This window comes from Brachyistius frenatus, unplaced genomic scaffold (genome assembly GCF_029030835.1).
Source record: "Brachyistius frenatus isolate BFR_SWC_R1_liver_20210118 unplaced genomic scaffold, ASM2903083v1 Contig_80, whole genome shotgun sequence".
Lineage (NCBI taxonomy): Eukaryota > Metazoa > Chordata > Actinopteri > Embiotocidae > Brachyistius > Brachyistius frenatus.
In genome coordinates this window covers 258164-829864 of record NW_027210679.1, presented here as the reverse complement: position 1 = coordinate 829864, position 571701 = coordinate 258164, and the positions used below count along the sequence as shown (strand labels likewise).

The following is a 571701-nucleotide window of genomic DNA, read 5'->3' as shown; positions in this document are numbered from 1 at the left end:
AACGACCCTATTGATTTTCTGTTGTGTGTCTGCCATAATAATGAAGACAGCCGATGTCAATACAGCCACAATGTAATCAGAGTATGTTCTGACAGCCCTCTTCAGAGTGATGAAGAGGAGAGAGGCTAAGCTGTGACATGTTGTTGCCTGGCAATGTGGAAATACACATCAAGATGTCATCAGTGTTTAAACTGCCCATTTATAGAACTACACAACATCTGGATTGAGTGTTATTGAAGGCTGAAGGCTCAGTCTTTAAAATAAAATCTGTTGAATATTAAAAGCTTAAATGTATATGTTGCCTTGTGTTTTTACACCTCGTAGTTTTATTTCATCACGTATCATTTCTGTCACTTATGTCGCCATTTAACTTACCATATACAGAAGCTATACATCAATTCAATTCAGTTTTATATATATAGCACCGAAGCAGAACACAATTTATTTCAGGGCATTTAACGAAGTAAAGTCCTTACAACAGAACTTTACAGTATTTAAAGGAACCCAACAATTCAACATTTCCCACATGAGCAACAGCAGGGAGGAAAAAAAACTCCCCTTTAACAGGAAGAAAAACTTCTGACAGCGAGAAGGAAAAACTACCTTTTAACAGGAAGAAACCTCTGGTGGTCATAATTACAACCATGTCTGACAGCACAGTCAGATGACGTGACAAGCTGTAAACAAGCCAACATCTTAACCAGGTTATCAAAGCCTCAATATTTTAGGGCACTTTGAAATGTTCTCAATAATCCCTAAATGCACAGGAAACTACGGCAGTTAGAATGTCCAGTCAGAGTTAAACCAAGGAGTTGGTAAACTGTGATGCTTTTTCACAAATTTGGGGCGTTTGGGGCAAAATGTTACTTTTAATTGTTTAATTATTTAGGGGAAAATAACTAATGTTAGACTTCAACCTGTCAGTTACATGGTAATGCCATTACGCTTCTGGCTTCTGCTGCTACCTCAGATAATGTACAGTTGCATGTCTGGCTCCTCTATTGATTCCTATTTCCACTCATAGTAAAGTGATGAACAGTCCTGAGGAGCTCCGAGGCTGTCAATTCTTTAGAAGTAATAAAGCTGAGTGCCTGGAGGTGGGCCACAACCTTCTCAGGCAGATACAGGACTCAGTCGTAGTCCCGCATTACTGCATCACTTAGCGAACACCGAGCTAACTTAGTTTGTTATACTCCTGTCTGAGGCCGCTTCTTCAGGTCGCCTTCAGTAGTAGACGGCAGAGGTATGATTATATAATCTCGTTAAAGTGAGGTATCACGAGGCGAAGGATAATATGGCAAGGCAAAACAAAAAAAAAACAAAAAAATGGACAAAAGAGGTTCTCAAAAGAAAAAAAAAAATGTTGATGTAGAAAGAAAATTAGCCGTGAGACAGACTTCCACAATCCCCTCCAAGTCCTTTCACATACGTGCACCCACACGGAAAGCCACAAACACACTCAGAGGCAGGCCAGCATCAGTCAGACACACATACATGCCCACACAATCCCAAATTGCAGACACTGATTTGATCCCTTAGACATTCATATTGAGGGCCATTTCTATGTAAATTCGCAGCTCCTCTGCATCCCTTGACATTGTCATTCACTGCTCCAGTAACACTAGCCACGGGACAAATTTAAAAGCAGCTGAGGAGACTTTGATCCTGCTGAATACAAATGATGACATGGCTCGACAAAGAGGCCTTTCACGCGGACTGCTCTGCCACGTCAGGCCGTTGCCTTGAAGGCACGCACGCCGTCGTCAGATTAGCCACACTTGAACCTGGTAATCCACTAAGAGATCCTCGTCCACGCAAAGATTCACAGGGTGCATAAAGATTCAGGCACTCCGTTGTATTTGAATTGGCTTGAGGAAAACTTACCATTTGATCAATCGATGAGTTGACCGACACAAACCTAATTTTGATAACTGAAAAATAAATTCGCTTGAACAAAAATGTTAAACATCAGCTTGTTTCAGCTTCTCAGATCTGAGAATTTGCTGACTTAATCTATTGAAAGCCATTTTTTTGGACGATCAAACGAAACAAGAAATGTGGATATACCATTTTCGGCCATAAAAATACATTATTGAGACATTAATCAATAATTGACAGACTAATCTACATTCGAAATAATGAAAATATTTATCAGTTGCAGCCCCACTTGTGTAAAATACTGCTTTTGTTTCAGTAGTAGAAGAAGAAAGCTTTCATAGAAGAAAGGCAGTAGCGAGGGTAAAGTTCTCATATAGACTATCATATCTAGACTTAATAGACACTCTTCTTTTTCTCTTTTGGATGAGCGATATGAAGAATCGACCAGACCCAGAGGCCCGATCGCCTCCGTGTGTGAAGACTCAAGAGAGGGGTGATCCATATTCACAGAAATGTTGCCTCCGTGTGACTTATTGCTCCTCTGAAGTATTTTTACGCCGTGAGAAATCTTCGTGTCTTCCACCTTGATGTGCACAGTGCCGGCTCTTTCGGAGATGATGGACAGTCGGTCCGTGAACTACAGGCAGTCATCTCTGTTCCGTCTCAGCTTGTCTGTTTTCTTATTCGTCTCTTCTCTGCCGCTTCTGTTCTCTGCGAGAGAGAGAGAGAGAGAAGCAACATCGCCTTTCACTGCTGCCTCGCTCTCCGTAGCTGGATCCAGCTGAGCACGTTTAGATGTTTCGGGGGTCGAGCATCCAAAATTGCAGTTTTATTTGTGTAGGTGTGTTAGACGCACTGCTTTTTGGTCAGATCATGTTTAAAGATCCTAATTGTAAATGTATGCTGCAGTCTAAATAAGTAGTTAGCTTGTGTGGACCGTGCTAAACAGTTCCATCAACATGTCAACTGTATTTGTTATTTTTGGTCATTTAGGTGCAGCTGAAACATGCCATGAGCACAACACTGATATATTACACCTTCTAAATCAAGATATTAAACCTCTTGGCAAACATTTGTCTATTTCAGTAAACATTAGCGACATTAGCATTCGTTTGAAGTCGGGTTTTTTTCTGTCCACCTGATAAATATAAATCCAATTCTCCTTTTAGCTGTTTTGGCATCTACCACCTTCTGAGGGAAATATCAATCTTAATACCTGCTAAATTCTCCCCATATGTTCTCCAGCTAGTCACTGAATTTGGATTTTAGAACTGTTTCACTAAAACAAATACCTGCTGCAGTCAAAAACTATGACAAAACAGGAACAATTGTAGATCAGAAGACCAAAACAATGTGCTCAAAGTCACTAAAAGCCTCAGAAGACCTGTGGCAAAGACCCGAATTTGTGAGTTCCTCTGTGAGTTCGTGATCACAAGCAGTCACTTTTACAATAAACTGGTCATTGGACCAAATGAACAAAGTAATCAGGAGACCAGATAATAGACAAGGTTCTCCAGTAATAGCAGGGTTGGCGGTTCAATCGTTGCCTTCTCCCGTCTACGTGCCAAAGTGTCCTTGGGCAAACGCTGAAGCCCAAGTTGCTCCCTAACGTAGGTGAGCACAACACATGTAGCTCTGTTGGCCGTTGGTGTGAATGGGAGGAAAAATGTCAGCAAATTCTGCACATGAAAATCATTAAACTGTAAATGTCCAGTAGGATTTATAGCTGATTCTACTTAATCATCTAATCGATCAACGGAAAACAAAGTGATTAAGTTTGCTAATTGATTCATACATTTTGGTATTAGTCGAACCGAATGAAGCTGAAACATTTGCCTCTTAATTGTTTTTAAATGTCCCTTTCTTTTTCCTTATGTTTCGATGTTTTTAATGGTTTTATGTGAAACACTTTGAATTGCCTTGTTGTTGAAATGTGCGGTACAAATAAACTTGCCTTGCCTTCAAAAATATGAAGACAAAATGTATCAGTGTTCCATATTGATGATGTTCATTTAGTGACTTGGGAAATTGCCATTGCGGTGAGTTGTTTAATAAACTTAATGATTTATTCAGTGATTTAAAAAAAAAAACAACCCTGCAAGGCAGGTTAATCAATAATGAAAATAATTCTTATGAAAGGATCTACAGGTCATATTTCAGCACATACTGAGGCAACCTATTCTATAATGCAACGTGAGAACAGTTCACCTCATGAAAGAACATCACCTCATGCTGTCAGATCATAACTTTGTACCTAAAGTATGCAAATACCCTGAATACTTCTTGCTGATTAAGTCCGTCCTCCATCAACCAACCAACACCAACCGGCATTGCCCGATTTCTTCACCTTCTCCTGCACATTTTCCTCTCCTCTCCACTTCACGGCCCGGCCCACTCCTCACACTCAGACAGAGAAACTCATTATAGCTAAGGATTAGATCGATCAGTGTGAGGGGGGGGGGATGCCCAGTGGAGAGGCAGCATGCATCGGCCAAGCAATTTATGCCAACAATGGAGCTCATCTCTGCATATCCTGACTGCTTCACAGAGGAAATCACTCAGCAGCAAACCACTGGGGGACAAACACAAACACACACACACACACACACACACACACACACACACACACACACACACACACACACACACACACACACACACACACACACACACACACACATTTCCACAGAAAGACACAAATATGGGTGCACATTCACTTTAAGTTTATTTCAAGCAAAATTGATTCGGAAATACTTATTAGGCACAAACTGCACCTATAGAAATCTTCTGATGGCTCCAGAGATGTGACGTATTCTTATCCTGCTCGAAGACATGTCAATAAGGACATTAAGCCTGGAAATTGTTGGGTGAGAAAGTCTTCTTGCTGTTTTGTAAAGCCAATTTTAGAACCCGTATCTGCATAGCCACATACTGCACAGCACAAAGGGAAGAAAAAAAAGCTCCAGCTAATGGAACATTTTCCCTCTCAACATGTTCTCAAGACTGAAAATTTCTCCTCTAAGTGGGTTTGCCTCTACAGGAATGCACAGCCTCCCGTTACTGCCCTGGAAACCGGCGAGAGTAAACACAAGTAAAATGGGGTTGTTGCTCGGCGGCGCGTCTTCAGAAGCCTCATCTCACTCCTTCTGCACCCTCAGCCTATCTGTATTTCCCACAGGGGTAATATTGCCTTCGGGACCCGGTTCCCCTGACTCAGCTCCTCAAAGCGTGTGTGTGTGTGTGTGTGTGTGTGTGTGCACAGGAGCAAGCGTGTGTAAACGTACATGTTCATGAGTGTATGCCTAATGTTGAGGGAGTAATAACGGCTTAAGCATCAAAGCAGTGAGCGGTGGAGCAGCTGTAGCTTTCCATAAATTAACTTCACCTTTTGTCTCTATTTCTTCCTTATTATTATTATTATTATTTTGGGGTGGAAATCCATGCAAATGAGTGCGTGTATAATCCAGTCCCTGGTTAGGGGTGATAATGGTGTCTTTTTGTTGTTTACAGTGAGGAATTATTAGGCAAGTGGAGGAGTGGGCACCTTGTGAAATGATACTGTCCCTGCTATTTGCTTAATTTTGTGGCTTGAGCTAACAAAGAAGTGTTCCTGCTGAAGCGAGAGTCCTAAAAACAAAAACAGTCCAACAAAGGATGTCTCCAGGACAGAAAATGGGAGGAGAGAAGAGAAATCAATGATTTAAGAAGGGTTATTATCATGTCTCTGAGTAGTGACAGACATTTTCACAACTAAATCTCAGCTCCCCTCATCAATTAATCACCATTCTATTTTTGTGCAAACCGTGTGAGCCCCAATTTGGCCAATTAAGGACGCTAATTAAATACCTGAAAAATGGACAACAAACAAGACGAACCAATCCCAACTTCCCCAAAGGCAGGCTGGAAACAGTGTGCCCATAATCCCTTTCACCACACGGCTACCATCCTTGGCCCGAGAGAGAGCAGCATCCTGCAGGCAAAGGCATGTTCTCATCTGCACAGAGGAGATAAGTGCACCACACCCAGCCTCCAGCCGCCACCCCCAACCTGCCGACGCACTCCATCCATCCTCTTTGGCCCTCCAAGTTTTCTCTCTTAACGGCTGTCCATCACAGCACACACACACACACACGCACACACACGCACACGCACACGCACACACACGCACACGCACAAACGGCAGCACAACGCGACTGCAAACTCACAGGAAAGATGAGGAGGGAGAAGAAAGACAGAAGTTTAAATGAGTTCGGACAGCAAAGTGAGAGCAACCCTCTATTTTTTTTTCTCTTCCTTTTGCTCTGTTGTTGGCGCTCTGTGTGTGTCTCTGCTGATCCAATCACTTTGAAGTGTGCAGACTTTGATTTGGACAAAGATTAAGGCATTTGAACCCTTTTCTGAAGGAGGTGGCACACAGGGGTTGTTTTCATGGCCATAAAAAAAAAATTTTTTGACTAAAAATCAATGGGCAGATGGGGCCCTCTCTGCTGGGAGTGAAGTGCATCATCTCTGGGTATGTCAGTGTGGCGGCAAAAGTGTTTATCAGGTGACGGACTGGCCAAAGAGATTATTATATTGACTCAGACGCAGACAGAGTGATGTCATACTGCATGATGGCCCCCTATAAGCAATCCAAGCAGAGAGCTCTCACCACTGCAGATAACAGGTCTCTGCGGCGCCTCGGTAGAAAATGAAGCAGGTACAGCACAAGCATTTAAGAGCATAGTATTAAACCTGCACCCTTGTAGAAGAGTCTCAGAGCTCAGACAGCACGTTCCCTTCACTCAAATCCTACATCTCTAACTCGGCATCATGATTTTCAGTCTCTTGGAGACATTTTGTTTGCTGATGTGGCATTTGAACACCTGGAAAAGCCTTCAACTCCGGCTTTTATCAACAGTAGCTCCTCCGCAAAAATATCCTTTCCTCCACAACACATCACAAAACCCACTCGGCACATTCCTAAGAACTTGGCCATAAAAGGAGTCCAAGTGGTCATGGGCTGGTTGGCAGATCCTGGGTCAGAACCAGAAGTTAGACACACAAGTGTATTGAAATTAAGAAATATAGCAGCTAAGACTAAACGTACATATACCATATGAATATATATATAAATGACAAACTCGCTGTTAGTACTGCATACTACTCACAGAAGTTCAAAGTTCTGCTTCTTGCTTGTGATGGAAGATTTATACCTCCCAAATTAATGGTCTTCAACTGAAAGGCAACAATCCATAATCACTAGAGGTTGACCACTTAATGATAGGACATTTCACAAACTATTATTATTGGTGGAACTGCAGCCTACATTTAGATAGTCATGATAATGTCACTATGTAACCAAGATCCCCAATGTACTCTCTGTCATTCAGGGGGTGGATGAGAGCTGCTTGGTACTGAGTTCACTGGCCAATCGCAACCCCTCCCCCCTAAATGAAAGTTAATAAAACGTATGCAAGAGCTTTATTTGTAAATTACGAGCATTATAATGTTGCTTGTTATAGCATGGCATTATTGATGTGTTAGACTGAAGATAAATGTTGCTATGCTGAATGCAGGAAAGCTGTTGTTATTAGAAGTAGAATACAAGAGAGACAATTTTCTCACAGCATAATCGCCACTCAAACAACAACAACAAATTATTCTCGCGGCAGTCACACGTGGGCTAAACCATTGTGGTCTCCGGGTAAACTTTTTTTTTTTTTTTACTCCCACACAAGTTATATTTCGTCCAATCCTAATTATTAGGCTACACATATCTCATATGGAGATCCCGGTGAGTAACTCCTCTGCCGTGACTAGTGGGTGGCCTCGTTGGAGACTCCCACTCCGCATTAGCAGGCCTCTGCGTCCTCTTGCAATAAATGTTGTGGCGGGTTCAATAATTGCTGTTGACATATTTCTATCTCCTTAGCTGGGAACTGCAGCGGTTGACTGTGCCACACACAATAAGGCTCCTCCGGCGTCATTAAAAAATAGTTTCTTACTTGAAATGTAGCGGCTGAGCTTAAACTACCACCTTCAATAGTTGTTACGCCGGCTCCAACGCTCTCCGGTGAAATAACGGAATCAGAACTTGGGCTTCTTGCTTGGGATTTAAAAATGGATTTATTTCCATTAATCGTCTTCAATTTGTTCAGAGCAAGAATCTCAAACCACCGCCCATGAATCGCCCAACGCTGTTTGCGTTCCCCAGTCCAGCAACACCTGACACCTTGGAAGTTCCCGCCTGTATTATGACCCACAGCGCAAAGGCGACACCTACAGGACCAATTAGTGCCTTACATACACTTGACTTAAGTAAAAGCCTCCTACAAGAATGTTAAAATGTACGTTATGTATGATGCTCCCTTTTAAAAAGACATAAAGAGTGTATAACTTGATACCAATGAACAAAAAAAACTTAAATATGATCAATCAGTCCTGAAGCAACCCAGCCACCTGCTGGCTCCTGTAAATGCTGAGTGGGCCATAGATCTGAGGTTACAAGGTATTCCCACACAGGCAGGGTTAGGCAATACATTGAAATAGGCCATGAGACGGCATAATGATATAGCCCTCATTTGTTTTTTTTGGAGGTCACTGTGCATTTAATATCTCTTGCTGTATGAGGCCATTGTGAGCAAAGTTGTAGATCAATGAGTGAGACTCATTGTCTGAATAGAATTTATCTAAAATTGTATTGTAACATGATATAGTGTAGCCTAAACTGTTACTGAGAGATAAGAAAAATTGATATTTATCACATATTGTACAAAAATAGCCTATATATTATTTGAGTTTTTAAATATCTTAAAACCCCTCTACATACAGATCATACCAAAACTATCTGAGTTTTACTCTATTTGGATTATCATTATTTTTATTATCATTTTGTTATCTCAGGGAACTAAGGCCATAAAAGAGCTATAATTAGTGCCAAATATAACAGACAGTAGGCTGATTTCTGTCTTTGGTGAAAGAATGCATGAGACTCCATGTTGGGTCCGACCTCCCTCGCTCGGCCTTTTTATGGTCACAAAGATAATGAATGACTCCCGGGAACTTGACACGATGCCAAGAGCAGCAAACAGGGCAGATCACATGGAGTGACAAGTGCTGCAAAAACCAACACCTGGTGGTAGAAATTACATCAGCATGCTCCCCTCAATTACTGCTATTAAAGTGCCTGAAAGTGCACCCTGGACCTGCATTAAGACAATATTGTTTTGTGAATGAGCGTTAAATGCAGCACGTGGCTACCATGAGCTGTTTGCTGATTAATATGTCTGTTCAACACATGATACTGTGGACACGAAGCAGTGAAAGCAATTGATTGTACTGTATGAGCCAACAGCCTCTCAGTTTGGAGTTTTTATAAGGCAGCTTCTTTTGAAAAGAGCCGACTCTACTGCTGGTGTTCAGAGAGAAGAGGGCTCGATCCTATTCCTTTCAAAAACTTTCTCTTTTTCTGAAGTCTCTTTTTTCCTATTCTCCCACCCCCCACTCACCCCCACCCCCCTTCTCTCTCTCTTTGTTTGCGTCTCTCCATGTCTCCCTGTATCTCTCTCTCTCTCTCTCTCTCCATTGCCAGCCCAACAGCTGCTTCTCCCCTGGCCAGGCTCCAAATGGATGACTGTGGAGAGTTAATGGGTTTTTAATTTCACTTATTAATGCTGGTTTCTCTCTGGTTCCCTTCCCTCAACCTGCAGAGCCATCACTGCCTCATAGTAAGAAAGCTTGCAGCGGGAGGAGGAAGAATAAACAACATCTGAACATCAAACCTTCAACTTAAGAGGAAATTGATTTGGAATGAACTGAGCTATTTGAGTTTCTTTCTCCTTTGTGTCCTCTTTTGTTGGTTATTAATCATGAAGGGTTTTACTCAAGTATCTCAGAGGAGACGAGGAGAAATTGAGCAATGAAATTGTTCTGGTACTCACAGAGCAGAGACCCATGAAGCCGCTACCTTTCTTTTAAACTTCCAAAAACACAGACAGGTGCGTTCATTTGCCTCGGGCAGGACGGATGCTGCCTTCCTTACCTGTGGCTGCAACAGTAAGCCCACGGGCCACCGTGAAATCCTCCTAATGATTAGACCCTTCTCACCTCACTCTGACCCTTTTATATTACCCACAGGACCTATAAGTGTACTGCATATCAGTTCGTCATCAAATGAGGCAGTCGGGAGGCAAAAAGCCAGAAGCGAGTGTAGGTAAAGAAAGCCAAGAAACGATCGCAAATAAAATGAAAAGAAGGCTGCAGAATAGCTGCATAAACACTTCAGGTGGAAAGGTCAGGTCTTCTCATGATGAAAAATGATGGAGAAAATTGTCGCGGACACACGCACACACAGTGTCAATCTGAATGAGACTAATATATATTTCCTCTAGCTGTTGCCAGAGACATTTCAATTAAATGTGCTTCTCAGATGCTGTGATACTGAGGTGAAATGAACTTGAAATACTCACATACATACCTGGCAAGCTTCATAATAAATACCAAGGGCTACAAAGTGCTAAAACATAAAGGTGCAATGTAGCCAATGGTACAGTTGCAGCTATGACCTTCAAAATAAAGCTAATGGTAGAGGTGCTTAACATAGCTTGGGCTCAGTCTGAAAGTCACACAACAGAGAACTGTATTGTTCAAAGAAAGTAAAGAGTTCCTTAAGGATTCCATACAGCAGGCAGACATTAGAAACAACAGGTGTCAGGGTGTGTAAAACTTATAATCAACAGCTGGAGTACACAACCCCTGGATGCTTTAAACGGCGCCACACAGTTGGATGAGTTGTGACGTCCATCCTAAGTGAGATGGATTACACGGAGCCAGTTGGATTCGAATAACAAGCCATTTAGCGGCTCAGATGGGATGCTGTGGAGGTGCAGGTCTCTGGTAGGAAGACGCCACGAGCTCCCGTCACACCAGGTGTTGGACTCAAAGCATCGACCTGTCTTCCTGTTGGTCGACCTGTTTGAACGGGGAGCAGCTGGTGGGTGGAGGAGCAGGGCTCGTAGGTGCCGGGCCTGGACGGGCACTGGCAGAGTCCGACTTTGGGGCTCCGAGCACAATGTTGGTAACTGTCTCTTGTTGTACTAAAGTAACTCGCAGCATATTTGAGACGAGGAGAGACGCTGCACATTGCCATCACAAAGCCTGAAATTCTGTCTTAGGGCAATAAATGAAAGGAAAAATGGGGGGCAGACACGATTATCAGGAGCTCCTGCAATAAACAATCCAAACTTAACACAATAAATTAACAAACTATGGCCAAAATAGTTACAACTGAGTTACTTAAATGGATATCATATAAACTCCATAAAGATAGGTTTTATTGCTTTAGTGATATATTCTCTTTTTATTACATTGTACTGTGTCCCACTTCATAAATCTGGGAGCAAGCATAATGTGTATTCGTTGGTTATCTGTTTTTAATATGCTTTTTTTACTGTCACAGTTTCTTGATTACTTACTGTGGTTGTAAGGTCTGACACACCAGACCTTCTCCTTAAAAAAAAAAAGAGGTATTTATGACACTACCTGAAACATGAGCCTCAATCAGTAAGTTGATAAGACACCAACGGATTTGATGAAGCAATTCCCAGTAGTACCAGTGTATCAGCCGAAATCTAACATGACTAATACAGAATAGTTGAAAAATTGCAATTATTAAGAGACTGAAACATGTAAGAGGGAGACTTTCTGTCATTTAGAATCATACTATGGAAGCAGACTGCAATAGAAAACACATAATAATCACGGAGACAAAAGGACAAGTCAATTAGACGGCCCATACAGTAGGAGAGGTGTGCCCTCTTGTGGTAAAACATCAACACTGCAGTCCAAATTTTACACTGCTTCCTCCAGCTCACTGGAAAATTTTACCACTACCTTTCAAACAAATAGATCACAGTTAACTGGTTCCATCTTTGCATAGGAAGTTTGTTCAGCAGTGGACAAGAATCCACGTGAAAGCAGGAGCTTTGAGAACATAGACTTTATTCATTTCATAGAAAAATGACACAAAAACTTTCAAAAAATTTAAACAGGTGCTTCAGGTATCTTCACAGGGACAAGAGCCGGCCTGCGTCACAGACACTGGGGGGGAACACAGCGAGGGGGAACACAGCGAGGGTCATCACACCGTTAACGTCATCGCCTCAGTCAGTCCACATCTACTGCATGAGAAGACAAACCTGTACAGTAATCCACCAGCAGAGGACAGGCTGGGCCAAACCGCTGCACCCTTTACACTCCTCCTTCTCTACCTACATCCCTCACTCCTCCTCACACTTCTCCTCACACTCCTCCCTTTTTTTTTTCCCTTTTCTCCTTCCTCAAGCTTTACTTTTTTTTGGTTTTTTTTGTTCAGTTTTCTTTCTGACCCTTCATGTCCCTAAGCCCTCCTTCTCTGATTGGTTCCAGACGTGCCACTGAGCTCTTCTTGCCGACTCAACATTCCACAGCTGGAGACTGCACACACACACACACACACACACACACACACACACACACACACACACACACACACACACACACACACACACACACACACACACACACACACACACACACACACACACACACTCTCTTACTTACTGCCTCTCCTCCTCCCTTCCCCCTCAATCTTAGTTAAAGTTGCAGAGCAAAGAGAGCTATTTTTTTTTTTTTTCTCTCTCACAGCAGCTCAGTAAACACCAAAAGCCTAAGACTGAAATGGCTCCAAAGCACTCAGAGGCAAAGAGCTGGAGGAGAAAGGAAGATGTTTGAGAAGGCAAATTAACTCAGGTCATTACACTCGGCACAAATGAGAAATCTTAAAAAACAAACACGGGAAGGGAGGTTCTCTCTTACGAAAGACTGAATTCGGTTACAACTGTCATTCACAAGAGGGATGTTTTCCTTTGAGAAGTGTTGACAGTTGTCCCATAAAAGCAGGAATACTTGCAAATGTCTTTACCAGTCGAATCACGTAATGAAACCTGTATCATTTCAAAAAGACAAAAAGATATAACATACAGAGAAGTGAACCGAGGGTTGTAAAAATTATGAATCAGACAAATATCAAATTGCAAAAGCCTTCTTCACGCTGCATACAAAGAAAATTATTGTTCTTAAAAAATGCTGAATCAGCTCCAGATGGTGGTGCGAAAAGCCAAACAAACAAAAGTTACGAATCACAGCAGCAACTGTGTCTTGAGGATAATGACTAAAGGCAGATGGCGTATGACTAAGACTGAATTAGATCAAGATAATAGAAGAAAGTGCCAAAATGTATAGCGAGCCACGAGAGCTCAAAGTCTGATCGTTGGATGACAACCTTCAGTCCCGCTGCACCAAAAACAAAAAGACAACGTAGTCTATTTAAAGACCAGCTTTTCCATACAAAGTTCTACTTATGTGCACAATTATAGTGTGCCCTCAGACGGTTTGAGGACACTGGTCCCTGTCACCTTCCACACATTCACATTTGGACTTCTTCCTCCTCCTCTGCTCGCCTGACAGCTGGTGCTGACGTGTCAGGAGAGAGGCAGGCTCACGAAAAAAAAACACACACAAGCATCACAGGTAACAGTCCTCTACAGCTGCACAGATGATGACAAATCAATGGGAAGGAACATGAACGCAACACAGCAACAAAAACACGAGTTCAAGTTCAGGTTAATACTGACATGGCAAAAAAAAAAAAAAAAAAAAAAAGGGAAAAAAAAATCTAAAACATTTGGTCCAGAAGAAAACTATGTGGATATTTAAGAGGACAGGGTTAATGTGTAGCTGTGAGAGTCCTTTTTTGTTGTTGTTGCTTTCTTTTAATCGAGATAAGAAGAAGAACGAAAATAAACATTGCAAAAATTGACTTTGGCACCAGGTAAGACGGGGAAAAGTCTTTTCATAAAACCGGTTTTATGCTGAATATTTCCAGATGCGATTAAAACTATTCCCGGTTGATCCGTTACAGCCTTGGTGAATGCTTTTTTTGGGGGAAAAGCTGTGCACATGGAAGTATCTGATTTGTCAAGGGAGAAATCGCTATAACAGTTAAATCTTGGCAAAGGAGGATTTTAGAAGGCGGGGATTCAATTTCAAAACTAAACATCTGCTGCGGTCTACACAGCCATTAAAAAAATCTTTTTTGGTTTCAAAATTTTTAAAAAAAAAAAAAAAACCACCATACATGACACAAAGTGTTTCCGATTCTGAGCACGTTGAAATCAGCCTCTCTTGTGTCAAGTCGGGTCCGGTGCAGGGTCGTTGGGTCAGTCCGGGCTACTCCGGCTGCTCGTTCAGCTCCATGTCAGACACCAGGATGTTCTTCTCCGTCTGCTCGGCCTGGCTGGAGTTGGTGCGGCTGTAGCGGGCCCCTTCGTAGGAGCCCCGGGATCCGACAGTTCGCCGGCGGTAAAAGTAGATCACGCTGACTATCAGCGCCACCAGAACCAGGCCCGTCACCATGACAACAATCAGAGTTGGCAGGTGGTCACTGTCCACTAGGCGGAGGCGGGAGATGGAAATCTGGGTAAGAATACTTGATCCACAACACAGATATTTATGCAAAGAATAACATGGAGGTTAATAACCGAACTTACATGTTACAGCTGAGATTTCAGCACCTGTAAATGGAACAAGGGACCGTTAGTATTGCTCACTAATTTTCTGACATTACTACAGTTTTTAAGATGAGATAAGATAAGATAAGATAAGATAAGATAAGATAAGATAAGATAAGATAAGATAAGAGGTGGGACAGATAAGTACACAGAAATACTTCTTTTTTTTTTTTTTAAATATGCCTAAAATAAAAATAGATTTGTTTTAGAGGTTGTAAAAAATAAAGACACACACACAAGCTATACACACAAAAAGAAAAGAAATAATACCTTTTTTTTTAATGTGTGTATAGTATATGAACATCTTTGAATTGGAGCTCCTTCAGCCTTTATTAAACCTCCAAAAACATTCATTTGCTGTTGTGTTTTTGTTGATTGATGTCAAACTGAAAAGACTCAGCTGGTCCGCGTACTTAAACTTGGTTAATTAACTTGTGTGTGCGTGTGCGCGCGCTCACTGCGAGGCCGTTTGCAGATGACTCCGTGCGTGCGGTTCCTGCAGGAGCCCGGCTTCCACAGGCCGCTGTTGCTCTGGATCCAGAAGCAGGAGTTGATGGACAGCACGGAGAAGGCGACATCATGTACCTCCCAGTTGGTGTACGACATATCTGTGTCCTCGCTCCACACCAGACCTCTACCTGTGGCGGGAAACACAAGCACACACGGAGATTCAGTGAATCTTAAAACAGAGGCAGCCGTGTCATTCGCTTTATCTTCGTTAGCGCTAATTCATCACATCATGTTCTGCCTGACAGTTTTGTTCAGTCAGAGGTCTCAAGTATTCAATTTAATCTTTCCATTAGCTTACCAAGCATATTTCAAGGCATTTTGCTCAAATTATCTAATTGCTCGTACTGATAATAATGCAGTTTAAATAAATGAACTTCCCTGAAAGAAGGCACCGTGCTTTATCACATTTATTTGACACAGGGGAAACAATCTTAATCAAGATTCCTTTTCTTAATGACTTGTTTAATGATTATACTATAAAAGAAACCATAATCAATCAGGAAAAACTTATTAAATTAGGAGAATTATCTGGAAGCAATTTGTCTAAAAATAGTCTAGAATTAATAAGCTCGGACGTTTACAAAATCTAAAAGTTAATGAGTCTGCTGCTGTAAAGCGAGAAAGAGAGATGGAAGGGACAGTGTGTCGCAGGACCTTTCACGCTGATGCCCAGCCAAGCTCCGTGCGCCTGCTCTGCATAGCTCTGGATGTGTTCCCAAACAAATCCGTTCTCTGCCTCATCCAAGATAGAAAGAAGCTCTGCTCCAACTAGAAGAGAGACAAAAACAGAGACAAAGATAGAGATGGAACAAAGTAGAATCGATCATGGGGGGGGGCGATTGTACAATGGTGCCACCGGATCAATGAGACACTTCTAAATTTAGATACATTGATGTATTTGGTCGATCTTGTTTGCGGTGGAGAAGGTCAGGAGTGTTGCATTTAATTGGTTTTCAATTCAGTGTCATGAGCTGTACAGGCCGTACAGCACGAGCTGTGTGTGTGTGTGTGTGTGTGTGTGTGTGTGTGTGTGTGTGTGTGTGTGTGTGTGTGTGTGTGTGTGTGTGTGTGTGTGTGTGTGTGTGTGTGTGTGTGTGTGTGTGCGCGCGCGCAGGCGGCTTCTCAAACACGTCCGTACCTTTTTTACAGGAAGTGCGTGCGTCCTGCTGCAGTTTCAGCTTTTGTAGGTTGAAGGCGTAACAGTGGTTTCTGAAAGGCACCCACGACCACTCCCCCAGAGACTGAGGACACAGGCCTGGGTAGATCCACTGGTGAACCACAGGCTCATCTGGCAGGCACGAAAACAACACGGATTGGGACACGTGATCGAAAATTCAAACTCTACTGACTTGCTACAAGCATTTGTTGAAGCAACAGTCGGCTGTTATATTGCACACATACCACTAATTTGACAGATAGCAGCCTCGAGTTTAGCATCACAGGGAGTCATAGTCCACTGCCCTGTTGTGGTCATGTGACCGCATCCAGCCATCTGATTAGGCTCTCCGTCTTTCCAGTTTGAATAGATCACTTCCTCATTGCCCAGCCAGGTGAAGCTCTGTCCCTGAACAGAGAAAAAAAAATGAGATTTTTTTTTTTTCTTCAGTCAGCCACAGTTCCTCTAGCAATGTAGATATTTTTTAAGTTCATAAGCTCACTCCGAAGTTGTAGAGAGCGATCCAGGCTGGTCGCCGCAGACTGTTGATGAGCAGCGTGAGGTAAGCTTGCTGGAAGGGGTCCTTCACCGTGGCCAGGGTCCCGTTCAGAGACTCACAGAGGTGCAGCGCCCCGGTCCAGTCCAGGCGCTTCTCCACCACCCGGTACGTCACTCCACCCAGTTCCACAGGCTTGGACAGGGAGGTGGGGATGAGGGCCGGAGCCGGAGGGAGACCTTGGTCTGAAGTCAGACACGATGATTAACTAACGCACTTCTGTTCGCAAAGTGACCTGAACTTTTAAATGACATTGTTGTGAATATTACTGAACATCCCACCTTGTTGCCTTTGGCAGATGAAGCCATTACTTTCTATCTCACAGGCTCGGGAAGCCCACATGGCGGTTTTCTTCTGTGGGTTCCCGTGAATCATCACCACACAGTTTCCCTGAGAGGTGACAAAGAAATCATCAGGACAGGAGCAGATCGATGACAAAGTCGTGCCGCGCGGAGGGACTGGTGAGAGCGGAGAGTACCGGCGTCTTGTTGTGGTGCGGCCCCCCGTTGTCGAGTGGCTCTCCGGCTGCCCAGTTGGTGTAGCTGAGCAGGCTGGGCTGTGCCCACTGGAAATGACCTTTGGAGTCTGAGGTCAGACCCACCCACAGGTCGCAGCTGGCGTTGTTTAGCAGGGTGGTGACGAAAGCTGAGGAAGAGAAGCAGTTACATGACACGTGTGGGGAGACTCCCATGAGACACCCCTCCTCCCCCCCAGTTTAAGACTTTATGCTGGCTGTTTTCTGCTGTAATTACCTTGTTCCAGATGATTGGATACCACCACCAGCACGCCTCCCTGTATCTCACATTTTAACTTTGCTGCAGACCATGTGACCCGGTTTGGCTGATCGAAAACTCTGAAGCACTACAGAAACAGCACACAATAAAAAAGACTGCTCAGTTTGGGTTGCGTTAAGTGCATGAAATCAAACATTAGGTACTTCCCGTTCTTACTCTACTTGATTTATCGCCTATGTGATATACGTATCGGATGCATCCTGTATCCTTTATACAACTTAATACAATAAATGCATTATGCTGAAATCCTCTACCTTATGCTGATAGGAGGACCATCCGTCCGGGCAGCCTGAAGGCGGGTGGGGGGATGACGGAGTTGGAGGAATTGTCCCAGTGACATTCACTCTCTTACAGATGTAGGGCAGGTCAGAGTGGCACTTCTGATCGGCCCAGTCCGCTGTTTGGGTGTGAAAAAAACCCCAACACAAGCTCATGTCAGGGGACTGTACTTGATTTAGCCACTTAAAAGATGTATCTTTCTGGCTGTTTTACCTTTGCTGACGGACATGTGGACACATCTGCGGTCGCGGCTGAGCGGGTGCGGCCTCCCGAGGGCCCAGGACACGTAGTTGAGCACAGAGTGGTCGGACCAGCGGAAACGGCCGTCATTTTCGTAGGTGTGAAGCCCGAGCCACCAGTTGTCACCCTCCACCTTGACCATCTGAAGATGGGTCAAAGAGACACAGTGAAAAGGCGTGTTAAAAATAGTAAAAAATAGTGATAGCTATTTTTCACATGTATGTGAATGTATGAATATTTTCATAAAAGTGCACTGTGCCTTGCGTAAAGTGTTGGCCACGAAAGCCTCCTCCTCAGCTGAGTGGACGGAGGCCAGCGAGGAGTCGAACCAGGAGCAGATCCTCTGGGCCTGGTCCCAAGTGGTGCGGTGGTCAAAGAATTTATACTCGGCCTCCTGGAAGCCGATCCATTCTGGAGTGGTCGTGCCTGACAGATGAGAGATAAGAGAAGACGGAGGGACGGAGGTGACACATTCATTCTCAGGGGATTATTTCAGAAAGCAAAGAGGACAAAAATCTAAAGCTAAGAAAATACAACAGACCTTCAGTGATTTTTGGGACCTTCTCAACGCTACCTAAAAACACACAACCAGAGGAAAGTACAAAATTTAAGCCTCTCAATAATGTGTACCAATCTAAACAGGACTTTCTACGAAGGCAAAATGAAAAGGTCCAGTGCTGTTGTACCTCGGGGGATCTTGCAGATCCAGTCTAACTCCGAGTCACAGTGCATGGCCAGCCAGGTCATCGTGCCCAGGTCTGCTGCAGCACACTGGCGGATGTTGTAGTAGTAGCGGCCAAAGTTCTGGTATGTTAACTGAGGAAGAGTAAACACAGATCATATTTTGAGCAGTTTTTAATCAGTATCTGTTGGTACAAAGTCAGGCTGCATCTCATCATTACTCACAGCCAGTCCGTCACTCCACTTCCAGCTGCCGTTGTCCATGGGGTTCCTGCGGTTCAGTCCGATCCAAAACCAGTGCTGCTCATGTTCCTCTGACTCCCTGTGGGTCACATCATCATCATCATCATCATCATCATCATCATCATCATCGTCATTATCATCCTCGTCATTGTAATAGTCAGCCGTAAGTGCTCAGATGTCCACACCCACCCGAACACATCATGGAGGACCTGCAGAACGAAGTACTCCTCCTCGGGGCTGCTGACGCTCAGCAGGTTGGCTCCATGTCTCCGGCAGAACAGGTGAGCCTGCAGCCAGCTCAGCTTCTGCTCCAACTGGGACGAGTGAAACACCTGCACAGGTGTTAAAGAGGTCATTACGGCCCAGTTACAGATGCAACACCGACGTAAAGCCAGTTGCATTGGTAGTGCTAGTACTTCCTCTCTTACTGTTACCAGCAAGAATGACTTCTTCTATAGCTGTAAAAACTAAAGCTCCAACAATTAATCAATTAACCCTTTAGTTGAAGGACATAAAATGAATCGCCAACTAATTTGATCATCGAATAATTCATTTGAGTCATTTTTATGAAAAGAAATTGATAAATTATGTTATTCCAGTCAATATTCTCCGGTTTCTTTCATCCTCCATCATAAAAAAATGGATGATCGTTTTGCTGTTGGCTGTTGGTATGAACAAAATTAATCCTTTTATTCTGCACCTTGAGTTTTGGGAAACACTGATTGACATTTTCCCCATTGTCTGACATTTAAAAAGTCCAAACAACTAACTGATTAATCGTGAAAATCATCGACAGATGAATTGATGAGGAAAATAATTGTTAGTTGTAGGTCTGAAGAAGTGAAAGTTGACCCAAAACATCTTAATTGCATTCTTGGTGCTTTTTGAAAAAAAATTATTTATAGCAAAAACTTCACAGTGTGTTTCATGAATGAACCTTGTAACAGTAGCGCAGGATGCTGTTGCTCTTCCAGCCGTTGGGACAGGAGCCGCTGAGGCTCGGGGTGGGCTGGGGCACGGGCGGCTCGGGACTCAGAGACGTGTCCTGGTTCTGACGGCAGATGAATTTCGCCTTTGATGATGCGCACTCCCTAACCTCCCACAGACCCGTCGCGAAGCCCGTCGCCATGGAAACGCAGCCGCCGCGGACATTGACTGAAATAGACGCAGGGTGAAATGTAGGTGAGCTGAGAGAAAAGGAGGCTGATGTAACGTGCGGAAATAAGAGGAATGACGAAGAAAAAAATGCGTGGAGAATGTGATTACATATTTCTTAGGAGGCAATTACATGTTGGATCCTGCATTTAACTTTTTATCAGAACAGGGAACAAATAGGGTAAATCCTGTCTGAGCTCTCTGGCTCTCATGTCCCTTATGGCTCATATTATAGAAATCAGAGTGGAGGCTTTTTAGCGTTTTATGTAGTTATACAGATAAAAAGAGGACATGCAGAGGGCTTTGGGTTTTAGCGAATCTTGCTTTTGTTTGTTGAATTGAAAAATGTCAGTTTACTAAAGTAAAAAAAAAAAAAAAACTGCAGCTTTAATCTGAGGATAGGTCAGACGGTTCATATCTTTGGATCCATCAGTGACTCTGAAGCCAGACGACTCGCCCACATCTGCTCTTTGGTTTGGTTTCGAAATTATGGCCATTGTGAATCTAAATTCCATCATAGTCTGTATTTTACGAGAAGATTTCTCCTCTGTTTGCTGCCTTATTCTTATGCTGCTTGAATGAGGACAGATCAAAGACATGGTTTACAATTTTTCCCAACAAGTAGTCCAATTTTAATACATTAAACTAAAATCAGTGCACGCCCTTGCTGGCTGGTTTTGACTGCCACTGATAATTTTCTTAGAGAGACAGATTGTCTGCAAATCCAAGCTGCCTCCGAGCCAAATCAGGATTTCAGGATGTGCTCCTAAATCTGTGTTTTGGCAAAGGAATAAAACACCTGGGACCATTTTCTTCTTCATGGGTTAAATCCAATATTGGCTCAGATTCAGAGTGAACCTCATGTTTTGGGCAACTGAAAATCTCCAGTAATAGATGAGATGAAAGTTTAATAATCCCCTCAAGGAAGTGAACTCATTAAAGCAAAAAAGAATAAATAAACATAATGAATAGGCAGCGGGTTGAGTAGATACTGTAACAACCAAGAAAAGAAAAAAAAACTGAATGAAATTAAAATACTACAGCAGATATTTAATCAATTACACCAAGAAAATAATTGACTCAATAGTGATAATGAAAATAATCAGATGTAGCCCCATCAACAAAATTTCACAATGAATATAAAACCCCATTTTTTAATTACAAGCGAATATATATATAAAAACTACCGATGCACTCGTTAGAACCTGGTACAAACATGTAAATATATTTATTGGTAAAATATACTGGCAAAAAATGATCTTTCAGCAATGAAATCTGATTCCTCCTCACTGTTCAAGACTATCGATGATCTATATTTATAAAAAAAAAAACGGCTTTAAATCTGCACCACAAGCATTATTTCAATCTTGAAACAGGAAAAGGTCCGGAGTGCTCGGAAGATCAAGTCATGTAATGAAGATGCTCTTTGGAAGGGAAACATAAAAGTACTAGCACCTTATTTTTTTGTATTTCCACATGAATTTGAACATGATCATAATCTACTTTGGACCAGTACGATCTTATCAAAGCTGATCTTGTCTGACTCAACAATGTGGTCATGTTGTAACCAGCAGTACATTCTCAGATCTCATGCTTCGCCCTTGTGAATCATCTCCACCCACCTGGCTGGTCTCGATTCCAGTTGGTGAAGGACACTTCATCGCCGCTCAGCCAGTGGAACGAGCCGTGAGTGCCCTGGTCATGGAGCCCGATCCAGAAGGAGTCTCCGGAGCGGCCGAACACCAGGCTGTTGGCGAAGGCCTGCTCGAACCTTTGAAGATGAAAAGAGGACTTTCAGAGAAGCAGCACTGACAAAACACACTTTAATCCCTGCAAGATAGTTTCCCTATGTGGCCAGGGGTGTGTGTGTGTGTGTGTGTGTGTGTGTGTGTGTGTGTGTGTGTGTGTGTGTGTGTGTGTGTGTGTGTGTGTGTGTGTGTGTGTGTGTGTGTGTGTGTGTGTGTGTGTGTGTGTGAACCTGTTAGTAATTGTCACGAGGGCAGCTCCGTGGTCCTCGCAGGACTTTCTGGCCTCGTCAAAGGCGAGTAGGTCTTCTCCCACCCAGTAACAAGCTGGACTGTGCCACTTCCAGCCCTAAGAGGAGAAGCGATGAGATGTGATGAGAAGTTAAACAGGATGTGGTAAAATAAAAAAAATAATAAAACCTCTACTTATTAAATAAACCCCCCAAAAAACAGCACACATCTACAAAGGCTGTTCAGCTCTATAAATTTGCCAATTCTGTCATCAAAAGCAAAGACGTGGATGAAAGCACACGAGACAAACAATGACGTTGATTGTGTTCACAGAAAGAGTGACTCAGACTCTCGACAGCTGAGTTAAAGGCAGTTACATTTATTGGGTTTTGGTAGCACCACTTAAGCAATTAATAGCCTGAATCAGACAGACAAAGACCTAAAAATCTAACCTTTTCTGTAGTGGTGAAAAACCTAAATGCCACCTCTTTGAACGACTGATACAGTCAAAACATAATTGAGCTCACATGCAGAAGCTGGCGGTAAATGTAGAATGAAAAGAACAAGTCCAGGCATACAGAAATAACTTCTCCCCAGCCTCTATCTCTCCTGCCAGCTCATGTACGGTAGATGTGGACGTGTACAGACGAAGAACGCAGCCAAAACGCACACGGGGTGAGACTTAGACAGGAGAAAGATACCGAGAGAGACAAGTCGCATACAGCTTTGTGTGAATAAACCCAACGTCTGGCTTTTTATTTTTTTGCACAACCACATTTGGCATCTAGACAGATACCTCAGCGATTACAGCCGCTCGAGAGGCTTGATGTGTTAAAACTCACATCGCCATACCACCCTTTCCTCCCTTTCCTCTCGCTGTTTTAGAGTCGAAACACATCGTACAATCACTGGGAACTGGCAGCACCTTCCCAACATGTTAACTATAAGATATATTTTAACTTATTTTCCTAATGAAATACAACAACAACAAAAAAAACTACAATCCAGATATCTTATCTTTTCAAAACAAGCAGTACGTTGAATTTATGTGAGTGTATTCTCATTACTTTAACAGTAACAATAATCAACCTCATTGCCCTACACTCCTCTGGAGCCCTAATTAGCAAAACAGAAGAAAAAAAAAAAAAATCGCTGTTATAATTAGCCTGCAGTGAGTCCAACACTGACTCTTGTTGTTTTGTTTCAGTCTCTACCAACTCCCGAGAGAAATATCTGTCTCTTTAGTCGCCAAATGCTCCCCTAAGTTCACCAGCTAGTCGCTAACTATATATATCTGTTGTTTTGTGACGAGCAGGAAGTGTGAAGAGGGGTTTTCACAGTCTGGAAAATAATGCGATGAGAACAATGAGAGTAAAGTACAGCAGAAACGATTCGAACTGCTGAACAAAGGGCTGAAACTTGTCATAAAGCTGCAGGAAGCTGCAGATTTGGGTGATAATGATCTGTTCGTTTGTTATTATGAGCGACCCCCTTTCATTTTATCCCACTGGGTGCACAATGTCATTTGATCCGGAAACATATGATTATAACTGTTTTGAGACGCACACTCATTTCGTTGTTTGCCATAATTCCAAACTGGGAAGACATCTGGGACAATCAGGATCTGTATATTTGATTCATTAAATAATTACAAAATATGCACAGAAACACAGAGAGTTCAGATTTTCTGTTATTTCAGCGCCTCCCTGCTGACTCAGGGGGCCTAAGCAGCTGCTTACGCTTCAAGCTGCCTCTGGCATTAAATCTGTGTTCGTCATCGCTCTGATTACTGACAAATGAAGCGACAGAGTGATTCTGATAATTAAAACACCATCTCTGGAAGCAAAAAAAAAAAAAAAAAAAACAGAACAAAGAAAAGCTACTGTAGCAAGTTACAGCTTCAGGGAGTCAGTGGAATAATATCACCACAGTATCCATTACGCGATTTGGAGAAATGAGCCCAGCACTAGATGGGGTAAATGGGATGGAGACCAAGCGATGTGTTGTAGCTGAAGCTGTGTGTCGGTGTGGTTTCACATGTTGCGCGCCGTAAGCTCATCTGCTCGAGACAAGCGACAGCGCTGCAGGGGCCCCCGCCCGCCACGTGCAACGCCAAATGACCCTCGTCGCCACTACCGCCCATGATGCCTCGCTCCCCGGGGAAGAGCGGTGAAGATTCATTACACCAAACAAATGGTCCGTCCACACAGAGATTTTTGTTGTAATGTAACAGCTGAGGAGCAGCACGACCCCTCGGCTTCAGATCATTTACATCATAAATCAGCGCTTAGCAAAAAAATATACCCTTCAAACACACCGCCGACTGGCACAGGAACACACAGATACACACAGATACGCACAGGAACACACAGAAACACACTGTGGTTTGTTCTCTCACTGTGTAAGTCGAACATCACTGAATGTCGGACTGGAACAGTGAACATTTTCAGGTATGAGCGGCTTTAAGTCTCATGCGGAGAGAATTATGAGCTGTATAATCAGACACAGATGCATGCGAGTCCTGAGGGTACAAGTAGTGAGCATGCTTGTAGTGCTGTCATATGTACTGTTTACACATGTTGAATGAAGCACAAGCTCACCCTAAAGAACCTGAATTCCTTCAAAAAAACATAAAATAATGTATTATGATTTTTTTTTTTTTTTTTCTTGCCTTGGAAATCGGCATGTTAACACTCCTGTTATCCTCGGGTCAAAATGACCCGCAGCTGTGTTCAACCAAGTTCTATTTTATTTCTATATTTTTATATTTTTTTGGGATCATTGGTCATCATTCTTTAAAGAAACCCTCACAGCCTATTTGTCACCAATGATCCCAAAAGCTGTGGAAATAAAATTCTGCCTCGGGTCATTTTGAGCCAAGGACAACACGAGACAAGACAAGAGTGCACATTGTGTTTGCATATTGTGTTTTCTATAACTGAGTGCCCCAATTGAGCACTTTGACAGAATCCTGTTAAATGTAGAATTGTATGACGGTGATTTGCTTCTTCTGGCTGACTTTGTCTGGTGTCCCTGATGTCTTTCCTCGTTATAATGAGGGAGTGATTTATACTACAGTTACAGCCTGTGGGCGGACTACAGGACCAGAAGAAGGCCGAGAGACGGAGAGGGGCTCTGGGAAAAGAGGTCGAAGGTAAAGGGAATGGCTGAAATGTCTAGAATAATAATTATGCTCCCTGCAACACTACATACTTTCTGGAATCAAAAGGCTGAGGGAGATCTGAAGAGATTATTTTTTATTTATAAAAACAATATATATATAATAAAATAAATATAATATAATAATAATATAACAAAAATATAATAAAAAAAGAATCTGTATATATATATCTATATATATATAGATATATATATCTTGAGATTATTTTTTATTTATAAAAACAATATCAGACATCAGGGACACCAGACAAAGTCAGCCAGCTGCACGTGCACTCTTGTCTTGGCTTAAACCTCGTGTTGTCCTTGGCTCAAAATGACCCGAGGCAGAATTTTATTTTCACAGTTTTTGGGATCATTGGTGACAAATAGGCTGTGAGGGTTTCTTTAAAGAATGATGACCAATGATCCCAAAAAATATAAAAAATATAGAAATAAAATAGAACTTGGTTGAACACAGCTGCGGGTCATTTTGACCCGAGGACAACAGGAGGGTTAACATGTCGATTTCCAAGGCAAGAAAAAAAAAAAATCACAATACATTATTTTATGTTTTTTTTTTAAGGAATTCAGGTTCAGCTTGTGCTTCATTCACCATGTGTAAACAGTACATATGACAGCACTACAAGCATGCTCACTACTTGTACCCTTTAGCTTAGTGAAAAAAGATCTAATTCTCAAACAGAACATGTTAAAGAGAAAATAAAATATGTAGCACTCAAAGAAAAAAAGAGAGAGAAGGAGTAATACTTGTTTGCAGTCTTGATGCTGTGGCTTCCCATCACTCTTTGTTCCTGGTTTCTTACAGATGGAGGGCAGAGTCAGATTACAGGGGCTGTCATCCCAGCGGCCCTCCTACAACACACAAACAGGGAGACAGAGAGAGAGAGAGACAGAGAGACAGAGAGAGAGAGAGAGAGAGGACAGCTGGTAAATATATATACAAGTGGAGGCGACTCGCTGACAGTGAGAATCCATAAGAGGCGGGGTAATTATGGCCCCGGGCTTCAGGAGGTCACTCACAGCTCCCCAGATGGAGACGCAGTCTTCCTGGGTGTTGCGGAAGTTATTGGGTTCGAAGGGGTGCCAGTAGGTGAAGATGACGGGCGTGTGGTCGGTCCACTGGAAGTCCATTTGCATGTCGGTGTCATGGAGTCCGATCCATAACTGGTCAATGTCTAAAAGAAGAAGCAGAGCAACAGTCAGGTTTAAACAGACAATGACAACAACAAAAGACCAGTCCCAGCTGTATGACATTGTCTCTGGAGTTCAGTAATTAGACTGGAGCACTTCCATGTGCAAAAATTTGATTTAACACTTCATGTGTTGTTTCAGCTCCGGAAAGAACAAGAAACGAAAAAGACGGAACTGTCTGCTTTCCACAACAGGTTTGTTGTGAAGATTGGGGAAAAACATCTGATAAAAAAACATCACTTAAAACCATTTATATTTGTTTTCTATTTATATATCTTTTTTTTTACTGGAAAATATATTCAAATTTATCAGAAATCTCCGTTAATTATTTTCTTTTTTAGAGCACACACTGTAGATCGTTAATACACTGGTGTGTTTTTACTCCCTCGTGCTTAAAGTAGAAGCAGATCATTAGAATTTGAAGAGCGTCCTGATAAATCTGAGTAAACTCTTTTTGAACCTGATGGACTTCAACATTAGTTACGCACACGCTCAATCTCTCTGTTCGTCCTTAGATGTTATTCTCTTTTAAATTTATACAGCCTACGTCTAAACCGTGACCTTCCCTGTCTAGAATTGATCTATTCAGCTACTCGTTGCAGCTCTGCAGCACAGACCTCTGAAAACAATCTTGTTAGAGATGTTTGATGGCGAGACACAAATTGGACATTTCAGAAATACTGAACAAACAGTGAGAATACACAGTAAAAAAAAGAAAGATTAATTTGATTTCTGACTCTGAGAGGGAACGGTACAGCACTATAAAGACAAAATCACCTTTCTTCAGGTTGCGCAACATGAACTCGAGCTCAGGTAGAGTGTGGATGCTGACCAGGTTGGCTTCCATCTTCTGGCAGGTTTTCTGAGCTGCATCCCAGTCGATCTTGTCTGAAGTGAGTTTGTAGCATCCGGCCTGGAAGGCCTGCCAGCCCACATCACATTCATATTTCTCATCATCTGCCCACGAATCTGCGGCAGCGGAGAAATAAAACCCATCAAACTCCGGACGTCCGCAGTGTGGTGAGACTGTAACTGGCGTATTTCACTTTAATGGACTGATGCGAGGTCGTGCACACTCACCCGTAGTGAAGGGGTCCAGGGTGGCGTTGGGCCTCTTCTTGCAGACATACGGCAGAGCAACGGAACAATCACGGTTTTGCCAACGACCCGAAAACTCAGTCCTGATCACAACGCAGTTCTCCTCCTCGGCATGATTTGGTTGGTCTGAGGTTGAGTAAGAAAGACAAACTCTTCAGAAAATCACTGATGCCGAGGTGCCAATCCCCAAATACTCGAAGGGTCAACAGTAAAATAGTGTGGTAGCTCTGGAAAGCTGCCAAGTGGCTGTTTGAACTGAGCGCTGCTAAAAATGAGCATGCATGCTCACTCAGCCCTCTGCGGGAAATAAACATTTAAAAAAAAAAGATCACAGACACTTGAAGCTTTAAAAAGACAGAAAGGCTTGCATTGTTTTCACAGGCTAACCTGGCTCCCAGTTGAGATATTTGAGTGGTGAGGAGTCGGCCCACTGCCAGCCTCCACTGATGTCCAGGTCATTGAGGCCAATCCACAAAGCAGCACTGTAGCCAGTCAGTAAACCTGGAACAGCAGGACAACACCTTTCTTCATTTACAAAACGTATCACAGAAGCAAAAACGGTCTGTTTTTTTTTTTTTTTTTTTAAAGGAGCCATAATTAATGAAAACACTCGATAGTGTGCGTCGCTGAGACCCAACAGTCCCCTGCATTGGGTAGATTGCATAGTTGTTGTAAGAATAGCCTAAGTGCAGACGAGTATTTGCAACAGGGACACAACACCGCAAAAATCCACTATTCCTGTTGGAGGAGTTAATGTGCAAAATCAAATGGTCTGTGTTTGTGAATATCTATCTGCACAGTAAATTTCACATGTTGGGTTTTGAGATTTTTTTTTTTTAATGCTTCTAACAGACAAGCTAAAACAGCAAAAGCTTGATGGATAGACTTGAAATAAGAAATATGATTTAATTACGAGTCGGATTTCATGACAATCAATTGTCATACGAATGATTGTGATTAATGACTTGATTGCCTTTTTCTGTTCATTTTATGTCACTATAAAATAATCATAGTTTGATAATACACATAAAGTCTATGAAGAGGAGTCATTTATTGGCATCAAATTTTGGAAGACATAAATACAAAATATATATTTCTGTTTCCCTTTTAGGCTTTGTAAATATGAATTGAACCTGACAGATATAATATTACAAATTAAATATACAAAATCTATTACTGAGATATATATATAAAAAAAATTTAAAAAAAAACCTGATAATGACAGTTACCAACTATCAAAACAAACAGTGTACAATGGTGTCGTCGATTCTCCACTATGTGCCGTTGAACGACAGCAGAAGAATGAGATGAGATCATTATAGGAGCAGCAGTCAAACCTCATACGGGGGAAAACGATATGGAAATAAAGATGGATGTTGTGGGTTTTTTCAGATGGCTGGAAATACTAGAAACGATTATGCAAAATGAATGCAGTCAGCTCAAATAATTACAATCAGGCTATTATGTAATCATAAAAATAGTGACATGCCTAATTAGAAAATCAATGTTTTTATAGTCGGTTGTTTGCTACTGTTTTCAGATAAACTGCTATTGTCAGAATAGAAGCGGTGTTTCTAACCACAATGATAATGCAGTATGTCGTGTACTCGTCAATAACGTCTAACAGCTATTTATTCATGCGCAAGTCAACCAAACAGCTTAATCAGGAGTGAATACTGCAGCACATAAATGTTCATGTGTGTGGCGTACCGTTGATGTAGGTCTGCTCGTGCAGCTTGGTGATGCTAAGCAGGTCTGCCCCCTGCTGCTGGCAACTGATCCGAGCCTCGCTCCACGACAGCGTCGCCTGGAAGTTAAACTGGTAACAGCTGTCTGTCAGCGGGTCGGTATCCCAGAATGTCTCGCAGCCATTGCCTGACAAGTGAGGGGAAGGGGATGAGGAGTCCGGTTGGAGCAGGGGGAGGGGAGAAAGCAGGAGGAATCAAACAGTCCAGTAAGCAGATGAGTGAAAGTGTGATGAAGGTCACTGGGTTTCTGGTGATGTTTCGAGGTCTTCAATATGAAAAGCACTTACTCTTGACAGGACAGAAGCCCCAACGCTCGTCCTTGCCGTAGTCGTAGGTGGTGGCGCACCAGAGGTGACCGTCCTCCCGACCGATGCCGGTGCAGTTGTGGAACCACTGGCCGTCGTACAGGAAGGGCAGGTAGCAGGGGCGGCCGTGAGAGTTCCCCTGGATCGTGTAGATCTCTGGAGAGCCAACAGAAAGAGGGACTTTAAATGGCCCGCATGAGGCAACAGATCGGCCTCGCTTGGCGTTGTCTAAAAAGTCGTGGTTGTGAACTGCGCTGAACTGAAATACCTGATATGTTTTCTCAGCAGCTTGTGTAACCAAACACATGGTTGAAAAACAGAGGATGATGTTACAGTGAAAACAGTCAAGTCAAAGAGTGGCCAGCAGCAGGAAGAGTTTTAGGGAAGCAAAGTATCTTATGCGTGTGAAAACAATCAGATAGGAATTTAGAAAAAAAAAAATTAGACTCTTATATATATTACAAAGCAAATTTAAGATATGACAGTAGGCTAGTTTAACTTATAAACTCCTTCTGATTCATACAGTTGGACAAAATACCATCAGGTCGCTGCTGTAGTCTTTACATTCCACAAGGACAGCATAGTGTGAAGAAAAAGGCCAGCAGAGAGGGATCGAGAGAGAGAGAGGGAGAGGCTGGAGAACCAAAACAAGTCAGGCCAATGGAAAGTAGGGCAGACATGTTAAACGAGGGAGGAAAGATTTGTGAAGCTCCCTCCCTGACTTTCCCTCTCAGCTCCGGCGCTGACTGGCTGCAGTGGAGCTGACTAATGTCAGTGGCATTCCTCTCCAGCAGCGGCTCCACTTCTCAAATGAACTTGTGAAGATTGCCGCTTGAAAGTTGTTTTTTTTTTTTTTTTAAAAGGCAATGTTGCCTCACCACATAAAAAGTAAAAGAGACTTGGGAGAGGAAACGTAAAGGAAAGAGTAAATGGGAGACTTTCTGGTTTTTACATTTATTTACAGATCTGGTTTTAATCGCGGTCGAGCAGATCCTGTTAACTACAGACTGTTCTGGCTGACTGAGTCTAGCTGCATATGAACTACCATGACATGTGATGTTGGTACGGAGCGCACTGACAGCGGAAATGAGGCTTAGCTGCGAACTGCGACGGTTAGATTTAATATGGACTGAAAACTCAATATAAATTAAAAAAAATATATAATTGAGGACAACTTGTGTGTTTACTGGAGTTTACAAACACCGGCAATGTTTTCCCTGGGCTTTTCCGACTGGCAGCCGGCCACTTGTCCTCAAACATTCCCTAAAAGCAACATCCTTCTGCATTCATCTGATCAGATGCAGCTGTGGCATCCGCAGTGGGTTCTGCCACACATAGGCCGAGAACACACCGGGAAGGAGCAGCTTACCGGGTCACTGGACCACCACACGTGTCCTCCTCAAAGTGGTGCAAATAAAGATCCGATCTAATTTCTTATTTTGGAGGATTTTACTTGTCTTTGATATACAGTCTCATTTTATTTCTTTATGCAGGGGAAAGAAAAAGTAGGCGAGCCATTTGGAATAATGTGCTTTTATGTATAAATCTGGCTTTAAACATCTAGATCTTCAAATTTGAACAAACACAATCTAACTGAATTATTAACACATATTGTATTGTTATTGAGCGTACTGAATAAATTATTCAAACGTTCACGGTGTAGGTGGGAAAAAAGATGTAAAACCCTCTGAGAATTAATTTAATAACAGCTTTAAGGAATCAGGAGTGAGCAAAAGTGGAGTCCAATAAATGAAACAAGACTAAACTCAAACATTTAAGAGTTTGCTCTTTGCAAGATCTCTCCGCAAAAACCAGAGCTCTAAAAGGAGCAAAAGTCAAGGATTTTTTTATTTGCCTTAAACTGGGTGGATTCTAATATGAATCAGTTCGCAGACACATTGTCTTTAAATAGAGATCAGATGGGCTTCAAAGATGTAGAACAGGTCAATTGTTCAGGAACCCACAGCCCAACCTTTGGCATAAAAAGAACACTGCACACCAAAATGAAAATCAACAACATAAAGTTGAATGGCAGTGAAGGAAGGGTAATAATTAGGCTAATGTCTGGGTGGCTGTTCACCAGCGGAGGCTCAGTAGGAGTTTATTAATGCGGCAAGACAATGACCCGAAACATCAAAGTTACTCTACCGCTGAAAATGTGCCTGTTAGAGCGGCCAAGTCCTTAATCTGACAGAAACATTGTGGAACGATTTTAAGAGAGCCACTCCCACCATGACATCCTGAGAATACAGAGGGGCAGAGGCAGTACTGTGAGGAAGACTGGGCCACAAATCCTCCTCATCATTGTGCAGGTCTTTGTTTTCAGTTAGTCCAGCCAAAGAGGGTTCAAGCAGCTATTAATGCCAATTTGTTTTTCCACCAGCACTGCGAAAATTCAATGGATTAAGAGAGAATATCGTCCTTATTTGTGTGTTACAAACTTGAGCACATTGTGTTTGTCCATACTTTTTACTGAGACGAAGATCAGATGACATTATATGACTCATTAATGCAGAAAACCAGGTTTATCAGTTATTTCAAGCATGTTTTTTTAAAATCTTTAATCTGCTGTATTGTCTCTTTTACAGATTGCTTAGAATTATTATTATTTATTTTTTTTTTATCCCAAACACAGATAACGACTGACCTAAAATCTGAAGAAACCTTGCAGTGCAACTTGTTTGATTCTGATTGTGCTTACCATGATATGACTTGGAGCACAGATCTTGCAAACCACCGTGCAGCGTCCACTTGAACTTGGGAGGGGGCGAGGTCGAGGTGGAGTTCCAGAACCGCAGCACAGACATGTAGCTGTTGAGGTTGTCCAGCACCTGGCCGCAGTTCCAGGTCCAGCGCACGCGGGGAGGCTCGCGATCGCAGGTGTACACGCTGAACGGAGACCTGTCCCCTCTGAGGCTGGAGTTACCGGTGGTCACTCCCAGGCACAGCGAGGAGCCCAGATTGAACAGGCGACCCCGAGTCACCCACTTCCAGCGCTGGTTGGCTTCCTCACAGGAGGGCGACAGGTAGAGGGTGTCATCCCGCACCCCCAGGCACCCCTCGGCGCCCTCAAGGAAGAAAGCAAAGTCGTCAGACTCCAGCGGCACTGTGCAGAGGGAGGGACACAACGGCAGCAGCAGTCAATAATGCTAATGAAAAGAGAATTTCATGTTTGCAGCTGATGTGGCAACACGAGAGGAGGTCAGGGACTGGATCGATGGCTCCATTAATGGATATGCGCTGATGGGTTACAACTCGCTGGAGCTCTGATGTTCCAGTATAACACACTGCAGTGGTGTAAATTCTCTAATAATCCTAAAATAACCCCTAAAGTCCCGCATACATATGACACGACAGAGCTCTCAAAATGAGGTAATTGCAGAACTGATGTACAATAAAACTGTGAAAAGTGGTTTCACGTGTGTTTAATGAAAGGTTGGGTCGAGGTATTTCACTACCCCCCCCCCTCCTCCCGCCCCAAAGTGTCAGGAATTCACCTCCAACCTGGAATTACCTCACACCTTGTTCACTGCAGTTTGTGGGGTCTATTTCTCCTGCAGGGAGAGAAGCAGTTGGTGACTAACTATAAATATAAATATGAATATATGTAGATCTGTATCATTAGATTCTGTAAGGTGTCACGTGTAAGTGATTATTTTAACAGGTCTGAATTTGATTACTTTGACGAAACTGTAATGGCCCTCAGGGGTGAAGCATGTAGCTGTTATTGGTCCACAGATTTCTCACTACTGCTCACTGATGTCTTCATTGGTATGACTTATGATTACTGTATGATTTTCTGAGGAGCTGTAGCTGCCTGCAGGGCAGTGGTATTCACAGAGCCTAACAGGATAACACTTTGAAATATCTAAAATAACATGTTAACAAAAGAAAATCCTGCAAAAAAAAAAAAGTGTTGAATTTAACACATCCAGTGCAGGCCTTCGTGACTGGAATTTTCAGGAACAAAAACCCCAAAAACCCCTTGCACAAAAACATATGTGGGTTTTTCTTTCATTCCTATTTTTCTTTTCTATTCTTTCTTGGAGGATTCAGATTGGTAACCAAGACGCAAGGATTTATTAAATTCTGAGACGTAGGAAGAAAAAGAAAGACAAAGGCGTACAAAGTCAGGACTGTGGGAGTGACTCTAAATTAATACTATTTTAAAATACGTCGCCAAAATAAACAGAAAGGTCTTTCTCCCTGACTCGAGGAGTTGAGACCTTCAGTCTTCTCCCGTCAGCTCCTGTGAGAGGCCAGGAAAGAGGAATGATCACCGGGTCTTCGGTTGAAATATGTGCGGGCAGCTCAAATCCCTCGCTTCCTACCTCCTAGCTAAAACACTTCAAACCTCCTGCTCTGCTTTTATGGACACAGAGACAATAGAGTCTTATCGAGAGCTCCATAAAAACAAAATCCCTGTAATCTGGTGGAGAGCACCGACACGCCCCTCTTCTTCTGGCAGTCAGCCTCTGTGGTCGAGTTTCTCAGAAGCCGTGTTCGCTCGTTTTACTCGGCAGCAAACAAAAGTCACAGCTCAGCAGCAGAGTGGTTCAGCATGAGTTTGAAAGTGCTCTGCACAGTGTAATCAGATGTAATCACCCACAAGTCATTCATCTTATAGCAACACCCAGATGATAGGTTGTTTACCACCAGTTCATTGTTTTAATCATGAAAGATTTGAACCAGAGAAAGTGTGTTTTGTCTGAACGGGGCACAAAAACCTTTAAATAAAACAATTGTAAACTCACACTGCATCCAAACACTGCTGCAATTAACAAAAAAATAAATAAATACTTCACTGCTTCTGAGGCAAAATCATCTTTCCATGTGACTGTTATTCTAGCTCCTGCAATTAATGCAACATAATCCAGGGCTTGGAGATGTAAAAAACATGCAAGCAAAGACCTGTTTCTGTGGAAAATCACTGTCTGGTGTTTCCATTAAACAAAAAGCAGAAACACATCGAACTTCTGTCAAATCAATGCTGTCCCATGTTTTCTTCACGTGCAAACAGCTAATTAAAAAACTGGCTGAACAAAGTATTTCAATATCTGGCAATTCCTACAGATGATGCGAGAAAATTGTAAAAATTTCCATCACAAATGTGTTGTCTATCCAACAATCCAAAAGAAATACATATTTAATCCTTGTGTTGTCTTTGGCTCAAAATGACCCGCAGCAGTATTTTATTTTCTCATTTTTTTGGGATCATTGGTGACAAGGAGGCTGTGAGGGTTTCTTTAAAGAATAATGACCAATGATCCCAAAAAATATAAAAATATAGAAGTAAAATAAAACTTGGTTGAACACAGCTGCGGGTCATTTTGACCGGAGGACAACAAGAGGGTTAAGTTACTGTCATAAAGGACATGGAAACTACCAAAAAGTCACATTTGCTAAGTTATAGCCAGAACAATGTTGACATTTTAGCTCAAAAATGACTTAATAATTGACTGACTGATTGCCTCAGGTCATATAATACCATCTACAGTGGACTGCTCTCTGTTGTCTGTTGCACTTCTCTGCAGTTACAGGGTGACGTCTGCCACAACAACCAATAATAAGTTACGCTACAATGTTAACTTTGGATTTAGTAAAACTTCTCATTTCAAATAGAAGCTATGTGGACAGTTGAATAGCAAGAGTTACAAAATGCTGACTTGTTAATGCCAATAAATCGCTCTAATGCTATTTTGTCATTTTCGCAATGGGAATTAAAACCATTAAAAAAAAGAAAAAAGAAATAGATCAACTTTCACAGTGGCTGTGGGGAAAAACCAGAATTACTACTCTGCAGAATTCACTTCAGTGTGTGAATATAAGCTCGGTGTTTATACGTTGACAATATGAAACCTTCCTGGCAAAAAAGCTTTTGAACTTCCAGACAACCTGAAGCTGAAGTTCCAGACAGCAAAGGAGCATATTCAAATAGGAGTTTTTAATTCTAGTCTGCAGGGACCACGGCTGCATGTTTGATGTGAGGAAAAACTCCCGGGCAATCAGAGAGAGTGCAGAATTCCAGATTAACTTTAAGCCATTGAGCCCTGTGAAAGCTAAGCCACAACAGCTCTCCTGCTGGGATCTCATCCTCTTCTCTGCCCTGTCACCCCTTTTTCTTTTTTTCAGCGACAAACACAGTTTCCTACCAAAGAGAGAGGCTGAGACGCACGGGCCAAAATCTACCGGCGACGTTCGCCAAAAGAGGCAGATATTCCCAGAACTGCCACCCCCTCAATATACGGTCATCCTTTGGACCAGGTTGGACAACAATAGTTCGTGAAAGTGTGGGGTGACTAATCAATAACGAGCCTCAGCTTGAAACATTTTTTAAACTTCTGCAGCAGCACACGGTTTTTGTAGAGTGTTGAATGTGACTTATTGTTGCTGCCATTATTAGGTGGACCTCTTTTTTTTTTAAATTATTATTCTTACATCTAATCTAAAGATCTGGACTGATGATGGATGAAGAGGCTTTTTACCGAAACCTTATTTTGACAGACGTCTGGAAAAAGAACAACAAAAAGAGACCTCCAACTTGTCAAAGTGAATGTCAAATGTCAACCAACAAATAGGCAGGAAATTCCAGCCTGCTGTGTTTGTTTCATTGGTGTTTTATGGTGGCCTGGCCTCTGAAGCAACCCAAACTGCGGATAGGTTTGACCTCATCCGAGAGGCGTGGGGTGTGGGGTGTGGTGGGGGGAGGGGAGGCTTTTGAAGGAAAAAGCATATTTGCATTTTGCAGCCACACTCAGAGACGGAGCGACCGGAAGGTCTGGGAAAGTGTGTCTCAAATTTAGCAAAACCATGAGTGAGAATAAGAGCACACGGTCGAAACTTTCCATCACTCCCACCCTTATGCACACTGTACAGGGGGATAACAAATGATCACAGTGTAGGTTTAACTGGCAGCGAGATAAGAGCTGCGCTACCTCCTCTGCCAAAAGGGAGAGCTGTGATAAATTTTACATTTTTAAAAATGGATTATTTTATGGGTGGGAGATGAGTGTAGGAGCCCAGAAGCAGTGGAAACCACAGAACTAGAGATCGCTGCATTGATAATGAATGGAAACTTACTTTCCCACACCGTGTTCGTGTGTACTTTCATGCCTAAATAAACTCTCGCATCGCAGCTGCGCCTCTTTTAAACAACAACAACAACAACAACAACAACAAAATCTGATCTTAATGTCCTATTAATCATTCTGGGGTATCATTAATGTCACAGTCAATCTTTTTCTCCCTTGTTTTACACAAGCATATCAGTGACAAGACATCCACGGACAAAACAAACCCAATTACTTATGATTAGTGAAACTCTGGTGGCTCGGCAACAGGGACTACATTTAATAAAACAAATCAACGAACCCTTACATCTTGTTTTGCATCTCATCGCTTTGGTCTGAAAGTGATTGACAGCGGATTTTCAGCTTCTGTGGTGGGGGAATTTGATGGCAGATGGGGTGCAAGTAATTTCAAAATTAAGAAACGAAGCCTGGCCAAAAAAGAGCTTCAGATTATTTAGGGTGTGCGTTTAACGGTATATCCTTAGGAATGGAAGAATGTAAACCCACATAATGCCAGTATTTTGATTTTAATTAACTTTTTTAAATGAATGTTTTGGCATGTGTCGCCCCCCCTCATATTATAACTTTCCGGCAAATCCAAAGTGCCTCTTTAAACCACCTTTTAGCGAGATGACGTGAAGGAAAACAGATCAGAACATATAGAATATACTGCTGATTGTGTTATAATAGCCAGTAAAAAAAAAAACATCCAAGTTTACCCAGATTTTACATCATCTCATTCACTCACAGAAGAAAAGTCACTAACAGGTGAGGGGAGCTAACAAACTGTCTGTTGACAAGCAAAAAAAAACAACAACAAAAAAACGGGGGGGGTAATTAGGTGTTCAAAAAGCAAAAAAATTGATCGTTTTACAAGAAATGTGCAATAAATATTGTGTCTAATCTCGACAAGAAAACGATGTTTAAGTGTGTTTTTTGTTGTTGTTGTTGTTTGGGGGGGTGGTGTAATGGTCTAGTAGCTGATCAGAACCGACCTGAATGTGTTAATTGCAGCCTGTAACAGGATTCAAAGGTCACATCTGCCCGCAGGGTGCCAAACGAAGCGTCACTCCACGTCACTTTTGCAGCCCCCCCCCCCCCCAGAAAAAAAAAACCCATCCGGCACAAAAATAGAACAAAGAAATGGAAGAAAAAACACAAAGTGCGCTTCCTCACGCTTTATCAAATAAACTTTAAAATAGACACCGTGATAGAAAAAGTAAAGCCTGCAGCCTCGTCCCTCATCCCCCCCCCCCCCCCCCGTTTTTCTCCACATCTGGTTCCACTCACTGCTCGGACTTTTGGTTCGTGGCATACCGAGGTACCAAAATCCAGAGCACGAAAGCTTTTCAGTGCGTTTTCCCCGTGGATGTGCTTTCCAAAACAAAAGCATGCACAATAGCTTCACTGTCTGCAAGGTTGTTGTTGTTGTTGTTGTTGTTGTTGTTTTGTAGTTGTTTTTTTGTTTTTTTTTCCGACTTCTACATGAATGAAATCAAGCCAGAGTGGGATTTTGTTTCTCACCCGTAATGCTCCTCTTCAGTTCCAGACTAAAGATGAATAAATATAAAGTGCATTTGTAAAACACAAGTTTCCGACTTGTCCATGTTGCCCTTGATTCCTTGTTTCGGTAACGGTCGTTGCTTTGCATGCTCGCAGCCACACAAAAAAAACGCACGGACGCACACCGCTGCGAAAAAAAAAAACCCAAAAAACAAACGAGTAAACCCCCCCCCCACCCAAAAAAAAAAAAAAAAAAAAAAGAAAAAAAAAGTGCAGCCGGAGCAGCGACGACTGTCCGAGTGGTTCACTTTGGAGGACGGATGGTGCAGAGTTGGTGGCGAGTTTGACCGCTAGAGCTCCGTCTGCCTCTCAGTCAGATGAGACCGAGATGAATGGAGCAGCGTCAACAGTGGTGTGCGTGTGGGTGCGGGTGCGTGTCGCTGTTTGTATGGTTCCCAAAATGAGGTCCGGGGACCTACAGGCGTCTGTAAACGTAGGCCAGAAGACTTTATCTATTTATCATAAATTTGAGCTAAAAAAAAAAAAAAAAAAGAAGTCTATTTGTAATTTACGCAGTCAGAACATTTAAAACGGAGATTTTTTTTTATTTTTTTTTTACTTTGGAAAAAATAAAATAAAGCCAAAAATCGTGATTTTGTTAAAAGTGTCTTGGCATACACAATTCTTTTCACTTATGTAATATTTTGAATCCCAGACTAAATTTCTAGTATCTGTCATTTATAATTCATCAGTTTTGTTTTTTCCTCGAGAGCACATTTTAGTATTTGTTGTATTAATGGACAACACTTACATAACATTTGCTTAAATGTCCAAACTCTATTCGTAAACTCAGATCTGAGCTTTTATGTCAGAAAAGTCAGACCAGCTGAACCATGAGAGACCTGGCATAGTAAAAAGAGCATTAATTTAACTTAAAATAATCAGCGAAGGCTTTTAGTGCTCAATGCCTTCCCAGTGATCCTATATTATTAACATTCAGCGGTTCTATAGCTCTTTGGAGACTTAAAGCCTGGCAGGAATATCAATTATTGTCATTTAAAATGATTATTTCTGTAGTTTTTCTTCATATCCTTGAGATAATTTGATTTTGCTGAAGTTTAACATCATTAAACATATTTAGTACGTGTCAAGTGACAGCTGCTCGGGGCCCTTATACAGAATCAAATTTTTGAAGTCTGCTGCTAGAATACATGGAACCCATTAGCGGCCTATTACGGAGTTTTGGCGTGCATGTTCAAACATTAATCGCATCAAGTGTTATTCAGCATGCCACTGCCGACTCAGAACAAATAACAACACCCGTGATGTTTTTAACAAAAGCTGTTCCGCTTCTGAAGAAAGCAGAAGCGTGGGACTTTTTTATTTATTTATTTATTTTAATACCTGGTTTATGAAAATGAGACATCCTCAAAGATGTTTTACCCATTTGACTGCTGGATGACACCAACACTGTACTCACCCACAACGCTAGCTGGTTTCTCTTGATTATCAACAGAGTCTGTTTCCTGTTCAAATTGCTCACTTATAAGAGAATATACCCAACTTCTGAATATGAATAATTCAACCTATCCCTGGCTACTGTAGACGCAATTAAATGCGAGTATTTAGTGGTGTTTAAATCTGATTTATAGTCCGTTAAACCAGTTTTAAACTGACAAATAAATTAATAACAAAGTACAGAAACAATGCTCATAAATGAACTCTCAGCTGTTTTGTAAACAGAGAATATTCCTCTGAAGAAATCAGTGATGGGAAACCCGGTAACACAGAAGACGAGCACAACAAACACGTTTTAACCAATAGTATTTAATGGTTTATGCAACGTTCTGCTAAGGCCCAATCGCCCCCAACAGTACTATTAGGTAAACCAGTCCCTTGCATTTTATTGGCCAAAAATAAATTCAAACATACCTAAATAAATATGTGTTTATGGTAGAGGGGGGAGGGGAGGGGGGGAATCGATCAAAACGAGAACAGTTTTAATTAAAGGCAACTTGAAAACACAACCGTTTTCTCCATAAAACTGGTAAAATTGAAAAGTTGTTTAAAAAAAATGAAATTAAAAAAATAAAATAAAATAAAAGCATAAAAGGGGTCATTCCTCAACAGCTTCCACTCCATATCAAGTATCACAACTCTAAACCATTCATTATAAAAACTGAGGTGGAACACTGCCACCAGCTGGAAGTTCTACGCTTTGGTCACAGGAGCTTGACGAGGGGTTCGGGAGGTGGTGGGAGGGGGTGGTGGGTGGTGGTGAGATGGTTAACTTCTGTCCCTCCTCGTCACAAACTATCCGGGTCTGGAATTTAATTGAGGCGAAATTTTACCCAGACCGGCGGGTTTTGGATGATGTAGTGCCATAGGTATTCAGGGTTTGGTACGACGACAGCCCGGACTGGTTCTCTCTGTTAAGATTCAAGGAGAGATGAGAACAAACAAACAGATGTTTGAGCTGAGGGAGTTCCGACTACCCCGGACCAGATCGACTCATGCATGGGTCTACGTGTGAGAGTGCGTATGAGGCCGTCCGCGGTTCTTTCCATGCGGCCCGGCTGAAGCAGTTCTATACTTCGTTTTATTTTCTCTGGGGTTTTTTTTTTTTTTTTTTTTTTGAAGCAGAAAAAGAAAAATTCAAAAAACACTGAACCCCACTTTCCACCAACGCAGTGCCGCAACTTGCCCCTTTCATTGCCGTGCGAGTCATCCGGGGCTTTGACCCCCAGAACGATGCCGCCCCCCTTTTTTGTGAAAGCAGGACAGGTGGGCCGGGGTGGATGGACATGAGAGGGCCCCGAAGGGTGACGTCGGTCTCCCCTTCCTCACCCGTCCATGACTCCTCACCCACCCCTCGATGCCATCTGACCAGTTCCCCACCCACTGGGCTCTTCGTGGCGAAGTGGGATGCTGTCAGGAGGGAGGGGGGGGACGCAGCACGGTGTCGCCCCCCCTACCCCAGCCCACTCTCCTCAAATGATTCGGTCAAGTTCAGTTCAGGGGTGTGGGCTCAGTTTGAGGCGCTGCTGTTGGAGGAGCTGGATGTGGAGGCCACGGCCATGCCCGAGGTGCCCGAGGAGGCCACCGACTTGCGAATGTGAGGCATGAGGAAGGGGTCGCTGGCCAGCTGGTGCACATCGATGCGGTCCTCCTTGCGGTAGATTAGACAGCGCCTTATAAAGGCCTGGAAGGGGGAAAAGATAAGAGATTGAAATATCTGAGAAAAGAAAATCCCAAGCACAGATTTGAACAGAAAACGACAATGATCCCGACCCCCCCCTGCAAAAAAGAAAAAAAAAATCCTCCTAAAAGACCATGTAAGTGAACATGAGAGCATAATGAGAGAACACAAGGTCCTGTGGGAGTTGAAGAGAAAAGCAGTGAGATGAGAAAGTGCGGTACCTTAGCTTCAGGTGTGACTACAGGTTTTGGGGGAAACTGAACATCTGTTGCCTTCAGAATGGTGTTCTCCTGCAGGATGTCCTGCTGGGACTGGTTGTGGCCGAAGGGCTGGAGACAAAAGGGGAAGAAAAGAGGTGTTACCGGTACGTTTCCCCGAAGTGTGGACAAAACACAAATTAAATGAAGCGAATATGAGCAATTAAAACGTTATAATCTTCGGTCTAAAATGATAAATTCTTACGGAAAATTAAAACCGTTTGACAATATTCCAAATGCATTTCTTTTTTTCTTTAACTTTTCTATTATACAAACTTTAGACCTCAAATGTCTTGTTGCAACATTTCTGTTATTCGGTGTGTCTCCTACCTTGCGGCCGTACAAACACTGGTAGAAAATGACTCCCACAGACCACACGTCCACCTTGTTGGAGATTTTCGGCGGCTCCTTCCCAACCACAAAGCACTCCGGAGGCAGGTACCTACGGGAGAAAAGGGGGAGCCGTGTTAAAACGCGTCAATTTCAACAAACCCGATTATAATTTATAGACTTTCAAATGCCTCTTAAAGTAACGACATCGAGGCGAGTTTAACAATCATTTCTTGCAACATGATCTCGGCTCTCCGTGCCCACATGGGAAGTAATGGCATCCTAAGTAAGAACCAGGCACTCGCTGTAGAATTGTTTGCATTACGTGGCTCATCTTAACAAGATTACTTTTGTGAATTTACTCGTACCCCAGGGAGAAAAAAAAAAAAAGATTTAACCAACACCGAGAAATACTTCAGTAACATTTAATTATTGTGAGTGAAGCGATGAATGATCCAAATGTTGCGCGACGCAACAACTGCACTTTGGCCGTTAATAAGTTGACTTTTTACACTGAAATGTTGTTTTATTTGATCATAACCCTGTTTGTGTTTCGTATCTTTGCTTTTCCATCTTGAAAGTGTTATGCCTACGACGGTACATCGACGATCAAAGACAAGAACCCCCCCCGCCACACACTGCTTGCTGTTATCAAGGAACAAACCCAGCTAATCAGCACAAGTGACTTCAAGTGCTCGTTATCTAACGGCAACTCGTTTGCCATCCGTCTTCCATCTCCCGTCTCCATGTGCCTGCTGTGCTTTGAGCATCTGGCTGCTCTGTCCCACCTGCCGGAGACAATCCCCTGCTTCTGTTTGATGTTAGCTGGTTTCTACTTCTGCATGCCCACTGGGCCCCGCGAGCTGCGCACGAGCACGGATCTTTTCCCTGCGTCGCCATCTTTAAAAGCATCGGCTCCGTTCTCCCTTGCTTGCGTCTCTGTAATTCACTTGTTCATGCATATGGAGGCTGTAATTACCGACAGCTGGCTTAATGTCTCGCCCCCGGGTCCTGTACTTTGTCACTTTCTCACCAGTATGTCCCCGCTCCCTGTGAAGTCAGCTCCATCCCGTCCACGGAGTTGTAGCTGTCATCGTCCATGATCTTCGACAGGCCAAAGTCTGTGATCTTGATCTCCCCGCAGGCGGTGCCGTTCACCAGCAGGATGTTACCTGAGCGGGGTGACGAGAGGATTTACAGGTATGAGAAAAAAGAAAAGAAAAGAAAAGCGTTCCGATTTATGCTTATCCAGTTAAAATATGAATTAAAGTTTGGATTATTCAGTTCTGTTGTAGGCAGCGCCGTCAGTTTCTGCAAACTAACAAACATGCTTATATTGGTTTAAATGGATTAATGAGCAGGATTAGAGACTTAATCTAAAACAGCAATTGAGTTTAACCGACTCGCCCCATTCAGTCGTGATGACCGAATTATAACTTTACGTGTTCATTCATTTAGCTGCTTGTTAATAACCCGTGTTTGGCACCCCATAAAAAAAAATTTAAAATTAAAAAAAAAAAAAAAACTCCCAATCAGCAGTACAGTAGCTGCAGCAGGGTGGAAAGTAGTTCATTTTACTGGCTGTACTTCTATTAATTTAATGTGAAGCAGAACTGTGCCAAAGAAAATGAAACAAGATGGCGTATTCTCCCACGACGCCGGAGCTACAGAGACGTGGAGACTCACCGGGTTTAAGGTCGTAGTGGATGATGGGCGGTCTGATCTCATTGAGGTACTTGAGGGCGTTAACGATCTGCATGATGATGGAGCGGCCCTCCTTCTCGGACATCAGCTTGTGCTGCTTCAGGTAGAAGTCCAAGTCGTTGCCCTCGCAGTACTCCAGGACCGTGCAGAATCTGCTCCACAACAACGGAGTGGTATTAAAACCACATAATGGAGCGTAAGTATATATTTTGGAGGGGAGGGCAGAAATTTGTTGGGAAGAGAATGACTTACGAGTCAGTGTCAAGTGAAAAGTAGTCGTAGAGTTTAACTATTCGTGGGTGGTCCAGCTCTTTATGGATTCTATATTCTCTGCATGCATGTCTGGAAAAGAAAACACACATTTTCACCATTAATTATGACTGTCAATCTAAAGCACAATGAATAAAGTGAATGGTGAGCAGGTAGATATACTGTCGTATTTGCTTAAAAACACTCACTTGTGATAATTTTCCTTCTTCTCGTCCCTCCAGTTCTTGTTTAACTGGTGGATTTTGACAGCAACATACCTTTGCTCTGTTAAGTCAAAGGCCTGGAAAATAAATGCTTCTTATTAGTTAAGAAAAACTGCATTTGGCGTTACTGCACTGAGACTTTTGCTTCACGTTTGATAGCTGTGCTCATGAAATATTTCTGCTGTGACTACAGCAGATTCTTGGAACAACGCTCACATTCTAGCTTCATCATTTACTTCAAAATGTTGATGTCAACGGAGTGTGTTATAAGCAAAGTATAAGCAGCGCAGACATGTCATCACTTTCAGAAATTAAATTAGTTTTCAACAGTGTAACAAAAATCTCAGGCCTCGAAATGTACCACATATTTAAACCGACAACCCTCAAACCTTTAAAAGGAGCAGAAAAATGACATTAATCGCGAGGCAACCGTGTACGAAACCAACATGTGTTTGGTGCCGACATGGACTTGACATTGTGCCACATTTTAAGTCGAACAACTGTACTAACAGAGCACAAATGCAACACAACGTCTTGTCTACGGTCTACATTTATTAAAACAACAAGAACATCTTTACCATGTATAAACTATGAGAAGAGCAGGAGGGAAGAAGGTCTCACCTTGTAAACTTCACTGAAACCGCCTCGTCCAAGTAAATGGAGAAGCAGGTATCTGTCATTTAGCGTAGGGTGATCTTTGAATCTGGGGGCGGACGGGACGGACGGACAATACAATATTATAGTCGTAACAGATACACAGCCACTTATACACACAAACAGCTTTCTGTTAATCCCACAGCAGTTTAATGTGTCAGTCTCAGGTCTGCATTAGAACCAATGTTACCGAATTGGACCGAGTAAGATTTTCTCGTCAGTTTCAACACAGAGCGACTCTGAATGGTGCAGTCACTTCTATGAATAGGCCTGCACGAGATAAGGGCCTATTGAAACAGGATGTTTTAATGCATAGTGCACTGCCGACCAATCAGCACAACTGAGAAGGTGAGGCTTAAAAAAGCTGCGACCTAATCCCATCGCTTGAAAGTAGCAGGTTTAACCGTGAAGAGGAACAGCTTTGGGGTTTTTTGGGGGGGGACAATGACACAACTTTCTCAGTGACGATCCGGCATCGGCTGAATGAATTCGGCATGTTTGACTGAAGCCGTAAGGGACATCAATAGAAAAGTCAGCCGTGTGTGAATGACACAAAAGGCCTCCCTTGGACAGATTGATGAAGGCAGCAGTGTTATATATGCCACATCTGAAACGAACTCAAGAAGAAATCGTACTGGGAATTATCTTCATTGTGGATCCTCTTCAGCTCTCGTATGTGCAGGTTCCGAACCCGCTCCAATCTCTCCAGCTCTGCCTGGATCTCGGCCTCCTCCTGCAAAAGACGACAAAATAACAATTGTGCAATTAAGGAAAAAAAATCCATACAAAGAAAGACCACAATGAGACACCAAAAAAGTATTACCTTCTTAAGATGGCCTAGTCGAAGCTTAAAGATTTCCTCCTGCTCATGATACTCCGCCTGCGATAACCTGCGAGAACAGAAAAAAAAAAAAAAAAAAAACTCAGTTCAATTTCCAATATGTACACAGCTGTTATGAAATATACACAGAAGCAGCATACGTTTCACTTTCTGTTCCGTTGGTCTTGCTTTTGCGTTTGTTTTGCTCCAGGCTCGGCGGTGGCGTCTGGGCCATGGAGGGCGGCTTGCGTTTGGCCAGCAGCTTCCTCTGCCTTTCAATGTCCTCTCGCTGGGAGTTGATCCTTTCTTGTTGTCTGGAAACAAGACGATTCATTAGTGGGGAATATAGACAGAATTAATCTCCCTGTTTGTTTATGATCTACTGTAATCTCCCATGTTGATGTGCTGACTTTGCTTAATCTACAAGAACACATTTATGTAAGTTTATGTATCTTGACAGATAAAAAAGTAAAACGGAATGAAACAGAGAAGTACGTTGTTTTTGACTCTTAAACAAACTAAATTTCTTAAATTTGTTATAACAAAGACAAATTGTGAAAGCAGAAGGTTAAAAGGTACAAACTGAGGAGCCTCACTTAATAAGGTTTTGGAAGGCATATCCATCTGTCCACTGCTCAGTGAAAGACGCCCCGTGTCTCACTGTGGTGAAGTGACCCAGTCGAAGTCTATCCTGCATACTTTTATCCCGGCACGCCATCTTCTCCTGTTTCGACTGAAGTAAATAGGGAAAAAAAGGCAGGCATCAAACATGAGCTATTGATTCTATGTGGTTTAAATCAGGGCTTTAAAAAAAAAAAACAACACAATGACCCACTCACTTTGGAAACTTGTAGCTTAAAATAAATCTAGAGTGCTATTACATGAACATACTTTTTCAATGAGCAGCTTCTTGGACATGGTCACACACTTATTTAAGCGCTCCTTGTATCGCTCCAGCATCCTCTGCTGTTCATCGATTTGTCTCCTCAGATCACAGTTCACCTGGAGCAGAGCATACAAAACAAGCAGAAACACGGCCGGGTCAAAACAATTCACAACATGTATACATGGCTATGCATGTACAGAAGGAATGTGTCAACTCTGACATGCTTGAAGTAAAAAAAACAAAGACAGAGAGAACATAATATTTTCAAAACCACAGAAAGTGGCAGGCAGAGTAGCAGGGATGAAGTGTAATGAGATTAGTACCCGCAGCAAATCGTCTATTCGGCCCTCCTTCTTCTCCAGGTCAGAGTTCTTGTTGTTCTCCATTGCTGTTAGTTTCTCTATTGTAAGGTCAGACTGAAGGGTATAGTGAGCACAAAAAGTGTTTGTTAATGGAGAATCATTCCGCATCCCGGACATATGTTGAGCATCAAGGAGCCCCATCTAACAATATGTCCCAGTTTCAGATGGTTCTTTTAATTTCTCGGTTTGTATGCAAACTGTTTAACAACTTATTTTGAATTGTACCCGATGGTGTGTGACATGTACCTGTGTGGCTTTGTGGAGCACGTGAAGAGAAGCGGGCTTCATTGAACACGTGGAGTGCTCCGTGTTGGCCGAGCTGATGGAGGAGGGGCTTCCCTGCTGCACCTGGGAGGCACAAACACTCATGCAATAAAAACCTCACACATGCAGGGGGCGTCTTCATCTGCGAATTTCATCCTATTTAATAGCCGGAGCTGCCGGTCATGATAAAACATGACATTAAGAGACTCTCAGGAAAGCAATAACCAAGAAATGGCATCAGAGGAACGTGAGATGGAAGATTTCAAAGTGATGTTCTCAATGAAATAAAAAAAAAAAAAAAAAAAGCACTTAGAAACTCTCAAAATGATTTCAAGGCTTTTGAAAATTGAAGAACAATGGTGTTTACAGACGACAATCAGAATCTTCCGAACTGTTAACAAACTTAACCCACTGGTGTCGACTGCAAGTGTGCAAGAGAGAGAATGGAAAGAAAGAGTGTTTAAAAAAATTAAATAAAAAAAAAAGAACAAGAAAAGACCACAGAGCAAACATGCTCACCGTGACAGGGGGGTTTGACAGAGAGTGTTGTGGGGAAGAGCGGACCACTGGTGGAATTCCCCTGGCAGGGCTGGTACCAGGACCGCTACCTCCCGCAAACTGACAGACACATAAAAAGACAGAAGAAGAAGAAGAAGAAGAAGAAGAAGAAGAAGAAGAAAGCTGTTTAATGGAAAGACCAAGACTGGCTACAAGAAAGGGTTAGAAAGTAGGTGAGAAAAGTTATATACCCAATAATGGAGCATCTTAGAAAGAAACAGGGACATTTCCCGGCACTCACCTCAAAATAATCGCTAATTTTATGTCCCCTTGAGCCTGCTTTGCCTGGAAGAGAGAGGGAGAGAGTTCAGAGGGAGGGAGGTGGGTATTTGGGATGCGTGATGACGAGGTCACAGCAGAGGGACGATCTCACCTTGGCTGCTGTCAAAGTGGTCTGCTTTGCGTTTTCTCACTCTCTGGTCATTTGCCTTTTTCTCGGGAGTCTGTCGGGGAAGAATCGACCAAATGTATAATGAAGTAACACGGGGGAGATGGTTGGCACAGAAGGAAAAAAAAAAAATCCTGTTAATATGTAATGGAGACTAACCTCTAGCTCTTTGTCGCTGAGCGAGCCCACACTGCATAGACTCTGATTGGATGACTCATTTTGATTCTGACCCGAGCCCTGTTTAAAAATGAGGTTAGAGCGCATAAAAATAAAGCGCAGGGATCCATTAAACAACAAAGCTACGCAAAAGATATGTACATCTAAAATTGTACGTTCCAAATTCATGCACTTATAAGAAAGAGAGAGCGCACGCAGAGATGGAAAATAAGAGTGAGAAACTGAGGCGGAGGTTTGGCCAAATACCATCACCATTAACTTCCCACTGTATGCAGACCTGCATCAGTACTAATGCTGGTTCCCTAGGTGATGCCTGTCAATCAAATGAATCACATCAGAATTCAGCAGGCACTGTCCAATCAGGGAGAGATACTTAGTCATTCAGAGCACACTGGAGCTCTCTCACTGAACCCTCCTAAAATGGCTGAACATTAGGCATGCTGCTGGGGATGTCTTCCTCTCTCTGTCTGTCACCTTTAGATAATGTCATCTATTTCTCTCCTGTTCACCATGGACGCAACCATTCTTTGCTTTTCTGGAGAAAACCGGGGAAAAGAGGCTTTGCTTGATCTAAGAATGACAGTTTCTTTTTAACCTCCCTGCCGCCGCCACCAGAAAATATCTTGGTTGTTTGTTCAAAAGGAAATGCACTTTGCAACAATTTTAGGCCCCCCTGTGTTCCATTATCAAAGGGTGTTCTGTCCTTTTGTCCTCACAGGAGGACAATCTTTCTTTCTTTTTTTTTATGCCAACTCAGTGATGACGGAGAACGGTGGTGCCACGGGGCTGTCCAAGGTCAAGAAAAAAAAACAAAAAAACTCAAAGCTACTCTGTGACATTGAAGGGCTTTTAGACCACCAACCCATATTTCTCCACAGCCATTTGTTGACACACTTCTCACTCATTTTGCGCCCCCCCCCCCCCACCCCACCACACACACACACATTGCATCTCTTGTCATACAGGGTGGTTGTGGCATGATGCCTTAGCGAAAGCCGCCATTTTCTCTGCGGCAGCAGCCATGCCATGCTCTGGGCCCAGCTCTGCCTATGGCTGGCACAGGGCCCACTCCTGGAGCCGACTCCCTAACTGTTCCAAGATCACCTTCCACAAAGACAGCTCCATCCCATGTAGCAAGCAAGGGGGGGCGGCGGGGTAAATGCTGCCTCCACTTACACCTGGTCATGAACTATTTCTGCATTCCTCCTCTGCCTTCACTCCTCCCCCACCCCTGTCCCCCACCCCTGTCCCCCCTGTCCCGTCCGTGGCCTTTTTGGCAGGCATCACCACTCGCATATACAGTCACTACATCATGAGCCAGGGAGAGATGCCATGTCACACCAGCCAAAAAACACAGACACAGCTCAACCTTCTCCAGAGACAGACAAAGAAAAGGAGAGGGGCCAAGCCGGTCCAGGCCAAACAGCAGAATGATACCGAGGCAGAGTGAGACAAAGAAAAGGAAGAGATTAAAAAAACAAAAAACAATGTGTAATGAAGAAAATCGGCGATGATGAGCACTTTCTTTCGACAAGACCTTCGCGACATCTGCTGCAAGACCAACCTTAGCCACGCCGACCCCTGTGAAGCGAGCCTCCAACAGCTCCTGCCGTCGGGGGTCCAGGCTGTGCAGTTCTTCCATCATGGCTGCAGAGACAAGAGCACAGATTAAGGAAGGCGTTGTGGAGTCTGGGTTATTCAAGTATGAGTGAGGGATCACCGTTTCAAAAGACACTGGTTGTGCGATGAGTCACGGCTGTTTTTTTTTTTTAGCTATATAGATGTGGAAAATTCCTGCTCTGAGTCATCAATAGGCTTGACAATGATGTTTTACACCATCATGTGTGTTCAGCGGGCACGCAACTTGGTTGCCAAAGTGAAACACTCACCCACAAAATACAGCCAATAACAGGCATTGGATTTGCATCTAAGTCGTAGCCCAGATGTGTAGAGTCACTGGCTGGGAAATGATGGCGTCACGTGATAACGCCCTGGCATTATAGGCGTAACTTACATGGCGCTGGAGTTACGAAAGGTCACTTTAATGGAGGGACTGCCAGGTCCCCCCCCCCCCCACAGCAGTGGGAAAAGGCCACAGCAGACAACAAGTACCTTAGTTTGTACAAAAGGTTGGAAGTTAAACGCCCCCCCCCCCCCCCCAAAAAAAAGCACGGACTAATTTACCCACGGCTCCCATACATTTAAATAAATAATAAAAAAAAAAAAGAGTGCAACCTGCAGCATGTATTTCCATTTTGGAGAAGCGGGTTCTGTGAAATGTTTTAACTTTAGACGTAATTTGAGTCCTCGATCTTAACAACGATCCCCGAGAGGCTGACGTGGTTGTTTTAAACGAGCTAATAACGTTGACCCATCACTTTAGCGTAGCATCGGGAGGAAGCTAACGGTTAAACGTTGGCGGAGTAACCCGAGATGTGATTTTTCTCAAGGAGCTAACGTACCCCCCCCTCCTCCTCCTCCTCCTCCACCCTCCTCCACCTCCACCCCCCCCCCCAAAAAAAAAAAAAAATCAGGCAAATGTGGATAAATGTTGACCCAAATGTGGCGGTCGGATTCGTTTCACCCGCAGCAGGTGAACTGTTTTTTTTTTTTGTTTGTTTTCTTTTAACGAACAGGAGAAAGCTAACGTTAGGTACCCCAACGGGCTAGCGTTACCTCCATAAAAAAAAAAAAAAAAAAAAAAAAAGCATCTTCCAGCTCCGCGTCGCCAGGTGCTCGCGCCACGAGACCCGTCCACATCTCTTCTTTTTGTCCCGACAATCTGACGAGACACTTACTGTAACTTGTTGTTTTTCTCTCGGTCCTCCGGAGGTCCCGTTTTTTAACCCCGAAACCGTCCCCGTTGTTTCCCCGGTGCTCGGCAGGACCCTCCCAGGCTTAGGCCGCATTCGCAGCCGCGTCCCTCGCGTGGCCGATTGTTAACGATCCAGACACTGGAGCGCGGCCGTGCGGCTCGAGGTAGGCGACGGAGGATCCCCCCTCCCCCCCCCCCTCGGAGGCCTCGACGACTCCGGGTATCCCAAACCCGCCTTTCTGTGCTCCTTAGGCGGGGATCCCCATCGCATCCTTGTCTCTGAGGACCATGCCGTGTCTCGGTCGGGTATCTCGCTCCACACAATGGCGACCCTCGAGATTCTGCGTTTTTCACCAGGTATAAATAATGTCTTTAAGCCAGCGTTAGTTACCCCCCCACCCCCCCCTTATCTTTATCTCCCCCGGTGGTGAGATGAATTTCGGGTCCTGGCTTTCAGCTCGATCAAAACAAAGTTCGCCTCCACTCGCCCTCCTCGCTGCAGGGAAGAAACCAATCTGTTTCGGAAGTTGTGCTGTTGCAAGCGTTTCAGTTGAATCCGGATCGATTCGGTTCGGTTCTCATGTTTTTGCAATGTAAACAATAATCAGTAAAATCTCATATTTTCTCGTGAGATTGTTCCAAGTATTTTCACCTTCGTTCAGTCCACGCCTGCCCCAGATCTCTTGTCTGGACCAATGGCAAATCCCTCTGTACACAATACAATTTAACAACGCCCTCCCGCACAACCTCCTAAATGATCACTTACCACAAAGTTTCCATTCCCATGACATTCACACCCACACTGTTTACTCACTTAATATCAATTATCTGCAAAATGAACGTTTTGTTTCTATCTTAACAAGCTATTTAAGCAGAAATGTGGGTTAAACTGTTTGTTTGTGGTGGGAAACTAAGTAGAATTGGGACACATGGAAACAGATTTAAAATACTAAGGAAAAAAATAATCAATTCTAATAGTTTCTTTCTTTATTTTGCAAGTACAAAAGGTCATTCATCTTTCTTAAAAAAAAAAAAAAAAAAAAAAAAATCATGCCGTTTATTTCAAAACACCAGCAAATTTTAAAAAAACAAAAAAACAACAACAATGTCTGGGAGAGTAGAAAGATGTACACCGGGGTAACCAGCCGTTTCTCAGATCACCGAACTCCTCGGCAGAAAATGATAAATCATCGCTCTTGGGGCGAGGACTGCAGCACCAATTAAGAACACTGGCCATAAAACGAGTCCACCCACATCGTGGCAGCTTAGATTGTGTAAAGCTTTCACCGAAAATGACCATCCTGTTGCATTCCTTTCACCACAACCACAACTTAAGCTTCTCAGTTCTATACATCCTTTAAAGGAAGCCGACACCGCCGGTTTCAGTTGTAGCTGAAGGTCGGGCCGGGCGGGTTTCTCTCCTCGCTCTCAGCCCTGCGTCTCGGGCGGCTGAACGGGAGCCTTGCGGTACTTGCACTGGATCCACACCCTGTACATGGTGAGCTGCTTCCCTCTGTTCACCTGGAGCCTTCTGTCCACGAGGCTCTGCACTTTCTCCAGCCCCGCCTCAGTGAACAGCTCATGGAGCTCATCTGAAAAACAAAGACGCACGGAAATAATTTTTATATACAGTACGCGACTAAAGAGTCACTCTGAAAAAAATAAAATAAAAATCTGTTAATATGTCCTTATGTTTACCTTGAGTAAAGAAATATACTCGTGTTCCATCACCTCGGACATAAAAGTTTTCTGATAGACACCTCCCTGAAAGAAATAAAGACAACAACAAACAAATGCAAACATTACTCAACACGTGTTCATTAATGCGTTGCCATTTTTAAATTGCGGTGTCGTTGTAAATATTGCATACATGTCCAAAGATTGCAACGTCTTGTCCTCTTTGCATTAAGTGTAGTCCATAACGTTCTTTAACATATTTAAAAGCAGCACACTGTCATTTAAAAAAAAAAATTAAAACACAGATTTTGCTTTGGAGTGAGCCGATAAATCAGTTAATCCTGAAACCGTGCAAACAGACGTGAATGAAAATCATGTCCGAGGATCGATACCAGTAAATAGTCCATGAATAATGGATCTTTCAGAGACCGAAGTCTGTCTTGGCTTCAAGCCAGACGAACCTTTCTTGAAGCGGAGTTGTGCCATATCGTAGCGTCCATAGTCCCTGAGCAGCATCACTCCCCCCGGCTTCAGCAGACGTGCTATCCTGCTGATGGAGTCCTGCATCCTGAGACATTGTAATATCTAATGACTCCCGCTGAGCGAAAACCAAAAGGGGGAAAAAAAAAGAAAGAATCGAGGCAAAGAAAGAAACTCCTACTTGTTGGGATGCAACGCTGATAGCACAAAGATTAGCACTATAACATCAAGGCTTCCGTCGGGGACGGGGTAATTGGCTTCTACATCACTCAAGTCGTGAACAAAGGCAAAGCAGCGCCCAGGGTCGTACTCCGGATTAGTCTGATGAGAAGAAGAAGACAGATTTAATTCAATAATTAGCCCCAAAACCCAAAAGATGAGCAGACATCAATCCTTTTTAATGATCCCAGCCGTTTCACCTTGACTAACTCCACAGCGGTGCTGGAGAAATCGCAGCAGTAAACAAAGAGTCCCGGGTCACTGCAAAAGGCGAAGTTACAGTTTTCAGTACACATAATGCTGCACAATATAACTGGTCTTTTTTTTTTTTTTAAACGTGGCCTGATGCCTCAAAATGTCTTATCTGCACTTACTTGTTAGTTTTCAGTATTGGAAAAACTGTGTTTCCCACACCGCAGCCAACCTGTAACAAAGTACATCCATTCAGACGGCGTTTACTTCTTTTGACCCCACGTCAGCAGTACCACAGTACGGGAGTCATTGTTTCAAGAGACTGAATCCTCTCCAGATATAAAGACCGACTGCTACAGCTGCTACAAAATGTGCGTTTGTCGAGGCCGCACAATTCTCATGCGACATTGTGACCCATGTGAATTCAGGAGGAAAATAACAGATTGAACACCTCAAATAATTCAAAGCAAACTGCTTTTTTAGAGATCTGTTTTGTGATTTTGTGGCCACAAATTCTTCAGCGAGATCCTGAAGCTAAAAACCATTTAGCTTTTCGTTCTTCAGCAGATAAATACAATTTCTTGAGTGCAACATGTATGTTTTTCTTCCAGAAAAATGTTTTATCTGCATCTCAAATAAAAAAAATTAATCTTTATGAAAATCTATTAACACGTTTCTGAGATTTAAAATGCTCTCATGATAATCTCTCACCTCCAGGATACGATACTTGGCAGAGGAGCCGGGAAAGTCGCCATCATCAAGAGACAAAGCTGCAAACTCCCCGCATTGTTTTTGATCCCGCTGACTGCCATCTGTACCGCAGACAGCGGGGTGGGCTTCATGGTTCGGGCTGCACTGGGGGGCCAATTCTGGGAACTCCGTGAAGAGCCAGTGACGGTCTTTGAAGAAGCGGTTCTCGTGGATCGTGTAAAACTCGTTCCAGAACTGATTGGCCCGGCTGTCGTATTCCTCTGCGGGAAGAAGGTGAACCACCCGTGTTAATGCGACAACGTACCGCATCTCGACATGTTTACAAATCATCACAAGAGAAACATTACGTATAATATTGATTGACAAAAAAACTAATATGACTTATATCTGGACACCGCAAATAGAAACATTCTCCAACAAAGACAGGGTCACTCAAATGAAAGGAAAAATGAATGCAACATTGTGGGATGCTGTCCTGCTGATTACAAGCAGTTATACTTCTGTTACGTACTCTTAATGCTTATTGTGCGTGTGCGTGTGCGTGTGTGTGTATGAGCCACGAGCGTGGACAGAAATAACGCCACCTCGTTTCTCTGGAGGTAGTGGCTGACTGTTTTCCAGGGCTTTCTTCTTGGCAGCTGCTTCTTGCTCATCAGTCCACTCCACGTTGTCCCTGTCCAAAACAAAACACAAGTATCCGGTGAGGATGCAGCACTGCGGCGAATAACAGCACAGAAACACGTGGCGGTCCTGAGATACCTCAACGTGAAGGTTTTCTTGTGACATTCAGGACAAAGCTTTTCCCAGTGGTACACTATATCACCGGCAAAACTATAACCTGTTACATCAGACGATGCTTCTAGGAAAACTTACTTTTAACAATTTTTCATTCAAATACACATATTCGCATAAAGATTTTTATTTTTTTTATACCCAGAATGATTTACGCTGGTACATCAGGCAACAGAACACATCTGAAAGCCAAGTGATCAATTATCAGCAGAGAAATAATCTGCAACAATTTTAATAACTAAATGTAGAACTGTAATATATATATAAAAAAAAGAAATTATTTTTGTTAATTATGAACAAATCAGATGTATAGATAATAAAATGACCTAAGAGTACCTAATAGACTTTATAATGAGATTTGTTTGTATAAACAGGCCAAAATAACAGCACATGTCCTCTGATAAACAACGAGCCAAAACAACGAATGCAAAATAGTCAGTAACAAGTCAAAGCTGCGCAATAATAGCCTTTTTACAAAATGAATAAAATCACACTACAGAAGGAAGGCTTGCTAAACTACTGTAAGTGCTAATGTCCCAGCCTGCAGCTGTTACAGAGATGCACGTGAACATCTCTCGGCCCTTTGTGGTGGTTTGTGGTGGAAGGTACCGACCACGCGTTGTGCTGGAACACCTGTCGCGGGTCTGTGAGGAAGCGGGTCCCGAACTGAGGTCTCTTTGTGTCCCCGGTGTTTGACTCGGACAGAATCAGCCCCGTTTCACTGCTGCCTCCCTCCACTCCGTCCACAGCATCGGGCGCTGCCATGTTGGAACTGACGCAAAGGAAGAAGGGCCGGGCGTTTAACTGTGGTGCGTTCACTGGCCAGCGGAAATACTGTAATTCAGCAGAATAATGTAAATACATGTCTTTAAATTGGTTAATAACAGTTCCACGAGATGGGACGCAGCACATTTAGACGAGAGAGAGGATGTTTTTGATCGATTACGTTGTGTATTGTGTCTAAATAGTTTCTAATGACATGTTTCCACTTATTTAAACTTGCAGGCTGCTCTTGTACACGTGCTGTGGCATCTGTCCACTGCAGTGTTTATACACTAGAGGGAGACATATGTTAGGATTATTTTTGGTGTCAGTACGAACCACATAAAAGAAATGTCTTGGAAATGTTCAAGAGGTTGAATATGCATGCATCTAAAGTTCTTAACAGACCTAAAGAGCAAAGTGGAAAACGTCAGTTTTTGTCTTATCTTGTGCAGAGATTTGAGAAAATGTATGTTTAATCAAAATTGGCATTTGGTATCTGTGGAATTATGTTGTTGACATTGGACATAATCCACCCTGGAGTCTTTGCACATAGCCTACAGCAACATCTCAACTTTTAACTGAGAGCAGTTATAAATCTCCGGTGTGACTTTTAGAAATACACAGTGTTAAAGGAAAAAAGGTCTCTGTGTGTTTATCTTCAGTGGAAAGAAACAAGACATTTCTACACTTCCATGCACATTTTCAAATATAGCTGTTGTGTGTGCTGCAAGAGCAACCCTAAAATATTATTTACCAGATTGATAAACAATACCTTATATAAGACTATCACCAATACTGTGATGAGTTTTAAGTCAGTTAACATCTTAAAGGAAGGAATATATTTTCAAAGACAGAGATAGAGTCATATTACTCAGAGCAATGATGAGCTGTGATGTGATGCAGAAGGTAGGGGAAATGCTACATGATCAAAGATGTCAGATAACAGAATGCTGGGGTAAATTTATCAGTAAGAGGAACTAAATATGGATGGCATTTACCATGAGACCGGAAAACAAATGATGCACATGTTTAGAAAATGGCACACTTAATTTATAGATAATCAGATCAGCATCACCATTTGTGCGGGCGGCTGCAGGTTTGCATAAAGGAGTGGACTATTGGCCTTGTATGAGATCTGCAATCTCTGGATGTGGTGATAGGAGATATGTGAAGGGAGGCGCAAAACAACGGAAATAAGGCCAATTTTAGGTTGTTATTTCCTGTTTGTTTTTGATAACGTGTGCCACAGGACATATTCTGTGTTGATACAGCAGACAAATGGTAAGAGAATGTGATTTAAGGAAAGTCTCATCTCTGACATTGATTTTATTTGTATTCTCCACACGTACATTATATTGAACTTGTTTGAGAGCAACTTGCTTGATAATTTATGAACTGCTTGGAAACCCTGCTTGGAAATATGTGATACCAAAAGAATAAAACTATATTGACACATCTTGGTTTTCTGTTTGTCATGATATTTAGTGTTTACATTATCATTGTGTTTCTTGTCGTACTTTGTCTAATAGCTTCATGTTTGGTTTTCTGTTTGTCATGATATTTAGTGTTTACATTATCATTGTGTTTCTTGTTGTACTTTGTCTAATAGCTTCATGTTTGCATCAATGATGCTGGGATTCTGCTTCTTCCTGAATTCACACGGCATCAGTGATATTTATTGGAAATTTCATCCAAAATGTACTGTACATTGTGCAATTTCATTTGTCATGACAAATACAGAAATATATATTTTTTTAGATCATTTATTGCTCTGTATCTGAAATCTGAATCTCAAAAAGCTTGTCTTTCAGGCATTTAAAGTCTGATCCAACAAAAGGGTAAAAGCAGATTTGATTTTTTTTTTTTTAAAGCAGCCCAAATATCAAGCATCACACAAACCTTGGTGAAGACAGGTGCAATGAAACTTTATGCATCCACTCTGTGTAACAAAATGAGAGCTAAACCACAAAAAGTTTGACAAACCACACAACAACTTTGAAGGCCATATCCAGGAAGTGAATCAGAACTGTACAACCTTAGTCCACCTCACAGTCTGCTTGTTATCTCCCACAGATTGAACAAAAAGTTATATAAGTTAATAAGTTCAACAACAGGGCTTCATGACCGTATCATCTGCTGTGCAATAAAATCTGTTCATATACAAAAACACAGAACAACACATTTATTATTTATCACAGAGTGACACATGCTGGTCGGTAGAAAACGGGAACAAATTAAACAATTTACAATTCAGCAATAGACAGATGGATCAGCATATTACACTTTTACAAGTAAAATAGACAATATATATATAAAAAAAGCACTAAACGGGTAATTAAGTGGGGATGAAGCATTTCAAGAGTCAGCTTTGCTGGTTTGCATTTCAAATACAATGTATACCCCTGACATCACTGTAAACCAAGTCAGCATTGTGGCTGCAGTTAAGATTTTTTTGATTTCTCTTAAAAGTCGAAGTGCTGCATTCATGGTAAAAATCATTAATGCTATGAAAATGGTTTGTTAGAAAAAAGAAGAGTGGCCTTGTGCATGGATCTATCAAAATATAGTAAACATTTTAGGTTCACTGATGAACGATGCCGGTTTCATTTATTTATTTTACATGAATGAAAAAAGACGTTTAAAATAGGCAGTGATGAAGAACTCAAAAATGACCATTAATATATGCATTTTTATACCAAGTAATTACTATTAAGTCATGCGATCGATGTGATCGATGTAAAAAATAATACAAATAAAACTCAAGCAACATATATATGCAGTGGTAGAAAGTCTTCTTAAAAAGTGACTTTTAGCAGCAGCTACCGTCACTGTAAACTGACAGTCTGGACGTTCGTGTTCATGAACTCTCCGAATGCACATTCAGTGTTTAGAGAACGCTGCAGACGTGACACAGTATAGAAACAGAAAACCTAAGAGCAGCCAACCACCTGTGACCTATATCAACAGTTTTCCTTACAGTATCCGGTCCCTTTACAGTGTACAATGTCCCATCCATGTCTATGCTGCTACATTCCATCTCTGTCATTGACCCCTGAGTTTGTTCCTCGTTGGGTTTTGTCGTTAGTTGCCTCGGTATGTTACGTTTTTGAAGGTGGAGGTGGCTCCTTTGTACAAAGGATTGTTAGCCTGGGGAATGAGAACAGAGGTAATGCTGTTAAAGAAAGTCCCACACTGATATGCAACTTTGTACAGTTTAGACCTTCCCCTTCAGAGTGGAAAAAACTGCTATTTTTTTTAGGGCCCGAGAACCAAAGGTGCCCTATTGTTATTCGTAAAATTATTATTCTTTTTATCCTGAAAGTTTAAATGCATTTTTGGAGGCTTTATCATATTCAAAAACTCATGAAAGTTGATACAAAAATCTCTCCCAGCGAAGAATTTCGTATTTTAGTGGAGTTGCGAGTGGGCGTGGCCAAATGGGCACCCCCCCCAACAGATGCCCCAGCGGCTACATTTACCTACATGCACAAAATTCGGTGGACATGTGTATCACACCGAGATGTACAAAAATGTTCCAACGCACCATTACGTCAACTCAACAGGAAGTCCGCTATTTTGAATTTAGTCGCCATTTTTGGCGATTCACACGTTGTATTTTAACGAACTCCTCCCACAGATTTTGTCGGACCGAGTTGAAATTGAGTCTGTGCACTCTTAACATGTTTGGAATTAAAAGTTATCAAAATAATACATTTTTCGTCGATAGGTGTGCCAAAAGTCATACTATAGCATGCCATTCAAAAAATGACATGAGTTTTTTTAAGTCATGACAAAGGGGGGGGGGGATCAAACCCCACACCTTGTAACTGAAAGGAAGCAGTGCTAACCACTGCACCATCTATCCTCCTGGGAGTTAGACAGCATTGTGACAAATCTTTGGCTCACTGCAGCCTATAAGTTCACCATCCATAAACATTCATTCAAATGCAACAAAATTTGCCACAGACATTCTTTGGATAGTAGATATACGTGTTTTCAAGGGGGTCTGCAGTGATGTTAAATATCTTCCTGTAATGTGTAGTGTATGCAAAACTTTTTGAATTTCTCCAAACGTTTCAACTTCACTAAAAGCTGAATCACCATCAACAGGTGGAATTTGAACCATTAATAGCAACCTTGGTGAAGTAGAATCTTTTACCTGTTGAGTCAACCAGACTGTCGGTTAGCCCTAACCCTAACTTTCTCCTGGTTCATGTTCAAGTAACCTGTAAGGTTACGGTTCATGAGGGGTGAGTCCCTCTAAGACAAATCCCTGTAAGGGTAAGCCACACGGTTCACAGAGTGCTCAAGGTTTCAAGTTTCGGGTTCGCGTTCAGTATATGGAGTCCAACTAATACCAAAAACCAAAGAACAACAATACAAAAACCCTAAAACAAAATAGTTTTTACAATATAAAAGTTAGTACATTAGTACAGTTTAATGACTTCTTTTTTTTTTTTCATATTTTGGATGACATGACACAGTGGTGCAGTGGTTAGAGCAGTTGCCTCAGTAAGAAGTAACTGGGTTCGATCACCACTTGAGGCGGTTCAGAAAAAGGTCATACTCCAAAAAGTGATAAAAGAAAAATGTCATTTTTGTATATAGTTTATTGTATATAGTATAGCCAGGGCGATGCGGCTAAGTTTGATGTTTCGCCGTGACACAGGAAGTTGATGTCTAAGGTCAAACGATGCTCCAAACCTCACGAAACTTTGCAAATGCTTTAAGCACCAATTTTCATGAGTTTTTGAAGATGTTAAAGTCGCCGAAAAAAGCTTGAGATCGAGAAAAAAAATTAAAACTGCAAGGGGGAACATGCGGACCCTCGCGTGCTGCACGTCGGGGAGCCGGCGGCCCCGACCCGCTGGATCCCTGACGTGCAGCGTGTGAGGGCCGCAGATCACTGCTTGCAGTTTACATTTTTTATTGTAATTATTTCTCACCGTGTCCCATTTGGCTTTGGCTCGCTCCTCCTCAAACCTGCTGAACTCTCTGCGGTCGTGAATGGTGACCCACAGCTTCCAGATGAGCAGGCCGATGAGACCCAGAAGCAGGATGGCTCCGGACACCGCCAGCAGCACAACGAGGGTGTCTGGACCATCAGGGCAATCTGAGAAACAGGAAGGAACAGGAAATAACAGGAAGGGAGAGGAGGAGTAGGAGGAGGGAGAGGCAGAAAAAAAGGCTTCCATGATGTCTGCTAAGTAGTACAGTCAGATACACAATTTCCCAATCATCTGGAACATCATCATTACATGTCTGAGTTATGGTGTGGCAGAGTGTAGCTGTGGTTCAGTGCTTGGTGATTTGGTCTTTAGATAATAACACATAGCTAGACACTACACGCTGTTCCCCTGCTGCTGTAACCTGCCAGAAAACAGACTGAAATGGCCTTTAAGAACACACTATTCTGTCCTAGTAATGTACCAAAATTATTATCATTCTCTGGCAGTTTAAATGTCCCACGAATGCACAAAAACTCATACACTACCTGGTTCTTTGACCACAAACAGAATGGATTTGCCATTTTCATCTTCATAATACTGGAAGTGCACCACGCAGTCGTAGTCATCTTTGTATGAGCAGTTCACCGCATTTCTATCATGGAAAACTGTGTGACGAAGATTAGAGGAAGAACGAGAGGAAAAACAGGGTCATAAAAAGGGTTGAAAAGGATATAATATTCATTACTCTGCAAAACTGTATGTGTGAAGCCTCCAACTGCTTTTAAAAGCATCCAGCTTATATGATCAGGAGCAGAAACACATAAACATCACCATAACATCACATTAGAGAGATTGGAGGTGGAAGAGTTCTCACCCAGTTTCTCAACCACTTGGATTTCATCTTTGCAGATCCTGTTGCAGCTCTTGTCTTTGGTATACTGCCCCCTTGTGAAGTGCTGACACTCAACGCACTCCCTGCAAGCACAGTCACACACTATCACCCTTGCACAGCGCATTATGTCTACCACAGTTTCCTTTCAGTGGCAGCATTTGGCTAAGTTCTGTCAAGCAGTGTAGGCAAACTGAGAAACGGAAAACATGAACGTGGGAAATGTTGATGTCGCCTCGCTGCCAAGGCTGTGAGAAATGTTTGACCTCTTTGTGCACTACATGATACCAAACCTGAGTTTGTTAAAGCTATGCGTGGGAGCAGTTGTTGCTCTCATCCTAGAATGTTGAAAGTTGTTCTGTGCTGTAGTTTATTTTTCCCAAAACAGACAGAAAGGCCTGAAGATGGCATAATTTGCGGTTTAAATGGTGGAGTGATTTCGACAACTACAAGCCTGATTACATCATTATTTTATGTATTTTACAAGACAAAGCTATTGAGAATTACTACCGTTGAATCATTATTATTCAAGGTCTTCATAAGGTCAAAATAAATCCCTTGACCATCATTTTAGTCCATCTCATGACAGAAAGGCTTGAAAACCAGTAGGTTGAATTTCCATGTTTTTTTCCCCCCTGTAGATATTCATATTTCCCAGAGGATAATCTCTGTTTATTGTGACCCCTTTCTCTCACCAGCCCTTTCATTATTATTAGCCAGCATAAGCCACTTAAGCACATATTTGTATTCGGTGTATTATTGGTAGAGTATAGCCAGTTTTGTTAATACATGCACTATAGTGCTAGAATACAAGTGGACATATTTTTCTTACAACAGGTGACAGTGCTGTGAGGCAGGTGGTAGAAAGCATGGGAAAAGAGTACCTGCAACGCAATGTCCGTAAATAAACATAGTTTTTGCTCTGGTTTCAGTTCCTTAATATCTGCTACTGCTGTTTATTTTAGCTTCACCCAACTCTACCACAACTGCCATTACCGGCGATCAATTATGAAAGTAACACTCCCCTTGAACATTATCGCACTTGCCCCACTGATTTGTGTTTGATCTGCCCTTCAGATAAGGTTGTGATAAGTTGTGAGCAATAGTTGAACGGAGTCAGATTATCTTGTTAAAAAAGCCTATGGCCTCGTTCTAATGTCATCCTCAGGACAAAACACCTTTTTAGTTGTAGTTTCTAGCCAATAAGGTTTTAAAATCGTTGTGCTCTCTAAAACATCAAAATTCAAGAATCTTGGCGGTTGCACTCTGTGTACCTGAGACAGAGTAACTATTTTCAAACACAAGGTGATTAACTCACTTTTTTATCGTGCAGGAATCAGGACAGGTAGGGCATTTCTCACAGGTAGCTCCGTAGGCGCCGGGCTGAGTGCAGTGACACACCCCGCACTCACAGTTGCCCCGGCCGCTGCACAGCAGGCCGATGCTGGACATGCAGGTGTCTGTACGGGTGGTGCAGTTGCAGTTTTCTCCTTTCCAGCCAGCGTCGCACTGGCAGAAGCCGCAGCTGCACTTCCCGTGATCTGAAAGAATCAACAGGAAATAAATGATTTATCGTACAAGTGTCCTTCAAAATTATTCTGTCAAATTTCATCCAATATGTAGAGGTCAAAGGTTACATCTTAACATATTATTGTAACGTGTTTTGAGTGCCCACAATCACAAGGGTGAGGCTGGCAAACAAAACTACAATGAATCTCTGTTAGGGAGGGAGGGAGTGTCTGTGTGTGTGTGTGTGTGTGTGTGTGTGTGTGTGTGTGTGTGTGTGTGTGTGTGTGTGTGTGTGTGTGTGTGTGTGTGTGTGTGTGTGTGTGTGTGTGTGTGTGTGTGTGTGTGTGTGTGCTTGTATTACTCAATAAATATGTCTGCATAAGATAAGTGTATTTCTTCAGGAACTAAATGTAAGAGATGGAAACAAGACTGTGTGTGTGTGTGTATGTGTGTGTGTGTATGTGTGTGTGTGTGTGTGTGTGTGTGTGTGTGTGTGTGTGTGTGTGTGTGTGTGTGTGTGTGTGTGTGTGTGTGTATATGTGTGTGGGAGTTTGTTGCCCATCAACCTGTGTTTATAAAAAACATGGTGCACACTGAGGCAACCATATAATTGCTAATTAAGGTCATATTATGCTGTCCAAGCACTGAGTATTGTGTGTCAGTTTCTAAAATTAGAATGTTGCCTCTTATGTCATCAGTTGGTTAACTTGATTAATTAATTAACTAATTTATTCAAAAATCAAAGCACTAACCTGCATTTAAATACAGTGATCAGTATATTTTAAGTATCTTCACATACCCCTTTCCATCTGGTGGTACAACTTGGTGATTAATTGTTTGCGCATCTGAATTACTCAGAAGCGGACATCATGCTTTCCTGTTAATTATCCCCATTCTGACAAAGGCAGAAAATGTTCTGTTGTAGGAGTACAGTCTAATGATTCCTGATCTCATTAGAGGAAGGCAGACACACACACACACACACACACACACACACTCAGAGAAACACAAACACATGCTCAGACTCCACTCAAGAGTAGAAAGCATATAAAGCCCGATCATTTTAGTCAAGCGTTTGCTGACAGGACCTGGGGGCAAGCTTTTCTCCCCAGATTACCGAGGAGACACCCCGCATCAGCACATTAAGCTACCTCAGAAACAAAGGCAGAGCCCCAGAGACAGCAGCGCTCTTTGCAGGAAACCAAACAGGCTTTGGCACTCGATGACTAAGAGCAAAGTGAGTGAGTCACAGCCCAGCTGGATCAGACTGCGGGAGCGACTCGTCATAAAATACCAGTGAGGGTCCAAGGGTACCTAACTCCAGAGCTCAAAACAAATCATCCGCCGTTGTAAAATTGTTTGAGAAAACAATTATCCAGTACCCACCCTGTCGGCCGCAGCGTCTCCATTAGTTTGCGATTTTAGTCAGGATTGGATCAGACGTCGCCCCGGGTGGTGTTAATGGTTAACAGTCTCATGTCTCTACAATGCAGTCTCTGAATAATCCTTCCTGCCCCGATAACAAGATAACAGCTCAGACATGTAGAAAAAAACCTTTGATACTAAGAAGAATCTGGGATATTTCTTTGGTTAAAAACACTGTAAGACTACACTTAGATTATTTATTTTTTTTGCACAGTAGAGCACTTAAATTTGACAAGACTGAGTTGTTATCTTGTTCTCATTAATTGTAAAAGTTGACTCAAACATACCAAAGAGAGTGTTTTAGGTTTACATCATGCTCCTGTTTCTCTGAGACTGCACAGTAATCCTGTCCATTAATCGCATGCCGGAGCTCGGAGAGAAGTTTAACAGCGGGGCCATGATGAAAGGACAAGAGCAGGAAGAGAGGGAACAGGGATCAGTGAAGTGTGGATAGACACATGCTGGAGAGGGGAAAAAAGGTTTCGGCAAATTGCTAGCAGAGGAATGCAAACTTTCTTTTTCTCTCTTCCCTTTGCATTTATGGTTCCCGGGGCTGTGCTTGCTGACTCCTGCTCCCTGGCCCCTGCACCGGTTTCCTCAGCCCCTCAGCAGTGGAAGAAATACACAACTGCAGGGAATATCTAAGAGCCCTGGGTCGCAGTAGCTCCAATTTTACTGGGGCCGGGGGACACTCGTTCTTTTAAGACAACATTATGATTGTACTGAGACGCTGCAACTTAGAGGTCCCAAATTGAGCTGTGTGGACTGTCTGACGTCAATTGCAGCTTTGCGTGTATGGTGAGTGGGTGCGCACAAAACCCCGGGTGTCATCCTACAAGACCTTAACACCTATTTCTCCGAAAAAAACAACCGCTCTTTAGAAACACTCCTCTGGAAATGTCTTCCCTGCTGATACAAACAAGCCATTTTTGTGTATATCCATCACGGATGACCTTCATGTCATATTGCAGCCATATAATAAACATTGCACTTTCAGTTAACTTCAAGGAAAACTATAGTGGATTACCATTCAAATGTATAGAACTCGTGATTTTACTTTAATAGTCTACTCCTGCATTGTAAATACATTTTCATGAAGCTGAGAGTCTCACAGGAGACAAACTCAATGCAGCAGAGGAAGAGATATCCTGACTTACAGCTCCAAATAATAAATAAACGTTGCCAGCATCTTTTAGTTGGACCCCCCTTGCCTGACCATGTTTTACCCAAACTCATGAACTGTTTTTGTGACACAGAATTATTTAAAATACTTTTCGAAGAGGAGATACCTTGGTGGCATCACTCTTTGGTACTTCCTCTATAGCCAAAGAACATATTAAACTACATTCATAAACTGAATAGTGAGGTTCCCTCTAAAAACAGGACATGATAATGTTGAGACGCTCTTAATTCCTTTTGATTGAGACAGTATGCACAGCTAAAGTCTGCTCTGATTCATGTACAAAAAGATAAAAGAGCCGTTTCCTGCTCAGCCGTCCTCTTACAATCACATACCCGAACTGCTGTTACATTAAATCACCCAATGACGAAGCCTCTTAAAGTTGTATCTCTGTAATTGAGTAACTGTGCACTGAGCTGTGCAGACATGTAAAAAGGGAGTGATAGTATATCACGCAGCACATGCAGCAACAATTGGGTGTGTCGTCCGACGAGACTTCAACAGAAAACTCACACACACACACACACACACACGTTCACAGACCTGACGTAGTTTTTAAGCATAACTGTTTAGGTTTATCATATAATTATGTGTGCTATAAGCAAGCAAATACAGCTTAATGGTGGGACATTCATTTTGAAAAACGTATGAGGTTGTTAATTTGTCACACTAGGTAAAAAAAAAAACACCCGTATAAACTGACTAAGAAGTGTTTACAGACTGCGAGTACCAAGAAAGAACCAGACTGTTCCAGCATGGTGAGATGAGCCTCGGAGCAGGGAAAAGGAAGGGAGAGAGAACTTGATTTTTCCTGCCATTAATGACTAAGAACAATGTCTTAAATCACATGTTGGTATTGAGCCATACGCATAGTTCTGGTTTTGTGTCCCTATGTTTGATTGATTCTGCCACAGCCTAGTTTAATGGAGATAAATACTGTGTGACTGGTCACATCAGCATGGAAACATGCTTATAAAACTGAGAAAATATGTTTCATTGTAGTTTGGGTGAATCGGCTTTTATAACCCAGAACTTTTTCTCATGTTGTGTCGAAGACTTACCAACAAAATATCTTGGGTTCAAGATAATTTACCTGCTTATAGTGTATGTTTACTTTTAACTGTGACATGTTGTTTATTCATTGTGTATTAGGTGTCATGACGATATTGGATGTGGTCGGGAAAGTCTCCTGTTTGATTGAAACTTGTGCTTGTATGTGATTATTTGGCCCTGAAAAAGACGGGTGTGCAAGGCCGTACACGTTAGTTGTGGTTTTAATCATGAGCCACTGTTAAAAGCTTTTTGACTTTTGTACCCTGATTTGTGGGGGGATTTTGTGTGCCTTGTCGGTGCATTAGGAGTATTGGGAGTGTTTTGTGTCACATCGCTGTGAGATCCATTAAGCGCTTCCTCATTTATTGTTTTGCAAAATGTGTAATTGGTGTTGGCTGCAGAGAGCACTCGTTGTAGAGAGCCGTTTATCTACTCACCAGCGCACATATCCCCTTTGAAGAGCAAGCAGCTGAAGTCGTCACATTCGCAGTACTTTCCCCACACCTTGCCGAACCCGTTGGCATGACACGAGCACTGTCCGCACAAACAGTCGCCTCTTCCGCCGCAGAGCGGGCTCCCCTCTTTGGGGATGCAGTTGACATCATCGGATGGACTATAGTCCCCCACCGAACACTCGCATCGCGGGCCCAGTCGACCCTGGTGACACTGACAAACGCCGCACTCGTACGTCCCGTTGCCGTCGTTGCAAAGCGGACTATTGGCTTCTACCTTCGCCTCACAGTCGCAACTGCAGGCAAAGTCCACCGTGACCTCCAGGGAGTCCTTGAAGCCCCGAGGTTTGACGGTAAACGTGCGGCTCTTCTCCTTTGGGCAGCCGCGCAACTGAGCCTCCACACTGAAAGACACCTGAAGAAGAGGAAACGTCTCTGTGATCGTCTGTTTTCGTAGATACCAGATGCATAAAGAGGTGCCGTGTATCAACCGGTACATACGGTGTCTCCGATCTTGAGTCCAGAGCAGGACTTGAGGCCAGGGATGATTTGTCCGTTTAGGCAGGTGGCATTGAAGGAGAGATTCAACTCCTCTGGGACTCCCAGAAGCTCCAGCTCCACTTTAGAGCGAATTTTCTGTTCAACATGAGGTTTTCATTTAGTTTGCTACTCATGCTACACATTTTTCCAAAGGAATAGAGAGCACAAATTTGCATATTCCAATTATTTTCCTTACCGCATAGGCATCCTCAATTAGCTGAATAACATTCCCAGAGTCATCAGACAACATTCCCACAGTTGTTCCTGGAATTAGCTGACTGTAATTCTGGGGAGAAAATAACATGGCGGCAAAATGATGACCCAGTTTTTCTTATCCTTTATAATGATAACAGGGTGGCACCAGCAGTGTACTTTGATTACCTTGTAAAGCTCCACCACAACATGTGTCACAGCAAAAATTAAATTGATGTTGTTTTCCGACATTTTCTGCGTCATGAGCCCCAAAGATGGATAATCCTGGAAGACACAAGAAGCACACGGTCTGTCCAAAAGATCTTAAAAATCAATAAAAAAAAGTTGAACTAATGATGTATTTAAATGTTTCTCTTTACCAGCACTGTAGATTTGTTGTAAACGTTGTCACTGTCAAGGTGACACTGTCCATCATGGGGCTGGACGATGCCAGCGACACGTCCGTCCAGAGCGATGTGAGTTTTGGCGTCCGTGGTAAACACCAGAAGGTGCGACGCATCTGGACGCCAACCAATCCTCTCCTAATCATGATGGAGACATAAACACAACACATAAATGAGAAACCAATAAGTATGTATACACGTACTCAGCACGTGTATCGACATCTGATTGCGTATTTCATACCTTGCACACCACAGCCTGCATGATGGCATCAAATCCACCCTCTGGAGCATCCCTGTTTCGAGACACCTGCTGCTTCTTCACCTCCTCGGTGAAACGAGCCACCTTCTGCGTCAGCGACAACACATGCTTGAAACCGAACTGAGCCTGGCATTGTTCACTAATCCTGTTTATATTGAATAGGTGAAAGTGGGAAAGAGAAATCAGTGAAGGAGAAAAATCCATTTTAAGTTGTTAAACTCAACTGGACAGACTTTCTCAGAATAAAAAAAAAACAAAATAAAATTCTTCTTTTATACTCTCACACCAACGAAATGCTCTCTACCCACCCGGAGCAAGGGTTTTGGACAGCCTCTGGAGGGTATGTGTACATGTACGGGGACACTGTCTTGTCCACGAAGGCTCCGAACCCCATGCGCAGGTTGCTCGTGGTCTGGCCCATGGTCTCGGCGAGCTCGTTGCCTAACGTGCGTAGACGGGCCAAGTCGTCCTTCATAGAGAATGAAAGATCCATTAGGTAGTAGAGGTCCACGGGGTAATCTTCCACCTGCTTCACCGTCACAGTGAAAAGCTGGGCATCGCCTGAGAGGGAAACAGAAGAGGGCCACAGAGTCGGAGAAGGATGAAACTGATTAGCTTAACCTTCCATTTGTCTTTCCTGTGAAAAAGATTAAATATCAAATCAGATATAAGAATCCATCTGCAACCATCTGTAGGGCATCAGGGTATTAGTGCATGTAGAACAATAGCAATGATCCTTAATGTTGCATAAGGTTGAATGTATTCTGTCTGGTCTTGCATGTTATTAGTGTAAATTAGATAAATGCATTTTTATAGATGACATCTGGTTGGAGGTGAACATACCTGGTCTTAGAGTCATATGGAGTTTCTGAGGCCTGATCTGGTTGACGTCATCAGCGGTACCCGTGGCCTTGTCACTGAGCGGTTTGTCCTTCTGTATCGTGAGGGTGCTGGAGGGAAACTCCACAGCCGCCTGACTGCACCCTCCATCCAGGAGATTCTCTTTCAGGTCACAGCGAGAAGCGCTGGATCCCCCCTTCCCAAACTCCTGAAACAACCACATCCAGTCTGTTGAGCACTCATTAAATGATCAGTTAACATAGAATAATTAGCATTTATGAGACTGACTTAAGATATCTGAGAACTTCCGCTTATTTAGTTTTTTTTTACTTCAGAGGCTACAGAGTGTAATGCTGCATGTTGACGAGAAAACCACAAGACAAACATCAGAGGATGACAACAGTGACGTTGAGAAATGAGATTTCTGTTCCAACTTGCTGCACTGAGCAATAAATGGGAGGAGCAACCAGACACTGAGTGCTTGTGTATTTTTACCTCCTGAGAACACCATGCACAGCTGGGGTGAACAGCCAGGCACTGTTGACAAGTGCTGACTCCTCTGGATGTGCATATGTTGGAACCTGCCACGATTACATCAGATGAAAACACAATTAACCCATAGTAATAATTGTGGCAAATTGCATTGAACGTTTCATTGTTTGAAAGTCAAATTAATTCCAAACCCCTTTCTGGTTATCTTGTGGGGCCCATTGGTGTGGTCCAGTTTAAGAGGAAGGGAGAGTCACCAGTGTTGATTTAAATTTAATGAGATGTTAAATTTAGAGGAACAATCTGACAGCATGCACAAGATAACATGATCACAGTTAATTTAACTCTTGAATCATTATCAGCTCCCAAATCAAGAGGCAAAGTCGAGGGCCGTGAAGTAAATGCACGTCTTTTTAACTGAGCTGAAAACTTCTGACAGCGTATCGTTTTTCAGTCACAGTATTGGAGTTTATTATATTATTATTATATTTATTATTAGTGAGTCTGATGGATTCGAATAAAGTTAGCCAGAGACAACGTGATATAAAACAACTATTTAGCTTGACTGGTGGAAGAAAAGAAAGAAAAAAAAAAAAAACCCGTATTTTGCAATACTTCAAGTAAGGTTCACGAGGCAGTGGGAAACAACTATGTTCACTCCCTAATATGGAAATGTGGCGAGAGCTCCAACCGAGCTTTGCAATTACAACTAACAGAGTCGCTTCCTTCAAGCCGCCAAACAGCGAATTATTCTGCTCCCCTTGAGAACTTCAGGTTTAACAAATGTAAGCACGTCATAACACTTTCACAGATGCCCTGAAGTTCTCCGGGTCGCCTCAGCAGGTGAAAGTTTTCAAAGTAGCCGAACAAATAATAATAATAATAATAATAATAATAATAATAATAATAATAATACAAACAAAAACGTACCGTAGACGTTTGATGCTGAAGACAAAACGAGAAACAGTATGATTATTCGGTCTAACAAAGTTCCCATGACTGCAGAGTAACGGAGCCGACTTGAAATGAGTCGTGCTCCCCTGCGGGCTTGTTCTCCGCAATTTGAACGCCTTTCCTCATTCCGCATGTTGGGTCGTCCTGGCGCACACATTAAACCCTGAATGCAGACAGTGCGGCGAGCTGAGACTCGCCTCATAATGTTGTCTTAAGTTTTGGTCAAATTTGATAAGCTCCGGTGACTGATTGTGAAAGATTGCGCAAAGCCTAAACAAGTGACTCAGTAGCATTTTTCACAACCCACAGGGCATGTTTTGTTGTTGTTCTTCCTCAACACAGGTTTGAGTTGCATTGAAACCTGCAACTCGTCTTTTCCACTGTGAGCTCCTTTAACAATAAATAATAATTAATAAAGGCCATCACCACTAATGCATTCCGTTTTGTCATTTGTGAGTGTGAGTCACCACAAACACAAGTATCAGCAGTGTTAATTATATTGCAGTTGGTAGTCTGTTGCTCTGGAGAAAAAAATTATTCAACGACATAAGTCCTGTCAGGTATGAACTGCTCTGAGTGTCGCCCTGCCCTCTACTGGAATGACAGAGTACAGCATGTAACAATTAATTGATCTTGACTAACTGCCACAAAATCCCAGATACATTATAGGCTCAAAATGAACAAATCCCCATAAAGTCTTGACAAATTCAACACTAATTTCGACAGAAGGAAAGAATATGAGCTTATATACAATATAAGAGTTAATTCTGGATGATTGTCATCAGCAGGCATTTCTAGAGTTTTCAAAGGTCTAAAGGGACTGACTTTGCCACAAGCTATTGCTGTGTAATCTGACGTCCCCTAAAGAGTCTAGCCAAGCTCTGTTTCCTCCTCAGTAAATTTATGAATGTGATAAGTCCTCTCTTCCCATCGGAGCGAATAATGGAGCAAAAGGAAATTTGCCAGCTTCTAAAACAACAGAAATAAATAAAAAGAAAATGAGAGAGAAAATGGGATAATGGCTCAGATTGCCCTACAGAAATCAACTTTAAGAAGTGTGCGCTGGTGGTTGTGTGTGCATGGTCTGGTCTGGCTTGTAGAAGCAGACAATGCTTCTTATCTCTGCACTTGTCCATTTATTGAATCTTTATCCCTGTGCCCTGCTCTTATTCCCCAGCTGGTTGCTAAGTTACTGCCATCCGCGTCCAAGAATTGCCGCGAGAAGAAATGACAGAAATAGAGAAATAAGTAGAAAAGCTATAATAGTCAACTGTTCTGCTGACATTAAACTCTCAGTGTGGGCGGATGGCGCAGGTATAAATGGTGGGCAATAAAAACCCCTCTCCAGTATTGGCTGATTTGGATCTATTGGCTCCGAAGCCGTCCGCGGCGACCACCCCCACAGATGAATGGCATTTTGGGGCAAGCATAGCGCCAGTCGTCCTGTATAAAAAGCCACAGACTGGGTCAGATAGCAGCCAATTAAGACTGAACAAGAAGCAGGGAAGGTGGGCTGGAGGAAGGGAGAGGGGAGGGGAGGGGGGGAGGATGAAGGGGTCCTGACCTGTGCTACAGATCTATCCAGAGCCCTTCAAGCTTTTCACTGAGTCTGAGAATGCTGTCGCAGAGAGCCAATATCAAAACGCAATCGCTCTCAGACAAAATCAGTGTTTGGTTAACCGCAGCCAGCTTACCCTTTCCTGCACCGCCGGGTTTAACTGGCAGGTGGGAGGGCCAAGTGGGGATGGGGGGGGGATATGAGTTTTTTCTCAGGTGAATGGTCAGCCGGCTCATGAAATGCGCCGATGTGGGACAATGTGTATTTGTGTTGTGATGCTTTGCCATCTGATCTGCCTCAGAGTCTGCAGCTCCTCTCTCAGGGGATGATAGCTTGTATGGAGAGAAAGTAAAAATAGATAAATAAACATTTAACTGAGGGCACATGAGGAATGGAGAAATGGAAAGAGGGCAGGGGGGCATTTCTATCCTTTATTTCTTTCTAAGATTTCTGAACTGTGGGAAGTCTAATGTAGCCTGCTGATAAATAAAAGAGACACAGCTGGACAGAAAAGGGGTTGAAGTCACAAAGAGAAACTGAATGTGATGAATAAAAGGGGAAGAAAAAGACAATACAAATCATGGGAGCCGGCGTTTCTGAGATGTGAAGATGTGTCTAAATGGAAATGAGGTTAATGGGCGGCGACCGGGTGCAGGAGATGTCTGCGCTGGAGAGACAGAACAAGAATTTCTTCAATTAGATTCATGAAATTTGGACCGCAAACAAACAGATTTCAGCAGCCATTCAAGCAGACGGGCTGCAGGAGGTGCAGCACGCACGATCGAGAGTGTGAAATCCCCCTACAAATCAAAGCGATGAAGTCATTATCTCCCTAAAATAAATGACTGATGGCTGCTTGGTATGGGGCACCCCTCTGCTGTGGCACAGCATCCCTGCAATTTGTATCAGTATTTAATTAATGACTGTATTTACATCAGCATGAAGGTGGCAAATGTGGCCTCTGGTGATTTATTCATTTTTAATATCTAAAACATGCTTTTTTAAATGCACACTTTACTCTCCCTGGCGTTTCCCTGCATCTTAATTGGACACTTCACGCTGGGACGCAGCGGCTTCCTCACAGTGTGCTCTGATCAGCTAATAATGGGGTATCTTAGGAGGAATCTGTTAATTGGAACAGGGGGATATTTTCAGTCATCTTCCTCTGGGCTCAGGAGGGGTGAGTCCAGAGTCACGTCAGGCCCCGTGTCTGCACCGCAAACAAACAATAATGTAGGGGCAAAAGAGCAGCGGGAAGGTGGGTGGGGTCAAACACCAATTCTTTGTTGCTAGGGATGTCTTCACTTAGTTTGTGTTGCTAGGCTGCCAACTCCCTCATGTTAAGTGGAGACGTCCCCCCCCCTTCTCCTCCGTCCAGGCACCTCATCGCTCCCTCCCTCTCTATCTCCTCTAAACCAAAATAACTTCACCAACCATCTGTCACTGAGCTCACAGGTCTACTGTTGCTTAGGAACAAGTCAGACACTCAAATTCATGTATGCATCCTCATATTAATAAATCTTCATATACAGTCATGCAAACAATAACCACTAGTTGGAAACATGTTTCTTCCCGTGAGGTGCATCAAAGAAATGTGCAGAATTCACAGTCTGAAGTTAAAAAGCAGCAACAGGTTCTTACATTAATACTTTTAAAGGGCAAAACTTCTTGAGAGACCTTTAATGGTAACATGACACATTTTTTTGTACTTGTACTTTTGTGTATGGATTTGATCATGAGTTCAAATGAGTCCCATGTTCATTAAAGTTTCTTCCTGCTTGACTTTGACACCACTTTTTTCCTAATGTCTGAATTCTTTGAAGTTTTGTGGTTTGAAGGCTCAAAGCGGCATTGTTAGGTTCGAACCGTAGCACAGGATTTAAATATTGACAGAGAGGGATTAGGGTGTAAGTACATGCTACTTTCCATAATCACATTGCAGTGAATAATAGAAGAGAATCAAATTGCGCAGCATGGATTTACATGCAGGTAATTAATTTGTGGCAACCAATCGAAAAGGCTATTTGATCTCATTGTACACAGAAAACATCTCATTGTTCCTCTGTTATCAGGTATTAATAAATTATCTGGGAGTAAACCATCTCCAGGCTGATGAAAGGTACCGGTGGTTGGACCTAATCATTGTTTGTACACATGCTTGTCAGTTGGTGGCTGAGAGCTGCTTACCCACACATCAGGAGCAACCCAAATTGAATTTCATGGCCTTTGTTTTCAGACAAACAGAAGATTAATCTTGACAGACTCTGCACGCAAGACTTGGAGAGTTGTTTCAAAAATGTTTGAGGTTGTTTTTTTTTATTAACCTGTTGAAGTTTGTTCAATTTCATATCTATATAAGTTGGGTATTTGTAGAAAAATGGAGAGAAAAACAGCTCCTCTGTGTGTTTATATTTAATTACATTATATTTTCAGTTCAGGGGAAAATACAGCAGCTGTATTTGTTTGAAATGTTATAAAGTTTTAAATTGGTGCTCAGTCAGCCAAGTATAATAGTTTTTTTATTTAGTTTTAGTACTTCTTTTCAGATATTTTTTAAGGTTCATTTCTCCTTGTAGCACTTCCGCAACTCCATAAACATCTGCAAAGATATTCTCATGAATTTCAACTTCATTTACTTCATGAAATGAAACCTCACATTATGCATGAATGAGCGTGCTTGAGTGATGAAGAAGAATAACATCAGTATCATTTATGTAGAAGCATCCTCTACTCTGACCAATTCTTCAACTGGTTCCACGGAAGCGTCTCCTAAGGCTCATTTTTCTTTACAGATCAGGTTGCAGGGCTTTCGCCTCCACCTCAGTAAGCAGGCTTCTGCCATAGTTAACGCAAAGTGATGTTTCAATAACACATTCCAATTAAAGCAAAGATCTGTCTGTTGTTGCGGAGGTCTTTTCAGACACAGCCTCAGAAGGAACGCCACTATTTCTGATCCATATTTGCCATGTTTCAATCACAGTTTATTAATTCATGTCTTCATTTCTAAGTTGAAGCTCACTGTATCTATATTGGTCTCTCTCAGGGTTCCTAAGTCCCGGTGACAGTTTCCTCAGCAACCACATTAAACTCTATAAATACCTCTCAAAGTTTTTATGGTTTGTCGCATGCAGTTGACAATCTGCTGCTCATATTGCTTCTAATGGAAGTGAACGTTTTTAGGTATTAAATGATTTTGACTGCTTTCATGAGAAGCCTTCACAGTAAATGTATGTCTGGATTAATATTGCTGAAGCTTTCAGTTATTATTCATGTGCATTTGTGAGTGCTATGTGGGTATACCTCAAATTATCCATGTGTATCAGTCATTTAGCCTCATTTAGACTGCATTTAGAAAACTATTTTGAGGTAGTATCACTTGCCTGATTTTTAGGAAACATCTTGTTCCCTGATGAAGTGGCGAATTATTACACTATTACCTATGATAAAAAAACAACAACAACAACAACAATGTATTAGAAACAGATCTGTCTTTGTATCCAGTGATAGTTAATCCAAAGAAAATGAGAACAAAGAAATAAGCAAACTCTTTCTCTCATTCCTTTCCTTTTCCTCCCTTCTTTCTAATGCAGCGCATTATTCGAGGCCACCTGACTACCTCCCCTGGTGAGGAGTGGTGGTGTGGTCCACGGGGAACTCATCACTTTAAAACGCACCAGAGACTTGGCACAAAAGAAGCGCTCGCAGGCGAGCACAGGCGCAAGGGGACTCTCTCTTATTACACCGGAGGAAAACGTGGGCTTTGACTTGAAGAAAACTTACTTAATGCTTCCAGCTAAGGCGACGTTCTCTTTTCTGCTGCAGCTCGGTAATGTGGATGTGGTCGTTACGCACTGAAGCTGTGGCACAACTCCATGTTTAACTCTAGACCTGGACTTGAAAATCGTGTTGCTTTTCGTTTCGATTATTCTGATAATTTTCTGAAGTCACATGACGCAAAGTTTTGCTTGGAGTCCAGGTTTCGTGGTGAGACTGTTTGCCTGCCAACTGGAGTCGCGTGTCTTGTTGCTGATAACCCGCAAGGAAACATGAATGTTTCTCTCTTCGACTTGACCCAGGGTGCGCTGTTCAACGGGAGTCAGACTCTCGCCGGGACTCTGGCTACACTCTCCGGCAACGGCACCGACAACGTAGTGACCGGCGACGGCGGAGGATCCCTGGTGCTGCTGCAAGACGAGCGCAAACTCTTCGTCATGCGTGTGGTGCAAATCGCGGTGCTGTGCGTGCTGTCGCTCACCGTCATGTTCGGTATATTTTTTCTCGGGTGCAACCTGATGATCAAATCGGAAAGCATGATTAACTTCCTGGTGAAGGACCGGAGACCCTCCAAAGACGTGGAAACGGTCATGATTGGGCTCAGTTAGTGCACTGAGATCAGGTACTTGTGAGAACTGGAGGGAGATCTGGTGCGCATTTCCAACCGCATGTCAAGATCTGCATCACAGTATCAAAGACGCTCTCTGTGTCCTACTAATGACAGATATGCAAAAACTTCACATTACCTTCCGAAAAATGACTACAGGAAAGTAGTCCAGCGACCAATGTTTGTGCGTAAAGTTTGTGCGTAAAACACGGGCAGTTGTTTACACGTGGGCCGATCTGTTGAATCTTTTGAGTGAATTTGATATTGCCAACTTGAACAAAGTGACGAAAATGTTTACAAGCCGTTACCTCATTGTTTGGTTGGTTATTTTTTTTCTTTTTGTAAATTGAAATGATTGTTAATGAATGTTTTAAAAACGGTCAAAAAGCATGATTGTGAATTCTTATAGTTCCACGCCTGCCAGTGTACTCCGTGGACGTGGTGGATATGTGGGTATTCTCTATACAAAGTATTTTTCTTGGTCTTGTTTGGTAACTAAACAGAAATCTTGTCGGTTTTTCAACAAACTCCGTCACAGCTTTATGGAGTGATGTTGGTCCTGTTTGGCATGCTTGCTAATTGATCTGTACAGTGACTTTGGAACCGTTTTGCACTTTTGAAACCACTGCTGCTGCATGAATTATTTTGTACCAAAAACTTGAAATTGCAGCATGCAATTAAAATAATGAAACGTTAAGCTTTGTCATCTGTTAATTAATTATATATTGAAACATTGCTTGCTTATTTAAAGGTTTCTCACTGTAACACTATATTGCAGAAAGCTAATTCTCTTCCAATATTGTGTTTAAGTCTTTTAACTTAGAACTATGATATTCTCAAAAAACTATTGTACTTTTTCATTTTAAACACAAATCTAATCAGACTACAGAAATGACCCTCCTCTCCCTTAATATCTCATCAGATTTGATCAGTACTTATTCACACGATGAAGGCATTACATAAATACACAAATGTCTTGAAATACACGCTACACGTTAATGGTGAATTTAAGATGAAGAAAAAAAATCTCAAGCACTGAGGTCACGCAATCACACTTAATAGAGTCCTCAGTAAAAGTAGCTTGGCATTTATTGTAGCTTTATATAGATGAGAGGCCAGGCTGAGTTATCCATCTGGAGTACAACAGGTCGAGCTCATGTTGGCTTCAGAGTGTTTAATCTGATTTCTCGGATGAATGACCAGCTGCAATCAAAAAAATCCTGGCTCACCTTGTCCACTTCCACGAAGCGGCCACCAATGTACCTTAAAGAGTCACAGTATGACATTCAGAGAAGTTCATGCTCTTTTTTTGCTCCATCACAAGGTGTGTAAAAGGGAGCCTAAATGTGAAAAAGTCAGCGGTGACAGAACTACATCCTCAATGCAGCTTTAGAAGAATTTCACATATTGTGCTTTTTAAGGTGTCATTACATTTCTTATCTGTTTTGCATACACCTCTTTACTTTGTCCAGAATAAAACATATTTCCTAACTATTTCCATTTAAGACTAAAAGAAAGCCCGCATAAAGTTTCTGTCAGTGTCAGATATTAGTCAGATATTAGGTTTCCATTTTATCCAGCTGAGCATTTTGGTTCCATTTCTCTTCTATTTCTTCTTCTACGTCTCTCTGCCTTCCTTCCTCCTCCTCCTCCTCCTCTTTCACGCACCCCACTCAGAAGCAACCACTGTTCTCATTATTATTTCAGCACTTGTTAGGAGAGCTGGGGTAGATGAGTCCTTACAAACACACCCATGCATTCACACATGTGCCCATTCAGCATGCACACATCGGACACTGACGTGCAGCAGACCGGCAAATTCCAACAAAAGTATCTCAGGAAAACAACATGAATAAATAAAACTCATTAGATAATTAGACTTCAACGACTAAGAACAAGTCTACACTCTACTTCAGACACAACACACGCATGTGTATGAAAAATACTGTGTATTTAAACAGATGGTGACCACCACAACATGTAGGCGCATAATTTTTTAGAACACCAGAGAGACTTTACTATGACAGCGTAAAGGAGTATTAATCCTGACATTGATCCATATTGAGAGATTTACTGTCATATTTTCTTTTAAGGCATGAAAATGTATCGCAACAGACTTTTTTTTTTTTTTTTTTTTTTTTTTTTTTTTTTTTTAAAGCATATGCCAATAATGACTTCCTCAAATATATTCTGGACCAGAGTTTTTATATAAAGAGGAGATCAAACAGTTGGCTTTCATTCCAGTGAACGCAGTATTTTCGGTGCGATGAATTTCTATTAAAATAACTACAACTTCCAATTGCTGTTTGTTTCATGTTTCAAACTAAACCCTAGACCTAACCAAGCTGTTTTGGGCAAAAAGATGTCTGTGCTATTTTTCCATTGTAGTGGTATTTCAGGAATCACTCCATGCGTTTTATCCAACAGTGGACAAATTACCTGTTTGGTTTTGACGATGGACAACTTGTAAAAAAACAAGAAAGGGGCACATACATTGTCCAAAATGACCAATATTACCATATACAATCATCAAAACTAAAACATCCTTACTGCGTGCGGCTTTAAATTAACATCACACATCTGAATTCAAACCTGCAACTGAACAAACATTTCAAATGTAGAAATGCTGCATATCAACATATTCAAGAGACCGCAGCATTTTAAAATGTTGCTAATAAGCACCCTTTTTCTTTAACAGTTCATTCAAGCACGTTACAATTAAAAATAACATTATTTTTCTCTGCACGTTCTGCGTAGGTCTTGTCACTTCCTCACATAAATGTTTTTTTTTCCTCTTAACTTGGCTGCATGTCAGTTAAAATTAATCGCCTCCTTGCTTAAGATCCAGTTAAAGTTGTCACACTACTAATCGCCCACTAGCACTGAGGCATATGCTCAAGAGTTAGCATGGAGCACAGTCCGTGTGGCCGCAATCTGTTGTCCACATGCACTTTTTTTTGGTGCTTCTTTGCATCAGCTGAATAATCCTAGTATATTGTTCAGAGAAGGACGACATGTACTGTGAAGGACCTGCATGTCGGACTGCATGACAATGAACCTTGAATGTGACGAGGAAGACCGCACCAGCAAAGACTGAGATGTTGTTAATTATGATAAGTGCATGAAGAGGATATTAATAGGCCAATATTACAGTAGCTGTGCAGGAACACATAAACATGTTCACCCGTCACCCCAATCAACATGTGTGCGCTTGTGCAGGTTTGTTGTGTTTGAAGATTTCTCTCCATAACTGCTTGTCACAAAGCGTCACCGCTGACCTTTTACAACAGAGACCTCACCGGAAATAATGAACAGAGTACAGGCCAGGAAATCATAACAGAAATAATGGTGATTAAACCAGCAGTGGCATTCAACACTTAACCATAACAAAGTTAGCTCTCTCTCACGGAGCTCGGCTTCAAGTGGAAATGTGGAAATATCACCGTGGAGGTCTCGAGTTGTGCCATAAACGTTTGTCAGTGAGACAGCCATTTTTTTTAATTCCCTCAGTATTTTTGATTAGAGGGCGAGACACACAAAAGATCTGTTTTCTGTGTGGTGCCGCAGATCCCACAAGGATGAAGTGGCCTTTCTCCCATTCAATCTGTTTCTAATGGGATGTGCTTTATTCAAAGGAGGCAGTAATGACAATACATGCAATGAAGCTGAGGGATGGAAGCTGTATCTCATATCTCACACAGGTGGATGTAAACACTGCCCTCTCTCCCTCTCCCTTTGGTGCTCTCACAAGCACACAACAGCACGCGTGACATGGCAATCATTTAAAAAGATGTCGCATGATAACGCGACACCTCTCTGGTCCATTGAAACCGGTGGAGTTCTCAAATGTGCTGTAAACTTATAGGTATTCGTGCGCGCACACCTTTTCTCCTCATCAGCGGTGCCAACTGTGCTGCGTCCAATTCAGCAGGGAACCATCGGTCCTTGGATACAAACTCAAGCAATTTTAAATAAATCTATTATGTGTAGGCAAATGAACAACAAATAGCAAAAATACCTCGTTCTTTCCATTACCCACAACCCATTGAGAGTTGAAAAGTTGGCAACGCGCAGGCACACTCTTAACTCAATTAACGCATTTCAAACCATCCACAAAATGATCCGCCTACATCATTTCACACTCACAAATGTGTTCCTATGCTGCACATATTCTCAGCTTGAATGTGAGCGTAATTTACCAGCGTGACCGTCATTGATTTCATAATAATACTGTGCTGTCAGCTCTAACCTCGGGGTGTTTTTCAGTTTTTGGGTGATGTGATGTGTCACTGCTTTCTTTTTTTTTTTTTTCCCACTTGCCCGGTCCTGAACTTGGCCTGTCAGGATGTCAGTATGTTCTCACTCCAGCAGCTCTGCCCCTTCCTCTCCAGATGGCTTTTTGTCTGTCTACACTTCCCCACCCAAAAAAGATGATCTTTCTCAGACGCTAGCAAGCAGCTGTGCCATTAAACTCATACAAACGCACACTGTTGTGTACTAGAGAATGAAATTGGGAGATAATAAAAAAAAATAATTAAAAAAAACAAGGTGACAATGTTTAATTTAAGAATAAATCAAATGAAAATGTGGCCATGGGACATAGAAGGAGAGGAAATTTACCAGAGGAAACAGGCAACAACAAAAGTTTCATAGAAAGTAATTATTCTCCTTCTTATTCACTTCTTAACGGATGTGGACACTTATTTTGTGTGCTTTTAAATGTACCATATTAATAGCAACCCTGATGTCGAGGAGGAGGAGGGGGGGGGGGAGTGTTACACTTTTAAAAAGGTGAGACTCTTATATTCATACCACAGTTTATTTTGGAGTCATTGCAAACCGTATGCAAATTTATACTTAGTATTCAAAGGTTTAGCTCTCATGTGCTGTTGTGTGTAAAGAGCATAATCATATTCAGAAAGAACAGATGTCTCCCATAAAATGAAACAAACCGAGAGAAGGCCAGTGGTAGTGTGATCTTTAGCAGCACAGGTGGGCCCTCAATCTGATTCTGTACTGCAGCTTTTATGCACTGAGAGAGAGAGAGAGAAAAAAAGAGGCAGAACAGGCACATCAGTCAGAGACTCACTGTTATAGAGAAGGACAAGTTCCTGCCTCTGTGTCCAAGTTTACATCGAGAAGATCGTAAACTATTCCAAAAGAAATCCTCTAATGAGCCTCCGACCTGAGGGAAACTTTTAAATGGAGACTAATACAGCCAAGGCTCTGCGCAGACCTCCGGCAGAGAGGTTAAATCTAATTCTCATGAGGGATGGCGAGTCATACGTTGCGCTAAACAGTCTTTCATCTCCGTTTCTGTATTTAACCGAGGGATCACGTTCGGGTCAGTCCTGCCTTTGCACGCGGATCCAGTCAAAGTGAGGTGGCAGCTCTGCTCGGGGGAGATCGGATCAAGACGGAAGACGGGAGCTTGGCACAGGTTGTGTGCGATTGAGTCGGCGTTCGGAGAGGAAGGCGCTGAAGGGAGAAGAGCCGAGAAACAATGACACCAGCTTGGCTGGCTTACATGGAGAAGATCACCGTGGGACTAATCAAGCCCACAATAAACAAAGAAGTAAACTTCCGACAGAGTGGGAGCTCATTCTGTCTGAAGTAAATGGCATGAATATGCTTTTCTCTAATGACCAGGCCCTCTCACGGGGACACCGGGTGTCTCATCCCATTGATTTCCACAGAAAATCAGTTGTATTGACCATAAACTGGTGCAGTTCCCTTCCCATCACCTGTAATATATCTCCCCGAAGGACTTACATTTAAATGGCCAAATGGAAGACAATTGGTGTGTGTGGTTAACTAGTATATTACATATTAATAAACTCGGAGTGTGTGTAGAGACGTGCTAATTGGCTCAAGTTGGTGGTAGGCACTAGACAAAGCTAGCCCACAGCCGGGAGAGGAGGAGGAGGAGGAGGAGGAGGAAGTGGCGGTGATGGGAGGTGTCTGTCAGTCAGCCCTACTCCTTAGGGACAAGAGAGAAAAGACGAGAGTCAGTGGAGATATATTCAAAGCCTTATCTCACATGGCTTCTCTCTCTGGCTCGCTCTCTCTCTTCCTCATCCATACATGTCAGACAGTGGACAACCACAGAGAATAACATTCACTCTATTACCCTGTCCTTCTCCTCCTCCTCCTCCTCTGTTTTGGTTCTGTCGTGTCACTCTGGTGCTCTTGTCTCTAGATATCATCTCTTTCTTTTTCTTTTTTTCCCCCCCATTTAGCATTACAGAACATCGCTGGTGAGAGGGCTTCAAACTTCTGCTTTCCCTGAAGGGGTCGAGGTGACAGTGAGAAAAGCACAAAGCGTCTCTGACTGTCCAGACATCCTGCTCAGAGATGTACACGTGACCTGCTGCACCGATCAATCAGGAAGATTTACAACAGAGCCACAAACTTACTGAGAACCACAGACACACACTGGACCGATTGGCACTCATTTCCAAAAACTTAAAAACCTCAATTATTGATGGGTGTTTTTCTCAAGGCTGTGAGCCCATTTATCGGTGACAGAGAGTGAGAGGAAGTGGACGACATTAAACCTTTAAAAAAAAAAAAAAATTGATCTTACTCTTTGGTGACATTATCTAAACAAACCTCGGCGCACCGTGCACATGCACACACACCCACACGTGAATGTGAACGCGCACACGCACACACGCACACGCACACACACACACACACACACACACACACACACACACACACACACACACACACACACACACGCACACGCACACACACACACACACACACACACTGTCTACCCCCACAGACGGACTGCAGGATGGTGTTGCCATAGGAACGAGGAAAGGTAATGGCCGTGTTCTTGAGCTGATGCCGCGGGGGGTTGAGGGGCAAAAGAGGGGCGCACGGGGGTGTGAGGAGAGGCGAAAGTGAGTCTGATTTAAGGACTAATGATAACAGCTCTAACTCTAAACCTGCCGTCTTTCTGTCACCATCTGCCGACGAAAGCGGGCGACAACTTCCGCGAACACATGCGCACAAATGGGGAAAATTAATAAAGAACAAAAAAAACAACAAAACAAAAAAAAAGAAATGCAATAACTTCAGAGCAACAGTGATTCCATGATATCTGTTTTCAGCAGAACATCCAGCTAATGTGAATGATAATGCTGCTAGCTTTGATGCTGGGAGAGCTGCTGTGCGTCTCCATGCATAGCCTTCACTTAGCACCCCTTTGGGTATGAACAGATGATTCCTAATGCAAGCTAAATAATGAACAATAACAATAATTACAAAGACAGTAATAACGAGAAATGTAAGTAATAAACACAGTCCTGTACAGTCAGGCTCATCTTTTTGATTGACCACAGCCAAACTCATGGATTATGGATCGGTCTTCAGCAGCCTGACAGTCCCGCGCTGACTGAAGAAAGGTGGCCAATGCTGTCGTCTCCTTTCAGCTTCAACTTCCCCTCAGCTGCCCTCAGCTATGGTTTAGTGGAAAAAGCCTTTTCCATTTCATGTCCCCCTCTGCAACCCTTTAACCAACACTGATGGCCATTTCTGTGTGTGTGCATGTGATTAAATATACTTCAGCAGCCCGGTGCCTATAGAGGACTATGTAAGTGTCCGAATGCTGCAGGCTCTCATTCATATTTGACATATATCAGCTATGCATATGAGCTTCCAGAAATGTTCCAATAATAACCTGGAGATGCTCACAGTGAGCCTGTGCCATCACCTCGTGTGACCTCTCTGCAAGTCAGGTACGGCTGACCATACAGGGTTGAAATCATCACGATCAATACAAGTATTTTCACGTATCGATATGTAATACAATATGGCGAATACTTGCAAAATCACATTGATTCATCTAACTTGTCGAACATATGAAACTGTGCTTAACTGATCTGCATTACACAAGTCAAAACTCCCTCTATGTATAAAACAATAACTTTTTTTTTTTTTTTTTTTTAAATGAATTTTGACATCAGGATTGAGTGCAAACACGCGAAGCTCATATTATCACAGAAACAAAATTTCACGATTCTGATGAAAGATGACAAATGATAATATGGAAGTATTGCCTGCCCCTGCTTCTGTGTTTGATGGTTTCATTAGAATGTTCCCATAATAATGACACGGAGATGGATTACATTCTTTGGTAGCATTTCCACGGCACTTTTCTCTCTGTTCTTCATGTGACTATGAAAACCAATAATTCATAGTTGCTGCACAGCGCCTGGGCTGTGTGCTGCGCTGGCCCACAAGAGGAAAATCAGGCTATCTTTAGGCCACTCTGCCAATTAAACATAGTTTATTAGTTTCCTCATCTCTCATCGAGTTGGTCATCACCTGCTGCTGTGGCCTCTTCCCGTCTCCCCTATTTTCCTCCTGCTCCTCCTTCTCTTTCACCGCTTGACGCTTCCCTTTGTGTCACTTTGCCCACACGATGACAGGGGGCTTTTAAAAATAGAGACGATCCAACCCAGATTACAGCGTTTTAATTACAGAGCTGGAAATGCGATGGGGGCGTCGAGGCCCTTTCGCACTGACAGGCAGTGGGGAGATTTGGAAGGCAGAGCCGAATGCAAACCGTGTGCTAATTAGTGTCGTCTCAAATTGAGAAGTTCTCACACTGCAAGCGTCTATTAAACACGCTGTGTTGCATTGAGCGTGCCATAAAATGCACACCTATGGCCACATCTCTGTTATTCTGAATATTAATGCTCACAAATCTCCTGCGGGGGAGACGGGGAGCGATTTAAAACAAGCTACACCTGTGTGTACACCTTGGTTACCGCCATCAGGGGAAAAACTAGTGAGAAAATACGTTTTCCGACATGTCAAAGTTTGAGAGTAACACTTTGTTTACGCCTTTACAAGCAGTATGAACAAAAAATTATCATCCACATAAACTAATACATTGCAGCTTTAATATTCTTGTGGAGGGACTTGAATTGTTTATTGTTTTAGAAATAAACGATTTACGAAGTGATAAAACACGTCTATTAAGTTTCAAGGCGAGTTGGTTCAAAAAAAAAAAAAAGGCTTGTAATACCTGATGGGCTGATTGTTGAGCATCTTTTAACTTTTAATTAGCTGTTGGTAAATGCACTTAAACACCGTATGTTCTACTGAGTTATTAAGCATTCATTAGCAGTTATGGGTTCTCTCAAAACAAAGTGCTACTACTGTAAATATGAGTAAAAATTAAGTGTTGTGATCTTGCCAGCAAGATGTTTTTCTGTCCTAAATATATCTATGTAACTGATTAAAGATGTAATCTACTTTACATTATTATACCGAGTAGAAAGCCCTCTGAACACAGCACATAATGAATGTATACTTGTAGCACTAATAAGAAAAACATACATTGTTTCATCAAAACATATGGGGATCTCGAAAAAAAAACAACTGTTGTGTTTGTACAGACGTGTACTGTACAGTATGTATCACACAATAAATATTTATTTTAAATTAAAGAGTCTTTTAAAGTCACTTTGTTCTCCATGTAAAATCCAATGATTTGATTCTTCTTATTCTATTATTTTTTTAATTGGCAACAGACTCATATTTAAGTAAATAAAGTCATGGTTCGTTCAAACTATTAATATCTCGAACAAACCATACTTAGTTTGTCCATTAAACTTAACTTGTAGATATTGTTTTTACTCTGACATTTAAGAGTCCCCCCCCCCTGATGAAGAGTATCATGAAAGACTAATTACTTCCACTGATATTCACTGTTGTAAAACCTTTTTTTTTTTTAAAGTCAGAAGAGGGTGGCTGCTTTTAATAAGCACTGTACACTTTCATTTCCTTGGATTCCCAGCTGCTCTGCTTTTAGCTTCCAAAGTGAGCATAATTACATAAACAGGCTGTGCTGCATACTGTAGGTCAATGTAGTGATCACAGACGGAGGCAGAGAGGGTGCGTGTGTGTGTGTGTGTGTGTGTGTGTGTGTGTGTGTGTGTGTGTGTGTGTGTGTGTGTGTGTGTGTGTGTGTGTGTGTGTGTGTGTGTGTGTGTGTGTGTGTGTGTGTGTGTGTGTGCGTGTGTGTGGTTTGGTGTGTGTGTGTATATGTGTTGTGTGGGTGAGTGTGTGTGCATATGTGTGTGCAGACTGTTTCTTGGCACCTTGGCAACCTGCGACTGTGTGCCTCTGTACTCCAGCAAACAGGTTACACACCGAGTATCTTGTAAAAACTATCAGCTGAAGCTCTCACATACGGCGTGGACAGAAGATATTTATCCACACTTTCAGCCGTTTGATTGCTTTTCACATATTTTCTGTACATTTTCTTCAGTGTCGTGTGCAGCTCTTTATCTTAGCGACAACTAAACCTGCTGCTCTTTGTGCAGCTCAAAGGCACTGAGTTCAAGTCTGACAATTATTTCTATCGGAAGGAGTGATGTTTTTAATACTGTTTGCATTTGGGAGGATAATCCCTCGATTTGTTTCTCCCTGCTGCGGTGTGACGTTTCACCTCCCGTGTAGGTAGAAACTGTATTATATTCTCTGCCACTGTGCCTCCGGGCAGGGAGCCTCATTACAGTCCCAGCTCTCCTCCCCAGGCTCCTCAGCCCTCCACTACCCTACAGCAGCTCCCAGCGACCGCGACGCATCCCGGCTCTGCTCCTTCCATTAGACCTGGTGGTCACGTCAAGGAGGCTACAGCAAACTGTCACCGCACACAAACAACATCTCAGGATTTCACACTCAAGGCGGTTCTCGCCTGTCTGTCACATTACCAGCTTGCGAGCAAAGAACTCAGATATATTATTTATGGTCTACTCTTGTGCCTGGATAATTGTATGAAATGTGTGTGTGTGTGTGTGTGTGTGTGTGTGTGTGTGTGTGTGTGTGTGTGTGTGTGTGTGTGTGTGTGTGTGTGTGTGTGTGTGTGTGTGTGTGTGTGCATGTGTGACGTATGTGACGTGTGTGCCTGAGAGTGTGTGTATGACAGAGCGTGCTGAAGTCAGGCTCAACCACTGTAGGAATTTTTTGTTCTTAAATATCTGGGGGTAACTTTTGCCTCAAAAAGACATCTACAAAATTTGGGGGCATAAAAACTGTGATTAGTACATAAAATAGCTGTTTTGAATGCCAGATTAGTCCAGATTAAAATGGATTCAGTAAACACCAACTTGTGCCAACAAGAGTGAATAAAAATAATGCCATTGCTGTTCTAAAGAAAAGAGTGCAATCATCTTTATGTGAAAACAATATCATCTGTATGTGTGAGAGAAAAGCAGCAGATAATTCTAACTAAGCATTTATCTTGCTCTTTGTCATCTTATATATATATACAATGCACAAATTAATGGATTAATTAAAGGCTTCGACACTGCAGGTGCAGGATTGCCTCGCCTCTCGCTGATATTGTAACAGTGCTGTTTGTGAGTGTTTGTTAGGGACAGAAATTAAAATGAAAGAAAATAAAATGATGGCTTAATGTAGGTTTAGAGTACTGACCCTAAATTTGTAAATATAATAGATTTTTCACAATCTTGGGAGCAATTATTTTTGCTCCTGATCACAGTCTTTAGGAGCATTCTGAGATTTCGTGGGGAATTTTCCTTTTTGCCCCCCTGGAATTTCCTTCGCTGTGCTAAAATGCTGCTGCAGATGTTAGTTAGCCAAGTGTTCAACTTCTATGGGCATCGTTTAGTTATAGAAAATTAGGTTTTGTATTGTGTGTTAGCAAAACAAATCAAACATCATATGATCAGATGATTTCTCACTAAATCACATACCTCAGGCCCAATTTCTTTGGGGATAAATCCATTAAAGATGAAAATATGGACAATCATTATTTTCCAGAAATTACCACACAGTTTTCTGTCATTCATATGCCAGACTAATCCAACACAGCCAGCCATCATACAGTATGTTTCAATGAGTCATGTTGTCTGCATGAATGGTCCTCAGATTTACATTAGCTGACATAAAAATTTACTTAATTCCCAGAGCAGGGTAATTTATCTCATAGTTTGCGTTACTGAATATTGCATCATCGTGCTATCAAAAAAAAAAAAAAAACTGGTGGCCAGAGACATCATTTATATTGCAAGCCTTAAATAATTTAGCAGGATGACAAATATTGCCTGAGGTCAGACATATATATTTAAAATGAGTTTTTAAATGACAGTGGAATTGAAGAGGCTTTCATAGACTTCTCCTAAGTCTTGGTCGGAAAGCATATTTATATTGCTGGGAAGGAGTTAAATAATTTAAAGAGTCAAGTCACTGCTCAACAAATATTGAGTGAGGACGAGGGGAGAAAATTGAGCTTGGCACCTGACAACCACCACCTCAGTTTGACACAATGTGGGTTAATCGCTGAGTCACCCCGGCAGAGGAGGTCAGAATAACTGGGTGATAAAACTGAGGACGCTCAGGGTGATTAATTGTGTGTTTGGGTGTAACATTATTAATATGCAGACCTTGTTTAGCTGATGATGATCCAGAAAATACTCAGGCGCAGCAGGTCATTAGGAACAACACCACCACGTCGGCTCTCAGGTTGTGCGGATACTCCAGCCGTTCACCGGCTCCTGAGCAGGGTAACAGAAAAGGGTCGAGGTCAGTTCAGTTTAGAAATCAGGTCAAATTTAATTACAGCAAAACTGGTTGGAACTCTGATTTGTAATAAACGAGGAACGTGAACGTTAATTTAGTCATCACCATCAGGAAAACTTTGAACTCTGATCAAATGTATGTCCTTTAACCCTGATATGTAAATGTGTTTAGTAAAAAGTCAATTAATTTGAACTAGTATAACTTCAGAGTCAAATCATTCCAATTTACATTCACACAATATCCATGATTTCAGTCCAGAATCACAAAGTTTCTTCACAGTTTTGACACAAAAACGTGAAGTGACATGTTTCAGAATGAGCATAACCAATCTTTTAGAAAATGTACTTAAATTTTTTTTTTTTTATTTAAATTTAGTAAACAAATACACTGATTAAAATAGCCTGTAATTCCCTCTATGTTCATTTAAGATAACACTTTTACAGATGCTGTGTTGTCATGGCAGCTCTGAGGATGGAAGCGTTGACCCCCAGCGATAAAATAATAAGGATGACATTTCTGTTTCAGAGTGGAATATATCCATATACAGCATATGATAGATTGGCCTTAAATTTACAAGATATGAGGTTACTGGACGATAGTTAGCTGATAGATCCTCTGACATTTCAACTAGCGCCACCGTGAGATTGATTTTTTTTTTTTTTTTTCGAAAAACTACGAAGTCCAGGAAACAGAGCAGAAAACAAAAAACCGTGGACACATTTGTCTCAAGAAACGAAGACGAGCTGGCACAGATGAGTCAAAGCACAGGTTAGATAGTAGCGCAAAGGCTAATGAGAAACAGACAGGTTGGAAATGGGCAGGGCAAGCAATCACGTAGGCAGGAAACACACAAAAAAGGAAGTAGCAAATGCAAATTGTGGAGCAAAGAAAAACATTTTCAAATTTACTATTTCAACATGCTTGTATTGTCATCTTTTAGCGCGTGAGTCTGCCCACGAGCAGATACAGTGGACAGCGCAGCATGGCTGCAGAGACAAAACAAATTCTTGAGAAGAAGGAAAAGGAGAACTCTACCTCGGTATCCCTTGAAATTCATTTGTTTTTGTCTGCAATCAATAACAGAGACAGAGACAATCAATCAATAACAATAACAGAGACAGAGACAATAAGGCAAGAATCAATTTAAAAAAAAATTAAAAAAAAAGGAAATTGAAGACGCAAACACAAAAAAAACAAAAAACATTTGAATTTCTGCAGTCTGCAAACAGGTTTTTTTCTTTTCACTTCAGTGTTACTAAACTAAAACTTGAACAGTGAAAAAGTCCTGAACTGAGACATGAAGCTGCGGTGTCAGGTTCCCAGAAATCTAGTTATTATTCAGGAGAATGAGGCTGACCCACAGGTATAACATCACTATTACCGGCCGGCCTTGTACCTGTCCTACCCTGCAAGGTACACCTGCCTCAGGCCACACTGGACTACCATGAAGGCTCCAACAAATCCAGTGAAAGTGAAATTTTCTCTTTTGTATCAAATCATCACCTAATGGCAGGCAGAGAGGGTTTTATAACAGACAGCAAATTTTAACCTAGACAGACAGAAGAAATATAGGATTTCAGTTAAATGGGTCATTTTCTGTACAAAGGCACATTTAACCAGTGTGTGATTTGTACAACAATTTAAATTGATGCATAATGACAATTGCTGTTAATTACTGCAAGTTTGAGAGAGACACATGTGAATCTGTGTAATAGGTGACAGAAAATGAAGCTAAATTTCATACAAGTCTGTTCGAAGACATTATTTTATTTTTTTTACTGATTATCTTGATGAAATTATAGGGCTGTATCTTTACCATGATGAGCAATTGTTCCAGTTTTCCAAGGAATTTTACTCGGTGGATGAATTTTTTGAAAGTTTGATCTTCTGGTTAAAACTAATTTAAAGTATTTACATGCACAACACGGCATCCATTGTCAGTGCAGCACTACAAAAATAAAATATAAAATAAGTATTTTTATGAGCCACTGATTTGAGGATATTTTGGGTGGAGAAAGAGTGCCTCATGTCTATCTGGCTGTGCTTGAAGAACCTGTTGTAACTTTCGTCAACAGTGTCAGAAAAGTAGAACAAAAGTTAGAAAGAGATGTACATGCAGCCTTAAAAGTGTCTGCAATTTCTTTCTCTGAAACAAAATTAATGCGAAAGACATTTTTTTTCATGATGCCATTATGAAAAGTGCTCCAATTCTTTCCAATAAAATGTCTCCAAACCAGTGGCCTAAACTTTTCTAATCTTTTTGTCGCTGGACTTTTGATCATTATATGGCTACTAAGTGCACAAGATCCTCCGGGAAGCGTACAACGATGCATATTTATGTGTGCTCAGACACGTGCAGCAGGTAAAACCCAACCACACAGCAACACCCATCCAACAGCCAATTAACACAGTCTGCTCGTGATGTCATGTGGGCCCTCGCGACGGCGTGACAAACAACAGCAAGCATCACCGTGATTGTGATGCGATGGACACTGATTGGGGACTCGGCTTGTGATTACGGTGCTGTTGACTGTGAGGGGACCGAAGACGAGAGCTAATCAGATGCTTTAGATCTGTGTGATGTTGCATCTTTTGTTCTTTTCATTGAGACCGACGGTGCTGCTGGCGCAGAAGCAGAGAAGAAGACAGGGTGATCATTAATGCATTCATTAGACATGCTTTCTAATGGGCACCAATAAGGGGGAAAATACTTGTATTAAACTTCACTTAAAGATCATGATTTTACACTTATGTCTTTCTTTTTGCAATTGAATGCATTTTTAGTTTTATGTTATTTTATGATGAATGTAACAGGCAAATAAATACTGTTAATAGGATGTTTAAAGCTCCACTTCGCTCCAGCTACGTTACCCAAATTATCCAGCAGGGAGCAGCAACAGATATTATAAGTGTGAGGGCAAATAGTCGACCACATGCAAGATGAGTTGATGTGGTGACAAGTGACTCTGCGTGCTCCAGCGCTGTAGGTCATGATGTATCACTGTGGGCAACATAGCAAGAGTGTGATACCACCTGAGAAGTATTGTTTCACACTGTTCAACCTCATCTTTAAATACACCGCGATGAGTGTCTTTACAGGTGACGACAGTAAAAGCAATGAATCTGTGAAAAATGGAGGAAATGGTTTGAACATTTTGGGTGTAAAAAAAAAAAAAACACAGGTCATGTTTTTTTGTTTTTTTTTTTATCACCGGTTCACACGAAGGTGAAGGGAAAGGTGTCGAGTTAATGTACAGTGGGATCCAGTTCCTGGTTGCTGGAGGTGCATATCAGTCCGAGCTTGCCTGGTACAGCGAGCCTCTGAGACAGCTGAGGCCTAGGAAAGAATCTCAGCGTCAATTTATTTGATTTGTCCATGACAACACGCGCCATCTCGATACCCACATTCTTTGGCATCGACTGCAAATAGTTTCAGGGTTTAGAGGTTCACTTGGAGTTGGAAAAAACGTGGTTGTACTGTGAGAGTGCGGGGTTGGGCAGCACTGTAGTGTGGGAGGGTACTTTTAAAGATAGGGCGAGTGAAGGCACCCAAATCTCTGATAAAACACCAGGATTAAGAGTTCAAATGGGAAGAACGTGCTGATACGGGTGTCTCTCCACTGTCTCCGGGGCGATGCCAGTGTTTACCCATGCTATTAATACCAAAGCACCACACATCGCCTATCACAGTGAGACAAGTGAGAGAACGAGGGGAACAATGAGTCAGAAGGGGTTAAAGAGACAAATATATCCAGAGGAGTAATCACATTATATTAAAGAAGCACAGCTAATGGCAGAAGTAATAATTGATAAGTTAGATTGAGTCAATTAGTTTGAGAGCGTGAGCGGAAAGAAGCGGTGATGGAGTTCATCCATCTAAACTCTGAACACTGACAGGAGGAACAGAGCGCTCTGTGTTGAGAACACGGGAGGTGCAACGTGAAAGATAAATGAGGGATGTAAAGTGGTGAAGAGAGGTTTGTTCAGAGGACGGAGGACACTACTCACCGATTAATGCCGGCTTTTCATATTAGTGATCTAGAATGTGTCATTTTAATGTTGACAGTGTATATTTCTTTCAATGTATGTTTTCTTTTCTTTCATCACATCATCATCATTATCGAGGATATAAACTCTGGTTGCTATATTGTTATATCCCATTTCGTTCAACCCACTGACCTCGGGCCTCAACAAAGTTATACAGTCATAGAGCTGCAGGTCAGTGTTGGTAGATTCATAACACTGTCCCGACACAGTACAACATTAGATTACGATTTTAGGCATCATCATTTTTGTCTATTTGTTAACCAAACCTTCACTGTACCAAAAATCCTCTCTCCCTTCAAAATAAAATAAATAAAAATAGAATAAATGAATAAAAGAGGATATTCATGTTGCGTTTGAGGCAGCAAACACAATGAAGTGAATCGAAGTGATGATCAGTTCAACTTTTATTAGCAAAAATAATAAATCTCCGGGAAAAAATATTTCAGCATCAGTGCACACATTTCAAATTCATTTACAAACCCATCTAGCTATTGCAATATCTGTTCCGCTATCGGATATAAGTACGAACTGATGCTCAGCTAACAGAGAAGTTCAGTTAATACACAGTAAAGAAAAAGTTATCGTTTTCTTCCTAAATCCTTTTGATCAGAGGTGTCAGGCGGCACACGCACATGGACGGACACACACGTATGTAGAGCTGCAGTGTGTGATTACGCCGGTGCATTCTGTACTCTTCACACAGTTTAGAGACCCCCCCCCTTCGTTCCTTTCATCTGACCTTTGTCACACTTTCCTACCTGCTTCTTTAATTGGCAAATCTTTTTCCATCTGTCAGATATTAGCCATTAACCTTAAGAACACTTTCATTTACCTCATGAGGATATTTGTTTTTTTAAAATACAAAATAAAGGCAAAAGAAGTGGTTGGGGCGCGCCAGTGGGTCACCTTGACCGATCAGCAGTTATGGTGAAGCCAACTGGCCATATGCAAAGATTAGCCCATAGCACAGCTGAGAACACAGTCTGCTTCTCTATCACAATGCAAATACCTTCACATAACTGTTTCCAATACCACTGAAATGTCAACAATGACAAAGTGTGACATTTAGGAGGATAAAGTTTCTACAGGATGCAGGATTTTATGATGAATGTCTCTAAGGATAGATCTATATATATCTTGTCATAATCTTTCCTGACATGCTCTTCTCTCTGACTATTCCTTCCCATCTGTCATCCTCCTCGTCTCTCCCTAACATCCCCTCTTTTTCTTTTGTCCTCTGTCTTCACCCCCTCTGGGCCTCCTGGGACATAGAGCGACCCAGGTCTTTGGGTGCTTTGGCGAACTCCATGAAAGTCGGCTTGACTGGCGGGAGGTCTCTGGTGATGTCGTCCACGGTCCTCTTGCCGGGACAGACTCCGTCCGGGGAGGGGAAGGGCAGCAGGTCCTGCTCGGTGTGTGGGGCTCCGCGTCCGAGCCTGACGCCCAGCTCTGCGGGCGTGAAGATGGGTAAAGGGAGGGTGTTTCTCTTTGGCAGCAGCTGGTGCTCCCTCACACCTCTTTCCACTGTGCCCACCCTGAAGACACCGGAGGGGCAGGTCTGGATCAGAGAGCGGGCCTGCCACTGCCGGGACAGAGTCTCCCTGCGAGAGCTGTCATTCATGTTCATGGTCTGTCTGTGGGCATCAGAGAAAAGTCCAAATTAGAAACTGCAGTTATCTATTTAATCACTCTTCCATTTACAATATAAGAACTTGCAAAGTAAATCAGAACATCTCAGTCCATATCTTATAATAGTAAGGAAGGTTTCAAATCACAGCCTCTCATTCACATCATGAGGACCCGTGGTTGGTCTCACCTGTCCTGAGGTTTAGTCTTGAGATTCACACTGTGCCAGTCAGCACTGTAAGTCTCCCTCTGAGCCTTGTTCTCCTCCCGGAGGCTGCAGGTCAGGTCAGCTCCCACCACCACACCGTCACGCTTCTCCATCACGGTACAGATTGGCATCATCTCTGCTGCAGTAAGATCTGCGTTATCGCCTTCAGTAGCTCCTCTCGATCGGTCCCGAGGTCTGTTCTGGTGTCTTGAGATGCGGATGTTTATCCAAGGAAACAGAGATGCTGCGTCTGGCTATATCTTCATGTGTATCTTCTCTGGCTCTGCCTCCGTGTGTGTGTCTGGGCTCCGGTCCGGCCACGACTTTTATAGATGGTCTGTTGCTATTTCTGATCCATGTTGTCACTCTACAATCAGAGTGCACCGACATCCGACACCGAGTCCTCCGAGTCTCATTCCCGGACAGCTGGAAGCCGCTCTGAAGGAGGGGGTTATGGGTAATTGGGCTGAAAAATCCCTCGATTCTCAAATTGTACGGGCAGTCACCTCCTTAATCACTCAGCCCAACATTTTCCACTTCAGCTTTGATCACATAGGGGACAGTATCCTGGAGATTATGGGGATGGAGATCATATAAACATGTAGACAGACACACACACACACACACAGGTTCAGTCTGAGGAGAGGAATCTTAATAAGATTTTGATCTTGGCATACACAAAGCAGCAAGTGAGACCCTGCTAATGTGGAAAGACAACAGTGATGCAGCTGTTGTTTTTTTTTATACACAAAGGATATTTCAGGCATGTAGGTTAAAAATGTATGAATCAGGAGTCACAGCTGTCACTTGGAAATAAAAGGTGAAGAGAGACAAAGAACTTTGAGGACATTATATCCAGCTGCTTTTTTTTTTAATTAATTTTTTTTATTCATAATACAGTTCAGAGGGAATTTATACAACAGCTGGGCCTCATGACAACATCAAACACCCCTCATTAGATCCCGTAACAGTGTGCCGTCTCACAGTAGCAGTAGCAGGAAGGGCTCCGTCCCCAGTGATTCATTACGTTGGTGACAGAGCGCCACGCAAGCCATAATCAACTCCGGTTACGGACTGTGACAGACACACACCTACACACAAGCACGCACGCACAAGTACGCACAAGCACACACACGCACACTCGCACGCACACGCATGCACGCACACAACTCTATGACAGTTATGTGCTGGTGTGAAGTTACCACCGGTCCCTGTCTCTGACTCATTCATCCACATCAGGCCCTGATATCATCAGACAAACAATATCAGATATTACATACACAGCACAAAGTGTCACCATCCAAGTCACAAGGAGCCGGATCAATCAGTCAAATTTCAGGATTCAGTGCACACTGTATCACATGTGAACCACTTTATAACATTATATCTTATTTGACTGTATTTCATGACTTTGTGTACATCACTGCTGTTCCTCTCCACTGACACGTAGGCCGATATGTCCTGTATATTTAAGGAAACGGCTTCACGCCGTTTTTCCCTTTACCTGGCAAGTACAATATTTCAGTTTTCTCTCTGCAACTTCTCAGCATGCTGACACTGCACATGTCAAATATTTTTAGGTGTCACACAGAAATAGGTGAGCAAGTGAGCAAGGAGGCATCTCAGAGAGCGATTCATTCAGACACGCCATGACATCATGACAACCATGAATGCCATTTCAGAAACCTATGCAAGGTCCTTCCATGTTGAGCTCACGTCTTTTTGAATTTTTAAGTGAAAAAGTCCTATTCTAAATCAGGGTATAGTACATTCATTTGTAGTTTTTGTTATTAGTACAGACACAAGCTCAAACTGCAGGAGGACGTTCCATGGCCTTCACCTCTTCGCTGTTCTCTGGTGACTCATGCTATGTTAATGAAGCCAGTGCTGTTGAGGGTCTTTAAAGGTGAGCAGTGATGAGGTGAGAGTCTGTCACAGTCCGAGTCCCTCCACCCGCGCCAGACCTGACTCCGACCAGGAAGAACTTTTGTGTTGCATAACAACGCTGCCACAGCTGCTGCAAAGTGACATTTAAATGAGCTGCCACCGAAGAAGACAACAGAGAGTGGGAGGGACAGAGGGAGGAGAAGGGCAACTGCAGAATGAAGCCCAGGTCTGTCAGGAGGAAGTAAATATGGCCAAATATTGCATTTTTATTTTGTGACAGGGGAATGAATTTGGGGGGACAGAGATGAGCCTCCTACACTGGTCGGCCTGTCACAAAGGGTTCCTGAAACAGTCAGAAGAATTTAAAGGAAAGTTAACTTTCTATTGATTCCTGTCCAGAGTCTCTGATGCTTGATATCTGCGCCACAGAGTCAAAGTGTTATCATCTATTTGTGTTCCGCTGCACCACCAGGCTGGTGCAGTGTTCAAACATGTGCCCTCTCTCTTACATAACAACAACAAGCAGCTGACCACCAAAACAACATCGTTGCCATCCATCTTGCAACCCGGTCCGCTCCCAGAGGGGCGGTCAGACGCCAGACGGGCCGCACCGGATCCAGATTTGGGGACTGCCCGCGGATCAGAGTGTGAGCCAGCCACGGGTGCACATCTGACGGGCCACGTGGCGGCGAAGGAACAGACTTTCCACCTCGAAAGTAGTTTGCTCTCATGCCACATATCTGAGGAATCACGAACTTTAACTCCATGCAGCTACAACACATGCAAATTCTTTCATTCTTTTTCAGTATTTTGATTTTTAGATGAGCTGGAAACTACTTCACATGAGGCGGCCCCACTGAGGGAACATGTGACATTGCACACATACAGGAAGAGGCTTTAGGGCTGGAACTTTATTTCATCATGAACTTGACACCAGAACACGTCCGCAGACCTCCACACACATTTATAAATCTTTTGACATTTCTAGCAAATCACCAGAGAGGAAACATTCCCTCACATGCATCCCCTGAAACTCATCTCAGATACACGCGCACAACCCAGTTTAAAAGTTGAACGTATAGAACCTACTACGTTGCATTTCCATTCACCGTTCTCCAAAATCATTTGCAGACTTTAAGTTTTAAAGTATTTATTATTCAAACACAGAAACACATTCTCGTAAAACTTAAAGAAAAGATCTGACCACAGATCAGTGGGATGTTTATTCAGTGATGTTACCGATCATGTGATTGAATAAGACAAGTGCTGATGATCATAGGACAAAATATAAAGAGGCTCTGCTCAGAGGAACATCGCTACCCCGAAGGTTCACAACAGATGAACAATGAACAGGCGAGAAATTTCATAAATATCTTTGCTAGACAGAAAAACACACACAACGTTGAGACATCTGTAGCATTCAACCAAAAATCTGCTAAACCCTTTTAAATTTTGATCAGAGAAAACAGAAAGAGAATCAAGCTGTGCAGCTGAGGGACAAAGGAGAAACTGTTCGGACTAAAGCCGCAGCAACACCGAGACACTTGAAGAGCAACGCAATGCTGTCATCCAGGTCTCCAGGGTTGATGACTACTGCCCCCTGCCTTGTGTCTGTTGTTACTGCAGCTAGTGCATCTTAGGATCTGTCACTCAAGTTTCCATCTTCTCTTCCGCTCTCCTCATCATCATCCTCTTCCTCGCCCCTTCCGTTCATGGACTCGACCCTGGCCAGCAGCAGCGGCAGGTTTATGCCGAGGCCCGACATGTCCTCGTCAGAATCATCCCTTGGCGGATAGAAGCGCTTTGCCTTCGCCAGAAAATCTTCGGCTATGTCGAGGTACAGGAGACGATCCTGTGAAGGAGACGAAGTGGTTGAAGGTGAATGTAGTCAGAACGTCGATGTTAAAGGAGCAGTTTTCCATTTCACCATAGATCCTCTAATGTGTGATCCTCTGTCCTTTCTTGGCTGTGATTCTACACTGACCGTATTCTTAAAAGCATTTTAAAAAGTTTTGTTGACGTGCAGAAAAAAAGCCTGACATTAAATGAGGAAGTAAAGCCAAAGCCTACACACCAATAGATGACCAGTTGTAAAGGTAGTAGTTGAGTACTTTTAGCATCAGAGACAAGAAAAGTGCACAATAATTAATCCAGATTTGTGCAGCAGATATTGTTTGTTTCCTCTTTTTTACTCGATTCCTCTCACAACCCCTTTAGATTTCTTTCGTAACTCCTTAAAAATGTCCAATACACAAGTTTGGAACCAATGAACTTTACTACTTAAATGTGTAAAAGTAGATAAATATAGCTCATACCCATAGATAAATACAGTTTACATTTACAGAGGATCTTAAATTCATACCCCTAAAACAAGAACATAATATTGTGGCTGTAAAATTCAGGAAAATAAAAGGAAGTATTTGGAGTGGGAGAGTCTTGCTAATCTATTATTACATTTTGTCAACTAGTCAGATTTGACCTTAAAGACATCTGAAACTTTTTTTAAACTTTAGTGACCTGCAAGCCTGAAGATCTTGTTCACAGGACAGCTGCAGGGTGTCTTTTTAACCCTAAACTCCGGGTCACAGAGGGCCATCTTTTTTCAGTGACTAGTTCAAAGTTGAGGGGCCTCTGGCGACAACCCCCCCCCATCTCCCCTTACTCTCTCACCAGGATGAAAAGATATCTTTCTGGCGGTGGCTCTCTGCTGCTGAAGACGGAGGTCTCGGTGTGGAGCGTATGAAGCAGAGCACGAGCTGCCGGGGCGTCACGCATGCGGTCATGTGAGCCACCGGCAGACACCGTCAGCAGAGAGTCCGCCTCGGCCATGAAACCTAGAAAAGAAGGCACATAATCTCAGTAATTACACAATCACAATCTGCCTCATGTCTCATCTGTGCAGCCCCACCTAGGTTCTCCAGGATCGTCTTCCATTTGTCTCGGACTTCTCGGCGTGTGTCTCTCATAGCCTCGATGTCGACGCTCAGGCGACGATAGCCCTGAACAAGACAAGAACAATAAAGTTGTTTCTTTTTTTTTTTCCTCCTTCATGAGAACAGTTCCTCTGGTCTGCTGTGTTGTAACTGGATAATCTGATCCTCTGTCCTGCTGACCTCTGGCTGTTTCTGGAAACTGATCTCAACCACAAACAGGGCTGTATCACTTCACACCATATATGTAATTACAGTTCAGCTGTTGGTATCAGTTAGTGTCACTTGTCTGTGTTGTTATTGGTTCCTTTTTCTCATCTTCACTTCATCAGGACTGAATAAAGGCCTTAAACTACATCCTGACTCTCTCACTAACCGTGGATCCCATGCGGGTCTTGTTCCTGGCCTGCAGCAGTGTGTGAAGTGTCCGGTCGTCATCTCTCTCCGAGTGGCTGGGGTCTCCTGGTGTACTCCACAGGTTGGTCTCCTCCTCTCGACGCTTCTGGACCTCACGGTTAAAGTACTCCAGCGGATCCGGACTGTGAAGTCGACCAGCAGCGCACAAACGCAAAGTTATTAAACATTCATACAGAGATCGGCACACACGACAATCAGTTATATGGACGTTTACAGGAACGTATATACTAAAATGGGGCATGCGGTGACGAGCTTTCTGGTTTCATCTTACGGTAGTAAAGGCTGCTTTTCATCGTCATCATCGTCATCATTAGCGCAGCAGCAGCAGCACTGCCGGCAGAACTTTTTAAAGGCTGAACCCATCTATTCAGAACAGACTCAACAGGGAGTTCACAGTGTCAGATAATCCAGAGAGAGAAGTGGTGCTTCAGTTCTTCGAATGGCCTTCTGTGGTTCCTCAAGCAACAGTGAGGTGGATGCCAGTGCCGCCGTCCCCCCGTGGATGCTCTGAAGAGACCTCAGTCACTGCCTATATTTCAAAAAAAGATGTGACAAAGTGAGAAAAGGCAGCAGTCACAGCATATATGTGGTCGACTAGAATGAATCTTAGAAATCTGGTTTCCCTTTCAGAGGAAGAACATGTGGTAAAAAAAAAAAAAATGATCAGAAAGAACAAGTATAATTTTTTTTTTTTTTTTAAAGTTACAAAATAAAGGCCACTGATCCCCAAAGTCTACCTAATTTTTAACTTCCCCATTTTCCAGGAGGTCGCCGCGGCTCCACGTCCAGGAGAGGTTCGTCCTTCTGATCATCGGCCAGAGTAGCTCAGGCAGACGGCAGCCCAAGGACTGGTGTCTCTCGTCAGCTGTACATGGAGGACAATGAGAGCAGTGAGACGCTCGCACTCTCATCGAATAAAAAAAAAAAAAAAACAAACCCAGACAAATATTCACACAGCCGTAGCCTCAGAAGACAGTCACAGCACAATCATGTGAGCGGCTGCATCTCTTGTCCTGAGCGCTTTGTTTTGCCCCGAGGACAACACATCTCTTCTGCAGTAACAAGTCTGATTGCACAGTCTGTATCCAACCTACCACGGCGGATCGATTCAAGGATTATTTAATTTTAATTTGTGCGGTTACGGAGATGAATTAATCAGGAATCTGTAACGAGGGTTTAAATCACGATTGTTTTTTCCAGACTTGCTCCAGATTTTTTTTTTTTACGAATTCACAAGCGTCACATCCGTCTTTTAGAAAGTCTGAACTGGTAAAGCATTGTTCACACATTGTGATGCTATGGAGTCGCATAATGTGGAGGGAGATTCAGCCTCCAGTGGAGCCTTCTACTTCACTTTTTGCTACAGTGAGCCCGTCATGCATGTGACAAAGGCTCAAAGTCACAGGGTATTATTTTTCAAGACATAAACACTCCTATGATTCAATGTCCTGTGAATTAGAAGTCATTCAGCGTGGTTTGGTTGCAGTAAGGGGAAAAACTAACGACATCTGTATGATTTATCATTTCAAAAAAATACAACAAGGGATTTATAATAAAGAGCAGGTTATATCCGTCTTAAGTTCATATATTTTATTCGACGTAAGACACTGGTTAAGACTCAGTAAAAACTGTTGGCCAGTTGTGATGGCTTTAAATTAAACACGTGACGGAGGATTTGTAGACAAATTCATTCAAAAACTATGAAAGAAAACAGTAACTTTAAACAGGCTTCATATGAATATAATACACCTTTGTTGAAGGTATTGAGCATAGATTTAACAGCATGACGTAAACACAAAAGCAAAAGAAAAGGCTTGACATGTAAAGTTATCATTATAAAGGCACCAAATCATTGATATCATCTTTTGACATTCCTTCTGTACAGTGAGAAGCTAAAAAAAAAAATCTAAAAAAAAATCAGTCGTTATAAATCATTCAGTTCATCCCAATTACAGTCTTTTTTTTGGACTTCAGGAATAATTTCAGACTGTGATTGGAGCATCCACTGATGTGGATATCAAAGTTACAACTCCAATTATGCACCTTTAAAGTATGAATTTTTCTTTTGTGTCTCAATACTTAAAAGCACAAGGAAGACCAACTCTCCGCCTTTGCTTTAAACTCAACCGTGACTTGAACCAAATCACTAAAACCTCGGCGATTAGCCACTTTTCCAAACCGATGTGATTACAAACAGTGACATTTCTGAGGTACATCGTAACACCGAGTTGCAGTTTCACACAAAACTAAAGCTCAGGCGACGTTTCTACGTGGTTGTAAAAAAAAAACATCATAGTGATTGATAGTGTCAGAAATGAGAGCAAAACCTCCCTCAGTGCCACGTCTCAGGGCCTGAGGGGGCGGGGGGGGGGGGTGTCATATCAGTACAGTAATAAGCTTCGATGACAAATAATGAGTTGAGATAGTTTACCACAAGGCCACTTGAGGTTACTGGCACAAAAGATTGCTTTAGTAAGTGTACAGGATCCTAATTCATGAACATAATCGTCGTCTTTATTTGTCCAGACTGACTAACAGTCTTCTGATCGGACTCCTAGTTGAGCTGCTCCCACAACAGCAGCATTAAAAACCCACAGTAACGCTTGGTTACACGTTAGCTGATTTTTTTTGTGTGTGTGTGTGTTTGTTTTCACTGTGGAATAAAAGATCGTGTCCAACCAAAGAGGCTTTCACTGCGTGTCTCCCTCTAGTGGTGATCAGACAGCAGAGCGCCCCCCCGCACTCCCCATCGAGCACAGTGTAGTAAAGGAAAGGAATAAGCTGCAAGGTTTCACCCGTTCCAATGACGCGTTTGTTGTAAAATATGGCTGTGAAGTGTTGAGAGGTCACCGTGATGTACGACGGTGCAGTGAAAACAGACGCACAGAAAATACGTAAAAGAAAGCAGCAAATCGATGGCTAACAATACGTGCAGCGAGATAAGGCTCAGAGACACGGCGGCTTCAGTCGCTGCAACAGTTCTTTTGTAACGAGTCAGACGGTGAGCGTCCCGCCCATCTTCATCCAAGTTTTCTTGTTATAGTAAAGTCGAGCCAGAATCAGGAAACAACAACAACAACAAAAAAAAAAGCAAAATGATCAGGCTTTAAAAAAACAAAAACGACACTGACGCTTAAAGACGAGGAGGAACCGACTCATTCCTCGTCTCCTCTGACTGAGATGTGGTAAATGTCTCACGTTTCCCATGTTTAGAGGCGTCACCGCTGTGCCTTTTTTGGGATTAAAGTAAAAAAAAAAAAAAAGAACGTAGAAAAGAAGTAGTGGCATCTTCCAACAAGCGGCGGCATCTCTCCTGCTTTAGGTGTGGTGGTGGTGGTGGTGGTGGTGGTGGTGGGGGCGGAGAGACGGCCGCAGCTCGGCGATACGTTGGCGTAAATGGGACATGAATTCAAACATGGTGGCAGCCAGACTCTGGTGGATGAGGTAGCGGGGCAGGCGGCCCTAATGAGACCCAAAACATCCGTGTTAATCGTTTTCTACTCAAATTAAAATATCTTTCTAAATTTCTAACACATTTTTACATTCCTGCATCTTTAATGTATTTTTACACATATTTCATGCATAAATTCTCACTTCTCTGTCTACTGTTGCCTGTAAATTCTTGGATTTGATGTCATTTCAGATCGAGTCATTTTTAAAACACCCTATTTTCTCCAGTCTTGTTCAGTTTTTTTTTCCTCTTTCCTATATTCAAAATTTAAAAATTTTACTTGATCCCACCTTTCCTCACGCCACAAAATGTTTTTCGAGAACTCGCAGCAAGCCTTTTCTAACCTTCAAGTCTGTGTTGAGGACCCAGATGAAAGTGCAGACGGATGGGTTACTGCTGGATTTGAGGACCACAAATCCCCCCGGGCCATTTTCTCCCCTGAGACCGGCAATTTAAAAAAAAAAAAAAAAAAAAGGTAAAAGAGAAGACGGACAGTCAAACACAACTGGCCTTTATCAAATCGATATGACGCTGGGATTTACTGGATCAGTGACAAGCAGCCCGGCTGGAGAACAGCTCTGACCTGACGTAGCGGCCGATTGGAGGTTTGGTGTCGTGGTTGGTTGCCATGCCAGCAGACATGTAGCAGTCTCGCCTGCGCTCCACTCGTCGGACGTTAATGAAGTCCCTGCAGGAAGAAGGAAAAAAAAAAAAAAATCAATCAGTCGGTTAATTTACTTTATTTCAGACCTGAAGTTCTTAAACGGAAAAGAGAAAAGACAAGCAAGAAGAAAAAGCCGTCCGCACCTCGCAGACACGACTCCCCCTGCTGCACCAGAGGAGACGTCGTACGAGACCAGAGTGTTGTCATCAACCCTCTGAAGGATCTGAGGAAAAGCCAGGAAAGCGATATTAGGTTTTAGCTTGGCACAACTTGACAGTGAAAAATGTTGAAAAGAACAGAGAGCCTTCCGTCACCTGGCAGGCGGAAACCGTTCTGTTCCACTGAACCATCTTCTCCGGCTGCAGGATCACCTCCTGATACACGAGCTCGGCGGGACACTGCATTAAGGCCTGGAACACATCAGACACGAGGCTGAGACATGTGTAATACATCACACCAATTATTTCATATCAATCGATACGCCACATCATTCAAAAAAACATTTGATATCGGTAGCGGTACCGGTAGATGTTCCTGAACGATACCAACTTCATGAAATCCAATTTAACGAAGACAAAACAAAAAAAAACTAAAAATGACATTACACATTGCAGTACAAATTTTTAGCTTTCATGCAGTTAAGAGGGGAAGAGTGTAACCCAGGTCGTTCTATTTAACAACAACTTACAGATGACCCCGAAACATCTCATTGGTAGTTGCTACAATTTACAGATGTTCCCTAAACGCATCACCCGCAGGCTATCTGTAGATAAGCTCAAAGTTCCTGTCACACCTGATATTCTGATGAAATATCATCTTGACGGTTGTTCACAGTTGTCAGGACACCGAAATTCAAAAGGCCCATTCATACACGTAAGGCCCATTAAATATCACTTCTCGTGTGCTTATCATCATCGTTCCTGCTGGAAACCCCCGTCGTGTTCAGTCATAAAATATTTACTTCCACATATTCAAAAAGAAGTTTATTATTCTACTCGCTCTTACTATGGTGACTGTGGTTCCACATTGTGGAGCCAAATCTAGCAAAGAAAAACTGTATTCACTCGAATTCAACAAAAAATAAGTTTAAAAGGTGATGTCAGAGTCAAATAATATTGTCAAGCATTTCAAAGTATTTTTTTTTTTAAAAATTTAAAAAAAAATGCCTGCAGAAAAGTTTTATGAGGAAACAAATGCACTCAAATCACACAATACATGGACCGAAGATTGTGTTTTAGCATCATACATGTAGGACGGACAACAAGCATGTTCATTTTGTTTACTGTCTTGTTCATATTTGTGTGTGTTAAGTGCCAGACAGGAGAAAAAAATAAAAATAAAACACAACTGAAATAAATATACAATCACTTGAATAAGTCTGCAGGTCACCAAGGAAAAGTAAATATGAGGCCACGCTGGTTTTGTGTTGGTTCATCATTTACAGCAATAAGTCCACAAGATACAGTTGCAAAGCCTACAAAAACAAATCGCCTCAGTTACGCAGCATGCTGACTTCCTCCACGGGAAATTACACACGCTGAAAGAACTCCTTTCTACACCAGAAATCCTCAGTGACACGTCATTTAATTCAGCACTCCTGCAGTCTCGGTTATTCCACCGCTTTACCCTGAAGAGGTCGTTCAAACGCGTGCACGCGTATCAGCTTTACGCATTCTCAATTCAGTCGCAGACGAGAGTTTAAAAAAAAAAAAAAAAAAAGAGCCTGGTTTACTTTTTACTGTGACAGTTTTATACGTGACTATTTAAAAGCAGTAAAACATGCCTTTAAAGAGCTTGAAAAACATCCGTGTCAGCGTACTAATCTGGAACTATTCACGGTTAAATGACTTGTCTACACATGACGGAACTATTCAGAGTTTAAACATCATGACTTCCTGGAGTCGCTGCTGGAACAGGATACGTTTTGGTTTTACACTGAACACACAAACGACTGCCGTACCTTCAGAATGAAAGTCTTTCCGTGGAAGGGAATCTCTAGCGTGTGGACCGAATCTCCCATTTCCTGTCAACACAAAACACAAAAACACCGTCAGTAACAGGAATTTCAAGTCAAACAAAACGACAACACAGCGTTGCACAACGTGATGCAGAGCAGAAGAAACGGACAGTGAGGAAAATAAATTCAGCGAGAACGAGTAAGACACACTGACAAAAAGAAAATGCACGGATGAACCTCATCCATAAACATCTATACTTAAAAAAGTGGCCAAGTTCCTTCGAAGTGGTTCCTGAGAAATCGTGTTCACAGCACACTTTGTTCCTGACTGATCTTTCAGAACTGTTCTAATGGACACATGAAATATATTAAGAGTCTACGCTTACATTGTTTTTTTCATATTTCCAGTTGTCCTCCTGGGTGAGGATCTGCTCCACCACAGACATGGCCTCCCGACCCTGCCTGACGTACTCCTTCTCCTGCGGCAACATGGAAGAGGAGGACACAAGTGAAGAAGACGAAGCAGGAAATCGTCACGTGAGGAGCTGCTAGCAGGGCTGATGGTAAAGACGCCGCAGACCGACGCAGGTACCTGAGCAGTGACAGCTTTGCGCCCAAGACCCTCCTCATCCAGATCCTCTTCGGAGCCTGCAGACACAATTCAGGGGGAAAAAAAACAAAAAAAAACCTCTCTGTAGCTCAAATACGGTTAAAAAATAAAATAAAATAAAAAAAAAAGCAGAAACAACCTGGAAGGGATGAACCCACTGAGGCAGAGACGGTGCTTGATCAAAACTTATCAGAGACGTCACCTTCGACAGACTCGGGTGGGGAGTAGAACTGTCCGTCCGAGATGGCGCGGGGGTAGATCATGGGGGCTCGTTCGCAGGCCGCGTTCACAGCTGCTAAGTAGGCTGAGGTCAAAAGAGAAAAAAAAACAGTTGAGAAGGAGACGCAGGTTTGTTTTTTTGTCGAGTCTTGTGTGAACTCGTATCTCACCTCGTTCATCATCAGCTTCCTGCGTGAGAACCTTGAAGTCGAGGAACCACGTCTCCAGCCAGGCCACCACAAACGAGGTGATGGGCAAGACGTAGCCAAAGGCATTCTGGGACAGGAGCTGCTAGGAGACAGAAAGCAGGGTCAAAGAAGGTAAAAAAAAAAAAAAAAAACACTAAAAAAAACCCAATAACCATAAAAGTACAAAGCACATAAAACTACTTTTACTTTTACACCTTCCATAACAGAGGTGGAAGCTGCATTTTGTGTTGGTTCACTCCCCTATTGTTGCATGCAAAACATTTATTGAGCCACATAAAAGCATCTGGCATAAAGGACTTGATGATAAACGGAGGTCAAAAGGCAGATAAGAAAACGTCTTTGATCCTCCGAGCGGCACAGAGCAGGAAAATCATAAAGACTTTCATCAGCTCGGACGAACTGATCACCGGCAGAAATGAAGAAGCAAAAAAGTAGAAGTGGTTTCAACTGACATGTTTACAGACAGACAGATACAGACACAGACACACACAACTGTGAAAGTGTAGAAGAGGGAGGGGGATGGGGGGGGGGCACTCACATTGGATACGATGACCTTAACAACAAGGAAGACGCTGGTCACTAGAGTGGTAACCTGCGGAGTGTGAAGAACGTTTGAATTATTCATTTATGTCCTGCTACGATTAAAATATAAAATCATACACTATCTCATCAGGGCGTGTTTCCCTGCGACCGAGCTCACTCACCGCAATAACCCACCAATGTTTCAAGCGGAAAGCAGCATAACCCACTTGTAGACACAGGAAACGAACCACGGCAAGAAGCTGAGACGACGATGAGGAGGAGGAAGAAGCCGAGAGAGAAATAGTGAGACCTCAGGCCTTTGATGTTATCACATGTTGCAGGAAGGTTGACTCAGTAAACGTTGTATTCCCTTGTGAATGCAGACGTGTGACTAATCTAGTCAGTTTCTACAGGTTTTGAAACCAATAATAATTAAAAAAAAAAAAAAAAAAAAAAAAGGCAGAAAATGAGCCGATTCATATCACGATCCAAGCGTTGAAAACATGACCAGGATTTACATGCCATCGATTTGAAAACAACAATTCAACTGAAATGGAAAATGCACAAAAGTTGGATTGACCCACTTACAAAGATGTCAAAGAAGGAAGACCTGAAGTTATAACGGAGCACCTCGTTCTTCAAGCTGTCCCAGATTGTGCTGGAAATCTGCAGGACAACAGAGCAGAGGCTACATCGTCATGAAACGGAGTCCGAACCCGTTGCGGCAAAAAGAGCCGACGGGGTCACGGAGTGTTTCTCTAAAGTCCTCCGGCCGTTTAAGATACGGGAAAACTCACATTCAGCTCAATGATCCAGAGAAGTGAGATGAAGAGGAGATCGAACGTCACGAAGAGACAGAAGGTGCGCCGCACGTCAGAGATGACCTTGCGCTCTGCGGGGGGCACCAGCATGTACGGGGGAGGGAGGGACAGCGATGTAGAGTAGGAGGCGTTCAGGGAGGCGATGGCAGGCATGCTGGCCCCGAGCTCCCCGTACTCTACACCCGGCATTCCTGCTGAGAGACAGGAAACTCCCTCTGCGGCGGGAGAGAGCAAGGTGGCCGTTTGTTATATTTAGTGCGACCGCCCCTATAAATATATGTAAAAAAATAATATATATATAGAAACTATGAAACACACTGCATGTCACCGTTGTCTTTAAGTGCTGCTATTATAAATCCCATATTTTACACGTTTCCTGCACTTGTTTGCTGTCTTAATATCCATAAGAAGATTTTTTTGTGTGTGTGTGTGTGTGTTTTTATGTCTCAATATAGTTGTACGTCTTTTCGCTTTTAGCTTCTCTCTGGAGCTCCACCAAAAACATTGATCAGAATCACAGTCAGCTTTATTGTTCAGGTATGTTTACACACATTTGTTTTACGAATTTGACTCCGGTTGTAACTTGTTCTCTCAGTGTGCAAAAACAAAAACTGACACGCATAGATAGACCTATAAAACGTAAATTTACATCTATACAGCTAAGAAAGAAAGAAATACATATATACACCTAAACAATGGTGCAATTGCACCTTGTGCAAATGGTATTCGTTTATTGCGCGCATCTGTGTGTACAAGGCACAATAATATCCATGACCCTCTCTTCCCATTGGCTGACCCTTCTCTGAGTGACACACACTCAGGCTAATCGCAGACCGCGGGGTGTTTTGTTCCTCGTAAAACGATGGACAGCAGGTCATGCCGAGGGCAGACGTATGTCACCAGCTTGAGTTTGTCCAAATGGCACGGTTGCTGAGTAACGGGGGTTATTTCTCCATGTACCGAGCGTTTTCGATGCGTCAACAGGATTTATACGGCACCTCAATCTGATTTATGATGCAAAAAGAAAGGGGCGATCGGAAGGTATAATTTGTGGGCCTTTAACATTTTATATTATGAAGAACGGGCCGTGATAACACAAGCGGGCAGTACAAAAGATCACAAGCCATTCAGAGATTTTTGATGACAACGTCAGGGCCACATCGTCATGACGACAAGACGGTTAAAAAAAAAACTTTTGGTGAATAAAGCAGGTTAATTATGTGCACTGAAGCAGAGGTGGAAAGAGGATAACCATCCTTCACGCTCTCTCTGCTCTGCATTGCAGTCTGATGACTCTCCTCACCTCGCTGTGGTTCAGATAAACAGCTTTAATAAAAAAATAAAATAAAAAAGGTAGCATTGTTGGCTTATTGCCTTTTTTTATTATTATTATTATTATTATTATTATTTTACATAAAATAAACTGTCAGGTGTTTTAAAGCTCGCTCATGATTTGATCTCAGATTTACAGGCAATGTTCCTCCAGCAAACCACCTGCGACAACTTTATTTTTTTGAATGCATTTATCGAAGGATGCTTTCGACATGACATCATTTTTATTTATTTATTTTTATTTATTTTTTTTTGGCAGAAGAAAAGCTTTCAACAGGAAGTCGGCCTGTTGTTTTTAAACCAGCGTGTCGGACCGTCGTTAGTCCAGTGAATCACCCATCAGTCCATTATCTCTCCAACTACCTGAACTGACACGGAAAACGACATCATCTCAAATCTTTAAAATTCAGATTAGTTTGAGAACCCTTCACTTCCGCTATGAAAAACAAACAAACAAACAAACAAACAAAGTATTTGAGTTCTGTTAGCAAGCGAACTTTGTTTTCACCCAGTGTTTAAAATAAATAAATAAATAATAAAGCGAGACGGACAGAAAACATCGACTAGGATCGCTGGGGGGAAACAACAACAACAACAACAACAACCTCACACGACTCCACAGATGTGATTATGTTGAACTAATGAACAGGAAGACTTGTCAACGACCCCGGTTAGCTTCTAAACAAGTTCGTTTCACTTGCTAGGCCAGCTGGTGCACACACACACACACACACACACACACAGCATGACTCGAGTAAACAACAACAGGAAGTCGCGCTACATAACATGGTTTCACCTTCACCTCCCCCAACCAAAAAAAAAAACAAGTTTATGGCGTTAAACTCACTTGATTTACCACAACATCATCGCCAGGTGAAGTCTTCCGGGTTGACCTTTCAAAGAAGAAATTACTGCGCGAGATGCTTCACTCGCCTCTCGCTTCGGAAGTCACGTGACCGCAGCCACGACCCCGAGTTGGAGTTTTATTTTGAAGGTCCGCACCGGATGTTCCAGTCAGAGTTCGTTCGTGTTCAGCGCTCCCCCCCTAGTGGTCCACGTCAGTAACTACAGCCCTGTTTTTAACCCTCTTTTATATATACAGTCTGTGGTTTCTAGCGCAGGGGGAAAAAAAAAATAGATTAAAAACAAAACACAATTTCAGAACAAACAAACTGTTAGTTTGGTGGAAACTGGTGTTGTCTTGTTAACGATGCCGACTTTACCGTCCAGGGACCACCACGCTTGCAAAGCGCTCTAAAATCAGGCAAGAGTGCGAACTGCGATGCACTTCCGGTTTCGTTAGAAAACAGAAATTAGTCTCAAAATAAGGAGCCTATGTAAATCGAATATACAGGCCCAAACAGTACATAAAAAAATGCATTACATCTCACGGTTGCACTGCAAAAGATTTAAGTCTATCTAACGTTTTCTATGTATTTAATAAAAAAATAAAAAAATAAAAACTTGGGAGGGAGAGAGAAAAGGGAGACACTGCGTCCTAATTAACAAATTAGAGAAGCAAGAAATCTTTTAGACTGCATCATCAGTATAGCCATATAGTGTTGGCTGTGAGAAAGCATCAAAGTAAATAAAACAAGGAAATAAATAATATTTCAAACTGTTTTAGAGTAGCAGGTGCAAAACTGTTGCAATATGAAAGCTTTAGAAATTGAATAAAGGAGATGAAAGCTGTATTATTCCCTTATTTTTTTTTTCTTTCACTGTTAGATGTAAATAATCTGAAACAAGCCGTGAGCCAGATTGTAAAAACAATGAATGACCTACCTACTGTTAGCTCTGGTTCATTCATGCAGTCCCAGAGGGAGTAACGAATGAAATAAATGGACTGATGAACAAATAAACAAATGAAATGTTTTGCACATACTTCACAAGTGCTTGGACCTATTCACTGCTTAGTCCAGAAAAATAATCTTGTTTGAAAGTCTTTCACAATTCTGTATTTTAGCATTTCTTCTATCTGCTGTTGACAGATGTTGATTTTATTTAGAAATCATGCGGATTCAGTTTTTGAAAATAGCACGAACCTTAATGGGGATCAAATTCATTGGAATGAAGTAGTGATGATAAAGTACAGGCAGGCTGTTCATTTCTTTTTTTGTTTAACTTTGCAGCTAATTTCAAATAAAATTAAGTTAGAAAAAAGTTGATTGATTATTTTCATGAATTATTTTTCTTTATAAACCTAAGCTGCATATTTTTTTTTTTTACAATGGTGATCGTTTCTTTTTTTATAACTTTAAATTAACAGTGGGGTTTCCACAGTATTAAGCACATGGCCGTTTCAGCGTTTGTTTTTATCCATATCAGTGGCTGGAAAAGGGAAATAAAATGAAATAAAATTCCCATCGCAATACACTACAAGTATCTTCCCTGAAAATGGAGGCAGGTCCCCACAATGTTCCCAAGTAAACACATTTTTGTCCTCACAAATAATATAAGTAAACACACACACAGGCACGCACACACGCGCGCACACACACACACACACACACACACACACACACACACACACACACACACACACACACACACACACATATTAAGTACAGGTTGGGTTGAAGGAGAAAAAGGTTTTTTTTTATTTTCATATCATATGGTTGCTCACTTTAAAACACCCACGTCACATTGAGAAACAAGAGAATGGAAAATAAATGAAAATAAAGAGAGAAAAAGCACAAGAGTTCGTACATGTCTTTCCGTGGATGTTTTTCTTCTGACCTGGGAGGAGAGGGGAGGCGGTGGACAAAGAGCGCGAGAGGGAGGGAGGACAGCATCGGCTGCAGAGCCTCGACACACCTGACCTGCTCATCCAGTCATCCCACAGTTGGGGCAGGTCAGAGGTTAAAAAAAGTTTCACAAAGTTTTATATACAAACAGCAAAATGTATTCATCCTCTGTCACAACTGGAATCGTTCTCATACACCAGATCTTTTTTTCTGTTCAATTTGAAATGAAATTCGACAAACGCTAACTAAAGATATTTGAAATTGTTATCGACTCCAAGGAAAAAAATGTGATGTCATGTTGTTAAAAAAAAAAGAAATACCACAAAATGTTCTTGCAGTGACGGTTTTGCTCAGATGTCAGTCATACAGCAGCCGTGGTTTTGGGCTCTTTGCTCTGCATGCTACATGAAGCCGTGTGAGTCATTTATGTGTTCAGATAGCAGGACAGAGCTGAGCTCTTCATACTCTGGACTTCAGATTAGAAAAATAGCTCTTACAACAAATCCATGACATACAAATTACGAGGGAACAATCAAAAAAGATGACATTATAAAAGTGTCAATATACAAAAGGGAATCCCAAATGGAAAAGATTTGCAGTTATAGATTTTCATATCGAGTCAGTTTTTGATGAATCCAGCTCAAACATGTGATCAATGGAGGAAACGGATGGGTATTTTGAAAAAAGTTGGCCTCGTCCTTTAAAAATTGATTTCAAATATACCTAAATCATTAAAAGTCTAAAAGAAATAAAAACATTCACCCACAATCAGTGGATTAAAAATCAAAGACGAAGGCTTTTGAGTCCCATTGAGTCATACATTTTAAAGTGATACTCCACGCCAAATATTTTTTAGCATTCATCTTTTTTAGTGTAGACTCAGTGGCCTTAGCCTTATACAGTTTGGTAAATAATAAGCCCGAAGATCAGGAGGACAGAAGTAGATTATGATACAGAAATGATTTGAGAAGTTGATATAGGTATATTACTGTACGGGCTTTTGAAAAGTTCAAAGTTGATGACTTCTAATGCTCTTGCTAAGAAATAAAACTAAAACAGCCACCTTTCAAGCTTTCAAATGGTCATAGTTAAAGTAATAATTCAATTTTCAGATCTGAGTCTGCAGTAAATTCACACAGATCGGATAAACTGTTATGAGAAGTAATGAAAGTAAACAGTGAGGCTAATATTAAAATTAAGAGAAGCAATTACATTGTGCTGCTATTTACTGACTGTTGAAAAAAAAAACGCAGACAGTAAATAGCATCAAAAACAGAATTTGATTGCATGAAAATAATATGGATTTTAATGTGAAGTAGTTGCCGGAGAAGCACTTTAAACCTGTCACCCCTACTTTCTACCACAGGATGGCAGTAAAGGGCTAAACATTGAACATGCTGCAAGTCAGACCAATGATGCAGGCTGTGTTTTCAAAATAAAAGTGGAACACATTTCAAGACCTTCAAGTGCTTTTATGTCTATAAAGTTTAAATGCGTACTTTGTGTTTCTTGCGACCATTTTTACCCCCTTTAAAGAGACATTTAGCTCTGAGCTGAAGCATTAAAGTAGAGGGAGGACAGGTCAGAAAGGGCTTTTGGTCACACTGCCCCTGGGCCTTCCACTTTCAGTATAAACAAAGGGACACTATGGGGCCAAAGTGGCGTCTGTATGGTCTGCTCTGTCAGTAGATCATTCTTCACCTGCTCATAAGGGCTGATTAACACATAAACTCCCTCTCTGTCCTCTTATTTAAATCCACCTCTGGAGGCGAAGTAGCACAGAAATCTTTCACATGTTGGATTTCATGAAAGTATCTACACAGTCGAGCAGCGGCTCTCGTCTCATCTCAGTCACATTCAGACATCCACAAATAAAGCAAACCCCAGTTTTGATTCACCACTCTGAGTTTTTCAGATTTTAACCATTTGACAAAACACCATCACTCTCCCCAAATCTTCCCTCCGAACGTTTTCCACGCTCTGGCTCTCTTTCTCTCTCTCTCAGCTACACCCCCGACTGTTCTCCTCTGTCGTTGCCTCGGTTTTGTCCCCCTTCCTCCTCCTCCTCCTCCTCGTCTTCCTCCTGTGCAGGCTGAATCTGCTTGACCGTCTCTCTCACGCTGGAGAACTTGTCGGACTGTTCGGTGGTCGCTGTCTCTTGGTGATCTGTGGACGCACAGACTGATGTCAGAAGCAGCAGTGAAATAATCATACCTAGTTTTGCATTTAGGTATTTGTATCCAGAGATATCAGCGCTTCGTGACAACATGGAGTTAATTCTGCAGTGAGGGCAGGATGACACATATATTGACAGCTTGAAGCATTCAGTGAATTATTGGAATAGTCTATTGGCTAACTTTTTTAAAGCAAAATTACCAATAACTCCCTGCTCGAAGCTCATAAACTGAAGAGCTTTGACTTATTTACTGCAGGCAGACAAAAAAAAAAAGACATTTAAAGACATCATCATTTGTTGTTAAATAAAAACTGAAATACTAGTTTTAGTCCTAATTGATAGATTTATGTTTCTGTTTCGTTTTATGCTCTTCTCTTGGTTATTTAGTATTATTGAATAGCATATACACCTCTCAGCTATAACATTAATACCCCTGGCAGGTGTAACAGTCCAGCGATATTTAATCTTCTCTTCATAAGGATTATAATGTTCAGTTGTTATTCAATGAGTGAAAGAGGTGATACTTTATTTTAACATTCATTTTACTGTGATTTGTGGTGCACTTGAACTGCACCAGGTTACACTGAGAGGTGTTCCTAATATTTTGTCAACCCAATTCATTTTAATGGAAGAGACGTTGAAATAAACCAACACTTCTGTGAATCAGATTGAAAAATAACTTAACATTATAATCCTTATGAATAGAGGATTTATAGCTGGGCTGTTGTATCATACTTAATGCTTCACCTGTCAGTGGCTTTATGTTATATCTGATCGGTTTAGATTGATGCCTAATTCTTTCAGGCATGAAGATCGATTAGGAAAGATGAGCTTGACTTTATTGAAATAAAAAAAGAGTAATATTTCAGTAGATTGTACATTCATTTTGTGTTCATGTTTTCCTTCCAAAGCTGCAAACCAACATCAGAGTTGACCAGTATGACCAGACCCAAATATCACTGTGAAGACCGAAGCTGTGAGCGGCAGCAGGGAAGAGCCGGGCTACAATCAGTACATTTTAACATGCTGTTGGTACTTTGCGCTCATGCTCAGGGATTTACTGGGAGAGTGTGTCATCTGGGCCGACAGAGCAATAACTCTGAATGAAATGCCGCTGCTCTCGTGTGACATAATGGAGATTATAAACTATAAGTTTGCATGGTAAAACCAAACAAACAAACAGAGAGCGCAATGTGTATATGCATAAATGTTTAGTAGAATAAGATTTGTGCACTGTTTTTCAGGTTTGTTTGGCAGGGGATCAAATTTACACAAATATTTTAACGCAGGTTAAACTCATTGGCCTCGCTCTGCACATTAATCCGGTCTGGACTCCTTAACTTGTAGGTTATAGGAATGTTGGGCCATTAGCTGCAGTGTAACTTCTCACAGATATGAGGTGAGACAGCTGATATGACTGTGGAGCCGTTACTCAACACGCAGAGCTTCACCTCTGTGCCCGCGGGTCAGCACACAAAGGAGCGAACTCTGAAAACTGTGCAGGACTCTTCCACAGAAAGCAGCAACGCTGTTCCTCTGGGAAACGAACGTGGGTTTTATATTTTGTTGCGTTACAGGAATAAATGATTTTAGAGCAGGTTAAATAATCTGAATGTTCAGGCTGTAAACGAAACCACCTGCATCATACTCCATTTCCTTAAATTGCATGTCACTTACAGTAAATATATGACTTTAACAATAATTTGTTTTGCCATTGTTTTAAAATACAATCTTAATGTAGTCAAATATTAAGATACTGTGATAAAGATACACGGGATTTTGGAAAAACTTTAGGTGATAACCATCTGGTTGAGTGTCATATAATGTTTCCAACTAAATAAATACAAAATTTAGTGATAATATATGAATGAGAATAAATATGATATAAACTTGGGCTAAAGATATTCAGGCATAAGTTTGATGTGTTTTAGACAACTTTTCAACACCTCTTTCTTTAGTTTTTTGAGGAAAAGCAACTATGGTGTTTTATATCAGAAGAAAAACAAATACAAAATTTCACATTATGTGAAATGCGATAAATATGCAGACACCATCAGGATAAATGTACAGGAAAAAGGGGGAAACTGGGCCATTCATACAAACTGGAAGGAAAAATACACTTTTAGATACTCTTACATTGCTGAATATTTTCAGTCTGTGAAGTTTCACTTTTATATGTTCTGATAAGATATTGTGATATGAATTTATAGTAAACAAATCTTCCAGATTTTGTTTGAAAAGAATGTTTTTTGTTTTCAACTCCGATAACTTTACTAAGTAAAATCATACAATGTAGTAGCAAATCTGACTTGTGACATTTCAATTCACTTCAGGATGAAACTCTTTTTCTACTATTAAACTGGATTGCAGCTGTGTTTTGAATTCTTCACACTGTTTATGCTGAGAAAAATACCAACTTCCGAGCCAAACGACACCCAGGAAATGAAGTCGCAGCAGCCAGCAGTTGTGTTCTTATGACAGCTTTGAAGCATCTCAAGGTGTTTTTTTTTCCTTTCATTAAAATAACAGTGTCGTCCTTGTGTGGCTCTCTCGGTCACAGGCGGCTGACAAGAGAGCCTCCCTCTCACCAGTAGCTTTGGTGGAAGACGCATCCTTACCATCCTCTCGCTGCCAGTGGTCCTCTTCCTCCTCCCCTTCACAAGGGTCTTCCAAAGGAGGGTAGACACCTAGGTGCTGCATATGCGCTTCAGCCATCTTCTGCACAGCTACACACACACACACACACACACACACACACACACACACACACACACACACACACACACACACACACACACACACACACACACACACACACACACACAAAGAGGGAGAGACGGCCATACAAACACATGGACACGGGCACAGGGATAGAGGGAAATGTTGTTTTACCACGCTTCAACACTGTCAGGTTTTTTTAATCAAGCCTTGGAGGGGGGGGGGGTTGAAAACATGCCAAGCAGGCAGGAAGCCAGTTAAACACATGCACTGACAGACAGACAGGCAGGCAGCTACAAAACGGTATCCCACACCGATTTTTCTTTACAGTAGAGCATCCGCTGTTGTTTTCCACCCTTTCTCTCACCCTGTTATCCCATCTGTTTGTTTGTACCCTTGTCTCTCCTCGACGTGCCTTCCCTCCACATCGTGCTATCTCACTGACTCACCCTCAAAGTGATTAAGTCTCTTCCTCCCTGAACACCCTCCTCTCCTTTTGATATTATCTCAGCCCCCACCCCACCCTCTTCCCCCTCCTCATTTCCTCCAGGTGACCTTGGCTTCTCTCTCCTTCATTCTTTCACACCCTCAGATACACAGAGCAACACTCAGGCAGGTCACTTTTATTTCATTTTGTATTTTTTTTGTAGCTTAAGGTGAGTTATGCAACTAGAAATGATTTCCGAGTTCGCTCTCTCTTCCACTCTCTGTGTCTCAGCTGATGAAGGGCAGATTTCTGATGCAGGAACGCTGCTTCCTGGCTCATTATATCATCAGTCGACATGCGACGACGACGACGGCGCACACTCAGAAATCCCCAGTAAATGAAACTCCACTGACAAACTCGTCGTCTTTAACGACCACATGCAACAAAGGACACAAAAGAAAGCACATGTATGCATTCTACTCATGTCTATATGTGTGTTGTGTGTGTGTGTGTGTGTGTGTGTGTCACAGCAGTATACACAACTGACTGTAATCCTGGATGATCCAGACTTTCCTAGACTCACACTCAGTGTCTCGCAGCTGTCACACTCTAATCTCTCTCTTTCTCCCTTTCTCCCTCTGTCACACACAGATATACAGACCATGTTGTAGAGTATAATAAAAGCATAGAAAATCATAGAAAACAAACCCATGCATATCAGAAAAGGCACATGCGTAGAAAGAAAAGACACACAGCCTTTTAATGCATATCTACCCTTCTGTCACATGCACTCCCCCCCCCCTTTGTCTGCTATAAGACATCGGAGAGCTGGGAGGAAGGTGACTGTAGCGAAGCATGGTAAAACAAGCACTCAAACACTGGGATGAATCACAACACACACAACCACCACCTGTAAGGAATGAGGCCTGCACCAACCTTTGAGTGATGGAGGCTGATACACGTTTGGATTGACACGTTTTGGTTTGAGCACTCCGTTCTCTCCTACGACCCACTGAGGACAAAGACAGGCAAACATTAAACTCCGTTGATGGGGTGGAGTTATACTGATGGAGGTCACAATCCACAGACACTAAGTATCAGAAAGTGTTTTGACTTCACCTTTACCTGATGGGTGGATTGATCGTCCTCAGGAGACGTTTGGTCGGCTACTCTGAAGAGTGTGGCGGGTGTGGGCCTCCTGCGTCGGATCTATAAACAAACACACACAAACATAAAGGGCAGCCATAAATAAATGAATAATTCAAATTGCTAACACTGTATTATTCATAATGCTCTCCACAAAGTCGTATCAATCACGTGGAAAATGTTGACATTTCACGCTGGCGAAGGGGCATGATGGGTCCACGCTGACTTCATTAGTGATGGCTGATGGGTCCGCAGCCAACAGCAAGTTTCACCACTCAATAGTGCACAGGTCAGAGCACATGCTGCGGTCAGTGGAGCAGCGGCAAGAGTCAAAACTCTGATTTTACAAACAGACAGAGAAAGTCTTGTAGTGTAGAACAGAAGCTAAACTGATGCCTTAAATTATCCAGCATTCAAGAGCCGTTAAAACTTTTAATTCAGGATTTATTGGAGATGAATGACCTCCTCACATATATACAAGTGGGTCTTATCACATGTGGGCACCATTTACAGAGAGTTCGTGGAAAAGGGGATTTTGGACGAAATGAACGACAGAAATCCGCCCAGACTCTCCGGTTCACCGTTTAATTTCCTTCTACAGCTATACACACACACACACACACACACACACACACACACACACACACACACACACACACACACACACACACACACACACACACACACACACACACACACATAGCTCCATGGAGGCTCAACTCAGGTAGCTGACGGCCTCAGAGCAGAACCAGGGCCAGACGAACACTGCAGGTCTCACACTGTATACAGTCAAGTCTCTGTCCCTGGATGGGAACAAACGCCCAGCTGTGCCCATCACACCCTCCAGCTCACAGTGTCGTGGCCGGCCTGTGAGAATTCATTCATCAAAAGAGCTGATTGTGTTGGATTTAGAGTGAAACCGAGGGGGGAAAAAAAAATGTCGAGTATGAAACATGGTGCTGCAGGGACAGAAGTTACGTTTTTGGTTGTTTTATCGCAAAACATATGAAGTGTTTTGGAACATTATTAACATACTGACACACTAATGCAACGCAGAGGATTAATAATTTAATCATTTCAATTAATTACTTTGATGTCAACAGTTAAAGTCATTAATCATGTGTATTATATGACAGTAAATCAAACATCTTTTGGTTTCGGATCGTTTGACGTCGAACTCTTGGAATTTTTATTTTCTGATGACTCATAAATTATTAAGCAGCTCATCTGAAAAATAGTCTAATCCTTCATTGGTGATGAAAATGATCATTAGTTTTCACCTGTTCAGAGATTTTGCTTATGCTTTAGCAGTGGTTTAAAGTTTCTGTGGATCTTTACTACATCCTTTTTCACTGTGAGTCACAACTAAAGCAAACTGCGAACTCTTTACAAGCCACATTTCAAACAAAGAGGAAGTGATTGTTTGATACTCAAAAAATAAGTCAGGGAGAAGCATCACTTTCCTGAAACGCTCAGGTGAGTAGAGTCTGTGAGGCCCTTCTGTGAGCTCAGCGCTTTGGCCGACAATTGTGAAGAAAATTATAGCTGACATTTTGGACAACTGTTGGATAGAATAAATTGTTGTAAAAAAATAAAAGCAGAGCAGTTAAGTGCACTTGGCAGGTCAGACAAACAAGCTATTGAAAGTTGTCCTCTGCAGCGAGCCAACCTTGGCCCCAACATGAACCTGTGCGCTGCTGTTTACGGCATCACCGCACCACATCATAGGAGGAGAGTTAAGTATCCCGGCTCTGTTTTGTGTAAAACGGCACGCCTCCTGTTTGTGTTCGTTTCTCTTTTTTTCGTCGTGTTAGGCGAGGTGTTGCCAAAGCAGAGGCTTGCCGGGCCGCGTGGCGGAAATCTGCTCCCGTCAAATTGGACAACACAGAGTAATCAAGCGTGGATTTCACCTTTATTTACGCAAATTTTAATCTCATCATGCAACTTCCAGCTTTCCTGTCTCCCTTGGATCTCTCACATTATCTGTCATGCTCCTCTCATTTCTATCTCACTTGATCCTCTGCTTCATCTATCCTGTTTACTTCCATATCCATCCTTCATTCCTTGACAGTGACATTTACCCACATCGACTATCTTCCTGTCCTTTGCATTACCAGAGTGCATCATGTCTAAAATCCTATTATTATCCTTTTATTGGCTGACTTGTCTGATCTTCCCTTTTCCTAATTTGATCTCTCTCTTTCTCTCTTGAATAGCAGGGAACATAACGGTGCTTCCTCTGACCTCCTTCTGTCTCCCCTGGCAAGGTGCTGAGGGCCCGGGGCGTCACACTGCTCAGAGCCCTGCTGTCTCTGCCCGCCTGACACCTGCTACCCGCCTTGCAGGGCAGCCGGAGGTGGTTCACACAGAGAGAGAGAAAGAGCGTACACCAGATGTTACCATGACCAAACTGAGTCCTCCAGGTCCTGAGGAATTGAAGCCATTAAACTGGGGAAACCACTGGATTGTTCCTCAGGTTTCTTCTATTCTTTTATAGGTTATGATAAGAGGTCAAAGGGGAAACCAAGAGGGGACCACCCGATGCTTCTGACAGTCATAGCCTGTAATTCCAACAAATTCTCACATTAAATCTGACACAATTACTTGCCTGACCTTTTAGTTGGTTGCTATTTGTTGACTATAATATCATTTTTCAATTTAGCTGATCAATGGGAATATTTTCAGTTTTTCTCCATTTTATATCAGAGTAAAACGAATGTCATCTTCGATGGACATTTCCACTGTTTGGCATCGCATGTAATAACTCACGTCCGTCCACTAGGATACTGCTTCAGTGTCACATTTTGCCCCAGGCACATAAGACCTGCTCGTTGAGGAGGACATGTGACAAGAGAGTACGAGAAATGTAGGATGTTTGGGGATGATTAGACAGAACAAGCACATAACGTTCACGAAGAAATAATTATTGTAATTTCTTTTACATAACACATGTAACTTACGTAAAGTGCTCTTGTGACGTACATACCGTTAGATCCATATGCTTATTTGAACCAAAACCATGATCTTTTAGCACACGGTTTTTAGCGCATAAACCTAAGGCAGCTTACTTTATACACCTCTGCGAGTTAAAAAGTGACACTTACATGTATCCTCTAGTGGACTGACAGGCGTATTGCATACTTTGGCGGGATACAGCGTTGATTTCACTTTCTGAATTTATTTTTAGCTGCCAGACCTCTTCTTTTAGTTTTTGAGGTATGTTTGTGTTCCATTATTCAACTTAAAGTGACAGTAAAGTTTGGTCACTGCTCTTTTTATGGAAATACTCTTCAGGGTAAATCCATGGGACCTGCTCCTAATTCATTAATATGTATTAAAACAAAATACCAGCTAAACATCAAGTTCAAATTTCCACAACAATGCATGCAATGTCCCAGACCAAGAAACTAAAGGTATCAGACCATTAGTTTAATAGATATTAATTCATTAATATCTATTAAAACATATACAGTGGTCCCAGACCATTTTCTGTATATTAATTCATTAATATCTATTAAAACATATACAGTGGTCCCAGACCATTTTCTGTAAAAATGAAAATTACTAAACAAAAATGATCACACTGTCCAAAGTCCATTTCATGAACCAACAGTGGTTCACTGAAAGATACAGTTGCATAATGAAAAGAGGAAAAGATTCATAACTAAAGAGTCAATTTTTCATTCACTCAAATGGTGATAAAAAACAAAACAAACAGGCACAATGAGATAAATGGAAGGTAAAATGATTGGGTGGAATAATGGAGGTCACTGAGAAGCATAATCTGATGATCTATTTACCCGAACGGATGCAGTCTCTCTCGCTGTGTGTGTGTGTGTGTGTGTGTGTGTGTGTGTGTGTGTGTGTGTGTGTGTGTGTGTGTGTGTGTGTGTGTGTGTGTGTGTGTGTGTGTGTGTGTGTGTGTGTGTGTGTGTGTGTGTGTGTGTGTGTGCATGTGGTTGTTGTACTTGTCTACATAATCATCATTGTGGTCTTGTGAAATGTCAAGACATGACCTCCTGAAAATGACAGCAGTCCATTTCACAGGTGAAGTGTAGCACAGTTCATAATAAATAACATTCATTCGTCAGACGTGGGTGTTTTTCTGTTTTTGTGCAAATGTACATACACCAAGCAGTGGCGGCGGTGGTGACGCACTGTTGTGTGACACGGCCGATGCCAGATGACATAAACACACACGGTGTCTCTAGTAATTTTCCAGCCTTAAAACCACCCCACTCTGCCCAAGTTACATAATATTGTATGTTGACTTCCTCATTTACGGCAACACTGGGGCACAGCGTGTGAGATTACTCCAGCTCCATGCTTTATCCCTCCATCCCCTCCCTCCCCCTCCTCTGCCTCTCTAAACCTCCCTGCCCCCAATCTCCCAAACCCTCTCCACCACTGGCAGCAATTGTTTTTTTGTACCTAGATCAGTCGAGCCACGCCGGGCTTGCACTCAGGGGCTCGAAGTGGCCTTTCAGTGGCTCCGCAGGTGCACGCCTGCAGGCTTCACCGAGAGGCAGTTCGCACCTCTCCAGGTTTCAGAAAGAGCTTTGGTCTCAATGAAAACATTGGCTCGTGGATCATAGTTATAGAAAGGAGTTCATCTAAAGCTTGGGTGTAAAAACAAATAATGTGCTGACTCTGCACTGTGTGAGGAGGAAGAGGGAGAGAAACTTCTGGATTCAATAAAAGATGGTACAACAAAGTATTTGGCTATATGAAATGATATAAAATACACCTTTTGTGTGTTTTAGTCAGCTAAGTATCAGGTGAGTAATCTATCAGTAGACTACAGCACACAGTGTCAGTGCCACGTCTGGCCTCGAAAAGTACACACATATGACCAGGGTTGAAAAGGGAGGTCATGTGATGAAGGTCATGTGACAGAGGTCATTTGACAGACTACAAAACTTCTAAAGTCTGAACAGGAAGGCAGGTTATATTTGATAATTTTTTTTAAATAAAAGGTTATGTTTTAATAATCAATACTTTCATGGATTATTCTGATGTTTTCTTCAAACCTCTGTAAAACAATTTCAGAGTGTCTATTCTGACGGCCCATTTAAATCATAATCTCCTGAAACAAGTTGTTTGTTTTTAACTTTGTCAGGTTTAATTGGAGGCAAAGCGAACAGGTAGCCAGGAATGACTCTAATGTCGGGCTCCACCTTACTGTGCTGTCTCAGGTACATGAGTCACTGGTAACTGTTGACTTGGCATGTTTCGGAGTGCACACTGGCATGTGTGCGTTGGCTCAGCACTGTCTGGCGTAGCAGCCTGGGTGCAGATTGGCTGATGTGGGTCTGCTCCCCAGAGGCCGTCCTCTAAGCTGGTGCTCTCGCGGTTCGGGCCTATAAAAAGCGGCTGCTGCAGGACAGCATAAACTAGATCGGAGCGGGTCTCCGGGGGCTCCGTGGGATGAGACAGAAAGGCTCTAAAACTGCACCAGCGTTAAAAGTCGGCCGTCTCCAGAGGAGTCCGCTGTGCAGAGCTGGCCATGACGCAAAGACAGCACAGAGAGAAACCCACCTCAGATCTCCTTCCCCATTAGCCTCCCTCCCTTGTGTCCAATAGCGCTCCATTACATCGGGTCATCCTATCAGGCAGTGTGTGTCAGCTGTCTGTGATGGAGGTGGGAGCCTCAGGTCCATATGAAGCTCCTACTCTCTGGAGGTACGGATGTAACCCAGCTCCAGATGGATAGATATAGATCCATACAGTATTGATTGGCAGTTATGACATCTGCCCGCAGGCATGGCCACTACATCCCTCGGAAAGAAGGACTCATATATGTGCATGGCATACAGGAGCACAGTATGTCGATGGGAACATAGTGAAATGAAGGTTCAGGCAGGAACTATATGGACATTCATTTGCCTGATTAGAATAAATATAAAAGAAATGTTGGATCCTAAACCAACTGACAATAAAAGCAACCTAAAGCTGTTGGTAAAATGCTGACAGGAAGACATGTAAATGACATACAGTCATTTCAGTGTGTTTTTATTGCTGACATTTTAGTTTGCATTTAACAGTTTAGATTTTCTTTGGTTTGCATTTGTGAGTTTGCTCTTTGTGTGTCCTAATCCAGAAAGATCAATGATTTCATTACGGGTTGATTTGTGACCCCTTGTTTCCTTAATTGATTCTGTAACCGATTAAAACTGACTCCCGACGAGTTCTGTTCACTCTGACTAACTGTACAAGTCTTTACCTACCTCAAACATAACACCTGAATATCAATTTCCTTTTCTCTTGCTATTCACCTCAGCTCTGTCCATGTCTGAGTCAGCGGTACTCTGCTGCAGTTTCATTTCATCTCTGCGGTTGTGATCTTTAGCGGGATTGAACTCAATTAAACAGCCATGATCTTGCCCTTTTTTCCCGAGCCGTGCCCCCGTGTGAGGCTTTTAAATTGGAGCGTCAGAACCCCATGTGGGGCTCTAAATGCAATCTAGCAATGAGTTCAATAATGCAATAAGGTGAAAAATGATCCCGCCTGCTATAAGATGACTGGTTTTTTTTTTTCTGCTTGTGCATTACTCATGCAGACGAATACAACACTTCACGGATTAATGTGTTCTACAAGATCGGTTATAACTGATTAAAACTGACTTCCGACGAGTTCTGTTAACTCTGACTAACTGTCATTAGTGAAACATTTGGTTTTATTGTTTTAACTATTCCAAGGATGTTTAAACTCTAAAGCATGAGTGCATTTTTGTTTATTCGACATCATCGTTTTATCATCATTTCTACATGATGTTTTGTTTGTGAGCATTTTCACACTGCAATTTCATGAATTAGATTTAATAAAATTTTGTGTTTTGGTCGAACAACATGTCTGTTGTCAGTGTTAAACCTATAATACCAGGCCACAAGATGTTTCCATAAGCATGACAGGAAAACAAGCAAAAGTGATCACAAAAAAGCTCATTGTGTTCATTCATCACTAACAGACGGTGCTGCACTCAACTCTTATAATAGAGTTATAATAATAATATAATAAAATACGTTTCCAGCTGTTTCAAAGAGGGTCAAGGACACTGCGACGCAAGTTTAAACCCCGACTGTCAGATTTGCACAACGTGCTCATTCCTATTCAAATACATGGCATCACTGAATTCCCACAAGTCGGAAAGGCCGCCGCATGGTCCTCCTCCACATTTACGCAACACTTCTGCAGTGACCTTTAACCCCACCACTGGCTAACTGAACAAACAGATGGGCTGCAGATAGCATCTGGAGGGGCTCTCCAATGACCCCCAAATATGAAATGTAATCACGCTGCACCCACTGGCACAATGATATCATACTCAGACAACCCCCCACCCCGGCCCACTCCGTCTCCTCTGTCTCACAGTACCTCCCAGCATTTATGTAATTAGCTGCTGATAGCAGTTTGGCCTGTTGTTCCAGACACTGTTGGAAGGAAGGTTTTGCCATCACAGCACAGCACAGTGGCTGATGAGTGACAGGAAGCCACTTGCCAGGCCACAGCGCACACCAGGGAAAGTGCCAATCAAAGTTCTCATGGAGACGATGGCATCACTGACAGCCTGTAATCACGGAGTTAATTCTCCTTTTTCTCGTTCATGCACTCAAATTCAGGGATGTCACGGTGTGCGGCTTACAAAGAGCAGTTCCAGAGGTCAACAGGCAGCAACAAACAGAGGACACAGCCGCTTGTAGTTACTCATCTACAACGTCACATATACCCACCGGTGATAAATGACAAAAAGGTTACTGCTGATAGTTGCTATGCAGATTACATGTCTTTGTTTTGGTTGCAAAAGTAACAAAGATTTGTTCGCAGTAATTTTAAATGGTTTAGAATAGCGAAAAAGTATTTATCATCTGATTGCGTAAATTACAAATATTTGTTTTGTATCCCAGGCAGGTCAAACTTTTTGTTTGTATAACATCCCAGTTTGACTACATTTAGACCACCTCAATATGCAGTTATCATCACACATCTGCCTCAAATATTTTGTCTAGTGGGGGCCTCCTTGGTTCAAGATGCTATCAAAGAGATATTTGGACAGAACCAGCGACAGGTGCACCGAACATCCATTATAATAATAAACATGTGGCTAACTTGGTGGTTGTGGTTTGGTTAAGTTTGGGTACCAAAAGTACTCGGTCAGTAAAAGTTCATTTGGGTTTGGGTTGAACTCGCGCAAGTTGCGTAATGTGATGTTGGTTACGTAACTTAAAAATGTTGCGTAAGGTAAACCTTGATGCGTAATTTAAAATAAATCAGTGTTGACATTGGAATGTGAGCAGCGGTGAAAGTCCCGTTTTTGATATCATCCAACAACCCCAAACCAGCGCAGACTTTGTCCCCCTTTGTACTACTGCGTCACATGACTGCCTCTTTTGCTCACGTGATAATAATTACAGCGAGTAGACGTCGCAGTTATTCAACCTTCTGGCCTACGAGAAGGTGCCGGAAGTTCAGCAGGCCCCTACAATCCGTTTGATAACGGTCAGATTCGTGTGGATATTTTGTGCGTAGTAACCTTGTTTTGGTTTTGGGACACTCCCTCCCAAACATATTGAAGATGACCTGTTGTGCCCCTGTGCAAGCTCATTAAGTCGCAGGCAGATAAAAACACTGAAAAAACGTCTCAACTACTGCGCTGAAAATCAGAGATTACAACTCGCACAACAGCAATAACATAATGCTACGTCTTTCCTGTGTTGATGAAACAGGGATTGAGACCAATCCCATTTGTTTTGAGTCATGCTTCAGTGCTCCTCTTAATATGCCTACATCATTGTGACCGTCCTGTGGCGGGTCCAGCTACAGCAGCTGACCGTAGAGGGGTCAAATCAGGAGGGTGGAAGGCAGCTGAAAGTCACAGTTTGAGATCCTGATACAGCTGCCGTGGAAATACTGACTTCTGACGACATTTGGTGACGTCAGCTCCTGATCACCTCCAGATTTTGTCCGGCTCTGATCCCCCCCACGCCTCCGTTTCTAGTCCCTGGTGCACCACTGCTACCCCTCTAATCCTCTCCTCCTTTTCTCATCGCAGATATGGCTATTGTTTGTTGCAGTGGCCAGGGTTAAAAGATGAAGTGCTTAAGATGCACTGTGTTCTCTCTGCACCACCACAGACAGAAAAAAAAAAAAAAAGAAGAAGTGGATTTGCACTTAGAAATGATTGAATACATATAACAGGGATATACTGTATCTCTTCGTACGCTGACTACAGCCTGACTTTGTCTGACTAAAGATGAAGTGAGAGAGTGGGTAAATTTAGGATTTGTTGACCACAGTGCGGAAAGGCTGGATGTGCGACAGCATCGCAGGCCGTCAGGTTTTGTAGCGTACCCGTGCATGCCCGAGGTGCAGCAGGCATTATGGCACATCTTCAACTTCCCTGTGTACACTGTAATCAGGTGACAAATCACTCTGCCCGCGCTCAATATTTATGTTTTCTAACTGTTTACACATTACACATCCATGCACACAGAGCCATGGGTAAATGATAGACTGATTGGTTCTTCAAGAGAGGCTGATATTCAGAATAAAATACAAAAGATGAAATGGGATAAACAGGTTTTCTTGTACAGAAACTGTGCTGCTTAAATAAAATGGAAAAACAACATGAAAAGAAACTTTGTGAAAAGCTTCTATGGGCAGATACAGGCCGCGAACATGTTGCTCCAGAGTCATAAACTAATCAAAACGCCTGGACTGTCAAAAGCAGGGAGGAACAAACACATACGTAACCCAGAGTAGACAGAGACCCATTGATTGTGTCCAAACTAAAATTCAAATGTGTGGTTTCAGCCGAGGACATTCATCTTTTATTTTATTTTTTTCATTAATAATTTATTTCCCAATTAGTTCTTGCCACTACAAATAGCCACAAACTGCGTTGGGCAGGAAAGTTTACATGCAACATAAAAACAAAAATCTGTTTCATAAATGTGACAGTTGGCGTCACTGGGCTAAGTGAGTCAGACCACCACAGTGGCATTCCTCACTGTCCACATACAGGGAAAAGATCACTGCACCCTTGTGTCCAGTCCCAGCATGCTTTGTGCCATCCGACAAGAAGTTCTTTCTGTGAGTGCATGTTGACAGTCCCCCAGACTGCCTATGTTTACCCACAAACACTCGCTTGCATCAAAGGTCACTGTCTGATGTTTAACCCAGCAACTGGACCGGGGAGATTGACGGTGGGGAGAGGATGGGGGAGATGCGGCGGGGAGAGTGGGCGGGGACGATGGCCTCCCTAACCCCTTCAGGTTTATCATAGATTAATGTGGACCAGTTTGCTGTTGGGAGCTTCTGTACGAGTGCCTTTTTCCCGTCCTTTGATATTCCCTTTCATATTCTGAGTTTTATGTCAACTCAAAGGGTCAGCCTGAGCATGACAATAGCAGGCTGACTCAAGAGAAGGGAAGCATTGAGAGACATCTGCTTGTTGAGTCCACAGGGAGGCAGCCTTGGAGGGAATCAGGGGATGCAGTGTCTGCGCCATGACCCTAATCTCTGTCCATTATGGGCATTACCCTACATCACTTGCACAAGCACGCAGGATTGGTGTGTGTGTGTGTGTGTGTGTGTGTGTGTGTGTGTGTGTGTGTGTGTGTGTGTGTGTGTGTGTGTGTGTGTGTGTGTGTGTGTGTGTGTGTGTGTGTGTGTGTGTGTGTGTGTGTGTGTGTGTGTGTGTGTGTGTGTGTATGGAGTGGTGTCAGGGATGGTAAACACAACCATGTGCCTTCTCTGGGTTGTTGTAGACAGTAATAGTGATGATCCTGACCTCTCAATGTGAGGAATACTTTAGGATACTAATCTTAAAAGGTTGTTATTTCTAGAAGATGCTTGGATGGCAGAACACAGCCACGGGCATCAAAGACATCCGGGATGGCACTGGAAAGCAAGAAAGGAAATATTATGATGACAAATGGAGTCTAAAAGGACTCTGGGTAGTAGAGGGTTTCACTAGTTTTACCACTGGACGGAAAGAAAAGGTTTTACACAATGATGTAATGTAACAGTGAGTCAAATGAGGTGAGAAGATTTTACTTGTGTCCAAAATGAGAAGCAAGTGACTGCTAGTATAATGCAAAGAGCCAATTAAGGGGTTTCAGTGTTTCACTATCTTCAGCCTCGACATTAGTGATTAAAATGTTCCTTTGAAATCACAGAAGGTAATTTTTGAAGACAGTGAGCACTGCAAACACCTTTGATAAACTCAAGAAGACACACAATAACGTCAACATTTTCCAAAATAAAACCAATACAATGTACATGAAAATACCAAGAGGGGTCAACAATAGATGGTTTCTGCTCTTGTCTGACCTCCATATGTGGTTTTACAGACATTAAATTATAGTACACGTTCACAAACAGGTGAGAAATAATCGCTACGATTATCTTACACCTTTGAGGCATGCACAAATAACTGCTGTTTTCTCCCACAATGTGCAATATTTTCACTGAGTGGGAGGTACGAAAGCGTCTCTCACACCATCAAAGAGCATTCACGCTCGCATATCTCCAAATATGTAGCACCACCAATGTAAACAACCTTTTCAGATGGGCAGAACTGTCCATTAAAGTTGACCTTTTCGATACCAACTGCGGGGGAGCTTTCGACGACATAGTTGTGCAGCCCCGTTTCCATAGTAACGAGGGCCCCGGCAGTTCAGTCGATAGCGGTTTTGGGGGGTTTAAATACCATCGGAAACAACAGTAAGGAGTTACCAGTTGTGTAACAAGTTCCAAAGAATGGTTTAGTCATTGAAATTCATTAGCGAAGACGGACTTGTGGGCGCCAGTAATTGCAATGGGAGGGGAAGGGAATGAATTGAGTGTCATTAACCATTATCCCTGCCCACCCACACGTCCCTGGAGAATCTCGTCCGCTCCGAGTAGATGCTATCTGCTTTTAAACACACATAAACACATCCTCTCCTGAATGCTCCTTCTGTTTCCCATGAGCCGCTTCAGCGCGTTTGTTGCAACAACGAACATTCATCCACCTACATCCACAGTATCGTAAACAGGCAACCTCAGGCTTTATATTTGCATTGGTATGACATGGAAGCTTGACTGAACTGGTGTCCAGAACATGTTGCACCAAGCTTGATGCAGAAGCTTCAGCACATATGACCTATCAGGAAGTAACGCAACGGGGAGGAAAGCCAGAACAATGAGCCTAAAAATAGGTGATCACTATTTGACCACACGTTGATTGAGCAAGAAAGTCCACCCCAACACAAACAGAAGTAAAACCATTTCTACGAAGGAGCAGCTGACATATGGTGCATTGATATCCTGTGGTTTCTTGGAAGAGATGATAGAGATCAGAGTGCAGTGATGAGATATATAGAGAAAATAAGAGGGGGAGGAGAGCAAGTGGTTATGTGCAGATATGAGCGGAAGTCTTGTAGGGTGCTGCAAAACATTTACATTTTAGCAAGTCTTACAGTCTATAATTATGTATTATAATCTCAAACAAGATCATAAGGTAAGGCAAGAAAATCACCATTAACTCAAGGAAACCCTGTAAAATAAATGGGAGAAACTATCTTATAACAAGCTTATTATGAGAGTAGGTGACAGGAAAGGACTGCGCATGATCTCAGGCCACTCTCGTTCATTAAAATCCTCTTCTATGACAGCTTATTAAACAAGGACAGTCGCTGAGGGAGCTGACCCCAGACAGGTGAATCCAGAGATCAGCTTTTTACATCTTTGTCTCTCTGTTTTTCCTTCATCTAGCACATCTCGCTCTCCCACCCCATTTCTCATCAAGCTCTCAGGAGGAATGAGCCAATGGCCTCGATCTTCCATGATACCGAACGGTTTTCTACTTTGGCCCACTTATCCCTGATCTAAAATAAGAGCCACCAAGCATTGGAGCCAAAAAGGAAGATCAGAGTTGTCCTGTCAAAAATGAGCCTAAACCTTTCACAGACTGTTGCAGGCCATGCTGAGTCAGTCATAAGACACTTCTGTGACAAATCAGGATTGAAGGATAAAATTGAAGGTTATGAAGTCAGACGGAGTGACAATCAGACAACACAGATCAAAATGAGTAATTATTAACAGTAGCAGTTTGTGTGACGAATAAAATGTCAAGGACTTGTTGCTGCTGCTGCTGTTGTTACAAAAGAGCGGCTTTAAACGCCAGATCATGACTTTCAATGTCATATTGTGACACAGGTGAAGATGACATGACACAGCGAGGCTCATGAGGAAACAGAGAGAGGGAAATGGCATCATAATTTCTCAACAGTGTGGCAGGCAGAGCCATCAACTCCGGCTCTGTGACAGAAAACCTGTTCAAAGGGAAAGTAAAACAGAAGCAGGAGATGCAAAGAGAAGCTGCACAAAAGTGGAGAAATTTGGCCAGTAATGATACAGCCCTTTATAAACAGTGCAGTCCTTTTCCTTAAATGATTGAATGACAGTCAGAGGGGAAACTGGTCAGTGAGAAACTCAGTTGTAAAACAGCTGAAACACACACAAAAAAAAGCATAGCTAAGAAGTAAATCTGCACAGAAGAGATTTGTCCTCATGGGTCAAACAATCACATCTCCACCGCCTGCTCACCATCTCCACTTGCCGAGGGTCCAGGTTGGTGGGTGCAGACGCTGGTACGGCAAACTGGATCTTCTTCCTCTCCTTGGGCTCCCCGTCGAGCTCGGTCGACACGGAGGGCTCCATGACTCTGGATCCTGGGGGTCTGACTCCCAGCGGAGAGGAGAAGAAGCTGCCGAAAATCTCTATAACCTCCCTGGAGGAACCTCCCACTGCTGGGTAGTCCCACTCCTGAGGACTTGTCTTCGCTCTCTTGCCTCTCACTCCTTCACACCCTGACTCCCTCTTCCTGTTTTAGGAAAGCAACAAACTGAGAAAGACTGCACCTGTCCTCTTTCCCTCTCCAGCAGTTGCTAATATCCTCCTCTTCCACTGTTTTTTTGTTTTTTTTCTCCTCCTCTTTCTCACTCTTTCCTCTTTTTGCACTCCTTTAAAACCTGTGCAGCAGGACTGAATGAGGCATGTCCTCAGATCTGGCTGTGCAGGGAGGGAAGTAGGTGGGTAAGAGGGGTGGAGGGGAGGGGCCAGTAGCCAAAAGAGGGTGGGGATATGAGGTGGAGAGGGAGGAGCCAAATGAAAATAGGGGAGGAGAGAAAAAGAGGATGTAATGAGGGGTGGAGGGGGAGCAGCTATGTTTTCCTACCTATCTAAGCTGAGGTTGATTTGCAATCAGAGAAAAAAAAATATAATAATCTCATCACATCCAGCTGAGCCTCTTTTGGCCTCTATTTGTGAATGAGAGATTTATGCTGCGAGAGGGAGGGAGCAGGGAAGGATAAACAAGAAGAGAGTGATGTGCCGGGTAATGTATGGGGATCCAGCGGCTGTAAGCACACGCGACTGACAGCACTAGATTTATGGGTGATGCTGCGACCAATGAATGTCAGTGAAAGCCCTGCTATCATCACAGAGAAACACCTGGGCTGTCTGTGTGTCAAAAGCAGAAATAAAGGAGAATTAAAAGGGGCAAAAAAGGAGAATAATTACAACAACAACAAAAAGAATACAAAGTTTTCATGACCTTGTTTTTGAACAAAGAACATTAAAAAGGAGGAGAGTGATGAAATGAGACATCAGGATTTATAGATGAAAAACAGGGAAAGAGAATGGTGGGCAAAGGAGAGAGGAGACAGATTGTTGATGGCAACATAAAGGGAATGGAGAGCGAAGGGCTGTTACAGTGCTACTTCCAGGGCCCTTGCTGTTATTTTACTCACATGGCAGAGGGATTTGGACAGTGGAGAGTGGTGGATTTGGCCTCGGGCAGAGTTTGAGCTTTGGCATGGGCTGGAGTGAAGGAGATAGCGGCGGTGGGTAGAGGAGGAGGAGGAGGAGGAGGAGGAGGAGGAGGAATGAGAAAGGCCGGAAGGGCTTTGTAGGCAGAAGAAAGAAGGTCAAGGTATATGTGACCCTGTGGGACCACGTCTGAGTCCAGAAACACTTTAAAGAGTCAGCTGAGTGTTTGTGCCGCCGGTTAGAGCAAACCAACCACGGCTGAATGATATTTATTCACTGTTTCCATGTGGGGGTGGGCGACGGTGTTGAGGGGGGGGGGCTTGACTCTGCTACAAAGCCACTCTTGTCCAAAGCACATGCCTGCAGGTGGCAGCTCATTATTGCTTCTCTTGATGCCCATGAACTCGCAAAAGGTTGCGGTTTATAAAAAGCTTTACATGTTGGAATAATTACAGATTGTCTAAGTAGTTGCTTAACGCTTCTAAATAAACTCAAATCTGTTTCCAGTCACTCACTGGCATTTGATCCAGAGTGGTTGCATAACTTCTAGTGTGTTTGGGAGGAATTGCACAATTTTTTTCAAGAGGAATGTCTCATAATCTCTGTGCAAGAGTCAGGTTGGTTCACTTCAAGCTGCAGGATTACAGCATTTAATGAAACCAGTGGTTGAGTAATTTTTGTCCAGCAATAAGGCAATGATTAAAGAATTAGAATTAGAGAATGTTTCCTCGTTAAACAGGCAGGCCAATCAGGGAGGCAACAGAAGCCTCATAGAGTCTTCAAGGAACTCTGTGTGCAATAAAAACAGGTGCACTCAAGCGCCTTTGTTCTCTTCATAACAAATAAGATACAGATTTGGGACTCAACCCGCTCTCTGTGCAAATATGCTCAACACGTGTTTGGTTTGAGGGCACGCTGCAGAATTGAGATGTTAACATCATGGGAAAGAGATGATTAGCTGCTCTCAGGTCAACACTGCAGTTATTAATATTAGCAAGACATATGGCTGAAAATCAGGCAGAAAAGCCCCCTTCTCTCTTTTCTCCCAGCAGCTCCTGAGGGACCAGGAGTGAAAATGTTGGTGTTAGGTGATGAATAAGTTTTTCAGCTATGTTTACATCTTGCTTTTTAGCATTATTTGCAGCTAGAACATATTTTAGATTACTGTTTCCCCTCAGTTGCACCTGCAACCACATGTGCTACTCTTTAAAGACTGTTTTTGTAATCAGCATATCTTGCAGAATTTATTTTCCAGATGAGTTTCAAATGATTTCATCGGTGAGTATCTCTGTTCACTGCCTGTCAAAGGCCCACAGCAAATGTCCACATCAGTTCTTTATTACTAAAGTTTACTCAATGATATTATGATGTATTTGGACTAAAAAAAAAAAAAAAGTCTTAAAAGAGCTATAAAGCTATTGGGGGCATGTACTTACCCAATTTCAAGTTTTACTATTGGGCAGCCAACCTCCAAATAATGCAAATATTTAATCCTTCCACAACTAAATACTATACGTATTATCCAGTAGATGGTAGTGAAGTTCAACAATGCCAAAACAGGCCATTCTAGAAATTCAATGCCTCCATAATCATAATTTGCATTCAAGGGGACCAGTACAAATCTGATACAGCAGGCACTTGTTATACAGCACAGAGACTGGGTACATATAAGAGAAACAGAATCGGTACAATTATAACATCACTGCAGTAGTTGTATTAAATAGATGTAGAATAGACAGAGGTCTTCGAGTTCCCTTCTAGTTATTATCATTATTACTATTCATTTCTTTTATCACTGTACTTGTGTTTCTGTGGGACTTCTATTGTTCTGCTCTGACAAAAGTCAATAAATAAAGTATTTGTAAAACTGTCCACATTTGGACAGTTAAGTTTCCACCATAGACTATATTCTTCTCAAAATCTGCATATATAACTGAATTGGTAGAGTTTGTTGTGTAACCTCCAATGAGCAAACTTGGGAGGACAAGCAGAAATAAAAGTAGAAAAAACATGAACCAAACACAGGCTGAACAAGCAAGAGCAACGCTGGCAGAGTAAACATAAACAGGATGATCAGCTGTGATCTGAAGCGTCAATATAAGAAGAAGCATTTCAAGAAAAATCATAATTCTCTGGTAAAATAAGGAAGGATTTAGCAAAGTGAGAAGTATCTTCTCATAAATAAAATAGTGTTGATGAATGAAGTCAAAATATAATTACAAAGAAGAGAATCAAATCGGTGACGGCAATTAAAGTTGGTCAGAAAAGAGGGAGCTGCATGGTGCATAAACATCAGAACGATACGAGCTGCAGTGCTAATGCTGTTTTCAATACGTAAAATCATTTCTGGAAAAGGTCATTGACAAACATTAAACACTTTCACAGCAAGTGACTTTAAGCATTTTCTATTTGACTAAAGGACAACTGAGAACTGAGACACCATGCTGCATATTAGATACTGTACTGACTGGATTGCAGCGCCAGAAAGTCAGATTTAGGGCACCAGTATATCAGATTTATTTATTTTTTTATTCAGATGACACATTCTGTTCTTGGAAAAATCCAACAATATTGACTCCTGGAGAGGGGGGGGGACGCCCCTCCTCCCTTAGCTGTATGAATTACTAGAGAGACAAATTGTCAGGTAAGCTTTCAAATCTATTACACAGAATTGTCAGAGCAGCCAGGCATTGTAAAATCCCCAGGCCGTCTGTCATATTAACAAAATTACACCACGTTGCTGACACACTGACAAGTACAACAAATTGCTCTAATTGGAAACCAAATGGATGTTCGTCGGCGTGCGAACTCAGCCGTGCATGAAGGGATTAACAAAGAAAATCGCTTCACAGAAGAACTTCTCTTGCCGTCTCATGCAGTTTTTGGTTTTCCGTGTGCATATCAGCTGTTCTTCATAATACCCTGTTTCTGAGCCATTTGAATTGATTTGTTTAACATTTGACCTGTTATGTAACAAGTGCTGGTGTATCTGTAATGTGATTTGTGGGTTTGAATACCCCTGGGACTGTCTTCTGTTTGTTTATACCCCTAATTAAGTCAGAAATGTCACTCGCTCCACTCGTGATGCTGCTACGTGTATTTACAGACATTCACTAAGCCCATCTATATGTGGACCCACGTATGTCTGCCTCTATTTTTATTACGCCTCACTGTGTTTATACATTTAATTTCAGGCACGACATTAAATCACAGTTTTGGCACAAGTATAGGAAAAAAAAAAATCCTTCTGAAGATAGATCACACTTGTGGCCTGACAACACCGAGCTTGATAATAATTCCACCGGCAGCAAGTGAGGACATGCTGTACAAAATGTGTGACATGTGTACTATATAGTCACACACACACACACACACACACACACACACACACACACACACACACACACACACACACACACACACACACACACACACACACACACACAAACTGGAGAGACTCCAAGCCAGCTCCAAAGACAGATTGGAGGAAAGTGTGTAATTGTATCTCGTCCTAAACAGGACCATCTTGTGCCATGTGACAGTCAGTGGAGCAAAGAGCTGACAAAAACCTGCCTGTTATGCAAGTAATTCACAGGCACCAGACCCCCTGCAAGATTATACCCGACCTGCTGTAAAGACCAAATGCATTCTGGGTATGTATTCTGAATGAAGAAAATAAAAAAAAATAAAAAAAAATAAACTGTATTGGAAAAAAAAAGCAAAGTTTGAGGCTATCTAAACTAACAGATTTTTATTATTAGTGTCCGCTCCTCTCCTTAGTGTTCCCTCATCCTTAACTGCGAGAGCTTTAATGAGCCGATACATTCGCGGGAAGATTTCAGGGACAAACATCCCCGTAAAAAGGTGAAATGTTCCATTAGTCGGGATCACAGAGAGGCTTTGTGCCGTCGTAGCAGGTGGTAATTCTGTCGAGGGGGCACAGAGAGAGACACTGCCTGTCAGTCAACACCTCACTTGACTCCCCACTCATCCAGTTATATAACATACCATCACACAATAAACAGGCTCTGTTTGCAGGAACAGACACAGTCAGGCACACCTGGGAAAGCCGCACCTCCCAGCAGTCTCAGTACCAACTGTGGTGCTGTGACGTTGCATTGTGTTGGTGATTAAGGATGCATGGGCACCATCTACTGGTCTACTGGTGCAATAACAAGGTCCTACAACTTTTTATTTTCTTAAAGGCATTTTTTTTTTTAACTATTCATCTTATTTATTTTTTAATTTTTTTATGTACATAGATGTTCAAATTCAATTTCTTATTTTAGAAAATATGGTAACACCGTGTTCATTAGTTTAACTTTCTATTTCAGCAGGATGGATATTTTAAAAGTCTATTAAAGTAGTGTACTGAACACTGTGCATGGAAATATGGCAGATAAACAGAAAGGAAATTATCTCCTCAGCTCACCCAGGAACTATAATCCATCTGGAATGTGTCGGGAAAACATTGCACGATGTCGCCTGAGAAATTTCGAGAAGAGAGAAAACAAAAACAAGAAAGACTTTATGAAAGGACAACAGAGTGCCTTCCTGAAATAATACACAGTACATACAAAATTGTACACTAGTTTAGGAACAACGTGGAAGGTTAAATGAAAAGTAAAAGTATGGTTCCAAAATTGGGGTCTGAGGACCAGCCAAGCCCCATGTAGAGGACCCCGTGGGGTCCCAAAGTGATCAGCTCACTATTCACTGAAGAAGTTCAGAGAGATTATGTATAATTTGGTTTTGCTCTCTCCACAGTTGACTGTGCACTTTCAGGAACAAAAGATAATAAAACAAATCCCAAGTGTGGGACTCAAGCAAATCCTGAGGATATACAGTAAAAAAAAAAAGTTCTGCGGTGTATTTGTTGGCCTTTAACGTGAAAAAAAACACACACAAAAAAACTGGCTGGACAAAGTTGTGTAACAGCTCCTCATGGCTTGACATTAAGTACTCTAACGGGAAGGTGAGAAATGGTGTAAATTAATCTGCTTTTAATAAAATATTACACCTCCACCATGCTGTTACAGCACAGGTCTTCTTTGGGGCATAAGAAATTAAATATTTAATGCTTCATATTTCAAGCCGTTCATTTAATTTCAGATCAGTTTAATGCTAAACAGAGTTTCTGTCAACTTAAAAATAGGTTTTGAGAGGTGACGTGTAAACACAGACAACACGCTGAGCTTGTATGGAGATGATCACGGTGACAATTATAATTCAATTCCAGTAGATGGCAGCCTTTTTTTACATTTGGCTCAATAAAAGGCTCATCCCATGTTGACTCAAAGGGCTTCCCTAATGGGGGTTGGAAATTAAAACTGAGGTGCTCATTTAAGATGAAAGCAAATGTAAAAGGTGTCACCACTGAGGGATGTTGAATAAATGGATAAATCCCTCTGAACAGGATACAAATGAAGACACAGTGGAGAACATTTTCTGAAACTGAGGAGGTGAAGGAAACTCTGAAGTGACGTGAGACTCCTGAAAAGGTGAGAATGATTGGATCATCATTTTAAAACTTTGATGTGGAGATTTCAGTGAGATCCAAGTAAGAGTAAATGCGACAGATAGATGTGAACAGTGTGTGTGTGTGTGTGTGTGTGTGTGTGTGTGTGTGTGTGTGTGTGTGTGTGTGTGTGTGTGTGTGTGTGTGTGTGTGTGTGTGTGTGTGTGTGTGTGTGTGTGTGTGTGTGTGTGTGTGTGTGTGTGTGTGTGTGTGTGTGTGAGAGGAGTAAAGTAGGGTGGGGTGCCGGAGATGTAGCAGGTGGAAGACATGGTGGAGGCAGAGACAGAGGAGGACATGGCAGTAGGGCAGTGATTTAATTAGCACCCTCTACCCCCTCCAGCCCTTCACTCATAGCATCAATAATGCATGGCCCCTTGTTTCCACTGCCATAATTAATCCTCTCTTACTATAATTAAAAGCCAAAAATCCCACAAGATGGTTCAGCTTGGCCAGGCGAGGGGTAGGGTTGGCACGGGAACTGATGAAAAACTCCAGAGCCTCACGCTCACCCTGTGGACAGACAGATCGACAGATAGAGGGACGTGTTGACAGAGAGATCAATAGACGACCCGACTCTATCACAGGCGGAGAGAGGGAGGCATGAAGGCGAGCGGAAACATGAGGAAATACAGTATGTGGCATGCAGGCAAATTAAATGAATGGATTTGACAGACGTGAACGGCTCCTTGAAAAGGGGCTTTTTTTTGTGTGTTTGTGAATGGGTGAGAAAGTGAGGAAAGAGCGAGCCAAGCACACATCTACCAGCCCCAGAAAAGGAGGACACACACACACACACACACACACACACACACACACACACACACACACACACACACACACACACACACACACACACACACACACACACACACACACACACACACACACACACACTTACAGAGGCATCCTTCTCCCAGATGAGGTTTGTCTCCGCTTCAGCCAAGACGAGAGGGAGAGGTGGAGCTTTCTGATGCTGCAATTAGGACCACACTGTCTGGGCGAGCAAACAAGAATGAATATTTCAGTCCGGAGATCTCCATGGGTACCTATTGGTGGGGGCCAGGCACACCTACAGGCACGCACACACACACACACACACACACACACACACACACACACACACACACACACACACACACACACACACACACACACACACACACACACACACACACACACACATAGGCAGATACCCGGCTTACTGCGGCTGCCAGAATTATTCACCTCCCAATCACAGATGCCACAATTATCACATCAGTATCACGGCGTAAACGATGCCAACTGTTATGCTCATTGAACTATTGTACAAGGTTTACAATATGAGTATAAATATGCATCAGTAGGAACAGTCACAGTATGTAGCTGATGCTTTCTCCCTTTGTGGAAAAAGGTGCAACGAGCATCCCAGCTTTGGCCACGTGCCAGGAAACAGCACAGTTGGTGGAGCAGAGGTCATTTCTCAACCTCGATTCCTTCTCCTCCCTCTGTCTCTCTACTTTCCTCACCTCCTCCTCCAGACAGAAAGCGCTCGCCTCGCTCAGTCGCCTCTTTGGGCTCTTCAGCGGTTTTTAAACGGTGCTTCACTCCAGAAGCAGCTCCAGTGTGCAGATCCTCTTCACTGCACACACACTAACATACACACTCTACACACACACACACACACACACACACACACACACACACACACACACACACACACACACACACACACACACACACACACACACACACACACACACACACAGAGGACTCGTACAGTAGGAGCACTCCCTCTGGTGTGGGTTCATTGTCGATGCTCCGTGCAGCCCTCCTCCTGCCCCGCCGTCCTCGGCCCCATCTCCACTTGATTTATCGCCCTAAAATACCACTGCACTAATTAGTCAAGTAATTAATTAATAGGCATTTGCATTTGTGCATATGCAATTAGGGTGCTGGAGAGAGGAGAGTGCAGATGGGGTCCGGGAGTCTGGTGGGGGGTGGGGGTGGTGTGTGTGTGTGTGTGTGTGTGTGTGTGTGTGTGTGTGTGTGTGTGTGTGTGTGTGTGTGTGTTTGTGTGTGTGTGCTGTATTTCATATCTGTGCTGGCAGAAGTTTGCTCTTCTTCCAGAAAGACAAGTGAAGTGCAGGTCATCACCTCACATGTCTGACAGTGAGAACAGGAGGAGAAGGAGGAGGGAAGTGGGGTGGGAGGGGGGGGGGATGACAAAGGTATGGAGGTGTGGCTTGATGACTTTGAAAGGCTATTGGGTGTCATTTGACCATGGAGGAAAAAGGAGTGATGGAGATTTTTATATCTTAAAGGGAAAGGGGCTGAGATTTAGCATTTAGCCTGTGAAAAAAAAAAAAAAGCACAGCAGGTGGTCCTTACTTAGGACTAATCCGCATACAAACCGGATGCAAAGTCATTCTAAAACACCATAATTCCAAACAAGCTCTCCTCTGGCGTTTCAATATCAGATCAAAGACTCCCTGATTGGAGTCGCCCAGAGCCCAGTGCTGGCTGAGGCCACACTGTTGACATTTAGCATTTATTTTGGCAAGGTGACCTGAAGGTTGTTTGGGACTTGTTGAGAAGCACCAACCCCCCCCCCCCCCCCCCCATGACCACAGGCCCTCACATTTCCCCCTCCTCCTTCTACGGTGCAGCTGAGGTAGGGATAGGGCACCGATTTGGCTGGCGGTGAAGCTGGATGCCCCTCCACACACACACACGCGCACACACACACACACACACACACACACACACACACACACACACACACACACACACACACACACACACACACAATCACGCCACCATGGTTTGGGGCAGTGCCAGGTTATCATCCCCTCATCCCACAGGGGGAGGAGACACATTAGTGAATGTGCAGCATCACGGCTCCCTAGCCACAGCTACCAAACTGCTGGTGACCCCGGGGATGACCCCCGCAACCTCCCAAACACTCCCCCGGTGGTTTGCCGTGGAGGAGACGTAGGGGTGATCCGGAGCCCAAGGACATGATGAGCTTCTGTCTGCTATTTCTCAGCCTCCAGGTCCCTTATCCCTCAGCCCGACGGGTCTCGTAGTGCCAAGTTGGACTTTGTGGTCATCGGGCTCATTTCGCCCACATTAACTCCACTAATGCCTCCTAAATAGAGAGATCTCCGAGCTGGTGATGGACACAATGCAACAAATCACACATACTGGAGCGACCGGGATGCTGGTGGCGAGGAATTCTTGCATCTCCGCAACACCGATGTGCCAACATGCCTCCTCCTAAATCTTGGGCACCTCTGCCAGCTCCTACCGGCATCAATTCCCTGTCATCTAATGCTACACCCACACCAACCCACCCCACCCTCACCCCCTCCCTCCTTCCTCCTCATTTTTCATACATCCCTAGTGGGCCTGCACACCTGGGTCTCACTCTCTCTCTCTCTCTCTGATGCTCGCCCCTGCAGGCGCCCCTCTCTCAGCCTCGCCTGCTGAAAAACACACCAGCAGCGGCTCTGGCAAGCCTCGCGCATTCGGACACAGCTACCAGTAAACACTTGATCGTCTCTCTCACACACACACACACACACACACGCACACGCACACACACACACACACACACCGTGCATGCAGCAGAAGCCTATGTAATATTATACATTTTAATCAGATTAATTTGCGCTGGCAAGTGGGTCATCTGCACCCGTTGCTTGGGCCCACAAGAGTCAGAACAAATGACAATTGGTTTTGGTTGTCTTTCCTCTGAATAGATAGAAGCATAATTTGATCCAATTAGGTAAATAAATAAACAATATGCCTTCTGTTCCATGGCCTTAATGCACTTATAATGCATCCCCATCCCCCTACCCCAACTCATCTTTCTGAACCGGGGATGTGGTGGAGGGTAAAAAAAAAAAAAAATCCAGCAACTAAACAAACCAGTTCACCTCCATTCATTTGCTGAAGAGTTAATTGATGTTATTGTATAATAGGCTTTATACAGTAATATCGTATTATCTCCCCAACACTTGTATATGAGGATAGTCTTCAAAAGAGGGTAATTGATTGATTGATTGATTGATTGATTGCTTGTGTGTATATTTATAGCAGCTCTTGTTTACCTCGAGGTCATCCTACTGTACTGTCACTTTATGCTAATTATATTTATATAGCTTATATGAGTGACCCTGAGGTGTGACCACCACTTTTAGGAAGTATATGATTATACATTGACCTTACACACTTCGTTGTACATTCACTTCGTTTAATATCATCTTCCTCACTGTGACTGCTGGGAAATCTGTGCAGCTCACCTCTCAATTGTAATAAAAAAAAAAAAAACACACACAAAAAAACACTGACTCGTGAGTTTGGCAGGTGAATTAGAAAATCCTCAGGTTTCTTCTTTTTTTTTTTTTTTTTTTTTAAGAAAAGAGAATTATAAAAAATAAAAAATAAAAAGTAGCCTCCATGTCTCGAAACAGCCGCACAGGTCAACAATGATGAGTTTTGTTGTTCCACCATTTTATTTTCTCCCTCTCTCTTCTGTTTTTCCTCCTTTTTTTCTGGCTGTGTGAGCGCTAGCGCGGTGACAGATGGCTGAGCCCTCCTCCTCCTCCTCCTCCTCCACCTCCACCTCCTCCTCCTCTCTCTCTCTCTCTCTCTCTCTCTCTGTGTGTGTCTCTCTTCCCCCGGGAGGGCAAATCTCTCCGAATGCGGGCGCATGTCAATCACCGGGCTCTCATGTGATGGCTCTTGCCGGTGACGTGCCAGCCATATGGGCGCTGGCATCACAGCCTTAGCTGGTATGTAACCCCGTCCCCGGTAGCTCACGGTTGCCACACGCGCACTTCCACACACACACACACACACACACACACACACGTGCATATTGCACACATGCATACATGCTCGCTCGCTCGCTCACTCCCTCGCTCGCTCGCTCGCTCGCTCGCACATATACACACAGACACGCCAAGACGCACGTTCGTTCGTAGGCTCCGGTTATTCGAGTGCGCGTGCTCGGGGAGAGAAGCGCCACTAAAACAACCCATCAACACCGGCAGTGAAAGAAAGCCCGCGCGCTTCCCTGCACCTATTACACCGACAGAGAGCGGAGGTTCGTTCGCTCGCTCGCGCGGTCCCTGAAGATGGTCTGAAACTCTCGCGCGTGCTTTTTGTGTGTGTGTGTGTGTGTGTGTGTGTGTGTGTGTGTGTGTGTGTGTGTGTGTGTGTGTGTGTGTGTGTGTGTGTGTGCGCGCCTCCCATCCCCTGTGAAGAGCCCGAGCCGAGGTAAGTTGGAACAACATAGCTGGAAGAAAAAAAAAAAAAAAAAAAAAATCCGGGGATGCTGAGGTGCCCGTCCAAAATGGAGGAGAAAATTAATCCAATTAACAGATAAACGAATGCATTTTAATGTCAAGTGTTCACGTTGTCCTAATACACTTTTAATATCTTGTTTTATAGGGAATAATTATTCAACCAGAAGGTTAATCTATTTGGCATGAATCCACATGGAAATCTAGTCGCCTTCAGTCTCTGTGACTTTGTTCTGGTATGTTCGCATCGATCCAGGACATGCAGCCTCTTTAAAAAAAAAAAATGTCCATTCTGGCGATGACACACTTTGAAACCCAGTCTGACAAAAAAAAAAAAAAAAAAATGTCATGAATACATTGACATGGGGGGGTTATTTCCATGTTTGTCAGTTTATTGGCTTACGCACGGGCGCGTGCACACTTATCTCCTCACTCCCTCGCTCGCTCTTCTTGCCCTTCAACTTCTGACACCCAAATCTACCTGGATTATAAAAAAAAATATGATCAAAATAGCACAGGCTCGAGTCAAAGAAGCAAGCCGTCTCCCGGTCCCGGTCCCGGTACCTCCAGGATCCTTTACAGGCAGCAGGTCCTGAGGACCGGAGGAGCCCCGGATGGCAGCGCGTAAATAGATCATATCGGACCACTAATTTGATTTAGAGATTCCTGCGTCTGGGACCTTGAATCTGAGAGACAAAAGACAAAGAGTGTGAACAATAAGAATTCCTTTGGAAGATTTTTTTTTCTTCTTCTTCTTTTTCTTTAATGTCAGCTCGTTTGCCTCAACGAAGGACGTCGTCGGGCTTAATGGGAGATTTATTGATGAATTTGTCGATGATTTGCACGTTCAGTCTCGTAGCAAATGAAAGGGTGGGACAACGCCATCGAGTGTGACAGGCAGTCTGCAGCATGATTTATCTCTGTTTGTCCGCTTTTATCTTCAGCAATCTATCTCGGCATAACATTGTTTAAAGCCACAGCCAGTGCTGTTTCAGTAGAGCAAATGGAAGCTTTTTCCAAGATTGGACATTTGTGTTTCACGACTTGTGTTTTTTTTTTTTTTTTAATATATATATATATATTTTTAACGAGGGCTAAAAGGATACAAGCGATTTCCATCTGTAAAAGGTTATCGCTGACTTAAAAAAGTGCTTTGAAATCGTGCACTCGTGCATACTGAATTGCGTGTGAAATCTATTTCGTGTAAGCTGCACGGTCTGTTAATTAAACGTTGTTGTGGGGTGGTTTTTTTTTTTCTTCTAATTGAGCGAGCCTCCTGAGCCTGAGATTTAAAAACTAGATTTTGCCCCTGGCACACCCCCCGAGATAATTAACCAACCATCACAGCCTACCTTACCATGATGGGCTGCAAGTCTATCTGCTGCTGCACTACAGCATCAGAATAGAAGGGAAGGAGGAAGCCAATCGAGGCTTATTGAATCTGTCAAAGATCACTTCGTCTCTCTGTACTAATTTTTTTTTTTCTGGGATGGGACTCCATTTGATGGATAACTGGTAGGCGATCAATTTATTTTCGTTTTTCAGATGTTTAAATTAACACGTTTCTTTCATGGTTAATTGTTTGTAGTTAATAGAGGATCATTCTAACTAGACTGTAGGGATTTTATTTATTTTTAATCACTTTTTTTTTTTTTTTACTATCAATTGTTTTTATTATTATTATTATTATTATTACTATTATTATCATTATGATGGCTGCATTGACATTTAACACATTTTCTTTTTTTCGAGGTGTAAACAATTCTTCTGGTTATTTCTCAAAGGTTATTCTATTAAATGTGTTCTCAAAGCCCTTGTTCAGCTTGATTTAAGATATGTATAAACGCCTTAATTCAATAATCAGCCAGACTTTAAACGGAGTTCCAGCCTATCAATTAAATTAAAAAAAAAAAAAAAAATCCTTTTTGTTGCCTGCACCAAGGAGAGGTGCGTAGTGTGGATGAATAGTGCTGGAATGCAGCCAGGAGTGTATATGGGCGTCAGGAGGAGTGAAAGTGGGGGCCCCCATGGGACCTGTAATGTGGCCCCTGCCGCTGGGACCCGCTGCGAGAGGACGCGACAGGGCACACGGATGACAGCAGGGAATTAAATGGGGATCCGTCTGGCTGTAACCCAGCGCAGAGCTTTGAGGGCTCATTTATTCCTCTTTTATTTCTTCTTTTTTTTTTTTTTTTTTTTTTTCTTTTACACAGATTTACACTTTTTGTCCTTTGGGGGACAAAAACAAAGATTCACTCTACACCTCGAAATGAAAGATTTCATCTTAAGAATATGTGATATTTCTATCGGTCCAGTATTTGGATGTTTATGGTGAAGTGCGTAATAGTGAGTTTTTAAGATTTTGCGAGTGTAATTGGAGATATTGGGAGCAGACATGTCCTCACAGCCACATCCTACACTGTGAATTCACTGCCCTTTGTGAGGCCTAATTTTCGATTTTCTTTCTCTCGAACCAGAGCCACAATGTTGACGAGGCTTTTCAGTGACCCTTCGCTGCTTCCCGACGTGCAGAAATACTCCGGCTGGGCAGAAGACAGCGACGACGACGATTCCAACATCAAAGATGATGACCAGGACACCCAGGACGACATGGAGTCCTCTGATCTGAGAGGAGACAGCCGGACACACTCTGAGCATGCCGAGGAAGACGACGAGGACGACGAGGTGGAGGAAGAAGACGACGGGGAGGACACAGAGGGGGACAGGCCCAAGAAAAGGGGCCCCAAGAAGCGCAAAATGACCCCGGCCCGGGTCGAGCGCTCCAAGATGCGGCGGGTAAAGGCCAACGCACGAGAGCGGACCCGCATGCACGACCTGAATTCTGCGCTCGACAATCTGCGTAAAGTGGTGCCCTGCTACTCCAAAACGCAAAAACTGTCCAAAATCGAGACACTGCGTCTGGCCAAAAACTATATCTGGGCCCTGTCGGAGATATTGCGCTCTGGGAAAAGGCCCGACCTTGTGGCCTACGTCCAGACGCTGTGCAAGGGACTCTCCCAGCCCACGACCAACCTGGTGGCGGGATGCCTGCAGCTGAACTCCCGCAACTTCATCACTGAGCAGCAGTGTCCGGAGGGGGGCAGGTACGGGTCCGGCTCCTTCTCCATGCATTCCTACCCGTACCAGAGCGCGCGTCTGTCCAGCCCCCACTGCCAGCCAGGCTCGAACTCGCACCCGCTGAGGACGCACGGCTATTGCTCGGCTTACGACTCGTATGGTGGGAGTGGATCCCCGGAGTACAACAGCCCCGAGTATGAGGGGCCTCTCAGTCCGCCCTTATGCGTCAATGGCAACTTTTCCGTGAAGCACCAAGGCTCCGCGTCCCCAGACAACGAGAAGGGGTACCACTATTCTATGCATTACTCCGGCCTGCCTGGCTCCAGACCCGCCGGAGCCCACAACCTGGTGTTTGGCTCCTCAGGGGCCCGGAGCGGCATTCACTCTGAAAACGTCCTGCCTTACCACGACATGCACTTACACCACGAAAGGCCCCCCGCGTATGATGAACTGAACGCGTTTTTTCACAATTAAATGACGAAGCCTATCGTGCGTCCCCTTGCAATCAACAATCTATCCACGGCACACTTTTTGACAAAGCGTACCCGCCAGGATTTAGGCATTCTGGAGATTCACTCGTGTACCATTAGTGTTTATCTTTTTAATTTGGTGTCTTAACTTTGTGTTTTTGCTATAGTCAGGGATGTAGTGGAGGGTAATCCATCCAACCCACGATTTTATGTTGCGCAATAGAATTCATCCAGCGTTTTAGGGTGAAATTTGATAAACAAATCATATCAAGATTTGCGACGACAAGGGAATAATAATCAAAAAAAATTTAAAAAAAAGTTAATATTTTTAATGTGTGATTTGTGTTTGTATCGGTGGTTGTTTGCATTTTGATGGCTGGAAGTCAAAGTTTACCCACTTATTTATGTACCACTACATCGCTGGCTGCAGCTTTGTTCCACACGCACACTGGTGGTGGCTTTCTAATGAAATTAGAAATACACCAATAAAACAAGCTAATGCAAATCACATTTGCTCGCCTGCAATTGTGAGATTTAGGAGGTTGTGGTTTTTGAAGAATAAAAGAATGCAGAGGGAAATGCTGAACTCAGAAAAAAAAAAAAATGTGCTGGCTGGGTTGTTTTAGAAGAATCTGTTCTCCAGCAAATCAATCGTTTCGCATCTATGCAAAACCCAACGAGACCACAGAGCGGGCAACGAGGCCCAGAAAGACACTGTATGTTTCATCAGCACTGTTGCTGCACGCACGGGTGCGCTCAGACAAAAGTACACACACAAACACATCCACCCACCCACACACACACACACACACACACACACACACACACACACACACACACACACACACACACACACACTGGAAATAATACCCATGAAAAACATTCTGGCCAAAATGTTAGACATCTAAAAAAAAAAAAAAAAAAAAATCATTAAATACACTGAAATCACACATTTTCTTGTTTTAGTTTTTACTTTTAATCATGAAATTACATATTTTCTTCTATTTGAGGCATTGCACTATTTTGATTTCACGTCATTTTTTTGGTTGAATATTTGTTATTTGCAATCTGCAGTGCTGATTCAGTTTATTATTATTATTATTATTATTGCACGTATTTATTGTGTTGTTTTTTGTAATTAATGTTAATAGTCTTTGAAAATGAAGGGAACCCTGTGTTGAGCATTGTTTTGTTTTTTTCCATAAAATTCAAGTCTTTCAACTTTGTATTCAAACAACTGTGTGGTAAAATAAAATGACAATAAATGAGACTGTGCACATTGATTGTTTTTATATCACTTATTGAACATGACGTATGAATTAACTTTCGATTTTCCGTCACTGAAGGATTTTAGATTGAATTTATGGCTTTATATGGCTTGAGTTATTAAAGGATGGCTTGGTGCCTTTAGATAAAAAAATTAAAAATTAAAAAAAAACCATAGCCTGGATAATATGAGTCTGACCAGGCCTGGTGCCACAACCTGCAGGAGTTCCTCGGAGCCTCGGGGCCTTTTTCTTATAAAATAGGACAGGAGGGAGAGAGCAGTGTTGCCATCCTCCCCAATGCAATGAAATGGTGCCAATGCGTCATTTTTGCCTGGCAAGCAGCTCCAATTTACAAAGCAGCCTTTAAAAAAAAAATGCATGGAATGATTTGAATTGACCTGTGTGGACTTCAGCAGCTGTGGTGAAGACATTTGGATTTAGATTTAATCCACAAGCTGATTGGACCTTGGTTTCTTGACCAGTAATGTAAAATGGGAGGGAAGAGTGTGTTTTTTCAGCACCACGGACAGCTCTTGCACCTGCTGTTTGGTCCAGGCGGTGAGTTTTAACTCAGAGTTCAACATAATGTAAAACGCAATGATCTTTATATTCTCATCCAGTATGCTTTATAAACTGATTAATGAATCGTAGGGGTTATTTTGATATTGTATCCCAAAAATAACAAATGCATTATGCATGCAGGTCCTTTGGTCTCACACCAGGTCTCCTCAATGCACTTAGTCTAATGTTAACAGGTCAAAAACACTAAAAACACACTTTCAGTCAGTTATAAAAAAAATGTTTTCGATGTCTTAGACATTCACGAGATTAGTGATAATTTAGTTGTGAAGGTACTTGTTGAAAATGTGCTTTAGATTCTGTAAATAAAACGATGAACCTCGCAGAGAAGAGGGGAAAAAAGCTGCTCTGAAAACAATGAAAAATGCAAAATATTCGTTATTTAAAAACTGTATTTGTTGATAAAGTTTAAACATCAGATTTAAATAAGGAGGTAGAGTCTTTTAACCTCAAAACACACATCTTATATTTATGTAATACTTTTAAAAAAATTGACTCATATGGAAATGTTAATATATAATCAGGTGTTTAAATGAATTACATTGGTTATATAAACCATGACACTCACAGAAGCTGTGTTAACTAAGCACATAGGGAAAGTTCATAACTAATCTTTCATGAATATATAAATATCCATTTAAAAAAAAAAAAAAAACGGTGTCCAAACACACTCTCACACACACACACTCTCTCTCTCTCTCTCACTCTCACACACACACTCTCTCACTCTCACACACACACACACACACACACACACACACACACACACACACACACACAGTGCAAGGGGCAGCCGTTGCCACCCCGGCTGGGTTTGGAGCGCTGCCCCGGGACCCATATGTTCCCCAAAATGTCCTGGGTGCTCTCTGCTGTAAGGACACACGCAGGCTTTGGGTGGCGGGAGATGGTGAGTCACATCAATACGAAGACTAATACCAATAAATGCAATACAGATGAACTCAGATTTTCTTTCGGCTAATTAAAAATAAAACTTGAAGTTTTTAGCTATCCAAAAGTTCAATTTTGATCTTAAAAGATACAAATTACAAATATGAATTTTAAAGGGGAAAAGCAGCACAGGACTACTTGCTGATAATTTCCTGTCTGTTATCGGTGCTTCCACGAGCGTGTCCACAGGAATTCCATTTCTTAAATGCAGGTTTGAAAGTTTAAAGAACAGACAAGATCATTAAAGAAAAGCAAAAAAAAAAAAGCCCGTTCTCGTATAAAAGGCATACATTAATAGAAAATACGTATTTTTGAATCAGCTTCAGTTAAAAATTTCAACACGGTTAAAATGCAGGTTACAGTAAATTATAGGCGAATTTTAACCAACAAATCAACAAAGTCTTCAGTCGGTTTATGAAAGATCATTTAAATTACATGAAATGCAGCCTGTAGCGTGTGTTGCAACGAAAAAATTTAATTGTTAATGCCGGGCCTTCTCTCAAAAAAAAAAAGAAAAGAAAAGAAAAAAAAGAGATACACATCTCAATTTTTAATTAAAAATATAAATACTGAGAAAATATTGAAAAAAAAGTCTTGCTCTTTTAGTTTAGGCTGCAGCAGTTTTTTCGTTCAGTAATAGAGAAATATTATCAGAATATTTTGTAGATCGTGCAAGTAAGATTGACTGTAGACAATCATTTTTAACCGGTGGACAAATTATGATTTACTTAGTGGTTTTTATTTTTTACTTTAATAAATTTCACCAGTCGAAATTCAATTTAGAAAAAAAAAAAAACTGTCTTATACAACATGTTCCATTTGGCTGCCTCTTCAGCTTGAGTGCAGTGAGAGTCCCTGTTGGGAATCAAACCAGAAGTCCTGCCGAGCTGGTTCAGGTTATGGGTTTCAAACCACTCCGGGGTTTTTGTGTGTGTGTGTGTTACACTTTTGTGTTAGTTTTAGGCCGCTATATTATTTTTTGGCCTCATCAGCAAAGTAAAAAACAAAAAAAAAGAAGCTGCATGAATTTCGGGAGGAGTCAATCCAAAAGTGAAGCCAGCCAGCAGTGGGAGAGGGCATCTATCAAAATAACCCCCCACACCACCTCCTCCTCTTCCTCCACAGTCCGGTGAGAGTGAGAGTGTGTGTGTGTGTGTGTGTGTGTGTGTGTGTGTGTGAGAGAGAGAGAGAGAGAGAGAGAGAGAGAGAGAGAAAGAAAGAGAGAGAAAGAGAGAGAGAGAGAGAGAGCCTGGCAGGCTGGCGATGGAGAGCCGTGCCAAGTCCCTTAATGTTCCCCAGCAGCAGCACCAGGAGCTCCGGAGAGGACAACCCAGTGTGTGCGCCAGTGTGCCAGTTCACCGGGCCAAAGTGGCACTGCTGGGAGGAGTCGATGTTTCTTTCCTAATTTTTGCAGCATCTGTTCATTATCCAGGACGTTTAAAAACGAGAACGCTCATCCCGAGTAACCCTCCAACACACATACGCATAAACACACACGCAGGCAGAGACGCAGCACTAAGGCATTTTTGTGAAGAGAAAGGTCCTATGAATATGCATATTTCCCTCTAATGTTATGTTGTACATGAGCTGGTGCATTGAAAAGAAGGCTGTGCTGCATCCTTGGAAGTTAACTGCGGTTGTGTCCTTACATGTGGTATAACCTTGCAACAAATTAGTGCGATGGCCCACACACACACACACACACACACACACACACACACACACACACACACACACACACACACACACACACACACACACACACACGGAAGCCAAATTTTACAGGAAAAAAAAAATTAAATTTGGATTAAGTTTGATGAAAATTTGGAAGCGGTTTGCAAAATGTTCCAGTTTTGAAGGGAAAAATACTTTTATTGAAGTAAAGAGAGCAAATCTGTCAAATGGGCAACCTGTTTTTATTTTTTGCAAACGTATAACTGTTAGTTATTGAAGCAAAACAAGTTTATGATTTTAGATATATTGAAAATTACAGGTGTGTGTGTGTGTGAGTGTGTGAAATGATATTGGCATAAACAAAATGTGCAATATTGTCAAGCTAGCTAATTCTTTAATTACATGTATGTCACAGATTTCTTCAATAAAATTATACATTGTGTTATGTTAATACCAAATATGAAGGAATTCACAGGTGTTTTGTAAATTCTCTCACCAGCTGAGAGATTTCAGGCTCTTCACTTTATATTTCCACAAAAAAAAAAAAAAAACAACTACCGTTTTTTGTGGATTTAATCCTTTAATACATCATTTACCAAATAAAAGTCTGGCTAAGTTACATTTACAGCAAAGTCTCAGCCAGTCTGACTTAAGAAAAAAAAAAAAAAGAAAAAAAAGAAAACTTCCAGTGACACTCTGTGCTCCACTCAGGATAAAAAGTGAGTGAATGAATCTCGCTGTTTAAATTATCATGTTCATGCCCACTCATTTTCTCACTCAACTTGGTAAAGGAAAAAAAAAAAAAAAAAAATCAAGAGTGTTTGTCCGACATAACAGTCAATAGTGCGATTATCAAAATGTCACAAGTACTATGGTGTGAATTCCAATTAACGTGGAGCTAAAATAATAACCGAGGCTTTCGGCAAAATGATGAGATGATTATGTATACAAAATATGCGGGGAATATAAGCGTTTAGGATTCAATGCTGAGCGCGCGCGCGTGTGTGTGTGCGTGTGTGTGTGCGTGTGTGTGTGTGTGTGTGTGTGTGTGAGGGGGTATAATCTGGTCAGGAGATTGAGCATTTGCAATCTGTCAATGATTAAAACCAAAACATGAGGCACAGCTTTGATTTAAAACACACACACACACACACTGATCACACATGCATTTGAATAATTTATGTCTGCAAAAAAAAAAAAAAAAAAGAATTTGCAAGAATGAAAAGGCGTAAAAACACACAACACTGCTGCTAACTTCTCTGGCACCTGCAAAACTGAAATGTTCCACATGTGTACAGTTGGAGGAAACAATAGCGCAGACTTCGGCCAACCTCTGTGCCAGACTCTGTCGGTTTGCCCCCCCCCCCTCCACCTTTCTCCCACCCCCCACTCTCTCACACACACACACACACACACACACACACACACACACACACACACACACACACACACACACACACACACACACACACACACAGCCAGACAAGGGAGCAGGGCTGTCACTGGCAGTCCATTCGGAGGAAATTCCACAACATCTGTTTGTTATCACACAATGGCGGGGTGTGTATACGGGCGGTGGGGCAGAAGACGGGGCAGGAGCGAAACCTGAGAGTGCGCTAATGCTGGAGGTTCTGCCAAGGGAGAAACAAGGAGGAGGAAAGGGGCGGTGTGTGTGTGTGTGTGTGGGGGGGGGGGGGGGGTAGGAGGTTGGAGGGTAGATGTGGGGCAGGGATGAACCACTGGGTGGTGGGTGAAAAAGACAGAGGTGGAGATCCGGGTGAGCGCCAGGTAGGTTTCAGGCCTTTGGCGGGTGGCCAGATAGGTTTTGCCGGGGTTCGGCTGGTGCCAGATGTTTCCGGGATGAGGAGCGTTTGTTTTAGATAGTTTGACTCGGGAGTGCGAACGGAAGCTCGCGTCATGACCTGTCCGGCAGCTCACCGCCGTCCTCACGGAGGCCCAGTCCGGCGGCGGGGCGTGGCCGGCCCCTGTTTAGGAGGTTAAGTAGGAGCGTGCACGGGGACGCAACTGGATCAGAGGGGGAGGGAGAGAGGGGGAGGGAGGGAGGGTCGTTGCTGGTCTGCACAGATGGCGTGCGCACGCGCGTGTGTGCGTGCGTGTGTGTTATGATAGGGTTGGATGATGCCCTGGTCACATGGGCAGCAGTAATTGGCCTCCATATTGACCAGTTTGCAGCGCTGGGGGGCGGGCAGTCTCCCAGCTGGACCTGTCAGATGGCATCGCATCCACCTCACTGATCACCCCCCGGACGACCTCCGCACCTCTCCTCCCCGTTTGCCTTTCATCTCTCCCTTCTCCTTCATCCCTTCGTCTCCGCTTCTCGCCGTCACCTTTAATCTCCGGTTGCCCGCCTCTCCTGTCATCACGGGGCTGACCGGCTCTGTCCCTCAGCATCCTCACCTCATCTCCACCCAATTTGAAACAACTTCAGAGTTGTTTGCTGCAGATCTGACTGACACTTTTTCTTTCCTGAAAAAGATCTGAGCTTCTGCAGTTATCAGCGTCGATTGATAGGATGGGAGCGCAGTAATTTATATCTCTTATGGATTATAAATTGACCTTTAACCTTGAATTTGAATTTCAGCCTTGAGCTGAGATTAAAGGTTTATTAACAAGTGACCTTATATATATATTTTTTTTAAAGCAGTAACTTGTCAAGAATTTTCTGAAACAAAATCCTTTGATTCACTCACTGGTTTAAAATGCATTTAAATTGAAAAACTAAAACTTGCTGGACTAGAGATGGCAAAATGAAGTGAGGTATAAACTCAAATGGGCAAAGATTCAGTCATCAACCTGTCAGAGAATTTGTAAATAGAAAATGAAGAACATTTGATATATACAACATTATGTTGAACAACTATTTCATTTCATTCTGATCATCTTGAAATGAGGCCAGATCATTCCAGAGGATCAAGAACAGGTCATTGAATTTCAGGACGTTCCAAGCTGTAAATGTGCAGTCAATTAGACCGACACTTATACACCGAGCCTATTCAAAGAATATTTAAAAGATACGTTTTAAACAGGACTGGCTGCTAGAAGAAAGAATAGAAAAACGACCTCGGTGTATCTGCTTGACTTTTTAGCGTGCTATCGCCCTCCCACCCGGAGCAGCGATGGTGTGTGTTTTGCTGCGAGATGCCCGACTGCGAGGAGTTAGCGCTATAGAAAGGATTTCATCTCAGCCTTGGCAGGAGAGGGTCTCTGGGTAGGTAGAGAACAATCGTCTCTCCTTCGGTCCTGTCAGCCAGCAAACACAGAGAGCTGGCACACGCTCAGTGGGAAAAAGAGCGGGAGTGACAAGGGGGGTGGACACACACACACACACACACACACACACACACACACACACACACACACACACACACACACACACACACACACACACACACACACACACACACACACACACACACACACACACACTTGTGCCCATCCCTTCCCTCACAGTACCAAAAATGGGTTCTGACGATGCCGCCGGGGGTTGTGGGATGACAGGCTGGTTCTGCGAAGTGGATGGGAGGACCTCATGAAAATAGTCTGTAAAATGACCACAGTGTTACCCTGCTGTCAGACGAACAGATAGACAGACAGACAGACAGAGAGGGAGAGAGGGAGGGAGGGAGGGAGGGAGGGGAGGGGGAAGAGAGAGGAAAATAGAGACAGCAAGGAAGAGACTGGCAGAGAAACACAATGTCTGCCATGCATGAACCTCTGCCAGCAGAGAGCTCACACGGGAATACATGTATAAGAGACTTTCTGTCGACGTTCAACAGTGTTTTTCAAGCTCCTTTTGCTATTTCGTGTTTTCTCCAATACGTGCGGATGCGGGAGCGTTGCGGGGAGTGCACGCATGCATGCGCGGCTTTATGCAAGAATGCCGAGGAAGAGGAAGAAGAAGAAGAAGAAGAAGAAGAAGAAGAAGAGAGAGTGTGTGTGTGTGTGTGTGTGTGTGTGTGTGTGTGTGTGTGTGTGTGTGTGTGTGTGTGTGTGTGTGTGTGTGTGTGTGTGTGTGTGTGTGTGTGTGTGTGGAGGAGGAGGAGGAGGAGGAGGAGGAGGAGGAGGAGGAGGAGGGGGGTGGTGGTGGTGGTGGTGGTGCACGTTTAAATTCTGTGACATCTGTTCATTACAACTAGAGTGTGTTTATTTTTATACAGACAGCCACAAGCAGAGAGCTCGACTGGCACCGCTGGTTAATGTACCAGCCTGCGAAGACGGCAAAGCAAATGAAATATTAACCGACGCTCAGGAGAAGATGAGGAGAGAGGAGCGAGGACAAAGGGAGAGAAAGAGGAGAGAGGTAAAAAAAAAAATTAAAAAAAAAAAGATTAGATAATGTGACAAAAATGCACACGCACAGTGTGTCTCCGCTCACGCACACGGCGTCCCCGTTGTGATCCAGTTGAGCAGAGAGACGCGATCAGCGGACTCACGGCGGAAAGGCCCGGAAAAACTGCACTCCGTGTGTTCTGCAGGGAGAAAACAAGGAACAGGAAAGAAAAAAAAATCGGTTCAAAACAGGCGATGCTGCGTGGAAACAGGTTGCCGCGCACAACGGCATCTCTGTGCTCATTGTTCCCAAACCACAATCACAGCCTCCTGGTCTGAAAATGTGTTGTAAAGGCATGGAATATCTACAGAGGACACTAAAACAAAACAACAACAAAAAGGAATACAAATCACAGAAAATGAGTCGGGGAAGGAACCAGGAGGAGAGTTCAAACTTTACTTCAGAGTGAAGGTTATCCCCTGTTTGGTGTATTTAGTACCTTAAAAAGTGCTGAGTGATTGAATTAAGACGCCCAGATGCTCCACCGAATATTTTAAAGGGTGTTTCGTGTCCGCAGCTGTGAAACCTGTGAAGTGTTCTTTGGTATTCGGTGTATTTTCCGACATCCTGGTTTCGTTTCATACGTATTATGCATTTCACCGGTCTTTAAGAGCATCAGTGTAAATTGCACTTTCATCAGTTAATCAAGTTGTCCTTGGGTCTGGGCTTTATATTGTATTGATATGAAATAGATATTGGGATATGAGACTAGATATTGTCTTAAATTGTGGATAGTGTAAAATTGTGATATGGCATACGTGTGGTCTTCTCCTGGTTTTCAAGGTATTGCAGTAAAATGATGTCATTTTCTGAACTACTCAGGCGGTTCTTGTATTTGACTTTTTACCCACCTCCTCATTATATCCACACAAAAAAATCTCTGTAAATATTTTGCGAAAGCACCAACAGTCATACAGTACCATTGCAATATCAATATCGAGGTATTCGGTCCAAAGTATCCCGATATTGGATTTGGTCCTCCTCATCCAGACCTATTTTTACTTGCATTGTCTTGGTTGTTGTTGTTGTTGTTGACAAAACTGGCTCCTGAGCAAAGTTTCCCTGGAACAGCTTATTAATTGCTCATGTTGTAGCGGCGGTATGTCGTTCATACGCGTGTCCCCGTAACCTGTTTGCTTTGAGTCTTTCTCTTTCCCTCTTTGTTCATCCAGCGAGAGATCAAAATGTGTGGAAAGTGGAGCGGAGGCGCTTGTTGTTCAGCTAAATTCACTCTGTGAACACACACTTTGAACACGACTAACACTCTTCCTCTTCCAATCATCCCATCAAACCAGACCTTTGCATTAACGCGCCCCCGCCCCCTCCTCTCCTCTCCCCTCCCGTCCCCCCGTCCCCCCCACCCACTACTGCCCCGGCCCCACTCTCCCGCTCCCCTGGGACGGCCTGCTCTGGAATGCCGCTCATGGGGAAGAATCTCGCTGCAGGCACTCAATATGTCACGTGTGTCTGAGACAGAGGGGGAGTCAGACGGGGAGAGGTGTGACAGGTATGTGCTTTTTTACAAGGCACTGACAGGTTGTCTGTGTGCGTGTGCGTGTGCGTGTGTGTGTCTAAAAGATTCCCCAGATTAAAGGTTTAAAGGGTTCAGATTAACAGGCTCAGGACACAACGCCGCGCTCTGAGCGGAAAGGGAATTAGGATGGCATTAACGTCTCCTCTGCACCAGCACATTAGCCATTCATTACCGTGTGGTTGCACAATCAGTACCAGGCTGCCCCTCATTCCCCTCTGTGTTATTGCATTCATGACAATGTTAACGTGTCGGGGGGGGTAGGGGGGGTGCCGTGTTTGTTATTCATAGGCCGTTAGCAGAAGTATAATTTAACTACCACAAATCATCAGGCAATTGTCACTTGTCCTTTATCTCAGAAATGTTTTCCAGAATCAAAATAAAATGCATGAGCTGTCGCTATTTCACCGTATTTTGATTTCCTCCCCGGATCCAGTGGTGTGTGGAGATTTCCCATTCACGCCAGAATATCCTCCTCTTTTAAAGCCTCCTATTAAATGAGATATTTATATCAGATGATCAATGTCATGTCGATTTCAAGTGTGTTCAGTGACTGAAAGCGAGCCAAAAGGCTCGTGAGCTCCAGCCGGGACTCTCTCTGCATTCAACTCTGTCCACCAACATGTCCGAAATCTGCAGGATTGCTCTGTGGCAACAAACAAGTGTCCGTGTATCCCGACACAAGCCGGTCAGGGTCAGCTTGGGTCTGGATGTTAAGAGCAACGACTGCCGGGAACTCGGAAACCTTATTTTTGTGAGGTCGAAAATGCACCGAAAAATCTGCGCGTGAACCTCGACGTGGGACTCGAAAGGAGGAAGTCACCACCGAGTGTTAAAATGAGCGCATTGCGTTTTATTGCGTTATCCATTTTTTTTTTTTTTTTTTTTTTACAACACTTGCTTTTTAAATGTCAACTGAAAAAGCATGAAAGGAAAAAAATTGAAGAAACTATTTTCAGCTTTAATTGCAGCGGCTACAATTAATATTCTTATAATAAAAATGTGTTAATGACAATGTGACAGGCATTGCTCATTCAAGTTATCGCCTGAATCCGCGGCTCCCGTCGGCCTGACAGGGCTCCACGGCAACTTTCAGCTCATTGCTCAGCTGCATGGCCGACAATATTACAGTGTTGGTTCACTCTCGCCGTCATTTTCAGCCACAGCAGGCAGCTGTGCTCAGACAAAAAGCCCTAAAAGCCCACTGTACACCCGCCGAGCTCCAAACCGCGGACAGTAACAACTAGAAAATAGCTGGAGAACATAGTGGGATGCACTAAAAACGTCCTGAAGAGTCCAAGGAGACCAAATACGGAACTAAAAGACAGTGAATATTAGAAACGCAGCTGAAAATGAATGCTGATGCTGCTCGATAACTGTTTGCCAACAAGTTTGTCATCTCACCTTGAGCGGTGATGAGATGTTAATAGTTTCCACTGCCAACAAGTAAATAAAGAATAAGAAATTACTGCGCGGTGATTTGTGCAGGAAGCAACAGTGTGAGTCTGAAATCTGAAATCTGAGACGCATATCTGCTTCCTGGTGTGAAAAACAGGCTGCAAATCTTCTCCTGCCTCATTTTACACAATTTACACTTGGTGTCAAATAAAAATTGGCATTGCTAAAGAGAGCCTCTTTACATTGTTGTTGTTTTTTTGTTTTTTAAAGCACCAATCTAAATAACGCGCCTAATCCACGAAGGCGCCGCACAGCTCTCGGCCTGCGAACTTCTCCGTGTTTTCCCGGCGCCTCCGTCGGGCGTGCCAAGAGCGATGTGAAGACATGGATTGACACACCATCTCTCCTCCAAAGCCTTCCTCCTCAGCATCGCCAGATTAAGGGATTAGCAGGCAAGGCGAAGCACTAAAGCTGGCTAATTCTCACCCGAGCACAGAGAGCTAAGGCGACCCGGAGCCCCGCGGAGCCCCGCGGAGCCCGGCTCTCCTCAGAGCAGCTGTGCGGTGGAGGGAGGGAGGGAGGGAGGGACGGAGACGGAGACGGAGACGGAGACGCTTCCCTCCGAGGAGACAGAAAATCAAAGCACGAGGCTTCCTCGCTCACGACGCCGATGACTTTGGGTGAATCAGCGCGGGCCACTAATAGTCCAGACACAAACCAACTTCTGCGCACTTTTGCGTGCCGTCGTCTCTCCATCGACGATCGCCGTTCGTCAGATTTATAAAGCGTTTAACTGGATTGCGCTTCATGTCATAACATCAGGTCTGAAGCGCTCTGTGTTTCTGTCGCTCATCTGCGCTGATTTTTTTTTTTTTTGGCATTTATGAAATAGTGTTTTTTGTTGTTGTTGTTGTTTATGATCTTTGTTTTGTCCTTCTTCTTTAATGCGCCGTAGTATCGTACGCTGCTACAATGGAACCGACGCGGACGAGACTTTAAACAGCGATCATCTGTTTCGCCGACGCAAACCGATCGCGTGAATCAAATTGAAAACAATCCTGACACTATATCGACGTGACGATGTCCCGGCAATGCCACCTGTAAGACTCCCATATACAGACGTTTGACATTTGTATTTAAATTGTTTTACGTAAATGTTTGAAATAGATTTTATTTCATGAAATGTAAGATATAGTCGTAACAAATTGTTGTAAAGCACAGTGGGATAAAAAAAAACAACAACAACAAAACAACAACCCGACATTCCTTCATGTTTTATCTAAAAATATGACTATGCGTGTGTTTGCCTGACCTTAAGCTCCGTCAACTCTTTCATGCTGTGTGTTTTTCAAGATCTTTGCCGCTGTAGGAGGAACATCATTTTCCTAAATGAATACATCAACATTTAAGAGAGCAAAAAAAAAAAACAACAATTTTTAAATGGAAGACTCAACCAATCAATTGTTGATGCACATAAAATAAACAATGTTTCGTCACCGTAATGGCTGCTGGGTCCCAGGAGAAGAAGGGCTGAAACATTCGGGGCTTTTATCTTTGAAACCATCGACACCGACACCTCACGCCAATATTCACGACCTTCAGTTGGATGAAGGTTGGAAAAGTTGGCGGGACACAAAGGCAGACAATGAGACACGGGAAGCAGATTTCCCAACAGTGTTCCATCACCAACACACACCCATTCGTCGCAAGTTTCGGTGCACTTCGGAGACCGAAAGCAAGCAAAGCGACATCCGTCTCAGTTCGTGGACGGTAAACAAGTGGAAAAGGCAGTGAAAAAGAGATAAGGGGGGCGTGGGGGGGTGGGGGGTGAAGAAAGAGGAAGAGAGGGGTCCGTGGGTTTGGGCGCGTGCTCTCCAGCGGGCAGAGGACAATGCAGAGCTGGCAGAGTCGCTGTCTCGTGCCAGAGGGAATAGAGTGCCACATGGTGCCCCTTATGAGCAGGGCCAGCCTGGAGGGGGATGTGGGCCACAACGCATGTACGCATGTGCGCGTGTGTGTGCGTGTCTGCTTTTTTTTTGTGTGTGTGTGTGTGCATGCACTTGTGTGTATGTGTGAGCATCCACAAGGTATCAAAAGAGGTGCGGAGACGAGGGCGATATATCTTCAAGTTTTCGGTGTAATTTATGGAGATTCATGGGTGTGTTAGAGTGAAAAACCGGTTGTTGTGTGTGTGTGTGTGTGTGTGTGTGTGTGTGTGTGTGTCTGTGGAGTGGGGGTACAGCAAGGTGGGGCACGGGGTGTGTGTGTGTGTGTGTGTGGAGGGGGAGGTAGTGGTGGTGGGAGTCCCAGTTCCCTTTTGCATCTTAAATTCCTCAACATCTGTTCAACCCTTCTCCGTGGTAGCAGCAGCGGGTTGTGATTTTCCGTGTGTGCGTGCGCATGCATGTTTGTGTGTGTGTGCGTGCGTGCGTGTGTGTGTGCGCGCGTTGAGTGTTTTGTGTCTGTCTGCATATGTGCATGCTCTGCTGAAGGTGCTGGTTATTACCCACACCTTAATTAGGAGCAGACAGAGACTCATTTTCAACAATGCTTGCAGGTAATGCGAAGCGTTCGCGGTGAATAACAAAAGGAGAGAAGACGTTCACCTCCACGAAGTCTCCTCTGCCCACGACATCGTCTGAGATTAAGAAAATAAAATAAAAAAATAAAAACAACAACACCCATAATGCACGTCGCAGGTCGGCCCGTCAGAGTTAACAGCGGTGAAGTTTCCCCTTCATCAGTTGCAGCACGAACACCGAGGCCGCGGACGAAGAGAGGTCGAGTTTCAAGAACCAAGTAGGTCAACCTGAATGACCCGGGGAGGAGGAGGAGGAGGAGGGTGGTGGTGGTGGTGGTGGTGGGGGGGGGCTGAGCACATTCAGCATCAGTTGTTTTTTGTTTTTTTTTCCCAGCACAGATTCGAAGCAGTCTGCGAGAGATGTGGGTTAGCACGGGCATGCCATGTGCACGTATGAATGCGAAATGACGAAGATTTCGGAGATGAAATATTTAGTTGCCGAGCGCCGTCTCCTGAGCGAGAGTGACACGAGTTTCAAAGCGTAAACACAAACAGCTCTGAGGCCGGCGAGCAGCGGCGGAGAGGAACGTTTTCCAGAGGACACGAATGTCCACGTTTGCGGCGCTCGGATCTGACTTCAGTTTTTTTACACTTCAGGATTCCTTGTCACGGTCATCTGACATCGCGGCCGTCGTTGACTACTTCGCAAAATCAAACATTTTACACATGAAAAGGTTGGATTGTCTTAAAAATGCGATGGTGTAGATTTAAAGACCGACACGGTGCATAAATTAGATCAAATTGAGCTCCATTTCAACCGGCTGCGACATTCAAATGACGCAAAACAGCGTGTTAACTGATGACAACGACTCGTGTTTAAGGCAAACTTCACGCACGGGAGTGTTTTTGTGACTTTTCCTCAAACAACTTCATAACGACTTCTCTCGCCGCTGTCCGTCTGCATCGGAGGCAGGTACGCGAAGCGACGGAAACTACACACACACACACACACACACACACACACACACACACACACACACACATCCGTAACCTCTGTGACAGACGCTCTCCATTCGGCACCCCTCACTAACCCGACGCCAGTCTTGTGCCACCTTGATGCCAAGCCTGCCAAACTTATGTCACATCAGAGCGGACCCTGTGTCAACTCCTCACAGTGCATATGCCAACCCGATGCCCTCCACATGCCAACCTCATGCTACATCGGTGGCAATCCTCAGACAACAATATGCCAACGGAGGACCTCTGCTTGGCCCAAGTGTGCGGAATCCCTCGGCGGCGGGGCGGGCACCGGGTGGGTGGGTGGGTGGGTGGAGGGGAAGTGAGGGGAGGGGAAGGGGGGGGGGAGCGACGACACTATATATGAAAGTGGAAAAGGTCAAAAGTCGCTAGCGAATTAGGGTTCAAAGACAAATCTGTCGTTTTGGTTCTTCTTCAGTGGATGCAATTAGCAGAGAAATCCTGCTCCCGAGCCGCGCTTAAGCTCTAATCTGAGAGTCTGTGGGTTCCCTCCAGTCGGCCCGTCTACCAGCCTGTCTCCCACCGAAGCCCCTCACCTCTGTCTCTCTCGCACTCTCTCTTCCTCCTGATGCCTGCTGGCACTTTGGGAGCAGTGCCCCTCCAATCCCTGTAACCCCCCCCTCCGCCCCCTCCCCACCCCACCCCACCCACACACACACACACACCTCCCACCCCACCCACCATCCCTCCTATCCTCCCCTCCACCTCCTCCTCCTCCTCCTCCTCCTCCTCTGGATGCCAGCCGACGGCCCTCACAGTGTGGCACGCCATCTGCTGCCGCCCGCCCCGGCAACCCATCCACCCCTCCCCTCCCTCGCTAACTCCACCTACCCCCCCCTCCACCCCCACCACCCTCCACCCCTTACCCCTGCAGACAGCAGCTACCCACAATCCCCCTCTGCCTCAGCCGCGCGGAGCACAGAACAGGAGGCTTTCGCACAGATCACTTCACCACCCCCCCCCCCCTCCCCGATGCCCCCGCCATAAAGGAGGAAGCTGGGGGAAAGTGGGTTTGTTTGTGTTTGTGTTTGTGTGTGTGTGTGTGTGTGTGTGTGTGTGTGTGCGAGGTGGGGGGGGGGGTGGAGATGGTTGGGAAGGAGGGTGGGGTGGTTGGGGGGGGGGGGGGCTGGGAGGGGGCTTGCAAGACAAAGTAGACAAGCTTTTAGTTCCGTGTGTAAATAAGAAACAATTCTGTACATGGATGTACACACGCACACGAAAAACACACGCTATGCATGGCAAGCATTTGCATACAGGAAATTACTCGCTCACTCACACACACACACACTTTTGAAGTTTACTTTTTTTGGTTGATGTAGGCCACATGCTCTCTCGCTTGCTCGCGCTCTCTCTCTCTCTCTCTCACACACACACACACACACACACACACACACACACACACACACACCAAGTCCTGCTACTTGCCCTCCTCCTACTTAACGTGCCAGTGTAACAGGAATGAAAACAAATCTTTAAGAGTGTCAGAAAAATAAGTAACATTGATCTTGTTGTCTGTGACGTTATGTGACACCGTAATAGGAAACGACATCAGGCTCCCGCTCGTGCGTTGAATTTTGATGTTGTCATCTTCCTATTTACATACAGATCACCTTTAACAGGTGTGTTAAAAACACACCTTTTTTTTTTTTTACAGAGCCCAACAGACGACGCCTCGCCACGGGGATCACCGACACGAGGGCCGGCCGGTAAAACCTCCCTGCGGACGCTCGGGCTGCTGATGCCTGTCTGGGATCTGACGCCGTCTTTGTGGCGCAGCTCTCTGATCACTGCTTAGCTTTGAAACGGAGAGATAAATAAGATGAGAGACATCAAACTATAGGAGGGAGGGAGGGAGGGAGGGAGGGAGGGAGGGAGAGAGAGACGGAGACACGGAGAAAGAGAGAGAGCGGTGCTCCATCCATCTTGTGTGAGTATGGAGCCTCATTCCTGGCACTCTATCCATCAATGAGCGCAACATTAACTCTCTGGATCAGAACCAACATCCCCAGATCTCCCTCCATCTCTCTTCCCCTCCCCTCACTCTGCTAAATACACACCAACACACTCGTACGGCATTAGTATTCCACCGCCGTCCACGAAATAAAAACCTCAACTTCCACCTCTCTCCCTCCCTCTCACCAAGAGCCCGTCGTTTTTCATCCCAAAATCTCCCACTCCGCTGGACATAGAGGAAGTATTTTTATATTTTTGACTGGCTGTTTGGTGTGTGTGTGTGTGTGTGTGTGTGTGTGTGTGTGTGTGTGTGTGTGTGTGTGTGTGTCTCTCTCTTTCTCTGTCCTCCTCACACACTAACAGCTAACCTCCTCAGCACCTCTGATGTTTTTGAGCTTGTCTCGATTCACCTCCTCTTTTCTCCTCTCCAGATCTCCTCTCCGCCGAGCTGCCCGATCCGCTCCTCTCTTTGTCTCTCTCCCAGTTGGTGTTAATAATTTAACTACTGAGCTGCTGCAGAGCTGGCTCCCGTCCAGGCCTCAGATTGGCACTGTCTGTCTATTTATGACACTGCGTGGTGGCGCACATGTGTGGGATGTGCAAGAGTGAGAGGAAGACTGCGCGTGTGTGTGTGTGTGTGTGTGTGTGTGTGTGTGTGTGTGTGTGTGTGGGGGGGGGGGGGGGTGAAGACGTGCACGTGTTTCCCTATTAGACTTCAGTCGATAGCAAATTAGCCTCCGGAGCCACGAGACTGTCACCTGCGGTAAATTGAAGTTAAGAGAGCGAAACACGTGTTTGAAAATCAGATTCTTCCTCCAGATTTCTCGCCGTGCGACTGAAATATTCGACTTACTATTTACTCAAAGCGGTTAGTGATCATGTGAGTGGAACATTTGATAGCCAAACACAGTAAACGTTATTGTGTTTATTTCTGAACGTCTACTGGACTTTCAGGTTATGTTTAGTGTGATGTAACAGTAGTGGGTGTGATGTTATTTTTTTTACTCAGACTCACTGGTAAAAAAAAAAAAAAAAAAAAGATTCGCAGTTTTAAAATAATACGGCTGACATCGCTACTTGTGATTGTTCTAATTTTAAATGTTCCTCTTAAAGTCATTTCATGTTTTTTTGGTTCAATGTAATTAAAGGTTCATTTGTATTTGTACTCGACAGATAAAGTGGCATTGATTTTAAAGGGTCCTCTCCGGTATGAATTAATAAGATAAGAGCAACCAAAAGACACTAAAATGTAAGTAATATTGTTGTGTTTTAAACAAGATTTTTTTTTTTTTAACTGCACAGGTCAGATGAAATACTTAAATTCTTACAATCTCTGATGAAACAAAGGGATAGAAAGAGCATAAATGGTACGTATGGAAGCTCCGGGATTTGGAAAATTAAAAAAACAAAATCCATACTCCAGAGGCAAAAAAAGGGAGAAAGGTTTAAATCATTCTTCATGGGAAAACAATTTTCCTTTAATTAAGAAAGTGCAGAGCAAAGAAGGAGTTTTGTGACTTCCAAAGACAAAAGTTTTCTCATGACAGGTACGGATATGCAAAAAAAAAATCAAGTATTTCAAAAGGTAAAAGGCAGTGATGAATGCAATTGAAATATTTTTCATTGACTGACATGAGTACATATTTTAAAATTGTATCCATATTGTCCTACTTTATCTCTAAAACTATTTTGCTCAGAAATAACAGGGACCTATTTTAATTAAAGACGCACTAGTTCCCGTCTGGCGATGCCCGCAGTAAATAATGAGCTCAGCAAACAAGTTTCCCAAAATATCTGTTACCCTCATCACCTGAAAACACTCTCCAGATTCAGCTGATCCGGGAGAAAGAAAGAAAGAAAGAAGGAAAGAAAGAAAAAAAAAAAAAAAGGTGACATTTCCGAAGCAAGTGTGTGACACGGTGTGAATCTCGATGCCACCTCCTACACCTCTCACCCTCCCACAATCCGGCCCACGACGGGAGCACCGCCCGGGTAATCAGAGCGAGAGGCTCACGACATTCATTTACTCATCCTCGGTATCATCAATCATCCTCAGAGTCAGCAGTCATCTTACCATCAGCTGTCATGTGCTCTAATGGAAAACATTTGCGAGCGTATTTCCTCTGGACTTCAACCCAGATAATGAGGATTGTAGACCGTCTAATTGTTCCCGAGCTTCTTTTTTTTGTTTTAATTCTTTGTTTACCTTGATTTACGGCGTCTTCTCCGAAGTGTAATGAACACGGGGTTGTTTTCTTACGTGGTTGTTTGCCGCCGCCGCCGCCGTCGAGGCGACCTGCTGCCGATGCGGTTGAACGAACGGGTCGCTGCGGCGTCGAGGCCTTCTTCGGATTCATAGTAAACATAGACATATGCGAGGCCGCTCTAAATTTGATATCTCATAAGGGCCTTTCACACTTGCCGGGGAAACGTAAACACAGCGCGAGCGGCTGCGCGCACACGGAACCTGCGCTTGTCATTTATTTCAGAGATGGAGGGCAGGTCAGCGTAGCAGACGGTGTTTGTGTGTCTGTGTGCAAGCGTCTGTGCAGGCTCGCGTGGCGGTAGACGCACATGTATGTGAGCGTGCGTGTCGAACGACGGACGGAAAAACATGCGTGTGCGCGTGCATGCACACACACGCACGCACACGCGCACACACACACACACACACAGTGTTGACAGGTGGCTGTGGTAAAGAGGTGGTCCCTGAGCTGGGGTCTGCCTGTCTCTGGCTGAGAGAGAGAGGAATAAAAAGCTCCCAGCAGCTGTCGCCCTAATTCCTCTAACACGGTGCTTGTGCTCTGATTAGAAAACAGATCTGGCCTCTAATTTACTCCTGACACCAACTAATGCTCTATATCTCAATCGCTCCGTCCCCGCTCGCCACTGGCCTGCCTGCCTGGACACACACACACACACATATACACACACACACACACACGCACGCACGCACGCACACGCACGGGCGCGCAGGTACACAAAACAAGCAGCTGAGCGTTGAAGCCTCATCTCTGGTGTCACCTCGACACACCGAGGTTCACACGTGAGGCCGGATTTGTTTCCTCTCCTCAATCAGCACAACAACTCACCGGGTCGGGAGGAGTCAAGCGCGTCGCTTCCTGACAGCGTGCGGTGCCAAATTCCGGCACGTGGAGGGATCTGCTGCGGAAAATGCAAAAGAAAAATGCAAATATCATTTAGATTTGACTAAAATATGAGACGTGGAACAAAATAATGACTGAAAATGTTCAGTTGTGCAGTGATTTCTGACCTTTTTGGGATAAAACTGCTAATTATGAAGCTCGCTACAGGATGAGAGCAGCTCATACTTTTTTTTTTTTTCTTATTTGTTTTTATGAAGCCTGAAAGTGACAGTAAATAATCTATGTTTTGCTTCCTGGCATTTCAGCCCGACTTCTTGCTTCTAATTACGACTTCTACTAAAAATATGGCGACGAACCTGCAGAACAGCAGCCAAAAAAAAAAAAGAGTGCGACGAGGTTGTCAAATTTATGTCTGAGCATGTGTGCAAGTCAAAATATGTGGCTCCTGTCCAATTTATTCCAAGTTGTGAATTACAGGGGGGAAAAAAAACTAAAAACTTCGAGGACCAGTGCAGGTCAGCAGTGTGGGATGCTGTTGCTGCTGGAGATCAGCTTTTTCAGCCTGCAGCCAAAATTCAGACTCTCCACCTGAAGGTTGGGATGTTTTCAAGGCTTTTTTCTTTTTTTTTTTTGTAGATCCTGCAGAACATGTAAAGGATCAAATTAGTTCAAATATGCAAAATTTTCTTATTTTTATTGCAATATACTGGATATTTGTTCGCTATTTAGACCTTTAAAGCATACTTCTATCCAACTTAGCTTGTCTTTTTTTCCTCTATATATTTGAATAAAAAATGTGGGACAGAATGGAATTCGGTTGACGCCGTGGGAAGTATTTTAAAAATACAGTGATGGTCTTTTAAAGACTTAAAGTGAGACACAGTGAAAAAAGGCCAAACAGCCTCATATAGAGGGCTCTGACTGAACGTGCGACAGCATGTAAAGTGATGTTCAGTTCGTGTGCCAGTGGAGGAGGAGGAGGACAGGCCGGCTGGGTTGTCTGGGTGCCGTGACGGCGCAGGCCCAGCAGGGGGCAGAGGTGTGATGCTGGGGAGTGGGAGGTGACAGCTCAGTGTCACACTGCACACGCAGGGTGGTGTCACCTCACCAGGCTGGGAGAGCAGAAGAAGAAGAGAGAGACGGAGGGAAGAGGAGAGAGAAAGAGAGAGAGAAAGTGGACAGGGAGACAGAAAGGTGAGAGATCTGTCTCAGTCGGCGTGTTTTTGTTCGTCTATCTTTGTGGGGACTTCAGGTGTTCCGGTTTATGGATTTTGGTGTGTCTTTACTTCTTCACTGGACTGTTTGAGCGTTAATTTAGACTTTTCTTTTAGCTTACGGTCAGAATTGGATTTAGATTCGGCTAAGTGGGAGTTACTGTGATGAAAACAGAACTGCTGAAATGATGTTAGGGATAAGACATTATTTTATTACATAAAAAAAAAAAAAAAAGTGTGTTGCTTTGTAATGGGATACTACGAGGCCAGTTTTCTTTGTGTGTGTGTGTGTGTGTGTGTGTGTGTGTGTGTGTGTGTGTGTGTGTGTGTGTGTGTGTGTGTGTGTGTGTGTGTGTGTGTGTGTGTGTGTGTGTGTGTGTGTGTGTGTGTGTGTGTGTGTGTGTGTGTGTGTCAAATCCTTTTTTATTTCCTCTTTCTTCTCTCTCTGTCTCCAGGGAGTCACTTGGCATCTCTCCCTACTTTTAATTCTTGCTCCACAAACTGCTGCTGTCTGAACACTAGCTGGCAGTGCACACACACACACACACACACACACACACACACACACACACACACACACACACACACACACACACACACACACACACTGCTGTTAACACCCCCCCCCCTCCCAAAATTGGCAATGAAACACACCCATGCAGTCGCCCCACAACCATTTTAAATGCAACACACACACACACACACACACACACACGTTTCCCTTTCACGTCACTGTCATCTGAGATATTGGAGAGGAGCTCACAGACACATACAAGCGGCCTCAATGACACAGTACAAGTTGAATCCAAAGAGATAAACACAAATACACTCACAGTGATGAAAGACCGAGATGTTTACAGCCTCCCAGGAAAGACACACTAACTCCCACACACACACACACACACACACACACACACACACACACACACACACACACACACACACACACACACACGATACATAACATAACATAAACATAAATCAAGGAAGTAAACGGACATGAACATTCCTCATTTATTTGTTTATTTCGATCCCTTCCAGCTGAGTTTTGAACCGAGCATCACTGTCAGCGGCGCTCACACAGCCGCCCGCACGCATTCAAGTTCTCCAGCAAAAACACACACACACACACACACACACACACACACACACACACACACACACACACACACACACACACACACACACACACACACACACACACACACACTGACAGGCAGACAAGCCAAACTTCAAACGCGAGAAATAAATAACTTAAAGACAAGTCTGATCGGGATGAATAAATAACAAGAGGAGAGAGATGCAAAAAAACAGGAAGGAGAGACGGCGTTTGCAGCAGTGAGAGGAAGCAGAGAGGGAGATGCAGTGATTTTCAGAGGGAGGCTGGAGGTGCAGGCAGAGAGGGATCGAGTGTGTCACACACACACACACTTCCAATCTTACTGAATTCAAACTGGCATACAGCGGCTCAGCAGCAAAGATGAAAACACCCTCCAGAGATGAATGTTTGTGTGCGATTGTTCTGCAGGTGGAAAGTGCCTGCAGGACCCAGCGTGAGGCACTGACTCGCTTGTCTTTTGAGTTTACTACACGGCCTTTTTTTTATTTATTTATTTTTCTTTTTATTTGGAGAAGGGTGTGAGTGTGAACGCAAATATGCAAATGAAACGGTTATTATTGCATTGCTCATCAAGCAGTGCGGAGCAGACATTAATAGGCTGATGAATATGCATGTGAATTTGTTAATTAAGTTAATTATTCTGCTGAAAATGCATTCGTCTTCCAAGGACATCTTCCCCAGGATTCCAACCTGCTCCACTCATTAGTCATGCGATATTTTACACTGGGCGCCGGGACAAGGGGTAAGGGAGGGGGTGGGGCGGGGGTTAAGGGGGGGGGGGAGCGGGGGCAGCAGGGGCCACTGGGGTTGATATGTATACAATATAAGGGCATCGTGGGTTTCAACACCACTTAAGAGCAGCAGTAAGAGCCTCAGAACTAGATATAATGGCATTATAATGGGGCCCAATCATTCGTCAGCTCTTCAGAAGTGAAGGGTCAGACATGGAGACAAAGCGCTGCAGCCGGCTACGGCGGGGCGTTCACGCTCCTAGTGGCCAGACGCTCGCTCCAGCTCTGCTTTTCTCTTTCCTCTCCAGTAATTCCCCCTCTTCGCTGCTTTTCCTCTAATTGCTTATTAAAACCCTCTTAAATGAACTTTTTGTGCCAACTTTCCAACACATTAATTAATTGTTGTAGCCAATTAAGTGTCGCTGCGCAAATGAGCTTCAGCACAAATGGTCCTGCAGGGCCCCTCCGCCCCCCCCCCCCCCAACACACCCACACACCACCACCACCCTCCTCCTCTTTCACCACCCTCGCTGACTGCTTTCCCAGCAGCCCCTCTGCCCTTAAAGCGGCAGCATCAGCGCAGACAGACAGAGAGAGACATGAACGTCGCCTGGCTCATGATGCTCTTTGAATTGAATTGGTAATGAGGGGGTGAGACCTTGGAAAAAAAAAAAAAAATACTTTGGTCTGCAAAAGTGCAGCATCATGCAGAGAGGGTGACGTGTCATTGGCTGAAGTGGACAAAACTGCAAAAAGGTCAGAGAAAGATTTTAAAAAGTCAGCGTCATCTTCCTGCGGGCTTCTTTTTTTTTTCTTTCTGACAGAGTAGATAAAAACAGCGTATGCAAGATTTTAAGTTTCATGACCTGTCAACTGTGACTTTATTAAAAAAAAAAAGCAACACATATCCATCTCCGAAAGCCTCCTAAAAACTCTTCGGTCGGCCATCACTGCTGTCGAGCAATCAAGAAATAACGAGTGCGTGACAGCAGTTTTCCACAAAACTATAAAGTGAGAAGAAACGGAGATGGTGTTATGGCATCCATAAAGCATGCTGTTGCAGCAGTAAAGCATATATCACTGCTGGGATAGAGTCAATCAATTTTCGAAAATATCGCATAAATAAAGAAGTAGTCATAAACGAAATGGCTGGCATTAAATTTAGTTCGATAGAAGACAAAGAGGGGATCTGATGAAGGCAGCACAATTTGCTCAACACCCAAGTTGCATTCATAATTAAATGTTTTTTTGTCTTTACAACTGGCTCGACTTGAAGAAGAAAAGGTGTAAATATTCGGCCAAAACCGCTTTATCAAAAAAAAAAAAAAAAAAAAAAAAATCGACATGTTTAGTGTGCAATTCTTTCCTCGCATTAGCCATTTTTGGTTTTGTTAATCATGCAATGTGTGTGTGTGTGTGTGTGTGTGTGTGTGTGTGTGTGTGTGTGTGTGTGTGTGTGTGTGTGTCTTAGATGTGGGACTGTGGGAGTCCCTGCCTCCCCTCACTGAGTTTACACATAGTCACTGATCAAACAGCCTCAGTCATCAAACTCAACATCAAACCGTAGCACGGCTCAGAGAGACAACAGCGGCCCAGATTTACACCGCACAAAGGAGAGACACGCGCACGCGCACACGCACACGCACACGCACGCAACAGTATCCAGAGCAAGAGATATGCGACTTGTTTTAAGGACTCAATTAACTGAAGCTGATTTTATTTTGTGCTTTCATGTGAAATGGAGGAATGAGTCACATTAACTAATAAGAGCTGATTTATGAAGTGCATCAGAATTCACGATGTCTGCAGAAGCACTAAAGTTGCATCGTCAACTAATGTGGAAATGTGTGAAATAGCATCCAGTGCGTGGAGGATTAAACTGCTTACTTTGTTCCCCAGAAGCTGCTCAGTGGTTGCCCTCTTTACTTGTCCATCATTTTTCTCTTTTTCCTTCCCGGCTCTTTCTCTTTCTCCTCGTGCATCATGAGTTTTCTGCAAAAAAAAAATAGAATGCAGCACAGGATGAGACAGATTGACGTGCCAGACATTTGCCATAGATTCCGACAAAATCATCATGAATATTTTTGACCCACAGTTTGAAAAGTACAACAGAGGTCACCCTCCGCCGTCACCGCTTTAACTCAAGAGTCTCGACGAAAGAAAATAAACTACATTTGACTGCGATAAAAAGTGGCATTCTTCATTTCGTCGAGCAGCTGGTCTGCATTTTAGCAACGGATCCACATAAGTGCTCTCTGTAGCCATTTGGGGGTGGGGGGTGGTGGGGGGGCAAACAGATGTGCAGTACGAGGTCTGTTATTTGTTCAAGGTTGCCAGATCTGACATGCTGGACAACGGGCATCACACCGCTGAGATCACGAGTGTGCTCGACTACAGAATGTAACAATCATCTTGCACGGGGACTGAGGAAAAATGGACCGAGCAGTGATATTAAAAAAAAAAAAAAAAAAAATTAAAAACAAATTCAAATTTCATGAATAAAATTTGGCGTGAATTGACTGAAACGGACTGTCAGTCAATTCACTATTTGTCTGGACGTCCACCAAAATCACTGCAGCTGACAGTGTGGAGTGGCGGCATCCAAAATGGAGGCTTCTGCTTTTGAATGGCGCCGTCGCCCGTCTCTGCCATGGCGAGTACGTGCTTCAGACTGGCAAGCATGGCACATTTATGGGCATTCCCCATAAGGTGCCTTTCTGATTGATGGCGCAGCCTCGTGCACCTCCCTCCCGTCACTCCTCGGTCCTGATTTATTCGTCTAGTCTCTGTGACTTGGCACTGGCATTGCCCACTACTTCTCCTGTGGAAACTCCCCGTGGGCACATTCACTATTATTTGGAGTCCCGATGGGCAGAAGCATCAGACGAAAACATGCAGGCACACACCCTCGTACGCACGCACGCACGCACACACACACACACACACACACACATGAGGCACCGTCTCATCTCACTCACACTGGGCCTGTGCTAGAGGGCAGGTGAGCCTCCCACTGCCTCCACTCTGAAAGGATCTCTCACCCAGAGGGCTCAGCTGCTCGCTGGGCCAGAGGGGTAAGCGGCTCTGTAAGCCTGCCAAGTGAGGAGCCGGTTTGGGTATGCATAAAGCCAATCCAGCACACACACACACACACACAAAGAGGCACAAAAACACACACACACACGTGCGAGGGCGTGCGCACACACACACAGCCAGTCTGCATGGACCTTGCGAGCTTCTACCTTTGCCAATCTACGGTTTATGATCCTTGTCTGCCTGTCAGCTCCTTCATAAAGAGATCAAGCGGTGAAGGAATCAACATCTAAATAAGACGGGACGCACTTCACGTCACGCTCCGACCGGCTCACAGTCACATATTTGACCGCATTTAGGAAAATATTCATGTTATCGACTTGTGTTTTATAAATTAATATTAAACTAGAAATATCTGCAATCGTGTAAATATGTAAAGTCAATGCTGCTCTAGCATCTATTTCTGTTATGCAACAACACTGACTGCCATGATGGTAGGCAGGTTACTGTGTCTTTGAAAAGAGGGGGAAAGGCAGCAGAGTGAAAGGACAAATATGATGGTGATATTCCAAAAATCGGAAGAAAAAACTTTGCTCTTAATTAATCGAAAATCATTTTGGATTCTTCAAAGGGGTTAAACAGATACTAAAACACACACTTCAAAATGTCTAGCTTTGTAAATCCTTTCCAACTTTAAGATGTAAGAGGTGTATAATTTTCTTGGTTATTTGGATTTATTTTCAGATTATGTATCATAAATGCTTTTAAATCAGTTCCACTTGTTTTTCTTTTTAAATCTATACCATGATCCGAGTCTTATTGTGTATATTGAGATTAATTAAATGAAAGATGACAACTGTCCTGGTTTGATATGTTTTTTTGTGTCAAAATAACCTGTTGAAGGAAAATCAGCGACTCGGATAATAAGAGTTATGGAACAAACACGGACAGCTCGGGGTGTCACCCGGCCCACACTGCAGTCCTCCACTCTGATTGGAGTCTTCGTGGAGAACCGCCTTGTGTGGACTTCCTGCAGCCCGAGCTGGAGTTAATGCCTACCATCTAGTGGCCGCTTCACACAGAAACATCCAGAAACTGCAGGAGAGACAGTTCAGCTGGTCGATAACTTCCTTTAATAAACTGAACCAAGAAAAACACATGTTACAAAATGTTTCTTTTTACAGACACATGAAACCATTTTCTTCTCCCTTTCCTCTTCCAAAGCACAAAACGGAAACAGAACAGTTGACCATTACGTTGTTTGTTTTTTTTAAGCGTTAATTTTCTTTAGGTAGAAAATAACCGCACCAAAATAAAAATAAAAAAAGGAAAAGAAAAGAAGCTAAGGTCGGCAGGGAGGCGAGAGGCGGACGTACCAGACGAGGGGTTTCAGAGCCCACCAGGAAAAAAGCTGGAAGAGTCGGTGCTTGTGTTCGTGTGTTTCTAACTTTCTATTTCTACTAGCAGAATATCATGTGTATTATGGTGTATTATGGAGCAGTCCGTCTTAATGGGTTGGTTTGATCCGTATTTGAGGCAGGAACATGAGCACTTACAGGCTTAAGCTTGTTACGACACAAAGGTTTGCTTCAGGTGGGTTTGATGACAGGCAGCTAAACAGCTTTTGCGCAAAGTTAAAAAAAAAGAAAAGAAAAGAAAAAAAAAAAGTCCTGCAGGTGCCATCGAAAGCAGAAACCTAACCCGCACTTCCCCACGAGGCCGAGATCATTCAGGGGTCGCTGGGGTCACGATGGAGGCACAAGGCTGAAAGGAGGGTAAGCTAGCAGGTCAGGTTCAAAAGCAAAGTCAAGGTCTTCCAGTGTTCGCTGCCTCAAATCTACGTTGGCACGAGACCTCAGCTTCAATTCATCTTCCATCACACTGTGCAGGTGGAGGACAATGACTTCATTCTCTGAAATGCTGATAATCTTGTTAGGACTGGGCACTGCAGTGGACATGACAATCATTCGTTTTTACGGGGGGGAAAAGAAAAGAGGAGATCACAACTCCTTTCAGAGCTGAGCGTCAGCTGCATAGCAATCCATGTGGAAGCTACTCTTCATTCAAGTCCAGACCCTTCAGTTTGGAGGAAAGCGCAAAGATTCGCAGGTGTTTAGTGTCCCTAACTGGACGGCTTAAAGTTAAGACCAACCCCAGGTCACAATACTGCCACCGAAACAACACGGCGGCTTGTTCAGAGCGCAGACGTGTTTCATGACCGCACCTGAAAAAAAAACCCCTCTCAAATCTCTTTCATTCAGACATTCATTTTTTTTTTTCTTTTTTTTTTTTCAAAAATCTGATTCAACTTTGACTACCTGCTCATGGTCCAGTGAGTCAAACTCTGTAGGTGTCCCTCTGCTTTCTCCGTCTGCCTTTCCCTTCAGGGCCGGGATTGCTGGAGCTGTCCCACGATACCCGGGTTTATCTCACCTGGGGACTGAGGGTCAGCGGGCAGCTCCATGGGAAAAGCGGAGGTCCTGGTCCTTGGGGAACTGCGCCGCAGTGGCAGAAGCAGCAGTCACCAGTCCCGCTGGGGCCTCAGCAGCAGCCGAAGGTTTAGGCGGAGAGTCTGCGACCCAGGGCGGAGGAGGCTCTCCGCGGGCCGGAGCGTCCACCGCCGGAGAAGGGTCTTTGCTGCGCTGAGAGGCCCCGGCTTCCAGGTCCTGCTGGGAGATGAGCTGCAGCAGGGCGGCTGCCACGGCGGGGCTGATGTCCTGGCTGGGCTGCGTCTCCGACCGGGCCTGCTGGGCGTTTCCAAGGAGAGCTGACGGAGGCTGCTGCTGCTGCTGCTGTTGCGGCGGCGGCCCGGGTGGAGAGGGTGGACGCTGCTCACCAGACGGAGGCACCTGCTTGGCCCCAAGCTGCTTCCTTTTTGACACGGCACCATCTGAAGGGGCCAAACAGGACAAAGCAAAATAGGTTAGGCATCGGGACATGGCGTATTTATAGTCAACATGACGACCAGCTTTACATAAAACTTTCATGTCTTTTGCTGCACCTGACTCGCAGTGAAGACGCCCGACATCAAGTTACACAATGCCGACACTCCTACCTTCACCACAAGCAGGAGGGCGAAGTGCATCTCCACATCAACTACAGATCACTACCATTACATAACATCCATCAGCTGACTTTATGACCCTCCAGCCACTGTAGATATAGGACAGCAAATGCTAACAATATTTTTTAAGACTTTAAAACCGTTATATGGCCTATGAAAAGATTTAATCATGCACTTATTTGGGTATTTATCCATTTTCAGGTAACTAGTCATCAGTGTTTTGATGTTTATTAAACATGAAGAAACATGTTTTTCACTGAAAAGCTGATGCAAAACTTCTGAAGCTAAAAATTAATTTATGTATGCACAACAGATGCAGACCCCCTCCTCCCCTCTACACCCCCCTCCCCCCCTCTCCTCCCCCTCAAACAACCACCTGAAATCAAAGGACAAATGTGGGGAACTGGGTGAGAAAACATTAGAAAGGGCATGTACAGCTGGATGAACAGAAAGGGTGACTTATGTAGGAGAACTCTAAGTATCATAAAGTGGAGGAAAAGATGTCCTTTCTTTTTCCTTTTTAGTACTGCAGTGTAAGGTGGACCAAGGCTGAGAGAGATTCAGAGGCCTTGAAAGGTGAAATAACCAGGACCGTTACCATTCCAGTGTCAGCAGCAGAGTCAACAGTTTTATTCAACTTGCTAGTCACATTTTTAACTAAATATCTGACCCAGATTGAACAGTTAACAAAAAGAAACAAAAGGAAAAAAAAAAAAAAAAAAAAAAAAAGTGTGACAAACCAAAGTTAAAAGAAACACATGCAGGTGAGATCTAAAGATTCAAAACATTTATTTCCACTTGATAATTTATTAGACTTTCTTCATAAAAAGGCTGACATTACAGACTGTTTTAAAGCAACATCGCCGTCGGCGACCGATCCGTGACACCTGCTTGATAATGAAAAATGAAGTGAGGAAGAAAAAACACGTGTGGAAAATGGGACAGATAGAGAAGAAAACTATGAGAAAGGAACGAGGAAGACGAGGGAGAAACGTGGGGACAATACAGTGTGAACCTTTTTTTTTTTTTTTTTTTTTTTTCCTCAAATGAATAACACTACACTTCCTTGTGGTTTATTGAGCACACCAGTGACGCACCAGTGAGGGCCATGTGCACCAAACCTTTTACCTGGTCACCAGGGTCGCGTGGCAGCAAATGCTCGAGACATTTCGCCAGGTTTCTCCGTTGCGTTTTTCACTATTAGGGGAGGATGTGTCGCTGGTATGTGGGGGGTCGGAGGAGGGGCGGCTGTACGAAAGATCTAATAGCACAATTCATTTGTATAATCGGTCATTTTGTAGTTTTCCTAACATGTAATTAATCTGATAGAGTATATAGGAATCTTAAGTACTAAACTCACTCAGCTCCTGTTTGTTATCCTCCCTGCTCTCCACATCCTTATGATTCCCACCTGACCCTGGTACCTCCATCTTCCCACCTTCTATAGACTAAACCCAGACTTGCCCTTGCGATCAGTAGTCGAAGCGGACGAACCGCGCGTAAGTGCCTCCTCTGATTGCACGCCATTGCTTTCATCGCCCTGCTCCTCGCTTTGTGGCTTTATGATGTGGCCCAGAAGGAGAGCCAGCAGGTTGGCTTGGTCTTCCTGGCTGAGCGGCGGGTCTCCAGATGTCGGCGAGGGCTCCTGGGGTTCGGGAGGCGGCTCTGGGGGCTGAGGCCTGGTGGCAGACGGGGCCTGGTCCTCTAGAGCCCCCTGGTGGTCGGTGGCCTCGTTGAGGGCGGACAGCAACTGGCTGAGTGTGTCAGGAGTGGACAGGTTGAGGACCTGGGCCACCTGAGGCAGGCTGAGGTCCCCCTGTCCCTGGAGGAGGTTCAGCAGCACCGCCAGCTCCGTCTGATTCAGCTGATCTGCAGCTGCTCCCAGGCCTGATCACACACAGTTTTAAAGTTCAAAAACTGTTTTTAAAAACACATTGTCTAATTGGATTATCCTTTCCTCAGTGTTACACAAATACACAAAAAAATGTTGGGCTTTGCACTTGCAGAATACTTAAACATCTAATATAAAGCATGTGTAAAGTAAACATACTTCTGTGTTTCCTAATGTTACCTGACAACTCACTCTCTAAATTGGCTGTGGAGGGCGGTTTTCCAGGGGGAGGCGGAGGAGCTGCGGTCGGGCTGCTTTGCGGTCGACTGTTCTCTCCGCTCGAGGTCCCTGTCGCTTCTTTTCGGGGCACTTTGGGCACAGGCACATCCTCGGGCTGCCCGCTCTGACGCGCACGCCTTCTCTTCTTGCTCCACAGCTCGTGGCAGTCCTGATGGTGAGGGAGACTGGACACAGAGAGGGCGGAAAATTAAACCGATTGAACAAAACCGAAGTAAGGATAAGAGACACGAGCAGCACATGTACTTTCCGATACTACACAGGTTAATAACAGTCTGAATGTTATTTTTAATGAGCTACTGACTCTGGTGGCGGCATCTTGCTGGGCTCCACGTCACACAGGAAGTCACTGAAGAGAGCTTGCTCCGACGTGCAGCGGCGTGCGGGGTCGAGGGTCAGCATTCGGTCCAGCAGGTCCAGGGCAGGAGAAGGTAAGCTGTGCAGGAAAGACGAGACATATTTTACCTCTCGATGCAGACTAAAGGTTGATCTACTTCAAGGAAGTGCAGCATGACTACATACACGGCAAACTCCTCCCGTAGCCGCCGTCTGTACTGCTTCTTGGGTTTCATGGTGTTGAAGAGGGGAAGTTTGATGACATCGGGCCAAACTGCGGGACAGGGACTCCCACACAGACGACTGAGGGAAAGGAAAAAAGATTAAAGCGTTAGAGGCTAAGAAATTAAAGGTGTTGAGGTTTCAGCGGGAATTATTGGAGAAGGGTGGCCCACCTGATGAGCTCCAGCTGCAGGAGTTCCTGGTTGGCCTGGAAGATGGGCTTCTTGGTGAAGAGCTCTCCAAGAATACACCTGAACGCAGCAAACCAGTAGGTAGATTAAGTACGAATATTTCACTACCAGGATGTTACGATGTGTAGTGAAGCAAGTTTAAAATGATTTTAAACACAACTTTAATGTGCTACAATCTCAGTGAACTGGGATGAACACATCCTTCTGTTTTAGAACGAGGGAAACAGTATTCACAGGAAGATTTTCATTAGATTCGATTTCAGATTTTAACTATACAGAAAGTAGGTTCAAATCTGCACATGATTCCACAGAAGAATGTAAAAGCTCAATGGCAATTTATATGTGAAGAATCAGAATTAACATTTGCTGTTAAGATTTTTTTTAATATATATATATACATACTGCTAAAGAAGCTAATTCTTTGTATAAAATAGACTTGAAATGCCATGAACAAGTCAAATTTGGCAACACAGCACGCGGGTAAAGAGAGAATCAACCATCTCATGCCTGGCTGAGCTGACTTTGCCTCTTGGTCCCCATAGCAGCTCAGGTTTAAAGAAGAAACAGATTCGGTGTGCCGTAAACATTCAGCCCTCTCAAAATGTTGCCAACACATTTGCTTACATTGCAGAAAAAATACTTTCAGTACATCTGTTGATTATTTATTTAATTCTGCCGTCAAGTTTCATATCGTAAAAAAAATACCCCAAAGCGTATCGACTCTAGTATTTACTTTGGCACGGTGTATCACAGTGGGTGGAAACCGTTCACCTTCTCAGAGGACAGTAAGTAAGGAAAACGTAATTGTGCTTTATGAAGCACTTTTTGAAAAACAGACAATGCAGCGTTTTCTCCGTAATTAGTTAAAGCAACTGGACACATCGAACCCCAACAAAACCTTGGTACAAATCAACATGTATTTATGTATATGGAATTTATTGTTAAATTGTTAATCAACTGGCAATCAATACAGACACTTGAAGGCTGTATAACGGTACGTTTGTGGGGCCTACACCAAATGAGAGCGGTTATAGGATGGAGAAGGACTTATAAGAAGTATTAAAGGACAGGGACCGTTTTAGACTCACCCACAACTCCAAACATCAATGGCCGGAGAATACCTCTCCTCTCCCAGCAGAAGCTCCGGGGGGCGGTACCATAGTGTGATTACTTTATTAGTGTATGGCCGGCTGGGGGTGGGGGGAACGACACAAGACAGTGACAGTCAGTATACATTCCTACTGCTTCCCCGGCCCCAAGTGCCCAAACACAAACATTTCAGATGGAAATTCAGCTGAAAAAACTGGACAGTTGCTGTGACACAGCTCCACCTGGTGGAGAGTCAGTGCAACAACAGGTGGAAAGAGAAAAAATAAAATAAATCAAAGCTCAGGTTTAATTAGTTTCAATAATCATAAAACCATTTTATTGTACATTTAAATCAGATCACTACACACACCAGCAATTTATATATATATATAAATATATATACACACACACACACACACACACACACACACACACACAACAACAACACTTGTGTCTTACCTTTCTTCTGAATTATATAGACGAGCCAAACCAAAGTCAGCCAGTTTGATCTGACCTCTGCACAAAGAAACACAGGCAGCAAACATTTTAGATTAGAAGCGACGGCACCAACCACGAGAAGACAGGCTCTGAAAATAACCACTGACCACCGAGCCACAGCATCTAACCCGGAAACATAAAGTACAACTCAAGAAAACATCTGCGCTGGCCCGAAAAGCTGGTATCAGTACGAGTTCACCAATACTGTAGCTGATACTGTCAAATGCACACTGCTGTCTGAAAAGATAAAAGACAAACATAATTTGGTCAAACTCTGCAGTAAAGCAGTGCAAATGTTCCAAATGTCTGTTTTAAGTGAGTTGTGCAGTGTCGAGGCTCCGCGGCTCTAAAAGGCTCCACTACACAGCAAATCCCACATTTTGTCCTTTTTCTTTTATTAGCGTCTCAGTCTCGGCAGCTCACTTAGCTCCGTTCGGTCATGCGTCCTGTAATGGTTGCTGACCACAACTGCACCGAGCAGCCATCTATGAGAAGCTGCTGCACTCCCTTTCCTTGCCGTTATTTGATGTGCCCAATTCAATTAGGCAGCAAAGCCGCTGGCTTTCCTGCTGACGCACCTTCAACCACTTGAATTCCGAGCATCAAAAGTAGCGTTTCGTCGTTTGACTTGACGGCATTTACAGAAAGCAGCTGCATCTGAAGCCGGTGACATGAATACTACTACTTTATAGCGGATTTATTATATTGTCAATTGGCAGAAGTGGTACAAAAATAAAACAAACGTATTCATAAAAAGCGACTAAAGCGATTCCCTTAAAAGAATTGTAACTCCAACGCAACTCAACGGGGCTCAGCTCAGCTGCTGCTGCTGCTACGAATGAACTGCGACTCTCTGCATCAAGGACCCGACAAGATTTCTCTGCTTACCTGTTGTTGAGCAGTATGTTGGAGCACTTGATGTCTCTGTGGAGGAAGTTGTTCTTGTGGCAGTAGTCCAGACCCTCCATCAGCTGGCGCATGAAGCTGCGGATGTGCTCGTGGGAGAACTGGACCAGGCCCGACTCCAGCAGCCCCATCAGGTCGTGGTCCATGTATTCAAACACCAGATAAAAAGCACCTGAAAGCAGAGGGAGGATGTATTCAGAAATCAGAAACACACAAACACACACAAAGTATGATGTGATGTAATTTTCTCAAACTTAAAAGTGTAAATCTTCACCAAGTCACACAAGGCAGAAAACTCTCGCCGTGCTGCTCTCTGTGGGTTGAAACTTTAAAGGAGTGAATCATCACAACACTGCTGCCAAAGAACCAAACCGAACGTAGTGATTATATCAGACCTCATCTTTTCTTTTCTTATATGAGTGGATGTACTAAAAGTGAACTAAATGAGGAATAAAAACTTTCATTTCTTTCGTGGCTTTTTTTCCTTTGAGTGAACAGTTTAACAGCAGCTTCAAATCTTAATTTCTCATGTTGTCAAACTTTTTTTTACATTAGTAATGTTTATCACAATCGGAGTAAAATGATGATGTTTCCATGAATTTGAGGAAGTCAAATTGCACAAATAGTGAACCTGCTGTCACAACAACAATGCCGTGATACAGGAGGCAGGAATACACCACAGCTACATGTAAATTTAGTCATCTGGGTTTTGGACATCAAAACAAGTTGCGTTTTTGTGAAGAAATGGCGCCCGGACTAATTTATCTGTTGGCCAAATTCATAGGAGTATTGGCCAATCACACATATGTGAGTATCCACGTATATGTTGTTCGACATGAAAAATATTCTTACAGAACATACTATAGAAACAAATGCTGTTTTAAAGCACCGATTAATTTTGGCATTTAAATTTATCGATACACTGTAAAAAAAAAAAAAAAAAAAAAATCCCCCATTTATTACATATCTTTGTCACAAGTGTTCGATAACGACATTTCTGTCGATATGCCGACTTTTTTTTTTTTTTTTTTTTACTTCCCAATATTGATATCAGCTCCCAAAACTTAAAACTTAAAGATATTCTCACAGGTCAGGTTTTTTTTTTTTTTTTTTTGTATGATAAAGTTATGAGTTTTCCATTTCTTGCTTCCGTGGTATCATTTATTCTGTGCAGCCCTGAGCTATGAAATGAAAAACCACACCATGGCCGCCCGGCTGTCAGACATGCTGCAGTTCTGACTCAGGCCTCATCAGAGCTGTCACAGCTGGCGTCTCAACTTTAAAAGCTGCTGCAAAACATTTTCACCGAGTACACGAGTTTGACATGTCAGAAAGTTTCAGACCAGCGGCAGCACGGGAGCAGTTTTCTGCTCCGTGGCTTTCCTATTAATTTGACCGGGACTCCCGACACTCTTACCTTTGTCCTTTTTAAAGTCGAGCGCATCCTGCTTATCGGTTACGATTTCCTTCATGTTGACGACGCTGCGGTGTTTGAGCTGCCGCAGGATCTTGATCTCTCTGATGGCTGTGATGGGGAAACCTTCCTTCTCATTGTCCAAACGCACTTTCTTCAGAGCCACCAGTTCACCTGCAGAGTTGGGAGAATACATGTATTATCAAACTGATATCTCTTTTCTTTTCTTTTTTTAATTAATTTATTATGAGAGATAAGCGGTATAGTGACTGAAGTCCAGACAATTTCACTTACCGGTGTCTTTATCCTTGGCCTTGTACACCTGGCCGTAGGTGCCTTCCCCTATGATGCCGATTATATCGAATTTATCTACACAGCGTTTGCCCCAGTCACTCTGGGTATGTTTGCGCTCACCATAGCGCGGGCAGCAAATCCTGAAAATCGCCACACAAATAAAAAAAAAGGGGGAAAAACAGCTTAGACTTTATTTGTCATCAACAAAAGAAGGATTGTATTTTTGGGCGAGTCATATAAGAAACTGACTTTGGTCTCTTCTTGAGGGCTGTTTGGAGGAGCAGGGGAGCCTGGCGGATGGGGGACTGCGGGGGTGAGGAGTCACCTCCTGGCAGCGTGGGCGGTAAGGGAAGATCAATGAGAGAAGGCCGACTGCGAACTTCTTTCTCCTTCCTTCTGTCGGCCCTCTGAGGAGGGGTGGACTTCTTTGGACTGACAGTTCAACATAAAAAAAAAGAAACTTCAGACAAAACTGCCAACACATTTTGAAAAGTCTTTCATACAAAATTCATCCGGATGTGAACACTAATATATATATCTGAATATAAAAACAAGACAGGTCACAGCTGTAAGTGTTCAGTTGCAGGAAGGTCAACGTGACCTTGTGAACCAAGGTCATAGGGAGAAGCAGGCTAATCTTTTGTCCTGTTTATTCCTGCAGGTTTAAACTACAGAAATACATTATCGGTGTCACTTTTATTCAGATGTAAGCTGTTATCATTTTTGTAGTGTGGCAATTTTTTGAGTTGACCAATACCAAAAAAAAAAAAAAAATTCTGAAATAATAACTTTTACTCATCACAAGTTTTCATATCTAAAATGAGGTCTTGAAATGTGTTATGATGTATATACAGTTTAACGTGACTGTCGAGTGTCTGTTGGGGACGCCTCACCTGTCCTGAGTGTTTCCTAGCAGTACGGGTGGTAAAGGCAGGGGGGGCAGAGTCGACGTCTTGTGGACTGGGGTCTGGCGGGCGGGGCTACGTGCGGGAACCGAAGCCGGTGATTTAGCCTGGGACGTAGCGGCGGTTGTAGGAGGCTGAAGAATGTTTGTTTCTGTCTGAGGTGGCGGAGGAGGTGGCGGAGCCTGAGCGGCTGGACCGGGTGGCACCGGAGGAGAGGGCTGAGGAGGAGGAGGTGCAAGAGAGGTGGTGGACGAGGAAGGTAGAGCTGCAGCGGTCTGATCTTCACCACTGGGAACATCCTGGGGTAACAGTGCAGCTGGTGGGGGCTGAGGTTCTGCCGCCGCTGCCGTCAAGTCTCTTTCTAGCTGTAGAGCCTCAGCTTTAGCGGGTCGGGTGGACGCGGAGCCTGCAGCTTTGCGCGCCGCCGCCGCCGGAGGAGGAGGAGGAGGAGACGCGGCGCCGCTGGCGCGGGCGGCCGCCTCGGCGGCCTGCCGCTCCTTCTTCCTGCGGGTCAACTCGGCGCCCAAGCTGGAGTTAAGAGGCAGACGGGAGGAGGGAGGAGAGCGGCTGGCTGGCCGGCTGCTGTGGGAGCTGCCCCCTGCTCCGGCTGAGGAAGTGTGCCTCTTACCGCGGGAGCGAGAAGACGAGCGACGAGAAGAAGTGTAATGAAGAGGGGAGCGGCTCCTGGAGCGGCCTGAGCGCCTGAAAAAAAACAACACATTTTTAAGAATAACATTAACATTTATGGGATAAGAAACAGGATAAAACATGTTGCACGCTTTTTGGAAAAGGAGCAAGTCTTCTGCAGCAACAACTTCCATCGCAAAATAAAATGGCCCCCGATCACATCATATTGAAAACAAAACCGTGTGGGCGTCCTGCTTCGGAAAAACCACATGTGAAACAACAGATGCTCTCAAGGCAGGACAGACTGCATCTAAAGGTTTGAAGTGGACTGAAGCGACAGACCAGACAAGTTAATTAATGACACTTATGCGGTTTTAAAAATATGTCAAGACATTTCAAGGCTCTATTATTCTGCTCGTTTTAAATTTAACTCACAATACACAATTTTCCTTCAACCAAAAATGTCAGCTAGTAATGTTGATAGGCAGGGGAACGGGTACGATATGAACTTGATTTAATACCAAAAAAAAAATCATAATTTATAATCTATAAAAGATTTTTTTACGTGTTCTCACCACCAAGGTTTCTTAAAATTTGCCTTTAATTTCCCTTTTTCAGAAATTTGTGGTTTAAATCTACAGTATGACTTTAAATATATTGACAACTGCGTGAGTATCATATGGTGACATGAAAGTCAGACTAGACCTTCAGCGCCTGAATCTCGTCATGGTAACCAAAGCTCAGTTTACTGTCATTGTGCCCTCTAGAGATAAAACAGCTAGATGAAAACCGTCACTTCTTTGTCTTGACGATTCCTGTCATTTTCTCACCCTTTGATTTTATCTGTTGTCGGGGAAACTTTGACTACAGCTTCATCCTGACTCCTGCAGGCAGCTTCCTTTTAACAGTGAGCTAGAGTTTGGAGCACGCTGCAAGTTCAGCAGATCTGCATGACTTTAAACATTAAAAATTCAGGTTGAGCACAAACCTGTATCACAAAAATGTCAAGGTGTGTGTTGTGTCTATGCGAAAATACTACTGAAGATGGCTTGATGTGCAAATTAGTCTTTTTGTTGCGTGAAACACTCATCGTGGCCTCTGATATTTTAAATTTCTGTCAACAACGTCTGAGTGTGGGTGTAAGCTATTTAACTTCTCAGAAAGTATTATGCAACAGGGTTTCAGAGAATTTAAGGGTGCCCTACAAACTATACTCACCGAGACATGGGGCTGGTGCTGGAGGACCTGCGGGTACCATAGGGGCTGATGGAGCGTCTCCTTGAATAAGGGCTGCTGTCCCTCTCGAAGCTGGAGGACCTGTGTCTGCTGCCGTACGGGCTTTCTGATCTCTGCCTGCTGCGGCGCGACATGTCCCCGTAGGGACTGGGGCTTTGCTGGCCCACCCTGCGCCTGGAGTAGGAGTCGTCCGCCTGCTGTCCATAGCCACTGCCCAGCGGACTCTCGCTGCCGGCCGCTCTCCTGGGGCTGGGGGACAGCGCCGAGCTGGTGGCCTTTCGGCGAGGGCTACCCCTGTTTGAAGACTTGCCCTTGGGGCTCGACTTGTGGCTCTTGGAGGACTTGCGGTGACTCCTGTCGGTCCGGCTCCTCTGGGAGGTGCTGTGGGTGCCCTCCCCTCGGCCCTCTCTCCTCTGCTGCCTGTCTTTGCGAGACTTCCCCGAGCGGCCGCTCTCTTTGCTGCGAGATGATGAAGTGGAGGAAGTGGTGCTGCCCACACTGGCTGCAGGCTGGACCTGGGAGGAGAGCATCAGCTCCGCACGCTTGGCGTCCCCCTCTGGCTGGACACGGCGTTTGGATGTGGAGCCCAATAAGGCAGCCTTCTCCTTGCTCTTTCCAAAACTCCCTTTCTCGCGGTCTTTGCTGCTCTTTTTCTTTAACCCACGTTCCCCATTCCCAGGGTCTCTAACTTTATTCGGGTCCCTAGTCTTTTTCCGGGAGTGCCTTTGCCCCCTGTTCTCTCTGTTGACAACTTCTCTGACAACTTCTCTGCCCACATCCTCCCTGTCGTATTCCGGCGAGGGCTCCAGTCGGTCCCCGAGCCCCCTCTCGGAGGGCCTCGAGGACGGCGGGTCCGAGAAAGTGTCCGAGTCGGAGCTGATATCGTCGTACTCCACCAGAGGCTTCACCGCGTTGACGCCAGGAGGCGCCGTATCGCCGAGGGTAAAATCTTCGGGTCTCGGCGCCGCCGAGGACTCGCGATTATGTTTGGTCGATTTATGCCGTTTCCGTTTGGAAGAAGACATTAAAGATTTTAAATGCACCTTACTTTCTTTGCTCGTCACGTCTCCCGCGGAGGCATAGCTCGGGCCGCCCTGCGCCTGGTGCGGCACGCCGCTAACGCTGGATTCCGGCTTCCTCTTGGTCCCATGGTGTCGGTCCGACCCAGGCATCCCTCACGCCGGCGTCGGGTCGGTACCTCTCGCTGCTGCGACGACTAGGCCTCGGCGATCCGGGTCCAAATTCATTCAAGGGTGCACAGCAGCTACTCCGGATATATATATAAAAAAAAACAACAACAACAACAAAAAACAAAACAAACAAGTGTTACTAAAAGCAAAAAGCGGGACAAGAAAAACATATAAACTAAAAAACACACACACCAGGCCGCTCGCGTCCAGTTCCTCCTCGACGCCAATTCATTCCATTTCAGGTCCTCAAAGCTCAGTTCGTCAAAAGCCGAAAAACACCCGAGGTGGTTCTCCGGAACCGCAGAGTTTGTACCTTTTTCTTTTTTGGATTTTAGTCAGTGAATAAAAACGATCCAAACCAAATATCGGAGCATTGTTGGTTGTCGTCTCCGTCTCGATTTAGCTAGCACACGGCTAGCTAATGCTCGGCAGCTAGCGAGAGCTGGACTCGTAGAAAAGAAGGAAAAAAAAAAAAAAAAAAAGTCCCTTTGTGAAAGCTGTCCTTGTCCGGTGCCAAGTTTAGTAAAAGGTGCTTTTATTCCACAAAATTACGTTGTTGTTTTTTTAGTTTCAGAAACAAGCGAATGCCTTCATTAGAAGACGCTCGTTTCTCGAACAAAATGAAAACTTGACCCGGTCGGTACTGTTTACATGTTCCCTTTAATGTAAAGTTTTATCCCCTATAAATTCAATATTGATAAGAAATCATAGTATTTTCGTGTGCAGTAGATGTTCCAGTTTATTATCAATGGCTCTGGAAATCAACCAGGCCTATATTTAGGGCGATGCTGGTGGATTTAATATTATCCACAGCCCTATCTGAAGGAGACTACAAACGCCATTGTGGCTCCTGTGACTAGCAGCTTCTGCGCACCGCTGAATGAACCGGAAGCCGGAGCGGCGTCAATCTTAAATGTAGCCTGGCAACTTCCTATCACGGCGCAGGACCCGCCCACCGTAGTCATGGTGGCGCGACGGCGACGTAAAATGACGACATCTCTTTACCGGTTTTACGCAAGTAAAGAGGATTTGTTTATATACTAACAAGTGTCACCAGATTTTTTTTTATTTTTATTTATTTTCCCCAGATGACATGAAGACAGCCGAGCACATCATAGGTCTCGTTTTAAAGTAATTACGGTGGGTTTTAAATTATAAACAGGAAGCAGGAAACGGGAACAGGTGAAAGCGGGATTTGCAGCAGGCAAAAAGCAACTGCCTCAAAAAAAAATTATATTCGTGTCAACTTGCTTTCTGCTAATAAAATAGTACTTTTGTTGGAAAATAGCCACCACTAAAACACAATATCAACTGACGTTATAAGGGCTTCACAGTAGGTCCTGCTTTACAACCTAAAGTTAAGGTCAAAGCATTATTAAGACAATTTTATTTTATTGCAAATCCTTAAATTAATGTATTTAATCAAATGACTTCACAGCAAATCCGGGGTCAGGTCATATTAAAGCAGAACATGTTTCCGTTGCAAAGTGAGTGGCAGGAATTCAGGGTTAATAAAGGACAGAAGTTTTGACTTCATGTCTGAGCTACTCCGGGTCTTTCCGTTGTCTGAGACAGATCAGCATCCACTACAACACCGGGCATTAGAAAATGAAGCCTTCATCATTCAAACAAGGTAAAACAAGGATCACTTTTTGGAATAAACTGCAGCTCCCATGAAAGAAATAGTGCAGCAGTGCAGGTCCTACTTGGTTATATCCTGCAAAGTCCTAAAGTTGTTGGTTTGTTTTTTTAATTCCCCTGCAGGGACCATGTGCTTCGGGATCTTACAGCAAATTAATTCAGCCATGTACAGGTTACATTTTGATATTGCAAAAAGGACACAAGTCTGGTATTACTAAAAAGTCAGAATTAATATACCAGAAATTAAATTAAAAACATAAAATACACATTTTTATTCTGATGGAGCTCCAAGTTGTTGTCATAAATTAAAAAAAAAAAAAATCAATGTCAATATTCAATGTGGTGGATTTTCTGGTTCCCAAAGAAGAAAGTGTCTTTTAGACTTTGGCTATCCCACAATAACTCTTACACCTGCGGGTGTATGGTTGATGATATCATCATTTATACAGGTGACTGTGTGATAAACTGTGATCACACAAAAATGTGGTCAGATTTGCATTTATGATTTTTTATTTTTTTTTTTTTTTTAGTCTTTAGCTATGCTGTGATATGTGGTGGAGTGACTATACGGGAGGCTGAGTCCATATATATGTCACTACACTAATATTAAAACATGCATTATTCAAACAAGGACATAACACAAGAGTTAGCAGAAGAAAAAAAAACAAAAAAAACAAACTGTGGTGGGTGTTTAAAGCTAAATTTCCATCAGAATATTCACACCCATAAACACAGGAATGCTCAGCAAATCTTAACCTCATGATTTCAGAGCACAAAGGCGCTTCATAAAGTGGCCGAGGTTTCAGGTTAATATATGCAGTGCTAAACCAGTCCAACTTTAGTTTAAGTCATGTGAGTCAAGGTCCCACATCCTTCTTTCATACTTTCATACTAAGCCTCATTATTAAAAAAAAAAATATATATATATAAAAAAAAATCTAATTTTAATATACAGTGTGTAGCCCTGTAATACGTTCATCACACTCTATTTATTACGCATTAGAAAAGTAAAGAACATATTCATTTTGATAAAAAAAAATAAAAAATAAAAAAAAACACTCCAGCGGACATTGAACTGTTGTCAGGCGTGCGTTCCCAGTCCGATTACGCAGAACGACGAGCAGGCGTCCTGGATGCTGATTGGATCCGCTGTCGACATGGGGCGTGGCTAAAATAGAAACTAGGAAGTGGCGTTTCCTACTGCAATAACAAAGTTGTAATGTATGTTGTCAGATAGTAAAGGTGATAGAATGGAGTTAATACGTATTTAAATGGATTATGTGCCATAAAAAAAAAAAAAAAAAAAAAGGCCAAACCCACAGCCCATGTGGTGTATATAATACAAGTTGGCCAACACGTCACTGACACGGCCTCTGATGCACTTCAGATATGTATTAATGTAATGGGGAAGCACGAACTATACATCTGTTCTTTACATAGTGTAAGTGGGCTCATTTTTATTTATTTATTATTTTTTTCCCCTTGGGTGAGATCAAACCTTTTATTTAAAAAAAAAAAAAAAAGAAACGTACAATATGTAGTACCCAGTCATTACCAGATATTCCTGCTATGTTGTTGTTCAGCAAATCTGTATGTTATTTCTAAGTGATGCAGGCGGTCAGTTTAAGGCTCGCCAGATATCTATTGTTGTGTGTGTGTGTGTGGATGGATAGAGAGCTGTATAGGGGGAGGAGGAGGAGGAGAAGGAGGAGGAGGAGGAGGAGGAGGAGGAAGAGGAGGTGAGGACGAACAGAGCCAGATAAGAGAAGTGGCTTATTGGCTGCCCCGCCGCCTGGAAACCCATCAAGAGATCCTCTCGTTTGTTTTGTTTTTTTGTTTTGTTTGTTTTTTTTTGTACAGGCCGGACACACACACACACACACACACAAAAACAACAACCCACAACGACATCGCACCCGGAGGAAGCTACCGGAGAGGACGGTAGCATGAAAATCGTGGAGAGGGCCCGTATCTGCATTTCACTGCGCCTACACCGAATCCACTGATCGGTAAACCAGCGTCCGACATGGGGAAGGAGGTAAACGGCGTTTCCCGGAGCCGGTTTGAGGTGAGTTAAAAAAACAACAACAACAACAACAACAACCACGTATATGTATATTTTACCTTGACAGTCACTGACACACACTCACCGCAGCTGTTGTAAACGTTTAAGGATGTGGGCCTGCGTGATGACTGTCGATGTAATTATTATAAAACTGCGCTTATGGGGAGGAAAAAAAAAGAAAGCAAAAAAAGCAGCAGCAGCTTCCGCAGTCGGTGTTTTGGGATTAGGTAAAAAAAACAAACAACAACACTTGTTTTTGTTTCAAACAACACACGTCCTGTAGCCGAGGGGGCTTCGCGTCGTTGTGGACACGGATCGGCGTCTTTCCCACTGAAACCTTTAAACGTGTTGATCATAAAGTAAATCGGGGCGATTTTTTTTAATTATTATTATTTATTTATTTATTTTTCCTCCTTCGGTCTTTTAAAAATGTTGTTTCCCCCTTTTTTTTTTTTTTTTTTTTTGCGGCCGTCAAAACAAAGACAATGAGGCTCCGCCGGAGCACGCCGAGGACCTCTCCGGCAAAAAACACTCCCCGTTATCAATTTATCGACTTCACTTCACACACACACACACAAAAGAAGTTGCTTCACAATTGTCCTCGTGTGCAAAAGAGTAGCGTTGTTGTTGTTGTTGTTGTTTTTAAAAACACTGCTTTTGTGTCTTGTCTCGACGAGCCGGGTTGTTGTTGTACATCCGTGGCCGCTGCGGTGGTTGGTTGAGGTGGGTGGTGGTGGGGGGGCCCTCGGGTTGGATCTGCTGCTTACCTGCACCGGGGAAAATATCAACAGATATTCTCCCCTCCACCCCTCCACCCTAACCACAAACCTCCACCCGTAACAGGAGGACCACTTGTACGCGAGCTACGGTGTCGTCGCTCGGTCCATATTGACCATAAACTTGGGGAGCCACATGCTACATATCCGCGCCCGGTGACATTTTTTTTTGGGGGGTGGGGGTAGTAGCCCGAGCGCTCGGTGTTGTTTAATCCCCAGCTAACGTGGGATTTGTGTGCGGGTTTTTTATTTTTATTTATTTTTAACGGTGCAACAGCTGACGACTTCCCCGAAGACTCGGGCCGTTTTACCTTCTGGCCCCGACAGCTGCGGTAGAGCTACCGTGTTAAGCTCGCTGGGTTTGGGGACAGGACGAAATCGGAAGTGGCGTTAGTTCACTTTCAAAATAAAAGTCTTATTGGGGCTCCCAGTGTTGGTGGGGAGGAGGGAGGAGGGGGTTCCTGTGCCAGTCGCCTCTTGTTAAACAAAACAAAAAAAAAAAAAAAAAAACTGTTTAAAGTTAAGTTGTATACGTTTTTCTTTAGTAGTTAATTTCATTTTGTGAGTTTTAACACTGTATATATAGATTTATTAAGATACATTCTTCACAAAAGCCATGCATTGGGTGTTTTGTAAACCTGTATTGGGCCTAATTAACATAATATAACAAAGTCTGAGCTCTAAATTTGTTCTCTGTCTGAAAAATCGCTGAAATGTATGACCAGCATGATGATGGATGTGAAACTTCTTTGCTGATGGGATTTTTTTTTTTTTTTTTTTTACAGAGGATCTGTACTGTTAATCTACACAAAGTCTTTGTTGGAAACCAGTCTTTATAACATTTTGAAGATTTCGAGGATTGTTTTTTTACACAGTGTGTTCGTGATTTGTTCAGTCTCTGTATTGCATTAATATATCTATTGTTTCCAATAATTTTGTCACTGTTAAGAATACCATGTCAACATTAAGACAAGTTGTGATTTAAGCATGTTAAATTCATTTCTTTGCCTTGAAGACTATTTGTAAGAAGAAGCCAGAGAACAAAGAGGCAACTGTTACTGGACGTTGTAAAAACAAAAAGTCTCCCAGTTGATTTTATTTTGAAGGGCATTAGCGGAAGTTGAACTAAATTCGCTGCTCTGCGGTAGATAATGATCTGTTGTATATACCAACCCCGAACAAAAGACCACAGCAGTCTGAAAAGTGGACAGACATTAATGGCCCTAAATTGCGTTCCCTAATTAAAAAGAGTACGTGTATAAAAGTGTTGTTATTATAGACTGTTGTGATCTGTGTGTTGTGTATTTCTGAGTGTGCTGGTGAAGTTATTAAAGCAGTTTGAACTGTAGGCCAAAAACAATCAAACCGCTTTTCTTTACTATATTTCATTTCAATGGCTGTAGGATGAATAACTTAAAACCTGAACCCAAGTTAGCCCCCTCTTTAAGGAATGAGAGGCCAACATTTAATCTGAGGAGGGTTTTATTTTTCCAGGAAACAATTTAAATACATTTTCTAAAAATATAATCACTTTCTGTTTGGTTTTACGGTGGTATTTAGCTGCAAGTTACAGCTCACCCAGCTTTTTTTTTTTTAAAACCTCCTGTCGGGCCTGCTTCACTGATTATAGCTGACCAGTGGAGAAAACATAATGCTCACATTCATGCAGCATCAGGTTCATTTTATGTTAGATTACAAAAGGGGACAGTGTATGCCCGTTGACCATGCGCATCTGCTTCTTTGGAAATGGCCCTGGATTATTTGGCCAGAAAGAAGCTCTCTGAAAGGCGAGCTGTCAGAGTCAATTTGCCCCAAATCCAAACGGCAAATGTCTGTCCCCTCTTACTCCCTCAAAATGTTACACGTCTGCTCTAGCAGGCAGCCCCTGCATAGACAGCTGTGTGTGTGTGTGTGTGTGCGTGCGCGTGCGTGCACATGCAGAGTTTGTATGTTTATCAGAGACACACAGAAAGGCTTTGACCAAGAGCTGAATGGGATTTTAAAGGTGCACTCATTAATTTCAACTGGCAGTCACATGTCCGTTTGGTTTTGTGAGCTGATGAATAGGTTTGTTAGTGTGTAAAAATCTGAAGCTATTGTGCGGTTTTAGGATAAACATCCATAATTAAAATAGAACTCTGTTGGGACCTGGAAACAATTCCTTTTGTTTGAACACAGTAAATAAACCGTTGATTTACTTTTTCCGATCATGGATGGTTGATATTCGTACCTGTCAAGAAGTGCAAATAAGGACTTGCCTTGTTGATCCGGTCGCAGATGTTTGTCTCTTGTAAATAACATGTGCCTTCCTGCACTTTTTATTTACAGTGCACAGCAAAGCTCCCCCCCCCCCCTTCACTTACCCCTTCCCGGGTTCAGATTTATCTTTCTAAATCTATGGAGTGAAATGGATTGAGACAGATGTTGCTTCATTTGTGACTGAGTGGATGCTCCCAAACATCATTGTCTCAGCATCTTGCATTTTAATAGCTAGCCGAGTGTGATGTCCCACAAATTATGAGAACGCCACAGCCCTTTAATAATCGTTTGACTGTGTGTGTGTGTGTGTGTGTGTGTGTGTGTGTGTGTGTGTGTGTGTGTGTGTGTGTGTGTGTGTGTGTGTGTGTGTGTGTAACCGGGTTTTTTAATAAATGCTAATTTATCGTCTCCTTGTGTGCTGAGGCTTTTTTTTTTTTTTTTTTTTCTTTCCTGTGGATTACAGACTGGTATTTGTGTTCACACAGCGTGCAATTATTTCTGTGGAAATCCATTAGCTGTTTGCAGAAGCTGCAACTGTTCGTCGGAGAGTCACAAAAGATATATTGTAGCTAATTCCAGTGTCGACTCTCGGTGAGCGCTGATGTGGTCACTGCTGCACACTCGACCGTGTAAACGACACGAGAAGCAAGAAAGAATTCAGAAAAGATAACATGGACGTAAAGGCCATCGCCGCTCTGTAGTCGACAGTACAAAGTCCAGTCCTGCTGATTAAGGCTAAGAAGACCCCCAAATCTTGTCTCCTGTGCTGCTTTATCTTCCGTCACCCTCTGTGTTTTGTTGACATTGAACGCATCTCGGCTGATGCAATTATGATCATTTATCCTTGCCCGTGCGTTGCGGCCGTCCTTGAGCGAGGTGAGTGGATGGCAGGGGGCATTGATGTTATCTTCTGCACTCTTTCAGATGTTCACAAATAGTGACGAGGCGGTCATCAACAAGAAGCTGCCCAAGGAGCTGTTGCTACGGTGAGTGACATTTCGAAACACTTCACCCTCTGCAGCGATTTTTGAGAAAGTAAAAAGCCCCCCCCTCCCCCCCCAAAAAAAAAAACCAACAAAAAAACAAAACAGCATGTTGCGGTCGAACTCTACGCCCACCTCCGTGGCTTTACTATGGATCAGCACAACAAATCATACGTGAAACCACGACTGGCTCTGCACCACCCTCCTCCCTCAAACACCAACACACTCGCATATTGTGCATCTCACAATCATACACTGTATGTTCACTTGCCCTTTTAATGAATATTCCAACCACCGGGATGCCAATTTCCCTTTCGTTTCCCCACCCATACTCTGCTCCCCCCATGCTCGAAGTGTAATTAAAAACAGATGCTCGTGGGTACAAAGCATTTAAATTGATTTCAGGCAACAACAACAACAACAAAAAAAAGAAAAAGTGGAGCCCCTGAGCAAACAGAAAATGAAGGCCATAACTCAAGCCTCGGCCTTGCCAGCCGGGCTGCCTGCGCTGCGGCTGCTGACTCTGTGCTGCTCGGCCAGGTGCAGCGCCGTGATTTGTGAGGCTGCGGACTCACTGCATCCCTGCTTCAAACCCCTTAACACAGTTTTTTTTTGCTGCATTGTAGGATCCTGGAGTCAGTTTCCAGCTCTGTTACTTAGAAACAGATTGCGCGTCTTCCTCGACTGGATCCCGCTTTTGAGAAAACACATCTATCTTGCAAACAGGGCAAACATGTATCCAGCTGACAGACAGAGACCATATTAGTTGATTTACTCGCACCGCTGTGCCGTGAGAGGAGGCAGACGCAGGTTTGAGTTTGAGGGCAGTCTAGTGTGAAGAGGAAGCTTCTGGCAGCGGGGTTCAGGGTCTCTAAACCGTCCGTCTGTCTGTCTTCCAGAATCTTCTCCTTTCTGGATGTGGTGACACTCTGTCGCTGTGCCCAGGTCTCACGGGTGAGTCTGTTCACAAGGTGTGTGCGTGACTGTGTGTTTGTCTGTGTTTTAGTATGCATATGTGGTATGTTTGAGAACAAACTCAACTCTAAATGTGCGCTCCTCCCTCCCCGCTCCTCAGTCCTGGAATGTCCTGGCCTTGGACGGCAGCAACTGGCAACGAATCGACCTCTTTGACTTTCAGAGGGACATCGAGGTGGGCGAATCTCATCCGGCCTCCATCTTTTCATTCAATCTCAGTACGTCGTTACTTCCAAACGAGGTGTTGAGGCAAATGCAGCAGGCTGAGCTCGAGTGTTTCTGTTGCAGGGCCGGGTGGTGGAGAACATTTCAAAGAGATGCGGGGGGTTCCTTCGGAAGCTGAGCCTGCGGGGGTGCTTGGGTGTGGGTGACAGCGCCCTGAGGTGAGTTTGGCGAAGACCCAGTCGGACAGACATTCTAGTTCAGACCCTGAGGGGAAGTGAGAGACAAGCGAGTGCAGTTTGACTGCCGTCACATTCATTTTTGTCTTTTTCCGTAGGACTTTCTCACAGAACTGCAGGAACATTGAGCTGCTCAGTCTGAACGGCTGCACCAAGATCACGGACAGGTTTGTGCGTCGTTCACGAAGCCGGTGCCGCTAATGCATCGTAACGCCGCTGCGACGCGCTCATTGTCTTCCTCTCCCGCAGCACGTGTAACAGCCTCAGTAAGTTCTGTCCGAAGCTGAAGCACCTGGACCTCGCCTCCTGTACCTCCATCACCAACCTGTCACTCAAAGCTCTCAGGTGTGTAGGCTCGGCATTGTGATGTATGGAGCCTTATTCACCACCCTCAAATACCAGTTATTATCCGCCATTCATTTTCACTATTGAACCTACGCCAGCCACAAATGAAAGAAAACTATGAGGTGCCATCAAAAAGTTTGGAGACTTTTCCTGTCACGCACGTGCAGAGCGCAACACAGTCATGAGCACAGAGCAGGGAAGCAAAAACTTTCCTAAGTGTTCAGATTTACATTCCTGATCTCGGGAAATCAGCTACAGAGACCCTCGAAGTGTTTCAGAAAGCCCACAACAAGGAAGCTACGAGCCAGGTGAGGTGTTTTGAGTGGCGTTCATGTTTTAACAGAAACATCGCGCCAAGTCAGGAGCGCCATCAGGTCGGGGGATTTTTGGACATTGAAAATGAAGTTCAAGCTGAAAGGTTGCCGTTCTGACACTGGAGGAGATCCAGAGTTAATCACAGACTTGATGTGCTTCCAGAACTTTACGTCCAGGGATCTTCACAGGGGACTACTTTAGAAGGGATCGCAGTTCGATTTCAATCAAGTACAGTTCTTGCTTCCTGTGGGAACTTTTTGATCGTACCTCGTAAAGTAATAGTAGTTTGAGATGTTTTTGATGTATTCAATATGTCAAGTTAAGTGGTGTGGCTTATACAGAACTCAATGAGGTAAATTATGTACTTTTTACTGTATGTTCTCTATAGTTCCTCTATCCTCATTGCTGCCTACATAAGTTTTAACTTCTTACCCGTCTCTTCCTCCTCCTCCTCCTCCTCCTCCTCCTCAGTGAGGGCTGTCCCTTGCTGGAGCAGCTGAACATCTCCTGGTGTGATCAGGTCACCAAGGACGGCATCCAGGCCCTGGTGCGCTGCTGCCCTGGACTCAAAGGCCTTTTCCTCAAGGGCTGCACACAGGTACTGTAAAGGGTCGAGAGTGAGAGATGCAAACAAGAGCTGGTGGTAAGTAAGTCAGTCACAGAGCAAATGTCACAAAGGTTACAGCACAATGAGTTGCAGATTATTTCATTCAGGTTAAAAGTTTATTGAACCTTTGGTTTGGTTTCATCTGTGACTTCTCGTTGTTGTCATTTCTCAACACGGACCTTTAAATGGTGTCACATCACAACGGCCATCATGTACTCTAACTACCAAGTTCCTCTTATTTTCCTTCCAAATAGAACACAGTTGCTGTAAGCGTAAACATTAAATGCATCATTTCCTGTTCAACAGAGGATGTTTTGGAGGAAAGACATACCAGATACTATCCACAGCAAATGCAAAGCCGCTATACCACGCTATGCTGTTATATAACAGTCAACATTAGTTTGTTAAACAGCCACATATTTTAATGAAGGTGTCGCAGCTCATTAATTTGAGAGAGAAAAAGCAATTCACAACTTGTAAACTCAGTCGCCCGAGGAAGCAATTCAATTTAAAGGTTATTTTGGAGGTTGTAGTTTGTGCTGCTGTTAAACTGGAGAGATGCGTCGGACATTTTGAGAGAGTAAAGGAGAGTTGGTACGGGGAAGTAATTTAATTTGAGAAATGTCTTTGCCGATCTGCCCCGCAGCTAGAAGATGAGGCTCTGAAGCACATCGGGGCTCGCTGTCCAGAGCTGGTCACGCTCAACCTGCAGACGTGCTCGGTAAGTACAGTTAACAAGGCACGAAGACACGTCAGATGACGTCGGAAAAACACAGTCGGAGTCACATTTCGATGAATTTCAATCGACTGCCTCTCTGTAAACACGGTTATGAAAACCTCCTGAAGCTGAAGTTTTGTCATAAAAGTAAAAAGTACTTGGTCCCGTAGATGTTCCAGGGCGTTGGCTGATGCAAATACATGTGCTCTCCAGCTTAAAGCTCACAATAGTCTGTGAAGCCTGCTCAACAATTCATTTATTCTCCTCCCCCTCCTTCTACTTCTCCATCTCTTCTCACACCTCAGGATCTCACCGTCTCATCCTGTTCCCCTTGTTCCTCCTCTTTATTACGCTCTGCTTTTCGCTCTTTCTCACCTGTTCTCACGCTGTCGGATCTCTTCAGAGTTTTCACGAACAATACTCAAAGCAGAAAATTCAGCAGAGAGAAGACCTCGATTGCTTTTGGTGCACATACCTACCAGAGAGCGCGGGAGGCAAAAGTTTTGCCTGCTATGTTTTTACATTTTACAGTGGATGTAAATGTAAACAAACACACGCTTTCTCTTTCTGTGAGCAGCAGATCACAGACGAGGGCCTCATCACCATTTGCCGGGGTTGTCACCGCTTGCAGTCTCTGTGTGTGTCGGGTTGTGCCAACATCACAGACGCCATCTTGCACGCCCTGGGACAGAACTGCCCCCGCCTCAGGTGAATTCACACACCTGCACACCAAAACCTCGCTGTGGACAATTTCCTGAATTCTGCAAAATATCAGCCAATCTATTTAGTTGGAAAGTGCTTAAAAAAAAAAAAAAAAAAAAAGAAAGAAATACATTGAAGCTCATTTTACGCTCAAAGTTTGCAGTTAAGATTTGCAACAGAATGGAAATCATGGAGAAAAAAATGAGTCCATGAGCGCCCCTGCGGTAAAGATATCTGAAGCCTGACTACTGTACATCTAATCGCTGGAAGTCAGAGAGTGCTGGACTGTAAGTGATGCTTCCATTGTGTAACTCTGTGTTTCTCCTTTCAGAATATTAGAAGTGGCTCGCTGCTCTCAGCTGACAGATGTGGGCTTCACGACATTAGCGAGGGTGAGTCTGCCTCTTGGTTGCATGACCATACTAAGCAACTGGACGGTTTTACCCTGGATTCATATGTTAAAAGTTGAGATGAAATGTATTTTTGTTTGGTCCCAAAATGCCGTCAAAACTATAATTTTCAAGCCTTATTTTTTCCTGATAGTAAACTGTATATAACGCATCTCTGTGTAATTTCTCTCTGCAGAATTGTCATGAACTTGAGAAGATGGATTTAGAAGAATGTGTGCAGGTAAATATGAATCTGTACAGTTTACGGTCATGTGAAAAAAGTAAGTACTGTACAGCCCTTTTTTTTTTTTTTTACATTTGATCCTCTTTCAAACTTTGTGCCTGCAGATAAATGTGAAACACTTGAACACAACCACGGTGAAAATGAAAGATGTTTGAGGGTTTTTAACATTTCAATGCGGTTGATACATTTCTTCTTTGTCAGCCATTCCTCAGTGTCTGCTGGCGTGCTCGGGATCATTGTCCTGTTGAACGGTCCACTTCCGGTTCAACTTTAACCGTCCTGACTAACGGCACCAGATTATCGTCAAGCTTTCTTTGATATGATGCAGAATTTAAAGCTCAATCAATGACTGCAAGCTGCTAAATCCTTGTGGCGGCAAAAGCAACCCTCTAAACCATGACCTCATCCACCACCGTGATTCACAGTTGGTCTGCGGTTCTTTCCCTAAAAACCGGTCTGCTGTTACCGTGGACAAACGGCTCTCTTTGAGTCACCTGTCCGGACCACATTATTCCAAAAAGCCAGTTTTTTTCCTTTTTCTTTTAATGTTCACTGCAGTTTTGCTGCAATGTTCTTTGTACTAAAATATTCTTGCCTGCTCTCGGCCTAACTTTGCTGAGGTGGTCAGTCCTGGAAAAAGATTTGGCAGTCGTTCAGTCAGCGCCACTTGTAGATGATTTTTTTTTTCTTATGGTGGAGCCATTTACTTCAAACAATTTGGGAGATTTTTAAACCCCCTGGCAGACTCTCAGTCATCCACAACTTATTTCTGAAGGCCTCAGAGTTATTTAGATCTCGGCTTGATGGCGACACACACTTCAATGGCAAAGAGATCAGCAGACCTTTGATGTCAGAGGTTTGAATGTGGTTGATCTGCTTTTTTTTTTATGTATCTAAATTATGAAAATGATAATTAAAAAAAAAACTTTATATGTAATTCATTAGAGTATATCACCGTTTCAAAGAGAATCAAATGTTTGCCGAAATATGTCAATAAAAGGCAACAATTTCCAAATTTTTGACAGGACTAACTATAACACCATTTAATCTTTTATGAAATCTACAGTTATGACTCAATATATGTTTCTGCATCAGATCACAGATGGAACACTCATCCAGCTGTCTATCCACTGCCCTCGTTTGCAAGTCCTGGTGAGTGTGCGCCTGCCACTTAAAACTTTTGCTCCCGTGGCCTTTGCAAGCACCGCGTCACGGCTCCTTTCGACGGGCGGTTGAGTAACGGCGCCCAATGTGCTGGTACCACTGTGTTCCTGCAGAGTCTGTCTCACTGTGAGCTCATCACCGACGATGGCATCAGACACCTCGGCAGCGGGCCCTGCGCTCACGACCGCCTGGAGGTGATCGAGCTGGACAACTGCCCCCTGATCACAGACGCCTCACTGGAGCACCTGAAGAGCTGCCACAGCCTGGATCGCATCGAGCTCTACGACTGCCAGCAGATCACCCGCGCCGGCATCAAGAGACTAAGGGTGAGTTGCGTTGGCCAACCGCAGTGAGTACGCGCTGATTCACATGCAGAAGAGTACCGTAAACGCTCACCGTGTGATCTCAACATATGTCGCTCCGCTTTGAAATTGCTCTCGGAGATATAAACATTTTATGTGGCTTCGTGCTGAACGATGCTGAAATACTTACCACTCTCACCGCTGCCAAACTGTAGGTGTATTTTGCGTCTGCCGTTCTGCGGTATTATTTGTTCGACCTTTACAGCTAAAAAACAGTCTCTCACTTAACATAGACGGTTAGTAGATGTGAACTCTTAAAACTTTGTGAAACTACGTCTGCTGTGCAGCCACAGTTCAAACACTGACACAAACATACTGCAATAATGTGTGTATGTACAGTACATGTTGACTATGTGGCTGAGGCCATTTTTCTTAGTTTAGTAAAACAGCCAGCCTGGCTCTGTCCAAAAAAAAAAGAAAATCCAACTAGTGCCTCTAAAGCTCACAAATTAGCATGTTTATTTCTTATTTTTTTTAATCTGCACAGAAGCCAAAATGTAAAAAGGCCCCAGGGCTGTTTTACAGGGAGTTATGTCCCATATTATTTTGTTGTCAGACACAGTCAGTCACTTCCCTTAATCAGCGAGCTTTTTAAGGTTGTATGTGGATTTCTATTCCATTTGCACAGAGATATTTGCACACATTTGCAACTACATGCACCCTCAAAGAGAGGTGTCCAGCAGTGCTCCCCCCCCCAGCAGTTCTCTACAGCCGGGCTCTGCCCAGCCTGGTTTCCCCCAGCAGTCCTCTCCCCCGCAGTCTTCTCAGTCACTCCTCTGTAGGGCAGCTTTTATACATATAATTGACGGTCACCCCCATTCCCTTTGTATCTGCTTTCGTATGGTAATACAGAGTTGGTAGATCAAAAGATAAGGACACAGGGGAGTCGTCAATTAGATGCGGAAAGTAAAACAAAAAGGAATCACTTGCAAATAAGAGAGAAAACCGAGACTTTCCGGAGCCACAATGCAAACAAGAGGAAGGGACAAATCTTTTTTTCCATCAAAAGCACAGATGACGTATGCCGTGTCTCAAATCGCACACTTCTAGTCTAGTACACTTGTACATTTACATGTTGGTACACTTGCGCAGTATGTGAATTTTGTGGAAAATAAACACTTTTATGTGGAGGTGTAGAACTTGTGTTTGGTATAAGTCTGCATGTTTCCATACTTCACGGTGGGATTGCACTTGTGCACTCAAAATTGTAGGTGTTACTCTGTTTGTATGCGAGTACACGAGTTGAGACACAGCTATAGATTCATACATTTTTTTTTTTTTAATCTTTTTTTTCCCCCCGAAATCAAACTCTTAATGTCTGAGTCAGCGCTCCACCCACGAGAAGTGATGAATCCCAAAAAGCTGTGAAAAACAAACTGTCGTCGTCGACAGCAGCGAGCGAACACGCTGTCCAGATCAAGCTGGACTCATCGTCACTGGATCTGATGCCTTTTTTTTTTCTTTTTTTATATAAATCAATCATAGGCTGACTGTTTTGGTAAACGGGTGTTTGTTGCCAGTAACTTTGCATTCAATGACATTTGATATGATTGAAGTAAAATTTTAAAAAAACTTTCGGCGCAACTTTTACAAGTGTTGCCCCAAACCACCGCTGTGTTAATCCATCTAGAGCAGCTTCGTACATATTTATATGAGTCATTAACGCCTCTCCCATCTGTTTTTTTTTTTTCTTCTGTTTCACCACAGACCCATCTGCCTAACATCAAAGTGCATGCATACTTCGCTCCCGTCACTCCACCCCCCTCCGTCGGGGGCAGCCGTCAGAGGTTTTGCCGCTGCTGCGTCCTGCTATGATGTAAAGACAACAACCCCCCGTCCCTGCCCCTCCGTGTCGCCCGTACACGCTCCCCCGCAGCCCGTCACTCGACCCCTGACCTGCCGTCCCCCCTCTCCTCGGCCCCCCCGCCCTGTCATAGACTACATGCTGGTGTGTCGTCACCCCTTCACCTTCCCCCCACTTTGGAGCAGCAGAGAGAGGGAGAGAGCCAAACAACGCGACAGGGTCTTGGGTAACATTTTCCCAAAAAATTCCCCAACACACACACACACACACACACACACACACACACACACACACACACACACACACACACACACACACACACACACACACACACACACACACACACACACACACACACACACACACACACACACACACACACACACACACACACACACACACAACAAGGCTTTAACACAAGCCGATAGACACACAGATCAACTCTTCGAAGAATGTCAGCACATCCCTGGTCTGTGATCAGTGGACACGTCAGTATTACGAAGACTGTTGTGTTAAAAATCAAACGTGATCGGCACAGTTAAGGGATTTAACTCTTCATCAAATGTACAAAAAAAACAAAAAAATTCAGATGAGTCAAGCTCTTCACATCCAATTATTCTGTAGTTGACTTGATTTGATTATAGTGACAGTTTCTAAACAGAATATTAAAACAGGCTGAAGGATCCCATTTAAACCTCTCAGTTCCCTCGTGTTGAAGGTCACTGAACAGCTACCTCTAGACAGGAACTGCACTTGAGTAAGACCAGTGTTTGCTTCGTTCTGCAGGCTGTTTATTTAAAAAAAGAAAAAAAAAAAAAAGGGGCAGCGATGTAGCCAGTCAACTGCCAACACCCTCAACACACTCACTGTAAGAAGCAGAAAGCCTGTTTGTTTTTTTGTTTTTTTTAAAGAATACTTGCAACTATTTGCACTCACAGTAGAAGCAATGACGAGACACTTTACAAAGACGACCATCTCAGAATTGAAGACGTGCATTTCTCACTAACGACACACGCAAATGAAAAAACAAAACAAAACAACAAAAAAATCTTCACACGATGCATCCACGGCGTTCGCAGCCACCGAACCCTCACCTCTCTCTGTCTCTCTGTTACAATCAGAAGCTTCAATGTACTGAAGAGAAAAGATATTTTTCTAAAAAAAAAAAAACGGACACCAATCAAGACTCACGAGTGGGGACTCGAGAAGATGCCAAATGTTGCATGTAACACCTCTAGTTTTTTAAAATCTAATTGTAAATACGTGAGGACTGTGGGAGTCAGAGAGTCGAAGCCAGCTAAACAGCAACAACAACAACAACAACAACAACAACGTGATGGTATGAGACAGGGCAGAGATTACTGTCACTGGGTCTCTCTGAGGGAACTATGGTGCGCGACAATGTGCTCGAGCTTTTGATGAGTAAAAATGAGCCAGTACTCGATCTGAGATGAACTGATTGTTGGCCTGTGAAAGCTCAAAGTCAACAACAGCAAAGTTAAAAAGACACTTTTTTTTCTTTTCTTTTGAAAGAAGAAAAAAAAAAAAAAAAAGAAAAAGTGAGACATCACTACGTGGATTCATGTTTTCAGACCAGGACAACGGAAAGAAAAAGCCAACTGAAAACAATCAAAGTTCATCTATTTTCAGTTCGTTTGAGTTGCTTGTGTTTTTTTGTTTTTTTTGCGTCGTCGACGGGAGGAACCGGTGAGCGCAGCGGTCGATTGAAAGGACGTGCTCGATGTCGGGAGGGGGGCGTCCGCGACTCCTCGACTCCCATGAGGCCTCGCCAGGGGACGGAGTGACGGGTGTGTTGGACCCCGCCACCTGGGACCTCCTTCGTCTGTCTGGGACCAGCGACGCTGCAGGGAGCTGAAGACCGGGTCGGACCGGCCGGAGTCGCTGCAAGAGGAAGTTGACTGAAACTCCGGTGCACAATTCTGGCCTGCTGACCGATACGATGGAATGATTTTTGTCTCAACGGAGGGCTACAATGGACTTCAGCCCTCTGTCCTCGGAAGTATTGAAGCCTTTTCTTATGGATTATCTTGTCCTCCACTTGCACCTGCTTTATTCTGTCTCTGTTGTTCCCGTTTCATTTTATAAATGTGTCTTTTACGGCTTTTCTTTCTCCTCGACATGATTTCCTCTGGATCTTTAACTTTTTTTTTTTTTTTTTTTTTTTTTTTTTGCATTTCTGTTTTGCTGTGGTTTGGATTCTGCCTGCTTTGTGTTTGAAGTCACGAGTTCAAGCCCTCTTCCGGTCCTCAGTTTTGATCTGAAGGCGTTTGTTTTCATTAAGAGTTTATTGTTACTAGATGTCTTCGTCCAGGGGAAGAGTTGGCACCAGTGCAATTGTATTAAATGTTAAATGTGAGTTGGATTTTTTTTTTTTTTTTTTTTCTCCATGTGAGGAGGAGTTCACGATGACGTATGTGTAACGCTGGGTCTACTTGTTGAATGTTTCCATCCAGGAGAAGGCTCTTCGGGCGTTGTGTGCCGCTTAAGCAGAAAGATTTTTCTCCCATGAGCGTGTTTTCCTCTCCTTCCATTTTATGCCTTGCTTTTTCAGATGTCGCCTCTGCCCAAATGCATCGAAGGGAGGCAGAAAGTTATGAACCCGGTGCGGAATATTGATCGCCCACAAATGTCCCGGTGTTCCGGTTCAACGTGCGCGGCCGCAGGCGCGCGTCAGGCAGAGAGACGCTGAACGGTTATTCTCTTTCAGTGTGCGATTTGACAGCTACGACGAGCAGGATAATACAAACCGAGATGAATCCAGTGTAATCCAGGCTGATCTGTTTTGTTTGAATGATGGGTTTACGGGGGAGTGGGGGGGGGGGATTAGGGGAAGAACCAAGAGTCAAAAATGGCGGAGAATGTGCTCCGGTGGGGGGGTTAAGACAGTTAACTCGAGGGGAAAAGGAAAAGTCATAGGATTTAGAGGATGAGCTTGGATGTAACTGCCCTCGTCGTGCACCGTATGTGGCAGCAGCTGAGTCATCCGTGCAGCCAGAACGGCGTGCTTTCAAGGCAAACACTTTGGACTGGATGGATTACAAGTAATAATGCTCAACCTGCTCCCGAAGGTTTTATTTGTGCAAAAGAAAAATAACCTGTCATCAGACTTTTCAAGCTACAAAACACTACAAGGCTCCACACGGCAAAACCACCGGACTTATTTCCCCTCACAGATTCAAACAGCTGTGTTGTCTGCGTGTGAGCGAGACCTTCCACCAGTTTACACACGAGTCGAGCTGGTCGACTCTGCATCCGTTTGTTTTTAATGCACGTTCGGTCCCAAACACTGGAGTACGGTTGAGGATTAGGACAAGAGGGCAAGAGGTCAATCTACAGTGTGTGTTCAAGGTAGATCGACACCTGAGAAATTTCAATTTTGACAATGACTGTAGTTCATTTAATTACTGTAAATTTGTTCTTTTTTTTTTCTTTTTTTTTTACAATTAACCGATATAAATGAATATGTACGTATGAATAAATATATACCTATATTATTAAGACTTGTCCACTTTTCTCTGGTGTTGAACTTCTCATTTTATGCTTCGTGAGGGTTTAACATTGCAGCAGTAGATGGCAGCGGTGAGCCACTTCCAATAATTCATCCCTCTTTGCTGCTCTTGATTTCAGCTCTCAGCTGGCCACCACTGAATCAGCTATTCAATGAGTCCGACTGATTTGTTCATAGGTTTGTTAGTTTCCTGACTGGATAATGTTGTTTGTGAATGAAATTAAGAAAAAAAAAAAAAAAGAGGTTTGAAGGAATAGTTTGTTCTTGCATACAAATACTGCAACCCAGTATCCATATCCGCTATTTTCTAAACGACTGAAGTACATGTGAATATCCTGAAGGTAAAATACAGTTGTTATTAGTAACATGAACTATGACTAGAAGCTAAATGGGATTCAGACATCAATCATAATTCTCTTTTTTTTAATTTTTTTTTATTTACTCCTGTAATTTTCATGACGTGACCTGTCAGAATGTCTTGGAATTGTTTGACCCCTGGAATTAGCTGGTTTTTCTTTAAACTTCATCTAAAATATACATTAATAAGTGGATTATTGTGATTTTCATGGGCAGTCCTAGCATTAATGCTTTAAGAAATAATTTATCGTTGCTTTTATTTCAATAATTCTATTTGCAGTGTTTAAAAAAAAAAAAATGTTGCATAAGTTGACATCATTGTTAGAATTTCTTTCCCCCGCTTCATTTAACCAGGTAAAGATGCAGAAAGGCGACGTTCAACCCACTAGTGGACACTTTTCACGTTTTCTGACACTATGGAAAGAGGCTCTCTAATTTGCAGTGTTTTTGGATCTGTTGCAATATTAGAAGATGGATTTAAAGATGAGATTCATAGTTTTTCTAGTCGGTCTTAAAACAATAGTCAAGTGTGGAAATGAACACTTCTCCTGTTCATGAGCCATTAAAAAAAAAAATCCACTTCAAATACGCATCCCAGGAAAGGAAAGGAGGACAAAATCCTGAGTTCTCCTCTAGTATTGTTTATGACAGTATGAGGGTTCAGTTAAAGACTGAATGACTTGAAAACCGTCCACACATCCTTTAAACTCATGGCTATATTATACTTTACCAGCAAACACAGCTCACGACCTCAATATATGACAGTCACTTTTATCATCTATCCAATGAACAGCAAGAGTCACAAGAGGACAAACTATATCAGATTGGTGAAAATGTGGCTCTTGGGGGACCACTTCAGGAGCTACTGCATGCAGAGTCCAGTCAATATGAGTGTGTTTACTTTCACATGTCTGAGGTGGAAGCACAGACGAACAATCAGCATCAATTTATCTCAGCGGAAAGCGCAGCAGCTCTGGTCCTGTGAGGTTGCACCATGGCGACCGCTGTCACGGCTGGGATCTGTCTTCCGCCGCATGGGACTCATTTTGCTCCTCTCATCCTCCAATTGTTTCCTCCCGCCTCTAAATCACTGGGAGATCAATGTGCTCTCGCTGCTGTTTTTAATGTTCATTTTTAGCTGCAGTGTTCTGGCACCTGGGGTATCACATGGAGGATGAAAGCTGGGTGGCTCAGAGGGAGAAATTTAAAAAGTGCGTGTGTGTGTGTGTGTGTGTGTGTGTGTGTGTGTGTGTGTGTGTGTGTGTGTGTGTGTGTGTGTGTTTCCCCTCGTTCAGTTCTCTCAGCCGTTTGGAGTTTTAACAGAGACTGATCGGATTCCAACTCAGCGCACCACCAAGATATGTCTGTTTATTTTTAACAGCAAAGACGCTGTTACGCACGTAGAAAACTTCCTCTTTTTTTTTTTTTTTTCCTGCCGAGTGTTCCTTTCAGCAGTCACTCTGCTCTGTGCTCTGCCCTGGCTTCTAGTGAAGCAATAATTAATGTGATAACAGAGGTTCTCTCTCTCTCTCTCTCTCTCTCTCTCTTTCTTTTCGTCTTTCTTCTGCCTCTTTTCTTCTGCCTCTTTTCTCTGGCACCCACCCACGCCCAGCGACTTTCTGCCAGCTTAGAGCAAACTTTGATATCAGGCTTAATGCGGTGCAGATTGAGGAGATACATTAATCAAATTTTCCTTCCTGATGTCAATGTGTGACTCATTAGCATGGAACTCACTTGAAAATGCCATTATTATTATTATTATTATTATTATTATCACTCTCCCTGTCTTTTACCCTCATCAGGTTAATGTGAAAATCAGTAGCTGTGACCACAATCTTATTACTTCATTGTCTTTCAGAGGAAGTCTGGATGTGTTTTTAAAAGGAGACGATCAATAAGAACCTGCCCCGAGAGGCTTGCTAGTTTAAACCAGGTGGGAAATAAAATTGCATTTAAATGTAGAAGTACCGATACTCCAGCCTTATTGCAGTTACTTTAAATGAAGCTCCAACGCTGCAGGGCAGCCGCTGCTTCAGTATTCAGGAGGGAAATGAGGAGAGATGAACAATAACAGAATAAAAGTGTGCTTTTAAGTACCATTTTTCTGAGACTCAGAGACCAACTGAAAGGAGTCCAGTTCAACCTGTGGATCATTTTTCTGCTGAAAGAGAAGATGCTTCTCCTGCAGAAGGTTCAACAACATCCTTCATTTGTCCTTTCTGTCCTTTTATTTCATGTTTTTGTGATGCATTTTATGATTTTTCTGTAGTGTGTCTGTGGTCTAAAACTTTTATAGCCTTCTGAACCAACTGTGACTTTATAATAAATCTAGAATGGTACAAACACCCGACCTGTTGGAAATAGTTAGTTACTCTAGTCACAGTTACTATTTGGTTGTACTAATGAAACACACAGCAGAATAAAATAGGGCAGCTTTGGCACATAAAATGCAAAGACCCTGAGGAAAATGAAAAGCTGATCTGCAACTTTAAGAGAAAATCAGCTCTCTGTTTGAAGATTGTATGCTAGTCTGTATTTGGTCTTAAAGTAAGCCTCCGCCCATGGCCGTGAATCCTTATTTAGTAGAAATGAATCCTGTTAGAGTTGTAAAATTTGCCCCAATCATGCGCCTCGGACGCACGGAAAGGCGTGCCTCAGATTGCGTTTAAATTTAAGTCTGTGCACTGTTGAAGGGCACATTTCGCTGTGGATTTATAGCTGGCTTGAGCATCCAGAGCACAACTTGATTTTTCTTTGGAGCTGGAGTTATTAAACTGACATTTCCACATCGGCTTTTTGTTGATTTGAACCGTGTTTTTGCACCTGGAGGACGGAATTGTGCCACATTGGAGCTTTCCCGGTGCGCGTCCATGGACGAGACAACAGACTATATCCACACGCGAGTTTCAGCCTCTTCCCTGAATGCTTGTCCTCGCGTGGCATGAGCGAGATATAAAGCTGGTGTATGTGCATCGGGAGTTTTTTTAAAATTTTTATAAATCGCTTAATCTACCGGTAAGATTGTAGTTGGTGAGTGGAGAGCCAGTGGCGGTGAGGCGTCCACCGCAGCGCGCACTAATCCCTCTGATGTGGATGTCTCTCACTTTGACAGTCTTTTTTTTTTTTTTTTTTATGGCTAAAGCCGGAGATTTCCTGCCGACTGGACACAGTTTGAGGAGTTAAAAGTTTTTTTTAAATTTTTTATTTTTTTTATTATTATTATTATTATTATTATTATTATTTGTGCTTAGAACGACTCTTTCCATCACGGTACCAATGATGACTGAGAACAGTGAGATGGAGAGCGACTCGCAGCTCCAGCGCTCTCCAAGCACCATGTCCATCCAACCGATGACATCCAAGGCAAGTACCCACAGTTTAAAGTGTTGTTCCGTCCATAAATGCACCCATCGTAATAACATGTCACACAGGCCATACGCTAATCTGTGTGTAACGAGTTGAAAGAAGAAACCCAGATTCAAAGTATGAACTTTACAGAGTAGTTAAAAGCAAAAACGATCTTTTCTTTAATGATTTGAACTGTAATGCTGCGGGTTTTTGCATTCCTCCACCTGTATTATTCCACCGGGTTATGTAATATTGATGGCAATACCTCACAAATGCAGTTGTATTAATCCTGACTGCGTCACTAGGTGTAACTTCGCACGTAAGGTCTGATGTCACACTGTCTCCCTCTGCCCCCCTCTCTCTCTCTCTCTCTTTCCAAATCCATTTCCTGCGCGCACGCACAAACACACAAACAGAGAGCGACACACACACACACACACACACACACACACACACACACACACACACACACACACACACACACACACACACACACACACACACACACACACACACACACACACACACACACAGTGTATGTTTAGAATTAATTCACAATCTGCATTTTAATGGCTGCTGGGCAAAAGTAATTTACATTAAAGTATGGTAATGAATAATACTTTTGTGTGTTTATAATTGCCTTTTTAGTGAATAGCTAAAAAATTTTTTAATCCACATACACACACTCATGTTTGTTTTAGGTAGGTAGGTAGGTAGGTATATACTTTATTAATCCCCGAGGGGAAATTCCAGCTGGAAATGCAATATGCATAAATGCCCACATTTGCTCATATGTGCATTATATGCCTGACGTCCACAACTGGATTCCTTTACTGTACGCTCTTGCCTGCCGCAGCCTCCAGTGCCCTGATAAAGTGTATATATGGTTTCATTTAATCTGTCGACTCATCTGTATAAACAAAGATTTCAATGGCTGGTCTCCAAGAGCAGGGAGGTGTAAAAGCTTTCTTAACCGAAGGGCGGTTGATTTATTAGACCGACTCGCTTGAAACAACTTTCCCTGAGTCGAGTCTTTGTCTCCACCCCGAGCCACTTCTCGCCACCCACGCGCAAACATACACACACACACACACACACACACACGACGTTTGACATGTTTGAAGCAAAAGTGACTCTCCTGCGCCGGCACAGTCAGATACTCCACCAGCCGACCGCCTCTGTGCTTCATCTAAATATTTTATATCCTCTCTGTGTGAAGCTTGAAAGTGGGCATTGTTCTGGTCCACCCCGATTCCCGACTCCTCGCCAGCTGCCACCAAAGAAAATTAGGCGAGATTCTGTTCCAAGCAGGACTGATTGGTATTCACATGATTCACAGCCTTGCTATGGTTTCACTACATATCGCAGCCTTTTACACCACAAACTCATCAGTGTGGTCATCTGCCTCGGAGCTCCTAATCGATTCAGGCTGCGCCGGTTGAATTCCAGGGCTTTGTCGTAAAATTGATTCACCATTAACCTACAGCCCTTGTAGTCCCCGAACTTCTTTTCAATGGGATTCAATAGCTTACTATTACTGCAGGGATCAATGCAAATTTGCAACCACAAGGAAGCTTGGAGGAGAGTACTATTGGCTTGGCTGTGATACACACAGGTGGTCCAAAGAGTGCAAATCATCCACAGTATCATTTCACCCATATCTATTTTAAACACTTCATCAAGACCAGTCCTAAAATAAATTTTTTAAAAACTCAGCCACAGGGTGTAATTTTTGAAGGAATCTAATCAGACACATAGTCATGTGTCCAAGAGGTTTTTTAATGAGACAAAGATGACGGGGAGAGAGAGGGAGGGACTCGTTAAAGATAACAGATGCTCCTTGAAATCCACCGGCAGCTAACTCCCCCATCGATGGATATTCCAAACCAAGAGCAGAGGAAAACAGCGCCGGAGGATTAAGAGGAGAGTAAGCATGGACTTCTTTTTTTTTTCTCCAAAGCCCAACAATGCACTGGTTTACTTCCTAAGGCTGGCAGAAATGTGAGCATTGGAGCAAACATTAAATGTTTGAGCAGCAATCATCAGCCAATCCTTGTTGAGAGCGGTTTGATGCTTTGGGAGTTGGTTTTTTTTTTCTGTCGTAGAAGAGCGCAGGTAAATGATGTTTTCTCCAAGATGACTACGTGAGACAATTTCTGAGCACAAAGACGTAAAATAACAGTCTGCACGCTTTCGGTTGATGGGCCAATTTGTCTGCTTGCCCACAGAGTGACGACAACGCCGCAATTCATCGTCGGGTGAACTTTGGATTCTTCGTCCAATCTTCCTAACGTGTTGGAGTGTTCGCACTTCGGAACAGCCGGCTCAGTGATCAAAGCTGCATGTTGACGCAGCTCTAAAATCTAAATTACACATCATCTCAAACCGTACAGTTTGTGGCCGAGTGCAGTTTTCACTCCGGTGTTTCGTTCTCACCCTTACAACACAAGGCATTTTTCCTCTGGCGTTTTTATTAGATAGAAATCCAAAAGCAGACACTGTAAGCAAACATGGGGGAATATAGAGCGGGGTACGCAGCTGGAAATGAAAAAGGTGTGCTGCAATCAGTCGGGGGCCTTGAACGCCTGTACACTTCTGATAGCTTTGAGAAAAACCGCAGACGCTATGAAGGTCCCTCTTAATCCATTTTTTTTAATAAAAGGAGGGAAAAGCCAATCCAATCTCATTCCAGCACCTCAAATAGTCGTTTTGTTGCAGCCGACCGGCATCCTTTGGTGTGTCTCACAAACAACGTGGTTAGATTTCAAGAAAAGATCCGGGTTTGGTTTAAAATAAGTTATTTTGCATGAACAATCTTACGAAAATACGAACGTACTCATAGAACTAAAGTTACGTCCAGTAACTACTAGTCGTTTACTTAGTTTCTGTTTCATTTCAACTCAGTTTGAGAGTCGCACATGCATTTTTCTGAAACTAAAAGTCACGCCAATTTGTCCGTTTCATGAAGGGCTGTGCGTCGCTCACACAGACAGCGCAGCCGTGGAGAAAGCAGACAGTTTTCAGATTGTTACTTGATGAACTACACTCCTTACGTGACTGTAAAATGCGCGCGGTAAAACCCTAAAGTTTGAGCTATCAACGGGCAAACCTCGACGTGGCGCTGCTGCAAACCAGACCAGAATATCGGCACGTCTTAAACGCACCCTACAAGTATCTACCAGAAGTAGTAAGGGTGCTAAAGTTAGCAGCTCTGCTGATCGAGCTAACGGTCCAACAGAACCGCCATGGTTATCCGCTCAGGGAGACACGCCGTCACAGACTTGAACAACGGTCTCCCAGGTGAAACCACACTCACACTTTTGATTTCTCTTCACATCTCGTTAACTATCGCTTTGTTTTTCTCCTCAGATGAAAGTGAGTACGACAGATTTGAGTGTCGTAAGCAGGGGAGTCGGTCAAAGAGGGGGGGGGGGTGGGGGCGAAGTGGGCCAAGGTCTTCAGTAATTAATGTAACACCTTTACTGCTGTGACGGTTATTGATGTGACACAACAAGGGAAGGTGTTAACAGCTTGAAATACTGGACACTAGAAAGCTACAGGAGCAAAGCAAATACGTCACACTCCTATTTCACCGAGTTCTCAATTAAACAATCCTTGAGAGTGAGTGAGTGAGTGAGTGAGTGAGTGTGTGAGTGTGTGTGTGTGTGTGTGTGTGTGCGTGTGTGTGTGTGTTTGTGTTTGTGTGTGAGCAGGCACATGATTGACTCTGTGTGTATGTGCATGTGTGACAGGAGCAGAATGGTGGAAGCAGCCTGTGATTATGCGTCTCTTATCTTGTATTCAAAGCGGGAATCTGCCAGGCTGCCGTGCATAATAAGAAATTTTTGTCAGCCCAGGAAATGTTGGGACACAAAACCACTCTACATTCCCTCCTTGTAAAGATAAAGACAGCTGTTTGCACACTTTGCTCAACGATTATATAGTTTTGTAGGATCTCCATCATTTTTGCTACTTCGTATTTCTCTATAATAAAAACCTTACCGCTGCCTTTTTACCTGTGGTTGGTTACAACTGTTGAAGCCACATAATGAAGATATCTCCAAATATATCATGTACCTGATACTTGAGGGTGACAATTTCCTTTCGAAACCACATATTCTGCTTCTGGCCTAGAATTAAAGTGAGTCAGGAGACTGTCTTTCAGAGCACAGTTACACCACACTTATCCTTCTTAAGGCGGAAATATCCTCACTTAGAACAAGGTCGGATTCTCTGACGTCTATCACGGCAAAAGGAAAAAAAATAAATTGCACTTACTTTTTTACAGAGCGACAAGCTGGCAGCAGTTAAAGTGGAAATTACAGGGACAGGAAGCAAAATGTTGCATTTTGAGGTCACACATTAATTCTGGTTTTGACTTTGATGCTGTTTATACGTGGTTTAAAAGGAGTAGATCTTTTGTTGTTTTTTAGTTGAACACTGAGCTGTCTCTACTAAAAGTGGTGCTACTGTTGCTAGTTTTAAAACAGTGGTTCTCAACTGGTGGGTCGGGACCCAAAAGCGTATCTGGGGGTCATTTTGAGTGGGTCGTGTAAGTTGCGCAAAAAAAAAAAAAAGGCAATTTATTTTAGAGTCTACAGAAGTTCTGCTGCGGTGCTTCAATTCTGGAGGATGTTTCCAATTCACGCAGTGCCCTTCAGTAACCATTCGCTGCCACCGTTGTCGTGACAATAATGAGCAAAACTAATGAAGTCACATTAGGAGCTAGCTCTCGTCTCAAGCTTCAGGATTAGAAAAGTTGTTATTTCATATTTCGTATTTCATACAGTTCCATTTACATCCTTGAAACTTCATGAGCGCTGACAGTTTGAACCTGGCGATGCAGCCGCCACCGAGACCATTTCAAATTCCAGGCTGTCTGACTTGATAGTGTATATTTAAACTGCACAGATGCTGATTAAAGACACGGCTGGAGTTTCTGGATTTCAATTTCTATTTGAAATGTTTTATACTGGGTGAATCATTTGAAAAAGCAGTCCACCGTAAATCATCACGGATGCAGGCTGTATTTGTCATCCGTCTCCCAGTGGGACCGAGCCTTTGTTGTTCAGTTTTGACCTCTGGACAGACTGGAGCATCCCATAAATATCTGAGACTGGCCTCATTAAATTTTGACAGAGGTAGAAAGAGCCACATATTTGAGTGAAATAAAAGTCCTATTATTGATTTATGACTGTTCAAAACCCCGCTGCCCTTCTGTGGAGCATTGATTTTGAACATTTGTGTTGGCTACATCCAGAAAGGCGGGGGGAGGTGGGAGGGGATGGGGCAGGAGGGAGGAGAGGGAGGGGGGAGGGGGGTTGGTCTGTGTGGATTGAAGATGTGACAATTATGGAATTTTACTGGTTTGCCGAGACAGCCGGTGCAGCAGTGAGGATGGTGCTACATGGAGAAGAGTGACTATGAAGGTGTGTGTAAATCTGGGCGATGTTATTCATTTTGCATGGCATTACAAGTCATTTACGAAAGACAAGAAAATCTTCAGAGACATATTGGCAAGCAAGACTTGGCCCAAAATGTGTCTTTCGGGAGAGGAGCAGATTACTGCTGTCGAAAGGCTTCATGTGCCAGAAGAACAGTTAGTGGAGGAATGACAGAAGACTAACCAGCCCTCTGTTACACTTCGCAGGCATTACCATGGAATCGCGGCAAATCAATAATACACATGGGACTCGATCGCACATCGAAAATACTATGTCATCTGCGGCATCGCATCGCTTCCCTCTGACTCATCTTCATCGATATCTGCAGCTCACCTGTCAAACAGATTAATGTGAGCTTGCGCACACGAATGTGCACTGATGCCCCGAATGCAGCGCGGTGTCCCACTGGCCTGGACTCAGGAGGATGAGGTTCTCGGCAATTGTTCAAATGGAGGCTAACCGGAATGCTTTTTCGAGCCGCACGCTGACAGATGATCAGATTAGCAGTAATTGAGATGTGCGCGCTATAGCTGGAGCCGTTATTACAGCACTCAACTGTTCTGATTGAGGGAGCTCGGCTCAAGACTGTGATCACGCTCGTTAAACATGAAACCAAAACAACTTTGTACTATTAATGTTAAAAATGCACACCACCACTTCATAAACAGTCTTTGTAAAGAGTCTTCACAAAGCGCTCATAAGTTGTAACAGTCTCTACTTATAATAAAGTTAATGCTTCATAGATCAGTAGTAAGACCATTTGGGTTGGCAGCAGTATAACCTGCTCGAGTACTTCAGGGCCCTAAACTTTAATACTTTTAGGGCAATGTCCGAATTGCTTTAGTACTATCTAGTATCAAAAAAATGTCTCTTGGTACCACATTTTGATGCCTGAACTACTTCCAGACTGACACGCTTTAAAAAGCTTTTGCTTGGGCGGCTCACCCTCTGTTTCAACTTTGGAAAGTAAAACTTGCGTTTGGGCGCCTTATTTCACTCTTCTTAAACTATTTTTTGACAACGTGCCTCACTGCCCGCTACCAGCTAGCATCTACCGCTGGGCATGTGAGGCATTTAGGAAACGTCATTAAATTGTAACATCTAACAACTTCATCCGAGGTGTTTACGGGACATAAAAATAACCTGGGTTAGACCCCCCCCCCCCCCCTAAAATGCATGAAAACTAAAGATTTCTACCATAAGGTTGGTTTATAATCCCTAAAAAGAGTTTTATAAAATTGGTATTCAAAAAAGTCTCCTTGAGAAAGCGCTATCAAAGTCAAGGCATCTATCCAGCGCTTCAATTCATCTTGATGATTTATTGGCGTGTTAAATCTCTTACGCTTCATTAATGACTTACTAACACGACTTACTGAAGACCATTAGAGGCTTGTTGCTACTTAATAAAATACAAATCAATTGTTTGTTGTGGTTATGATTTATGTAAGTGTCCTTGCTTTTTTTTTTTTTTAATCAGGCAATCATCTTTTCAATCAGACAACACACAAGAAAGCTAAACGGCACCAGAAACAAACACCGACTTCTCTGAAAAAGGTCTAATCAAAATCAGGAATCAAGAGGAGAGAACCACGGATACATGAGAGACACGCAGAGCACGTCTCCACACAACCCACGAACCGAGTCCTCTTATCTCCGAGCGTATATTCACAAGCAGCACTACAAACTGTGCATCCCCTGCAGCGGACAACGCGCGCGTTAAGTAGCTTATCTGCTGATATGTAGGTGAATGAAGGCCCGCAGTACACCGAGGATCTCGGAATATTCTGCCCAGAGGTAAAAAGTGCAAATCAGACCTTCATGCTCCGACTACATATGCTACATGTGCACTGAAGGAAGCCACTGAAGTGGTCCAAAGTGCAGATACTAACACCGTTCTGCACACACACACACAGAGCAGCATTGCAACGTGTCGTGTTCGTGCTCAACATGGCTCGTCCTCATTAGTGTAATCCGATGAAGGGAAATTTTACAAATGGAGATTTACAGGAAGCAGCAAGTGTGCAAAACGCGCACTCGGTTACACGCGTACACTTTTTGTTTCTCTTGCCCTACCGCCGCACAAACACACACAAACAAGACAAACTGTCTTCATTTCTTATTCCCAGCCACGCGGAGCTGTAAACAACATGTCCCTGTAAAGTGATTATGTTTGGCACTGAGCAGAACGAGCGCAGACAGACGCGTGTGTCTGTGGCCTACTGATGATCTGTCTGCGTCGATCCATTCTTCGACCACGCCCTCACGCTGCCTCTCGCTTGCCGCTGCGCGTCGGGGTAACAAATGGCCCGCCTGTCCTCCGGGAAACCGGCATCATCATCTGTACACGGAGGTGGAGGCGAAATGTCAGGAAAACGTGCATTTATCTAGCCAATCATTTCTAGGTGACTGCGAAGAACAGAGCTCACAGATGTGACGCTTGCTGACGTTTTGTCATCTGTATGGTGTTTTTTTTTTTTTTTTTTAAATGCAGCAGACGTGAGTCACTTGCCCTTCCTCCACACAAACACACACACTCACAAGACAAATGTGAGTCACTTCAGATGATTTGGTCTGAACAGCTTAGGAGATACATCGAGGACGGTAGTGTGCAGGTAGTCAGGGATATATGCAATGTTGTGGCTTAAGCGTGACAGTTTGATCCCGTGGGCTCGGTGCAAAACCTGTGGCGCAATCAATTGAGGCCAATGGGCAGGCTCCATCCGACTCCGAGCGCCGAGGATAGGCTGTTGATGGATGATAAGGCTGCGTAAACTCTCGCTGCGTTCGTCATCCCGACAGCCGCCCTGTCACCACGACCGAGGAAATGCCATCTACACACGGCAGTGTTTAATGTGTGACAGTGGGTGTTCTGAAAGAGAAAAAGGCTTATCTTGTTTAACCACGGGCCAAATGCACAAGCAGCCCCGCTAAATATGACCGTGACAAAGAACTGCTTGGTGTCACTGAAGGGAGCCAACAGGTAGCTTTGCTATTAATGTGTTGTTTCCTTATGAGGTGATATTGCATTTCATGAGTCACTCTCCTTCCCCGTGGTGTACAGATACGAGCAGAGCTTTGTTTCTGGATTGCGGGATATTGCTGGTGCTGTCCTGAGGGCATATTGGACATTTGTTATTGCTTATCTTGTGTTTATTCTTAGTGTACCCTCTTTTCTCTCTGTCTCCGTCAATGTGTGTGTGTTTGCAGCTTCACAGACTAAAACGCTCGCTGTCTTTCAAGACCATGATGCGCAGCAAGAGCGTGGAGAACTTCTTCCAGAGGTCCTACAGCGACGCTCGCCTGCCGCCGGATTTCATCACCGACCCTTCGCCTCCGTCTCCCCCTCTGCTGCCCGGCTCACCTCTCGTGGGCGACCGCTCACCGTCCATTTCGCCGTCTCTCAGCCCCAACCTTTCCATCTCCTCCCACTCGCCCTCCCTAAGCCTTTCCCCATCGCTGCCCACCAAGCCTCCGCAGCCACAGATTACCCACTGTTTCCAGGACCATGTCTTTCGGAAGCCCACCAATTGCCAGCACTGCAAACACATGATTGTGGGTAAGGTGCTCAATATTCTCTCCCAGGATTCTCTTCTTTTTTCTTTTTTTTTCAAGCCAAGCTTTAGCAGTTTTCACAGGATACCTTTGTTTCCATGGCTTTTCAGCGTGGCCAAACTGAAGAGCATTTTATAGAAGCTGCTGGTGCAGCCTTATAATTACTGTACAGATGAGAGAGCGGTATCAGTCTTGTACTTGGGGTCTTGCATATATGGCGCCCATTTGGAGCGTTGGTTGTTCACATCCTCAGAAATGAATGCGAGGTGTTTGTAAAATGCAATGTGCACGTGAACAGTCGGGTCAGGGGCAGTGCGGACACGGTCTGGGATCAGTAGGCACAAAAAAGAAGCGACCACAATGGCGGAAAGTTTTGAAGACAAGTTGACCAAGTCCGCAGTTATCTGCATATGTATGATGTGTCACTGCAGCCGCAAAGTGACAAATATTCTTGCCAAAATAGCTGCCGTGAGATCAGAACCATTTCAAAAAAATTGCCGCGCGAACCTACAGAGCTAATCTGGAAACAACTCCGCGAGTATTATGTCCGTGCTCGGTGGAAAATGTTGGAAAAATGGAGTGGGGACAGTGTTGATAGCATGTTTCGCCCGCCAGTTATCAGAGTTCTGAGCTGAATGAACAAGTGTCACTCATCAGTCCACTGACATCCATTTTTCACATCCATGAAACAAATGGAACTTTTCAAATAATCTCACCGTACTGCCTGATTGTTTTTTTTTAATCTATTTAAAAAAAAAAAAAAAAAAAAACATTTGATTGAAACTGGACTGCATGTCTTCGGTGCTGCTCCGCTGCAGATGTCTGACTGCTCTTATCTCTAATTTGCCACTTCTAGGAGCTACTAGCCACGAGAATTTCTGCTAAATCTACTTCCTGTCATTACGATTGATTACAGACTCCAACCTGCTCCCCCGTGTTTATGCCTGTGCAGTTTTTTGCGTGCGTCGTGGGTTTATTTATGCAACGCATCACCTCGTTCTCAGCTGTACTCCTCCGCAGTACCAAAACAAAGTCTCGCCTTTGTCTCCTTGAAACCAGTGTTTTTCACCGAGACGCCCAATTTGTTTGATTGCTGTTCCTGTTCCTTCGCAGACCTGTCGAAGTGATTCCCATCTACAGCAACTTTCAAAATCAAGTCATTTTTGGTTCGTCGAATAAAAACGGACTCAAAGCTGCAATCATGAAAAACACACCGGCCAGAGAATTTCTCATTAGATGACAAAACGAGGAGAAAACAGCTTGATCCTCTTGAGACTTTCATTACTCAAATACTTGAAAACAGAGACAGAAAAGCAGGATGACTCGATGCCAAATCAATAATGACTGAAATATCTCCAGCTGGTTTCCAATCTCTGCAGGTTGATTCGGAAGAGAAGCTGTTGATTATGAAGCTGTTAGTGTCAGCTCCGCCAGCAGCGCCAGCTTGATAAAACTTGGACGGGGCTTCATTACACTTTCTACCTGAGCAAACAGAAACCTGCTCATTCGATTCCAAGCCCACACTGTTCGTTAGCACTTCCTGCCTGTGGATCCGCCGCCTGCTATGTTTTTATACCTCCACGCCACCGACAGCCGTTGGCCTTATGTTTTCAGCCCGTCCGTCCGTCTGTCCGTCCCGGTCTTTAGGATGTGATTTCTCAGGAACGCCTCGAGGGAATTTCTTCAAATTTGGCACAAAACGGGAACTTGGACTCACGGATGAAGTGGTTAAATTTTCGTAGATCACTGCGACCTCACATCCAATCCATCCGATTCTCATTAACACAAAATCTTAAGGATCGTTTTTAAGGAAATTTCTTAAAATCAACCCCACACGTTCACTTGGACAGAAGGATGAACTGATCACTTGCCTGTGGCCAATTCATACATCAAACAAGACAAAATTTCACACAAATATCTAATAGGATAAATTGCAGTGATGATATTTTATATCGTAAAGGTTAAAGGTCAGCTGCAACATCATAATGTTCTGCAACAACACTTGTTTTTCCATTATTCAAGAACATAACTCATGACAACATAACTAATAAGGGGAGATTGCGACTATATTTTACATTCGGTCAGACACTGAATTGGTGACTAATCTTGAGTGTCCACCTTGAAATTCTGCTGATTTAATAGCTCTTCTGAACATTTCAGAATTTGTAGCGTTTTTGCTGCAACATCCCTATTTGAAGCATCTGTCTACTGTCACGGCAACAACCTATTGGCCAAGCGTGTACCATGTACGATGTGGTCTTTACCACGTATAATATAAGAGTCTGGGACAGGTGTAGATGTCAACTGAAACGTGACTGGTACGAGGAGGCGCACAACCGCAAGTCTCTTTTTGTAGATGCTTCTCTGTCTGTGTTCTCTCACACTCATCTGTGTCCCTCTGTAGGAAACTCCAAACAGGCTCTGCGGTGTAAAACTTGCAAGATGGCTGCTCACCTGTGGTGCACCTCAGAACTATCACAGCAGCCGTGTCATGGGAAGGTGCGTACACACACACACACACACACACACACACACACACACACACACACACACACACACACACACACACACACACACACACACACACACACACACACACACACACACACACACACACACACACACACACACACACACACACACACACACACACACACACACAGAATTTGATGTTGGAAAAATTGGCAGTTTGTCTGCCACCGACTGAAACCGAGGTTTACGCCACTTTTCATGCGTAATCTGTTGAGTTGATTGTTTCCTTAATCTGGCGAGATCTTTGGAAATAGAAACAATTTCACTTCCACTTCCTGGTGAAGAATTTTTTTTTTTTTTTGTCTGCAAGTGTCAGAAATGAAAAAATAACAAGATACACGCAGTGCAGTTTTCACAAACAGCTGTTTACACTACTATTTGTTTTGTTTACTTTCGGTCAAACTCAAAAATCAAAAGTTAAATGATTCCTGTAAAAATCAAGTTTCTTTGAAATGTACGGGGATTTTGCACAAGTTGCTTCAATTTTTGTGTAACTCCTTGTTTTCTCTTTACAATGGAGGTGGAGATTGCAGTTAGTTATCATGACCCACAGAGGCACAGTATTAACGGGAAATGTACAAGGTTGAACGAAACTGAAATCATCATTTCAATGTTTTTTTTTTTTTTAAATATGAGGTTACCTTAAGGAAATAGTTCAACAGCCAGCAGGCAAATAGCATAGCAAGGCGCCAACACTGGAAACGGGGACAAACAGTAAAAACTTTCAAAGGCAATTTTTTGTGTTAAATCCATAAGAAATAGTTTGGCAACTAATCCCCTGTCAAACGGGAAAATGTACAGATTAAACAAAGATATGAGGTTTTTAGTCAGTGAGCCTTAGAGATGCTTTTTGTTCCTAAACAACAGTCAGGCTAGCTGTTTCCCCTTGTTTTTCTTTATGAAGTGTATTTCTCAAAACATTGATTTATTCCTTGAAGTGTGTCCCACACAGTGATGAAGAGAAAACAAAACAAATCCCATAGACGGAGATACTTTTTTTTTTTTAATCAGGATATGCTTTCTGTGCCTCTGTTCATCAAACAACACAAGATGTACCCAGACACTTTTCGTAGCCAAATTACCCAAACGGTTTGGACTGCAATCATCATTTGAAAACCTCAGCAGAAACACTGTTACCGTGGTAACAGTATTGCAAACCTGGATTGGTTGCACTTAATTTAATGCGCTTAGTGGAACAGTTTTAAGTACAACGTTGAGGTAAAAAAGAACAACAACAACAAAAAACAAACCCACTGGTGCATCATGTAACTGCATGTAACCATGCACCGCATCAACACACAGGCTCACACACAGAAACACTCCTGACCTGCAGGCAAAGTCTGCGTTACTCAGTGTTCTCGCAGCTTAAGGTCAAACTCGGGCAAAACACAAATGCATATGGTAAAGTCTGTTTTCGGTCTGTGTAGAGTATGAAGAGATGCGAAGTGCTGATGCCGCTGAAACAAAGCCTTTAATCACATCAACTCCCATGTGGGGCCAAAAACAAGAGAGGATCCAGATTTGTAACGTCATATTTAGCTGTTTAAAATGGCTTCATAGTTGAACTTTTTCACTATCCCTTACGATGATAAATGTTATTTCAGGACAATACCGTGGTTTTGCATTGTGGGATTGTTAGTCAAAATTCATTTGATCCTATAAACACACAATTTTTCTTTCCATTGTTGGACTTTGTGCGTTTTAACCCTGGCTCAAGGACAATGGCAGAAGGTGAGTGCGAGGCACTAGGCAGTAAATTGGGAATGATTTCAGACAGAGCTTTTGTGTTTATCCTCCAGTGAGGGGCAGAGGACATTAGCATGCAGCAAGAGGCGAGACCTTCTGAGAGCCACTTGGAAAATTTTAAGAGCGCCATGTTGAAGAGGGCTCAGTATAGTTTGGCAACGGTGCACAAACGGAGAGCGGGAGGGGAATAATGAGGGCAGCGAGAGGTCAAACATCACCAGTCCAGAGCCAGGACCTCTTTATAGGAGCACAAGGTACCACTTATTACCTTTGACCCCAAGTTTCGACACACTGATATGGGCTGAAATACACACTGTGTTTAATTCATTCACGTGCACACAGAGTCACACGTCCACATCTGTGTCTGAACCATGTGCGCAGAGGTCGAGTGAATTTATTATTCACAATTAGCAGCAAAGAGAGCGCGCATGCTTCAGTCTGTGACTCCATTTGCCAGGTAGGAGCTCGTCTCTGGCAGCAGGTGCAGCACTCACATGCGCTCACATGTGTGTCTTGATGCCTTTCCGAGCCAGTCATTTTCGTACGACTCCATTCATTTCATAAAAGCGCTCCGAAGAGCAATTTTCCTACCAGCTGAGTCAATAAACAGTAAGAAATGGAAGTTGGGGAAGAAAAAAAATACAAATAAATCCTTCAGCTTTGTGCTTTCCTCCATCAGGCTGGAGCATTCAAGAGAAACTTCAGCTCGCCAATGCTCGTCAATGACCAATTGGCCGTCGTCAAGGAAGTTCAGCCGAGCCAGGGTGAGCATATTCTCAGCGCCTTTGTGTGTGTACGAGTGAGTGCGCTGCTTTGTTTGTGTCCCTGTGCTTTTGTTGTTGTGATGTTGCTCTTGTCAAGCCTTTTGGGTTTATTTTTAGATTTCTGTGTGCTTGCGTGTGTGCACTGTAATAAAACCAGAATTGTCTCCATCTCAACTGACAACCGAGGAGCATGAAGTGGAAAAAGATAAAGAGGAAGAACAAATTCAGCTTTCTCTTGGAGGCTGATGGATGGTCTGCACCATGAAAGTATGTGGATAAATATTTATAAGTTCTAATGTTTATGTTTTTTTATATCTCTGTTTATGATTTGCCTTGGACTGGTGGAGGGTATTGACTTATTGTCAGACGGTTTGTGTGTTTAAAAGCTTCATAAACATTGAAATGCTGCCTACATTCAGATTGCTATGAGCTCTAACTTGCTCTCAGCATCCTAACATCCACCAACATTTCACACAGATAATCTTCCAAATAAAATCATAAACACATATCACATTTTTATTCAGTGAAATACAATTATAAAAGCAAATAAATGAGACATTTTCTTGTCATTTTGTATTTTATTTGGTCTATTCGTAAAAAAAAAAAAACATACTAAAGGCGAAAATGTGATGGCGCAAGCTGAATTTGTTCTTCCTGTCTTCATCATTTCTGAAGGATGGCTTATTTTCCTTTGTCATACTTTAGCTAGAACACCTGCTTGGTGATACAGTATGCTTGGCTGAATCGGGGTTAGCGCCTCATACTGTCACCTCCTTGTACTCTTCATGAATCAGGGTGCAATTAACCTAAAGCTCCATCATCACCTCGAGCTCGGCGGCACGATGCCTGGGACTCTGCCAGGGCCAGCTGAGACTGCAACCTGCCAAACTCACAATCGCACATAGCAGAGTGTCCTCATAATTATGCTAACAAAAGGCTCGGTGAAACACTGCGCTCGTGTTTTATGCACATTAGTATCAGACAGCAATTTTCACAATGCATTTACTTACAAACCCTGTAATTTCCCATCAACACCCTTTTGGCAATCATTTACTGCCTCATGTTAAAGCTCACTTATGACAGTGAGAGTCTCATAGCTGCAGGGGAGAAGTACAAAGCAGTTAAAAGTCTAAGTTGCAATCTTGCAATGATAATTAAAATCTGATTACCAACCAGATGAGACATCGTGCACAAAGAATTATGGTGCAACTGTAAAGTGGCAAAGTGCCGACCGCCCAGTGGGAAAATACCCCTCAACGCATGTCAATCTGGGAACATCCCACGAGGATTTTTCTTTTTTATGGACTTCCTTCGCTCCATTTAATCCCTTCGTTGATTTATACGGATATTGATGAGATTGTTTGTTACTTTTCTGTAATCTTTCTGCAGTAATAAAGCCGATTTTCTCAGAAACGTTCCCAAACAGGAACTCTTCAGAATTTCCAGCTGCCTGAACGCACAATTATTTCTCTGTTTAGACAAGTACAACATCTATTTTAGGGCGTAGTTATGGTTAAATAAGGAAAAGGACAACAAATGAGGAATTTTTCTTCAGGCTCTAAAAAGAAACCTGAAGGTCAGCTGAAAAAGAATCATTTGTGTGGAGCAGACGACTACAGAGACTCTGGGCACTGCTTTCTATTGTTTACTCTTCTGCAGTTAATTGCTCTTTGCAGAACTACCTCTTTCAATATAAAGTTTCTAGAGTCAATACAAAGAGCTTTATCACCTCTAAATACTTGGAATAATCCCTCTAAATAAAGCCTTGCCGACGAATTCCTGTTTTTAGGTTTCCTGTTGAATATTTCTGACGAGAGCAGGGAGGCAGCGACTTCAATACGATTCTGCAAATCAATATGACTTCATCCGACACACACACACACGCACACGCACACACACACACACACACACACGCGCGCGCGCGACACAGCACATCTGGTCCTGCAGAAAAATCCTTTTGCCCTCCGCTCGACTCGTGCTGAGCTGGATCTGAAAGGAGCAGAAAATCTAATTCCTAACTTCAGAACTTTTGCGATAGCACCGAGCACCGCATAAAATGTAGCAATGAAGACTTGCAGAGGATTTCCATATTTTAAATCTCATCTCTTATGCCCTTTCTACCCAAACTGCAACTCCAGATACATTACAGCTATTAAACTAAGACACATCTCTTGCCAATGAGTAAATGTATAAATAAATCAAAGCGTGTAGATTTATTAGAAAGTATTGATGTCTTCTTAAGTTTTGGCGTCTGTTCTCTCTCAGATCTAAAGTGGGTCACTTTGGTCCAGGACTGACTCCGTTACTCGGGTTATATTTAACCTGGTTCCTCCAGATTGGCACTGGCACAATAATTCAAGAAGTACAGTGTATCCGCAGCATGTAGTCCTAATTATGGCGTGAATGGAGCCGAGTCTCCGGGTGAATAATTTACGTGTGTTTCTTCAAATGAGTCGTGAATAAGCGCATGTGAGTCTGATGAATGTGTGTGTGTGGTTTCAGAGGCTGCGCGGACGCGTGTAGATCCCGTGTATGCCGCCTTGCGCTACGGGACGTCCTTGGCGCAGATGAGCCGCTCCAGTTTTGGCAGTTTGTCAGAATCACCAACACGCAGCTTGGTATGACATCATCACCCCGCGGGTGGGGGGTTAGAGGACGGCCCAATCCTGTGTGTGGAAGACACACACAAAGTTTTCACGACACTAGTCCATTGCCCAATATACTTAATAAGTAGTCAATAATAATAGTTAGTGAAAAAAGTTTTCACACATTTATTAATGGTTATTACATAATGTTTTCTAGATCAGCTATGAGCAATTAACAAGAACAACCTTTGGGTTGCCTGACTGTGGAAAATCCACCTTCAACATGACACTGTATTTGTATTTTTAGCTATCTCTGAATTCATTTAAAAAGACTCCTCCAATGGCCAGTCTGACCGCCTACACTCTGGAAAACCGTAATCCTTCCTCTGTAAATGGTCCCACATCTGACAGTGGTTCCAAAACTCAACAATTCACCGACACATATTTGCCAGAATTGGCTGGATAACATGAAAGATGATGATGAGGATTTAACTTCAAAGGGAAAGTTTGACATTTTGGAGAAAAAAAAAGCTAATGCAGTCACTTCACAGCAAATATGAAGCAACAGCCAAGATGTGGTTATCTAAAACCGTCACACAGAGCCATTTATCCCCTCTGAAGTTCTATTGTCAACATGTTATATCTGTTTATTCACGCGAGAGTGATATAAATCTTCTCATTTGACTTGCGTCGATACCAGCAGGTCAAACAACGGAGACATACGTCTGCGTTTAGGCCTCCGCTAACATGTACACTTCTAGCAAAACAAATACAAATCTTAATATCACATTCGGTTCGAAAACATTGAGTCCTCTATACCTGACATCAATGTAACAGCTCAGCGAAAAAAAAAAAAAACTTGAAATAAACATACTGAATAATTCAGAGCAGAAAGAGGAAGAAAGAATTCCACTATCAAATGCGTCCTCTGACAGCCTGGTGCTAACATTTAATTGTTTCCTCTCCGTTTCCTTCTTTAAGGGGGAGGGAGGTGAGGAGAGACAGTGCAGCATGGAGGAAGAGATAACTCAGGAGACAGGGGGTAAACACTGCATGCATTTGGATTTTTGCATACGTCCGTGCCTACGTGTGTCTCTGCCTGCCGTGTGTTTACCTGTGCATGACCGTTTGAGTGTGAGAGAGATTTACTGTGCGTATCTGATTGGACACAGGCGTGTGGGGGGTTCGCGAGCCCCGGCACCTTCTTAACAAACATTTTCTCGCCTGCCTTGCAGACCTCGTCGTCCCCGAGGTGGAGATGGAGAAGGAGCCAGACGAGGCCGGCGAGCCGGCTCAGACTGCCGCGGAGGAGAGCGGCTCGAAGGTACTGCTCCGCTCAATCTACCCGTGCGGACTGTCGCCGCTTGTTGGTTTACTCCTAAAATGTGTATTTCTGTCCGACCCCTCCCCCCCCTGTTGTCTAGGTGCCCAAACGCATTGAAGTCCACTCCATCCACACCTATGTAGCGCTCTTCAAGTTTCTCCCTCAGGAACAGAATGACCTGGAACTACAGTGAGTAAAAAAAACAGACGCGCTGACCACATGCGAGTATTTCTATGTACCATGTGTGTGCGTTTTTCTTTTTTTGTGTGTTTTTGTCCGCGTTTGTGTCCTTCCCTGTGATTTGCCCCAACTGTTGTTCCCGCAGGATGAAAATGTCCCCACTATCTGCAGAGGACGGTGCCGGGGCGCCCTTAAGGACGACTAATTATAAACACAGAGCCCATCACTGTCCCCCACGTAGAGCTAGAGACTGAGCTGTGTGCCCAGCAGGGGAGAGGATAAAGACACGGAATAAGTGATAGATGAAAGGGAGGACAGACCCAAGGGGAAGTGGCACCGAGCTGAAGATAATCAGAGAGAGGATGGGAGAAACAGAGAGAGGAAGCAAAGTGCACACGCTGAGGTGAAAGCTCTATAAGATGAAGGAAGAGGAAAGAGAAAAAGAGGGTAGTAAAATTAGGGCAGGATCTGTGTGTGTGTGTGTGTGTGTGTGTGTGTGTGTGTGTGTGTGTGTGTGTGTGTGTGTGTGTGTGTGTGTGTGTGTGTGTGTGTGTGTGTGTGTGTGTGTGTGTGTGAAGGTGTTTTTGTGAGTGCATAGACGGGGACAGCTTTCTCAAAGGTAGATCCGTGGGACTCTTAATGACCATCTGTGCTTGAACTTTAAAAGGTGTGCGCAACCCAGATGTTCAAGTTACCAAATAATGCCGATTTTGAAGGGACCAGAATCGGACTCCATAGTTATCTAATGAGTGTTTTAAATATTTGGAGAGGTGGAAGAGAACCGGGGAGGGATTTCAGACGGTGATAAAGGTTTAGGTTCAACAGAGATTACGGGAGGAGCGAGGGGAGATGCCAGTCAAGCACCACAGTCCTGAGGAGAGGTCTAATCAGGCGACACAAGTGGCAACACCTGGTCGTGCAACTGGTGTGGACGAACGACGCATCTGCTGTGAAGAGGACTCTCGACATGAAGCGGGTTTGCAGGTGTTGGGGTTTCATTTGGAGCGAATTTAGCAGTTTTTTTTTCCTACTTGCTTTTGCTTCGAGTGTGAAGTCGTTGTAAAGTAAGCTAGGTGCAGCGTTATTTGTAGATTTCTGTCGGACCAAGCAGCAGCTCTTCTCAAAATTATAGATTCTGAGGGATTCATACTTTTTCGCAAAGAAACCTCAGAAAATCTAAATCATTAGATACAGTTGAGTCGGGAAGTATAAAACTTTATACACATGTCAAAATGTTAAGTTAGACTCACCATCCATCTTTGGAGGATTATAAAAGTGCTTTTTTTTTTCCCTGCCATCGAGCAAAACCGCTGTTCCCTCGGACATCAGTCAAAGTCGGCTAATCCCACTGTTGGACGTGTCCCTTAAAGTTTGACTCCAGAAACCTAAAAATATGCGCCGCATTTGTCTAAGTCAGCGTGAATCCTAAAAATGACATTCCCATAACAATCTCTCCATTTAAACTATACTCCTGTGAGCGAGCTGAGCAGGGTTGTTGTCCTCGTCACCTCAGAAACATCACGTGCAAACCGCATGTCTGCGTGCGAGTCGTGATCATATAGGGCAGTGGGGAGCGCAGACACCCAGGAGACTCCACGTAGAAAGAAGAAGTGCAACTGGGACAGCGTTCCTCCCCGTGGATCTGGGACAGAGAGTGCGCTGTGTGCGGGTGCAGCAAAGTCTCATCAGAAACCGGTGGCGTCATTAGCATGCAGGCCAGGTTGGCTGCAGACGAGACTCAGCCCTTCACCGCCGCAGCAGCCGCTGCCGGAGTCGTATTTCATGTGGACCTCATGACTCTGGTGTCAGCTGCTCCGTCACCTCTGCAGAGGGACACGAAGACTTGCTCACATTTTAACCTCCACAGCTTTGTAACCACGGGCGCTCCAGCTTTCTGTGGCAGTTAGATAATGTTATCTTTTGTGTTTGCACTCAGACTCCCCCACCCCAACCCCCCACCTTTTTTTTTTTTTTTTTTCTTCCGCTGCTGCTCTCTCCACCCTCCCTCCATCCACCCTTCCTCATCTTCCCATCATGTATCCCTCTCTTGTCTCCCTATCTCTCCCCCTTCATGCAATCTTTTTTTTCCATCTTGTCTTATCTCCTGTAGTCCCGGCGATCGAGTGCAGGTCACCGACGACTCTAATGAGGAGTGGTGGAAGGTGGGTAATAAATCGTGTGTGTGTGTGTGTGTGTGTGTGTGTGTCTGTTGGTGTGTACTTGTTTTCATGTGTGCATAATGTGCATTTGAGTGGGTGTGCATGCGTTTACTGTGCGCATGTGTTGATTGAAGTCTTTAAATCGAGCCTTTAGCCCCGACAGTAACACCTGCTCCATTTTTGCTTATCATAAACAGGCAGGCAGCCACGGACAGAAATAGAACACAATTTCCTCTGAAAATTACCAAAAGAGTTCAACATAATGAACTAGACTAGTTTTGCAGCCTCAAAGAGCTCTTTATTGAGTCTGTAATGAGCTTCACTCGCTCCCAAAGGAAATAAATGTGCATCTGTGCGTACGCCTGAGTGTGCTTGAGTCACAGCAAAAGAAAGATGCATCCAGACTTAACTAAAGAGCAGAGACGGTATATAATCTATTAGCAGACCAGTGCTTAGTAGGACAGATTTAGCCTAAAGTGGAGCAGCAGTCAGTAAGCACCTCCAATCCACACATGCTTTTCAAGGAATCTTTAAATTATGTATAATTTGTGAATCATCTGTTCATTACTTATGCATAGTTTGTGAAACACTTCAATAAACACATCAACACCTGAGGCAGAAGGTGATAAACAGTGAAATATTGCAGCGTACTGAGGTCTACTGAAACATCAACACTTTTCACTGGCAAAGAGGGAATAATCTGTTACTATGGTTTTCGTTTGAACGCATGAAAAACACGTGACATTTGAGTAGTCATTTCTGGTTTGCACTCATTTGTGTAATTCGAGTTTTCTGCCTTTTTCCGCAGGCCCAACAATTTGTCACAGCATTAAACTGAACTGTGATGAAAAGGGTTGTTTCTCTCATTCTCTATTCATACTGGGATGGCAACAAAGATGCCTCCTTGATTCAACAACTGAAACAGAGGACAACAGCTTAAAAGTTTCTAGCCTCTCATGACTACAGGGAATAATTATCAGCCATCACATCAAACAGTCCATCTCCTTTGACAAACAAATCAAAACAAATATGAGGACACACACACACACACACACACACACACACACACACACACACACACACACACACACACACACACACACACACACACACACACAACACACACACACACACACACACACACAGTCCCTCCGTGTCCTCCGCACAAAGATTAAAAATATCTTTCAGTGTGAAGTCAAACAACTGTGATCGCCACGTAGACTGTGAAAAACAGACGTAGCCTCGGTGTCACCCATAAGTTTCCTGAAGAGCTGTTTTGAAGCCCAGTTCTACCAGGCTGTAAACATATTTATTTGTGGTTTAGAGTTTGGCATCTTAACATGGGGAGTCTTTCAGGATTGACTCTTTGTTCGCGCCAGCGTCAAGTGGCCACTTGAGGAATTGCAGTTTTTGTCACTTCCACGTCGTCGGTTGTATTTTGCAGCCTTTGAGGCTGCCGCTTGCGTAGCCATTGTGGCATCTAGATACGGTTCAAATGGTGACTGACTGAACTGCTGTCGTGCGTCCTTCAGGGTAAAAGTGGGGACAGAGTGGGCTTTTTCCCTGCCAACTTTGTGCAGAGGGTCCGGCCGGGAGAGAGAGTGTGGCGGGTCGTCCAGGGTGTTCCCGGCAACCGAGAGAGAGGACTCATGGCGGTGAAGGAATCTCAGGTAAACCGATATCAGCGCAAAGGCTTTGAGAATTATTCAGTTCTCTTATACTCTGTGTATGTGTACCTTTAACCCTTAAAAGGGCCGTACTGACGAGTCACCGTGCTTAGTTTGTGGTGATAAGGTTTCGGTCATCTATTCGTGGAACTTGTCCTGCGTAGCGTTGCAGGACGCTTGAGCCAAACCCAGCACACGCTGGGCGAGAGGCGGGGTACATCCTGGTCAGAGGATGATCAAAGGATTGGCACAGAAACAATGCATGTGTTGCTGTAAACAAGGCTTAGCATTTACAGACGTTCAGCAAGAAAACACACCAATGTTTGGAAAAGGGCAGTGTCACTTTAAATCATTTTACACACACCCAAAGCTTGCGTTTCCTGCTGCAAGAAGACACTGAGCACTAACACTGTAGTTTATAGGTTTCTCTCTAGCAAAGGTCTGAAAACAGGGCAACTTATATTCCGTCTCTTTCTTTAAGATCTGCGTGGGGAAGCGAGAAGACGGCGATGTGTTCGTGAAGCTGAGCAGTGGGAAAAAGAAAGGACTGGTCCCGGCCGACTCCTTGGAGGAGATCTGAACCGCCATCCTTCCGGTTTCTACTTCTCCCAGGGACGCAGCCATCATCAAACTAGCACCACCACCCAACAACAACCCCCCCACCCCCCCCCACGCCCCCCCCCACCTCCCCCGACCCCTCACCATCTGCCCCTGGCAAAAACTAAAGTCCTGTCAACCAAAACCGAAAATAAACACTTCTGCAGAGATCTGGAACCACAGCCATCTATAAACAACCGGTTTCCTGTTGAAGTGGTTGACCGTGCGCCTTTTAATCGAGTGCACAGTTATGCAGTAATCCTGCTGTTAGAAGGGGAACTGTGTCTCAACAGTCAAGTGTCGCTGTAAGGTTTCAAACTCAATAAATCAATGTTTAATTAGACAAAGCGTGCACAAGTCCAAAATGCTTTAAAACGTGTGCTGGATGGCAGCTCAGATTTAGTTTTTCTTCATCAAAAGAGACGTCTAGCAACGTGGGAGGAGGCTGAATCCTGTCATGCAGCATGATGCTTCTGTCAGTGTCCTTTTCTTGTTTCTACCCACTCTGTGTGTCTCATCCCTATCTCGCGCATTTCAGGGTCTTCGCCCTGGGGACTGATATGAGCTTCAAGTAGACTTCTACAAAACAAGAGGCATTTGCCAAGAAACAACCACTGCCAGCCGTGGAGAGCTACTGCCATTCAGACGCACGGCAGAATCGGATGAAAGGAGTACGCACGATCTGAAAATACTCAGCGAGCGTCGGGCTGAGTTATAACTGCACTCCCCGATTTGAGAGTGCAGAAAGGAGAAGATTTTCAAAAGGAAAATTTGAGGCTCTGAGGATCTTTTTCACAGGAAACTCAAATCCTGTTTTTCCCTGACTTTTTTTTTTTTTTTTCCCAATTCAAAATAATTGAAACATTCTGCAAAAATGTTTTAGCATCTTTTAATTTCTGGCATGAAATGACCTGACGAACCCCACGTTTCTAATAAAGACTCAACTAATGTTTCAACACTTTTCGACAAAACAAGAACTTGAACTCGCAGGGATCACTGGAGAAAAAAAACTTCTTTTCATTTTTGTGTTTAGCATATTCTAGTTGAATACATTTTGGTGTAATGTGTCTGTTGACTACTGAGATGCAGCGGTGATTGTCTGGGGTCTATATTTTGTCGCGTTATTGTTGAAGGCACAAATGAGGCAGAAGAAATCAAAGGTAGGAGGGATGAAACTTGGGAGTGCCTCTGGGGGAAAAAAAAAAAAAAATGGTCGTTTGGGAGCACCGAGCAAGAAAAAAAAAAAAAAAAACATCTTCCAAGAATAGACGTTTCAAAGCGGCAAGAATACGATCTCCCCTTTTTACATGGAGGAGCTCGGCGGGCCGTAGAAGGGGTTTGGTTTCGGCAGAGACCTGCTGAAGAGCCGCAACGGGTGTTTGCAAGGCATTTGAAGTGGAGTTGGAGTTCAGCGGAGCTCAAACAGCGAGAGACAAACGGCAACCAGTCCGCCTGAAAAACAACAACACAACGGGGATCTTTCTGACCATGACAAGGAGTCTGAGTTACACTGACAGCCTCGAGGACGCGGGGAAACAGGAGGAGGCGGCGGAGCGTTATGAGTCAGCATGCATTGCAGGTAGTGCTGCACCCGTGGGTGCACGAGTCATCATTGATCAAATGTCAGCCTGTCGTCTCCATCTTCCACTCCCCGTTTGGGCCTCTCCTGTCATTAATGTGACTGGTCAGCTCTGACTTAAAATTAAGACTTTTTTTTTTTTTTTTTTTTTTTTTCTTGTCTGACAATTTAGACTTCTACTGATTCGTTTATTCATTACTTATTTAATAAACGTTATGCATTTCCTTGTTTCGGAGAGGAAGAAGCACACATTTTTTTCTTGTGGAAGATCAGGAACATGAAGAAAATGTAGAACTAAAGTTCAGAACGCATCATTAGAGTGATGAATTATTAAATTATTTCGCTCATTTGTCTTTTTTTAGAGCACAACGAACTGGCTAATATGATCCTTTTTAGTCTACGTTTCATATGTGAATGCCTGTAGAGGCCGTGACAAATAAGCTTCCCTTCTTGTGATAACAGGAATAGCACTTTATTTTGTGTCATCTGGATAAGTTGTGATTCTGTTGAGGTATCTTCTTCATAGTCATTTCTGTTGTAGTCAACACTCCTTTAACAGCAACTTCACTTTTTCATGGAGCTCCTCAGTCGATGGGCTCGATGGTTTGTCTTTGTTTGTCCGAGAGACAGCAGCGTAAACAGCACGACGGTCCCGGAGAAATGTGGCGTCAGATCATAACTGGATACAACCCATGTAAACACCTTGTTATCGTGCACCGTGCCTCGTTTTTCTGTAGCATCACATGTTCAAACTTTTGAGCTTCAACATGTAAAGAATGTGTTTGGATGTGTCCTGAGTCCAGAGTCATTGGTTGGCCACATACCTCAATAAAATATCTTTACAAAACAAAAACAAAAATCGTCTGCCTATTGCAGTCTATGCAGTCTGTAAAGAGACTCCCGCACGTGTGAGAGCTGTTGATCGTGTTTGACAGAAGCCGTGGAGCGTCTGGTGTTTTTGTATTCATATTCAGAGGTCTATTTAGGCCAAAGAGAACACGGGGCTCCTAAATGAGGCCACTTTAACGGCACGTTTTATTGACGTCCGTGCATAATGCACCATTCTCCTGCCACGAACACGCACACACACCGCTGTGCGCAGAGGAATGCCAAAACGATGGCCCCAAACAGCCGCAATATAAATAGCACACAATGGCACCGCTGGAGGGAGCGTGGTGAATCTGTTTACTGAATCACAGGCAGCCGCAGGAGCAAACAGACAAATCAATTAAATCAATGAAGATTGATTTGACTGATTTGGTGTTAATTATCCCCAAAAATGAAAACGTTGGCATTGTTCACTCAGCGGTGAAATGTGTCAACGTAGCAAGTTAGAGTAGTCACGGTGTTACTGAAACAGAAATTCAGGCCACGCTGCCGACGCAAACCACCAGACTGCTAATTGTGTAGGCGAACCTTGTATTGGTTGATATAATAATTACTGGATTAGTTTAAAGTTGCCGACCATGTTCCTCCGCAGGAAAAGTTGTCCAGTTTACAAAGTATAGAAATATGGGGCTGACCATCTTCTGTTCTATCTGAATACTGAGTGAGTACTGTCGTTGCGAACAGCACGTAGGAGCATCCTCTCTCTGAAATGAACCACGATCAGTCTGAAGTCTTCGTCACAGGTTCGATTTTCCAAAGTCTGAACAAAGAGGAACTGCAGAAGTGTATCGTGTTTTCTCAGACCACTTGAAATACAATATGTTGACAGATTATATTGCAATTTTTGCCCCCTAATGCACACAAAAACAGAAAAAAACAACCTACACCAGCTTTAAAGGCAAACACAGAAATGTAATAGATATCAAATTAGCCAACACTGCATTTTAAGCCTCACGAAACCTCTACACTCCTGTACAGTCATTTTTTTTGTTGTTGTTTCTAACAGTTTCCCTGATAAGATTCTTTAAAAAAAAAAAATAATAATAATTTGAATGTGGAGAACAATTATGTGTTTCTATTTTGTTATTTCATCAAAACAGCTGCAATTTCCAGCAATAAGTGAGAAGCAGCGGGACAACAAGACTGAGTGCGACCACTCTGAGTTAACATTAGAGCCTGCCAGTTCTAAACAAGGGAATATTCCCCGTCATTACCTTCCCTTCCCACACGTTGTGAATGCAGCACAAGCCGGGGAGCCTGAAGCCAAACGAGTTGCCAAATGAGTTTATTTTTACACCTGAAATGAGCTGTTTTTGAAAGCCTTGTGTGCACCTGAAAGTTGCTAGCTGACGATGACAGAGGTGCATCCCACAGCCTGAATGCTCAAACAAGCGTCTCAATCAACCTTATTGTCTTTTTTTATTTTTTATTTTTTATTTTTTTTTAGCTCTATCCTGTCACTACTGTACAAATAAATGACATTTTCAAAGAACATTTGGACAAGTTGCGCTTAGTAAGACGGAATATTGCTTAAATGCACTTTTGTTTGTACCAAATTGTACCAACATATTGGCAGTATATTATTCGCGCAAATTTAAATGCAGAACCGTTTTTGCAGTCTGTCTGTTTGCACTCCAGACAGCCAACCGCAAGCTGGCTCGTTTACTGTACTCACCTCCAGTACAGTATTTCCCTTCAGTTTCTCTTTTTTTTTTTTTTTTTTTTTTCCCCCCTTTTCTCTATATTTATGCAGCTGATTCGTAAACCAAGATATAGCCTGTGAAAAGTTTCCCACGACAGCTACAAATATTTCAACTGCCATAAAACTTCCCTAAAGCTTGAAATCCAAAAGAATTCCCTTTGGATTCTGTCTGAACACATGTTAATCATTTTTACCTGCTACTGCTGCTTTATGTAGTTAAAGGTGGCAGCTAATTGTTAACTGCTTGTATATCACCCTCTCTAATCTATTTGAAAGTGAGTTTAGCAGGGAGGTGAGGGGTGAGGAGGAGGAGGAGGAGGGGGGTTGTGGTTTGCATAATTGTTACCATGGTAAGTCAATAATAATCATATAACTCCTGCAAAATTTCTTTTGGATTCAGAACAATCAAATATCTTTCAGAACACTTTGTTGAATTGAGTGATAGTTTTTTTTTTTTTTTTTTTTTGGCTCTTGACGTGCGACTGCGTGTTCACACATTCTGCCATGGAGTTGTACTTGCTAACTCTTTTGACATTACAGTGGATAAATTACTTTTGGCTGAACTGTACTTGGTGCGTATTGTTTGACTTCTGGGTGTAAATTTGAATTCGCTTGACACAAAGGTTACGGAAACAATCGCTGGTGTTTTGACGGAGGGGGATCTTGGGTCGGGTGAGTTGTTACCGGCTGCTACGTACCTCTATTAGCACTTGACAGCGATGCCCATCTGTGACTCAGAGCACTGCAAGTCCTCTGAGGCTGATGAAACTTTGCCAGTGTGGGAGAGAGTTGTTGAACAGTCCCATCTCCCTTCTAATCCTCACATGTCTTTCTTTTTTTTTCTGTCTGGATCTGCCTCTTTCCATCATTCCCTGCCTCCTTTCTTACCCTCCCATTACAGACAAAGACCCTCACTCTCCGCTGTCTTCCACTCAATCTTCTGGCTCTCGTCTCTCTTTCTGCACCTCTCGCCCATCATTTTCTGACACTTTCTCTTCGTGCCGGCGTCTCGCTTTCTTGCATCAGTCTGACACTCCAGTTAAAGAAGGGGAAAGCAAACGAAAGAATGGCTATCTATTTCCTTTCCATTTTTTTGAATGCACCGCCAGCTTTTTTGTTATGTGAGGAGCCTCTATCTGCCCACACCTCACCTGACTGAATTATCGAAAATAATTCTGAGGCCAATTCAGAGTATGTGGGGAATCTTCTGAAAGGGAAATTGCCTACTAATAAGGCATTTTATTGGACTGACCAGGCTCAGCTTGGCCATGCTGTTGACTTTCTAAGGTCGTAAAGCAACAGGAGGGGAATAATTAAAGCCAGGTGTAAATGTGATTATTTCTGAAACCTGGCCCGTGCTTCATATCTGGCTGACCCTGCACAGACCCTGCAGGGGGTCGCTTGTGCTCCTGTATAATAAATGTCCACTATCATTATTTGGACCGTCTCCCGCTGTTATTATTACGTCTCGTGACCTTTCGAGGTGCCTCCGAGCAAGTGTCAGGACTAACAGCCTGTGTGCTTTGTGTCAGGGCTTCGGGTGAACAGAGAGCAGTAACATCAACAGCGACAGACTGAAAAGAGAGCGGAGAGAGAGAGAGAGAGGAGGACAGAAGAGACATCAGCTGCTGTACCGAACATTGTGTTCCTCATCTTTTATCTCTCATCCGTGTGCTTCTAAACAAAAGGATTACATCTAATTTCCCAGAATTGTTGCAAATTGGCCCGACTGAGAGCCGAAATGGCCGGGACGCGTACACGTCCAGCTGTGTACACGTGCCGCACATGCACAGTTTATTGAAGACGTATTCCCAAACTCGGGGTCATTTCATCTCCGTGTCCCCGTTGCACATTTGATCGTCTTTACATTGTTTTAAGGATAAATTGTTGACGTGCAGGTAGAGCGAAAGACTTCTTCGCAGAGTCTCTCTTTCAAATTCAGCCTCTGCTTTGGTTTTCCAGCACAAACACACGGTTGATGATCTTATGACATAGTGGCTGCGCAGACAAGCCTGAGCTGTGGAGGTAAAGGGATGTCCACACATACATTCTCTGATGTTGAAATGTATACGCTATTTATACACTCACGTGTTCTTAGTGGATAATATAGGAAATGCCATCTAACAAAATACTATTATAAACAATTGTAATGACATCAAATTAGATCTGTATTGCCATTGTGCATATAGCCATTAAATTGTGCTTCATTGGAGTACAACACTATATTATGGATATTTCTTAGAATTAAAGTTACTGGAGAATCTTCAATCTTTTCAGAATAAAGGTATTATTCATTAAGATTTAGATGAGGAGATTGACACCAGTTTCCCATCTTCTGATGATACTGTAAGCAGCTCGTTATCTTAAGACTGAAAACAGAAGGACACATCAAACCTGGGTCTTTTCAACTGCAACAAAATCTGTCTAATTTGCATGTAATCTAGTAGATTAACCTGCACAAAGCCAAGACATCGGGTCAGTCTTCTCCTCTTATGGTGTAGAAAAGAAAAATAAGGCTGTTTCCCAAAATGTCCAACTTCAATTTAATGTGTGAAGATGTAAAGTGTTGTTTCTTTGCAAAGCCTGAGTGTAATACAGTTCTCACCAATTATATGTGTCAAAATACTCACATATTGTCGACACTATGGCAGACCAGACCCAGTGTTCAATAGTGTAACTATAAGACTCACAAAATGCTGTGAAACGTAACCACTGCACAAAAATAATAGCTTATATTTAAGATGAAAGTATATCAAGCAACAAAGTCTAATCTTTGATGTCTGTATTCCTCATCATAAAGCCCCAAAACAAATACATTTCTTTTTTTCCAAACTCTACATTAGGATCACAAAAACCCCTTCAATCTGTAACAAGTGACTGTCTTTGATAAAAAATAAAATAAAAAAAATAATAAATGAAACTCCAATGAAATGAAAGTGAGATGTGGTTTCGCATGTGAAAAGTCACACTATGTTCACCATATCTTTTTCAAACCCTGAGCAAAACAGATTTCAATCTACACCTCTCAGCCCTCCACCTCAAACCCACCAATGCGCACACATTCGTATATCCCCGCACGCCGAGGCTCTCCTCCGTTTGGTGTTTCTTTTTATAAGTATGCAATTATCACACTTTCGGATTCTGGAGGGAGGAAGCGAGCGATTATCGAAGCAAAGCAAATAATGACAAAAGCGTCTGTTGGGGGAATTCGGTTGCAAAAATAGAGCTGATTAAATGAATAGTCGTTCCAAGAATAGCAGGTAATCACAGGTTGCTAAAACACACACACACACACACACACACGGGCCTGTCACTGATACTGGCAGACAGAAGCATAAAAGAATTATTTCTTCAGCTGCGAGTACAACACATCATTACTCTTTCTACTTCCCCCACACAGGAGCGAATACAGTGCAAATAATCTGTCTCTGGCGTCAAGCTACGTACGCAAATAAACATACAGTATAGGCAGGGCAGGGAGATATAGACACAAAAACGCAATTTACAAAGCTGCTACACGGTTGGAAGAATGCTCAGGCGGAGGGTTGACGTTCATCACCTCACTCTTGTTTTCCGTCCCCTCTATTTTATTTCCATTCCTACTTCCTCTCCCTGTATGGCCCGTAACGGAAGAAAAGGGCAAAATGTCATAAAGGGGAGACGAGGCAAACACCGAGCCGTCTCGATTAATAAAACCAAAAAAAAAATCCGTGACATACAAGATGACAAACTGGAGGCTGAGGTGCACCGGGTGCACGGCTCAAATCAAAGCCGGCTCAACTTCTATGACCATCCGCTTATCTCTCACACAGCTCCAAAGCAAAGCTTGCGGTAGATATGTTGCTTCCGTCTTTGCAGCTACGTGCCGTTTATAAATCGGAGATTAAGTAGTGATGCGAAACAAAGCGTCACGGAGCCACCAGGGGGATAAACTAAGTTTTGGGGTCATTTTTGCTTTAAGGAGGGAAGAGGAACATAAACATCACCAGTCATGTGTCCAGGAGATTGCTGGTGACTATTCGCCTGGTGTTGGAACACGTGGGTCTGTCCACGCTCCGATGGGGATTGCTTCCAGTTGGTGGATCCTAATCGGCGTATGGACCTCGGGTTAATGTTGACTATCGGAGCAGCCTTCAGCCAATCAGCATCGACTACCCGACGACGCGTGCTGCGCACCGAAACCACCGGCGCCACTGCTGGAACTACCTTTAGAAACAAACACTTCGCTTTAACGTCATCGCACTTTCCAAACCGTAATCCCGGTGAACCCTGAAGCTGTGAGCAACAGTTGGGTGGAGTCAGGCTGGGTAACTATCTATGAAATTTGAAGATTTTAGAGGATTAAATCTCAAATTGAGAAGCTTCAAGCTAAAGGTTAATAGCACATTCCTGATCTGTTACTTTATTCTGCACAAACATCTGACAAAACGCCCGGACACTGAACTGGAGTCAAGGATATTTTTTATTATTTTTTTCCTGGGGATCCTAGCCCCAATCAAATCAATTGTACACCAATAATAAGACTAAGAATATTAAGAATAACTGAGTGCTACATTCAGTTATGTCTTTTCAAGTTGTATTTCATAAAAAAAAATGCATACAATCTGACAAGACTATGAAAGAATTTGGACAAAATAACAATTACCAGCTGCTCAGAAGCTGAGTGATTGTACGCGGACAGAGATGAACAGATGGTCATTTGCATGTTCCAGTAAACAATAGCATATTTTCCAAAACTGTTTAAACAAAAAATTGCTCTGGTGAAAAACAAGACATCTTGCTTTGGAAAATGCAAGCCACAAAAATGTCATGCGATGTCGTCATACATTCACGTATGCTGGTTGTTACTTTCAACAATAATCGAACCACAGTATGCATGATTTCGGTGTCTTTATTACTCAACAGGTGAGTTAAATAACCCTTTTCCTAAAAACCTGATTTCCGATTCTTGGAACAAGGCTTCGGTAAACACCGAGTACGCTGGCTGTGATTGTTTCTTAGCTGCAGAGTAAAGCCTGTAGTCATCAAAAGCAAAATTTACAGCTCTGACAGGCCGGCTGGTCGGACGCACAGACAGGAGGTCGGTCACCTCTACCACCAAAAAAAGGAGTCAGAGGTTATTACTGATATAATGATTGGAAGTGACTGACGGGAGGACGGGAGGGGGGAGACGGGCAGGAGGGCTGAAGGCTCCACTGTCCCTCTGCGGTGAATAATACCAGGGGACGTTGGTCTGACTGTGATTCAGCGTTCAGTCTGTAACGATGACTGATGCTTCAAACAGGCGGCTGACTCATCAGTCTTCTTCAGTGTCTCCTGCCATTAGCTCGGCTCTTCTCGCCCAGCGCGCTCTGCCCATGATCAGCGCTGATTAAAGGTAGACTAATATGGACGCCGCGCTCCTGTGATTGCCCTACATTTATTTTACACACTCTTCCTCTAATTAAAGGCAACTGTGACGCCGCAGCCCCCCCCCCCCACACACACACACACACCTCCCGCTCTCCCCCCCGCACGCACACATACACATTGCATCAAGCGACATTAATGAAACATGAGCTTCACCCGCCACTGCTGAGGCCCTATCGCACTTTCTTGTTGCTCTTCTCTCTCTGAGAGTTTGCAGCCAGAGTCTTCGCTCGTGGTGAAGCATCGGCCTGTAAGGTGGAACTGCTGCAGCGCACGCACACACACACACACACACACACACACACACACACACACACACACACACACACACACACACACACACACACACACACACAGGGCTGATACAGGTAACAACTCACGTCATCTTTCTCTCTACACAGATGACCTTTACTTCAGTCAACGGATAGATGAAATGAAACTGAACGCCTCGTGAAGAAGAAGAAGCACGACTCGGTTTCTAAGAGCTTGAATCTCAGACTTTCTGTAGTCTCTCACACACACACACACACACACACACACACACACACACACACACACACACACACACACACACACACACACACACACACACACACACACACACACACACAAACTGCCCGCATTTGCATTAAAGCCGAACGACCATCGGAAACATCAAATAAATATCATATATTCAATAAATATTAACCGATTAATCTCCATGCTTTGCACTTCAATAGGCTATAAGTCCGTTTATAGTGGGGGTGGAAATAAGCTTCTAGAAGTACAACAATATTACCATTGGTTTCTGATACCACTCTCATGTACAGTACTGTCTCTATATCTTCAGCATAAAGACTAAGAAATGGGGTAAACAACGAGCTTGGCTCTTTCCGAAGGTCATGAAGCCAGCCATGTGAAAACCACATTAAGACCAAATGAGATCTTGTGACAATTAAGGAGCTTCAGAGGTGCCCGCAGGCAGATTTTGTTACCACTGGACCGAACCAGGCTGGCCGCCTGTGAATATTATTTCTTCACTGTTTGTGTGTAATCGATCTTATCATAACAAATACATGTATTTCACAGTTTTAAAACTTCTCTTTTAAATTGTGGAGCTTGTGAGGTTATACTTGACATTTACCGATACGTCAGATGATACTTGGTTTGAAATATTTGACCACTTCTCTATAATATTAAAATCTGAGCTCAATTATTTCTCACAAAAGAAATTTAACATGATGAGCACAGGTCTTGTATTCAACTACTGTTTCTGCATTCATGTTCTGTGCTTACCCTCCGTTTCATTTGACCCCTGATTAATTATTTTTACTACTACGATGACCCAAGTTTCCCCAAAAAGGATCAATAGTTTCTTTAATGCATAACGCGTATAAAACAGTACGTGCTCAGACTGCTGCTTCACGTCAGCGTAACCTTTTTCTCTTCTGATGTTGTTGAGCTCATGTAAACTAATCATTCAGAATTACACGCCCACCCGCTGCTCTGAGCACATTTTCCTTTGTAATTATTAAACAGCAGGTTAAAATCAATCAGTGTCTCTTCGCGTGTCGCGACAAAGATCCAGGAGACACACACACCACACACACACACACACACACACACACACACACACACACACACACACACACACACACACACACACACACACACACACACACACACACACACACACACACACACACACACACACTTCAGCCAGTGAAAAAGGAATAAAACCAGAGTAGAGATGTGGAGCATGTCAAAGTCGATGTCATCAGGTTTTCATTAATTGACAGTTTTATCATTTGGAGAAGTTGTAAAACAAGGTAACTATCACATTCCCTGATTTGATCAATTGTGGCACTTTTAATTACTGGTGGAGCTCGACTGGAGCACGAGGCACTTATCGGAAGCTTGGCTTTGATTGATGAAGCGGCAAACACAGCAAATATGAGGAAATAAGGGCAACGCCGGATGCAGTGATGGGAATGTCAAGAAAAAGGAAGTGTAAGTGTCTCATCTCAGGTATCACAGATCATTGGCTATGAAAATCCCAGCCAATCTGATCAAACTGACTCTGATAGTCTGCCAAGATAAATCATGTCAGTTTGAGATAGTCTTTTTGCATTCATGACTGTATTATGTAAATCTTTGTCACAGTGAATGAATAGTGTGGGTTTTCTTACTCTACACCATCAATCCATGTGGATATTAACTTACTGCAATTCAGTGTCACTTTAATCTGGTGCTGCGGAGCTATTCACAGCACACTACAGCACATTATATGCACTGTACCGAGTCACAGAACAATTTGTTATGGGAAAAGATAAATAAAGAATGTCACTGCCTCTGTATGAAACAGAGAAATACGCTTACCTTATTATACCCTCTTCATGAATTCATGCTCATGCACAATTTTTCATGAGGACAGGAAGTGAAAATGCGAAGATTACAAATCACAGAAACAGACAAAAGAGCGCGTCGGAAAATTTGCAAGCGAATATTTTGCCTTGAAAATTACCTCAACCGCAGACAAAGAGTGGCCACGCAGGGAAAATAGAGGACGGCTTTGATGTATGATGTGAGGATTTAACATTCGAAAAAAAGATGACAAACAGCCCAGTGCTGATGGCAAGTCACTGAGGGGCATTTGCAATAAGAGGATGAGAGGAAAAACAGGAGCTCTCTGTCGTGGCAGCGGGCCTAATGCGCACGTTAAAATGGTCAATTATGCAGTGATCCAGACGAGCGAAAAGCTTCCAATACAATGTCACAAAGTCTGTGAACAAACATTATGAATGTATGCCTTTTTGGATGACTCTCAGCAGCCCGGTCACTGCTGTGCCTGCTCTAGTTTCCTAGGAACGGGGACCTCCTGCTTGGATGACCAATCTGTGAACTACAGACATTTGTGTAGACAAATTTTGCCAGCATATGGAGATACACTTTTTTAAAAAAAATTTTTATTTCTCTAATGGTTTTTCTTCTGTAACTAATTCTAATAGTGAAGCGGGTTAAAGGCCAATTAAACCGTTTAAACCAGCATCTTTAGCCAAGGGCATTGGCAAGATCGGATACTGTTGTAGTAAGTTGTTCTTGCATTTTATGGATACGGACCCGTCAGTAAAATACCTCAGGTCTCTTTTGGTCTTTTAGATGCAAACTTTTTGCACTTCTGTAACCAAACCTTGATACGACTAAACTGAAAGAAAAGGGTGCACGTAACTAATTTATCTGTTATAGTAATATGTCGGTTAACAATATACTGTAAGGGTTTGACACCTGCCCAGTTTCATCTCAGTCATAGGCACTTGCATTTCTTAAATTTACCTGTAATCCGGGAATTGAATATTGAAGCAGTAAAACAAAGTTATCGTTTTACTGTCGCTAGCTTTGAATGAGCGGCGTGTTTATCCTCCGTGTTTCTCCCTCTTCTTTTTCGCCTTTGCCCGCCGGAATATCGACCGTTTCTGCAGGCGTCATCGCCAGGATTCATTTCACTGTTCAAATAAATGTGCACCTCAGGTGTCTCATTTCTGTGTAAGTAAAGCTTCAGAAATTGAATGCTAAAATGTCAGCATTAGAATCAATCTATTTTAGTTTTTTTCTGGGGATGGCATCAGTCCACCACTTTGATCCCGGCTGAGATATTAGAGCAACTGTTGGAGAGATTGGAAGGAAATGTTGTACAGACATAAATGGTGCCCAAGGGATGAATCCTACTGACTTTGGTGATCTCTTAACTTTTCCTTCAGTACCACCAGCAGGTCAAATGTCTAATCTGTGAAAAAAACATCTGCCAGATGGATTCATGATCCAAATAGAAGGAATCCCAATGAGTTTGGGGATCCCCTGACTCTTCTTTTGAGTGAAATGCCATAAGATCTATTATATGGATTTTCAGGGCATTTTGGTACACACAATCATGTCCCCATAATAAATTGTAAAAACTTGTAATCCCTCGCCTCATTCAAAACTGCCTCACCCGGGAAATTGTACTGACTAAGCCTGGGAAAAATCTGGGGAAATTGCTGCCACATATATTACATGAGTCTGGAGAGACATAGATGTAAACGGCAACTTCCCTGGTGAACACACAACCAAGAGGTGGGAATTCCAGTTCTGTTTGTTTATTGGTACAACAGTTGTTCAAACATCCTCACATTTCATAAATTGCTAAAGACTTGCAGCGCTGTGTGCTCTGAGGCAGTCAAGAGAGCTGAGCATATTTACACCTGTGAAAAAGGTTCCCCATTTCATTGTTGTGTTGTTACTCCTGTGAGTTTAGCAGGCACGTGTACTGTAGTTGTGTTACAGTTCTCTTCAAACAGGGCCATGGGAAAAGGGAGAAAGGGGAGGAGAGACAAGGTTTTGGGTCATCTATTCTGGAGGAAGCAGGCTAAATCAGGGCATGACGACTGTATGGTTAACCTACTTCAATTTATCTCCTTGGTTTGTGGTTTTCTGAAATTGGTTTTTCTACTTCTGTGAGCTCTTGATTTTTATCCTGTGTTCTGTGAATGATCCTGGAAAAGATAAATGTGGGTTACTACTCAAATTAAAAATGTCCCTGGTGTTGAATGAAGTCTAAGGACTTAATGATAAATGGGTGAAAAACAGGGGCAGAAATAACCAGAGTTGCAGCACGCAAATGATCTATATAAGTGGTACTTATTATGCTACTATAATAAATCATGCTTTCCTGCCATTAGAGTAACCAAACATACCCTGGATAGACTTAGTTGCTATTTGGGTTGTTATTACGTGCTATTTTTGCTGTACAGGTTGATTGTAGTTATTCTAACTTTGCACTCAAGTGTCAGACAAATCTATATCATTTTTTTTAACAGGTATAATTCGACCACTGCAAGACATCAAACCTCTAAACTGTCTCCTGGCAGATCTATAAATGTGTTGCAGAAAGAGAGCACTCCTATTACTATTTGTTATTTCAGTACAGAAAAGGCTGTTTTTCACTATTAGCTGAGTCATTTTGTTGCCTGTCAAGCCACTCAGTCACTTCTGCCTCTCATCGAGAAGCTGTTGTCACCGGGATAAAAATGATTCACAGCAGGATAAAGGGGATTCAGATGTTTTATGAGTGCCTTTTTTGCTCTTGAGTGGGCAAAAAGAACACCAGAGAAATGTACACCACCTTCAATTAAAGGTGTAGTGGTAAGATTTATGGAAATATTTTTTTTTTTCAGGCTGCACGACAGAGAGAGGACAAAGCAGAGAAAAGTGGATCTCTACAGACTCATCTTAACTGTCCAAATGAAATTACTTCCCTTTTATCACATTGTGGAGCTGCTAAGATAAATTGCAAATATTTAAATTTTTAACCTTGTTTATTAAGTTTTTTTTTTTTCATAAATAAGCTGTACATTACAGTAAAAAATAACAGTCGCCCGCTGAATCTGACATTTGATTGGGAAGTACACCCGAAACTGTTTTCGGTGTGGATCAAGGTATAATGAAGTGTTTAAATGAAGGTAAATTGGTTGAGGTTGAATATAATGGGTTAATCAAGACATTTACAGGGCAAGTATTAATACCACAATTGAAAAACAACAATAAATAATTGAAAATTTTTGAAATATGAACATAGAATGAGTGTGCCAGACTTCCTTGAGCTAATGGTATTGTTGTTACTTTGACTTTGTGCTGGTCCGTGATGCAAAAATCCACCTCAGCAGATTACACCAAAGGTCACGCTCGGTCTGTGGATAATTGGGATGGCCTTTGCAGAGATCCAGAGGGGGATGAAGAGGGTGTGGTAAAAGCGTGTGGGATTCAGTTTGATAGTGTTGCTGTACCAGTCCGGCGCTGAGCCCAATGTGACATCAGATGGTTCCTCAAAGGATTTTTAAGGCAGCAGTGGAAAACAATTACCAACTCCGCCGTCAACAAGGAACATCTAATCGCTTGAGTAGTGCACCTGCTGAACACCTGCTCTGTGCTACTCGTTCCGAAAAGAGAACCCACTGACAAGACAAACAACACTTAAACAAGATTTAAGAAAACCTTGTCAGTTGTGTTGCGTCGCCATAGAAACAAGGCCAGCCTTTAGAAATCCCTATCTGTTGACTCTTAACGCAACGCCACACGTCCAAAGCAGCATCACAATGTTAAGAGGCACTCGATGAAATGCTTTTCTCTGCGCTTTGTAAATGAGATTTTTACAAAGGAATGAGCTACACGTTAAACACAGGACGGAGGATTTTGTGTGGTACGGACATGGTATGTTTGCTGTGTGTAACTGTGAACAACCCTCAGCTTGACAGAGCAGGCGAGTCATCTGTTGTAGGGTAGGTTAATGTACGGAACTTACAGAGGCAGGGAAGTCGGCAGTGAAGGAAGGACGGTTGCCTGAGGCTGCACAGCCGAGGGAGTAACCTTCGGCACAGAAAAAGAGAAACACAGCAGTGAAGACACCATTCAAACTCAAACTGACAGGCTGTTATAGAGCTTCGTCGAAGCTTTGAAATGGACTCCGTCTTGCTCTACTGGCGCAAGAGAAAGAGGAATTATTTAACACAAAAAATGGAAGTGTTTAATGGATCTCTTGAAATGAAAATGGAACCTTTTAAAATGTAAATATTTTATTTACAAATTTCCTTGCTGCAGGGTTATTTCTGAATAAAGGGTAAATGAGCACTACAACAATTTATTTAACTTCCAATGGCCTGTATCAGTGATTTTTTTTTTTTTTGGCCTTAATTTGAATGGTCGCAGAATAACATACACATTTATCATTTTACTTTCTTGTTCTGCAAACCGAAGACAACTAGTCCATTCACAAAGAAAAATAAAACAATAGAAAATAAACTATTTAGATGGATGATATAATTGTTCCAATCATCGAACCCATTTCCACTTACATACATGAGGCGCAAGCAGAATCTTAATGACTTCTGTTTACAGTGCAGCCCAGTACAGGACCAACAACAACAAGGACATCAATGCTAAACCAACAGTGTCAACAAAATCTGAACGTGAGACCTCAATTAAAAAAAAAAAAATCAATTTACAAATTACATAATGTCTTTGCAAGGGCAGAATTCATTACTAAGCTGCTGTATTGAATTGAAAAAGACCGTGTAAAGAAAATTGTAAAGCTGTCCCTAATAAAGTGGCCCCGAGTACTCAAAGCCCCAACCCCATTTATTCTTCTACATCCCCACTATAAATCGTTTGTGACACCTCCACCTCTCCTCTGCGTGTTCGTTGAACCGGAAGAAGACGAGGAACAAGAGGTGTGTATTGTTTTTTTTGTGTTTTTTTTAAACCACTCAAACCTCATTGTACCTACTTTAAAGATTATTTATGTCACACTTTTTTTCACTTGTACCTTTTTTTTTTTTTTCATTTAGCATTGCTACTTAATCATTTATCAATGCTAAAGCTGCTAGCTTAAAGTCCAAACAAATCAAGCCAGCATGAACTCCTGTTCGGCCTTTGTTTCGTTCATATTAATTTCATGTCTTATCATAAAGCAGAATTTTGCTGAGGCAAAGTCTTGGTTGCGAGATGACTACTAATGCACGACTCTGTTTTCAGTTTTTGGACTTTTCTCTTTTTGGTGAGCTATTGGCTCATTTGAATATTTATTGAAATCAAACAATGCAAGAAGTTTGGAGGGGGGGAAAAAAAAAAAAATCCCTCTTTGATGGAGCAATTACAAACATCTGAAATGTGTCCACAGCTACATATTGCTTTTCTTTGTCAAAGACTAAAAAGTTGGAAAACACCAATTTCATCTTTAACAATGTGTTGTATTAAGAATTTATATTAATCCATTAAGTCAGTTAATCTGAAAACTAACCAAAACTCGGTTTTAGTAGAGTAGAAAGTACATAATTTGCCTGTTAAATTTAGTTGAGTGGAAGTATAAAGTCAAATGGAACTATTCAAGTACTTCAAAATAGTACTTGACCACAGTACTTTAATCAAATGTACTTGCTTACTTTCCACCACTGCATAAAGCATTTTAGACAAGTGGCCAAATGTTCTGAAATGAGACATGAACCACTATTCCCTTGTGAGTCCAAATATTAGAAGCCAGAATTTAAACTGCAAGCTTAACCCCCGTTGTACAGATCTGACAGCAGAGACGCGTCTTCCGTCTCATCCACCCCCAAAAGTGACATGTACCGTGACTCAGCTCTCACTCATCTGCAGCTCGTTGTTCACATTTAATGGTTGCCAACATGTTCAGCAAATGTCAACCAATACGCGCGGCCGAAGGCAAGCGCAACAATTGAGGCTTTAGGAGAACAGCTGTTTGAGTGTGCCAACAATGAGATGCTCGGTCCATTGCAAATACATGAGACTGAACAGAACAAGCAGATCTTGGTACTGGAGATGAGATGCTTCTCGAGCAGCTGCTACTGATGGGCGACCTCCAACGGCGCACTTCAACACAATTGAAGTACCACTGGGCTTTGAAATGCAACTCATTTTATTGGGTCAACAATGTCACGCAACAAAATAAACACTTCGGTCAAGACTTGTTATTTTCAGAGAATTAAGTAGTAAGTGTTTGAAATGCTCAAAAGCTTGACATCCTAAATCAAATGTGTCAAGTCGGGTTCAAATAACGAATTGAATATATTAATCTACATCAGCTACATTATAAAACCTTAACAAAAGAGACCCACATTTTCAATTCCTTAAATGTTAAAGAAAAATTGTCCGATGGTGAAAATGCACAGCAGATGTGGATGCATTTTCATTTAACCTTTCACTGGCGCGACTTCAGGCTTGTCCACAGTAGGAGGCCGTTTGATGCTGAACAAGCTGCGCAGGTTGACTTCCGGGTCGACGTAGTGAGGGATCTTGCGTTCGTTGAAGAGGCCTGCGAGGTTGGTTTCTACTTTGGCACGTCTGGCGATTCGCATGCGCAGGGTAAAGAGCCGACGCAGGTTCTCCTCCACAAAGGGCAGATGGTGTCCATTCAAACGCTTCTGCCAGGATTTCTTGGGCCGCTGATGCTTCTGTTGGATTAGAAAAACAAACAAAAAGGCGTTTCGATATGCTTGGACGTTAGATGATTGAAACTCCAGTTTTTACCTTCTCTTTTTCAGTAGTGTCAATAATCTCCAGGCCAGATTTGTTTGCGCTGCTTTAGTCCACATGTGGACTGATGTCAGAACCTACCTTCAGACGGGTGGTACTTGGGTCATGGCGAAGCAAGTGTCTATTCATACTCTCCTGAAAAAAAAGTAAATGTAGTCAACACAAGCTAAACAATGAATAGTTAAACGTTCAGAAATGGTTTAGTCATTCTTAACATTGAATGAGTCATTTTAACCTTTCATTTGGAACCTTCCTGACAACCAGATTTTTACTGTGTTACCCACCCGCATTGCAAAGACTCGTGGGCAGTCGGGGAAGGAGCATTTGAATTTGAAGAGCTCAAGGTGCACTTTGCGAATGTGATGCTGCAGGTTGAAGGTTGTAGAAAAGTAGGCCTGGCAGTTGTCTCTGGGGCAGACCAGCACCGGCCTGCGCGAAGCATGGATCCGTTTGTGCCTCCGCAGAGAGTCTACTTTCCTGAACTCCGTCTTACACGCTTGGCATGTGAATATCACTGGAATACAAAAATTTAAAAAAAATAAAAATAAAAAAGATTAACCAGCCGTCCTTCGCCAACGAGCACCGACTAACAAAGAAAACAAACATATCCAGCAACATACATTTGGGGTGGATTTTCAGCGCAACATATTTACCTGGGTGTTTGGCCATGTGCTTCTGAAGATTGCTCCAGGTGTTTTCCGTCACCTGGCAGTTGACTCGAGGGCAGGGGTAACCTGCAGAGACCAAAGATCAGGAAGTAAAGAACCCCGTTTGGCTCCCTCTGAGGAACTATAAAACATGTACATCCCTTGTCCTCAAAGGACTGCGTTAGTTGCAAAAAAGGCTACATGCAAATGCAGTCACGACTCCCTTTTAATGAAGAAATTTTACCGGGATGGAAGATGAAAGGACCCCTAGTAAGATGGAAATAGACCAACCTGCGTGCTTCTTCTCATGGGCTTTGCGGGCAATATGGGAGTCGAACATGGCAGCACATCCGTCCTTCGAACACCTAAGTACCCCACGGGGGACAGGCGGAGGTAAAAATAAATTTAACTAAGTCACTATGGCCACACCTACTCATTTTCATGCTCCTAAAGCCTGTACTGCAGGCAGCAGGGGCTGATTAATTAAAATGGCAAGTGCATAATCTTCAATACAGTTAGACTCATCTGCACAGACCTCAGCAAGTCATTAATTCGGAAGACAAAGCTACGGTGTCAAGGAAAATCTGTGCCGTGTTTTCTGAGAGTAAAAAAAGAAGACATACTTGAATTTCGCAGGGACTTTGTGTTCTTGTACATGAAGCTTGAACAATCTGCGCTTTTTGAAGGTCAAGGAGCAGTTGGGCTGCATACACTAGAGGGACGAAAGAAAATGACAAATGACAAAAGGCTGGAAAAAAATGGTTATTTATCCATATCAAGAGCAGCTGATGGTGGTGCTTGAAGTGTGTTATTTTGGCGCCACCTGGTGGGTAAATGTGCGCATCCGGGCAAACCTTGAAGCACTTGTTCTCGCCTCCGTGGACGCAGAGCACGTGCCTCTTCAGTCTGGCTGCGTTGAAGAAAGTCTTCGCGCAGCTCACAAACTTGCATCTGCACAAATCACAAGTTCCCATGAGAACGCGGCAGCAGAGGAAGGAGGACACTAACGGGACTCTCACCTACTTGAACTGCTTCACCCCTTTGTGCTGAAGCATGTGACGGCTCAGGTGGGACTTTCTCCTGAAACGACGACCGCAGCCTGCAACTGTGCACTGACGCGGGCTCTGTGGACATGTTTCACATCTTCATCTTTTTTTTTCTTTTTTTTTTTTTTTAAAAGCAGGACATTTTATATCTGGTTATAACCGAGCAGTATCTAGGAAGTAGTCGTGGAAAGGTGTTAAATCTTGTTCTTACCGTCCCGGTGTGCACCGTCTCATGCTCCTGAAGTTTCCACTGCCTGTTGAAAGTGGCTGCGCATACTGCGTGGGTGCAGTTGAACAGCTGCGGGAGCAGCGGCGGACCGCCGTCCGGTTTCCCGCCGCTCACGCTATTCATTTTCCTCCAATATCTGAACGCCTCAGATATAACGGAGAGGCCGCCGCTTTTGTTCGCCCGTCTTATAGCCTCTTGAAAGCACTTAACTTTTAATTGGCAGCAGGCGGTGACTCAGACTTTGAGATGCTCAAAAAGCCAAGCTGAAACTAATTAACCTGACACCCCCCCCTCCCCCTTCCCTCCCTTCCCCTCAGGACCAGCTGTGCGCAAACAATCGGAAAACACGGGCAAATCAACACATGAACTCAAAGCCATACTGTTGCTGCCTATCATTGTTATTTGCCTTTTTTTTTTTTTTTTTTCTGCAATGATACTGTGAAGTAGGATAGAGCTATAAACTAAAACTCTTCCAGAGAATACGATTATCCTCACAGCCCTTTCTAATGCACCACTCTTGGAAATATTCCTCCAAGGTTACATTAGTGACCTGAAGACTAAACATTGGGAATCTGTTCCTAAAAGATGTGTCAGTGCACTTGTCCAGGAGAAGACTTCCCTGTGCTGGAGATTCGTCCTGACTGTGTGATACAGCCATGTGCCCAGCAGAGGGCAGTGTCTCTACATCACACAAGGCTCTGCTGGTCTGATTTACACACAGGACGTGGCTTTTACATTTGTTTAAAATGCAAAATATAAATATGTATAAGTTACACCGTGTCTCTGTTGAATTTTAAAATATGGGAATCAATAGGAAAATGGTTGATTCTGTCCTCATGCATGGGGTTTCCTCTTCAGAAGGAGGGGGGACATGAGGAGGTTTTTTTGGGCCCCCTGATGCTGCCCTGGTCCAACCCCCTTCTCTTCCCAAACGTCTCTATCTCCCGTCTTGTGCGAGTCTCAAAGTGGGGTGGATGAAATATTCAGAGTGGGCTGTCAGTTCACAGTGTGCCTCCATTAGTGGGATGTGTGGCAGCAACACGGAGCACTGCAGGTCTCCCGTTCCAATATCAGATTGATCTCAATTTACGGTTTCCAATTAGGTGACGATCGATTGTGTGAGTGTCCTTTTCACATACACAGTTAAACTCGCACACCACGTCATGTTTCTCTATAAGATAATCTGATCACGTTTTACAGTATTTTTTTTTCCCCAGCTTGTAACATCTTTCTTGTGTTATTTATAGTGCACTTCTGGTTGTTTGAGTCAATATGGGCAGATGTTTTTCATTTCACATAAGCACGGTCGTGTGTTTATGTAACTTGCTGTTCGTTGTGCCTAAAAACTGCTTTATCAGAAGTTTAAACCACGACACTGACTCCACATTTCTCAATTCCCTGAAAGAGAGTAGCACAAGCTGCCGCCAACCTGTGTGTTGTATTTGCTGCTTTTGCTCCATTTTTTTTTCTAGTAAATCCTTAAAAAAGAGGGAAACATTTGGATATCAATCCAACATCAAACACAGCTTTTTTCTTTCTTTTTTTAATTTTTTTTTTAATCTCGTAACAGAATTCTTAATTCAAGTTCGTTTTTACGGCATTTGGCCTATTTTGTATTTCGCAGCAGAAAAAAGCAGGGAACTTGTTTGCCAAGTGTAACAGCAAATTGCGAGTAAAAACTAGGTTGTGTTTCTCGGTTACCACAGAAACAAAGTGGTGATCATTATGACGATAAGGCCTGCGCTGTGTTTGTCAGGGCGTTCAGCTGTAATGCCTCCCCCTCGTGCGGGACACTCCTTCATCCTCTGCGGACCCGTCGTCTTCACGTCGCTTGCCATTTCCGAGATGCTGCGCCATTCGCAGCCTTACTTTGAGAAAATGAATGAGCTGCTCATCCCTAATTCCTCTTTATTGGCTTTTTCCTCACGGCCGTGCGCTTCAGCGGCCGGGGCTTGTCGCATCCTCTCACTGCGCAGAGCTGCATGGCAACGGGAGGAGGAGGCTGCTCGGGATGAGGGAGGGTCCCACGGTCCCACGTGCCCTCCTCACCGCAGACCCAACGCGTTACTCCTCGCTTTCCCAGCCCTTCGTTTCCGCATACCGCAGATCCGCTTATACACACATACGAGCTCGCCCGTACGCACCCGCGCAGCCTCGCGGAGCAATGCGTCCGCGGTGCGCACTCTCCCGTTCCTCACTATTTCCTCACTAATCAATCTCTCGGCCTGTATCGATCATCTCCGTCACAGGCCTATGATTCATTTTTTTCCATTATTCTGATATGCAAATCACCATTTTCCGTAGCAGTGTTGGCCGGCGCTAGAGAGAGGGAGAGATGAGAGGACGCGCATCGTCAGATGTTTAGCACATTTACTTTGGATCTTCGCCATCATTTCTGCGGTGCGTTTTTTGGGGTCTTTTTCCTCCCCTCCGTCCGCCGGGTTCGTGACATTTTTGCGGCTCTCGATGCTGTAATCCGGGGGAATATGTGAAGATCATGCTGGCGGTGTGGTGCTTCATGGTCTTTGCTGCAGTGGGCGAGAGGCTTGCAGTGTCAGGTAAGAGAGAGAGAGAGAAAGCGGGAGATGGGGGTTTGGACCGAGAGCGGGAGCACCCTTTTCGTTTTCTTTGCATCCACATTTTTTTTTTTTTTTTTTTTTGACCAGCACTTTTCTTACCCCCGGTGTAGGTGTTTTTTTTTTTTTTTTTTTTTTTTTTATTGTAGCGGGATCTCGGTGCCAACCTGGCCCGAGAAAGCACAATCCGGTAGATTTGCTGCATCAACACATTTCCACCGCAGCCCTATTGCCAACATCCAACGTATCCACCACAATCTCAAACGGTGTTTTATTCAATAAACACTGAAAAGCACTGATATCAATCATCAGCAGTTTATCTGCATCCTGACTATTGATTAGAGGTTTTAATTTATAGGAAATGCAGGCCCTAAATGGGCGTCAGTACACTGTAGAGCCAATAAGATGTCACAAATAAGTATCCAAACTTACATCCAATTAAATCCATTTCTTAGAATAGTAGCCTCACTGATTAAACATTATTAACAGGTCTGTTAAATGAGGCCACCAAACCATCAGCTTAGAGAAAAAGCACTGATCTGAATGCTCACAGTGTGATCTGTTAAAAATATATCATTTTAGAATACATTTCTGACATTTGCTTAATAAAACACCCCCAGATCTAATTTAAGCAGGTTTAGTTGACTCCCTATAAATTAAGCCAGCGTTGAACCTGTGCTGAGATTTTCCCCTGTTGTGCCCCATGCAGGTGCGGAGAGGAGCCCGGTGCAGGATGGAGGCATGTGGGGCTGGTTCGTCCCGAAGGGCCGGCTGGACAGCGGAGACACCGCCACCGAGGTCACTTATCCGAAGCGGTTGGTGCAGCAAATCAAGTCAGAGGAGGAAATGGCTCATGACTACTTGGATACCAGGGTGAAGAATAGCAGTGGAGACACGTTGGTAAGTTGTGACCCAGGATAAACTCCTCTTTTTTTCTCCAGCACATCCTCAATTCTGTTGTTTTTCGCACTGGATCCCTCTGTGCTCTGTGAATTCTCAGCTCAGCCGTCTTAATTCGGCAGAATTAGAAGAATATATGCATCTCACTCCTATTTCATTTAAAAGGAAGTCCATCCGAGATGGACAATACAGTATGTGAAGGCTTTAATCAGAAGATTATTTGCTCACATATTACAGAAAAGAAAATGTCTTGGATCAAAACCATATAAATTGAGAGTCTTAAAGCCTAAAGTGCAAATCAGATAACGTTTTGGCAATTTCCAATCTAGCGCTGCAGAGCCTGCATCCTTTGCAGCAGGTCTGCGTGGATGTTCCTGGGTGTGACATCACCAAGACAGACTGTGATTCTGCCGAGGGGAACCTCAACTGTCCTCCCCTGTCTGTAAAACAGCGCAGTGCTCGGCTCTCCGCTGCTCATACGGCTCCTGCTACACAGGGATGACGGTGCAAGGTGGTGTCTTGCAGCAAGTCTCCACTCCTTTGTGATTTTGACCCAGTTAGTCACTGAATATCCCTTTGAAGGTCCTCGAAGTGGTGTCAGCTGGCTGCTACCCAGGCACGTTGTTTTTCCTTTTTTTTTTTTTTTTTTTACAGCCGTTTTCTTCCTGAAACTGAAGCCATTACGACAAGTTCAGGAACCAAAACCACCTGATTGTTTGGCACAGTTTAAATTCATCAGAGAGACGTTGAAGTCTTTGGGTTCGTAGTGGCCGTCATCTCCACAAGACAAAGCTCAGAAAACCTCCTGAAATATTCAGTCGTCACTTCTGATCATCCGGTGGCCGTGCCGGGCCCCCGCGACTTCTTCATTATTCAATGGTGTGTTGAAGTGTGGCCCCATTAATTATGGAACGGGCCTGTGTGAGAAGTGCTGCATGGTCCAAGAGGCTTGAGCTCTCCCCATCCCCTCTCTCATCCTCCTTTTCTCTCTCTGATATGATTCACTTCACGTTACTGTTAGGAGGACGACTGCGTCTGTCGTCGTCTCTGGAATCGAAGCTTAAACAGGAAAAGACGATATATCAATAAAAAAAAAAAAACACAGCACACAAAATACAGGTTATGACACCGAGACGCTGCCTCACTTGTCTGATGTGTACTGTGTTTTTTGTTTTTTTTTCATATTTAAGATGCTTGGAATGAGGGACCAGATACATTTAGAAGCAGCAGGGGATGAGCTGAACTTGTTCTTTCTTTTCTATCTCATCATGTTGTTGAAAATAGATGAAGCAGCATTTTGGCAAATGGACTCGCTCATTTACTTTTACCTACTGTGACTACTTCCTCTCAGCTTCACTCGACAGGCACACAATTCATAAGATGAGAGTTGTTCACATACATTTCCAGGATATTAATATATGTAAATGTTCTTCATCTAATAGTGATTATATTCGTTAATTAATCCTCGAATTTGTATGTTGAGATAAAAAAAAAATCAGGCTAAATCCATAAAGAAAAGGACTGAGATTAATTCATGCATAAATATAGCTGTTTGTTGTTAATTGTAAAGAAATCAGACAACATTTCTGCCTTTACTTTTTTACTAGATAATCAGTCATTTACATTTCAATGTCCATAATGGCTAAAAAAAAAGAAGAAGATCTGTAGCAGGTTGGGGCTACCAGGGAGGAAATGGATGATGCTTCTAAAAGGACCTTTTGGTGCAGCTGCTTCATCAATGATGAATCTTCAGCCTCAGCTTTGAAAGCAGCAATGATGAGAAATCCTCAAACTTCACTGAAGGGAAAAAAACAAACAAAAAAACATCTACAACTGTGTGAACTCCATCTGCTAAGAAAGAAAACACCGAAAGCAGCAGAACTGCCTCTCTGTGGACCGCATGGTGAAAATGTTCCCGAAGAAGAGTTACAGATTTCACCAATGTAAAGCAGTGCAACGACGTTTGTGTACAGAGACGGAGCACTGATGGACACCATGCTTCTCTCTCTCCAAGACAGTAGTAAGAAATCTGTTGTTTGCACTCAATGGAGGGAAATAATTCCTGGAGAGTGATGTGTTTTATTGTAAAAGCCCGGTGATTCACTGCAGCCTGGTTCCGCCAGACTGAGATTAAAGCCATGCTGGCACCGTAAAAGCTGCTGAAGAGACACACTGTTTAGTCGACAGTAAATCTCTATCTCTCTCTCTCTCCCTCCCTCTATCCTGGTCCTGCTGTCTCCTCAACCTCCCCAGCTCTGGCAGCTGTCCATCAGGGACATTGACACACCGCGGCCCTATGTAGACCATACCAGTAAAGTTTCCTCTTCCTCCCTCCTCCTCCTCCTCCTTCCTTCTGTCAACCCCCTCTCCATCCATCCCTATCTCGCAACTCCAGCCTTGCTCTTAAAAAGCCGTCGCTCTCTGCAGTCGTGCCGGCCTGAAGGCCTGAAAGCCTGAATGCTGGCAGCCGATGCTGATCGATAACAAGGACTTTATCAATCACAGTATTTCAGCAGGCCGAGATGCTCTTAGAGCTTTACACACTATTGATTCTGTTGACTTATTCATGACACTCTCTCAAAATCACTCTGGGGCTTTGACAGAATGACACACTTAACCACAATTGTTTAGTTACATTTAAATTTATCAGCTGTCAAATCTGTCTCTCTCCTTTTATATTTTATTTATTTCCAGCCCGTCCACTTGGCACAGAGCTGTTTCCAAGTAGAAGCCTTTGGACGCACATTCACTCTGGACCTGGAACTGAACCAGTCAGTATTCCCCTACAAAACCATCAGATCTGCTTCTTTCTTTTTTTTTTGTACATGCTTGAATTAGTAGGTGCGCTTAATTTACTGCAGCTGTTCTCATTAGCATTTCCCCGCACTTAAGCAAATGCACTTAGCGCCTCTATTATGTTACATGGGGAATATCAATGTGGCACACACTGTTGAATGTTTATGAGCTACCGCTCATTTCATTAACAGCACATGTTAATATGTTCAGTAATTTTTTTTGGGGGGGGGAAATACATTTAAGGGGAGAACAAGCGGTGGCAAATATCTCAGATGAATTGTTTTTCTGACGACAGCGTGATGGAGATGAGGCGGATACAGCTATTCACCGAGTCTCTCCTCTCTTTGCAGTCACCTTCTGTCTTCAGAATATGTGGAGCGGCACTTTAACCAGGACGGGAGACCCCTGCAGTCTGTGGTAAGATTATCTGTGTCAGCTGGGGATGTGTGCGCTGACATGATTTCAGTGAGTGAATTTTAATTTTTGGCACATAGAAATCAGCCTATTAATGAGATGACCGGAGCGGCTGTAGAAACTGAGAGGAGTCATATTTTTACACCGGTGCTGTCGCCAGATTTACATTTTTAACTGGTCTAGAGCCCATTATACAACGTAATGTATATGTTTTTTATGTAGATCTTTTTGATTTTAAGTTTCATTTTAGAAGAAAAAAAAAAAAAAAAACCACACTTTTTGTTTGTTTTGATCTCTTAAGGCTATTTTATGTTGTTTGATGTTTTTATTGATTCCATCCACCTGTTTCATCTGTTTATGGAAATATGCTCTCTGCTTCAAAAGTAACCTGCCACGTAACTGTTAGGATTGCGTGTGTTACCGATCTGCTCATACGTAGGTAGGCGTGCCTGTCAGTGGTGTGTGTGTGTGTGTGATGGCCAATAAAATAAAAAATAAAAGAGTAACTGGATGCCTGTAGTGTGGAACCACAAGCCCACGTCAAGCGAGCGGGGAAACTGATAAAAGCGTTGATGTCTAATGTGACGTGAGCTTATCAGGACAGACCGGAGGAATGTGGCTGCATTTTGCTAGCCAGGAGGGATGGCTAACGTTTAAAAAAATAAATAAATAAATAAATAAAATTCTGTACAAATGTTCCACTTGCTGCCCCCCCCCCCCACCCCCAAACACCCCACCCACCCACCCACCCATCCAGCACTACATGTCCCCACCCACAGTCGTTTCCAAACTCTCCTTTAGTCCTCCTGACCAATCGCGAGCCTGTCTCCATAGCAACCAGTTAGCTCAGCAGTGTCATTAAGTTCTTGGCAGCGAAGAGAATGAAAGAAGACCGAGAGAGGGAGGGAAGAGCAGAGCTGGAGCGAGAGGAGGAGGAGGAGGAGGAGGAGGAGGAGGAGGAGGAGGAGGAGGAGGGCGGGAGGGGAGAAGGGGGGGGATAAGGAGTAAAATGCCAGTTAATACAAAAGCAAGATGTGCTTTGCCTTTGGGGAGGAGTACGTTCTCGGGTTGTATCTGTGTTCAGAGGCAGTCAGTGTGGGAGGAGGGAGAGAAAGGCTTGCAGGGATGGGAGTGGCGACCTGTAGTCAGACCAGATTGTCGCTCAGCTGGACGGAGGCCTCACTTGCTGCTGGACGGGCGTGATGGATTCGGGGCGACACGTCACCAGACCCATCTCCGTCATCGAAACGCTTTATTTACAGCCAACGCGTAAAGGCGTTGTTTGCCTGCGCTGTAGTTGCGAGGCTGAGACGCCCAGCTGAACTCATTCAGATCCAGGCGAGCCAGTCTTTCCCACTTCTCTCACCTCTCCTCTATTACGATCTGACCTTGTAAAGCAGCGCGATTGTCAAAAGCACAAAAAGATCAGATTTTCCTTTTTCTCTTTTCGTCTCGTTTCTTTCCGTCGCAGCCTACAGTTATTCAATGTTAACTTCTCAGATCTAACTGTGTGGGCTTCGTGAGTGCTGGTTTATTGAAGAGATCCCTGAGCAGGGGGCGTACCTCCACCTCGCAGAGGAGAGTAGAGTAGAGCACAAGTAGGTCACAAACTGTGCCGTATAACGCGATGGTGGGGAACGAAGGAGACGAGAGTGGTATTATGCAGAGTTTTTTCCTCAGTGCTGACCTATCACGATATCTAATGAAGTAGGAAAAGCATGCTTGTGAAGCCTGGAGTGTGCCAGTAGTGGTTGTTTTCTGAAATAGTGGTTGGTTGTGCTCACAGGGAGGGGAGCACTGCTACTACCAGGGAAGGTTAAGAGGTTTACCAGAGTCCTGGGCGGCTGTCTCCACCTGCCACGGCCTGTGGTGAGCCCGACCTCTAATCATAACATCCAATACTATCTACCTGTGCATTTTGTGATGTACAATTAAGACCCCACACTGATACAATAAGCAATGTTTCTTTTTCTGTCCCTTTCTCCTCCGCATCTCGCTGTCTTCGTCTTCCTCAGTGGCATGTTCTCTGATGGCTTCTTCTCTTATGGGATTGAGCTCGTTCACAACGGGACCAATCAGGTAAACCGCTGTTGAACACCAGCTGAAGTGACAAACAGAACGTTTCTGAGATAGTTTGATGCTGTTGTGTCTGGATGGTTTTTTTTGTTTTGTTTTTAGGTTCTAATGTCACCTGGATGTTTTCTGTTTTAGGATGACGGTGCTCATTTAATCCACAGGATGCCTGATATCAGACTTTCCCCCCACTGCACAGGTACAGAAGCACATTCATATCATACTTGTGATACATCAGGAAACCCTTGACGCAAAGTCTTCTTTATCTTATAACATTTATATATAAATATACAGTAGCTTGTCTTTGTTAAGACCAATAAGACCAAATCTCCTGTGCAATTTTGAAATAATTTCAAAATAAATGTCACTTTTTGTCCCAACCTAATTGATAAAAAAAAAAAAAAAGAAGTCAAAATTAATGTTGTCTCTTACCTTAAAAAATAGAAATAACATTATATATTCTCAACAAATTACCAAAAAAATTCTTCATGTGAATAAATTGGATGTCATTTTAGTCATTTCATGCAGGGTGACAATTACAATCACAGCTTTTAAGATTGGAAATGAGATTGTTTTGATCAAACTTGAGATGGTAATTGGTTGCACTGTACTTTGCGTGTAAGATTCCTCTCACTGCCTGCAGCTCTGTTTCTCTGTGTGCCCAGACTGTACCGAGGACATTGAGTGGGATAGCAGAGGAGGTGACGGCGATGACGACAGGCCGGACCAAACGAGGGAGCAGCAGGTGTCCAGCGGCCTGCGACGATCCAAGCGATTTGTTCGCAAGCCCTCTGTCCAGACCGAGACCAAATATATTGAGTTGATGGTGGTCAACGACAACGAAATGGTGAGTTAAAGGGGTGCCCGGTAGCCTGAAGGATGGGATGCAACCACAGTGACCATAATCTGACTCTCAGCCGGTGTGGCTTTTGTTGCATGTCGCCTGCCCTTTCCTCATTTCCTGTCTGTATCGCCACTGCTACAAACAATAAAAGCATAAAATGGCAATAAAATAGTATTGAAAGAATATTATGCACATTTTGCTACTAGTTATGCAGACAAACTAGAGATGTACTGGTCAGAGAGCAACTATTTAGAGAGCACAAATCTACCACCGTGGTTTTTCATGTCAAACTATATACTAAAATAGCTTAAGATGCATGCATTTGCTTTGTTGTTATTTGGTTGTGGCTTGTCTGACAAATGTAGGTGCAATGATATGGCCTGAAAGGAGGCAAAAAATATCCCCATATAATAACAATTAGAACTCATCATAAATTCATCAAATTATATTTTCTTACAATGTTGGTGATGAAGAATAAAAGCTTTTAGTTTTCTGTAGCAACAAGTGTAACAGAGGCCACACAGTCTAACTTCCTCTTGTGAAAACTAACACTACCATCAAAGCAAAGCAAACTACTGGTTTTACCGCTACGGTGTTACAGGTATGGATGTTAAAGTGGCTGAGAAAACTCATTTCAGCGGCTCGTATCCGCGATCTCATTCTTTCGGTCAATCGCAGGCCCGCTTTACTGCTGACGCCACACCGATCCGCCTGTCGACCTCCTACTCCATCCTCCCCTTTACCCATGAACAAAACCCCAAGATACTTAAACTCCCTCACTTGGGGAAGGAGCTCTTGCACGAAGGAAGCAATCCACTGGACGGCTGACTCTCCTTCCTGCTGCTTCACACTCGGCTGCAAACTGCCCCACTGTACGCTAAAGGTCCCGGCCTGGGAAAACCAACAGAACCACATCATCTGTAAATAGAGAAGCAATGCTGAGACCCACAAACCAGACTTTCTCCTTCCGCTCAGCTGCGCATTACAACAAATTTCAATGAGATTTTGCTGTTAAATCAGAGGCTGCTTCAGTACCTGTTTAGTTTCTCCACCCTAAGGATGTAGCAGAAAGTGAAGAATGCGTGGATGGCTGGTGATTCATGTCATTGTAGTCAGCTCATCTAATCAAATATGCATACCGTACACACAGAACAGGTTAAACTGAGAAACTGTGAATAGAGTGAAACATTCCTTTCAACGTGTCCCTTCTATGAGTGAGGGTCTGTTTAAGTATATAGATATAATGTGTTTGTAGTGTGACGGAGCAAACGTGATGTGTGTCTTCAGCCATCTGTGCATCTCTGTGTCTACAGTTTGTACAGCTGCGCCGCTCGACCAGCCAAACCAAGAACTTTGCCAAAGCTGTGGTCAACACGGCAGATACGGTAAGTGCTTTATTTGTACGGATATAATCCTCCTACTGCAAAACTCTGCGATCACATCACCACCACCTGTCAATAAGTATGTGTGTGTGTCTGTCTATCTGTTTGGTCTGTGTGTGTGTGTGTGTGTGTGTGTGTGTGTGTGTGTGTGTGTGTGTGTGTGTGTGTGTGTGTGTGTGTGTGTGTGTGTGTGTGTGTGTGTGTGTGTGTGTGTGTGCGCGCGCGCGCGCGCGCTCACTTCTACATTTGGAGCAGATTTATCCCAGATAGCGCTCAGTCCTCCACAGCTCACGTATCACGCTGACAAAGCGGCGCGCTGATGGGCATTTTGTGGTCCCCAGATCTATCAGGAACAGCTGAACACGAGGATCGTGCTGGTTGCCATGGAGACCTGGACCGCTAAAAATATGATGCCAGTCGTGGAAGAGCCATTGATAACACTGCAGAACTTCATGAAGTACAGGAAGGACAACATCAGAGAGCAGAGTGATGTCGTCCAGCTTTTCTCGTAAGAGCACCACAAACCCAATAAAACACGAGTATCTTGCGTCTTGTCTGATTTTAAGGTTCTAATTCAGATTTGATTTCAAATTATGACTCTCCTGTGCCTTCCAGAGGGCGAACATTTCACAGTAGCCGCAGTGGGACGGCCTTCACGGGAGGGGTTTGCTCTCCAACAAGAGGAGGAGGAATTAACGAGGTGAGGAAAATCTGCAAAAGTTACATTTGTTTTTACACCAAAAGGGATTCATTCAAACTAAAAATGAGGTTTTATTGTGGTTTATCTAAATGTAGATTAAACACTAAAACCAGATTCTGGTTTTATATCCTCATTGTTGAACAATTAAAATCAAAGCTTTGATTAGTAAAGGTGAGATTGCTGATTTAATCCAAAAATGAATACCAGTTGAGACGACCGCACATTTCAAATTTTTTAAATTTTTAAATTTTAAAGGCTACAGAATAGCAACATAAACCATGAAAGGAATACTTCAACATTTTTATAAAATATTGCTTTTTTACTTTCTTTCTGAGACTGAAATGAGAAGATTGATCACACTTACGTCCTTTCAGTAAATAAGTAACTGGAGCCGGAGAGGTGCTGGCCTGAGTCGGTTTTGTGGTAATGAACATTTTACCGGTCCTGGCCCAGAAATAATCCTCCACATAATCCCTGTTCAAATGTGATTATGTCATTTTCGTCATCATGAAATATTGTGTTATAATTTGCGAGCTGAAGTGATGCTGGTAGGAGGCCTTTGTAACACAGCCAGGCTAACTCTTTCCTCTTGTTTTTAGTCTTCACGTTAAGTTAATTATCCGCTGGCATCTTCATATTTATCACACAGATGTGAGATTATTACCAATTTGATCTTTCGGCCTCTTTCTATGTATATCCTTGTCGGTGCAACCCCAGTTACCTGTAGGATTTTTTTTTTTCACGATTCTGTCTCCGTCTCACAGTAGAGCACTTATGTGTGGATCTACACATGTGAATTTGTTTCAGTACGGGAGTGTGGGTGCGATGGCCGTCACTCTGTGCCAGAGTCTTGGCCAGAACATCGGGATGAAGTGGAACAACGTACGAAACTCTGCAGGTAAAACAGCAGGAAAGCCGTACAACAGAGGGATCTCTAACCCAACGGACTGAACTGAATAAACTGTCAAAGCAGGAACGGGTGATCAGTGTTGGTAGGATGGAGGAGGAGGTGGTGGGTGGGGTGGGGTGGTGGTAAAGCGGAAGCGTTGGTATTCCCATCCAGCAGATCTCTTCTGTAATTAGACTTCTCCATTAGGTGATTAGTCACCTACATCCTCGAAGGATGGGATGGTGGTTAAAGCATGGCTGCCACTGAACAATGGGATCTATGATTAATGCTGAGGGAGCGTCAGGTCCATTATTCAACGTCAGGATGAGAGATCAGAGCACGCTCAGTATAGGGCCCGAACCTAAGTACTGCTTCGTCTTTGTGATAAATATAGTTTGTCATTTGTTGCTGCTGTTATAAATGCTGATCACCACCTTATTTTACCACCTTACCTGTGTCTGTCATCTTCAACCCCGCTCATCTGTGCTCTTCTTCACAGGAGACTGCAGGTGCCCGGACGCCTGGGTGGGCTGCATCATGGAAGACACGGGGTAAAAACCCTCTGAGCGGCAATTTGCCTCTGTTCATTTCACTCACTTAAACAATTAAACACCTGCAACAGCGAGACGCTCCGACTTTCACTCGGTCCTCAATTAGCCGAGCCGGTGATAATCGCAGCTTGTATTTGATGATTTAAGTGTATTTCATCAGACATCAGCGTGCCGACCACCATGTAAGAATTACGAATGGTGTATTAAAAGTATTTACTACATGGGTGATTTGGACTTGGCTCTACCTCGCCAGATGGAATAATACAGATTTCAATTATTCATTTGAGTAATATCTTTCTACAGATGGTAACATTTACTGTCAGATTGCAAAGTGATGGCACCGACACCCACAGCGGATCTGGCATCCCTCACTGGCACAGGAGGCAAATGCTGTTTTTTTTTGTTTTTTTATTATTTCATTTGTCATGTAATGTCTTGATCTTGCTGAGTGTGTCTTTTTTATTTTTTATTTTTTATTTTTTTTGTGATCGCAGATTCTATCTGCCCAGAAAGTTTTCTCGCTGCAGTGTTGATGAGTACTTCCAGTTCTTGATCCAGGGGGGAGGGAGCTGCCTCTTCAACAAGCCCAACAAGGTGAGGGCTGTGTGGGCATGTGGCCTGCCCCTGGATATGATTACTTACAGAATTATAAACAGTATTTTTTGTTTTCCTCCTTTGATTAACGCCCATCTTCACATATCTCTTTACTTCTAGAAGAAAAAAAAAAAAATCTCCTATATTATTGTCACTTTTCATCTTTCATCTCTCGTCAATCTGTCTGTCTCTCTCAGCTGTTGGACCCTCCCGAGTGCGGGAATGGCTTCGTGGAGCCAGGGGAAGAGTGTGATTGTGGATCCCAGGTGGTGAGTAGCCAGTTGGACTTCATGTATGAACGCCAGCTCTTTAAGCTGCTGCAGATGGGAAGCATCTCCACATTACATCCACGTATGAGCCCCAGACGCTCGAGTTTTTTTAGTTTTTTTTTTTTTTACCTCAGCTGAATATTTTTATGTGGCTGCAGGAGTGCGCTCGTAGCGGAGGAGCCTGCTGTAAAAAGTGCACCCTTACCCACGATGCCATGTGCAGTAACGGACTCTGTTGCAGTGGCTGCAAGGTGAGTGCACTGCAAGGAGTCATAACTATATGAGAATCAGATCTTCTTTATTCCTGACAGACACGTGATACGACCATGAAAGAGTGCCGAGTCAAAACATCTGTCGTGTTGTGTGAAAATAGGCTATTAGAAAAGAAAGAGCTTGAAATAATACCTGTGATTATTGTTTCTATATGTGACAAAAACAGTTTTAGAGTCAAACATCCAGTGTCTTCAGTTTCTCTCATCAGGCTGGCAGAAGTAATAAATAACTTTTGTTGGAGGTTGGCTCACACAAAGTGAGATTTGAACGTCTAAAACTTTCACCTCTGGATGTATCTTTCTAAAATGATTCAATCTGTGTTGCAATGCCGTATTTGGCATTTTTACTCCCAATATGTTGTTGAAAATACTCATTTTAGAGCCGGTGAATGACACGCCAGAACGCCTGGCGTTTTAAAGCCGGGCGGTCACAAGAACAACTTTGTTATCACTACAATTTTCAGACCTGTCAGCCTGTTTGGTGCAGGGTCATCTGCTACCTTTTGATTCTGTGTCGTAGTACGAGCTGAGAGGCGTGGTGTGTCGAGAGGCTGTGAACGACTGTGATATCCCAGAAACCTGCACTGGGGACTCCAGCCAGGTAAAACTTTCAGTACGTAACCGTGGAAATAACTGTAAGATCACATCAAACCGTGTCCAGAACATTATGTTTGTTTCTTCTTCTCCAGTGCCCTCATAATGTCAACAAGCTGGATGGCTACATATGTGATAGTAGTCAGGTAAGGGCTGGTTTGTGTCATCTTGTCCAATCTGTCTGTCACTCTGGGGTGTACTCGATGTGTACTGTTTCACCCCCTCAGGGCCGATGCTACGGTGGACGATGCAGAACTCGTGATGGACAGTGCCGGGGACTCTGGGGCTACAGTAAGTACAGGACACATGTACAACCATCTTTTCCACCGAGACATGTCTTATACTGCCCTGGAGTAGTCTGATTAGTCTGATTCTCCTTGTTGTAATCTAAGAATGTGTCCTGCTTGCCGTCCCAGATTCAGCGGACAGGTTTTGTTACGAGAAGCTGAACGCTGAGGGGACGGAGAAAGGAAACTGTGGTCCGGGTCCTGAAGGCCAAGGCTGGCTGCAGTGCAACAAACCGTGAGTTACACTTTGCTGGTGTTCCTGAAGTGTGTTCGATCATCAATCAGCAATTTTTGTCCAAGAAGTGGTGCCTCAACTTGCATCTTCAAGTTATCATGTAAAAAGCTGTAAGGGTTGAAACTGCTGTGTCACCAGCATTTAAATAACTGTATTTTTCTGTGTCTTTTGACCTGCAAATCCATCCTTTCTGAGTACATAGTTGTTGTTGTTTTTTTTTTTTTTTTAACTCTTTGCTCGTCTCTGTCTTTTAGCTTGATACTTGATTTTCTTTTCTCTCTCATACACACACGCGCTCTCTTGCAGATAAAGCAACAATAAAGCAAGTTTTCAGTCTAAAGATTGGCCTTATTTTATCATTTTCAACAAATCCTACAAAACATATATATTCAATTCGATGCAACTTTATTGTCATTATACTAATAATAAAGTGTACAGCATAACAAAAAGCGGATAGGCTGCTTTCTCAGTGGTGATAACTAGCAAAGCTGTTGCATCTGTGAATGCTGCCATGCTTATCTGGGCATTCATTCATTTGTCTGCGTTGCTGAAGCCTAGTTTAAACTTACAGAGCCATATTGTCGCGTGCTGGTGAGATATTGCTTTATATATTTGTGAGAAGGGGGCACTTGAAAACAGGAAGACTGCAGTGTTGTGTTTTCCTTTGCTTTCTTTGCTGTGTCAAGTCCTGAAATCCTTTGCTGAATCTGGATCGGTGCGCGAACACAACTAAAGTTTGATGTGTATTGATTTCTTCCATCCATATGTTACAGGGATGTTTTATGTGGCTTCCTGTTCTGTGCCAATGTGACAATGAAGCCCAAGTTTGGAGACCTGCAGGGTGAGGTGACCAGCTTCACTCTCTACCACCAGAACAAGTACCTGGACTGCAGGTGAGCCAGGCACAATGCAGCTCATCTGCTACATTCAACAGAGAGTAAAGGACTACAATCTCCCTCGGTGTTGTAACTCCACCTTTCCTCTTTACCTGACGTGTTTGGATGCGTCTCTCAGAGGTGGTCATGCTCTGCTGGAGGACGGCTCAGACCTGGGCTACGTGGAGGACGGCACTCCCTGCGGTCCCAACATGATGTGCTTGGAGAGACGCTGCCTCCCTGTGGCGGGATTCAACCTCAGCACGTGTTCAGGATCCAGCTTTGGACGCATTTGCTCGGACCACGGGGTAAAAAAAAAACCCACTGATTTTGCTATTTTTAGGAGAAAAAACAACATAATTTTCCAACATTACTTTCTCCTGAACTGTTTTGAACTAATGTCTGTTTTTATTTGTTCTTAGCCTGTTGTTTTAACTCAACTTTGTTATTTTCCTTTCCATTGCTGATGTATTATAAATAATATATTGCATTTTATGCATGAATTGTGCCATATAAGTAAAGTTTATAATTACTATTTTATTATTAATTAAAGGCTAGATTTTGATGAAAATGAAAGTTTAAAAGCTCCATGGAGCTACTGCTTCAACACCATTTTGGTAACTATAGTAACTATCCAAAAAGGAAAGTAGGACCTGCTTGAAACTAAACCATAGTCTTTGTTTTGGAGATTTATTATTCTTTGTTTTCTATTTATTGGGCATTATCAGGTTAAAAGATCTCAGGGATGAAACTGCTGTGTCAGCAACATTTAAATGGCTATATTTTTCTGTCTTTTTTTTCCTGCAAATCTATCCTTTCTGAGTACATAGTTCATTTAACTCTTTTAGCAGAAACTTGATTTTGTCTTCTCTCTCACACACACACACACACACGCTTGTCTTGCAGACCTGCAGCAATGAGGTGAAGTGTATCTGCGACAGGGACTACACGGGGAAGGACTGCAGCGTCTTCGATCCCATCCCCGAGCCCACCGTCCCAACAGGCCCGGAGAAGAAAGGTCCATAGCAGCTCTCAGCCTGTCCACGTGTCTCTTTCTCTCGTCAGCCTCTCACATCCCCCTCATAGTCTCTACACATCATCACTGTAGCTTCTCTATGTACTGGATGCACTATAAAACATTCTATGTAGTTCACCTGAGCATTGTGAGAAAGTTGGACCACACAGTGTTCTCCTTCCTGCTGAGTTTTGGTTTCAATGTTGGAAGTTTGTGGGTGTGCGTGGAGACACATTTATCCATTAGTGTTTATACAGTATGCTAGTGTGTGTGTGTGTTACTGTATGTCTTGCAGGCACTGCCATTTTTTTTTTTCAAGTGTCTTCCTTACTTTCTTGCAGTCTGCCAATGACACAGAACAATTGAGCAGCTGCTCTTTTAGGGCCAAAAAAAAAAGCCCCCCTGGGCAGCTGAAAGAGCTGAGGAGGAGAGGGGGAATGAGAACAAAGTAATGAAACACTCTGTCCTTTGGTGACTGTTGTCTCCCCGACCTCCCTTGCTCACCCGCCTGTTCTCCCATCTCCACCCCAACGTGCTGGTTTCCTCCTCTTCCCCTCCATCTCTCTGTCTCTGTCTGCAGGTACCATCTCCCTCTCTCTTTCTCTCTAGTTGATGTCGGTGATGTACAGTGTCGATGCCGTCTTCTGACGTGTGTTTTTTAGTGGTGTTGTTTTGTTTCTGCCCCTCCTCCTCCTCCGCACCCCCTCCCCTCTCCCCCTCCTCCTCCTCCTCCTCCTCCTCCTCTGCGCAGGTCCCAGTGGCACCAATATCATAATAGGGTCCATCGCAGGTGCTATTCTCCTGGCAGCTATAGTCCTAGGGGGAACAGGATGGGGATTTAAGTAAGAGTTCTGGCATGCCTTTGTGTACCTGTCTGCTTCTACCTTAAGGACTCCCCCGCCCCTCCGGCCCTCCCGCTCTCACCCCTCTGAAATATAGATGGCCATTTGCCACCCGCGGGCCAACCCAGGGGGGAGGGGAAACGGGGAGTCGAGTCTGAGAAATGCTTGAACTGCTTTTGGCTTTCGATCGCATACTAAACGTCACACCGGTTATTTTGTTTTTTGAATCAACGCAGAGCTCCATCCTGCACCTTTCCTTCCCCTCTCCTCCCCTCCCCGTACCAGCGCAGCCTTTTGTAGTAATGACAGGGTAGGACAGAGATTTTTATATTTTTTTTCTGCCAGGAACCTTGGCAGCACTTTTTTTTTTTAAAGTCTACTAGAACTGACCTGATTTGCCCTACTGGTGCCACATCTGGAAGTTCCCCCTACTTGCGTTTTTTTCCCCTGACTAATACTAAATGTTCAATCTGCAAGTAGTGATAAAAAAAAAAAAAAAAAAATTAACATTAGGTTGAATTAAGCACCCTTTTTAGAATTTCTTTTCTCCCTTTGGTGCTCTTTTAAGCCTGCATTATCCCTTTTTCCTCTGTAGGCAGCATCCTAACCCCTCGATGAAGTGCCTCCTCTGCACTGTTCCACCTATGCATGCTTGCTATTGTTCACTCCTTGAGGTCTGACATAAAAGGACTGCTTCTGCTTTACTCAGTCATTTTAGCTCAAATAATTATGGCTGATTTAAAAAAAAAAAAAAAGCAGCTTTAATTGAAAAGCAGTGTTTCATGATTTGTAGTGTATAGTCAGTCCTTTTAGGGCCAGAGGTAAGTGTCTGCATGTGTGCATGAGCTGTAAGCAGAACGTTTTTTTTTTTTTCTCTCTTCCTAGACTGCTGATTTAGAAAGTTTAACAGTTTGTGGTGTAGAGCTCTGGCAGACTATTAGGGCTGAGAGAGTCATTGCCATGATGACTGTAGACCTGCTGCATGTGATGTCATCACTAAAATCTGACAGGAATGATTTAAGAAAGGACTGGTGGGATGAATAATGAATTGAATGACTGACTGAGTCATTGTTCAATTCATGCTTTGTCCTAAAATCTGCTAAATCTTAACTCAGTGCAGCCAGTCCAACATGAAAGGAGCTACAGACTTATGATTTATGTCCACATATATTTGATCCTTATCTAATTATATCTGGAGAATGATCTGTCTTTTTCTTGCCCAGCTCTATTTGTCTGCTGCTTTTTATGCAAGTTTTAATGCACAACGATGCTCTTTATAATATGCTTCTAAAACAGTCGTCAGCTTGTCCTTCTTTTCTATTGTTGTTGACACAGTATGTCTCAACCTTTTGTCTCCTCTCTTGCCGTGCTCATGGGATGCAGGAACATTCGAAGAGGAAGGTATAACCATGTGATGCTCTGTCCGTGCGAACTCATTAATCCACAATCCTGAAGCTCATGCAGTCCTTCGAGTTTCATCTCACTGCTTCTGTGGCTTGAATGCTTCGCGCTTCACCCGTCTCCAATCCCACAACATCGGCTTCATCACAGGCTTTTTTTTCATGTCCATCTTCATCTCCGTCGCCTGTGAAACCATCTGAATTCATCTTTCTACAACTGTTTTCGTTTTCCTGTTAACAATCGCTCCATTTTCCACTTTCTCTTTCAGATCTGGTGGAGGATAAGATCTCTTGTCTGTCTGTCTGTCTCCGTGTCCTGTCCACCTCTGTCTTCCTCCTCACACTGTGTCGTTTCCACATTGAAGAAGAAGAGGGGAACAAAACAAAAAAAAAAAAAAAAAGTCTTCCACTACAGTCCCAAAATCTCTCCGAAAACCTTTTCCCATCTTCGTCTCCTCCACGCTCCCGTCCGTTCCTTTCACTGTCCTGCATGGCTCCGTCCTCCTCGGAGGCCCGTGGAGCTCCTCTTCACCATACCAGCCAAATCAGAACTCCCGTGGCTGCTGCCAGCAGGCCGCCGAGGATTGTTGTCCAGGTCACGCCAAGAGCGAGCAGGTGGCTCTCCCGGTGTGTGTGTGTGTGTGTGTGTGTGTGTGTGTGTGTGTGTGTGTGTGTGTGTGTGTGTGTGTGTGTGTGTGTGTGTGTGTGTGGGGGGGGGGGTCACTGGGGTCACCGGGGTCTTCCTCCAGTCCGGTGGCTCTACAGTCTGACAAAGAACATATCACCGGTGGACCAGATTTAATACGAGACACGTCTTTCCAATGGCCTGGCTGCACACAAACTCAAACCGGCCACCGCAGTTAAATGCCAGACGAGCACACAGACTTAGCATCTAACAGACGGAAATAACGGGACAGGAGTTTTCCTTTTTCTTAAAGGAGGAGGACCCGAGGCCCAGTTTCTCCGAGGCCTTGATCGGTGCATCAGAGTGCACGCTGACCTGTTGGTCATCATGTTTTCCAAAGGAGGACCGAGGGAGGACTGATGATCAGAGGAGGTGTTTCTTTTGATTGCCATTTGTTATTGACTCAAAGCGTCTTACCTGCCACCCACCCCACCCCACCGCACTACCACCACAAGTTTTCAGGTACAAAAAAAGGGAAGCTGGGTGTAATGGTTTTGGGATCATTTAAAAAAAAACAACAACAACTGAACTATGAAGCAGCAGAGACCGTAACTTAGTGTTTTCAACCGCAGACCGACCAACATACATTCCACAATATGTGTCTGTGCGTGCTCACCACCTTCAGGCCCATCGTTTGTACGCTTTCGGAGGTTTTACTCTGTGTGTGTCTGTTTGTTCAGGAGCGAATGATTTTTAAAAAGAAAGGAAGAACGTATGCGTGTGTTTACATAAATGTTAGGGGCAGTCGTGTCCGTGTACACCTATCACAGGTAGATAGGCGGGTTTTTACCTCTAGAAGATCATCTCTTCGTATGACGTGTTGTGCGCTGCGACCGTGGCACCATAAAAGGCAGCACATTAATAAAGAATCCAAGTTTTTATGTCATGCATCTACAGAAAACGAGCACTAGCCAACTGTATGCACACCTATTTGTAAATATGTGCAAGATATACTGAATGTTAAAATGCAATGTATGAAGATTTATTTAAAAAGCTATGTTAAAATAATGAGTTTTATCTGTTTCAGCCGACATAATAGCCCTCCGTCTCTTTGACACGACCCGCATCTGCAGAAAATTTCTCCTGTAGACCGCGTCGTCCACGCATCTTTAAATGTGGCCAAACAGCTTAGCTAGCCATCTTTATCATCTTCTCTTTGTCGTTCTAGCTGTCTCTGAAATCTTTTGTACATTTGTTGATAGCCGCTGAGCCCAGAAACTTTGTAAATGAGATTAAAGAGATGTGGTTTTGGGGCCCAGGAGGCAGCTTGTCTCATGCTGTACGAGGTCCGTTTGAGTTTTGCACTATGGCAGATGCACTATTGTTACTATTACAATATGTACAGAGTTGGTATCAAATACAATCGGGAACAAACAAAACAAAAAAAAAGGGGAAAATGAGATGCATCTTTTACCCCATATTTTTAGACACTTATCTATTTTGAATTGAAACAGGAAGAGAGGAGTGAAGTGAAGCTTGTAGATGGATTGAAATGAAAGGACAATAAAATACTAAAACATGAAACCATACTTCCTGCTCTCACATCTCGCTGCCTCTCTGTCCGTATTTCACGGTTTTAATAGTTGGTTAGACTGGCTAGTTTTACGTTTTGGTTTTCTGCTTCTGAAAACTATATTTTCTCACAGAAAGTGAGGAAAAACAATAATTAAAGATAAGATTTTTCCTGAATTATGTACCAGCAGAGGTACTAACAAGTCTTATTTTTTCTATAATATTCACAACACCATGTCATCAATTGAAATGATTTCATATTTTTGAGGCTCTCTCTAGATTTGATGATCTTATTGAGACAAAACAAAAATGTATATTAAAATATTATTTTAATTATGAGCAACTCATTGCAACAACCACCCAGTTGGTCGATAACTAACCATTTAGCATAAGAAAAGCTACATGTCACCTTCCTTATACCACAGCAGAGGCACTCGGCTTTCATTAAATAATGATGGTAAACTGTAGAAAAGTCGTTATGAAGTACCAGCATTCAGGTGAATGATCGATAATAAAATAAACATTTCAAAAGGGTGATGGCAGCCATGACAGAACATGTCAATCTCTGACTTTGATCAACATGACGGATTAGTTTGTCCTTTTATTCCTCAGCTGGTTGAACGAGGGCAGCCGATGGGAGCCTAATACTGTTGAGAATGGAGATGTCTGTCTGTCTGCGGACGGGTGGACGTTCTTTTGGTATGTTTTCATGAGAGGCGTGGGACAGATGAGGACGGATGTCAGTCTGCAACCTCCCCGGTGTCCCACTTAGTTTTGGGTTCCTGCCACCATTCAGCCAAGAAAGACTCCTCGTAGTCCCCCATTCCCTCAAACTCGGCGTCAGGATGCTCCGAGCGAGAGGAGGCCATTTCTTCTGGACTCACAATGCCCTAAAATTAAAAAAAAAAAAAACCACAGTCAGCAACAAGCGAGCCATTTCATTATCTTACTTTTTCATTCTATCAGGCAAAACGGATGTCTCCCTTTTTTATGCCTGTAAATCTGTCACATGTGCACCCTGTAATTCGGCCTGAACTTTCACAGTCCTCCTCCCCTCTCTCAGGTCCAGGCAGCTTGTCGAGCAGGGAGGGGCCAACCTGAGTTAAATAGATGTGGCGCAGCCTCAGTGGCCGACACTTCCCAGCCACATACCACACGCTGCTGGCGGAAAACACAGTTCCCTCCCACCCCCCCACCCCTTCTTCCGCAACCTTCACCCCCTCTTTCTCCCTTTCATCCTTTTTTTTTTCTTTCTCTTGTGCTCTCCTTTCCGGATCTTCAACAGCAGCTTGAATTTATTCAGCAAGTCCTCCAAAAGTAAAAAAGTTGTTTATTCCCAAACATGTTTTAAAATACTTCGAAAAAGAATAAAAATGTGGACATTTCTATGAAGGCGCAAACTCCAATTTGATCATCCACCTCAGTTGTTGTTCTGCCAAGTTAAAGTGTCACTTCGTCTTGTCTAGTCATGCACAGTTTGGGTTTTATCTGCTGAGGTTTTGAGATGTCTGGGTCTGAAACCTCTGTCGCCAGCCGAGCACAATGAAGGTTGATGGAATTTTGTTTTGCGCTGTTCAAAAATTATCTCGGGAAGAAATTTCTAAAGGCTTTATCTGTTTTGATCAGCAGAGCTAGATACCGTACGACAACGTGGATGAAGTAAAAAAAAAAAAATAAAAAAATAAAAAAGTCTTTGGAATTTGTCTGAACTTTAATCTTTAATCTGTCCAGAACTATTTTATTCTATGAAGCAGGTTAGAGCATTAACACTTTTTTTTAAGTACTAATACTTTTTTTTTTTTTTTTAAGTGAATTATCTAATAGAATATAAGAATAGAAACCACACTCTTGCTCAAATGAAAGATGCAGCCACAGCAATAAAACAGCGTTTCTCAATACACCCATTCGGTCTGGTATTACCAACCCACCCATTGGTTTGTGAGCATTTCAATCAAACCAGCCGCACCCCTAAACATACCTCTCTTTGAGGCTGAATATCTAACTGATTATGGAATTATTTTCATAAGAAAACTGATCTGACGGAGTGACTTTATCTAATGAAACCATAACGACTTGTGGAAAAAAATGAACCGACTTTGTATTTCATGGGAGAAGTTGGGGCTTTTTCAATAGGAGACTAATGGAGACGGAGATTTTTTTTTCCAGTCAGCCCCTAGAGGACCCTAGTGGTATTACACTTTAAGGCACTTCTACATTGTCTTCACTTTTTTGACAACATCCGTTTCTATACAGTGTCCGGGTATGACCTGAGAATACACCTGAACGCCTTTCGAACTGGGAACCTCCCACTAAGAAAGCGGGAGGATTTTGAGAGCTTTGAGAAGTACATTTGACATCACAAAACGTGAGGTGTCAAAAGTTAAAAACAGGAGTAAGTCAGAGGATATATAAATGCAGTGTACAAATACTATTGATCTTCTGAGCGCCGCTCAGTCGTTGTGTTGGTTTATATGGATTATGAGGAGGTTTTCTGTATTCTGACAACAAGAACCCAGCAGATGTTCTGGGAGCGGCCATGTTGCCTGTTTGTTGACCTCATTTGAATGCTCTCAACTAGGAAGCGGGACATTCCCAAATGGACATTTTCCCAATTACTAGCTGCTTTAACACACAATTATTTCGTCCAACTTTTAGCAGATGCGAGTGGTTAGCTGACTTTAAGATTTTTCTATAATCGTGCTACTGTGACACAATGTTTTAGCATTTACTTTCACAAAATGTACGTTTTAGATTTTTGCAAGTTATGTGATTACTCCGTTTTTGTTTTTTGGGGGGCGGAGTTTGCACCTATTTAACAGAATACGATTTTCCCATTATTTTAATGCACCCAATCAAAAGCTAGGTGTTGTTGATCAAACAAACACATTGACTCGCCCCTTCAGCAACTGAGAGAAAAAAAACTATCGTTTATGATATTAAAGCACATCTAAAGCAGGGTGACATAATCAAACTAAATCTGACTTCAGTGGACTTTAAGGTCACACTGTCACCATGCTGCTCAAACACAACCTGTGTGCTGCGTGTTTGTCACCATCAGTAGAAACTTACCTCATCGTCTGTTTGTAGGTAGTTCAGTGCAAACTCCAGCATCTCTTTCTGCTTGGTTGTCTGGTTAAAATACCTCAGGGCCTCCTACAAAATAAAAGAGACATCAGCTCATGTGTTGACTCGAGCAGCAGGTGAGAACAAGCCAACACTTTTACTACACGGCGCTAAGCAACACAACTGTCCTGCTGGGGTTTTTTTTGTTGTTGTTGTTTGTTTATTGCTTCCCCGCTCAGTTTTGAAGCCTTTTACAGCGGTACCAAATATATTTGAAACTAGGGCAGCTTCAGAGGGCAGAGAAGTTTATGGGCTCCACAGAAAACTGCCACACTGCTGCTAAATCTACACATGCCGAAAAACACAGAAAACAAGTCTGCCTTTACATAACTACATGACTCTCTAACTACCACCCTGACCATGTGTTTATGTTCACACAGAGACCGCTTTAGGCTAACATTTGCCTGCTTTGCTTTAATATGGCTGGTGGGAACTTTGCTGACACTGAGGATCTCCAACCTTTGATAAAATTAAAAAAAAGTTTCCTGAGAGCTACTCCTGTTTATTAACGTTTATTCACATAGCTGAGCTCCACCCAAGGACTTGTTTCGAGCCATGACAATCCAAGCAACATCAGCTGAGCATCTGCTTCAACCAGCAAAGTCCTGGAAGAGCAGATGGATGAGGGACTAGTTTACTTACAGGCCGAGGCTCAAAGTCGTTCTCCTTGAGGCCCCACTGCTCCCGGTAGAAGCGATAGTACGCCACGTTTTGCTGCATCACCTGGTCTTTGGAGTCAAACAGCATGTAACTGGCTGCGCACGGAGCAGCGTTCTTTACATCATTCACTGGAACGCATGACAAAAAAAATACATCGAATTACACACCGCTGTGAAAGACACAGCCTAAATCCAGAGTCTTTGCGAGAGTTCTTACATTTATAATATGAAAACTGGAGGTAGTGATACATGGTGGCGACAAACTTCTCCACAAAGAAGCCTCCGACGTTGGGTGTCAGGTCCTCCTCACATTTCACCTTACACTTCAGCACATCAGTGTAGAGATCTTGAAGGAAGCGGGAGGGAGAAAACCTCACTTTGTGTCAAACGTACTGAACCGAAACTGCCCCCAAACTTCTCCCTTCTTACCTGCCAGCGTAGGATAGAAGTCTTTGGACTCCAGGATCTCATACGAGCCCTCGCAGCTCGCCAAGCAGAGGCTGTATATCTCAAAGTACTGCGTGATGGCCTGCTCCATGTTTCTGGCGCTGCTGCTGAAGTCTTCACTGTTGTAAAGCGTCACACTCTTGAGGAAAACACTCTGGGTAGCAAAGAGACGCGTGGTTAAAAAAGCAGAGTTCAAACAGGACGGCTTTGATTGGCACACTGTGGCGATTTCGGGCTACCAACTTCGTACGGCTGCTCCTCGTGATCGATGAGATGTTCCTCCACGTCCAACAGCGTCTTGTAGTAGTTCATGTTCTTGGTCAAATAGGGATCACTTGGGTTCTTCTTCAGGAAGGTGTGGGCAGCTGCCACGGCCTTCTCCAGGTTGTTAAGCTGAGGGAGAACCGACACAGACCAAATCAAAGGACATCGCAGCTATTGGATTCACAGGTGTGTATTTTTAAGGTTTCTCAAACAGCATCTTTCTCTCTTTGTTCCAACAAATCCTGGCAGATGTCGACCACTGATGTCAGAACTCAGGGTTTATTGTCCAGTGAATCAACAGCAGACGAATGTGATGCTGGTGCCAGATGATGAGAGGTATGACGGGTAAGTCAGACATAAGATCTGCACACCTGTTGCTTGTTTAGGCAGCCTTGGAATTGTTTTTTAAGTGGATGTAGAAAGCACATGTCTCTCCTCATAGAATGCACCTATTGATATTGCTGATAAAGCCAATTTTTTTTATTTGTTTAATGACATTAGACTATCAGTAAGTAATGTGAAAGTCATGCAAGTCCTGTGAGGCTGTTTAAGACCACATTTATTGATATGAGTGAGTGTTTCATTACCCAATGTAGAGCTTTGACCTGCACATTTTCTGAGAATGTTCACACACGTTATTCTGGTGAGGAGCGTCAGTAGCTTCCGAACAGCAGCCAGGTTGAAAGGGTTTCTGATGGTGATTGTGCATTTCATTGCACCGATAGAATGAAAGTTGTCAATCTGCAGAGCACCGGATTATTAATATGACCGAGCGTGATTTTACGCACAAATTTAAGACGAGGCAAAAATCCCAGTTTTTGTCGTGGAAGCAACCTTCGTCCGCATCAGTCTGTCGGACAGAGAAGAAGAGGGGGATTGTTTTCAGGGGAACACTGGAATAGACGTGGCAAATGCTCAACTCCTGCTTGGTCGGCAGGAGGGCGCAACAAAGCAGCGGGGAAATTATACTCCTCATCTCTCCGTTTGGAAGTTTCCTCTCGGTGAGTCAAACCGACTGAGTGTGCCCCAAGGAACCGACAGCAGACATTTTCGTTGTGTAATTGCGCCCGTTACGCACAGTTATGATAATATAGCCGACTGTGCGTTCGTTTTTACTCATACTCCACTGAGTTTATATCAGTTTATAGCAAATAAATCCGATTTATCTACTCTGCAATCACTTTTCCATAAGTTCTGGAGTGTGCTGTGAGTTTGGAGTCAGAGTGACGTGTTTGGTTTAAGCAGCCTATTTGGCACAACTTTATCTTTAGTGTTAGAGGCCCTATTTATTTTTGCCAGACGTGTGGCCACAACACTCGCCACATCGAGCCCTCGGTCTCACCTGGTAGTATGCATACTGTATGTACCGATACGGTATCCTTTTCTCGAATGTGTCCAGTAAATCCCTCTGCGGGTACTTGAGGTTAAACACGGGAAAGTCTGTCTTGCACTTTTTAAGGCACTTAGCCCTCAGCAGGATGTGGCGCACGACGCGGAGGCTGCTGTCGACCAGCAGGGTGTCGTTGTCCCGGCTGACGGAGCTGCAGTTGTGGCTGCAGAAAGCCTCGCTGTCCCGCAGCAGCCGGTGGAGCCGCAGGCTGAGCTCCAGGAACTTGATGCTGTCTGCCCAGTTTTTTGCCCCGTACTGCTCCAGCGCGTAGTTGTACGTGGAGTCCAGCGGCATGATGTCCTTCTGAGGGAAACTTTTAAAGCTGTACTTCTCATACTGAGCCTCCACCAGGGCGGGGACGAGGAAGGCCAGGCACAAGCTTCTCAGGAGCATCATCACCTCCACCGGCACCGGCAGCAGTCTGTCCGTGTTAGGAATGGCTCAGGAAACGTATTTACCAGGGATTGCTCATGTCTGGCTGCACGTAGGCTGTGCAAGCCCTCTAGAGCTCAATGCCGGCAATAAGATCTTCTGGTCAAGACTTTCAAAATAAAAGCACTACTAAACTATTGCTCATAAGTCTACAACATAAGCTTATTTATCACATAACAATAATTGTTTTTTTTTTTGTTTTTTTTAACTTTTAGCTATTCTTTAAAGCATCCAGTAGAGCTTTAGATTGTAGTGTAATCAACCTTCTACCCTTATAACCATGCACACATGGTTGTAACTCTTTCCTCAGACAACCTTTGTGTTTGCACACAGTTTGTGTGTGTGTGTGTGTTTCTTTTATCCCTCTAATGAAAAAAGTAATGCTACAATGTAGACATTTAGTTGCAGGGTGTGGTTGCTTTTCAGTTTAATATAGCTTTATTATGAAAATGATTATTTATAGCTGCACCTGACAAAATAAGACAAAGAAAACTGCCAGCGCTGGCAACTTGAAGTATTTTTCATTTATAAAAATTTCCAAAGTATAAAAAAAAAAACTAACCAACTCTGAAAGGCAACTTTTTACCTGCAGCTGACAAATGCAACTCCTGACAATTGCAACGAAGACTGAGCTTCATACTTCCGGTGTAAATGGTGATAAGTCTGGTTTGCTTGACTCAGACGGGACATCGCGAGTTTGGAGCTCAAGAAAGAAAAGTTTTCTTCAGTGTTTTCCGGGGTCGTCACATCCAAACAGACCCAACAGCAAACGGAACAAAATTGAACATGAATCTTATTGTCATATATTTGGTTTTAATAACTTGGTCAATTTTACTTGAATCTCTGACGTTTTTTTTGGGGGTGGGGGAGTGTGTGTGTGTGTGTGTGGGGGGGGGGGTTGACATATTTTAAAATACATTAACTATCTGAAATATTTTTGTAAAGAGTCGTTTTTTAGCCTGGTTAGATTCCTACAACATTCCCAGCTAACTGACAAGCTGAGACATGGACTGGCCAAACCCTTACCTCAGCAATATTTAAAGCCCTTTCCACTTTTTGTTTCCTCTTTAAAAGCTCCGCAGGCTGCTGGGCAGTTGCCTCAAGTCAGATGGTTATTAGGACCCGGAGGACAAAATGAGGGAGGCAGATGTGTTCCCCAGCGACTGTACGTGCCATCATAACTATTTAGGCTATATTGTAACATGCAAAGAAAAGACTCGCGGTATTTAGCCTGACACACTGAAGTGTGACACCACATGGAAAGTTCAGAGGTTGTAACTTTGGGATCCTTTCATACGTCAGTAAATAATAGGGCCAGGCCGCCTCCGGGCCAGGTTTTACACGTTTGCAGCATTCCATTAAAAAAAAAAAAAAAAAAAAAGTGGGTGGGGGCCCCGGGACGGCTCCTCCTTCCCCTGCAGCTTTCTGGAGTGCAGGGCCCGAAAGATGCGACAAGCGAGCCAGAAAGTGGTGGAAGCAAGGCCGGAAGTACGGTCGATTACCTATTCAGAATAAAAGTACAAAATTAAAAACGATCTTCTCAAAGGCATTATACCTGTTTTTGTTTTTTGTGTTATTTTTGTTGTTTTTATGTCAGGGTGTGCACTTTGCTGAATTTTCTCCAGCTGCTGCTTTCACTGGAGTGGCAAAACATGTATTAATGACCAGATTGGATTACGTTCGGTTTATAAATTGCATTAATTCAGTGACACGTTTCCTATTTTCAGAAGCAATCAGCTTCACCAGCTCCTTGCCATGTGCCATACTTTGATTTATGATACGTTTTTTTTAAGTTATTATAATCACAATTACCTGATGACTACTTTAAGATGTCAACATCGCTGTCTGTTTGTTTTCTCAATCCATCCCGTCGACTGCATTTTTTTGTCTACATTTATTGAGGCTTCATTGGATCCTCACTTTTTGACTTTGACTCACATCTTTTATGTATTTAGGTGTACGCTTCATCCCCATTAAATGGCCTTAATGTTTATAGTATTTTAAATATTGCATTGGATCGTGCACTTTTGCTGCTCTAATAATTCTATTTCCAGATGTTGGGTCAATAAAGTTAACCATATTTTATTTCACAATAGGGTTATTGGCATAGACTGTTCATAAAAGTCGTGGGTTATGGGTCAGATAAGGGGGACACAGACCATTTGTATTTGTAAAACTTTCTTTGTTTGAGCAATTCACGTTTTGCACCTGCACCTTTCTAGTCAGAAGTCTCCTTGGGTAAGTTATGCAAATATTTTAGCAATTCTGAGGTAGATTTCGAAAATTCTAATTCACACCACTTCGACCTTCAGTCTTAACATTAAAATGTAATTATTTTCACAGTTCATGTTCCAGGAAGGAGCTCTTATTTTGGAAATCGATAACCGGAAGTGGCCGGTTATTGTAAGTGGCGCTTCACAGCTCGACCATCTCGGACTTGTTGCGGGACTTTTCCTGCAAGTTTCCACTTCTTGAAGCGCATCACGCCGTTGGCAGACGGACTCTTTTCTGCTCTGCTGTGTTGGGGTTTGTGTTTTTTTTTCTTCCAAATGGCTTTCCTTTCCCATTTTGCGCTGCTGTTGTCCCTCCACGTAGCCGCCGTGACCTGCAGCCCCGGGCCCTTGGTGGATGTGGCCGTGGATCGGTACGACATACCGAAAATTTGTCCTCGAGAAGTGCAAACAGACGATTTTATCCGGTATCACTTTAACGGCACCTTCGACGCAGACGGGAAGAAGTTTGACTCCAGGTGAAGTTACAGCGAAATGCAAACAGCATCGTGTCAATTAACGTCGTTTTGTCTTTGAGAATATAGCTCATTTTTTTTAAACCTCACGAGAACGGCGTGATTTTCTATTAGCTGGGACAGAAATCACGTTAACTCATTAAAAAAAAAAAAAAAAAAAAAAAAAAAAAGATCCAGTAAGGATGCAGTTTAGAAATCCTGCACTCGGATCATTTACCGCAGCTGCAGACGTGTCAATCGCCTGGACTCTCTCACCTAAAGCTGCAACATCACATTAAATCACAGCTCTCAATCACATCATTGTTTCAGAGTTGGGGGTTTTTTTTAATGTTTTTTTTTTTTTTTTTTTTTTTTTTTTTACAGTGATTTAGTATCTATAAATTAATTTTGGGTGGATAAAAGAGCAATTTTTTTTAATGATTAATTTTTTTATTTTTATTTGTTGCCATCTTAAACAACCTTTTTTTTTTATTTATTTATTTTTTTTTTTAAATGAACGTATAAGGTTTGGGATGCATGATTTTAGTTTTCTACAGATATCCAGTGTGCCGATATTTTCCAACTACTTTGGCTGATGCCGATTTGATATATATATATATGCATTCACTTTCTTTGTTCTTCACAACTTCGTCTTCATGTTTGGGATGAAGGGGCCAGAGATGTGCGCTTACATTTGCAGTGTGGTGTGCCTTTCCCCCCCCCCTCTTGCAGGACCGACGCTGTGCAATCGTTGCGAATGGAAACTTTGCTATTCATTTGGGAGACTTTTAGAGAACCTCCACACTGCTGCACACATTGCTGCACCCTCTGGGGACATGGCGCCAAGCATCGAGTTTAAACGCGAATATTCAAGCATGAATAAAGCATCATTTTTCTCAGCGTGTCATTTCATTTTTTTTTCATCCAAAACAAAATTAAATCAAAAAAAAAAATCCAAATATCTTCTTCTCGGGTTAAAATGATTTCGATGTTTCCCTTTTCCAATTTTTGCAGCCATGACAAAGGCACCGCCTTCGTCAGCCAGGTGGGCCTGGGCAGACTCATCACAGGGATGGACCGGGGTCTTCAGGGCATGTGCGTGAACGAGCGCAGGAGGATCACGGTCCCCCCTCACCTGGCCTACGGGAGCATCGGAACAGGTGCAGACCGACGCGACAGTGAGCAGCCCTTTGCCGGTGACATCGTCTGTGCCGCTTTGTGCCAATCTGTGCCGCTGGTCCGACAGGTGGTGTGATTCCTCCCGACGCCGTGTTGGTGTATGACGTCCTCCTGCTGGACATATGGAACGCCGCGGACAATGTCCAGATCCGCACGCTCAGCAAAGCTGCGGGCTGCAGCCGCACCGCCGCCACGATGGATTTCGTCCGCTACCACTACAACGGCACCCTGCTGTCCGGTCAAGCCTTTGACTCCAGGTGAGACTGTACCGCTGGACCTGCAGCGTGCTCCTCTATTGTTTTAACGTAGGAACTTACAAGGCGCGCGTCGTTTCTGTGCTTGAACTGTGTTTAATTCAGCTACTCGAGGAATGCCACCTATGACACCTACCTGGGACAGGGTGACCTCATCAAAGGCATGGACAAGGGCCTCCTGGGCGCGTGTGTTGGGGAGAGGCGGGTCATCATCGTCCCGCCCTTCCTGGCGTACGGAGAGAGCGGCTATGGTACCGACTAATATTCAGGCTTTAACTTTTTGTTTTGTTTTGTTTTTTTGTTCACCTGTTGATAAACTATAAACCACAACCACTTAGGAATTTATTTTAAAATAATCTGTTAAAGTTCTGACTTTGTTCTCTTCTATTATAAGTGTTTCTATATTAATTCATGTTTTTACATACTTTGATTGACTTGGATCTGGTGTGCTAAATGTCAGAAAGTTTCAGAGGTGATGGTTGTGGATCAAAAACCAAAAACATGCATTTACAAAGATGCATCTTCGTGCCTGATGATTTCACGTTTTGTAGTTTTTTTGTTGTTGTTTTTTTTGCAGGATAACTTTTCATTAGCATTCACTGTAAACTTTTTCCACTGACGAAAATAATCTCGCAACCGTGTCAGTACATTTACATAATGAATGTGTGAAGGGGGTGTCCGCATCTTCTGGAGAACATTTAGTCTCATTTCCTTTTATTGTCAAGTTATTTTACCGTTTCAGAGTTGAGAGTTGGGAAGGTGTGTTCAGGTGCTGTATTATTGCGCAATATTACTGTATAGAATAAATCCAGTATGAAATGATCCGTAAAGGGGGGGGGGGGGGGTCATCTCTGTTGTGGTCTTACTGGGAGTTTGATGGGGGGGGGGGTCAAAGTTGAAGTAAAAGTCGAGTAATATCGTTACTGTTCTTTGTTGTTGTCTGTAATGAATAATTGATTACAGTTTTCAAAGAACTCGGCCGACACTGTCTGCAGACACGATGTAAGCGTGTTGCTCTCCTCCCAACAGGAACTCAGGTCCCTCCGCAGGCTACACTGGTGTTCGAGGTGCTGATGGTGGATGTGTTCAACCCCAAGGATGACGTGACTGCGAAGGTGAGGGAGGTGCCCAAAGGATGCACCCGCAGGACGGCGAGCGGAGATTACATCCGCTACCACTACAACGGCACCTTCCAGGACGGCACGGCCTTCGACTCGAGGTAAAACCCTGGAATTTTGTAATTTTTGCAGAAAGTAAATAAAAGCCCCATCAAGTTGAGCTCTCACTGCACCGTGACGCTTCCTCTGACAGCTACCAGCGAAACAACACTTACAACACTTACATCGGGATGGGATACGTGATAAAAGGGATGGACAAAGCCCTGCTGGGGCTGTGCATGGGAGAGAAGAGGAGGATCACTATTCCTCCTCACATGGCCTATGGAGAAGAAGGAGTTGGTGAGTTTGACACGGCGCATTTCGGTGTTTTTAAAAAAAAAAAAAAAAAATTTTTTTTACAGGCACCAGAAATGGAAACAACAGGATCACAAAGTATTGTTTATGTTTGGAACACTTCCCCGTTTATTTTTGTATTCACTCTTTAGGAGACCTCATTCCTGGCTCGGCTGTACTCGTCTTCGACATTCACGTCATTGATTTCCACAACCCCAAAGACACGGTGAAGATCAAAGTGACCCACAAGCCTCAGCAATGCAACTTGACCAGTGCAGCCGACGACTGGATCCAGTATAGATATAACTGCTCCTTGATGGACGGCACGCTGCTCTACTCTTCGTGAGCGCCCTCTGCTGTTCTCTCCGCTACACTGCATCCGCCGCCTTTCATGCATGTAATCACTTACCACTGACGCATTTCAGTGCACTACGGGCAAATGCAAACGTAGCGTTCATGTGTCCATGGCAACAGCACGCACACCTGCACGGCCTCAGAGATTTGTATGCACGAAAGAGTTTTTATTTAGCTTTCCGTCTGTTAAAAGTGGTGACGTGTCACTTTGCAGGGATCATTACGACTCGCCTTCAATCACGACTCTGGCAGCGAATAAGGTGATCCTGGGTCTGGAGGAAGGTCTGAGTGGCATGTGCATGGGCGAGAGGAGGGAAGTGGTCGTTCCTCCCCACTTTGGGCACGGAGAAAACGGAGGTCAGTCATCCCAAATGCTCGGAAGCGTAAACTTTCTTGGTGGCCTGTCTTTAAATCATGTTTTGTCTCCTCTGTCTGGGCGTCTCCAGCGGGAGCAGTTCCCCAGAGTGCGGTGCTCTTCTTCCAACTGGAGTTGGTGGAGCTGCGGAAGGGCGTGCCGGAAGGCTTCATGTTTGTGTGGCTCGGAGACGGGCCCAAGCACCTCTTTTCTGCTATGGACCTCAATGGGGACAAAATTGTCCCTCTAGAGGAGGTAAGCAGACAAGCAAACACTTTTTTTTTTTTTTAACAATTTGGGCACAAGAAGTGAAAAACACTTGCTAACGGCGTAACTCCATCTCCCGTTTCCTCCAGTTTTCAACCTTCATCACGCTCCAAGTTAAAGAGGGCAAAGGTCGACTTCGGCCGGGGGTCGATGCCGACAGCATTATTAAGGACATGTTCAATAACCAGGACAGAGACAGAGATGGGAAGATTGTAGAAAACGAACTGGATGAGTCTGAACGTGTGAAACGAGACGAGTTGTAAAGGGGACACGTACGTATCTGCGGTGGTAAAGAGTCGGGGTCACGGTGGTCGGGGTTCTGCTGTCGTCTTAGCAACTAGTCAGAAAATGTTTCAGAAGTTGAGAAGCCTTTATTTAAGGTGTCGGTTTGCCGAAATCAAGGTCATTTTCGCACCTGCAGGCTTTTTCACTGCAGACATTTGGACTTCTAGCAGGTTTCACCCGGCACATTGAAAATAGCTCGGTAAACTTTCAGAGTGACTCAACATTCACATTAACAACAACCTGAGCTCCAAAGCAGCTAAATGGAATTCAGCCATCGTTCAATTTGTTTTGTGTTTTTCCTGCTTTGCTCTTAATTAAAGGTGAAAAGATCTGCTGGGGTAAAATGGTAAATGGAAACATTCATCTTCAGAGAGGAGGCGGTATGTTGTGCACAGGAAAGTGTTTTAAAATGTGAAAAAGGGAATATCTGTTGTGTTGAAAAATGCACATTTACATCATCTTATTTGCTTTTCTAAGCATTTGGGCTGTGCCCAACTTGCAGAATATTCCTAAATCTATTATAGAAAGTTACGTATTAAGTGTTTTGTGATGGATAAAGTAAACTTTTATAATAAAAAAAAAACAACGTTTGGACTCTTTTTATGTACAGACCTTTTTAAATTAGTCTGGTAGATTTTAGTTTCATGAGACTTGAACAAAAACAGGTGAAACCAATCTTTATTTCAGACAAATGGAAAACGCATGAAGAGGTAATGAGTTCGGACAAAAGTTATGACTTTTCATGGTGCATCGTCCACAAATGACAGACAAAAAGTGTATTAAAAAAGGTTTTGAATACTTTGAAATCCAAATTATAAAGGTTTTTAAAAACATCTGTTGCTGTTGACAAAAAATGTCTTTCAAACCAAATTAAGTTCTGTCATTTATGTTGTGCCCGTTTCTTTCCCTTTGTCATTACATCCTATATGAAAACCACAACTGTCTGACAAAAAAAACAGTCTTTCCCCCAGACAAATAAAAAAAAAAAAAAACACCCATAACCACATGCACACTTTACATACGGTGGCCAGACGATGCAAATTTTGGCAGCCACAACGAACACGATGGTCCAAAAGCAGTTAGGCCAATAGACAAAGATCCATGAGGGTGATGTGGTGCCAGCTGCTCCGGCAGGGCGATCTGTGCCTGTAATAGGAGTCAGTCAGGTGTGTGTAGATTTTAGACTTTTTTTTTTTTTTTTAAATAACCTTTAAACAATCGTAGCTGGTTCTCAGTAAGAATCCAGCTGTCACTTTGTGAGCGTCGGCCTCCTCAGCCGACGGCCCCGGAGTGTGCGATTCACAATTTACAGTTGCCGGTGAGGTAGAGGAGCACGGCATTAGGGACCTCCAAGGTTTCATCCTTTACCAGCACAATATCATACGAGTCCAAGTACGACTGCTTCCTCTCCTCCACCTGAGGGGAACACAGAAACGACGAGGTGTGTCAAGATTTGGTGGCTCCTTTGTGCTCTTATCCAATCATTTTGATGATGCATGCTTTATATTACATTACATTTCATTTAGCTGACGCTTTTATCCAAAGCGATACAATAAGTGCATCTCAACCATGAGGGTGCAAAACCCAGAACAACAAGAATCAAGAAAATACAATTTCTTCAAAAAAGCCAAACTACAAAGTGCTATCAGTAAGTGCCATTTGAAGCGCTACTAAAGTTCTCCTGTTCAAGGTAAAGTCGGAAGAGGTGTGTTTTTAGTTTGCGGCGGAAGATGTACAGAGTTTCCGCTGTCCTGATGTCGTTGGGGAGCTCATTCCACCGTTTAGGAGCCAGGACAGCAAACACTCGTGATTTTGTAGAGTGTTTAGCTCGCAGCGAGGGAGCAACAAGCTTCTTTTTTCTTTTTTTTTTTAACTCACCTTGTCATTGAGGAACCCGATCTTGAGGATGTTCTCCATGTCCTGCACGCCGTCAGCCATGGTCAGATCTCCCAGAGAGTCTCCCATCAGCAGCACGTTGGGTCTTGTCCGCAGCTCCTGGAAATGGCCGGTGTTGAGCAGCGCTCCTTCCCTTTTATTGTAGATGTGAATCAACTCTCCCTTGAAGGCTCTCAACACCCCCTGTTTACAACGGAGGGAGACAAATTATTCTTCAAATCCCGGCCGCGGGCGTCGAACTGTCGCCTGCGGACGCGCAAGACTCACGGTCTCATCGAAGTCCATGTAGTTGGAGAAGACTTTGACGTTGGGGTGGAAGACTCCGGTTTGGCGAATCACCTCCTCCAGGATGTCTCCTATTCCGGCGGAGAAGATGAGCAGGGGGACGCTGTGCTCGTGCAGGTGGTCGAAGAAGAGCTGGTAGCCCTCCCTGTTCGAACATTCCCTCGTTATTTACAACGCGCGAACCGCCAAACAGATCTTCTGTCGCCGAGGCCGCTCTTACCTCAGCATGGCATCGGACTCGCGCACCACCACGGCCAGGAGGTCTTTCCTGATCTCCTGCTTCACCAGGAGCTCGTGAGCTTTAGTCCACCTGTGAATTGTTTTCAAGCACGAGGAAGTTTAGAAATACCCTTCAACACCTAAAAAAAAAAAAAAAAAATTGCAATATCTGCGTGGGATACTCACCACTCCACCATGAGAGGCAGCTTCTCCTCTACTGACCGTGTGCAGTCGATCTCTATGGGATAGTACGTGTTCAGCAGCTCTTTCAGCTGAGGAAGGCAAGTATTGTGAAAACTTAAGGGGTCAATAAACAAAGATAAAACATGCCTCAAATAGCCTCACAGACGCACACTTGACAGAGATTCAGAAAAAAACCAACAGGGTGCATATCAGATATTTATTTTTATATTTATTTATCCATTTTAATTTGTGTGTTTACGATAATAAAACATCCAGACAGTCGAAACATTTGCAGTATTTTTTTCTTGTGATATTTATGAACAAACGTGGAAAATATTCCACACTGTAGATTAAACATTTTTAAACACAATTTAACAGCAAGAGGATTATTAGAAAAGCCCTTCAAATGTCTGCAAGTCAAAGATGATCAGGCTGTTTGCATGCTTCCATCATCATCTTCATCATCATCAGCCACTAGCTGGCAGGCAGGTTAAGTGCAAAGACTGAATAAACTAGTGTGCGTTACTGTTTATGAAGCGTTGCAGAAAAGCATTATAAATGTGGGTCAGTTGTAAGAACCAACAAGAAGATATCTCTTCAACGGTTTACATTGGAGCAAAACTAATCATAATATCTCCCATTGGGAAAATATGCTCAAAAATGTCCCATCTTCAGAGCTTCCAGACCATTGTAAGGCTCAGGTGCAGCAGCCAAGACATTATGGACACCAACGAGGTCCAATAAACGTAAAAATCATTGTGGAGAGCATCAAAACTAACTGATTTTTTTTTTTTTTTTAGAGAGTTGTCTTTAAGCTTTTAGGGTGTTGTTTTTCCAAATTTATGGAAAACTTTAAACCGATTTGGTAATAATAATAATGATCAAACAGTATATGAAATTGCATATTTTGGTACAGTTTTCCACCGTGTTTTCGACAATAGTAACACTTCTATTGAGTTAACTTAATAAATACAATCCTAACAGTAGAAAAACTGTTATCCTACCTTTTCTTTGCAGTCATTGGAGATGAGTTTGCTGTTGTCAAGAATATCTGCAAAATAAAATGAACAAAATTTCACAAGGCTATTAAACATTTAGTCAAAACTCATATCCACGCGCAGGACAACCTCAGACTACCACTTCAGGTTGCCGGTGTGTCTTACTGTGACAGGTGGGACATCTTTTTCCGTTGTATGCAAATCTTGTTAGGGTCATGTCAAAATCTGAGATCACCTGGGTGTCACACACACACACACACACACACACACACACACACAAAAGATTATTCACATGTGCATGTTTGTGAAGTGCTGATTGTGTTTAAGAGGTCAGGATACCTGCAGGGTGTTGGAGCCAGCCTTCACCATGGACTGCAGGATCTCTTGTACCCGCTGAGGGTCCCTCATACACACCGAGGGGTTGGACAGCTCCGGGATCTGTGCACACAAAATGCATGTCAGTAAGACAACAACAAAAAAAAGACGTGGCGGATTATTCAAACATTTTAAATTTGGAGCTTCCTGACAGGTGGCCTCGTCAGATAAAAGCGCAGTTGATAGCACGAAGCCCGACAAACAAACGCACCATTTAAACTCCCCCAAACAACTCAAGTCAGCAGCAAAACACCGACACTGTCGCGGGAGTAATAGTCAAATTGCTGTTCTGTAATCTACGGCGATAAAAAAATAAAAAAATAAAATAAAGAAGCTGACAAAGAGAACGCGTTAAATAGACACGCTTCGGTTAGCTGGTACACAAGCTCGCTTTTTTGTTTTGTTTTTGCCCATTCCTCTATTAAAAATAATAATTAAAAATAAAGTGAATAATCTCACCATGTTTCTGAAATGCGTTGCCGATCCGTTGAGGTATATTTGACCCCAAAAAAGGCGTCGGTTTCCGTTGAAATGTAACGCTGCTGTGTGCACTATTGAAGCATTTATGCCAGCTCGAGCAGCTCTGCTGCCTTCCGGTACTCTCCGAAAGTGTCGGAATTGTTTGGTAGTGGCACTTAAACGACAATAGAAAAAGGGTTTGCGGTTCTAGTTGCGTTCACACGACCTTGATGTTTATGTCGGCCGCGTGTCATGTGTGAAACCGTAAAAAAAAACCAAGTATGGTAAAGGTGACGTAGATGAAGCCTTTTTTTTTTGTATATTTACGTGGCTAAAGAAGAACACGTAAAAGCAGCCATGGCACTTGCGTAACTCGGAAGTGCGACGGTGGATACTCTTCCCCTCAAAGCAAAGGCACCGATATAAGGTTCCCATCAGTCACTCCCACTACGAGACCCTTTAAATATTACAAAACGACAAAAAAATAAATAAATACAGACGCTGTTTACAAAGATGAACCAACACTCCAGGATATGTTCGTATTTCAAATTAATGAAGCAGAAATATGTTTCGATCATTTAATATCATCTGAGTGTGTTTCAACTACTGTTGTCAACACTGGAGCATGGTCTCAGTTTGGAGCTTCTTTGTGGGACTAAGGAACAATTAAGAGTAATTTAACACTGTTTTGGGTATATTACGTATGTTGACACTAATATGTATCACTCTGGTAAAGTCCAACAAAGCAATGACACACGACATGTGCATCCATCTGTCTTACAAAACACCTTTAATTGCAAGTGATGACATTTGCATTTCTTACAGGACACAAAGTTAAAACTATCACATGCAAAGCAAATTACATAGCTTATTTCAGTTAATATTCGCAGTGCTATTCACGTTGGTCATAAAGTGGAAATGAATATCATTTCTGCGCTCTGTAACCTTGATGGTATAATAAGCGCTGCATGGGCAGGTGGAATCTCTGAATGTCAGTCACAACACATTCGTATAATAATCCCTTCTGTTACACTCCTGATAAATCTGATTCCTTTTTTATTTATTTTTTTAATTTAATCTCACTTCGAAGTCTCTTTGGTGGGAAAAAGGAGACCACAGAAACAACACACCAGTCTCCATTAAACACCCAGCTAGAGGTGAAGTACAATAACAGGGTTTTACAGGACATTTAATGTTGGAAACAAATCCGCCAATGATGAGAGGACACCTTGTTTTTCTTTCGTAGAGGATCAAAACTTACTGGCTGGAAACTGGCAAAAACATTACAATCACCTCGTCCGATATGAGACAAATAAAATAAGCAACGTCGAAGCGCAGTGGCAACTTAAATGTCATATGCTTCTTTAAGACTTTACAAACAATTAGATGTCAGAAAGTGCAGAACCAGAGAGTTTTTGTCATTCTTTGCGGAGCCATGAGCAAACTCCCACGCACATACACACATTAATTACGGATCTTTCTAGAATGAATGGGAATACACCGAGCAATAGACTACCAAAGTGCAAATGAAAGGAATGATTGAGCCATTGCCAATGATCGGTGCTTGATGCTGTGGCAGAGCAGAATGTTTCGAATGTTAAGTGAACTCAAGAGGAACGATTTCATCACACCGTGTCACATCTTTTGGGATATTAGAGCTCTCTCTCGTCATCTCGTCTCCTCGGAAACCTGCAGAAACGGTGTTACACGAGCAACAAAAAAAAAATGACAGGAATATACGCTGTACAACTGCTGAAGAGAAACGGCAAATCTAGAAGCCAACTAGTCTACGGGATTTTTAAACAGCCTCTCCGGATCCGTTCGTACTTAGACGTTGAGGCAGTACGTTAACGAGCGGAGCTATTCTAACAGAGCAATTATGATCGAGGTTAAGACTTTTTGGACCGATGGATGTTACACTTGCATGAGGAGATTGTCACAGTGTTATAATGGAATGCGACTTCATCAAGAATGTAGGAATGCAGTTATTTCTAATGTCACGTATCCTTCCCAGTACTGGCACACAACAAAGGAATGTAAAATATCCATAGAAATGTATACATATACAGCTTTATAATATTTATGTACAAACAGATAAACAGCCTCTCTACCAACAGAAATGACTAAAGGATATTCAGTTGTTGGCTTCTATATAACACTCTTATTCACATGTTTACATTTCGCCATATCCCTCCTCACAGACCTTCAGCTGGTCAGCACGCGCCTGCCCGCACACGTCTCATGGCTTCCCACGAGTCGGCCATCAAAACAACACAGCATGAGAGCTGATGGCACATAGTTCAGTTTCATGACATCCAGAATGAGAACAACACAAGACCCGCTGCAGCGCGGTATGAATGAATGGCGGGTGAGTCGACGGCGGCTGCAGAGGAGTGGTGGCAAATCCTCGGACCGAGCCGCCGGTAGTTCTCGGATGGAGTCGACTCGCTCAACACTCGATCTGCGACTGCAGCTGCCGGCGCAGGGTGAGGGTGCGCCGGTGGAGCTGCTGCATCTGCTGCATGCGATCGCGCTGGCGAGCCAGGTTCTGGGGCATGGGGTACCGCTGGCAGCCGTACAGGAAGCGGTACGGGATGCGCACGTGGCAGGCCGTAGCTCGACAGCGAGGCTGCGGCATGGGCGGCAGCAGCATCCACCGCTTCCTCTCAGCGCAGTAGCGGTAGGCCTCCTTGCGGTACTGCTTGTCCACGTCGTCGCTGTTCTTCCAGCCTCCGATGATGAAGACGTCCTCATCGAAGTGGCAGATGGCGGCGCCCTCGATGCTGGTTACCTCCGGTGGCAGGCTCTCCAGGATCTCATCAGAGATGCGCGCGCTTATCTTCTGCTTGGCAACCTCGTCCCGGACCGTGTAGCTCTTGGGGCAGCAGGAAGCCGTGTGGTAGAAATTAGTGGAGGCCACGGCCATCTGAAAGATGCAGTAGTTGTCGATAAGAGGCAGGGAGTCCACATCCTGCCACTGGCGGCTCTCCGTGTCATAGCGAGTGGTCACCGTCTTCAGCCCGTCCTCGTTGTCCGTATCGACGGGCGTGCGAGCCGTGACGTACACGTAGCGGTCCTCCACGCTCACCGCCTTCACATCTCGCAGGATCTTGGGGGCCGATTCCAGATTGTGCCACTTGTCCTGCTCCGGCTCGTACACGCTGACATCCTTGAACCCTGGGCTGAAGTTGCCGTGGCCACCGATGCTGTACAAGATATCCTTAATGCAGGTGAGGCCAAAAGAGTGCTTGCGTGTGGTCAAGTTGCTCACCTGCTCCCAGGTGTTGCGGTTCGGGTTGTAGCGTTCTACCGTCTTAGCAAAGCCCGGCTCCATAGAACCGGCTACGTAGACGTGGGACTCTGTGGCGGCGATGGCGTGGCCGTCCAAGTGGTTGTGGATGTGCGGCAGGTTGATCCAACGGTCCTCGTAAATGAAGTAGCCCACGCACTCGCTCAGGTAGTCCCCTCCCTCAGACACTCCACCCACCACCATGATAACGTCCATGTTCTGGCCAAAGCGAGGCTGAAAAGAGGCCATGTGGGAAGACCAGAACTCCATATCAGCCGACTTGAGGTTTTCAAAGCGAATGGCGTGACCCTCCACCGCCTCCGACACCAGCCGGAGACAGGCCTCGTTGGCGGCCACCAGGGCTTCGTTTTTCACCACCCTGGTCAGGAAGGTGGGCTTGATCTGGGGCAGCCTCAGGAGACGAAACAGCTCCTCGAAGTAGCGGCTTCGCTCGTCCGGGTTCTTCTGCACCCACTTCACCACGGCCTCGAACAGCACCTCCTCAGAGTCCACCGTGATCTCTGCGTCAGACAGCCAGTCGCGGACCAGGTGAAAGGGCAGCGTGTAGAACTCCTCGTCCTGGATAACCTTGTGGAAGTTGCGGCGGATCATGTCGGCAGCCCGTAGAGCCAGCTGGTCCAAAGTGTACATGTGGGCCAGACTGTGCACTGCCACGCAGTTGGTGAGGCTCAGCTTCTTCTTCAGGAACTCGCCACAGAAATCCTTCAGCTGCAACAGGAGGAACCTAACACAGAGTAAACAGTAGAGAACACAGTATAGTGGGTGAAATAGAATGAGCAGCTCCGGGTAACTAGATAATACTATTATGTTTCAACTGGATATGCCAGGTCAGAGTTTGTTTTCTGCAAGCAGTGCACAATAACATCCCTTGAAAGCAACAGTGCAGACAGAAGGCCTCATTTGACTATGTGACTGTAAACAGATCATACCTATCAGCCAGCTCCAGTACTTCATGCACGTTGCAGGTGCTGACATGTATTTCTCCAGTGTACATGTACTGAATGACACTCTCCACCGTCTCCGGGTCCGGCCCCAGCTCTGAGCTCCATTCCTTCATGTCCACCCGTCCGGACAGGGACTCGGAGAACTGGCCCCCCAAAAGTGGGGTGAAGTAGTCGGTGGCCGCAGCCAGTACAGACCTGTGGGCCGAAAACTCACAGCTCTGCACGCTCCCGGTGGCCGCCCCGCTGCTGAAGGCCAGCGTCACGTCGCAGAACAAGCCCTGCTTCCTCTGATCGTTCTGCCGCCGAGACAGCTCCGAGCAGTGGGAGGAGGAGGTGAAGTCCTCGGCCTCTTCCGCGTCCCCGTCTCCGGCAAGCGCGCTGGGTGTGACGGTGCCGCTGCTGCTGCCGCTGCCGCTGCTGCTGCTGCTGCTGCTCCTGGCGGAGTCCTCCGGGTTGGGGGCCGCCGCTGCCATTCCGCTGCCGGCGCTGGAGGTGAGCAGTGGAGGGAAATTAAGTGAACTAGTGAAGGAAAGGAGGCGACATACGCAGCCACACATACATGGAGTCCAAGTGGAGAACGAAAATGAAGCGCGTTTCGTATTCGTCGCGTCACATCCGCCACTCAAAGGGAACCATGTAACCTAATAAACAATCTCAAATTGCTCACTGTTCTTTATTTTTGAAGAAATTTCAGTGGTAAAACATAATTTAAAAAAAATAAAATAATAGTTGTTGTTTTTTTATTCAAAATTAGTGTTAAAGTTTAAACTAGTGTTATGTCAGATATATCATAAGACACAACTATCACATAGCACATAAACAGCCATGGGCGTAACCACGGCCTTTTTGGGGGGGGAGTAGTGTCCCCCCCCCAATACAGAGAAAATACCAATCTATCCCCCCAATATAGAGTAGAAAATATGTTAAATATTGTATCATCTTATAAACACCTTTCAAAGGTTCTGTCTCCTGTTATTTGCCGTTTATTTTCAATTCCCCCCCCCCCCATTGTTAAGGAAAACCTGCGTGACTCCCCCCTCCCAATGGTTCACTTGGATGCGCCCATGCTCATTCCTTAGCTCGCTATCTAGCACCGGACGTCGGGGTTTAGTCATTCAGTGGAAGTGAAAAGGAGGAGAACAGTCACGTTACACAATAGGACTTAAGACAATTTTTTTTAATTTTTTTTTTTTATCAGACAGTAAGTCACAGATTCCTGAACAGGTGACAGTTCAGTAGGAGGCAGGGCCGACATTTCGACTGACTGCTACCACTGTACAATGCAGCACATTTCGCCCTCCTTGTTTTGCAGGTTCAACGTGTTATTTATTATAAGTGTCTTGACAGTGTTATAGAAAGGATTCATACAATGGGAGACCTTTCGTTTGTTATGACATTGAAGTTAGCTTCTGATTCGGCACTTAAGGGAAATTGTGGACGACATGCTATGGTATGACTTTTTTTTCCTCATATTTTGGACATTATTATTATTATTATTATTATCCATTAATAATATATTGCGCCAAATAACAACATAACCTCAACACTGAGGTCCTTACAACAGAAATGTACGACATAGATCATATGTGCCTTTCATGTTCAGGTTTGTACCATGAAACTGAAGTCCGCTTTAGTAATTGTTTTTCTGTTTTCTTCGCTTTTATATAATTGGATATAACTTTTTTTTTCCAGGCAGAACAAGCAATCTGAATGTCACCTTTGCTTCTGGTGAGTTTTTTTTTTGACAATTCTTTTTTCAATTTACAGACAAAACCATGATCTAAATGATCCTTAGTTGCAGCTCGATTTGAGAGTTAACTGTTAAAATACACATCATGAACAAGCAGAACCACGAGGACATTGCACTTCGTTACTATTAGATTTTATTTTACTCCGTGATACAGTTGGTAACATACAACAAATCGGTACAGAGGCACATTCAGTTCACAGTTAAAAAACAAGAAAGACGGAGACACTGGCGACACTGCTGAGGTTTCTGGTTTTCCACAGAATTCGTACCCATTTTGCATGTTCGCAGGAACATTCGCATAACAGTTGAAACGGGTGATGCCGGCCGTTTCTTTTAGACCATCATTTATTTTGAAATAAAGAGTTCTGTCCTGCACCGAGAGTCTCCAATGTTTACGACCAGATTCTCCACATGAAGTTTCTCTCCACTTGACAAGAGATTTAAATGCTGAGAGAGCTCAATAAAGGTAATGGAGGGAGCAACATGTTCAACATCGAGCATGGAAGTTCTTTTAAAATCCAACTCGGACAGAGGAATGAAACAATAGAACAATTACCGTTAATACAAAAATTAAAAACAAATGCAATATTAATCATGCAAAATAAATAATTCAATTTATTTATTGAATTTATTCCGTTTTTTGTGATCACATTTAAAAAAGAAAAAAACCCAGCCACTTTGTAGTTCATATATGCATCCAATTCATTAAATAACCGGGAAAAGATAAAACACTCAAATTACATTTATGTTTTTTTCTAATAATAGACTATACTTGACTCCCACTCTCAGAAAATACTCTCACATGTTGCACCAGAAAGAGAGAACATGTCCTGCAGCACCTGCCAGGAATGACTCATGAAATGGTCCCGTAAGCAGAAAATCATTTCACTTTTGTGTCAAAAACGTGACAGAAAATCAAAACTATGACATTCTGGTACCGTTTCTATTTTTTCTTTTAAAATGTCTATACAGAAATAAAAGCTCTGCTCTACAATATATTCCTCATTATTGCACTACATGTTCACCTCTTGTAAGCTCAAGATTTCCAAATGGCACAAAGAAGAGAGCTGCACAGACACAGTAGTCTGTAATAGACACACATGCTAGGTTAATACAATTATGTAATATTTGAGGGTAAATAACAGCTCTTGCCTAGTTGTAAGTGGACGATCCACTTTTAACTCCCTCACCTGTTTACCCGATTCACCCTCATCTCTCCTGACCTGCAAGGCCCCAAAGCTTCACAGATTTGCAGTCTTTACTAATTTTCACAGAGCTGCAGCACTGACAGGTTTCCAAAACTAAAAACATACTCTGTAAATTCTTTTCAGTATTTGCTATTTACAGCTACATTAATCATAACATTTTCCCTACATTATGCCACTGATTTGAGGCGACAGATCACAGTATGGGCGGGTGTGAGGGGGGTGGGGGGTGTCGACGGCTGGGTGAAGGGACAGAGAGCTGGCACTATACGGTTTAGTCCCTTTGATTACATGGACATGTGCTCTGGGAGCACGTAGGAGATGTCATCCCAGGGGTGGCGATACAGACCCTGCTTCAGCCTCTTCTGGTCCAGGTAATGTCCTGAGGAAAACCCCAAGGATGGATTGATTGGCATGCAAGGTAGAAATGTGGCAGATGTTACCATGACAGCGTGTCTACAGAAATAACTCACCAATAAATCCCATGCTGCGTCCCAAGACAAAGATGCCATTCAGAGCGCCGATTTCCACAAACTCATCCGCTTCATCCCTGTGGTGGAACGATGGAGGAAGGAGGAGGAAGTCAAATTGAAAACAGAATCTACTCAATGTAGGCACAAGATTTTTTTGACAATATGGGAAAAATCCAGACAGATGCTTGTAAATTCGGCTCAAAATTACTCCAAAAAACAAGGATCGTTTGTTTTTTTTATTCTTGTGAAAGTCTCGGTATTCGAAGACACTGGCTCACCGTGTAAATCCACCACAAGTCCTGAGCAAGTCCACAAATGCCACACCAATGAAGCCGTCCACATTCAGGATCAAGTTGGGTTTCTAAATTGACACGGACAGAAACAAGACCATTTAATATAAAAAAAAAAAAAATATAAAAAAACCCGATATTTATTATTTTGTGAAAGCTCTTAAAGTTGAAATTGTTACCTTAGAGGTGGTGATCTTTTCTACATCCAGAGCGTAGTCCAGCAGCTGGGTGGAAGGGAAATGCTGCTTCACAAAGTCCTTCAGGATCTGAACTCTCATGTCTGGATTGTTAATCTGGGGAAGCAAAAAATTTAAAATTCCCTTCATTCATAATCTTCCCTCTCAAATATAAATTGTTTCCCCTCTCTCTCCAGTACTTGGTTCCCTTTTTTTTTTTTTCCTAATGTTATTTTATGAAAATATGTCACTCACCGACTTGACCCTGTGTCCGATGCCCATAATCAGCTTGCCATCCTTCTTCATCTTGTTGACAAACTCCATTGGCAGCATGCCGCTATCAAAGGCTTTGCTGAACTGCTTTGCTGCAGCATCCAGAGCACCTCCGAAGCGGTCACCCTAAAAAAAAAAAAGGAAAGACAAAGTTTGCTCGCTTTTGCAAATCTGCGAATCAATGAAATGACTGCATCACAGGTTGAAGCGTCTTACGATGGTGAGGAGGCCGGAAGTGAGGCTGGAGATGAGATCTTTGCCAGCTCGGGCACAGACAATAGTGTTGTGTGCACCAGAGACAGCAGGGCCGTGATCCGCCGTCACCATGAGGCACATCTCGATGAACTGGCAGGCATACCTCGGCAGCCTGCGGACAAAGTGGTGAAACGAAACATATGTGGTTCAAAGAATTCTTTATATAATTAGCTAATGGGCTAAGAGGCTGACCTCCTCTGGAACCAAAGCAGCCCCAGAGTTCCCCCCAGGCCGATTTCCGACTTGAAGACCTCAGTGATGGGCATGCCGGCGTAGATGAGCTCCTGACCTCTCTCGTCACAGATGCTGGTCATGAAGGAGGCTGGCTTACGGATCAGACCGAGCTCCTGCACGGCAAACGGATGAGAAAACAACGTCATCTGTCTTATACGATTTGGTTCAGTGCGTTTTGTGCTCTTCTCATGAGCTATACTGATTTTATAAAAAAAAGGGCTGGCAAACTCACTCGTGCCCAGGAGTAATCCATTGGTACAGTGGGAGGAGGCACCTCTTCCGCTGGCTGAATAACGCCTTTGGCAACGAGGTCATCATACACAGATCTGCACGGAGGGAAATGACAAAAAAAACATTTAGCAAAACAACACTACAAAACTCATCTGTAGAGGATGGCCTGAGGAATTTATCTATGCATGATAAACTAAAAGAGTGAACATGGCTGCGCACTGACATGATGATTTCTCCCAGCTCATCAAAGCTGTTGGGGACGAACGCGCCAGCCTCCTTCAGTGCCTTGTTCTTAGCCACTGCCGTCTCTGAGGCCTGGTTGGCACAAGCTCCTGCGTGGCCGAACTGAACCTGAGCAGGGGGGAGAAGAAATTCAACGCGTCTCAGAAAAACAGCCATCCATTTCTCATGATGCAGCTGTAGAGTCTAGAGCTGCCATCTTACTTCTGAGGAGAACATGGTGGCACAGGTGCCGATGCACCAGCACACCACTGGCTTTGTGATCCGGCCCCGTTTAATACCCTGGCAGATCTTGTATTCCTCCGTGCCGCCGATCTGTTAGAAGACAGACATACAGGATGTAGCGATCGATAGCCGTTCAAAGCTCCAGGCGCCAACATGTGAAGTTTTTTTTTTTTTTTCTTCCCCCCTTCCCCTCACCTCTCCCAGGACAACAATCATCTTCACTCCAGGAGTGTCCTGGTAGCGCAGCACGTGGTCGGTAAACACAGAGCCTGGGTATCTGCAGAGGAGGCCAAAGTCATGCAGCAGCTCAAACACACACACAAGCTTAAATACTTGCAGAGAGACGACGGCAACCACGCACCTGTCCCCTCCGATGGCCACACCTTCAAACACGCCATCGGTGGTGCGTGAGATGATGTTGTTGAGCTCATTCGACATGCCGCCTGAGCGGGACACGTAGGCCACGCTGCCTGGACGATAGAGCTTGGAGGCCAGGATGTTATCCAGCATGCCTCCTGTGTTCCCGATCTTAAAGCAGCCTGGTTTGATTCCTCCAACCTGGATTTAAAAAAAAAAAAAAAAAAAAAAAAACACATGGCGGTTTTCTCTGATAAAAAGAAATCCTGAGAAATCTCACGAGAGGGGAAGCAACACTAACAGTGGCTGGTCCGATGATGGTGATGCCCTTCTCATCCGCTGCCTTGATGATCTTCCTTGTGTGGGCTTCTGGGATTCCCTCAGCAATGATGGCAATGGTGTGAATCTAAAAGCAATTCAATAGAAAGGCTTAACGATAGAGCCTTTTTTTTTTTTTTTACTTTTGACAGCTTGCAGATGCTGCAGGAGGGTACTCACCTGTGGGTACTGCATGGTCTCTATGGTGCTATCAAAGGCCGAACGCAGAGAGGCGAAGTTGATGAGCACATCCACATCTGGGTGCTTCTTCATGGCATCGCTCATGTTCTTATACACAGGGATGAGGATCTCTTTATGCCCCCAGTAGAACTTCTGTTTGTGGTCTCCACTGGAGGGCAGCCAAGAGGAAAAGTATTACAGTTTACTCAATGTGCAATAAAAGAGCCACGATACCCGACTGCAGACCAAAGTAAACACAAAGTGAAGAGGAAGGACAGACCACACTTACGTGAAGGGGTAGACCATAGCGGCGACAGATGGCTCCTCTCTGGAGCAGACGTAGTCAAAGTCCAGCATGCCCTGCACGGCCCTCGTCTGCATGCCCCACACCAGGGACTTTGTGTGTTTGCTGAAGAGGGCGGTTGCTTTAGCTGCAGGGAAAGGAAAGCGGTTACAAAACTGAATGAAAGGTGACTAAGATGGATGAGCCCTGTGGAAGCGTTGGGAGTGAAAAGGCCAGTTCTGCCATCAGTTTGATTAAAGCAGAGAAAGTATTCCATCACCACAAAGCAGGACAGTTAAGGGGTGTGGGATCGTCAGCATAACGTGTGAGACAGTATATAAAAAAAATAAAAAAAACAGTGTTACTTTTTATTCCAATGGGATTGAAGTGCAGAGACTTCTTGCTGTCCAAAGAGGGAGCTAAAGTACTCAAACTCAACCATGCACAAGCACAAGGCTTCTATCAACCATGCAATCCAACAGTGGACCAGTGAACGGAAATAGATCAAAGCTTCAGCTTTCATAGTGCAAAGATTTCCCAGTGCAACGGTGTGCGTGTGTTTTCTCACCAGCAGGAGCTCCAGTTTTAGCCTTCTTGGCTGGTGAGCTGTCAACTTTGGCTCTGTTTTCAGAGAAAGATGCTGTTCTGCTGGATGCTGGGGTCTGGAAATGGCAAGGAGGGGGAGGGGGAGGGGGGGAATCATAAATTGTTTATTCTGCTACGTCCTAATGGAGGACAGGTCTGCTGAGAAATGATCTGCTTTAACTGTAAAAACTGGCAAAACAGAGTTCCTTTTGTATCTTATAAGCTTGATAAAGGATCAGGGCAGCCTGATTTTATGAGACATCACCTGCACATAATAAACAGTAAGTTTTATTGTTCCTGACTTTTTGTGCTGTTGGCTACACAACTAAAGCTTTGTGAAGGATGACGAACAAGGTTTCAGTGCTTTGAGCTTTCATTCAGTTGTAAGCTAAAAGCTGTCTCAAAAAAACTGGTCCTGGAATCCCATAAAAATAAATGCTTTTGTATAATTCCCACTTTGTCTGTTCTATGTTGCACAATTCCATTATATAAAGCAAATTCCATTGCTTGATATTTTGTCATGCTATATCTACCTCTACATTTGCAGCAAACGGAAAAATACATGCACACATGTACGCACACGCACACACACTCTGCTGAAATCCTTTGCACTGCACATTCCTAATGGATGCCTCAGGAGGCCGCTGCGTTGCACTACTGTCTGGACTATTCGAGTGAGAGCAGCCCACAATGTCCCGCAGTGCTCTTACACAAAAGAGCTACTGGGCTTCTGATAATCTGGTTCACTAAAAAGGACAAGACAGTAATGACTTGAGACAGAGGCTGTGGCACGCAAGTCTTACTCTCACTCTGCCAGTGAATTACACCGCAGCACTGGTGGAGCTGATGGTGTAAATACACGGCACTGTGAACTGACACGACATCACGACAGCCTGTTTGCCTCCGTTGTGTGTCATACCGACGAGCTGCCGGAGTTGAGGAGGAAGTTGGCAGTGTGGGCAGCAACAGGGGGTTCGTTGGGGATCGGCTTGTGACCCAGTGCCATGCCGACAATGGCAGTCATGTGGGTTTCTGTGCCGAAGACGTGGATCGGGATCCCGGTGGTCTTTCCTGGGAGAAGGAACGGTGTCGGAATCAAATTAAGTACGGTGCTTGCAGACAAAATGCACCCAAGACATGCATTCTTATATTTGAATTTACAAAATAACAGGATGAGCATACCAACTTCTCCCATCACTCGGAGACCCTCCTGGTAGTTCGGGCCTCCGCGGCGGACAAATATGGTCACTTCATGTTCCTTCAGTGGCACCTGATAGTCTCTGATAGCTCGAACGATCCCCTGAAAGAGACAAGGAAATGCCAAATGCATGATGGCCTTCTCTGGAGCCCGTGTTTGATTTGTCCCTTCTGGGCTACTGTAGAAACACAGCGGTATAACACGGTGGGCTCCGTGGGAGAGGACCGGCTCCCTATGTAGATATAAAGAGCTCATTCTAAGGTAGTGAAAAATAATTTTAAATATTATATTCCATCTGTGCCCCCTGAATCCTACACACTGACCCTCTATGTAAACAAAGTACATGTGATACTGTACCTTAAATGTTGCTGCAACATTGGTGAAGTTTGCAATGCTTCCTCCAATGATCAAAACCTTTCCTGAAACACATCATTATGGAAAGATTTTACATTTAAAGCCCAAAAAAACAAAAAAACATAGTTAGTACAGAGAGAAAAATTTGACATTTTCCTACCATCAGTGTGCTTCTCTCTCGTCATCAGAGACAAGATGGTCTTGGCATAGTCATAGGTCTGCTGTTCGCTCGGCGCTCCCGAATACTCCCCGTAATTGGCCAGCTCGTTGACCCCGCCCAGGTCACAGATTGTGTCACTAGGAGAAGGTTACATCGGTCACTCGCAGGGAGAAAAGTAACCACAGGTGGGCATTTCTTTTCAGCTTAAACTATGAACACAACTTTAGAAAGAAATTAAACTCCAAAATGCTTCCAATAAAATTCTCTGCATCTATTTTCAGTTAAGACTAAACTGTAAACAGAAAGACTTAACAGTGCACAGGGGGAATAATTAGTCATGGCTGATGTGTCTGCATGTCACGCTTTGCATCCCCGACAGACGGCAGAGCTCGGAGACACTGCATTTTCCTCCAGACTCTCACTAAAACGGCAACATCAAGGAATCTAATTTAGCAGGCAGCCGAACGGGCGAGTCCGAGCTGGTGCATCATCAGTCTCACTGCTGCATCACCGCCGTACTCTCCTGATGCTGAATCCAATTAGTGGAATCCATATAATGAGGAGTTTAGGGACAATTTAGGCAAACAGACTAAAGACACAAAGACTCTGGTGTCTCACTTATTCAGGCTTCGTTCTGTGACTGGTCACCTGTACACCACTGAAGCTCCTCCTCCCGCCACCATGGTCCAGATTCTGCCTCGAGGGTTGAGCAGAGTCAGTTTCAGGCTGGCTCCACTCTTGGCATCGAGGTCGGCGATGTAGGCTTCCTGAAAAAAACACAAAAAAAAACAACAACAGAAGGAAAAGGTCAGTGAGGAGGTGAGAGAAGGGCTAAATGAACTCTAAAGAGGGAGGTGGCGGGTGAGTGCAGCACTAATCAGAACAGGAGCTACACAAGCACCTCTCCATGTGGCTGCAATTTATTTGAATTTTTTGGGGGTTTTTTTGCTTGTAGTGATTGTGAAGGGCCATTAATTGGAAACACTGTTTACATGTTAGCAGTGACAGTGGAAGCGATCCACATCAGAGGTTGTTTGTGACCGTCAGGGTCACAGCTGGTGGCGGCGAGTAATCAAAGGCACCCGCTGTCCCTCATCTCCACTCTCGACTCACAACAGCCCAATTAGACCCGGCCGTCTGCTGCACAGACAGACAGTCTGTCTCCCAGCAGCTCCCACGCGTGTCAGCCAATACAGACACAACATCCTGTATGCACACAAAACCTGTACGGACTCATTTATTTATTTTCAGCCGCAATACGTTCACTACCGAGCGCTGCCATGGGGGTTATTTGGAGGACGATGTTTAATAGTAGGAGTAGAAAATTAAGATTTTAATGAAGTCAATTTATATAGATCTTCATCTACAAATATTTGATCATGTTTATCTTAATATTCTTGAAAGAACATTAATATTCCTTTATATTTCTTCTTTCATTTAAAGTATAGTTTCTAAAATAAATAAATGATCACAGTTTCAAGGTTTTCTTTTGAAAAAAAAAAAACCCAAAGCATTTCATACATCTTATTACAAAATATCAAGTAGAAATAATATATCCCCCAATTCATTATGCACAGGTATATTCCCTGGCGACCTTTAGTTGAGGCCTGCTTCCTCTCCAGAGTGACCTGAAGTCATAAAGGCTGACTAATTATGATTAAGGTGTGTTCTTACTACTCTTAATTACTTCTCAACGAGTTTCCCCTCATTAAACCCACTAAAACAAATTTTATTTTCTCCTTAAGGGTGACACAAAGTTCCCAGAATGCATCACAGTTGACAATATCCACCTCGTGTAATTCAGGCATGTGGAAGGACACCACAAGAGGTCTGGGCCACAGTTTACTTCTAACAGTGATTTGATTTAAATCAAATTTAGATTTTATCACTTGAATTTATCTAATAACATTTCATGATATTAGAAAATTACAGATTGATGTTCTACTGACTGAAAAACCTAACACCAGGTGATGAGAAACACTCCAAGGTTACCGCCTCAGTAAGTGTTTTTCCTCACTACAGAACGACACCGGCTATTTAACGATGACAAACTAAAAAGTGACGCGGCTCCATCTCTCCGGTCCTCCCTCACCTCGGGATAGGCCTCCCTGCCGAAGGGTGGAGGGAACTCCACATCACCCCACTTGGCCTTGCAGATGTAGTCAGCTGTCGCGTCGATCTTAGCTGCCATGTCCAGCACGTAAACTCCATCTTTTGTGACCACTGGAGGAGAGCAGAGAAACACGTTAAGATCACCGAGATTCATTACATTAGCAGGAAGCTTGAGCTTCAAACATGTCGTGGGAAAATGAGACTCAGGATCCAATCTCAGACACAGGTGACCCATCGTTTTCTTGCTGTCCTAGCAGGAGGAGGAAAGAGGACGAAGACGGAGAGGATGTGTTCGGACATCAAAGCAGCAGCAGCAGCGCTGACACATCAACAGGACCAGCTGCCGCAGGGCCAATTACTTCATTACAAACACACGCCGCCTTCATCAAACAGCAAAGTGTATGAATTATTTAATGGTTTCCTGCCTCAGTGTTAAAAATGTGCCAAAGTCAACTTCTGCATCTTGGTTTCCACATGATGTTTTATTCTGCGTTGATTGTTTCCTCTCCAATTTCCTTTTGATGTCCCCTTACAATTTCATAATCTGATGACACATTAAATGAACTGCCGCTGGAAGAAGGTACAGATGCAATCATGATAGTCAGAAGCAGCTTGTCATGTTATTGGAGAAAATGAAAACGTACCCACGGGGTTGATCTCCAGGTAAGTGAAGAACAGGTCTTCATACAGGTTGAAGAGTCCAATAATGAAGCTGGTCAGGACCCTGCAGAGACACGTTCAACACACGAGACTCTGGTTGTTGGATTTGTTTCAACAGTGCCAGAACTAACTGGAGACGTCTGGTTACAACATATTAAACTCTCAGCATTAAACATTAAACATTAAACATTCACATTACAGCTGAAACTAAAAGTTAATTATTGAATTGACAGAAAAGTTATTGGCAACTATTTTAAGGAAATTGATTCATAATTTGAGTCACATTGCAAGCAGAAGTGCCAAACGGTTGTTGGAACCAGCCTCTTAAATCCACTCTGGGAAATTAAAATGCATTTTTCACAATTTTCTGTCATTTTGTGGCCATATAATAATTGATTAGGTAATTCACCTGTAACTGTGTAATGTGCAGAATAACTGTAACTTTGAAGAAGAACGTAAACATTAACTTGTCAACTAAACACACAAAAGCAAAAACACACCCATTTAATTACCTTCTAATCATTCACAGTACTTCAATACAAAACTCGTTAATGCATACATCATTTTTACTCTTTGTTTTGAAGTTGATCTGCAGTGTTTATTTCCATATTTTAAACACTTTAATTTAGATACAATTCAACATTCTTAATTTGTATTTATATATTCCATTTATGTTTTTGGACTTTGACTCAGCTGCCAAACCAAATTTCACTTTGAATAACAACAAAATCAGCATCAGTATACATTAAGGAAGTGTTCCCGTTCAGCTGCCTGCCTTCTATCTATGTCTGTGCAGAAGCAGTTATAATTTCCAACATAATTCGAACTATGACAAATTACACGTAATGTCACAAAAGGATGGTCGAGGCTCAACCGAACTGGCTGCAGAGATTTGTTGTAAGAGAAAGAAACATTTAATTTGCTTCCTCCATCACATGTCAAAACAGAGAAATGAGGAGTTGCTTTGGGGGGGGGGGGGGTGCAGAGAGGCAGTATTTTTGCTCCCCTGTCCTGCCTTGTCAGTTGTCCCGGCAGCTCGGCGCCTTCGTAACCACATCAGACTCTTTGTCAGGACACCTCGTGGCCCCTGTGGGGGGGAGAACTGCACCCCAAAACCGGAGTGACTCAGCTGTCCACTTGCGACGGGAGGGCAGGAGGACCGGACAAAACGCTGCTCTTGTTTTCAGTCTGGAGTGCGTGGGGAGAGGAGGTGAGCTGGGGGAGGCAGAGGGATTTCTGGGGCGGCTTCCTCAATGTCAGCCAAGACAGCGAGTCGGGCCAAAATCTGCTGCCACAAGAGCACCGTTGGGGAGATTGATGGGAAGGGTTGGCGGAGGGTGAGCCACTGTATCATTCCCATCAAAATAAACGGACGTGCTCTGAATGTGGCTGTGGTGTTTAAAAAAAAACAACCAAAAAAAAGGCAGAGGGGGGGGAGGCTGATCGAATGGAGGCACAGCCAAGGAGGGAGTTTGTCATCCGTCTAATGGAAACCCTCTGTCCATCTCCCGCTCCCCCAACGTTTACTGCCAATATGAAAGTGTTCTCTCCTGCTTCATTTGTACGCCGCGTCTCACTGCTGGTCAGAGATTAATTATGTAATGGAACATGCCCACGTTTTAGCCTGTTTTTGTCTTCTTTTTTTTTTTTAGCATTAGAGTACAATACGATCCGTCTACTGTGATGATGCAGCAGCATGGTGGTGATAAAATGCATGAGTTCTTACAGTAAATGTCACAAATCGTGAAAGACTTTTGTGGGACAACAAATCACCGCAAGTACGCATATTCATATTTGCCTTTTCCTCTTCAAATTAACCAAAACGTTCAATGAAGAAACTTTTAACAACACTTTGCAAATACGAGCTCCGACAAAAAGGGACACTGCATAAAAGCTGGCATGCTATAAAGACCTGACCCCTGCATGAGCGTCCATGTTGTGTTAAAGGCTAAATATGCAGCAGATGGACACAATAACAGAGACCTTTGTCAAGGTTAATACCATCTAATATCATACGCAAACTAGAATTCCCACCTCTGCCAACCAGGAAGTGCACTGCACACGAGTGCATGGCCAGAGTCACATGACATACTGTATGCAGGGAAGACTTTGAAAGCATCCTTGTACGTGTTCACGCGTTAGGCCAATGGCAGTAGACGATGCTTTCAATATAGATGTTGCTGCAAAGAAGCTACAAACCCTAAAACATGGACGCTGTGCACACATCTTCATCCCAACAGCACTGAAGCTCTGCACATACCCTCCCCGTTACTTTTCCGTGCAAACTCACGCTTTCTTGTCGTTGGAGACGTGAGTCAGCAGTGCTTTCTTCACCAGGTCTTCGCTGATCTTTTCATTCACCCCAATCAGCAGCTTCTGCGCCTTGGCATCCACATCTCCCACATCCACCCCTCCCTCATGGTGAAACAGCACGTGGTCGCCCTCCCGAGTGGCGTAGACGCAGACGTAGAACTCCTCCTCCTGAACAATGGGCCGTTAAAATGACGTCCATTAATAAACGTCTCTTTACCAGACATCAGATTTACCAGTGTGGCTAATATCAGTTGACGGTAGTAATACGATACACACAAGGCATCTAGAAGTTGAGGTGTGAATATGAATATGTGTAATGAGGGATTTACCTGCTTGTGGGGGACAAATGGCTCAATCAGGAAGTTCTTGAGGACGCCTTTGGCTTTGCCCACCTGTGAATCATCAATAAAAGAGTTTTCTTAGGTGGAGTTGATTAAAAAAAACAATTTTTTAAAATACTGTTCTGAAAAAAACAACAAATTGTCACAGACTTCCACAGGTCAAAAAAATAAGAAAAGAATCCACAGCATCTTTCTGGTCTGCAAACAATGGATGTTTTTAATTGCTTGAAAATTGCATTACTGTCCAAGTTCTTTTTCAGACACACTATATTTACTGTGGGAGGAGGCGACAACAATGTCCATGAAATTGAAAGAAAAATCAGGCAAAATTGAAAAGCGCACACTTGACACAAGCTAATTGAGATTTAAAAAGAAAAAGAGGAAATGCTGTCATGTAGAACTCCAGGCGAAGCCGCGCTAACACAGCCACAGCTCATTTGGTGCGAGCTGTCACTGGTCCTCTATTAAAGGCCAACAGGCACAGAGGCACCAGGGACTGGCCGAGAGCAGCCAGCCGGAGAGAAAGGAGAGAAAAAATAAAAAAGGGCGAGACGAAAAGCTATCCGATTGAAAAACCCACAAGGGGCTCAGCCCTATTCAGATGAATAAAATGACACGTATGTTGTTCTCTCCCTGAGAAAAACAGAAAGCCATTCATGTTAAGAAATCCATTTGTATCTGAAGGCTTTCATTTAACCGTTTGCAGCTTTCTGACCTGTAAAACCAAGACTGTTGTATGAAACTGCAGATTTATTCTACTGTAAATTAGCTGATGACACCATAATGACTTGTGGAAAAATGTATTCACTTTGTATGTTAATGAGAGAAGCTGAGGCTTTTTGAATGGGAATCTATTGGAGCCAGAGGTTTTTCATAGTCAGCCCCTTGTGGTCCTCAGTGGTATTGCACTTTAAGGCACTTCTACATTGGTTTTACTTGTCAGACCTAAAGACTACGTACATTTCTACATACAGTCTATGCTTGAAACGTGTTGCGAGTCATGCAGCTGCGTCACTTCTCTGAGACACACGATTGTCATTACTTATGTGACCGCTAGAGGTCGCTAAACTTTAAAACGCAACTGTGGGTGGTAATATGCTGCTTGCACCAAAAGACCTATGCCTCCAATAGCGGTGGAGACATTTCACTCCAAACCATGAATTGTACCCACTTTGTAGCTGATGCAGACAAAACTGTAGCGAGGTGTGATAACGGTGGGACATAAACCAGGAAAAGTACGTACAAAAAGGTTTGGCATTCCCAAAAAAACAGGAGGATTCATTCTCTGATTTCCCGTCAAACACAACTCTCTTTGAAATCACTTGACACGGATAAATAAAGCCATTACTCTACTGACTTGTGTTTCTCTTTAGAGAACAATAAAGATGAATGAAGATGACGGTGCAGCTGAAATACTGCACCGGCTGTCCACAATACAGCAGTGGCTGTTTTCTTCTTGTTATTTACTGCCACCAGTAGCTGACAGTGACATCTAATCTGCGAGGAGACACATCTGTGCGATCACAGCCCCGCGACGCACAAACACACTCCTCCTCAATGCTTTACGAACCACCTCTTCTGTCTCTCCGCAACTGGCTTCTAGGTTTATGAGGCAGAGCCGCGTCTCAGTGCTACCGTGATGGATCTTTTGTGGATAAATGGACTTCGCTGGCAGCACTCGTCTCAGCTGACTGGACAGATTTACTACCAGCAACACCCGACGGTGAAGTCAGCTGCAGTCTGGGCAGTTCTTAAGGAAAACACACATCATGCAAAAAATCGCACACGAAACAGGCGAGGACGGTGAAGGGAAGGACGACAGGAGGAGGAGGAGGAGGAGGAGGGCCTGAATAAAGCAGTAGTATTGATTGGAGGGGAGTTCAGCAAAGTGCACTCCACTCAAACAGACGGGGGCGGGGAGGTTGGAGGTAATAATTGCCCGAGAGACGGCAGAGGAGGAGGGGGCGGATCGGATGACGTACCGTCGTCTCCCTCATGAGCCGGGGCTTGAGCCACTCTCTGACGCCGTTCAGGTCCAGGTTGACGCCGACCAGACCGAGCTTCCCTCGCCTCTTGATCAGCTGATCCGGCTTCACCACCAGCCGCTGCGGGAGGAAGATCAAACGGTCTCCGTGTTACCGACAGGCTTCGACACTCAAAAGGCATCGCACACTGGCATTTATGTTTTCAGACGCTAAGCAGGAAGGCCGGAGTAGATTTTACACTTTATTTTATTTAACACCATCTATAGTTACCTGGCATCTCATTGAACAACATATTTTAAAAAGGCAGTAAATCTGGAATCAATGGAGTAGGACGCCTCTAAATATGATATTTCATCATTTCTTAAAAGCCGAACATGAGAATTAATTGAAACTGTCATTAAAATGTCAGATTTTATTATTAATATTTCACAGAGATAAGTCATTACTCATAATTAACTTTCTTTAGAAATTGGAAATATAATAACTATACACAAAATTTAAACTTTAAAATCAATAGTTTTTAGACATTCTTGATGAATAATTTTCATTTTTGCATGAAGTGCAATTTCATAAACGTAACTGTTTGCTTGCTATTTATTCTGGTAATCTGAGTATTTTTTGGTTCTTGACTCTCGTCCTGATAAAACAAACAATTTGAAGATTTTAGCTTCGGTTTTTATACAATGTTTCAGAACTTTATCAAAACGATAACTGGCATGTGGATTGAAAAAAGATTTTTAGTTGCAGCCTTAAATTCAACCGACGTGAAATCTGTTTTCAGAGTGAAACAAATGTTTCAAAGTAAATCACTAAACAGAAATCCAGCATGAGAATGTGCTCCGTGTTTAAAGCTCATGCACGGAGGTTCTGCTCGTCGTAAATCAGATATTTGCTCATGTCATGTCACATTGTGTCCTGGGTTCATCAGCAAATTCTCGTTTCCCAAATAACATTTAGCCACCGAAAGAGGAGACGAACTTTATTTAAGCCAGAAGCTCTCATCCATCGACCGTCCCAACGTGACGCAAATGCAAAGTCGCATCCAGCCGTCGCCGGCACTTTCCATCCAATTGCTAGTGAGATAAAGAGAATGATTTATGACAGAGGAGCCATTACGATCTGGGTGCTCGCCAGTGAGCAAAAGGAAGAGAGGGTCGAGGGTGAAAGTTAATGCAATTTCCTAATCAATTCTCCTGCAGCGCACATCTCCGTGGATCTGCCCGCCGCATCCTGCCGGTACCTTCCAGATGAAAACCTTCAGACGGGCAGAATGACATTTTATCCTGCGAGATGACTAACGGAATGATTCAATTATCTTCTATTACGGCCCGTCTATCTGCGACTGCTATGAAGGGGTTAAAAAAAAAAAAAAACCTGCTCTGTACCTGCTGAACTTTGTGCTTTTGGAGGGCGTGGCAGATGAGAATTTCTCTACGTGTTCCAGTTCTCTTCTGCTTTTAGTTTGTGTCATTTCCACCGAGAGCGTAACAGAACTGATGGATCCCTCCTGTCTGTGACTTCAGCTAACAAGCACCAAGAGACCACTCTGCTGCCAGCCTAAGTAATTGTCTCTGTAAAAGAGGAGATCATTTTCCACAAGCTTAAAAGGAGCCTGTGCTTTAGAGATTCACGGTCTATTAATCAGAGCTATAACAAACAGACTGAACGCCATTTTACGTCATCATCCACATACAACCGGTCCTCCTCGTCTCACCTCTGTGAGGAGCCACGGGTGCTCTTGAGCCAGGCGGTCCAAGTCGGTCTCGGCCGTCACGTTGGCATAGCGGAACCGGTTCTGGACGGCCGCCGATGTGCAGATGTTCTTGTAGAGGAACTCCTTTCCCGTCTGTTCGGAGATGGCTTTGGCCGACATGACTGCTCGGGCTACACGGACCTGAGAGGAGGGACAGACGTAGAGAGAGATGAATGAAAATAAAGACGTGGAGAGATGGATGAATGCAGAAAAGCAGACAGATGTTTGACAGAGACAAGAAGTGAGCAGGAGAGCTCAAAAGGGGCAACGCGTGTTCACTGCTTTCCGAATTCATGCAACGATTCCCGTGAAGAATGAGCGCGTTTGATTGGTGCCGTCAGAACTGTCAGGACGCGGGCCGGTAACGAGGAGGTCACTGATTTGTATTTTACATGGGCAATACTACGCAAAATAAGAAAAACTTGACAAAGTGATGCAATGTAGCTTCACAGAATCAAGAGACGGCCAGAAAAACCAGGTAATACAGAAACTGCAGATTCAGGCCTCCTATCTTTTTACACGGTCACATTTTCTGCTCTGCAGTGAAGCTGAATCTAATGTGATCAGCCTGAGTTTGTTTGATCTGAACAGACAGTCAGATCCTACGAAAGCTTCAATGGACTGTGTAGAGATCAGTAAACTCAGGCTGATCATTATTAGCAGAACTACTTGTCATTACTGGCGGAAGTAAAATAAGAAATTACTTGACCCGTAAAAGCGTTCATAGATAAAGTTGTGCCCTTTACACTTTGGTCATAAGGTTTCACTCTATGAGGTCACGTCGACCACGACGAAAACGCAGCTCAACAACAGGACGAAACATTTTGATAATTCATTGCTTTTTTTTTCCTCCCCCTTTTTTCCATACTCATTTCAAGCCAAGTTGCCAAACATCACATCGGTTTGTTTTTGCTTGTCTGTCTCTCGTGACATAGTTGCATACATGTATTTAGGTTTTAAGCCTTTGGTCTGATAAAAAAACAAAAACAAGCAATTTGTTGGCATCACTGTTGGCTTTAAGAAAGTGTGATTGGCATTTCTTAAAAGGCAAAAAGATGGGAGTGTGTGGGGGGGGGGGGAATCTAAAATCAGCAGATCAAGTTAGAAATGAAAATAACCTTAGTTGCAGACCAGCTGTTGTATTGCTGCATGATTTTTGATGCGAAACTCAGTCACACAGTGCTGGAGAGGATGCTCTAACAGTATGTTGGTAAACACTTTTTCTTTTTTTCCCCCCCTGCTCTTGATTCCCAAAGTCTTTGAAAGCAATCAGCATTGAGAAATGAACCCTATTAAGGCCATAACATACCCGGACCTTCAATAATTAGCACCTCTCGAAGCTTGACCAGTATAGTGTCATGTAACCTTGCAGGGATGGAGTACCCTGCTCTGTCTGTTTGCATGTGCTTCATTAAGCTGAAATCTCAGACATGTTCTCCCTGGGCTCCAGCTGCCATTTCATAACTGGATTAATGGGACTGCCTTTTGGACCTTTCTCATTATTGATCATTGCTGTCCATGAGTCACCGCAGATCTGGTTCCGGGCCAGGCTAATCTTGTCTATCCTGAGCTCATCCAGGTTTCATACATCACCCCATTTCTCTGTGCAACTGGCCTGTCGGAGGTGTTAAATAGCGCTGCTCCACAGCAGCAATAACGCCGGTCCAAATGAATACCATCTGAAAACAGGGGGTGATGGATGGCTGCGGGAGGAGAGCCAAAATAACACACACACACACACACACACACACACACACACACACACACACACACACACACACACACAAGATCTGAATCGGCACAAGTGCACTCCAAGTCAAATGGAACAGACAGTGAGGTGCAACGCACACAACAATCCCTGCATGAACACACACACACACACACACACACACACACACACACACACACACGCACACACACACACACACACACACAGATCTGGAAGCACATTCCCTAGTGAGAAAACATTCAGACAACTCGTTTCATTCATTTACAAACCGGTCAGACAGCACTGGCTTTTCTGGGCAGACATCTACATCTCCATTCAGTGACGACGTCGCCTCGTGACTCAACCGTCCCAGCGAACACCGAAGAGTTTAACGACAATTGTTGTGGACTGAACAGTTCAACTTGTTTTATTATGTTTATTCAAGAGATACAAACACAGAGAGACAACGGAAGTTATTTCAAAGTATACAAAAGGTTATTTCAAGTGATAAAGTGATGTGATTTACCTTGGTTTTGATTAGTTTCTCTCTTTAATAGCTGTAGAAGTGTGTTGCGGTTGCTCGGGTAAATTTCCTCGGCAGTGCAGCTCCTGTCTCGCCGCCTGTGGGGATCAGTGGTGCCGGAGAAAGGAGGTTCCTGCGAGTTTTGTCTCCATCGTTCATCTGCCGATAGGCTGGGCTGATGTTTCCGGCTTCTGATTGGCTCATTCCACACCATGCTCTTTTGCTGCATTCATGGGCTTTGGGAAATATCGCAACACTATAAACGACATGCGAAGGGGCAAATACTTAAACACGACAATGGGAATGTCCGATTATTATTATTATCATTTTTACATATGAAATCAAGATTAAAATGTCTGGGTGCTTAGAGATGATATAAACGCATTTTTCTTATTTGGGATTTCAAAATAAAATTTAGAAAAGATAATATATAATATAATAATTTATTTTGTGCTCTTGCAGGTGATACACTCCTTGCAGCGTCAGAATTAAACATTGATCACATTTCTTACTGAAACGTACGGCATCTCTCCACTGTTTGATGTCTGAAACAAACAAACAAACAAACTTTGCAGTGATTCTCCAGTGATTGAATGTATTAAGTAGATTTATTCATATCAAGAACTTAAATTAAAAAAAAACAAGGCAATGATTTAAATTTAAAAAAATTGTTCCACTACATGTATTTATTTCATATTATGGAATTGATTTCCAAAACTGACCTTATAAAATTAGATACATTGTTACAGAATAAAAGCTTATAATAGTATCCAACATGGTTAAAAAGTATCTTAATCGTGGCAAGATACAAAAGTTACCAGTACACGGATGCATTAGAAGTAGGCCTACCTATCAGATGTCATAGGAAATAACATCAAAGTAATCGGGGTCTGTTTGTCTGCACTTTTACATGTTAAAGTTACAACCAGTAGCATTTTGAATTTACTTGATCATTTTGTTTTAATGCACTTAACCTTTAATTACGTCAGTTAACTGAACTAACTGGGGGAAAAAAACGATTCCAGAGTACCTGAAGGTTTCTCCACAAACCTCACACACGCACCACTAGGGAGAAAAAGGGGCAATTACCCGCCGCTGACGTTGGTTGGTCGTCACTGTTCTCTATGGACCTAGTAAGCAATGAGGAAATCACTTGATCCTGAACACAGCACGTCGAGCTGCGCACAGACCTTTGAATGTGCACTTTGAGATGAACCTTGCCACAAATTAAGTAGAGCAGTAGGTGATGGTCCTTTACCTGTCCTTGGCCCAAAACACTGCCAGTTATTTTTAGATTGAAAGATGCTGTGCAAACATGCATAGCTCCCTTTATGCAGACTGCCCTTCTTGTGTATTTATTAAATTAGAAACAGTTTGTGCAGAAAAGAACAACGTTTTGCTTCTTTTCAGATACCAGGAGCAATATTTGTTTTCCGATTGTGCAGTCGCTCAGCCTGATATGATGCAAAAGTAACCCAATACCAAAATTAGAAGCAGTATTTAAACACAAATGCAATATTAAAGTATGTTGGACTTGGTTGTGTAAAACAGGGAAGTTTTGCAGTGCATCTTTTAGACAGAAAGTGAGTCAACCGAGCAGCTGCCCCATCAGCCGATACTCTGGATAGCTGGCAAATGTTTGGCAGTCGTTTCTGCTGATAACGTTTGTAACATTTATACTTCACCAGATACTTGTGCAAGAAGCTGAAAAGATACCACAGATGTTGCCATCCAGTCTGTGATGGTGTTAGAAAATGCAACATTTGGAGCTTGGTGAAGGGGGTATGCATGCGCTGAAGGCAATTCTATACCACTGGATAGGAAGTTATTTTGAGATTAGTAAACACCACCTCACCCCAAACCCCACCAGTTAAGTTTTATCTCCAGCAGTGAGTGATGGGTGCCTTCTGCTGGTTTACCAAGTCAACTACAAGTGCAAGCTGTGAGAAAACAGCCATGTGCAGACACACCGTCCTACTTGTCAACCAAGGCATTAACATGACTGAACAGACGGCAAATTGTTGGAGCAAAGCAAGTTCTCTTTTATTAAGTGTACAAAACAAGTGCAAAAATAGTGATTCATAAGAGCTACACAAAGTAGGACTTGCCCTTCAAAAATTACAGTCACAGAGGATACAAATCGAAATGCAACCGACGAAGTGCGTTTCAAAGAGGATAAAAGGGAACAAGGGTGCAGTCTTGTGTAGTAGAAAAGATTGCAAAGCATGGACATGGATTCACAGCGTTTGATAAGCAATAAGTGCAAGCGGCTGAAACAAACGCCAAACTCATCAGCATTCTCCCTTTCAAACTATGCACAGTGCAAAGATTTTACAAGGAAGGATCTCTATAAATGACATTCATTCTAATACACTTAATCAAATAGATAACTTTGGCCCATACGTTATTGTCACAATTACTTCCTAGGCTGCGCAAACACACACGCAAAGAAAAGACAGCTAATCTTAACTTACATCTAAACCGAAGTTAACACCAGACGAGTTCTGTTGAAGTGGCAGGGCTACTTTTAGCAGGTCAGAAATGTGTTAATATGTTGATACCATTAACCAGGGATGCATGCAATGAAAGTACCTAGTTTAGAACATCTGAATGTTTGAGAAATACTGATGTATAGAGGAGGAAATCTAAGTTTTCGATAACTGTGGAGGAGGCTATACTATGTCAAACTGCAGCTAACGAGACCTCAGCAGATAGCCAGGTGTTGAAACTCTGGCTGCTGATATGCAAAACAAAATACTGAACCATGCTGACGACAACAACAACAAGCCTAACTGGATTAAAGGCATCTTGGGTTGTGGTGCAAATGAACAGTAAAAGGCACACAGCTTGTGGATTTAGGGTGGCTATAACTGAAACCCTAAACGCAGCACAAACACACAAACCTTGCACAGAGTAAGCCTAAGTTTTAACCCGCCAGTCATCCCGGACCACACATCCTCCGCGTTGGCCATTTACAGTATGGTGCACTTTGGCTTCTTTTTCTTCTCGGGTTCCTTTTTGGCCACCTCGAGCTCTCTGGGCCCGTAGAAGCTGGAGAAGCAGGCCGGGGCACAAATGGGCTCTCTGAGGCTCAGCAGCCACCTCCCTTCGCCGTAGTAGGTCAGTGAGCCGAGCTCCATCTCCTCCACCAGCTCCCCCTGCTGGCCTTCCTGCTGCAGGGCCAGGATTTCCAGCAGATCGAGACCCGTCTGAACCGGCTCGACACCCTCCGCGCAGCCCAGAGTGAGATGGGCGCGGCTGCCCAGAGGCAGGGAGGCAGCTGCGGGGACCGCAGACTCTGGCTGCTTTTCGGAATCAGCTGGCCACAGCAGAAGCTGCTCCTCGGTGAGGGACACTCTGGCACCAACAGTGCGAGGAGTGACAAAGAGTGCACTCAGCGACAGCTCGAAAGCAGAACCATAGAGCTCTCTAACAGCCTAGAGAGGAGGAGAAGAAGAAAAAAAAAAAAACCACAAGATTAACTTTTTAATCCAATTAAACATCACACTGATTTAGCAATGCAAAAAAAAATAACAAAGAAGACATCTATCAGATTTTTTTGTTAGTTACAGAACATGTACCAAAAAAAAAAAAGAGCTATAACCAAACAATTAAATGGTTTCTTACGGGATTTTGTGCATACTCTTTGCAACCCTCAGCTTTTCCATAGTTGCAGAACTTTGTAGTGCAATGAAGGGCTCCTTTGGCTTCAAAGTACTGCTCCAGGTCCACCTCCTTCTCAGCTTTTCCTGTGACTGTAAAAAAACAAGGCAAGGTCAGCTTAGTCACAGCAGAAGATTCTAATCTGCTGGAAGACTTAATATATCTCAAAGTGCAATCACTGAGCCGTCTTTACATACACTCACAGTCAAGTGAGTGTTTCTTGAATGCCTCCAAGGTGTCCAGCGTTTTCAGGAAATCCATGGACGTGCACCTGACCTTGTCCTGGACGGAGGACAGAAGGAACCAGCCAAAGAAAAGGGGAAGGGACATCTCCTCAAGTGAGCACTTCATGGCCTCCAGTTGGACCACCTCCAGTCCTCGTCTGGTCTTCTTGCTCAGCTGCGCTACATCTCTGCTCCATTCAGTTTGCGGCTCCAAGAAGAGGGCGACAAGATGGTGTTGCTCGGCAATCTGCCCCAGGCGGGCCAGACGATCCTGGGTGTGGCTGGTGTCGTCCACCACGATCAGCACAGAGGACGAGGTCCCGTCGCTGCAGCGGGCCACCACAGCCTCGTCCAGAGCCTTGTACCCGTCCGCACAGGAGTCTGGATTCTCCGGTTTGATGCCATGGTCATCAGCGCAGATGACGGTGCAGTGGTCTTTGTAGGCGTCAGCTATGGCACGCGCCAAGAAGCTTTTCCCGCTTCCTGGAAGGCCTCTGAGGACAACGAGGGTGCGAGAGATTAGCAGAGCATCTTTGGTCTGCTCCCGTTCAAAGAGGGCAAAAGACAAGGAGCCAGACGCAGGGGCTGGATCCTCTTCCTTCTGGAGCTCGTCATCAGATTTAACAACTTCCCCTGCTGCCGCCTCTGCTCCCTTCAGAGTATCAGATTCAGATTTAACTTCCTTCTCATCCTCTGCGGGTTTCACATTTCCAGTCTCAGCTGACACCTCTTCCTTTGAAGTTGCTGTTTCGGTTGGCATTTCTGAGGAATCTGCAGTCCCTACTGCTTTCTCTATTGGTTCTACTTCTGCCACTTTAGGCATAGCGCCATCACCGCTTTCTTTGGAAACTTCTGCTTCCCCAGTAGCCATAGTGGTTCCTCTCTCGGTCTCCACCTGCTCTGACACTTTATCTTCTTGACTGGGTGGCTGTTTATCGACTGGCTGCAGCGTCACTGTTGATTCAGGTGATGTTTGCTCTTTTAGTTGAGCTTCTGTGACCGATTCTGCCAATTTCTCTGGCTCTGGTTCAGGGGTGCTCTCTGCCAGGCGCGCCTGCAAAGGTTCTGGGTCATTCTCTGGCACAGCCTGCTGTTTAGCGTTTTCTGGTTCTGTGTTTAAAGCTGCAACTGGGTCAGAGATCTTTTCAGATGACTCATCTGGTTCTGGTGTTGCCTCTGCACTGGGCATTGACTCCATGTCTGATTTTTCCTTGGGAAGGCTGTTCTCAGCCTTCGTTTCCTTTTTGTCCTCAGGCAATGTAGCGTTTTCTATCACAATCAACTCTTCTGTTTCTTTCAAGGTTATGCCTTCGGTTTCGTGGCCATTCACTGCCTGCTCCTCGGCAGCTGCTGGCTTCTCAGGCTCTGTGGGTTCCTCTGGTGTCTCCAGTTTTGACGCAACCTCTTTTTCCATTCCAGTCTTTTGCTGTGGCGCCTCTGACGCGTCCAAAACCTCACCACTCATTTTGGGATCCATGTCTGGTTTTGAAGTCCAACTTTATGCACCAGCATGTACCTTAAATACACAATTACAAGAAAGAAATTGTTTAACGAGACCAGAAAGGACCGAGTTTGCAGTCTGAAGATAGGAAAAATCCAGTCTTTCAAATGAAATATGACTGAAATGGATTTAGATAGATAGGGTTACTTTTGGGGATTGACAAAATAGTATTAATCATAAAATAAGTTCCCTAACCAGACCCATTTTAAAAGAGATAGGTGTGCAAGTGAACAGTCAGTGTGTAAAAAGTCAAATCAAAGTTAAACCGTCTACTTTCTTTGTTTGAACTAAAAATCTGTTAATACATGTTTGCTGTTACATCAGACTAGTTTTTTTTTCCAGACCATATGTTCTTATAAAAAGGCCAAAATCCAACAGTTCTGAGAATTGCGGTCATAATTTCTCAAAACAGGAAGTTACTCAATATCGATGATTTGAGAAAGAGGCCGGAGGAGTCTTCTTTCAATTAATGATACAGTTTTTCCAAGATATTTTGCTGCAAAAAGAGGTGGATAAAATATCTGAACACAATGGCCCTGCAACTGCCAATAGATTTACTGTTCATGTTTATTGAGTAAGGGTGTTTCAAGCTCTGAGCACATGGAAGAGGGGGGGGGGGAAATATTGCCACCGCCCTCCTTATTTAAATTGCATTCGCTTAATCTGTTAAGAACCTAAAAACCCAACGTGATACGGAGACACGTAGGCATGTCTGTAAAAACACTGTTTTCAAACCTTTCGCGGACACATTCAGTGCGCCGAAGCTCGCCAGCAAACAGACAAAGGGTAGCATCGTGGAAAAGTGGGATTACTTCATAGTGCAGCGACCTCCACCGTGTGGCAGGTTATTTTGCAAATTGTCAGTTTACGATTGGTTACCAAACGCTGGATTTCGGAGATGTGTGAAACCACATGGCGTCATGAGGCAGAAGAGGAAGCTTCCACAAGACCAAAAAACAAAACAAAACAACAAAGACAAAGTGCCTCATGTTAATCCCCGTTTTCCAGCCAAACACTGCACAGTAAACGAAACCGAAGGAGGGCAAAAACAAACCAAAAAAAAACTGGGCAGCATGCACACTTGGAGAGGAGTTAATCTTGCAGCAGCATTAAATGGCCGTGGTTTCCCTTTTGTTTCAGGCGAGTTTGAACTGAATGCACCGAGTAAGACTATGATCCTTTTTTTTTTTTTTTTTTGCGAGGAAGTGTCAAAAGGCCGCGTCCAAGTGAGGTCCAATGTTATTTTAGACAAAGACAATCGACAGATTACCTTTAACTGAATGCACACCGTGGCCACGCAGACGGGGAGTGGCGTGCACCAAACATTAGCACACGCCACACGGAAAAACACTTTATCCTGCCAGTCAATCAGTTAAACGCGGCCGGAACATCTGTGCCCACAGCACCTCGTCTAAACAAGTTCAACGAGCAAGGTGTAAACAAGCCACGGCGTGTTACTGGAGCTCCTCACTTTAGGGGCAATCCGTGTAAAAAACAACAACAACAAAAAAACAAATGATGCACGGGTTGTTTTGTTGTTGTTTTTTTCCGGGCAAATTGTTTGAATGTCCGCTTACCAGTTAACGCTGCAGTGAAAGCTGGTGGTGCCGCTGACCACGCGTTTCTCTCCGGGTACAATGACAAGGCAAGTCCTGGGCACAGACACGCATCCGCTAGTCTCTTCAAGGGAGAAAAAAAAAAAAAAAAAAAACGAAAGAAAAAAAAAAAAAAGACCCCCACTCCCGGGAACGCGCAACTGGGCGGGGCCACGGACACGCCCCTGACGACCGGAAGGACGCCGCTGGAGACACATTTTTATTTTGTGTGCCGTGCACAATTTATTTTTGTGAGATATTGGATGATTTGAACATTTATTGAAATTAAACCATGTGAGAAGTTTAGAGGGAGAAAAAAAAAAATCACTATTTGTTGGCGCTGTTAACAACTGTGACCCCAATGACATGCAGCTGTTTGTTTATTTGTCAGAAACCAACCAGGTTGGTAACCGCACATTTTTTTTTATCTTCAACAATGTGTCGTAATCAAAAGCTCGCTATATTATTCATTGTGTCCGAATCTTTATCTGAAAGGGTACTAAAAGCTGAGATAAACGTAGTGGGGTACACAGTGCAATGTTTCCCACTGAAATGTAGTTGTGTGGAAGAATAAAGTAGCATTTATTAAAAAAAAATACTCATATAAAGTACAAATACCTTAATTTATTTGACCTAAGTACACCACACCTGCCCTGCCACCGCATGCGAATTCTGAAAGTCTCCATTTTGTATTTCATTAAAGTTTTTTTTCTCATCATTTCAGTTCAAATTTACTGCGAAGCACATCTGAATGAATAAAATAAACTTACACCTTGATCCGTTTTAAAATACTTTTTGCACGCGCATACACAGACATCAGTGTACATCTGTGCATGTATCACACATGTAAATCTTAAACCAGTGTAAACCACAATCTCTTGATACGTGATACCTCTGCTATCCAAAGGTAGGCCTCACGGACACAGAATAACTTAACTAGTTTGCATACACGCAAGGAAAAATAACAGCGAGCTTATCACAAGTCTCATGAATTGAGGAACATAACCAAACTTTAATGAAACTCTTATACAAACAGGGGTGCTGTTAACAGAGCAACATGGCCACACACTGGAGTTAAACTGCGTCACAAACTGATGAGTTGGAACCTTGCAGGAAGAAGTCATCTCTATGTAAATGACACCTTGTACGACTGCAGACAGATGTGATAGAGTTGCAACACGGGGAACTTCCTACCAGCAAGTAATACTCTATTTGTGGAACTTTGAAGTTTGCAAAGAGAAAAGATACTTCATGGTTGGTAGGCTGCATTGTTGGTGCCAGAGGGAAATAAAAATGCACCTGTATTTTGCGTGTCAAATTACACATTTCTAGAGTATTTCAGTTTTCCATGGAGGTATTACAGAAATAAAAGGCAATCTCAACAAAGACATTTGGACTGAAATTGAAAATAATAACAAGAATGAAAATAATAGCGTTTGTATTTTCAGAGACAAAACTATAACATCAATCAGCTTTAGTAAGAAAGACTCATTAAAATGCAACACAAAGAAAAGAATATTGGGTGTTTCCCTTGGTAACGTCTGGTGGAGGATGAACGCCAGAAAATAAACTCTTAAGAAATTCCCTATTTCAACATTTTATTTAATCAAAGAACAGTATAACTTTGGACAATTAACTATTGTCTCTAATACTGTGAAACCTTTGCCTCCAGTATGACCTTCACAGTTTGATGATATCGGAGTACCTACCTGTTACTGGTTTATAATTGTGCTTCATTTAAGTGTTAAACATTTGAGGGCTACTACACAAGAAGGAGGAGTCGACCGGTGAACGTTCTTCCTCTGTCTTTTTCTCATGCTGCACTCTGAGCCACAAGTCTTGATCGAAGACACCCTCATTGTGGCAGGTGTTCCTTTGCTTCATCAAGAGCCTGAAAGCAAAAAATAATAAATGCCAGAGTTTGACGATGTCCTTAAAACGGAACTAAAGAGAAAACCAGCAGAGGGAGGAAGATGACAACGGAGAGGGAACCTGCTGAATGGCATTCGTGGCCGAGTCTTCCTCTTGATGCTTGGCATGAGTCAACGCTGTCTCAAAGTGGGAGACACAGGATTCAATGTTTCCAAGCCTGTCTGATATAAAAGAGTGGGGAAATTACTGTTAAAGATTAGGTCACTAATTTGTACAATAACAACAGTTTTGCAGCACTAAATAGTTGCAAAAGTTAAATATTGGGCTTGCAAGCGTTTAAATAGTACAAACTAAATTAAAAAAAAAATAATAATAATTACATTCCGATTGTGCAACCAAAAGATGCACATTTATCTGCCATGTCTCCTGAGTAATTTCATCCGCCGCAGCAACTGAACGGACACCGAAGTCTCGGGCTTCTTTGTGGCGATTGAGCTCCAGGTAGCAACGACCGATCTCATAAAACAACCAGGTTTTCTCCTTAGCACCATGTGCGAAGGGAATCTTCTTTTCCCAGCTGAATTGCAAATGAAGAGCGAGAAGAGACTGAAATAAATATGACATCACAAATACACATCTCGATGCACAACGATGCTGATTAAGCCAGTGGTATGCCTTGCAAACAAACAAAGAAACAATTATTTCATGTTCTGTTGACAAGTGCAGGTGATATTTCGTCATTTACTTACAACTGAATGGCCCGTGCAAACTGTCCAGTTTGAGCGTAGACTCTGCCAATGTTTTCCAGAGCCCTGGACGTTGCTTCTGGGAGTTTGCTGTTGGTAAGAAAGACTCGTGATTATCTCGTTATAATATAATTTCACGACAATTGTGCAATTTCTTTAAACTCTCACCAGTGTATAGCCAACTCCAGGTCTTTCTGATGATGCTCTAATGCTTTGTCCGTGTCTTCCAGGTCAACCAAAGCACTTCCGATGCAACTGTGGAGTCTGCCCAAAGCCTCTTTCTTATTAGGAGCCTCTGTCTCTGACCAGCTCTTCACTACCTTCATGACTTCTTTAGCCTTCTTGAGACTCCCGTTTGCATTTCCACATGTCAACTCTATAAGACGGCGAACATAAAGTGAGCATTTTCAAACTGAGAAGAAAACCACAAAGCTACACGTTCGGCCGGGAGCCTGTCTTACCCTCATCTATTTCGTCGAAGCTCTTCAGCAGAAACTGAGCCGGTTCACAGGGTCCACTGTGACGGGGCTGGCTGCCTTTTCGTTGCTTACCCTTCCCTTCTTGTGCATAGACAGTTAAATTGTCAATGCCAGCAAGGCAGCTCTGAAAGACATCCTGCACTCGTTCCCCATCCGTCGTCCAGCTTTTTACCAAGTCTGCAGATCATTGCATAGCAGCTTTAAATATTAGTTCATTAAGACTGAAAAAACATAAACGGAGCTGGGTTTTAATTGAACAGCAAGGTTTAGAGAAGTGGATCGTAGGTTTTGCAGCCACGGTGTACCGACTCTGAGGCCAAATAAAAGGTGCCATAAAAAACCAAAGCGTCATCAGATGAGGGTAAATGAATAAAATATTACCTTCATCTTTCATCAGGTCTTCTAGAAATTTCTTGTCATTGTAAAACTCTCCCAGCAGTTGTTTTTTTGTCTTCTCATCCCTGGGGATATTCTTAGCGGTCGGCTGTTTTCTCTCCTTCGTCAGATCATGAATAACAGCAATGGGCGATGTCCCCTTCACCATTCACAAAGAATAATATTGGGCATCAGTAGCGAGGCTGGGCGAAACACTGCATATAGAAAACTGTAAAGTCTATAGTTATAGTTAGAGAAGTAAATCTTTGAGTCTTTGATAAATATACCATTCGCATGCAAAGGACTTGACTTTGGGTCTATGGTGTCTCTCAGTGTACTAACACACAACACAACCATGTTCAGGAGAGATACAAGCATATGAACAGACTACAACTCAGCTGCCAAGCTAAAAAAAAAAAAAGGGTCACAAAAAGGGGAAAGACTCACATCCTCATCTTTTTTGAAGAATGGCAGGTCTCCTTTAATCTCCAGTTTTACAGAAGAAGGGCCTGTAAGATGGCAGAGAAGAACACAAGTTTCAGACTTTAGGCGAGAGGCTGATTTCACGAGACAATACATATTATTACACATCACTTACTGCCAATGGCCTTTTCTATAGCCTCCTGTGCTTTCTGGATACCCAGCCGGATCTCTTCTCTTTGTGGACGCAACTTTTGCCCTCTGTGGTAAAACACCAGCGCAAATTCAAATTCTCCCATACGGTATAAAGCCTCAGCCTTCTGGTACAATCCCTTAAAACATAAATAAATAAATAAATAAATAAATAAATAATAATCACGATAAAAATGAATGCTTGTATAAATTTCTCCACGTTTACAACAGGCACCGACTTTAAACACTCACCTCGTAAAATGCCTTGTCACCTTTAAGAGAGGATTCGGCATCTTTCAATGCCTTCTCATACTGCCCCGTCATCATGTAACATTTGCATCGATCAATGAAACAGTTCTTGTCGGTAGGGTTCAAAGCCAGTGCCTAAACGAAGACCAAAAAGCAGGTAATTTAAAAAATATATATATATTTTTTAGACATTTAAAAGTTAGGCCAACGCCAACCAGCTCACTAGAGACTCACCGCAGTGAAGGTGTCTATGGCCTTTTTGTACTTCTTTTTCTGGTAATGCCAGCTCCCTTCGGCCTTTAAAGTTGCGAGCGCGCTCTTTGACTTTTCAGCTTTGAGGTCTCCTTCTGTGTTTGACATTTTTGGCCACTTAAAAATATTTTATTTACAGCGAGCTCACGGTAAATTTTTCAAACACCGTCCACCATACCGGTATCCTAGCAACCACCACGGCAAACTGGAAGCCGCTTTCTTCCTCACCCAAGTGGGAACACAGCGCCCTCTTCCGTCCGCTCGCTGCAGCGCACAAACCGCCACCCTCGTTATGAACACATTTGCTGTTGAAAATACCGTGGTTACGAAATACTATTAATATTGAATGACCTATAAATGCTGACACCATTCAACTAAATTACAAGAAATAAAAACAATTTAGGGGAAACCCAGAGGAGGCCACGTTTATTGACACAATTGGTACTTTCCAAGGGTAAAGAGAGGATGGTTTCACCGTAAAGGGCAAAAACAATGAGAGCAAAGATAAGGACACTCTTCTTTTCTTCATTAAGAGCACCAACGCACTCATCAGGAATTAACTGATCATTACCCTGTTTTAACCATCATACAATGTCTGCTTTTCTTGGACAATAGCAAACAAATATCACATTTTATGTGATAATTGTTATACTATTATGCTTGGTTGCGTTGCATAAAATTAGACAGCTTGCATCACGGTCAAGTAACACATACAGCATGATAAATTTTAGCATAATGTTTCATGCAGACCTTGGAAAACAATAGTTTTTTTTTGGTCAAAGATATGCTTGTAATGGTTGCTTCTTTCAAAAAAGAGAAGAGCTGCTTCATCTTACACCTATGCGTCAATCAGACAGCAAATTTACAATAAATATACATATGAAAATAAAAAAAAAAAATGGAAAAAATAATCAACTATCATCACAAATCAACACTTTACATTCCAGTAAAATGTACAATGCAGCAATCTGTGAATGGCAACATCAAACATAAAACCTGTAACAACAAAAGGGAGGGGGACTTTTCTGGCAACAAAGCCAGCACAGCTGTCTCCGCTGCCATCTTTCTAGTGTGCTTCAGCTGTACTGTATGTGTAGGTCTGGGCTCCGGCTGTCATTCATTTAAAAAAATGACAGAGTTCTCCCATAGGCTTATGACAAGGAGGCAGTTTCAGTGCGAATTCGTAGCAGCCAACTGTCTGTCTGACAGATTCTTCAACAGGGGGAGGTGCCGCTTGCTCTGTGATTTTCTTCAGAAATCACAGAGCAAGTTATTCACGTTCATGCAAAAAAAATAACCTGTCAGCAGTAAGTTGAGATGAGCAGGATAATAACTTGCTCAATGCGCAGTTGCAGCTCGAGAGTTTCCCCAGGATGGCACTTCCTGAATGGATCCCAAAAAGCTCTGATACAATAGCTGCACACTCTTTCCTATCTGAAAAATCCACAGAATATTTGGACCAGTGTTGCTAGCCATTACTGACTTTCAAGTTTGTTTCATTCTGGAAGGAAGAAAACTAAAAATCCAAAACCAGTAACGCTATCAACTCTATCTGAGCAATATTGGTGTCCTTTGCTATACGGGTGTTAAATCGTTTGCTGCATGTGGTCATAGGGTTGCATTCATTCAGTCAATGGCATAGACAAGAATCTGACGTGATCAGTCAGTCATTAAATACGGATGGTGGGTCGAGGGGTTGACATTGTTGAAAAGTCCTGATGTAGTAGCTGTTTAGGTCGACGAATCCGACGATTAACCAAACTGGAAGAAGAAATTTCCTGGTCCAGACGCTAGAAAAAAAAAAAACATAAATCAAGTCAGTAATTAAAATACATTTTCTGGATTTTCATAGTGAGTGTCATTCTAAACGGTGGGAAGAGGATCAGATTTTCACAGCTGCTCTTACAGAATTTAAACAGAACATGAAATACCTTCGAAACTGAAACCCCCCGGACCTCCGAAGAACGCCTTGAAAATATTGTTGGCATCAAAATCTAGTAGAGACAAAATACAAGTAAGAATCTACATCATCACAAAGAACTTTGCAGCCAGGTTGATCTTTCTCATGCACCTCATCATTAAAACTGTGTGCACCTTCGACGCTTCCCACCACAACCTATGCTTACCACGGTGCTCACCTCCCATGTTCATGCCGTCATCCTCGAGATCCTGTCCGCTGTCATAGCGAGATTTCTTCTTTGGGTCTGACAGCACGCTGAAAGCCTCACCCACCTCCTTAAACTTCTTCTCCTCTTCCTTCTGCAGCTCGGGACTGGCCCCGCTGTGACGGTCTAAAGGAAAAGATTTAAACGACGGAGAAAAAGTCACGAGCTGCGCACGAGTATTATGTTTGTTAATAAGATGTTCAACATCACAACGGGCGTTTTATGATTAGAGGAAATCGAGCACCTGGGTGATGTAAAAGTGCCCGTTTGCGGTAAGCCTTCTTGATCTCTTCCTCTGTGGCGTGTTTATCCACCCCGAGCACTTTGTAGTAATCTTTCCGCTTGCTTTTCTTCAACTCCAGCTGGGCATTTTTCAGGAGGTGCTTGTGTTCTAGGGCATAGAGCCAAAAAAAGTAATTGTATTTCAGAAGCTCACGCTAACACAATGCAACGTAGGAATGTAATAACTGTCACAGGTTGCTGGATGATAGCGGAGTAAAAGCAGCGTAAGGTGGAAATATCTGCAGTGAAAACTAAGCTCAACCCCAACAGAGCAGCGTGGTTCTCACCTTTTGTCTTCTCTGTCTGGTAAACCTTCTCATAGTCCCGCACTGCCTCTTCATACTGCTCTGTGTCCATGTAGCTGCAGCACAAGTCTGTTATTATTTCTTTGAACAGTAACGTGGAGAAAACAATGATGATTCTGTCTACTTTCTAACCATGTTGGAAAACGTAGTACAATACAAGTTAGTGTCTCTGCCGACAACCATGTCAGAATTCGTCGACATACCACTGTGCTCTCCTTAAATAGGCTTTGATGTAGGTCTCATCCAGTTTAATGGCCTTCGTGCAGTCTTCGATGGCCTGTTCTAGTTTCTTCAGCTTTCAAAGAAAAATAGAAAGTGTGACCAGGAGAGGCAACGAGAGCGAGAGAGCGAGAGAGAGAGGAGAAGACATATCGACCTAGTTTTGCTGATGTGACAGAATAAAGTACAACATGGCAAAGATTCAGAAAAACTTCAAGAACCACAATAATTTAACAAAAGACTGTTTTTGTGCTTTGTTGCTCACACTGATTTATTGAATATTATATACTTCTGGGTTCATTCAGTGTTTCAATGCTTTTTGCTGCGCAGATATTTTGTAAGGCATTTTACAATCTGACAAAGCAGCTCTTTGTAATGTTTTACTTATACTCTGTCAAACATGTTACGCTCTCTGGTTATCAGCAAATAGCCACAAACTGTGATGACATTCAACTTTTGCTCAGTAATTAAATATGTTTCTAACTATTTGCAATGACTCGGAATATAACCTGTTGTGACAGCAATACAAAAACCCAAATTAAGAGTGTGCTATTTTTTTCTGAGTGTTATGGTGTCCGTTGTGTATGAAATCTTACAGTTCACACTTGTGATTAAAAACAACCAGGGGTATGTGTCCTTGGCATGTGACTCACCTTAGATCCAACAGTGGCTCTATTACAGTACAGCTTGGCATTAGTCTTGATGTTATTGGGGTCTATTGTTAGTGCCTCGGAGTACAACTCATAGGCAGGCTCAAAGTTTCCCTCTTTAAAGGCCTTGTTTCCTTCTTCCTTCTTGGCTTTTAGTGCTTTGGCATTCTGGTGAAGACAATACAAACGGCAGCTTTAAAAGCTACTCTGAGCTACTTTAGTAGCAAACTCAATCAGCAGACTCAAAATGGGTAAATGAAAACCACATTTTCTGAGGTCATTTCCTCTGCTAACTTCTCTTCAGCTATTTTTTCTAAAGTAAATCACAACTAATCTTTTTATTTGATTTATAAACATCATATACAGAATTACTCACTCTGCATGCAAGCCGAGCCTTATCATGGTCAGGAGCCATACGCAGGGCCTGGACAAAGAACTGGACGGCCTTATCAATGCAGTCCTCATAGTACAGACAAAGCCCACGCACGTACAGGGCGTCCGCATTCGTGGAGTCCATTCGCAGAATATCACTGGATGGAAACAGATCATTAGTATCAGTATTAAATCTGCAATAAAAAGGGAAAATTCCATTCAATTTATGACATCTTGTGTCATCTTTAAGGTGAAAACTAGAGTACACTGTAGAATCTGATGAGACACAGAGCCCTCCGGATACAGTCGTGAAGCAACCGATAGTAAGTGTGGTAAAATAATGGAAGGAGAGCGACAGCCAAAGTTGTTATTTGCTAGGTTGTAAAGCAGCTTTATATTGTGAGAATGACTCACTGTCTCCACCTCTCCGACCACACAGTTTCTGCAGGCACACGCCAGAGAATCTTCATTTTCAAGGCATATTAACAAGGTGATGTGATGAAATTTCACTGTTTTCCCATTTCTACAGACCTCTGTGAAACACAAATGTTTTTTGTTGTATCTGACTGATAAAACACGTGACTGAGCAGAGCTGATGTTGCACACCTCAGTGGCCTTTTCTTTTCTTTCGGTCCGACCTCATTGCAATAAATTCCAATAATCTCAAATAAATAAGTGAACTTGTTATGAAATATACCTTCTTACCTGGCTACGGACTGAGCCTCGGGGTATCGTCCCAGCAGGGCTAAGCACTCTGCCTTCAGTATCTTGAACCTGTGACAAGCTGCGGCAGACTCCAAGGCACGGTCCATGCAAAAGACAACCTAAAGACAACCACAGTATATATACAGTTCATGTTGCTTTACATGCAGTTATTAGCAACATTTACTGCATTACAAAATGAGAAATATAACTGAAACTGCGCAGTAGCTCACCATCCTGAAGTCTCTTTTCTCAAATCCAATCTCTGCCATTCGCTCATATTCAAGGATGGATTCTGCATTCTTCAGCTGCCAAAGGAATTTGTGGTATTCAGTGACAGAGGAAAAACTAATAGGCTACTTCTTTGTTTAAAATCTACGCTCAGTGTTTGTAAATTCAGGTCATTGTGAGCAGCAGCTGTCCAGGACATAACCGTAAACCTGTCTTCTGGTTTTCTAATTGAGAATTAACAGCAGCTCCAGTTGTGATCTCCTCTTAAACCTCTCAGTATCTGACTTTTGCCCTTTATTGACAGTAGCTTGGCCAAAGCTCATTTAACTGTGGATAATCATGTCCAAGCTGTCAGATCGGGTTCAGATCACTAAAACTAAGGTCAGCTCACCTCCTGCTGGGCCTGGCTGTTTTCTGGCTCCAGCTCCAGAACCTTCTGGAAACAGCGGCTGGCAGCCATGGCATTGCCAAGTGACAGGTGGCACTTGCCCTCTCGCAGATGGCCCTGTGGGTACAAGATTTATAGTTCACAGCCTCAAGTGATAATGTCCCTCAATTCACAAGCTTGTTAAAAACTTAGGATAGCCCTAATTTACTGTTTTGGTTACGTGACACATCCATTTAATCGTTTAACTTCCAACGGGTGTGTGCTGCTGCTTATGTACTGAAGAGCCCCATGTTACTATAGACAAAAACATGCACAAGCACAAAACTGGTGACTCCTACAGGCTGTACAGTATCTTAAACTACAAGCGAAGCTGAGTGAAAACCAATTAAGGCTCCATTTAAGTTCAACAGCAAATGTTGTTGTCTCATCTCCGGCTGAGAATATTTAACAATGGAGGACAACAATAGAAACGGCTTGTTTCACCCAACCCACCTTCATGAAGGAGTTGTCTAGTCTTACTGCTTGCTGGGAATCCTCTAGGGCCTCTCTGTACCTGCACAACATCATTAGCGTGGCCGCACGGTTTCCATAGTAACTTGCATTCTTTGGACACATATCTGTGGAAGAAAAAGTTATTGATATCCTATTGAGGATGTACAGAATTTCAATGTGCAATTGTCACCCAAACCAGGAACCATCCCAGTGACTTATTAACAGGAAACATGATCTGAATAATTTGGGAATAATTACCGATGGCCTTGGTGTAGTAATTGTACGCTTCCGCATAGTCCTTGTTGACGTAAAAGGCATTGCCTTGCTCTTTGAAGCCCTCCGCTTCTCTGTTTAAAGTGGGAAGAAAAAAAAAAACAAGTCAAATGTAGATTCAGGAGGCAAGTCTGAGGGGAGTTAAAGGGGGGGGGGAGAGGACGGCATATAAGTGATACGTGGTTGGTCGGCAGATTACAGGTTGTGAGGTATGAGTTTCTTGTCTTTTTTGACATATTTCGAAGTGTGAGGCTATTAAGTAACAACACATCCATAATTGAAAGCCTATAAAAGATTGCGGATGAGTGTGCATCAGAAAGTTAAACACGACAACGAGCCAAACCATCTAGGCACAAGTGTCTATTCAAAGCATACACGTTGCTATTTTGTGCAGCTGGCAGGGAAGAGCAGAGCCAGGAACATATGACACCATGCTGTGGGCCACTGCCATGACTTTTTTTTTTTTTTTTTTTTTTTGGGGAGGCCTTTCATGTTTTACATCACGACCACAGAGAGACTGACTGTGTCATTAACTAGTGAGCCACCGACTGCCATTCTGAGATTATTGCAACGATGTGGAAGCAAAAAAAAAAAAAAAAAAACCTTCCTGTCAGCTTTTACACTCGACGAACAACGGCAGATTTACAGACATTAACGGCGTTGTCTGACCGCAGCCCAGAAAAATCCAGCACAAGGGCTCGCCGAGCGGAGGACAGCCGAGCCAGACGCTTTTTTTTTTTTTTTTTTTTTTCCCGTGGCCAAATTTTTAGCGAAACAGTTAGCTTTCATAATGCGACATGAAAAAATCGGCATGGCAGCGGCTCGCGGTGACACGTGTCGACAGGACGCTTCGTTATATGTACATTTCTGCAGCTGTCAACAAAAGCTTTCATCTCTCGCACCTTTCTAATTCTTCGTCGCTGAGCAGATCCATGTCAGGGTCCATGTTCACGGCATCACAGCTCTCCGTCGCCATTTTGCCGTCAATGAGGAGGGGGGCGGGGCCACATGCTGCAGTCCGTTACGTACACATGTAAACAGGAAGTAGTCCGTTGAGGTAGAGGAAGACGGTTGGCTCGCGAGCAAAAAAAAAATATTTTTTTTATTTTTTTTATTACAATAGCTATTACATAACGACAAAACACAGAGCCAGTATCAGCTTATTGTGTTTTAAAGAGAAGATTCAGTCGGATTCGTCAGCTTTAAGGTAATATTTGCAACTTGCTGCGCGATACCGGGGCTCTGTAGCTTTCCGAAAGCTAATGCTAAGCTAACGCTTCGCGTCACAAACCCTTCAAAGTTATTCGTTATTGTTAATGCCTTCACGCGACTAGTTAATGCGTTACTTGTTATGTTGTCGCAAGTGACCTATTTATTCATGAGTTAGTTCACGTGTATAAACAAAACGCGGTGCGTTTTACACCCGACAGTGAGATTTGACTCGGCAGCTTTCAACGTGTGCGTCTCGTCTTCTCCCGTAAACAGACTTCCTGGCCGGAGTGAGACGTCGTCATGGGTAAAAGCTGCAAAGTGGTGGTGTGTGGTCAGGGTGCAGTCGGAAAAACGGCTGTGTTGGAACAATTATTGTATGCCAATCATGTGGCAGGTATGTTTCTAACCGTCATTATATTACTGTATTATTTGAATGAGTCCAAATCACACTTTTGAAACTTTTGCTGAGAGTTCAGTATTTCTGAGGCACATCAGTTGTTGTTGTTTTTTTGGGGGGGGGGAAAGCAGAGCAAGTTTATATGCTTTGTAGTTGATGACATATTTAAAGTGGTTAGTTTGATTGTTACTAATTGACTGCAACACGTTAATATTTTATAGCTGTTCGGATGTCCCGAGCCCTCGTAATCACTAAGTCATTATTTGAGAATAGCTACTGAATAAGCAAGTATACTGTTTTAATCACAGTACATAATCAACTTGCTCATTAAAATGGAAACCAGAGAGCTATAAAACTTTAAATTTCTTGTTCTAACGACTTGGTTTTTATAGAACTGGATGTCATCAAGTTTTACAAATTCAGTGGAAACTCCCACACGAGTTTGTCAAAATGCTCAACTTGCTTTCAGTCAGGCACCTCTGGGAGCAGCTATTTCTTTCCACTGTGCACAGCTGATGACATAAGCAACAAGGGGGGGGGCTGATGAGCAGCTCCTGATAAAACTTTAGGGGGAAAAAACACTGTGTCTCTGTATTTTCAAATTTGGTGGATTCATATTATATATTCATAATACATAAGCAGTTGTCTTAGCACCTGTGCAGAATATCACACTGTATGTGCCTGTCTTTGTTCATCCAACATTAGGTTCAGAGCCCATGGAGACCCTGGAGGATATTTACATCGGCTCCATAGAAACTGACCGTGGCACACGAGAGCAAGTGCGCTTCTATGACACCCGCGGACTCCGGGACGGGATGGAGTTTCCCCGACATTACTACTCTTTTGCTGATGGCTTTGTACTAGTCTACAGCATTGACAGTAAAGAGTCCTTTAAGCGAATGGAGGCCCTGAAGAAGGACATTGATCGTCACAGAGACAAGAAGGAGGTAAGCACCGAGTACGGTTGTTTTTAGAGTCAGGTTTCATGAGTACTCAGAGAGATGCCAGGCTTTTATAAATTCATGACAATGGCTTTAAAGCTTTTTGTGCCTGACAGGACTCAGGCATCTTAAAGGTAGCAAGTCAGCTCTGCAGACATTGATTCATCTTCCTTGTGCACTGGGATGAGATCTATGAATTATTAATTAGGATGTGATTTCCTCCTAACTTTATTTACCTCCCATCAGACAACCTGTAGTGAAGCACAGTTTTAGTCTTCAATATGAGCTATGCTTGAGACTTCACTGATGTGGAACTAACCTGATAACCCTGATCTATCATTTATATTTTATAATTTTTACTGTTATTTTTATTGCTTTCCTGTATCTATAAATGCTGCTGTAGCGAAAAAATTTTTTTCCCTTTGGGGATTAATAGAGTATCTATCTATCGATCTATCGATCTATCGATCTATCGATCGATCGATCGATCGATCTATCTATCTATCTATCGATCTATCGATCTATCGATCTACAGGTGACCATTGTTGTGTTGGGTAACAAGCTGGACAAGCAGGATGAGAGGAGAATTGACTCTAACATGGCCCAGAACTGGGCGAAGAATGAGAAGGTGCGTCTTTGGGAGGTCTCAGTGGTGGACCGGCGTACACTCATCGAACCCTTCGTCTACCTGGCCAGCAAAATGACGCAGCCACAGAGCAAGTCCACGTTCCCGCTCAGCCGCAACAAGAACAAGGGCAGTGGTTCTACAGACAGCTAAAAGACCAAACAGTGCTGCCTGGATCAGGGAGGAGGAAAATGGGAGGTATGTGAAAGGGAACCTGGTTTTACTGGAAAATCAATTTTGATATGATGAGGGATTGAGGTAATAAGAGTTTTGAGAATGCAGAGAAGGGACCGTGAGAGAAAAGGCAGGATGATTGTATGGATATTTATGTACAGTGAGCATCTATACTTGATGTTCTAGTGAAATACTACTGTAATTATGACAGAGTAAATCCATATCTTTGTTTTTTGATCAATATCAGCTATAACATGAAAGAATCCCTCATATTTTTGTCATTCCTATTTTACCGGGTTGAATTATGATCAAACTATTTCACTTATAAGATCAGCAGTTATGTTTGGACCATAGACTGTGTGCTTTGGGTCTACTTATTGTAATTCAACTACTGACAATCAACATTTTCATCTGAGTTTATACTAAGAGAGTTTAAAGATGTCTCATGGTGGTCACTGCTTAGATAAATCAGGACGTTGCACATATGTACACCGGCTTTTATTTGATGTACCTGTACAGTAAATGTGCACAGGGACTGAATCAGAAATGGTAGCCGTTTCAAATGTTACCTAATAACTGCATCACACAAATGCTGAATTTCATATATTGTAAAGGGAACGATGGCTGAAGGAGGTTTAGATAGATTATTTGTGATGTACAGTAACTGTGCCGTTTGTCGATGTGGAGATTCGTTACACTACACGTTTGTTGCTGAGATTCACTGTTTAATGTTGTACAGTGAGTGATTGACATTCCTTACCACGTACAGCCTTCTGTGCAGGCTTTTGGACTCTGACATGAAAGGTAGATATTTCTGCAGGCTCAGGTGACACTTTTTCTGGTTGTGCCGCATTAAAAACATACATTCAAATGCTGTATCATTAACAACATGACTGTGATAATCAGTTACAGTCACTGTTAAAGTTGGTATAGTTTTACTGAGGTGCGGTAAAACCTGTAGCTGATCACTGAACTGTTCATTCAGGGTGCAACATGAGGTCAATATATGAGCAGCTTTTGAAGTTTGTTTCATTGTAAAGGGAAAATGCTTTGATATTGTCTTGAAAATTCACGTTGCTTGTGCCACAATGTTGACACTGTGTATCATATATGCAACACTCTTTTGTGAATATCGAGCTTTCATGTATACATATCCTGAAACTGCTCACTTTCTATTTGTTTGCATGCTTGTGAACAAATTAAAGCCTTTTCTGTGCCTAACCAGAATTTGTGGTTGTGCTAAATCATTCAGTCCCATTGCATCACGGACAGGAAGCACACGTCCCTTCAGAGTTGATGAGGAGGGATTTGGTGAAATCTCTCCCGAGACTTGTAACTTCAAATATAAAAGGTCAAAAATGAATTCCAGTTCAGACTGGTAAGATAAAGCCAACCTAATTCCAGTAGATATCTCCAATATTCCAGTTAAACTATGTGGATGTTCTCATGTTGTTAAAAAGATCTACTGTCCCTCAGTGTCATTTGACTGGTCTGTAACTAATCTGTGGTAAGACATGCTTTACAAAATAAACTGATTAAGTGATGCAAATAATACACCACTGAAAGAAATTGTACTGTCTGGTAGTGTATGAAGCTCAAACATGGAATATAAATCATTTTAAAAACAGGCCAAAAGTCTAAATCATTAAACGGGTACATTGTTTTTTGATTTTCTTTTTCCTAATAACGACGTCTATCGACAGGTTCAATTCTTAGTATGCTGTGTCTGCCTCCATCCAAACACAAAAGTTCTTCATTAATACAATAAGGTTACTACAAAATAACCAGACTAATAATAAGCACTAGATATTAATATTAAAGACGACCTATTGATATTTCCCGTCTGTGACGCTGGATAAAATTGACTTGGGTGGATTTCAACTCATCAGTGTCCACTGCCCTCAAGTGGTCGCAGTGGGAAACTGCAACACCGCAGAGGCAGACAAATATTACCATAAAGTAGGTATTTTTGATTTTTTTTTTTTTGATTTTATACACTTTATTAATCCCCGAGGGGAAATTTCTTCACTACAGCAGGTTTCATTGAATGTCTGTGTTTTGGAATACAAGGTCACACCACAGCAATTCATACTATGATAAATTTAAAGGCCTACAGATTAAACAGTGATGCTAACAATGAATATCCCGTTAACAACCTCCAAAGTATAATATTTACTTTATCTACAATATGAATAGTATGAATTTGTTTTACAGCAATAATCACTGTATTTACAGCAATAATTGCATAATAATAAATTGTATAATAATAAATAGTCAACAGTTCTCTCTTCTCAAATATTGTCACTGTAGTTTTTCCTTCAGGTAGATGTGAAGGCCGCCAGTTGACACACACATAACTATATGTTTTGGCACACTTGTTTGATGGTCCTGGTTTTTCTTCATTCAACTTCTCAAACTCTCGTGCAATTTTTTTCCCACGGCACAGAAAATGTTGACACCCAAACGGGGCTTGTAGATTGCAGTGAAGGCACTGAATTGGATGAGGTATCAGGTACAGGTGTTAATAGTCTAAATGATTTCAGATGTAGCCATGGAGTCCCTTTGCTGAGGGTTGTGCGTTTCATCTAAAAAAAGAAAACAAACAAACAGATTAGCTCCCACAATAATTCAAGACTAGGTGGTTAAGCAAACATAAACATCGTGTTAATGGATTTTTACATACCTATCAATTATAGAACATTGAATACATTGACATAATTTATTTTATACGGATAGGGAATTATATAATTAATTATATGTAGTTTTAGGATTCATTTGTAAGTAAGGTGGGACTGGTGAATTTCTGGGTGCGAGTGTGATGTGTAAATAGTCACGTGGGGAGGTGTGTGTGTAGTACTGTAATTTGTTTTACAGCAATACTGTACTCCCAATACTGTAATTTGTTTTACAACTTTTTTTTTCACAAATTTGTTACCATGTGTGTAGGAGAAGACTTTTGATGCCAACAAAATGCAAGTTTGGACCCAAATGTACGACAATAAGGGGAACTGAGGCAAACAGAGAACTTTACTCACACAAAATTGTTGACTTAACAAAGGCCTGGAGGGTGAACACAAGACTGAGGGAAAAGTAGAAATGAGGTTCAGACAGGGTCCAAAGATGAAAATAAATCTCTGGCTCTGAGACACTTATGATGTAGATGAGCTCATTGGCAGAGAGGCTGCAGGTAGGCAGACTGTGCAATGGGGAACAGGTGATGTGGGCGTGGCCTACAGTCTATGGGTGTTGCAGACAGGAGACTGGGCAGAGAGAGAGAGAGAAACTGGGGACCTCTGGTGGGTGGAGAGAGTGACACAGGGAATAAACTGAATGACTGAAAGGCAGAGACCATAATCACGGTGTATTCATAATGATCTGTGCATTGCAGGTTTAAAGATTTTTCATTGCACAGTTTCTACAAAGCCAAGAAAATGCGTTAAGAAATGCGCTAAGGAGGTACTGGGACATTAATAAGTCTGACATTATATTATGCATCAATATAATGAACCAATCATATAGGAATGTCAGTGAAAACAACGCCAGACAGACAAGGTCAGGGACGTTTCTGCAGAGGAAATGATCTGCTGGTTCCACCAGGCATGTTGACTGGAAAGGTTAATGCAAGATAATGAGAAAACCTCAAGTGGAACATTTATGAAATTATGTGACACTCACCTTAGTTTCCCCAGAGGGTGCTATCATGTACCACCTCATTTCGATCATGTTCTTTTTAATGACTAGAATCGAGACAGTGCTCGATGTTGCTTCACTCAAAATGGTCCAGTGATCGTTTCATGCATTTGGATGATGACAGCGCATGGTGGTGTTCATTTTAAGTCCCTACGTTCAAACAGGGAAGGAAATTCTAAGATGTCGACATACTTTCCTGTGTAATGGCTCCATGGCTGTATTGACCTACATAGATAAACAGAAAAAGAACAAAACTGTGTACACGGTGAAAGGCGTTACTGGCCTGCATGATTTACGAATGATCTTTCTCCTTTTGACAACACAAACAAAACCAGAGAAATTCTTGTGTTGCCATCATAACACTTTTACTGTTGCATGACAGTGTGTCTCACGACTACAGCTGAGCACCCTGCTTTCTTAGGGGTCGATGAAATAGATAACATTTTGTACACCCTTTTTTTTTTTTTTTTTGTGAAGAGAAAAAAAACAAACTTTTAAAGCTGCTGCTCTGACCCTCTTTTCACAGTCACCATCACGAAGCATCATATTAACAAAACAATTCCACACAGCAGTGAACACAAAGTTTAAATGGCAGTGCCCTTTATTCTCTACGCTATCGGGTTTTTTTTTTTCCTCGCTGGAAATATCAGCTGCCCTTAAGCCATCAGCTATGTCAAATGTTAGTTGTCATGCTGACTGCCCACGAATATCTGAAGCAGAACATTTGTCCTGAAAGCACAGGGTGATTTCATCTTAATAAGACGAGCTTAAGGTGTTCTGAACCGAGCAAGAACGGGATCTTGGTTATTTCTTGTCTTTTGTGTTTTGTGCATTCAGGGAGTATGTTTGACACCTCTGATGAATACTTGGGGACGTGTTGACAAAATGTCTCCCGGCGGTCAATAGAAAGACCAACTCCGTTCAATAATGGTCTAAATGAAGGAAACTGGAAGCTGAAGAACAAATTGATTTATTTCACTGCTAAGCTAAGTATACCCTTCTTTATTTGTCTGTTATTTATCTGATCTGTTTTTCCAAAAAGGGCAAATTTGCAGCATCAGTACAGCAATATTGATTGATGCCTCTGTGTTTTACATTGCAGGATTTTCTCAGTACTAATTTATATATATACATCTATCCATTATCTGTACACACTTTATCTTGTACAGGGTCACGGACTGGTCACTGGACAGGTTGATAGTCCATCACAGGGCCAACACAGAAGGACAAACAGCCACTCATGCTCAAATTCACACCTGCAGTCCATTTAGAATCAATACAAACAATAATCTCATTATAATATTGCAATAGACAGTAACTAACAAATATTTTCTTGATAACAATTCAATCAGTATTTATACAAAGGGTTTTCACCGGGTGAGGCTCAAGAATACTGTATAAAAATGTTAATTATTTCAGAGTTATTACTCTGAAATATTTGTGATGTATTTTAAGTATGCAGAATTTAGGCACAAACTAATTTAGGAATTTAATTGTGGATAGATTTTAGAATAGATCTAAAAACAGTCATTGAATGTAAATTTAGGGGTGCTCGATGCTGTTTAAAAAAAAAGTGAAATCCATGTAAAACTATGTAAAAAAATTTAATAGAACATTATAATTGTTTATACAGGAAAAAGTCTCAATGAGGTAACAAAAACCCATAGACGCACACATGCACACGCACACACACACACACACACACACACACACACACACACACACACACACACACACACACACACACACAAACAAACAAACAAACAAACACAAACACACACTGAAGCATTGTTTACAAGAGGTGAAGGAGTGGTGTCTGACCGCAGCAGGAGAAAACAGTGTCACCCCCTCCCTCCTTGGAGAACAGTCAGATAAGATAATGGATCAATGCCGAGAAAACACAGCTTGGCAAGGTCATCGCATCCTTCTGCCATATCACCGGCTTTAGTAAGTGCTGAGGATCCAATGGCTTCCCTTTGATTGGCACCACGGGAGGTGGTGGACTTGATGCTGTGCTTATCTACTGTTTCCACAAAGGACGAGCTGGCATGTTGGCCAGAGGCGGAAAAGACAACATCAATACATAATTCAAGGACTCTCCTTCAAATAAACTAGAAAGCTGGGAAATTAATACACATCTAACTGAACTAAATACACGATGATCAAGTGTGGCACATGTAAGCACTGAGTCACAGTTTATCCCATATGAAGAGTCTGGGGGACGGGCGCTCCTCTGCTCAGTTTCAGTGTGTCAGAGTTGGCTTGGGGAAGCGGACAACAACAGAGACGGGCAACACAGTATCATTTTGGCAAACACGCAGTAAATGTTGAGTACAGCAGTGAGCTGCTGTTCCACAATCCAGCAGGATTCATTGTTTGGTATCAAATCTGTCTGCAGTCACTGGAGCCAATCCAATGTATTGTATTGGCCATCTGTGGAGACTCATGTGAAGATAAAGAAGATTAGCCTGTCTTTAAACCACATCAGCCACTCAGGTATATTATTCTATCGCTGCTCTGTGGGCCACAAATGTAACAGAGTTCAGACACGCTAGCTTCAATTTGTTTACTCCCACAGCAGATCCTCACTAAACGCCAGTTCAGCTGTCACAAGTTGTTCCTGAAATGGCTGGAAAACTGGTAGCTGTGGGTTGCCGCAAGAGCAGAAGCTGTGAGGGTGGTGTTCACTTTTTTCAGAAGCCAGCAGACCTGTAACCTTCAAACTCAGAATCACACACACACAAAAAAATTGTTTTTATTTCAGCTGGCTAGTTCCTAACTCAGAACTGAATGTGCTCAGCTTTGACTAACTCGAAAGTAAAACAGTGATTTGTGTTTCAGCTGTCAAACATCATTCAATCAAAGCAAGAGGAAAACAGAAATTTTGATCTTCATAAATCTGAGCATTCATGTTGTTCCTGTCTACTAATTAGCCATCATCTGCCCGGGTTTTGTCATTTTTCTCACACGCCCACACACATATTGTTCCTGTTCAAATATCAATCTGAATTCAGGCGCTGCCTTCTGGGATGCTGCCGCTTTTCATTTTTATCCATGACACACACGTACACACATATATTACATGTTCATAAAAAACATTTTCTTTTACAAGTTCTAAAAGCTTTATTTTCCAAAATCCATCCCTTTTCCTCTCTAAATGTACAGCACTGTAAGTTTATATTTGTTTTTTGTCAATCCATCCATGCGTACAGTGTTTCCTGCTCTCTCGAGCTGTGGAGGGATACCCTGAATGGATGGTCATGTTAGCATTTTCTCAACCTGTCACCCCTGAGAAGGCCTGGCTAATGTGATTTTAGGATATTGTCTAAAAAAGGCCTTGAATTACATTATTAATTCAGTCTTTGTCAACAAGGAGGAAAATAAAGGTCACTCAAAAAGATTTTTGTTTTAAATATTTTCTCTTGTACTTTAAAAAACATATCAGTAAAACCATGTAAATAAATGAACAAACGAAAAAAGAAAGCAAAGCATTTTTCCTTTCCCTGTATGCCGTACAGAGCCTACGATAACATAATCTACTCTCTTCTATGATAGCAGTTCCTTATGATACAGATAACAATAGCAACTCTGGTAAAATCTCTATAGTTACTCTATGATTTCTACATATAATTTGCCTTCTCTAGATTCTTTATTTTAAGAAAAGTATCAGTTCTTTAGGTCAGAGCTCCCACTGAGCGATAGTAACAAACAAACAAACAGTGAAGATTAAAGGCTGGCTGGTTCACTGAGTAGTGCGACTGGGGAGAATCACATTAATATGGCGGGGCGACCCGGTGGCTTCGCCTACCCAGAAAGGCTTGGGAGGAGGGGGCGGAGGGGGGGGGGGGCAGAGGGACGGGGGGAGTCCTTAAAACAGAAATGTACATCGGTTTTGTAGAAGCACTATAGTACTGGATGGCAGTTACAGGGTTTTCACGACAGGTGGCACTGCTGCGTCACACACGACTACACATATTGCACAATGAGAAAATGCATAGGATTTGCTCCATTACTGTGATTCAAGAGAACATGATTTGGTATGAGTGTTGAAGGAAGGATGATGCGTGCGCTCCCAGTCCTTACGAGACCTTGCCTTAGAGTTCATTCTGCCGTAAGGAAGGGGGAATGTCAGCAAATATCCTGGGCGGGAGGGGGAGACGGCACACGAGCATAAACAGCAATAAGACAGTTGATGTTGCACTTGTGACACGTATCCAAGACACTTGTCTCTGATGTAAGAATGTTTTGCTCAGTGGAAGTCATACAAAGGTTCTCCTGCTCCACTAAAAAGTGAAAACAGCAATGTCATACGCCGCTGAAGCACCCTCTCTGCAGCGCCAGAGCAGCTATAAATGGAACTTTTCAGTCCACAGTCACAACATGTGGAGGCTGACCATGAGCATCGGGCGTCAAGGGCATCGCCGGGACAACCCACTATTTCAAATGACTCTTCGCTGACAAATCAGAGTTGGCCCTTGGCTGTGTTGGAGTACATAATACATCGTTACAGGTGTGTACAGTATAGAATAGATAAAGCCATTGATACACTGAAAACACATCATAAACATAAACGTACTGAATGTATTGCTTTAAACGTCAGACTTGTCATAGTCATTGATAAAACCATAAAGTGATCATTCTCACCTGATTGTATTTTTTTTTTCAAAAGCAAAATTGAAATGGGACTGTAAAACGTACACCGAGAGCCCCCCCCCCCCCAAAAAAAAAGAAAAAAAAAAGCTGAATATCAACACAATTTCCATTGCTTTTGTAGGTAATTCAGTTTTAAGGTGCTTTTTAATGTGGTTGCCATGGCACTGTGCTTTGTTCCCTCCCACGCTGTGTGCAGACACTGCAACAGGATGTCAATCAAATGCTGGCTGAGCAGCCTCTCCACCCACTGTCATCCAAACTTCTTATCAAACTCTCAAATCCCATCAAGTCCTCAAGTTATCCGTTGTGTTTTTTATTTTTTTTAAAAAAAAATTTATGTGTGTGAATATGTGCGCATATGTTGGGTGGGGAGGTAAAGGGTGGAGGGGCGCTTACCTCTGCTCCTCATCATCTCATGCTGAGATAACGGCAGAGAAAATCAAGGGCAACAGCGAGGTGACGACTGGGGGGCGAAGGATGAGAAAAACAGAAGTCACGAGGGGAAATTTGCAATGTAAGATATCCAGAGCTGCAAAAATGTTTTCATGCTGCTAGCTTGGCCAGAACGTAATGCTCAAGTTGTACTGCATGAATGATGCACTGGAGCAAAAAAAAAAAAAAAAAATCATTCTGAAGACAGATTTGCAAATTGAAACAAAGTCAAGTTGACAAGCTGACCTTTTCTGGACCTTAATGAGTGCTTAATCCTGGGGATACAGGGAGCTGTGACTGTGGCAATGATTCAGAAAGAAAGAGAAAGACATGTTTTAATCAAAAGAGTTGAGGGCTCAGGGAATGGTATTTAGCAGAGGACTGGAGGTGCAAAATGAGGCTAATGGGATTTTAACACATAGACACACAGTATGTAGTTATAGATCCACATACCGCCCACAACGATGAGTCACTTTTGCCCTTCAGAAGCTTAAAGTTAAGAATTGTCCAGGGAGTCGTTTGATAACTGCCCTCACTGACATGCCATGTGACTTCAAATGATTCTTTGAGCCTGGTGGTTGAAAACACTGATCAGCGAGACTGGCTTGTGCAGCCATACAGGTATGGCTCGAGTTCAGCTGCGTTAATGACCTCTGATGACCTTTCATCATATCTCCAAACCAAATAAGTTAAACATGTTTTAAAAGAGCATCAAGTAAAGGGACCTTATTTTGTGGCAACCACACTAAACATACATCTAGACTTGTCTATATTTGTTCTCTAATAAATTACACAATAATATCCATAATCCAAACCATGTTGACCCATGAAATGGCTATAAAAGCGGCCTCGTGCACCACTGTCTGGAGGCCTGTCCTGCTCCTTAGGTCATTATAAGAGGAGCAGAAAGAAGGCATGATGGGGGATCTTGGCCTTTATGGTAAGCTCTAAGGCCTGATGGCCTAGTGAGCGTCAGGACTTGTGCACTCTTCCCATTTTAAGTCAGGCGGGCTGCATAGTTTGCGTGTGGCCTTTGTTGTGTGGGTCACACTAAAGGAGGGCCTTGGATTTGGTAAAGGGACAGGGGTGGAGCTCAAATGGGAAGTGGGTCAAGTCTTTAGTAGGGGGAGAAGATGATGGGTGTGTGTGTGGGCCGCAGCGGCCCCGGGGCAGGCCGGAACAGTGCGGGGCCCAGGAATGGGGTCTGGATGAAGGTGGTGGTGCCCACTGGGTGGCGCAGAGCCAGTGGGTTAGTTGCCATTGTGCACAGAGTTGGTTGGGTGAGGGGGCTGGGCAGGAAGCCAGTTGTCAAACTCTTGGTCAGCTGCTTCTGCAAGGCCAGTTTGGTCTGGAGAAGACAGGAGGGGGGGGGGAACAGGAAGAAGTAAGAGAAGAACACGTTTACAGTACAAACATGTTTCCCAAACCCATGGCCCTTCATTGCACACAGAGCTGTGATAGAGGAATACATGTTCATACTAGACACCAAACAGAACTGGATTCCTGATAGCTTGTTGCACAAACGCTCATCAAACAAATATACAGTTGTATACAAAAGCTCCTGCAGGCAAATTATATATTTGGTGGATTTCTTTTAAGTGATAAGAAGTAAATACAACAGGTGGAGCAGACAAATATTTATAAAAATCATACACTTAATTTTATTACCTTAAAAAATAGGAAAAACAAAATCTTTCTAAAAGTCTTGATTTAGGAGTTTTCCCTCACTCATGCGCACAGCATGTTTAAGATCCACTCACAGATTTTCAGTGATGTTTAAATCAGAGGACTGTGAGGGCCACCCCAAAAGTTTTAGATTTGATTTCTTGAGGTGGATTTAATGGTACAGTTTGAATTTTTGTCCAAATGCAAGGCCAGCCTCGTTTCAGTTTCACTTTCTTGACTGCATGAAATTTGCATCCAGAATTTGCTGATATTTAACGGGATTCACCCCCCCCACCTCTATCCATGCCGGGTACCACTGGCTGCCACAAACCTCAAAGCAGAATATTTTATACTTGAGTGTTTTTTGGTTTTTTTTCTTCATCAAGTGCTGTTATTTTTCCTGTCCAAACACAACTTTAGTGATATTGGCCAAAAAGCTTCTCTTTAACTTCGTTTTCAAACCAACTCTGATTTGTCCAGATGCTGCTTTTGTGATGATGCTGCTGGTAATGTTTCCTTCTGGTCACTCACAATATTTTCTTTCTATTTTTTAAGTTCTTCATACAAAACATAAGCAAAGGCTGTTTGCTTCAGAGGTTGTATTGACTTTCTTTCACTTCAGGAGTCATGAAAATACTAATTTGCCCAGGGGTGTTTAAACTTGCATGCCACAGCACTCACAGACACACTTAAGCTTTTTTCATCAAGGACAAGGGTTAAATTGAAGGATATAACTCTCAAAGTCTCCAATGTTCAAAGGATAGCTCTGATTTTTTGGTGAAATACTTGACATTGATACACAAGTATTACCTTATCAAACACTCATCCTATGTGAGCTTGAAATTTGAGTTTAAGTTAACCATAGGTTCTGTCCTCTGGTAATGAACAAACTATAGGAATTTTAAAGAGTGTGAGTAAGAAATTGATACTTAAATGTAATATTTCAAGAATCACGGTTTAGCTCATGACCACAAATTCTAATTATTTCGACTTGGTTTCTGAGAAATCATGTTTTATTCATCCCTGTGGTATGACAGTCACAAATACCACAATATCAGTGAATCTCCGTAATTGTGATGAAAAGCTATAGTCGACAAATTAATCTAAATATAATATTATTTGAGTTGCAAATTTCTTTATAAATTTTTCTCCTGTGACATCATTTTAAGATTTGTGATTAAAAGTTTCTTTCTGAGATGTATGCCCAAAAATCTCCAATTTTTAACAGAGATTAATGCCCATAAATAGTGAATGGGATGTTTTTTCTACCAGAACCAAGGGTACCCTAAATAGCATCTTTCATTTAGTTATGAAACTGATATTAACACCGGTGAGTAAAAAGAGAAGCACCACATGTAAAAAAACAACAACATCCACAACAACAAAAATCAGAATTATCCCTTTAATATAAATACGATTTCTTTGTTACGCTCAGTCCCCTGCCCATGGCCAAGCCAAAAGTTCAGCCACCTGAAGCTCTCCAATCCAACCCCAGTCATGGCCTCTCCTGGCACTGACCTGCGAGGAGAGCGAGGTGAGGTTGTACTGGCTGAACACTTTCTTCATGGCAGACACAGCCACGCCTGCATAGCCACTCCATCTCACATTCTGCAGGATGGAGGAAGAGGAGGAAGGGGAAGGGGAGGAGGAGGAGGAGAAGGAAGAGAAGGAGGAGGAGGAGGAGAGATGGGGGAGGTTTGTATATGACAGGAGCAGAGAAGTGATTAATCTGGAGTGCTGATTCAGGCTGTCGTTGTCAGAGCTGGTCAGTGCGGAGAGCAGGGCTATTTCTGATCTGTCTCAGGGGTAGCTGACTCACTGAGTACAAAAGTGTGCTTAACCTCTGACAGTACAGGCACACAGGCACGCTGCCTCACCAAGACATAAAAGCCCATAAGCGCAACGTAATGAGATTCGTGTGTTTGTGTGTGTGTGTTATTAACTGTTTGTTTGCTGGGGCTGGGGTCAAATCAGTTAACTGCAACAGAGATTAAATTAAAGCCTGTGTTTAAAAAATGAAATTGTTTACAAGTTTGACAGAATTTATTCCAGTTTTTGAAAATGTGTACAACATGTTCAAGCGTATCTGCTGTAGGCTAAGAAAAAGGCAATTACGCTTTGTTTGTCCTCCTTAAGTGAGTGTGTGCACGCGTGCATATTTGTGTGACAGCGTTGTGTTTGTCTGTGTCTTTGTGCGGAGACTTACCGCTAAGCTGGAGCTTGGCTGGCTCTTGCTGTGAGGGGTAAATTTGGGTTTGGGTGGTTTTCCGGCCAGCCTATCCTTGTGCCTTCTGCTATTCATGTGCTGCCGAGACCAGCAAGAAATACCATTAGAAAGCTAACAAGCATCTGTTGTGCCACCGTGGAAAAACTTGTTATCTGCTGAATTAATAATGGATACACATCGAGGAAGACTGAAGTGCACCGAAATTACATCACATTACTTTTCAACCGCTGCTACACTCCCTCTCTAGCTGCAGTACTTACAGGCTTTGTGTCCACCTGGGACAGAGGATGTCTATATAAGACGGGTAGAATACATTTAAGGCTAAAGCAGTCCAGGTGCTCACACGTACCACTATATCCTGTATCTATTGCACTTTCCACTCCAGCGTAGACGGTCCCATGACACAGATGTAGTATTTACTGAACATGAAAAGCACAGAAATCACTTCCCCAACCGATAGAACCAGAATGAATACAGGAGGCATTGGTAGTAAATAACTCCCTGCTCGCTGAACAGTTAGTTAAAGCATCAGATGAGATCTGTGTAATGTTGAAAAATAGCAGCATGAATGTACTCTGCACTCATAACCTGCTTTCAATGGCTTCATTCATGTGGCTGTAAATGAAATTGCTCCTTTGATTTAAACTCAACACACATTTCCTCCATCAAGGCAACGCTCAAATTGTCTCTCGGATTAAGTAAGGTCTTTAAAATCCCATCATGCATATTTATCACTTCAATACACATCATTTTTGTTAGCTTTTGTAATTGTGACATTACAGACCAACGTGATCCATGTTCAATATGTAATATCAATCTCTTGGTTGTCTGAGGTAATTTCTAACTATGTGCAGGCAGTTCTGTTTTCTGATTAATTCTGCAGCCACATCATCTGTCTGTGGAGGTGAGGTAATTATATGCAACATTTTCACCACTGCTTGGCATGATTGGGCTAGAGTGCTTTTTTTCCTGCAGAGTCAACAGCACTTCTGTGCCCTTTTGAACAAAATCCTATCAGGTTAGCAACACTCTCACTTAGTATGCCTTGACAAATCTGCAGGACTCCCCCATGCCCCCGCTTCCCTCCTCATCTTTCATTTCATACAGCACAAGAAGGATAGAGAAGCGCGAGAGTGCTGGCTTTCACCGTTCTGTCCTCCCACTCTCCTACTTTACAGCAGAAACTTTTGAGGTCTTTTATGGAGCCAAAAGTTCAAGAACGTCACAGGGATCTGGAGGTTTGGGCTGCTGCCACTATGCCATATTCACATTTCTGACATTTCTGACTGTTTCACTCACTCAGAAGTTATACATTTTCATCTGGAGGATTTCTTTCATTGTATTTATTTGTACCAAACTAATGCAAAAATCTTAATATTTCTTCTACCTGGCTCAGTTGGGTCTCGGAGTTCACGAAGATCTCACACACTTCACACTGGAAGTTCTTGCTGGGCACCCCGACGCTGCCTTTGCTACCCAGCCGCTTGCTCTTGCAGCCCGCACGAGCTGCCACCACTTTCCCCCTGCGTCGTGGCAGAACGCTGTGACCCTCCAGCATCAGTTTGTGCTTTGTACCTGGAGGAGAGAGCAGTGAGTTCACAGGTTTGTCATTGTGCAAAATAAATATTACAGGCTTCAATCTGCATGCCGATCCAAAAATCTATTGCAAATGCAAAAATGCAGAACATTGAAAACATGATTGTTTTAAGGAGAAAAGTGAGAGCTTCAGTGTGGCTTCATGCTCTCACCGCTGTTATGTGCTTCCAGTTGGGAGAGAGAGTTGACTGTGACTTTACAAACAGGACAATGGAGGTGAGCTTTGCTCTTCTTGGGGTCTTTGTCGTCATCTGCACGCGGCTCCCCGTTTGTGCTCGACGCGTCTGCGTGGACGCCTGACTCACTGGTCGCACCGGCAGCCTCTGCGGCCTCGAGGACTTCGGGGGCGCTGGTGTCTGACGCCGTCTCGGAGAGCTGTGAGGAAGGCGAAATCTGAGGAGGGGAAAGGGTGACCAGCTCTGCGGAGGAAACCTCAGATTCTGGCGTGAGCATAACCAAGCTCGTGGGACTGTCCTCGAGCTTCACCTCCACGTTGGCTGGTTCCAGATCAGACTGAAGACCTAAAATAAGAAATAAAAGAGAATATGAGCAAACTGTGATTCATTGAACACGAGGGCTGACTGTTAGTACTTTGGTAGAAACTTATAGTGGGAGGAGGTGTAGGTGTCACTCTTAAGAATTTCTTACCCGGTAACTGAACTGTATAAGACACTAACAATTACACAAAGCAGAGTTTAAAAAAAAAAAGAAAAAAAAAGTCATGACCTCTAAAAAAAATAAGACAAATATAGCGTTAAATGGTATTACATTCCTTGTGTAAATATCTGGGTCGAGTCACAGTGCATTAGGAATTTTTTCCAGTCCTTACGGCAGGTTAATTTCAAAACTATTGGAGCATTTTACCAATCGACATTCACCATCTTATGAAGTATGAAGTATGTTGAAAACCAAGCTGTAAACAACAGAAACCCTTTCCCAAAGTCAACAAAGTGCATCGCCATGTTAACTAATTACTTTTTAATTTTATTTTCTGCATTATTCTTATCATTATTAAAACAAACGCTTGACTTCAACATCATCGTACTTCGTCACCCCCACTGGTTGCTAATTGGTCCATCCTTCAGAGTGGCTGAGCAAACCTCCATGCTTACAGAGGTTCCAGACTATAATCCCACTGAAGTGGGCAACTAAGAAAAATGCCCTTGAACACTTAACCAGCAAAGCAGTCTTAAAATTGACTTTTTTATTTTAAATGCAAATGTCAAAGTTGACTGAGATAATCTCCATGTAACCATTCCTCTTGTAGTAAAATATTGGCTGCCGTGTTAAGAGTGCTTTTCAAGTGCTAGCTTTGTGGCCATGTCTGATATAATATCAGCCTTTGTTTTAAAACGTGGAACACACTGGATTAGAGTTGGTTGAGGCAAGTAAATGCCATCAGCCTCCATCCCACCTCCTCTTTCTCTTCCCTCTCATTCATTCTCCCTCTCTATTCAAATATCAAGTGGACCTGTAGTCTCAGTCAATACAAACAAACCCATCGACTGCCGTGCCCAGCCGATAAGTCACTGGAGATCCATTACACATCTCCCCTTCACCCCACTGCCCTCCCGAGGGAGTCACACACTTCACCCCAGAGCACTGAGCGCCACGCTCACTGAATACTGAATATCTCCATTTCATTTAGTGAGCTTTTCTCCCCGTGTATACACACACCCACACCCACGCACATGCGCACCTGCACACACACACACACACACACACACACACACACACACACACACACACACACACACACACACACACACACACACACACACACACACACACACACACACACACACACACACACACACACACACACACACCACAGTGCAACTGTGCTCCATTGATTGTCCCTTTTAGGTGTGAGAGTAAATTCATCATTGGAGATAAGGGTCTTCCACTCTCCTTCCCGCATGAAAAAAATAAACTATAGGAGCAAGATTAGACAGTCCCCTCGCTGTAATGAGAGTGACCCTTGAGGGATTTGAGCTCTTCTCTAGGTGGGGGGGGGGGGGGGGGGGGCAGTGGCAGGTATGATCCTGAGCGTATGTGAAAGACAGGGCCACCTGAGAAGTCTCTAGAAGAGAGATACTGATCAATGGATTTAGCAGGAGTCTTACAGAGGAAGACATAGAGGTTGGTGGAAATGAAAGCCGTCTTAAAATCCAAGGATTCAGATCACGAGGGAGCTCATTCAGCGGCGAATCATTTCAAATATACCTGCTGAGATTCAGATATCTTAATTTTTGGGAAAAACCAACGGCTAGAAAAATCTTGAATTTTCAACCATTACATTTAAAACCTTGTTGAAATGATTAGTCAATTCGTTAATAAATCCATTTGAATAATCATTTCAGTCATTTATCAAGCTGCCGAGCTACTTCACTGTAGTTCTGAGTAAAATGGCAAAGGGTTAAACAGATTACTGACGGATATCGATTGATCTATCTAGCTCTCTGTCTCTATATTCCATTAGTCATTATATAAAAAAAAAAACACTAACTTTTTAAATATCAAAATAATTAAAGTGGAAACGGGCCTCTTTCTGGTCTTTTGGATTCAAATACCTGCTACTTTTTCCAACACTGAATTCAAATATTAATACATTTCTTTGGGTTTTGGATTGTTGTTTGGACAAAACAAACAATTTCTCGATGACACCTGTGAAAAATTGTGATGGGCAGTATTTTCTTTAATTAATGCAATGACTCCCACTCTTCCATAAAAAAAAAGCCTCCTGTCTCTTCTTGTCAGTTGTCCCACTTGCCCTCTGACCATCTATTTTCCTTCTGACTGCCTTTGCTCTGACAGTTTTGTCAGACTAAAGTGCCAGCAGTCCCTCTGTGGAGTAAAAGTACACAGCAGCAAATAATGGATATCTGGATCAATGTTTACAGGTATCATCAGCTTTATTTAACCTGAAAATAATTTAATTTAAGTTTTTAACAGTCCAAACCTGAAGGGCTTAAACTCATCTTAAACCACAGCCAAACAGCAGATGAATATTAATATCGGACTCATTATTCACACGCTCACATACACACCCAGATACCGAGCACTTGATTTATCAGGCAAGCGCTGATCCAAGACAGCCTCAGAACGTAAACAACTTCCCTGGGGAAAGATTCTTGCTTTAAATCATCATTACTGTGGTGACAGACAAGAGTCCCCACAAAGATGCTTTCAACAGTGGAGTCAATCAAAGCCGAGGGTGATTGATGCTTGTCATGATTGATGCACGTTCTCCGTCTCTTGGCAGTGGCCTGGTAGCCTTTCATTTGCTCGCTCGCTGTCCTTTGTTGGTCTGAGATGTGGTTTATAAGCATCGATTTGTCCTTTTGTATGATTGGAAATTTTGTCTCTGCCCTTACTGGTCAGCTTCCTATACCACAGATTGTTGTGCTACCATACATGACAAAATATCTCCTGTATAATAAGTAAGATATGTCAGAAAGGTTTGGTGTAAAATAAACAAAATAAGATTATAGGACACTTATTGGTAGCTTGAAATAGAAAATACAATGGTTGTCACTTCCCTTCTAAATGACACACAGCACTGTCAACAGAATATAATTGTTTCCCAACACCTTCCAAACAAAAACGACTTGATTAGGGTTACAGAAAGAAGGTTAAAATGGTTTGAGTTAAGGTGGTCATGGTTAAAATAACTTTTTGTGGCCCAAATCCTCTACCCCAGCCTCCTTTTTCAATGGACTCTGTAGCTCTGAATTCACATCACTGTACCTCCATCTTTTCTCTAGATGCACAAGAGTCATAATTCCTAAATGTTGTTTCTGGGCATTTGAAAAAACGATTGATGCTCTTGCTTTCTTGGGAGGAAAGTGCCAAATACGCAGCAATTCACCTGACAGTAAAGAGGATATCCCCACTGGTGTAGACGATGAGCTGGAACTTTAAAGTGCCTTTCCTGGCATTGATCAAACCTCTAAAAACTCCTCTCTTTTCAACAAAATTACAACATTTAAAAGATTTTGTTTTTCAAAGATTTTCAATTTAAGGTCCTGCATTTTTGTCTCACCTTGTCATACTGCTATTAAATGTGGATGTTTTGCGATTCTAGGTACTCTTAATTATTCTGTGATAAGTGTCAAAGGCCAATAAATACTTTTGATTTGTGTTCAAAGTACATTTTGAGCTCCATTCAGCGCCTCATGGTCAGAAGGTGGTGTGTGAATAGTTACTGCCTCCTGTGTCTAAATGTGCATTAGTAGGTATTCTGATGGAACTGAAGAGGCTGAACTTGTGGGTTCAGAGGAGGTCTGTTTATTCTGAGTCAGACAGTCAGTGCACTTGGAGCGGCCGCCGACAGGTGTGTTATTGGTTCCTGATGGCAGACAATGTGGGCATTAACTCTCAGACAGCTCCCCACCAACCCTTAGTTTCATGGCAGACATAACTCACTTCATAGAGTGTTAATTTGAAGTGCTATTCCTTTACAGTTTGGCATTGTGGTGCATGCCAGCACTGGCTCGCACTGCTGCATTTCAATTTCACATTAGGCCAATCACACAATTGGGCTTATTAAAGAGTGTTCCTCGGCACAAATTGCCTTGGAACTGTAAAATTATTCACAGCATAAAAACTAGCAATGACTTATCTACTTTCTCTTTCCGCTGACCCCCAACCCTCCTCCATGTTCTCCCTCTCTCATTCCTTCCTCTCTCCCTCAGTTTCCGTCATTCATTTCATCTTATCTTTAATTTTCCACTCATCATTTCGTTTCGTCTCCGCCGCTGCTTTCCTCTTTCAGAGCCCTCCTTTGCAACGGCAGAATATTAAAATGAGATTTGATGAGAGCGTTATCAGACTCTCAGTCTTTTGTCCACTTTCTCCTTTCTGAAGGAGACTCTTAGTGCTCAAGGCAAAAAAGAAAGAAAGTGTGTGTGTGTCCATTGGCACATGAACATATCTCTCAGGGGGATAAAATATAAACTGTCTCCCTCGTCTACCTTCATATCTCTTCTCTGATGTTCCATCTCGCATCCAAGCATATTTTGAAATTCTTCTCAGATAGCGATCTTCTCCCGGGCAGGGAAGTCAAAAAGTCAAAGAGAGAAGGGAAAGCGGCTGTTCCCCTTCTCCATTCCCATCACCTTAGGTGGATAAATGAAAATTGTGGATCCAGACAAGTGCAACATGACCTGGTAGTGGGCTCACTCTGCAGTCAAAATGCTATCGGAACAATTCATGCTCCTTGGAGCTAAAGCTGCTGCGGTGTGGAAAAGTCAACATTCATTTTCTGATGAAAACCAATGCACCCCTCTTCCTTTATCAAAACATAATATATCTATATTTACACCACCGATGTGAAAACGTTTGAACTTTTTTGCAAAAGCAGATGAGTGCCTTTGATTTCTTTCAACTTTATTTTCTATTTGACAGCCCATTAAATGAAAGCTCTCACTACTCTTTGGCTCCCTCTCAACTCAACCAGCACTGTGTCATTCTTTTCATGCTGCACAAATACACCAATTCTGTTTCTGCAACTACCCTCTCCATCTAACCGAAATAGATAGGAGAGAGCTGGAGGGGCGGAGGGAGGCGGAGCCAAATGCTGGAAATTAAGAGGCAAACGGGGGTAAAAACGATCCTGGTGAGGTTCCAATCAATCTCAGCCAGCCTCTTTATTTACGCAACATCACTCGCTCCCTGACTTCCCACAATCCCACAACTTTGCGGCCTTCTATCCATCACTATGGTGCAGGGGCACAGGGGCTATGCCAGATAAGTTCTGCCTGGGAACAATGTGAGTTGAAAATGTGGAGGTTTAAATGCACAGAAACACAGAGGGGGCTAGGAGGGCGAGAAGGTGAAGGATTAGGTGTGCAGAAGATGTAATCTCAAAGTGCAACACAATGGAGCAGAGGGAAAGAGATAAGGGCAGCCAAGATATGGAGCAGAAGGATGGAAGCTGTCAATAACATGAGAAGTTGGCTGGTGGAGGGGGTTTGAAAAGATGCAGTGGAGCAGAAGGGGGAATCAGACAAACCTAAGAGTGATAGTCTGATCATCGAGAATGTGAAGAAGGGCGGAGAAGCATCGGTTACAAATATCACACTCTTGCTGCTGCCTTTTTTCCCCCGCCTCTCTATCACGATACCTACTTGTTCCCTCTGCCAAGCTTGTATCCATAAGTGCAGGAAGAGTTGCCTCAGAAGTGGATGTCTTGCTTCTGTCCCGGTCCCGGTCTCTGTCTCGGTCTCGCTCCCTCCCCGTGGATGAGGCCTCACCAGTTCGTCGCTGCCTGTTCTTCTGGGCCTCCGTGGCTTTGAGTTTCCGGGCGTGTTTGTGGCCTTTATAGTGGGCTTCGGCTTGGTTCTGTGGGGAAAAAATATGAGCGAAAACCAGGTTAAAAGGAAAAAAAAAGCAGAAAGACTCTATGCATTATCTGCTGGAAGGACTGCAGCCCACGTGCAATAAATGTTAAAATGCACGCGCCTGAATATTGGCTCTCTCTCTCGGAGGCATACACAGGCTGTAAAGAGGAGAGTCTGTTTCCACCTGATAACAGCGCTGGGACATTGGGAGGCCAGAGGTATAATTGCATGCGTAATATGCAACAAGAGAGAGGATTCCATCTCTACAACTACCCTATTAATGTGCACTGTGAGAGTCAGCCTTTGCAAAACCAAGGGACATGTGGCAATACATACTAATGTTACACACATTTGAGCACTCACGAGCGCAAGAACACCACAAACGCAAATCAGACCCCAAAACACATTGCGACTGACTGCATTGCAGCAATAAACACGCAAGTTATCCCTCAGGGAGCATCACGATTTACCTTCACATTCTCATCACTCTGCTGAATCCGAGAACAAAGCCCCTGTTGTCAGAGCCAGTGTGGATACATAGGAATAGCAGAGAAATCAATACAGAGATCACTCATTAAAAGCTAAGACAACCTCTGGGGATCATCTCTCATCAGCTCGTGGTCCGGATAGAACATAATTACAGAGGGTTAGGAGCAGAATCCACACAGTTTGAGGGGAAAAAAAAGTTATACAAAAATCATTGATTCAGTGCAAGCATTATTAAATGAGTGTTGTTTCAAATTATATCCCACAGGAAAAATAAATTCCCCCACAACTTTTAAGGAATGCTGAATAATGTGGACATTTTCGTACCCTCCGTATTAAGGAGGTGGATGGATTAAGGATTAAGTAATAGCTTTTTCTTGTGGTGCAAGGTGTGGTGCGGCTCAGAGACAGCGATCCTTCTTCCCGAGCCGTCTTCCATTTACCACTTCTACGAGGGAGAAATCATGCAAATCCCCTGGCACTAAACAACTCGAGTAGAGAGACTGGACATTTCTCCGCAGGACTCCTGAGTGAGGAATAAATACATGAAGAAATGAGAACTTTTAAAGACTTTTTCACTCAGAGCAAAATGCAAATTTCTCTGATTATCACAGATTCAGCAATACATTAAAGGTCCCACAAGCACTAAAAAACTTGCAGAGATACAATTTCTGGGGCAAACAAACACCAATCTAATGTAAAACAGCAGCATTCTGGCTATTAAGTGTTAACCTTGCACACCTTGAGACCCTTAATGGTGTGCTATACTGTGGGCCTCTAAACAATGTGGCTGTCAAAGCATCTGTTTAAAAAAACTGAGATGCATGAGCACATCGTGTGACAGATCTGCTGTGAAAAAGGCTGCGGAGAATAGTCGTGACGAATTCAGCCAGTGCCTCCTTCAGCAGCAACCCCTCTACATCCGAGTGAGTCTCAGTGGAGGCCGAGGGACAAGGTGTGAAATGAGCTTTGCTTTTTCACCAGTCGACCCAGAGAGACTACAGGGAGATATAGGAAGTCTTCAAAGGGATTCTAGATTGTCCGGTGATTAAGAGATCCCCGGGGTAAAAGCAAACACGGAGCTGTATCTGGTACATATGTTCAGAGGAACTGAAACATGCTCCCTCTCATGAATGCTCTCTCCAAAAACTGACCAAGAAGAAAATCTCACAAAGAGGAAGAGTTAATTCAACAATCACTGAGCTGCCTCATTTCATTGGTTTTCCTTTAATTTGCTAACTATATTGGGTGGATGCATAAATATTTCCTTTCCTATCAACATTGTCACAGTTGTCAAAGATTCAATTCAATTTTATTTTATTTATATAGCGCCAAATCACAACAGGGGTTATTTCATGGCACTTAACAGATTGAAGTCCTGACAGCAGAACTGTATAGCATTATACAGAGACACCCAACAATTCAACAATTCCCACATATATTAGGAGGAAAAACTCCTCTTTAAGGGAGAAAAACCTCCAACAGAGGGAAGGAAAAACTCCCTTTTAACAGGAAGAAACCTCTGACAGAACTAGGCTCAGAGGTGGGTGGAGCATCTGCCTCAACCGATTGGGGTGAGGCGAGAGCAGAGAGAGAGAAAAGGACAGCATAGAGATCAAAACATGAACTGTATGGAGAGGCAACAGACAATAAGCAAAAACTATGGGAGAGAAAAAGCATGAGATGTAATGGTGAGATATGAGTGTATAGAGAGTAAAAGAGTGCGAGGAAAGAACCTCAGGGCATAACGAGGCCCCCCAGCAGCCTAACTAAGGGATGGTTCAGGTCCACCTGAGCCAACCCCTACTATAAGCTTTATCAAAAAAAAAGTTATAAGTCTAACCTTAAAGCTAGAGATGGTTTCTGCCCCTCAAATCCAAACTGGGAGCTGGTTCCACAGGAGAGGAGCCTGAAAACTGAAGGATCTGCCTCCCATTCTACTTTTGGAAACTCTGGGAATCACAAGCAGGCCAGCGTTCTAAGAGCGAAGTGCTCTGTCAGGATAATATGGCTCTATAAGATCTCTGAGACAAGATGGAGCCTGGTCATGAAGAACTTTGTAAGTCAGCAGGAGAATATTAAATTATATTCTTGATTTAACAGAAAGCCAATGAAGAGAAACTAATACAGGAGAAATATGATCTCTCTTGCTAAATCCCGTCAGTACTCTTGCTGCAGCATATTAGATCAACTGCAGGGTTTTTAATGAGTAATTTGGACATCCTAACAACAAGGATTTACAATAATCCAGCCTGGAACAAAATGCATGAATTAACTTTTCTGCATCTCGCTGAGGAAGGGTTTTCCTGATTTTATTAATATTACATAGATGAAAGAAGGCAGTCCTGGAGACTTGCTTTATATGTTGACTAAAGGACAAATCCTCATCAAAGATGACTCCAAGGTTCCTCACAGTGGTGCTGGAGGCCAAGACGATGTCATCAAGAGTAACTAAGTGATTACCAAGTACAATAACTATTATTATTATAATAATAATAAAGTTTTGTCTGAATTTAGAAGCAGTACATGTTTGGTCATCCAGGCCTTTATGTATTTTAGACAGAATTCCAGTTTTACTAACTGATTAGTTTCATCTGCTTTTATAGAAATATATAGCTGCGTATCATCTGCATAACAATGGAAGTTTATGCAGTGCTTCCTGATGATATCGCCTAATGGAAGCATGTACAAAGTGAAAAGTATTGGGCCTAACATTGAGCCTTGGGGAACTCCATAGCTAACTCTTGTTTGTCTGGAAGACTCATTGTTGATATGAACAAACTGAAATCTATCTGATAAGTAGGATTTAAACAAGTCTAATGCAGTTCCTTTGACCCTCGCAACATCTTCCAATCTCTGTAATAAAATCGTGTGATCAATCATATCAAAAGCAGTACGGAGGTCCAGAAGAACAAGTAGAGACAAGTCCATTATTTGAGGCTATTAGAAGAAGATGGTTTGTAACTTTCACCAGTGCTGTTTCTGTGCTATGACGTACTCTAAAGACTGACTGAAAATCTTCAAACAGACCATTCCTTTGTAAATGCTCACAAAGATGATTTGCAACAACTTTTTCAAGGATTTTAGAAATAAATGGCAGGTTGGAAATTGGTCTGTAGTTTCCTAAAACAGCTGTCTGTCTTGCTGCACTGTTCTATAAATACATGCAGCCCAATTATAGTCTAGCATGGCAATATGTTACATGCTGAACAAGAGGAGTGATACAAATTGTTTTTCTTAAGCAGGTACATAAGTAGAAATCATACTGTAACAATACTCAACACTTCTACTGTTCTCACACACTGTAGGCCTATTTAAAAATATTTCAGCCAAACTTTGAATGGATTATAGACACTTAAAATACCCTAAAAATACAAAACTGTTTATACTAGTCAAGTCCTAAACATAGACACTACATTATCCAGAAATTCTCGATGATGATATATGAAACTGCATCAATAATGGATCCATCCAACCATCCATGTCCTCCTCCACACTCTGACTCTGTTCCCTCTTGTTACTTCATCACATTAACCTTTTTCTTCCACCCTGATCATGCATGCGTTTACATTTCACACCTTTACGAGGCAAAACGTGACCCTGACAAGATATCCTCTCGTGGATTGACAGGTGTATTACACACTTTGGCATGACACCTGGCTGGATCTGAAGTGTGCTCTTTCTATCCACACCCAACAGCAAAGCCACAGTGCAATGATACACCCTGCAGTACACCTCTACATCTCTGCTGCAAGTCCTCAAAAATAACATTGCCAGCTGGTGTTAAATTGCTTTTTAAGGTCAAATTTGAGCTATATTGAGCCGCAGAGTAAGCTTACTTATTTCTCCGTTGAGCATTATGCATAAAGATAACTTGGTATAATATCTGCGAAAACTCAGAGGAAGGTGCATGGAAGTGTTAGGAAAGTATTTATGCTCTCTGAGAGACAGATAAAGCTACAGTCAGACCTGACACTCCTCTTTAAGTCAGTGTGCGGAGGCAGGGAATGGGATTTGCTCTAGTGTGTGAAGATCACGTCTGCGTCTCCTCTCCCCTCTCAGCTCTCTGTCTCCTGTGCCTCACACCCTCTTTGAAGATGGAGTCCAAATATAAGTGTGTGTGTGTGTGTGTGTGTGTGTGTGTGTGTGTGTGTGTGTGTGTGTGTGTGTGTGTGTGTGTGTGCGTGCGTTTTTGATGTGCCCAGACCTGTGATGTCTTAAGGCTTTCTGAACTATTACCTATTTGTTAATTTTGAATATGCATGAAATATCATGGGATGTTTGTTTGTGTGTACTCTCAGTGTGCATGTTTTAATGTGTACTGTATTGTGTGTGTGTGTGTGTGTGTGTGTGTGGTGGGGGGGCGTGTGGGGGGGGTGTGGTGTGTGTGTTTGTGTGGTGGTGGTGGGGGGGTGTGGGTGTGTGTGTTTGTGTGGCAAGGATGGCAGAAATGGAATGGGGAGCCGAGAATGCTGCTTCCTGCTGTGGCTGCTGATTGTTTCTGCTCTTTGCTGATAAACGGCAGCTCTCCCTGCTGTCTAATCCCTCATACCAACACAACTCACAGTCACACACACACACACACACACACACACACACACACACACACACACACACACACACACACACACACACACACACACACACACACACACACACACACACACACACACAGACTACAATGAAAGAAAACCGAACAAACTTCTATATACAGAACTGGGGAAAAAAAAAAAACAACAACCCTAAATGACCAACTTTTCATTAGCAGAAAGGAATACAGTACATTTACAGTTTGTTTTTGCAAATGCACACAAAGAAATCCACATATACTTTCTCTGCCATGCATCCATAAAACACAATATACACAAACCCACACATACACAGCATACACAAATGGAGTGAGTCAGTGGGGAAGATAAGAGCTGAGGTAATTGTGGAAAGATGATAATAAAACCAGCATTCAAGCTGAAAGCAAAAGGCCAACACAATGTTGTTCTCTGAGGCTAGACTCACTTTCTAGTATAGAGTGCTTTTACGTTATAAATTACACAGTCTGGCACACTGTCTATTTCTCTCTCTTATTGTTCCACAACCTCTTTATTTTCCACATAAACACCACAGCATAAAGCCAACAAAGCGTTTCTCACCGTCGAGTTAAAGCGCAGGTGGCAAATGTTGCAGGAGATAATCTGTTTCTTCTTGAGGGGCTGAGGGACACCGAATGTGTGGTTGATCACTGCCTTCTGGACGGGGTCCATCTGAGAGAGACAAACAAATGACCAGCACAAACAACATCAGCTCAAAAGGATTTTTAGTTTCCCAAATTAGAAAAGAAATTTCTGCCTCAGAGGTATGGTGAAGCTATTTCTCATAAAGCAGTACAGCCGGCATGACATTACATACAAAAACTTCTACTAGATTTTAATGAGGAAATAATTACAACTACTAGTAATAAATGTCATAATCTGGTTCTAGAATTAAAGAGCACGGGCATCTTTCACGAGTTAGCATTTGCCATTAATGTTGAGACAACCAATTCGTTATTAGGGGTGAAAGTTTAAACTAAAAAAAGTTCATAATAAATACAGTGTACTCATAACTTCATTGACAAGTTTTCTCTTAATTTCTTTTCCTGTTGGTCTGATGTAAATAAGTCAGATTTACTTGTTTATCACACTACATACTCTTGACACTCCAGCAATCTGTTTTTGGCTAGATTTGAATACTATCAAATTACATGTTTTTCATTAATGCATGAAGTAGCTCCAGTTGTGCATCTTAACTGGTGCAAGGCAATCTGTTTATGTCCATTTTTAAGGGGGGTGTTTGAATCTCATTATGAAAAGTATAATCACAAAATAACCACTGGAATGCACCATTTCATTAAAAGGTAAAACAGAGAAGAATTGACAAGCGGGGAGGATCTTCCAGTGACAGCTGAGCAGGTTTGCGGCTTAAATCTGGAACAAATAAAAACTTTACTCTGTGAATTAGCATGCAGTTGCATTACACGTTGATGTGAAGAGAATACTGCAATGACAGTGTGTGATACTCTGAGATTTATGCAGGCTTTTCTGATCATCAATATCTCTTTCGCCTGCATACACAGAGCAATGTGACCAGTGGCTGTATTTTGATTACAAATGCTCATTAAGAATTCTGCTGCCAAACTTCATCTGATGCCCTTCAGTTCGAAGAGGTAAGGTGAAAAGGCACAACCTCAGGGGAGAGGTCTACTATATCATGCATGCTAGCTAATTATTGGACCGGTGCTGGCAGTGAACTGCCAGAATGCATAAAAGAAATTTGACTATAACAAATACAAAGGTAAATACATTCAGGCTTATTGTTATGCTTCACATCAAATTATGCTTTCCAACGGCTGCTTGGTAGAACAAGGATAAAAAAAAAAAAACAGCTTTTAAAGGCCTTGAAAAAGTGGATGAGTCAAGGTGGTTTGATGCCTCACAAAATGAAACCACTGTGTGGCTACAACTGAAAAAATAACTTCTAACCACTTCAACCTTATACCTTCATATAAAATAGGGGGCAAAGAGCCTCTTTATTTCGTGTGTGCAGTCACAGAGCTGAGATCAAAGTTTTCTCCATGCCAATTTGTTACAGTACAATAGTGATCAGGTGCAATTAAGTAGAAAGAGGAAATATGACAACAGCACTGGTGTATAGATAATTTTAAATAAACCAATAAAACATTATAAAGCAAGAGAACAATGTATTTGACTTACTGCCTAAAGATGATCTAAGATCAGCGTTTCGGATGACACAATATTTTTGTACTGTAGTAACTTGGAAAGTCATCAGTCTTCTCAGGACAATGGAGGTATGTCGAAAATGCGCTTGACTGATCTGCCTCCTTCCCTTGTGCACCGGAGGCGTGATACATTTTTTAATCATTCCTGTTAGTATGATGACTGTGTTGATCGCACACAAATCACAGCATAACTCCACCTGACTTAAAGTTCATTTGATATTTTTGTGAGGCTGTTTGTTCACATTTGGTGAGTTGAAAATTTGCAGGGTTTAAATCTTTTATTTTTTACTTAAGAAGCAAAGACGGGAGATATTCTGCTGGTGTCGCTTTGCCAAATTAGGCGGTCACTGTGTTCAGACAATAATTAAATGTGTGTCAGATTCACTCTTAATGCATTGTAGGTTAAATCATTATTAGGGACTGCCTGTTCTCACAATGAAAGTCCTCATTCATCTCACTATTACCAAAACCACTTTTTAATTCAAAGATCCAAACCTCAGAAAATAATGCATCATGTTCAGGACAGCAATACAAATAATTTGGAAACTATGGCCTTTAAAAGATGTAAGTTTTCAACATATTAATAGCACACATCGGTGAAAAGACTTCAATCTGCTATGAACAGCAGAGGGAAAGCCTTGGCCTCATTTTAAGATCTGCTTTCCACAGCTGATTTCATTGCGGCCCCCTTCAGTATGGTATCACATATTACAATCACTTTGGATCTTACCCCATGCTGGCACAGGGTTGGACTCAGTCCATTCCTCTGCTCACCTGGGAGAGTTGTGGCAGGACGGCCGGGGAGAGCGCTGTTCTCACAGAGTCAGACAGCCACGCTGACTGGAACCAAAGCGGTGGCACCGCTGACAGCCTCAGCTGCCCAGAGATCAAGGAGCGGTGGTGTATTGATGGCAGTGAGAGTGGCACACTGCCTTGATTTCTCTCTGATACACAGGCCTGAACAACATCAGTTCTCTGAATACCACACAAAGTGCCGCCATGTCCAAGGCACCTGCCTCCTCTGCAAAAGTGGAGTCTGTTTACTATGGATTTCTCAAGGCCAGGTGTAAGAGGGAATATCAACACACCTGACAATGAAACCTCCATGCTGGAAGTATATCTCTCCCTCAGGGCTATCTCAACCTTTGTTGCTTTATTTTGGCCTCTTCTACATGACTCAAAGCTACCTGTGGGAGCAACAGACTTTTCCCTAGACCAGCTGTGGCCCGACCACAGAAACCTAGCTCTCCCAATCCTGCCGCCCTCTGTCCACCTTTGCAGGGCAGGCTGCACACAGCTATTTGTTTTAGGAATCGAAGAATGTGTCCATTGTCTGCCTCCAGCCATCCTGAACCAACTGCTATAAATGCGTCTTTTGTCCGAGACCTCCGTTCTCCCCCGCCGTCCAAGTGCAGACAGAAGTTATCCTGCGCCGGGCGGCCGAGTCGGTGATGGGGTTTCAGGGAAGGTAGAGAGGGACACAGTGGGATGAGGAGAAGGTGAGGTGGAGGGAGGGGGGATGTAAGAAGGTACATCAGGGGAACTGGAGGATATTTAGCTTTGGAGACAGGTGCATTCATCTTTCCCCCCTGCGCACGTCTGGGACAACGTGTGCCTTATCAGGGCTAAGAGAACCCGGGGCTCCCCGTTAAATGGACTTTGTGATTAATGCCACAGCTGCGCTGTCAGACTGTGTGTTATGGAGGCTAATCATCTCCTCCTGGGAATGAAGCCACACTGATTTGATGTTATTTCCATGGTTATCATAACTTCTGTATTCTGCTTGTGATTTCAAGTCCAACTGCGAGTTGTATTTGATTTAACGATGACTGCCTGGATATTATTACAACTCTGTAAATGTGATTTCCTTTGTAAAAGGTTGCTGCATTCATCATTAGTCTGCTGCATTTTCTTCTACAGTCTCTGATGACTACTTTTATTTTTCTAGTAAGGAGGGACAATGTGCTAAAATAAAACAGTGCTTTAAATACTAAAATGTATTTTCTCAGTTTTACCACAAATTATTTTTAACAGAGCTGCCAGACACAGATGTTGGTTTGAGAATAGAAACAGAAATTTTACCATTGAAACAAAAGCAAAACCCAGACAAAACACTGACCAGAGACCTGCCCCACTGTCTCCACCGCTAATATAAATACATGAGGGTGTTAGAGGAGTCAGTGTTTATCATGCTGCAGGCCAGTATATAGGCGACTCCATGACCCAAAGCAGTGGGCGGCAGAACAAATGAATAAACTGCACTTTTCACAAAGCAGGTTGTCGCCCCCTACACACGCATCATACAGCGAACGTTTATGTCTCAGCCACCCCCTCACTGCACCAGCCAGATGTCTGTATTCCCCCCTCCACCATTTCCCTCTCTTTCTCGTCCTACCTTTTTTTTTTTTTTTTTTTTTTACTCAGTTGAAAAAGGTGTAAAGTGTATGCTCAAGCCAAAGCGCTGGCTTATGTTTCATTTAGAGACCATAGAACGAGACAGTTTCACAGAAAAACGAGAGGAGTGAACACACTCCTTAATGCACACACACACACACACACACACACACACACACACACACACACACACACACACACACACACACACACACACACACACACACACACACACACACACACACACACACACACACACACACACACACACACACAACCTAGGATCAAAAGAAATAAGAAGTGCCGGGCACACATACCCACACACAAAACGACAATGGGCATAGCGCTGGCAAGTAAAGGATCAAAGACACAAGCTTTTAATTCCAGGCACCGAGGCGAGGTAAGCATCAGAACCGAGGTGCTTGAAAACCGGACAGCTTGTTGCTGACGTTTGAAACAAAGTAATAAAGGTCTCATCTGTGGAGATGCTGATGTTGAGTTGAAAACAGCAATACTGTGAGGTGAAACACAACTTGAATAAAGATGATAACCTAAACCTGAAGGTAAGGCAGCTGCACAGTGTTGGAGGTCTGAATGGGGAAGATAGCGGCACAGTAAATAACAGGGTGGCCAGCTTTAAGGACACGGTTTTATAGGCCTGTATTCCTTTATACCACACACTGATATACAGTAAATGCAGTCAGCATGAGATGAAGCATTGACATACAAATTATGAAGCGTGTGGATCATAACCCGGAGCCCTTATACCATGGAGGTATGACTCCTGCTGCCCCACAGTACAAAATAATGCTAATATGTCAGTTGGGGGTTATTTATAAATCCATACCACTGACTGTGTGATATTTTTGCCAGGTCCTTCGATTTTTCACTCCACTTGCCTCATTGTCTACTGAACATATTTTGCTTTCAAAGAGCCTATAAGATGAAACAAAACAATGCATGATATATCTGATGGATCTAATTAGGTACTCTATTATATGCAAACTATTTCTGATGCTGCCAGAGGTCTTTATTGTTTATTCCATGCTGATAAAAGTCATATATTCCACTCCACTTTAATTTCCCTGTTTATTTAAGTGCCTTTTTTTTTTTTTTTTAATATCGGACTCACCGTATTAAAGTTGGGGAAGAGGCTGAGTGGGGAGGATCCATTGAGCCTGAAGGGCAGGAGGTGTTTGAGGTCAAGCTGAGGCTGCAGAGGCCGTCCTGGGACAGGGAGGGAAGCGAGGAGGGGGCTGCCCTGGGCTGACGTACCTGGACAAGACACAATGAGATAGATGTTAAGAGTCGTGAAACATTAACAAAAATTAACAGGAGGGACATTTCTGTCTCAGTGTGTCTGTACAGTGGAGCTGCACTGATGGCTTCCAAGGGGTCAAGTGCAGTGCTCAGGGGAGGCCTGACTTTGATTTATTCGATACCAGAGGCACCGTTACACCTCCAGTTGTAAATGGGCATGTGTTTGTATCTGGGACATTGTAGCGTGTTCAAAGAGGTTCTTTTTCTATGCAGACAATAGGAGGTGTACATGTATGTTTGGTGGGGGGGATGTGCAGTTTCACTGGACACTTAATACCCCCCCATTGCAGGCTTATCCCCCAAGGACACACACCTGCCCCTAATGTATACACACACACACACACACACACACACACACACACACACACACACACACACACACACACACACACACACACACACACACACACACACACACACACACACACACACACACACACACACGTACTAAACACATCATTTAATTACTGATTTATTGGCTAAGGAAAGGTGCTTGCACGAGGGGAAGATGGGAGATATCGGATTTCAAATGGACCAGAGATGAAGAGATTTCTAATTTTCCGCCTGGCTGCATTTCAGTGGACCGGTGCGCTCAGCGGTGTGCAGGCACTTATCCCAGCACCAGGATCAATCATCGGTGTCAGCTGCAGGTCACCGTGGCCACCTCAAAGTATGCCTATCTTGTGAGGCCTCGTGCACACATACACATACAGCTGTGAGAGGGCTGCACTCGTGTGTGTGAAAACAAACACAACAAAAGAAAAAGAGCAATCAGTGATCTTACAATAATGCCAGCTTCTGAGGAATAAAATGGCTTGACCATAAAAGAGAATTGTTTTAGTAGAGAGACCTGAGAAATGTTCATGTGTTCCTGAATATCAAATGATAAGAAAAGACTCAAAGTGAAATCAGTGGCCATGTTTTTTCATTTATTAATAGTTTAATTAACAATGAATTCTAACGCAATGGGAAGATCGCGGTCATGGTCAAGAAAAGCCAAACTTAATTTGATGTCGGCGACACAAACTCCAGTCTGGGAGTTTGACTAGACTACGCTGGATGAAATACAGAGCTATTCCACTAACAGGTCACCCAAAGACTGCTCAAACGTGCCCACGAAGGCATCCCACTCAAAAAACTGTGAAAATAAAGCACAGTGCAAAATATTTTGTTTTTCTTGCTCGCTCTCAAGGTTGTGGCATGATGATTGTACTGCTGTATGGCTGGAGTGAAGTAGAGAACACAGTGATAGATGAGGAATCTGTCAGTAGTCTGGCCCGTGGCTTCCTTGCGGCTTGGCAGGATTTGGCAGCCATGACGCAGGGTGGTGTGTGTGTGTGTGTGTGTGTGTGTGTGTGTGTGTGTGTGTGTGTGTGTGTGTGTGTGCGTGCGCGTGTGTGTGTGGTTGGTGGGTGGGGGTCTGAAACACTGAAGCTCTGAGCATATGCTCCTCAGCGCTGGGCTCGGTCTTGCCTTTGCCATGTGTGGGCTCTCCTCTGCTGTCTGTCTGACACCCAGAGAGAGAGGCTGCACAGGACGGACACGGCCTACAGACAGCAGCCAGCAGGGAATCGCTCCCACACACACACACACACACACACACACACACACACACACGCACACACGCACACACACACACACACACACACACACACACACACACACACACACACACACACACACACACACACACACACACACACACACACACACGCACACACACACAACATGCACATTCACACACAAAAAGACAAAAACAAAGAGATGAGTCTCCTCTTGGCACGGCTATCAGAGGAAAAAGCTGGGCTTGCAGGGAGGACAGTTATCAGCTGATAGTACTTCCCCACCTCTCTGTGACTCCCAAGGCAGCTTATTAAATCAGTGGCTGGCTGTTTGCCTCTTTGGATGATAACACTGCCACGGAGGCGCAGCCTGAATCCAGGCATGCACGACAGCGAGCGACGGAGTGTGTGTGTGTGCTCCTCTTGCATATACTAGACGAGTATCACACGCACACACAAATGCATACAAACAAATCTGCCTACGCACCTCTGAAAACAAATAACTCCCAGGGCGAAGGGGAAGTCAATATAAACACAGTCACACAACATGCACACACACATGAAAAAAAAAAATCAAACAAGGTACAATTTTCCACTTGGCACATATTGCGTATGATTCCAGTAAGAGTCACTTTAAAGTGAGTTCAAGCACCTTATTTGTGTTTTTGCATGTGTTCGCAAAGGTATGTGCAAGGAAGAAGGATTTTTTTTGTATTCCAGCCTGCTCCTTCTGCTGACCTGTGTGTGTGTGTGTGTGTGTGTGTGTTTGTGCACATATGTGTGTTTGCATGTGTATGTGGTCGTGTGCACATATGCTCTTTCTGTCCAGAGTTATGTCTGCATCACGGCTCAGATTTATTTCTGCCTCACTTGTGGTCCGGGGTCCAGACAACCGCTGGCAGTTGAGGCGAGGCCTGGAACCAAATGTCCAGCCTCTTCCCCTCTCTCCCAGATGACTTTGCTAACGGTTCTGACTGTCTCTGCCAGTCCCTCCCCAGGCAGACCTCCTCCTCCTCCAACCATCACAACAACGCATTCCTCCCTCTCATGACTCACTGGGCTTGGTTACACAACAGCCACCGTCACATTGCATCTACTCAGATGTGTGTGTGTGTGTGTGTATGTGTTTGCGCGGTGCATCCGAGCCGTGCAACTCAAACACAGATTTTTCAATTATTTTCTACATGCTCATCTGAGAAAATAATGGATTCCAATGTACACAAGCAAACACACCGAGCGTTCCCTCCTCATTCCTCTTCCACTATCACAGAATTAGCCGTTCAACCCTTAAGTCCTTCGACTGTAATTCTCTTGTCATCACTCCAGTGCTCCCTTAGCTTTCTGACAAATTGCCTGTTCTCACATCTAAACACCCCCCCCCCCACCCCCCCGTGCGCTGCATATTCCTGCTGCTGAGCGGCACGGGAGAGTGAAAAGGAGAGGGTCGAGGAGGATAGAAAACTGCCTTTCTATTTGTGGCCCGGTGTAATTATGTGGGATAGTTGCTGGCGCAGCAGGGTCTTGGTGTTGGGTGAGTGGATTTCCACCTTCTTTTTCCTCCTCTCAGTCATTGTGAAGCCTCTCAAAACGAGTCGCTGATTTCACTCGGGATGACCTTGCTTAAAACAGGTGCCATTTCAGCTGGGACTGTATAGTATATGATTGACAGACCTCTCTGCAACCTGATTGGATGAATGCACCACTCGTTTGCTGTAAATCTGAAATCTAAAATCTCACAAAACTAATCTGGCAACATTTATTGTGGCTCTGCAATATTTGTTGTTCTTCATTGTGTCGAAACTCCAACCAACCAAAAACTCTCTTTGTCTCAGTTTGACTTCCTTCCCAGCCTACAGAGACTGAAAACACAAGGACACTGTATGGCGGTGGACCCCCAAGGACTCTAGTGACTTTGGCTATACTGTTAGTATAAAGACACAAAATACTGCTTGGTGAAGTAAAAAAATAAAAGTATAAGACCAGTGCTGCTATGTCCACAACTGAAAGGTAAGACTGAGAGAAAGACTGTCTCTCTCTCTCTCTCTCTCTCTTTTTTTTTTTTTGGAGAGACGAGTGATTGTGGGATCACCGGGGTAAGAGCCATTTCTCTCTCTGATTTCTTCTGTGATTTCTGCAGAATTTAGGGGCTCTGTGCAGCACATCTCTGATGCTCAGCTGGGTAACAGTCGGTCTGTCAGTGAGACCTTCATCATCAAGCTTCGGATCTGATTATCCAGCTGTGATAATGAACATCTACACATCTACACTTAAATGAACAGGAATTTGCAAGGCAAATTGCTGACCGGTGAAATGATGAGCACTAAGTGCAGGCGCAACATGAGCATAATGACTCTGCACCATGTGGATGATTCTTTTGTCATTTGCCAAGTGCGCATAATAACCTCTCTTTTGATGATGTTTTGCTAGTCAGTGATCGTGGCATTCACACAGCCGATATGCACACAGCCGAGTCCTGACATGCACACTCAAGAGTCATAAAACGATGTTGCTCATTGTGCATCTGCCACACTGTTGCCACACTGTTTCACCATCCCCCCGCCGCCCTGCAAACTTCCCGCCGGCTGCTGCCGTGCCTCAGACCAACGGGCTGATGGGACTGGATCTGACAGTGGAGGAAGAGCCGGCAACTACAACTCTCTGTGCATAAATATAGAACTGGAGCTTTTTAGTTACAATAACCCAACCAACAGAACACCTTATCGACCGAGGTATGAAATGACCCGAGACGTGCTACGCATACAAATGGCTGCTTCAGATGCGCTGCTCCTGGAAAATTGTAAATTGGCCTCATAGTGTGTTAGAGGCTCACGGCCATTCGAGGGCGCGAAATGAAATTGCGCTGCCTCCGAATGTCCGAATGTACTCCGGCGAAAGACAGAGAGAAAAGACAAAAGAGGGAGAGAGAAAAGTGACTGTTAACAGTCAATTAGCTTCCGCTTGATCAGGAGGTGGTATGAGGGCCACCGTGGGAACTATTATAGCACGGACAGAGAACATTAACCACAATCAGTTTTAATTAAAGACGGACGCTTTTGTATTCCTCTCCATCCGCGGCCGTTCTTCCCTCACTTCTATTCTCCACTCCTTCAAGTGTGATGATCATCTGCAAACCTAAGTTTCAGACCGGACGTGAGCGGACTGATTACACCCAACCGCGCAGAAAAGACGGAAATTCAATTAGCCCTCCATTAGGCATGAAATCGAGAGAATTATGTGTTTCTCCAAATCGGGAAACATCATCACATCATCATATATACAGCATTATTCCAAATACGAGCTACAGAGCTGGAAAGTGGCCAAATAAATGTATGCCTCTTGCTGTTTCTGCATTCAAATTGACATTTTAATGGATTTTTGTTTTTTTTTATGCCACTTTCCGCTTTCAGGAGTGAAATGTAAACTGTTCTCAGTAGCATGCAATTACATTTTTTTTTTTTTTTTTTTTTTTTTTTACAAAGAAGCCTCTCATTTTATCCCCCCTGCTTCCAAGCTCTCATTTCCTCACCTTACCTTAAAACCTTTTAAAGTTGTTTTTTTGAATTACGTTTTCGCTCTTTTTTTCTGGGTCACTCGGCATAACGTGTGGCTGCACTGTGGCTGTATATTGTGTACTGAAGTGGATAAGTTGATAACTGTGTGTACTGCACATGACAGTTTGTATTTCCATGTGTGCACAGCGGGCAGATATAGTTTATGCAGTAAATATGTGCTCGGAATATTGGAGCAGAGCGGAGCTGCAGCTTCACCCTGTTTGATGTCTGAGCGGTCAGATGCCTGCTTGTCCACTGAGCGCACACCTGAGTTTATTCTCCTCTCCAGTGTGTGTCAATGTGAAGGCAGAGGAGCTAACAAAGACCACAAAAATCGACGTCTTCGCAGACATTTCAAGCAGAGATACTTGAGTTGATTTCTAATAAGGTTGTGAAGAAATTTTATGAGGATTATATTTGATCTCAGCATGGGTACATCCTTTCTCTGACACTATTTTAAGCTAATCAGCTCTTAAAAAAGAAAAAAAAAATCTCATGTAGTTTTGCCCTCCTTTCTCCTTCTTTTCCCTGGATTGCAGAAGGTGGCAGACTGCTCCATGTGGCCTGATTATATGCAAGGCTAAGCACAGTTTGACCCACGACTGAAAATAGAACACTCAGGAAGGGAGATGGCTTCATAACTTTTCTTTCACGTGTAATTTTTAGAGGAATGAAACAAAATCTGTTGAGTTTGCCTCCCTGCCGACCCCAAAACCTCACCTGTACTCTGTCAGCAATCTGTCCTCTTTTACTGTCCTGCATAGACGAACTGTACATCAATGAGATTGTTTTAATGCTTCATTAACCGCAGAATACAAAATAAAAAGCGGTATGAAATTAGATGAGTAGGCGGGAGATTTACAGGGAGATACAGACCTCAGGCAGCTCCATCAAAGTTTGAAAAAAGGAATGTAGAGGCTAATTTAGAGCCGATAAATAAAGTATGACCTAACCCTGTGGTTTAAATTAGATCAATACAGAGCCTTTGGCTTCAGCAGCGACATCGCCTCATCAGACAAAGATACCAACTTTAGCCGGTTACTGTCTCTGACAAACAACGAGGTTAGCACTCAAATTCAATTACAAGAAAGAAGTGTAGGCGATCTGACCCTGAAAGTATCTTTTTGTCTCTTTTTTTTTTTTTACTATTACAGGGTTACATCATAACCTTAAAAGCTTATTTTTTGACATGAAAAGATGCTTGAAAAGTGGCTTGCAGCAGGTTTGAACAATTATTTTTATAAATTTGACATTTTACCTCAAATTGCAGATAAGATGTCAGCAGTATGTTTGGGTGTACAGTATTTGACTCAGTGAGTCGTAGGGGCCCGGTAACACGACCTCGTGGAGATGCTTCTTCTCCTGGGGAGTGTCTATAATGAGTTCTGTCAGGCAAGCAGTGAGCAGTGCGTTCCTGCCGAACGCAACCCGAGCAGAGGCAAGGCCCATCTGTCAAGCAGAGACGATAAGCCTGGAGCCATCCAGAAACAAATTGCTCAGGTTCCCCACTGTGAAGCCCTACGAGGCAGCCGGCTACAGGCGGGCAACAGAGATGCCACTGATTCCTGATGCTGCACAGGAAAAAGGGAAATATCACACACATTAATCTATGCAGATGGTGCCGATGGCCAGTCATTACTCTGCTGCAGCAGCAGCTGTACACAGAACCTCAATGTGATGATACACCCCAAAAAGACCAAACAAATGTGGAAAAAAACCCACATTGTTTTGGTTCCTTTGCTTTCAAGCCTTAGGGTGAGCAGCTTTGACAAGTCCCCCACACTTTTGCTAATCGCCTCCCTTTGGTTTACAAAGATAATGACAGCTGTTGGACCTTTCCCTCGAGGTAAAAAAACAAGATGAACTTTCATATCACAGACAGTGTTGGAAAATGATCAAAGGTAAAAGATGACAATTGAAACATCTGTCTGGGAGTCAACATTAGCCCTCCTGTCCATCATCCTTATCAGGACTAGCATTACCAAATTGCAGCGTCATGCTAAAAAAAACAAAAAACAAGACTGAATAAACTAAGGTTGTGTCATGCCCACGCGTATGCAAAATCGTGTCTAGAAATGCGACGGGATTGACAAGAACTCAGATGAGGTTCATTTCCGCAGCAGATTGAGTCATTTGTGGAAGTGGCATTAAGTGCGACATCGTTTTTTACATGAATAAATATCAGGCTGGTCAACCAAGCGTCACGCAGCCATCATGCCAACTGTGACAACTCATTATGAATTGATTAGATATGGTGGGTGAGCCGGGCAGGCTGGATCTTCAAGGGAGAGGGACGACGTGTGCTGCAGAAAGTAAGCAATAGACAGAGGTTGCTTTCTAATTTTAACTCCTCAGCTGATGAGAGGAGCGAGAGATGAAAAACATTCACTCAGATGCTGAGACGCAGACATAAAGGTGGTTATGAGGCATGAAAAGGAGAATGAAGTTGTGGCTCTGTTAAACACAGTGGAACTATCCTCTGCTGAATTCCTCAGCACACAGAGGAGAAAAGCTCTTTACACTTAATGATTCATTTGCAGTTGTAAATAGTGTGAGATTTGTTGGTATTGCAGGCGAGAACATCCTCTTTATTTATGTAAACGAGAACCGCAAACTGCTTTCAGAGAGAATTGTACTGTACATTACTTGTATATTATTACATTCATTGTTATGCAAAAGAGCCTCTGCTAAGCAAGTTGTATTTGCAGCGAGTCAGTAAATTGCCTTCCAGAGATGTTTTTTTCTTTCTTTCCTGCCATCAAATTGCCTGCTGATCATCTAAATCCACCCCACCTGAATTTGTTTTTCCACAAAATGTGTCTTTCCTCACTCATTTCCTCTTTCCAGGTTCTTTGTTTGAGACGTTTCCTATAATACACCTAATTTCAATTTGGCTTTCAGGCATGTGTCTACGGCCAATTAAAACTCTTAATGGAAATATGTACTGGCTATAAAAAGGCAACGCTTTCCTGTTCTTTTTAAGTCCTAGCTGTAGGGCCAAATTTGATTTTTTTTCTACTTTTTAACACATCCACATTGAAGGAAAGTGGGAGACAGTTCTTATATTAGTCGATAAACAGAAATGCAGTTGCATCATAGGAATGAATGCGGTAATAAAAGTCCTCCGGCTGTGAGGGTCAGCAGGGGCAATGCATATATTAGCTCTTATTCTATAATATTGATACAATGACACAGATAAAACACAGTAGCCATTTATAGATAATATAAATTTGATTAATAAAATTCAAACTACTGTCTTTGTTGACTGAAAGCAGACAGGATTTATTGAATGAATTTAACTGCAAGGTGTCCAGCAGGTTAAAAGGTTGGCTGAAGGATGTTCTGATGGTAAAAACCAATTACCCCCAGTTGCTTTTTAAAATGCCCTCGCTCTCAATCAGCAGCGGCCTTGGGAATTGAACTAGCTAATTTTGCCCAACCTGGGCTGTAATTGTTTCAAATCAGCCTCATGCCTCAGCTTCACTGCCAGAATAATTGCTCATGAGCGGGAAGATTAATCTACAGAAGCACATCTGTGGGACTTAATTTACGGGTCGCGGTGCCATGCCTTGTGGATCCATTAGACTCATTTGTTTTTTTTTGTTTTTATTCCTGTACAGCATATGCAGCAAAACAAAAGGTGAAACAATAGTGGGGAAACAAGCAAACTTAATGCTCAATATTTGTACACAGTCACAATCACACAGTTTGCAATGCTGGCGTAGATGCTTGCGAAGATAGTCTGCAATGATTACAGATGCAGACACACAGTGTTCATGAACAGTGTGTGTGTGAGTAGTTTTGATTTGAACATCAGTAGCTCATACACCTGTGAAAAAAACTCATTGTAACTAACCCACTCTTCTCTAAATGATTTGTCTCTTATCACGTCCATGTCTAAACACCTGTTAATGAAGACTTAGACTCAACAAATTCTTGCAAAGGAGGAAAAGTGTCATTGTGTGTCATCGTGTGCCAAACGTCTACCGGCAGCGGCTGAGAAATCAGTGATTGGATTGTGAGCCACTTTTAGGCTGAGAGCGGACAGGCCGCACGACAAGCTCTGAAGAGAAACAGCTGCAAGCTGCAAATTGGAAAGCCTTTGTGAGAAGCTGCTCTGCCCTTTGTTGTCTCCTTCCTCTTCTCTTCAAAGTGTTGGCATGCAGATGTCTCCTCTCATTCCTGATGCGCAATTACAAAGATGCGAGAGCGGCATAAAGGGATGAATCTTCATATGAGGTATTGTACTGCAGGCGGCACACCCGAGCCCGGCAGCTGGCGTGTTTTTAAATAGCAAAACATCACCACAGCAAAGGGTTTAATGCCCTGCTCTCGTGCCGCAGCCGCAGCTTGTGCTTCCAAACCTTCTCCAACATGACACACAGGACAGGATAATGTGGTTGGAAAACAATCAATGCGACCACCAGTGGTGGTGTTATACACCCTCCACTCCAGCTGTAGAGCCCTCCTGCTCTGCCTGGGTGCAGCAAGGACACATGGGACTGAGCAGATAAGGATTCTTATCAGAGCCTGTGCAGGTGTTTGGTGGAGCGAGGCCATAACAGGATTCCTAAGTTACTGCCGGCCGTCAGGATTTCACTCGATGAAAAGAGTGGGAAAAGAAGTGCAGAGCGATGCGCGGGTGGGTGGGTGGGTGGAGGTGAGGTGGGAGTCGTATGTGTGGTGGTGACGGGTGAGCCGCTGGCCAGGGTGTTATAATTGTGAATCCGCTAGAGAGCCACAGTAGCATGTCTTAGACACCTGCTGGTGTGGTGATAAGGAGTGAAAACCAATCACTTCAGCTACCCGGCAGCCCAAACTGGCATCTTGCTGCCTCTCAACTTGCTACTTCTGTATTTCTCTCAAATATAACTGGCTTTCTGTTATAGGTCAGTTCCCTCTGTGGGCTGACACCTTGGGGGGAGGAGGGGTTGAGACGAGAGGAGAGGAGAGGAGAGCAGAGGAGAGGAGAGGAGAGGAGAGGAGAGGAGAGGAGAGGAGAGGAGAGGAGAGGAGAGGGGAGGAGAGGAGAGGAGAGGAGAGGAGAGGAGAGGAGAGGAGAGGAGAGGAGAGGAGAGACCATCAGAGGCAAAGAGAGATGCTCTTTTGTTTACAGTTAGTGAAGGTGGCCTGTCAGCACAATCTTACAAATCTAAAAATGCAAAGCAGTTCGTGGGGCAGAAGTTTTTCATGCCACTACAGTCAAACTAATTTTATCAGAGGTCAAGGACATGCAGTCTGGCTCTGAGTGAGTCCTCAGACTCTCCGGAGAGCGTTTCTCATTAGTGTGATTCCAGCTGAGGATTATAACGCGAATCCTTTGGATAAATCTTTGCTCGTCACGGAGAGACCGTCAGCTGTTGCAGTCAACCAGCGCAGACTCCTGAATTATTCATTTCCTGTTTACAGCAGGCGACAGGTGCTTGACCTCTGTGATGAGTGCCCAGGGTGCCTGAGAGAAGTGGTGACAAGGGAAGGGAATGAGGGGGGGAGGGAAGCCTCGGAGGGACGGCGCCAGAGACGAGGAGGAGGAGGGGAAGAGATTCAGAGGAAACTGCCAATTTGTCAGACTCAGGTGTGTGCTGAGGTCTGGGGTTGGTTTTACTTTTCATGCTTTTAATTTAAATTTTGTGGCAAGGAATAAAGCCTTAACGAGAACGTGAAACGTGAAGCTGCATTGACGGTTTTAAGGGATGAGATGGGGTTGCAGCTCCAATTCTAGGGGTGTAGAAGATAGAGAAAAAAAAATTTACCGTGAAATTACCGTTTCCCAAAATGTTAGGGAGTAACTCTGAGTGGCATAGAGGTTAGGCAGCTCTGCCATGAGCTGCACATCAGCTGAGTGGCATTTACTGTAACCTTTCCCTTGGCTTTTAATAACTGGCGCAGAAACAGCAGAAACACGGATCACTGCGATTCACTGGGGAGCACTAGGAAACGGATATCCCACTGCTCGTGGCTACGCAGAGCCCATAAACACCCTGGGTGGAGCGTGAAGTTGAACACTAACTCGGTTTCAGCTCCAGTGAGGGTCAGCTGTAAGAAAAATTTTAAAACTACATATCAGGGTGACTGCACAAATGAAATGTAAGAGCAGAGAGCAGAAAAGAAGAGAATCATGGCTGAAAGCTGAAGGAATTGGGAGGGAGAGGTAGATAAATAGAGAGACTAGAGGCTGTTGTCACAGATGTTGTCAAAAAAAACACATTCGACCCGTTGGGATTGTTTAGTTTAACACCAATGAAATACCAAACTGAATCACAGGAATTCAATCTGGTTCACTCAGCCTGAACAATAGCCTGTGACACCTGATAGCTTAAGAATAAGCCTCTCATTTGATGTGGACATATTGATGTGGACATCTGCACGAACACACACACTTGCAAGAATGCATGCAAAAGCAAACAGGCTCTCTCCAAAATGAAGAATGGGTTTCACCTTCAGGCAACTGGGGGGAAAGAGACAGACATTTCTCCCCTTCAGCCGACTCCTGCTTGAGACAAAATAACAAACGGCTGAATGATATAGTGAGCTGTCCCCTCTGGTTGCAGAGTGGGAATGGAACCACATCTCTGAGACAGCAGCTACAAATGCCCCATCTCTATAACCAGCCTTTCTTTCTTTCTTTCTTACTCTTGTTCTCTCAGCTGTGCATCCACAGAGACCTTGGCAGATCTCAAAGACAGATTAATCTCGATTGAAAGTTGCTCAAGTGTCTTCAAGCGTCAAAGTATTACCACTTATCGGGGGAGAGTGTGGCGCAGACGAGCCAATGAAAAGATGGAAAATAAGCTGTGGTGTCATTTGGGATGGACGAAAACACCCACAAACCTTCCAATACTGTATAAAGTACACCATACTGGATTGAACCCTCATCATGTGAAATCTTTTAACAGACTTCTTGCCTGTCTGCCAGCAGTGAGCCGTGGACTGCTGCTACTGGAGCTGCATGATTATCACAGTTCTGGCTGCTGAAAGAAACTCTTGCTCTTATGTACTTAAATCATGTGGAACATGATTTTAACCTGGTATGGGAACATCATCTGCTCGCTGTCAACACTGTAAACTGCCCATCTGTCAGGGGTCAATGGAAAGCAGCAGACTGTTCATTGTAGACAAGTACACTTGTAAACTAGTCCTGTACTATATTACGTCATTCAAAAATTGACATATTTTAGGCTTTTCATTGTTTCTCTTTAATTAGGACATTCTCTGTTCCTTTTCATCTGCCATGCCAAGAGATACTCACTTTTCAGGCAACAACCAAACTTGAAAAAATTATACCAATATAAGGAAATAATAAAGATCATGATCATTTTAGTTTGAAGCTGTTGAAAACTTAACTTAATTTTTTTTTTTTTACCTTTAAAACAGTAATGATCAAAATTAGCAATCAAGGTTACAAAAATATCTTTATGTATTATTCATTAAGAGTTTAACATACAAAAAAAAAAAAGTAATCCGATTTAGCAAGGCTGTCTGGGTGTTTTTTGATCAGGTTTGATCGATAGTGACCAAAGTCCTGATTGACGAACAGGCGTTTATGACAATACCTTTTTTTTTTTTTAATTGAGTCAACTTCATATACTCTTATAATTCATATATAAAAACAAAATGGTTGGCAGAAAATAGTGTGTTCATGTTGGAACACTTACTCACTCAAAATTAACCAAAATTCATGATCCCTGATTGTAATACTATAAATATTATTACTAACTGTGATTTCTCTTATTGTGGATGACTCACAGCAGTACATTTACTGCCATGTTTCCCACTCAGGATAATACACTGAGAGGAACACTAAAAAAACCACAACAACAACAACTCCTGTCTGCTCATTTGTATCAGGGGTAAACTTTTTTTAATTCTGCATTATTCAATTCATTGCACATGTAACATATGGTGTTTGTAATGACTAATTAGTGACTCATTTTAGCTAATGTACATTTTAATTGGAACAATTAAATTATAATGCCGTCATCACTACTATGTTATTATCTAAACCAAAATATTTGTAGACATTTTTTGTAATTTATATTGAGGAAATGGTCAGGGTTAGGGTTAGGGTTTGCTGTGCTTTTGATCGAGCCTGTTTATTATCATTTATGTAAATTTAAAACATGTCAACAGGAATAAATGTATCACAAGATGTGAGGTATAGACAGAAGAATCAGCTGACGGTGGTACAACGTGCGTTGGGAAAAAAATCTCTCTGAAGTGTTAGATGAATTTCTCTCATCACTCATTTAAAAAAATGCAACACACACACGTTTCCCGCTCTCTATAAAGCTAATGCAGATGATATAACTTTGGGCCAACTAGAGTTGTGTTGACCTTTGGCTGTTACATACTTTAACCTCGACTGACTGCGTGGGACTCGGCTAACCCACTTTAGTCTGTCTGCTGCTGTCTGCTGAGACAAAGAGGATTTACTGGTAATCTGGCTTTAACAACAGCAGGAGAGTCGACTCTCCACAATAACACTCCAGAGAATAGGACTAATCAAGACATCATGAACATCAAACAGGGAACAATTACCTCTAATAAAATCAATTTTCCTGATTGACTGAGAGAAAGAGAGCTGACAGTTATTTGATTGGCCTTGATTACACTTAAGTGTTTTGTATAAGTTCATGCAGAAGAAAACAATCATGTCAGAAATGTTTTAATTGGCTTGAAGGTGAAAATAAAACCCAGGTATGACCGAATTTAGTCCTTTTTTTTTTTTTTTTTTTTTTGCTGCAGATGAACTCACAGTTTCACTTATGTTCTGACTCGTGTCGACATGCCAGATTTAAAATTTCTCCAAGAACATAAATAAACTGTCAACATTTTGACCCCCAAACTGGAGATACTGACATAAAAGAACAAAAAAAAAACCTCCCCTCTGTTAGCTCCCACCATCACTTTAAACCAGCACATAAGAAGCAGGTCTGAGTACCCAAAAGACAAAAGGGTGCCTGATGAGGTGACAGAAATGGGTTTGATTGTAATGGAAAACAAACATTGGATTTGATTGCAATAATGAGCAAATGGTTTTAACAGGTGGAAGTGTAGCTGGGGAAGTGTACAATTCGCAATCCCTCCTCATTAGTAAGCAAATGAATTCAATCACCTCTCTTTGGTAAGCGGCTTGATAAATCCCTGCAAAGTGGTGTCTGGCTTCAACCGCGGCGAGCAGCTTTAATAGGTGCGGAGCTGTTAATGCATCATTCTCATTGACCGTGCGCTCGCCATTCCTCTAAGATCAGCCCGGACACAATCGTTGGCCTCAAGCAAACAAACCCATGTCAATGAGGTTGGGGCTCCGCAGGGAGCAGTGACAAGCATTTTTTTGTTTTCTTGCAGGGGCCCCAATAGCTTTACAAATGTTATTCGTATGTGCCTCGAGAGGACGGCTGCAGCGTGCTAGTGCTCCAGGGGAGGGTGGAGGAACCCGACGGGAAGGGCGATGCAAATCTGAGCAGGCAAGCTGTGTCTTCCAAAGAGGCTGTAAGAGAGTCAGGACAGCTCTCCTTTGGCCACAAACATCGACAGGATGAGAGATTTCCACCCAGCTCAGAGAAAAGCATTGTACCACCACTACAAGCACCTGCTGCACCTGCTCCTGTGACACATTGTCCAAGACACAGCGGGACGTAGGGTTGTAGGCACCGGTACAAAGACACTAAATGAAAGAGAAAGATCCAGCATGATGACTTGTGGGGAAAAATGGTTCAAATTTAGGCCTAATAGCCCAAAATTGACATAGTCCAGAGCATGTTTCGGTCCAAACGTCGTCTGCCGTGAGTCTCATCATCAACACTCTCTGACATTTGCGGCATCAAAGGACAATCGATATATTTGTTGTGTTAGAGCAGGGACAGAAGTGCAGCATTTGGCATCAGCTTAGACTCAGTCCAACACAGACAGAACTAATCTCTCCATGCCTGGCAACAAATCCACTCCACAGCCATAATCAATTCGTTAGACAGCACATATATACACACACACACACACACGCACACACGCACACACACACACACACACACACACACACACACACACACACACACACACACACACACACACACACACACACACACACACACACACACACACACACACACACGTGTGAGTAAGGCACTGCGATGATTAGCTTGTCCCACTTAATCACTTCCTATTAGAGACACCTGCAAGGTTGCAGCAGTCTTGTGTGATTATGTGTAATCATCGAAATGTCACATTTGAATTATAAGCAGCAAGAGAATACGGGTCGAACCATGATGCACATTTACACCATAGAATTAGTAGGTCTTTCATGCATTAAAAACTATTCATGTAAGCCTCACAAATATATATATATATATATATATATAAAAACATTCACACAAGACTCAAATATAATCTCTCACACATAATTTAGCATATGCTGTGCAGGCGTATAAATACACACAAACACCCACACTGCGATGGGGGGGAGGGGGGACTATCTGCTGTGGATAAAAGACATCCCTTATCAGCTTCTTCATAGAGGAGCTGGGAATGAAGGCATTTACTCAAATGAAAGAGGCAGCTTTTGGAGATAAGCCGAGAGAGACGAGGCCCAACTAAGCTTTCAGATTGGACTGGGCCTACAGGGGGAACAGAGGAGGACGGGAAAAACAGAGACGGAGAGGGAGGATGGATGGCTGGACGGACAGACAGGTGGATGGTTGATGAAGTGATGGGAGAATATTTCAGGCTCTTTTCTTGTGTTGTGTTGTGTTTTTGTGTGAGGCAGATGTGTGCTCACAGAGGAGTGTGTAGCCTTTGTCTGCGATGGAAGTGCTTACATAAAGAGTGTTTAGAGGATGTGGGTGTGAAAGCTATTGTGTTGACCCCGGTATTTAGGCTGTGCGGGCGTGCATGTGCACGTCTCTACCTTCTGTCTATCCCTGTGCTCAGAGCTGGCCCTGTCTGCACAGCGAGCTGGCACATCTTCGCTGCTGCGCTGGGCTGTGAGCTGCGCTAGAATAACCCACTTCAAAGAGACCCATTGTCACGCACTAATGTGGCGAACGACAGCTAGCGCCACAAAAATCAGCACACACCGAGACTGGATATTCCCTCTGAGATGGGGGAGGAGGGGTGGCGTGGGAGGGGATGAGGAGGAACGAGTGAGAGAGAGATGAAGAGAAGGGTTCGTTCACAAACACACTGCTGTGCCAACATTAATCATGTAAACTCTCATAAAATCATTAGCGCTGATCATTCCCAGGCAGGCTCGCTCCACAACGCCTCGGTACAAAAAGAAGCAAGAATGCCAATTCTGTAAGAAATGTGACCTTTGTAGTGTAAACATCACAGAGAAGTGTGACGGCTGAACCAAACATCAGGATTTAGATATGACGTTTAGAGATTGTACATACTCTGAATATTTCATATATAATTACCATTGCATCTACAAAGACTCACTCACTGTATTCAGATACCTGCATTGCATTTTCATCAACTCATTTATGTAAATTCATATACTGTACTCAACTGCACTACAAATTTCTACCACTGATAGCAAGTGTGATTTTTTTTTGCGTGAATAAAAACGCCTACAAGAATTTATGCATTTGTGTTTTTTTATACATTTGATTTATGTGTATAATAAAATGCCAATTTGATTGGGTCCCCGTGCGTGTGTGTGTGCATGTGTGTGTGCGTGTGTGTATATGTGTGCAGGAAATGCTTACTATATATGCATTGGTGATTGCATATTGGGTGTGTGCACAGAAAATGCATACCATATCTTTTGGTAATTGCATTTTGTCAATTGATTTATGTAATTCATTTGCTGTTTTGGTGCAGCGGTTGAGAGCTGAGTTCTACCTTTTGAGTGTAAAAACGTTTTACTTTATGTATTTTAATGAAACTTTTATTTTATAAATTGCTTGAAACCCAAATCCACCCAGTTTTTTTTTTTTCATTTAATTGGTGGTGGTGTGTATATGCATTTACGACAATGATTGGAATTAATTCCCAGCCGCTTTAATTCATTCTGAGTGCGGCGAGCTGTTAAACGCTCATGAGATGGCGTGCGGTACAGGTGGAGGTCAACTTCCCGATGGCGAACACAGAACTGGAGCAAAGACAGCCATTAGAGATGGATCGCTGCATCTTCTGTTTACACTTACCACCATTTACACACTAGCTGCACTCCATCATGTGCGTTGGACTATTGCAAATCGTTGGTCTGGGCACCACGTTCTGATGGCTGGAATTGACTGTAAAATCAATGGCCTTTGTTACCTTCACAGACACTGATCCTGATGCTTGGAGAGCCAGTACAGTTACATAAACAGTCTGGTTTTATGTCGTCCAAACACGCCGAGACAGGACGGAGAATCACAGGAGAGAATCAGAGAGATGCTCCATCTCCTTTTTAGGTTGCATTTCCTTTATATCTCTATCGTCTCTCTTCCTTCACCCGTCTCAGTTTCTAGCTCATTTCCTGTTCCTGTCTGGTCTCTTTTTTTTTTTTTTCGTTGTGTGTCTTTTCATCCTCCAGTCTGTCGGCCTTAAAGGCCCTTAGCTCTTTTCTCACTCATTTAAGTCAAGGTCAGGGCATCAAGTGGACTTGTCACCCACTTCAGATGAAAGCTGCCTCACCTGCCGATGAATTCATGAGCACAGAAGAAAACACACACACACACACACACACACACACACACACACACACACACACACACACACACACACACACACACACACACACACACACACACACACACACACACACACACACACACACACACACACACACAGCACTTGGAGATGATGTGGTGTCGTTTCTCTTCAAGGCCTCCATCTTTAGCCTTAGCACCAAGGGAACGAGAGGCTAAATGGTGAGGTTTTTGGTGCAGAGAGCAGCTTGGGACCATTTCTCATGTTGTCAGCACCCCCGCTGGGGCTCACATATGCCTACAGCTCTCAGCATCCACAAGCCATCGCTTCAGCGGGAGTGCCGATCAAACCCACGCTGTCACTTCAGTGAAATGACTTGAACTGCCACTCAAACACAGGCATTTTCCCCACGGGGGGCTCAGGGCCACAAAGGGGTACATACGAACCATGCATTCAGACGGCGTATGTGCAAAAGCAGCATCATGTAGTTTCTGTCACAATACAAATCGTACTGCTCCAAATTAACAGCCTCGATTACAAAGAGCATACAAGCGTGTGTGTATGCCAAGAAAGAGATCTCATGAATAGATGCGGGTCAAAGAAAGACTAACCTGGAATAATAAATTCATTGACTTGTTCTCTCCGCTCTTTGATGACCTCTAACCTGTCTGAAAGGCGCCTGCAGCTCCGTGTAGACAGGCCTAATTATTGTTACTGTCAGAGTCCACCCACTCACCCTCTATCTAAATATCATTCACACACAAAAACACACTCTAAACCCATTTACATACAAATATGAAATTTCACTTTGATTTATGACACGCTACATCTAGGTACATGTACATTTTCTGTCAGCGATGGTGGATTTTAGTAAAGAGATAAATCAGGAGAAAAGTCCAGCAACTTCTACAAGGTATGTTCACATTTTCAGATCAAGGACTTTGTTCTATTCTGAAGCAGTTCTCCACTGATTTAGCATTGTGTTAGCGTTACTCATGAAAAAACGATGTGTTCTCCAACATAAAACCATGATGTGTTTTCTAAATCAGCGCTCTGCTTAGGTTTTGGCACAAAAATCACTTGGTCAGAGAAAGGTAATGGCTTGGATTAAATGACTCCTTGAACATTGTTGTGCTTTACTACCTTCATCGTCATGGCAACAGTAAACACCGTTTTAAAACCGTGGCTTCCTCCAAACAAGCAAAAACTCTATACACATCATCTGAACCGCGTCACTTCTCCTGGACACCCGACTGTCATACATTATTTGACTACTAGAGATCGTTTAAGATACAAAACACCTACATCATTTAAGGAGGATTGTCTCTTCTTCTTGCATTACCCACAATGCAACGTGACGGCAGACAGTTCAATCAGACACAGGTCTGTTGGCGGCTAACGTAGTCTGGACCTCCCAGCTGACTCAACTCCACACTGGAGGCTGACAATTTTTTGTGAATCCTGTCAGCTTCCTGTGGGATTGGAGTCAATTTCACGATTCATCACAAAAAATAGGTGAGGGGAGTGTGCTGTGAGGGACTCATAATAACAACAGGTCAGTTTTTACAATAAACAATAAATTCCAGTATCAGTATCAGTATCCAGTAACAGTAAACCGTGTGTCAGGCTGACAGAACTTTTGAGCAACTCTTAAGTTTTAAACAAGGTCCTTAGAGATGAGAGTTTTGGTCTTTGGATTAAGGCATTGTACCCTTATAGTACTACTACCAGTGTTCTCGGTACTGCCAACATACTGGTCCAAATGTTAATAAAGAAATAAAGAAATAAAGAAATGTGCAGCAGAATCCAAAGTAATGTATGAAAAAACACAACGCAGAAGCTGGACAGAAGTGGGAGTCATTCGTCCAGGATTGGGACAGCTATTATTTTTAGTCCGTCATCGAATTGGGACGGGTTGGGAGTATATTTGTGGGAGTGGGATTGGAGGTATGTGAAAATCCACTCCCGTGCATCCTCTACCGCACATCCCACATTTTCATTTTCAAACTTTAGTTCTTATGTTTTAAGTCAATTTATGTCCTCATGAAGCTTCTTCTGGAGCCCCGAAAGGCTTTACACAGCTTTTTTCTTTCTGCATATGCAATACTACGCCTGTAAACAGACTTTGCTTTGTTGTTCATCTTTAAACTTAACACAGTCATACAAAAAAATATCAGTGTAAATAATAAATTTGATTTTTACACAGAAGCCTCAAAAGACCAAAGTATGTGTGGTGCGATATAACACACTGTATTATGAGCAGAATGTGTGACTCACACGTGAATAACAGTATTTCAGCACAAAATGACTCCAGGTTGACGATGTACAACATTGCGAGAGCTTCTATGAATAGAATCTGTCTTTAAACTCGCACCTAATGGACTGATCTCTACTGGAAAAGATAAAATAAGATCAAGATTAGTGACTACAGCAAGACAAAAAAAAAAAAAAAAAAAAAGTACGGGAAAAAAAAGAGTTTCAGAGTAATAACATATCCCACTGTTCCTGTTACCTGGAAGCAATGTCAGACCGGCACGTTAAAGTGAAAAAGAGCCGCAAGCCGACATCGACAACTCCATAAAAGTGGGAAAGAACTTCACTCAGGTGGGACAGCATATAAAATGCAGTGAAATTAGAAACAATAAATATGAAATAATATACAATTTGTAGCAGCACTGAACATTTCTGTCACTTTCACTCAAGTTTTTATGGCGATGACGCAGATTAATAGGTGCTGAGGTAATGAAAAATAAAAAAGTCAGTTTAACTACAGATTTGTCATTTCAAGTGAGGTGTTTGTTGAGCTAATAGAGAGGGTTATTTGTCTTCCCTGTGTGCATGTGTGTGTGAGTGTGTGTGTGAGAGAGATAGAAGGCAGAGGTGGGCTGAACAGGAGCTGGAGAGCTGCCACCTTCATCCCTCTGGTCCATGAGGGATGAATGAAAAGACAGGAGGCTGGGGAGATCCATCCATCATGATGTCTCATTGCCTCATGCTTTGCTTCGACACACACACACACACACACACACACACACACACACACACACACACACACACACACACACACACACACACACACACACACACACACACACACACACACACACACACACACGCACTCACTCACTCGAGCGCACACACTCAGTCCAGACAGAAGCCCACAGCTGCTTTAACCAAAACGACACAGACTATTAGCAAAAACGCACACTCTGGTGGAAGAACTTGTTTGTTTAAGTGACTGATGGTCTGAGAACGGGGCAGTTGTGTAGTTGGTGGGAAGTGGACCAAAGACTTTAGTCTAACAGTGATGCCTTTTCATTAACCTCCTCATTTACACCCCCTACACCCGTGCAACCACTTCAAACAGACGTGTTATTGCTGCCTGCTGCTCGGGAACCCCTCCAGCCTCTGCACGTTTAAACTGAAACCAAAGGCTAGTGGACATCTCAAGGTCAAGGACTGCAAGTAAGACGACTAATTAAACTGGGATTTGGCCTGAAATTGTGGAAATATATCATCAGTAGAGTAATAAACAAGCCTTCTTCTTTTTTTTTTTTTTTTTTTTTTTAAAGAGTTATTACTTATTTTCCATTAATCTCCCTCAGCTCTTTCTTCAGGGTGTGGCCAGCCCTCACTGAGTGGTCGCAGACTGTAATCCTAGCCTCACGTAATTACCCCTGATCAAGCTTGGGACCCTGTTTAGCGCAGATTAGCCCTGCTTCCCATGCATTCCCACCCCCCACCCACCTCAGATCCTCCAGATAAAAAAAAAAAAAAAAAAGAAAAAAAAATGAGTGGAAGAGGAAGAATGGCACCCACTCCCATAGGGGCAGGCCTCTAATCAGCCCTCCCACAACCTGTCCCCAGCCTGGATGGAGGGTTAGACACAGTGAGGCCCCCACCAGGTTTGTCGTTCTTCAACTCTTCTGGGCATTTCTGCATATAGGAACAGAGCTCTGGCTCTCAGAAAGCGACAACATGGTGAATAATAATGTCCATCCTCCAATAAAGAATATTATCTGGAATAGAGAAGAAGCTACCGCAGCCACACAGCTCCCCAGCAACCCCCCCAAATGGCTTCTAAGACGACATAATGACCAAGATGAAATCAGTACAGGACAAAGGCCTGAGTAGTTAGGGCTCCATTCGACAGAAGAGCGACTCTTCATGAGCTGACTAAAATGGCGAGAGGGACAGAAGATGGCATTTCACCTCAACACCGGAGGCTTTGGTGCCTGGTGTGCATCATTCGTCACTGGTTGGGGGGGGGGGGATTAAGAGGTTGTGTTTTCGGAGGAGAAGTAAATATCTGGAGAAATGCTAATGTGGCATCCATTTGCATGAGTCATTTGCCCACCGAAGCCATTTTAAGAACACCGAGATCTTAAAGCACCACGCAATCTCACTTTTGGTGAGATCCATCACATCCAGAGGTCTGGTATGTCTGTCGTATACAAACAATACATTCAAGTCAGTAGGCAAGACTATAAGCTTCTTTTGGATCTTTGAACACCGTATCTTTTTCACTTTCACTTTACGTTTTCAATTTGTCTCCGGAATTGAAGGAAGGTCTAAAAGCTTTAACCAACCAGAAAATCACTGATATATATGAAGAGTTGCATTTTGGCGGGATAAAGGTTTGAGCCGTGGACATAAATCAGTGTTCCGTGTAAAATACAGGAGCAGAGCAGGTCCATTAGTTATCCCTCCGCTCGGCCCACACAAAAGAAAAATACACATTTATTCCCTAATGTAGAGATGATATGGAGTTAATTATGCAAATGAAGTGGAGAATTCCCCTGTTCTGGATTCACACCCAGTTTTTACACTTACAGTTATGCCAGTGTCAAATTCAATCAAAAATAGCCATTTGAATTTTTTTTTTATTATTCCTTAAAAAGTCTGAAAAATTAAATAATTTCTTTTCAACCTCTATACTTTAATAGGTCAAGGCAAGGTGATCAAGGAAAGGCAAGGTGATCAAATTCATATATAAAAAGCAAATGAACAACTGGTTGTCTAAAGCCTCACTGGGAAGTCTAAAAAATAAATGTTAATGCTTTAGAAGCATATGACTATATTATCAAGAAAAAAAAAAAAAAATCCAAGAAAAAAAATAAATAAAATCCTTTAGAGACGCTCTTCACAGTGAGCGTGTAATATGCATCAAAACTGGTTTACAAGTATCCGGTAAATTTTTTTTTATATATTTCAAGAAAGCGTATTTATTTATTTGGCCGCTGCTTGATTGAAAGGGCACATTTCCATATAAATCTATATTAAAACAGTTGCGATGCTTTTCGACTTTCAAAGGGAGCAAACCCCAGCATAAATATATTCTGCCGTTGAGGTGCACTTTATTTTTTTTTCGATAAAAAGAACCAACTTCCAACCACGGACGGAGAGGAATAAGGAAGCTGAGGTGCCGGTAACTCCGCACAAGTAAGGGCGCACACATTTGTTTTTTGGGGGGATCCATCTGGAGCTTCAGATAACTTGATGCAGAGACGATTACGCAGGTATGTGGACGATTATGTTGGAACAAGTGAGGCTAATTTATAAATTGAATGATAAAATAGTCACTTTGAATGTTCAAATTCCGTCCCAGATTAATGACTGAATATTCTGTATTTTTAATATCTTGACAGCGACTTTTAGTGAGCCTGATCTGCTCAGGAACGTGTTTTTATGGTGCCTATAACATTTAGACAAATTTATAACCAATAGTTCCGCTGCAATATTTCATCCACATGGACGTATTGGTCGTGATATTTCTCCTGTCTTTCATAAATTTGTCATAGGGATTGCTTACTCAGCGCAGCCACGTTATCAGCGGTAAAGAGTGGAGTATAACTGAAGGTGTTCTAACACTTACCGATCAGCATCGTGCCTCCAGGACCGTATCCGCGTGTCTCCAGCTCGGCGTGTCACCTCGCGTAAAGACGGTAAAATTTTACGCACTTTTATCCCCAGAGAGAGAGAGAGAGAGAGGACGTGCACGACGCGCAGGTGCGAACCGGAGGCGTCTTGTGTAGTTGTGAAGAGCCTTGAGATCTGCTGGAGCCGATTCTATATTGGACTTCTTCCCTTCTTGTCTCTGTAATGACAACTACTTCTTTGTTGCACTGTATCCTTTTCCCCCGTCTTTGGTGACCAATCCCCGAGAAATCTCAGATCCTATTGATGCGCGTTCTCCTCAGTTAAAATCCTCTTGCTCATGCTGCTGCTCCGCTTGGCCTGAAGGAGGCGAGGAATGGGGCTGGATGTAATTGCCTGTTCCTTCTCTCTCTCTCTCTCTCTCTCTCTAGCTCTCTCAGAGTCCTCTCTCCTTGTCATCCCTTCCTCCCTGTAGTCCTAGCTCTGTCTCTCTCTCTCTCTCTCTCTCTCTCTCTCTCTCTCTCTCTCTCTGACTGAGCTCCTTTGAACTTTGACAGGACTGCACAGACAGGAAAATTAGCTGCTATTTTTCTTTTAAGTCTTCATACCTGTACAACTTGGCAAAGCATTTGCCTTCTTGTCAAACTTGCTGCTTTACAGGTCACCAGTGGTAGCTTATACATGTTTCAATATCCAAAGAATGAAAGCAAAAGAGCAAAACCAGGAGGCACTGAGGTCTGGGTGGCAAAAGCATGACAAGTGCACTGTAAACATAAGAGGGAGAGAAAATAATATTTTCGGAGACAGGTTTCCATTCAGCTCTCATAAGTATGATTGGTGTGCACTTGTCAAGGCAGCTGCCTCGTGTGTGTGCGACATTGTGTGAGTGAGAGTGACGTGAGAGCGACTGCAAGTGATGGTTTCTCGCAGCACATCTCTCTTGCCAGTCTGCTCCTCCTTTGTATCTCTTCTTGCCGATGCATCATTTGGTGAAGCTGACACATATTCTGGCTCGTATTAAATTTCTGTTTGTTCAAATGGTGTGTGTGTGTGTGTGTGTGTGTGTGTGTGTGTGTGTGTGTGTGTGTGTGTGTGTGTGTGTGTGTGTGTGTGTGTGTGTGTATGGAGGCATAGATCGTGGGTTGAAGAGCCTTGGTGCAATGCTAAGCTGTCCTGGAGCTATGCCAAAGCACATCTCCCAGGGTGCTATCAGGAACTTAATTACAGCATTAAATTGCTCCCTCACCGCCTCTCCTGTGCTCTAAGTTCACTTCCCCTTCTTTCCCCTTTTCCCCCCCTTCCTGCTCTCTCTCTCTCTCTCTCTCTCTCTCTCTCTCTCTCTCTCTCTCTCTCTCTGCCACCTCTCCTCTAACTGTGTATCCATCTACACTTCTTGCGCCTCTTCCTCCCTCTCACTCTCTGCTGTTATTTATTGTTCCACTTTTTCCATTTTCTTACATTTGCTGGTTTGGCAGAAATCCCTGCTGCGGTCATGTCATCATTGCGGGAGAAGGCCTTCAAATGTGCTCCAATTATTCCTGACATCCATTGTGCAACTGGAAAATAATAAAAGGTTCATCGCCTGTCTCTATTGTCCATTTAAACGGTCTAATTTAACACCTGCATATCCCTAATCTATACGCTGCTCCTTTTATCAGCCTGTTTGTTATGGTGGAGTTATTGCCGTTCCTCAGAGTAACACTGTAAAGTGGAGCACGGCAGCAGGGAGCGCTTGTAGTGATATGATTGCTGATGGAGAGTTCCTTTTTAAACATGAAATATTGCCTCTGACAGAGTGTTACGTGAAGTGTGAGCAACCTTTCTCCTCCGATCCAGGTTTCTGTTCCTCGCCGTTCACAGAGGCAGCGGTGGACCCAGAAACGCTCCCTTGGGGCAGATTGGAGGACACGGGGGCAGCTGGGCTGTCCTGCTGCCTCATGCCAACCGTCGGCCTGCGGGCTGGCATGCCAGAGCCGGGGCTAATTAGAAACACGGGAATGACTCCAAGATTTACATCAGTCAGCCGCCACCAAGATGATTTGTTCTGGCCTATTTGTTCTATACATGTTAAAAGATGGACGCTCCGCTGGAAAAGCAATACATGGTTACACTTCTCAGTGGAGATGTTAAAGGTTATGTTGGCACTTCAGAACTGAATATTTTACAACATTGTGTCACAGAAATTAAATTTTGTAGGAGTACTTTACAGAAAATACGCTTTAAGCTGAAAATAATGCTGCTTGGTTACATGTTTTATCAATATAACGAGTACATTTTCTTCAGAAATATTTGTGTAATTGTTCATGTGTGAGATAAGACATTGTTCTTCAGACATGTCTCATGTCATGTCCCAACTAAAGACAAACAAAGTGTAAGTCCTCAACTTCTGTTTCGAGTCCTGAAGAAGTCACTGGGAGCCACTCATGAAATTAGGATACCAAAATGGTTAATACTTTGTTAATACATTTCTATTTATAAATGTTAAATAGTTGAAGGAAATTGAAAAGAATAAGTAAAAATCTAGCACTGTGTCACTTTTTTCAGATTTATACATTTACAACAGTGGTTAAATATAACTAAAACTCAAGTATTTACTACAGAAAATAAACTAAAACAAATGCATCAAATATTGATTAAATTTGTAATGAGACAGATCTAAATACCAAATGTAGCCTACTGAATTAAGTATTTAGTTTATCAACTTGTATATCATAAAATATTGATAATAATGGCAGTTTAACTAATGTCTATAACCCTTTGCTCTGCTGTATAATTCAGTTGATTGACTGTTGAGCTTTTAAAGACTTGGAGATCGTGGTCTTTGAGAAAGAGGCCATCTCCACAATGGCTGCGGTGGTCCCTTTTAAGGTTGGCTACAATTTATGTGCAGTAATCTGACAAAATTGGAGAAATTTGTCATTTAAAAGGTACCCTACGGAGTTTTCTTGTAAACAAATAAAATCTTTAAGTTCCAGCAAACATGTCAAATGAATTGGCTGCTGTCATGTTGATTCATTGTATCAATTTGCAGTTGAATTGCTGCACCTCGTTATATAACATGCATTTTAGTGTTTGTTTCCTGGTGGGGCATCGGGACGATTTCATGTCAGCCGAATTTAAAGACCAAAGTCCAAGTGAAGTCACGAGTCATCTGTGTTAAAGCTGAGTCGCCATCTTTTAAGATTTTATCAAGCCCAGTCTAAAGCCATCAGATTGATGACTCGAGTTTAACAAATGTCCAAGTAATGTGACACGACTCCACACCTCTGATTTACAGTGCTGGTAGAGTGACCTTTACTGTATTTGACTTGACTGACTAACAAGAGTCACAAGTTTAAATTTAGCTCACCTCACTTGTTATGTTTACTTTTAAATTAAGGGTAAATTTTTTCTGGATTTCCAAAAAAAAAGACAAATTAACCTTTACATCCGCTAATGTTATGCAAATATAAGGAGTTAGGTGCATCGTGATGAACAGTGACATTAAATCGGGTCGGGTGCAGGCAGGTGCTATTAAACGACAGAAGTAACAGTCTGTCTTTGGTGGCAGCTATGGCGATAAGCAGTGTACAGCTGTGGTTTTGGATTTCACCACTTCTAAGAGATCCAAACAGTGTAATCTGTGGCCGTTGACACCTATGAGCCTGTTCCATTAACCCCGCCTACCCTTTTCTCGTGGAACAAACTGCTGCTGAATCATGGGAAATGCGCCACTAACTGTGCTCCACTTGTGATATTTTCCCTGGAATTTTGCCAAAGACACGCAGTTTCTTCAGTGCGTAATAATGCATCAATGAGCCACAGGCACAATTACTTCAGTTAGCAATATCAACAGAACTGAACTTTATTAAAAATACAAATACTTTTAATTATTATCTAAAGGAGAACAGGCTGTTTTGAGGTAAAAGTCAATCAACCTTTATTTGCCTGCCAAACCTCAAACTACAGAGGTCTCTTCAGTGGAGCAAAGGCTCATATCATGTTTAAAGCAGTATATTTCTCTTTTTCCATTGGCCTTGTCTTTTTACACAAACGTTTCCACAACGGTTAAGTATACAAACTTATTTCAAACTTTCGCTCTTTTATGTGCGAACTGAAAAGGCACATAAGACGAGGTGACTGGAAATGCACTTTAAAGAGTTCATTTTGCTCGGATGAAATGAAAAAACGACTGCAACACTTCTGAGTTGAACAGAACAGCTGTTCTTCAAAATTATATTGTTCACACTAATGAGATAAATGCGAGACGGCGATAATTTGACTCAATTTGTCTCGGTTAAAAATATATGACATATCACAATCCTTTTTTAGGACCAGTGTTCGCCTTCCTCATTTCACGTTGCCATGCTGTGCATACTGTACGGGCAGATACAAATATCCCCAACATCACTGTTTGTCTCTGTGAGTGGGAGACGGTGGATCTGCATGAATCTGCTGGACTTTGTTAATACTAATGATATTTACTGAGTTGCTGAGAGCCAGGTATCTATGGTGATAAGTGACGGACCCTGGAGAGAAGAGAAGGTCAAGCTGTCACACTTGGGCCTAATGAAATTGTGTTGTCTGTCCATAACGGGGTTCTTTTCACTACTTTTCTGCTCTGCTTAAAGCTAAAGATAATCAGCCTCTGTTGACTGAGTGATTGAAAGAGTGATTTGAAAGTACCGAGCAGGAAGGAGTCCACATGTTTGTTTGTTTCCATGTAAGACAAAATACAGTTAAATGATTATATGAAGGCAAAAAAATACGTTTGCATGGAGAAAGTGGACGTAATGCTGGATTTCAATGTCAAAACATGTTTCAGTGAAAGATTTCCGATAAATGTGATATATGTGCAAAAACCCAATATCACAGCAAAACGGGAAATAGCGACGCTTTGGCCTGCCTAGGCGTGACAGTTACACATTTTCCTGTGGTGGACGAAAACTAAATGTGACTTACAGGAAAATGAACCTTATAACTAAAGCACGTGGTTGGGGTTATAAAATAAGCACATGGTTGTGGTTAGAAAACAAAAAAACAACTCAACAAAAACTTTATCACCTGGATTCAAACCTCATCATCCAGCATGTCGGTGACTAATGACACCAAGTCACCCCTCCTGTCCACCTAATACCACGAAAAGATGTCCTTTATTGCCTCTGTTGCAGGACCTTGGTCATATGATCTCGCGTCACATGGCATTTACATAAGTTTCACGCTTCCAGAATGTGTAACTCACGCCTACACAGGCCAAAGCGTGACTATTTCACATTTTGCCGTGATACTGGGTTGGCAAAAACAGTGACCGTGCATTGTTGTTTGTTTACAGTATACTGTACACATGATTTGGAGGATGGAAAGGTAGAAGCTCCAGAAGAGGTGAGCGGCTCATAATTATCATGCAGTGTGTGCGAGCGCTGTAGCGTGCCGGCACTGTCACTGCGGTGGACCCGGGTCGATTCGGGGGTGGGTGGGTGTTGAAGACGGGTGGGAGCAACTGACGGTGGGCGATGGGTGATCAAGACCTGATGGAGGAGGGGGGGTAAAAGATGAAGCGTGAAATATGGAGATATAGCTGCTGTCACCTCTGAGGATGACAGCGGGGTAGCGCGCCGTGCAAGCTTAATACCATGTGACATCTGTTTAGCGGTGGCATCAGGGCACATCTACAACATCCTCTCTTCTCCACATTCAGCCCACATATTCCAACTTGCATTAGGCGTTAGCAGATGGCAGCAAACCCCCAGAAAGGCTCTCTCTCTGGTGCTGATGTGGAGTTCAGCAATAGCTTGTCCTCTCAGGAGAAGCCTGATCAATACCTGTCGATGCGTGACAGCCTCGTAATGTCCACCTTTTTCTTTTCCAACATGTGGCGGGACTGGGATGAGTGACACAGCTGTTTTTGATGAGTCGATGTGTACGAGTCTATGAGAGCATGAGAATGGCAGTTTGGGAATGTGGTTTACTGAACACATACCAGTCTTTCAGGTTAATGGACATAATGCATAGAGCTGCAGCGACATCATTGTGTAATTTACTCTACAGATCACAATATTTGTACATATTCGCCATAAATACGAACAAATATTCAACAGCCCGCTGCTGCTTTATCATACTGGAGCTCGTGACAAATGCAAATAGGTTTGAAAATTGTGTTTTCTGATTGAAAATCACATGCCAGGACGAAATGAGTGACAGGCTAATTTATGAGCGAAGCAAAGAGGGAAAGATAGCCCTGCCTCTCTCTCTGCTGTTCCGAGCCACCGGTCTCCTCAATTAGAGCTCATTCTGCCAACCTGCTGCCAAGGCCCGAATAGGTAATGACTGGCAGAGGCAGTGGAGGCAAACAGCCATCTATCTTTCTCCCTATCTCTCTTTCTCTCTCTCTAAAGCTAACAATTTTCCTTTCTTGCTCTCTCGCTCCCCCCCTTCTCTCCTCTATAATAACAGTTTTCACTCTCTCCCCTTTCTCTCTAAACCATCAACTTTCTCTCGCTCTTTCTCTCTCGCTCCAAAATAACATCTCTCTCTAAAGTAAACTCTGGACATTCTCTCCCTTCACACTCTCTCCTCGCTTTGAAAGCCTGACACTAAGCTCTCACTCTCTAAATTGACATCCCCCGATCTCCCTCTGTCTCAATCCCTCTGTCAATTTGCTTATTTCAATGGCATATTTTTTCCTCTTCACTGTCTCTCGCCCGACCGAAATCTCTCTCGACCTCCTCTTTCTTTCTCCGACAAACAAACAAAAGTATTTGAAGTGCACTGGAAGGGAACACCCTCGCAGTACAGCGGCTTGGCCATCTCCCAGACTGACTGACTGACTGACAGAGAGAGACTAACTAACAAAGTGACAGAGAGACTGACAGGAGGCTGGAGGAACACAGAGGGTGTGAGGAGCTCAAGTAATTTAAAAATGGGTGGACGAGGGAGACGGAGACGGAAGTGGATGGGTGACAGTGTCAGATGCCCAGTCCCATAACAGCACCTGAAGGCAACTCTGACGGTATGTATTTAAGCGAATAGACAAGTTGCTCACTTTTTTTTCATGCATAGATTTGAATTACTAGCAAAAAGAGGAAAGTAGTAAATCACATAAAAGATCAAATTAAATAAAAACTACCTAGTTCTGTTTGAGAAAACGTTATTTATGACTGAAAATCCAGCCTTGAACTAGAGCCTCTCAACCATTGTGCAGTTCACTTGATATGTCTCGATAAAGATGGTTTAATATAATCATTCAATATTTCAGTTTTTTTAATAAACAACACCGTATGGCTTTTTTGATGCATTGGAACTTTTTTAATGCCTTATAGGTCAATAATAAACCTTTTCCAAGGATAAGGTCAATGGTAAATTTGTTTTATGAATATTGTATAAATGTTTTATAGATGACATTAATATCATTGGGGCAGTTGTAAAGAATCCATTTGGCTGGTGAGCATCCTCCAGCATAATGTGCTGTCTTTTTAATCCACGCCATTAATTCATCACTAAATTCACCATTACTTACCTTCTGCGGGAGAACTGCAAAGCAGTACAGCACAGTACATTTTTTAATAAATTATTACTACAACATTTACAACATCTTCCTCCTGTGTGACTTCAGATAGCTCACTCTAATAATCTATCACATCTGGTGTTGTGAACGTAGGAGAAATCAGTTGTTAATGAATGTATTTTGGGTCGATGCTCTGCAGCTCTCATTGGTTGTACGGATGGATTAAAGAGCTGCTTAAAAAGAGGAGAAGTAATGAGTGCAGGAGGACATGGTACTGGCCAAATGAATTTTTCAAAGCCGAGCAACCGAAAAGTTATTTTACAAAACAGTTTGCAAGGGATATATGAAGAATGATTAAATGATTCATGAGCCATTAATAGAATTAATAAGTTATTCAAATTATTGTCAAATGTGCTGCTGAGAAAATGGTATCATGGTATAACTTTAAATGATAAATGGCCGGGCTTGTCAGTTTTGCTTATGAAATTTTGCATGTGTGATGGAAGTTTGGATTCACCAGACTTCCCTGTTTGTGGGCAAAACAGTGTGTATTTAACAGTCGCTGTGCAAAAATACATGACCAGCTCTAAAAATAACCCGAGACACAACAGATATGTGGAGCACATCATATTCTATCGTAAAATTCTTGAATTAATGGAAACACATTAAAAGCAGCAACATCTGTCGGCTACTAAGATGTCATCATCTGATGTTACTCAACATATTGTTGCTAATTTCAGTTTCTTTAAAAAAAAAAAAGAAAGAAAATGGTGTAGAGAGTGTCAGTAACCAAAATCATACAAGTTAACCCAGAGCAGGGAGATGCTGTCATCCCAGCATGACACTGCAAAGGTCGTGTGTGTGTGTGTGTGTGTGTGTGTGTGTGTGTGTGTGTGTGTGTGTGTGTGTGTGTGTGTGTGTGTGTGTGTGTGTGTGTGTGTGTGTGTGTGTGTGTGTGTGTGTGTGTGTGTGTGTGTAAGCATGGGTGTGTGTTGTGCTTGTAAGCTCTGCCACCTGCACATTCCATCTCATCACAACAGGAGAGAGGACGCCCCATTTAGCATCACTGTCACATACTGTTTCACAGACAGACAAACATGAGAACAGACAGAGGGAAAGTGTGTGTGTGTGTGTGTGTGTGTGTGTGTGTGTGTTTGTGTGTGTGTGTGTGCGTGTGTGTGAGAGAGACAGCGTCGTAAGAGGGGAAGATGGGTTCCCTAACATAAATAAATCAATAATATGTTTCGTCGCCTTGACTGGGTTCACAAGTGGAAGACGAAGGAGAGGAGCGGAAGGAAGAGGAGGTGAGGAAGAATGAAGCGGATCGTGTAGAGAGGGAAGTGCTGGCTGAGGGAAACAAAAGGCAGGTGGAATTCCTGATGACTGCTTCATGCCTCAAGTGGAATTGAAAACGCAAGAGCATCTGCTGTCAAAACTGACGTAATCGCTGCCAAGAATACCTGAAAGGTTTGGCCAAGTGGAAGCTCGGCGTGAAAACTCATGCACACATCCATATATTGAATGTTTCTGCTCACGATTGGTTTTTATGTTGAACTTAGTTCCCTTCTGTGCTTTGCTCGTAGGGAGACATTTATTCTGTAGCAGAAAATGTAGAGCGCTGACATCTTGACTGAGTTTCCTGCTGCTGTCATTCTTGGAAGGTTAAAGTATCGCACAGCTGTAACACGTTATGAACCCTCTTATAATCTTTAGGGCAGGTTGAAGCACCGTTGTTATTGCTCTGATAGAAAGTGTTAGTCACACAACTGGTCAGCTTTTGGGATATTCATCATCCCAAACATTAACGCTTTGTTTTACTGATTGCCAACTATTGCATTGAACTGTGACAAAGTAGCATGGGAAAAAAAAAAAAAAAAAAAAACTTGAATTTCTGTGGTTTGCTGTGGATGAATCTGAAGGCCCCCACACTCCTCACAACAAGGAAAACATCATCTGAAATGCGTCAGGACGCCAGATTAGTGTTATTTATCCGACTGCAGGAGGTCGCTTAACTTTAAAACTTAACTGTGGGTTGCAATAAGCAGCTTAAACAAAACACCTATGGGGTCGTTTTTTTCTGGAGGAGGACCGTCTCATATAAAATCTCATGGGGTAAATTTTAGTTTAGTTCTTATACAATCATAGTCTCACATGGGTAATCCAATTTGATTAGCACGACCCTGTGTCCTTCCCTCCTCCAAGACATGCTTTTCTCAAAAATAGCTCTAACTGTCACTGTGTTAATGGTAATTAAAAACTCTGCAGATTAAAAACATCAACTATAACACCAAAGCCGAATGTTTGGTTGCATTTTTGAGCAGGTACATGTCAGCTATTTACAGCAGCTATGTACTACATCATAAGACCCTGATTCGCAAATATATATCAGTTTTAACTGGATTATTGCCAACATGCATTTTTAAAGTCTGCCTGAGTGCGGAAGGAAGTCTATCTATCACTAGGTCAGTGAGAGTGACTCATGCTATGCAATGAATGAATAATGCTGGATGGTACTTGTATTCCTTAATTGCTGCCTTAGCACTCCAAACTGTAATTAAAGGGAGTTATACATTTGAAAAACCCTTTCAGAGTGAGTTAATTTGTGTTGCAGTCACATAAGAAAGAATGTGAAACATGTTGAACTTTTGCTTTGTGGTGCGTAGTTCTTATGTTTTAACACAGTTCAGACTGTGTTAGCATACATTCATCTTGAGGGCAGAAATTGAAAATTGATTTACTTTTTATTGTCGGGTTGATGTATAGCTCCTACATAAGTCTATAAAAAAAATACAGAAAAGTTAAAAATAATGCTCTGATATAACACACTAGGCCAAAAATCAATCTCTTATGCATTATAATTAGAGCTGTACATTACCACATATTAGTGTCTTCTTCTAAGGCTGTTTTTGTTTGTGCAGAATCACTCGTATTCACACATATTGAGAGTCCTCTGACCGCCGCTAAATTTTTTTTTTTTTTTTATGTCCGCACGTTTTAAAATTGTAACCTTTTTAAAAAAAATTTTTTTTATTGCATATTATTCAGATATGTTAATCGGTGAATTCAAGAAATAAACAAGTGGCTAATAATATCTAATAATACATTTTGCTTGTCTGAGTGTGCATGTATATACAAATAAAGAGTGTGAAGAGTACCTATATTTGGAGACAGCACTCCCAAAAAATATTTGTTCACTTTTTGGGTGTTCACCTTGAGAGAGCGTGTGTCTTCGAGTTCAATAAATAATACAATGAGACAGTCGGTGAATGCACGTGTGCTTGTCGAGTCAGATAAAGAGCAGAAGAGTCATTGCAGTGGCAGAATGCCGCTTTGTACACTGAAGATAAGGCTATTCAGAGTTGAAAGCACAGGCTTTCACATAATAAATGTGGCTAGTGGCCATCCGCACAGTGAGCAAGGTCAACTTAGCATTTATCTGGGTAAAGTGAACGTACGGAAGAAGCCATATGATTTACTTCAATATTTATAACAGCTGAATCGTTCTTACCATTTTCATTTGCTTATTGATAGCATTATGGTTTTTATGTGCTGTATGTTGGAGAGTAGCACCAAGACAAAATTCGTACACTTCAAACCACCATAGAGAGACATTATGGGGTCGCGTGGTTACTGCAGTAACATCAACAGCAGTGCAGAAATGACAGTAAAAACAGTACGACGAAGAGGTAAAAAGAGCTCCGTGGCATTTCATCAGATTTACACTGTGTGACAGTACGGCAGCAGACCATCATATAAAGGACGGAAAGAGAAGCACAGAGAGGAGAAACAGCTACGCCTGAAGATGTGGTTCGTTCTTAAAGGATGTGAGAGGATATTGATGGTGAGAGGGGGGGAAAGTAATCTGCTGAGAAGTATGCAATAAGCCAAGGATGACCCGGTGGAAACGTTCGGGTATTTCTCTCCTTTGAAAAAAAAAAAAATGACAGCGTCTGATACACCTGATGGTAGGCCTGGAAAAACTGTTAAAAACGGACCATAAAAAGTTGAAGACTATAAGGTTTGGACGTTGGAAAAACCCTGCATACGTATGGTGTATCTCTCCGTCCTCTCCCTCCACACCGGGGCCAAGTTACAGCCCCACTCGACCCGTGACCTCGCTCTGCCCCGTCCGTGAAGGACTCCATGGGGAGACCCTGCATGACGTAAAGGCAGAGAGTGTTTGGCTCAGAACAAATTGATCAATTTGATATTTTCTTACTAGAACTAATTTCAGTTCGTCATCTGGTATGCCATAAATCAACCAAGAAAAACACATTTATTCAGAAATTGTATAAAGTTCTGAGTGAATGAAAACAAAAAAGATTTAAATCCAATTAACATATCACATTTACTGAAGCTTTTTTTAATACCTTTTTACATTTCTTCTGTTAAACTATTCCACTTAAAGGTCAATACAAACATAAACATGTCATTTTGTGTACTCCGGACATTAAAACACTGGCTGTATATTTTTGTACATTTACACTGTCTTCCTGCAACGGTGGCTGCTTTCTGTGTCTATTCCACAATTTGTGTGTATTTGTGTATTTTCAGGTCTGTATCTGTGTGTGTGTGTGTGTGTGTGTGTGTGTGTGTGTGTGTGTGTGTGTGTGTGTGTGTGTGTGTGTGTGTGTGTGTGTGTGTGTGTGTGTGTGTGTGTGTGTGTGTGTGTGTGTGTGTTGTGTTGTGTTGTGTGTGTGTGTGTGTGTGTGTGTGTGTGTTCAGTCTGAGCAGCTGAGGCATGTGGAGTGAAAGACAATGGCACAATCCTAAAGGTCTGGAGCCAGGCATGCTGAGATTCATTTCACTGCCATTCAGCCGGATAAAATATCACAGCAGTCGTGGCCTGCACCCAATGTCAGTGTGTGTGTGTGTGTGTGTGTGTGTGTGTGTGTGTGTGTGTGTGTGTGTGTGTGTGTGTGTGTGTGTGTGTGTGTGTGTGTGTGTGTGTATCTATTTGTGTATGTGTGTGAGATTGTCCGTCTGGGCATGTGTGTGTGTGTGTGTGTGTGCGTGCCAAGGTGTTTGTGCATATTGTCTGTGCGGTGCCAGGCAGGGCCATGGCTTCTGCCTCTGCTATTGTGAGGATACATCACCTCGTTGCCTTCCTGTTTTTCCATCAAATCCAACACCCCCTCCTTTACCCGCCCACCCCCTCTACGCCAGGTCACATGGGTGCTGTGGGTGGTTCCAGGTCCCCATCATTTCCCGTGGCTGACTGTCGGGGCAGATCAGGGTGCCACGCGAGTCTAATGCTGACGAGCTGAGACAGCTGGGAGGGGTCTAGTGGACCAAGCACAATCTGTAGCCGCCACCCCCTCCTCCACATACAGACACACAATTAAACAAACACACATACTGTAGGGAACAAACCACATAGCAACAGCGTGTGAGCACCACTGTGCAAATCCAGTGTGTATGCATGCGTAACTGTGTCACTACGGTACGAGCATGAGTCATATCAGAAGGCACAGTGGTGGCGGTATTTTTGTAGTTGCAGTTATGAATTATTACTGTTAAAAACATAATGATTGCAGCCTCACAAACACATAAAACCAGTGAAAGCACAATATTTCATTCTCAGTGTTTGGATGGTGCAGAGTAGTTGCCTTGCTACGGGTAAAAACAAAATATGACTGACGATCAGCAGAGAGGGCACAAGGCCCGCTGACAGATAGACACAAATCAAATATATCCGAGGAAGGACGAGAAAAAAAAAAAAGGAACTACAGAGCCACAAAGGCAGGGACAGCGAGAGGCAACCAGGGAGAATGAGCTGTGTCACTGGAATCTAGCCTGGGCTGTTTGATATTGTGACTGGAGGAGGCGACGGCCCGTTACATGGACCGTGTCACATCTACACCTGCACACTGTAAGTATGTGTGCGTGTGCGTGTTTGTGTGTGTGTGTGTGTGTGTGTGTGTGTGTGTGTGTGTGTGTGTGTGTGTGTGTGTGTGTGTGTGTGTGTGTGCGTGCGCGTGTGACTGCGAGCGTGTGCGTGTGCTGACGGGCACCTACGCGCGTGTGTGGTGCCTGCGTTTGCATGCGTGAACTCATTATCATCAAAAACGACTGGGAACAGACACGCGCCAAAGGGTGCGAGACAGATGTGGTTATAGATGATAAAAATGCCTGTTAAAAAGAGACAAGAGCAAGTGTCGGGATAAAGAGCGAGGGCCAACGAGAAGAAACAGAATGAAAAAGTGTTTGACAGAAACAGGCTAGCTATGTGGAGAAGAAGAAAGCACAGGAGAGACTGGCAGACAGAAGAGTTCGAATAATAGATGGAGGCAGTGACAGGGAGTCAATGTGATGGTGAGACAATAGACAGATAGACAGTTCTGTCAGGGAGGAGAGGTGGAGGGAGAGGAGCGAGGGGAGTCTGAAGCATTGCCCTTACCAGCCTTACCACGCTCCTCTTTACAATGGAGAGAGAGACAGACAGAGACAGACAGACAGACAGACAGAGACAGACCGAGACAGACAGAGAAGGAATTCTCAAGCTCACTTGAGTTTACAAAGCCATCGTTCTCTCTTCTAAAGGCTCAATAATTCACTCTCATTGATTATTGATATATTGGCTGGAGGAGAATACAGGAGCAGAACAATGTTGAAGTATCTGTGTTGATTCTTTTTCAATCTTTTTGTGAGTTTAGCTTCTCAATCTGTAGATAAGAACATTATCTTTAGCTTACCCCCACTATGGCCTTAACTCTATCTGTCTGTCTGTCCATCCATTTTCTACACTGCCAATTAAGTTATGTATTAATATTTAGTTCTATGTGGAAACAAACCGAACGTTGTCTACTGCAACATACCACAGCCATAAAAGCACAATATAATCTGCAATGCACATTTCTAGACAGGCCTTTATAAAGATACACACAACTCAGATGGAAAAATACCCGACACAACAATGCAAAAACAAATAGGAATACTATAAACATCTGCACATGCGTATATGACGGATTCCTTAAAAACCACATGATAATAAAAACACTAATAACAAGTTAAAAATCATCACTTTTGAGTTCTTTGGTGAGAAGCTCCACATGCTGCAAGAGAAAGTTGTCTGCCCAAAATAGGCTTTCTGAAAGGGCATCTTAAAATTCCCAAATCCCTGTGAGTTTTCACCGAGCTACTGAGCACCTATAAGGAGCCTGGCTATGTAGATATTAAGAATTGAATACGGTGACTATCTTACCAGGGGTACAAAATGAACACAAAAGAAGTCTGACAGTAGATTCAGCTGATTATAGTCCATGACAATGTTTCGTAAAGTTTGAAGCCAACTTTCTTATAATTTCTTTTCTATAACAACTGCACATGGTATTTATTATGTAGTTATGGTCAGAGAAAGAGTTTGGTCATGGCAACTAAGCCATCAATTAAGGTTAGGCAACTTGGTGCCATGGTGGCCTCGGAGTTAAAGCTGCCAGCCATGAACACAACGTTCCCAGCTTGTGTCCATCCAGGAACATGTGCTGCATGTCTTTATCCATCTCCAAACTCTCTCTTCATTTCCTGTCAACTCAACAATAAGTGGCTAAGAAGGCCCAAGAATACGAAAAAAAAAAAAAAGATTAGACAATGAAAACACTTTAGGGAACAGTTGTGGTTACGCTTAAATAAAACAAACATTGATTTAATCTTGAAGATAGGACATGTACTTCTGGCACCTGTGTGACAGCTACACACCCATCCACCACTCTGACCTCTGCATTCTTATTTGTTTTTACACTGGATGTAATTTTGACCTGCAGAATCATCCAACATGACACAATTCCTAAGATACTTGGCAGCTGGAAGGAAAACACTTTACCTGGATATAAACATAAGCATTGGGGGAAATACACAACCTGACAGCGTTACTGAATGTGACCTTCCTGTCCTGCCATAGTTGACCGTTATAAAGGACATGCCAACAACTTATCTCAGTTGGGGATCCATCATACAGAATCTTATAAATGATCTACGGCCTAATGTTTATTTATTTCGAAGGCTATGATATAAATATGTTCTTGAGCTCAGAGTGTACACACTGTGAATATTTTATTAAAACCAGGGATTGATGTTTTATGCTGTGTATTGTGCAATCCGTGTGAGACCGTGTGCTCAAAGTGAAGAGGGACCGTTTGGCCTGAGGGAGAACGGGAGGCCAGGAGAGATTAAAAAAAAACGCATCTCTCTCTGTCCGATCCTCAGCTCTGCGTCTGTTCGAAAAGCTTGAGATGAAGGGAAGGCGCGGACTCTTCTGAAGAGCGTCTGATGAAATGGACTTGTCGGAAATGAGCGGTGCAGCCTGACACAGCGAGTCGTGGTGACACACCGAACACGCCAACAATCGCCACACTACAGTGTGGCATCTGACAGCCATTTTACATGCAGTGCCCGGCGGGCTGAGACGGAAGAGGAAAGCTGCTTCTCTGTGAAACGTCTCAAATCATTTTAATGTCGGTCCGAGCTGGGAAAAATGGCGGTAAGGTAAAAGCAATGACTGTGGGTCTGGTAGTGTGTCGTGACATGAAGCTCCACATTGGCTTTGTCTTTTAAGTGGCTGGAACTTCTTTCCCTGATTACAGCTCTGGAAGCAGAAATTAGTGAGGCAGTGCAGAGAAGAGAAGAGAGAGTGGTACATAGATAGATAGATAGATTTGACTTTATTAATCCCACAGTGGGGAAATTTACTCGTCACAGCAGCGTAGAGAAAGACAACATGAACAAATTTACAAATACTTATGAGATATAGGAAATAAGATTATTATTTATTATTTTAAATTATAGATAATTATTTTAGGAAAAAAATAAAATGAGAGCATTGAATAAAAATACAAAGACTACATACACAAAAACAAATAAAATTAAAATAAACATAAATAAATACAGTGACAGGTGCTGTGGAATAAGATGACTGACAACTACTTTATCTTCCCCTCAGCTTCTTTTCCACAGACACCAATCTGTTCTGAGCCTCAGAGGGTATAGTTCAGACTTCACCCTGCATATTTTTTGACACAGAAACACACAGACATGGGAAAAGCACACACAGTAAACCTGGTCTCACATGCAGCGGAGAACCTTTTTCCGCTTTTAATCCAAAATACTGCCAAATTCCCGGGTCATGTGGAACTGAATGGATCGACTGGTGCAGCGTCGGGCAGGAATGTCACGGGAGCATGACCACTTTGGCAGGTATATTCTCAGTGGGGAAAAACATGAGGAGGGGGAAGTGGGATCCGTTTATTCCAAAGGGGAAGTGGAGGAGGAGGATCGGGATATTGGTGCCATGCTCCTGTGAGATTCCCGCTGTGCACCTCGGGAACATGCCCTTCCTGTGTGCCTCTCACATCCCAATCAAGTGCAACGGCCATTATCACACCGTGTGTACTCTAAGAGCTATTGTTGCTCCGTCTTTTCTGCAGATTTTTCCTCCAATAGACTCACATGCCCAAATGGAAGGCGACACAAGGAAGACTTTTTAATGTGATGGTTTACTTTTTGTACTTAAATGCAGCTATTCATCTGGATGCCTGATTCTCTGACCTGGGAATCCATTTATTACCCGGAAAACCAGGACAGCGTGTAATGAAGTCGGAGAGACACATATAATATTCATAAGCAACACAGGGACCTTTCTGGACCTTGACATGACCTTCAATCTACGGGTCGGGATAATCATGCTCAATTTACTCCGCACTTCAGAGCCTATTCTTAATACCAATGCCCCATAAAGCCATCTTGAAAATACACCGTGGATAATGGGAAAAAAATACAGCGAGAAAAATCAAATTAGACTTTATCTATTGGATGGCAGAAATGATGACAGCCTGCTTCTGAACTCCTCTGCTGTGTTGTAGGTTCTTTGACGGGATTGACTCTGAAAATTACATCTATGCACACACATACAAATACAGACTCTCACATGTATGAAAAGACAGGCATTGCTGGCTAATCCAGGCTAGTTTCGGTAGGCCTATAGGGGGCTGGTCTAATCCTGTTATCGGGCCCAACAGATGCTGTTGACAGAACAATAAGCAGGGGGCCAATATGGCAGCGTAGCCCAAAGGAGGTCATGAGCCAAACTCATCACAGCAGCAGCAGGATCGCTGGCTGGCTGGAGTGAGTTGGACCCAGTGCCGGTCACACATACTGCATCTCGTAGGCTGAACACCTCGCCGCGACAGCCGTTCATAGTGATTTGTTTCGTGGTATGCAAAAGTTGTTTTGCTTTGTCTGCATTGTCAGAGGGTTGAGAGTGTGGCCGCTTACAAAGGCTCTCAGGCTGGAATCAGTGACATCTTTCATATCACTTAAAACGCAGCTCTTTAAAAACACAATTACTTTGTTTTATTGTGATTTCCGATGTGTATTTTTGTTTCTTTGGGGTTTTTCAGCCTTTTTGTCCTAATTATATAGCATGAATGGCCAGGAAGGTTCCCAAAGTTTTCTGACCATGTAGGCACTGTGCACTTGGACCAGCAGCTGTAATCCTGTACGTGCTGTGGGTACGTTTTTTTTTTTTTTAATGATTTTGTATGATTGTTTTTTTTATCATCCATTCTTAAAACCAAAACTGTGACACCAACAGATCTTGTCTTATTTTTGGTTGCATCCACTCATTACCATTATGATACAAACAGGCTAATCTGTATTTTATGATACTATTGTGTCGGTAACGTTTGTGCAAAAGAACATGAATTAACCTCTCTTACATACTCATGTGCTGCAGAGTAATTTAAACTGACTGTTGAAACATTTTCTCATCCTTTTTAAAGGTTTTTGATGTGACACCAGAAAACTCAAACACACACACACACACACACACACACACACACACACACACACACACACACACACACACACACACACACACACACACACACACACACACACACACACACACACACACACACACACACATACATAATCAAGCGGGAATAACTTGTGATGACTGGTTAAAGATGTGATTCTTAACATGACAAACTCTTTCATATTTCTCCCAACTGTCAGCTACAACAGGCCCAAACCACAGACTCCTAAAATCCTACTTAATACAATTAGTCATGACCTCTAAATCTAACTCTAATCAGACCAACTATCGTGATCCCATTAACTCTATTTTGGTACAACAACAGTTCTGTGCACAGAGTTTTGTGGCTATGTAGCTTTTTTACTAATTTGCGTCTCTTGGTATTTTAATATAAGGTGTTATACATGTCTGTGTGTGTGTCTGCAGTTTCTTCTGGACCACAGAAGAAAGAGACTACCTGGGGCTGCACGCTTTACGCCTACACTTCTAGCAAAATACCCTTTCTTCTGCACACAACATGATACGTGGATGTACAGTACAGTATGGCAAACAAGCTGCCTATGCCTATGCACGCACATGCATGTTTTGTGATCCATGTCAAATCCCACATCTCTGCAGCAGCAGCTTTCACCGCACACACATAATGTAGAGCTGAATCAATACATGTTGGGCTGTCAGGGACCTAAACCAGCCAGACACCCATTAACATAGAGTCACACAGTCACTCTTTGTTCACTGTAAAACCAACAGAGGATGAGGCTTGTGAGCAGTGAGCGAGGAAGGAGGAAAGAATTACCGAGTTGATTGGAAAAATTAGACAGGAGACAAAACCACAGGAGTAACATGACTACAATGTTAAAACAGGAGGTCTGTGTCTTGCACTTCCCAAAGCCAACAGAAAAGAGAGGTGGCACACATATTCATTAAATAATCACGGACTGCAAACGAGTCATGAGAGCAGAAATAACTGACGTTAGCAGCGATGATGAGGAAGTGTCTTCCTCTCCTCTCCCTGACTTTCTGGTTTGTGTCCCAGTTTAACAAAATCCCATTAAAAAGCCTTTCATCTCACTGCACTTCATTACTGGCATAAATGCTGTGGCTCACCCCAGAGAGAGGCAGGGATTAGATGAGACGAGCTCATCTAAAATGTTACGCTCTCGAACACCAGCAGCTTTTTTAATAAAGACACTCACTTTAAATTCTCCACATTGGATTATCCAAATAAACCTCCAGCACAGCGGATGTCATTAAGGTCAGGCTTGTTGTGTTATGTATAGGCTTGGGTGGAGGTGTGCGTCCTCGTGCCCTTGTTCAACGGCAAACAACTGACTGGATTTATACAGCAGAGGTTGATGTACATTTCCTTTAAACATCAGAATGGGTAGAAAAAAACATCCCTGGAAAATTTGAAAGAAATTCAAGGAAGAGACTGAGAGAGAGACAGAGGGGGGGGAAATAAAGAGGAGCTTTAAAGGCATAAGCAGGGAAAGCGAGAAGAGCGAGGACCGCAGGGAGGGAGCTCGGTATTGTGTGTGTATGATTGGATGCGATGGGTCAGAGGCTTTCACACGCATTTATGAATGCTTATTTTAAGCAGAGCCCAAGCTGGGCTAATCTTTACTGCTCGCCTGAATGAGGGTGCTGATTAAAAGCTAATTATACGCTACAGATTTGGCCTCTGGTGAAGACTCTGCTGATTTGACACGGCTTGGACTCAGGCCTGGGTGCATGCCTGTGGGCTTCAGCTCCAGATAGCCAAGCGTGTGTTGGTCTGCAAATCAGAGGTGAATAAGATGTCAGCGTGCATGATGGATACTGTAAGGTTTGTGTTTATAGTGATGGAACGTAACTAAGTACATTTACAAATACTCTATTGATGAACGAGTTTAAGGGAATTTGCTTGATTATTTCCATTTTCTGCTGCATCTTTTCCCCCCCCATCACTAGAAACTAGAAATGGAAATATTGTATGTTCTAGTCTGCATTTGTTTGACAGATGAAGCCAATAGTTACTTTGATGATTAAAATTAAAGGAGACCTATTATTATTACCTTTTCCACACGTACACCTATTGCATATGTAAAAAATAATTCCCCGATTGAAAGACTAAATCCTCAGTTTTGTCTTAAAATAAGCAGGTCATGAGCTTATTATTAAGCGTTCTGCATGACTGTGGATGTTTGTGTTGTCCACTAGCATATTATACATAGATCATATTTGGGTTCAAACATGTACGGGTGGATTTGTTTTTTTTCTCCAAATTAAGGACAGGAAATTTTTTGTTTACAGTTCCCTTTTGACACCTTCATATTGGCAAGAGGATGCAATACAAGTGCTGAATGCTGCCGCTCAGCAGGCTTCCTGGAAGTTGGCCATTTAGCACAAAGTGGGCATTTAGGGAGGAGTGGCTTAAATAGGAGCTAAACCGGCTGAATGAACTGAGGGACTACATAAAGGGTGGCTGTAAGATAAATAAGGATTGTATTTGAGAATCATTGATAGCTGCTCTATTGGATATAATAATAATAATAAAAAAAAGCAACCTGAAAATAAACATAAAAGGTCACCTCTAACAAAATGAAATCTGTAATGTATTTGAACATGCTTAAAACCTTTTTCTGCTCATACCTCTGTCCTTTCACTTTTGTACTCGTTCCACCACACTGGATAAAGGTGCTTATAGGATGGTGTGAAGCAATGTTTGTAGAGTAGAGACCCGGTTTTCTTTGTGTCGTGTCACTTGGATGCACATGTGCGAGGAATGTGGGACAGAATTTTTCCGCCATTTTATTTTTGCTGTTGTGCTAATCAGTTGACAACTGGCGTTGGGAATGCATGAAGAAACCTGCTAATACCTCAACAAAGGCAGTGAGGAATTAGAGTCCGAGTCAGTATGGATGTAAATGATGCACGAGTCAAAACAATTTTTGAAAACAGCTTTGCAAATATTTTATCAGGAGGGAAATGCTTTCAAAAGACATGTTTGACGAACAATTTTTTTTTTTTTTTAATTTTGCTTCTATTAAAGATCGAAATACTGATTTACACACTTGTTTAACAGATGATACCCACAATCTTTCCAGAAAACGTATTTTTTTTTCAAGATTTGTTGTCAGACTGTATGTTTGTCATTGCTTTATGAATCTATCCCTCTGTTTTTATACCATTTGTTTATGCTTATGATTCAAGAAATTTCTCCTATGACATATTAAGATTTGTTTATTGTTTGCCTATTTTTTAGCTTCTTTGGAGTTTGTTAATTGTCGCTTGTTACTTTGAAAACTGACTCATTCGGTGTTGATTGCCAGACCTCTTCTACAGCTGACTATGCTGCTAATTAGATTTCATTACGACTCTCCTTCAGTGTTTCTGTACAAGTTTAATTAAACTTTTGAAAAATGTAATTCTCTTTTGGCAAAGTTAAAAAAATTTCCCCATACGTTTTTAATAATATTCATATTACTAAAAGTAGCTGATAATACAGGAAAAAAATACATGAAATAGTTTGAGCATTATATATATTGTTCACTGTTTTACATGATCATAATTAGATTTTTTTATTTGTCCATGTTGATGACAGATTCAGCATCCCAAGTTTATTTTTTATCAGGCTCCTTCCTTTGAAGTCACATATTCTTTATTTTTTTCATTCCTCTTTAACTCTTAATAGCTCATCATCTGAGTTATGTTGCTGTGTGGGCTGGCTTTGACTTTCATCCATCTCTGCATGAACTCTGCCAGGGCCTCTCTCCCCCCTCCTCCCTCTCCTCTGGCTGCCAGTCTAGCACTCGATCACACAGACAGGAGGGGGTTAATATTGCTTATAAATGCAGCGGCCAAGAGAAAATAGAGTGAATCCTTCGCTGCCTGTTAGCATCTTGTCCTTGACATCATTACCCTCTGGCATGTCGATGTTCCACGCTTATGACCCTCCCGCAGGAACTAACCCTGGCGCAACACCACAACAACACAGAAGACAACATGTCTCACAGCCAATTGCCCACTGGGTATTTCTTTAGCTATTTATGTCTCACATAGTGACAAAGTCAGTTTGTTCAGCTGCTTATTTTCTTACCCAGACTGCACTATATTCATACCAAGAATTTCAGTAGAGAGGCACATAAAAATGCATTAACTTTTTTTTATCAGCTGCAAAACAGAGATGTTTGTTTTCTTTATGAGCTAAGAAATAAACGCTGACGTTAACAAGGGTCAAAAAGTAGTTGGCTGGAGACTTTTAAGCCTCAGTGCTGGTAAAGATCACTGAGTGCTGATGTCTTGATTTATAACTGTCCCGTGGGCAGCAGATTAAAAAAGTATTTATTAAGATTAGAAACTAAAAAGTGCTTTTTATCTCGTGTTGTTCAATAAAGCATACAGCCACTTTAAAATCAGCTTCTCCTGCTGATCTGACGACAGAGGAGCAACAGCCTGCAGCTGCTCAGGTGTCTTGTCAACAATACAGAGAGGACAATTGTACATGCTCACCTTCGTGTCAAGGACACGATCATTCACAGCTAGATCACACCTGGTCACTGCCTGCACGTGTGTGTGTGTGTGTGTGTGTGTGTGTGTGTGTGTGTGTGTGTGTGTGTGTGTGTGTGTGTGTGTGTGTGTGTGTGTGTGTGTGTGTGTGTGTGTGTGTGTGTGTGTGTGCCTAGTAAAGGGAGTGGGGGATTTGTTTGAGAGCTGGTGAATGACTGGAGGCATCTTGACAACTCCAACCTTCCCTCTCTAACTCCCATTTCTCTCTCCTCTGTCTCTCTTCAGCACTCCCCCTCTTTCCTCCTCCCCCTCTCTCTTGCCTGTCTTTATTATTAGTGGCAGCTAGAGGCACTGGACCGGAAAATTCCCATCGAGAAACAAACCCACATCTGCATATTACAGCCCTGTTTCACGTCTGCCATGAGCGAATAAATTAATACATGAATAACAATGAAAATTATCCATGAGCCGCCTCCCTCGCTCTCTAAATGGCATTGTGTGTGTGTGTGGGATATGTGTGAGTCAGAAGGAGCTGTAGTTGTCTCTTTGGCCATGCTCACGAGGGAACTGGGATTATTTGCATAAAACCTCTAAGAACTGGCATACATACAGCACTTAAGCCAGGTGGGGATAAATGTGGCAACATAAGTTCAAGGCCGGGTGATAAAACACATGATGAGACCAAAAATTTCCCATTTTCTTAAAAGTATTTTGAGTGTTTTTTTTGTCTTTTAAATACCCATTTGTGATTTATTTTTTTATTTTTTATGATGTCACTATGTATCTATTGTTTTGGGCGGTTTCTATTTTATTTCACTTTATTCTTTTTTGGGTTTTTCTTTGAACATATCTTTTAGGATCTGAGCAGATACTGTGTAATTTTCAGTCCAATTTTCTGTCGCCCTGATTAATCTTCAATTTGCTTTTCCTAAAAAGCCCATCATTACAACAATCTTGAAACACTAACACTGGATTCGGTGGTTTATTCTACAAGCTAAAGCATTTATACATGTGCTGTAATGTGTCCTATCATTTTGTTCGATAGTAATAAAAGACAAATGTGAAGAAAATATGTTTCCCTCTCTGCGTGAAATAGAGGCACGAGGATGTGAGGATGCAAAGGTGTACGTGTTTCGGCAAAACAGCTACTGTCAACTGCCCCAGTGAGATGTGTAGTTCTGTGTTTGTTAGTGCACCATACATGCCCTTCTCCCACCCTCACTTGCATCTCATTCTGTCTAGTTTACATCTGTTTACAAAAGCCTGTCTACTCCGGTTTCATGTACGACACAGCAAGGGTCTCCAGAGGTCCACCATGTCACACACAAGCAGACGCTCCTACGCTGTCAGACTACTTTGCTGCCGAATCCGCTCATTCGATGTGACACCAGGGCTCTCAAGAGATTAGATCAAATTCCAAAAACGTATACTCTACCGTACAGATGCTGGCAAACAGAAACTTAGTGACCCGTCGCAGAGATGCTTCTGGTATCTCATGGTGCAATCGCTTGTGTTTGCAAGGCAGCGGCTGGGAAAGGATGGGAGGTACATGCGAACTTTGGAGAACTGTGAAGCAGAGCAAACTTTCAGGGGCCGTACGTCATGTATCCATTAGCAGACAGCGCTGCCTCGCTCTGCAAATGACAGTGTTTGTCTACGTCTGCTTCTCACTGTCTCTCTCACACACACACACACACACACACACACACACACACACACACACACACACACACACACACACACACACACACACACACACACACACACACACACACACACACACACACACACACACACACACACACACACACACACAGACAGACATACATCACCCACTCTCTGTTAAAGCCAGTCTCTCTCTGCCTCTTCCCTCAACCGCTCCCTCTATCTCAGTCTCGCTAATGTCATTCTTCCCCTCTTAGAGCCTCCATGTTCCTTGTTCCTCTTCCTCATCTGCTTCATCACCTATCTCCCCCCTTTTATTCCTGCCTACCTTTTTTCCCTCTCTAACCTCCATTCCTGCCCTGAGATACAGCTGGTAATATGTCACTCAGCTGTAATTTTGCCCTTCAAAAGGCCTGTAATGACGGGAATCAGAGGATGGCTGAGGTGGATGTGAGATGAGGGGGGGCTAAAGGGACTCTTCTCTGCCCAGAAAGAAGCCTTTCAAGAGCCTTTTTGCAGCGAGTCACTGGGGGAAGAGGGCAAAATTGCCCAAAGGAAAGAGAGTGAGCGAGAAAGAGACCAGCTCAACGGGTCACACTGTACTTTTGCTGTTTCTACAACATGTCTACTGATGTTCAGTGTGTTTTGAAGGAGTTGTAAAAAGCATTTGTCCTTGACGTGCAGAGACACTGATTGAACTCCTGTATGCCAATAAAAAGAGCAAAGAGTTCAACACTGTGGGGAATAATTAAAAAAAAAAAAAAAAGTTGCAGTGAGAGGGAATGAAGGCAGCAGAGAAAGAATGAGAAAGAGAGGGTCATGCTAGGTGACCAAATTGACAAAATATTGTTGAAGCTGCCTGATATTTTCTGACATTTTGCAAACTGGCAAACAGTTCAACTCATCCAGCAGATACGTCTGCGGCTGCTGTGGCAATGTGGGGTTGTGTATCAGACAGGCCAGATAAGGGCTGATAGTGAGATTCGCTTGGCCTTCTCCAGAGACAGAGCCAGCCGACCTGTCAGAACCCAGGTAAACACAGATGTCGGTGGATTTCTGAGAGATGCGCCCCCCTTTCTCTCTGTGTCTCTGTGGCCTTATGAGCGCCACACCTCGTGTTTGGTGCTTCGCTGAGCCCCGTGTGTCAGCCTGGTGAACGCCCGTCGACCTTTTCCCAGAGTCTGAGCTGCCGTCGCACAGAGGGCTGCACCCCGGGGCAAAGTGGAGAAGAGGGAGAGAGGAGGACGGCGAACGGAGGTGAAGTGCGCGACTCCGAAACCACATCGCAATTCAGGAGATTTACTGTACACCCTCGCTCACACCAGGAAGACAATGTTTTGTAGTCACTAAAATTCCAGTGTCTGAGAGTCTTTCATGCTGATATAAAATAGGTCAAAGCAATCTCCTGCAAACCCTCACTGGATTCTGAGGGATTTGCTTTTTACAGAATTGTTGTTGTTGTTATGGATAAAACTGTCTGGGAAGATTTGAATGTTTGCCTGCACCCCTAAAGAACAACTGAAGCAAGAGTTGCCTGGAATCAGACACAGCAACCAACCAGCAGCAATATCAATCGTTTACAAGGATAAGAGGAGACACTGAGGTCACTAAATAAACAGAACACACAGACAATGGATGCACATGTATGACCAAAGGCAAGGAGAGAGAGAGAGAGAGAGAGAGAGAGAGAGAGAGAGAGAGAGAGAGAGAGAGAGAGAGAGAGAGAAGTCATTTCATTCTGCAAGGGAAAAAAAATAGGGAAATGGCAAGACAGCACAAAAATAAAATGCAGATGTGCAAATGCAGTCATGCAGAAAATCCTTGCCTTTAATCCAATTCCTCACGCTTTATTAAAACAGGGCCACGGAGATGGAGTCAGACAGAGACCATGATGGAGAGACTAACCATGAAGAGCAGGCTCACATTACACAAACATTACACTAACACATACTCATTGCAAGAAAGAAAAAAAAAAAAAGCACAAATCAAGGGAAAGTAATATAAGGAGGACCAGTGGGAAAAAAAAAAAAAAAATGCAAATTTTCTCTCGTGAGTTTTCTGTCTCCATGAGAATACAGACACAGAATACATGTATGCTTCCTCACAAATAACACAACAGAAAATACAAACAACCACACAGTGTTGTTAGATTGTGAGATTTATGGATCCACGGGCGTTACTGGGTCACATCAGGCCAGGCTGCTGTCCACTCTCCCGATCCTACACCACCGCCCTCCACCCTCCACCTTCCCATCATCATTTCATCATCTGCTCTGAAAAGGAGTGATTTATAGTCCCACACTTCAATTCAGCCGTGTGTGTGTGTGTGTGTGTGTGTGTGTGTGTGTGTGTGTGTGTGTGTGTGTGTGTGTGTGTGTGTGTGTGTGTGTGTGTGTGTGTGTGTGTGTGTGTGTGGGACAAAGTATGAGCGAATGTGTAATTGAGTCTCTCCATATTTTGGTGTGTGTCCTTGGCCAAAATCAATAACAATAGCCATTATAAGGGATTATAAGCCTGGTTCCCTCCAAGGACTGGACTCTTTGGTGGGTCAGCAGAGGGTCGAGGCCTCCCCACACTGCAGCACCGGAGGACAAGGCAAGTAGACAGGGTTTCATGTTCATATGCACCATGTGTCTGGTAGCTAACAAACACAAACGCACATAAACAGTGAAGATGAAAACAAGTGTAGATGCATGACAGAGTCCTAAAATAAATAAGGATCACATGCAGTGATGGTTATCAGTGTTACGTTGCAGAAAGTTAGGCAACTTACAATTCCACAGATACTATTTTAGTTAAAAGTTATAAGCCGAGCAAGAGACTTGATATTTGGTCAGACTCAAGACAAGCAAAAGATTTTAAATATATAATTATTTGATATTTTCATTGAAAGCACTTGACATAAGATGTGCATAAAACGAGAAAACAAATTGTGAAATACTACTAACAAAACATTTATTCCAGCATTTAAAGACTTAGAAGACTTTTAAGTGACATGTAAATACTTTCAGGTCTCATGAACACTTCTAACATCATTTTGAGGACTTGTGCCTTGACAAGACAGGAAACCTGACTTGCTTTGATTGACTTGAAACAAAGGAATTCAATATATTTCTGGTAAAAATGAGTTTTTACTGAGCTAATGAGAAGTTTGATTTCTGAAATTAACTGCACTGTTTGTGCCTTTCTTCCCATGTATTGAACTTCGGCCAATATATGGCGAGATTTTTAATCTGTCAAAGGTCAAATTTGTGGGAATATGGATCAGTGTAAAGTGTATAAAATGCACACTTGCATTAATACATTCGATAGCACTCAAACTCGTGGAAGAAGGGATGTAAGCCAAGGACCCAGAAAAAAAAGTGTTTTGAAGAGGTATTGTAGACCAACGTCTCTGTACATTTGGATGCACTGCGGCATCACATCACGCATATGTACGGGGACAATGCAGAGGGTGAAATATCGTGCATGATGTTCCCCAAGAGACAATCATAAAATGATGAGGAGGTTGGAAAAATAGTAATATTTAGAGTATAGTAATTTAGAATCATCATCATATCATGTGCTTTCTGTGCTTTTTAGTTTTGATGAAAAAAGTAATTTAAGGTTTAATTGAGAGTTTGGACAAAGTCTTACAATGCTTTTTTAATGCTGTTATGAAACATTAAGATAAAAATGGGCATTTACTGCATTAATTAGCACCTGTACTCACTTTGTCAACCAAACATCTGGACTCCCTTGCTTTCCTCCCGATCTGTCAGTGAGCATTTCTACTTCTTATTTGCCACGATAACAGAGTGAAAACTCTTAATCACCAACACATTCATCTTTCAGTATGACTCGCTGCTCCACATGTCCAGCATCCACGCCAGAAGGAGGGAGAGAAGAGGAAGAGAGAGAGGAGACAGGAAAAAAAAAAAAGAAAAAAGAAAAGAGCCTGGACCTACTGTCAACTCAGTGATGCAAAGAGTGAGGAAAACACACGCTGACACGGAGACAATTCGCTGGTAGTATAACACACACACACACACACACACACACACACACACACACACACACACACACACACACACACACACACACACACACACACACACACACACACACACACACACACACACACACACACACAGATTTGAATGATTTTATTTACTCTTTATTCATGTAGTCTATAAACCTATAAACATCCATACCAGGCACAGATGCCTTACTGGTACATATTTGGGTTGACATAAACACAGATGCACCGAAGTATGTATTCATGTCTCCACGGCACAAGTTACAGACTCTGTAGCATTTAAGAATTCTAAAATATCCAAAGCAGACGAGCAGGATGCGCGCATACATACGCAGACCGACACACAAACAGAGCAGCGAAGCTGTGGTGGAGCGGAGGACACAGCAGGGCTGGCTGCCTGCGGGAGTCAGCAGAAGGTGAGCAGAGATAAGGCTGTGTGATTGTGACTGCATGTCAGAGAGAATCTGCACAGCACAACAGTTCAGCATGCCCTGCGCCACACACACACTACACAAAACAACACACAAACACCCATCCACAAACTTTTATATATGCAGAGTGCAGAACCTGCACAAGTGTACCGAAACAGGGGATTCAGACTACACAAGACATGGCCTGCATGTATGACCACGTGTTGGGTATATTGTACTGCAATATTCACCAAGTTTGTTCCATTCTTGCCGGTCAGCTGCATCTTAAGACCCTGACACACCAAACCAACCACAAAACAAAACAGCATTATTCTGATACACACAAAAGCTGCACATAAACATGAGACAAAGACTACAGCTGGTTGCAAGCTGACTGTTGACGTGGGTGTATTCTGTATTTTCATGACAAAAGAACTGATCAGCTGATGATAATAATACATATACCAGACAAAGAAACATAAGTGCTTACCATTTTTCTACCACTGCAAATAGGTCTGATAAAAAGTTGCATCACTGTACCACTTTTTGAATCTTACATGAAGGTATGAGGACTGAGGGTCACTGATTAGTCTCCATCTCTGGCTTTAAACTAGTTACTATGATAAAACAAAACAAAAAATAACCTTGAAATATTTTCCAGGTTGTAAACACTTCTCCACCTTATGCACAATTTTCTATACATTCTCCCCAAAAATATGCATTGCTGTTGTAGGCACCTGTCATCACAAATATCTAGCTTCCTAGCTTTGATATCGATACAAAAAAACAAAGAAAAACACTGATCAGAAATAAGAAAAACTGCTTAAAATTAAACAAATGTTAACACAAAACGAAGATCTTCTTTCTGCAGGAAAGTAACCAAAACGATGACAAGCTCATTAATGCTGTTTTGATGGGATGTGGTTTTACCACATGGGCTAAAATACCCAAAGCAGCCAAGTCCTGGGTTCAACTCCAAGTCAGCCTCCTCTCTTACCCTATTTCCTGCTTATCTCCACTGCACTCCACTTCTAATGAAGACAAGTCGCCAAAAAAATAATGACTTTAAACGCTATGTTCAGAAACTACTTTCCTCTTCATACATTAAAAGAGAACAAGCAGTTCTCTAAATTGTTAAGGACAACTTATTTCGGAAGAAAACACCGTCCCTGTGTGACTGTGTGTAATAGTTCTGGATTCTACAAGACAAAAAACAGATCTGTAACATAATGCATCTGTTCCAGCACAGCACTAATGGATTTTACAATGAGCTTTTCCTTGAGTGTTGCTCAGGCATCAGTATGAACAAAAATGTACTCACTGGCTAACACAGACTAAGTCACACACATGCACAATTACAAACACAAACTAAAACAAATGATCTATTAGAGCCTTTAGACTGCTGTGTGTATTTCTGGAGGGCAGGTGTAAGCCGTGTGATTGCTCAATTCAGACTTCCAGTGCGGAAACCTGCGGTACTCAAACACAAATCACCATGTTTCTCCCTGTCAAGAACAAAATGAGCAGCGTTGTACAACTGTGACCCCTCTGTCTTACACAACAGATCAACCTGTCACTACATACAGCATCTGACAATGTATTGAAACCGGGTTTCTGACGCATTTTAAATTCCTTTATATTTTCTTTTTCCAGGGGAATGTGTGCTTATTGTCTGCCTGCATTATTTGCTTGTGCGTTTTAATTGTTTTGTGTGGGTAGTGTGTGCGTGTGCATGCTTTCTACGAAGAGGCTGAAGACTGAAGAAAGAGCAAAACAGAGTGAGCAAGTCAAACTTAACGGAGAGACTGATTCCCTGCAGCAGAGTCCTAAACGAGGCTGTGACTAGAATGACAAAATGTCCAACCTCACTCCAGCCGCTTCACTCCCAGGAACACAACCATCAAACACAACCGGCACTTAATTAGCTCCTCACTTGCTGACTTCACTCAGCTCTGCTCCACTTGCATGTGTGCCCGAGTGTGTGTTTTTGTGTGTCTTCAGCCCAAGGCGCTGTCTGAACACATTTCAGCAAATAGAATCCAATTTGTTTAACTTCTATTGAATACAAGTAGAGGGGATTGGCACAGGGAGGCTGGTGACAGCGGACTGTGAGCAGTGTGTGGGATTCTGTTAATCTGCATGACCCTGTTGTGTTAGACAGTGTTACGAAATCCAGTTGCAGAGTACTTCATCCAATGTTCTGCATCTATGTCTCATTTTGCAAATGTAAACAAACAAATGGTCTGCCAAGCACCACTCCAGGCCTACCTGTGTTGCTTGGCGTCTTGCCATTGCTGTTCTTCTTGAGTCTCTTCTGGTGGGATTTGCCATTGTAGTGGATCTGGGCCTGTGCGGCTGAGTTGAGTTGGATGTTGCAGACCTCACACAACGTGTAGCTCCGCTGCTTCCTCTCTCTTTTGGGTCTGTAGAGTGGAGATTGCAGGGCGCCCCCAGGTGACTGCTCGTCTGGTACTGCACCCTCGTCCTGGGTGTCGCAGCAAGGCTCGCTGTCCATTTGCACTCCCGGCTCACCGCCAACCTCCCTCAGATCCAGCTCAGTGTTCGGCAGCGGCGATGGGCTGAATGGACGTTTCATACCTGTGAGAGAAGACGAGGACAGGATGGAGATAAATACAAAAGGGAGGACAACACACTGAACAGGTGGAAAGTCCTTTAGAGGTCAGCATTTAAACCACACCAAGCTTTAAAGTGGTTTCTCCTCCCTTTCTGAGGAAGCCTAATGTTAACATGAGCAAAACAGCATGAAAGCGAGTGAGGCTGTAAGTCCTGTACCGCATGCATGGAGGTATCATTTTGCGTCGCCTGACCTGACCTCGCTCACCCTGCATACAAAGCTCCCCTGTTAAAACCTGATAGCTGCAGCGGACACCGGCAAAATACACCCCTGATTCCTGAAGCTTTGTAGAGGAGTGTGAGGAATCTGACCCCACTCGTGTCTGCAGTAAGTCGGGCTTGTCAGCACCCTCAAACACAGTGACACCTGCTCTGTATGCACACATACATGAAGACATTAGGAAACTGAAAAAAAAAAAAAAAAAAAAAAAAAGCCTGGATGAATACACAATCCCACTGTAGAGTGGTAAATTCATGTGGTGGTGGTCCTGGGGTGCAAACACAGAACCACTTGGGGGAGACAGAGTGCTGCAGTGTGGCTCTCTGAGGAACAGCAAAGCCCCTCTGCCAAGCTGTTTCACTTACGATGGCTCCATGCTCACTTGCTGTCTGTGTGCACCCCTGCAAGCCAAAATGCTGCAGCAGTAGCTTCGCTGCCTCTGTGGAGGATCTCAGCCAAGCTGTGCCCGGATCAGACAGGCAAACAGCAAAACAACTGGGAGTGTAAGGCTCATGAAAGAACTCTGACAGTGTTTGCTGACATTAGGGTTCATGTTAGAGCAGCAGAAGTACGGATACCGCAGCAACTGCGCAAAATATACAGGTGTGTGATGCAAGGAAACAATTCTCCTACTAGAACTGTGATTGTACAAATAGCTGTAAAGATGTGAAAACCTGTCCAGTGGATATGGAGGGCGGCGGGTTAACAGGAACGAGGACAGGGATATCAAAAGACACAAAACAAGAAAGACACTGTGGTCAGAGTAGATGAAGCCTTCCCAGGATAGACAGTCAGGGAGAAGAGCCGTTTGTTTCATATGCAGCAACTGTCGCCATAAATAAATAAAAAGGAAGGTCTACAGTTGTTCTGAGAAGGATGGAGTGGAGACATCACCATTGGTAAAAGTCCCTGAAATACACCCAGCTGTGCATTTCTGCTGCTGGCTTTTTGCCTTCGCCTCGAGTTATTTACGTAAAAAACCAAACCAAACCGCTCACGCACACACACGCACACACACACACACACACACACACACACACACACACACACACACACACACACACACACACACACACACACACACACACACACACACACACACACACACACACACACACACACACACACAGTGCTCTAAAACACATTAGAGCAAGCAGCCTCCATGAAAGCTGCTATTCACATTGCCAATCTGGGAGCACTCAAGAGGCTCTATCAGATGTTTTCTCAAAAGCTTTGAGAAATGCTGCTCCCTGGCACCGAGTTAAAAAAAGAAAAAGAAAACCTCTGTAGTCTTTAGCCATGCAACCTCCACACACTACTGCCAAACAACTCAGCTAGCCGCCCCACATTAGCATGGTTGTCAAACCAAAATCCTCAGTGAAAAGCTGTGAATATTGCCTCTCGTTGTGTCCTCCATCACAACCTTGCATGAAGAGACAGTGCTTTGTAGAACATAAAGCAATCTGAACATTCAATAGAACACGCTTTTAGAAGACCTAGTGCCCATATTTTTGAAAAGAAAAAAACAAAACAGATTCGGTGTCTAACCTGAAAAAGTTTACCTTATGCACTGCATGCACATCGTGCAGCTCTAAGCATGACTGTTGCCATAGAGACTCGTCAGTCACAGGTCTGACAACATTTTCTCAGTGTGAAAAGCTGGCTTTAGAGCCCGACAGAGATTTTAGTTTTTATGTAATTTAATGTAAATAAAACAAAACTAACCTTCTCTGAACTTTACCCTGTTTTGGTGTCATGCTACTTTCATGTCCAGAGAGGAAAGTATTTTACCTGCTACACAGTATGCATTTTGAATGTGCATGATTTTGTTACATAGCTATGGGGAAAACTTTTAATAGGGATTCCATATTCTTAGTCTAATGGTACATGAACTAGCTTTATATAAGTTGAGTTATGTGAGACAAGTGTTTTAAGTTATGAATGTGAGATTTGGGGCTAATTTTGATACAAATTAATATTCCTTTTATACAGATTTCAACAGATCTTTGAAAAAGTCAGATCTGTTGTTCAAATGGAGAATTCAACTAAAACTGTGAGTCTAATAATACATTTTATGCTCTTATATTGATCTTGCATCTCATCTATTATTGGTGCAACAGAGCTACAAGATATTGTACAAATACCATCTCTGAGGACTTTTCTTTTAACCAGCATCCTGGGGGTCGTGTACATCACTTCTGATACAGGATAGTAGACAAGACAACACAGTAGCTGTGAATCTAGCTGCTGGATGGATTCTCACCAGGACCAATAGGTTTCTGCAGCTTTCACAAGTGAATATGTCAGAGTGCGTCAGGGTGTTTGTGCTGAATGGCCTGCGGAGACTTTAAAGACTTCGCCATCTCGAGGTAGAAGCAGTGTGAAACAAGCGCCCATGCTGGGTCCGCACACAGAGATGTGTGGGCTGAGACAGGACAGGAAATTGTCAGGGGGTTATCCTGAGGGAAGACAGGGAGGGCAGGAGGTTCTGCCAGCCTCGCCATGTCCCCTGTTTCCGCTGTCTGGTGCACCCCCACCCTGCGTGCCCTCCTCCCTCAGTACATGGGAGCCATCAATCACGGCTGTGATCTCGCTGAAAGACCCTGGCTCCCCCAACATAGTAGCCCGGCAATTAAAACTCTATTTATGATCTTACGACTGTTGCTCACTGATCCTGAAATACAACGGCACTTTCCCCGCTTAAACCAGCTCTAACCACCGGCCCACCTCGGAGAGCACCCCCACCCATATACTGTGACCACATTTGGCACGGGGGTGGTTGGTTCTTCTTGGTTCAGGCAAAAACCGTCCTCGAGATGGACCAGTGCGAACGCTGCAAGCATGTTTGCAGCTCCTAAATCGTCCCGTTGAGAGGGGGAGAGGGACAACAAGAGCAAGCCAATTGCAGACAGAGTCTACACACAGGTCACATGACCAATACAAACTGTCAGAAGACACAAGTGCATGTGTGCACTGTAAACATATGCGTGCATGTGTACCGTTACGGGCACAATAGCAAACATGAGTTGCCCTCTGATTCTGTAAGCAAAGAGAGTAATTCAGCAAACATGCACCACTTGCAAACACAACAGAAGTGACGTGACTTATTAGAGTAAATCCTCGACTGCCCCAGAGCACATGGACTGACCTCAGCAACATAAACAAACAAAAATGACAAAAGAATTAATCCAATCAAAGCAACAAGCATCACAGCAGCCAGAAAACACAGACACACATACTGCGCACACTGCCTGAGAGGAGATGGACAGATATACATGCGTAAAATAAAAGGAAAGGCTTAAAAGGAAACGTCTCCGGACTTAACAGTTAGATGCAAAACATCAATAGTTACCATTCCTCACCATTAAGCAATCCTGACAGTGAGCACTGTAAATAATATGACTGCAGGCGGGGATAATCTGTTTCCCTCCCTGATGTGTGGGGATCAAAATTCTCCTGACAATCAACCAGAGCTCAGGGCATTTACTACATCAGGTCAGTGATGGCAGAGGGGTAGGAAGAGAGAGAGAGGGAGAGATGGGTAGAGGGAGAGAGGGACAGATGGGTAGAGGGAGAATAAAGGCTCTTATATAATTGGCATCATCAAAGTATCATTACCGTCACCACGACTGTACTGTCATTACTACCATTGAAGAAGAGCTTGAGGTCTTTGAAACTCTGTGTCTTTGTGTCCAGTACATCAGTGTTGATTGTGTAAAGTCTTGGCTAGTGTCCTCTAATGAGTGTAATTATACGGAGCTCACTGAAGAAGAAGTCTCGGCTGCAGTATGGCGGGTTCAGGAGTTGAAAGCTAGAACCGAGTGTTTGCAGTCCGTATTGCCCCGAGCCCGAGCCGCGGAGTAAATAAAGAGCAGTGGCACATGAATTGATGCGTTTTCTCTAATCTTTGTTTGCAGCAGTTCTTTGGCAGCGCACAAGGAGGGCATTTGTTCACTGTGTGCATGTGTTTGCTTGTGCATGTGTGCGCAATTTGTGTCCAAGCAAAACAAAATATGAAAAAAACGTATACAGCATCCCACTGATCCTATCACCGAGGCTGTATTTTGTTTGTCTCTGAAAGTGAGTGGGTTATCTTGCACAGGTAGACACACACACTATTAATGGAGAAGAGATAAACAGAACATGAATTTAGAGCAAAGAAAAGAGAAGGAGATAGAAGATTGATTTCTGATTAAAGACACGGACTAAAGGCTGCACAGTTTATTTAACAAGTAAACAAATCTGCAAATCGAATGTCAGCACACCAATTTTACAGGCCCTCTCAAGTTACTGCAAAGGTTAATAATATCAGATATTCATTTTGTCAATATCAGACACGTCATACCTACTAGCTTATGTGTAGTGATGTGTGGTACGTTACAGTAGTTTCTTATGTGATTCCCTCCAACCCAGTGAGTTTAACTTCACTAACACAACTTATCGTGTTGAAATATAGTCGTAATTTGAAGCCGGAAGTTATTTGTCATTGTTCTTTTTTAACTTGTGAATCACTCTGAGCTACTTTTGTACGAATTTACCAACTCGTTTTAGATTGATCAGGTGTTTGTAAGTTGTATCTGGTTGTTTATTGATTATTATAACAATGAAAATAAAATAAATCTGCATCACACCAGGTTTTAATCTTATCTGACTGTAATTTTCAACGGAACACAAATTTCTGAATACATGTTTTGCCAAATAATGATTTCATCGTCTTTCAAGTTGACTGAGCTGCTCTACATGAAGCCTCATCATCTGTTGGAGTTTCTTTTTTAATCTCTTGTGCTGTTTTACTTTTCCATGCTTAGCGCACAATCAACAATCCCTCCTCTTCATCCTTCTCTTCTGTGCTTATTCTCAGACGGATATATTTTCACATCTCCAGCACGCGGCCCCCGGGGAGACGCTATTAATGTGTGCCGAATGGTCTCAAGTTGTGTGAAAGATAGAGCTTCTTTCTTCTTCACCGAATCTGATTGCGTGTAAGGGTGAAAGCACACACACAAATTAATGTTTGTGTGTTTGGATGCATGCATTTTCACATCTAAATGTTCTGGTATGGATTGTGGACATTCATAACAACATTATCAATAGTGGCACTTTCTATATGACTTGTACTAAATTGTATTGTGACCCCTTTCGTTTTTTATTATGCTGACAGAATGGGACTGATGCACATAAAGACGAATCTTGTACCCTCACATGCAAAAACAGATTTTAGAAACATACACAGTAGAGAGAGTCTTTTGCTTTTCTTCCCCCAGCTATATTTACTAAAGTGCAGTCTAATCCTTTCTTTGAGTTTCCATTAAAAACTTTTAGCACTTCAATATAGCACTTGGGAGAGCAATTCAGAAAAGATGGAATGAATGGAGCCATAAAGAGGAGTATACATGAGTTATTTAGTAGCACATCTAACAAAGGATGAGAAGAAACATCTGCTCATCAGCTTGCAATCGTATGCACATCGCTGGTTGGCAAAATCAAAAGTAGATAGAAAGTATGCATCCTTTATTGAACTTTAATGAATAATATTTGTATAGCCCCAGATTTGTGCCTCATCTATTGAAATCCAGACCGTTGTGTTTGGCCTTTGCCTTGTCTTCAGCACTTCTCTGTGCCCTCCCTCTTCTAACCGTCTTATTATTAAATTATAAACTTCTCTTCCTGTGTTTCAATCAAGCCTTGCCGGTGAGAGTGAAGCTAAACACAAAGTTTTACAATTTCCAAAAGGAACCCAACCCTCTGCACTGAATAGGCCAACTCCTTCCAGTGTGGCCCTATTCATTCTCCAACCACAGAAAAACAGACCAGTCCAGATTTTGCACCACTGTTCAAACATCCGTGTGCCTGAAGTGTGCTAAAGTTAGCCGACGCAGGAAAACAGGCCCGTATTCACCCTTGTTCACATTTCACCACAAACTCAACTGGGGAACTGCCCAATAGGAGTAACCACAGACACTGGGAGAGGTTCCATACAACACTGGATATACTTAGACATGGACCAACCCAGGCTTGGCCACAGTCACAATACACACACCCACACTGCACAGTCAACCAGCTGCAAACACACACACACACACACACACACACACACACACACACACACACACACACACACACACACACACACACACACACACACACACACACACACACACACACACACACACACACACACACACACACACGCAAGGAGACAAAATCTCTATTCTCCGAGAGCAAACATTTTGAACGGCAATTTGTCCTATAATGATTTTACGATCTGCTCCTTCAACTTCTCTTCAGCGTCTGCCTGCTTCAGAAAACATCTGACACTATCCATCACAGCTAAACAACACAGCCGTGTGACAGTTACGAGACAGGGTTAATATTTTATATTTGGAAGATGTGCTGCTCCCTTCCAGGAATAAATCTAATTAATTTCTTAATGAGTGGTCGTCCTCATCCCGGGAGGCACGCACGCTGTGTGTGGTGGTGTGACACAAAAAGTTGGCAGTTGAAGAGCCATGCCGGTGGTGTTTAGCGCATACGTGGAGGTATTCCGATGACCAGATTTGGATATAGCATCAAGGACATTTGCCACCGCTGGCTTAAACATGCATAGCTGAGAGAATCACTCAGAGTTATTAGCACTGACTGATGCTGGCTTCCTCTTCACTCACTTTTATTGTAAATCACCCATGGAAATGCAGGCCAGAAACCTCAAGGAAAATCCTGAACATATTTTTTCATTCATTTTAAACTATAACATCCATAAATTTTACAGTCAGCTGCATCAGTCTGACGATGCACACAATGCTGTGTGCTCTGTCAGATGTCTGGGGAAAAGGATTAACACAGAGCTGACTGGATGTAGATTTTGCAGGGAGAGTATATGGATTTCTGCTTTCAAAGGAGTTTTTTGTTAACTTTTAGACAGAGGAGACCGGAGCCAGAATACAAGTTAAAAGGTTTAATCAGCAGTTGATTAATCTTGTACAAGAAGAGCGTTTTAACAATGCACCGACATCATGTGGTTACAGAGTAAAAGGCTCAGAGTCTGAGCGTTTACAGTCAGTATATATTTGTCTCTTGGGGGCGTGGTTCTCATCGACTCAGACGATACATTTCTCTTCAGGCTGAGGCCTTGGCCTTCATAATTATCTATTCGATAAAGGGGCCGTTATTGACTGCTTGATGAAAATAACAAGTTGAGCCATCTCTACACAGGCACAAAGAGTTGTTCAAGGACGTGTCTCCCTGTATTTTACCATATAAAAATTAAATTCTTATAACACTAATCCTGCATGTATTTAAGAATGATAAAGAGGGCCAAGTAAGAATGATGTGCCTGTACGTCTATCTCGAAACACCAGTGCATTTATCATCTAATATGCTTAGCCCCTCACACTCCGGTGGCAGAAGCATATAAATCTCCTATTGCTCGTGCGACACAAACATTGCATGCACTCTGCAGAGACCCAGAGGCAACTCTAGCCACGGATAGCATGACGGATGGAGATGGGAGGAAACAGATTGCCTTCAGGACAGAAGAGAGGAGGAGGAGGAGGAGGAAGGGTGGAGGTTGGGCACAGGTGCAGTTTGTTGCTGTTTTGCATACTGTTGAGATTAAACACTAAAAAATACCTACAAAGTCACTTTCCTCTTCTGCCCGCACATTCCTGCACACAAACACACTTCTGCGTCCCAAGTAAACAAGTTCCATCAATATATTTTTCAAGTGGGTAGATGATTGTAAGTCCTTAAAATAAAAAAGTACACCACAGTGAATCAGCAGGCATCTGTGGCTTGGCACATTCTGGTCTGTTTCCCCTCAAAGGGCAGAGGAAATATGTGCAGCAGACATTTGCTCATACAGCTTCTTTTAAACCATGTAGAACTGAGGAATCCACGGTGTTTTCACAAAATACTGTTTAGACAAGAGCGACCTAAACAGATTCACACTCCCCAGCAGAGAAAGGGAGAGATGGTTACGGGCTTCTGCTGGCATGACATTAATACAATTATGTTCATCTTTTTCAACGACATGCCACCACACAGCATCTGCTTTGAATCCATGTCTGCAGGTTTGAATACTGTCACTGCAATGCAAACTCTGGTGACACCCTTACAGAGGATGTTTCATTTTGACAATGATCTTGGAACATTGTTTGAATTGTGCTGTTTGGGACTGGTTTTGCACCTGTGTTGTGTGTTTTAATATTAAAAAAGGCTGCAGGATTTGAGATGGTGAACTTCTGTTCCTCTACCCGCACAGGACACTCTTTTCTCACATAAATTGGACAAAGATCATGTTTAAAAGGTATTCTTTGAAATAACTGAAGTAGGATATGATTAAATTCACTTTAAAGGAATAAATAACTAGTTTGAAACATGACACACTGATTGTGGAGCCTAGAATTATCACCTGGAAAGATTTTCACACTTCACTTTCCAAAAAGGATACTTTTTATCGTGTTTGGAAGAACAAATTTACCTAATTGCTGCCAATGTCATGGATGATGATTAGACAGTTTACTTTTAGCTCCATTTTAATCCCTTCAAAAATCAATTAAGATAACACAAAAAAAAAGAATCCAATTAATCCAAATTAAACCTAAACATCCCCTGCATGGGAAACACATATTTAATTCAGATGTCGGTAACAACATCATTGTTCGTAATGAAGGGCAGTTTGAATTTTATGATCAAATTGCAAATTATATCATGACATTGACGCTGTGTTCTTTCACACTTCAATTAATCATCAAGTATTAAGCACTAAAGAAACAGAATGTTGACACCGTAGAATATGATCTTTTGAATTACATGATTGTAACTGAAAATGTAACAGATTTTTGCCAATATCTTTTCTATGCTTTTCAACTTTACTCTATTAACCATTTTAATGAGAACCCCCATATTTCCCTTAAGGGATAAACAGGTTTGATGCATGTTGTCTGGGCCACTAATAGGTCAGAGATCAGTGTACAGAAAGCAGCTGCAACCTCACTTCCCCCCACCCTCCAATGTCCTCATTTCACCTTGACATGCTGCAAACATACTGTACACACACTTTCTAAATGGGAAAGTAACATGCTGCTCAGTGATTGAACGACACTGACACAGTTTCCTTCATATGTCCGCCCAATTAAATGGTAAAAAACAAACAATAAAAAAAAAAGACACCTAGTGACATCTTCAAGTCAGGAGGCACCGTTGTTGATGCCCGTGCTGCATTGCTTGCAAGCATCACTAATAAGCTGCTCCTTTTTCGTCGGTGTGGTGTATCCAGGCCCTGTTGGGGAGAGTTGTAATTACTGGGAGGATTTGATTGCATTAGCCTCATCCCTACCTGTCGTTAATAACATTAGTTCTGTAGGAGGAAATTCATTAGACGCAGAGATCCGAGTTGGTCTGCCTCACATGCGGTTAGACACACTGACAAATTGCCTGCTCCGTTGTAAACAAATGTAATTTGGTGATGCTGGCATTTATGAAACACACGGAGATATCCAGAGACTTTGTGTCTGGCATCAGATGTTGAATAGCTACACGAAAGGAGGCAAAATGACAGCCTGAACATGAAGGTGCTGTGATTTCAAATGATACACACTCCATAAAACATACTGTATACACACAGATGAATGGACACACACACCATCAGCGCAACAGGAAGTGGTCTCCAAAGAAAGCCCAAAAGCAAAGCTGTCCCAATAACGGGAGATAAAGAGCACTAATGCTCCTGCTGAAATGCAGCTTCAGCATGTGGTGTGATTCAGCTGCACATGTCTGGCTGTGTCTGCGTGTGTGTTGTGGTAACTAAGAGTGAGTATTCAACTGTATTATCCGGGGATCAACTACGGTGTTGATGCTGGCATGCAAGCTGTCCTTGCCAATAAGCTGCCCCTGCATCCATCAGTCCCTGTCGCACTCCGATAAGAGGAAGGATTACCTAACCAGAACTGAGAGTACTCGTTATTTATGTTGCCATGCTACTCAAGGGGACACACAGAGAAGAGAGAGATTAGTAACGGCGGCACATATAGTACCGTGCAAAGGTTTTCGGCACTTTAAATATTTAGATTGTTATCCGTCATGCATCCCATCAGGGAGCCGTTTGATTGGTCTCAAATTCACTTGGCTGCAAAACATCAACCTCAAACATGCAGCCGTAGTCATTAATAACTGTCAACAGCGATGACAAGAGGAAAAGGCCATGCAACACATGGTATGACCCCCACAGAGACTCCCTTTTACAGGATTAACTTTGTGTCATAATCACTGAACAAAATCTCCAGAGAATCAAACAAAAATAAATAAACAGAAAGTAAACCAAAAATAAATAAAAAATAAAAATAAGTGAGCTCAAAAATGGAATTTACAATAGAACAATAAAAGACTATTTGATTACAATATTCTCCATTATCTTTTACTGATTGGTATTTCTCCCCTGTGGTCACTTTTCCTGGTTTCGTGACTCACTTTCACAGTTTCACTTTTGGACAACAGGTCAATGGACCGGAAGTGCAACTATTGGTAAAGCATACATTATTTCCCCCCACCATCTTCTGTTTCTCTGGATTAGGAATCCAGAAATAATAGAAGGTAAATATCTCCTTAATTTGTCTCTGTGTATCATGAGTAACATTACAGTTGCAGGCTAACTAAAGCAACCAAAATGTATCTTGAAAGCTGAGTGTATAGTTGGGTGATGATATTGTTTTTTTGGTCTCTGAGCAATGCCTTTCAAAACTAATCGATATAAAACGATTAGTTGGTGCATCTTCAATAAGATGTCTTCAATTTAGCAAACAAATCTTTACACCTTAAAACAGAGACCTTGGAACTAATAAAACATTTAAAAAAAGACTTGAATAAGATATCTATTTTTTTGTTTCTTTACACCTGATGCTGAAGAGTTTGAATAGGAAGCTGTAACACAGACAAAGATTCACACTTCCCTCCACATCTTCACCACACACCCTTTCATGCAGGTGGGAGCCAATACTGCATTTATCCATGCTGTAATTGTGTTTTTACCCTGTGACATATTCAACAGTAAACCTACAACGACAACTTACTCCTCTTAAGTGTTTCCTCACTCGCCTTGCTTCATGGCAAATAGATTTTCAAAGAAAATAATACAACATTTAAACAGTTCAACAATAAGAAAAGAAGTGCAGTCTGGCATACCTTCACATTGAAACAAGTTAAATAACCTGGTGAAAGTGATGTTTTCAATGAGAAACAACTGAAAAAAAAATACAACCTAATGATCTTAAACAAGATCTTATGAGTCTCTCTTTTTCCTTTTAGCGGTGTAACCAAGAGAGAAAAATGGGTGAGAGGAAAACAGTGCCGTAAATAGACTGAATAAAAGGTAGTGACGCATACAGTCCCTGCTGAGTTCATTTCAGTTGAACCTTTAAACACATTACCACTGGCCACTGCCGTAGAGCTCCCACGGCACACACTACCGTACATCACCATACATCTCTCCTACCGCGAAGTCACACAAACGGCTCTCATCCCCGCCATTACTCGGGCACAGCTGTTTGTCACTTCCAGTAATGCTCTATTACGGCTCTTTGATCATGCGACTTTACCATGTCTGCATCTCCGATTTCATCTAATCTAGTAATCTAATTTAATCTCATCTGGGTTTAGCTAATCCACATCTTTTTGACAACATGTTCTTAGCACTGGATATATTAAGTTCAAGTGTTAGGAAAAAGCTGCTGGCGGCAACCAAGACCACAGATTTAAATCTTTTGTTCTCAGAAAAAAATTAGCATGAGCAAATAAACTGTTGTGATTACCTGAAAACATTTCACTCAAATTTTAGAGTCTCAACTATGGTAAATAAAAACATCAATTACACCACACAAGCTGATTTGTGTTGTATAGATATTAACATTTTATGCATGGATTGAATTAGTTTATCATCCATAAATAAAAAATTAAAAAAAATTGTTTTGATTTTGTGCCATTAAGAGTAGATGTCACACATGTGCGGCCCTGTGCACGCGCTGCATAAGTACAGCAGAAATTACAAATCAGGGCCGTGTGCCTATCTTATGTGAGCGAGGGGTTGAGCATGAGCCCCTTTCGTGGCATCCTTCCTGTGATCGGCCAAGTCAGAGCAATCAAGAGTGAAGCAGTGCTCCGTTGCCCCTGCAGAGACTTTAAAAGTGCAGGCAGAGATGAAGAGCAGCGGGAGTGAAGGTGGAGGGTGGATGACGCTGGGCACGCTCCTGTAATGTAATGAGTCCTATCCATGCCAAGACTTTGATGAGGAAGTGTGTCGGGTTTGTTAACCCCGCGGGCACCTGCAGGAAGACTACACACATATTCTGTGCTTGGATGCTTTCCAAAAAAAAAAAGGCCATAATCACACAGTCAGAGCTGATGAGTTTAAATGAGGAGGCATAGAAAAACACAAAAATGAGCAGACACCATCATTGAGCATCATAAATCAGCTTGTATTAACCTCTGTGTGGCATCTGGGTCACATGCAATATTTTAGAAACATGGCTAGTCTCGGGGACACTGTTGTTGTGTCATGATTGATGGAGTGTAATTACTGCAACCCACACATACTTCTGCGCTAACACACACACACACACACACACACACACACACACACACGCGCTACACACTTGACATTCAAGTCCTTTTTGTGATGTCTATAGAAAACCAAATTGCCCTGTTTGCCGTAAAAGACAAACTAGCGCGACCTTTAAACTCTGCGGGTCAATTAAGTTGCCCCTTGACATTCATCGCTGCACTGTGACCAGATCTGCCTCTGAACAGCACGTCTTGTGCCCTTCACTTGGCGCGGCATGCGCAAGTGTTACTGAGGTCTGTTTGTGCCTTTGAGCATGTTGCCAATTTCCTGTCTGAGGCGAGAAGGTCAAGGGACCCGCTAAGACCGAGGTCAAAGACGGCTCAGGAGGAAAAACTTTGCAGCATGTGTGATGAAACGATGTCGTGCTAAAAGTACCAGCTGTATTTCGACATAACAGTGCACACCTACATGCACCCTCACACACACACACACCCTTCCCCCTCCCTCTTTGCAGTCACATCTTACCCCTTTTTCTATCAGCATGTAAAAGACCCCGAGGAACCTATTAACACTGTTAAACTAGGCTAATTATGTAGCATGCACTTTCAACACTGAGAAAGAGTCTGCATAAAATGAGTGTGTGTGAGACAGTACAACTGCATGATTGTGTGTGTGTGTGTGTGTGTGTGTGTGTGTGTGTGTGTGTGTGTGTGTGTGTGTGTGTGTGTGTGTGTGTGTGTGTGTGTGTGTGTGTGTGTGTGTGTGTGTGTGTGCGCGCGTGTGTGTGCAATTGCTCTCATAGGAAGGGAAGTGAATCAATCAGGTTGCCACTCATAATTATGGGACTATTAATAACAAAACACTCCGCTGATGCCTTCACAATAGCCATAACTGCCGGAACGACTCCACTAGGAAAAGACTTTTATCACCAAATCAATTATTCAGCACTTGGCAATAAACAGAACTTGCGTGCTCTTTATGGCTGTACAGACAATTCACTGTTGGCTATGTATCTGTTTCCATTTATGTATTTTGGGATAACAGCTAGGATCAAGCGCCCTCTCCATCACCGTCTTCGTGGTCGTGACAGAACCAACTGCTGCTCATCGATCACATGCAAAACCACTGCGGAGGAACAAACATGCTAACAGCTATGTAGGAGCAGAGGATCAAGTAGCTGAGAAAAGCCCATGAGGTGTTGATGAAGTATACGGTGAGGGCACAAATACACAGGGACATGGAGCAGTTCAGAGAGAAAGGAGGTGGAGACAACAGGCTCTCCGAGATGGGTAATGGTTGAACACTTAATATGAATACTTCAGTAAATATAGAATCCTATTCAGTTAAATTAAGTAAAAGGCAATCTGGTTTTAGGTAAATGACATAAAAGAATTGAGAAAGCCTATGAAGTGGCAGGTGTCTGTCGAGCTCTGAAATGGTCTAAAATGCAGCCATTAGCGCTAACTGCGCAGGGCTTCTGGGCTGATTTACCGGATAAACAAACTACAGCTGGCTTTTTGTTTGGATCAATAGAAAATTTTATTAAATATTGCTATATAGTGTGATTTTATTTGAACAAAAGTAAACTTAGATATGATCTAAAAAGCTTACCTTATCACTGACTGGGTGGAATGCTGAGCATGATCATAGTTATAATAGTCCAAATGAGAAGAATGGTTAAATAAAAATTTTAAAAAAAGAAGAAAATAACACATCATTACAGTTCATAATAATCCAAGTCCTTCTGAAACATGAATAGAAAATGTTTCCAGCAATAACCAAAATGATGAAAATAAAGACGTACTAAGTGAATGTCCTGACAATCGTTTTTCTCCAAATAAAACTGAATCAATCAGTAAAGTAACTCAACATAAAACGAGGATAATTGTTTGAGTAACCCGTATGGCCGCTGTTGGTTGCCAATTATACCTTTGGCATTACAGCACTATGAGAAAGTAACAATTGGCTGTAATGTGATACAACTTCCGAGTAACCTCTCCGACCTGGCGGGCTAACAGAAGTTTAACACATCAGTAGGTCAGTGTGACACAATGACGAGCTGTTGTTGTTGTTCCACGCCGGCTATTACACAGGATGATTGATCAGTGGATGTAGCGATGATGGGTGGGAATGTCACTGGGTGATACAACAGTCCTATACTTGGGTACTGTGTGATATATGGTTATACTGGATGGCCACTCTAGCTCCTGCTTTAATCACCTCTGGAGTGCGACTTCAAAATCAGCAGCTAAACTAGGTTGGCATTTTTGTCCTCTCTGTACCTGGAGTCTGTCACTCAGAGACAGTTGAAAGAACATAGAAAAGAGAAAAGAGAGTCAGGCAAGGGTGCTTCAGCCCAGCCACAGAGTCCAATCTCTCCCTGGGACAAAAGCAAACCCAAAAGCTGAAACCCTGCAGGCCACATTCATGTAAAGAATATCAGCTAGACTGATGTATGTTTGCCATTTATTTAATTTCAAACAATGGTGTGCTAGAGCTGTCATAAGAGAAGAGAATAAGAGAGCAAAGACTTAGAAGTGCACAGCTGTCCGTCATTTTCTTTACTTGTTGGGATTAGTTATTCATAATGTCTACATCATCCATCCCACAAGATATCTGCTGAGAAAAATATGACAGCATCTTATCAGCTAGCATGTGTGGGCAGATATTTTCTAAAAGCCTATAAAAACAGTCAACTAAATGAAGTCTGGTATGAGTCTTTCGGCCCTCCAGTCTGTCTGAGATTCAGCAGGAGCATGACAGCATGCTCCAACCCTCTGCTAGTCCAGATTAAAAGGGATCCAACAGTTTATCCACCCTCTTCACAGTTTTCTTTTTAATGAGCTTCTCTGTCAACTTCATCAGGAAAGAAGCTAACAACCTGCGGCCATTCAACGCCATGGGTGGATTTCTTTTTAGCCGTGGCCTATTTCCATATCTGGGGCAGCCGTGGTATGTGGACACAGTGATAACTTAGAAACAGTGAAAAATGCCTCGAAGAACTTATTTCTGTCTCTGACTTGTCAACTGCAGGAGTCTCCACAATTTATTATATCAAACACCAGACCTTGAGTTTTATTTAAGTGGCAACCAATAGTGATGTCACTCATTGGTTTATGAACTGCTTTGGAGCCAAAAGTGAGCAGTGATTTGGCCAAGTTTGGGTGGAGAGGTGGATCTGACTCAATCTGATTGGGAATTTGAGGACACTAAGCCCCGCACGTCGATAGAGGAAACCTGACTGCACCACAGCCTTGTCAATCAAACAGGCACGCTGACAAAAATGCTGCTTTTTGAGGCCTAATGTCTAATTAATGATGGAATTATTTTCAGATGGACCATCAGAAAGCTAATTAGAAGGAGTGACTTGAGCGATAACAAAATTACTTGTGCGAAAAATTTATTGACTTTGTATTTCATGGGAGAAGCTGAATGGGAGTCTATGGACCCAGAGGCTTTTTGGAGCCAACCCCTAGTGGCCCCTTGGTAGTATTGCAGTTTAAGGTATTTAATTTTTCAGACCTGGAAGCTACATTCTCTTTTATGTTAAAGTCTATGGTTTTCTGTTTATTTGAAGATATTAGAAATAAAAACTCATGCAGTCAACTCATATGTGAATATGTATAGTTAATTATTGGCATCAACTGGGTCACTCCACACAGCATGCACAAGAGACACTTAAACACACACACACACAGACACACACACACACACACACACACACACACACACACACACACACACACACACACACACACACACACACACACACACACACACACACACACAGAGGAGCGGTCGTAATGACTTTGTTCTTAAATATTTCATTAAACCATTGTAGTTGTGGCAGCATCTATTTGTGACAGTTTAAAGAGATTTAATTTGGCACCATCTGAATTTATAAAGAAAATACACAGACATCCTCAGAAACTCCTCCAGTTGGATCCACTCATCTGCTGTCCATATGCTCATTATGTCCCCAGACACTCATCACTTTGTCAAAGTAACACTTCCAACTCGACATGTACGACTCGGCTGACTCACAGCCTTCACTCCATTTATTATTCATACCATTTATTCATATTCATCAGTAGTGACCAATCGAATTAGATCACAGATAGAGGACAGGGAAAGGTTATGGCGTCTGGCTATTGATACACAAGTAGCACAGAAGTAATTATGATGAATTGGGCCATCAAAGTAATCACTAAAATAATAATGATGATGATGATGATGATGATAATAAATGGGAAAAGGAGCTCTCAACACGTGTACAGCCAAATGGAAATAGAAAGATTTCCACATGTTCACCATAACTACCTGGCTCACCAACTATCTGTCCATAGAGAAGAAGCATGCATCAATTTCTCAACCAATTATGTCATTTTGACCCCATTACTCATGAAGTCTGTCAGTTATTATCCCCGGGTAGGAGAATGCCAGTGTGTGGCCATTACAACGTATTTTGCACCACAAATGATAACAGCGGCGGAGGTTGTTGAATGAGACGAGAGAAATGAAATCACTTCTCCAGCACCAAATGGACTGCTGGCTGAAAACAGGAGTGACTTTGATTGTGTCTCTCTCAGTCACTGGGAGAAGGAGGTGGCGAGAGAAAATGAGAGATGGGAGAAGAGGGAACGACATAAAGAGGGACAGAAAAATGAAGAAACGAGAGTCGGTCCGCACTCGGATACGAGACAGAAATGAGACGCCACTGTACGGTGACGCGGAGTTGGTAAGGTCCAGGACTGATGAGCAGCTCTGATTGGCTGCAGCAGACACTGAAAACACACACAGGAGGAAATGAGGAGAGTTAATGAAGCATGAAAGAGAGTTACCCCTCTCCTCCACAGAGGACAGTCACTCTGCTTGTCACATGGATGCCACTTATTTATTCATAGGGCACATGTACAGTATGTGTGTGTGTTCAGGTCTCTTTGTGCTCATATCAGTCTTGATGTATCTCCAGGGTGAACAGCAAATATAAGTCTCCACATACACACACACACACACACACACACACACACACAAATGCACACTATCATACACACTGCAGAAACACTGCAATGAAATTTGTAATCTTGGCTTGTACAAATAAATCTTAGATGTTTATTTATCCAAAGTTAAGTCAACTGCTGATCTTATCTTGCAGGTCCCTGATTTATACTTGCATAGTTACACAAATTCTTATAAAAATGGACATGTTTACTTTTCCACGTCTCTAATTTTAAGCCTATATACTGTAAATGTGCAGATCGTTTGCTGCCTCCAATCCATTAAAACAGAGGCAGGTGACATTTGGTTTGTAGGCCTAAGAGCACTAAAATATTCAGTCACCACTGACCTTTATGCAGGTTGCTGCCCAGGATTACCCTCTTTTCCACAGAAATGCGTAACATCTCCAACTGACTATATATATTATACAATCTCCTTCTGTACTGTGTAATATTCTCTCATTCGCTTCTGTGTCTGTCACGTCCTTGATTTGCTTTCATTAGATAATTCTTTTTTTTAGCTTTCCAACTCCATTCCCCTGTAAATCTGTCACAATGTGCTGCTCTGATAACACATTGTTTGCAGCTGTGCTATCAACATTTTCTAATTGTTTTGGGTCCCCGAAGACGACTGATAACGCTGCTAAATCTGCTGATTTCTAGTTGCAGGATTTGAAGGTCGGCTGTGTGAAATTTGGGTGAACCAACCAAAAAGCACAAACACAGGCTTCTCTCAGCTCCATTTGAGCCGCTGAGGACCCAGTGCGTAACTCAAAGGCACCTCAGTAGCAGTTTTCGAGGGACGGAACTGCACCACTCATTCACTTTCTCTACTCACACCTTCGAGGCACAAACCCAGTTCTCAAAACTGGGCCACATCTGAAACATTTCACCTTTCCCTCATCCGCTGAAGGTATTTTTGTCGCAGATTATTTTGCCATCTGTTCATCATGATGATAATGTAACCTCGACCACCTGGCAGAGAGACAATCAGCAACAAGGGGGAAAGGGTCAGAGGGATTTACACACCGCACGGTATTAGACAGGGCAAAGAGGTGGTATGAAAAAAAAAAAGACTGACAGGAAAAAGGGTAAAAACAACTGCACTCTGTTTACCCTGTGATGGGTGTGCGGGTAAACTGTCCTTGAGATACTGATCTATTGCTTTGCTGGCGAGACTATCTTCATCCAGGCAATCTGTGGCTCAGGGGGGGGTCAGACACGTTGATTAGATGTCGCTCAGAAAACTGCAAAGGGAGGCCCTAAATCTGTCAAATCATCCCTGCCTCCATCTTTTCCCCTCCACACATAACAGCCTTCCTGTACTTGTTAACTAACGGGTCTGCTCAGAAGAGCCCGAATATACACACATGAAGTCACTGTGAGACTTTGATGACGCTGGAGTATGAGCGATTAGGATTCGGTTAATGTGTGAAAGAGTGCGGGGCTCACACTGAGGCACACGCACGTGGCAGAAAACACACACACTATTACTGCGCGGATGACTCTTGGAAGTGAAGGGCAGTGGATTACAGGCCAGTGAAGGCTTAGCATGTAATTCAAACCATTTTCCATCACATTTGTACTCACTTGAGGCCTAATCCCACCTGATTAACATGGCAGTCAGTGGGCTGGGCACCTGCTGTATCAGTGTGGAGGGATGCTGATCGGATACAAACACACACACACGCACACACACACACACACACACACACACACACACACACACACACACACACACACACACATACAGGTGTAAATGAGAATTGGATTGGCTTATGTCAACCTTCTGGCTGCAATAATAATAACATTTACTGCATGTATACACGAAAATCTGTTTTTATTGTTACAGTATATGAAGACTAAATCCTCTACAATTATACACCTATAGGGGATAAAACACTGAGACACACGTCCCACCTACATCCCCAAAACATCTGTGCCTCATGGAGGCTAAACTCCTCCACCCTGTCAACGCACAACTCTGCAGCCAAGCATTTTATGGCATATTATTTTGGTTTTAGTTTACACACACACACACACACACACACACACACACACACACACACACACACACACACACACACACACACACACACACACACACACACACAAGGGATTAAATAAGCAGTGCGTCACTCCGATCATTTTCATAGTTATTTCAGTCTGATGTTCAATTTGATCGGATTCTGCCACGTTTTCAGACTCTGTGATCCTGCTGACATTCCTGGATGAGCCTGACTGTATTTTTAGGAAGCCGTTTTGCTGGTTTTATTAAATTAATGGGGTCTCTCTCTCTCTCTCTCTCTCTCTCTCTCTCTCTCTCTATATATATATATATACACACACACACACACACACACACACACACACACACACACACACAAGCCAGTGATTATCTCTCACACAAGATAGCAGGCAGAGCCTCCTTCAATGTGTCTCTATGGCTTCAGCTTTCTTTTCATCTTCAGAATGGAGGCTTAGGGCTTTGGCGACAGGACTGCATCCCCCCCACACCCACCCACCCACCCACCCACCCACACACACACACACACACACACACACACACACACACACACACACACACACACACACACACACACACACACACACACACACACACACACACACACACACACACACACACACACAGCTAATGTGACTTTCACATTAAGAAGATGAAGACAATAAAAAAAAAGGGTCAAAAGGCAATTGGTGGCATAATGGCAGGAATCTGGAATGGCACTAGCAGTAACAACATGAAAAGAAGAATGTGTGTGAATTATGGGATGGAGAAAATGACAGATGCTTTTCAATCAAGAGTAATTTTACTTCAATAAAAACATGATTATGTTTTATCCGTTGTGGGGTTTTGCTCAACATCAATATGGTGTTTTAATTTGTCAGTGGGCGATGTTTGATCTAATATTACCTATTAGAATAACAGACACTTTGTTTCCTAAGAAAAGTTCTCTCTGAATTGTTTTTGATGAGTAATAATCTTTTAAAAACTGTAACACTTTGCAACAGTCCAACCATCATGAGGCTTTTATTGTAAAACAGCATCAGGATCCCTCAGCTGTTCAACAATATAGAAACCCGTATGCGGCATGAAGGTCATAATCCTGAAGATTATAAGAAGCGTTAAAGTTCCCTTCATTTCTGAGACGAGTGGTCGCATCACCATTCAAACGCACGGCTGTAGATGTAGAAGTGAGCTCATCACCGATCAATGTGCTTCAGAGCAATACATGAACACGTCCATAAGACATCCATTTATGCAACTGCTACTGTTCAGCACTGATCCACATCTTTTGTTTAATTCAATTTGTTGCCTATCCAAGTTGTTCAGGGATTTTTCAGTTCAGTATAAAACTGGACTGTGGAAGGTCTGCACATAAGGTTAATAGTTCAGCAGCCGGTTGTTAATAGACAGCTATTAGCTCATTTATTTTCGGCTTTTACGGGGTTTTAACAAGAAAGTAACGCGTTTCACAGTTGAGCTCTCTCTCATTGAAACCTGTGCATTTTGAAGCTTTGTTGAAAAAGATTGTATTGCTGTGATTGGAAATAAAAATGCCTCCTGCTATTTCTTTCAACTGTGATCAGTCACAAACCTGTGCTATATCAACACTGAGTGACCCAATAGCAAATATTTCAAAGCTCTCAAAATAACATATGACTTTGCGTATACAGAATATGGAATAAAATCAATCCTAATATGGAGCATGACTGAATTCAAAACAAGCATTTCTAAAAGTGTGCTGGCAAAGTCTCTGATGCTGATAATACATCTGAGTCATACATGTGTCATATATACACAGCCTTACTGTGGACGCTCTGCCAGCACATCCAGTGCTCTCCCCCCTTTTAATTTTTTCTTCCTTAATGGTGATGAGAGAAGCTCACTGCATCTCTCTCTCTCTCACACACACACACACACACACACACACACACACACACACACACACACACACACACACACACACACACACACACACACACACACACACACACACACACACACACACACAGTCTGAGGCGCTGGATGTTTCTGAAGATTGACCTCGGTCAGAAGGCAAGAAAAAAAGTCATGAAGTATGGCAGTGGGCAGAGTGTTTGACATTTCTTGTCCTTAGGTAAACAAAGAAAAGTGATATGACATCCGAATGAGTCATATTTAATATTGACAAAATGACAATATGTATTTGTTATGTGACGCAAGAGAAAATTTAATTGACTGTAGCACATAGATAGCTCTAGTATGTATCTAGAGAACAGTCAGAGCTGGAATATGCCCACACATTGTCACACTGCTGGTTTCAAATGCTGGGAAGGTCCAGGACAGACCTGAAAGCTTCTTCTACTCCTCCCACACTAATTCTCCTCCTAAACCCCCCATCCGTTTCCAATTAGACAGAAATACTCAACCAAATCAACCAACTCTAGACTGTTTAAAAAAGTTCTCCAAAACCCGCCCACAGTACATCACCCAAAATGATGACCCAACCCAAAAGACCAAAGGCTTTTGGAAATCCTAAAAGCCTTTCACTGGTGTGCCTTAGGACTCACCATAAACACTGTATTTAGAGCCTTTAAGACAAATGTTGTACAGATTTAAGTAATGCTCTGGCATTACAGTTTGAAAAGTGACAGTTTAAAGGAGGATATTTGACTAGGTATTGCATCTCGTTTTGCTAAGCTTAAAGTCTGATTGTGTTTGTGTGAGCTTAGAATAAATTACAACAAAGTTTATCCATCCTCGTTTTGAGAATGTGTTTGAATAGGTGGTTTTTCAAACAGCATGAAAATATGTCAATGTTAACTGAATCGCTTTTCGTGGTAAAACAAATTCATCGAGTCCTCATGACAAGGAGAAGAAAAACATTTGAAGGTTAAATGAGGCAAAATGTAGAATTAGCACTAATAACATTTACCAAAACAACAAAAAACACAACTTAAGCTACACACGCCGAGCCTGCTGTTCAAGATAAAACATGTCCTATCAGGCAACACAATCTTCTTTCAACAGAGACCAAGACACAATAAGCTTGGAGCATCAACAGCAATCAGCGACTTCGGGAAGACAATCACTCGGCTTTTACATTTCTCGGTATTCAAACCCAATCAAACCAAACAAAAACAACTTTCTCCTGTGTGAAGGCAGGCTTTTGAAACAGCATCAGCATTTGGCATCATTACACCCTCTTAATGAAACCGACCAAAACACAGCACTCACAAACTCAGTACATCAACTTCATTTTAAATCACCCTCACAACACCCTAAAAAAACATCAGTGTTAGATCAGGCCACTCTCCAAGAATTGACATCACATAAGGGAGAGCGAAGCGTAGCCCCTCCCTGTTGTGTTTGGTTTTTTTTTTTGCTGGAGGTGGAGGGGAAAGGGCTCTGACAGTCACCCATGCATGCGAGGCCAGTCTGTTGTAATTTAAAGGCTCACTAGTTTAATAAGCTAAGTCTTAATTTGTTCACACTGCCTGTAAAAAGACAGAGGAAGAAGCAGAGGGGAACATTCACTGATGAAAATAAAAAGGAAAAAAAAACTCAGAAACCTCAAGGCAGAAAGGACTTTAACAAGATGCCTTTGAAAAAGAAAATGAGCAGATTAGTGTGAAAATCCTGTCTTGCATTTTCACTGTGAAGTTTTGAGTGAAAAAAGATGACGCACACTGTTTTATATATGCAGACTGGCATTGCACCTTAAGTCCTCATGCTCCTCGGGGACATTTACCCGAATACTCATAAACACTATACTACACATTATCCCTCAGGGCACATAAAATGGGGGACACATCAACCAACAGCTTCTGCAGAATGAAGTTGAAATATGACTTCCTTCACAGTTTACTGTAAGTCGTGATGGAACGATCCTTCACAAATCTCTGTGGATCAATCTAGCAGCCATTTCCTGTGAATTACCATCAAATTGCTGAAATATACATAAATTCAACCGGCAAAATCTGGCACATCCTGAAAAAACATTTCTCTCTGCAAAAAAAGTTAAGGGAAAAAAAAGGGTTGTCAGGAGTAAGTATGAGGTCAAAGACAGCACTGACAGGGTCTGAGTGGGAGTTCAGAGGGTGTGGACCCTGTCCCTCTTATAGAAACTCTCTGTTCACTTTCCTCCTCTATAATCAGAAATCACTGGCCTAATTAGCTTTTTAGTCAGACCTAAACACAACAATTAGACCAAATTAATATTAGAAGTGTTAGACAGAAAGACACGAAGAGAGGCAGCAACATGGCTGAAGTTAACACTGGAGAAAAAGTGTAACCACAAACACACCAGGTTGGCCTCCAGTGAAGCACTGCAGTGAAAAGACAAGTGTTTGTTTACCCCACCCTGCATACATATTTTCTCTTTAAGGACAAAGAAAAATGTTCCCTTCTCTGTTCGAATATGTCAAACAGCATGGATGGCACAGGAGAGCAAGCGAAGTCACAGTCCAGCCAGGCAAATGGCTCAGCTGGCCACAGAGACGCTCATTACGCTCATTAGGATGCCACTGTGCTCGCCTCAAATCGTTGGGCACGCAATGCAATTAAAGCAAACTGTCATGCTGGAGGCCTGATCGTGCTTCGTGGGCCAGCCACCGAGCCTGGACAAATATCTTCACACGTCAGTGAATCCTCTTTTTAAATCGACAGAACAAAAAAACCTGAAAGATGATTCTAGTTTTTCTTCACAACCTCAGTCGTGTTTGTAGGTAGGTAGGTAGGTAGGTAGGTAGTTACTTTATTAATCCCTGAGGGGAAATTTTTTTCGCTACAGTAGACAAGCTCGTGACGTGGCTCTGGGCATGGCCAGTCCCAAAAACTCTGGTGATACCCTCGTGTTATCTAGCGCCACCAGTGGGTCAAATCGAACTATCTCGACTAACTGTCCCTTCAGTATCACAATGATGGCCACATTTATTCTTTTGACTGGTACCATGTTGGGGTGAGAAAATGCGGGTGAACTGAAACAATATGTGCAAACCACTAGATGGAAAACTGTCTGTATGCACAACAACACCGTGTATGAAGGTCAAAGATGAAACATAAAGAAGTAGTGTGTCAGAAGTAGTATTTGGATTTTTTTTTTTATTTTCCGTTTTGACTAGCTTTTCATTTATAACACTCACTATTACATTCAGTTCCAAAAAAAATGCTTTGGATAACTTTGCAGAAATGTGTTTACAACCTGCCTGTCTGTCTAAATGCTGCCTGCCAACAACATTAATTTATGTGGTTAAAAGTGTTTTAGAGTTGTACCTGCATCCAGATAAATCCCCGGGATTACACATGAAACACAGTCGCAGCTTCCAAATTAAATATATTTTAGTTGAGTGTAGAGAAAGTGCACACATTTATTTGGGGCAAGTGAGAATTCATAGTTATCGTTGCTATTCTGGATGCGTCTGTGACACAGGAACGCTTTTCCTCATTTCCATAATCCTGTAGATAAGGAAAGTGACGGGTAACAAACCTGAGCCGAACATTAAAGTTGCTCTGACTGAATGTGGCTTCTGATAATCACACACTGACTGGAGTTTCACCTAGCTGTGCTTTACTAAATATGTGGACGCTGCCAGCTTTGTGGCAGTTATGACATCAAATACATTTTCAAGTGTTTGCACTCTTTTCACCAATTCATTACACTCTTTCATTCAATTTGTCTGCAACACACGAACCACACACTATAAAAGAACCCCTCTGTACAAGCACACATGCTGTACGCAGCTGTAACACTGCAGAAATCTCAGTTCCCTTCTCTTTCGACCCTCTCTGGCCATGAAAGAACACGGCAATCAAATGAGGCACAATATTAATGAATAGCAAACTGTGCTTTCAAAAGGACAAGCTCGAGCACTTTACAATATAATCTACAAAACAATCAAGTGTGCTGGAGATAGACAAGGCGGGAGGCAGAGAAAAGGAATGACCCCTCAGAACTGCTGAAATGGCACTGCAGGCTGAATGATAGGACAGCTACACCACAGAAAAGAAGGATGGAGAGTGACACAGAGAAGTAGTGCACACTGTTCTGTGGTTTATGCCTCTGTTTGTTGCTCTACTTCACCGGAGAGGGCTTTCTGCATGACAATAAACTCTGCCTTCAAAGACTGGTAGTCTCTACCCGTTTTTTTCCGTCGTGTACCAATCAACTGTCCGTTTTGTGTACATCTGTTTCTCTGTCTAATTGCTGTGCCTCTCCACCTCTTCCTCCCTTCCTTCCCTCCTCTCATCCTTGTTTCTGTCTCTGGGAGATGAGTCAGGGAGCAGCAAGGGGTCCAAGATATTTGCATCACAACCTCGCCTCATTTCCTTTCCTAATGGGAGAGATGGGAGCCTGGTAGCAGACAGAAATGGGGGGGGGGGGGCTGTGGACGGGAGAAGAATGGATAGGTGGGTGGCGGGGTTGAGAAAGCAAGAGATAGACAGATAGAGAGAGAGAGAGAGGCTATAAACAGAAAGAGTGAATGATGAAGTGTGCTCAAGTAGGCTGGTGGGCACCGGGAGAACACATTATCATTAAAATAGCAGGCAGCCGGTAATGCAAATGATGTGCATTTCCATGAGTGATTCATAGCCTAAGCATGTTGATTAAAACAGAAGTAACACTGATTCTTTGTTGCTTGCGCTATGTGACTAGATCCACCTAGACAACCCTTCCTCCACCTCCTCCTCCTCCTCTTTGAGATGCTCAAGAGCTCACTGATTCATCCACTCTGCGAGCACCGCAATACTTCTACATGTGTACTTGTGTGTGCAAGCATGCGTGTGTGTGCGAGTGTTTTTTGCGCCTTTTGGTGGTGGGCAGTCAAGCACTGCTCGCTGGCTCACTCCAGTGCAGGAGAAGAGGCCCACACATCATCCCCATGACAACACTACGCTCGCTTGCCAACATGAGCACCTCTACCTATCTAAGTCATTAGGCAGGCAGCCATCGGTGCATTACCCATTATCAGATGGCGCATAACAAGCAGCTATACCCTCAGAAAAAAAAATATGCACCATGAACAACAAAGCAATACAAACACCCCTCTGCAACAAAACAAAATGTAGACGTCGTAAAAGGCCTACATGGCAGCTAATTGGAGAGCTAACAACAAAACAAAACCAGACGCAAGAGGTCCCAATCCCTGCCTGCCCCCACTCGGTGCTGTGGGACTCTATCATCCAGTTGCAGGAGGTGATTTGGACCTGGAAGCATCCCTGTTTGCCATCCATCTGGTACTGCACTGCTGGGAACGGATTCAGTGTGTGTGTGTGTGTGTGTGTGCCTGTTTGCAGCAGTGGACGGTTGCGTGCCAAGACCCCTGGGCTGGCACCACTCCGTGTGGAACCTAATGCTAGCGTTATTGCTCTCCAAGGGAAATGGGGTTTGTGTCTCTGCACAGCTGAGCAGGCTACAAACTGAAGGGGAAAGGGGGGGGGGGGGGGGGAGTGGGGAGTGGGGGTTGCCATCCGTGGAAGTTTTCACTCAGGGTAAGGCCTTGGGCGACAGTTGCAGGAAGGAAGGGAGGAACTGTACACATTTTGAATCAAACATCCGTCACAAGCTTCTGCTTTGTCGCTGCATTAGGACAAATATGAGCAACTCAAATTTCAGCAGCAAAAGCAGTGCAGCAGCCTGAAAACTGCACAGTGACATGTGTCAAACTATGTTTACCCATTTCTTTTAAAATAGGAAATAGTGCTATATTTATTAAGGTGGGCTCATCAAACAGATTTTGGTTGGTGGTCAACACTGATGGAAGCTGGATGTTCCTAATTTTCTAACTTTAATAAGGCTTGCTTTTCAAAATATATGTATCTTACAATTCAACACATATGTGTCTCCTGGTAAAGCTGCGACCCAAGTGGTTATTTGGCCTTCAAACAGCTTTGGAAACACTTGTGCAAAGTTTTTCAAGGTACTTAGCAGCATCTGTCTTTTCATGTAATGCCAGACTGACTGGATGATGTTGAGATCAGTACTCTGCGGGGGCCATGCCGGTTGTTTCAGCATTTGTCTTACCTGAAGATAGTTCTTCAAGACTCTGGTTGTCTGATTGGAGTTGTTGTTATCCTGCAAAATTAAATTTGTCTACCTTATCGGGTGATAATGGCGGATAAGAATCTACAAACCTGATGGTATTGCGTGATGCAAAAATAATTCAAACATCTACATTTTGAGGATCCCCTTGAAAATTAGATAATGCATCTTAAGAGGTTTATAATCCATTTAACAAGTAAATAAAATAAAATACAGTGCCTTAAACTTTTGCACAGTTGCTACCACATCTGTGTCACTTTTCTTGCACTTTGGATGCCTTCTCAGTGAGAACATTTGTGCCGTCAGCCCTATATTTGAGTGATCATAACACGCCCCACCTCACACCTTGAGTATGACTGATCGGGAAGAGCTTTGAACGCTTCAAACATGGTCAGCTGATCTAATGTATGAGGCCCTCTTGACATGGTAAATGCTCACGTCTTTCGAAATCCAAACCCTCAGTTTTAAAGATAGGCTTCGTGTCAAATTCCTCTCAGTTCTGTGTCACCATGACAAGTGAACTCCTGTTGATGTGATAATTTGGTTCCCATCACTGATCTGTCAGTCATGTGAGAACCAAACAAAACCTGTTAATATCGGAGGTTGCACTCTGACTCCCAGAGATGCTGAAAATGGCAATCGTGGGCGCAGCCCCATGCTTGTTCCCAGTTAAAACAATTATCTCCTCAGTCCTTCTTTAATTGGGATTGACATTTAAATGAAGTAGTTAATGTGTGCCAAGGACAGAGTATGCCGTGTTAACAATTAAAATGCTGCTTAATGGGGCATGCCAGAGCTATTTTGAGTGCATGTTGTGGGAGAAAGAATAGGGCATACTCTATTAGTCAGAAACCAGAGCGAATCCCTGAAGTGGGCCAAGGTCAGAGACACTCCTTCGTTTCCAGGCTAGCTGCTCATCACTCAGGCACTTCAAAACCCTGACTAAAATCATTAACATAAACACCAACCTGGGAGAAGGATTTTAGCAGACAAAAAGTGGCCATCGAGGATATTCTGTCATTTATGTAACACCTCTCTTGGCATGTTGAAAAGCAAGGGCTAGCAGGTTTACATGCAGGCTGAGAAGTGCCCTCAGGGCCCATTACTCCTCTCTTTTAAAGACAGCCTTCCTCTCACTTCTCACTCACTCTCTCTGGTATAAAGATCTATTTCCACACTGTTGGAAAGAATTGGGCTCACTGATATTGAGGAAGTTAGAAGAACATGGCTAGAAATTCTGGGCTTACGGGTGATCACAGACTGGACAAGAAAAACAAGCAAAAGCAAAAAAGAAGGAGTTCCAGCAGCCACCAAAATAAGACGCTGCACCCGGGATCCGTTTCTCAAAGGGGTATGTGTGGACAGGAGGAAAACAAGATGGAGCAGAGAGAGCGCCATGCCAGAGGGAGGTGGAAGTTAAATACAGAGCTCCAATGTGTTCATCTTTCTCCCTTCATCCCTCTGAAGGCTCCAGTGTACCTCTCTGTCTCGGGCCAGAGGTGGAACAAGGCTGCTCTCTGTGTTTCTGGTACCTTGTGAGGAGCCGGTTTCCGTGCAAGCAGCTTTTCATAGTGTGCTTCTGGGGGTTAAATGGGAGGCGCAGGCCCCGAGGAGGGCCCTGTGTTCGTGTGCCACAGAAAAGTTTACCATGAAGGCGGAGTGCCTTGATACAGGCTCTGAAGTGGGCAGGCTGTCGAGATCCAGCGTCGGCAATGACTGAGCGCAGTGTTAAGAACCACCTTCAACAAATTCCTTGCACTTACTCCATGTTTCCCTCCTGCTGTCTGGGGGATATTAAGCAACCTTATGAAATGCTCAAAAAAAATAATCTTCAAAAATATACAGGTTCTTTTTAAAAAAAATTCTGTCTGGAGACATTTAACGTAAAGTGCTCGGCTGTATTTCACAAGATTCCAGTTAAAAGTCAAATTATGCTGCATTCAAGTCCATTTTACCAGCCATATGTATTTTGGATGCCTATTTTCTGAATAAGTGTGTGTTTACATCAGCTGGAGTTATGCAAATGTTCTCAAGAGGACATAACTAGATAATACATAATTAAACCAGTTCCTGTAATCCTGCTATAACATGGATTGTCAGTGCTGTTTCCTACTTTAAATAGCATTTAAGGAAGTCAATTTCTTGCCTGTCCACACATAGCCTACTACAGTTCTTTTTCCCATCGGGATAGAAGAGGGGAATGATACGCTACCCAAAAGGATGTAGAGTCCTTCTCATGTTTCAACAGGATCAATGAGGACACTGATGCCAACACAATATCCCCAAAACCAACTGTAAGAGGACAAGAAAAAAAAATTCTGGAATTAATTTCTTACATCATAGTGTGCTACACTGTGTAGGAAACGTTGCTTCTGTTACCGTGGGTTTGTCTGCAAGTTGGTGTATTTGTGCCTTTACAGTACATATATATGAAGGTTCAAGAGAAGATGAGACATGATCAGCCGCCTTCTTGTGAAGATGCTCTTGTGTTTTCTCTCTTTGCCATCAAAAAACATCAGCAGAGCCCAGATTGTTCTCTTTCACCACAACTATCCATCTATTGACTTTTCTGGTTCAATTTGGCTTTGAAGAAGAAAAAAATTATTGTTTTGATTCTTTCTTCGAAGAAAGTCACTGAGGCATCACTGGGCTGCAGATCTTGTACCACCCTGTTCACTCCACTGGAAGAATTAAGACCCTCAAGTAGCTTTTCTCAGCATTCTTGTGTGTCACTCTGTCACCTGTAACAAAGAAGAGAAAACGTACTACTATAAATCAATCATTTTTGTGATTGTTGTGATCAAAAATCTCCGCAGTGGCTTCTCTCAAACATTACAATGCAGTTTTCAAAAATTACATTATTTTTTGGCATTAAATTGGGGGAATTTATCCATTTTATTTTTTTAAAACTACTACCTAATACGTAAAGAGTTGTACTTGTAATCACCTCCTATGATAATAAGCAAACCGCAGATAGCAGAAAATAGCTGAACATTTTTCAATTATCTTTTTTTTATGAACTTTAAGAGCCATGGGCTGAAAGGTACAAAAGAAATTCATAAAGTGACGCAGCTTTACAAAACACGTAGCAGTATAGAATATGCAGGCTGCACCTGTAAAAATAACTGCTTTAAATTTTAAACACATTCACAAAAATGAAGTGCAATCCCTTGAAACTTTAACTCATGTAATTTAACACTGAGGCAGGGAAATGCACTTAAGTAGTCGCCGATGATAAAACCACTTTTCCCATAAACCCCGTCACTGACTGTTTTGCCATTTTTTTCCCGATTAACCAGCTTTGTTTTGATGATGAAAGGTTGAAGAGCCTCGCTGACTCTAAATGAGGATTTCATTCTGTGGACAACATACAGATATCTGTAACCTCCTCTCATCCCGAGCTGTGACTGAACAAAGTCGGCTTTGCGTGGCTCTCCCAGAGAGCAGGTGCATCCATTCCTCTACTCTCTTTATCTTTTGATGTGCCCACTCTGTGACAGCAGTGTCGTTGCATTTGTTAACCCAACCCCAGCAGCCCCTGTTTTGTCAGCAGAAACGTTCCCAGGAGTAGAGCACTGAAAGATGCCCCCCTTTTCTCTTTACCGTGCGGAAAGAATATATGGTTCAATTATAGGCTCTGTCAGGCTGGTGTGAGTTTGCGATGGCCTGAACTAAGGGGGGAGACGAAGTCAAGCTGATAACTAATGTTAGAGGAGCTCCTTGTTGGTTCAGCTTTTGCTGCCTCATTCCCTCAACAAGTTCTGTTTAAAACTCAAACAAAAAGAGAAAACAAGTTCAAATTTAAGTGTGAAAATGTGCAATGAATCACAGATAGAAGGTCTTTCCAAACTTTGCTAATGAACTCAGGATATGTCGGATGTACTGTAGAAGCAGTGCCTCTCCAAACCGGTAAGAAACAGATAGAGACACTGTTCAATGTAGTTAAGAGAAGTGATTTAGTGGATCAGTGAGTCGATGTGTGCGTCAGCTGTGTGAGTTAAGAGCCAATGTTTCGGCTGCTGCTGCAGGGCTAAGAGGGATTTTAAACTGGAGGAAGTGGAGTTAATGTGGGATCTTGAAGAGCAGAGAGCTGGCCTTGCTTTCTTCAGCCACTCTCAGCCCACCAGTTTAACACAGATGATAAGAGGCCTCAAGCAGAGTGCAAACGCATATCACCCACACAGTCGTACAACACAGAAATGAAAAACACCTCAGCTATAAATGAGAAGCTAGAGAGATGAAGACAACGCTGGGAAAAAAAAAAAAAAACACACACACACCAATGACTCAAACTGAACAGTGTGAGAGCAGACTGTGGAAAGAATAAACAATCTCAGTTTCCAGGAGCTGCTTAGCCCGCATATGGTAAGAGGGTGATAATCTGACTTTTAATCAAAGGCCAGGCCACCACTGATAGGTTCGCTAAGCCCCAGTTCATTGTGAGGAGATGGCAGATGTGGATGAAAGAAGGCAGCTGAATGATATAAGCAATTCTGAGTCAGCTGCTACGTCAATAATGGCATCACAGGCCCATCTTCAGCATCACCGGAAGCTATCGGGCTCATCTGGGGTGACCTGAACCACACCCATCGATATCCAGCCTCCTCTCATCACACGACCTGCGCAGTTCAATAGGAGACACAATAAAACAAGAGTGTGCGCTTCAGATGCAGCCCTCCAGACGGCGGAGGATACTGTGATCAGCATGGATTGTCTTTCCAGCCTGATCAATGAGAGATGGCGGTGGGGGGTTCGGTGGCTCGGTGGGGTGGAGGGAAGCTTTGGTACCACCTCACGCAGGCTGTAATGACACTGATAGCTGATATCTATAGCTGTTGGAGCCAGGAGGGGAGCCATTTACTGTGCAGGAGATAAAACAGATGCTGTTCTCAAAGGACAGGCACATGAATGCAAGCTGCACACCACAGACAGGACAGGCAGGCCACAGAATCACAGAGGCACCGTCTCACACATACTGCTGGGGTATGGAGTTAAAAAAAAAAAGAAGCAAAAAATAAAATTGTCATGCTTGAGTTAAAAATGTTGTTTCTGACTTTCATTTTCTGCGGGGAAACTCCGGGAACTGATTTGTTAGGTGTCATCTTGAGCTCATTGTGTTTCAACAAGACGACTGGGGTGAAGTGGCAAATCAGTGTGACTGTTGAGAAAAATTACAGAGCCACTTTATGTCTGCAGAGCAAAAAGCTCTTCTAACTTGTTAATTATGAAGTGTCAGAGCAAATACCTGAGTTTTTTTTTTCTGCTCATAACAATATTTCATAAGCTGTACACACTAGAAGCAAAATTGTTACAGTGATGGAACGACGAGTCTCACAGGTGTAGACGGTTACATCTTCACCCAGCGCCCCTGACAGCTGAATGTAAAACAGATGACACGTAGCTGATCCAAATATCTGTGGGGCGCCAGTTTTACCTGATAGCTGCTACTGTTACATAGTCATCATCTGCTACGATCTGGGTGATACCAGCGACAGCCTGCTGTTTGGAAATAGTCTTTTCTGATCTTGGTATTTTCTCCAAACCCATTAACACTCTTCAAACAGCATTGTTACAGTCAGCTGCAGACTTTGTTTCTAAGACAAGCTTTATTGTTCACAGACTTCCAGTGAGATCAAATACTTATTCTAGAGGGTAGGCATGGACAAGATAATAGAAGCACATTTAGCTTGTGATGGTTTACAACATAATTAACTTCTTCTCTTCACAAGAAAAATACAAAATAATTTGTAAAGCAAAGTATAAACAAAGTGCTTAAAAGCACAATGTCATTCAAAAGCTTTTAGAGAGGAGGATGATTCTAAAATGTAACCTCAGAATAATCCCTTTTTTTTTACTTAAACTAATGCATTTCATTCATTCACAGCAACCAAACAAAAATAGCTTGTGGTGAGGGAGGCACATTATTCCTCACTGCAGCACTGGCTGGGATTTCACAGTAAAGTCGCAAAAGCTTACCGCATAAAATGCCGACATGAATATTGCTATCGTAATCCTGACAGCGGAAAGGCTGGAAAGTGAGGAGGACGAGGCCTCGACATACACGACATCCAGACTGAGAGACTAGTCATCTCAGCTATAAATAATCCTGATGGAGAGAAAGCAAATGAGTAACACTCTCACTTCTGTCAATACTGATGACTGTTGTGCCCTTGAGCAAGGCAATTAAGCCACAGGAGATCCAACACAGCTCCACTGAAAGACTGGTTGTGCCGGGCAGCTACCAGGTGTGAGTGTGTGAATGAATGTATGTGAAGCAGGGCGTTTCTGAAGAAAAAACACACATGAAACCAAACCTACATAAATAAATGTTTTTAAAAAAAAAGTCAATACCACACACAATATCTGCATATTCATGAAAGCTGTTTCTAGCATGTTTCTGATCAAATGATTCAGCCCCACCCCATCCTGAGGAGTTCAGTTGGACTCGAACAGGCATCCTATTTAGCGTTTGTTGTTGTTGTGCGGCGTGGTTGAGGAGGTGTACCTGGCTGCAAACACTGAGGCAGTGTTCGACCTCAGAGCGCCGTCATTCACCAGCAGCCCGCCAGCACAAACGCACCACTGTGTGTGTGTGTGTGTGTGTGTGTGTGTGTGTGTGTGTGTGTGTGTGTGTGTGTGTGTGTGTGTGTGTGTGTGTGTGTGTGTGTGTGTGTGTGTGTGTGTGTGTGTGTGTGTGTGTGTGAGCATGTGTTTGTGTAAGTGAACATGCCGTTCCAACACTGGAGCCACTGTGAGTGTGAGTCATTACACATGTGCAAATATGTGTGTGTGTGTGTGTGTAGGCATCTCTGGTTTACAGCAGTGAGGTGGACCTCTGCTGCTTTTTGTTTATGTGGATGATGATTTTATCACAAATAAAAAATGAGATCATTTGATGCTCAACACAGATGCTGAACGTCCCACAGAGGAGGATCTGCCTGCTGATATTACCGTCAGTGAAAAACCTGACTCCCCCTCCCGCCCACTATCCCCTTTTCTACTCTAACATCTCACTGCCAGATCCGTTCCTGTGTGGGCACAGTGCTTAGAGGGGAGGTTGAGGTGTCACGACAGGACGGGAGGGGAGACTACAGAGAGACACTGAGCGACAGAATGTGAAACCTCGTCCTCACTAGGGTCAGCGGTGTCACTTCTCCGGTCCCCGCTGAGGAGCCGGCGGCCTCTGCTGAGTCTATCCTCGGGCTGTGCACCTCCGGTCAGGCATGCCAGTAAGCCTGGCGGGGGGGGGTTAAGGGGGAGAGGTAGGGAGAGAGTGCACAACGGGAAAAAGGACAGCCTGCATGCCCTAAAACCGTCTCCGTGCAGCTGTCAGAATCCCTGAAAGTCCACCCCCACCCTGTCTCTGCCACCTCCAGCCTCACACAGGGCAACAACCCAGGCCAGCAGAGGACTCGGGGTGGCAGGACACCACCACACCTCACTCCCTCTGGGACAGCGTGGCTTGAAGGGCAACTCTTCATGCCATTTAATATAAATGTTCACCGTTCACTGCACCTGTCAAAGCCCTGCACAGCTCGTTAGTTGCTTTATCACTCAGCGCCCGAGAGTGTGGCAAGGAAATGTATAATTTATCAAGCTTGGTTGTGAAAGACGCTTGTAATACAACATCTGAATAAATAGAAACTGTCGGAATGTATCTGCCACTTTCAATTCATCCTAAACCTCCCCAAAAAACACGTAACAAAATAAATTATGGGTTAAATAAATAACTGTGACTTTTAAAGTTAGCTTTTGATGAAATATATTGCACAAATTTCAACAAATCATAAAACTATAATTTTAGAAAGCTCAACCCACACAGACAAATGTTTGACACATGAAAGCCACAACAAATAAATTACTTCTATGCTTCACATTAGCAACCATCAAACATGACAACGTTGAGCATGACAGTGCTGCTCTTCTTTGCCATGACGCAACAGTGATGTCCTCCCGTGCCAGGCTACTACCCCCGGCTAATTGAGAATTAGTTGTGCATTTGTTCTGGCAAATGGAAAAGTGACCCGCAAGTACAGCACCATTTTAGCACAAAACCTTTCAGAGAATCCAACTGAAGGTCACTTCAGTGATTGGTTTCAGCGAAGGATGAAATCAAGGGCGGCAGTCGCACAGAGAGAGAGAGAGAGAGAAGGAGAAAGACCAGAAGCAGAGAGGTCGACGAACAGCCAGAAGTGTGTACGTTTGGTCTCGGACATCGCGGGATCCAGCTGTGTGAGCAGGCTGGTCATCCTGGCTCAGCAGGTGATTGTACCGTAGATAAGAGCAGCAAGGAGGACCATCAGAGAAAGGTCAAAGCAAAGTAGCCAGAAGCCAGCTGGACTGCAGATGAGGCATATCAAAAGATAAATTACAAGGAGAGAGGCAGCAATATAAGAAACAAAAAAAAAAAAAATACCAACAAGGAACATAGCGGTTAAACATATTTCCATAAGATGCCTCTCATATGCACATATTTACCAAGAAAGTCTTACAGTGGCACAGCAGCATCCTTAGCGGACATACATATTAATTTAAGTGCATATAAGGTGTTCTTTGTATATGAGCCAGGGGCCAGCCTGGTGCTCACAACAAAGAAAAAGAAAGCGACCTTAGGACCGCGGGCGAGAGACCCTAACATTTCTTGTCAAGACAAGGAAAAGTCAACGTTGTGCTTTGCCGTGTATTGTGGTCATAATGTGAGCGTCACTGTAATCCACTCAGCGTTTCATCCATTAAGACTCTCACACTCAGCCTGTCAGATGTGGACTGGCGACGCTTCTCCTTCTAAATTCCCAAATTATTTTCATTCTTTTTCTGTGTACACTTTTCTCCTCACTTTTAAAAAAAAAATTTTTTTTTTAATTTAATTCCATTTTAAATCTTTCCAGATGTTTCAAGTAACCTGATTAAGCCTGGAGTAAATAATTACACTGTGAAGGGCACGTGACATTTTTCTCCACAAATTAACATTGACAATTTTCAATTCCTCAAGTGGACAGAAAGCAGCCACAGAGTGACCCCTCACACATCGCATTTTAATGATTTCTCTCAAACAACCCTGTGAAATGAGCGCTAAAAGGACCATTAAGCAACTTAAAAGCATTTTGTCAGGTCGTGTTTGACTGCTGCTTTCCCGAGGTGGAAGTAAAAACTAGTACCGACAGCTAACAACAGAGTGACAGACAGACAGTTTGTCCCTTGCTTCTCCGTACTCCACTGCTGCCGACATCAAAAACACATAAACCTAAGCAATACTTCTAACACACACATGCTACAGGGTGTAACAACATCCAAAAGTCGCAGTCCGATACACAGCACAGTTTGAGGTAGACCTAATGTTTATTTATGTTTACTGTAAAATGAAGAGAACAAAAGATGAAATATGTTTCCATCTTGTTTGAAAAAGTTCCATTCTTTTTTTTTTTTTAACAGTGGCTCTGGGACTGTATTTGTGCTGTAACAGCGATGGAGATTCAAAGCATCACTCTTACAATGAACCCCTTCTGCTCTGCATGTGGTTACATCCACAACCACGTAGGAGGACGGAGGTGTGGGTGGGTTGTTATGGGGTTCTTTGGGAACTTCAAATACAGAGCTGCAGGTGATGGACAAATTATGAAAAAAACAGGTCTGTCAGCGTTTTACTGAATGTGGTTGCCAGTTATGTTGGCAGCTATAATTGGAAGTGTCTTAAATATTTCAGGTTAAATAATAAACTGCCGTTCACCAACTCATTTTATTACAAAGTGCCAACGTTTTTTTTGTCTTTCATGCTCTTACACACAAGTCAACATTAGAAACTATACCACACAATTTTAAGTCACAAATCAAACTATTATTATTACTAATGTTGCACCTCTCCCACAGCTTGAACTTCCAGGTGGTTTTGAGGGAGTGTGATGCAATTATTACAGTTACAGGCACATGTCTGCGGTAAGGAAGCAGGTGACAAAGGTACACTTCGACAATTTTTTTTTTTAGAAGACAGGAATCTGCTGTCTTTCTGGTCTTGTGTGGTTGGTTTCTTTTCGCTAATAATGTAATGCAAGGAAATAAACACCTGACTATTAATCAGTTCCTCTTGTGAAGAATCCACAACCTGTTTAACATGAATTTGTGGGACAGATGAGCTTGTTCACTGTGTTGTGACATATAATCAGTTACAGAAGGAAATACTACAGTATGTGCAGTATATCATTATTTATCCATCTTCAATGTACTTTATATCTGAATGGCTATCCTGTATTGTTACTCAGAAACCATAATCCTCCCAAACAGGGTATGTAAATGATACAGGAAGTTTTCTTTCCATCTTTTCTTTCTAATCTGTGTTCACCACAACGACGTCGTTGGCTTGATCTCTCTGGTAAAGTTTAGGTAACGGCCAAAAACTAAGTGCCTTTTCCAAATGGAATTTGCACTTTGAAATTTATGTTATGCATGACCACAAAGACTGTAATTACTATAGTGTATTCCTGAAACCAAACATAACGTGGTGAATGGCTAAATGGCAAATTTATGTATCATTACAAACCATTTCCTCTTACTTTCTAGTTTCAGTAAAAGCTCCACAGTGCCAAACTCCCTCTAGCAAAACATTTAAAAAAAAACTAAAAAAAAACAACAACTATAAAACACGAATGACTGATAGAAACTTATTGCATGCTTCATCATAACAGCAAAGACAGATTGCAGCATCCATCAGCCCGGGCCATTCAGCAGGAGAAGCCAACTCTAAAAGGAGCTGTCCATAAATAAAGCCTTAATGGAGCAGCCACACAATGTCAATTTCTCTAAGTCAACACTGATATTTCACTTGATTTATCAGACCTCTTATGTGTTACAACAACTACTGAGCACCAACACTGCAGCAACAGATCCAATCCAATATAATTAAGTGGCAGGTTCACATGCTCCACAATGACACTAGCTGCTTTAGGAAGCCTGACTGATTCCAACATCACGGGCATACCCGTCTCCCTCTGTAGAGCTGTGATTGGTTGCTGTTTTTTCATCAAAACACTGCCAGCATTGATAAAATAGACATGTCAAACTGCAAGAATTCTTCCACAAGCAGAGGGCTGTTGAAGCTGACGTTATTAGTCCCATTAGACCATATCTAATGCAGCATGTGTGTAGAAATCATTTTAAAAGCAAAGAGCCCTGGAATGCCTGGTAGGTTGTAGCTTTGCAGTGAGCAGGACATTTTAATGGGACAAGATATACAAATTACACAAATTACCAACGCAAAGCTCGAGACCGTAGTTCTTATAGAGGCATATCATGAAGCTAACAGAGGTGATGAATCCTATAATTCAATTAGTAAGTTTAAATTAATTAACAACTTGTGAAAAGTGAATATTTAATTTGCTATAATTTCACATTATGCAATATCAGTGGGCAGTGCAGAGCCACAAGTATACAAGGAGAACTTATTGACTATTTTCAGTGGAAAATACTACTCTATAAACCGAGATGAGGGAATAGGCATCAATCTGCAGCTGAAAGGGTAACTTTAGTTACCTATTCTTTGGTAAGATTTCAAAAACGACGTCTAAACATAAACTACTGTTAAATAGAGCATCCCACTTTATGACTCCTGACCTTATCTTGCTCAGTCAACAATCGCATTGTTATTGTTTTTTATTCACATGGTGCAACAGTTATTTAGTTTGGTTTTATATATAATTTTCATTAAGTAACAACATTAGTTTGGGACCTTTTTCCTATAATTGTAAACCAGTCAAAAGTATTTGTATTACGAGATGACAAGTGAGGCGAAGGAGGATAAGGCTACACTCCTGATGCCGCTGATGCGCAATTACGCATAAGCGCTGAGATTCTTAGTCTCTCTCCAAACCAACAGACACAGTTGATCCGCCAGCGATCGGGAACATTAAACTTTACCCCACCACATTTCTAATTTAGTCCAGTGTGTCTGAAACCACGGACACTACACCTGGAAATATCGCATCAAGAATCAGTTCGGGCAAATCCAAAACTTTTTGCAGAGAGAACACTCTTCCCCGCCTGTGACAGTAGCCGACACACAGATATGAAAGCGCTTTGCCTTACCGGTCCCGTTCCGTTTCCGAATTTCCCGGTGCTCCTCCGTGCCTAGCAACAGTGGAAACAGATGGGTAAAGACTGGCTGCCAAAGCAAAAAGCAAACCTGTCCAGTGCAGCGGTTTTGTCAAGTTTAACCCACTGAAACAGATTGTGATAGGAAGTAGCTTTTCACGATAATGGCACATTACGTGTCTGCACAGGTAGAGAGAAATCTGCCATACCAAAGCTGTGAATTTAAACAGACTTTATCAGACGATAAATGCCTACAAAGCGGGTTGTTCATCATGTAAATATTTAGCCCACGTTAAACCTACGGCATATAAAAATATTAGACAAGAAACACGACAAGTGGGCCTCAATATGTTTCAATACTTAAATAAACACGGTAATAGACAAACACACAACATAGCTCAACGTTTGTGTAAAGATTCATTACATAGTTTTCGGTCTGATTATAGCCCAACAGCCGTAGACGCAAGTAATGTTTTATTTTGAAATATATGACCGGATGTCTTTGCTCCTTTTCTGTGTATTGCTTTATGTAGTCACTTCACACACTGACCCGCTGGTGTAACTCCAGCAGCGCATTAACACATCATAGATCCACATTGTTCCTCACACTCGTAACTGCAGTTGATACTTTGCAGGGATTAAAAACATTTTTTACATGATGGTTCATTCTGTTCATTTAGACTGTTATCGATATTATGACCTAGGAATCAGTTAAATAGTTTTCATATATTAATACAAATTAATCCATCTTAAAAAATATCATTATTTGAATCCTAACATTTGACCTCATATCTACTGTAGTGGGCTTCTGATCTGCCTTGAAAGTGAATATTATTGGTAAAATTTATTGTGACAGACGGTCAACTCAGTGAGGTGTTTATGCTGGCAGATATGAACAGTCTCCCAGACTCCAAATAGTTGCTGCTAGAACTATAAACATCTCACAATACCAGCATTGTTGTCTTCATCCAAGACAAACATATTTTTTTTTTCAGGTTCTGCTGAGTTTGCTGATGATATGGCTTAAATAGCAGTTTCAGGGCATTTTTGTAGTTCATTTGTTCCATTAAACTCTATTTCCCTTTTGGTTTACGTACAGATTTTAATCTGTTGTGACGCACAGAAAAGCAATTGCCCAGATTACAGTGTGCTGGGCTGCTTTACAGTAGCAGGACTCTAACTGATGGAAACTTGCCACCAGTGAGGTGATAGCTGTTACTGGCTCTCCTATTTATGCGCTCCAGATACGTCCTTCTTCGTGCAAACGTTCCGGCACAAGCAGTGACCATAAAAATAGACTTCAGTCAAGAACATGGGAACACAGTGAATGAAACAGAACACCGACGTCTCTCCCCACCAACAATAGCCCTTACCACCTTTGGCTAAGATGCCATCAGTCTTCCATCCATTAGTGCAGATCTTTATCATTTCCGCTGTGGCGTTGAGCCTCAGAAGAATCAAACTTACTTCAAGCATGGCGACATGACCACCAAATTCTTGCCTATTTTTTACCAAGACGCAGTGCTGGTCCTGTCTGCTTGCAAGCTGAGCTGCTGGTAATGTCTAGAGGGCAGGATGTAAGCCAAATTCAGAGGCCTAAGAGGTATCTGACTGGTCACCGTCCAAATCCTGCACCCCATTAAACCAGCATGCACCTGCTTCACATAAGGTCTCAGCCCACACTATTGGTGCAACTTGTCCTTTCAGTGCTGACAAGTGCTGGTTATAGATTGCCTAATAGTCGTAAGTAAAGAGATGGGTAAACACTGTGACCTTTGTGCAGTGGTCTTCATTAGGCAGTGACCTCTAACTTAAAGAGGAGTGTTTGAATGTGAGAAGCACAGAATTATACTATGTTCCTTTCTGCGGTTTCTGTAGCTGCATGCAAACACACTGTACAACCCCCCCCCCCCCCTCCCCCACCCTCTTTGCAACTGTCCAGTTCAATCCATAAATCTTGACAGGCCTGTATAGCCTCTTAAAATCCCACTCACTGTTTTCAACAATCTGTCCATGCGTCAACCTGGTTTCCACAGCAACCAAAGTGGCAAGCTGTGTCCATCCAACGTGAACTTTAAAGCCCATCTTAAAATGGAGCCTCCGATGGACCGGAGCGAGTGGAGTTGGAAACGAGTAAAACAAAAGGGAGGGTGGGTGAAGGAACGATGCCACTTCAGGCAGTTGATTAACTTCAGCGGAGTGCAGCCAAAACTTTACGTATGAAGAAGAAAAAAGCAACAGATCAACGTTAAAATGACGCTGTATGGAGGGAAATTACTCGAGGGCTCCATTTAGATTGAACGTTTCCTTTTCACACACAGTTGTGATAAACATTCAAAACCATCTGTCTCTAACACAAGAGGCTGCAAAATTCTGTTTGACCGTAGAATGTAGAGTACATAAAAATGTGCACATTCACAATGCAGCTTTTGTAGAAAAATTGTGTTGCCTTTCTATTTAAAAAGACAGTTCGTGAGGGTGGATTTTTCTTGTTCAAAATAAAATGTATTTGCTTTCAAACTCTATTGTAAGGAGCTTTTTTCTTACACATTCAATCTTGTGTGCTCTCAATGAAGTATTTCAGTCAGTGATTTTTAATGGTTTTGTATTAAGTCTCACTTTAATGTAACTGTTGTCTATCTGGCTGATGCATCGCAGCGACACCAAGCTCCCTGCAGTATATGTGTCACACATCTAAGGTGCTTCTGTACCAAAGAAATATGAGGCCACTTGAAATCACATAACCAACCGCTGCATGAGTTATGGTTTACTTCTGCTCTTTCTCCTCAGCGGGGGCACGCCACTGCCCCGTTCATAATCACATGCCCTTGGCATTGGGTTTAATTGGAAGGGGCTTACCATGGAGCTAATTATGTTGGCTGGCCATTGAGGCATTAATGGCAAAAAAAATTGGTGCAAAATTGAGAGCAGAACATTGAAATTACAGGATAAAAGGTAAAGACGCATCAAAGAAACTCGTTTCAGTGGAGAAGACGCTGAATTAATTTTACCTCAGACATTTATTGAATTCTTGGAAGAGAAATTACTTTATAATTTACACCATAGACACTGTCAGTCAGACCGTGGTTGTCCATCCACGCTCAATCAATTTTCCAGATGCCTGCAGTGAGACAGATTCATACATGACTGACTAATGAAGAATTGCTGCTAAAGACAGTGAGGTGTACGGGAAGGTGGAGACTGTTGATTTGACATGAGAGAAGCGCAGAATAATAAAAATAGACAGACCTACATACTGTCAGTAATAATGATGAGATATATTAGACAAGTGTTGGCATATATTAAGTAGCATTAACAAGTTCAGTTTCATGTTAATGTTTGATAGCACTGCAAAGCTGGACGGAATAGTGCTTTTAGTACCAAATCGAGCAATAATGTACTGTATTTGTCAGCAAGTAAAACATCTTTAAAGCGGACTTGTTTGATATTATTACAATAATATGTTACTGTATTATCATTTGTTATGTTTACACACCAGGCTCAACTTATTGGTTCTCATACGAGAAATTAGAGTTGATGACAAATATATAAAATATCACCAGAATCCGCTTGAAACTACATTAAAGCGTATAAATAATGACATATGTCGTTTAAGCATTTTAATTAGAGATCTTAAAGAAAGGCGTTGGCTCATATTTGATTTAGTTCATGTTTCGCTTTAAATGTTTAACAAACATTTTTACAAATTAAACCTACCTTTCAGGGTTGTGTTTTAGCCCAAATTTCACTCCCATTAAAAGGACATTATTTGGTAAAAGGTCTTTGAAGAGCAGCCTGCCTCAGTGACACATGATCGACAACATGCCACCAATTATGAGTAATTATGAGAGAATCTATATGGTATTTTGGTGGTATCACAACAAATAATTTCTCCTTTTCTTAATAGTATGCACAAGTATAAGAGTTTGTTTTCATCTTAAGGTATTTCAAGTAGAAAAAAAAGTGAGTATTTCTGAAATGTCACGGGTAATTTGTGGTGACCTCATTTCTCAAACTCCTCAATGTTTTGGAATGAGTACAATTCAAGTGACTTGATTAAATCCTAAAATTAATCAGAATACGCACTGATTAGATTAGTATGCACAAAACAAACTTCAACACATTATAAGTGGCTCTCATTGTGATTGAGATGATTTTTAGTAGTTTTTCAATATTTGTGCCGTCGTCATGTTTTATTCACCTGGATTATGATAAACCAAGGTGATATTAAAATTTTACTCTTAAATGACAAACAACCCACTGCAGCGGAGTCTTTTGCCATAACCTATAACTGCAGCCAGATGCTTACAGCACCCATAACCCAACTGTCTTGTGTGATTTATAACAGAGCCATTAACCTCCCAGAGCTGCTGATGACTTTCATGGCATTTTTCCCCACTGAGGGATACACAGCACCAGTGGCGGTACAAAGCCTCGCAGCTCTCACACTACCACTACACGCTATCAGAATTTATATTCCACTGGGAGGACGCGGAGGAAAAAAGCTATACATATTAATAATGCCTGTTCCCACACTTTTTACACAGAGGAGTCAGCCATCAAGTTGCACCACTGTCAGTATGCCAAGAAGCCCATCCTCTGGCATGTTCACCTGATGTGAGCAAATTTCTATGTGCAACCTCTGAACATAGTTCAGTGCACAAAGTCTGCTTAGAATAAAATTTTTTAAATAAAGCTAAGAATCTCTCATTTTATGAATCTGGATAATTACCCTGCATAAAAATCCAGAAAAGCACTTTTTACTCTTGAACCTTCATTATAGATGATTGCCTACCGGGTCACAACGGGATTAATTGTCAAAGTGACGCAGCGGGGGCATCTTCACACCTCTTCTGAGCTTTCTGTACCTCTGAGAAGAGAAGAAATTCAGAAGTTTAGACTTTCCTGTGGAATAATATGCCATCAAATGCAATTCTTTTCACTCAACTGTTATTTCATAAGATACCTTCAGTATACTGTATAGCCTACCGGTTTTAACAAGATGATACATGTATTTTTATTTCAGTAATAATTCAAGGAAATTACCCCAAACCTGTGGCTAGAGGTAAAACTAAACATAAAAAGTTTGGCCTCAAAAGAACTGAATTAACTATCATGTAAAAAAATGTTTAATCTCTGCAAAGCCTTGGGAGCACGTCAAATGAAAAGTATGCAGCGAATAATAAAATTAATAACGACCGGAGTAATAACGGACATATTGATATCTCATCCTTTTCCATATCAGCACATCTTGTCCTATTCAAAAGTAATGAAACAGTCATAGCTCATGAACCTGCACCCTGACTTAATTACAGAGGAACAGATTTAAAGGGAAGAAAATATGAAGATAAGTTGAATACATTTGTGTCTTGACCAAATTTCTCATTACAGTGACATTGTTATTTTATGAAAGAAAGACAGTACATTCAAGAAAAATAATAATCTCCAGCACTCGTCGTGACTCCGCAAAGGAGCCATTTGTAGGAAATGAGGTTGTTCATAATCAGGGTCTATTAGCTGCGTGTACTGATATGATCAGTCCTTTGGCTACACAGCCACATAGAAATCATTTTCTCCCACAGTTTCTCCTGGATCTTCGAAAAGTTTTGCTCTGATGCCTCGCTTCTTTCTGTATACGGGTGGAGCGGTTCACGAAATGTTTGGTTCATATTGTGGTTTTGAGGTCACAGTGTTTGGTTCAGTTTGGTACATTTATGCTTATCATGTAAAAGTTAACATAAGGCAACATAAGAAACATAAACATTCTTCAAAGAACAGGTTTTCTAATTAGGGCAAACAAAAAACATAGCTTTGTCATTTGAGAGTTAAAGAAACAGACAAAACATTTTTTTTTTTTAAATGAAGCGCTTTAACATTAAGTCAGAGGTCAGAGAAATGCTCACTTGTATGTCTCTCATAAAGGGGAGCGTGTCAGCAGAACGAATGCTTTTTATCCTCCACTCAGAAGTGATGTCGTGGGCACAGTTAGGTAACGTTCAGCCCTTCTGGTCCATTCTTCTGTAGTAAGAGCCATGAAGGCTGTGTCTTTGACAGTGTTCACAAAGTTGGGAAGTTACTGCGCTGCTGAAGTGTCGGTAGGAGGGGATATTACAGCGCGGCTCGAGTTCAATCATATACCGAAATCCAGCTTCCTCCACAACTGCACGGGGCTGCATAACTTTTGCTTTAAACACCCCCAATGCTTTGGCTCTGGATTTTGCCCTTTTCTGAATCTGCATGGAGACGCCGTTTAAATGGTGAGAAGAAGTTGCTCTTTCCTACTCCGACTCTCTCCTCCTCGCCCTGTACAGGGACACACCGGGGTGATGTCTCCTTGAATGGTTCATCATATTGGAAGTACTGCTGCTAGCATAAGCAACGCGTGTTGCACGGTGCTTGCACACAGCCAACTTCTTAGCCACTACTTTTTTTCCCCGTCCTCGTCATAGGTGACACTAAACCCATAATGTTCCCATGCAGCAGAACGAAGCCATGCCGGTGGATGTTTTATTGGGTTATTGGTGCGAGGCTTCTTTGTTTTTTTTTGTTTTTTTTAATAGCTTTTTGAAGGTTTTTTTCTGCACATGCCTCGTAGCCTGTTTCAAATGAACCGAACAGTACAGACATGCCGCGAACCGTGACCAGTGAGCAGAAGGGGTCAGATTTTTTTACTTGAACCGTTCCACCCCTGGTTTACGCTCGGGTCTCCTCTTGGGTCATGGAGATCCAATGAACTGGAAACTCCATATTGCCTTTTGGCATTGTTTAAATTTGGCTATCTATACAGTAGTCCTGTGACGGACAGACAACCAGACGGATTTATTTTAGCTCTGTGAATGGCAGTGCCAGCCAATTGGTCGGTCCATCGCTTTTGTGCATCCAAATCCAAATGACAATCTAATGACATTTCCACTGGCTCCATAATTTGTGGTTCTGAGTGATAAATCTGGATTGATTACCATGAAATTTGGTCGGGACATTCATGTTGCCTTCAGGATGAATCACCACCATCACTTATACATCTCAATTCTTGCATAACTAATGACATTCCTATTATTCTCAGTTTGGATTTTGCAATAATTAGCAAATGGTAGCATGCTCATACACTAATATAAAATGCTGCACATGGTAAACATTATTCAACTGTTTCACGTCCATATTTGCATTCTAATTGTTAGCATGTTAGCATTCAGCTCAAAGCATATGTGGTACTTTTCATAAAGAAATAAAGCAACTTTGCCAGAAAATATCATTTAATATATCCCACTTCTCTCAGGGGATTTTCCTCTAAAACCACAATTCCAATGTTTTTTTTTGTTCCATATGCGAGCCAGTGATTACACCTGGCTGCATTCAGTTGTTCACAGACAATAACAGGGACAAGGACACTTTATGATGCACATTATTATGTCAAGTCTATTGAAGAATGATGTGTTAACTTGATCTGTTTTGCGTGGCCATTATGATTTGCACACGCATCATTTTGCTGCCATGTCACATCAGCGGAGGCATTTGAAGATTTGATTTGGGTGACAGCTGTGCTGAAAGGGTGCAACAAGGTGGAAAGCTCTAATGGAAAGGCTGAAATGTGTTGTTTATTGAACTTCATTCTCATAGATTAGTTGCAAGTATTTTGTTAACCTTGTCAAGCATTACCCTCCATTATTGTCTTGATTTTCTACCTGTCAATCCCCGTATTCTTCTGTCCCACCTTTCGCTGACCTCCAAACACTTTTTGTCTATTTCTGTCCATCTTTATTTCCCGCTCCTTTCTCCCAAACTCGGTTTCCAATCATTTTGAACTCTACCATGCAATCACCCCTGATTTCTGCCCCACCTCTCACTCCGCCTCTCCCTTTCAATCTCTCCCTGCTGTTTCTTTAATCGTTCTGTTTTCCGCTGAAGGTTACTCTTGCCTGCAGGGCTATGAAAATGTCAGAAAGGCCCACTCCATTTTCAGCTACGTAAATAGCCATTTCCCGCCAGAGCAAACCCACTTTCCCGGCTCTGACCTGCTGCGTTGCACATCACACGTCCCACCTTCTCCAATACCCGAGCACAATAGTGGGGGAAAATGAACAATAACAGAGTGTTGCCATTGTCTTCTGTTTTCATTTACCTCTTGTTCTACATTTAAAATAACACAGACACACAAATGAAAAACTCCGTTATTAAAATTCAAATAAAATTGCTGCAATTTCTGTATTGATTAGCTTGATCACTATAAATGCCCGTACACCATGTTGTGATTAAATGATTGTTTTCAGGTGGATCTGTAAAGTTTGAAAAGGACCAAGGCAGCATCTCTTGGCTGGTGAAATATGTTTTGTAACAACAAGCGGAACACTGTGTGACTTTTAATTTTGGCATTTACAGCTTCTAGAGGACAAATAAACTTTATTAATCAAGTGTTGAAATATTCGAATATATTCACAAAATATGCAACGGCAGGGTTGAAATAAAACGCTAATTTCACATTCCAGGGCTCACATAAGAGCCGAAACGGAGTTTTTAACCTTGCCTAAAACCACTTTGTACTCCCCGAAATGAACAGCCTGTTCATACTCTCATCATAATTTATCAGCACAAGAGGAAATGTGGGAAAATGCGTAACTGACGTGAGGAAAGCACTTACAGGGTTGAAGAGAATGACAGTCGCAGAAAATAAGCTTTTCTGCCTTCTTCAAGTCACTGAGAGCTGCAAATCAAATTTTTGTTCCATTAAGTTTTTACTCTTAACACTCAAGGGACAAATGCTCTTCGGAGGCTGAGCGAGTACGTTTTCTGCAATTCTCCAAAGGTTTACCGTTTTCTCTGAATTACAATAGAGCTTTGGATGCAGTGGTGGAAGGACGCGTGGGCTTGAAAGGATGTTGCAGAAATATTAAACCTGGATTTGTGCCTGAAGTCTTTTTCAGAGAAGAAATAAAATCACTGATTTGATCTCTTGTGTTTCCTAAAACAAATGTGCTTGCGTCTCTGCCCTGTACATCCTCACACTCAGAGTCATGCAAGGCTAGTTCATTTCCGTGTACTGCGTCTCAGAAAAACCCTGACGGGCTGCACGTCACTCCCGTCCTCCACCTCTTCTCCCCTTCACCAACACTCTGCTCATCTTCCCTTTCAATTTCCTGCAGCTCTGCAAGACAATGGAGAGCTACATCGAAGGCCTGCATGGGGGGGTTTGATAGCTCGCGTCAGCAGAAAAAGGTGGAAAATATTCACACACAATTCTCATTCAACAGTATTTGGACAGCTCATCATCTTTCAGTGCATTTGCAACAGAGGTTCCATTTTCTAAAAAAAAAAAAAAAAAAAAAAGAAGAAGCTGTTTAAACAGCATGTTCTGGGTGCCTGAAGACTGAAGGGTGGAAAGCGTTTGCACAGAGGTTCGATCCACTTCGACCGGAGGCCGACTGTAAGGAATATAGGTGTGGTGTGACACGTTAAAACAGACAACTAACACACTGAAGTCTGAAAGTATCATTTCTCATGGTCTTGTACGTTTTCCTCTTTACACTGACAAGGCATAATGAAAAGTACACATCAATGTGTACATACATCTGGACAAGAAATAACAGGGAAATGATGCACACAGAGACATAATTGAACAGTCTGGACATAAAATTACTTCGGGATACATTCGGCTAATTTACCTTGGTTTACTCAGCGTCTCTAATTTTCTTAACAATAGCTATATTGAGCCGGCGCTGTCAGTCTGCCGCTGCCCTCCCGTTGCGACTGAAAATGACTTTCAATAGCTTGATCGAATTAATTGGCTTGACTATTGGGCAGAGGAGGATAGATAGGACATTAGCTATTGAAAAGGAAAAAGATTGACAAGTGCGTTGTTTCTCGGGAACAATCAAGAGGGAGGACAGCGGCTAGAGGGAGAGTGAAGGGTACACAAAGAAAAGCAGGCCTCAGATGAGGACAAAAGAATAGACTTAGCAAAAAAACACAAAATGAGCCTGCTTTGTTTCCTCTCCTTGGCAGGAGTCAGATGTTTTGCGGTGCTCCATCTTGTGAAGCATGACTCCCTTTTCTCCTTCGACACAAAACCTATCATTTGGACATTTGTGGTGAGACGAGAGAAAAGCAGCTTCACCAAAGACAGAAATAGGCATTTTGAGGGATGTGGAAAGAGGGGATGTGGTGGCAGCATGAAAAGTAGTCAGCATGGAAACACACATTTTTTTAGTAATGTAATCTAGCCTATATGAATTGTGAGTGATTATTTGGATGAAAATAGCCAAAGCCAAGAAAGACAACACCAATAAAGGTTCGGATAACGGCGCTAATCACCAATGTTTCCTCCGATAACCCAAAGGACTACCACGGGCAGTACTGAGGCTCCGGCTGAGCTGATGCACTCTGAATGCCAGGCTGCCATATAGCTGCTGGTGTGAGGGTTGCTTGGGCGGGGCGGTGGTAAAGGTGTAGAGCTCAGCCTAATTGGATCTGTCAAAACCCACCACCAGTTAATGTAGTGCCTCTATTAGGCAAAGCTGCAGCCCATGACCTGCACCTCTCCACGTGTGAGCGATGGCTCTATTGTTCTATCTAAAGTGTTGTGCTGTTGTTGTTGCTGCTGCTGCTGTTGTTGTTGTTGTCGGTGATGACGATGGGTAAACTTCATTGAATACTTTTTACATGTATATCTTTGTTGGCGGCAGATATAAAAAGGTGGTCTCATCTACATCTCGACACCATTAGTTGCTGTTGCTAAACCTACCGAGCTCTCTGCTCTCACAAACCACAAAGTTTAAAAGATAAAAAGAAGCACATTTACAATTGAAACTTTGCAGTGGCAAAGTAATCTTCTAAATAATTGGTCCATAATTTTAGACACAGGCAGACAAAAACTGCTTTTCATTTCTAAATACTGCCAAATGGCTTTGTTGGCTGAAATGACACCAGTCACCAGCAGATTGTATTCACTTTTATGTCTGCTGGCTACATAATAAGTTAGTTGAAAATAATGTCTGATCGTTTTTACTATTTCCAAATAGAAACAGCGTTTTAAATAGGAAAGGGGTCATACATATGCACTTGATGGTTCCAAAGTGTGCTGAAATACTGAAGGTGAAGTTACATGTCCTAAGAAAGAAATTTTAAACCGCATAATTTTTGCCATGCAGTTAGTTGGTTCAGGCAAACAAACCATTTAATACTTTCCTTACACTTTTGCTGTCATATATTTGGTTGAGAGCAGACCACCCTTTAACCCCCACCCCCAGCAGAGTTACGATTTAGGGGAGGGGTTTAGTGACCGATCAATTCACATAGTGTACAACCAAAATCCTTTACAGCATATAAAAATTGCTAAAAACAAACCCTTTTCCCCTCAAGACGTCAGTTCGAGATAATTAAACAAACATCGCATATTTTAACCCTGTTGTCAATACTTCTGTTGCCATGTTTGAAAAACTCGACAACAACAAATCGATCCCGATATGTCCCTATTATTCAGGACCTTGCTGGGAACATTATCTTTTTTTTTTTTTCCTAACAGGCGTTTATAGTAATATCGTACTCTCCAGTTACAGCAAGTCACTCTGAAAACAACAACAACAACAACCTATACAAAACACAAAATGTAAGTAAACCGTTGGGAGGTTGGCAGTTGCATCCTCTCGACTGTTTCAGATAGGGGAAATGGATCAATACCTCTCTGTGCCAGAGCCTCGTAAATCTGGAGAAATCTTTTTATGCTACATGAGCCCTCTATTTATCTCTGGCTACACGGGTACACAGAAACAAAGCTTTTTCTTGGTTTGACTGGACTACTTGGGGATTGGAACCGTGTTTATCAAGCAGTCTTATGAGAGCGTTGTTGTTGTTGTTATCGGCTGGTTCTGTTCACATCAGATTTCTAAGAGTGTGTCCCGTGTCCTGGCAAGGTTACAGATGATGAACGACTTCACTTTCGTACGGCAGTTTTCCTCCTCCAGGACATATGCTGCAGTTCCTCCTCTCTAATTCAAATTCTCACTTTTCTAGACTCTATGAAAGTATTTTTAGCTCTCCTTTCCTTATTCAGCCTCGCCTTAATATTTCAAAAAGTACATCCTTCTGTCACATGTATAGACCTCAGAAATGCTTTTTAGGCTGCTGTAGTTGTTTTTATTTCCCTCATTCTTCTCATTGTTAAAGATGTTATTTGAAAGAACAGAGCTTGCGTATGTGATCCTTGACTGCTTCACACTAAAGAGGTTTTCCTGGCATAATCGATACCATCGGCACCGGCCTCGGGGATAGCCTGTTTTAGTGAAATGCTTTTCAGTTGCTCTTGTGTGCGCAACTGTTTCAGAGTACAAAAGCTCCTCCGGCCTTGCTTTGAGAAAAATAACTTTTCAACTGTCTCTAAAGGTTTCCATGTAACACAATTAACAGCAGCTATATCGAGAAACAACGAACGCTTTATCTGGCAATTATCTTTCCATTTAACCAAAAACATTAAAAGAAAATAGTGAACCACGGCAGGTTTCTACATCTAAAGTGCTTTTGTTATAAAACCATTAACATAAAAGTCAAAGATATCTGGTATCTGGAATAAATAAGCAAAAAAATCATTTTCAGAAGCTGGAATGCTGTTTTGTTTTTGTTTCTGTATAAATTAATGGGATAATACATTACTAAATGAAGTAACGATTATTGTCATTATTACATAATCTGCAAATAATTACTTTGAATTATTGGCAAATTATTTGATTTCTGAAATGTCAGAAAATAGTAAAATACTGAAAAGTGTCCTTCATAAAGGCCAAAGATATGTAGTTCACCAACATAGGAGAATTGTAAAACAAGAAAATATTCAAATTATAAAAAGGTGGAAGCGGTGACTTTGGAGTATTTTTTTTATTTAAAAAATATTTAAACAGCTAAATATAACAACAAAAAAATGCATTCATTCTTCAATTTTTCTGCTGAATAAACAGTTTTTTCAGCTCACACCATTATTGACACTATGGAATAATTCATGATTTAACCTATCGTTTTGCCCCTCTACTGATTTGATCAAAACCAGACACATTTCAGTTGAATTTATTCAGGTAACCCATCCAATTCATCCCACATCCTCCCAAAACAAACAGTCTTGTTCACATTCAAACAGGGCCACGCTCAATCATCCATATTGATCAACATGGAGAGGAGTAAATAAAAAAAATAAAAAAACAGAGGTCGGTCATTCGAGGACACAATAATCCTCAACAGCCTGAATGAGTGGAAGCGACTCAACATGGATTAATATCAGGGATTAGTGTGACACAAACTGCAGTCAATGGCAGAGACAGAGGAAGGAGGGACACAATGACACATTCATTTTGGTCCAACTGTTCTGCTACACCTACACACTAATGTGAAGCACTACAATTACATAAACACTTCAGAACTCTGTCAATATTCTCCACTTCTCCCAAACATCTCTCATGTCATTATGTTTGAGGGACTAAAAAGACAGCGGCTCTTGTTTTGGGTTTTTAGAGTGAATTCTTCCAGTGAGACTATCTATCGTGATGGTGATGGTAGGAGGGTCAAAGATCCTGACCAAGAACTTATTACGAAATCATCCTTGAGTTTCTAATAATCAGGCAGGCAGTTCTGTCACAAGGAAAGCAGAAGAAAGGAACAAACAAGACAACGAGGAGCAGACAAAAGCCCCGGCACAAAGAGGAAGACATAAAGACAAGAGCCTCTTTTATCTGCTCTATGATAAAGCATGAAATAGGCTGGTTAACTCTTGACTCCGGCACTGACACCAGAGTTCCAGTCCACGTCAGAGAGCAACATCCTCAATCAAAGGAGACACGCGACAACAAAGATGCACCCTCAGCGTGCTACAATTGCTCTCGTGTTGCCTAACGTGCAAACAGATTTTCCAGAGTCTGGGCGATAAAAGGAAAGGACCATGAAAGTAACCTGTAGAACGAATTATTTTGTATAACATTTAAAAAGAAATTTAAGCTTTTTGATGATGGCTAAGACACGACCGCTCCGGAAAAGGTCAAATGACAGACGGAGACGTCAAACGCAGCGACGCTCCCTCCAAACCACAGCACTCCAAACATAGCAGTGCTCGACATTCACACGGGCTGGGCGGCAGCTTGACTTTGAACTACAAGTACACGGCACATACAATGCACACAACAACATAGTGGGACAACGGCAATGTCATCGCCTGTTGTCACTGAGGGTTACCTGACCCTCCGCTGTCATCGTGAGAATAGAGACAGTGAAGTCCTTTCGCCTCTACGAGAAGGCCGACAAGCAGCACAGCGAGCTCTCGGGCAGCACGAGCAGGAGGCTGACAAGCAGACTGGTCCCAGAGGAGAAGGCCGTCCTGGTGACTGGCTCACTGCGCTGGATAAGATATCCGTGTCCCGTGTGATGACTGCAGAAGCAGAAAACAATTACGTGTTTAAAACTGTTGACAGTGTGAGGGTACTGCGTTGAGTGAGTTTCACACTGTACTAACAGGTGTGGCTGCTGTCTTGCAGCAAGAAAATTGACCTTCTGATGGGAGCAGTTAAAAAGGGAAAGGGAGTTAGCTGCGTGTCTTCTTCAAATCTGTACACTTCGGCGCATTCGCATCAACTGTATGGATAGGCAGGTAGGTAGGTAGTTACTTTATTAATCCCCGAGGGGAAATTCTTTACCGTTATTCTCTCCCTATAAAAAAATTATACAGTCAGAACATTCCAGGTCGTAATGAAGTTGAGCAACGAATAGAAGGTGCGAAATCAAAATGTTCTAATGGCCCGACACTTTGGTCCAGACCTAAATATAAATCAGCAAATGTTGGCTGGATTGCTATTAAAATTTTGAACACACATTCATACCCACTCTTCAGTCTTGTTTCTGAAGTTTGAATTTTCACCGTTTCAGGCATCTGAAAATCTTTTAAATTAAACAAATTGAGAAGAAATTCCCTCATTTGAATCAACTGCTTGAAATATTTGGCCAACTTAAGGTTATAAACTTTGAGAGGTCAAAATTATTTGTTAGTCCAAATTAAATAAAGAACACAAGTGAATTCGAGGTTCCACACCAACACACATGCTGCTTTAGCAACATGTAAAACATGTGCATACAGTGGACGACAGAGAGACGAAGACATTCATTTTTTTTGTTTTAAGGCAGATGAGCTTCGACTAGAAGCGTTGTGAGCATGCGCGGAACTGATTAAAAACAAATTCAGGGAATTCAAGGAAGAGAACATTAATTTAACAGCACTAACAAGCTGTCTAACATTTGCACATAGTTAGGTTATAAAAGTAAAATATGTAGTGGCAACAAAGGAGCAGCCAATTCATAATTAGGCTAAATTAGAAACACTTACCAGGTTTGCTGCTTCACCAAACGGCAACTACGGAGCTTCCCTGCTGCGCCGCATCTTGCACTTGTTTACTAATTCACTTTGTTTTGGGGAGCTGAAATACCAACTGAATATAAATAAGTTGTTTTTTTCATTGTGAGAACTGCAGCCAGCTGCACGGGTTTCCCCTGTAGTAGGGCTTCTTCTATTTACAGAGGTTATGAGGCTACTTGGCTCCCAGCTCAATTAGCTGGTAAATCAGGTAGATGACCTGTCAATCAAACATTAAAAGGATCCATGGTTGGGCGGTGTTCATTTTTTTTGGAGTTTTGCTGTCAGTGGCATACAGTGGCATATTCATGATAAAAAAAAAATTTTAAATCGATTGCGAGGCACACAGGGTATAATAATGTAAAAATAAATAAATAAATGATTTACAGATTTACAGATTTATTTACAGATTTATTTTTTTTTGTCAAGCCAACTGACAAGCCCAAAACATATTTAGTTTGCTATCATATACAACAAACCATCTGTAACTCTTTTGCTCAGTACTTTTGTTTGAAGAATGCCTGAGCCTAATCAAAATACCAAAATCAAAATAGTTAAGGCCTATGACTTTTTATATCTCTAATGTTATTTAATCATACCCCAAATGAAAGGGGATCCCCAACGCTTTTGCATACAGATGTGCCAGCTGTAAATGTAGCCTAGATACCAACAACAAATCTCTATTGTGTGAGTTGCGTCACCTCCATTCACACAAACTCACCTACACACACACACACACACACACACACACACACACACACACATAGGTATAGAGACACACTATATCATCGTCCATTGTTCAACCACTCCAAGCTGCTTTAATTTCAGAAGACACCTAATTGCAATTAAGATGCATGTGGTGTTGAGCTGGGAAGTAAAAGGAAGTAATCAGTGCTGATTATAGAGCCTGAGCATGATTAGAGTAAATCATACAATGACTGAACGGCTCCTCTCCGCCTGCCTGAATCTGAGTCAGGAGTGACACTGGAACAGACCCTGTTTTTAGTGTGATTATGTCCATGGAGGCACCACTGACTCCAGCTCTCAGCCAGATTTGAAAGGATTACGGCACATGTGACACCGTGAGGGTGACCTAATCATGTCTTGCCTGGAGAAACACACAAAGATGTTTTTGGGGTCAGAAAGGAATGTGCCCAATGCAGCTGTCAGCCTGAACTGAGTGGTTTCCTCGTCAGTTGCTTTAGTTTCATAATCTGGGTTTGTTTTGGAAATGCTCATTATAGCTGAAACTGTGAATTAAGCTTGATTCACGTATGTAAACACAGCAGCTAAATGAAACTGATTCTAAATCTGTCTTTTGGGAAGGCCAAAATCAAGTCGTGAGGGTGCAGACAAACAGTAATTATGCAATAAAATGTATCTTTGAAGCCAATGTGCAATATCATCATTTGCAAGTATAATAAATAATTTCCTCAATGTTTATTTAGTTTATTTATTTAGCTGAAATACATAACCCTGCACTGATCCAGTGATGCAGATGCAGCACAGTCATCTGCAGCAATACAAACATTTCACAAGCAACATACCTTCAAAGAGAAAGATCCTTTTTTTTTTTTTATATATAAAATTGTTCTACCTAAACATACATAAAGAAATAGAAAACGTTCCACTGAATACTGTGTATTCTTTCCTGTCAACTGACAACAGTATTTTCTTTTACAGATGTTACATACACACATCAGGAGGCTGCCCAGTCCTGCTCATCATCTTGCTGTAGTGGCTAATGAGACACTTCCCTGAAGGAGTTGGGGACTTGCTCAAGGGTCCATTAGCAAAGTTTGGTGGCATTCATCCTTCCTCATCCTCATTTTTACAGCACATCTGCGGATTGTGTTACGTCAGAGCCGCTGGGGCCCATTGGCTTTAGTGAGAACCAACAGAGAAAGCAGAGGAGAAATACAGCAGCTGCTATAGTGTGGACATTAGCTAACCAACACTGACATCTAGTGGTTAATAAAGGCAGAATAATTACACAAAAATCTAATCACCGGACTCCGGAGGAAGGCTTCTTTAAATTTCAGGTCATTTCCTGAGTTTGCAAATCGTATTCATCAACTAAAAAAATATCAAATATACATCAATGTTTCTACCACTGCATCTACTATAAAAACAAATATTGTGAATTAAAAGCATTTAAAAAGCTGAAAGAGAGTTTGCGGAATAATCTTGTCTCGATGACGTGTCAAATTTCCGTGACAGTTAAGGCTCATTTTACAGCAGAGTTCATTTCATGGTTTGCTCCTGTGCTTCACTTGAAATGAAGCTGAGGAGATATGTACAAAAAACCTGCAGAGGGGCGAGGGACCTTGGGCATAAACAAAGCTGTCACGCTAATTTCAAGCATGATCGATGCATAATGGGTTTTAGCACACTTCTCCTTCACTGGCCCGACAGCACAAATAATTCCTAACATGTGTGGAGTGAATTTTTAAAAAGTATGTGTTCATATTTTGGCACTTTAAACGGTACATTAATGGTTTACTTTTTCTACATAAGATGAGATTTATTTTAAAAACAAGAGAAGTGGAGAGATGATCCCACGCAGAGCTTTCTTGTTGGTGTCTCAGTCGAGGTAGTCAGCGAAGCTGTCTTTGTAGTAGTCTTCAAAGCTGAAGTCCTCGACTGCGAAGGGAACATCCTTCCACTTCTTCGCAGTTATCCTGCCGTCGGGAGTCTCCAGGGCAAAGTATTTAATGGCTAGATTGGGCAGTACGGCGACCTTCTTGTACTTTATCTCATATCCCCATTCCTGTGAATTAACAGAAGAATAGCACACAGACTCTCACTTGAGCATCAACAACAGCTCTATTAATCTATATACTGTAGCATTATTATAGGGCCAACTGTACCTTGTTGCAGTTGGCGTTATTACAGCAGATTCTTCGCCCAGGCTCCCAGTCCTCAAAACTCTTTGGTAGATTCAACTGCCCACCAAGTTTGTATTGATTCCTGAGAACAAAGACGAGCCATAATTAGAGCAGTTAACATGCTTTACTTTGGCCTGAACATATTTTTGCATTAACTCTTATACCACAAAGAGTTCAACTCACTTGAAGTCAGGGTTGATGTTGACGTAGTGCGCATTGTCAACAAGTCTGATGTCACTGCCGGAGGCCACAAGCCCAAAACAGTTTCGACAGAAGAGTTGGATACTGGAAGCAGCGTAGCGACTCTTCTTCTCTGTTTTCTGACCCTCCGCAACTCGACAGGCAATGATTGCCCGTTTTTGAAGATCAGTAATCTGGAGACAAAAGACAACAAAAGCTGATGTTAGAGACACTGAGTTGTAGAGCTGTGGATAAGGAAGGGTGGAGTACCGCACCCTCACCTTTCTGCGGAACTGTTGGGGACTCATATTTTGGACCCTATCGATGGCTTTCCCGGTCAGCTCCTCCAGATATTCATTGATGAGCTCTCGGCGAACTTCCCGTCCTCCTTTCTGGGCGACCACTGAATACTGGCTGTCTCTTGCCCGGGCACGTCCACTGGCCTGCTGCTGGGCAATCTCATTTGTAAGCAGGCCGTAGCGCACCACCAGATTGCATTCAGGAATGTCAAGGCCTTCTTCAGCCACACTGGTGGAGATCAGGAGGTTGAGAGTACCCTGGCGGAAATTGCGGATAGTGTCTGCCTGCTCGTGCTACAAGAAAAGTTTGGGGGGGGGAAAGCATGCAAGGACTAAAATAAGTATCAAACTGAATGGGGAAAAACTTAAAGCTCAAAGGTTGAGTGTCAACAAACCTGTGTCATGTAAGTGATGCCGTTGCCAGCCCCAGTGAGGATGTCTGCCTTGATGCCAGCTTCCTGTAAAGTCCTATTTTTGAGGACCCAGTCTCTCAGGCAGTGGGTGCTCCTGCGGGTTTTACAGAAGAGGATTCCCTTTGATGGCACACCTGGACCGAACTGTTTCAGCAGAGTGCTCTCGAGTTTGGCCATCTTCGGGTTCTCATAGCGAGAATCCGTAGCAAGCTTCTTCAGTTCCACCTCATTCTCTGTGTAACAAAGTCAGTGATGGTTATGTTCGCTTAGATCATGAAAAATTGCATTGTGAGCCACAACATAAATTAAAGTTAGATAGCTAAACATATCAAGACAAGGAGGGACATTTTCAGGATCTGCACCTTCGAAAAGCCCCACCAGGAAGAAGTCTGTTCCATCGAAGGCTGCATTGAGCTTTGTGTTGTAGAACTCCTTCAGGGACTGATAGGCATCCATCATTTGCAGGGTGTCATGGACGAGCAGGGCGTCATTATACTGCCTGAGGTGGAGTGCACATTGTGCTAGCAGTCTGTTCTTCTCTATTACTCCTGGTTCCAAGAGACACACAAATAATGCAAAATTGTTAGCTTCTCTAAACATTTGATGACCTTAATTCTCACCCAGTCACAAAGGAACACGTGTTCACCTTGTCATCACAAATCAGCACCCGCAAAACAACAGAATCACATTAGAGGATTAAAAAAGAAGCCGTGTTCGTACCGTGCTTCTCTAGTTCCACCACATCCGCCTCATATTCTTGTGTGCCACACTCTCTCAGTCTGACGTCTCGAGGAATGTCCATGAAGTCATGGATCAGCTTCATCATCCACTTCAAATGATCCCCAAAAGGATCCTAAAAGAAAAACATATTGTGTTTGTATTCACTGTGTCTAGAATTCTTAGCCATGCCAGCCGCATGGTTCTGAGGAGGGTTTTGTCGGTCAGCCGGGTTTCCTCGCTCAGATCAGGCTGAAATATCTCTTCAAATACTGAATAGATTGTCATGAAAGGTTGTCAGTCACCATCCTTATCATTTCAGCAAATGTTACCATGCTAAAATGCTAAACTAAGATGGTGAAAACCAGCATGTTCTTCCTGTCATTGCCAACATGAGTGTTTAATCAAAATATGGCTTCTGAGTTATCTGGATGGGCACAGGGGAAGTTTTTGTGTATTTATAGGAGCGGTGTTTAGGATCTTATGACATCTAGTGGTGAGGTTGAAGATTGCAACCAACTGAATAGTCCTTGCCTCACCCTTCTCCAGCTTCCCTTTCTTAGACAATCTAAGGTTGTTGTGACATTTGCAAATAAAATTCCAAAAGCCCTCTCTTGAGCCAGCGTTTGTTTTTTTTCCCTTCAAGGCTACTTAAACATGGAAACATGGCGTGCTCCGTAGAATGTAAGGGTCCTTTTAAAGATAATAAAAACACAACCATTCTTAGTTTCAGGTGATTGTACACAAATGAAAACATAATGATGAATATTAGAACCTATTTCTGCAGCAGATGTCTCCACATCCTACATGCTGCGTCACTGTCTGACAGTATCTGTTATTGTCACGACTATCAGAAGGTTACCATTTCTTAAACTTTAAATCTACAAACAATGGTTTCATTGCATTAATAGCAGAAAAACGTCTGCTTACATTGGGTCTTTTCTCCACGATGTCAAAGGTCTTGATGGGTCTGGGTACCTTCTTCTCCAGTTCTGGGGCGTAGTTTTTAGTTGAAACTATGGCTGAGTCCAAGTTGGCACAAATCTGAGAGGGAGAGAAGAACAATGATGATGAAAAAGAGACAAGAGAGTTGTGGAAGTTGTGACAAATTGCATCAAACAAAATTAAACCGTCACCTGCAGTACATGCTCCACGGCGTTCTCCAGTGACTTTGCGCCTCCGGTCCCCGGTGATGCCGTGAGACCCAGAATCTGTGGCAGTGACCGCTCTCCTTTCAACTTCTTCTCCAAATAGCATCTCATTACTTTGTTGTAGACTGACTCTTTGTTGGTGTGGTGACACTCATCGATGATCAGCAGGCTGAAATCTGTAAGAGACCACGGGCACGTTAAGGGACAACATCACAACAACAACAACATGATCAGGGATGTTAAAGCTCACACTTTAACCGACCTGAGAGCTCAACGTGTTTTGCCTCCTCTGTGTTAATCAGAGCATTATACAGGATCTGCGCTGTGCAGATGACCACATCTGATTTCTTCATCACTAATGCGAAGAAGTCCTTCTCCTCACTCTCTCCGCTGACTGCAGCAACATTGTGGTCCTGACCCAGGTGGGGATCAAACTCTTTGGTGAAGTGCTGGTCGACAAGATGAACCTACAGAACAGAAAGCATGAAAAACTGCGAATTTAGTCCCCGTAGCCCTCACTGAGTAATACATTATTCATAACTGTTGTTTTAATTGTTATAAGAAAATGTAACAATTTGTTTTATCTGTCTGCTTTGATCTGTTTGTGTACCTTGTTCACCAGGACCACCACTTTAGCATTTTCTCTGGTCTCCAGGTGTCTTTTGGCCACATACACGGCAGCGCGGGTCTTTCCACCTCCAGTGGGCAGCCAAATAATTACGTTTTCTCCCTGGAGAGCCTTTTCAACCACTTCTTCCTGGTATGAACGAAGTCCAAAATCTGCCATCCTGCTCGCTCCTCCTTTGTAGACCAGACTTTCTGTGGTATAGAAGAAATGAACATCACATTATACATTAAAACTGTATTAATAATCAAGACCAAGATTTTTTTCCCCGGCTACATCCGGGTAAAGCTGCTGAAATAAAACAAACAATCGTTCTGTGAAATATTGAATAGATAAAGCCACTTCGTGTCATTTATGAACTGTTAGAAACGGAAAATCAGCCTTAATAACTCACCAGTCAGCTGTGCTCGACGGCTGTGTGGTGTTTCCAGCTTCTCCTCGTCCACACTCACCACACAGTCCTACTGGTGGGGGTTTAAATGTGTTGTGATCAGCTGTGTGACGTCAAAACTGGAAAACGAAACTAAAAGCTTTTGAACTGTCCTAAGTCGCCCTATTGAGGGGGGGGGGGGAGGAGCTACTCTTCATTACGCAGTGACACGAAAGACCAGAGCTACACTGAAGCGAACAGTCTTTTACAACCCCCCCCCCCCTTTTTAAAAAAATAAAAAATAAAGCCAAGTCCAAAAGCATATTTAGATGTCCGGTCTATATCACTGTTCACTCCAATAGTGGTTTAAAGCTGACGTGCTAAGTGTTGAAAACGTCCTGAGGTTTGCATGTACCCTGACTGGGCCCTATTCGTTGTTATTTGTTGAGTCATTACATCAGTAAAGCAAAACTTACAGCGTGTTACTGTAAAGACATTAACTCCCGATTCTTGTTTTAACATGAACTCACGTGACTTGATGTTTTGTGCCGTCCAGTTACCGAGCAACTTTTCTGTTGTAGTTACTCGTCACTGTTTTGCAGGACTTACAGTAAAGCTCAAGTCAAGACCATTAAAAGCTGGAAGCAGTGAAGTTGTAATGGTAAACACTAAATATTCTTTTAAAGGCAATGAAAAAGCTTCTGCTGCAAACAGATACAAAGCCACCCAATAGGAAATAATATAAATATCAATAACCCTGATATAAATGCATTGAAAAGGTTGCATACATAAAAAATAAAATAAACAAAAATATTCCTTTTAATAAAGGTTAGAATACATGCTGGGCCTAACTCCCCCTACACTTCAGAGTAGAGTATCGAGATCAATTAAAAGTGTCACTAGAGAAAACAATGTCACTTTGGGTGAACCATCCCTGGTTTTCCAAGAAAGCTGAATCCGTGTTTATTTTTTTCATTACCTGCACACAACGTGAATGACAGCACCTGTAGAAGAAGGCTATTCATTTAACAGATAATAATCATAATGCACCTACAAATGAAAAAAGCAGAACTCAACTTTGCTTAAGTGGTTTGAGGTGGGGCTTTAAATCCTTTTAACATTGGCAGAGAAACGAAAATGAAAGCTTTGTGCACTCTGGTTGAAGAAGGCAAAGTCTTTTATTCTGTTTTTATTTTAGTTCCATTGATAATGTTCCAAAACTTCTGACAGCTGGAAATCACCTGCACTTCTCGAGTTGTTTGTAAAAAAAAAACTTTATTGTCATGAACAGTATTACAGTTACAGTAAATGGCATTTATACCATAACTCGACAGCAGCCGTCCTCAAACAGCTGGAAGGTTCACTCAGACTGACCTTTTGAGAAAATCTGAAATGCAGCATAGGTAGATTGAGGGTGAACTACGTTAACTGACAACCCTGAATAATGCAACACTGACATCACTTCAACAATTCAAAGCTTGTCATGATTCAAGTACAAATTTAACACACGTTCTCACACACACACACACACACACACGCACACGAACATACAATGTCAATGAAATATTGACAGGCTCAACCAGCAATTGACAGTTACTTCCAAGAAAGAAGTGGATGCATCTCAGGAAGCACTTCGTTTGATACCGACCACCGAACAAAAAAAACAAATGAAACATTTAACTACAATGTTTGCGAAACTGAAAGAACAAAACTGCAACCACAGTGGCTGTTTTTTTTTAATGCATCTTGTAAACTGTCTGCCATGCATTAACACCCATTACAGCTCGTGTACTGTGTGATAAATAAACCAAAGTCGTCATCTTTCCAAAAAGCCAGAATCAGACTGCAGGTTATCTTTTCCCCACCATGTTTGTATCTTAGCAACATAAACTACCCAATAAACATGGAACCACCACAACAAAGTGGCTGTGCACAAAACACTCGACTACTTAGCATGTGTATGGAAGTGACAGAACTACAGAACAGATCAGTGCAAACACCTACAGTTAACACCTGCAAGCACGGTAAAAGCTATTCTAAGTGTGACCTCATAGTAATTGGTTTAGAACAAAACCCTGCCAGTGGAATGGTGCATAAACAGTACATATCATATCGTATGTATAAATAAGTATGTGGGTAAATTATTTTGTTTAGCATTCAAGCGCTGGAAAACATTTGTTGCCCAGTCCATCACCGTGCAGTCGTACAGGGCCTCAAACTGCTCAAGAGTAGCGCTGCAACCAACGATTCTTCTTAGTATTGGTTTGTGTGCGACGTTGTTTTCGTAATCAAGTCATTTATCCGGAGTAAAATAGGTGAAAAATTATACCTCATCTCAAATGATAATTGCCTTTTTTTTCCCTAACCAACATTCAAAAGAAATATCCAAAGAAAAAAAAAATCCTCACTTTAAAAGGAGAAAAAAACCCTGCAAAATGTTCAGTATCTGCACTTCATAAACAAAAACAATTGTATCTGATTCGTTTTCTCACCCAACTGACTGATTAAATAGTTTCAGCACTGCTCAGCAAATCCACCGCTCAGAACATTTATCTTCAAACCCATGAAATTTGCTGGGATGTTCAAGTGTCTGTCAGTAACGGAAGGCAACGTGGCTTTAGGTCCCGAGGTCCAGCTTCCTGTGAAAGAACTCCACATGACATACAGGTTGGCTCCTGTGACGAGCTTTAAGCCGGACAGAAAATTGGAATGAACAATAGTCATTAAATGCGACAAAACCAGGTCAATCATACTATAAATAATGCTGGGAGGAGTAGCAATGTTAGAACTTGGACCTGTAACTTTGGTACACTCAATGAAATGTATATGTGCAGATTATTCAGAACTGGAAAAGAGAAAAAGACAGAAGATAACGTTAAACCGATGCCATTTTGAGGCTTGTAATCCTCAACTGGCTCTGATGTTTCCAAACAACCCTCCGGTCTACTTGTTCAAGTCCCAACAATTCGCCTCTAAAATTGATCTTGTACATACCATTTTATTAACTCAGATATGACAACAGTGATATTTTCCTCGTGATCTGCTGTATCTAGGTGTTTGGCAGCCGTGAAAGTTGCTCCTCGTCTCACTCTGTAAACGTTTCTGTGGCCGAGTTCATTTTTCAATCAGACCTCCGTCTTTTAATTTGAAGTAGAAGAACTTCTCCAAGGTGTTGGCAGACTTGCAGTACTCGCTGTCCGGAGGGTTGTACTCGCGACAGTTGGTGATGATCCGCTGCAGGTCGGCGATAAAAAGCTTCTTGGTCACGTAGTATCTGTTCTTGAGTCTCTCTGTCATGGTCTTCAGGTCTGTGGAGACACAAAGGAGAAAAGAACAACAAATCCGTGTAAATAAATCATTTACTTAAGAGCTTGTATTGTATGATTTTGAACTAAAAGTATTCAGCAAGGAGGAGTTGATGTATCATCAACGCTCACCGATGGGAAAGCGAATGATCTCGTAGTAATCTGGAGCTTCAGATTTCTTCACTGGCTCCATGAAGGGCCAGGCATCAGGATGAGTCTGTTGAAAAGACGGAACAAAGTCTGAGTTCTTGTTGCTGTTGTGGTGTATATGTTTGTGTTCCCGTGCGGCGTCAACAGGTGAGCCTCACCTTTATCTGAGCCAGAAGGTTCTTCAGCATGTTGTATAGCACATCAGGGTCCTTCACCTCTTTCCTGCAAAACACGTCAAATGAGATATAAATTGAAAACTTAAAATTTATACTAAATAACCCGTTTTTCATGGTAATCAGACGCTAAAATGTGGAATACTGCTGAATTACTTATAATATACTATTTATATGCTTGCAGGGCGTTTGACAACACTCAGTAGTCAGGCATGTTTTGGTGTCCAAGCATTAAAACATGGATGTCTCTTATTATCAAGTCTTAGACCTGTTCCATGTATTTGGATTTTAACCCATTGCTTCTGCTCAACTCAACTATGCAGATAAAAAAAAAGTATGATTGTACTTCTGAGTTATTTCTGTGCACAGTGTGCAGGATTGGAGTGAGCAAACGGTTGACTTTGAAACCTTAACCTGTTCACGGCAAAGAGTCACAGTTGCAGACAAAGCAACTCACAAGTGTCTCAACAAAGGAGCATATAAAAATAAAACGTATGTAGAGAGTTTACCCTTTGTCCTTGTTACTGGGTTTCCAGCCCGTCTCTCCTGGAAAGAATAAAAGACTCGTAAGTAATATGATAAATAAGTAAGATAAGTGAGTGAATTTTTGTTTCTGTAGATAAAATCAAACACTCACTTATGCCTGGGATGCTCTCCACTGGGATCTGTCGTACTCCCTCTTTGAAGCAGGTGAGACCCGGGTAAACCTTCCTGATCTGGCTCTGTTTCCTCTCAATCAGCTTCTTAATAATCTGTTAGGACATTTCCACATTTATGTAACACCAAGACCACACACACGCGTAAAAGAAAACAGGTCTTTGCTATAATAAGAACATCTCAGAGGCTCGCGTACCTCCTTCTGTCTTTTAATGATATGAGACAGCTCCGTGTAAGGGATTCTCGGATTCAACTCGCACTCCATGAGGGTCGCTCCCTCGTAGTCTTTGATGTATCCCAGATATCGACTCTTCGGCACTTTGATGTCTTTGGAAAAGCCCTGCGAGCAAAGAACAAATTACTGAAAGGACGAGGGAGACGGCGAGGACAGCGGCGCGGTTAATGTGCAGGTCACGCCTGCAGTACCTGCTTCTTGAAGTAGCCGATGGCGTACTCGTCAGCGTAAGTGAGGAAATAGAGGATGTTGTGTTTGATGTGGTACTCCTTCAGGTGGTTCATCAGGTGCGTACCGTAGCCCTTACATGAAAGAGACCAGACAGAAGACAATGTGAAAGACGTGATTTTTACAACCGAAATCTCTTTACTATTCTGATCTTTCCACATTGCAATGCGTTTTATGTTGGAACGGTAGCGTGGCCGCAAGGTGGATGGAAAGAGGCTAGTGAGGAAAATAGTTCTTTGTGGTTGTTGCTTTCTTTTGTAAAGATCAGTCGACGTTTCAAGAAGTAAAAAAAAAAGATAAAAGAAGACCCAAATAAAGAGGGAAATCATTTTTTTCCCCCTGCAGCTTTTGATAACGGAAATTACTTTAAAAATGAAGTATTGATGGAGAAGTTGGAGCCATAACTGTAATAAAGGATCAGGGTGGTGCGCTGTGGTTGTGTTGATTCGTTTGAGTGTAAACGGGTATTACATACCTTAACTTGCTCGTTGGATGTGACGGCACAGAAAACGATCTCCGTGAACCCCTGAGTGGGAAACATCCTAAAACAGATGCCTCCAATGACGCGGCCATCTTTGATGAGGGCGAGGGTTTTGTGCTTCCTGCGAAAATAAAAGCGATGTCAGGAAAGGCATCGGATGACGCGGCGCGTTGGTACGATGACGTCTACTTACGGGTCGAACACCAGCCGTGTGATGTACTCTTTGGGCATGCGAGGTAACTGATGGGAAAAGACATTCTGCAGGCCGACCAGCCACATCAGGATCTTCTTGTTGGACTTCTGGGAAAGTGAGTTCCCAATGACGTGGAACTCAATGATGCCCCGCCTCTCCTCCAGCCTGGCAGTCTCATCACGGGCAGCGTTTGGTGTCAGCAGATTAGTCTGGCAATTTAAACAAACTTTCAGTGCCACAGTTTCAATTTGGAACAAAACAAGACATCGCCTGAGATTAAAGCCCTTTTCACACATGGAATGTGTAACGTTGCTGGCTTTGTCGAGCTGTTAAAGACACGGGGGGGGATTTTTCCATGTCACATTCCTGGTGGATTTATTCAGTCACGCCAAGTCCATTCACGGCACACACCCGATATTTGGCATCTAACACACCAGGCTAGACCGTATTATGAATGAAACTCTTCTGGTCCTGTTAAGATCAGCAGCTCTCTGATCTAAGCATCAAACCAATTTCCATTTTTCCTGTAAAATATATTCACTGGTGTTATGATCCAAAAATGTCACATCAATAAACTCTTGGTAGCCAAACTTACCACTTCCATATGATGTCTGGAAGTAGGTCAAAACTTTTAAAACGTCACTCCCTAGGCTGTCGTGACTGGGAGGCAAACTATACGTAGAAACGTCTCGCAACAATACATCATAACCTTGCGTACGCCTGTCAGTCAATGTGGCTGCACTCATTCAGACTTATTCCAAGGTAAAAGTGATTTGGAAATGTTACGAGGTCTGATTTCGTAACATTGCCCACATGACATCCACAGAAAAGTGATCAGGCAGCTGATTCAGACACGAAACCGACGAGTTAAACTGCAGCTAGATGCCAAATGGTGCGTTTCTGCACGGTGCTTAATCGACCGACCTCCGGTCCGAGCATGGCAGCCGGGTCGGTGATCGTCATCATGACTTCATTGACCAGCTCCATAGGAATGTCTCCCATCACACGGATCCGCTTGGCATCCTCCAGTGTCAGCGCCTCCGGAAGTTTTCGCTTCTCTCCTAAACAGAGAGAGACGCTTCTCAGTTCGGAGCATTGGAAGGATTCGGCTGACGTTGATTGCACAAAACATCGCCGTCAAATTAAGAACTACTTTTCCAGTTTTTGCGGTCACTTGAAACGTGTGAAGCTCCTGTGTGCATTAGGAGAGTATAAAAGGTGAGGGGGAATTAAAGCTGAAGAGCGGCGCTCGCTGACCTGTGATGGGCTCTACACCTCCACTATCCAGGCTGCCCAGAGAAGAGCTGCTGCTCAGACACTTGGACAGAGCGGGGGAGCCGGACACTGACGCAGGACTGATCACTGCAATCACAAAAGGTACACAGAATTACAAACCAGGAACTGTGACGACAGCAAAACCAGCTGTAAACTCTTAATAGATATTTCAATCTAATAGGTACAATACTATACCGGCGCAGATATAATTATATTAACATTACATAAACTACACATACAAATCTATACTTCTGTATAGTTCTTAACATGATATCAGACTACTTCAATTAGGCTGTTAGAGCTGCACTACCGGATTATTTTTTTTCACAGTGAACAAACCATATATATGGCCAAAGGTATTGTCATTTCTTTCATATCCTCTGATATTTCTGTTCATAATCTGTTCCCTAACAAATTCAGTCCATTTCTTTGCACATTGTAAAATCTTTTTTTTTTTATCCCAAATCTTAGTCATTTTTGAAATGAAATGATTTCCTACTTATTATTGTCTCCTTGGTTGTTACTTAGTTTCATTTTACAACGTCTGTGGTTTTTAAAATCACGGTTAATTCCTGCTTGGGAGCAGCAGCACGTTTACAGTCTCATTGTAAAGTGACCTGAATGATTTGAAAGAAGAACTTAATGTTTATGACCAGTCAAAATCTGAATCCCGAAATATGTAGCTGGGGAAGTGTTTTACAGTCTAGTCTCATCTCAACAAATTCACCGTCCATCTGCCTCACCTGTCTGATGTCCCAGCTGTGTGCCGTCGGAGGCAGGCATGGTGAAGTCGGCCTCCCATATGGGTGAATTCTCACCGTAGATTTCCTCCTCCAGCATCGACAAGAACCTGACGACACACGCGCAGTTACGTAACTAACGCAGACAAATCTTGAGTTCTCGTGTAAAACAAATGGGAAATTCACAATAACATTATGTATGAAAGTAGAGTGATAAACTTTCTGTAGCTTTTCAGTTGTTTTTTTAGTCGTTAAATCTCAAGACAAGCAGGACGTGATTTCAGGAGGGTCCGCCCTTACTTGGGGAAGTGTGTGAGGATAAGTGTGCGTTTCTCTGGCAGCAGTTTATCCTTCTCCACTCTGAACTTCTCCAGGAGCTGGCGTCGGGTAACGGTGAAGATGGACTTGAGCAAGTTGCGGCCGAACACCTGAGTGGTCTCGTAGCGCGGCAGACTGTCGTTACTCTGTGGCACGTGGCAGTAGCACAACCACCTGGCAGTCATAAGGAAGAGCACGATTACACAGACCGATACCACTGTTCAACACAGAAATCTGACATGTAAATGTATTGTACGTGCTTTCTTTATCAACACGTGTACACACCTGGTGTAGTCCACTTTGTAAGCCGTCCCATCGTCTTTCTGGGTTCTCTGGCGGTACTGTGTCGGTGTCTCAAGCTTCCAATAATTTAGGCACAAAAGGAACATCTTCGACAGTTCAAACATGGTCTGTCTTTCCTTCGGTGCAAGGTGACTGAATTTATACTGAACAAAATTTAAAACACCCTTTGGAATAAAAAAAAAAAGAAAAAAAGAGAGAGACAAGATTAGTACAGAATTTAGAGTTTGTTCTTCTCATATTGCTTCCTACAAATTGTGCAAAACCGGGACACTGTAAGAAGCTCACCTGTTCAATGTTGGGCTTTTCAAAAGGAGGACTTCCGAGGGACCCTTCGACGACTGGCTGGCTCATCTGCAGGATGCATTTCCTCAGCAACTTCAGAAAAGATGAGAGGAAAATGTGTTTATATTTCAACAGCCGCCGTCGAACTGGGCTATCATTCCTGCTTTCGCCTACCTTGAACAGGTAGAAGTAGACCTGCTTAGTGTCAGTGTCCTCCTCTTTGTGCACCGACATAAACAGGTTCTCCACGTCGACCACCATCCCCAGCAGCCTGTTAATCTCGTCCTCAGAGACATTCTCCAGATGGGACACATGATCAGCTGTAAACAAGGCATCGATGTTAATACGGTCAAACTACGCACATTGGGGGTAAAATAGAGGCCCTAACTATGATGTGGGTTTATCTGCTATTAGTGGGGGAAGAGTGGGGTGGACCGGGGTGGAAGTTGGTTAGTTCGTACCCAGAGCATGTCCACAGCTGCGGCAGGGCTCGCTCAGGCTGGCCGCTTGCTGCTGCAGATCCATACGTGTGGCCGATGGTGGATTTGGGTTTTTCCATCCATTGCACTTGCACGTGTCACTAGCCTGATAATAAAGCAAAAAAAAATAAAATAAATAAATAAAATAAACCACATATAAATGACATAAACCTGCACCTGAATTGCCGTTTCGTAACGCCAATGAATGACTAATCAGTTAAGCTAGCTAATAAATGCAATCTTCACAGATTGAATGTGAATAACAAGTATCCGCAAAAAAAAACAACAACAAGCTAGCTAGCAACAAAAGTTAACAATCACCTCAAGTTACTGTGCGACTTGTTTACGTTTTTTTTTTTGAATACGCGCACCGACGCGAATACAACCCGAAGAGCGCTTTGTTGTGAACTTCGGCTAGCCGTGCTAGCTACCTTGCATGCGGAGAACACGCCAAGTTTCTCGAGCTTTTTCGCCCGTGGGAAAGCTCGGACTTGGGCTTTCTTCTGGCTCGCGCGTTGCTGCTGGCTCAGCCCCGGTCTGGCCGGGTCGCTGCTCCCCGAACCTGTCGCGGCGGTGCTGGACCCCGCTGACCCAGCGGACTGGGCTTGTTGGAGAAGCCGGGGTTGCGAGGCCTGCGCCGCCGGGTCCGACATGTCCACGCTGCTTTCAGACTCTCGCTCCGCTCCTTCCCGTTCGGCTGGTGATGGTGCCTTCACGTGCTGTCGACAAAAAGTTGGATTTGAGAGGACCGCGGTGATGTTTGGCGTTTTCCGATTTAAACAATTTAAAAACAACACGTGTTTAAAAACAGGCAGGAAATTATACTCGTGATTTTTTTTTTTTTTTTTCAAACTTGAAGCAGACTTTTCAACACGATATCCAACACCGGTGTCTAATTATCCATTTCTGTTTTCAACATGCCAAAATTACGGAACCACAATAAAAAAAAATTTTTTTTTAAAAGACTGTTTTGAGCACAATTATTTATATCTTTTAATATAGTGAAGTTATAGAACATTATCTTCAGTTCTGGTTAATTATATTGGTTAGTGGAGGGTTGTGTTTCGTGTCCTCTAGCTCCCATTTACAGGAAGGGTGGTTGGTCTCCATGACAACGTTTATAATAGCCATATCCTTTTCCATTTAAAAAAAAATAAATAACTTGTAGTTTGAAAGTTTCGACTGAAAGTATTTACTAATCTTTCCGCATTTACCTTGTTGGCAGCGTCCCTGCTCCTCAGCACTCGACTTGAATGAAGGAAGACGAATCTTTCACGGGTTGCTGTTTATTTACCTGCGTGTACGCTTGGCTGTAAAAGTCCGCTTCCCTCTAGTGGTCATACTGAGAAACTACAATTGGTCAATTTAAGACACTTCCTGTGACTGCGTAGTTATAAAATTAAATCAGTGACAAGTTAAAGCCCTCAGAGAGCTATCAGATCTTTGACAAAAAAAATTGGGTCTCGTGGCCTCAGACACTCCACATTATTTGCCGGGGATAATACCTACTATATATTAATACAGATTGTCATCTAAAAAGGGTAAAGTAATAGTTAATATTGTTGTCAAACAATATGAAACATTGCATTATGTTTAAAGTCAGATTCTAATTCTTTATTTTGAGTCAGAAAAACCATGATTTGTCTCCAGTTTTTTTAAAGGAGAAAAGGCACAATGGACATCAAGACCATGACTGTGTTCACCTGTAATTTAACACCTGCCCACTTCAGTAATCTGTTAAAAGATTACAGGTTAGTGTCAGGTATGTTCTTTAAATTGTCACGGTAGAATTAGTAAGAAATGCATGTAAGAGTAGCTGGGGAATTACTACGTAGTCTCCCAGTGAAATGAAGTCAGCGGGTGTTTTAGCCAGTCTGAATTAAATCTAAGTCAGGTAGATCCTCTGAGACAGGAGAGCAACAACAAGAGAGGGATATGAGAAACTGATCAATGGTAAAGGCAACACCAACTTCTGACAGGCTACATAGACCATATGTTTTAAAATGTCAGATAGTGGACACAAGACTGACTCATAATATGCTACTGGTGGAAGTTGTCAAAAATGAGCATGCTGGGGTGACAGTTGATATTTCGATAAGGTGAAATGATAAACCAGGCGTACAAGAAAAGATACCTTCCCCTTGTTTATTCGTAAAATTACATTTTCTTTCTTCCTTCTCTCCCCATGACCCCCGCCCTCCCTATTATCCCCCACCTAACAACAGTGACGGCTGTGCAGGTTCTGTTGTGCTAGTTGTTGATGCCATTGACAGGATGACAACACTGCTGAAAGCGATCCCTCCCTGATATGAAGAGCAAAAACAGAAAAGAAAAACCAAAAGAAAAAAAAAAAAAAGGAAAGGAAGCTGAGGATAACATCTCAATTCACAAAGATGATGAGACAGAACCAGTGCATTTAATACCATAGATCTCCAAAGAAAAAAAAATTAAGACAAAAAAAAAAAAGAAAAGAAAAAGAAGAAGAAAGATCACAACATAATTAAGGTTGACAAAACATCATGTGGAGATTGGGAAGATATTGTTTTGACATTAACTACTGATTTGATTATAAACTTGAAAAGTCTGATACAAATACAGCAATATGTTTTCAATACACAGTTGTGATTTTGGTCGAGAAAACAAATCTTCCTTTATGTATTTGCAAATTTACACTTATGATTCAAGAACAGTACATTAATGCTAAAATTACATATGGGTGACAATGTTAATAAAGTACTATTTACTGTATACGGTTCGATAACATAGAGGGATGATTGTAAAACCTTAAAGTCTAGGCTTTAAAATCATACTGCCCAGCCTGTGTCAAAAGAAGCTGAAACAATGATAGTGAGAACAATAATGTAATAATTCAATCTACACAGCTCTATCAAAAAGAAAATATCGGTTTATTCCTGTCCTCCTGGTAGAAACCTTCTCCCCATCTTTTCCAGGAAGCTGACCAGGAACAAAACAGAAAAGTGAAGGATGCTGCATGCACCTAGATTTGAGTTTGAACAGTGTCATAAGACCACGATGGAAATACTTCGGAAATTTACGGCGCATGGGTAAAGCGAGGGTTAGAAGAGAAAGGAAAGGGCCACTGAGCCTGTTTATATTCCTTCCTGTTGCATTAATTTTTTTTTTTTCCTCTACACAAATACAGAAACAAAAGTGAGCAAGATGGCCCTTTTAAGCGCCATTGGTAATGACTGATTTTTTTTTTTTTTTTTCTTCTTCTTTTTTCTTCCTCCATGAATGGGACATTTGTTTGGTTTTTTTTCCCCCTAAAGGTGACGTCAAGTGTCCATCATCAATAGAGTGGTCATGGATTGGCAAGTCCAGGGGTTAAAACATGATTCAGGTTGATTTCTTGGTCTGTTGGTTGGTTGGTTGAACAGTCGGAACCATCAGTGGGATCTGGCAGTTTACTGGCCAGTGGACTCATTTGCCAAACAGTCAATTGGTGCTGCGTTGCTCATAGGGTAGTCGGACCGACCGTGGTTTGGTCTGACCAATGGGACATTGTTTGACAGCTGGCTAATATCTGGTCTGGTTGATCGTAGCTGTGGATTGGTTGGATCAGCTTCACGTTCGTTAGTTCCCGCCCCCACAGCACTGGCCACTTCTGCCCTGTGGTGCAGCTTCCTGCAGGTCCACGCCGCCTCTGGTTCGTCCACCAGGGCCCGCTCCACCCTGAGGCTCGTTCTTCGGAAGCTTCTTAGCTGGTTTGGGGTTAGAATACAATGAATTAATTTCTGCCCCATGGCTTCTTGACAATGGAGGCGTCAACAAATGACCATCTTTATTAGTGATCAATCTGATGATGATTCTATTAATGCATCATTTTGTTTGAACATAAAATACTGAGGAACATTTTTTTTTTTAACAATATTCTATTTGCTGTAATGCAAACAAAGGAGATTAGCAACATTTTAAGACTCTGAAACCATTAAATGTTTGTCACTAAATGACTTAAATAGAGCCAAGATATTCATCTGATTAATTTACAAGTTGATCAACAAAACAAATTAACAATTAAAATCCACAATTTGGATAATCAATTTAAAAAAAAAAAATAAAAAAAAAAGTCAAGCAGTATTGCCGGACGCATGACAGTTTGAAGAATTTCTTTTGGTTTAAAACTGATAGATAAACCACAGAGTGAATAATGAGCCTGTGTTGTTTCTGAGGAACACTCACCTATAGCCATAAAAATCTCATTGACATTCATTGCAGTCTTGGCTGAGGTTTCCATGAAGAGCAAACTGTTGTCATCTGCATACACTTGTGCTTCCTGAACAAACAAATACAAGGTATATGCATGGGCAGTTTGACAGCATATACTCATGTATTCAAGTATTCTGTTTAAGAACTTTAAGTTTCATGAAGAGACTGTAAAAGCGCCTCTTTACCTGGAAATCTATGGCTCTCTTGTTGGCAAGGTCTGCTTTGTTTCCTGCCAGTGCAATGACAATATTCGGGCTGGCTTGTCGCTGAAGCTCCTTCACCCAGTTCTTTGCACGTGTGAATGTGTCCTTTAAAAAAAAAAAAAAAAGTGCAATGTGCAAATTCATATGACGGTATGCTTTTTAAATCAGTGATGCAAGTTTCAAAGTTACATTTGACTGTAAAAAAAAATAAATAAAAATAGAAGAGCAAAGGTTTGTCGCTGCCTTTTGGATTAAGCAATCATCAACCAGGGCAGGAAGATAAGGGTCAGCAAACAAATGACATAGAACTTGTAACGGTCACAGCTGATGCCCAGTCACAGTCCATGTAACTTACTGTGTTGGTGATGTCGTAGACCACGATGGCAGCCTGGGCTCCTCTGTAGTACATAGGTGCCAAGCTGTGATACCGTTCTTGTCCTGCAGTGTCCCAGATCTCAAACTTGACCGTTGTATCATCCAAACATACCGTCTGTGTGAGGAAGGCAGCTGAAAATAAAGAATATCATATGAGACTCAGGAAGTCTTTGACTTATTAAGGGGGGAACTTGCGTATTAAAGTTCAAAATACAACAATTAAGTCTATGATGAGACAAGTAGAAATATTACGAAGCCACTGCAGTGGGGAGATATGATCACATTAAAAAAAGGACAAAATCCAGAAATGATATAGTTTGTACTGCTGAAAACAACTTTACCACTTCAGAACTTATTGGAATTATAAAAACATTACTAAAGAGAAAACATGTCAGGTAAAAAAAAAAATAAAAAAAAAAAATCCCATGGAAAGAAAACAGGCTATCACGTCTACATTAACTAAATGTTGGAGTTTATGAATGGAGGAACAACCGCCTTCACTTCGCTTAATCAGCCAACTGTCACATGACCGAGGAAGCTGAGCACTCACTTACATGGCACATACTTTAAGGCTTTGTAATCTTTGACCGGCTGTGCAGCTGACCACACTTTCAATAGAAAATAAAAAAATGCTGACTCGTTTGAAAGTGTTGAGCGAGTGTAAGCACTGAGCATCCTGCCCCTCCATCCTCGGGCCACATTACTCGTAGTCAACCTCATACAGGAAACTTGGGGGGGGGGGAACGTTGGTTTAGCATAAAGCAAAAGGAAATGGACAGAAAGGAGTAGTAAATCTTTTTTCTTGTCAGCACAGCATTGATGATACAAAACGGTTAATTTCAGAATTTACTTAATTAGAGAACTGAAACAAAAATAAAGGCTGCTGTCCACAAATGTACGTCAAGTGAAAAAAGAACCAACAGGGGAGCCTTGATGCTTTTTACTTAAGAATGTGAGTGCACGCATGGGGTCAAATGTCAGTCATGCATACAGTTTGTTTGCTGTAATGTCTAATGATGGGGCGATACCACAAGTAAACACAATAAAAGCAAGAGCTGTTTTCTCAACAGTAAATAAATTCAACACAGATCCAGCAACTGAAAAGCACCAGCATAGATTAAACAAATGGAACCACAAGCATTTTGTTTTGGATGATAATATTTTGATAAATTATTTAACATTTTTCAGGCTATTATTCCATTATTTAGTCATTTAATGACTACATAACATTTGTGTGTTTATAAATCTGTCAAACTAAGCATGGTTGAGTTTACAACTTGTTTATTTCTGCATATGACAATAAATCCTTTGTATTCTTGACAAAGGGAGCACATATTCATATACATCAATAAAACCTGTGATTTACACTCAAGAGGCCATTGGATGCTATCGGCAAAGATGTGTTCAGAAAAAAATTACAAACAAAATTACAAAAAAAAACAACTAGCCCTGTCTGAAAAGTCAACGGCTCCAGACAGACCCGATGTTAGCCATCCTCCTCTGCAGTCTAAGAAATCCTCTTTACAAAGTACAGCCTAAAGTCATTATCATTCATTTTCAGCTTAAAAATATTGACAAATGTAATTTAATTCCACAAAATCAATAAGCATGTCTGCCATGAGTGGAGCTCGGCGGCTCATTCGAGTCAGGAGATCTGCAGCGAAGAACTGGTTCTACCGCTCCTTCTCCAACCAGTCTTTGACAACAGAAACTATTAAGACCTGCAAGTAAGCATTTCCTCTGTACTGGTGAGGACATGTTTTCCTTCTGCTTCAGCGCTCGCGGTGAAGCGTTTTTAGATTAAGTACAAGGTAAGTGGAAAATAGGGGAGCTTTCCAACGCCAGAAGGGATTTATGACGAGGATAGTACCGTCAAAAAATAGGATGAGTGACTTTCGATGTACAGTTTGAGAATTTATAGTTAATTTCAAGCAACATTAGTTTGAAAAATTTCAATAATTGAGGTCTTTTAATATCAAAGCTCGACTCGGGCCAATTTCAGTGTAGCCATTATGCTATTCAAGTAGGAAAGAGAGGAGACCCAATTTTAGGAATTGACGGGCAAACCTCACCTCCGATGGTGCTCTCCTGGTACTCGTGGAACTGGCCTTTGACAAAGCGCAGCACCAGGCTGGACTTCCCCACTGCTGATTCTCCCAGCAGCACCAGCTTAAACTGACAGATCTTGTTGCTTGCTGCGGTGCCGTTGGTCCGTGCTGGTCCGCCTCGCCCTGCCATATCGCAGTTTGGAAAAGTGGGAGATCGAAGAACGAGCCGAGGGGAAGAGGGTGGTTGGTTGACTTTTAGGCCTGGGCGGGGGAGGGGGGCGGTGAAGCTGAGCGAGTCCGGTGGGAGGGGGGGGGGCAAGTTCGAGTCAGGCAGGTAGATGCGCCGGAGGACGAAGAGGCCTCACCAGTGGGAGCTGGAAAACAAGACATATTCTATCAAAGGTCATGTATTTTAAATACTTGCAGTCTTGATTTGCATAAGTATTTGTGTGGTTTCAAGTACAAGAGTATCGTTTCACATCTCTTTTCTCTGAAGCTCTACCAACTAGAGGCGGTTTTTGGTGATTTTAAGACAAAATTATACCAAGGATCTTCTTTTCTGATTGGCCAATTCTTTTTTTTGAGTGAGACACACCCTGGCTAATCATAGGCACAGGGCAAACATATGACATGAACGTGAATTTGTGACATCACAAACTTAGCTGCTGGATACAGGGTGTTTGCATTTCATTCTTTGTTCCTGCAGGCAGTGAGGAAGATGAATAGTGTAAGCAGCAGCACTAAAGCTTTTGTTTCGTCCAAAAACTATCACCAAACAGCTTAAAATCCCAGTTGTTGACGCCAGAATTCAGATCTCACTGGGCCTTGAGATAAAGAGTTTATTATTTAACCTTGTTTACTATAAACAGATGCTGGAGGAGATCACTTCGGGTCTTATTTTAAACTGCTTCCTCTGCCTTGCTCCCACAGGTTGGCCGAACATTGAGCGTTTTCAAATGATTGAATATGTACATGGTGCAGCACACATAAAAACACAGGAGGAAATCAGCATAAATCTTTGCCCAAACATCCCCCCAAACTTAGGCTCAACACACTTGTTTCTTAACAGGCGTCCAGAGACAGTTTGAATCCATGACGTAGCGTGTTAATGTCGTTGTTTCCACAATGACATGAAAGGCTGAAAACAAACTCATTAAACATTAACATCAATCACCACCAAGTCAAAATTTTAAAAAAAAGTTGACACTAGGGAATTTCCAGTAACCATAATTTGTTTTGTAAAGACTAGATCGCATTAACAACATTTGTATTAGTCAGCAAACATTCTGTACTAGGAACAACCTGAAACACTGGAGCTGATGTAAAATAAATGTTCAATTTGGCAGAGATAAGATACTGATTTTTTTTTTTTTTCAGTGTCAACAATATTATAAGACACCAACTTCACTTGCAACTTGCTCTTCACTTCAGCCTGCTATGAGTATCTGAAAACATGCCTCAACTTTTTTTTTCTTTTTCAGCTAGGTGACACATATGAGGTCAGCCAGCTTCTGCTTGGTCAAAGGACAGTAAACACAACCGGCTCAAAGCAGGAAGTGAAGATTGCAGAACATATTTTACTGCCGAGCACGAGCTGGGATCGACTCAGCTTTGTCACGGGGTCAAACTTAATGCAGAAACACAACGGAGACTGAAGACAACGGGGAGGTTCCCGAAAGAGAAGGGAAATGACAAGAATGAGGAAAACTGAGGTGAAGACTTCGCTGCAGATAGTTTGGTTGTTCGAGGCTTTTTCTCAGCTTGTTGCTGAGCTGTGCTTAATCTTTAGCATGTGACTGGAGACCATGGCTTTATCCATGAAATACTCAGAACTGGCATGTTTTATTAGACCGTGTACCGACCATGCTACATATATTAATTATATCAACTTCACTCTGCTGTACAGGTCTTCAACTACCACTATGTTTTGAAGCATTAGTTTAAGTTAGCACTCAGGGGACCGTGAGCTATTAAAGCAGACGAGTTCCTTTGTCGTTTTACCTTTTATTTACATTTTAAAAAAAATAAAAAATGGCTGTTAAGCATTGGCATTACATGTATTTTGATCAAATATTTTCCAACTTCAGCATGCAACTAAATCTGTTCACTCTTGATAAAGTGTTTAAAGAACGGTGGATGGAAATGCATCCGTGTCCATCGACAGCAGACATCACTCGCAGTGCATTAACAGGTCACACAGGACTCTTAACTAGCAGACAAGCCTCCCTGCACGGCCTAAATGAGCAGAGGGACTCCTTCACAGTGCAGCAGGTTTGGAGAAGGAATAAAGGCACGCTGTTCACTTGGTTAATTTGCACCTCATTTGTCAACATGCAGCACCTGTTAACAGACTATTACTCATTTCAGTAATCTTTTCTGTTTTCTATAACAGATTTTCTTGAAAATCAGATGTGCAGATGGATGGAAGTTTTTGGCAAACAATTAACCGGGACTTGATTATGGGCAAAATATAATAATATGTACAAATATAAATTTTGATAGCTCAGTGAAACTAGACGATTTGGGTAAGACATGTGGGTAACATAGACCTATAGCAGCAACAACAGGCCTTAGGAGGCCCATGTATTTTATATTAGATACTACTTTCAATTAGGGCAAGCAAAAAAATGCAGTGCTGTAGTTAAGTAAAGATTTTGCTACCAACATAAACATCTATTAATCGGAAAATAAACAGTTATTGTATATAATTCTATACACAGTCTACCTGCTGATATCGAGTGCCACAGCAGTAACATCAATGCCAACGTGCAGGTTGTAAAAGGTAGAAGCAGCTGATTGCCTTGCAATCAGAGGCTCTTTCTTACACCGAGACAGACCTTCACACATCTCAAGCTGCCTGAAACGGATGCTTTGATGGCGTCCCTAATGGGCACTGAAAACCTCCACAGGGAAGTGGGTCAGAGCGAGAGACAGTGGGACATGGGTCAGAGAAAGGGGGAGGAGAAAAGGCAGGAAGAAGGAGCAGGCGAGTGAGAGGGCCTGTGAAATAAGTCATCGTGGCCTCCTGTATGCTCTGCTGCCAGCATGACATCCAACAATTTAGCGGGGATTATAGTGTGTAAAGATCTAAATATGAGAATGTGCGCACAAATGAAATACTTTTATAGATGCACAGAAATATCAAAAACTGAAAATAATTGCTGTTGCTCCAACCTAACACTGTGGCCTCCCCCACAGTACATGTAACAGCAGAACACAAAGGAAGAGTGTTGTCATTTTTCATGATTAAAATAAAACAGAAGAAAGAAACGGAAATCATAACAACTGTGGTATTACCCCCTAACAGATCTGTCAAATTAATGTAATAGTTCTCAGTAACAGACACAAGCTCATGGTTAAACACTAATTGTCCAACACACTTGACCAAAAACATCAGGTCTCAGTTCCTACAAACAATTTCCTGGAGTGTTTTATGACTCCCAGTTTTCATATTTGGGAGGAGCGCCAATTTGAAACTGGTGTGGAACGAATGTTAAGTCTTTATAAAGTGTCTTTATCCTCAGCATGCACTAAATATGGAAGCTCAAACAGTTTTCATCTACCAGCATGAGTTTAAAGACCAAAGTCTGCAAAAAAATGTAAAACAAATAAAACATCAGTATGAAAACGATTTAGTAATTTCTTCACACTAGTTATGACAGAAAATAAGACATAACTGGCAGCATACTCGACAATACATCTACATGTAATGACTCAGTCACATTCCACTTCAGTATTAGTCTAATAATTTGGCGTCACTCCACCAGTTTCAAGAAAGCAAGAATTAACTTGTACTGTTCACTTCATTTTAAGGGTGGAGTCCTTGAGGACTGAAATGAATGACTGCATGACCAGTTTTCTTTTGTCTATAATGCAAAATATAGCAGCGAGTCACTGTTATTTTCATTATAGTCAATTATTTTCTCAATTGATCAACCATCTGTTTGTTCTCTAAAACATCACAAACGTCACCCAGTGTTTCCCAAAGCTCAAAGTGGAGCCTAAAATGTTTTGTTTTGTCCCAACCTACAGTCCACAACCACAAGATGTTCAGTTTATTATAATGGGGAACTAAAAGAACAGCAAAATATTCTCATTCAAGTAGAATTAGATCATTTTAGCATTTTTTTTTTCCATTTTAAAAATGACAAAATGATTCATCAGTTATCAATAGTTGACAATTAATTTCTGTTGACCGAGCCACTGACAAATAGTTGGAGCGATAATGCCAAATGCTCATACTCTGGTCTGGAAGGAGCGTTTCCGTATGCACAGAAACCATGAATTCAAAACCTACACATGACTGGTGAAGCTAACGTTCTCCACCAAAATGACAACAAAGACACAAAAGCGAAACACTCCCTGGGATTTCAAATGAAACAGGAAATACTCTTGATCCAAGGAAGGTACTTCCACGCTTTGTTTTGAATAAAGACTGCTTTTGACAGTGACAGTTTTGATGGGAGGGTGGTGACGTAACACTGGCAAACCATGATTCTCGGTTTAGTCCTGAGAAAAGGAAGTGCCAGTGATTTCCATTATCCTTGGAGACTTAGCGATGAGTGTCCTGTTTGCTTTTCCAGATGCTCAACCCCAACCTTGTAAAAAAAAAAAAACACAACTAACCGATGACTTCAACATTTACCAGCTGAAACAGAAGATGTTGGTAATGTACAAAGTCTAAACCTTTTCACCATTTTCAACAATGCTGCACAACTCATCAAGTTACCTAACATAGCCTTTGCCCCCTTTATGTGTCAAAGTAGTTTTTGGTGAATTATGAGGTGATAATATATAAATATAGGATATGATGTAAAAAAAATAATTTAAAAAAAAAATGCTGTGGTGTCGTTGATTACAGCTCAACACCAACAACTTAAATCCCTTTCTGAACCCATAATATGCTTTCTGAAATTAAAATACAATGCCAGGCCTATTTGAAGCGAGAAAAGTCAAACCCCAAACCCCCCAAATCATACTGTTGGGGGATAAATTCACAGCCCGTCTTTCCCTCAGTGCTGGTTTGTAAAGATGTGCGGCCACTTCAGAAGGACAAGGTCCATCCACCATAAACACCAGAACAGCTCCAGCAAGTCATTTTAAATCCCGTCTCAAAGGTCCCAGCCCCGCTCCCCTTATAAAGCAATAAACAAAAGTTATGAAGACACGCAAATATAGTTGCTCTTAAATGCGAGGAGGCACGAGCCGACATAATAACCTCGACAATATAAATGTGCAGAATCACAATACGAATGCTGTCAGCAGAAATTACACTTTTAACATGTGAAGAAACGTGTTTCACTCCCTCAGGTGAGGGAAGCATCTTCTAGGCAAACATGTGGATTAAAACAAAAAACAAAAATAAATGCAAAAAGACAAGACTTTTTTTGTTTTAAAGAAATAAAAGCTGCCAAACGACCCACACGGTTTGCTTTGATAGTACATATCTACAGAGGAGAAAAGTACAAATAATAAAACTACAGCCTCAATTACAAAACAGATGATCACATACTTAACCGGGGTTGTAATGCTCTAAATCAAACAAAAGCACAGAGAGCTAATATACAATTCAGCCAACAAATAACAGTCCCAAGTTAGTTTAAAAAAAAAAAAAAAAAGTTATGTCCGGTTGGTACTAGCGTTAGCAGATAAGCTAATTCAACTCGATCAATAATCCTGACAACAGTGGGGACAGGTGCTCGACGTTATAACAAATATTTGATTTATCTACCTTTATTGGTAAAAAAAAAAAAAAAAAGAAAGAAAGAAAGAAAAGAAACGGTACGTGATGAGCTATCTGTGACAGTCAGCCGCTACCGTCCACTTTCAACGACAGAGCAGTGACTTGGGTTGTACCTTAGCGGTCAGCTAACAAAATGAACGCCGACTAATAAACAAACGTGAACTATTTATTTCCCCTTTTTTTTGTTTTTGTTTTTTTGTCGTCTATCGAGGACTCGCTCGCCAGCGTAAATTAACAGCAAAAATAAATAAATAAATAAATAAATAAAATAAGAAATGTATGCTGCGTTCTTTTGATGGGGGAAACTTGACTTCTGATAGCATTAGCCACGTTAGCAGCTGTAGCCAAGTGTCGCCAACGTCATGAGTGAACTTTCCTTTTCTCGGTCCGCACGTCGTCAGCTGTTCGACATCTGAGAGACTCGGTGGTTTATTATTTGCGTCTTGCCCGCTGGCCGTGAAAACGATTGTCGTATGTTTCTCGGCAGCAGCTGAGCCGCGGTTGTTGTTGTTGTTGTTGGTGGTGTTGTTGTTGTTTTTTCTAAATGTGTGTTCTCACGAAGCTCCGGAGCCTCTCTCGATCCGGTCTGATGGACGTGTCGGCTTTGAACGGTGGAGCACACAAAACGTGACAAGAGGACAACCGAACAACGGAAAACACACCGTCGACAAAACAGTCCCAACGCAACACGTTCAAAGCGTTTTTCTTTAACCACACACACACACACACAGATTTCATCATTTCAAGTTGTTTGACTTACATTACTTTTTCCTGCTTTCGCTAGTCTCATCGGCGGCGACTGTCTTCTTCTTCTTGGGCTCTGGCCTTCCCTTCCGGTTCGCGATTTTTCCGGGAACCTCCCACTTTTTTTTGTGTGTGTCACCGGCGGTCTGACCAATGACAACAGCGGTCTGCAGAAAGAACATCACATTCTGCAGCACAGACTATTGTTTTCAAGGCTTTATGTTGTGCGACTTCAACAGTGGTGGAATGTAACTAAGTACATTTACTCAAGTACTGGACTTGAGTACAAGATAGATAGATAGATAGATAGATAGATAGATAGATAGATAGATAGATAGATAGATAGATAGATAGATAGATAGATAGATAGATAGATAGATAGATAGATAGGTAGGTAGGTAGGTAGGTAGGTAGGTAGGTAGGTAGGTAGATAGATAGATAGATAGGTTAGGTTAGGTTAGGTTAAGTAGTTACTTTATTAATCCCCGAGGGGAATTTTTTTTTCCGCTACAGTAGCATACAGAAGCAATAAGATAATAATAGGATAATAGAAAAGCAATAAAATAGCAGTAAAATAGCAGTAAAAAATATTAAATATAAAATATAAGATGCACAGTATATACAGTACAGTATATATCTATATATATTATATACAAACAACCAAGAAACACAGTCAACAGTGTTATAGATAGATAGATAGATAGATAGATAGATAGATAGATAGATAGATAGATAGATAGATAGATAGATAGATAGATAGATAGATAGATAGATAGATAGATAGATAGATAGATAGATAGATAGATAGATAGATAGATAGATAGATAGATAGATAGATAGATAGATAGATAGATAGATAGATAGATAGATAGATAGATAGATAGATAGATAGATAGATAGATAGATAGATAGATAGATAGATAGATAGATAGCTCGCTTTGATTTACAGGTTCATTCAAATACATAATTTATGTTGTTTGGCTGAAATTGGTTGAAAAAGGCACAATGTATTTTATATTAGCTCAATCATAGCTTAATTAGCTCTTACACAGCTATTCCTTATGACAACATCCCCTGGATCATAATGCAAGAGGAGGACGGTGATGAACATGAAAATCGGACTCTCTATTGCTCTATTATTGTAAGCTGTGGCCTGGAGGTGGAAAAGTGGGCTTGGAACTAAAAAAGTCACGAGTTTAGCTCCTTGAACCGATGAGGAAAAAAAGAGATGTGGGTGAAAGGAATGAATGAGCAGCACCTTTCCCTTTCTCAACATCCACCTTGAACCCAGCTCCCCCCAGGGTACTGCAGCTGCCCACCGCTCCAGGTTTGTGTGCTCATTTGCTTACAGCTCATGGATTGGTCAAATGCAAAGACCAAATTCCTGTGTAGGCCGTGTGTAAAAACATACATACTATGTGCGAAATAAAATTATTCCTTCCCTTATTCATTTATTTTCTCGCTTCTTTGTCACAGTGAATGTTTTCATATTAAATACTCGGACTATCTCTTGTTTTTGGATTTAATTTCTGCAGTCAATTTATTCATTTGTTGTAATTAAATACAGATTTGTCCTTCAGTTTGTCTTCTTTCTCTAGATGTGTATATTCAGCACTGTAGTCTAGCAGTTAATATAAAATTGCAATGGCTAAAGCGCAGAAATTATATTAAAAAAAAATACATACAAATACAAAGAATCAAAATAAGACTTAAAATCTGCAAGGCAAAATACATAGAATTTTCCACTACCCAACTAGTTACGCCCCAGATTTGCGGCCTATCCTTACTTTATCTGAATTTGAACTCTATTTCAAGGTGACTAATGAGATGAATATCTTCAGTGTTGGCCAGTGTGACTGTCAGCATTGTGTTGCTGTAACCACCTGTCACCACTGAAAGGCGCTGCTCACCGTTAGCTCACAGCTTGCATGAAAATGCAAGTATTGTCTTGAATGCTACAGAATGTGTGGTCTGTGAATAACCTGGGTTGCCTTAATTATATACTGTCTGTAGAACATTAAATGATCAAACAATATCCACAACTAATATCATCATATTAAAAATGAAAACAACTATTTGCAAAATGTTTTATTCAGGTGTGGCAGTAGGGTTTCAGCAAATATCCGCGCATTTGGGTAAAGAACATTATATTTATTGGAAACTTTACGCCACAGTTTGTTAATGCTACAATAAACTCATCGTTGTCATGCAATAACACAAGCAGATACTGATGTCATCAGTGCGGTATTTCCTCCACGTCCAGAGTAGTGCCGCTCATACCGTGAGATTCAATACTGTCAGTCTTCTCTTGATCCACTGAAGCTCTACTGTCTCCGTTTGTTGCCTGCTCCGGCAGAGAACACGGCAGGTCCAGTGTGTGGTGGACGGGGCTGGATCCTTCTGGGTCGTTTTGTCTGGGGCCGCTGATGGAACCCTGTTGGCCCTGGTTGTGATCTGTGCATACCGACGTGCGGACTCTTGAGGGCGCCAGCGAGCTGAAGGCAGTGTGATATTGTGGCTGGCCAGCTGGAGTAATGAAGGAATGGACGGGTGTCTGGGGTTTGGTCTGATTGTGTGTGGGATCAGAAATGGTTTGAACACTGAAGGATGGGTGGGAACATCCAGAATTTACTGTAGAACATAGAGGGTGAACGCTGCTTACTGTGGGAATAGGCACATTGTAGACCACCTGAGGGTCCTGACAAATCACTGGGAAGCTACCGTAGGTGGAACTGATGCCCAGGAGAGATGGACCTCCCTGGGGATGAGAGTGGGTCATGTAAGGGGAGTTTGGAGTTGTTCTGTGTGTTTGAAACAGGCCACACGGGCTCTGTAGCCTGTGAGCTGTGGCCCCTTCTCTGTCAGAGCAGCATGGGTGTAAGCAGGACGACATTGGACTTGACGAGTGCAGCAAGGTGGGATTTCTACCCTGTGAGGGTACTCCACTGCAGCCCCATGCATTTCTAGCAGGGTGGCTATTGGATTCATTGTGGAGGTGCAGCCCAGTGGATATATTTAAAGGGACATGAGGCTGCCAGTTGCTGGAAGTTGTCACACTAGGATTGGAGACCATATGTAGGCCATAAGAATATGAGGAACACAGAGAGTTATAATGGAGCATGGCCATATGAGACTGCAGAAAATGCATTATATCATGTAGCTCCTTGGCCAGATTGGAGACTTCTTGGTTCAAGTTGTTCACCTGAGGAAAAAAAAATATACTGATTATGTCAGATAAACATTTGATATAACTCCTCAATGACAAGAATCAGAGACACCGGAAGGAAAGAGTTAAGGCCTTGCTGCTTGCAGTTTAAATTGGTTTAAAGGCTAAAACCTGCCAAATATATATTGTGTATTTTGTATCCTATAATTACATGTTTCCAGGGCTTAAGGAACAGCAAAAATACAGACATGCTGACAGACGAATAAAAATCAGCATTTCTTTAAATATTGTTTTCAGAATTTATTTTTAATCATCAATAAAACAAATAAAAAGTAGATATAGTCATAAACTGTATATCTAACACATTTTTACTATCATGTTACAGAGGTTGTCTGATATTGGATCATACCTCTTTGTTTAGTTTGCTGATGTTCTGTCTCACTTCCTCCGTCTCCAGAAGCAGGTTAGCATTCACCCGCAACCGGTCTGAAAGAGGAAGAAGAAGAAATATACAGCCGATCTGAGAGTGCCCGCATCAGTACTGACCATGTGCTACATCTAATCCCAAATCAGGAGGATTATGGTACTGGTTGAACATAAGAAAACACAACGAGTCAATAGTGCAATGTGTATTCAACCTTTAATAATTTATAGTTCAGCATATGTGTCTGAAAAGTTTTATTAATCAAGATTTTTTTTCTGTCCAAATTCCGTGTAGCTCAGTTTTCATCCACTGTTGCAGAAACTTTACCTGTAGCGTTAGTCTTTGTCTCTCTCTGCTCAACATTGAATTGAAATGTGTGACTATTGTCCTCAATTCCATCCACGACCCTGCCAGAGAGACAAATAGGGGTCACATTCTTTTTAATAGATGCAAACAGATTACTGTTATTAGGATAGAGCAGGATGAATAGGTTACCTGGGGCTGAGGTTCAGAGGGCTGACACAAGGCAGGGAATGCATGAGTAGTTTTGCAGGCCGATGGTTCAGGCCCGGGTCACCGCTTAGACTGGGCAAAGGAGATGTGGAGAGCTCCTCGTTGATGAAGGGCTGAGGGGAGGGGCTGCAACCTCTTCCTCCCTGAACAGGTGATCGACAGAGGTGGAGTGCGTTGATGTGCCGGAGCTCCTCCCCCAACAAGGTGCTGAGGCAGGGCTGATGGACGGGGCTGCCCGTAGCTTGGAGCAGAGGCACTCTCTTCTGCTGAGAGTACGTCATGTTGTCTGACTGTACTTCATCATTGGCCTCAATAATAAAGGGTAGTTTATGACCCTGAGGAGAAGACAGTTGGGAAAACTCAGTGAAGCTGGTTGCAAGGTATTTTGTGTGTTTGTGTAATTTTTCATATATCATTATCATTATACAGATAACTGGAAATTAGAACATGCCGTTATGTGAATGTGAAGCATTATGTGGAATCGTGCTTTGTGCAAGAAGACATGCTGACAATCAAATTCAATTTTGGGAAAATAAATCTGTAATATTTGTCCTGAAAGAGACAGATCTAAAGCATTATGTGCTGCAAAAGACCAGAAAATAAAAAAGTTAACCAATAATTCAGTAACTGATATTTCAGTATCATTCTCATTACCAACATAATCTCGAAGGCTACCTTGCCTATTGATACAAAGTAGTGAAAAACTATACTTTTATGTGTTACAGTAATTTTTTTTTAATAACTTGTGCACAACAAATTGTGCCCACAAAGCTAATGTAGCAAACAAACAAATGTAGAAAAACCTTTTTGCTTGGATTGATTGATTTTGACAGTTTCATGCATTCTCCACTTAGGTTTCATTTAGTTAACTTCTTATTAGTTGATTTTTTTTTTGTTTGACTAAATGAGTGTAAAACCAACATATTGAAAATGCTGTTTCCTTCCCTTATTCTCTTTGACCAGAATCTTCCCGTTTGTTATCTCGGCTATGTTCCACTAATTCATGGAGTTAATTTCCTATTTTCCACACTTACCATAACAGTTTTTACTTCTCAAAAGCAAAAACTAAAGCAGGAAAATACCTTATGGCATAAACAAATACTGCCAGATGTATTTAAATAGCTCCAGGCTGAAGTATTTATCTTAGTGAGGCACACAAACCTGAGACAGCTTCCGAGTCCATGGGAATCTTGTTACTCCCTACAGGTATGGGGGTGGAAATTAACAAGAGATTACACTCTTATTCCATATATGGTTTGATTAATTGTGGTATGGAAAGAAATGTCTTACATCAGCTTCACTGCCCTCCCTCAGGTTGTAGGTGAGGTTGTGGTGGATGTCAGAGCTGAAGCGACTGCTGTATTCGGGGTACAGCCCGAGGACCTCCCTCAAAGCCCTCACACTGATGTACTGCAGGTCACAGTAGGTCAGCGCCTTCACATCCGCGTTGGTCTTGATCACCTGGTCATGCTCTGGGAGGTCAGCCCCTATGAGGTCGCCTTTGCCTGGACGGATCGTCAGACAAACAGAGGAGTTACAACGATGTGTAAAACATGCAGAAATGGGCACGAGAGGAAATGTTTCACACTTGGTGCACACTGACCAAGGATGGCCAGGACCAAGCCGTCTTTCAGAACCTCCAGTGAGCCCGAGCAGACAAAATAATTCGCTTGTAGGGCGTCTCCGTGGCGGATAAGGTATTCCCCTGGCGCACAGAATGAAGTCTTGATGTGGAGGGAGAGCGAGCGCAGACATCCTCTGCTGGCTCGCTCAAACACAGGCAGCTGCAGGATGTCTTTGTTCAGATGCATGGCGATGTCAGCTCGCAGTTCGTCTGGAAAGTCATGCAGCAGCTAAGAGAGAACAAATAGAAATTCAAACCAGTTTGATAGTCAAACTACAGGTCCTCAAGTCACTGATAATTCAGCACATTGATGTTATGATTTAGCTCAGAGGGGAGGGGATAGTCAAGGTGCTCATGTTGCGCTGTTTTAGCTTATCAAGTTGTGTTTGCTATGGAGTGTCTTTCTCCCGTTTTTAGTCAAAAATCCCTTAATATCGCTCTAAAAGAGCTTCCCCTGTAAATGAATGTGAATAATTAAAAGCTGTATTATTTTAGAGGTAGCCGTACGAAGCCTAAAGAGTATAAATACATCTTGTCAGCTGTTAAATGAAAAAAAGAGGATGTACAGATTGGGACTTTAAAGGGTGACGAACTCGCACGATTTGCAAAGCCGCTCAGTAAAAACAGACTCGGAGTGTTAAAACCAGGAGCTTTTCTGCTACATTCAACAGTGAATTAATTATCTATAGATGGTGATGGTGATGGTGAGGGTGTTAATGAGTATTGTCTCCCTTTCAGGTCCTGCCCTTGTAATTACAGGGGACTTCTCCTAGATAGGCTGTGGCATTGTTACTGAACTTCTATTTGCAACAAAGTGCGTCTACTTAAGGAAATGGAATAAGACTCTGGAGAATTAGGGGTGCCCCATATTTTAAGGATGACATTTCTGAATCTAGAATCAAACACCCACACACAATGTACTTTTCCTTCCTGAAGACATTACTGCAGCCCATATAGTCCACAGTTTGCATATAGTTGACATATTAAAAAGTAACAAACGTTTACAGAAAAACATCTTATTAGGGCAGAAATATTTATAGATTTTAGAAAAGATATCACAAAAAAAAATTTGTTTCTTGGCAAACTTAACCACCAGAACTCGGGTCATTTGTGAGTTTTCACCCACTTCGTTGGCGTTGATGCCATTGTTGACGGACCAGGTGGCCTGAAAGTACTCCAACATCCTCTGCTTCAGCTGCTGAGGTAGCCGATGCACACGGATGAAGTCCTTGAGATCCTTCATGCGGGTGTGGTAGAGCGAGCGCCGTGAGTACATGCGCTGGATGATGGCTGTCACATTGCCAAAGACCACAGCGTGCATCAGGGCTGGAGGTGGCAGAGGGAAACGCATTGTGAGAGTCTCTGAAACATTCATTATAATTCTGTGAATTTTCTGTCACCACCCTTTAAACTCACCGCCCATGAGCATAATGCAGATGGAGAAGATTTTCTCTGCGTCTGTGTTGGCGCACACATTGCCAAAACCGACACTGGTGAGGCTGCTGAGGGTGAAGTAGAGAGAGGCGATATAAGCGCTCGGCATGGAGGGACCACCCATGGTGCTGTTGATGTACGGTGTCTCCAGACGCTTCCCCAACTCCTGAAGCCAGCCTGGTGGACGAGGTTAGAAGATGGTTGCATAAGACTAATGTGGGGCTCTCAGGTGACTAAACTCGGTGGATAGCATTTTTTTTTTTTTTTTGTCTGCTTAAATGGGTGACCCTTTCTCCTTTAGCAGGTGATATAATGGGTGGTATAATATAGAATGACATAATGCCTCACTGGTGATATAATGGAATTATTCTGTGACCTGCACTTCCTCTGGACTGAGGACATAAGCAGGAGGTTGAAATGATGCTGAGACATTCAGACATTCAAGCATGACTAGTGATGTGCAGACCGGGCTCAATGGCGTTGTCTGAAGAGACACTAACGTAGTCTCAGCGTAGCTAGTGTGTGAGGAAGACCATTATACTCTTGATTAATCGGTGTGGGAGCTCTCAAACACAAACACAATGTACTCACTTATCTCCCAGGTAATGGGATCACTGCTTTCTATCTCCTTGCGTCCGATGACATACCAGACACAAGCCATCCAGTGAGCCAGCAGAGCAAACACGGACATGAGCAGGGTCAGGACCACGGCGCTGTACTGGGAGTAACGATCCAGCTTCTGCAACAGGCGCAGCAAACGCAGCAGACGAACCGTCTTCAACAGGTGCACTAGTGAGGTCTGGACACGGAGTGGGAAAGTAGAACATACAGCATGGATTATTATGTGTCACTTTGGTTTTTCTAAAACCTGTTTCAACAAATGTATCTTTATTCCACTCTTATTCTCTTGGATAGATGTAGTACTGCCAGTTACCCATCCTCTTTTCTCTTGAAATAGTTTTTTGGAAAGCATCTCCTCTCAATTTAAAGTTAGTAGAGCTGGGAAGTTTTTAACCAGACTTTCAACAAAACTAGAGCTGCATTTAGAGAGATATCTCTGTGTGTCAGCTGATGCCTTTGGCAAAAGTAAAACTCATCCATGAGAAGTACTTTTGAAGACAACAGACAAAAAAGCATGCTCAGTGAAGTGGGTGAATGCAGAAGCGTAATCATCTCTAGTCTCTTCTCTGAGGGAACAACACCGAAACATTAGTCATTAGTCTTACAGTTTGTGCGCTCAAAGAGACGGGGGAATATAATACGAGGCATTATATCATACTTTCAGAAATATATAATAACAATCTTACCACTGTGATGTTGAAAGCATAGAGAAGGTCAAAGGGCAATGCTGCAATCAGATCCACAAAGAACCAGGTGGTGAAGTAATGGAGGTAGATGGATCGGGCGTCGTACACTACCTGACCTGACTGGCTCACATAGGTGGTACGGAAATTCAAGATAATATCTGAACGAGAGCAGTCAAATTAGAAGGAGATAATATAACAATACAGAAGGAAGACATTAAAAGATGGCATGATACATTTAGGTCTAAGATTGATAGCTTGGGAGTTTCACTAATACTACAGCCCATGTACATCTAAAATTATTTAGAAGGAAATTACTCTTTGAATATTAATAAAACAGTTATGAAACAGGTGATTTTAGCAAACTAAATAAATGGAAGATGTGTTTATATCAGATACAACTATCAATTTAAAAAAAAAAAAATAGTTGTAATAATTAAGAGTGTAGTCTGAAAATTGAAAAAAATATATTCTCTGGATAATTGGGGCAAAATAAAAGTAGAGGGGAATGGTCAAATCATATAATTTCCCATTTTGTTTATCAATTTATTGAAAAGCAAATATATTAAAATAAATAAATAATTATTTCTAGTCCAGAGGGTGAAATTCAAATAAAACCAGTTCAGGAACAATAATTTCACATTTGGTTATTCTTCACTCTAAATGTCTAAACTGTAACTTGCCATAAAAATAAAACTATCATTTAAAGGAATAGCGTGTGATTCAAGGTTAGATAATTTTGTGTCACTCTGTTCCCAGACAAATTTGTTGAGAGAATGTCAGAAGGCCTTATGACAGATGTGCTATCACAGTTTCTCTCTAGGAAAATACAAAGTGAGAGAAAACTAATTATGATTCATAACTTGGGGCAGCAGAGACACCTTGAGTGGGCGATAAAAGGTAGGAGGGAGTTATGTGTTAGCTATTGCCAGGGAAACAACTGCAGCTGCACATAGTTGCTCTTAATTTAAAAATCCTACATTGTTGTCTCTTCATAATGCTGTTGAAGATGCTTAAAAATGAAGGTCAACTAGTGCGCAACATGCAGTTATTGTATTATTAAGTTAGATTACAACCACCTACTGTCTGCAAAAGATGTTTATTTCCTTAGAAGTAGTTCAAATTCAGAATATTTTAAACAAAATCACATCACTGTAAATACAATCCTTTGTTAACAACTATTATATTTTAATTAAATATAAATATATCATACCTAGTATGAAGAGCATCTCCACTGCTATGTCGCTGCCTATGGTGCTACGGCTGATAAGTGAGTGACGGTCACTGTCCTCATCAGGGCTGACAAAGCAGACGTTGAAAGGCACAGTGACAGCTACGTAGAAGGTCGCCAGTAGAATCAACCAGTCCCACAAGGCTTTGGAGATGCTGTAGTGCAGCAGGATAAAACGGGACTTCTTCACAGCTGCGACCTTGTACTCGGGTAGGGACGGTTTCTGGAACACACTCTGAAAATAACACAAGACGCTGACCTTTAAATCTCCAAGATTCTCAATGACATCCTGGTGTTGCAGTAGAAGAGTCGACAGATGGAGAAGGTAAGTTCCTTTTATAAACGTACAAATTGGATTTTATTTACATCTTAAACCTCGAAGAACAATGAACATGTGACCAGCATTTCACACTGTATGTGGACCCCACATGGGCCCAACCTGCCCTAGTGGGCAGCCTACACTAAGCCCAAAAGTGAAGGCATTTTTTAAGAAATAAAACCATCACAAAAGGATACATTTCTGCAAACTGCACCTCCCTCATATACAAAGAGTTCAGATTGGTATCAAATGCTTAGCTCCGAATCCACCCGACTTAACATTGCCTCATGATTACAAAAAGTGGAGAAAGCTTTGATTAAAATGTCATCTGTATTTACATTGCAAATAACACAAAGGTTTAGCAACCGTGCAAATAATTTAGTTATAAGGAAAGTATAAAAACATTTCATCAATATACAAAAGGTCTTTACACACCGGGGGTGTTTTTTTTATTTTGTTTTTGTCATTGTGACTAATTTGCACATTCATATATGTTTTTCAAGCTGTTTTCTCCTTCACACGGTTCACAAGTATAAAGCAAAAAAGTGACTTTTTTTTGGGATGATGTCGATCTTCCTGATCCTTTCGCACTATGAACTGAGGAATCAACCAATCACGTTGAGAATAAGAAGGACAGACGTCATGTCACAACTCAATTACAAAGGCAATAATCTCAAGTACAACATACGGAGTTGCATCGCTGAACAACTAGGCTAACAGGATTATTAATAGTTTACTTTTGGATGTGTGGAGTTGGTAATAAGCGGGAAACTGTTTGGCTAACGTAAGCTGGCTAGCTAATGTCATATTAATCAAATGTGGGAGGCTTTCTGTGTAGCTTTCTACCCAGGAACCGAAGAATGAGCTGCCACCAATGTATTTGAACCTTTTTTTGAACATGGGTTGAAACTGTTACCAATTTGGATCTCCGCCACTGAGAATAGTTTAATCTGAAACATTTGCAGGCGAGCATTTTCGTGTAATTTTTTTTTTATCATGCCCCTGGTGTGTAAAGGCCCAACATTTATATGTATTAGACTTTTTGATCTTTAAGTGAGTGGTTTTAACTCACATTGGGCAGTTTCCTCTTGCCCCTCTTGGTGAACAGGTTGTTTAGGTGGTGCAGAATTGTCCTCCCCCTGTCTCTCGCTTGGGAAAAGTGGGTTTGGTTGCTTTTTCCATGAGCAGCCTCCAACAAACCTGTGTGAAAAAACACAATACCCATCAAATAATGTACACATTTAGGCAAATTAAATTACAAAATTGAATGTGGCAGCATGACTTGCTGAAGTTGAAATATTAAAAGTTGGACTGTTAACAAACTGAGGAAATACAGGCCTCACCCTCTCCTTGAGCAAAGTGATGACTTTTCCCATATGATTCACTGATATCTTTGAAGGATAACAGGAACAGCACCACCTCGCCCTTCTCATTTTTAATTGGTACAATATCCAGGAGGCACCAAAAGGGATTTCCTGTGAGTATTACAAATTATATTTTAGAGAGATCATTCAAGAATGCTGCCAGACAATTCTTCCTCCACCTTTTTTTTCCAGGAAGCTAACCTTCCTTTTGTGTTGTTTTACTTAAAAATAAGCATCATGAAGGTGATAATCCTGCCAGGAAAAAAAGTTTAAGTGTTTATTTGCATAAGATTAGGTTTTGGACAATAGGTTTAAAGCCAGAATGTATCTGTTTCAAATTCAAAAATGAGGGGGACCACATAACTACGATTCTCACCATCTTTCCTATAGAAGGAGACTTCTCCTTGGTACTCCTGCTGGCCTTCCAGAGCTTTGTCTACCTGCTGGATGACATTTTCATGGGTCTCATCTCCGTGAAGGAAGCTGCAGGTGCATGTCTTCTGCATCACCTCAGTCCGAACAAAGCCAGTCAGCTCACAAAACCCATCAGAGCAGTAGACGATGGGGTAGCCATGGCGACCCTGAGCATTTCCCAATAAGAAGTTACTGTCTGAGACACACAAAAAAAAATTATTGAGATGGAGAAATTGCAACCCTGAGAAACAGAAAACAATGACTCAACAACAAATGGTACTTAGTGTTAATTGTAAATTATTATTATTATTATTATTATTATTATTTTTTTTTTTTTTTTATAGTTTCTTTGTTTGGCTCTTCTATTTCCTCTCTTCCTCTACAGGCGTCACTCCAGATTTCATTCATTTGTTGAAGCATAAATAGAAAACAGCTTCTTTTGCGCTTATCTAAATTATTATTTCTGCTTTCAGCTCAGAACCCTGAAATAGTCGAGTGTATATGAGAGAAGGCTTTGAAGTTTGCTGCTGGTGTGTATGAAGTCTGAGGATATATGGAGGGCCACCGCTGGCTCCATGGGGGACTATGACCTCAGTGAGGCTCTGGCCCTTAATTAGCACGTGGAGCATGTTTTCATCCTGCCACCAGTTGTGCAATTGATTTTAGTATTCAAGCATCTAAACAAACAAACACACACACACACACACACACACACACACACACACACACACACACACACACACACACACACACACACACACACACACACACACACACACACACACACACACACACACACACAACTGTTTAGTGCACTGCAACTGAGACACATGAGAATAGGCAAAGGCAAAAAGTGCAACAAATTCACCAGACAAAACTAGAAAATTTTGAAAAAAAAAAAAAAAAAAAAATGCTGCAAATACAGAAAACAGAACCAAAGACTGAAACTATTTGCAAATACTGAAATGCACTTCAAACACACACCAAAAAAGTAGAAATGCTGCAATTAAAGACTATAGTGAAATTAGCTTCAAGGCCAAGCAAAACATGTGAATAATGAAGTGGAATATGTGCACTGGGAAGTGAGCTAAAATGCAAGTTTTAATGCATTACACCAGAGGCAGGAGGTCAAAGTTAAAGGCAAACTTTACTCACATTAAGTTGGCACATATTACAAAAATCCAGACAAGCTAAGAAAAACCCAGCTGAGGGTCCGAAAACAGGGCAATGTTTAAAATGCTGCAAGACTTTGACACTAAAAACAAAAGATGGCATAACAATCTGCCAAAAAGTGGTAGGGGTAGATTATCTGAGTGGAGTAGTTGGGGAACTGGGAGCAGGTGAGGTGGGTGTGGCAGGAAGGAGTCTGAGGATACAGGGACTCACTGGGGATGTTTGGTGGGTGGAAGGAGTGAAAAACGGAAGTAATTAAAGTTACTTTTAGACAGTCAGCCAAATTTCTCCCACATTTGTAATCTTTATGTTAAACTAAGTTTTCCAGCCACGTGTTCTCATCTCAAGTCTTTTTTTTTTTTTTTTTTTTTAAAAGCCTGAGAGGTACAGTTCTTCCTAAGAAATTATTATTATTATTATCATGTGGGACACCTTCAGCTTTAAAATAATTCAGTGATTTCTCAGTTTAAAAAAGCAGTTAGTTCGTCAGAAGTTAGTTTCTTTGATCCATCATACCTTCGATGAAAAAATATCACAAGGAGGAAACATTTTTCTTTTGAGATATTAACTAAAACTTCAGAATGATTTTATTTCCGTGAAAGTACGAGTTATAAAAGTGACAGCCTTGTTGGGAAAACAACAGCCACCATTAAACTTTGTTTCTACAGTAGCTGCTGAAACATTGCTGAGTCATTTTAGAACAGGAAGTGTAGTGAAGCAGAAGAAAATAATGATGTAACACTACATTTACCCAAAGCACAGTCTGCACCATAGCTTAGCGTTATGAGCAGTAAAACACAGAACAGTTACAGACCAAAGAGCTTTGTGGCTGTGGCAGCTCTGCATTTACATCAGCAATCATGAAGTTAATCAATGTACACACATTTTCTATTCATGGGGACCAGACGAAGAATAGCTCTAAATTGTGTGAGTTTTTTGACAGGCTGTTATCTGCTAAAGCGTTGGAAAATAAAGTGGCTGACGTAACTTTTTCAGTTCCTTTTTACGCTGCAAAATTAGATTGAGGGGTCATGCAGTCTGGAGTCTGTTGTAAATAGAAACAACAGCCAGAGGTCGATATCATTCACTCACTAATGCACATGTGCTTTTAGTCGACAAACTCTTTAATATTTATACAAATAGGCTGCATCCACTAACGTGTCATCTTTCATTTGTTCATTCAGTCGCTCTTTGAATACGAGCAAAATAGATTTCACAAAATGTTCTCTGTTTAACAATGTAGGAAAACACTGTCATGATGACATAGCTGCATGGATGACAGTGAGCACCTGCAGCTAGTTATAATGAGAGTGAGGCTTTGTAATGTCCCCACAATTAGGAAAGTAAACAGACAGGCACAGTTTACTCAGATAAAGGCTGCTATAGATTCACCTGATTCCTTTCAAATGATTTTTAAACAAAAAGAAGTAACTGCAAGCCGCACTGAAACGGGTGTTAACGAAATGTTTTCATTCCCAGAGGAAAAGACATGCAATTAGTGATGTGTGGATACTTTGTACCTGATTTGTGTGCAGTTAATCTCACAAGAAGCTAAATTAGGATCTCTCCACACTGGTGTTGCCATGGCAATTTGTGCTGAAAAAAATAAAACATATGGCAATGCTGCATTTCGCATCCATGAGGTTACCAAGACACCCTGGCCTCTGCAACACAGATGTAGCCAAAAAAGAAAATTTGCAAAATCTGCCTCATTTGGATTCATACTCAACACATTCAACAGATTTGACTGCTTGAAAATTAGCCTTTTCATTACCTCTACTACTAAAACCAAGACTGAAACCCTTTAAGCTCTTTGTGCACATTTTCTTCAATTACCTGATCACCTGGAGTCATAAATTCTCATCAGTGTTTATGCAAATCAGTCAGTTTCCTATCTCTCCATGAACAAAGGTGTAATGTGGGTGAATCCATTTTAAACAGTTGTCAGCTCCTGTCTCTGAAATCAAACCTTCTCTACTTTCCTCTCCCTCAACCTGTTTTTAGGCCTTAGAAATGTTTATCTTTAAAAACTAAATTGTTTCATGGTGTGAATCATCACTTTTCTCATTGTTACATCTTCAGTTCTTTTGGGCATTCATTTTAGTTCAATTTCAGTTACTCAAATACATTTGTTGTCTCTAATTATCCATGATAGCACTTATGAGGAGAAGAAAGATGCAATTTGAACACCAAGCTAAGAAACTTAGCAGAAGCGACCGTCAACAAGGAGCCTTAAAATTTGATACTTCAATATTTAGAGGCCACCAAGCAAAAATTGTGTATTATGTCTTATAAGTGTTACTCTAAACCAGAGGTCTTCAACCGGGGGTCTGCGACCCCTTGAGGGTCCGCGGAGGTACTGCAGGGGGTCCGTGAAATTTTTGGTTGATTAGAAAATTAAATTTTCTTTTTATTAGATTTTTATCCCACAAATTTAAATGTCTTTAAATAGACATTAACATGAATCCGACATATTGTAGCGAATGGATAAATGGAGGCAGATGTTATCTTTCAGTCAGAAATGCACACATTCAGCGACACAGGAGCTCTCAAGCTGGGCACCGGTTCACTCACAGCGCGAGACTAGCCTGGACCTGTCCCTCCAAGCCTCCTGCACTCCTCCAGTTTAATATAAAACACAATTTTATACAATATATAAAGTAGGGGGTCCCAGCTCCATCGCTCTATCAGTTTGGGGGTCCTTGGCCTGAAAAACTTTGAAGACCCCTGCTCTAAACAACCAGTCTAATTACATGTTTAGCTGGAATTATATACCTTTATTTTGAAGTATTGAGCAATTAAATAAATAATTTAGGTCATTTTTCCTGCCTTCAAATAGGTTGAATGAGCAAGATCTTAAATGATATTTGATTGACTGTCGGCCTCTGCATAATTCATAGTAATTAATCTCCCTGCTCTGATATCATGGTCATGAGGATACGATCTCCATTCCCCTTCACAGTGTGTCTTTCAATTCAATCAAGACCGTTCTTGTCTGTGCTGAGGCCATTTCTTGTCAGTTGGCACCGTCACCTCCCACTCAACTACTAGTCAATCCACCCACTTGCACATCTGATACAGTCATATCGTAGCAGCTAAGATTGAGAAAATGTCTGCTGCTCTGATGTGTGCAAACTATTTATGTATATGTGTGTGTGTGTGGAAGAAAGGGCAAGATGACTCGCAGAAGGGATGGAGAACTTGTGTGTGTGCATGTGTGAGATCTAGACAGAGAGGGTGTCATCACGATGTATTTGTGAATTTGTTAGGTTGTAAAGGACAGTCTGACCTGTACACTCCAAGTCACAACTTTCATCGTGTTGTGGTCGTCTGGAGCCTGGTGATGTCTTTCTGCTCTGCACTGAATCTGAGGCACGCGCAGATGAAAAGATTTGGCCTAAAGCAGTAACAAAACATACACCGAGCGAAAAAGGATCTGACTGCAGAAACAGTGGGTGAAGCTCATTACTGTCGAAGCATGAGGGTAAACACCTGCTGTCAAACTGTTATATCTATAAGCTCTAGTCAAATGATGTACTAGCAAACACAGGCATAGTTTATGTGTGCATCTGTGAGGGTGGATCCAAGTGCATCTGCTTTATTATGTGTGTCTAGTATTCTTTGTGCTAAAAGACTGGATGTAGGACGCATTTTTAGATTTCAAATTCGAGGAGAGACGACAGACAGCCTTTATACTGCCTATGAAAGATTTTTTTGGGGGGGGTTTCTTTGGAATAACCTTGAATGAACATGCATTGAAAAAAATGTAACAGGTAAAATCATTGCTCAACAAGTGTTTCTGCAGCTCCAATATGTTTGTCCAGTCTTATAATTGGATCTCACATGCAGCTGGACTCATTTGTCGATAGCAGTGTTTTTTTTAATCCCTAGTCACAACCCTAAACTGGGTTACAGAAATGCCACCGGCAAGAATTCTAAAAGCTGGGCTGAACTGTTTGAACTGCCTCCTTAAAAGTGAGACAAAACAATTTGCATGCAAAATAATTGGAAATTAGTATCCCTTGAGATAAAATGAAACACATTTTTGGTCGTGATGGCACAATAATCCAAAAGTGCCAGCTCAATCAACTCTGAATAGTTTCTGTCTGTCCCATAAACCTTACCCTGCTGATTGCAGAATGACTATTCTGATCATGAATGGCATTCTTAGAGATAAAACAATACAATAGAGTATAATGGCAAACCCATGTCCCAGAAATACTTACGAGTACCATCAAAATGGTTTGCAATGGTGTCCAGAAAGGTGTTTTGTGGAGCAAGGAGGCCCTTCATCACAGGCATCTTGTCCTAGATTTAGAAAAGGTCGCAGAGTTTCCAGTAATTTGTCACCATTCCCCAAAGAGGACCTGAAAGAGAACCACAGTTGCCTCTCCTCTGGGCTTGTTTGTAACTCTTCTATTCAAACAAGAGCGTAAGTTATTTCTATTCTGTGATGTGGAGGTGAAACCACTGACACAGAAATCAAATTTCCTCCTCAGCAAGAAAATTCACAGGTTTGCAGTTCTCTAAAGATTTTCTTCCAGTTTTGAGTCGGGAGCTTTCAGGTTCGTCCGCGCATCCCTTCCGCTGCAGTATCACAGCAAAGTCTCAGCTGCTCTTCAGTCAGTCTAACTCCACTCACCATGGTTCTTGCCATCTCCGAGTTCCCTCCCTCTCTCTCATACAAAAGCCTGAACCATCCCCCTTTCCATACACAGTGAATTTATCAGATATCGTCTTCTCTCTCTTTCTCACACTAAACCTGTGTCCTCGTCCCTCTCACTCCCCAGAGAAGTTATTACAAATCACTTTCTTCGTGTATCCGCTCTTGCTTTCTCCCTCTCTCTGCCTCTGTATGTTTTACGAAACTCCTCACTGGAAGATAAAATGTGCTTTTTCTGCAGCTCAGTCTGAAAGCTCCAAATAACCAATCACTTTTCTGTTGAAAAGCGGGATTGAATGTTTATATGTGACGCACTGAAAGAGAGCTTCAGCATGTTCAGTTCTGTGGATATCCTGCAACCTCTGAGACCTCTACAGCATCTTTACAGCAAATTAGCCTTTTCATCAGCCCTTCTATGGACACACAGAGGTCAGAGGTCACATTGAGTAAAGCACAACATTAGACGGTCCACTTTCTGGCTCAAAAACCTCACATTACATTTGATACTAAGGTTGATGTTGGTCAACTGCTTGAAGAATCTAACTGCCTACTATCTGTACAACCATATTTAAAAAAAAATTGCGACTTGTACATCAACAAACACCCACATCGTTCCATCATTCCTGTTACACAAACTATATAAGACTATAGACACAAACACACTGACTTCTTCATAACACACCCACCAGTTCTTTGTATTACATCCTTGCTTATTCACATTCCCTCCAGCTTCCATGTGGCAGTGCAGAGCTGCTCTGCACACGCCTCCACTAGGACCTGACATTTTAATAATGCATTGGTTATAAAATCAATACTTATCCATGGAAATGTCAAAATCATAAACTAATAAATTTGAAGTTGGCTTTAATATCAGATATATTTTACCTAGACATATTTTGGTTATATATTTACTGTATCTACGAAAGTGTCAATTTGGCAGATTCAAAGTACCTTTAAAGCCGACACGATCAGTAACCTGCTGGCTGCGAGAAAACGGCAGATTGAGTTTCAGGTGTCAGTGCCATGTCGCTGAGCAGCAGTTCTCCTTAGACGTGTCATTCAAGGTGTGTTTTTACGCTGCAAATTAATTAGTCGTTTTCGTTGCCTCATAACTGAATTCAATGTCAGACAGCTGTTCAAAAGCAAACTTCTCCCTTTTAATTTGTATTGTGATTGCAAACAACATTACGTAACATCAAATAATTTCTACAGTGATCCCAAAAATTGTGCATACAGCTCACATCAAAGAAGGTGAAGTGTTTTAATGCTAATAAAATGATCTTAAATGTTCATTATTCTGCATCATTAAGAACCATGTGATGGCTGGTGGTTAACATTTACCTGGGATGGGGCTGATAGCATTGTGTATTGCATTTTAAGTAACATGTTTTACGTTTTCCAATTAATGCAATATTAGCTTTAACAGTCCTTACTGTATATGATATTTGTCAAATGTCAGACAACCAATTCTCAGATTTATCTAAAAAAAAAAAAAAGTAATATGAAGTTGATTGTTGTCAGCGTTTGGTGTTTTATTACATCACAAAGCCTTTTATGTACAATATTACACATTTTCCTAAAGTTCTCAGGCAACACATGCAAAAAGATACATTTGAAAGACAATCACAAATTGTTTCTGATTGAGCAAACACTGTACATTCTGGGCATTAACACTCCTCAAGTGAGTGCAATCTTTCTACCTACTTTTTAAGAGTCTCAGTATACTTGGTTTCAAACAGGTAGGGGTGTCATGCTGGTGGTTCCTGAGTCAGATATCCAGTCCATGTACTGCTCCCCGGCCCTTTCTTTGGTCCGCTTCCCCATGGTCAGGATCCCCGCTGCCTGGTTCCTGGAACCCTGGAGGAGCTGGTGGAGTCGGCTCTGCAGGCGATGCTCTTCTTCTCCCCGTTTCCCCAGAGTGAGGATCCCGGCGGAGGCGTCTCCTGTGAGGGTTCCCCCCAAGCCTTTGCTGCCAGAGCGGCACAGCAACACGTAGAGGCGGCAGGAGCCAGATGGTTGTCTGCAGCACTTGGACACACTGTGGGCATCACAGGCCAGTTGAGACAGCAGCAACATGAAGACCAACACCAGGACTTTCTGGTTGGGGAGAGACATTAGATTAGAATATGATCATTCAGCCTCAAAATTTAGAAAAGCGACTCTGAAGAAGTAATCTGCATATCATAGAAGGTACTATTGAGTGAAATTATAACATGCTCCCCATGTCATTATTTAGATTTTAAACTGTACAGTATGTAACATTTTGATTGACCCAAAGCACTGAATCAAAAATACTGACATACATTCTATAAAAACATGATTAAAGTCTACCCAATGCTCAGAATACCAGTTGGTCAGAATCACCATGACCAATTGTTTGGATAATGATACTGGATTATTTATCCATGCATAAACATACATACACATATTTACTCTACAAAGATTAAAACCTTAATCTATAGTCAGTCATGTATGAGATAAACATCCCAATCTAGCACAATGGCAAAGTTTACATTACTGAAAATGTGCATAGCCAGAGCTAGTTTGCCAATTTTCCTGTATTATGGATAAATTATGATTTACAGTTCTTAAATTTTATATGGATGAGAACATATTGAGACATAAAAATGCATAAACAGTGTAATAAGAATACATACAGAATACTAATAAAAAAACAAAGACAAATTGTACTGCATCAGGTAAAATGAGAAAACACTAATAAACAATGACTACATCTGTGATCACCCTTCAGAAAGTGTTAACTTTGTCCCAGTTATGATCCCTATCGATTCCCCGAAGAGAGAAATCCATCTGTCCAAAAGAGACTTTTTGGAAAGGGCACCCCACAGTTTGGCACAGACTCAAACACAGTACTGTTAACTGAGCCAGAAATCATGAAGTGCTTCACACGCGTTACCAAGCACCTTTTGGGCTCATGGTGAAACCTTGTCAGATGGAAAATACTCTTAAGAAATTGATCTAATGCAATTTGTTTTCACATAATTTAATTGAAAAACTGAGCCAACTAACATACCAAAATGCTTTGAAGTCGGCTCCCTCTCTATTGGTGAGACCAAAAGTGTAAAATAACATACTGAGAAAAAGGTGAACCCATGACAATTTCAAACAAAAGTAAAACTTAAGCAGTTTACCCTGTTAGACATGTGCTTCCGAGCAGCTTTCTGGACGTTGGAGGGGAACCACGTCATCTTCTGGCTTGTGTGAAGGGGAGTCATCGGCTCTTCTTATCTCCCCAGGGGAATAACAGGTGTCTTATATATTGTTCTGTGTTGCCCAAACCTCTGGACGTCATTCAGGCCGGTCACAAACATGACACAAAAACACAAAGTGTCTTGTTTCAGTGACTTTGCTGCCATTAATTAGCCTCCTGGTGCAAATCATCTCCAAGGCACCTCGTAGGACTTTCGATGAAATACAGGTATGTCTTTGAGGCCGCATGCCACAGGTTTATTAACACATACCATTACGATGAGTGGTGAGGGACAGAAGTCAATTAGCTGATGTGTCCAGTGAGTTCTCAAATATCACATAAATATACAAAAACTCATGATGCCCTTTCTCAGGTCTAATGAAAAGCTCATTCAAAGGCCATGCTAATGAGGTCTTATGGGCTTTTATTCTCTCATACCGACGGTGCCATACTGACACACCAAGAACAGTTTGTATGTTGTCTTAACAATTCAGAGTATTTACTGATGTTCACAGCTGAAGAAGACCATAACACTTTTTTTTTTTTTGAGGCCCTGAGGAAAACTCTGTTAGTATGGCTATTTAGTTACACCTCTGTACTCACATGATCTGCTTCAAAAATCATAAATTCATAACAGGATAACAAAACCTGAAAGCAATTATTGACTTCCACTGTTGTTTTCATTCTCACTGCCATTAACTTAATGTTTGTTGCCATCTTATGGACAACAGGATGCACTACTTTAAATAGACAAACCCCGTCATGATAAAATAAACAGCCTAAATCTAGTTTATTGATAATTCATTTTAGATCAAGAGAATTAACTGTGCATCACAGCGTGTCAAAAACAATCAATAACACTCTCCAAAAGCTTTATTGATTGCTTTATATTCGATAGGAAAGCTGCTTTCAAAATGCTCTAAATGGTGCGCCATGTGCGTTTGAAAAATCACTCGCAGTCATTGTGTGAACTCTTGATTCACTTCTGAAATTCAGATCAAGTTTCCTGGAATATTTAATACGCCTGTATGATACATTTGCATAAATCCCCAGTTTTAAAGTTCTTGAAGAGCAATGAAGAAGAAGAGACAGGATAAATAATGAAGCCAGTTTTAATGGGCCACTTAAAGGAGCTCTTACAGAATCCACACTCACTTGGAAGTGAAACACATATCAGGTTATTGTTTGACCCTCGTGTTGTGGTGCTGACCTGTAATCCCTCGTTCCAGTCCCACATGCACTGGTTGTCCTGATCCGCACCACAGAACAACAGGTGTCAAATCACTGTATATGTGGAATTAATGTTAAAAAAAGAATCAGAATATCAATAAAACTAACAACAATTATTATAATATCAATTATTTATGTCTGAGAATCATTATATAACAATAAATGTTCCCTTCGTACATTTTACATACAGTTTACATCTAGAGTCACTTTATTTCTTGGGTTTTACTGACAGCAGTACCATTTTCCTGTTGACCTTTGACCTCTAGCAGGAAAGGTCAAATATTTCCAGTTGTAACTGGCTGGTGAGCTCCAACCACTTAAGGATGTGGGCTTGCCCCACCCTGGGGACCAAAACACCTACTCACGAGACGTCATACACACAGCCCCTGGGGAGGAGACAAGGAGACCCTGTGGGGAGTGTCCGGGAATGCTGAAGAACTTAAACCCTACGGAATGACATTAGAGATCAGCGGGGACTGATGGGAGATCGGCATCAGTGAGGGATACATCAGTGTGATTGACCACATCAACAGCTGAGGTTTGTGTTTTTCTATTTTAGCTCTAAGGCTCCCTGGGTGGTGCTGAAATGGTCATCTGTGACTCCTACATAGCTCAAGTCTAGTAGAGCTGCTCTACTGTGTGCACTTGAAATTAAAACGGCATCTTCTTGAGAGGAGTGAGGGGGGTTTGCACTTAGCTGTTATGTCTACGATGGATGAGGAAGAGTGCCAGTACGAAGAAAAATTTAAACTCAAAGTCGCGCCAAAGAGTCTCTGGAAACAGAAAAGGCAAATTTGTGGCATTAAAAGCCAATGTGAGGTAAAGCCTGTACCCACAGAGCTAGAGTACATTGTGGAGGGGCATGTAACTAGCACTGCCCAGAGAGAGACAGGGACATCCAACTCACCGATCCAACTACAGAACGCCGTCCTAACTTTGTCACCAGCTGTTTCCCTTTTACTTTTCACAAGAGATAAGACAGAAGTGGTGTAAACTTTCTGCCTCAGATGGATGATTATCTGCCAAATCCAGAGAAAAACTAACATCTTTCCATCCAGCTAAGAAATGTGTGACTGAACAGTATGGTCTATCTTCTCTTATTAAGATCTCCTTCTAGACTTGCGTCTCGCTTCGAACACGACGAGTCTTCCTCACCGCCATCATCTCTTTAATTCTCTCCGCGACCTCCTCCATCTCCCTTTCCTTACTGGCCTCCTGCTTTTCTTCCACACCCTTCCGCTTCTCTACCGCGATGTCTCCCTTTGGGTAGGATTCTCTGTGAGCACAGGCTGTGGGTCAGCAGGATCCCGCACGACTGTCGCTGACCATCTCTTTCTTTTTCTCGGGGATGGTGTCGAGAGGTCCTGCTGCCCTCTGCTGCTGGTTCTGGAACTGAAACTGGAGCTGGGGTAGGGGCGGGGGTTGAGGATAGGCGGGCGGTTTTGAAACATTGTGGACCAGAGGGAGACCTGGCAGCTGGGGATGCGGCTGGGGATACTGCGGGGGATAAGGGGGGAGATAAGACTGAGGTGCGGTCGGGGATTGGAGTTGAGTTTGGGGCTGGTACAAAGGTGGAGGCTGCGGGTTGGGCTTGGCCTGAGGCTGTTGCTGTGGCTGGTGGTGAGGATGGTGCGGGAGCTGCGGGGAAGCGGCTCCGTTTTTACTGAGGCCACAGGACTGAGTCGCACAGTGGATCTGACGTAGGGTGTCCAGGGCCTCGCTCTTAGCGTGCTTCAGCAGGTCGGCCTGACCCTGAGAGTGAGACAGAGGGTAAGACAGAGAGACAGAGAGAGAAAAATGTGTTAACATCCCTTAAACATACACAATGTTAATACAATAAAGACATAAGGAAACATATCAAATCACATTCCCTTCAGGCTGCTTTAACTGCATTCATCTGTTCTATGCTGATTTTTTGACCTGGTCCATTTTTAAAAAGAGATTTTTTTTTTTTTTTATCGAAAAAGGAGTTTTATGTGTCTAAATATTGATTAAATAAAGAAAGAAATCAGGTAAAAGCGGGAGGAGTGTTTAACCATAATGCATTAACTCATAAGATACAGAAGGGGGCAGTATGAACCCACTGAATGAAAATGATTGGTTGCTTGCCTTTGCACTGCTCCTCTCAGTTGGCAAACAGTGCTGTCATATGGTCATAATATCAAACTACATTTGGGCTCTTTATTTGAGCTGCCCAGAGATGAATCCATGCCATATGTGGAGGAAGCGGTCAGAGCAGGCATCCTGCATTACAGCACTGTCAAGTCAATCTGGGCCACCACCACGCCTACCTCCTTAAGCTAACTGTCTCGGGCCATGTGGAAATGTGGTGGGCTTTTCTCCGCAGGTGGTTATTTCTGTGTGTACGAGGGGATTATATTATTAGAACTGTCCAAAGGGGGGTGGGAAGAAAAAGAAAAACTTGACCACCAGCTTTGCCAAACTCCCTTCACTTCTACAATCTGTAAATCCTTAACCGTTTCCCTCAGGCCTCTGAGTTCTGCCACGACCAGCCTCTCTTCCAGTGTGTCCACTCCGACATCTGCTCACAAGAAAGTTGGAAACAGTTGCCGTCTCATCTGTGAGTCTGCATATTTCACTTCCCTCCCACTGAACTTCAGTCTGTCTGACCCGCTGTGACAGCTCGCTGGGCTCACATCCCTGTGAAGAGGCACAGGCTGACCTGCTGTGCACCAGACTGAAGTGTAAACGGTGAAAGGGATAAAGTTTGCAGCGTCACAAGGCAGGCACGGCACTCTGACATATTGCGGGGAGCAGTAAAGGTGCTGCCCTGCGCATGATTTCTAACGTTCTACTCCCGGTTGATACTAATGCGCTGCAAATGGCCTTTTACCTGAGCCAATCCAGCACGCAAACCGTGGAGCATGAATAAGTCATATGTTTGAAAAAAAAAAAAAAAAAAAATGAAATTATGTAAGTCATGACTCACCAGGCATAAAATAAGACGGCGAGAAGCTTGCTGCCAGAGCCAAATCACGACGGCTCTCGTGTTTGGATGCATTCAGCCCTTCAGCTAGCCTAAAGTTATCCACACGGGGCTAAGTCCATGCAAGGGTGGCCACCAAATCCCACCACTACATCACACAACTCATTAGATTCTGTCCCGGGGTCCTTCTTGTTCATCAGAAATGGCCTTTTAGTCCTTTGTAAGAGATTGGATAATCAATAGCTTGCCTTTCCTTTGTATTATCTGAAGGCTGCATAAATCGGAAGGGGGTGACAGCAGAGTATGAGCAATTATTTAACACACTACAAAAATTTGGATTTCTATTTGAACTATTAACGAAACATAGCATCTATTAATGCTGCTTCAAGATGAAAAGATTTGAATAGGCAATAAAGGGTCAGAATTGCGCCGCATGGCCGCATGATGGCTGAGGTTTGGTTATTTGTGATAAATTGCCTGACACCAGTTAATTACTGTAGAAACTACAATAGTGAGTGATTTGGGAAACAAGAAGATGCATTATTGGAGGCTGTTTTTCTTAAAAGAGAGACTACAATACACTCAACGTTTGCTTCAAAGCCTCTCTGTCTCTCCGATTTTGGTTTTCTCTTGACAGGAAAGTACAATGAGTGACAGAAACGGGCAAATACCCCATTCGCCATGACAGTTCAGATCTGTCCGTGAGGCTGGGGAGGGAGTTTGGCAGAGAGAGAGACAGAGAGAGAGAGAGAGAGAGAGAGAGAGAGAGAGAGAGAGAACATGCCTCTACTTCTCCTTTCCCTCTCTCAGCGTCCCACCTCTACACACCCGCCTCTCCCAGCAAGAGCTTCCCGGCCTGCTGAGAATTTGGAGAGGCTGACAGGTAAAATAACCGGGGACGGCTGCCAGCCTTGGCAAACAGGCACCACTTCGCACCAAATGTTCAGTACGAGCTGCAGATTTACAACCGAGGAATGGGTGGAGGAAGAGGAGGAGCTCGGCGCATGCCAAGATGCCTTACTGTCGAGTGCGTGGCTCATCGCAGAAATTAGAGGACGAGGGAAGGATGAAAGAGAGAAGTGTGTGTTTGAAGAGACAAGGCAGGGACGAGAGGAGTTGAATGGGTTGAGGAGTGATGGGTGTAGAGGGGCTGGTGGGGGTGAGATGGGAGTCGGTTTGGGTGTCCACCTGTTAGGTACTGTTTTTTGAGGAATATATTTTTTTTGTTGTTGTTAATATTCTCCAAAAAAGATTGCTAGACTGAAATGGCAAAGAAAAGGTTGTAAAGCACAGATGTCTTCGTAGCAACATTTGTAGCAGGCTAATATCTGGTTTAGTCCTATGCTTACTTCAATGGGTATTAAATAATTAAATCACGCAGGTATTCTAGACTTATGAAATGTTATCTGACCAAATGGATCAAATTCTGATATTAAAACAAGTTATTTTGTGGGGTTTGTGAATCTCAAAACAATTTATCCATCATTTTACAGCTGCAACCGTAGCGACAGAGAAGGCTAAAACAGAGCCTATGACGCAAGCACGAGTCAAGAGTGTTTTTGTAATTACTTACACTGGCAGGAGGTGGAGACAAAAGTTTGACACAGCAGGTTTATTAGCAATACAAAAATACACACACAAATCTGAAAACAAATCTATGCCCAAACAAGTGATCTAAAGAAGCCAAGTTGGGCTCTGGGAAATTGTGATTGGCATTTTTTTTTTTTACTATTAATCAGCACATCAAAAATAAAATTCGAGTTTATTCGATTAATCAGGGATGGCCATCGTTGTTGGTTGTAGCTCGATTCTCTATTGCTTTTTGTCGTTTTCTATTTGGCAAGACAGACATGAAAAGCCAAAGGAAAATCAAGAAATCTAACCCTGAAACTCAAGCAAAATGCCAAGGGAGCTTTTTCACTCAATAGTAAATGATTTCAGGGTGATGAGATGAGATAAAAATATCCCTGCCTGTACTTTGTCAAGTCCACTGTGCAGAGAGCAGTCTCAGCAGCATGTGATGTTTTTTCACTGTTAGTATTACCAGCAGTATTCATCGAGGCAATGAGACGAGAGCAATGGGAAACATTATCTCCTGTGTCATGGGGCAGGCAGAAACAAGAACGCATTTTGCTGAGCATCATCTCTAAGGCATGTCTCAGGGCCCCATTTCTCCTTATGAAGAATAACAGAACAGCATGTGTATACAAACAAGTGTGAACAATCCCATTGTGTCCTGTCAAGATAGTTACATGAGCAAATAAATAAAACAGTACTTGGAATCAACAGTGTTTAGATTAATTAACAATTTTAAGGATTAGAGACGAGGGATATACTATTAACCCGGAGAGCTTTTTTTTAAGACATTGTCAGGTTTAATCTCCAACACGGTCTGGCATTGCTTATCCAGCCGATTATAGTCTCCAAAGTAATCTCCCGAGTTCACATCAATCAGTGCTATTAGCAGGACTGTATAGAAACAGGCGGTGTAGTACAATTGTGGGGCTCTCTGCTGTGTTGAAGGCCACACGGCAGGTGCGGTCCACTCACCTTGAGCACAGTGATGTTCCAAGCGTAGCTCTCCATGGCTTTCTGAAGCTTGCGGCCTTTCAGACCCTCCTTTGCTCCAATGCGATGCAGGTCCTCATGGAAGTCCAGACCTGGACACAAATGCACACAGACGTGATAAACAAAATACACAATATAATCTTACTAAAGCCAAAAAAACAGAACAGCAGAGTAAAAATGACATTTTAGTAAGTCATATTGGACTTTAGTAGATATTTATTTGGCTACATCTTCAGGTTTTGATTCTTTAAGAGCAGAAATCATGTTTAAACAAGTGGCAATATCTTGCTGTAGACTATGCAGACATGGAGGCAAACGCCGTCAGCAGCCCGTCAGACCTTTCCTGCACGTCATTCCCCTACATATCCCCACATTTCCTGTCTGTCTACAATGCACCTGGGGGTGAAATTGAGGTAGTACAGTTCAATGCAGGCAGACCTCTAGTTTATCTATCAATATGACCATCACTAATCCCCTGAGCTTTAAAGAACAAACTCCTCCTAAATCTGCAAGTCACAGCCTGCTTGTCAGTCTGTCCCTGACAACTGACCTCAGCCCGTTCCTGCTTAGATTTACCGCAAAGACATTGACAAAACATAATACGCTATAATTCCCAACAGGCCCGTCATCTCAGGTCGTTCCTTCTGTAGCCACCAGCTCTTTCCAGTAACTAGTAGGCACATACTGCACCTCAACTGTTGTCAAGAGAAGTCTTTAATCAAATTGATTTCCAGTTGAGAGCAGGAGTCTGAAAACAGCCCAGTGGCAGAGTTTTTGTTTTTGAAAAATAACTCTAGGCTCCATCTTCAGTGACATTTTCGAAGGGTAGAGATAACCTTCATGTACAGGAGGTACACACTGCATTTGTTGGTTTAATATTCAATGCTCCACTTACAATTTGTGCTGTTAAAGTATGCCCTAATGTCTCTGTTTAATAATGTAGTTACTGTGTATTGTCTCCCAATACAGAAAGCATTTAAATTGTTGCTCTTAAGAGTGCATCATGTGTGCGCACACATACAGGCATGTCAGAGCAGAGAACACAACTGAATAGAGAGGTAAAATGTAGCAATAACACAAGACTTTAGCTGGATTCAATATGTGTGACTGTATGCTTGACACATGCTATAAAGAACCTTTTCTCACAATAACAGCAGTACACTTGAAATAGAACAAGACGTCAAAAGATAAATACAATCTTTGTCCGTCAGTGCATGTCAGACTGTCAGAAAGGATCCTGGACCTCTGTTGTTCTTCCAATTTTCCCAAACAATAGTGATGTAGAGCCTCTGCAGAATATGCTTCTGAGCCCGAAAGTTGCATTAACAGGGATTACGACTGATTTGATCTTGTAATCTGCTGTGGTTAATGGGCTGATGCTTGTGCAGAGCTCAGCCAGGGAAGTTTACGATCACAGGACACGGGGAGCGAGGCAGGCAGGGAGCTGAATAAGAGATGAAATTAGCTGGAGGCTCGTCGTGTTACAGCCTTTTAATTTCACAATTATTGAGCTTTTCCTTTCCCTAACAGTCACACAGTTGCTGTTCCTTACTGTCACTTGAACGGTGACATTTTAGCTAATAAACAAAACGTGGCCCCCGTGGCACACTGAGGAGATAGGGTCTTATGTTTTGCCTCTCTCGTGGAAAGAGAGAGAAAGAGAGAGAGTGCTTCGAAAGAAGGATTTAGGGGACAACATATCTCTTCTCAGTGGCCACACAAATGCACGCACACACACACACACACACACACACACACACACACACACACACACACACACACACACACACACACACACACACACACACACACACACACACACACACACACACACACACACACACACACACACACACACACACACTTCAGTAAAGGCTTACAGTCTCTGCAAAGAAGGATTTTGCCTGATTTGCCCTGTAATGAGTACTGCAGCGGCACCTCTAATGCGTGCGCAGAAAAAAAAGAAGAAGACAGCTACAGGCTTCATGCAGAGAGATGGAAAGGTAAGTAAACCATATCAAACAGAATCTCCAAACAGGACCTGATGAGAAGAAATGATGAAAACAAAGATGGGGAAAGGAGGTGAGCGGGAGATACACAACAGTCAGATCAGCGTTCCATTAATTTATCTTAAGTCATACACAGTGCAAAACCCAAGCTGAGTGTCATTATTGCAAAACAGAAAATGGGATTTTTCCGGCTGCTGATGAGCTGGTGAAACAATGACTGTACAAAACCGAGGAAGTCAAAGGGAGGGAGATTTTAGGATCTCTTGGATTTTCTTGGTAATGGAATTGAGTTTCCTAAAACAATATCAACACTGCCAGAGTGGTCGGTCAGAGGAAGGCTTTGCATGGGAGGAGACATTGATAAATAAGCACAATAAAGCTTGCAGGGAGGCAGTAGGTCCTAAACCCATACAGCGAGCTTCCACCTGTTCCCGGGTCTGCTTTAACACGGCAGGATGCTGGGCAATATTAAAACCACACACCAGAGCACATCAACACCATAGATGTGGAATACAGTTGTGGTTTCCTTTTCGTCCACAACAGGAAAACGTGAAACTGTCACGGCTAGAAGCCAAAGCGTGGCTATTTCACGTTTTGCCATGATACCGGATTGGACGATCAGTAAAGCGATCTGTAAGAGCTATTTTCACCTCTATGTATATATCTATGCTTATTCGTATTTACAGTATATACTCTGATCACTAATTGATACAGGCACTATATCATCATGATTGTATTCAACCAAATTGCCCCACATTCAACACAGAAAAAGACTGTGATGTCTTGCTTGTGATTTGAGAAAAAAAAAATATTGATCACTCAAATTACAAGCTATATAACACATATGAGAGAGTGCTGCACTGACACATAAATGTCTACGTGAATTATGGACACAAATAAAAGGTCTGTAACATGTTTACTTTTTTCAGAAAAACTGCTGAAAAAAATCCCTACTTTAAAAGTGCTCCATTTGGAAGCGAGTGAATCTGAGGCTAGTTAGGAGGAGTGGGAGTTGGGCTCCCCACATGCAGATTAGATATGCGTGCAGACACATAAGCCAGTGTACACAGTGCACACAAAAACACAGCAGTAGCATCTGGAGGTGCCAGAGTGTGCATCCCAGCTGTTTTCCTGGTCCCCCATTAGCTATGTGTGCGATGGCGAGCCATCAATAGTACCCAGGGGGAATCATCCAGCACCTCTCCATCCTCATCAACACGTCAGCTTCACTGCCCAAATCAAACTGATTAGCTGCAATAATGACTGGGCACAAACTGAACACGGGGAGGAAAGCGGAGGCGCTGCTGGGAAGTAAGAACCATAGCAACCTAAAACCGCTCCGACTATATGAGGGATGAAGCTGCCAACGTGCCAATCATTTCATGTTGCTCGCATTTAAAACATAAAGGCAATTTAGGAGCTGAGAGGTTAGTTCAGGTCTCCCATTCAGCAGCCATCTTTGTGATTATGGCTGTGTCACTTTAGCTGATGAGCAGAGCGCACTTTACTTGGCTGGGGCAAAAGTGTCAGGTGCAAACACATGCCCTAAATTAAGTTTAGATAAAGCGCACACACTCATGCATCCCACCCCCATCCCAGATCCTCTCTCCAATACTGACAGCCTGTCCTCTAATAGCACCTTTTTCCGCCTGTCACACAGACGTTTTACAGAAATTATACCTTTGGCTTCTGGATTGATCATACGAACAAAACCTTCAATTCCATGCAAATCTACCATCTCACTCTTCGTTTGCCTCTGATTCTCTGTGCGCAGACGGTTGTTATTATCGTCGTCGTCGGTCTGTACATAATCATAAGGTTTATGAGATGGCTTCTGAAGTGTGCGTTCAGTGGATGTCAATCTATCAAAAGAGGTACATTCAGAAAGATGCAATATTTTGTTGGAGAGTCGAGTTTAACCCAATGCCCTACGTGGCTTCATTTGCTCTCTGGGGGATAAGAAATGATTGAGATGAACCGAGACAGACGAGACACAGACGACAAAAAAGAGAACAGAGACCATTTTTGGAGACCGAGTTAAGCATGTGTGCAGGCCAACAGGTGAGTCTGTGCAGCAATTTCATTAGAGCCGTTGACTTTGAGATAAGCTACTTCAATTTAATATTTGCAATCCACTTCCAGTGCCTTTCTATTTGTCAGATATTCAGCAAAATCAAGGTCAAGTTCAAAAACATTTTAAGAGCAGTCTCAAAAAGAACAGTGCTCGAGCAGCTCATCCTTTTTTTTTTTTTTTTAAACTGACACAACACAATTTACTTTTCCTCATTAAGCTAAATATAATGTATCAACATAACTATATAGATGCAATTAATTTCCTACTTGTACTAAACCATACATTTAAAACTACACTTGATGGAAGAATTGTGTATATTCTGTCTGTGAGACTAAGCAGCAGATTGCGGACACCAGAGACCTGATGGGAGCAGGAAACAGATGGAGATGACAAAGAGCATGCTGAGTGGAAAAGTGGAGAAGATGTCTGCATTAATATCAGGGAGTAATTAGTTTATTAATAAAGGTGAGAGATTATTACAGCAGATCTAATAAAAATGTTTGACTCATAGAAGGAGAATCAAGCCTCCTAATTTCTCCATCAAGTACTTTTCCCATCTTGAATTGCTTTTAAATGCTATTTTATCACTGCAAATACAGACACAAATTTATATTTGCTTAATTTTGATGCATAAATGGAGATTGTATGTGTTGCTGTACATGGAGTGATTATACATTAGTATGAGGAACATCAATATTAGAGCAATTGTGAGGAGAAACTATTGCTCATAAACCTAACAGTCAAATATGTGATTAAATACTGTTGTTAGATTCACTCTGCTCTGTATTCTGAGCTAATCTTTCTTCAGCCTTTATATTATCTTTGGCCAACAACATTTAATTTAATTTAAAGTTTAGAATTCTTATTTCCCAATTTTTAACTTGAGGCAATATGTTATATCACGTAGCTCTTTTTCTTACATTTAAAAGGTTAGGTAAATGTCAGTTCAGATCACTGGACCCAAGAGCACAACACAAGAGGAAGGCTGTAAATGCTACAAGCGAGCTTGACTTACAAAAAGTGGGTTCAAGGTTACAGAGACCAGGCAGACAAACAAAGCACAATGGGCTGAGACGGAAACCAAAGCACAGGGAAGGATTTAAAAAAAAAAATAAGAGCAATTGCAGCACAGAAACAGAAAAGCAAAGCCACTAAGACAGCCTAACAGATGAGTAGGGGTGAGCTGGGGGTCTGTGTACTGCAGGGACTGAACAGAGTGGAATCAGGTGAGCAGATGGGCGGAGAAGATCCGATGATATAGCTGGCAGAAAAGCAGGGCAGGTAGGAACAGCTGGTATAAAGTGACAGGAGTGGAAGAACAGAAAATAGAAATCGGAAGCAGAATGAATGACGAAAGACAAAACCGTGACAGTAAATGGATTTTGGTGGACAGTTTTGGGGCATCGTTTTCTTTTTTTTGGCAGCCTGCTGTAATGTCCTATTATGCCAGAAAAAGGGCTGATGTTTGTGTATTATATTTTTCCTTTTCCTTTTGTCTGCCTCACTTATTGCTATCAGAGCTACAACACATGTCTTAAAGCGTGGATAACCAGACATGGAAGTCATGCAAATTTGAAAAAGGGGAACGGTTTGGATTGAGGCGTGTGTGTTAGTGCTGCGGGGCGAGAGTGGGCGACAGGGAAAGTGCTATGTTTGGCATGCAGCTGAGGCCCCTCAGGGCCATCGCTCCAACCTTCTGCCTCATTGTACCATTTTTTGCACTTACGTAGAAAACCTTGTTATGTCTTCACTTCAGTTGGAAGGTTCACATGCTCCTTGGGAGCAGCTCTTCCAAAATGAATTTGGTTATTTCAGCTGTGAGGTACAAAACAAGGCTGATTTTCTTTCTGTAGCACATACGTGTTTTCCACCTGACAGCAGCCGTCAGCTAAGCATCAGCCTCCGACATGCAGCTCCTGTCACTGCTGCGAGTGCAACTGTGTGGGGTTTAAGCACTGCTTAACTCTGCAGTCATCGCCTTTGAAGTTGCTTCCAGCAGGCTGGGGAACCTTGGAGCCAGGGGACATCACTGTGAATGAGGCCCCAACGTTCAAACCTACATCCCCGGGTAATTGCACAGCACAAGTATCAGGCTTGGCTTGTTGTGGCGGAGGAGAGCGAAGCATATGCCTGCCTTCGTGTGACACAGGGGAGTAAATAAAAGCTGGGCATCGCAGGATTAAATTGGCTTACTGGCCTCGGGATATTGGGTTCGCATGTGCCAGTCAGTGAGCCCCGGTTATCATAAACAAAAACACAGTCATGCAAAAGGGCACAACAATAATGCATGAAATATCATTTTCTGTGTTCACACCAGAGGTCTGTAACAGGCCTAAATCTGTAGGCATCACATTTGCTTCATTTATGTGTGTTGCAGTAGAATTTGAGGTGTAAACATGCAAAATGAAGATGTCATTATTCAAACTATGAGCTCCGGTTTGAGGGGCTCTTCATCAGAAGCACTGCTGCTTAGTAGAGAAGCAAAGCAAATGAGGAAGAATTAGCACTGAATGCAAAAGAGGCCAGAGAAGAGAAGGCACAGGATTTCTTGATTTGAAGCCATTTCTCTCCTAATGATCTTATTATGGTCTTTTTTTTCATCCTCTCTCCTAAAAGGCTGGACCTCGTCCATTGAGCACCCTTTTTAAAAAACACTGTAGTGCCAAAACGCTTCTTAAATTCCATCCTTTTCTCTCCGTTTTGCCATCCCTCCCCCTCTCACTCCACACTCTGTCAAACCTTTTCATTCCTCTCCTCCTCTCAGAGGTTGTTTATGCTCTCTGTCCTCTTTCTCCTGCAGCCCTTTTGTCTGTGCGGCTGGCTGATTGTTTTCACCTGCCCACTGACATGATAACTACTCTGCTGACTCACTGATGATGGCCCGCTCTATCAACAGCAGCCACTTCTGTTGATGTTGATAGAGATGCTGTAGGAGGAGATACACTACACTCATTGTGTCAGATGGGAGGACACCACACGTATTGTGTTTAAAAGAGCTGCAGATGCGCATTTTGTACATCCAATGATTCACTGGGACCTTAAAACAGAAAAGAACAGCTAAAAACATTAATCTCACACTAATCTGTTGCTTTCTTATAATGTTATTTTTCTTAAATGAATTAAAGAAAAATGCCAGTAAGTGAGGTCATTTGATTGATGTCGGATACAAATCTTGTCCTAGACGTATGAGTCATTTGAATGACAGGAAAAGAGAGAGATCTACAGTCTGCTGCTATTTCTTCAAATGTCATAAAATAAAGAGAATATACACAGGAAAGAAGAGGTATCTCATCTCAAGACAATATCACACTTCAATATCAAATTTTACTGTTAAAAATACAGTAAAATAACAACAACAGAATAACAGCTTGACACAAGCATCCAGTTGTGAATGTTATGCTCTGCAGTGTAGAAAATGTAGAGGATTGACAAGGCTGACGCTGCTGAGGACACGCTCGTATCATAATGCTGCTTACCTGCCCGTTGCGCTTGTGTGAGCTTCGAGTAGACCACATCAGCTGACTCAATCAGTGTTTTGCTGGTCTGAATCATCTAGAAGACAAAGACGACAGGAAGTTAATTTGCAATGCATTTCAATGTCATACTGCCATCTCCTTAAAAGCCTTCCGCAGAGACGGAGCCAAACAAAGTGGACCATCCTGGTACAGATGACAATGAAAGAAAAATACCAAGAAGGAATCACTTCAATTAAGATACTGAGAGGTGCCTTTCTTGCCACATTGTCTGACTGTAACATATTCAATCCTGTAAACAGCCCGGGCTCATTTTGAAGTATTTGGGCTGAGCTGCAATGTTTACAGACACACAAACAATTCAGCTTTGACCCAATTAAGACAAAATAGCTGTCATGTAAATGTCTTTATCTCATGACATTAATTGCGGTAAGATCATAATCAGAGGAAGCAGGGCCTTTCCAATTAATTAGGTGTGCAATATTGTAAGCAGTCTGTTTAGTTTCATAGTGTTTACAGGCTTTTAAAATGTATTGATTATTTCATTATTATCTAACAATACATGACTGGGAATGCACCTGTCATCTGCTATGGCCTCTCACTGAATATAATAATATTAGTACAGAATAGTACAGTTACACTGTAAATATATGCACATAAATCCACCACTGTAAGTAGCATAATTCAGAGTTATTTCAGCATTTCTGTCCAGTTTACACACTTGCATTACAATTGTACACATGTAATCTGATCAGTTTGTTGTCTATTTTGTGTTCATAATTATTTGTTTTACCATACATCTGTATTCGTATCATCCAGAAATGTTATTCTCTGCAGTATTTTTAGGTACATAAAGCTCTACTGAGTGAAATTATACATGACTGTGAATATGTGCATTGAAATTACATATGCGTCAGTACCACAAGGAAACCAAAGAGTGACAGAGATGCGGTTTGAGTCTTAAACATCATCCCACAGTGCTGATGAGGAGCAGCTGGATCAGCGCTGCAGCACAGAAGAGGAGGCTAATGAAGTTCCACACTCCTGGGGGAGACAGGAAGTGGACTCTGATACTGTGTGTGCATGTGTATGTGCGTGTGTGTTTGTGCATGCCTTTTCTTGTTTTACTCATCTCATGAGAACTGGTTTGAATGCAGACAGTTTCAAAGAGTGAGCTCATTGTGGACAGCCCCATCATTAAGGGGATGATTCAAGATAAAAAAAATTTTTTTTAAAAATCGACAGAAAAAGAAAATATGTAGAACGTCAGATGTGTACTTCATCAAGTGCTTAATGATTTCCAGAAATAAAAATCTTCACCAAACCTTAGCAAATGGATGTGAGTACTGTGAATTATACTTGTAGGTGACAGTTGTGGCAAAAGTGGACGCGAGAGAGACAGTAAATATTTCTAAAAATATGAGTCTTGAACGCAACATGGGTTGAACCCGCGCTACATTCTGATCTTGAAAGTAAAACAACTTGACATAAGATTGATTCTCTAACAAGAAATCCAAACTCTGAATGTCACAAACCTGGCATTAGCTGTCCATTAACTAACTAACAAATGACTATTTTGTTCTCCTGCTGTAAAAACAAAGACACGGTACACTGCGTTGTCCGCACTCAGTTCAATCAGAAAGATTCGCTGGCAAAACGCACACAAGATTTTATAAGTGCAAATGTTCAGCAAACGATTGAATGAAAGGGCCTCACGAGTAGAGTACAGAAAACATACATCTTCTGTGTGCATTTATATAGTCACATACAAGCACGTGTGTGTTTGATCTCCACTAGCCTGACCTCTGGAAACAGACTTCCATTGTACCGATGTTTTGTCCCGCTCAGGGTTCTGACACCGGCTGGCTAACAGCCCACACGGGGGTGAGGGAGGACACGGACTGCACACTCATATTCTACAGTAAATGGCCTGGTGTTGGCAGCCACGCTCCCATGAAGTCACAGGCATTTGCACACATGTACACCCCCACATATACATACACACACACTTGCGCAAACACTGGGTCCTCTGTTCCGGAGCAAGGAGTGTGGCAACAGGCCAATCTTACAGGGGCAAACATAAACACTCAGATGCCACAGGCCACGCATCAGAACAAGTAAATACAACATTTGATCTACTCCTGAGATCACTATCAGTCCTCCAGCTGCCAATGTCTGACATAATATTGCATACAGGAGCAGTTGTGTGGAAAATAGACTGGGAGAAATAACAGAACCAGTCAAAAGAAAGTGTTGCAAAATGTGAGAAAACTTCAGACAAAATCTTTCTTGATGCCCATTGTTACAGAAATTCTAGTTTTCCTGATTAGTAAAGTTAACAAATACAAACATGGAGGGCGTGTAACACAATGTTTTTGAGATGGGTGTTCTTTAAAACATATCAATTATGAGATTCTGGACCTGCTCTTCAGCTCGTCCCTAGAAAACGTTTCTTTTGTGGACTGGAGCGTGAGAGTCGCTTTGACAGCGCTGGGCCTCCTGTCTGTCTGCGAAGCCTCATAAAAAGCTAAATCAGATTCTACGTGGAGCCGCGCGCTGCGTCGCTCCTAATGTCTGTGAACTTCTGTAGGTGTCAGCAGCAGGAGCGCTATTGACCTGAACAGCGTGGATGCTTACAACCTTTTTCCACACTAGTGACCCACTTCAGCAGCTCCACCCAAGCCTCATAAGGGAGAGGGGGAGGGGAGCAGAAGCAGCGGGTAATAACTAATTACAGACAGAGTCCTCCAACCCTCCTTTTGGGCCGTGCCAATGTCAAAGGGTGAAAAATGCAGGGTTCTTGATAGAGAGGTGGCAGGATGGAGAAGGACATGTGAAATTATACAAGGAATAGCTGCAGCTTGACGATCTGACTGGTCAATTAGGTGGTTTGGGCCGTGTTTGGAAACAAAAGTCATCCAGCTGTGTGAATGTTTGGATCAAATGTTAAGCAATGTGGCTTGAAGAGAAAACTAACTATTAGCTTTTTTTTTTTTTTCCTGATACATTTTTGTAGGCGTAGCAACTGTACAGCTGCACACAGAGCAGAGGCCTGAGGTTAGGGAGGTACACGGTGCGCTGGTTCTTTACCATGTCGTAGGCGTTGAGCACTTTGCGCAGCAGCTCAGGCACGGGCCCCTGAGCCTCCATGGTGGGGTAGGTCTCGCTCAGGTCCACCGTTACCCTCAGTGATCGCTCGCTGTTCATCAGCCAGCTCGACACCGTCAGGATGCACTGCTTCATGTTGGCAGCGGGGTTCAGGCCGCAGAGCTCCTTGAAGGACACCATGGCATTCTGGGAAGAAAACACACACATTAAAAAAGACAGGAATTTGGCTATAAATATGTAGAAAAAAAAAAAGAAGGTGTAAATATAAAAATATCACTTTTGTGTGGCACATTTGTGTGAATTTTAATGAAGACACTCTGCTCAGTACAGAATGGACGGTCACCGGGTTTCTGTAATGCAATATTGAACCTGTTCTTCAATAATTTTCAGATGCTCTGGTAAGCACCATTAATTAAAAGCAAGTGTTGAATGTGGCACTATGAATAAATCAATATACATAAATATCCTGTATGTGGCTTTCTCTTGGTCCTTGTATGTCCTACAACTATAAAATGTTTCTGTTACATTGAAACTAACCACAACTTCCGATGTGTCCTACAAAAGAAAGTTCCTGCCGTGATATTGTCCTTGGCACATGAAGTGATTGTGGTCATAATGGAATGGAAAATATTGCAACTAGTGTTTGCAGATGACCTTGAGTAAGAAGATTTAAAGAGGGGATTTTTGATACTTCCCTTAGACCAGACATTAGATAAGATAGCACGAGTGTTTGTCTTGGTGACAGTAAAATTATCCTTTTCCCATAACGTCAGTCTCATTCAACTTCTAACCGCAGTCTGGAAGTGCCGAAATATCCAGTCGCTCATCCAGCTCTTTCTTGCTTTCTCACTTCTGTTTTCTCATATTTTTCTTTAATGGTTATTTCAGCCTTCTTCGTTCAGCCTGCATTTCTTCACAACATTTGTACTGACTGCAAATATCAAGCATGAATATGATCTAATATGATGTAAAGTACTTTTTATTTAATCTAGCACTAATAGCAACTCTTATTTTTAATCAGGGGCAGCTGCGGCTCGGTCAGTATAACGAGTGTGCCATCAATCACAAGGTGTGATTTGAACCTCACACACCTCCTCTCCACATGTTACAGTCTCCTTGAAACCACTCCAATATAGAGTATGTGTCACTTTGGACAAAAGCATCTGCCAAATAAAAGTGACGTCATCACAGACGGAACAAATCTGCTAGCATTGTTAGCTGATTCAACTTGTTTTTAATGAATTCTTTAAAAATATTTTCTTCATTTTCGTTTTTGTGTGTGTTCTGTCCGAAACCTTCAAGTTAGCATGCTTTGACTGGGAAGCAAAAAAGCCCACAAAATGTGTCTTTTTATTTTCTTTCCAGTCACTGATGTTGCTACTTTATATCAAACTGAAATCTGTTAACAAAGCTACGTCCTTGGTAATTGGACATTATTTCTCTAACTGCACCTGCTCACCAACTCCTCACAAACCATATATCTGACACGGACGTTTGGGTATAATGTCATCTGATACCAGCACTGTTCAACGGCATTTTGTCCACCTTAAATTGACTTTCATTAGGAGTATGATCCCAGCCTCACTTTCCCTCTGTTCCACTCTTCACAGTTCCTGAGCCAGCTGGCTTTTCCAGCCCACACATTTTCAGCATGTCTTGGTTCAAAGTCTCTCCAGCTCTCGTGAATATATCTGTCAGTGTTTCATTGTCCTGCCAGCGCCAACCTCCTAACCTTTAGAGAGCGGGTCGGAGTGAAGTGAAAGAATAGAAAGTGACAGCGAAAGAGAAGGGGTGCAAACGAGCAGTCTGTGCTGAGGCGAGACGAAATGAAACCGCAAAAAACAAGAGAGATCAACGATGAGAAACATCGAGAAAACACCAAGTCAGGTAAGAGAGGGTGAGAGAGAACAAGCGACGAGTGACAGAATGGGAGAGGCCAAGAAACCCTTTAGAGGGAACAAGCCGGTGTTGGTATTTAGAAAGTCAGCCCACACACTCTGCAGTGTGGGAACCAGCTGTCTCCCTGGGCTGGACCGCCATACCTCAGAGGATGTGCTGTCACAGGGAGGCCCTAACCTTCATGTAGACAAAGAGGGTGAACACGGGGGAACACGGCATCTGTATGCTGAGCCTCGTACACTGTTAACACCTCCTGAACCATTGAACGCAGCTCCAGCGCAACACAATGGTGGAAACGAGACAGCTCTAGGAATCTGGATTAAAGCCCACCGTGTGCTTATGTGAACTAGGAGCATGTGTGACTGCATGTGTTTATGTCTCAGTGTGGTCGGAGCTGAAGTTATTAGCATTCATTATGCTTTGTATAAATCCCTGCACATGTGTGTGTGTGTGTGTGTGTGTGTGTGACCACATGGGTAATTGTTTTTCTGATAGTTGTGTAATAAAAGCCATACTGTTTTCAAGCCATGGTGCCACAAAACCCAATAAGAGGCTTGTGTTTTTAATTAGTCCCTTCCCCCCACTTTACTCCTCTTCCAACATTCCCCAAATGAGAGTGGCCCCGTGTCCAGTTACAACACTGCTTTTGTTTCTGTTTGCCCCTCTCGCTCTCCGTTTCTCTTTTCCATCTCGGCATCTCTCTCTTCTCTCTGGCCCACAGCGCTGTGTGATGATGGCGCACACACACGATTCAGCAAATAAAAAGAAATAACTCAATGCTGGCAGCGCTCCTCCAGCTCCATCAACACTTTATAAGGTTCATGGACAGCAGCACTCCATAAAGGACTTCATTCTGGTCTCACGCAGGAATAACTGATCTGCTGCCTGGATCCACATATGAAACATGGCAACGCATCATATCGGTCCGCTGCTCGGCGTCCACAGATTCCCTCACTGTTTAATAATCAAATGCACTTCTCTTTCCTTTATTATTCAAAGCAGACCACCTGGAAGCTTCGCTGTTTGAGGATAAAAGGAGTCTTAAAAGAGATTAGTGAGGTGAAATAATGCTTTTGGCAGAAACATCTAAAGCGAATGTGTGTGTGTTTGTGTGCACTGCTTTCAGGGCTAGTTATATACCACGGTAGTTTTAACGAGCGATATTATTTTCTTATGTTAACATCTAATCTTGGCTTCAAGTCAAGGTCGTCAGGGGTGATGAAGTTTCCACGTCTGATTGTTACCGTGTGGTTTTGTTTGCCACAGGCCCTTCTGCTGCCTGTTCACCTGCCTCCAGATCCACGGGACCAAGCTCCACACAGCTGGTCTCTACAAAGCCTCCACAACTGTCCATTATTTTTGCATTTAAAAGGCAAAGGCCTTATTCTGAAAAACACCCTTTATCCTCTTTATAACCTTCCTCTGAACTTCACCTCTTTCATTTATTGCGTCGACTTTTATCTCTTTGTTACAAAAAGAAGATATTTACATTTCAAAACGGAGGAAAATGTGGTTTGATGAGTGGTTAGTGGCGCCGGTGTTGTTTGATCAGGTATTCAAATTCAATCACCTACCGACATTCTTCTTCCAGGCCAATAGATTAGATTCTAAAGCCATTTGTTATGAGAGATGAATCAGAGCAACAATACAGATTATGGTCTGAGCGATGACACATGGCATGCCTGTGATTATTTCCATATTTAGCATTAGTTAATTGATTGGAGTTTTACAAGAGAATGGATGTTTGATTAGTCTGCGTCAGATTTACAGGACTCCTCAGTGAGCCACCGATCAAGCCTTATTCTTCATTTCTCATGCTGACTGACACCAAAGCAAAGATTACGACTTAATTTTGACAAACTGTTGGAGTCACTTTTTACATTTTTCTAAAAAGCAACAATCTTATTATGCCAGAAAATATAGTTGTGAAATGCTTTTTTTTGTCAGCATTGTTATTAATTGCTTGACTTCAAACTTTTATTTCCAAAACCACTAAAATCACCTTCCTTCTATTCTGTCCAGGTTTAAATTTGATCGTGTTACTACCTCTAAAATTACAGGATCAATTTCACCTCCAGAGCACAAACATATTCCTCTCTCTATCTGGGTCTTAGAGAGAAAAAAAATTATTTCCTTTTTCACAGCACGCCTATTTCAACAACTGAAAAATGCATGACAGCATGCCACAGGATCTCTAATCACTTCTCTGCTTATTTAGTTTGGTCTGTCTTTTGTTTGCTGTGCCATTAAAATGAGGTTACTGCTTACTGAACACAGACAAACAGACATGGGTCTTTATGATCTGGATACATAAAAAGGGATATGTTCAAATCTAGCTTGGAGAGGAACATAAATGAGCCTGTCAAATTCATATGCAAGACAATACCATTATATATTTGATTTTGTGAAGCCTGCATCCTGCATCTCACATGCAACACTTCAGGTTATAGGAGACATAAGGGTGAGGAATGAAAAAAAATTGATAATAAATGATGTGGCACAGGTACATTTAGGTATATTAGTAATAAAATATGGTACAGCTGGAAGACATTTTATTATTTTTGGAGAATTTGAATGAGGTAGTAAAAAAAAAAAAAGAAGATGATTTGTGCTCCCTGTTCACAATTTTGTTCAGTGACTTTTGCCTTGATTGTTTTTTGACATGTATTCTCAGTAATTTTTGGTAGGCTTGCTTAAAGTGCCAATTAAAGTAGGTTACTTTTACATGTTTTTAAGAACCACAATTTTTGAAAAAGTTACTTATTTATTCATTTATCATCTTTTTTTGCAGACAATTCTGGGAACACAGTTTTTCCTTGTTAGAAGGAACACTGTTGATGGAGCCGTTTCAGCAGTGTACCAAGATTTTATTTGAAATTGTCAAAAAAGACTAGAGCAGGCCCCTCAAAACTAACATCCAAACAACAAAAGGCTTGCTGGCTCTCTCTGTGCTGTAATTTGGATGCAGCGCAAACGAGACAAGCTTTGGATCACACCCTTTAGTCATCACACACTAAATAATAACATGCACTGAGAGGCTTCTATTACTGGTCATCAGTGAAATATACACCGTGGTTACAAATCTTCATTTCCTCATCTGGAGGAGTTTTAAAGTAGAGCGCCGAGTGCCTAGCAACCCAGTCCTCTCCCCCTGGGCAGTAATTGTCCCTCATTAATGATTACACAATTCATAAACCTCATAATTGTACAGCAACTTCCCTTTATTAACATTCCCTTCTACAACATTAATGGAGCATGATTAGCGACAAGCCGCTATCCACAACGGTTAGTGAAATAAGTCCAATCAGAGACACTCACATCAGCTGAGCGCTACTGAGGACATAAAATGTTATGTAATTTTATCTGGTGAACTAGAGTTTTATGCCTCTTAATGTAATAACCTATATAACAATAATGACAACAACCACAATAATAATAATAACTTTGAAAATGAGTCAATACTTTTTTTTGGTACTTTTTCAGTCAATTGTATAACTTTTATCTACTTTTCATAATGTTCTGAATCTGCTCTGAGCTTATTCAAGCTCTGCAAAACATGAGGATGAAGTCTTTTGACATCAATGCTTGAAAAATATTGCATTATGCAATAAGATTATTTCCATTAGTATTAAAGATTCAGTGTAGGATTTTCGAGGATCTATTTGCAGAAATTGAATGTATTCATAACTTAAAATTTTCATTAGTGTATAATTACCTGGAACTAAGAATCAGTGGGGTTTTTTTTCACTACCTTTGAATGAGTCCTTCATATCTACACAAGGAGTGGATCCCCTTCCATTGAGCCTGCCATGTTTCTACAGGAGCCCAGAACAAACTGCTTGTACACAGGGCCTTCTGTTTTTGTTTTTTTTCCCCCAAGTTTTGAAGCCACCATAGAGGGTCTTAAAACCTTGGAAGGGAAGGGTGATGGGGGTTGTTTTCAGTTAGTTGCAATCTGCAATGATGTATACGCATCATGCATAGCTGACCCAAGCCATTTACAGACCGAGCAGCCAAACTAAAGCTGGTGCATCCAAATGCACAGATACACAATGGCCATAAGCTTTATAATTGTTTACAATAACATTGTGTTTGGTTTTTAGGACTGGACCACAAAGACACTAATCCAAGAGGGATCTAAGGCATTAGCCACAGAACTGACTTTAAGGTCCTCCTCCTCACATACAAAGCTCTTAAAGGGGCTCGGACCGAGTTACATCTCTAACTCTCTGGTGAACTATGAGCCTTCAAGAACACCGAGATCATCCGCTGCTGGTTTATTGGTTTATAGGTCAGTTAATACTTTCAAAAGAAAGCTCAAAACATTAGCTCTTTATATTCGCCTTTAACTAGCAACTCTTGAAGCTCTCTTGCACCTGCCATGTTCTTGAACCACCGTGCCTTTGAAATGCATATTGCTCATTTGATATTTTAACTATATATTTAAAAAGACTGACATGTTAGTGAAAAGGGAATTTCAGTAGTGTACAAACGGGTTGGACCCGTGTGAGTTTTTAACCGAGGTTTAGCAGAAAACCTGGAGGTACACTAACGAGTCTACCTTGAAGAATTTACTAAGACCACAGCAGAAAAGGAGATTTAATCTCTAGTGTATTACTGGATAATATTATAGACTGTGTGAAGTAAAGTTCGAGAAAAGTGCACAAGACGTTCAACTGCTACAAGTGCTTTTTCCGCTACTGCATTTCATTTCATGAATCCTAAAAAACGACCCAAATCAAGTCTACTTGTATTCATTTTTATGCATTTTATCAGTTTCTTATGCTTTGTATCTGTTTTATCGCATTTCTTTTCTATATTTTTAAATGTTCCTTTATATCTGTTTTTATGTGAAACACTGAATGTAATTATCTTGCTGTGAAGCACTTTGAGCTGCATTTCTTGTATGAAAGGTGCTATACAAATAAAGTTTAATATTATTATTATTATTATTATTATTATTTACTAGTTGCGCATAATCATAAATGCTTCCCCAGCATATAAAAACCCTCCAGGAAAGGTGTCACTCTTGAACAACTTCACATAGTAGCCCAGTCAGTCCAACACTAAGCCTATGAGTAATGGTTTAGTGATGATGTCTCATACATATTTGAAGTAGTTCCTTACCTGCACATTTTCTCTGAGGTCTGTGGCCTCCCTGAGGGGCTGGGTGGAAGCTCTGAAGAGCTCGTCCACTACTTTGATCCCTGTCGTCTTGGTGGTGGTGTACTCCCGGGCCTTCCTACCCTTCCTGACAGACAGACCCCTCTTATGAGCCTTTCCTCCACCCCGCCTGTTGGTGATGGCTACGTGAACAAACAGGGTGGTGTTGGGTAGGAACTCTCCAGTGAGAGATTGTAGAGGGACATGTCTGTAGCCTGGCTGTAGGCACTCAAATGGGATAGTGTACTGGCCGATGAACTCATCTCCAATGTAGTCGTCATCCAGAACCACAAAGCGCAGTACGGCAAGCTCCGGTAAATTGATTTGAAATTCAAAACTCTCATCAAAAATGGGGTTGTCACCATTCTGGGACACAGTCTTGGTTCTTTGCTCAGCACAGTCTGCTGGAATGCCGTGAATCTCCACATATATGTAGGGCTCCACCACGTCACCTTTAGCAGCAGAACCGCGAGGCTTGGGCAAATTCTGCCCACTGATGACCTTGATGTGAAGAAGCTGTGCAGACACTCCTGGCAGGGAGTCGCGCGCATTGGCACTAAAGTAAGACACCTCCTCCCTCATGATGGCTGGCCGCAAAACATACCCGCAGTTGCCATTCTGCCTGAACCAGCCTAGGTTGAGGTCCATCATCAGGCCTGGCGTCTGGTAGTTCATGGCTACGATCTGGCAGCCACACTTCCAGAAATCCTGGGGGTTCATGTTGCTGGCATCAATCCTCATAGGTGTGGGATATACCCTGGAGAGGAAGCGCTTGTTGTAATAGACAAATTCCTCTGGGAACTCGTTGGCAAACCTGTTCGCATCTACCTCATTGAAGGAACACATCTCCCAATACTTTTGGTCCCTCTTAGAGATCTCAAAATCCCTGAACTGGACTGACTTGCAGAGAGATACAAGATCAGATAGTTCTCTGCACAGTCTGAGCCTCTTACAGCCCAACCCATTCAGGTGGTCCTTCTCATCAGCTCCCACTCTTCTGGACATTTCCAGACCTTCTTCCTCATCAGTCACATCCCCCTCGAGGTCGGGGCAGCTGGGTGGCAGCCTTTTACCCTTGAGAAGGATTTTACCTTTAAGTTTCTCAGGAGAAGGAAGGTAGTTTTCCTCTTTGTTGGGGGTTTCAACGTACAGTTTGTCCCCGAGAATCTTCTTCATGTGCTGTGCCATGACCCTCTGCTGGGGGATGCAGCAGTGGGTGACCAAGCAGAGAATCAGGGGATACTCAGAGCTCTCAAAAGCATACTGGTTTATAATGTCGAGAACTTTAGACAGAGCTAGCTGTGAAGCAACAGAGCTTCCTACGTATACCACCGGTTCATTATCGGGGCCGTCCCATACAATGACCTCAATGCTGCGACACCCCATCCTTAGAGCTCGGATGTAACTGCTGATGTCTGACGAACCCCAGAAATGGTCTTCCAGAAGGGAGGCATTATGTGAGGAGTTGATGTAGTAATGGGAGAGAGGCTGGTTCATATCCTGGCACACACGTTTGTGCTGGGGGTCAAAAATGTGGCATTCGGAGGACAGGAGGTAGTGTGTAAAACCATCGATGGAGAGGTAGCCCCTCTCTCTGCCTTCGGCGGATGGCTCAAATTTCTGAACAATATCCCTGCACATGTCCTCTGTTACACCTTCCACACCTTGCTCCACTTCTACAAACAGCATCAGATCTTTACTGTCCAGATACTCCTTGTTACTGGAGAACTGCACCAGCAGGAAGAATATCTCTGGCCGTGTGCAGAGCTCACAGTAGGCCTCCACAAAAGTGTCCATGTTAATTGCCTCTCCGTATTGGTCTTTGGCTTTCTGAAGTTCCTTGAACTTCAACTCTATCCTAGACTCTTTCATTCCAGGGTTGAGCCCCTTGATTATCTGGGTGGCTCTGAACAGGTCTATGTGTCCTTCCTTTTCCATATCTGCAAGGTCAAACACTGAGCCAATCCAAGATGTTCGTAGACTCGGTTGACTCGGTTCCACCATGTCCACTGTGTGGCGGCCATAAGACACCAGATACCTCAGGCCCATCACCCAGGTACTGACGACATCTGCTGTCGTGGCTACCAAATCTAAGGACTCATAGTTATCTCCATAGATGATTGAGAAGGCGCATTCATCGGGGAACTGATCTGAGAGACCATTGCTGCGCAGAACAGGTGTTTTCTTTCCCAAGCGGACCTCCTTAATGCTCTTGATTTCCAGTTTGGCCTTCTCTGAGTCCTTCTTGGACGGCTCCCAACGGAGCCAGTGCATGTCCGGATCCAGCAGGAAGTAGCGGTTGTACATGCGTGAGTTGGAGCGCACTTTCTTCATCTCACAACCCTCCATCATGAAGGCCATGCAAGCAGCAGTGCTGCTGATCTTACGGTCATTTGGCATCGAACTGAAGGAAACCGTTTTCTTCCTCACCTGCCTCTGTTTGGAACCATCCTGGAAACAGAGAGGGGAGGGGAAAGGTTGGAAAAGAGAGAGTTTATTGGTTACTCTTTGTATCTGAATTCGAGAGACAGCAGTGAATACAATGGCGACATAAAAATGTACACAGGAGGGGAAAGACAACAAAAAGGCAGCGTTTTCACTTTCATTTACATCTAGATAGATGTATGCTAATTGAAACTTGAAAGAAAAATATTTTTTGTGATATCGCTAAAAGGTAAAGATAGACAATGAGCACTCCCACAGAAAACTGTGCTTAGCTCATGAAGACTATAATAATTGTCTCCAGTTATAAACTGTTTAGTGGTAGTATTTATTTTCTCTGTTCTCCACAGCAGTGAACCAACATGCTGAGGCCCATCTTTATGGATACGGGATACAGTGGTCAATTTGAGCCATGCAAGGTCTTGTTTAACTAATGGCTTGTCATAGCTATATTTTTCATAGTCAGATGTCAAAGACACTTGTTTATCTAAAATGCACATCTCTTTTTCTTATTATTCTTCTCAGATTGTATATTACATCATTTATGAAGACAGAGACTAAGCACAATATACTGTATATTGCATGAGGTCTGTTTCTTTTTAAAACTGGACAGCTAGCTGTGATGATATAAAACTGGAGATACGATTTCCAGCTTGGCTCGAGTCACAATGGTTTCATTTCACAAACAAAGTTATGGGCTTTAAAAATCGGTTTCATGTTACTTTTTAACGGCAAATTAGATTTGCTGATTAAATATTCATCCTGTGGGCAACCTCTCATAAATACATATCTTGCCAGCCGATCCCGAAGACATTGCAATGTTTGCTACAGCTCTGAGGAGCCTGTCTCTCGACGGTAACCGAGGAAAAAGCAAAACTTGTGAAAGTATTGAAACAGATGCTGCACACACCACCTGCCATGAACTTTGCAGCTTTTAGGTCTGTTGGCTTAGCTGGCAGAAAGCAGACAGTGCTGCCCTATTTCCAAACAGGGCTGTGGTTAGCTAGATAGCCTGAATGCAGATGGCCTGGTTCAGGACTTGGAAAATGGGCTTGTTGAATAATGCATACTGCAGAGAACAGTAGATTAAAATCAAACCTAAATCAATCCACAAATTACTGTGAAAGACTCCAGACAGTTTTGAGACTGTTATTGTTAAAAGGAGACAAATTCTCTATTTTATTACAACACTGTCATGTCGGTGGTGATGTTTGATTACACCTACAATATTTAATAAATGCAATCAAAGCCACCTAATCTCAGTTTTCGCCTTCGCTTCAAGTCTCTTTATCTGTTTTAGATTTTAGAAAAAAACTGGAGAGGGGCCGAGTGCCCCCAGGCTTCCCCCTGTCTTCAGCCCAAGTCTCTGGCTGCCTTCAAAGGCCTGATGGATGTCCCTTGAGGAAGGTCCAACTGTAGCCACAGTGAAACACCTCAGGACTATCCATCTTCCTCCTGACGGCCAGAGGCAGATGATGCCTGGCAACTCATCACGATTAATGAGCACCATTTGACGCAGAGCTGAAGACAGGGCACGATCATCACTCTCTGGTTTTGCCCTTGTTTTACGACCTCTATCTCTTCTCCCTACAAATAAACAGCCAATGTTACAATTTCAAATGTGTAATTATTCAGAGCTGTAAAAGATAACATTTTAATAGAGATACAGATAATTATTTTTGAAGGATAACATACACTTCTTGGATATCCTAGTCAGTGATCACTGATCTTAAAACAGATGGTGTGCTGTGGCCCAATGATGCCAGGACCACCCAGTTCAAAAGGGGTTGCTCACTATGTGTTAAAATAGAACTATTCAAGCATTTACTTTCTCTCCCTCGAGAAATTCTTGCATGCAATTGTTGAGAGTGCTCGTGCCAAGACCCACAGGCACATGCTAATGCATGTACCCTTGCCAAGACTGTGAGGGTAAGGACGGTGCTGTTGGTTCAGCTGAGGAGTTAATACAATTCCAAGTCTTTCCAAGAGGTAACCTAGGAGCAAAGAGAGCTTGTCAACCACTTCACGTAGGGAGTTAAACAGACCACAGAACTGATGCGAGCCTTATCTTTATCTCTCTTTGTCATGGTCTCATTTCCTCCAAAAGATCATCCGCCCCTCAGCCGTCACAGTGGGAGTGGGAGATAAATCTGGAGGCCATAATCAAGAGCTCACATTTCAACCCAAACGTCACACTCTTTAATCTCACTAGCCGGCTGCTTTCACCTCATGTGACAGAAAATTACAGTTAGCCTATTTTTAAAACGGACCGAAAAGACAGTCGGCCGCTCCCTCTGGTCTGCTCCTCGGGAGCTGTTTGCAAAAATCAACAAGATAGACATGGATGCTGAATGGAGTACTGGGGATATGTGAGACTGAAAGCAGGCGGAGCAAGTGGCTCAGTGAGGGACAATCCGTTCAGGTCTGATTGTTTCCAGACCTTCTTCAGGGAAGTGCTGTCGCCGCAGAGGGTCAAAGGGTGTCAGGGTAATCTAGTGTCTCATTAACATGCTGTTGCAATTAGCCAGACAGCCAGACAGGACACAATCCGTTTCTCTCTGCCTCTCAATCAAAACCAAGCAGGCACACTGTGGGTCTGCTCCAAATCAGTTTCTACAAAAGTAAAATCAAATTCTAGTTTATGCAAAATCACAAGACTGGTGACCTCGACATAAGGGATTAATGACTCACCTGGAAAATGCAATCATTGCATAAATAATATAAATTTAAATTTCATGAATTGTAACAATTTCTTTATAACAATCGCTTTTAAATCTTTTTTTCTATCAATTTCTGCCATTGAATTTTTTTTCCACGCTTTTTTCTTTTTTCTCCTTTCCGTCTCACCATTTTTTCACAGCCTCCTGGGACTTTCCTGGTAGAGATGTCAGTATTTCTGTTTATGCGTGTGTTCGAGTGCCTGTGGCTTGACTGCCTGCTGCTGTTGCTGCGGAGATGTGGGGGTATTTCGGTCATCCTCTACAACCCCCCGCCCACCACCACCCACACACACACACACACACACACACACACACACACACACACACACACACACACACACACACACACACACACACATGTTCTAGTGGGGACAGCGGCCGCTCCGGGCTGGGTCAAACACTTCCTGATGGAAGGGTGAAGCCGCTGTAGGGGGAATGGCAAGGCTGTGAGACAAGTCCCACCCCCCCGCCCCCCCCACAACATCCTCTGAAGGGCAGCGGTCTCTCCCTGTCAGTGTTTGTCACATTCTGACACCGAGCGCAATAAGCAGGATGACATGCGGAACTTAACTGAAGGGAGGCAATTAATGCAAAGCTCCCAGCTCCCAGGTGGCAACAGCTCTCAGGTTGCCTTCAGTCCCCTTCAGTCCCCCACTGAGTACAGTATGCCAAAACAAAAACTCCTAACTAGTGCACAGTGGATGAATTGTTTTTAGAGGACTTCCTATCATTGTATACGTTTCAAATCATTGTATTTCGAATTAGATGGTTATATCATCGATATCCGCTTAGCTTGAGTTGAGGGCCAAAAAGAGGGAGCATGTCTCAGCCTCCGGACTGTCAAAAGTTGAAATGACCACAGTTCTGGGCTTCTTTTGAACACACAGAGCACAAATCTCTCCCCTGAATGTCTTCCTGTGAGACTGTGGACACACTGCTTACTTCACCAGCTTGGCCCATTTCCTCCCCATTCCAGCAAACCTACAGGACAAGCATCCCACCTCCTCGCCACGGCCTCGTTGGCCGCCTGCCACTCGCTCCTATCATATCTCAACTCCAAAACAGGTCTGCAGAAAGTAGTCAGGCACGGCTCGGTTCCTCTCGCCCACATGAGCTACTGTGTCGTTTGTGTGTGTGTGTGTGTGTGTGTGTGCAATGAGAAGCAGTGAGTAAGACAACGAGGGGAAGAGGGGGGGGGTAATGAGGAGTGAAGGCAGAGCAGAGCCCTCTTGATGACGTGCTCTCCGACATGTGAGTCGCGGTACGTGTGTGTTGGCCCACGTGTGCTCGAGGATCACAGACTCAGTGTCTACACGCATACACCATGACAGACAGGCAGTCACAGCTAATCCCCATTACACAGCAAATGCACACGTTGACATGTCAAATGTTGATGTATCAAACACACACACACACACACACACAGGCCCCACAAACACATGTTTAATGTGTCTGGGTGGTAAAGAGTCACCGTGAAACTGCCCAGAGTAAGTATGTGTAACAAATTTCTATTTCAGTCTCAGTGATAACATGACAGTCAAGGCAAATATTTACCACTCTAATAACAGAGGACTGAAAAATGGAGCAAGAATTCACTGTCATCAGGTAGAATTATTTCCACTACTTTGCCTCTGGTTTTGCCCTGATTTTAAATTGCTCAAAACAGCCCAAAAAATGCCACACCTAATGTGAATCACTGCAGAGGCTAAATTAACAAGTAAAAGTGATTATGTAATTGTGTGTATTATTTTTTTTGTGTGGAGGAAGCCCAACACGGTTTCCTCCAGAAGCTCATAGACGTTAAGAATCAAAGAGCTCTGGCTTGGCCCAGTGAATCCCAGTCTACTTGGAGGAGGTAGGTCAGAGGTCGTCATCAGAACACCCCCCATTTTCTCGCCCTCCTTGAGTCTGGGCTGCCCATCACCACCTCAAAGCACTACAGCGCCTTCTTCTCCTCCTCATCTCCACAATAGTTATTCAAACTGACATCTAAGTCCTGTCACGCAGCGCTTAGGGGGGGAACATCCTTCAGCCTCTAACAGAATCAACTCCTTAAAACTATGTGTAAGGAGGCATCCACAGAGAAAAAAAATAATAGAGAAGAAAGAGAAGGAGGTAAAGAGGACCTTTGCTAAGACAATGAATATGAGATAGTAGGATTAAATGACAGAAATTGAGAAAGAAAGATAGTTTAATTAGATTAATGTTAACTTAATTTGTTTAGATGTTTTGGCAATGCTGCGCAACCTCAATGCCAATAAAGCAAATTAAATCAAATTGAAAAACTAAGTCCTAATAGGAGGGAAAGAGACAGAGAGGCGGGGATCGACAGATAAATACAACCCACGCTGCGGTTTGTTAGCAACATGACAGCGGTGTCTGTCGATGAAGCATCTTGCAGTTGAATACAGACTTTGGAAATAGGGAGGGGCGAGTACGGGATGGAGAGAATAAAGAAAGACGTACGAGGGAAAGACATGGAGCGGGAGGGAGAGAGAAGTTGGGGCCGTCCGTTTGTGTAATCTCTCGTGGGCGACTGCTTAAATTCTCACAGCAGTGGTCTCAGCGGCTCATTGTGGAAACTCACTACAGCATCTTAGTGTTAGTTTCGCAGAACATGAACATAATGTGTGAATAGGCGAGAAAATTCGAGGACTGACAGGGAAATGTGAGATGCCTGAATTGGTGTTTGTCCCAGCGCACACATGGATTTACATTTTCATCCAGGTGGTCTATTGTGCACGGGGGCTTGTTGTGCCTCCGATGTAAAGCCCCTGTTCTGCTGTTAACACTCTTTTCAGGCTCGGCTAATAAGTGGAAATCCCCCGACGAACTCCCAAACAAGCCAAAGAGCACCAAACAGTCTGACTAATTACTGGCCCACGGAGAGAGGAGAGGTCAATGCTATTAAGCTGTGGAACCACAGAAAAAAAAAAAAAGCACAGAGCACTGCCGTCCAGCTTCAGTCGCAAAGCATTTGTGTTTAATACATTCAGTACAACACGTCTAAGGGGTTTGATCATAAATCACATCACACCTATCAGAGTTTACTGCCTGAATGCACACATGCCCATAGACACAGGCTCTCCTGTGGCGTCTCCATCACAACCTGCTCATTTCCCCCAGCTGCTTTCCTCATGCTTTCCGTCTCCTTGCATCACCAATGGGGCCAATTATTTCCTGCAAAAAGTAATTCGTAGCGCCCTTCAGGTGTGATTAGATGTGCTCACGTGCACACGCTTGTTGCTCCGGGTGAGGAACATACAGCGAGAGAGCGAGTGTCTTTTGCGGGTTCAAGAAACATTCTCGTCAACACGTCCTCAAGGTCGGCTTCCTGTTTGTGGCCGTCCTCTTCCTTGGCAAGCTGTCTGTATAATCTCAGCTCCCACTTTGTGCGTGAGTGATTGTTTGGGATCATGTTGGTATTTCCACAAAAGAAGTGATAATAGAGAAATCCTTGTATATGGTGTTGAGGTTGTTTGGTAGATTGTGGGGTGATTGTTCCCGGTAATTGTCCCTTAATTCCCTTCCATCCCTCTCCCACTGTACACTCCGCTGCTTTATCTGGTTTAGCCAGCATGTTCAAAATGCGGTCTCATCAGCTCATATTTGTGATTGCTATCTTGCACCTCCTCTATTGACGATGCAGACTTTGTACGAGCACTCTGTGCCCCCATCCAACTAATGCGTCTGAGTGTCCCAGAACAGAATGAGCCAAGATCACAGCACTCATTGGGTGAACCCACACATCTAAAACTGCATGCACTTACCGCACTCAGGCTCCTTGAATAAGACTTTCACATTGTGGTAGTCACATGAAAACCTTTATCCTCTGAAGCATTCATATGTTTTTACTACCGCTGAAGGTGCCTCAATGACCTTTGCACACTGAAGTGATGGTAACAAAAACAAAAACAAAAGGTTTGAAAGAACTAACTCCCACATGACCTCGTATTCACCACATCAGCTGTTCTGTGACCACCTGATACTGAAAGCACCAAAGGACAAGAAAGGTCTGGTGAATATTTACTTTGTTTTAGTTGAGGAAACAGTTTATCGTATGGTTTTTAGGCTTGTATTAGTAACTTCCTGGGAAATAAAAAGTTCCTTTTTATCTGGCAAACCTGACTGATCTCAGTTAGAAATAAGATGCTCTTGCAGCACGTCTTTGTTATCCAAGGTCCCGTTAGTTTGAGCCCTACATTTTCAACATCACACATGAGAAACATCCATTGACTGTATGTAAAAGTGGACGTAAATTACGGCTCTGAAAAATTAGGTTGATGCGGAAGTGCCTTAAGCTGCAATACCATGGAGTGCCGCTAGAGGTTGGCTAAGTCAATGAAATTTCTCCACAAGTCATTTTTGGTTTTTTTTGCTAGCTAAAGTCACTTCTTATTAGTTTTCTGGCAGTCCATCTGAAAATAACCCCCTTATTAATTATAAAATGAGCTTGAAAAAGCAGTATTTCGGGAGGCGTGTCTGTCTCATTGGTTACACCTATCAGTTGGCGTGACGTAGTATTGTCCGGTTCCCAATCAGATCGAGTCAGATCCACCGCTCGCTCCCCCTCAGCTCGTCTAAATATGGAGACTTCCGGCTTCAAACCGCTCGGCCAAAATCGGAAGTCGAGGCTTCACAACGGCCGTTCACAAACCAAACAGGTGACGTCACTGCTGGTTGCCCCTCGGAAGCATCATAAATGAAATTGGAGTTGCTGGGTTTTAATCTGACAACAGGCTAACAGCGACGTGCCAGGCGCCTCACGGATATCACTGCTCGACTCATCGGCTCCTCTCACACAGGACTATATCTTATAGCCCTCCGTGGTCAGCATCGCTTTAATTAAACAGCGTTGCCTCGTCTCAAAACGTTCTTCTCATTACATTCATTACCACAATGTTTTCTCGTTTCCCCAAATGGTTTTCAGCCACAGGCACCGGATCTTGGCCGTGTTTGCCAAAGATGTGAAGGATGCGAGGGAGTGTGACATGAAAGTGTGTTTGTCCAACTCCTGATGATTTCCAATAAAAGGATAATAGTTGATACTAGCCTGTTGACACAAGGGTGTTATTATCAGTCCCCTCCTTTCTCTCTGTTTCTCATCCTTTCTTTATTTATTGTTTGCTCTCTTTCTCTCTGCCACTCAAATCTTTGTATCGCTTGGCTCCTGAATAAATTTCCAAACCAAATTTGTCTCCCTCTCCGCCTCTGTCTTTGCACATATCCCTTCATACACCATTTAAGAGATTGGATTGATACTGGGAAACAATTAAGGCCAAACTAGTGGTGTGGTGAATGTTTCCACCCTGTGGGAAATGATCTATCACTTCCTCAATAATATCTGACAGAGGCAGCTGTTTTGAAGCTGCTTACAATGAATCGTCTGCCTGAGCCTCGGGCGCAACAAAAAAGGGAAGCCAGAGGAATTCTTTTGAGGACGTGCACAGACAGACATACACACACACACACACACAGGATGTGGAAATCTGGCCATCCTCCTCTGTTTCTTCTCAGTGTGTCTATGTAAGACTACAGCTTACAGCTCCCTGTGAAGGGGAAGTGAGAATGTACCAGTGGCTTTTCCAGAGCAATGCTACCAAAACGTAGCACCTCTCTGATCCACTTTCATTGAGACTTTTGCACCGGCCCTCTCTGAAGCGCTGACCACGCACACCCTGTGGTACTCAGTGTTGCAATTTGGCTGAGACTGACATGTTTATCACATCCAGACAGAGAAAGCTGAGGACGAGCGGGAGGCTGATTAACAACAAATGTCACCGTGCCAGTCCGGGGCCACGCGCGTCCACGACATTTACCCTCCACCTCGGATACAACGCTCGCGTGGAGTGACAACCAGGAAAAAGATTACAGGCGACTCTGCAACAAGGAGGAGAGTAAGGCATGTTATATGTGCAGCGTAATAAAACACAACATGTTCTTTTAAGCCCTAGAAACATCCGTTACAACTGAAGGGGGCTGGCGTGGGATTTGAAAATCTGAGCATGAAGGTCCTTAAGTTATAAATAAAACCATTTCAGGACAACAAGGCCACAAGTTTCCCCAAGCCCGATTTTCGTCACTTGAATCGCCTGGCCTGGCATCCTCAATACTTCAGCCTGTCAGAGTGGCCACACAGGCATAACCTTGACTGCCATCTGCATTGCAGCGACTGGCGGAGATAGAAAAGTGCCCCTTCCTGCCACCAGGGAGCTGTGCTGCTGCTGCTGCTGCTGCTGCTGCTGCCGCCGCTGCCGCTGCCGCTGCCGGAGCACAGGACACCTCTGCTACACTTCCCTCCCTACACCTCACCTCACCTCTCCTCTACTCCCTGAATGGGACAGAGGGAGGTGGAGATAAAGAGGGAGCGAGCATCCTGCACTGTCCTCTGAAAGATGTGCCTCGTGATGTTCCCCTGGTTACAATAGAAACACGCACACACGCCTCCACTGCCTGTCTTTGATTGAAATTCTGTGTTAGCCTCCGTCTCTTTTCAGGTGTACATTGGAAAGAAAATTCACAACGGGACGAGCTGCGAGGTACATAAGCGGTGCCGGCAAGAATCTGCGTGCCCTTCTACACTTTCTCCTGCACACCTACATACACACACACACACACTCTGCTTCACTGTTAAACCCACATATTACTGTGGAGGCATACATCTGCCTCCACATGCACCACACGAACTGTCCAACACCCACCATGTATGTATTTTAAACATCCAGAGCTGAGGAGCTATTTCAATGCCGGAGTAGAGAAAAAGGAGAAGGAGGAGGCTAAAATTGGCAAGCGTTCAGTGAAGTCCAGTCACCTGTGTAGGTGCGGAGGACTCTGTGTGGGTAGAGGAGCGGGGGAGCTTACTATAGCACAGCACACACGGAGAGTTTAGTAAAAGCTATTGTTTTCCTCCGAAACCTCCATCTTCGCTCAGCGTTTGGCAAAAATAAGACAAACGTCTCTGAACAGGCTTTGATCAATGATGCATTTTCTCTCTGACACATTCCACGCCTGCGTCCGTGAAGCCCACTCAACTCTATAAATAATCCCTGTGAGCCTGATCCTTGGCTGGGCTCCTTCTGTCTCGTCAAGAGGCTGGCAAACCGACTCATCCACTGTTCCAGAGCCCGTGGAAAAAGAACAACTCTTGGCATCTTGGCTTGGTATCAACACCCAGTTATCTTTGATCTGCAAGATGATGAGCCTTCTTAATGAGCTCCCACTTTTTAATTCAGATAATCATTCACCATTACGCGTAGCTGGTTAAGCATGCTTGAATCATGCCTTAAATATTTTACATTACGTGTCAAATTCTATCGAATAACCACTTAGTGGAAGGTAACTGAGTATACCGATTACAGTTCAGGAGTACTGTAGCACTTTTTAGAAGGACATACATTTTTGACTCTACGCTCCATTTTTTTTTTTTTTTTATAAATATATTTTACAATACAGTTTACGATTTTAAAACCCCACAATAAGAATGTAAAATATGATACCCAACAATATATGAAGGGGTTAAAAAGCGCGCCACCTCCTCCGGCTACAACACTAAAATGCTGCTTATACATTATCGCACTCATAATACACCTATTATGTAATATCTAATAATACAGTTAACACAGACAATGAGTACTTTGAATAATATAGTTTAATAATGTTTTTTGTTTTTTTTACATGTAATTACTACTTTTTCTTAAGTAAAGGATTGGAATATTTACCCTACGGAGGAAGGAAGAGTTTTGTTTGTAAGAGCTGCGAACAGAGCTCGACTGAATTGCTGCTGAGATGAACAACAGGTTCAATAGCTTTTTTCTATCAGTAGCGGAGACAAATGTAGGACACGGGAGGAAGAAGTTTGTGCAAATGCACAGCGAAGGCAGGGTAGAGGACGTGGGAGCAAAGTGGTTCAATGTGCCCACTTTGCAGAAGAGCTCTGGCTGAAGGTGACCTTTGTGTTTGCCTTGAAAGCCTGACTGGCAGGAACTGCAGCGAGGAGCCAGTCAAGTCAAGTCAGATTTATTTATATGGCACATTTAAACACAACAGAGGTTGACCAAAGTGCTGCACATAAACAGAATTGAAACAGTCAGATGGACTTAAACATAAAAGGAAATAAGCCGCAAAGACACAATTAAATAAAGAATCCATCCCGCGCTGGCTGAGTGAGCTGATGGAGCGGCTGAGGCAAGACGTGGGGGGGAAACCTGGGGGTCGCTAACATGAGAGGGAAAGAAGACGGTTCACATGCAAGGGAAGGGCAAGGAGAATTGTGGTTCCTATTTTTAGGTATGTATGGCCTCACTTCTTCACTGAGAAGAGGGGGAGTCAGGATTCCCTGAGAGAGAACCGAACAGCAGGGGGGGAGGTGGATGTGATGAGGATGCATAAGAAAGGATATCCAGGCCTCAATGCAAGCTGCCCCAGTTTCACCGAGGAGCCAAGGCCACCATGTTAAACCGAACTCATCTCTCCTAGCATGAAGCACTATTGTCGCTAAAGGTCATGTGAAGGTGACCGAGAGAAGAGTGTCAAAAAAACAGGTCACTATTCTTCTGTCTTGATTTAAAGCAAGTTCTGTATATTGTTACCAATGATCAGCGTCATTTCTCAGGCTGTCCCTTTTTCCTTCGGCAATTTTTTTATTCTCAGCACATGGGGGATGAAGCAGGCCCAAAACAATCAACACATTGTACGTAATCTTATGTAATGTGATCCTCAGGGGTTCTTTTGTATAAAAACTGCTGTTTAAGGGGGATCTGGAATTCAATCTGCTGAGTGTCTCACCCACAATCCTCTCTAGACTGAGCTCCATCGAGTCCGCCATCTCAATGAGTTAGAAAAACTTTTGGACTATCTGCTCACTTCATGATGTTGTCTCTATCTCTCTCTCTCTCTCTCTCTCTCTCTCTCTCTCTCTCTCTCTCTCTCGCTCGCTCTCTCTCTCTCAGTTCAGAAAACACATTCGGATGACTCAAACTCCCTTTGAGGTTTATTTATAATCCTTATGTGTATGAATTCTGACATGTAGAACTGATCATCTATACACTACAACACAATAAATCTGGATCCCAACTGCACACACTCCCACACAACTTAGCGGGAGAAATTTAAGTCTGTATCAAAGAGAGGAGGCCCCTTTAATGAGTTAGATAACTGAGCGAAGCATCGTTTGAGCTATTTTTTTTGTCATCTCTTGTGTTATTTCTTCATGTGGTTGACTTTACAGCTCCCCGTGGAGCACAAAAAACCGTGTAAGTCCTGAGCCAGCAGCTACAGAAGCATTGCCTTCCGGCAGCAGAACCACATCAGTGTTTAAGGCACGGACGTTCCCGGACTCGGCCCCCAGCCCCTGTCATTAATGCCGTCTGCGGGGATCTACACGTTTCCTGAAAACTGCCTGGAAGACGTCTTCTGACAAAACAGCATCACTTCTGTGAGCATTTTATGACTTCGTTAAACCGAAGAAAATGTTGTTAAATCTCTTTAGACATGGACTATGAAATCCAAAGTAGCACATAAACAAAGATGGAGGCCTTAGGTCCAAAGTCACAGCATTACTCATCTCTCTCCAAGGACAGCGCAGGCTTTTGTTGGGCATTTGCCTAATTATGTAGAAGAAAAGTACAGTGTATGGCACTCTATGTCCTTCAAAAAGGAAAAATAAAAATCCCACTGCGGAGTGGCTGCTTTGACATACCAGGCTGGAGCGTGTGGGTGTTAGAAGGGCAGAGAGAGGGGAACCGGGGTCAGAGCAGCTGTTGAGGGCTGCAAGGAGGGGGGACGCAGCAGGAGAGAGAGAGAAATACAACACAAAGCTCGGTTAATTCAAACAAACAAATCCTCCCTGCAGTAACAAATCCTTCTCAACTATGGCTTTGAAGAGAGTTTCTGCATTTAGCAATGGAGGACGCTGTAATTCCTCTTTCCCTGAGAGAAAATTACATCTGTGCTGCACGCTTACACGTGTAAGTGAATGAAATTCCTCTGTGAGCCTGAAAAATCAATACTTTTACAGTGCAGAAGGTTTAGGGGTTGACAGTCTCCCACGGAAATGACAAATCTTCTCCAGCATAGTGAACTCAGCACTATTTGAGGCCAGTCCACCAGACTGTCACATGCAGTGAGAGTACTACGGGGGCACTCCTCTCTCCATCCATCTGCTACTCTCCCCGACCTCGATCTGCCTTCCCTTCTTCCTTTCTTCCTTCCTTCCTACTTGCATTTCTTTTCAAGACTCATCTGCAGGAAACTT

The 571701-nt window shown here is 42.8% G+C and overlaps 31 protein-coding genes across 50 annotated transcripts in view; 7 read left to right on the top strand and 24 right to left on the bottom strand.

Annotated features, from left to right (window-relative positions):
* The window catches only part of rprml (reprimo-like), a 245653-nt gene extending 168014 nt beyond the window's left edge, over positions 1–77639 (top strand). For 2 of the 3 annotated variants that reach the window (XM_069709147.1, XM_069709146.1), the window contains exon 2: positions 76581–77639. In XM_069709147.1, coding sequence (XP_069565248.1) covers positions 76616–76951 — 336 coding nt within the window. In that variant the 5' untranslated portion in view covers positions 76581–76615 and the 3' untranslated portion in view covers positions 76952–77639. Of the gene's footprint in view, positions 1–63659; positions 63747–76580 lie in introns of those variants that run through there. The other variant, XM_069709145.1, reaches the window with a different exon arrangement.
* Positions 11843–38376, bottom strand: mrc2 (mannose receptor, C-type 2). Its single transcript, XM_069709107.1, has 29 exons — positions 38175–38376; positions 32282–32686; positions 29563–29736; positions 29238–29402; positions 27915–28028; positions 27510–27653; positions 27207–27398; positions 26259–26413; positions 25986–26090; positions 22061–22176; positions 21705–21853; positions 19865–20082; positions 19117–19259; positions 18910–19006; positions 18690–18819; positions 18545–18577; positions 18263–18429; positions 17977–18145; positions 17739–17881; positions 17443–17551; positions 17169–17335; positions 16972–17080; positions 16637–16875; positions 16380–16542; positions 16117–16266; positions 15633–15746; positions 14927–15106; positions 14448–14471; positions 11843–14348 (listed from the first exon to the last, which is right to left on the bottom strand). Exons 1-29 carry the CDS (start codon positions 38299–38301, stop codon positions 14128–14130), a joined length of 4422 nt encoding a protein of 1473 aa, XP_069565208.1. The 5' UTR covers positions 38302–38376; the 3' UTR covers positions 11843–14127.
* On the bottom strand, positions 39961–51723 carry tlk2 (tousled-like kinase 2). Of its 3 annotated transcripts, none has more exons than XM_069709114.1 (21): positions 51024–51723; positions 49790–49872; positions 48208–48285; positions 48034–48103; positions 47902–47945; positions 47622–47720; positions 47085–47180; positions 46800–46892; positions 46482–46592; positions 46187–46323; positions 45752–45904; positions 45594–45660; positions 45406–45503; positions 44738–44819; positions 44102–44193; positions 43896–43985; positions 43626–43795; positions 42973–43111; positions 41940–42051; positions 41574–41681; positions 39961–41355 (listed from the first exon to the last, which is right to left on the bottom strand). In XM_069709114.1, the coding sequence occupies exons 2-21, from the start codon at positions 49868–49870 to the stop codon at positions 41182–41184; spliced, it is 2094 nt and encodes a 697-aa protein (XP_069565215.1). In that variant the 5' UTR covers positions 49871–49872; positions 51024–51723; the 3' UTR covers positions 39961–41181. The 3 variants fall into 3 exon arrangements, with proteins under 3 accessions (XP_069565215.1, XP_069565214.1, XP_069565216.1); XM_069709113.1 differs by having other exon boundaries at positions 47085–47186; positions 51024–51722; XM_069709115.1 differs by lacking the exon at positions 47622–47720 and having other exon boundaries at positions 47085–47186; positions 51024–51722.
* mettl2a (methyltransferase 2A, methylcytidine) lies at positions 52012–55909 on the bottom strand. 2 transcript variants are annotated; one of them, XM_069709135.1, is made up of 9 exons: positions 55725–55908; positions 54904–54992; positions 54320–54579; positions 53791–53840; positions 53617–53677; positions 53379–53518; positions 53179–53285; positions 52739–52804; positions 52012–52632 (listed from the first exon to the last, which is right to left on the bottom strand). In XM_069709135.1, exons 1-9 carry the CDS (start codon positions 55874–55876, stop codon positions 52469–52471), a joined length of 1089 nt encoding a protein of 362 aa, XP_069565236.1. In that variant the 5' UTR covers positions 55877–55908; the 3' UTR covers positions 52012–52468. The 2 variants fall into 2 exon arrangements, with proteins under 2 accessions (XP_069565236.1, XP_069565237.1); XM_069709136.1 differs by lacking the exons at positions 53617–53677; positions 53791–53840 and having other exon boundaries at positions 55725–55909.
* Positions 58044–71083, bottom strand: itgb3a (integrin beta 3a). The gene is made up of 15 exons (XM_069709111.1): positions 70988–71083; positions 70064–70149; positions 69572–69776; positions 69037–69289; positions 68711–68873; positions 68446–68607; positions 68255–68350; positions 68070–68159; positions 67835–67969; positions 67319–67748; positions 63033–63255; positions 61700–61800; positions 61371–61490; positions 60823–60989; positions 58044–59023 (listed from the first exon to the last, which is right to left on the bottom strand). The coding sequence occupies exons 1-15, from the start codon at positions 71052–71054 to the stop codon at positions 58958–58960; spliced, it is 2364 nt and encodes a 787-aa protein (XP_069565212.1). The 5' UTR covers positions 71055–71083; the 3' UTR covers positions 58044–58957.
* A 16311-nt stretch (positions 77640–93950) lies between the features above and the next one.
* tcap (titin-cap (telethonin)) lies at positions 93951–95684 on the bottom strand. The gene is made up of 2 exons (XM_069709081.1): positions 95381–95684; positions 93951–95198 (listed from the first exon to the last, which is right to left on the bottom strand). Exons 1-2 carry the CDS (start codon positions 95530–95532, stop codon positions 94808–94810), a joined length of 543 nt encoding a protein of 180 aa, XP_069565182.1. The 5' UTR covers positions 95533–95684; the 3' UTR covers positions 93951–94807.
* Positions 95685–98194: 2510 nt separating this feature from the next.
* On the bottom strand, positions 98195–101149 carry mreg (melanoregulin). The gene is made up of 5 exons (XM_069709069.1): positions 100904–101149; positions 100592–100754; positions 100194–100284; positions 99956–100119; positions 98195–99137 (listed from the first exon to the last, which is right to left on the bottom strand). Exons 1-5 carry the CDS (start codon positions 100993–100995, stop codon positions 98922–98924), a joined length of 726 nt encoding a protein of 241 aa, XP_069565170.1. The 5' UTR covers positions 100996–101149; the 3' UTR covers positions 98195–98921.
* A 2153-nt stretch (positions 101150–103302) lies between these two features.
* stard3 (StAR related lipid transfer domain containing 3) lies at positions 103303–111324 on the bottom strand. Of its 2 annotated transcripts, none has more exons than XM_069709074.1 (15): positions 111265–111324; positions 109062–109300; positions 108853–108930; positions 108447–108524; positions 108281–108334; positions 107704–107824; positions 107517–107618; positions 107297–107352; positions 107091–107183; positions 106708–106770; positions 105062–105157; positions 104891–104970; positions 104667–104771; positions 104428–104521; positions 103303–104094 (listed from the first exon to the last, which is right to left on the bottom strand). In XM_069709074.1, exons 2-15 carry the CDS (start codon positions 109272–109274, stop codon positions 103951–103953), a joined length of 1377 nt encoding a protein of 458 aa, XP_069565175.1. In that variant the 5' UTR covers positions 109275–109300; positions 111265–111324; the 3' UTR covers positions 103303–103950. The 2 variants fall into 2 exon arrangements, with proteins under 2 accessions (XP_069565175.1, XP_069565176.1); XM_069709075.1 differs by having other exon boundaries at positions 107704–107821.
* A 1669-nt stretch (positions 111325–112993) lies between these two features.
* ppp1r1b (protein phosphatase 1, regulatory (inhibitor) subunit 1B) lies at positions 112994–133686 on the bottom strand. Its single transcript, XM_069709027.1, is given in 6 exon segments — positions 112994–115219; positions 115221–115330; positions 117959–118066; positions 119422–119497; positions 119611–119694; positions 133223–133686. Coding segments are annotated over 6 exon segments (546 nt in total). The 5' UTR covers positions 133337–133686; the 3' UTR covers positions 112994–115165.
* Positions 133687–144715: 11029 nt separating this feature from the next.
* Positions 144716–150083, top strand: LOC138626995 (neurogenic differentiation factor 2-like). 3 transcript variants are annotated; one of them, XM_069709025.1, is made up of 2 exons: positions 144716–144739; positions 147730–150083. In XM_069709025.1, the coding sequence occupies exon 2, from the start codon at positions 147737–147739 to the stop codon at positions 148802–148804; it is 1068 nt and encodes a 355-aa protein (XP_069565126.1). In that variant the 5' UTR covers positions 144716–144739; positions 147730–147736; the 3' UTR covers positions 148805–150083. The 3 variants fall into 3 exon arrangements, with proteins under 3 accessions (XP_069565126.1, XP_069565123.1, XP_069565125.1); XM_069709022.1 differs by lacking the exon at positions 144716–144739 and adding an exon at positions 144778–145226; XM_069709024.1 differs by lacking the exon at positions 144716–144739 and adding an exon at positions 145631–146767.
* Positions 150084–176380: 26297 nt separating this feature from the next.
* Positions 176381–190321, bottom strand: cdk12 (cyclin dependent kinase 12). 3 transcript variants are annotated; one of them, XM_069709103.1, is made up of 15 exons: positions 189559–190321; positions 188159–189440; positions 186302–187015; positions 185658–185840; positions 185409–185548; positions 185118–185288; positions 183683–183872; positions 182756–182812; positions 182296–182397; positions 181190–181267; positions 180981–181097; positions 180763–180894; positions 180402–180625; positions 179825–180217; positions 176381–178156 (listed from the first exon to the last, which is right to left on the bottom strand). In XM_069709103.1, the coding sequence occupies exons 2-15, from the start codon at positions 189346–189348 to the stop codon at positions 177714–177716; spliced, it is 4134 nt and encodes a 1377-aa protein (XP_069565204.1). In that variant the 5' UTR covers positions 189349–189440; positions 189559–190321; the 3' UTR covers positions 176381–177713. The 3 variants fall into 3 exon arrangements, with proteins under 3 accessions (XP_069565204.1, XP_069565202.1, XP_069565203.1); XM_069709101.1 differs by having other exon boundaries at positions 179795–180217; positions 189559–190320; XM_069709102.1 differs by having other exon boundaries at positions 179795–180217; positions 180414–180625; positions 189559–190319.
* Positions 190322–192883: 2562 nt separating this feature from the next.
* On the top strand, positions 192884–206681 carry fbxl20 (F-box and leucine-rich repeat protein 20). Its single transcript, XM_069709105.1, has 15 exons — positions 192884–193075; positions 197032–197093; positions 197990–198044; positions 198166–198240; positions 198354–198448; positions 198565–198633; positions 198716–198811; positions 199598–199724; positions 200380–200454; positions 201029–201159; positions 201485–201545; positions 201739–201783; positions 202882–202938; positions 203064–203276; positions 205020–206681. Exons 1-15 carry the CDS (start codon positions 193034–193036, stop codon positions 205125–205127), a joined length of 1311 nt encoding a protein of 436 aa, XP_069565206.1. The 5' UTR covers positions 192884–193033; the 3' UTR covers positions 205128–206681.
* Positions 206682–211665: 4984 nt separating this feature from the next.
* LOC138626999 (SH3 and cysteine-rich domain-containing protein 2-like) lies at positions 211666–236118 on the top strand. 4 transcript variants are annotated; one of them, XM_069709029.1, is made up of 11 exons: positions 211666–212365; positions 221002–221350; positions 223751–223845; positions 226304–226388; positions 228891–229006; positions 229955–230015; positions 230209–230297; positions 230398–230486; positions 232588–232639; positions 234169–234306; positions 234785–236118. In XM_069709029.1, exons 1-11 carry the CDS (start codon positions 212279–212281, stop codon positions 234881–234883), a joined length of 1260 nt encoding a protein of 419 aa, XP_069565130.1. In that variant the 5' UTR covers positions 211666–212278; the 3' UTR covers positions 234884–236118. The 4 variants fall into 4 exon arrangements, with proteins under 4 accessions (XP_069565130.1, XP_069565133.1, XP_069565132.1 ...); XM_069709031.1 differs by lacking the exon at positions 211666–212365 and adding an exon at positions 214199–214465; XM_069709033.1 differs by lacking the exon at positions 211666–212365 and adding an exon at positions 220723–220774.
* Positions 236119–252909: 16791 nt separating this feature from the next.
* Positions 252910–255583, bottom strand: 42sp43 (P43 5S RNA-binding protein). Its single transcript, XM_069709057.1, has 9 exons — positions 255443–255583; positions 255209–255309; positions 255040–255136; positions 254809–254897; positions 254477–254550; positions 254192–254272; positions 253823–254052; positions 253620–253673; positions 252910–253456 (listed from the first exon to the last, which is right to left on the bottom strand). The coding sequence occupies exons 1-9, from the start codon at positions 255581–255583 to the stop codon at positions 253196–253198; spliced, it is 1128 nt and encodes a 375-aa protein (XP_069565158.1). The 3' UTR covers positions 252910–253195.
* Positions 255584–257445: 1862 nt separating this feature from the next.
* On the top strand, positions 257446–277182 carry LOC138627043 (disintegrin and metalloproteinase domain-containing protein 11-like). The gene is made up of 26 exons (XM_069709097.1): positions 257446–258018; positions 258746–258936; positions 261631–261707; positions 262083–262149; positions 263933–264015; positions 264162–264225; positions 264358–264418; positions 264885–265066; positions 266377–266448; positions 266787–266953; positions 267061–267145; positions 267953–268043; positions 268534–268585; positions 269080–269179; positions 269377–269448; positions 269607–269699; positions 270241–270321; positions 270410–270460; positions 270542–270605; positions 270731–270836; positions 271610–271729; positions 271851–272019; positions 272618–272729; positions 273478–273568; positions 274952–274969; positions 275238–277182. The coding sequence occupies exons 1-26, from the start codon at positions 257958–257960 to the stop codon at positions 275251–275253; spliced, it is 2346 nt and encodes a 781-aa protein (XP_069565198.1). The 5' UTR covers positions 257446–257957; the 3' UTR covers positions 275254–277182.
* A 295-nt stretch (positions 277183–277477) lies between these two features.
* On the bottom strand, positions 277478–283551 carry p3h4 (prolyl 3-hydroxylase family member 4 (inactive)). The gene is made up of 7 exons (XM_069709099.1): positions 283001–283551; positions 281638–281787; positions 281377–281548; positions 281165–281293; positions 280931–281076; positions 280235–280318; positions 277478–278055 (listed from the first exon to the last, which is right to left on the bottom strand). Exons 1-7 carry the CDS (start codon positions 283442–283444, stop codon positions 277906–277908), a joined length of 1275 nt encoding a protein of 424 aa, XP_069565200.1. The 5' UTR covers positions 283445–283551; the 3' UTR covers positions 277478–277905.
* Positions 283552–285888: 2337 nt separating this feature from the next.
* LOC138627044 (peptidyl-prolyl cis-trans isomerase FKBP10-like) lies at positions 285889–290926 on the top strand. The gene is made up of 10 exons (XM_069709098.1): positions 285889–286229; positions 287220–287365; positions 287452–287641; positions 287744–287889; positions 288668–288857; positions 288950–289095; positions 289242–289431; positions 289658–289800; positions 289890–290053; positions 290155–290926. Exons 1-10 carry the CDS (start codon positions 286030–286032, stop codon positions 290326–290328), a joined length of 1689 nt encoding a protein of 562 aa, XP_069565199.1. The 5' UTR covers positions 285889–286029; the 3' UTR covers positions 290329–290926.
* An 84-nt stretch (positions 290927–291010) lies between these two features.
* On the bottom strand, positions 291011–295135 carry LOC138627046 (cytosolic 5'-nucleotidase 3-like). Its single transcript, XM_069709100.1, has 9 exons — positions 294766–295135; positions 294271–294369; positions 294097–294166; positions 293938–293984; positions 292937–293022; positions 292752–292841; positions 292514–292676; positions 292229–292429; positions 291011–291766 (listed from the first exon to the last, which is right to left on the bottom strand). Exons 1-9 carry the CDS (start codon positions 294766–294768, stop codon positions 291650–291652), a joined length of 876 nt encoding a protein of 291 aa, XP_069565201.1. The 5' UTR covers positions 294769–295135; the 3' UTR covers positions 291011–291649.
* A 403-nt stretch (positions 295136–295538) lies between these two features.
* Positions 295539–299618, bottom strand: klhl11 (kelch-like family member 11). Its single transcript, XM_069709038.1, has 2 exons — positions 299005–299618; positions 295539–298799 (listed from the first exon to the last, which is right to left on the bottom strand). The coding sequence occupies exons 1-2, from the start codon at positions 299574–299576 to the stop codon at positions 297215–297217; spliced, it is 2157 nt and encodes a 718-aa protein (XP_069565139.1). The 5' UTR covers positions 299577–299618; the 3' UTR covers positions 295539–297214.
* Positions 299619–300885: 1267 nt separating this feature from the next.
* Positions 300886–319305, bottom strand: aclya (ATP citrate lyase a). Its single transcript, XM_069709034.1, has 28 exons — positions 319205–319305; positions 316932–317111; positions 315215–315337; positions 313221–313283; positions 312869–313059; positions 310563–310642; positions 309899–310029; positions 308455–308573; positions 307807–307943; positions 307650–307711; positions 307277–307394; positions 307014–307165; positions 306078–306171; positions 305516–305657; positions 305227–305395; positions 305030–305134; positions 304733–304929; positions 304567–304648; positions 304351–304461; positions 304130–304257; positions 303908–304001; positions 303634–303788; positions 303403–303553; positions 303169–303312; positions 302917–303030; positions 302726–302808; positions 302448–302524; positions 300886–302356 (listed from the first exon to the last, which is right to left on the bottom strand). Exons 2-28 carry the CDS (start codon positions 317088–317090, stop codon positions 302262–302264), a joined length of 3276 nt encoding a protein of 1091 aa, XP_069565135.1. The 5' UTR covers positions 317091–317111; positions 319205–319305; the 3' UTR covers positions 300886–302261.
* Positions 319306–321219: 1914 nt separating this feature from the next.
* cnp (2',3'-cyclic nucleotide 3' phosphodiesterase) lies at positions 321220–326284 on the bottom strand. The gene is made up of 4 exons (XM_069709040.1): positions 326167–326284; positions 323068–324604; positions 322829–322956; positions 321220–322638 (listed from the first exon to the last, which is right to left on the bottom strand). Exons 2-4 carry the CDS (start codon positions 324563–324565, stop codon positions 322174–322176), a joined length of 2091 nt encoding a protein of 696 aa, XP_069565141.1. The 5' UTR covers positions 324566–324604; positions 326167–326284; the 3' UTR covers positions 321220–322173.
* A 1706-nt stretch (positions 326285–327990) lies between these two features.
* odad4 (outer dynein arm docking complex subunit 4) lies at positions 327991–330918 on the bottom strand. 4 transcript variants are annotated; one of them, XR_011311349.1, is made up of 11 exons: positions 330752–330918; positions 330521–330652; positions 330255–330408; positions 330104–330165; positions 329663–329816; positions 329264–329458; positions 328971–329178; positions 328806–328892; positions 328437–328633; positions 328177–328273; positions 327991–328075 (listed from the first exon to the last, which is right to left on the bottom strand). XR_011311349.1 is itself a non-coding variant. In XM_069709048.1 (11 exons), the coding sequence occupies exons 1-11, from the start codon at positions 330875–330877 to the stop codon at positions 328040–328042; spliced, it is 1452 nt and encodes a 483-aa protein (XP_069565149.1). In that variant the 5' UTR covers positions 330878–330918; the 3' UTR covers positions 327993–328039. The 4 variants fall into 4 exon arrangements, 3 of the variants coding, with proteins under 3 accessions (XP_069565149.1, XP_069565147.1, XP_069565150.1); XM_069709048.1 differs by having other exon boundaries at positions 327993–328075; positions 328177–328277; XM_069709046.1 differs by having other exon boundaries at positions 327997–328277.
* A 249-nt stretch (positions 330919–331167) lies between these two features.
* Positions 331168–337917, bottom strand: dnajc7 (DnaJ (Hsp40) homolog, subfamily C, member 7). 2 transcript variants are annotated; one of them, XM_069709009.1, is made up of 14 exons: positions 337751–337917; positions 336834–336922; positions 336576–336700; positions 336087–336200; positions 335698–335772; positions 335468–335586; positions 334767–334920; positions 334394–334558; positions 333725–333816; positions 333504–333577; positions 333179–333325; positions 332896–333060; positions 332701–332763; positions 331168–332559 (listed from the first exon to the last, which is right to left on the bottom strand). In XM_069709009.1, the coding sequence occupies exons 1-14, from the start codon at positions 337822–337824 to the stop codon at positions 332522–332524; spliced, it is 1494 nt and encodes a 497-aa protein (XP_069565110.1). In that variant the 5' UTR covers positions 337825–337917; the 3' UTR covers positions 331168–332521. The 2 variants fall into 2 exon arrangements, with proteins under 2 accessions (XP_069565110.1, XP_069565111.1); XM_069709010.1 differs by having other exon boundaries at positions 332908–333060; positions 337751–337837.
* A 4-nt stretch (positions 337918–337921) lies between these two features.
* nkiras2 (NFKB inhibitor interacting Ras-like 2) lies at positions 337922–341424 on the top strand. The gene is made up of 4 exons (XM_069709011.1): positions 337922–338055; positions 338334–338454; positions 339163–339404; positions 339934–341424. Exons 2-4 carry the CDS (start codon positions 338361–338363, stop codon positions 340174–340176), a joined length of 579 nt encoding a protein of 192 aa, XP_069565112.1. The 5' UTR covers positions 337922–338055; positions 338334–338360; the 3' UTR covers positions 340177–341424.
* A 7449-nt stretch (positions 341425–348873) lies between these two features.
* On the bottom strand, positions 348874–466875 carry znf385c (zinc finger protein 385C). Of its 3 annotated transcripts, none has more exons than XM_069709089.1 (10): positions 466799–466875; positions 426545–426874; positions 371589–371731; positions 366438–366548; positions 360592–360805; positions 354613–354981; positions 354252–354439; positions 352844–352942; positions 352108–352245; positions 348874–350320 (listed from the first exon to the last, which is right to left on the bottom strand). In XM_069709089.1, the coding sequence occupies exons 2-10, from the start codon at positions 426870–426872 to the stop codon at positions 350090–350092; spliced, it is 1821 nt and encodes a 606-aa protein (XP_069565190.1). In that variant the 5' UTR covers positions 426873–426874; positions 466799–466875; the 3' UTR covers positions 348874–350089. The 3 variants fall into 3 exon arrangements, with proteins under 3 accessions (XP_069565190.1, XP_069565191.1, XP_069565192.1); XM_069709090.1 differs by having other exon boundaries at positions 352156–352245; XM_069709091.1 differs by lacking the exons at positions 426545–426874; positions 466799–466875 and adding an exon at positions 395401–395813.
* A 16934-nt stretch (positions 466876–483809) lies between these two features.
* Positions 483810–488933, bottom strand: dhx58 (DEXH (Asp-Glu-X-His) box polypeptide 58). Its single transcript, XM_069709088.1, has 12 exons — positions 488842–488933; positions 488433–488641; positions 488085–488289; positions 487808–487998; positions 487602–487715; positions 486675–486807; positions 486317–486502; positions 485937–486187; positions 485524–485835; positions 485246–485436; positions 485045–485144; positions 483810–484944 (listed from the first exon to the last, which is right to left on the bottom strand). Exons 2-12 carry the CDS (start codon positions 488607–488609, stop codon positions 484759–484761), a joined length of 2046 nt encoding a protein of 681 aa, XP_069565189.1. The 5' UTR covers positions 488610–488641; positions 488842–488933; the 3' UTR covers positions 483810–484758.
* Positions 488934–491799: 2866 nt separating this feature from the next.
* kat2a (K(lysine) acetyltransferase 2A) lies at positions 491800–498344 on the bottom strand. The gene is made up of 18 exons (XM_069709084.1): positions 498068–498344; positions 497619–497742; positions 497332–497477; positions 497161–497250; positions 496858–497039; positions 496555–496746; positions 496258–496364; positions 495497–495601; positions 495164–495300; positions 494240–494448; positions 494041–494167; positions 493529–493639; positions 493299–493442; positions 493083–493197; positions 492955–492991; positions 492431–492494; positions 492255–492339; positions 491800–492125 (listed from the first exon to the last, which is right to left on the bottom strand). Exons 1-18 carry the CDS (start codon positions 498287–498289, stop codon positions 491932–491934), a joined length of 2391 nt encoding a protein of 796 aa, XP_069565185.1. The 5' UTR covers positions 498290–498344; the 3' UTR covers positions 491800–491931.
* A 1423-nt stretch (positions 498345–499767) lies between these two features.
* On the bottom strand, positions 499768–511085 carry rab5c (RAB5C, member RAS oncogene family). The gene is made up of 6 exons (XM_069709037.1): positions 510993–511085; positions 504514–504863; positions 502422–502573; positions 502049–502171; positions 501837–501930; positions 499768–501358 (listed from the first exon to the last, which is right to left on the bottom strand). Exons 2-6 carry the CDS (start codon positions 504677–504679, stop codon positions 501231–501233), a joined length of 663 nt encoding a protein of 220 aa, XP_069565138.1. The 5' UTR covers positions 504680–504863; positions 510993–511085; the 3' UTR covers positions 499768–501230.
* Positions 511086–512636: 1551 nt separating this feature from the next.
* On the bottom strand, positions 512637–528596 carry kcnh4a (potassium voltage-gated channel, subfamily H (eag-related), member 4a). The gene is made up of 16 exons (XM_069709096.1): positions 528169–528596; positions 522732–522965; positions 522335–522466; positions 522064–522191; positions 520655–520907; positions 519445–519602; positions 518729–518936; positions 518120–518314; positions 517830–518029; positions 516683–516932; positions 516370–516584; positions 516241–516279; positions 515062–515414; positions 514894–514973; positions 514552–514628; positions 512637–514178 (listed from the first exon to the last, which is right to left on the bottom strand). Exons 1-16 carry the CDS (start codon positions 528242–528244, stop codon positions 513213–513215), a joined length of 3564 nt encoding a protein of 1187 aa, XP_069565197.1. The 5' UTR covers positions 528245–528596; the 3' UTR covers positions 512637–513212.
* A 1674-nt stretch (positions 528597–530270) lies between these two features.
* On the bottom strand, positions 530271–532871 carry hcrt (hypocretin (orexin) neuropeptide precursor). The gene is made up of 2 exons (XM_069709093.1): positions 531758–532871; positions 530271–530702 (listed from the first exon to the last, which is right to left on the bottom strand). The coding sequence occupies exons 1-2, from the start codon at positions 531839–531841 to the stop codon at positions 530337–530339; spliced, it is 450 nt and encodes a 149-aa protein (XP_069565194.1). The 5' UTR covers positions 531842–532871; the 3' UTR covers positions 530271–530336.
* A 41-nt stretch (positions 532872–532912) lies between these two features.
* stat5a (signal transducer and activator of transcription 5a) overlaps positions 532913–571701 on the bottom strand; it is an 86835-nt gene continuing 48046 nt past the window's right edge. The window contains 5 exon segments of the mRNA XM_069709056.1: positions 532913–534798; positions 538544–538653; positions 546121–546196; positions 549208–549411; positions 556252–558738. Of these exon segments, the coding sequence (XP_069565157.1) occupies positions 534343–534798; positions 538544–538653; positions 546121–546196; positions 549208–549411; positions 556252–558738 (3333 nt within the window). The 3' untranslated portion in view covers positions 532913–534342.

Excerpts from the sequence above, each read along its gene's own strand:
- mrc2 (XM_069709107.1), bottom strand. The coding sequence starts at position 38,301 with ATGCAAAGCAACGACCGTTACCGAAACAAGGAATCAAGGGCAACATGG. Across the intron at positions 19,260-19,864 it reads TCCTGCGCTACTGTTACAAG|GTGTTTCACTCGTCCCAGTT; the intron begins GTTCATTCATGA and ends ACACCTGTGCAG. Across the intron at positions 16,543-16,636 it reads TCGCTCTCTACAACTTCGGA|GGACAGAGCTTCACCTGGCT; the intron begins GTGAGCTTATGA and ends TTCTCTGTTCAG.
- tlk2 (XM_069709113.1), bottom strand. The coding sequence starts at position 49,870 with ATGATGGAAGAACTGCACAGCCTGGACCCCCGACGGCAGGAGCTGTTG. Across the intron at positions 43,796-43,895 it reads TTTTCACTTGACACTGACTC|ATTCTGCACGGTCCTGGAGT; the intron begins GTAAGTCATTCT and ends GTTGTGGAGCAG. Across the intron at positions 43,112-43,625 it reads CCACTACGACCTTAAACCCG|GTAACATCCTGCTGGTGAAC; the intron begins GTGAGTCTCCAC and ends CACCCCGCTCAG.
- mettl2a (XM_069709135.1), bottom strand. The coding sequence starts at position 55,876 with ATGGCAGCGCCCGATGCTGTGGACGGAGTGGAGGGAGGCAGCAGTGAA. Across the intron at positions 54,580-54,903 it reads ACTACCTCCAGAGAAACGAG|AGGAATACGACAGCCGGGCC; the intron begins GTGGCGTTATTT and ends TTCTTCCCGCAG. Across the intron at positions 53,841-54,319 it reads CCAAGTATCGTATCCTGGAG|GTTGGCTGCGGTGTGGGAAA; the intron begins GTGAGAGATTAT and ends ACTTTGTTACAG.
- itgb3a (XM_069709111.1), bottom strand. The coding sequence starts at position 71,054 with ATGGGAACTTTGTTAGACCGAATAATCATACTGTTTCTCGTTTTGTCT. Across the intron at positions 68,351-68,445 it reads ACAACAAATCTACAGTGCTG|GATTATCCATCTTTGGGGCT; the intron begins GTAAAGAGAAAC and ends TGTGTCTTCCAG. Across the intron at positions 63,256-67,318 it reads CAAAGGGGATATGTGCGCTG|ATCACGGGAAGTGCAGCTGC; the intron begins GTGAGTAGATAA and ends TGATTCTTTCAG.
- tcap (XM_069709081.1), bottom strand. The coding sequence starts at position 95,532 with ATGATGCCAATCTGTACCGTGATGGAGAAGCGTGACGGTGTGGTGGTG. Across the intron at positions 95,199-95,380 it reads AAGACTAAACCTCAGGACAG|ACAGACCATGAACATGAATG; the intron begins GTGAGACCAACC and ends TGATGCCCACAG.
- mreg (XM_069709069.1), bottom strand. The coding sequence starts at position 100,995 with ATGGGTTCAGCCTTTAAAAAGTTCTGCCGGCAGTGCTGCTGCTGCTGC. Across the intron at positions 100,755-100,903 it reads GAAAAGCAGCCTTTACTACC|TCCGGATCCGCTGGAGTACT; the intron begins GTAAGATGAAAC and ends TCGACTTCACAG. Across the intron at positions 100,285-100,591 it reads AGACCCGCATGGGATCCACG|GGCTATCGTCGCCTGAGCGT; the intron begins GTTAGTGAGAGA and ends TGTCTTGTTCAG.
- stard3 (XM_069709074.1), bottom strand. The coding sequence starts at position 109,274 with ATGCCGGGTGTAGAGTACGGGGAGCTCGGGGCCAGCATGCCTGCCATC. Across the intron at positions 107,619-107,703 it reads GGAAGCTGATGATGAACGAG|CCTACTTAGCAGCTGTGAAC; the intron begins GTGAGATACGAG and ends TTTTGACCTCAG. Across the intron at positions 107,184-107,296 it reads GCAAAGCTGTCACTGCTCAG|GAGAAGGAGTACGTCAGGCA; the intron begins GTACCTGCGTCG and ends ATGTTGCCGCAG.
- LOC138626995 (XM_069709025.1), top strand. The coding sequence starts at position 147,737 with ATGTTGACGAGGCTTTTCAGTGACCCTTCGCTGCTTCCCGACGTGCAG.
- cdk12 (XM_069709101.1), bottom strand. The coding sequence starts at position 189,348 with ATGCCTGGGTCGGACCGACACCATGGGACCAAGAGGAAGCCGGAATCC. Across the intron at positions 185,289-185,408 it reads GGCCAAGGATAAAGACACCG|GTGAACTGGTGGCTCTGAAG; the intron begins GTAAGTGAAATT and ends CCAACTCTGCAG. Across the intron at positions 181,268-182,295 it reads ATTGATGTTTGGAGTTGTGG|GTGTATTCTTGGAGAGCTCT; the intron begins GTGAGTCTAAAA and ends TGCTGCGTTCAG.
- fbxl20 (XM_069709105.1), top strand. The coding sequence starts at position 193,034 with ATGGGGAAGGAGGTAAACGGCGTTTCCCGGAGCCGGTTTGAG. Across the intron at positions 200,455-201,028 it reads TCAACCTGCAGACGTGCTCG|CAGATCACAGACGAGGGCCT; the intron begins GTAAGTACAGTT and ends TTCTGTGAGCAG. Across the intron at positions 203,277-205,019 it reads CCGGCATCAAGAGACTAAGG|ACCCATCTGCCTAACATCAA; the intron begins GTGAGTTGCGTT and ends GTTTCACCACAG.
- LOC138626999 (XM_069709029.1), top strand. The coding sequence starts at position 212,279 with ATGATGACTGAGAACAGTGAGATGGAGAGCGACTCGCAGCTCCAGCGC. Across the intron at positions 229,007-229,954 it reads AATCACCAACACGCAGCTTG|GGGGAGGGAGGTGAGGAGAG; the intron begins GTATGACATCAT and ends TCCTTCTTTAAG. Across the intron at positions 234,307-234,784 it reads TGGCGGTGAAGGAATCTCAG|ATCTGCGTGGGGAAGCGAGA; the intron begins GTAAACCGATAT and ends TCTTTCTTTAAG.
- 42sp43 (XM_069709057.1), bottom strand. The coding sequence starts at position 255,583 with ATGAATAGCGTGAGCGGCGGGAAACCGGACGGCGGTCCGCCGCTGCTC. Across the intron at positions 254,898-255,039 it reads GCGAGAACAAGTGCTTCAAG|TGTATGCAGCCCAACTGCTC; the intron begins GTTTGCCCGGAT and ends TCGTCCCTCTAG. Across the intron at positions 253,457-253,619 it reads CAAGTACCACCCGTCTGAAG|AAGCATCAGCGGCCCAAGAA; the intron begins GTAGGTTCTGAC and ends CTAATCCAACAG.
- LOC138627043 (XM_069709097.1), top strand. The coding sequence starts at position 257,958 with ATGCTGGCGGTGTGGTGCTTCATGGTCTTTGCTGCAGTGGGCGAGAGG. Across the intron at positions 258,019-258,745 it reads CGAGAGGCTTGCAGTGTCAG|GTGCGGAGAGGAGCCCGGTG; the intron begins GTAAGAGAGAGA and ends TGCCCCATGCAG. Across the intron at positions 270,461-270,541 it reads ACATATGTGATAGTAGTCAG|GGCCGATGCTACGGTGGACG; the intron begins GTAAGGGCTGGT and ends TCACCCCCTCAG.
- p3h4 (XM_069709099.1), bottom strand. The coding sequence starts at position 283,444 with ATGATGCTCCTGAGAAGCTTGTGCCTGGCCTTCCTCGTCCCCGCCCTG. Across the intron at positions 281,788-283,000 it reads TACAGTATGCATACTACCAG|CTTAACAACCTGGAGAAGGC; the intron begins GTGAGACCGAGG and ends GTTCTCCCTCAG. Across the intron at positions 281,077-281,164 it reads CCAGTTTTCATATTATAAAT|TGAATGATGTAAAGAACGCT; the intron begins GTAAGAACTCTC and ends CATGCGTTCCAG.
- LOC138627044 (XM_069709098.1), top strand. The coding sequence starts at position 286,030 with ATGGCTTTCCTTTCCCATTTTGCGCTGCTGTTGTCCCTCCACGTAGCC. Across the intron at positions 287,642-287,743 it reads GGTCAAGCCTTTGACTCCAG|CTACTCGAGGAATGCCACCT; the intron begins GTGAGACTGTAC and ends TGTTTAATTCAG. Across the intron at positions 290,054-290,154 it reads AAATTGTCCCTCTAGAGGAG|TTTTCAACCTTCATCACGCT; the intron begins GTAAGCAGACAA and ends CGTTTCCTCCAG.
- LOC138627046 (XM_069709100.1), bottom strand. Across the intron at positions 292,677-292,751 it reads GAGTCCGATGCCATGCTGAG|GGAGGGCTACCAGCTCTTCT; the intron begins GTAAGAGCGGCC and ends ATGTTCGAACAG. Across the intron at positions 291,767-292,228 it reads TCGGGTTCCTCAATGACAAG|GTGGAGGAGAGGAAGCAGTC; the intron begins GTGAGTTAAAAA and ends TGTTCCCCTCAG.
- klhl11 (XM_069709038.1), bottom strand. The coding sequence starts at position 299,576 with ATGTGTGGCTGCGTATGTCGCCTCCTTTCCTTCACTAGTTCACTTAAT. Across the intron at positions 298,800-299,004 it reads GTACTGGAGCTGGCTGATAG|GTTCCTCCTGTTGCAGCTGA; the intron begins GTATGATCTGTT and ends ACTCTGTGTTAG.
- aclya (XM_069709034.1), bottom strand. The coding sequence starts at position 317,090 with ATGTCGGCCAAAGCCATCTCCGAACAGACGGGAAAGGAGTTCCTCTAC. Across the intron at positions 313,284-315,214 it reads GGCTCATGAGGGAGACGACG|GTGGGCAAAGCCAAAGGCGT; the intron begins GTACGTCATCCG and ends GATGATTCACAG. Across the intron at positions 307,166-307,276 it reads CCGAGTGATGGGAGAAGTTG|GAAAGACCACCGGGATCCCG; the intron begins GTATGCTCATCC and ends TCCTTCTCCCAG.
- cnp (XM_069709040.1), bottom strand. The coding sequence starts at position 324,565 with ATGGATCCCAAAATGAGTGGTGAGGTTTTGGACGCGTCAGAGGCGCCA. Across the intron at positions 322,957-323,067 it reads CAAGAAACACTCACTTGACT|TCACAGGAAAAGCTGAGAAG; the intron begins GTGAGTGTATGT and ends GTTTTTTTACAG. Across the intron at positions 322,639-322,828 it reads AAGAGTATGCACAAAATCCC|GCTGTTAGAGAGCTCTATGG; the intron begins GTAAGAAACCAT and ends CCTCCTCTCTAG.
- odad4 (XM_069709046.1), bottom strand. The coding sequence starts at position 330,877 with ATGTCAAACACAGAAGGAGACCTCAAAGCTGAAAAGTCAAAGAGCGCG. Across the intron at positions 330,166-330,254 it reads TATAGAAAAGGCCATTGGCA|GCCCTTCTTCTGTAAAACTG; the intron begins GTAAGTGATGTG and ends GCCATCTTACAG. Across the intron at positions 329,459-329,662 it reads AGACCTGATGAAAGATGAAG|ACTTGGTAAAAAGCTGGACG; the intron begins GTAATATTTTAT and ends AATGATCTGCAG.
- dnajc7 (XM_069709009.1), bottom strand. The coding sequence starts at position 337,824 with ATGGCGACGGAGAGCTGTGATGCCGTGAACATGGACCCTGACATGGAT. Across the intron at positions 335,773-336,086 it reads ACAGCCAGGCCCAGCAGGAG|CTGAAGAATGCAGAATCCAT; the intron begins GTGAGCTGACCT and ends TTCCTTTGGCAG. Across the intron at positions 333,326-333,503 it reads CCAGACAGAGAAGACAAAAG|AACACAAGCACCTCCTGAAA; the intron begins GTGAGAACCACG and ends TCTATGCCCTAG.
- nkiras2 (XM_069709011.1), top strand. The coding sequence starts at position 338,361 with ATGGGTAAAAGCTGCAAAGTGGTGGTGTGTGGTCAGGGTGCAGTCGGA. Across the intron at positions 338,455-339,162 it reads GTATGCCAATCATGTGGCAG|GTTCAGAGCCCATGGAGACC; the intron begins GTATGTTTCTAA and ends ATCCAACATTAG. Across the intron at positions 339,405-339,933 it reads GTCACAGAGACAAGAAGGAG|GTGACCATTGTTGTGTTGGG; the intron begins GTAAGCACCGAG and ends ATCGATCTACAG.
- znf385c (XM_069709089.1), bottom strand. The coding sequence starts at position 426,872 with ATGAAACGTCCATTCAGCCCATCGCCGCTGCCGAACACTGAGCTGGAT. Across the intron at positions 366,549-371,588 it reads TCTTCCCCAACTTTAATACG|ATGGACCCCGTCCAGAAGGC; the intron begins GTGAGTCCGATA and ends TGTCTCTCTCAG. Across the intron at positions 354,440-354,612 it reads ACTGGAAGCACATAACAGCG|GTACAAAGCACAAACTGATG; the intron begins GTGAGAGCATGA and ends TCTCTCCTCCAG.
- dhx58 (XM_069709088.1), bottom strand. The coding sequence starts at position 488,609 with ATGGCAGATTTTGGACTTCGTTCATACCAGGAAGAAGTGGTTGAAAAG. Across the intron at positions 486,503-486,674 it reads GGTGGAACTAGAGAAGCACG|GAGTAATAGAGAAGAACAGA; the intron begins GTACGAACACGG and ends TCTTGGAACCAG. Across the intron at positions 486,188-486,316 it reads CCTGGTGGGGCTTTTCGAAG|AGAATGAGGTGGAACTGAAG; the intron begins GTGCAGATCCTG and ends TTTGTTACACAG.
- kat2a (XM_069709084.1), bottom strand. The coding sequence starts at position 498,289 with ATGTCGGACCCGGCGGCGCAGGCCTCGCAACCCCGGCTTCTCCAACAA. Across the intron at positions 493,443-493,528 it reads TCGGCTACTTCAAGAAGCAG|GGCTTTTCCAAAGACATCAA; the intron begins GTACTGCAGGCG and ends CTTTGCTCGCAG. Across the intron at positions 492,340-492,430 it reads ACCTTCTGGCTCAGATAAAG|ACTCATCCTGATGCCTGGCC; the intron begins GTGAGGCTCACC and ends TCTTTTCAACAG.
- rab5c (XM_069709037.1), bottom strand. The coding sequence starts at position 504,679 with ATGGCAGGGCGAGGCGGACCAGCACGGACCAACGGCACCGCAGCAAGC. Across the intron at positions 501,931-502,048 it reads AGAGAGCCATAGATTTCCAG|GAAGCACAAGTGTATGCAGA; the intron begins GTAAAGAGGCGC and ends TTGTTTGTTCAG. Across the intron at positions 501,359-501,836 it reads TGAGATTTTTATGGCTATAG|CTAAGAAGCTTCCGAAGAAC; the intron begins GTGAGTGTTCCT and ends ACCCCAAACCAG.
- kcnh4a (XM_069709096.1), bottom strand. The coding sequence starts at position 528,244 with ATGCCTGTGATGAAGGGCCTCCTTGCTCCACAAAACACCTTTCTGGAC. Across the intron at positions 522,966-528,168 it reads AAACCATTTTGATGGTACTC|ACAGTAACTTCTTATTGGGA; the intron begins GTAAGTATTTCT and ends TGTGTGTCTCAG. Across the intron at positions 514,974-515,061 it reads CCTCTGAACCTCAGCCCCAG|GGTCGTGGATGGAATTGAGG; the intron begins GTAACCTATTCA and ends TCTCTCTGGCAG.
- hcrt (XM_069709093.1), bottom strand. The coding sequence starts at position 531,841 with ATGACTCCCCTTCACACAAGCCAGAAGATGACGTGGTTCCCCTCCAAC. Across the intron at positions 530,703-531,757 it reads GGAAGCACATGTCTAACAGG|AAAGTCCTGGTGTTGGTCTT; the intron begins GTAAACTGCTTA and ends CTCCCCAACCAG.